Source organism: Ahaetulla prasina, chromosome 8, assembly GCF_028640845.1.
Source record: "Ahaetulla prasina isolate Xishuangbanna chromosome 8, ASM2864084v1, whole genome shotgun sequence".
In the NCBI taxonomy this organism is placed as follows: Eukaryota; Metazoa; Chordata; class Lepidosauria; order Squamata; family Colubridae; genus Ahaetulla; species Ahaetulla prasina.
In genome coordinates, this window is record NC_080546.1 from 52,180,886 (window position 1) to 52,706,408 (window position 525,523).

The window sequence follows — 525,523 nt, forward strand, 5'->3', positions numbered from 1 at the left end:
TTTGTATGCTAAATATCTTCAAGGCCATTATGAAGATGCTTTGTATAAAAAGGCAGTAAGAAGCTTTTTGCAACCTCCAGAAAGCCACTTTTCCCCTCCTCTACATTTTTCTTTCATGCTAAATAGTCCAAATGAAAGGCCTTTGAAAGTTAACTAGTTTCTGCAATAGCAGTGTTTTAGTATAATGAATAACTTTTCATAGAGGACAATTCCGCATCACTCAGTAGGACGCTATTTCTTTTTCTGTATGCCACCAATAGAGGGATTTTAGCGGCAGAATTTCTTTCTCCGAGAAAGCGATCAAAACCCTGATTAACCTCTGATAGTCACGTGGTGCTCTTGGTTTAGGGACCAAAGCAGGAACAAAGAGTTAATGGCAGCCATATGTTTGCAGTATTGTGGATTGCAATGACCCAAATGTGAACTTGGTGAGTGCCTACAGCTAACCACTGTTTGTTCCAAGGTGGTGTGCAGATTACTGATGAAGAACTTGAGCTGCCTCTTGACAGCATCCTCCTTGATGAAGATGGAAATGTCAAATATTCCCAGTTCACAGCTGGGTTTGATCCACAATTTACAGCATTGACATTTTAAGCATGTCACATTTCAATCATGGCCTATTCAACAGAGAACCTATGCAATAACGGATGAGACCAACTTGAGGTTATTTCCCAGGATAGACATGTTTTTAAAAGGTTCATTTGTCTTTTATGACATGGGGTATTTTGAGGAAATGTGATTTGTAGCCACAAATCACTTTTTTTTTTTGCTGATAAATAGCTTAACATTAAAGCCATTTCTAAACGTGGGCCAAGTTTACTTAATGTTCTCTGTAATGGATCAACAGGAATGTGTTTACTACTTTTTTTTGTCAGACATGGCATAAAAGCTGGAAGTAATACGATTTTCTTCAAATCTTATTTTTGCATCATGTGTTTGATGCTGAGTGTAAACGCATTTTTTCAGAGATACAGGACTTTTTTTAACAAAAGATTTTGACTGAAAGCTTTGTATGTCTAGTTACTTCAGTTTTATTCTCTAATTATTGTTGATTTTATTTTTCAGGTATTTTAAGCATAAGTTTAACTACTTTTTTGAAAAAGCAGTTTAAATACATTTCAAATATATAAAATTAATGTTACAATGTTTCAATTTCCTTTATATTACCTAGATTAAAATAATAAATAATAATTTTAAAATAAATTGTAGGAATAAGTAAATACTTTGATAATCAAATAAGGGAGAAAGGTAATATTGTATATCAAGCAGAGATACAAATGTTTTATACATAGGAGGCCATTCCATAGCAAAATCACTTAATGTTTTCATTCAGGAATTTTGCTATTTATACTTTCAGAGAAAGAAAATCTTCTTTCACCAGGCATTTGGGTTGAATTAGTCATATTTCGGTTGTTTTTACTGATTTTAATTGTTTACATTTTTACTGTTGATCATTTAATGGGTAGAAAGGCTAGGCATAAATCAAAATATATTTTCTTATTTCGGTACAAAAAGTTATATATCCCATAATCCAATGTATGTGTATCAGGACAAATTTTAGATTGTGGTTGTCCACCTTTTAGCTTGCCTGGGCCACACTAAGGGAAGAAAAATTGTCTTGGGCTGCATATAAAATATATAATTGAGGTATACAAATAAAAAACCTTTTTAAAAATATTTTTATTATGATCTTGTGGGGCCACATTACTAACTGTCCAGGGCCACATGTGGTCTGTGGGCTATAGGTTGGACACACCAGTTTTATATAAATAAATGTTTTGTGGAGTTGGAGCTCGAAACAGGATCAGCCCATTAGAAGTCAAAATGGGACCAATCTTCCATAAATTATAATGTTTCCTACATACAAAAGGGACTCAAAGAACTACTTGCAGGTGCCATATCTAATACAACCCAATCACCAGGAATAAAAATACATCAACAGTAGATAGTATAATCATTTTGAAAAACCAATTAAATCAAAAACAGGAGGAAAGGTTACTGTACATGGACAGCATACATAAAACCAAATTGCCTTATTCTAGCACCATAAGTGTGTGACTTGTGACACTTTCTATTTATTCTAAAGTGTGTACACCTAAACACAAATTTCTATTGAATGACTAGATGTCCCTAGATGGACTCCTTCTTCCTTCAGAGTTGGCTGAACAAATAGTTTCCATTTCAAAGGCATAGATGCAATCAAAGCTGTTCATCCAAACATGGTTTTAATTGTAAATAAAATTAAAAGAAAATGTTAAATGTAAATAAAAAACATAGGTTTAATTGTACATATTGGCATGTGTCTGACCTTCCATGACTGTGCTCTCAATTGGTGAGTCAAAATTGAGGGCCATGAGAGTTGCTCTGAACTGCAGTATGAGTGGCTGGCCTCATAAACTAATAGTAAGTAAGCAAATGATGAAAGCATTTTTAAAAAACCCACTGACAATCAGTTGAATTACTGCACCTCTGACCTGGATCTAGTAGCTTGTAACTACATAAATATTATGAGAAGTGGAAACCAAATTCCACTATAGGAATATATTTAATTGTTCGATTAATTTTCCCACTCTGTAATATTTCTCAAATACCATACAGATAAATCAGTACATGTTTTCAACCAAGTCACTTTCAATTCTAAGGAAAACTTAAATTGATGATTTAACCATCATTAAAATAACCAGGCTTTGACTTATTTGGAAATGGAGCAAATATAGTTTGCCAATATCCCAGGGCCATGATGGCGAACCTATGGCACATGTGCCAGTGGTAGCATGCAGCTCCCTCTCTGATGGCACATGAGCCGTTGCCCCAGTTCAGCTCTGCTACTCATTTGTGCATGCCTCCCACTGGCCAGCTGGACTTCAGATCTCTGCTGCATATGCGCAGGGGGCGGGGAGCATGGCACATGCAGAGGGCCGAGCGTGCATGCACAGGGGGGCACTGCATGCTTTGGGCACACAGTCCTGAAAAAGTTAGTTATCACTGTCTAGGGCCACACAAACCATGTCTCTTTCTTCCTCCCACAGAGAATCAGGGATCTATTCTTGGAATCAGAAGTATTCATTTATCTTTCACTCTCACTCCAGCCAATTGTAACAGTTGTTAAAAACCCTGTTCAAATACTCCTATTACTGTGTCTATTTCCTTAAGCTTTTGGAGAAAAGGATATAAATCTAATGAATAAATATAAATATATGAACACTAATCAGTTGGTGTACTGTTTTCTACCTTCAAGAATGTTTAAATAAAGGAATGGTATCGAAATAAATATTTTTCCCTTTTCTTTTCTCAGGAAATCCTGTGTAAATCCTCCTATCAAAATAACTGACTGATTAATATTAAGGTGCTTTAAAACAAATTCCTTGTGTTTGAACTAGTAAAGGAGAGGCTATATTTGCTATATAGCATTCAATCCAGCTAATGTGACTATGTATTGATTTATGATTTTTGTATTATCCTACTATTAGAAATAGTAGGATATGCTTGCAGTGAGCCCTTCTGTCTTATTTTTCTATTAATCCATCATATCAAGTAAAAATATTTGCCCATCTACTGCAGATTGCAAGGATTCCTGTTACGTAATATTATTTGGAAGTAAATTCATTGAATTATGCTGTATTTACTGAAAAAGCAACATACTTGTATACTAGATAGCAGTTACAATAAACTAGCTTTATAGAATTTTCAAGAATATATTTAAATGAACTTGGTGATAAAGATTGAATTTTTAAGAGCACTAATTCACAACTAAGACTCAAGAGATACAAATAGTATCAGCGTAGTTTCTGTGAGAGTATACTCAAAAATTAAATGTTGCTGATACACTTTGTCTGGTTGACGTAATAGTGTTAATAGTGTCTGAAGGGCAAAAGGCAAGTATACATTGTGTTTTTCTGATCAAATACAAGAAGTTCAGTTATCTGTTTTTCAGGCTGGGTATTTGAGCTTTTTTAATGATCTACCTTCTATCTTGCTTTTAATGTTGTTTCTGTCATATGTCCCCATGTTTGTTTAGTTGCATCAAAATCAGTATTTGATAATTTTAAAAATGTCATGGATTTGAGTGATTATAATTAATTACCAAAACTTTTAGTTAAATACATTATTTACTACATAGTGAAGAAATCAGTTAATTTTGAACTCCCTAAGTAAGCCTTATCAGTAGAGGCTTTTTTAAAATGATTTTGAATGATTTCTGTATATTCAAATATCATTTTCGTATTCATTTGTTTTAACTAAGCCTGCAACTCTGCAACAACTGGACACACGCACAATAAGTTTTCCTGCTTGGGGAGATGAAAAGGTTTATGTAGCAGTTTTATACTAATTCAAATCTAATTAGGTTTGATATGTATTTATGGACAGACAAAATTGCAAAGTACTTTGTACTGTGTTTCTTCCAACTGTAAAATATATTTATAACAAACTTCTTTATTAGCATGCAATTTGTCAGGTAAATTTAAGCTTATAATGCTGTCATCATTCATTTTATTGTTTTTTCTAACTTGCTTGTTATAGATGTGGTACCATCAATGTTAGCAATAAAATGTAAGTTGATTTCTGCTCGTTTCAGTTCATGGAGTAACATACTACATGTAAACTTGAAAAACAAAATATAATTGCTGTGTTTACATGGTACAGTACATTACACACTCATGCAAACCATATGATGCCTTAATGCTGTGGTCTGAAATCCTCAGGTCTTTCCTTTTATCCAACTTTGACTGTATCTAATAAGAGCAATGAATTTCTCTATTCAGCACACTCCAGAAGAGAGCATAGTTCTTTATTGTTGTAATGTTCAGAAAACCTTAACTTCTGGTGAATCCTAGGGTACATGGAAGCTCTCCCTTGGGTCACTAGAAGGAAAGAAAAAGAAACCCATTTGCTTTCTTAAAATTATAAGCAGTTGTGATGCAGTTTAGTGATGGTGGGCAAACCTAGACAATTGCAGTTTACTCAATAAAACATATTTGACTAAATTATAGCATAGCATGACTATTTGACTAAATTATAGCATAGCATGACTATTTGACTGAATTATAGCATAGCATGATATGTGAACTCATATCTTGAATTTAAGTATAATATTGAAAGTTCTGCACTAAGCTCTTGAATTTCTGGATTTTACATGGCAACAATTATATCTTCAGAAGAGACACTTTGTCTCCAAAACAATTTAAACTGGACATGGATGTGTCCTCCTTGCAATTACCTCCTTAAATAGTTAAGAATAATGGAGACTGAAAGCAGGCTAGTTTTGGATAGAATAAATTAGCAAAAAGAAGCTGTCAATTTTGCTTTACAGCATATCTTAATGTCTGCAAAACTAAAACTTCCTTCTGGAAGATTGTAGCTCATCCTCAGTGATGGGCAACTTACCTCCCCCCCCCATGTATTAATATGGAGAAAACTAAAATCTCAGATTTTAGAACTAGAATAGTACGTTTTAATCCTTCCATTAAAGAGATCTAACAGACTAAGTTTAAGATTTATAAGAATTTATAACTTCAATATGTAGACATTCTTGCAGAAAAAGTACTCTATGATTTGGGTGGGAATCGTACATTTAGAATAAGAACAATAGTGATGAAGAAAAGGGACGGATGTTATAAAACAGCCTTCTCTGACCAAGTGTCCCCTAAATGTCTTGGGGCTACAACTTCCAGAATTGAGGATAGGCTTTAGAAATAGCAGCCTAATGAAGCAACAACATGTTAGCAGCAACTTCTACCCAAAAGGTAGAAGAAAAACATTGAAGAGATTTTAAGGCACATCTTTCTTTCTGCAGTTCTGCACAGCATTAAACTGAGCACCTTACTTTCCTTCTTCTGTGTTATCTAAGAGCAGTAGACTAGAGATTTGCAAGTCAAATGATCCACACGATGTCTTTTGTCAGCCAATTAAAACATCTTCACCAAGACCTACAAAACTAACCTTTGTGTGGTCTCAGATGGCATTGGTTACTTCATGCATTTGGCAGTGTGAATTCTGAGACGATAATAAATGTGTGTGGGAACTTGGGGTGCAGGGAGCCAATCTTAAAAGATCTAGGATCAGTGTGAAGAAGGTGGGGGGGAAGGCAACATTAGAGATGCTGGTCAAAGTTAGTCGTGGTCAAGCTTGGGGTGAACAATAGGGCAGTGTTGTTATGGGCTGCTTTTACGACTTAGATATTCTTCCCATGTCAGTATAATCACTACTGGGAGGTAGCTCGATTAAGGATTACCATATCATTAATAGTATCCATGACTTTTGTTCAAAGGCTACTTGTGTAATGTTGCCTTGTGGATGAAGCTTCCTAATCCGCTGAGCTGCAGCTGTAGAGGAGGGCCTTCCTCAGAGCTGCCACACTGACTTCCCTGTCCCTTTGGATCAGTTCTCAAAAACAGACAGAAACAACAGTCAACTCAAAGCTAGAAAAAAGAAACATCCATTCTACATTTCCACATTCATCCCCAAGCTTCAATCCCTGCCAATGTCTCCCATTCATCTCTTCTCTAACATCCAGATCACCACTCGGATGGTGGCCAGATTAAAAGGGAAACAATGCAGTTTTAAATGTAAAGTTTGCATCTAATTTTTTCCTTTGCATGAGAAAAAGCACATTTATTGTATCTGTCTGACTAATGCTCAGCCATTAGCACATCAGGCCTTTCTTATTTTCTTTGGCAACGTGAAGCAATACTTGTTCATGTATGCTCAACCACCTGTATTCCTACCTAAGTCTAGCCAGGCCTTTATAGAATAACCTACAGATTACTTTCTTAGATCCTGAGAAGCTTAACCTGACTAGATGAGCCTACCAAACCTAACTTTAAAAGACCAATTAACTATGGTATAGAAAAATTGAAAACAAAATAAATAAAATACAGAAAGAATGATTAAACTGGCTGTACAAAATGAGAGATGACTCTACCATTGGATTAAGTGAGATGGCTACTTTAGGTAGATGATTTGGGGACTTCTTAAAAGGGCCGTAATTTGTATTTTTGGTTGTTATTATATTGTTTCATTTCCAAGATAACTTATGACCCTTTACCTCAGGGCCTGTTGACTAGAATGAGAGATGGCACCTTTGTTTGCATTATTTTACACAGTAAATTGCATTGGAATGGCACAGTCTATTTTAAACACAATTCAGTTTTTATATGGGAAGTTAGCCATTTTGAAAGAACAATTGAAAGACCAGGATTAAAAACAGCAGGTTTGTCCTTGTGATAAACTGAACTAAAGCCTCCATTGTGGTAAGAAATATTTGCTTAAAAAAGTGATGTGGAACAACACTTTTTTGGTCAAGAGGCTTTCTGACAGACATAGGATAAAGTTTATCCATAATTATTGCAAAAGATTACATTATTTGCTTTATCTATTGACTACGAAAGCCCAATTTTCTTTTTCTTTTCTTATTATACTATATGTCTGTTGATAGATTAACATCCTAGATTTCTTAAGACAAGTATTTTATTTGTACATATTCTGTGTCTTGATTTGATTTGTCTATGCACTGAGCAATTGAATTAAGGAAGGCATTATTATGAGTGAAGTTTAAACCAATTCACAAAGTCTTAGAATTTCAATCTCTAATATTGATTTGAGTTATGATTTCAGTTTATATTCCACAGTATAACCAAAGCTAAGTGATAATTAAAGAGATCCAAAGTCATACCTGCAAAGCACCATATAGATTGATATTTTATCAGTCCAGTAGTAATAGCCTAAAAATAAGATACTATCCTCAGTAACTGGGTTCACACATCATACTTAATCCTAAGGGTCTGGTTTTGGTTTTGCTTAGCAAGCTTCAGTTTTTAAGACATTATTAAGATTTGGTATCACAAATCAGTCCAGCCATTATAATGTGCGAAACTGTAGCTTGTTATAATGGCTTGTTCAACAAAATATAATTAGAACAAGCTACAGTTTCGCACAATGTATGAATATAACCAATGAATCCAGAAAGTGCATTCATATTACAACCTACTGGTATGCATCAACATTAGGGCTGTAGGGGATTTTGCACTTATTTAGGCAACCTGCCAAAGTATATAAAATGTTTACAAGAAATGCATATTTTTGTTTAAGAGAAAAATGCATTTAATATATATCTATTGTATGTGCAAGTGGTGTGTGTGTGCGCGCACACACAGGCAGTTGTTGCTCACATCTGTCTGACTCATAAACAAGGTAGAAATTATGAATGTTTCCATGCAAAATTTGCAAGGATAGATTATTTAGATCTAGTTTCTGATGAAGCATTCTATAAACTTTTGGTTTTTGTCAGTGTGAGAGTTATGGTTAGGGTGAGTACATACCAGGGGTGAAATCCAGCAGGTTCTGGAGAACCGGTAGCAGAAATTTTGAGTAGTTTGGAGAACCGGCAAATACCACCTCTGGCTGGCCCCTGGAGTGGGATGGGAATGGAGATTTTGCAGTATCTTTCCCCTGAAGTGGGGTGGGAATGGAGATTTTGCAGTATCCTTCCCCTGCCAAACCCACCAAGTCATGTCACAGAACCCATAGTAAAAAAATTTGAATCCCATCACGGCTACATACTTGCAAGCAAAAATAAAACTAACAAAATAGGGCTACCTTCAGACCTAATTATGCTTTTGAGTAACTCCATATTTCATTTCTTTCCATAATAAAACCAATTTATTTTAGCAATGAAGATTCATTACTAGGCAAGATGAATCCTGTCATCTGGAATTTGTTAAATGACTTAATTCTTATTTCAGTATATTTTACTGTAAATTCTCTTTTTCTGGTGCAGGGAGTAACCATTCTCAAACATACAATTTGTAGTGGCTCATTAATAATAGAATTAAAAACCACTGTGAGATTTAACTTATAATAAACACTTTAAATGAATTACAGAGTTTGGTTAGGTTATTACATCCTAACTCCCTGACCACAAAGTTACTGCACAAATTATATGTTCAAACTCAGTTTACTTTCAGCTGCAGCTTATTTTCTCTTCCATGCTAAGGCATTGTGGACTAATATTAAATCTGAGTCAGAATTTCATGTTTATACAATTTCTAAGATTGAATTTCTTATCTGAGACTGAAAATCGAGCTTGCCACTGTTAAAATCCCACAGTGAAGAATTTATCAGCATTGTCTTTATATTGATAATAGTTTTTGACTGAGATATCCAAGACCTTTTACATAGGTTTTAAGCAGGGCACAGACAGCTCTGACATTTCTTAGAAAGCTGTTCACAGGACCATGTGGTGAGGTTCTAATCCGGGAAGAACCACTTTCTCTGTGTGTGATCTGACAGAGTGACATATCACTTGACCTCAGTCACAGCAGCTGTATTCACCGGTTGGAAAGTCAGCCCTTAACAGAAAAGCAGATGATGCTTTATGTGCAAGCCTTTATCTGCTAAATAAATGACAAATGTCATCTCTTGCCCCTTCTCTTCACAACTGAAATATCTGTTTATAGCGCACAAGCAACACATTTGAATTACAGTGTTTCTCTTGCAATATAACAATTTGGGGCGGGGGGGCGGAATACATATTCATTGTCTTTGAAACAGTCCCAAAGCAACGTGGATATCTGTATGTTTAATTTACACATTTAACTTTTCATTATATAATCTGAACCATATTAAGTATGGTAAAAAAAAGAGGGAGATGTTAGTGTATAATGGTTTTCTTTTAAATTAAAAATAATATAATTAACAAAGGGCCCTTGAAGGAAAACAACCATATTGTATGTGACATAGAGAGCTGTAAACACAATGTAAAAAGTACACCACTATCTTCTATGCATGATAAAATTAATGAGGTGCTATGAATGATTTGAATAAGACTGAAGAGGGCGCAGTCTCTCCTCTTTAACATGCTCATCATTCTACAAAGAGGAACTTTTTAGCCTAGAATCTGTAATATTGAGTCAAATCAATGTTGAGGGGAATACATCACTTTTGGCATCATCAATCAATATTTTGTAAAGGAGCAGGCTGGCAAATACATTTTTTTTGCTAATGCAGTTAGATAAATGGGTTTAAGCAGAAACATTTTTTTAAAAAACTTTTTCATTATTTCAATTCATTTTATCCAATAAAATCTCTATCTTTACTCAAGGAAATTTGTCATACTGTCAAAAGAAAGTTGTATATAAATAGCCTTTTCCCCCCCAAAAGGGCAAAAGAGGGAGGTTTTACAGATCCTATACTGTACATAGAAGAGATCCTATCTAATGTATGATTCAGTGAAATTAGCAGATGGATCCAAACTTTAAGTCAATACAGCTGGACATATTACTCAAAGATATTGTTTAAGTATTTGGGTTTCCGCACACATTCCTAGCTATTAAATCACTGGCTTCATCTGACAAAAAAAGACAGAGAAAATATGTATTATCTAGGATGCAGTCAAAAGAAAGTGGATGACGAACGGTTAAATTCTTCTTCAAGACTCCTAACAGTCAAAAAAGATCCATATCATAGTTAGCCTTGTTCTCCTACCTGAAACATACTTAGATATATTGTTTGTTTTTCAGTGTGTCTTTTAGTTTTCCAGAAAAGAGGAAAGCAAAAATGATCAGGATTTTGAAACAAGGTTAATACGTATTCCCTTTTTGGGGGGATTTTTTTACATAGTAAATTGAGATACAATAACTTCAGCCTGCCAAAGTTGTCACCAAATATAGCAAGTATTAAAAGTACTGTAGTTGAGAGTTGGTGTTCTCCTTGATCCAAATCATTTGACCTTATCTTTAGTAAGTGTATAGATTACAATTAGAAAGTCTGGATAAAATCAGGAATCCATTTTATAAGCTTCTACACTGCCTGTATTAGGCACAATATATCTAAAGTATAAAACTCTAGACCTACATGGACTTTAACTCTCTGAATTCCCCAGGCATCACATTGAAATCCACATACCTTAAAATTGTCAAGAGAAGTTTAGAGAAATATTGCTCTTGACACTACTAGAAGGAAATGATCTAAAATTAGAGTTTTGGTGTTTATTGGCACCATTTCGTAGTTATCCCACTTTTTGCAGCCTAAACACGATATACCTTCTGTGTGTATTTGTTTGTGTGTACATGTGTGTGCTTGTGTGTGTTTTTAAGCTTAAAACATTTGTGTACATTTTTTAAAAAAACCTCATAGTTTCAGAGTTTTGACAACTCCCCCTTAAAAAGTTCTCACAGAACTCCAGTGGCAATCTCTGGTTGGCTCTTCCTGTTTCCTTTCTCAATTATATCTTTATTATATAATTTTGTCAACAATAAACTTAAAGATTCAAGATCCATCCCACCACTAAAAGATTCTAACAACAAAGAATGCAATGACGAAACAGTCAAAGCAAACCTCTTCAACATTTTCTTTGGCTCAGTTTTTGTTAACTCCGATAACACATATCCAACATTCCACAAACGAACCAGCAATGACTATGATGATTTAACTCATATAGATTTCACAGAAGACAACGTTGGTAAAGCTCTTCACAACTTAAAACCATCGCTTTCTATTGGACCTGATGGTCTATGTGCATATTTCTTAAAAAAACTTTCCATTAATATAGCTGAACCCCTAAGTATTATCTTTGATAAAGCTTTCACTACCAGTTCTCTTCCCAAACTTTGGTCACTAGCCACAGTCATCCCCATCTTCAAAAAAGGAGACCCCAGCTTAGTCGAAAACTACAGACCGATCTCCCTTTGCTGCGTCACCTGCAAAGTCATGGAATCTATCATCAACCAATCCATTACCTCACACTTAGAAACTAACAACCTACTCTCCAACAAACAATTTGGTTTCAGGAAAAAGTTATCATGTAACTTACAACTTCTCCACTGCAAAAACATATGGACTTCAAATCTAGATCAAGGCAAATCAATAGATGCAATCTACATAGACTTCTGCAAAGCTTTTGACTCAGTAGTACATGATAAACTTCTCCTAAAACTAACATCCTATGGCATCTCAGGACTCCTCCACAAATGGATATCTGCTTTTCTGTCTAACAGACAACAAGTGGTCAAAATTGGCAATGCTTTATCAAATCCTGTTCCTGTCAAAACTGGAGTTCCTCAAGGCAGCGTCCTTGGACCAACACTCTTTATTCTATACATTAATGATCTTTGTGACCATATCTCAAGTAATTGTGTTCTCTTTGCTGACGATGTCAAACTATTTAACACCACAGACAACACTTCTATCATTCAAAACGACCTTGACCATCTAACCGCTTGGTCTAAAAATTGGCAGCTCCAAATTTCAACCAGCAAATGCTCAGTCTTACATATAGGAAAAAAGAACTCTAAAACTAAGTACATACTAGATGGACATTACCTTACAGACGACCCCATCCGTTAAAGACCTTGGAGTTTTCATGTCAAATGATCTAAGTGCCAAAGCCCACTGCACCTACATAGCAAAAAAAGCTCTAAGAGTTGTAAACCTAATTTTGCGTAGCTTCTTTTCCAAAAACACCACACTACTAACCAGAGCATATAAAACATTTGCTAGACCAATTCTAGAATACAGCTCACCTGTTTGGAACCCTCACCACATCTCTGACATCAATACAATTGAACGTGTCCAGAAATATTTTACAAGAAGAGTTCTCCATTCCTCTGAAAACAACAAAATACCTTATCCCACCAGACTTGAAATCCTAGGCTTAGAAAACTTGGAACTCCGTCGCCTTCGACAAGACCTAAGTTTAACTCACAGAATCATCTATTGTAATGTCCTTCCTGTCAAAGACTACTTCAGCTTTAATTGCAATAATACAAGGGCAACCAATAGATTTAAACTTAATGTAAACCGCTTTAATCTAGATTGCAGAAAATATGACTTCTGCAACAGAATCATCAGTGCTTGGAATACTTTACCTGACTCTGTGGTCTCTTCCCATAATCCTAATAGCTTTAACCAAAAACTTTCTACTATTGACCTCACCCCATTCCTAAGAGGACCATAAGGGGCGTGCATAAGCGCACAAACGTGCCTACCGTTCCTGTCCTATTGTTTTTCTTTTCTTCTTCCTATATATGTTTATATGTGTATATACTATATAATCTTTTTGTATGATGTTGTGACAAAATAAATAAATTAAAAAAAAAATCTTCCTGATTGCAACATTCAATTTTTAGAAATTATTCACTATGACACCTTTAACACTCTCCTACTAAGCATCTCCATATCCATCAATCCACCCATGTGTTATTCCCAATTATTCCAACACTGTCAATTCTCATTAAAAATAACTCACAACACTCAAAAACTTTCACATTATTGTATGGTCATGATTGTAGATGCCTTAAATTTCCATCCTTATTTTATTAATTTATATATTTATCATATTTATACCCTGCACTTTTATTAACGGGTTATCATTATTACTTAATTTCCTGAATCAAAGGATATTTGGGACTCAGTAGAATTGCCTTTCAATAACAGTTTCTCTCTTTTTACTGCCTTCAGTTTTGCCAAGAAATAAGACTTTTTCAAAGTCTGTTTCTTTACAGTGCAAATCCAGAATATTAAACTTTAGTTTCATTATTAATCCTTTCTATGTTCATTTTGATTTCCCTTTTTCTTGTTGTCTAAAGTATTCTCAAGTTCAGAACATTTCAAAGGCACCAACATTTCTTCTTTTGATCTTCCTAATGTTCCATATTATGATTAGCAAACCATGGCTACTCAATATGTGAAGATAGCCAGTTTAAGGGGGAGGTCAGAGAAAGACAAAAAAACCTCTCTCCATGGAAAAGTCAGTTAATGTATTAAACCAATACATTTGTTATTGGTTAAATATGTAATTCCTCTACTTTATAAGAGAGACAATTGTCTAGAAAAACTGTGTCTTGGTAAACTCTTGATTTCTTTTAACTGCTTTGCCTCTCCAAAACTATTGAACTGCTTTGCCACTTCAGAGTGGAATGCATCCTTGCCTAGAGTCTGCCTCAGTAAGCTATATCCAGTTAACACATTTCTTTCTAGTTTTATTCCACTTTAGTGCTTAATTAAAAGTTGGCAGATCGTTCTTCCAATTTCCTGTCTTTACTGAAGTGCACAAAAGCAGAAAACATCCTTCCTGGCAAGGCATTAACCTGATGTGAGGCTAGTGATATTTTAAAGATGTGATATCTCTCCTTGCGTCCCCAACCCCCCATGCTGGGATGTCATGTTCCTTGCCCTTAGGGTCACATCTTCTGCAGAACCCCCATGCTGTGAGCATGCTGTGGCATGCTTGCCTGGGTCAGGAGGTGACAACTTTAGGCTCTATAACCATGGGAGGGAAGTAAAATAACACTTCATTTTATCCATTGATATACATCCTTCTATAAATATAGTAGATTGCTAATCCTGATGCCAAATCTATTATAAAGCAAATCTCTTGATTTGTGCCTTTAGACTGCTGATTAAGGGTGGGGCAGTTGGTGACCTTCTGGACTGTTGCCAGTTACTTCTTAAAGAGGCAGAACTGTTCTCCCAAGAATGCCCAATGAATGCATCTCCTTTTTCAACTCTAGGTAAATCTTTCAGACATGCACAAGTCACCTTTATAAGGTAACATTTATAAAAGGTGACATCTGAGTGACTTGTTTGAATGGAATGATGTTTTATTGGTTTAATAAAAGGTGTATTGTGTGTGTTACAAAATCTTTGTTCAAGAAAAGTAGGTTTTATTTTTATTTACGTTCATTTCCTTATTGACATAAGCATTCATTTGCTAATTTGCTGGTTGTGAAACTCCATTCCCTCCATTCACTTCTTCAATACTAGTGTGAAATACTTTTGTGTTACTAGGCTCAGCACCAATTGACTCAGCACATACGGTTTTCCCCTCAGTATTTCCTACATAAAAGTCAATGTTTTGATCTCTTTGAGGAAAATAATGAACAAAACGGGCCAATATTGTAGCCTTAGTGCTAAAACTCAGCCTTTTCAGAACTGCTTCTTAGCACCTGCAGCCACTAAAGTCATTTGCACATACATAAATAAATTAACAATGAATAAATAATTTAATCCCCCCAAAACGTATACATGCACACATGCACACTGCTACCTCCAGATTTGATCCTTGGCTCCCACTGAGTGTATTTGTTCATTTCTAATTCTTCCATCATTCCTCCCCACTCCTCTTTTTTGATAAAGTCTTCAGATACTTGCTGGCTGACTGTCAGGCTAATTTTATTATTGTTTTCGCTTGATTAGTTCTGTATGTGCTGGGTTGCTCTTAAAACCCACATCTTTCATGGAGTCTCCCCAAAAGCTGCCTTTTCTCTTGTTTCCTGAAAAGGGATGGAAAGTGCCTGCCCTTTCTCTGGACAAAAGCTCTGATTTTTTTCCCTTCTAGTTATTCTTCTGAAGCTGGATCCTTCCGTTCACCCAAGCGCAAAAAAACCTCATTAGGGGACACCTTTCTTTCTGCCTTCTATAGGCAATGCATGTAAGGCTTTCATATGTCAAGTTTTTCAGGTCTTGGATGAATTTGAACATTTTTGCCTTTAACCCTGCAAGACTATAAGTTGAGCTTACAACACATGGCCGGCTTGCATCTTCTGGGTTTTAAATGGTTTTGGCTCAAAGGTCTTCAATTCTGTTTCTTTCATTTTTTAAAAGATCTTAATGTAAAGTCACTTTCATACAAAACATAAAGATGCTACAAAAATACATTCTGATATGGATGTATCAAAACTCAGGATTGGATAAAAATTACCAACTACAGCTAATGCCTCCCTCTGCAATATCCACCAGAAATATTTTTTCACCCTTCTAGTTAACTTATTTTCAAGAACAGCCTTATCATGTTTCAGTTGATAGGGAAATACCACTTTTGTTTTATTTCAAAGTAATTTTGAATACAACCCAGGGGTGAAATCTACTTACTTTCCCAACCAGTTTGGAAGTGCACGCACGATGCGTGGCGCTTGGACCTTCTGTGCATGTGCAAACCCTTCTGCGCATGTGCAGAGGGTAAAAACCAGGAAGTAACGAGCCTCGCACCACCATCGCTACCAGTTCTCCAAACCACTGGCTGCCATCGCTACTGGTTCGGTCAAACTGGTCCAAACTGGGAGCATTTCACCCCTCATACAACCCTATGCTGCAAGAATGGAAAACATCAGTTTTGCTGAATTTATGATCTTGATATGATTTGTCTAACCATGATTTCTTTGAGTTAGTTTTAAATCACTAGTTTTAAATCACTAAATGGTAAGTCTTATACTGGAAAAATACGGTATATTTTTTGGGCAAAGTAGAGCAGATGAGATAACCAGCAGATGAGATAACCAGTTTAGTGTAGCAGTTAAGGCACCAGGTGAGTTTGTAGTGCCACCTTAGGCACAAAGCCTGCTAAATGACCTTGACCAGTTACTGTCTCTCAGCCTTAGGAAGAAGGCAAAGGTAAACTAAGAAATCTTGAAAGACTTGTTCAGGCCATTAGCAGCAGACAACAGTGACTTGAAGGCAAGCCGGGGGGGGGGGGGGAGGAGGAGAGAGAACAGAGACAGAGAGTGACAGAGAGAAGATGAAGTCTAAATTACTAGCTTTAATCATTCACATGCAGCATTCCTACCCATGCTTGGCATTGCTATGCAATCAATATATTTTGTGATTGTCAGACTTCATACCACCTCTGGCAATAAATCTTTCTCCAGAATCTGTAGTCAGTGGCTACCTATAGAAGCTTCAAGGATATGATATGATTAAATAACTTTCATTCAAATAAAATAAGTCATATATGCCTGATAGACCTAAGGTAGAATACAGAATTCCTAAGAGGTCTGTAAGGGGCATGTATAAGAGCACAAGCATGCCTACCGTTCCTGTCCTATTGTTTCCTTTCATTATATCCAATTAATATAGTTATTACCTACTTATGCTTATACATATGCTTATATATTGTATAGTTATTTCATGCTTATGCTTATATATACTGTATGATAAAATAAATAAATAAAAAATAGAATCAGTATTTTTGAATTAATGGATCCTTAGCCATTATTTTCCCTGTTTTGAAAGTTGACATTCTGTATTTACATGATGATTCCCTCTGACCTTAGTTCCCACCTTGCCAATTTTAGCCCCTACAATGACAGTCAAATGATATCCAGTATTCCTGCCTCTCTTTCATATAAATCAGATTGTAGCTCCACTCAGGTTCAATTTGGTTGCGGAAAACCATGGAGAGATGGGGGGCAAACAAATTTAATAATAAATAAATACATTTGGTAAAGATCATGTATTCTGCAATTATTTAGAAGTAATCGGAAGAGGATAGCGATCTCTAATAGCTAAGGTGTTCAGGAGCCTGTACATCACAGTCTTAGTGTAGAGAGCATTCTTCTTGACAAACAAGGTAAGATTTCCTATAAATTATTTTCAACAGATTTCTTCAGACAATTGACAATTTGACAGTGCTTTTTGCAGAAAGCTGGTTCTGGAAATAACATTGTGCTGAATTTAAAATTGATGGCCGTAATATCTAACCTTTCTAGTTGCTTTCCCATGTCCTATTTTGTGTAATATTTTATCTGATGGAAGAATTGTGGGGAAATCAAAAGCTTGTCTTGTTTGAAAGTACCAGCAAAGATATTGCTTAATTATGGATCATATATTTTAATTGAGCAATAATAGATTGCTTTCAGTATTAGATGTGTATTTTTCTCCAGTGGTATATAGCTACCTGTACTACAACTGACAATAAATCAATAAGCATTCACAAATTAACGTTCACAACAAGCATTCAGAGAGAAGCACTTCTCTGTAGCTCCCTTGAGTTGAGGAATAGCAACTCCCAGAAGTCTATCCTATCTTGACCTTTCTTAAATCATGTTTAGGCCAGTTGTGGATGAATGGGAGAGAAATACAGTAGGAGACAGGATGGGACAAGACAAGACAAGACAAGGCAGATAGAAATGAGAGAGAGTGAGAGAGTAGATTGATAGATAGATAGATAGATAGATAGATAGATAGATAGATAGATAGATAGACAGACAGACAGACAGACAGACAGACAGACAGACAGACAGACAGACAGACAGATAGATAGATAATAGATAGATAGCTAGATAGATAGATAGATAGACAGACAGACAGACAGACAGACAGACAGACAGACAGACAGACAGATAGAACTGTCACATACAACTATAATTGTATAAAGAACCTCATCATATGTCATTGTGCTTTTCAACCAGGTGATTTCATACACAGAGCAGTTAAATCAACAGCTGCTGAATAAATGGGAGACTAAAGTAGGGATGCTCTCTTGCACTCCCAGATGTCCAGAGTGGAATGAAAATCTCTTTTCAGTTGGTTACTTACCAAGTATTTGCTATGAAGAAGACAGAACTAAAAGTCTACTAACCAGATAACAGTTTTCAAAGTATACCTCCAGCTGTTCCTTTTTCCATGGTGTCTGTTTACAATCTGTTAATTTCCTCCTGTTTCCTCAGATGATTTTCTCTGGGAAACTATGTCATCCTTTTACTATTCATGGATATCTTTAAGCCATGCTTGCAACGTCCACCATTCCAGCTTGCCATTTTGCATCATCCGAGGTTAATGCAGGCGGGTGAAGTTGTTGTCATGAGACCATATGGGAAGAATTGGCTGCTTATTCAATAATGCTTGAAAGCACACATGACCTCTGTATTAAGAAAGCTGCAGTGGATGGTCCCTGGGTGGACCCAGACCCATGCTGGTTGCAAGGCTCTTGTAGCAGCTAAGACAAATTCAAGGCGACTGAGGCCTAGCTTTGTCCCTTGTGCAGAGAGAACCCCTGATTTCATGGGGAAGATTATTTTTATTCTTGCCCAATCAAGGATGAAGCCCAAGAAACAAGGGGCTACAATGGGCTACAACCCCAGCCCAAACTGCCGGGAAGTTTAATCTTTTATTGGCACTATACAACTTAATTTAGAGAAGGAAAGAAAGAAAGAAAGAAAGCAAGAAAGAAGAAAATCTGGTGCTATTCAGGCATGGGGAGGGGGAAAGGAGAATTAGCCTCAAAACATATTTATTTCTTCTTTCACCTAAAATAATATTTCTCACTGTCTGGGAATGAAATTAAGACTACTTCAGACTGCAGGTCTTTGTAACCTCGGAAATGAGGGGAAGCCAGGAAATGCAGAGGCAAGGAAACATTGAGGCGGGAAAAGGAGACAAAAATTTTATCCCAAACCCATTGTAAATCTAAAGCTGAGGTTATCCTCCTCTGTTAAATGAAAAGGAGAGGGAAGGGCACAGAGAGACAGAGAGAGAGATTGAAGAATAGAAGCAACTTTTGAGACACAAAGACTGTCTTGGGCTGCTGCAGGTTTGCAAAATTATATGTAAATGACATCGGGTTTGACTGTGGTGGCTTTGGGCTAATCCTAGAAAGAATATTGAGCAGAGAAAAGTTAGGAAGGAGGGAGAGTTTTGATCTAATTTGGTTAACAGTACTCAAAATGTTGAATACATTAATAATAATTTATAGTTCCAGGGTAACAGCGGGTCCGTAATGCTTCAGTGTCAAAGGAGATCTGAACGGCTTAGTACTTGGACAGAGAAAAATGATCAAAGACTTTTTCTTCATATTCTGCCTCAAGAGATGAAAAAAATGTGTGTAAGACATGATTTTTGATAATAGACACCAGCCATTCTTCCACCACCACATGGATTTTATCCTAAAGACGCTTAACAAGAGCTGTTTTCTTACAACGCTCATAACATGGATTTGGAGTCATAACAAAACTAGTTGTTATTTCTCTTCATCAAATTTAAATTGATCTTTTTTAAGTCATCTCTCACACCAGATTTTTTTTTCTGTGTTTACAGTTTAAAAGGGAAAATATGGTATATATTATGCACAATTGTAATGAATATTTTTTTTGTCCCTCTCAGGAATTGTGGCTTCACAAATTGTTGATCAACCTATTTGATGACCGTAGCAAACTGAAACAGTTCAGTTCTCATCTTAAGTCAGCAGGACAAAATGGAATATGTTACTCTGTTTCCCAAGAACTAATCTGGAACTGCTTTATGACCAGAGGTGGGTTTCAGCAAGTTCTGACCAGTTCTGTAGAACCGGTAGCGGAAATTTTGAGTAGTTCGGAGAACTGGTAGTGAAAATTCTGACTGGCCCTGCCCCCATCTATTCTCTGCCTCCCAAGTCCCAGCTGATCAGGAAGAAATTTGCGATTTTACAGTATGCTTCCCCTGACACGCCCACCAAGCCATGCCATGCCCACCAAGCCACACCCACAGAACCATTAGTAAAAAATTTTGAAACCCTCCACTGTTTATGACCATTGCAACATCCCCATGGTCACATGATTTACATTTGGATGCTTGACATCTGACTCACATTTATGATGGTTACAGTGTCCCAGGGTCATGTAATCCCCTTTCACAACCTTCTGACAAGCAAAGTCAATGGGGAAACCAGAGTCACTTAACAAATGTGTGTTACTAATTTAACAACTGCAGTGATTCACTTAACAAATGTGGCAAGAAAAGTCATAAAATGGGGCAAATCTCACTTAACAAATTTCTCAGTTAGCAACATAAATGTTGGGCTCAGTTGACTATCTGTACAAGGTAACTAGTCAAGCCAACCTTTCATCCAGCCACATGATTAAAGTTGAGCGTTTATCCAGAGAGAGACAATTGTTGGAGTCTTCATAGCTACTGCTTATTAATTCCTTCTTTTTACCCCTCTTCAATAGAGAAATGAAACAACCCAATTGAGGGATAGGTCAGCACTGATGGAGTCATGAGAGAATTACCCTCCACCAGCACCTTCTTTGTTTCCTGTTCCCTCTCCATGTGGAATGGAAGTCAAAACATAAAAACAAATTATTGGGAAGTCTCTTGTTGTTGCTCCTGCTGATATAGGATAGTTTTAGAACGTTGTCTTTTTTGCCATTGTATTGTCTCTTCTCTGTTTCTATGCTATGGCTGACCAAGAAGGCTGCATGGCTCCGCCCACATTTTGACAAGCTAAAATGCTCATATAATAGATCCTTTAGCCCACTTAGACTACGTTGTGTGAACAGGACCATTCTCATCTGTCTTTCAAAAAAAGATAGAATCTAGAACCTTAAGCAGTTTGTAACAGAATACTAAAACAGTCAGATTTCCAAATGTTCCAGAATAGTAGCAACCATTTATTTTCTTCACTCCTATCCACCACCAAGAAAATGTAATAGGAAAGTTTTGGGTAGAGAATTTGTGAGCTGAAGGATCATAGGAACAACCCTTAGCAGAGATGCATAGTCATATTTGCCATTTTCATTAATTCTAGCTAAAAGTCCAGCACTTTTTAAAAGTCACTTTTGAACTTTGTACAAGAAGAAAATAACATAAATCCCCGCAGGTTCCATGTGGCTCATCCTTCTATTATCCTTTATATTCTTTGTATGAGGATGTCCTAAGTTCAGCTTCTGGCAGTATGCTAGAGGAGTCAATAACCTGCCTTAACATGAAAAATATTATATATTTTATATAACATGCTGGAGTTTTTCCATTCTATCTCAAAGAACATGGTACCGGTAATCCTCAATTTCCAACCACAATTGAACCCAAAATTTCTCTTGCTAATCAAGATAGTTGTTAAGTGAATTTTGTCCCGTTCTACGACCCTTCTTGCCACAGTGGATAAGTGAATCACTGCAGTTGTCAAATTAGTAATCCGGTTGTTAAGTGACTCTAGCTTCCCCATTGACTCCTTGTCAGAAAGGCGCCAGAGGTAATCACATGACCATAGGACACTGCAAACGTCATAAATATGAATCAGTTGTGAAGCATCTGAAATTTGATCACGTGACCGTGAGGATGCTGCATCAGTTATAAGTGTGAAAAACAGTCATAAGTCACTTTTTTTGGTGCTGTTGTAACTCTGAATGAACACTAAATGAATGGTTATAAGTCAAGGACTACCTCTATTTCAGTTAAAGGCTACCATACAAAATTGCTCCTCTTGTGAGTGTAAAAATTGTCATGAGCAGGATGGTAAATATATTCATTCAGCACAGGCATCTCCCCTCTTTGTCTTAAAATCAGTACAGCTCTCTGCAACGTTACTGATGTTTGTTTGGAAAGCAAACAATATACTATCAGAGCAAATATTTGAAAGAGCTGGATAATAAAAGAATGAATAAAGACATCTCAAGCATACACACTTTCTTCCCCCAGGAGTTCATCTTTATTCTTTCCCCACCATTAGTTACATATCTGTTTACAGTGTTGGAAGGGCCATTGTGGTGCAAGGTAATATATTCTCTTCCGATAACTAATGGGATGAAAGATGTTCTTTGCCTTTAAAGAACAACATGTTAGAAGGAACCATCCAGTTCTCTAATTCATCCATGAAAGACACGGGAGCCCACTTTGGAAAACAAACTGGACATCCCAGAAGTAGGCTACAACACAGATGGATGTTGGCCAGGAGGCAGGCTAAATGTATTGGGGTGGGAATGGCCAATCAGGTTGAGGTAGTGGCGATCCAGCCCTTGTACCGATGGCAAGAAAGTGTTGCGCTGCTGTCCTGGACTAGTGAGGGGCATAGCGGTATTGGGAAGGTAAGGAATGGTGGGATTTCTGGTGGAACCATGCCAGGAGAAGTGACCGTGCCCAGCCGCTTGTGAGAAAACAGGATCGTTAGTGCCTTGACCCAAGCAGTCTGGAGCTGGAGGAAGCTGGTAGGAAAAGTCTGACTCTGGAAGAGATCCCAAGGAAGCATAGAGAGGTTCTGTGATAAAGTGAGCTTTGGATTGCAAGAAAGCCAGAATCCGAGCATACTTGGTATCTTTGGTCTCCATTCTCTCCACTGTGGTCAGGTAGTGAACTAGGTTCTTCATGCATTCGTGATAGCCATAATAAAAGTAGTTGGCAAATTCAGCTAGAAGTTCTGCTGGAAAGAGAGAAAGAAAGCAAGAAATAGCATTGTATGCTTGGCTTTGGGGATTTTTGGTTTATATTTATGGGAGTTATTTTTCAGTATAATTATTATGATTTGTAGTAGCTAAATTAGCAAACACTTTTTAAATTTTTAATAGGCTAATTTCTGAAACTGACAGTACTCAAATATGGCAAGCCTCCAAGTTAACAAAATAATAAAGGTATCTATGAAAGGCAGGCTGAAGAACAAAGACATTTATTGAGTATCCAGCAGTGTCAGAAGTTATAACCACAAAGCAGATCATTAAATCAAGAAACTTTACTCCAAATTCTGCTAACAGAAAGTTTATACCACTTATACAAACAATAGTCTAAAATCAATGTCTGTCTCAGACTTTCCCAATATGGTTCCTTTCAGATGTGCGAACAGCAACTCTACCAGTTTCAGTCAAGCCATCTGGAAAGATGGAAGTTGTGGATTAACACATTTAACACCCTGCCCAAGACAGAATTAATCAATATTTAAAATAACTTCAATCAGCAACGTCCTATACTACACACACACATAGATACACATACAATTTGAAATGCAGACCATTGTGGGAATATGTGTACAAAATATGCATCTACTGAAAGTTAACACATCACAAAGTTGATCAATTGGCAAGTGCTATAGTCCCTAAAAGTTTGTACCACCAAAAAAAATGTATTATTCACCTCAAAAGGCTTTCATTTTATTCTATTTTAAATGGATAGATACCTCTTTATCCTAGATTACTCAACATTTAACAAATGCTGGATCCAATCAAATGCCCATCTACCCAACCATACTCTCTTTGCATCCATCAATGTCCAATTACAGAAGATCACATGCTTAATTTAATAGCCATGTTTTCTACAGTTAACCTGTCTCCTGCGCTCAGCAATCTGGAATGAACTGCCTCTCTCCTCATGGGTTGACCCCATTCTATTAATTTATCTAACCTTTAAAACAAGACTTAATCATGCCAATAAAAATAAATGCTTAAAGATTAGGATCTGGGGAAAGGGTTAAGATGAAGTTGCTCTTTAGCTGAGCCCCTCAAAGCTTGCAGGGAGGAAGCTCAATCACAGCCTTGAATTTGCTCTTCTCAGGTGTGGTGGTGAACAGCAGCTGGATTCTCCTATTACAGAAGAACCATGGAGGGGGGAGGAGTTGTTGAGTTAAGACCAGTGGTGAAATCCATTTTGCTACCGGTTCTGTGGGCGTGGCTTGATGGGTCTGGTGTGGCTTAGTGGGTGTGGCAGAGGAAGGATACTGCAAAATCCCCATTCCCTCCCCACTCCAGGAGAAGGATATTGCAAAATCTCCATTCCCACCCCACTCTGGGGCCAGCCAGAGATAGTATTTGCCGGTTCTCCGAACTGCTCAAAATTTCTGCAACCAGTTCTTCAGAACCTGCTGGATTTCACCCCTGGTTAAGACAATATGCAAACCAAGACACTGAAGTATGTAAAACCTAACTTACTGCTTAGCATTTCAAATGGAAAAAGTCTATAGTGGCTTGTCATTAAACCAGGGTAAAATAAGCCAAGATGCTGCATGGAACCCGGTTACCATCTTCTAAAAGTCACTGGATCAGAGGATCAGAGAAAGGCCAGGAAGGGAAGGGCAATCTGGTTCTTCACATTGGGCAGCAAAATATTTGAGATTGGCCCTGGCCTGAAAAGGGGCACATTTCATTCCAAACAGAGAGTAATTTTAATCTGTAGCAAGAGAAAACAGGCTTCTGGCGTTTTAAAAAATGAGGGGAACCGAATCTGAGCGGTAGTCGACCTAAGGCGCTCCGCAAGCTTTCCCCCAAATCCGCCAGCATCTCTTTCTGCGCCAGCTGCCCGGCTCGCCTGCTGGCTGCCAAGCGCCGGGACTCACCGTCGTCGTCCCCCCCCCCACGACTCCAGAAGAGCGCGCCTACCCTTTTCTCTTCCCCGAGGGAAATCCGCGGAGTGAAGGGCCCTCAGGTATTGCACCGTCATCTCCAAAATCTCCGCCTTCTCTAGCTTGCCGGAACTCTGCAAGGAGCCAAGAGCAACATTTCAGGAGAAGTCACATCTGGTGCAAAGGAAGAAAAGGGGGGACGTGGGGGGGGGCACTTGCCGTGGCACAGAACGAAAAAGCCATTCCCGTTTTCCTTCCCTAACACGCCTCAGCCCGCTTCCCACCTGCGAATCGGAATTGCGAGATTTCTCGCTGGAGCTTCTCCAGGCAAAGAAAGGGACCTGCCGGTTCTTCTAACCAAGGCCACCCTTGTCACTTGCTGCGCTTTTTGCTTTGGAAAGACGCCAAGGCCCTGGGAGTTGGGGGGGTTTTTTGGGTTTTTTTTGCTGGGAAAGGCGCGTGTACCTGTTTGGCCAAAGCCATGGGCACGGTTTTCCCGAGTTCGTTTAGACAGCGGTTGATCCGGTCTCTTCTCCTCTTTTCGATCACTTTGTGCGAAATGGGGATCTTCTGGAAAACATGTTAGTGGGGCAGGATAAATACACGAGTAGCGGACAAGCGGGTAGATCCTCAAACCGGACGGAGTCCCATTAACCCCAGGCCATTTAAAAGTTACTCGACGCTTTTCTGGGTATCCATCTGTTCTTCGCCTTTAAAAAAAAAATCCCTGTCAAAATCATCTTTTGAAGCCAGAATTCTAGAATTAAATTCTCCCCATCTTCTGTAGAAACTTTGGAAAGAGAGAGGGGGGGTCTTTGTCAGTAACCAATTACTCAATAGGACCTCAGTTACACTGGATGGGGCGGGGCGGGGCGGGACGGGAAAGGGCAGGGCAGGGCAGGGCGAAAGTGCGACGGGACGAGAAGATAAGGCCGTCTGAACATCCGGCTCCCCCAGTGGCCTGACAGGCTCACATGAGCTGCCCAAAGTGAAAAGTCTCCTTTCGAAGTGTCTCCACTAGTAGTAGCTCGTATGCCTGGCGCTGCGTGCCACCCACCCACACCACCCTCCCTCTTTTAAAGCCGCAAAACCAATGGCTGAGGTTCAATGGCACCAGGCCCTCCGGAGAAGAAAGCTGCCTTCAGCCTGAAGTGCGCGGGGCAGCGCCAAAGCGCCAACTCACTTTCCGTTCCTTAAGTTTTGAAGACATCGAGGCAAGAAGCGGACGGGGGGAAAAGCTAGCCGGAGGCACCCGAGGTCTCCACTCAAGTGGCCCAGGTGGATTGTGGAGCCCGAACTTCCAAGAGGCGATTTATAAAGCGATCATTTCTAAGGCGAGGGAGGGGGCGATATTCATGGGCTGCCTGGTTTCATAGGATTAGGGAAAACAGCATTAGGAGAAGACATGCATTAAAGATAAGGTTTTCTTAAAGTGTGTGTGTGTGTGTACAGGGTATTTCCCCTCCTCCTCCCCAGGGACCAGGGGCGGGCGAGGGAAGGACGACAGATCAGCTTTGTCACTCCACGTGGCCTTCAAGGACACGTGATTGGCCCCCCAAAGAGCATTTGCATGGCAACGGGCAGCGCAGGACTACAGAAGCAACAAGTGGAGCGCAGTGGCGCGCTGGCAGGTTGTGAAACACCAGCGCCCTTCTTCAAAGCCCCCAAACGCCCGGTCGGTCTCTCACACGACCGCCTGTTTACAAATCCCAGGCACCTCTCTTCTCTTCTCTTTTTTTCCCCACCCCACCCCCGCTGCCTCCTTTCCCTGTCCAAGCGCCGACTGCATTTTAAAGCCTGTCCAGAGTCATTAAAGTAATTAAGTAAGCCCTTAATAGGCTGTTCCGCCCAGTTCAAGGAAGAGCCCTTGGAGACGGAGTGGGTCCGTTTGTTCTCAGGCTTTTCTCACACGACTTGGTGACACGTCCATCTTTATGAGAGGTGGCAGCGAGGCTTTTTTTTATTTCCATCCCTTTATGTGGCGGGGGGGGCACCCCGGCAGGTGTGGGGACTGAAGGGTGGCACAAGACCCCCCTCCCCGCTTTATAAATTTCTCTCCTCCCCTCAGCAGACCCAGGGAGGCTCCTTCAAACTTTTGGCACACGACCGTCCTTTTTCCTATGGTGTGTATGTCTCCATCTTGTTGTTTGCCTCGCTCCTCCGCCCCTCCCTTCCCCGCCTTTGGAGAGGCTCAATTTGTAGCCTATTATCCTATAGGAAAATGTCCCATTGAAAAGTGTGAATAGTTTCATTGGGCCTAAATTTTAATAATGCGGGTCAAAGAAAAGAGAGGCAAAATAAAGAGGGAATCGCAGCTGCTCCGAGAGCCCATTATGCGGTGTCACCTGCACCTATTCATTTGCCTAATTTTGGTCAATTTAACAAACTTCAGGAGAAATTATTGTGGTATTGTTAGAGAGGGTAAAGCTTTCTGATCGAATTAACAGCATGTTTTGATCCGGTAAATGTCTTGAGAAAGAAAGAAACAATCGCGTTTAAAGGGGCTTGGAGTGAAGCGCGCCAAGTGGAGACGCCAAAGCGCAGCGCTCACAAAGGGAGCAAGTAACTGCCACAGGGAACTTTTGTACACGCACATTGCTGAGGTTTTTACACAAAAAGGCATTATTTCATACTTGAATAGTCTAATCCAACAATTGTCTATTTTCTGCAAACATATTTTCACAGCATTGTTAATTTTTTTCCAAGGGCCTCTGTTCTGGCAGCCGCGCCTCTTGCCTTGAGAGCGCAAAGGATTCTCATTCGGGGGGGCAACGCATTTGTTCGAGGGGGGGCGTCCAGAGGGAAATAATGGACGGTGGGGAAAGATGTTTTATATATTCTGAAAGACTAAAGAGGGAAATATGGGAAACACTCCAACAGGAATTTAGGGAAATTCACAGAAGAAGAAGGGTCCTTTTCCTCTCCAAAGCTTCCGTGCGCATTTCCAGACCCTTTTTCATCTTGCAGTGGCACCACCTTATTTCGTTGACCAAGGACGCCCCCCACTTCCCAATCACTTCATTTGATCTATTCACTGCCTGAGTAATAAATGCGATCAAAAATACAACGGTGGGTTTGCTAGTTCATATAAAAATAACCCAGAGAAATTTGGAGAGGTATGCCAGAGTCTACATTTAGATCCAGTCATTCTGGAAATGGAGCCTATTCCAGGGAAATACTACCGTCTTGCTCCCGATTTCAAATTCTTAGTTTCATTGTCACGTTTTGCAGGTTCTCTTCTCTTTCTTTAAGATTAATGTTCATCTCTTTTATTATTACTTTACTTTGGAAAGTGCCACATAATGTCCTTAAATTTTAACTGTTTTCTTTTTCTTTTCACCGCATTCAGGGTAAAATGCAAATTGGGGCTCTTCTCTCGTGATAAAATGCAAGCCGAAGAAATGTTCTTTCTCGAGGTTTTGTTTGCAACCTGTTTTGTCTGCAACCTGGTGGGTGACTAAACAAATCCTAACAGAAAGTTTTCAGAAGCAGCGTGCCTCGCTCATCCAGCCCAGGGACGCTCCCGAGTGCTGCTCTGCTTGCCAGAGATATCCTTTCAGAGAAGCTGTTAGGTTTCAGTATATTCAGTCCTGCACAATGGGATTAGAAACTAACCGTTATCATCCAAATTAACTAAACTTTGAATAGTAAATGTAGGAGCTTTATTTTTTTCCCCCTCTAGCCAGTGGAGAAGGAGTTGATCCGCTTACTGTCTGTGTTAACCGCCAGCTGCAGGCACCTGCGAGGCAATTCTTCTTTTTTTTTACACCGCTCAGTTTGTTTATTTGCTTCTTTTTTTCTCACTCTCTCTCTCTCCTGCCAGAGAATTATGTCTGGTCCAGGACAGCCTTCCACGAGGTGCAGGTTCAGGCTGACCATGAAAGCTAGAAAGGACACGTGCAAACTGGATATGACAGGGGCGATGGTGCCGGAGTGCTGGAAGCGTTATGGCATATTAAGGAGATATGTTTGCTGTTGCTTTTGATTTTTAACGTTATTTCTCTGCTTAGACTAACAATGAGGGCTCCAGACAGATATTATTAGCTGCTTTGGAAAGTGTGTGAACGTCTCCTGTTAAAGACAGGCAGAGATGGGAAATTCTGCACTTTTTAACTCTCCTTTTTTTTATTTGTCAGGGCAGGAGGTTGTTTAAATGAGTAGAGGGTGTTAATTTTGCCTTGTGCCTTCCCTTTCCCTTCCTAACCATGAGGAAGAAAATGACTTTTAAAAATCGTTTTTGTTAATAACTTATCTGTTTTAAACTATTTTTAAGAGGAATGCTTTAGAACGATGATGATTTATAAAAAGGTAAAAATGTCTGAAAAACAAACAAACAAGGAAGCTAAATGCAAAATTGTGCTCAGTCTTGTATATCAATGATGGCGTATTAAGGGACCCTCTTTTTCATACTGCCACTGGATGTTTTTTCCCCCCTTGATTGTGAAACTAAAAAGCACAGTTACATTTCACAGAAGTGCACAATATCCCATCCATATCCATATTAAGATGCATGCTTATGATAAAAACCCATTCAGGCCCTTTTGCCCAAGTGAGCTGCCATCATCCACGTGGGGGAATCAAAAGGAAGTTTCAATATATACAGTGCATTCAGGAAGTCTTCAGACCCCGTTTGTCTATTTTGTTGTGCTGCAGCCTGATTCTATAAGTTGTTGAAATTCATTTTTTCTCATTAATCTACATTCAGTACTCCATCATGACAAAATCAAAACAGAATTTTAAAAATTCCTGCAAATTTATTAAAAGGCAAAACCTGAAATATCACATTGACATAAACCCACCAATCTGGGCTTTATGGAAAAGTGGCTAAATGGAAGCCTCTCCTCAGTGCAAAACCCATGAAAGCTTGCTTAGAGTTTGTTCCTCACAGTCTGAAAGTCCTTCAGGTGCTTTTTTGCAAGCTCCAAATGGGCTTTCATGTGTTCTGCACTGAGGACAAGCTGTCCTCTAACCAATCTGCCATTAAGCCCAGATTGGTGGACGGCTGCAGTGATGGTTGTCTTTTTGGAACTCTGTCCCGTCTTCACACAGGATCACAGGAGCTCAGTCAGAGTGACCATCAGGTTTTTGGTCACTTCTCTTACAAAGGCCCTTCTCTTCCAATTGCTCAGTTTGACCTGGTGACCAGTTCTTGGAAGAGTCACAGTTGTTCCAAACTTCTTTCATTTGGGATTTATGGAGGCCACTGTGCTCTTATGAACCTTCAATGCAGCAGAAATTTTATTGTAGCCTTTTCCAGATCTGTGCCTTTCAATAATCCTGTCTCTGAGCTCTGCAGGCAGTTCCTTTGACCTCATGGCTTTTGCTCTGCTACAGTATGCATTCTCAGGTGCATAGCAGGGCTCTCCAACCTTGGCAACTTTAAGACTTGTGGACTTCAACTCCCAGAAGTCCACAAGTCTTAAAATTGTCAAGGTTGGAGACCCCTGTTCTATAGAGAGGTGTGTGCCTTTCCAAATCATGTCCAATCAATTTAATTGACCAGAGGTTGACTACAATCAAGGTGTAAATGGGTGATATGATTAAAAGCTAGAATAAGTGATAGAAATAAAGGGAATATTAATGTATTACATTTTTATTTGATAAAATGAAAGTAATCATGAGAAATAGGGGAAATAATTGAATAATGATAGACTGTAACCTAATATAGATGTGTATTGTTATGAGAATTTCATAAATTGATTGAATGTAATAATAATGTTTAATCTGATTAGTTTTGTCTGTATTGGAATGTATGGCACCCAGGTGCCACACTGTTCACGTGTTGATTTGACATTTTTATAAAAAATTAAAAAACTTGGGGAAAAAGGTGTAGAAACATGTCAGCAATGATCAAGAGAAATGGGAGACACAGGAGCTAAATTTCACATGTGGTTGCAAATGCGATAGTTCAGTTTTTTCCTTTTGATACATTTATAGACATTTCTAAAATTCTGTTTTCACTTTGTCATTATGGAGTACTGAATGTAGATTAATGAGACAAAAAATGAATTTCAACAACTTATAGAATCAAGCTGCAGCAGAACAAAATTGACAAAAAGGAATATTTTCTGTAAATCAAAAACCACTTCCACAGGTTTACCATTATTAAAAATAAAAAAAACATAAATTAAAAAAAACCAATATGGAAGTTCTGGTAATAATGGAAAAACTTCAGAAAGGTTCTTACTTCTTTAGTGTTCCACCTCTGAATTGGGGAGAATCCTGCTGCAGAGGAAACCAGGACTTACTTTGAAGAAAAATCTTCGCTGAATAAATTTAGAAAGCCATTTATTGGAACATATATAATATGAAGGAAGATGATGCTTCTGAACTGATGGCTAATATTTCAAATATTTTGGGACTATCATCAAGATTCATGCAATGATTTCAGTACACATGTAGGTATTTATCTTTTCCTCTTACAAAAGGAAATTAAACAGACTATTATCTTCTGAATATTGAATAGAAATCATTTCCCTCTGAGGTCAGCCAAGCTAAAACCCAAAGAAAGTGCACAATAGATTGAAGTTTAAGATGGCAGTCCTATAGATCAGGGTTATCCAAACTATATTTCGTAGAACCCTAGACTCTACGAAAATTTGATGTGGTCTATGAGAGGCTAAAGGGCAAAAGAAAAAAAAGTTAACTTGAATGCAGCCAATTTTCTGCCACTGGAAGTATTTGTTCGTTTATCAGATTGTGTTTTATATAGTTGCCCTTGATCTCACAATCAAGTGACTCTAGGCAGCTTACCACTCAGCTAAAAACAATATATAGAAATTAATATTAGTATTTTTAATATTAAAAAATAAATTTATAAAAAGCAAGTTTATAATTTTTAAATTTTTATTTAATTTTTTAAAAATTATTCCTGAAAAAAGCTATTCAGGATTTTTTTTAACCACACAGCTGAAAAATAATTAAAATACCTCTGTAGACTTTAATAAACCCCTCTATTTCATATAAACCATTATAAACCCTTCTAGAGCACTTCATCTTCTGCCAAATCTGAATATAAATCACACAGAGCACTTAAAGTGAAATGTTACAACCATCACCTTCAATGATGCTCATATGGCAACAACAGCCTGTATAATTGCTAAAGAATGTTCAGGTGATTGTCTTCCTTGCCTTTCCATCACTTGAATCCCTATCATATTATATTATATTATATTATATTATATTATATTATATTATATTATATTATATTATATTATATTATATTATATTATATTATATTATATTATATTATATTATATAATATTATATTATATTATATTATATTATATTATATTAATATTATATTATATTATATTATTGCATCACCTGAAAAGTCATGGAATTGATTATAAACCAATCCATCACCCTCCACTTAGAAACAAACAACCTGCTTTCTAACAAGCAGTTTGGTTTCAGAAAAAAATCTGTCCTGTAATCTGCAACTCCTACACTGCAGAAACATTTGGACCACACATCTTGACCAGGGTGAAGCAATAGACGCAATTTACAAAGACTTCTGCAAAGCTTTTGATTCAGTGGTGCATGAGAAACTATTGCTGAAACTTAGTTCTTATGGCAACTTCGGACCCCTGCACAAGTGGATAGCCACATTCCTTTCAAACAAGCAGCAAATTGTCAAAATAGGGAGGGACCTATCAAATCCAGCACCAGTTAATAGCGGTGTCCCCTAAGGCAGTGTTTTAGGACCCATACTCTTTCTGCTTCATATCAACGACCTATGTGATCACATTAAAAGCAGCTGCATCCACTTTGCCAATGATGTAAAATTATTTAATACCACCAACAATGCTGCTGCCCTACAAAGCGACCTAGACTATTTGTCAGAATGGTCACGTAATTGGCAGCTTCAAATTTCAACTAACAAATGCTCTGTCCTACACATTGGCAAAAAAAAAAAATCAGAACACCAAATACAAGTTAGGTGGAAACTATCTCATAGATGACCCTCACTCTGTCAAGGACCCAGGAGTACTTATCTCAAACGATCGAAGCCCCAGAGCTCACTGTAACAGCATTGCCAAAAAGGCCTTAAGAGTTTTTAATCTTATTTTGTGAAGCTTTTTCTCCGGTAACATTGAATTGTTAACTAGGGCATACAAAACCTTTGCCAGACCAATTCCTGAATACAGCTAGTCTGCCTGGAATCCACACTGTATATTGGACATTAATACAATTGAGTGGGTCCAGAGATATTTCACGAGAAGAACACTGCACTCCTCTACTCACAATAGAATCCCTTATGCCACCAAGCTTGAAATTTTGGGCTTGGACAATCTGGAACTGCGCCGCCTGCAGTCTGATCTAAGAATAGTACACAAAATTGTCTGCTACAATGTCTTACCTGTCAATGACTTCTTCAGCTTCAACTTCAATAATACACTGGCAAACAATCGATAGAAACTCAAGGTAAACTGCTCCAAACTGGATTGCAGAAAATACGATTTCAGCAACAGTGGTCAATGCCTGGAATCTTTGGCCCTTTCCCTGGTCTTGCTTTCCTCCATGGTGACAATGGATCACCCTCCAGCCCTGCCTGGGCCACTACAGGTGTCCCCGACATGAATGATGTTGACCTGGCCATGCCCACCCTGGTCTCCCTCCCCACCCGCCAAAGTCAAACACAAACCTGATATGGCCCCCAATGAAATCAAGTTTGACACCCCTGGGACTACAGTAAGGCAACAGATTCACAGGAAGGACGGAGCATATTTCAAGGAGAGCACTTTTCAAGAAGAGGGATGAGACAAGAGAGAGCACAGTTGATCATGGGAAGAGGAAGAGACTTAGGGTAGCCACTCCAGGGGTGAAAACTACTTACCTTCCTTACCAGTTCAGAAGCGCATGCACTCCATGTGCACGCAGACCTTCTGCACATGCGCAAAACACCTGAGTGGGTGGGCGGAGCTTTGCTGCACCATCGCTACCGGATCACCAAACCACTGGCCACGATCGCTACCGGATCGCATGATCCAGTCCGATCCTTGAGCATTTCATCCCTGAGCCACTCCCTAAAATCTCTCAGAGTATATCAGAGTTAAATTGTATAGGTTTAGTCTGGCAAGGGTCTGCCTACATAGTGTAAACAAGTAAAGAACTGGGATGAATTGCGTTACATTGTTCTTGGGATAGGCCTGACACTGACAGACAACGTTCTAAAAGCATTTGGGACCAGCTGGAATTTCTGCATTATTTTCAAGGATATTATTATACTAAATGTATTTATTTGTTTATTTATTAAATATATATGCCCCCCTCCATCTTGCAGTTCGGCAACTCTGGGTGGCTTACAATATAATGAGGCAGTTTGGTTCCCCAAGCAACCATGTCTTCATCTTTCACAGAAACCAGATAAAGCATGACTCAATGTTACACAATGATCTATTTCTAAGAAAGGCTGAGTTTCCATATCAAGTATAGAATCATGACTGTTAGATGAATATTCACCCTTAGCTAAAGTTTGAACCTTTTACTAGGGACACACAATTCAAATGAAATTTAAAATTGTTGAGTGATTTGCGACTCTATAGGATTGCAGAAAGGACATTAGTAGTTTGTTCACCCAACATGCTAAATCCTAATCCTGATTTAAGAAAATAGAACTTTTGTGTCCAAGAAAGGAAGCCTGAGTTGTGCAGTTTGCAGTGCCCATATCTATCAGGATATCTTGCCATTATGCCCAAGGAAATAAACTATATTATGTCTCAGTGTGATAGAGAATTTTATACTGATATTAGATAATAGGTGAGTTTTTATAATCTGCTGTATCACAGACCACTCCAATTCCAAGTGGCCTAATGTAAGGTATTGTGCAAATGCTGCCATATGTCTTTAAAATGCCTATTTTTCTGGAAAGTGGAGGAGAGAAAGAGAAACTGAGCCAAGTAACTTATCAAATCTATCTATTAATTCCAGAGAATAGTTCACTGAATAACAGCTGCTAGTATCTTCCATAAAGCTTCAGAGGAGCAAGAATGACAAAATTCATTATGCAGATCATTAACTATCCTGCCTTGGGCTTTCTTTTCCATGCCACCACAAAACTCATTGGGTGCAAGTATCTTTTCTCTTAGTTATTGCCACTCTCTTACCTTAAGGGACAGGAGATGGCTGAAAAAACTCCCCACGTGAACTTTCAGACGGCTTACACTAAAATTACTCTTTGAAATGCAGTAAGATATGTCATCATTGGAGCTGCCATTATGTTTGTCAACGCCACCTAACTCAGTCTATGAACAACAAGGCTGCAAGGATTTTTCTCAATATATAAAAATGAAAATCTAAAGGAATTCATCTCTTTTACTTATTCAAAAATAGGTAGCTTTTCCTGATTATGTAATGTTCTGACAAATTTTATCCAATTCTGCAGAACAAGAAAAACATTACAACAAACTTTTACGAGATTTATTTGATTGTGAGAAATACAAGTTTTGCCAAACACGAGGCTCTGATAAAAGAGGATAATCTCCAATATGGCCCAGGCTATAATTAGCTTTTTTCTGAGGTATCATGTCCCAAACATATTATGATCTGTAGCCTGATCCAGAGAGTTCACAGGAATATTCTGTATTGATTGGTGCTACCAACTTTAGTGTTCAACTCATTGTCTCTTGACAATTTGCACTAAGTTGCACTGAAGAACAAAACTGATGGGCAACCTTGGTTTATTTCAATTTGTCTCTCCTTTATGACAAAACAGAAGATTTACCCATTCACACGCTGAGATCTTTAAAAGAGCCTAGTACACTAAGCACAAGGAACTCACATTTCCAACTGTAGTTGCCAACTCTTCTTCCAAAATCTTACAGTCCTTGAGATTTATTCATGAACATTAGCAAGGCAGAATTATTATACAGTATTGATGATTTCTAATCATGCTGCCATGAAAAGCAGAATAGCAGAAATTGCCCATTTTCTCCAATCACTTTTGAACTCTTTTTGTTTCCTGATAATGATTCCTATACAAGAACACAAAGGGACTGAGTTTTGCTGAGCACATTTTTTTCACTTTACCTCTCTCCAACTTCTCTTTATTCTGCTTCTTAGAGTCAAGTACTAGTGGTGATCAGTCTGTCGGTCCAGGTAGGATGAAAGAATAATCCATTAGCAATTGCAACATATTGCATGAGAAACCACTTTATGCAATATGTTCTGAAGCCTAGTAGTGTGAGAAATAGTTGGTTATTCCATGGGAATATGCAAATTTGCACAGTCATCTTCTGACTATAATTTTTTCTGGCAAAGATCCATCTAATGTTTTGAAGAACTCTGGATGGGTGAGAGATGTTCTATTTCCCCCTCCTTCCTTCCAAGCCAAAAACTGCTGACCTCAGTGCAACTCCCTTTCCTTCTGGGGAACAATATGGGAAGGGAAGCATACTTTGGCTTAAGACGTACTCAAATATCCAGCTTTAACCTGGATCTGTTACAATCTGTTCATTGTAAGGGGAAGAGGATGACGTGTGTCTCCTTTTCTACCTCTTCTTCCATTATGGTTCTGCACCATTGTCTGAGGTAGTGTTTCTCAATCTTAGCAACTTTATGAAGTACGAACTTCAACTCCCAGAATTCCCCAGCCAATATCTCTAGCAAGAGGAATTCTGGAAATTAAAGTTCACACATGTTAAATTTGCTGAGGTTAAGAAACACTGTTTGAGATACAGAAGTCCCTAACTTTTTGGGAGCTCATTCTCTGATTATTTTGTTTTTGATGGTATCAATCTCTATTTTTCTCGGGGGGGGGGATATTTGTGAAAACGGGAAGAGTACATTCATCTGCTGCCTTACTGGACGTCTCAATATACATTAATAACTTGCATCACTGTGATGCAACTTGTTTAACTTGCATACTTAAGGATTGGGGTTTGTGTTTAAATTTTGCTATGCTATTAACATGTTCCTTTGATGTACAGTTGCAAGAGGGAAACTGGGTTTTGAAAGTATTGCATCATTTTGTTGTTCTTGGATTGCTGCTGTATTAGAGTTTTACATTACAAAAGACAATATAGATATCGTTACTAGAATGCTTTTATTTAATTCTCAGCAGCATAATCAAAACTAAATGAAACAAGAGAAGACAAAAGAAAACGATGCAATGAAGATATTGTATGTTTTTCCAAATAATAATACTTGATTAAAATGTGCAATATAATATGAAACATACTATTAAATAAAAGCATATAGCGCTGTCATTTTTTGAATTTCTTGCTACAGGGAGGAAAAAAATGAGAGAAGGTCCCCAAAGTTGAGATTCTGTGTTGGCTGCTGCCCCCCAGTGGTAAGGAAATATATCGTGCTTTTAAGAGCACTTAACAAAAAACGTACACCAGAATACAAAATCATCCAGCAAGGTTTTATAAAGATATAATTTTGTTTATCTGTATGAGCACTCTTAGTGAAAAAAAAAATCTGTTTGTGGCTTGTGCTTATGTTTCTGTTCATATTTGTCTGGCACCTTTCTATTTTAAACACATTAATTGATTGAATCAAAATTTTGTTGATTCTTAGCTTCCACTTAGATAGACTTTCTCCATGATGATTTTTTTTAATTTACATTTATATCCCGCCCTTCTCCGAAGACTCAGGGCGGCTTACAGTGTGTAAGGCAATAGTCTCATTCTATTTGTATATTTACAAAGTTAACGTATTGCCCCCCCCCCAACAATCTGGGTCCTCATTTTACCTACCTTATAAAGGATGGAAGGCTGAGTCAACCTTGGGCCTGGTGGGATTCGAGCCTGCAGTAATTGCAGGCTGCTGTGTTTTAATAACAGGCTATCTTACAGCCTGAGCCACCACGGCCCTAGAGATGATCTATCTCTAACCTCATCATTCAGTTCTTCCAACTGTGAACTCATTGCCATTGTAACAGAGTCCATCCACCTTGCTGCTGGACATTTATTCTTTCCTTCTACTTTTCCCTATGATTATAATATTTTCCAGAGTTCCAGGTTTTCAGTTAATGTATCTAGTGAAAGATAGCTTGAGACTGGTCATTTCCTTGAGTGGGAACTCTGAGTTGATTTGTTCAATGATCCATCATTTTGCTTTTTATCTGTCCACAATATTCTCCAGAAAATTTAGATTATTTTCCTTTCCATTAGGAAAAGGCTTAGAAATTTTTAAAAAATTTTTTCAGGTATGTCAACTTTCTGAGCACTTTTAAAAATTACCATGCATCAAAAAACATGAAAATAAAAAAGAACATACACAAAAACCCCTTTATCTGCCTAGTGTGATAATATCTATAATTGTAATTTTAAGGAGGTACAAAATTTATCAGCCACATACATGTGGAGTATTTCTGCACAAAAAGTCATTGGCGCAGATGGAAATAATAGAAATAACATAAATGATTAAGGGCCATGACAGTCTTAATCAAGTTGAAACCCAGTTTCTCTTCATGTACTTACTTAAATCCTTTATGCATCACTTTGTTGGAGATTTTATACGGGTCCTTTTGAAACTATTTAAATTACCTTCAGTTGTAATTCATCCACTGGTTGTGTGGAAAGTCTGCCTTGATTAAGGCTTTCTTAATGGTGTTTTACATTGTGGGATATATTCAGTACTTAGGAAGAATACTTGTGCTCATCGTTGATTGAAAATTGGTGGCTACCAATGTTAACTTTTGATTGCAGGGAATGGGATGGGTGAGTGCCTGTATCAGCCTTTGGTAATGTCAAGCGCCAGTGAAAACAGGAGATTCAGGCAGTTCAAATGAGTATAAAGATTTATTGCAATCTTAGCTCTCTACTGGAATCTGGCCAAGTGACTGTTAAGAGAAATGTGTGTGAGTTAAGAATAGAAAGGAATTCAAGGTGGACTGGACTTAGATCTCTTGTGGGCACGAAGAGACTCCTGACTTATGACATGTTTGACCCCTCCCTTGGGCTCAGCCTGGTTATCTCCTACAGATAGCGGGTTATTCAGAGCAAGGATCCTCCTAATTTGAGCCTAATCAATGTATTATTGAAAAGAGTTCATGTAGAGATGGTCCTTGTTTAGAATTGATGCTGACAACTCAGTCGTTCATCACTGATGTAATTATGAATGGTCACCATACAAGGCAGTTATTAAATGATGACTATTTATAATTAATGCGTTATATTAGGGGGGTCATAGATAATATAGATAACTGTTGTTTATGTGAAATTATGAATTTTGCAAGTATTTGAACTATAATTGTTTACTATATTTTACGGATTTACAAGCTTCCCTCCTTCAGACATACTTCATCTTCTCTCATGTAGTAAATTCTAGTTGAAAGCTATCAATCCTGTTCTCATTTGAACTCATCTGATTTCTTGTCAAAATGACTGATGACCTTGAAGATAGTCCTGAATGCTGTAAAATATCATTCAACTGAATAGAAATAGATCCATAAATAATTTTAAGAAAAGGCATAGCTTCTGCACCATTTTCTATACTTTGCTTTAGAGAAAGAACATTTTGTTCCAGGACAAAAAGTGAGAACTTCATACAATTTGCACGACGGGATTGAGTTTAGATTGTGTAAGAAATAGGTCAAGAGTATGATCATTTCCTAAAATGTATGAAATTCCCCAATGTAAAATGCTACCCTGCTTACAAAATTTCATTTTCAAGAGTCCTTTGGGGAATTTGGTAATTTGAACAAAGTTTGAATTTATCACAACACAAGTAGACTATGCCTGCTTTCCTAAATGTCGTGTCCTGCCCAGGTAGAAGGATCAAAACCCCAAAACATGCCAGCTTTATGGCCAACAGATTTAAAAGTTTCATTGCTTTATGCCACACTGTCGGGAGGGCTCTAGACTGGGTGAAATTGTCTATACTTGCATGTAAGATGGCAAATGGGCAGTTGGGATATAAGATATGGTATCAACTGCAGTGATGCTTGAAAGAAGGTAGATAAATGAAGAAGGAAACAGAAAGAAAAAAGAAAGTGAGCAGTAGAAGTCATTCTCTCAATATTGCTTCAGTACTGAGGATATAAAGAATTTCTCTCCTTTTTTCTAATATTCCTGTACAGCATGGCTAAGACAGGATATATATATCCTGGCAGTGGCTGAAGTGATACACCCATCCCAATGATTTTATAGATATGCCCCAAATATTTAAGCCTTTAAATATTTGGGGCATATATTTAAGCACTACCTGTGTGTACAGGTAGTTCTCGACTTACAATAGTTCATTTAGTGACAGTTCAAGGTTACAACTTCACTGAAAAAAGTGACTTAAGACACTAATTTCACACTAATGACTGTTGCAGCATCCCCATGGTCACATGATCAAAATTTGGGTGCTTGGCCTGGTCGAGATGTGCCCACCGGGTTTCCGTGCATTCCATCAGCCGAGGCCCAGGGTAGGGGTGGTGGGGTGGCGGTTGTTATTAAAGAGAGTCTAGAGCCGAGGGAGACCACTGTACCTCAGGTTGCCGGGTGTGAATCCCTCTTTGTGGGGTGGGGGCAAAGGGGTCAGGTGGGGTTGCTGGTCACGCACCTGGCTCCTTGCTGCGTGACAGCCGCCTGCCCGAGCTCCTGGAGGTGCTGGCTGGGGTGGCAGTTGAGACCCCAGACTTTTAGTCATGGGGACTTTAACTTGCCATCTTCCGCTCGCCATCGACGGCAGCTCGGGAGTTCATGGCTTCCATGACGGCCTTGGACCTGACCCAAGTAGTTGATGGCCCTACTCACATTGGGGGTGGCACTCTGGACCTGATTTTTGTCTCTGGTCAGTGGTTGAGAGATCTGGACTTAAAGGAAATAGTCATTGAACCTTTGTCATGGTCAGATCACTCTCTTCTTCGCCTGGACTTTCTGACCGCCATTCACCACCGCAGGGAGACGGAGCCGACACGTTGGTTCCGCCCCAGGCGCCTGATGGACCCGGATGGGTTCCGGACGGAGCTTGGGCCATTTCCTGAGGGTCTGGCTCACGGCTCGGTTGAGGAACTTGTTGCGGCCTGGGAACGGGCCGCGGCGGGGGCCTTAGACCGTGTCGTGCCTTTGCGGCCTCTGACCCGGCGCAGGTCCCAACCGGCTCCTTGGTTCTCCGAGGAGCTGAGAGGGATGAAGCGCCGGAGAAGACGCCTAGAGAGTTCCTGGAGGTCTAGCCGCTCAGAAGCTGATCGGACACTAGTGAAGTCCTATACTAGGACTTACCTAGTGGCATTGAGGGAAGCGAGGCGTAGCTACGCCTCCTCCCTCATTGCATCGGCAGATAACCGCCCAGCCGCCCTGTTTCGGGTGACCCGCTCCCTCCTACACCAGGGGGAGCGGGATGACCCGTTGCAGGGACGTGCTGAGGAGTTTAACGGTTATCTATACGATAAAATCGTTCAGCTTCGGGATGGTTTGGACCAAGATTGCGGTGATACGGGTGAGACGGCTGAGGGTGGTCTTGGTGACATTTTATGGGATGAGTTTGACCCTGTTGCTCCCGAGGACATGGACAGGTTGTTGGGGAGGCTGAATGCCACCACATGTTTACTGGACCCGTGCCCCTCCTGGTTGGTGCTGGCCACGCAGGAGGTGACCCGAGGCTGGCTCCAGGCGATTACGAGCGCTTCTTTGGTGGAGGGTGTCTTCCGCCGCCTTGAAAGAGGCGGTGGTGAGGCCCTCCTCAAGAAGCCTTCCTGACCCGCTGTTTTAGGTAATTATCGTCCGGTCTCCAACCCGCCGGCGAAGGTTGTTGAGAGTATGGTGGCATATCAGTTTCCCTTACACCTGGATGAAACTGTCTATCTAGACCTGCTCCAGTCCGGTTTCCGCCCCGGTTCCAGCACGGAGACGGCTTTGGTCGCGTTGGTGGATGATCTCTGGAGGGCCAGGGATAGGGGTTGTTCCTCTGCCCTGGTCCTATTAGACCTCTCAGCGGCTTTCGATACCATCGACCATGGTATCCTGCTGCGCCGGTTGGAGGATTGGGAGTGGGAGGCACCGTTTATCGGTGGTTCTCCTCCTATCTCTCCGACCGGTCGCAGTCGGTGTTGACAGGGGCAGAGGTCGGCCCCGAGGCCCCTCACTTGTGGGTGCCGCAGGGATCGATCCTCTCGCCTTCTGTTCAACATCTACATGAAGCCGCTGGGTGAGATCATCAGTGGGTTCGTGTGAGGTACCAGCTGTACGCGGATGACACCCAGCTGTACTTTTCCACACCGGACCACCCCAACGGTTATCAAGTGCTGTCCCGGTGCCTGGAGGCCGACGGGTCTGGATGGGGAGAAACAGGCTCAAGCTCAATCCTCCAAGACAGAGTGGCTGTGGATGCCGCATCCCGCACAGTCAGCTAAATCCGGCTGACCATCGGTGGCGAGTCATTGGCCCCGATGGAGAGGGTGCGCAACTTAGGCGCCCTCCTGGATGAACGGCTGTCTCTAGAAGATCATTTGACGGCCGCTCCAGGAGAGCGTTCTACCAGGTTCGCCTGGTGCGCCAGTTGCGCCTTTCTGGACCGGGAGGCCCTTTGCACGGTCACTCACGCCTTGTGACGCCTCGCCTGGATTACTGCAACGCCTCTACATGGGGCTTCCTTGAAGGGCATCCGGAGGCTGCAGTTAGTTCAGAATGCGGCTGCGCTGGTGATAGAGGGAGCCCTCGTGGCTCCCGTGATAACACCCATCCTGCGCAGGCTGCACTGGCTACCTGTGGCCTTCCGGTGCGCTTCAAGGTTTTGGTGACCACCTTTAAAGCGCCCATGGCATAGGGCGGGTTATCTACGGGACCGCCTACTGCGACCAGATACCTCTCACCGACCCGTGCGCTCTCACAGAGAGGGACTCCTCAGGGTGCCGTCAGCTAGGCAGTGTCGCTGGCGACGCCCAGGGAAGGGCCTTCTGTGGGGCTCCCACCCTCTGGAACGAACTCCCCAGGACTCCGCCAACTTCCTGACCTTCGAACCTTCCGTCATGAGCTCAAGACACATTTATTCATCTGTGCAGGACTGGCTTAGATTTTTAAATTTAGAGGGGTTTTAAATTGATTTTAATATTTATATTTTATATTTATATTTCTATTTTTAATAATTCGGGCGCTAGAATAAGTTTTTTAGGGATTATTTTAATTTGTATATTGATATTGATGTTTTATATGCCTGTGAACCGCCCTGAGTCCTTTGGGAGATAGGGCGGTATATAAATTCGAATAATAAATAAATAAAATAAAAATAAATAAGGATCCTCCTAATTTGAGCCTAATCAATGTATTATTGAAAAGAGTTCATGTAGAGATGGTCCTTGTTTAGAATTGATGCTGACAACTCAGTCGTTCATCACTGATGTAATTATGAATGGTCACCATACAAGGCAGTCATTAAATGATGACTATTTATAATTAATGCGTTATATTAGGGGGGTCATAGATAATATAGATAACTGTTGTTTATGTGAAATTATGAATTTTGCAAGTATTTGAACTATAATTGTTTACTATATTTTACGGATTTACAAGCTTCCCTCCTTCAGACATACTTCATCTTCTCTCATGTAGTAAATTCTAGTTGAAAGCTATCAATCCTGTTCTCATTTGAACTCATCTGATTTCTTGTCAAAATGACTGATGACCTTGAAGATAGTCCTGAATGCTGTAAAATATCATTCAACTGAATAGAAATAGATCCATAAATAATTTTAAGAAAAGGCATAACTTCTGCACCATTTTCTATACTTTGCTTTAGAGAAAGAACATTTTGTTCCAGGACAAAAAGTGAGAACTTCATACAATTTGCACGACGGGATTGAGTTTAGATTGTGTAAGAAATAGGTCAAGAGTATGATCATTTCCTAAAATGTATGAAATTCCCCAATGTAAAATGCTACCCTGCTTACAAAATTTCATTTTCAAGAGTCCTTTGGGGAATTTGGTAATTTGAACAAAGTTTGAATTTATCACAACACAAGTAGACTATGCCTGCTTTCCTAAATGTCGTGTCCTGCCCAGGTAGAAGGATCAAAACCCCAAAACATGCCAGCTTTATGGCCAACAGATTTAAAAGTTTCATTGCTTTATGCCACACTGTCGGGAGGGCTCTAGACTGGGTGAAATTGTCTATACTTGCATGTAAGATGGCAAATGGGCAGTTGGGATATAAGATATGGTATCAACTGCAGTGATGCTTGAAAGAAGGTAGATAAATGAAGAAGGAAACAGAAAGAAAAAAGAAAGTGAGCAGTAGAAGTCATTCTCTCAATATTGCTTCAGTACTGAGGATATAAAGAATTTCTCTCCTTTTTTCTAATATTCCTGTACAGCATGGCTAAGACAGGATATATATATCCTGGCAGTGGCTGAAGTGATACACCCATCCCAATGATTTTATAGATATGCCCCAAATATTTAAGCCTTGTGTGTGTGTACAGGTAGTTCTCGACTTACAATAGTTCATTTAGTGACAGTTCAAGGTTACAACTTCACTGAAAAAAGTGACTTAAGACACTAATTTCACACTAATGACTGTTGCAGCATCCCCATGGTCACATTATCAAAATTTGGGTGCTTGGCAACTGGCATGTATTTATGACAGTTGCACTATTCCAGTGTCATGTGATCACCTCTTGTGACCTTTTGACAAGCAAAGTTAATGCGGAAGCCAGATTCATTTTAACTGTGGTACTAACTTAACAAGTGCAGTGGTTCACCTAACAATTTTATTTTTATTTATTTTATTTATTTAAAAGCCCACTTATATCAGGGGAGGTCTTATTTTCAGGAAAACAGTGTGTGTGTGTGTATAATTATTTAATGCAAATATTCTGAATGCTTAATGCTGCAAGTATACTTTTAAAAAAAATCAAACCAACACTGATACATTGTAGAAAAACCTTTTGATTAGAATCTAATTTACAACTGAAAGATAACACATGTTAAACAGAGGTGGGTTTCAGCAGGTTCTGACCAGTTCTGGAGAACCGGTAGCAGAAATTTTGAATAGTTCAGAGAACCGGTAGTAAAAATTCTGACTGGCCCCACCTCCATCTATTCTTTGACTCCCAGGTCCCAGCTGATTGGAAGGAAATGGGGATTTTGCAGTATCCTTCCTCTGCCACGCCCACTAAGCCACACCCACAGAACCGGTAGTAAAAAAATTTGAAACCCACCACTGATGCTAAAGTCACTTTTTAACTCTTCATATATTGTTTAAGTTATTTCAGAAATATTGAAACAAGAATGCAGTGTAAATCTTGTTTAATCTTCCTTGAGACAAGGGAGAATTAGTTATTTTTGCAGGTTATTTATTCTGGAATTTTATTTTTAAAAAACCATATATTTGTGTTATTATTGTATTATAAAATAATTTATCATTTGTGAGTTATTTACAAATGACTGCATTGACTTGTCCTTGGGAGTAAACCTTATTGTGTTGAATAGGATTCAGGTCTAAACAAGCATCTTTTAAGGGAAATGGAGATTTACCAACTATCAATTGATGTCTCTTAGGGATTGAGTCAGCCTGCTTGATCATATGCCATCAAGACAGAGTTCTTAGCAACTACTTAGATAGACTCTTTCCAGGATCACCTGTCCCCAAGGTGGACCCTCTTGTCTCCCAGCAGTGCATACATTGTTATAGTAATTCAGTCTTTTCATCCTGTTTCTGGTTATCCTCTTGTTTTCTCCCCCCCCCACATTTCGCAACACTAAGGTTTTCCCAAGGGTGCTGGGTCTTTGCAAGATGTGTCCAAAATATGGGCCTGATAATTTGTGTTTTGAGAAAGAACTTGATTGTAATTCATCTATTCTTTTTGATAGCTATCCACAGTATTCTCAAGAGTCCTCTCCAGCAAGCAACTGTCAAAAGTGCCAGTACTCCTTTCATTCTGCTTCTTTAAAGTCCAACTTTCACATCCATGGAGCGTCTCAGGTAAAAAACATTTGTCTGAATAATTCTGATCTTTGTAGCTGTAGACATGTCTGAACCAACCTGGCTCCTCCTATACTCAGAAGCTTTTGGAACAAATTTCCCCATCAGCAATCAGTGAGTTTATTTTTATTTTTTCAGTCTAATGATTGTACAGTCTTTGGAACAGAATATGTGCAAAAGGTGAATCAACCTGATTGATAAACATCTCCTGTTGGTTAGCAGTTCCAGTTTACTGTTTACTTTTGTTATCTTGGAAGACAGTCCAAAGTTAAAGCCAATTTTGTGGAACTTCCAGAGGGCAGCACAAGAAATAATGGATGGAAACCAATCAAAGAGAGAAGCAACCTGGAACTAAGGAGAAACTTCCTAAAACTGAGGACAATCAACCAGTGGAACAGCTTGCCTTCAGATGTTGTGTTTCATCACTGGAGGTTTTTAAGAAGACACTGGACAGTCACTTGTCTAAAATGGTATAGGATCTCCTGCTTGAGTAGGGGACTGGACTAGAAGACCTCAAAGGCCCCTTCCAGCTCTATTCTATTCTGATCCTGAACTTTAAGACTCTGACATATATAACTGATGATTATTAACATTATTTTAAAAAGATATTGTCTTTTGGTAGCTGATCTGCCATGTCCTGTTGTTTAGAATAGTCTGTTCAGAGAATCTCTATTTTATGAAGATAATTTTTTTTCTTTTTTATATTTGTTCACATTGTTTATTTCAATAATATCTCTTCCTCCATCCCCACAAATCTGTACAGTTAATCTATTATGCTTTTGGAAGTCAAACTTGGGCCAAATGTCAATTTCAGGGCTCCCAGCTCTTCTCTTCTGACATCTAACAGAGTCACTGATCTTAGAATATCTGAAGTTCAAGGGAAATGTATTGTTGGCCATTAATGCTTCAAAAACAAGCCATTCTTCTCCATGATGCTATGGATTGGCAAGGCAGTACCCCGTAATGCAAATCACAATGTTTGCGCATAGGAATATTTATGAATGAATGAATGAAGTTTTGCAATTTTTTTTATCATTTATTTATTCATTCTTTCATTCATTCATTTATTCCAAAAGAAAGTTTATATACTATGCTAAATATTTTTAAGATGGTGCATAAGAACTTTAAAAAATATAAACAATAAAAGATACATTTCAACTCAATAGGAAAGCCAGATCATAAAACAAACGTAACTTAATTCTTAGTTCTTAAAACTTAATTCTCTCTTAAAAAGCCAAGATGATGTGGAGAAATCTTATTCTGAAAGCAGCCTCTTCCACAATTTGGGAACAATATAGGATAGGGCCACTTTCTACTTGCCCATCATGAAGAAACATGCTACTGAGAATGTCCTCAGATTGTCCTTCAATAGACTTCAGTAACAGGGTAGTTTCACTGTCAAGTGGAGGCCTTACTTACAGTATAGGTAGTGAACCACTTAAAGCTGCAAAAGTTGAAAACAATACCTTGAATCAAATCTGTAAAAAATTATGATCAATGCACATCTTTACACATTCATAATATATTCACAGTAGATTTGGCAACTTGTTCATTAAATGTGACATGGTTACCTTGAAATGAAGAATAAATAGCCCTCTCCACTTATTTAGGATGTACAGTAGTTGATTTTTAAAAACATATCCTCACCCAAAGGGACTATTATTCAAAAGAAAAAAATTAATACATTGTTAAGTTCATTAATTGCTCACTGCTAAACTGATATGATGGTCTCCTGGTTCTAATAAACAAGAGAAACTAGAATTGCTATAAAAAGACTGGAAGGAAGTGCTTTGAACCACATATGTGAATAATACCAGTAGATGTATCTCTCATAGATCAATGATAGGTATAGTGAAGCTTTTAAAACAAGTTGACAGCTTCTCATTAAAAAAAAAAGATACATGCATCTATAATTAAAGTGTTATTCTGAGAAAAGAGCTCAGAATGCTGTGCTAATAAATCTCTGGCTTCCAGTCACCTTTGTATTCTTTCAAAAGCATTGCTATTTTACAAACATGAGCATTTCTTACATAATAACTCCTTGTCCAAAGCAAGAGTTCTATTAATATGCAACATTTAGATGTGGAAATGCTGATAAGTTACACCATATTTTACAATGGATTGATCCATGTTGAGGAATTTCAATGGGATGATAAATTCAATTGAAATCATGGGATAGGTGTTATGGTAATCATCAATCTATCCTTGTAACTATTACTTAATAACCACATTGTAAATTATAATTATGGTAATAGCTGCTTGATTGAATGGTACAGTCTTAATCTTGGCCAAAGGTGTCTGCCCGAAGCTACCTAACTTATCTCCTTGTTGGGATTAGATCAGCCTGCCTCTTTTGTGGCTTTTCATGGCATCTCTGGACTGGATGAGTTTTTTAAACACTGTGGAGACTCGGGAGCTTTTAAACTGCTATCTTAAAAATTGGCTTGGTTTTTAACCTTGAGGAAGGACTACAAGATGGGTTCTTAAGCCAATGCTTAAGTCTTTCATTTGGTTCCTTAAAACCCCGTATTTATCAAATAAGGAAAATGTACCTCCACCCATTCTTACAATATCTAAGGCAGTGCAGTTCTTGGTGACTAACGAAGTTTAAAACATAACCTTTGTCTGCATAAAAGTTGATCACTTTGCTCTAGGTTTACATTTCAGTTGCACAGTGCTCGTTTTAGGTTACTGTTAATAACAATGTAATATGTCTATGGAGATTCTTTTGAAAGAAAGAAAGAAAGCACATTTGGGAGAACAATGTGACATGATCCCAGAGTTTAAAACTGAGGCCTGTGGTTTTCTGTGTTTACTTAAAAGTATTAATCCATTTGAAGTTCTTCAGATACGTTAACATCAGAATGCTAACCCAGTTATGTGGGTTGGGAATTCTGAAATTCTGAAACAGCACATTTGAAGGGGAAGGTTGCTTCAAATACTAGTTGCATCCAAAAGTTACCATTCTGAGGAAAGTTTATTGTAAGAAACGCTGGAAAATTCCACTTTTCATCCAGATCATGTGCATCTGATCATTCCTGAGTGACTAATTTCTGAAATTAAATATTCCAGTGGTGGTCTAGACAATTACTTCTGGAAAATTACTACCTCTCCCAGGTTACTCAGATTAGTATATCCCAAAGAAAAAAGTGTTTAAATGTTCCCCAGAATAATCCATTTGAGGATGGTAAATTTTGTGCAACTCAAATTAAAATCATTGCAGAGCTTCCCTTGTTTCCCTTCCCCTCCCCCATCCCTGGTGATGATAGGAACCTAGAGGAGAAAATGTAGTAGAAATGCTGCATTCAGCTAACAGCCCAAACAAGACATTATTTAGATCAGGGGTCTCCAATCTTGGCAACTTTAAGACGTGTGGACTTCAACTCCCAAAGCTGGTTGAGGAACTCTGGGAGTTGAAGTCCACACGTCTTAAAGTTGCCAAGGTTGGAGACCCCTGGTTTAGATGACTTCTGTGACTCATCACCAAAGGCTGATTTACTGTTTGGAAGAAAGTACAATAATTTCAGTTAAGGGATTTTCTAAAATAAAAGTTAGTATTGAGGAATTACATCAAAGAGAATTAGGATTCAAATTTTCCTAGGGTGTCTGTCAGCACAAATATAGAAAATACCATATGCACCATAGATAGAATATTACTATACATCCAGTGAGGGCTGGCGTGATTAATGAGAATAGTTGGAAAGTTAAAAGAAGAATAAATCTATCACAAGTCAGCATCTTTTTTTTTTTTAATTGAAAAAGTTTAAAAAAAAACAAAGACATTTCCTTTTCCCCTCCTCCCAGAAAACCCCCTCCTCCCCCCGCTTCCCGGGTCAATCACAAGGTATTGTTATACATAAACCAAACATAGAATAAAATTTTCCCTTCCAATCCAATTAACCTCATCCAAAGCTTCTCATCTCCCAACCCCCTCCCCATTAGATAAAATAACTTTCTAATTATTCAAAGGCAATCTGATATTTCTTAAACAAGTCAGCATCTTTGTTGTTTGCCTAGTGAGACCAAAAAATAGATACTGGACAAGTAAACAAGTTGATATTTATTTGTCTATCTTTAATCTTTAAATATAGAAAAGCAAAATGATACAAACTTCTGAAACAAGGTATTACAATTCATAAGAAGGGAATTGGGGGATATAGTTGGATTATTGCCAATAAGAGGACATCTTTTAACATACTAAAATGTTGCATGATATATTTCTTTCTATAAAGGCACAATGTTACTTATGCCTTGTGTGGAATTTTCTGCCACAGGACCCATTTACATTGCAATACATCAGCTCACTTGTATTCTGATTGGCTTATGCTTCCTGTGCAGAAAATATTCAAGGCTGCCAGGTTTTTTCATTGAATGACTCTTTACATTTTGAATTCCTGACTGAAAGGGAATTCCCAACATTCAGTCCCTTGAATAGATGTCCTGTCTGGTCTTCTGCTGGGAAGATTTAAAGAACCCCGTTGTATCCTATTTGATAACTGAGCACTCAGTTTGTGCCTCATCCTTGCCACTTCTCTCAGGAATACCGACAGCGACTGTATAATTTTCCATCTGCACATTTTCATGGTCCTGGCAAATCCTCCACCATTGATGGAATATGTCTACCAGTGGTGGGTTTCAAAAATTGTTTACTACCAGTTCTGTGGATGTGGCTTGGTGGGCGTGGCATGGCTTGGTGGGCATGGCTTGGTGTGCTGGGCAGGGCAAGGATACTGTAAAATCTCCATTCCCTCCCCACTCCAGGGGAAAGTTACTACAAAATCCCCATTTCCTCCTGAATAGCTGGGACTTGGGAGGCAGAGAATAGATGGGTGGGGCCAGTCAGAATTTTTACTACCGGTTCTCTGAATTACTCAAAATTTCCGCTACCAGTTCTCCAGAACTCATCAGAACCTGCTGAAACCCACCTCTGATGTCTACTAAAAAAAGGGGGGGGGGATTCAGCAAATTAAATCTGGGACAATAGCATGTCTCTGGTTGTTGTCTTTAAAAATAGATTAGGCAACTTATGTGGCATAATGTTCATTGCATATTAATGTGAGTTAGCAATCATTGGAACTTTACACATCATGTGGTGCATTGGTGGTTTTGCCATCATCTACTATTCCGAGAGCGATTCCCAAATGTTCATACAGTATGCTTAACTTTTCAGTTATAAGTGTTGTTTTTCTTATACTGTAGTTAGAGGCAAGTATAACAAAATTTTATTTTTTTTACTACATGCTTAATTAATTACTTTCCTACTGCAAAGGAGTATTTAATCTTACTATATAAAAAATATTTCGGCTTTTTCAAAGGTAATTATATCACTACAATGAATATTTTACTTTACAATAGTATCCTATCTTTGCTAATAAACTTGAATAAGATGAATTGAGATCACAATTCTAAAGAAGCAGCTTTGGGTGTTATCTGAATGCTTGAAATTTGCTGATGTGCTGCAGAGTAAGGGTAACATGTAGGAGGTCATAGTTAGGTGCCAACACAAATAACCCGACTCTGGGGTACCACACATTTCACCTAAAATGGCAGTGCCTTTTCCCCTAATACATGACTAAAGAGCTGAAGTGATCCCAGAGAATATCTGGTTATTCTTTCAAAACATCACATATTTCTTAATTTTCTGAGATATATCAGATTAAATATTAAAAGAAACTTGGAAAGATAATGTTGTCTTCTAAAATTTTATCATATTAGTTTCTTTCTTACAAGATCTAGCATGTAATTATTGCCATAAATAAAAAAAAGGACAAATAGATTTTTTACCTGCTAAGCACCCAGCCTTTGTGAATGGTTAACTCCAATCCTTGATAACTAATTCATGTCCTTTTACAAAAACTTAAACCAATGTTATTCTTGTAACCTTTTGCCCAGATTCCATTTATTAAACCTTTGTCCACTCCTTCTCTTGTTTTAAACAAGTCTGTGAAAAGGTTATTTAGTCTTTCAAAATATCTTCCTTGTTTTTATTTGGAAATGACAGCATGTAACAAATGTTTCACAGCTATAGATTTAAAAAGTTTTTTGTTGCACTCTGGAGTATTAGGTTACTTTGTCTGGGCAAAGAGTTGAGTACTTCCAAGGCACTTGGTCTGATAAGCTCATGTTCCCCTGGAGAAATGACAGGGAAAGTATATTATTGTTAAAACTCTTTAAAAATTTCTCATGTTCATAAGCTGATTTTTTTTCATTCATTTTCATTTACAATATATTTCTCCAGTGCAACAACATTTCATCTTTCTATTATGTGGAAACATGATGCAATTCCATAAACATGGAAATATTCTGTGGCCTCTTAAAGTACAGGTAGTCCTTGTCTTATCACTGCAATTGAGACCATAATTTTCACCACTAAGCAAGGCAGTTATTAAATGATTCACACCCAAATTTTATGGTTTTCTTTTAGCACAGTTGTTAGGCGAATCACAGCAAGTGTTAAATGAACCATGCATTCATTAATCCTGGCTTCCCTCATTGACTTTGCCTGCCAGAGACCTGGGAAGGTTACAAAGAGTAATCACATGACTCCAGGACACTGCAACCATTGTAAATGCATGCCGGCTCTCAAGCACCCAAAATTTGATCATGTGATTGTGGAGATGTTGTGAGGGTCATAAGTGAGAGGACTGGTTGATAAGTCCCTTCTTCAGTGCCATTGTGACTTTGAATGGTTACTAAACAGTAGTAAGTTGAGGACTACCTGCAATTTAAAAGAGAAAAAGGTACACACTGAATTGTAACAAGGAAGAAATCACCATCATTAACAACAATCTCTGTTCATACTTGGTCTCAGAATGTTCCGACATTTCTTCATGGCAAACTCAGAAAGGCATATACTAAATAGGGCAAGAATTTAATCTTTCGGCACAGTTAATTTTCTTATATTCTATATATTCTTCTCTCTGGGCAGTGTCCTGTGTCCTCTGTTCCTATCAGCTACCATTTTGGGTCACAATTGCACTGAATCCTTTGCTGTCCAAAACAACATGACATATGTGTCAGTTGAATAATAGTAGCAGGTACAAATCAAATTAATCCATGACATAGTTGGGGTGTATTAATTTTAGCATGTTATGGAGCCTAATTATTTGTGATTTATACAATAAACCATAGTTTGAAGCCATGGTTTCATCTAAAATACAGGGCGCTTTTATACTAAAGTTGAAGTATGATCAAGATAAGAGTCTGATAAAGTGAGCAGATTCAAATAATATTAAATAAACAAAACAATTTTTGTAGACTTTTTAGGAATTCATTTCAAACAAGATAGAAAAGGACATGTCTGCTGGCATTTTTTATGAGCAAATAGGACTGCATTAAAACTCCCAATTGAACTGCATGGAGATCAAGTAAACTTTCAATTATTAGTTTGGTCAAATCCCTGGAGATCTGCACAGGCGGACTTTTACCTGAAGGTACATTTGGAGATTCTTTCTGAACTTCTTCTTGTGGTATTATATTAGTATAGATGTAGCAGTAGAGGTAGTCCTCAACTTACAACTATTTGTTTAGTGACCATTCAAAGCTACAATTGCATTACTATTAATCTTCCCAACATTCCTATCACTCATCTCCTCCCACTTACGACTGTATGACTGTAACCTTGTTGCTGGTATCCTTAAGACTTATATTGACTGTTTCCCTATGACTATCATTAAGTGTTGTACCTTATGATTCTAGACAAATGTATCTTTTCTTTAGTGTACAACCGAGAGCGTATGCCCCAAGACAAATTCCTTGTGTGCCCAATCATACTTGGCCAATAAAGAATTCTATTCTATTCTATTCTATTCTATTCTATTCTATTCTATTCTATTCTATTCTATTCTATTCTAGGCACTGAAAAAAGTGGCATGCCTATTTTTCACACTTGTGACTGTTGTACAAATGGTCACACGATCAAGATTCAGACACTTGGCAACTGGCTAATATCTATGATGGTTGCAAAGTTCTGGAGTCATGTGATTTATCTTTTGCAATCTTCTGACAATCAAAGTCAGTGTGGAAGCCGGATTCACTTAACAAGCATGTTACTAACTTAACAACTTCAGTGATTCACTTCACAATTGTGGCAAGAAAGATTGTAAAATGGAGTAAAATTCACTTAACAATTGGCTTAGCAACAGAAATTTTGGACTCAGTTGTGGTTATAAGTTGAGGATTACCTGTATTATTAGGGAGAACATTTAAAAAAATGACCAGAAGAGGGTTAATCATTCATCTTGCCACTTCAATTGTGGCATATTAATAATGACCCCAAATAGCAGACCATGAAATTACAGATATTAAACAGAATTATACTGAGTTTGTACTTAACAGTCAGCACTGTTCTCTTCTGAGAGTTGATTCCACAAATAGACCTAACAAAAAGCCCTTCAAGAAGTTGTCTGAATCTTGTGTACTATATCTTTAGGCCATTCTAGGGGGGACATGATAGCAGTATTCCAATATCTAAGGGGCTGCCACAAAGAAAAAGGGGTCTTAGAGCCTATTCTCCAAATTGCTTGAAGGCAGGATAAGAACAATGGATGGAAACTAATCAAGGAGAGAAGCCATCTAGAACAGGGGTCTCCAACCTTGGTCCCTTTAAGACTTGTGGACTTCAACTCCCAGAGTCCCTCAGCCAGCAAAGCTGGCTGAGAAACTCTAGGAGTTGAAATCCACAAGTCTTAAAGGAACCAAGGTTGGAGACCCCTGATCTAGAACTAAGGAGAAATTTCCTGACATTTAGAACAATTATCCAGTGGAACAACTTGCCTCCATAACTTGTGGGTTCTCCAACACTGGAGGCTTTTAGAAGAGACTGGACAACCATTTATCTGAAATAGTATAGGGTTTTCTGCCTGAGCAGAGGGTTGGAGTAGATGACCTCCAAGGTCCCTCCAACTCTGTTATTCTGTTATCTTCTCCAGCCAACCGAGCCACTTCATTTATCCCCAGAGAAACGTCTGATAGCTTCCCATTTCTGTGACATGCACAGAAACCAAAAGTGCTAAATTACTATGGCAACAGCTTTACCTTAGAATAGTCTCCTGCTTGAAATGAAATTGGTCCCTACATAAATTATTGCAAACATATTTTTTTCACAGGATTTATAATAATGAATAATAATAAGGGGGTTTTATGACTTTATAGTTATGTGATTTTAATATTTTATCATGAGTATTTTATTGTTTATGTTGCTGTGGTTTACCTGCTTAAGGCAGGTAATACATCTAACAAATAAAAAATAAATAAATATAATGCTTGTTTACAAATAATTCAATCTATTTATTGCTTTTCATATGTAGGAATTTAGTACCCACCCCCTCCTAGAAGAATGAAATATTTTAGAAAATATTTAAAAAGGCAGAATATATTTCCCTGATGAGAAATGGAGAAACATGTTTTAAAGACAAAGCAGCTTCCTGACTCCCCACACCTTTGTCAATGGGTCAGAGGTAGAAACTCACTCCCACCTTTGTCAATGGGTCAGAGGTAGAAACTCATTCTCCCCACCTTTGTCAATGGGCCATCATCATCTGCAACATAATAGGACCCATCTAGCAACAGAAACTCACCACATGACACCTGGGAAGATTACATCAGCCAGCAAGGCTAGCTAAGACCCCCACCCCCTGAGAGTCTGACAGCCAATCAGGGTACTCTTCTTGTGCCCCAGGAAATTCAAAGCTCAGAGAAAACATAAAGCTAGGGAGTGCACAGGATCTCAGCCTTTTTCTGTTCAGGAGCTCAAGCCATGTGATCCTGACCACCATTAAACCATCTTTCCAAGCAGCCTCCATGTTTCCAGTGTCTTTGTCCCCACTTGGAACTGAACCCAGATGGATATTTCTTCCAACACATAATATAAAGGTGTTCCAAATTGTTTGGACAGAATCCCCAATGTATATTGTTAGGAATGGCCCTTTAATCAATGGAATAACAATAACATGGAGCTTTGACTCATAACTATAAAGAGAAAAAGAATGAATCTGGATTTGTTGGTACTCAAAGAAAGAGTGGGATACATATACGTAGTATATGGGATTCTCTATCTGTAAAAAAATCAAGACTAATTACACACAGCATATTCAAAGCAATAGAATTTAGAGAGGGATCCCTTCTTTATTTATCCCTTCTTTAGAGAATGATTTCGTGGACAATCATTTAAATATGAGCCAGCAGTAGCCTGTAGCTGCCAAAAAAGCCAATACAGTTCTAAGCTGCATAAACAGAGGGATAGAATCAAGATCACGTGAAGTGTTAATACCACTTTATAATGCCTTGGTAAGGCCACACTTGGAATAGTGCATCCAATTTTGGTCGCCACAATGTAAAAAAGATGTTGAGACTCTAGAAAGAGTGCAGAGAAGAGGAACAAAGATGATTAGGAGACTGGAGGCTAAAAGATATAAAGAAAGGTTGATGGAACTGAATATGTCTAGTTAAATGAAAAGAAGGACTAGGGGAGACATGATAGCAGTATTCCGATATCTCAGGGGTTGCTGCGAAGAAGAAGGAGTCAAGCTGTTCTCCAAAGCACCTGAGGGTAGAACAAGAAGCAATGGGTGGAAACTAATCAAGGAGAGAAGCAACTTAGAACTAAGGAGAAACTTCCTGACAGTCAGAACAATTAACAACTGTTAATTGTTCTGGAACAATTTGTCTCCAGAAATTGTAAATACTCCAACTCTGGAAGTTTTTAAGAAGATATTAGATAACCATTTGTCTGAAGTGGTGTAGGGTTTCATGCCTAAGCAGGGGGTTGGACTAGAAGACCTCCAAGGTCCCTTCCAACGCTGCTATTATAAAAGAATTCTAATGTAAAAATTGCAAACATTGGAAGAAACTGCACACTGACGTGCTTTAGAGCAATGTCTCTCATACCCATAAGTGTTAAGAATTATTTAATTGCACAACTATGTTACTGCATTTAATTTATAATAGATAAACAAAACCAAGATATCTAAGGAATCCACAGTAGAAGACATTTTTATCTATTTCAACTGAATTATCAAGCCACATTCATCTACAATCCTCAGAAAGTTGCACCACCTCTTGCTACATAACAGAAGATTAACTTAGAAGGGTAGCAACGGTTATGCAAACTCTCCTACTGTTGTTGAAATACATGGCAGTTAAAAGAACAGATTACTCGTAATGTTTGCTTCTCAAAGCTGTAATGGAAGTCTAGGATGCCAAAGATCAGGCTGAACACAGTATTTTGGCTTTCCAGTGCATTATTATAACTTGCAAGGCAAATTAAAATAGCTTTACAAATTAAAGGGGCATCCTGCAACATTTATGTTACAAAAGTTGGGGTTTTACTTCTCTGTGAAGGAACCATCATGAACAATCATGCTCAATAATCATTTAATACAAGTGCTTGTATGCAACTGCCAACAGCATTACAAAAGGATCGCCTCTTCTGTCTCACACTGGAGAAATGCTTTTTCTAAGACAAACTTTCTATGAAATATATTTTCATTGTCAAACAGCAAACAAAATATGCTTCTTTCATTAGATAACATTGTTGTAAAGGTTTTTACTGACTTATGACCAGTGGTGGGATTCAGCCAGTTCGCACCACTTCAGAAGAACTGGTTGTTAACTTTCTGAGCAGTTTGGTGAACTGGTTGTTGGAAGAAATCATTAGGGCAGAGAACCGGTTGTTAAATTATTTGAATCCCAAAACTGCTTATGACCATAATTGAGCCCAGAATGAAGCAGGACTTCCTATAGTCATGATGGGCAACCTATGGCATGTGTACCAGAGGTGGCACATAGCGCCTTCTCTGTTGGCATGTGAGCTGTCGTCCCAGTTCAGCTCTGCTGTGCATGCATGTGCACCTCCCGCTGGCCAGCTGTTCTTCAGTTCTCTGCCCCGCATACATGGGGTCGGGGCACATGCGGGGGCCCGTGCGCTTATGTGTGGGGGTGAGACACGTGGGGGCTGCACATGCATGTGTGGGGCATGCGGGAGGGCATGGCGTGTCCTGGGGTCGTATGTGTATGCACCGGGGGGGTGGGGTGCATGTGCTAGCACTGCATTTTGGGTATTTGGATGCGCATTTGCATGTGGTCGCACTTTGGGCACTTGGTCCGGAAACGGTTAGTCATCACTGTCCTATAAATCCTGAAGGTGAAATGACAAACAGATATTAAACTTGAGAAGAAGCTTTTTACCCTGAAAAACTGTGTAACAGAGTAATATATGCGATGAACATATTGGATTATCTCAAATTTAAGGTTGATGTTTGTACAGTACAAATTAGCTCTACTAGACCCTTCCAATAGTAGTTATAGACTCTGTCCTCCACATACAGTAAGTACAATTTCTAAGATTACTAGCAAGTAATCAGCAACAGGTCAATTACTGTCAGGAATCCAAACTGAAGAACTAAGAAGGCTATGATTATCATTAAGAAGTCAGAAAAATATTTGATGTGCTTTTATTAAATAGAAACATGCATTTTTATTTAAAAAATAAAAAAAATAAAAATACAACGAATTGCTATTGGAAAGCCACAAAGATCAAGCTATGTCAAATTTGAATAATTAACCCTTGGACAGAGCATCCGATATTGCATCAGTATTGCGCACAAGTTCAAATTTTGCTATAATAAACTCTGAAATTTAGCCCTGAACTTGCATGTTCTTGGCTGACTCACAATAGCAATTCTTACACACTGAGAACATGCATTTAATCACAGACCATACAGAGGAAAAAATTACAATTTGTAATTCTGCCTTTTATTCTATCTAGAGTGACCCAGCAGTCATATTTAGACTTATCAAGAGCAGCTCTATTCTTTCTGTAACACGTTGCATCATAGTGTTATAATTTTAATCTCTGCAAGATATGTAGTCTCAAATACACATTGTAGTTTCAACCAAGGGCAAGGTTATGATTACTGTTATTATTGCTATTATTAGCCTTTTCTTCTGTTATCAGGGAATTGGATTATATTCTACAAATATGTTCATTGAGCTCAATACACTGCTTTTATAGCCTAACTTTTCTTTTTCTGAACTCCTGGAAAAACTAGGAAGATTGTTATGGTTTCTAAACTGATAAAGATTTGGGAGGTTGTTAGGGAAACAAACGGTTGTAACTATTATCAGGGAAAAGAGTTTACCAGTTTGCCACTGCATAGGAAAGCAGCTAAAAAGAAATTGATCAGTTTTCCATCAAATATACTTTGGGATATATTGGTTTAAAGAGGAAATAGTGAATTTGCTGGAATTCTATCTTCATTTTCTTCTCAATAAATCTTGCTAAAGAAACTGTGGAAAACGTATTTGGAAAAGAATCACTTTTGAGTTGATTGGCTGCCAGTGATCCTGGGGCTAAAAAACAGGTTGGGCTGTATTGAGACCTTTAGGATCTGTCTTGTTTTTCTAAGCACTGTGCAATATTTTTCTGAGACACTAGTATATTATTTGGTATGAAGGAAAGTAGTGCTGTAATTTGAAGCTGTTTATTTACAGATAATTTCAGACCAACATTTTGAAAAGTCCAAACTTTTATTTCTATCCCCAACTAAAATTCCTCCTTCCATTCATCCTGAAACTGCTAGTATTCTTAGTAAAGAAAAAAAAATAGAGGTGCTATTGTTCCCAAATATAAATGTGGGTTGTTTAATCCAGGAGTCTCCAACCTTGGCAACTTTAAGACTTGTGGACTTCAACTCCCAGAGTTCCTCAGCCAGCCTGGTTAAATCCAATTATACTCTTAGAAGTTTGGGTAAGGAAAAATTTAAAAGAGAAAGTACCTTAAGGAAAAGAAACAATGTAATAACAGCATCACATCGGTAATTAAGGTCAAACCTCTGCAACCAGCTTATTTTTTTTAATTGGTTAAAAATGCTGAAGGGAAATTCCAGTTTGATTGCAATTTACTTCTGTGGTAAATACAAACAAATTATCATAAATGTATTCGTCATGGCTTTTAATGGGCACACTTACAAAGCAAACAAAGAACAACTGTTGATGAAGAAGTAGCTGAAGAAACATAAATTGTCTCAACTGGGAACAATTAAGCCAAAATTTGTGTAGCTTTCTTTGAACAATAATAGTCTGTTTAAAATTTGCCCACATTTCTAACTTTCTCCTAGGACTTTCAAGAAACAACCTATGGTGTTTAGGCAATGTTTGATGTGAAAAATAAGTTTTTAATAATTTATAAAATAAGACAGGTTAAAGCCAGAAGGCCCATAATCTGATCTGTAAATTCTGAATCTCTTTATGCTGTTAGCACAGAATGTGGTTACTCACTGAAACAGAGCAGGTAACATCATCTCTTGTTTCCATCCAAAAGCTGAAGAACTTGACTTTCCAGCCACGGCAAGTCATATTTTTTTTTACCAGGCAGATTAAATGTAATTAGATATGCATTTGCTTAGTAAACACAGAATATCAGCCACTTGGAATTATTATTATTGACACAGAGTACTCAAGAAAGAAAGAGAAATCAATTAGTAAGTTATATGGTAGAAATGGAAACCTGAAGACACAACATTCAGCCCCTCAAAGCAAAAAATTAGATAACTGGTTGAAATTTGGAATCTTCTTTAGGGTACAATTAAATAGAGTTGTGAGAATCATATCTGACACATAAGGAAAGCACAGAATCTCCAGAAGAGATCTTCTGCAGTTGAGCTGATTAATTTCCATTTCTGCTATTGCTGTAATACAGACAACAATATTTCCATTTTGAAAGGTACAATGCTGGTGATCTGCAGGATCTGTACTCTTATTCATTCCCTAGATTCTTGTGTTATCTCACCTCCCCCAACTGGTAGAATGCTGCTTAAAATCTTATGAATTCTTTAAATTGCCAATATTTCTACATACAGTATAACATAATCTCTTTTGCACACAAGAATAGATAAAAAGATTAAACAATTAAACAAAGGAGCCAAAAACTTTATAGTTCTTCATTGATTGAAGAAAATGACTCAAAGCTATATACAGGTAGCCCTCAACTTTCCACCACAATTGAGCCCAAAATTTATGTTGTTAAGTGAGAAATTTGTTAAATGAGTTTTGATCCATTTTATGACTTTTCTTATCACGATTGTTAGGTGAATCACTGCAGTTCTTAAATTAGTGACACAGTTGTTAAGGGAATATGGTTTCCCCATTGACTTTGCTTGTCAGAAAATCGCATGTGCCCAGGACATCGCAACTGTCATAAATGAGAGTCAGTTGTCAAGCATCTGAATGCAAATCGCATGACCATGGAGATGCTGCAACAGTCATAAGTGTGAAAAATGGCCATAGGTCACTTTTTCAGTGCTGTTGTCACTTCGAACAGTCACTAAATGAACTGTTTGTAAGTTCACTAAATGGGCTATCTGTAATTGTATGTAGAACTCTACGGAATTAAGAATCAGGTGTTTCATCAATGGGATAATAATCAGGTGTGAGTATGGGAGATTCTTCCCTATTAAAAGAACAGAATTTTATTCAATATCAAAGTGTGATCTTTACCACAAAGGTATGTGGAAATGTGCATTGGCTTGAAAAGATTTCTGAGGACTTTGAAAAACAATTATTGATGCTACAAGGCTTTAAAGCAGGGATGAAATCCAGCAGGTTCTGACAGGTTCGGAGAACCGGTAGCGGAAATTTTGAGCAGTTTGGAGAACTGGCAAATACCACCTCTGGCTGGCCCCAGAGTGGGGTGGGAATGGAGATTTTGCAGTATCTTTCTCCTGGAGTGGGGTGAGAATGGAGATTTTGCAGTATCCTTCCCCTGGAGTGGGGTGGGAATGGAGATTTTGCAGTATCCTTCCCCTGGAGTGGGGTGGGAATGGAGATTTTGCAGTATCCTTCCCCTGGAGTGGGGTGAGAATGGAGATTTTGCAGTATCCTTCCCCTGGAGTGGGATGAGAATGGAGATTTTGCAGTATCCTTCCCCTGGAGTGGGGTGGGAATGGAGATTTTGCAGTATCCTTCCCCTGGAGTGGGATGAGAATGGAGATTTTGCAGTATCCTTCCCCTGGAGTGGGGTGGGAATGGAGATTTTGCAGTATCCTTCCCCTGGAGTGGGGTGGGAATGGAGATTTTGCAGTATCCTTCCCCTGGAGTGGGGTGGGAATGGAGATTTTGCAGTATCCTTCCCCTGGAGTGGGGTGAGAATGGAGATTTTTCAGTATCCTTCCCCTGGAGTGGGATGAGAATGGAGATTTTGCAGTATCCTTCCCCTGGAGTGGGGTGGGAATGGAGATTTTGCAGTATCCTTCCCCTGGAGTGGGGTGGGAATGGAGATTTTGCAGTATCCTTCCCCTGGAGTGGGGTGAGAATGGAGATTTTGCAGTATCCTCCCCCCTGCCATGCCCACAGTACCGGTAGTAAAATAATTTGGATTTCGCCACTGTTTTAAAAGGTTACAAAACTATTTCTAAAGATTTTGGACTCCACCAGACTATTGTAAGGTATATCATGTACTTTAAAAAAATCTTCCATTCAATCATGTTCAATTCTTGGGGACTATCTGAACAAGTCTCTTGCTATTTTCTTGGAAAGGTTTTTCAGAAATGGTTTGTCATTGCCTAGGCCTGAGAAAAAGTGACTGGCCCAAGGTCACACTGCTGGGTTTGTGCCCTTGGAAGGACTAGAACTGATTTCTAGCCACCTGGTTTCTAGGCTGCTATCATAACCTATATACTCAACTGGCTCTCAGTCCATAGGCAAATGGAGGCAAGTCAACACCTTTGTTACTCTCCTAAAGAATGGTTGACCAACCAAGATCATACCATGAAGAAGCCACGCAGTATTCCAGGGGTTGCCAAAGAAATTCAGGGATTAAAGAACTAAAGGCCTCTGTTGCATTGGCTAATGTCAGTTACTCTAGAGCTCATATTAAATTGCATTGCTTCATGTTTTATCTTTCTGATTTGATTTCTTCCTTGCTTCTCTATCTTACCAATGTTGGGATACTATCACAAAATAGCTGGCAAGATGGGTATGATGTTACAAAACACCTGTTTACCACAGGGCAGGCAGTTAAAATTATATCCTGCTCTACTTTTTATCCACTCCTACTCACATATATTACTATATCTGATACAAGTGTATATACTGTAGGTCAGTGGTGAAATCCATTTTTTTTGCTACCAATTCTGTGGACATGCCTTGGGGTGTGTGGTGTGGCTTGGTGGGTTTGGCTTGGTGGGCATGGCAGGGGAAGGATACTACAAAATCTCCATTCCCTCCCCACTCCAGGGAAGGATACTGCAAAATCCGCTTTCCCTCCCTACTCTGCGGCCAGCCAGAGGTGGTATTTGCCAGAGCTCTGAACTATTCATAATTTCTGCTACCGGTTCTCCAGAACCTGACAGAACCTGCTGGATTTCACCCCTGCTGTAGGTGTATGTAAATAAATATTTTATATACATTTCCAAACAAAGTACTGAACTATTGGCATTCAATCATTTTTATTTTCTAAGATTATCTGTGGTTTCCTATGTATTGTTTATAAAATTATGTAGAGGTTGCCTCTGTATCTTAATTTCTTGTAGCTCTTTTTAAAATTAAAATACATTTTGAAAGGCAGCCAAATTGGTAGAACCTGATGTGGGCCAAGTATTCATTGGTTCATTGGTCCATGGGCTCACTGAATGCCCGTATAACAGGTTGCCATCCTTACCTCAAGCAGCTGATCTGAAAAAGATACCGCAAAATCTTTTACTCTAATTTAATTTGACCAACAAATTATATATCTGACTTAATGTCAATTATTTCAGGGAAGCGTTTTATATTTACCCTGACCTTCCTCCTGTTCCCCTTCAGGTGAATTATTTCTCCAGGGAAATTTTAGAAATAATCTGTCTGGGTGGTAAGATAAAGTGGGGGAAAGGGTATGAGCCTGGAACAAAAGTAACAATAAAAACCACAAGACACAAGAAGGGAGTAAGCAAATTGAAGAGTTGCAAACACTAAAATTGCAACAGAACCTTTACCCAAAATTCAGAAATGTTGTAACTTGTCTGGAAAAGAAAATGTAATATTGCTGAGTTGAGGTGCGACGATGGAGGGAAGAGAAACATTTTCCAGTTAAAATTCCTATAAAATCCCAAAGGTGCTTTTTCAAAAGGCAACTGGACTTTGTTTTTTGCTTAAAGACGTTTCACTTCTGATCCATGAAGATTCTTCAGTTCTGAATGAATGGTGGAGAATGGAAGGATTTATATTCCTTGCAGCCATCTGGTCATTAGCACTCTTTCTGAAAGTCATTGAGGACACTTGGAAGTTTATCTGTGCCCTCAGGGCCGTGATGGCGAACCTACGGCACACATGCCACAGATGGCATGTGGAGCCCTCTCTGTGGGCACGCGAGCAGTTGCCCAGCTCAGCTCCACTGCACATGCTCACGCGCTTCCTGCTGGTCAGCTGATTTTCGGGTCTCTGCCCTGCAAGTGGGAGACAAGCGTGCATGTGGGGCAGTGGTGAAATCCAATTTTTTTTTGCTACCGGTTCTGTGGACGTGGCTTGGTGGACATGGTGTGGCTTGGTGGGCATGGCAGGGGAAGGATACTACAAAATCTCCATTCCCACCCCACTCCAGGGGACGGATACTACAAAATCCTCATTCCCTCCCACTCCTGGGATAATATTGCAAAATCTCCATTCCCACCCCACTCTGGGATCAGCCAGAGGTAGTATTTGCCGGTTCTCCAAATTACTCAAAATTTCCACTACCGGTTCTCCAGAACCTGCTGGATTTCACCCCTGATGTGTAGGGGGGGGGCTACCTTTCTCCTCACTTTCTGCTGCCTTCCCAGATCTCTGGAGATTCCCCTCCCGGCACTGTTTTGAAAGGTGAGGCTTTTTTCCCCTCCCTCCCAGCCATTTTGGGACAAGAGGCTTTCCCCCCCACTCCCACCCCTGTTGTCAGTCCTGGAATTTTTGGGTCCTTTCCCCATTGTAAAAATTATTAATCCCGTTACCGTCCAACTCAGGCTCCCTCGAATGTTGGGGAAAATACACCCGGTATTCCATACCAGCTTCTTAAAACCTGCTAGACAGTCTGGTCTGAGACCTCAACCTGCCGCTCCCCCACCACCCTTGATAATCCAAGGTGAAACCCACTATGAAATCAAGAAAATCCTTGACTCTAGACTATACAGAGGTCAATTACAATATTTAGTCCACTGGAAGGGATATCCATTATCTGAATCTACTTGGGTCAAAAGTTGGAAAGTAAATGCGGACAATTTGATTAAACAATTTTACGACACTTTCCCTGACAAACCTAAAAAACCTCTTGGAGAGGGGAGGGGTGGGTAGAAGGGAAGTGTGGACCGCTGACACTCTTCTTTATCAACTCTTTGTTTTCTTTCCTAGGATATAACTTCTTTTCCAAGGGGGGACGCCTGTCAGGCCTGAAAACCATACTAGACTTTAGGGTTCCAGACGCTGCCACATTTTTCCCCTGAGGGGAAGAAGGGGGGCTGAGGGGTATGTTAACATTCTTCGAGCGGTCAAGGTCGGATGGTGTTCACATCTGTAGGAAGAGTGGCAAGAAGATATTTGAATGAACTGGGAGAACGTGGGACCATGTGACCATCAAAGGGGTCAGGGGGGTGGGACTCTTGGGGTTTGTATAACTGGGAAAAGAATCCGGAAATTCAGTTTTGGAATTTCACTCATCGTGTGCCAGTTTCCTCATGCTAGTAAAGAACTCTGAAAAAACAATGGCTTCTGAGTTTTTTTTATTGCAGAAGAGGTTTTTCTGGAACCTTGACACCTGTTTTGGGTGGTGAGGCTTTTTTCCTCTCCCAGCCATTTTGGGAGGTGAGGCTTCCCCCCCCTCAGCACTGCTTTGAGATGTGAGGCCAAAAGGGGGGATCGCATGCACATGTGCAGGGGTCGAGGACGCATGTGCAGGGGGCATGGCGTGCGGGAGAGGCATTGCATTGTGGGTGTGGGCATGCACAAGCTCGCGGGACAGTATGCACGCATGCTTTTGGCACCTGAGGAAAAAAAGATTAGCCATCACTGCCTTAGGGTCACCTGAATAGTGCAAATGGATGTGGAATTTTCTTGGAACTGCTGAATGGACTGTGTTGTAAATAGGAAATAGGTAGTGTCATATCCTTCCCCTTCTGTTGAGAAAGGGCTGTTCAATCTTAATGTAGATGGCCACTTTAACCCCTCTTTCAGACCATTGATCTCTCTGTCCAGAATGTGGACTTCGCTGTCATGAAAACCTCCAATGATATAATCTTCTGACTGAAAATGTCCTATCCCAATCCACTTCAATTCACTGATGCCTAAGATGTCAATTTACAGCTGGTTCCTTTCATCTTACATCATAGTGAGCTTTTCTGTGTTCATGCTCCTTTCATTCCTGCTATAATTCTATCTTTGTAGCTTCAGATTTTATTCTCCCATATGGCAACATCAGCAATTATATATCTGAAGATTTTAGTCTAGCCACGTCATGGACACCATTACCGGTAGTACTCAGCTGTTCCTCAATAGCAGGTTGAGTACCATCTGACTTGAGGGATCCATCATCTGGCACTACATTGTCACTCATTTTATATTTTCTACATACAGGAGTGGTTTTACCATTGGTTACTCCTACACAGTATGAACTTATGCCTTTGCAATTGTCACTAAAATGATCATCTGCTCTGGCCTCTTTCTATATTACTGCTTCTCAAGAGAAGTGCCTGTTTGCTTTAGCTAGACAGCTGGGATGACCTTCACACCTTGAGTGACCCTGATGGATTATATATTCTTGGCAGGTGCTTGGACATTCTTCACACGCACACACACACACATACAGCCACAATGAGGTATCACAGAAGGACTTGTGGAAGATAATTCCATAAGATATCAATAAAAAATACAATTCTTCTTTAATATAGTTGCTGATGGCTGCAAAGGCAAACTAAGAAAAAGGGAGGGAAAAGACATAATATCAACCATAACTGATTCTAAATTTTAAGTTGTAGAACTTTACCCCAATCCGGAGTCCATGGCATGACAGAAACCGGGGCACACAAACAAGCGAACCCCCATCTGTGGGATGCAGGCAGTATACGAACCCATGCTCCCTCCGGTCTGTGGAAAAAACTCTCTCCACAGAACCGGTCCCTGGTGCCCCAAAGGTTGGGGGCCACTGTTGTAGAATATGAAATAATGGTGCATATTAGCAGCACGCATACATAATAGAATTTTAACTAAATTTAAGCCAGAATGGCTTCCATATATTTTATACATTATATGTAAGCTTTGAAAACCATACTGTGGTTTTCCAATGGTATATATAGATATATACCATTTCTGTATATATCTTACTGCACAATCACTGCGGTTAAGCGAATCATGGGGCTGTTAAGTCAATCTGGCTTCCCCTGTTGACTTTGCTTATGAGAAGCCAGCTGGGAGGGTTATAAGTAGCAATCACATGGCCCCAGAACAGTGCAGTTGTCATAAATGCACGCTAGTTGACAAGCACCCAGATTTTGATCACATGGGGATCAATGGGGATGCTGCAATGGTCGTAAGTGTGAAAAATAGTCATAAATCACTTTTTTAAGTGCCATTGTAACTTTGAAGGGTCACTTAATGAAGGATTGTAAATTGAGATCACCTTTATTTATTTATATTGTTTTATTATTTATATTGTTATATTATTTATAAAGTTTTTTCCCCTTTTTGCTTACCTTTTCTGCTCTTTCTACAACTATAAATAATATAGTGGACATGTGGTGGCATTAAGCTCAAAATTTAATATACCCTTTTGTCTTTATATCATGAAAATAATTCAATGTGCTTGGTGTCTCTTATTTATTTTATATTGAGCATTAATTGTATAAGCTTAGTAATGATAAAAAGAATATTACCTTTTTTTGAAACATATTTCTAAAAAGTATATTAGAAACAGAGAACCTTTAGATAACTTTTAAAACCATCCTATCTACAAAGGGAAGTTATATGTTCCCAGAGAATTACCATAAGAAAAGAATATCCAAAATACTGACTTCTATACTTAAAAATGGTACTGATAAGGGCATTAATTCATTCCCCATTTCCTCTTTCATGTGACAGACTCTATCACCATCTGCATGTTTATTCTTAAATAAATGCAAATTCACATGCAAATCAGCTCTATTGATATCAGTGGCAGAACCATATAAGTGTGAATGTGTGTCACTGTTTGTACAAATCATCTTCTAGTTAATTCCACACCCACAGCTTTAGAAGATGGGATTTCTATATGTGAAATTAGGATCTCAGTGTGATCATTCCTCCTACTATCAATGATCTATTTCTGAAGTATAGTATGATTATGTTTACATAAGACACTCAAAATCAGAATAGAATTGTTTCAGAAAGAGAAGTTTGTTCTTGTGGTTAAGGCACCAGAACAAAACCAGGAGACTGTGAGTTCTAGTCCCATTTTAGGAATGAGAATTGGCTGGGTGACTTTGGGCCCGTGATACTCTCAGCCCAACTCACAAAGGAAAGCAAGAGGAGGAAAGGCGGAATTAAAATAAATAAATAAATAAATAAAATAGAAGGCACTTCTAGATAGCCACTTTTTGCTGCTCCAAGAGCAGCACATCTCTCTCTCTCCCACATCTTCTCACTACTGTTCTTTGACAACCTGTCAATTAACTGTCTGCTTAGTGTAGTGCTGTACCAGAAGTTTTTGCAATGGTAACAAGGCTGATGGACAGATTCCCTTTGGGGGAATTCTCACTTTGTTCTTCTTTGGGTTCCCATGGTCTCTGTCTGTTTCCCTTGAGGCTAACAGAACAAAATGCTACATGACCTTTTCATCTTTTTAAAATAGAGCATTAATAACCTGTGGTTTGCTATTCTTCCTTACAGGTGTTTCAAATCCCAGAAAAGCAAATATAGGGCATGTCAAGGGTGAAATTTGGGACTGGGACATTCTCTGGGTGTTGATTTATATGCTTGTCTATTGGCCAGCTGGGAAGCAGCCCTGATCAACTTAGCCAAAGATCTCAGAGTCTTGAGTGGGTTGACATTGAGGAAGGTTTAATATGAATAAATTTCTGAGGTAGTAAGAGACGGTCGTGGTTATATGGACATGGCCCCTTTTTGCTTCAGAGTGACATTCCCCTGGCCACACTTTTTGAGCCTACTCAAAAAAACCTAAATATTATGTTCAAATAGCTGGCAATAGACATTAATCTGCTTCTTCTCACTTAAATAAAGTATTCCAAAGACTGCAAGTTTTCAGTTCTTCTTAAAACTATCACAGGTAATCCTTGATTTACAACCACAAATTAAGCCCAAAATTGCTGTTGCAAGAGAGTTGTTAAGTGAGTTTTGGCCCATTTTATGATCTTTCTTGCCACAGTTGTTAAGTGAATCACTGCAGTTGTTAAGTTAGTAACACGGTTGTTAAGTGAATTTGGCTTCCCCATTGACTTTGTTTGTTAGAAGGTTGCAAAAGATAATCACATGATCCCGGGACATTGCAACTGACATAAATATGAACCAATTGCGAAGAATCTGAATTTTGATCACGTGACCATGGGGATGCTGCAACAGTCATGTGTGAAAAACGGTCATAAGTCACTTTTTTTCAATGCTGTTGTAACTTCAAATTGTCACTAAATAAATGATTAAGGACTACCAGTATTAGCTTCATTAACAATGAATAGATTGATCTCATGGGATGGACTGGAATATATTAGAAAAACATTTTTTTACCTGCACATGGTCTTAAACATATATTTAATATCGGTATTTGTTTATCTCCATTAAGTGTATAATCAGATCAACTCCAGGCAGTTGACCAGAGCCCAGTAAAGAGACATTGAATTGAATTGTTAGTGAGTTCCCACTTTTTTGGTGCATGGATATCTTGAGTACATAAGCAAAATCATTTTTCTGAGAGAAAGATGCTGGGACTCTTAGAAAAACTGATATTGGCAAATATTTTTGAATAATGAACGTAGAGACAACAATATAAAGAGACAGTACTATATGCAATCGCCAATAATTATATAGTAGAATTTATCATCCAATTGTACACTGTGATTTAAAAGTTTCATATTTTTAGTAGGTATGTTGATGGTCATCCCTACACATTTTTTATATTGATGCCCACTTATAGAAATTCTTGTTTTGAAATCAGAGGCCAGTGCTTTTATTAAGGTTGGCCACAATTTATCTACTTGAGTGCCCTTGACACTCGCCTTTTATCCCCAAAGTTCAAGTTGTGTGTCTTGCTAAGGTTAAAGTTACTCAATTCTTTAGAGCTGGGTGATGTAATCCAAAAAGAACAAAATAGGGAAGAAGCAAAGAAGAATCTTTTGAGATTAAAAAGATAAAGACTTGCTTCATTAATCCATTCATGGAGAAGGGGATTGCAATAATTCAGAAGAAGGGTTCTACTGACCTCATTCAGGTTTTCTTTTTTTTCCAATTTCCCTTTCTATCCTGTAGCTCTGGAAGTTCCTTCTAATCCCTTTCTAAGTACTAATCAGATTTTATCTTTTTAAAGTTTTTTCAGGATCAGCCAAAGTTGGTTATGTGTTTTTATTTAACTGGGATACGTATTTAAATTAAGTTACTTATAGCATTACATGGTGAAGAGACATTAAAAGACTATTTCAGATTTAGAACATATCTGGTGATGAATGTCAGTAGTTCCTCCTGCATAGCTTGCACAAAGCACATTGCTTTGTTTATTTTATCATTATGAGAGAAAATTGACAAAACCCAAACAATCTAGTTAGTTAACAGATGGTCTTGCTCTCCACGCCAAGTTTGCTAACCTTTCAGTAACATCCTGCGTAAGAAGGATGGAATGTTGCTGCATGTTTGGGGATTCAAAAATAGATCTGCATGTGTGTTTGACTTCCAAAGACAGGTTAAGGAGAAAGAAATTTAGGGCATGAAAAAGAACTCCAAGAAGATGTCTAAGTTTGATAAGAATTCCAAGATTGCTACATTTGATCCCCTTTAGATTTGATTTCTGGCTTTGGTTAACACAAAGGAAGAAAGTTCAAAGAAATCTTTGTTATGTTTGTAAATCAATCCTGGATTATTATATAACAATATTCAGAAGGGTCAAGGTCATTTTTAATCATTTTGCAGAAAATTGTTGTGGCTTATTGGAAAAATTCTCCATTTTCCTTGCAATTTTATATTATTTTTATACTATATTTTGCTTGTTTCAATGTTTATGTGTAAAAGGTAAAGGCGGCGGCATTTAGTTTGTCCATCCCATTCAATTGGAAGAGTTTCGACTGAAGACCTATCTCCTCTCTTAAAGTCTCACCCTTTGAAAGCTGTTCCTCTAAAACTTCCTCCAAATGTCTTTCTCTTTGAAATTGTTCTCTATTAGAACAATCGTCAGGAATTGATTGTTCCCTCTCTGTCAAAAAGAAAAGATGCAGAATAGGAAAAGCCAAGAGGGGGCATCTGAAGCTGCTTCAGGTAGGAAGTGCCTTCAAGTGTCAGGTGCTCAATATTTAGCTAACCAGCCAATTTTTCTCACTTGGAGAAAGTGCAAGATAGGCAAACCCAAAAATTAGTTTGAAAATACGCTTCCCTTCTCTTCAAGCACGGTTGCTTAGTTCTTAACCTATCCCAAATCTTTCTTCTTTTGGAAAAAACATGGATAAGTCATTTAGTTACCTTTAATAAATCTGCACTTACATTATAAAAGGACTATCCAATGGTTTTATCTAGATTCTGGACCAATAATTTTATTTAGGAATAAAGGGGGTGATCTCAGGAAGTTTATTCAGGGAAAATAATTAGGACATTTGCTTATTTAGAGTTACTACAAGGGATAATATGTTGTTGAGTATGGGATGTCACAGAGGAAGTCTGCAAGATAACGTTTGAGCTTGCTTAACATGCAGTAATAACTACTTTGAGTGCAGAACAAAAATCCAAGAAAATAGCATGAAATGATATGGATAAAGGAATTTGTCTATCTAACCCAGGGGTAGTCAACTTTTTTATACCTACCGCCCACTTTTGTATCTCTGTTAGTAGTAAAATTTTCTAACCGCCCACCGGTTCCACAGTAATGCGCCGTGTATCGTCGTCTGCACATGCCTCTCACGCATCATGGATTGGGTTTGGGGGGTGGGGCTGGCTATCAGCTCTGCTTGTCTGTTACAGCTGGATGGTGTGGGGGGAGATGCACGAGCTATTCTGGGATGAGGCTGTTTTGTTTGTGGTCGCACTATAGCGCCATTTAGTTTCACTTAGGTAACGTGAACTAAACTTATGCGCGGGCGATACAAATAGTATATTTTCAGAAAATTAAATGGTCACGGGGAATTTTATGAAAACCTAATGAAAATGTTTTTAAATAATGCTATGAAATTTTTTTAAAAAGTCAATTAAATTAAAAAAAGGAAAGTGCTTCAATATTGGACAAAACTCCTACCGCCCACTATGAAAGCTGGAATGCCCACTAGTGGGCGGTAGGGACCAGGTTGACTACCACTGATCTAACCAGTGTTTTTCAAACTGGTGACTTAGAATTTGTGGACTTTAGAATTTGTAGAATTCACTGGCTAGCATGTGAGTTGAAATCTACACATCTTAAAGTTGCCAGGTTTGGAAAATGCTGTTTGAAATGCATTTAGATTCAGTCAGTTCTTGAAGAAGCTAGTCTGCCCTTTAATATTATGAAATTTGAACTTCACTTCATTTTAAACAAAAGCCATAAAAATGTCACTGTTGTCTTTTTATTTATATACAGAAAGTCACATTTGGACAAGCAGTTTCTGGGTCATCCAAAGTTCACGGAAGTTTTGCTCAAAGTAAAAATGGAATTGAAAGATTGAGCTGAATTTGGGAAAAGAGAGGAATTGAATTGAGGGTATATAAATGCTTCTTAGAAAAAAAAGGGGTCCTTGAAGAAACACATCTGTCCCTCTGATACATCTATATCTCTAGATTCTGAGGCACCAAATTTACATACAATCTTACCTTTTGTGTGTAGCTCCAAAAATCATCAAAAATTCACTACAAAATGTTAATGGAAAGAATAAATACATGAATAGGAATAAAAGTAACAGTATTTATTATAAAAGCACATATACTTAATTCTTGTCCTAGCTCAGTGATGGCTAACCTTTTTGCTGTTTTGTGCCAAAAGGGGGGGAGTGTGTATGGGGGGGTCATGCATGTGTTCCCACACCCATAATTCAATGTGCACTGCCCCCCGGTGCATGCGTGCACGATCCCCTGCGCTTCCCCTGCTTTTGGCACGCAATGACACAGTGGGCCTGGTAGGCCAATTTTTCACCCTCCTGAGGCTCCTGGAAAGCCTCTGGAGTCTGGGGAGAGCAAAAAATGGGCCTTCTGGGCCCACCGGAAGTTGTTTCCAGCCTCCGGAGAGCCTCTAGGGGTGGGGAAAGCTGTTTTCGCCCTCCCCAGGCTCCTAGAAAGGAAGGCCTGAAAATCAGCTGGCTGGCGCGTGCATGCACGCTGGAGCTGAGCTAGGGCAATGCTCGCATGGCCATGGATAGGGCTCCACGTGCCATCTTTGGTATGTGTGCCATAGGTTTGCCATCACGATCCTGGCTCCTAAAGAAATAATAAATAACAACATTAATAATAGTTATTATTATTGTTATTTAATAACAATAACAGATGAAGTTGCCTGATTCCACTGCTTCAAACAGTTCAGTATTTTCTGCAATAACTGCCAGCTGAATTGAATTCTGATACTGAATTCTTTTGCAGCAGTCTATGGAAATATCATGGATTAAAAAAGAGAGAGAAAAAAGAAATATATTAATAATAATGTAGACAAATATTTGATTTCTGACTTCTCCCATCTTTATTCTCCAATCATTTTGTAATATCTATTGGTACAAATTTTAGACAACATGATCTACGTGTTGATATTTACCTTGCTGCATAATCTGTAATATATATATACTTCTTATACCTAGAGTCGGCAACGACTAGCACATATGTGTGAGGGGAATCTTTACCTTTACCTTTTATACTTATTATACTTGCTTAAATTAAGTTGATAATTCAACATAACCTCTGTTATGTACATTTGCTGTTAGTTTCGCCATGGCTTTATTTTCTCCAAGTTTAAGTTCCCAATCATCTATCATTGGCACTATGTCTTTTTTCCAGTGTTGTGGAAGCCATAAGCCTATCTTAATAAGTCATGGATTTTTTAAATTTTGTATTGATATGTTCTGGAATTCTATCTAGTAAAAATACTGAGTTTTTATTTTGAATGTGACCCTTAAGATTCTCTGAATGGTGCTATTTTGTTTCAATACTTTTGAGATTTTTTGCATCCACCACATACAGTACAATGTTCCTTCTGACTTATGGCATTTCCAGCACATTACTGTATAATTTGTCTATTTTGGCAATTATTGATGTAGTTCTATACCATCTGTAAAACACTTTATTCTGGTTTTCTCTGAAACCATAACCTGGGGTAAATTTTAGAGATTTGTTCCACAATTCCTCCCATTGTTGTATTGGGACTCTTCGAAGTTTTGCAATCAGTTTACCATACATGTGTTTATCTGTTCTGTGTCTGTAATGTGTGTGTATGTATGTATGTATGTATGTATGTATGTATGTTATATATATATATACTATATATACACACACATATATGAACTAATAGGTGGTTTTGATTCTGTGTAAGCATTTCAAAGTCTGTCATTTTTCTTAATATCCCTTCTTTGTTTTGAGATCAGATTTTATGCTTCCAATAATTTGTGAATTATTGCTCTGGTCTTCATTAAATAGTTCTGTTTCTTTAAATCATTCATAGGATCTAAGTGGACCATATTTGTACATGTAATTACAATCTTCTTAATGTAATAATCTCCAATATGAAAATCATGTCACCAACTAGAACCAAGACACAAGGTACATTTGAGTTACATTACCTGCATTAGTGAAATTCCTCACAACCTCTCACAGGGTCTCTCTGTTTGCCTCCTTTTTAAGTAAATGTTCCTTTCTGTATGCTTTACAATAAAGGTCTATTTTTGCCTAGTTATATGGTAACGTCTCTGGTATGAAATGTATTATTTTATCATGCCATGGAGATGGCAGTATGGCTACAGTGCTGTTTGCACTGTAATGGCAACATAATGATAACCAATTGTTGTACAATCTTAACACCAGCAGCACACTTTTGCTTTAGTAACCCTTAGCAAGCTAAAGTTGGAACTAACACACTTTGTCTCCTTCAGAGCGATGCAGATTTTACCCATCCTAATCTGTCTGCCCTATGCTTTTGGGACAACCTGTTTGCACAGCACTTGTCTCTCTACCAGGCTTCTTTAGCAAGGACATTTCTATGTGGCTTTGCCAACTTGAGAGTTATTTAGGATTGCATGCCCATCTTACCAATTAAATATAGAACATAATCTTGGAATAGAATGTGGAGCAAGGAGTACGGCCTTGAAAAGCTTTTGACTTCTGTCATTGGTTTCCAAAGTTATATTATTGTATCTTTGCTGGTGGTTGACCTTACCCGGGCTGAGCAGCTAAGCAGGCTGGGGCTTGGTTAGTGCTTGGGGAGGGGGAGACTTCCAGAGAATATTCATGTTATTAGGTAGGGAAATAAAGTTGAAAAAGCTTGCCAGAAGAAGACCAAGGGAAATAATTTCCCTGTTGCTCCCAAGAAAATTACACGGCCATCCAGAAGTGAAGTTTCACTTGTAGGAGATTTTAGCTTTATCTGTACCATTTTTTATACCGTAGAACAGCAAATCTGCAATTTAATTCCGGTTGGTATAACTAATCTCAGGTGGGATGAACAAAGTTTGGGTGTGAATCAGGGGTGAAATGCTCCTGGATTGGACCGGATCACGTGACCCGGTAACAATCATGGCTGGCAATTCAGCAATCCGGTAGCGATGGCAGAGCAAAGCTTCACCCACCTGCCTGGGTGTCATTACTCCCTGGTTTTAATCAGGGAGTAATGTGTTTTTTACCTTCTGCGCATGTGCTGAAGGTCTGCGCCCGCATATGACATGCGTGTGCATGCACTTCCGAACCGGTAAGGAAGGTAAGTAGATTTCACCCCTGGTGTGAATACAATACCAGAATAATAAACAAAGTCTACTAAGTCTGAAGTTGTTTGAGTGATTCATGTATATATTATTTGCATCAATTGATGTCATTTCTGTATATACCTAAATTGACTTAAGCATCAAAAATTCAAATTTAACTCCTTATCCCAACTGTTTTCTAACTAAGCTGTTATTGTTATTTTTCACTGTCATAATTTTATATCTTTTATTTCATAGTTAAAACAATTTTTAAGATACACTGAATGTCCTTTGCTTTACAAAATAAAGAACAAAGAGATCTCAATAAAATTAATATAACTGAATTCGTTAAGAACTCTTGAGAAAATAATTTTGTAATAAATGATGTAAAGTGCCAAAATGCTATCCTATCCAAGAGGATCGCCCAAAGCAATTATGTAACATAGAACTGAAATTGGAGAAAATGGAAAAAAGCAAAGAATGAAAGCTGATAATCCTCTGAAACTACCGATTTTGTTCCCATTAGTTTTATTTATTTTTGAATAATTTTGTTGAATTTGTTAATTTCTTTTGGAAATTACACTGAAGGACTTCTGGAGTGGAAATCAGACTAAACTTTTAAGATAGCTTTGTAGGACTTAGGAAAGTTATATTCCATTTGTTTACTGCTGTACTATATATATTCTGATTTTCTATCATAAGGGATAATTTAGAGAACAGTTATAAAGAACTTCCCTTCTTGCTCATATGGATTTATTTTCTTGAAAATATGCTCAGGTTTGGAATTTTCAACTGTAACATCTAAAGCAGGGGTGTCCACTATGCGGCCCACGTACTGCCTATGGCTCTGGAAAGTTAATAATGCCACACAAGATAACAAAAATATTTTAAAAAATAAAGGAAGGTTGCCATTTATAAATTTTAATTATATATTTTATATGTGGCCCAAAACAATTCTTCATTCAATGTGGCCTAGGTAAGCCAAAAGTTTGGACAACAGTGATTTAAAGAAAGAGGCTATATTTTTTCTGTGGTAAAGAAAAACATTTTTCTAACGTGCATTGTCATCTTTTTTGGTGTTAATTTTCTCCATATGAAACAATTTTTTTTACTCATACTCAGCAGGCTGCCTTCAATAAAGCCTTCTTGGGTTAAGAAAAGCATCACTCAATCAATAGAACCAAAGCTAACAATTATACCTGTCTCTGTTTTGCTGTAGATTTCTTTTGTTGTTGTTGTTAGTTGCGAAGTCGTGTCCGACCCATTGCGACCCCATGGACAACATTCCTCCAGGCCTTCCTGTCCTCTACCATCCTCTGGAGTCCATTTAAACTCATGCCTACTGCTTCAGTGACTCCATCCAGCCACCTCGTTCTCTGTTGTCCCCTTCTTCTTTTGCCCTCTTTCTAACTCAGGTTAACTAACTTTACACACTACAGTCTCTATGCAGTTTCCAATTTTTCACACTCATGTCTCATATTTTATTTGTTTGTTCATTTCTCAATCAAATTTCTTAACTGCCCATCTCCCTCACAGAAGGGCTATATTACAATAAATATATAAAAGTAACTCAGGTTTTCAAGAACAAATATAACCATTCCTATACAGAATCATATTACTTAATCAGTACTGCATTTCCATTGGGTCATTTAACAGGCAGCTAAATGTCTGAAAATGAGCACCTAACATCAGCCTCATGAACATCAGTCTCTTTGGGATAATTTCCCCAAAGCACAATCATTTCCTTAGCTGTGTTTTCAGTCACTCCCCTAATCCCATAAGTATATAAAATGTAGAATAAAATTAATGTAGAAAACAGCCCCAGGGCTGTCCTTGAATCCTAAGCAGAAACTAGCAATTAGAAGCTGCATGTTTGTAGCTCCATGATGGAGCAGTTTCAAGGCATGGAAATCAGTGGAATTTAAGCAGCCTAATGCGATAAACAATTTGCAATCCATGACTACCCATCCATGCAATTGACCAAATGATAAACAAAAGGTTCATCCATATTTCATTTGAAATGTGATGACATTCTTGGAACTTTAAGATGCAAGATGCACTTGAAGATGTTTGGTTCTCAAACATCTTTCTGATACTTTGGTTGTTCTGATATTATACTGTAGAGCAGGGGTGTCAAACTCACATCATCACGTGACATATCACGACTTTTCCCCCCCTTCGCTAAACTGGGGTGGGGGTGGGGCCAGCATGTGATATATCCAGCCTGTGGGCCGCGAGTTTGATACCTCTGCTGTAGAGCAAGTAGGGATTCTAAATTTTTTTTTAATTCATGGTTTTATGTGTATATTGATGTCGTTTTTATTTTGGCTGTAAACGGCCCTGAGTCTCTCGGGAGAAGGGTGGTATAAAAATTTAATAAATAATAATAATAATAATAATAACAAAATGAATGATAATATTAAAAAAAAATGTGCAACATTGGAAAGGAAAGAAACAATACTTTGTATTAGTATTCATGAGGGTCAGCTCTAGACATTTTGGCGCTCCAGACAAAGTTATATTCTGGTGCCCCATAGGGTTTGGCTCACCTTCCTCTTTTTGGAGGAATTTTAAAAAAGCGCCCTTTTTTTTCCTTTGACTTTTTGAGCCTTAAGCTTATGATTTTCAATCTCAATTTTTTCTTTTCTTGGACATGTTCACCCCATTTACAGTGAATCCCAATAAGTAATTTTAATTATATCAGTACCCACTGTTGCCATATGGCAACAATTCTGTGAAATTATATTTAACCCTTGAATGGGTGCGTTGCTGCACAGAATGCGCCATTGCAATTTTTCTTTGTACAACTTTCATAAGCTGATAATAACACGACTCATTCACTCAAGAATCTGCCTAGCAGACCTTTGTCTTGATTTAGTAAAATTATCAACTTTCTGAGGCCTATAGCTGTAATAATTTCCTTTTTTGACTTGCAATATCTGGCTAGTGTAGTGTTCATAATCATGATATCTACTAACTTTGTGAAAGTAAAAGTTCCAGAGCAACAAGAAAGGTTTAACAGATGTTATACACATATTGTATGTTTCTGAAGTCTTTTCCTTTCGGCACCCCCTAAAACCATGATGGCAAACCTATGGTACATGTGCCACAGGTGGCATGCTGAGCTGTATCTGTGGACATCCAAGCGTTGCCCTAGCTCAGCTCCAGCATACATGCGTGCGCCAGCCAGCTGATTTTGGGGCCTTCCTTTCTAGGAGCCTGGGGAGGGTGAAAACAGCCTTCCCCACCTCCAGACGCCCTCCAGAGGCCGGAAACAGCCCATTTCTCAACCTCTGGTGGGCCCGGAAGCCTGTTTTTTGCTCTCCCCAGGCTTCAGAGGCTTTCTAGGAGCCTTGGGAGGGCGAAAAATGGGCCTACTGGGCCCACCATGCCAAAAGCGGGGGAAGCGCGGGGGGTTGTGCATGCATGCGGGGAGGGGCACATTGAATTATGGGCATGGGCAAGTGCACGCATGACCCCCACACACACCGCTTTTGGCACGACAGCAAAAAGATTAGCCATCACTGCCCTAAGATTTGGCATCCTGACCAGCCTCTATGCCTCTTTTCCTAATCTTACCATTTGTTCAATCATGAATCATGGATGCATCTCCATAACACCTTAAATTACCAGCATTTAACCCAGTACAGTAAACACAAATACTGTATGCTAATGGCTAACTCAACCTGATGTATTACCGATAAATGAACTTAGGTACCTAGGTGATATATTATCGTTCCATACTGAACTGTAAAGAAAGACTTCTGGTTTGGTTCACACAATTCATTAATTTATGAATTACCTGGTAACATTTTAGGCTGGCATGTATCCAGCCCAAGAAATCAGCTGAAAAAGGACAGGAATGGGAGTGCCCTTTAACTGCCATAAAAATTCCTCTGGAAAAGCTCACATAGCAGGAATAATGGTCAACCATTATTCTTATGTATGAGTATATATTTGGGATAATTTTGTGGAGAAATTTCATTTACTATTTACTGCAATATATTATACTTACTATCAGTTAGAGCAGAATATATACTATAGGGTGCAAATCTGCAGCACTTCTTCAATTATTAAAGCAGCTGTGTTATCTTAGTTGTTGTTATCCTGGTGGCTTTGCAAGCTAGTCCCACTAGATACCTCCATAGGATTCTATTTTAACAATCCAAACCAAGCAGCTTTGCTTGTATGTTCTGAAGCAGCACTTCTGAAGGAGCCTTGCACACCCATAATAATTAAGGTGGGAAATTTAAGGGTAGGAAGGGACTCTTCACCTTTCATAATGGGGAAAAAGAAAGGGGGAGGAGGAAACAGCTTGCCTGGCTATTTTTGCTGAATATGACTTTAGGCCAGTCATTACGTTTCTGCTCAACTTCCCAAACAAGATTCTTTTGAAAAGAAAATGGGCAGTTCAGCTGCCTGAGAGAAAAGGAATCACTGGAATAAAAATACAAAACACACACATACACACACACCCATCTTCAAGTTGTAAGGGTCATGTGTTCATCTAGGAGCAAGTGCCACTGAAGGTAAGAATTCTAATATATTAAGTCAACCTCTAGAAAAAGAGAACCTTTGAGTGTTGATTAATATCAATAAATGTTTATTTTTCCTCTTGGAAATTGCATTTTATGAACAGGAGGTTATGATGAGAATGTTTACTTTTGTTTTTGGCATTTGATCTCCTTTTTCTAAATCCTTGTTTGGTTTGGCAGGCAGGCAGAGATAAGCTTTGGCTAGTTATGGTGTAATTGTTTAAGTGAAGTGGTCATTTAGCCTTCAAGGAGGAAAGAATGAATTTCATTATTAATGTTTGAAGCAGAAAGTTTATCTTCTTGCGGAACTAGAGGCACAGCAGCAAAAAAGACCATAGGCAAAACAAGAAATGAAGATGACCATTATGTCACTAAGCCCCATCTGTTTTATCTATACATTGATATTGCATTAACATGTCCAAAGGGCGTTCTTCAATTGTACTTCCACAAACATCACCTTGGCACTGCTAACCTGAGATCACATTGCTAACACACAATGGATAATATAAATATAAGTCATCCTTTGTAAGCTCACAACTTACCATATTTTTCGGTGTATAAGATGCACCTTTTTACCCGCAAAGAGGGTGAAAATCTAGGTGCATCTTATACACTGAATGTAGCTCCACCCACCTGCCGCCCCCCCACCCTTTGGAGGTTGTCAGCCTCTGTGCGTTGCACAGCCGCACATCCTCATGAAAACGGTCTTGCGTCTGCTTCAAAGGGCCACACTACAGCTGATCAGTGCTGTAGGCAGCTAGTAGACCGGTGCCTCTAATTTCAAAAAAGGTAGACCGGTGCGCTCCCAAAAAAAGGCAATGAGTAAACCAGTGGATCTATTTTTAAAGAAGGTAGACCGGTGCATTCCAAAAAGGCAAGTAGACAGGTATAACTCTGCTAGGCAGAATTCTTTTTTTCTTGTTTTCCACTCCCAAAATTAAGGTGTGTCTTATACTCAGGTGCATCTTATACACCGAAAAATACGGTAGTTACTGTAACAAACTGGGCAAGATTTGAGAGCAAGGGCTTTCTAAACCTTAAAATCAGTGTCATCAAATTTAGGGCAGTGGTTTCTGGAAGGAATGGTGGGGGAATCTTTTAAATTTGGGGGGAATATTTGACTCCCTTGGAAAAAAATATAACTTGAATAAAATATCACAGAGAACAAGTGGCTGCTGAGATAATGTGGAGGGAATGCCAAGTTAGAAAACTGTTTGCAAAAGACTGGTTGTGTCCACAGGAGTGAAGGAAGGCTGCAGCTGGATCTCACCTAAGAGATGCTGTTGAGATAAGCACCTGAGGAACCTCTGAGGAAGACAGGGTTCATGCAATGTTGCCTCATGACATTAATTGTTCCTGTATCTCTTGACCCCTTGCTTGCCGCAATTATTAAAGAGAAGGTGAGACAATCAGGATGCTTTTGTTTCTCTGGACCATAAAGCAGAGATGATGATGATGATAATGATTTTGCTTGTCTTCCCCTCCTCCGCCTTCTGTCACTATGGAGCCTCCATTAACAAACTGGCAGAACATTTTGGATTTGAAGAGAATTGAACAAAGGAAAACATGCATTTGTGTAGGACTGTACAAGATTGTGTTGATATGCTTTAGGCTACTTAGAGTTTTGGCAAAACAGGAATGGCGATATTACTATCAAGCAAGGGCAGCATGAACTGTTCTAGTTGTCATAAATTCCCCTGTGAGTAGACTTTGGGAAAGGTAAATAATGCAGGAGTCTGAAACTAGAGAAAAGTAATCCTTTAAGAAGAAAATTGCTAACAAATATGGGCCAAAAGGAAAGAACATGCATTGTCATATTGAGATTAGTGTCACTGCAGCCCTTTTACACATTATGTATGAGAACTCTGAATGGTGATGTAATAAATCCTCAAACCTATTTCATAACTTGTGCTCTAGCAGAAATTTGCAACTGGAAACATTTCATTTTCATGTCTCTATGTCTGTATCATGCAATAATTACACTATTCTTTTTAAAAAGTAGTAAGATTTTCCACTAAAATATCAGATTGTGGATCTGTATCTGGCTCTATCATCTGGTCAGGAAATCAGGGAAGACTGTGGGAATTTGTGTATATAAATTGTGTATATACATTTATAAAATTATAATAAATATCCACAAGTGTAACATGTGGACACTTGGTTCATTTCCTTTTGGTTCATAGGTATGATGTTAGGTGGCTCATGGGTGTGGCATGATTCTCTAATATAGGAATGGACCCTGATTTGAAAACAAATTTTATTCCTGAGCCGTGCATGCTACTTTACGTGTTCACAAAGCACAGTTGACAATATGTCTTTCGCATGTGTGTTACTGCAATTCATTTTTAGACAATTATGGACAACACACAAAGATGAATGGTGGGTAGGAAGAGAGAGAGAAGATGAGACCAGAAACAATTGGCAAACAATATTTTAAATGAAGCAACAAAGAAAACTGAGCATTGCCCTTTCCTGGAGCTGTTGCTCAAACAGCATGTTGTGGTTCTTGTTCTTTTTGCAATGAATGGGGCTAAAACTTCTATGAATGGACCAGGGGTGGGTTTCACTTACCTTTTTTTTTTTTGTTTGTTTACATTTATACCCCGCCCTTCTCCGAAGACTCAGGGCGGCTTACAGTGTATAAGGCAATTCAGTGTACTTCCTTTCTTCAATGAATTAAGGATGTATCCATTTGAGTTGTTTCTGAATCTGGACATTCTGGATTTTTTAAAAATGCCTTGTTGCTTTAGCAATGCAATCTGCATAACTCCATCAAGGTCAACTTCCTTATTGTCTACATCGTTACATCAGCTTCTACCATACAAGGATTGAACCTGCCTGTCTGGCGAGAGACCAGCCTTGGGGAGGTTTCATGACAGTCTCTTTGTTCTCTGAGGACTTGGGTGACAGGCCTTCCCTCTGACCATCCCCTACTTTGGAATTGACTACACTAGAAGTCTGTATAGCTCCCTGCTTTGCAGTTTTTAGAAGACCTTTAAAGACATGTTTAGTTCACTGGGCCTTTAACCCTAGATAAGATTCATTGGTGTCTTTCTTGGGGTGATGTTTATTTTTAGTGTGGGCTTTTTAAAGGTAATTTTGATGTGTTTTATTGTTGCATATATTAACCTTTTGTAATCCACCAATTCTTTTGAGTTGAGCAAACATTAAATCCCATAAAATAAGAAAAGGAAAGAAGGAAGGGAGGGAGGGAAGGGGTTATATGAATTTGAGCAACTGAACTATTTTCCTTCTAAAATCCTAAAAAATCAATATATGCCCAAAATGTATTTTGTGTGGAAACATTTGTTTTCTTTATAATTGCCTTCCTATGAACCTGCCAAACTAATCAATCTCTTCACTGATAACAGAAGAGCTTAAAATTGGTTGTTTATAGGCAAAGTCCTGAACCTTGACCAGTCGGGGAGCCAACAATTATACATCTTTCACTGGGGCCATATAAGAATGATCTCTTTAATATCAAATATCCTCAAAAGCTGTAATTGTATGTGAGGATCTTGGAAACAGGAGGGAAATCAGCAGATTGGACAACTGGCATATAAAATATGTCTCAACTCATAGAAGGGGGATGGAGTAATGGACTGTGTGTATGACCTTGGGAAACATGGGGAAGAGATGCCGACAATCAGCATCAACAATCAGTTAGGAGAGGCAGGAGCCCCCAGTGGCTTAATGGTCAGAGAAAGAAACTTGGGAAGGATCTGCCCTGAAGGTTCAAGCAGTTAAAAGTGGTGGCAGGAAGTTTGTAATTCCAGATGTATAAGATTCTGTTAATATATCCTTACAATACATAGAATTAGCTCATCTAGTCATATTTCCTGCTTGGCTTACTTGGGAGGTTAAAAGAGTGGGAAACATTTCAGAAGACTCTCTCTCTAGTTTTCCAGACAGTAAAAAGACGGGAGAGGAGAAATACTTTTGGCCTTGCAAGTATCTGCTAATGTAACCTAACAATAAAGAAAGAGGTGGCACTCTTGGTTGTGCATCTTGTATGGGCCATCAGTAGGCTTAACATCAGTAGGCATCAATAGACTTTTGAGAGCATATTATGAGTACCCTCACAAAGTGACTGCCATGTAACTATATCCAGAGAACATTTCTTAATGGTTTCATTTTAGTGTGGAGGGAAGCATTCAAGTGGTTTTTGGTGGCAATTCACATTGACTGCATTGCAATAATTCATACACTAGGTTATTTAGGAATAAGTGATTGTAACAAAATGACTCTTAGTTTAGGAAAGTATTAGCAAATGAAATCTGTGAGAAGGCTTTCCTGGCCATAGCCGCTACCTTTTCTTCAACCAGGAGCTCTGAGTCGAGGAAGATACTCCAATTGCTCACCAGTTTTAAAAGGAAAGCATGAGCATCTCTGGCACCATAAAAAACTATGAAGTCAGAGCCACTTGGTCTTCTCAAGCTTTAGTTTAAATTTGTTCTAGACTCTCGCGTACTGATGATATCTGACCCACTGTTGACTGATGACCATACAGATATTAAACAGAAACAAAGAGACTGTCAAGTCCTGAGGCACCTCTAAAACCACAGGGTTTAATCTGGACATCTACGTACCTGACAACTGTGGCAGGAATCATATATAGAAAAGGAAAGAGATACACCACAACATTGTGCCACCAAACTCATGGCTGATCCATAAAACAATCATGATAAAGTATAAAAAGTCACCAAGAGATGAAGAAAAAAAAAAGATAGTCAGCTCACCCCCAGCGCAGCTTTGCTGTGTCATCAAGTGTTAATCAAACATTACCCAGCTCCATACAGTGCGACAGCGACTTTTTGAAGCGGGAGTGCACTTCCTTCTCATTTAAAGTAGGCAGAACCACCCCTCTTTCTAGGACGAATTTGCTCGATGACTCTAACCACCTACAAAGGGGGTATCTTGGAAGGCCTTTACCAACTAGGAGAAACAAAGATCCCATAAATGAGTGACCATAACTTGTATGTCCCTTGAGTTACTTTTAGATTCCTGATACCTGACTGGACAAGTCTCTGCAGTTTTTTTGACAAGATTTTTCAGAAGAGGTTTGCATTTCCCTTTTTCCACGGCTGAGAATGACTAGCCCAAGGTCACCCAGTTGGTCTTGTTCCTAAGGCAGGACTAGAACTCACGGTATCCGTGTTTCTAGCCTGGTGCCTTAACCACTACATTAAACTGGCTCACCAGGAGCATCCTATTCACTTCCTAAAAAGTCACAGAATCAAACATAAGGTAACAGGATTAAACCATTCTTGGCCAGTTCGACAGCATCTGCCCCAGTGAAGGTCTCATTAGGGTGGATCTGAGCAACTTTATCTGCCAGATTCCCAGAATATTTCTAACAGTAGCTGTAGCTGTAGATATTCTTGTGACTCCTCCCGCCCCAGCAAAAAACAGGCCATTTTAAGCAGGGCCTCCAATTGGCTACCTGCAAATGCGACAATAATTGCACTTTGGCTTTTGCCAAATATAACCCCTAATATCAGTTCATGCACATGCTCAGTTGAGTTTGCACTTCACTTTTTTCAAGCAATGCTCTAGGAGTCATTTCCCAAATCTTCTAAAAAACAAAACAAAACCCAAACCCCAGAGAGCCCCCAATGATTGATAAACATATAAAATTAAAAATAATCCATATCAAGGCTCACATCATACCAGGCAGAGACTAAGGCCTCAGGTGATCTGCCTAGTTGAACTGCCTAACAAACTACTGGGAAAAATCTCAACTTCCCTCTGATATCCAGCCAGGTCCATTACCCACCTGGAATGGACCGATGGGATAGGTCCTACCTCCATACAGGGGTGGGCATGGGGAACAGAATATCCCCAGCAAGGTGAAAGGACTGATGATAATATTCTGTACCTTCAGATCAAGTCACTCTGTCTTGAAATAAAAAACAGGTCTAGTGTGATTACTTGTGAATGTTGGCCCTTAATAACTTGATCAGATCAATGGTTCTATTGCAACCATGAATACCAACCTTAACTTAAACATCTAACTATGCATATGCAGTCCACAGCCCTCTCTTCTCTGGTATATATCAACAGTGTCCTTTGGGTTATTAGCTGAAAAAGAATCTCTGACTAAGAAATAAAGAATTCTAAAATAACAAAATATATTCTAGATGTTTGAGAGGCCCTAGCCAGAATATTCAGGAGTTACTACGGTAGGAAGTTAGAACCCACCCTCTCCTAGAAGAATGAAATATTTTAGATAATATTAAAAAGGACAGAATATTATATTTCCCTGGATGAGAAATGGAGAAACATGTTTTAAGGACAAAGCAGTTCCCTGCAGCTTCCTGCCTCCACACACCTTTGTCAATGGGCCAGACGCAGAAACTCATTATCCCCACCTTTGTCAATGGACCATCATCTGCAACACAACAGGACCCATCTAGCAACAGAAATTAACAACATGGCACCTGCGAAGATTACATTAGCCAGCAAGGCTACTAAAACCTCCACCCCCTGGGGCTCTGACAACCAATCTGGATACTCTTCTTGTGCCCCAGGAAATTCAAAGCTCAGAGAAAGCATAAAACCAAGGCACGCTCAGCTCAGTATCTTGTCCCCTTTTCTGTTCAGGAACTCAAACCATGTGAACCTGTCCACCATTAAATCATCTTTCCAAGAAGTCTCCATGTTTCCAGTGTTTTTCCCCCCACTTAGAACTGAACCCAAATGGACATTTCTTCCAACACTACTATCTGATTAAAACTCAAACTCAAACTCAATTTCAAAACATTTCAAAACTGCTGGATTTTAAAATCTAGATAAGCTATATAGTTTGCATTGAAGCCACCTTCTAGAGGAGTAAGTACATCTTTTAAATTTTTTCATAAAAAGTGTTAAGAACTAAGTAGTTCAAGCATTCTTACAAAACTTTGCAACTTACTTTGCTTCAACTTTCATTCTGATTCACAGTACTCTTTATTTTCCTGCGCAATCTAACAGTCAGCTGTGGGACCGTGGGCACGTGCAAATACGTGGGAGGCAAACTCTGAATTCTAAATTCAATGAGACCTGCTGCTAAATAAATGTCTCTTTTGAGGAAGTTTAGTAACAAGCACAAACAGAGCTGCACACTGTAAAGAAAACAGTTGGTTCTCCCCAGGGCAGGCTGAGACTGAATGAATCTTTTCAGTATCCTTTGAAATAAGAATAATCTTGCTTGTTAGTATTTATTCCCTCGGTTTATAATCCTGTATCTTAACGTAAGGGGAATTTCAGAGATGTGATTAGGATTACCTTGTCCATCTTGCCCAAGTGTATGTGCAAAAAAATAAAAATAAAAAATGGAGGTGACCGGGGGGGGGGGTACCCTCACTTCTAGGCTTCGAATTCAGCCAAAGAATATAATTCTGCCACTTGCTTTTCGCGAGAACAAGTGATGGATAAAACAGATCAGAGAAGGGAACGGACTGATATCTGGCGTCTGTCATGAACTGCCACTGGACAACAGCGTGAGCTTTTACATAAATCAGGGGTCTCCAACCTTGGCCACTTTAAGCCTGGAGGACTTCAACTCCCAGAATTCCCCAGCCAGCAAAGCTGGCTGGGGAATTCTGGGAGTTGAAGTCCTCCAGGCTTAAAGTGGCCAAGGTTGGAGACCCCTGACATAAATGACCAGACTCGTTGATTAAACGTGGGTGGAAAACCGTCCCCAGCAAGCCCCGAAGCCGTCAAAAGTACCGGGAAGCGCCCCCGAGGACGTTCCGAGCGCTCTCCCACAGACCGGCACTCAAAGGATCACGTGCGGCGCCCCCTCGCTCGACGGACTGAGGCCGCCCGGGCTGACTTCCGACGTTCGGCCGCGTCGCGCGATTGACTGGCCTTGGCCTTGCGTGGTTTTCGCCGCCCTCCTCCCCTCCTATTGGTGCGAAGGCCGAGGAGCTGCACGCCAACCCGCTCGCTTCGCTTCTAACTGGTCCTAGTGTCTCTCGTGTCCCTGCGCTTGACTGGAAAGGCGGGCCTGGCGCTACGCAAGACAACTCGGGCTGCGCCGCCTCCGTTTCGTGCGCTGTTTTCCTTCCACTCTTTTCTTTTTTTCTTTTTTCCCTTCCCTCCCTTCAGGGGCGACTTAAATAGGAGCGCCGGACGCTCCAGCCGCAGACCGCTCGGGCTGCGTAAGTGGTGGCTGCCCGCTGACTTGCGCCCAGAGAAGCGTGCCCGGGAGGAGACAGGACGGAGAGGAAAGCAGGTGGGTGAGCCAGCCAGACTGTCATGCCCCAAGCGAGGAGCCCCCCACCCCGCCAGGCTTCTGGAGGACAGCGGGGATTTTCCCGCTTCTTCACTAGCTGCTGCCGCCTTGCCTACCCGGGCGGACCCTAGTCTTTCCCTCCCTTCTTCCGACCAGCCTAACCTGCCCGGCCGGCGCCGCACTTGCACCGCTGCCTCTGGCTGAGCCCGGAAAAAGGGGGCGGGGAGCCGGGCGGGTGAAGGAAAAGAGCCGCACGTCAAGGGAGCCTGGGGCATAAAGGTGGGGCCTCCCACTTCTCTAGGCCGCTCGGAGAGGCGCTTTCTCTCCCTGGCCCTTCGGATCAGACCAGGATCTTTTCTAGGTCGGTATTGGCTGGATGCAGCCTATCAGCGCGGGCAGGAAGTGGCTTATTTTGCGGCGATGGTTTCCTTTGGGTTCAACTAAGCGCCCCCTCTTTTTGGGGGGAGAGGGGGTGTGAGTGGGTGGTCTGGGGCGATTGGATTTCGGGGAGATAATAAAGGCACAAATGTTTGCAACGGGGAGGTGGAAAGTGGTTTGGCTTTTGTTATGTAGAACGCACCTAATGCATGAAGACCTTGGATTACAGGAGACTTGTTAGATGGGATCCGTGTGCCTTTCCTCCACTGCATTTGGAAGATACATCAGTCTTTCACTCCAAAAACTTGATATTTAGGCCTGTGGAAAGGACTGAGTCAAATGCTGTTCACCCCTGCTATAAATTCGTTCTATCTGAATTTGTCAAGGGAATTCTATTGCTCTGGCTGGCTTAAATCACATCAGTTTGATGGAGCAGTCTTGCAGTGACAAGGTAATTTGCAGTTATGGCACTTTGCCTATGAACTCCTAGGCAAGGCATCCACTATGTCTTGTAATGCCTCTCTATTTCCCACTGCCTTTTCCATCCCTTTTGAAGCTTCTGGAAGTACCTGGTGTTTTTAAGAGTTGCAATTAAAATGTTGGTTTGTCTATATATTTCCAGAGATCAAATTGCTCCAGAAATGATCGTATTCTCTGGAGCAGAATACAGAATCTTTTGTTCTTGTTGTTACTGCTGCTACTAATGTGACTGTAATTAACCAAGCCTGTTGCTTCTTCTGCAGTTATCAACGTTGGGATTTTCTTCTTCAAGAGAAAAGGCTGGGGTTTTATTCCGGTGCTCAAAATATCACCATATTGGATACTACTATTCAGGAACAGACAGATCGTATTTAACTTTTATTAATGATGTCTAGTCTTGGCTATTTTAGTTTGATGGCCAGATTCTAGTCATGGGATTAAAAAGAGAAAAAGCTCCTCTTCTGGATTAGTAGCTGGACAAAGAAGAGGAAACAAGGAGTAGAAATACATGGTGAATTCTCCCAGTGGCAGATTAAACCAATAACATCTCTATGTGCTTGTGTTAATGCTTCATAAATCAAAAGGAAACCTTACAAACTCTGAGATCAGGGATTCAGATTATAAACAGTGTAAGGTTCAGTTTAATGAAGCATAGACAAATGCACACTGGCTCAAAAATTAAACTCCTTTCACATATAGGTTCTGAATTGGTGACAAGCATCCAGAAAAAAAGATCTTAAGTTTGTGGTTGCGCACTATACAGTGTGCAGTTGCTGTGGATAAAAATGCCATAGGTAAAAATTTATAGGTGGTCTGCAAAGGGTATAAGGATTGATGAAACATACGTCATGACTTCTTTATGCCAAAACATGATTTAAAGACTTGCTTTAAATATAAGATGCAAGTATATAAAGACAGAGTTTTTGTTATTGTACGTATGTACAATGTGTGATGGACTGTGTTCATGTGATGGAGTCTTGGTTTGCTGGAGATGTTTGTGCTTCTGCATGGGATATAAATAAATTTGCCAGTATCTTAATTGTTGATATAATCATACCCTGTGTGTGGAGAGAGAGATAGAGAGAGAGGAGAGAGCGCCGATCAAAAGTGCAGAAGGCAACCACATTTCATCTAGGAATTTAAAAAGACTGAATAGAGACAGGATAGTGATGGGTATAATTTTGCATGGAGTGGAAGGTTTTTTTGTAATATTGAAACCCATAGTCCTCCAATGTTGAGAGATTGAAAAGGAAATACTTTTCATGCAGCTACATTTGATTTATGGAATTTGCTATCCCAAAGTATAGTGACAGTCACCCACATTTTAACCTATTTTTATTCATGGAGAAAACTGCTAGCAAACTTTACTCACAATGGGTACTATACATTAACTCGAGTTTCAGATAAAGCATGATATACCATATAAAACTCTAATGCCTGGTTCAGGGTTGCCTTTACAGGCAAGTCTGTTTGGTCATACTAATGGCCTTTTTGTGGTTTCCAATATACCAATTTCTCAAGGTTTTGACACTAATGCTCTGAAACTCATGTTTGTTTGCCTTTAATGAAGTGCTGCTTAAATACTGGCTTCTGAGAACAGAATTTGTGGCCTAATTATTTGCTGTTCTGAAGCAATGCAGAGCCAGCAATTGTGATGTTTGCTCAACCATTTAAATCTCCTTATTAAGGTGCAACACGTTAAATTTACTATTACATTTGGAACTGTGATAAAAACAAATACTGGGTCGGATCTAGGTTATGAATCTGTAGGAATGATGAAACAACATAAATTATAACTTTGTCTTTGAAGTTTAGGTACTGCTAACCCTGCCTAAAAGAAATAAAACTTGCTTTCAGGAAGGCAAAATCTTAGAGGGAAAAGCTTGTTTATAGTTATGGATTTTATAGTTATATGGTATTTATAAAATCATAGTATACGAAAGGGCAGTTAAACCATTAGTCTGTTCAAGTCTAAATAAAGCATTTATGACAGATGTTCATCCATCCTCTGCTTAAATACATCCAGAAGATAAGAACTTGTCATCTGTATGAGTTCGGCTGTCCAATCATCAAATTATTTCTACTGTTTGGAAGTTTTCCAAAAGTTTCAACAAGAATCTGTCTTTCGTATTGTATGAATGCAGAAAAGAAATACATAAAGAAAATAAGTTCTCTGAATACAGCTATAGCAATATTTTATTTCCAAAATGAAGCCATCATAATGCTCTTTTTATAGGCTAAGATACTATTTTAATAATTCTTTTCAATTACAAAGGAATACAAATGTAGAAAGTGTTCCATTAATTTTTTTGCTTTTGTAGAACGCCCCCTGATATGGTGAATGTTTCTTAGAAACTACAGAAAAATGCTCAGTCTGTTGTTTATTGATTAGTAAGTGGATTAATGTTTGTCTAATTCAATCAGCAACGTAACTATAATAATGGCCAGCGCTCAGTTGGAAGTATTTAAAAAGAAGTGCAAGAATGCAGATGTTTCTGTTTAAACTTTTTTTGAAAAGCTAAGTAGGACTTCATAAAAATTTTGCTGGAGTTGGTGATGTGAAATTTTGTTCAAGTGTATGTTAGCAACATATCCAAAATAACCCATAACATGATTTTGGTTTTTCTGAATGGCTTTATTTTAGAGGTTTCAGGAGTTTAAAATATGATGCCAACTAGTTTATGCAGCAGTGTGTCTTTTAACTCTAAAATTTAGCTCAGTGCCTTATCAGGAAGTTGCATAGTAGACAGCTGATCATATGGAGGACATATTTTATATTTCCTATATTTAACAAGAGGAACTAATGGTCAGCTCTGATATGTGCCTCTGCCCAGCCACTAAAAATTTTGTGCAGTATCACAAATTATTTTTTTAATGTTTCTAGGTTCATTCCTGCTTGATGCTATAAGTGGGAAGGGGCACAGAGGTCTTTCTATTACTATTGCTAACTGACAGTATGTTAATGAATTTAAGCAGTCACCAACCCATAGCAATATTTAGCTCATCAATTGACTCCCTACTTTAATTTTATTAAGGCAACCAAGACAAAATAACTTTAGCCACATAATTTTTTTTTAAATTTCCTCACACTGTGGCAACTGCCTCTGCAAAATGCCTCTGCTAATCAAACAGAAGATGGCCAATGTCTATGAGATCTCCAAGATGAGGGACAGAAGAACCTGGTAGGTTGTTTTGCCCCATATTGGCATGAATTGAACATCACCTTTGATTGACTTGGCAGTAGTTTTAAAATAACATTTGATAGCTTTCCTTGTCTGTGTCCCAGTTTGAGTTATTAAGCAAAACTGGACTTCTGAACCCCAGGATTGGGCTGCTAAGTAATTGTCTTGCAGTATGCCATTTAAGAATAATGGAAAAATGTCCTCTTTCAACTGACGCTTCCCTAAATTAATTTGATGTCCGTCAACTCCTCCACAAAACTTAAGATAGATTTGTTTAAAAATGGGGAAAGAGCTGCAGAGGAATTAATGCAATGCTATGTATTAATTTGAATGGCATATCTTTCACTCCAATCTGAAAGTAGTGAATGGATAGCGTGGTTGCTAAAAGCATCATACTTAGCATGGGGTGGAGCTGATTTCTAGAACAATGATCCTGATTAAACAAGTCATTATAGATTTGCAAACCCCCCCCTTCAACTTAATCAGCAGAGATAGAAGGAGAAAAGCCATTGGCTCCTCTGGGGTAGCACTATACTGAAGAAGTTGGCAGTTGCCCTCGAATGATGTCTGCCTACTGGCAGACAATAGAAGAGCATTCTGCCCTTTGTAAATAGATGATTGTACTTGGCAAAAGGAGGAGGAGGAGCTTGGAATGAGTACACTGAGTCAACTTGGATGAGGGTTGCTAAGCTGAGCGCAGCTGAAAAGATCACATCTTGGCTGATTCAGTATTTTACTTAGGCGTGTGTCAAGGGGCTTTTTTTGGCTGGAAGCATGGTATTCATTTGACTAGCTGAGCAAGATATATGAGACAGGGTCAGAGCTCCCAGTACATAGCTCTTTCACCGACAGGTTTCTAAAGCTAAAAGTTTGGATAAGTGGATAAAGATCAAATTATTTGTTGAATTAAAGTTTTAGTTATGAATGTGTAATCAAAAAGTTTGTCTCACCCTGCATTTAGGTATTTGCTGCTTGGCATTAGAAGATATTGATCTGGTTCACATATAATGGCTAAGCCATAATATGTCTTTGATTTTGACTTAGATACATGAATCCACACCTCTGTTGTGGAATCTTAAGAGGTTGAAAATAAAAACACTGCATAATAGTGCCTTTAGAAGAGCCATATTATAGCTCAATACCTAATGTGAGCTTTTCTTATGTATATAAAACATGCATAAGAGAAGTGTTTGATGTTTATGTAAAAAGAAGAGATTAGATTAGATTATCCAGTTTTTCACAGCCTATTAACCACTGGATTTTTGGGATCCTGGCCCTGCTGGCTGGATACTCTTGAAAAAGAAGTTTGGCCATTGGATTATAGAAAAATTAAGAGCCATATCTATTCAAATTAAAACCTGATGTTCTTTAAAGTATTCCTACTGGATAACATTTAGGGTATTTTTAATTATTATTTTCTTACCAATCTAATGGCCTTGCTTTCAGAAATATTTGTAAGGTACAACTACTTAGCATGACTGGAAAAGCACTGAATATTATCTTTCATTGTCACATTTTTAAAGTGGTTCACAGGCAACTTTACACTTTAATGTATGGAAATATGTGCTAAAACAGCAAACAGCAGCATTAGTGCAAATCAGATTTTGTTACAGTGGGGAATATAGAAATTACTCAAAAATACATTACAGTGGAGTTAAATCTAACTGGTCTAGCAAAAATGGTGTAACTTGGGAACGATTCAGCTTGAAGCTAAGGACAAAGATATTTTATTCAGACTATTAAAGACATAGGGAAATGGAAAAAATCAAAATTTGCATGTTGTATTTCTAATCATTAGTAGCTGGAGGCAAGACTTACAAAAGTTGAAACAAAAGCATAGTTATGCACCTTATTGACTAAAGGTTCACTTTAGCCCCAAATCTGACAGAGCTAACAATCAATAAATGCAATTCTTCCTGGAAATTCCAAATTGAGAAATATATATATTTTCCAATTTGGAATTTCCAGGAAGAATTGTATTTATCGAAATACAATTTATGGAAATATATATATTTCTCAATTTGGAATATATATATGTATATGTATATGTGTATATATGTATATGTGTGTGTATATATATATATATATATATATATATATATATATATATATATGTATGTGTGTGTATGTGTATGTGTGTGTATGTGTATATATATATGTATATATATATATATATATATATATATATATATATATATATATATATATATTTGTTTTCTGAGGTTTTCACGGGTGTTTGTATATAGGTCTATATATATATATATATATATGTATATATATATTTCAATTTGGAATATATATATGTATATATATATGTGTATATATGTATATGTGTGTGTATATATATATATATATATATATATATATATATATATATATATATATATGTGTATGTTCGTATGTGTACGTGTATGTGTGTATGTGTGTATATATATATATATATATATATATATATATATATATATATATATATATATATATATTTGTTTTCTGAGGTTTTCACGGTGTTTGTATATAGGTCTTTATATATATATGTGTGTATGTGTGTATATATATATTTCAATTTGGAATATATATATTTGTTTTCTGAGGTTTTCACGGTGTTTGTATATAGGTCTTTATATAGTCATCTTCAGGCTTCAGCTTCGTGCTTCTGGGAGCAAAGCCTTTTCTGGGAGCGAAGCTGAAGCCTGAAGATGACGAATGAGACTTCGTCGAAACGTTGCCAAGACATTTCCAATTTTACACGGGAGACAACCCGAACAACCAAAGACCTACATACAAATACCCGTGAAAACCTCAGAAAACATATATACATACATACATACATACATACATACATACATACATACATACATATATACATATAGAAAGGGAGATACTCAAACCTATGGGATAAGATCAGGCAATGGTGATTCTTAAGCAAAAGGTCCTTGATAAAGAAATAGTTGGAATATAGTAAATTTTGCTTAGCTTATAATTGGAACACAGCTGTTAACATTGTAAGGCAATATTGTACCTAGATCAACTCTCAACAGATTTCTAGAAGCATTTACATAAGAATGGTTCAATATTAGCTGGAGGGATAATTTCATAAAACTCCATATTTGGAAAGGCTTTGCTCTTGAATTGATGGTAATACTGAAACACAAACTCATTGTTATATTCTAATTTCTTATTGAGACATATACAAAGAATTCCTGACACCTGTTGTAATTTCAATTCTGGAATGGGCTCAAAAATGTAAATACAATTTCTACTAGCAGACCTAAAGATAACTCTTGCCACTGCACTGCATAGCTTGTAAAACCTGTATATTGCTGATAACTAAATAGTGGAAGGAGAACTGCAGTTCTTCTATCTTGTGTGCTTTATTTTTGTCTGTATGTTCTATCTTGTGGCTCCACTGTGTTTTTATTTAATATGATTCATTCTGTCTGAGTTGCTGACCTGAAATAAAGAATTGGTAATGATTTGGTAATCATTGGCATATATGCCATGCTTCTGAGTGATCAAAACATTCTGTAATCTTTACCAACAATTCCAAAGCAGATCAATTTTATCCCTGTATTGCAGACGAGGATGGATCCCAGATTCATGAGAAGATTCTGAAAGGTTGTTCCAGGAGAACTGAGTAAATTCTAATTGCAATTATTTTCATGGGTGAATATGGTGACACAAAGGAGGTGGTCTCCTCAGTTTAAACTCAGGACCCAATCCAGAGGGAGAAGCTGCTAGATTTCAGTTTGTTAGCATGTAGCTAACTATGAAAAATAGATAGACATTAGGCTTTCTATCCTTTGTTTCATAACATCTGCTGCCTTAGTAGATCAAAACTGTCTACATCTGATCTTTCCATGTTTTATTTGGGAATAAGAATAAGATTTGATGGACAGTAATGAATGTTGCTGCCAGTTGTGTGTTTTTGAGGTGAACAATATTTCTTTGCATTGCCACGTTCGGGGGGGCGTGCAGTGGGATGGCCTCAGACTCTTGTTTCCATTGGCCCACCTTGTCTCAAAGCAAAGAATGCATTTTGTCTGCTTTGTCTGCTGTAAACTTTGGCCTAGTGGGCAAAAAATGTAAGGGTGAGCATGTGACAGATGTTCTGAGAGACCTTGGCAGCAGAGCGAAACTTAAGCTGAACAGACACACCAGGACTTTAAAAAGAATTTTTAAAAATCATTGCTCTTTTTTTCCCCTCCTTGTCCCAGTTGGAGATTTAAAGGGACAAATAGAAGAAAATTCCTTCAGTGTTCTGTTGCCAGGGTGTCAAGTCATGTATAAAAACCTTATATATTGAATTGCAGGTCAAGTAAGCTCATGGTTTAAAAAAATGCATTGCAGCTTTTAAGGAACTTGAGAGAATTTTGTCAGAGAGTATTTTTTTAAAACTATTTTAAGGCAATATGTCCTTCAGTCTAGATGCAAACAATGCAAACAATTATATGTTCAAACCCTGGAGGGTATATCTACTAAAGCCGTGATGGCTAACCTATGGCATGCATGTCACAGGGGGCATGCAGCGCCCTCTCTGTGGGCACGTGAGCCATCGCCCCAGTTCAGCTCCACTAAAGTATGTCATTTGGCACTCTCTGTTTTTAAAACTTCTGCCATAGAAAAATACTATTCACTGTTGGGTAGAATATATAGGCAGTCGTTGACTTATGATCATAATTGAGCCTGGATTAATGATCATAAATTGTGTCAGTTGTTAAGTAGGTCACACATGATCACACACTCAATTTTATGATCTTTTTTGCAGCAATCATTAAATGAAAACGTTATACCCAGTGGATATTTTTTTTACCAAAAACTGGAAATAAAAGCTGCTTTTTGACACACACACCCCGGTAAATCATAGTCATGTGACCACAGGACATTGCAAATAGATGTAAATGGGTACCAGTTATTTAGTGCCTCAAATGTGACCATTTGACTGGGGGGTGGGGAAGCTCTTAGAATTTTGAAACTGGATTATAAGTAGTTCTGGGGAGCTCCATTGTAACTTCAAATGGTCGCTAAGAGACTGGTCATAAATCAGGGATTACCTGTAGACGTTTCTAACTTGGTATGGTGTTGGAAGATACATCCTTCCCCTCAGAGAAGAGGAAGGCTTCATTTATTGCATATGAGATTGGGCTCACTTCTCTTTTTTGTCAACAGATTGCAGCAGGCACAGATTGCAGCAGACTGAATAAATGCAGCCTATCACAATGCAAGCCCATGAATTGTTTCGGAATCTGAGAATGCCAGAACTTGGCGATGTAAGGCAGTATGTACGTACTCTTCCGACAAACACACTGATGGGTTTTGGTGCTTTTGCAGCCTTGACAACTTACTGGTATGCCACAAGACCTAAAGCTCTGAAACCACCATGTGACTTAGCTATGCAGTCTGTAGAAATAGAGGTAAGCAGTCATGCATTTCTGTTCTTTGATTACTTATTTTATAAAAAGGTCTGCCATGGTAATTTTAGTTAGTCTTTACAAAAATGAGCTTTAGGTTAAGTTTTTAAGTTAAATGAATATATTTAGATAAAATGTTTTGAAACTGATTAAAAAGGGCAATTCAGGATCTATACAATACTTTACATCAGTATTTTTCAATCTCGGCACCTTTAAAGAAACAGCATGGTTGGCTGGGGAATCACATCTTAACGGCTCTGACACTAAAAAACATTGTTTTGCATCTTGTGCTTAGTGCAAGCAGCAGAACCTGAATCTTCTTAGCTGCCTAACAGACTACAGTGTAAAGTCTTGTAGAATATGGACAGTAGAGTTTGTAGGAGGACAGACCTAACCATGAGACAACAGCACCGATTCAAAGCACCTCTCCTTTGAAGCTTAAACCATGTATTCCCAAACTCCTTAGGCAATCTTGGAGGTTGCCAACATTTTTTTTTCCTAAAGCCTAACTAGATTTGGAAAAAAAGATGATAAAAGAATGGCTAAGCTACAGTTCCCCTGCTCTCTTCAGACTATTGCAGTCATGAGCTATGATTGAACTTTGCATCATTTTCTTTGTTTCAGTAGCATTCTAGGACTTAAATACTTACAACCAGGCAAAATACAATCCCATTTACTATCTTCTGTTACTGAGTCCATATGCCTTGCCATCTAATGAAGAACATTTGTCTATTAATTCAGACAAACATTGGCCATGATGTTTGGTAGTTGGGTGGTATTCTACAGCCATATTCATAGTGAGATGCAGCTGGTAACTTAATTGAGCCCTTATGAGATTTAGTGATGCATCTGTTATATATGTGGAAGCCACCTTCATATATAAAGTCTCTTTTTCAAGCAAGGATGTTTTCATGTAAAAATGTCCAGATTACACATTGAAGCTCATGAAAAATACAGTACTTGACCCTAGATTTTATTTTTGCATAAATAAGCAAATAGTATTAAGCTAATTATTTTACATGCATAACATTAAAAATTATTGGGTAATATAAGCTTATTTGTGGACAGTTGTCATAAGGAACATGCGGCATCTTGTGTCTCACTGAGATCAACCATTCATTAGCACTATTCCAACAATGCATTCAAGCCTAAATGTTTCATATTTCATATTTTTGGTCATGCAAAAAAGATATTTGCCTTTCCTCTGATGAAGTAATTACTGGTTCGTTCTGGAAATCTCTTGGCACTCAGTTTTCAAATAATTGATCTGGCCAAATATTGATTTGCAAGTGCAGAGTTCAAAATAGAAATTGCTTAATTTCACAATAGTCTTCATGACCCCACAGATTTTGGCTGACCTTGGGTAAATTTGCACTTTCCATCTCTCTTAGCCAGAGGATTTGAACTTCACAAAAGAGTGCAGAGGCGAGGGGGGGGGTGTTGTCTTCAAAATGTGTGTTTCTAGAACAATAAATAGCCGTTACTATACACTAGGCCTCCTGTCAAATTTCTGAGATACACAAGAATAGAATTCTCTCCTACAGGTATTCATAGAGCACACAGACACATATAATGTCTTGCCTTTAAGGCACCAAGAATACCTGGAAATTGAGATTTCCTAACATGTTTTCCCCCTGCGTTAAGAAGGGAGCGCAACCTTTCCATTTTGGTGTCCACAGTCTCAGCTTCATGTGATGCTTAGCTCATGAACTGTCATTGATTCCTAGCTTATATATTTTTCCAAAGTGGCTAAAAAAGACCAGGATGTACTTATTGGATATAATCGTGCCGCTGGTACATGAGCTACAATTTTAAAAATTGTGTTTGCTGAATGTTTGTTTGGAAAGTATTTCATAGATAAAAATAAGTTGGGGTTATGATTTCAATTTCTCCCTCTATATTATATACATGCTTTCAAAATTTCTATTTTGTGCACTTGCTGATGTTACAGAAATCCTAGCCTTCTGACCCATTTGGTAACAGAGAAGCAAATAAGAAAGTTTTCTATATTTCTCATCTTCCCATCCTGTGCTGTGCAGGGTTTGAAATTATGATATTATTTTTAAGAGCAGTTTTCTTAACAATAACTGCTAATACTAATTGATACTTTTTCATAGCTTAGTAAGGAATGCCTATATTTGGCAATGTGTTAGAAACATCAGATTGTCGGAGATAGGGCTGAAATGAGAGGCTGACAATCCATGTCACTGTCTAGGCTGAAATGATCTGCCCAAATCAACAAGAATATTGTTCAGCCAGATGCAGTACAGTGTGTTTCTCTAACATAGACAGATGCTCCCAGATTTTTTTTTTTCCTTTTCAGAAGTGCACCTGCAATAGAGCTTGTGTGCAATTACTGGTGTTGTAATCCAGACCCCAACTGCTCAGTGAAGACTCTGACTAATAACTTTGTAATTCTACCTTCTACCTCACCCGTTGCTGGTATACTAGACATGGGAAAAAGACAGCTATTGTGCAATTTGCAGAATGGGAACAGGCAGAGTTTCCGTAATTAAGATTTGGAATTCCCTGGTTCAAGAGTTTCTTATGAACTTGCTACAGCATTTCCCAAAACATAGGGAATGTTTTTCCACCTTCAGCATTTTGATACAAGCTATCAATACATTAGTCAACATTCAACAATTTTGAGGATATATTTATATTATTATTATTATTATTATTATTATTATTATTATTATTATTATTATTATTATTATTATTATTATTATTATTATTATTTTAATTTTTATACCGCCCTTCTCCCGAAGGACTCAGGGCGGTTAACAGCCAGATAAAATACAATACAATATACAATAAAACCCATTTAAAAAACTTATTCAACATTGGCCAAATTAAAACTATAAAAGACATGATATAAAGACATGATATAAAACCCCGTTTAAAATCCAATTTAAAACCCATGTTATGCCAGTCCTGCTCAGAAGAATAAATACGTCTTCAGCTCGCGGCGAAAGGCCCGGAGGTCAGGATAACATAATAACAATGGAAAAGCAGAGAAGGAAATCAAGAGTGATGCAACATGAAGGAACAAAAATATGGATGTAGGTTTTATGAAACTCAAGGTGGCCATAGAAGTATATACTTTTGTTTTCTTCATTCGTGTCTGATTCTGCCTGGACAGGTCCCTGCAGCATTCTTGGCAATTTATTTCAGAAATGGTTTGCCATTGTTTCCTTTATAGGGCTGAGAAAAAATGGTAAGTAGTAAAACAACGAAAGGAACAAAGGAAAAACAGCCTTTCCTCTTAAAGCTACAATAGCATAAAATGTAAGACATATAGTAGAGTAAGAGTAATAGTGGAAATAAACAATTTACACTATTTAAATTTACATTAGTTAAGCCTATTTAAAAAGGTAACAGGAATAATTCTACTCTTGAGCTTCCATTTCCATTCATCTAGAACAGGGGTAGTCAACCTTTTTATACATACCGCCCACTTTTCTATGTCTGTTAGTAGTAAAATTTTCTAACCGCCCACTGGTTCCACAGTAATGCACCGTGTATTGTTGTCTGCGCATGCCTCTCACGTATTATGGATTGGGTTTGGGGGGGCGCCAGCTACCAGCTCTACTTGTTTGTTACAGCTGGATGGTGGTGGGGGGGGTGATGCGCGAGCAATTCTGGGACAAGGCTCTTTTGTTTGCGGTTGCACTACAGCGCCATTTAGTTTCACTTACGTAACGAACTAAACTTATGCACGAGCAGTACAAATAGTATATTTTCAGAAATTTAAATTGTCATGGAATTTTATGAAAACCTAATGAAAATGTTTTTAAATAATGTTATGGAATTTTTTTAAAAAAGTCAATTAAATTTAAAAAAAAGGAAAGTGCTTCAATATTGGACGAATAGAATAGAATAGAATAGAATAGAATAGAATAGAATTTTATTGGCCAAGTGTGATTGGACACACAAGGAATTTGTCTTGGAAATGAAAACCCTACCGCCCACCATGAAAGCTGGAACGCCCACTAGTGGGCGGTAGGGACCAGGTTGACTACCGCTGATCTAGAACATACAGTCAAATTAAATTATTGACACTAAGTATTGTGATTTGTAGCTTTAATACAACTTTAACACAAGCTGTAAATGATTTCCCTTGACACAGGGCTAGAAACAAATTGAATGTAATATATGTCATGTGTGTATGTCTAATTTTTACATGGTGTTTGTTGTGTATGATCACAGAAAAAGCTGTGCAGAAGTTGTAAAGAAGTATATGTGTTTTACTTCATTTCATACAGGGCGGAGAGTATGCCAGACGGTCTGCACTACTTGATAATGATGAGCCATTTGTTTACTATTATGATGATGTGAGAACGGCTTATGAAATCTTCCAAAGGGGCATGCATGTGTCAAGTGAGTATTGATCATTTGGAAAGGAAGAATAATTCTGGAAGGAGCATATCTTACAGACTTTCATGGAGCCATACCAGTTAGCCAGATATGAACATCCATATATACTGGTTCCAATCACTAGATACTGAAACTGAAAATCATAGGACTTGAGAATTAACATTTGAAGTTAGATAACTTATGAATCCTGCATATCAATTCTCTGGTAAGTGGAATCTAGCAACATGAATTAGAATTTTAGTATTCTAATATAAAAATCCAGAACTGAGGTGTTTAATCATTGAATGTTATTTGGTGCTTCATCTTATTTATTTTTAAATTTTATTTATCATTTTGAACTTTAAATCTCTACAGACAATGGACCCTGTTTGGGTGTAAGGAAACCAAATCAGCCATATGAATGGATTTCTTACAAGGAGGTAAGTGGATAGGCAAATGTGTATGTGGTTGCAATGCAATGATAGATTAGATGTATTCTATCAAAGCAAATAAAGTGTTAATTTGACCTTTCCTTAAATGGAAAATAACTGGAAAGCTGGGGGAACTCAAAGAATACAAGAGAAAGAGAGGGGAGATGTTACCAAGAATTGGATAGGTTGAAAATAAGAAAAGAAAAATGAAAATAAAAATAAAGAGAATCAGCAGTTCTTGTCACAAATCAATTATACTATAAATAAGAACAAAGGTATAGTTTTGATTGATTGTTTGATTGATTGATTTTTGGGTGCCTTCGTCTTGACTCCTGACAACTACCTGGACAAGTCCCTGCAGTTTTCCTGGCAAGATTCCAGAAGTGGCTTATCACTGCCTTCTTCCAAGGGCTGAGAGAGTCTAGCTTAAGATCACATAGCTGGTTTCTAGTTTGATGTGTTAACTAGTACAGCAAACTGGCTCTCCTTTTGATAATATACCATTTTTTAAAGGGGGAAAAATCCCATTTTCATACAGTATCACTAGAAATTAAGCCTTAATGATTCCTAATCAACTAGTATTTTGAGTGAAGATAGAATATATTAGTCATTATAAAACCTCAACTTTAGTGGAACATCAATTAGAGAAGGCACAGAAGCAAAACTTACATTCAGCCACAATTGGGATCCAAACACTGCACACCTATTCATCAAGCTTCATTTAGACATCTCCTTTCTTAAGGAGAATTCCATCCTATTGTAATGTATTAGCATGTATATAAAGTATGTTCAGGGATTAGACATTATTGAATGAAATTACAAGGAATTTTCAAATCATAAAATCCAACTGTATTAATACAGGCATTTGTCATTCCCTCTTACTCATATCTCCACCCACCCAGGTTGCAGAAAAAGCGGAATGTGTTGGTTCAGCCCTTCTTAATAGAGGCCTCAAGCCATCTCCTGACCAGTTCATAGGACTCTTCTCTCAGAACAGACCTGAGGTAATCAAAGATCATTAGTCTAATAAATCCTATTAAAAAAGAATGTTTAAAAATAGAGCTGTAGTGTTCAGTCAGATGTTCTTAGCTGTGGAGAATCTGCTCTGATAGGCATGATTCCTGTCCTGTCCTGTTGGCTTTAGTAATGCTTGAGATTCTTTTGCTTTCCTTTGAAAGATATAGTTTCGCTATACCTAGCCGAAGCTAGTATTTCTGTAAGTTGCCCATAATTCAGTGTTTAATTGAACCTCAAAAATCTTGGCAGCGTGAAACAAGTGATAAATTAATGCAATTAACTACTGTTGCTTCTGACAGGCCTTTAGAAATAGTGGATAGTTATTGTTGTTTTTAATATTATATGAATTACAGATAAAAATACAGTTACTGTACTTTTGAGATTGCAGATCACAAAACTGAGTTTTAACTATGATAGTTAAGCGTTTTACATATGCAAATACTGGCTCAGTTTATTTTTTATGTTTTTCTTGCTGTCATATTATTCCTTGCTTTATCAGCTTTACCCAGGAGTTTATAATGATGGAAATATATACACACGATGAAATAATATGTAGTTTTCATTACAATATGTTACTTGGTTAATCCATTAATTTAGATTCCTATAATACAATAGCTCTCAATCTTCAGTATAAAGAAGTAGTTTCTTATGCTCTATTCTGTGGAAGACGTTTGATACAATGTCTATTTACCTATAGTTTTATACATACCTTTTCTTTCTAATTCCTTTGTACTCCATGTTCAGTAAACTACATGCCTAAATTAGATATCTACTAATACCTAAAGTAGATAAATTAGGTATCTACGTCCATATCTCCAGCCATTGTGTGGGCTACAGTGTAAGTCTTTTATGTCCTAATACATAATGACATTGTAGGTTTGAGCTTGGTCACTATTTACCATAATTATCCAATCTACAGAATCTTTTTTTTAAATGTACACAGAACAGTTTAGCCAGGGGTGTCAAACTCAAGGCCCAGGGGCTGAATCTGGCCTGCAGGGCTGGCTTGGAAATAACAAAGGACCAGCCCACGGGGCCTCTGCTGGCCAAAATGGGCCGTGGGGTGGCACGCACAGACCATTTTTGGTCCCCATGGCCTCCTACAGCAGTCTGGCAGCCAAAGCCCACGGCCTACAGTCTAGTGGCCAAAAACAGGCCACTGGGGGGCACGTTTTATATGTTTCTCAGCACCATGCACTCTATCTTCCTTCCTGTTGGCTGCTTTACACATGATTCCTGGTTTCATCCAGTTTAAAAATATGGAACAGGCCTAATCCAAAGAGTTTGCTCAATTATCTGTGGCTGTAATGTAATTTGCTTGGTTTTGACTTACAACTGGATTGTGTTATCTCCCCCATTATTTTGAAAACAATATAATGAGCCTAAAAACTTAAAATACAGAACAAATACAGATTGGATGTAGGATATGGTAATATGCATAAGCTAGAAGGTTTTTTTTATTGCAGTATGTCATGTGAAAACGTCCAGTGGTTATTTCTAAATTGTGATTTACTGAATTTACTAGAACACACAGAATCAAAATCAAATCATATTATGACTTCATAGTGTGCAAATCTGGCAGATAGAAGGCAGCTTTTGTCAGGTATGCATAAAACTCAGTGAAGTCAGTGAGATTTAATTGTGTAACCAATTGTAGTCCAAATAGACCTGGAAATGTTTCCACACAGCATGCATATTTTCTGAATCTTTCTAGACATTTAGCAATATATTGTGATGATTTTGTTTTGTTGTACGGTGTTCCTCTTTACAATGGATATCTGGAATAAAATTTTAATTTTTTCAAAGAACTCTATGAAAAATGAAAAATGGGAGGGTCAGCTAACGTATTCTACATAGTTAGTTAATATTTTCAAGGACAGATTCAACAGGAAAAAGGGAAACCTGAGTTGATATTGCCCAAGCAATAACAAAGATGTACAATTTTGTTATTTGGGGATGGAGAAATGCCATAAATAAGGCAGACAGATTAATACTTGAAGAAGACAAAAAAGGAGATATGGATGAATTAAAGAGAAATGAATTGCTTTGTTTAAAAGTATTTTAAGGTTCTAAATGTTAATTTATCATTCAACTCAGTAAGTATAAATACAATACCCTGTGGGTTGTTTAGGTTGTCTTAATTCACATTAGGCTTTTGAACATCTCTGTTCTGATAATACTATGCACATATTCAGATCTGCTCCTATACAAAAGAGTCAGGTCCCATAGCAGCTGGGGACTCTACATGTCTTTAATCTCTAAATTATGGAATTGAGACTATTTGTGCCAGAAAATAAATCTCCCTTTGTCTGGAATAGCTGTTTTGAATGCAAAGGAGAAAAATGCATCTTTTTCTCTTCCAGTTTTATACCCAATAAGTAATTATACAGTTTATTTATTAACCATTCTTCTGTTCCTGTTAAGATTTTATCTAACTTCAATAATTCTTCGTAAAAACACTGTAATTTAGCAGGGAAAAAATGCATCTTGAACCTGTTTCAAACGCCCACCATGGCCTTTCCTACCCCAACCACGCCCACAATGACCACGACGACCACGACCACCCCAGCCTTCCAAGGTCAAACACAACCCTGATGTGGCCGTCAATGAAATCAAGTTTGACACCCATGGTTTAGCCCATTTAAAGTGGTAAAGTTATTACATTAAATGGCCAAGTGGTAAACAAAAAGTGTAAAAACTTAGTTCAGATATCCTGTACTGTTAACTAGCACTAGCCGTTATACTTATATACACTATTTAGAGTGCTGTTACGGCCCTCTTTAAGTGGTTTACATAGTTTGCATATTGCCCCCCACAATCAAGGTCATTTTACTGACTTCAGAAGGATGGAAGGATGTCAACCTTGAGCCAGTCAGAATTGAAATCCTGACAATCAGCAGAATTAGCCTGCAATACAATATTCTAACCCCTGCGCCACTCATAACTAAGTAGGAATAGTGTCACTTGAGAATCTTTATCTCTTCTGAAAGAAAATAGCTAATATAATGAAAATCAGAGTTGTTTGCTACATAGATTTTTACAGAGGAGAGGCCGGTAAAAATATATACAAATGTCACAAGAGAAATAATATGATTTAAATGCTTGTGCCTGACATTGGTACTCAAATATGAAAGAGCAGGTTTTATTTTATTAGATTAGATTTTATTTGTATTCCATCCTTATTATTTTTACAAATAAGACGTCACACCTTCCTTTTCCTATTTTCCCCACAACAACAATCCTGTGAGATGAGTTGGACTGAAAAAGAATAACTGATATGGAAGTCACCCAACTGGCTAAGCAGGACTTGAACTCTTATTATAATGGTTTAACCGTTTTTACATAATTGTGGTTACTAGTGATGCTTCTCCAGGTTTTTATTTTTATATATCTCCCTTATAGCTTAGTACATTTATTTGAAAAAAAACTATATAAGTAAATATGTGTCTAGGAAACACAAATAAAAATATGCTTCATTTGCATCTTTCCGAAATATACTATGCTGGTTCTTTTTTTAAAAAGGAAGTTTTTATGTGATTGTAGAAAAAAACCCAGTATTTTCCATGGATGGAATTTCCTATACTGCCTTTGTGAAAAAACCTTTTGTGAAAAATAGACTTTCAAGACAGTGTGAAAATATTGTAGCAGAGCTTCTTACAGAGTTAAGCTTTGCAAATAAGGCTTCTTTGTGCTCTTCTTGCAGTGGGTTATCATTGAACAAGGATGTTATACTTACTCGATGGTGGTTGTGCCACTCTATGATACTCTTGGAGCAGATGCTATCACTTTTATTTTAAATAAAGGTATGTTCTGAACACTTCAGTTTACTAAACAAAACCTTCATACTCTGATGAGTCTGAACATCAGTGAATATAAAAACATAGAAAACTGACAGCAGGAAAAAACCCAGTGGTTTATCGATATATCCTTTGAGTTTTTTGCTTGCTTTTCTTTTCTTTTTAATGTATTTATTATTTTAAATTATTTATTTATTTACTTATTTTAGTCCAATGATAAACATACGTTTATCCTAAGCATGTTTAAATTTGCTTAATTTATGATTGACTCACTATCTTCACTGGAATTTGGTTCCAAACTTCCACTACTTTTTCTGTGAAGTAATATTCTAATATAATTCAACTTATAATGCTAATTATTTTGAAAGCTGCTATAGCAATAAAACTAGGATTGATTTGTCTCTACCACCATCAGTTGTGGTGGCGCAGTGGTTAGAATGCAGTATTGCAGGCTAATTCTGCTGACTGCCAGCAGTTTGGCAGTCTCACCGGCTCAAGGTTGGCTCACCTTCTATGTGGACTCAGATTATTAGGGGCAATATGCTGACTCTGTAAACCACTTAGAGAGGGCTGTAAGTGGTCTAAGTGTAAGTGCTTTTGCTATTGCTATTAAGGGTAACTATAGTAAATCAGTATAGCAAATCTGGCTGCCTCTGTTTGATGTGGTTTAGAATAGTTTGATACAAGAAGCATTCTTCATAAAATTCCATTAGGTAAGTCATACTAGTCTGCAAAAAGAGAGAGAAAGATTTGGATCTAAAGAAATACAAACTAAGATTACAGTATGCAGATTACTCCAGATTTGATTACAGACTTTTACCTTGATTAGACAGAATGCCAAAGTAACCCATTTTTTAATTATAGAATCCAAACTATTTCTGATTACTCAAATTTGAATTAATAAGCCTTTTTCTTTTTGATTTAGCTGATATAACAGTGGTCTTCTGTGACAAATCAGAGAAAGCTGAACTACTTCTGGATAACACTGAGAAAGGAGAAATATCAGCCCTTAAAACAATTGTGATAATGGATCATTTTGACGGAGATCTTGTGGCCCGTGGAAAAAAATGTGGTATAGATATCATCAGCATGAAAGAATTTGAGGTAAATGAAACAGATTTTATTGTGAGACATCCTGACTTGAAATAAGAAAGCAAAAAGTTTTTGCCCGTTGCAAAACTGAACTAATATTTTGCCCAACTGAATAAAGTCTAAATTGGACTTTATATAAAAAACCCTCCCAAACCCCTAGAAATGTAAGGATTTTTCTTGGCATTGCACAACATTTAGATAACCTGAAACATTAAACAGGTGGTCCTTGAAGCAAAACGGGGTGGGGGAAAGGCTCAAGATTGTTTGGACTCTGTGAGATGGGAAGCAGGCCCAAAACTTGTGGGGGCTCAGCTGGGCAGGATGGGGGGGTAAGATAGGCAGTTGGTTGTAATGATGGGCAGATTGCCAAGCACTCAAATTTATTCACATATCTATGGAGGCGCTGCAGTCATCCTAACTTCAGGTATAGGTCATAAATCCCTCCATTCAGCACCATTGTAATTTTGAATGGTCACTGAATGAACCCTTGTAAGCTGAGGACTACCTATGACCAATATACAAGTTCCTTTTCATTTTGAAAAAAAACCACGTAAGAATTCAGATAATTTGATTAAATGCCACTGGATATATAGTGGGTAATTCCTCTGATTTGAAGATTTTATGGTTTGAAGGATGAGAAATAGTGTCAGAATATGTAAAATGGTGGTTTATGAATTTTGAGTTAAGAGTCTGATGAAGAATCTAAAATGTTTTTAAATTGCATTCTCTGCCATCAGTGTATATTCGTCTAAACAAAATTCAGTGCAACTGTTGCAACAATATACATGAAAGTTTTTGGAATCAAGAAGGTGATTTCAGCTCCTATCTAATTTGCTGTCTTTTCCCCCCCAAAGGCATCAGGAAGAGCCCACAAACACAAACCTGTTGTAAGTACCATGTAGCTTCTAGCAGTGTATATATAATGGCTATTTTACTGTGCTGGTTTGAAAAGAAGGATACTAGAGATTTTTCTCTTTTTTTTAGCTTCCACAAACAGAAGATCTAGCCATAATCTGTTTCACCAGTGGAACTACAGGTATGCTTGTCTTGGAATTGATATGACAAAAAGGATAATAACGTTGTTTTTAACACCTGAAATGTAATGCTAAAGTAAACTGTCAGCATTGCTGTAGATACCACTATATTCTAAACACACATTCTTATTTAGAGATCTGTGTAATACAGTATACTGTAGAAGAAACATTTTACTACTATAAAATTGAATTTATAATTGTAACAGCTATAAAACATGGATTCGTTACAGCCCGTTTTTTTTAAGCTCATGCTTACATGTAAGGTAGTCCTTGACTTACAAGTACAATTGTGATTATAATTTTGTTGCTAAGCAAGAGTGTTATAAAGTGAGTCTCACCCAATTTTATGACCATTTTTGACATAGTTATTAAGTGGATCACTGCAGTTGTTAAGTGAATCATGTTTAGTTACATGAACCTGGCTTTCCCCATTGATTTTGCTTGTTGGAAGCTGGCTGGGAAAATGACAAATGATGATCTCATGACTTTGGGATCTGCAATCACCTTAAAAACAAGCCGGTTCCCAAGTGCCCAAGTTTTGATTACGTGACTATGGGGTGGCTGTGACAATTGTAAGTGTGAAGATTGGTTGTAAGTCACTTTTTTTAGTGCCACTGTAACTTTAAAGGACACTAAATGGTTATAAGTTGAGGGTCACCTATACAAGAATTCCACGAACCCATTTAGAAGTTTCATCTCTTTGCTGTTTCAAATCTTTATACCTTTCTTCTCACAGGATGTCCTAAGGGAGCCATGATTACTCATCGAAATATAGTGAGCAATATGTCTGCGTTTGTGAAAGCAACAGAGGTAAAGGTTGCTGGTTTGGATTTTTTTTAAGACCTTGGAGTGTAACTCACTTGGAAAAGAAATAATATTCTTTACAGAAATAATTTTTATTTCAGTTTTAGCCACCTGATGTGATCAGTTTATTGGAGACCAAAAACTGTAGCTTTCACTTCCAATTCTGCAGTTAAATTTTTAAAAAAATCTGTATTTTTAATTTTGTTACTTTTATTTGTTAGATCAATACCAGTAGGATTGCTAGGTTTTATAATGCTTCCTATCCAAGGGATTGACTTAAATTAAAAATAAGATAGAATGTGTAATACATACAGTATATACCTGTTAATAGCCTTTAAAAACTTATCATTTCTATTATACTAGATGTTCTAATGTTTAATGTGGTATTTCAGTAACGTTTACAAAAAGCTGGGATATTAGAATTTCATTATCACTAAGTGAAGTAAGGAGATACTTAGAATAGCTTGCCTAATATGAAACAAATGAAATGAAATTCATTGAAACAAATGAAATGAAATGAAATTTAGGTTGTTTTGGTTTGCTTGCTTAACTATCTTCTTCCTAGCATAAATTATTTAATCTGTCACTTAAGTCATCTAATATTATTTCCATAGAACATCAACTACAGTTTCACTATTTTGCAGATTGTTATCTTAAATATTTTAAGGGTTTTGCTATGGGGATGGGAGGTTAAAAAGTTAAAACAACCAATAGGAAATTCTTGGGAAAAAAGGACACCTAAGCATGTTATAAACTTGATTTTTGTATAAGAAAGTATACAAATTTTATGTAACCATTGAATGGGAGTTGAGCTAAATACAGGCTTGATTTGTAGTTCAACACAAACATTCTGCTTTCTGTAAGCCATGTTTTATTGTTTCTGGTGCAACTTTGATTGTCTCTGATGTTCTCTGATCTTTTCTGCATATAGATCATACTTGGATGAATTATGTGGATTGCCTATCTTCTTGCTGATTTTATCCTATTTGCAACTCTGAAGCCAAATTGATTTTTCTAAAACAATTGATAATCAAAGAACAGCTTGAAGTTTCTTAACCAGTCTTTTACAGTCTAATATCCTCCTACATTTCAGGGTCTAGCTTCTAAAATTCCAAACCACATCCCAATGTATCTAGAGAACTATCCACATAAAGATTTAGGTACTAAATCTTGAAGCAAAATTGTAATCTAAACCGTCAGTTTGTTATCTCTTAAGAGAAAAGCACATAGGTTGCACATTCATCTTGAATATGAGACATAAATATGAGTGTAATCATAGTGTAATAAATATATACCTTGGTTATTAGAATATTAATGCTGAAATTTGCTTCTCCAATTTAGAGGTATAATGCATTGATTTAATATGGTTCTGCAACATCCCTTTAATCTTAATTAGGTTGGGTTTAGGTTGGATTTTCAAAGCACATGGCCATAAACTTGTAGAAAGGACATAGAACATTACTCTGAGTGGCTTAATGGACCAAACTTGGCTTATTTCCTATTCTTTCTAATGGCTTTGGTGATCGTGTGTATCGATTCTGTTTAGCTTGGCTTGGATATGGCAGCTTTTTGTTTTAAAAATTATTCTTGTGTTTTGGTTTCTTTTTCTCTTCTACTTCCTGGTGCTTCTGCTTACAGAAAGCAGTTTTTCCTTGTCCCGAAGACACCTTAATCTCCTTCTTACCCCTGGCTCATATGTTTGAAAGAATTGTTGAGGTAGGCATCTGTATTTTAATGTCATTTTTAAGTAGTTTCCTCTTTTGCAGACTGGATATATAACAAGCCCAAGTGACACACATATTTCCTTTTTGCCTCTTGCACATATGTTTGAAAGAATAGTCCAGGTAAGTAAAACAATACATGTTGGCCTACTTACAACAGATAAATCTGTCTTAGAACCACATGATTTAACCGGCTCCTGGTTTGGCCCGGTTCAGCCTTCAGTAGCGATGATGGCCCGTGGTTCGGAGAACCGTTAGTGATGGCAGCTCGAGGCTCCGTCCACCTGCCCAGAAATAATTACTTCCTGGTTTTAACCCTTCTCTTTCTGGGTGCAGCGCTTCTGCTTGTTGGGCCATTTCCTCGAAGCCAGTTGCTTTGCTTTTTACCTCTTGGGGCTCTCAGGAGGCTTGTGCAGCGGCACCGGCATAGGGGAGGCAGTGCTCGTGCTTGTTTGGTGCAGCTGCAGGCAAGCCAAGAGACAGTGGGATGAAGGGGCTGGTGCATTGGGATCGCCTCTGCCTCCCCCATGCCTCTGCCACCATCTTTTGCTGGTGCCACCACGCAAGCCTCCCATGAGGAAAAAGAGTGAAAAAGCAAAGCAGCTGGCTGCGGAGCTGCCAGCTTCAGGAAGTGGCCCAAGAGGCAGAAGCAACGCGCCCAGAAAGAGACTCTGGCCTTGCCCCGGAGCTCCCACCCGCTCGCCTCCCGCTTGCCCTTTTCCTTGGATTGGGAGCCGGGGCCCAGGACGTGCCATTCCCCGGGGCCCCGGAGCCACTGCCTGCTCGCTGCCTGCCTCAACCGGGTTGGGGAATGCACCATTCCCCGACACCAGCCTTGCCCTGGAGCCGCCGCCCACTTGCTGCCCACTTTCCCTTTGCTTTGGGTCGGGGGCTGTGGCCCAGGGCCGTGCCATTCCCTTGGGCCCTGGAGCCACCGTCTGCTCTCCCTTCGCCACGCGGCGTGTCCTTACCTTCCTCCCACGGCTAGCTGCCAGGGAAGGAAAACACCGAAAGATGCAGCAACTGCAGGCTTTTTACAAACAAAAGTTACCGGAGCCGCTCTCCTTCTTGAATGTGCCACCGCAATCGCTGTCCTGCGCAAGTTCACACCGTTTATTTTATGTGCACACCATTTTTTGGCACTGCTGTGCGCATAAAGGATAGCTGATCGTCATGTGCACCAGAAACCTGGAAGACAAACAGGCGTGCTGGGCGACATGGCTTCGTGTGCCACTTTGGGCACGTATGGCATAGGTTTTCCATTACGGAACTAATACCTTTCTATCTTGCATATAATTGCATGCAAGCTGAACCCAATTTTGTGGGTGTATTTTGGCACATAAAATTCTAGGCTTTTTCACCAGTAATGAAAGCAAACATGTGTCCCAAGATAATATTGCAGGATCCAATCTGAGTCATTCATCAGGATCAGAGTTTTAGTCTTCCAAGCTTTCAGATTTGTACTGGAACCCATCCTCGGAGAACTTCTCTCTCTTCAGAATGCTCACTCCATAGTGATTGCTGTAACATATATTGCTTTCCTGTCTTGAAATTGGCTAAAACACAGTGAAGCTATTGTTATTAAAAAATAAAATGAAGCCTGCTCAGGAGACACAGATACCAACTATGGTATCAGATCCCAGGGATGAGCAACTAATGACTTCAGATAACTACCTACAGCATTCAAAATTCTGATCATTTGCCATACTGGCCTCAGGCTTATGAAATGTCTGGTATCCTTAATCTATTTCTCAAGTGTTTTAAACATAAACTCCATTATAAATCAGGGAACAATCTTGATCAGCCAGTTTCAAATTGTAATCTTAGTTCTACTTTAGCTCTCTGATATCACAAGATTAGTTATTCTTCCTGCAGAAAAGGATGAAGAAATGATACGGTTATGTGATATTTATAAATGTAGTATTAGCTAACCAGGCAGGTGGTTTTATACTACTTTTTCACTGCTTCAGGGAAGAAGACAGTTACGGTGGATATGTTTGAAATTACAAGTACAGTGGATATAAAGAGTCTGCACACCTTGGTTAAAATGCCAGTTTTTTGAGTTGTAAAAAAATCAGATCAAGATAAATCTGAATTTTTCCCCATCTTTTCATATAACAATAAACTGTACAGTTTGTTTTTCCACTGAAAAACTGAAATCTTTTAGGGAGCAAAATATGACTAAAAATGTATGATAATATGGTTGCATAGGTGTGTATACCCTTCAAATAATGCTTTGTTGAAGCACCTTTTAATCTGATGACAGCAGTCAGTCTTTTGGGTCGGAGCCTGGCAGCTTGGCACATCTTGCCTTGGGAATCTTTGCCCATTCTTCCTTGCAACAGCTTTCCAAGGGCATCTTCTGTATTCAGCCCTCTTCAGTCATTCCACAGATTTTCAGTTGGATTCAGGTCTGGGCTCTGACTGGGCCATTCTAAACGTTGGTCTTCATCTGGTAAAGCTTTTCTTTTGTTGATTTAAGTTACAGTCATGTTAAAAGATGAAAATTGAAATCGGCTTCAACATTTTAGCAGAGACCGGAAGTTGGTGCAGTGGTTAGAGAGCAGTACTGCAGGCTACTTCTGCTGACTGTCTGCTGCCTGTTGGCAGTTCAAATCTCACTAGGTTCAAGGTTGACTCAGCCTTCCATCCTTCCGAGGTGGATAAAATGAGGACCCAGATTGTTGGGGGCAATATGCTGACTCTGTAAACTGCTTAGAAAGGGCTGTAAAACACTATGTAAGTCTAAGTGCTATTGCTATTTATGCCAAAATTGAGTGATATTTGGAACTGTTCATAATTCCCTCCACCTTGACTAACGCTCCAGTTCCAGTTGAAGAAAAGCAACCTCAAAGCATAACGCTCCACCACCATGCTTCATTTTGGATATAGTGTACCTTTGGTGATGCAGTGTTGTTGTTGTTGTTTTTTGAGCCAAACATATTTTTTGGAATTATAGCATCATGTTTCAAGTTTGATCTCACCAGATTTTAACACATTTTCCACATGCTTTTGTCAGACTTGATGTGGGTTTTTGCAAAATGTAGTCGGGTTTGGATGTTTTTCTTTCAAAGGAATGGCTTCCATCTTGCTACCTTATCCCCAACCCAGACATATTGTATGAAGAATACGGGAAATCGTTATCACATATACTACACAACCAGTACTTACCAGAAATTCCTGAAGCTCCTTAACATCATTGTAAGCTTCTTGGTAAACTCTCAGACCAGTTTTCTTGTTTTTTCATAAATTTTGGAGGAACATCCCATTCTTGGTAATGTCACTGTTGTGCCATATTTTCTTCACTCAGTCTTCACTGGTGTGTACTCTACTATTTAATATCAGTTTGAATATGATTGGTTAATTCTGAACGCAGCCACATCCCTACTTATAAGAGAGTGTGCACACTTATGCAACCATGTTATTGTAAATTTTTATTATTTCCTCTAAAAGATTTTAGTTTGTTTTTCAATTGAATTGTACAGTTTCCATGTTATATTAAAGGTGAAAAAAAAATCTGAAGTGATTTAGTTTGGTCTGATTTTTTTACCTCTCAAAAATTTTAACAGAAATGTATTACATTCACTGTATCTTAACCAAAGAAGTGACTTTAAAAAGTCACCTGCTAAGGAAGTAATGTACTACCAGATGGATAGCTTATATTAAAATCGGTTAAAAGGGATTGTTCAGCTTGCCTCTTAGTAAATTTTCTGTAAAATTTGTTTTACAGTTGTAAGTTGTAAGAGTGGAAGCTGGTGAACAGAGTGGTAGGTGATGAACAGTCTAAATTTAAGTAATACTATTAATAGGCAAATATAATTCCAAGAATATGTCAAAGTGGCTGGAGAACAAAAGCTTTGTCTGTGTGCTCCCTAACTATAAAACAGATTTTGCTGATATGTATGTGGTGCAAAAGGGAATGCTGATAACTTGGACTGCAGTGATAAAATAAATAAACTGCTCCAATTTCTGCTCATTTTTTAAAAAATAAGCTAATCAAATTTTATTTGACTTGGTTTATTTTGGATTCGCTCTTTCTCTCTTGTCCTTAGTGTGTGATTCTTTGCCATGGGGCTCGGATTGGATTTTTCCAGGGAGACATCAGGCTACTCATGGATGACTTAAAAACTTTGCAGCCTACAGTGTTCCCTGTGGTGCCAAGATTGTTGAACAGAATGTTTGATAAAGTAAGTCTGTGAAACTGAACATAATAGGCACCCTTGCTTTCCATGACATTTCAGGAAATCACTTTTTATGCTTTGGGAATCTAATGGTAGCAAATAAAGCATATTTTGACTTGTAAAAGCAAACCTCATTTGTATCTAGGGGGTGAAACCGCAGCAGCAGTCACTCAATGTTGCAGCAGCTTTAAGATCTTTCCCAGATGTTATTTGCATTTGCATATAATCACAAAACTATGTCTACTACAGCCTAGGTAGATAGGGTGCAGAGTGGGCCTCATCAAAGGATTATAACCGCTCTAGTAGATTAGCAATGGAAAATAGCAAGCAGGAGCTCTCAAGCATTTGTTCAATTAACAGTTAGTGGCATACGATGGTGAAAAATATATTCACTTGTTTCTATGGCATCTTGAAGAAAATTGCACTCTTTTGCAGATCTTTCAACAAGCAAACACTTCATTTAAGCGGTGGATGTTGGATTTTGCTTCCAAGAGGAAAGAAGCAGAACTTAGAAGTGGCATTATTAGAAATAACAGCCTATGGGATAAAATGATTTTCCGTAAAGTACAGGTAACCTGATTGCTGATGATTTTGAAAGTTGATTGCTCTCTGGAAGTTCATGATTCCAAAAATTTTGTAAAACAATCTGTGGCTATGGAATAAGGAGCAATTGTTTATTAAATCGTTGATACATCCAGATTAGCATGTTTTATAATGCTAGACAACCAACCACCACTTGATGTTTCAGATGTGGCTGGCTAGTAGCTCCCATGAACTTTTATGATAGACCACTGTATGATTGTTAAGACTTCTCTTATTTAATCTTACCTAGTGGTAATAAGAATTGACTCTAGGAGCCTTTACATATAGAGTGCATACTTATCTATTTGATTATATCCTTTTCTTATAACACAAGAATTCAGCTAACATAACATACAGTTAGTCCTTGACTTACAATCATTCGTTTAGTGAACATGTAGTTACAACAGCACTGAAAAAAGTGGCTTATGACTGGTTTTCACATTTACAACCTTGGTAGCATCCATGTGATCACAATTTGAGCGCTTGGCAACTTACATGAATTTATCACAGTTGCAATGTCTCAGCATCATGTGATCACTTTTTGTCACCTTCTGACAAGCAAAGTCAATGGGGAAGTCAGATTCATTCTTAACAGTGCGTTACTAACTTAACAACTGCAGTGATTCACTTAACAATTTTGGTAAGGAAGATTGTAAAATAGGGCAAAACTCACTTAACAACTACCTTTCTTAGCAATGAAAATTTTGGGCTCGATTATGGTCCTAAGTCAAGGACTACCTGTAGTATAATTCTTCAAAATTGTTTGAATTTAGATTGTGAAGGAAGTGAATATTGGAATACTTTTTTTTGTAGAAAAATCTTATTTGCCTATAGAAGACTCAAAATAGATTTCCAGTGGCAAAGTTTTGTTTGGTGTGTGAGATCATTCTAACAGGCAATGCCATCTCACAAAGTCAGAAATAGCAGTTTAACCTTAGCAACTTTCACATAATGACTCGACATGTGTGTGCTTGTAAACTAATGATTCTGATTTCACCTAGTCTAGTAAAGCAAGGTAATCAAGGGTCTTTTATACAGATCCATAGCTCTTTTTTAATTTAGATATTCGATTTTTTAATATTCTGAAGCCATAGTACTTATTTCTAATTATCTGAGCCACTCAAAGCAAGTGCTTCTAGGGGTTGTCCTATATGACACTGGATGAAACAATCCATAAGATGACTATGTTACACATGTGAGAAGTTTTGCTTCTGTAGCTATCATCATATGCAACAACTATATATGAGTGGTATAACTGGAATGTCTGTGTGAGGAAAACAGAGCCAGGACAAGGAAAAATTAATCATGTATTATGTGTATTTGGATATGATACAGTGTAATGCGAATATGATTCCCTTCCTGTTAGGGCAGGAACATTTATTATCGTGTAAATGGAATAAGTTGCCTCTTCTTCCTGATACAGCATTGCCACATGAGGCCCAATATGGTCTTTCGTAATACCCATGTTTGGTTTTAGAAGGACTATTTAGCAATATTTCATGGTCTGTGTTAGTTTTAGATGAAGGGACAGGGTAGAATGTACCTGGCAGTAGCACTGTAACAAATGTTCCTTGAAAGAATAATCTACTCATTCATGTGACTCCAGGCTGCCTTTAAACGCACATGTTTGGCAAGAGTTCAAGGGATTTGGGCTGTTGAATATTCTTCCAAGTATGATCCAAGTGCCACTCGCCATAGATTTTTGGCTTTCCTGTGGTTGTTGAAGTGACGATGTTTGGGGTTTGTTTGTTTTTTTCCTTCCCTTAGGCAAATCTGGGAGGAAAAGTCAAACTAATGATTACAGGAGCAGCTCCTGTTTCTGCAAATGTATTGACCTTCCTAAGAGCAGCTCTTGGTTGTCAGGTGAGCTTGGACTGTAACTAGAATGGAAAACGTAATTTTCATTACATTTCATTTCATTACAAATGTATCATCTTGAGATTACACTTAAGAGAACTGGACTAACTTTTTTACAAAGCACTTATATGATTAACTGAGCATAAGAAGGGACTGAAAACTATGCAACAGTATTGAAAACTGGATTGTGAAAAAAAGGGTATTATTGATTCTCCAAGTGGCATGTGAAGCTTCTCTTAGTTATTTGGATTGTGCCCATCTAACAATCCTTTGCCTAAAATACAAAATCAGTTATATAAATAAGAATTTTATAATCATTAACTTATAAATCAAGACTCAAGAATTGTTACCATACATGAATGTAGTCTTTTTCAGACTGGAATTTCATATAATGTACCATTGGTATGTCTGTGACTAAAAATAATTTATTCTTGATGTGTTTCAATAGGCAAGTCCCATTTGAAGTATTAAAATACAAGATTAATGTTAGGTTAGGTCAAGACTTAGATGGCATTTCTATAATTAAATTAAACATTCTTGGAAAATTCCAAATTGAAAATATTGTTTAACTAAATACATTATTATTCATATGGTATATGACTACATATACTGAGTAAAAATTAAATTGGAAAACTAAGAATGAAAAGGAGTTCTACATTTGTTCAAGAATTTTGTATAAGGTGTCTTGAGAAATGATAAATAGAATTCCCATTGGGTGGGGAAAGCTTCAGTGACTGATCTTTATGTTCTGCTTCACAGTTTTATGAAGGCTATGGACAAACAGAGTGCACAGCTGGATGTTCTCTAACAATACCTGGTGACTGGACTGCTGGTAGAGCTTTTTTTTTAATTTGTTAAGTCTTATACAGTTTAAATCAGGGCAGACAAAATATTTATAGAGAATCTTCAATGGTGAAATTAATCAAGTAAGAAGCAATTCAGAAGAAATTATTATACATCGTGTTTGCACAGTTGTCTAATTTCAGTCCATGAAACAGATTTGATTTTGAAAAAAAACTTATTTCATGTTTATATATGGGCTACCCATAAACTGGCATCTAATTATTGTGTATTACTTAAGTTAATTACCTATAAAAATCTGGGATCTCACCTACTTGATCTCTGAAGATCTGACTCTAGAAAGACATATGAACTTCTACAACATGATTATAATATTTGGGGATTACAAAATTGTAGGATCTGTTATATATCATTACTTCAACACCTTTTATTTTTCAATCGGTATTTGTGGATAATCTAGCTTGTTCAAAAAAAAAATTCTGAAGTTCATAACCAAACCAAAATTATCACAGTTTATGCTCTCAGATGGGTGCTCTTTGCAATGTCTTTATTTCATTTCCCTTCTTCATAAAAGGCACAGCCAGTGTAAATTATATTACATTGTGATCACAGTGACCTTTTTTTAAAAAATCAACTTTTATTGATTTTTTTCTTTCCCACACACACATATGTTTTATGAACAGAGTATGGGCCGTATCATATCTTATACAACTTATCACATCCAAATTCACTTTACATAGTTACAATTTTTGCCAAAATATTCTTTTCCCTATTTTTTTATCTTATCTTAATACTTAATACTTATTATATAAACAGCATCACCATCTGCCCTAAATCCTAGTTTCTTAACATTATTTCAATTAGTTATCTTATCCATTGTTAATCATATATATTCTCTCTTAACTTTCATATTAATTCGTTCTTCATCCTAATAAATTTAAACATGCTCGGGGTTGCCTTGCATTTCATCTCCCTTCTTTTACAACAATTCGTCTTTTCCTTCTCCTCTCTTTCCCTTCCCTCCCGTCTTCTATCCTTTTCTACTTTCTTCTTTTTTCCTCTCCTACTCCTTCTCTACTTCCCCTTCCTTTCCCCCCCTCCTCCTGCCTTCCTCCCTTTCTAACCTTTTCTCCTACTCTTATTTCCCCTCCCTTTCTACTCTCCTTTTCCCTTTCTCTATTCCACCCTATCCTTCCTCTCTTCTTCCCTCCTTCTTCCTTCTATTCCTCCTTCCATTCTCTCTCTCCATTGTTGTGTTCATTTTCAATTCAATATTTTCCACAATGGTATCTGGGCAACCCCCGTTTTTCTCCACTTATTAACTATATTTTTCAAAATCCCCATCACAGTTTTAATTAACAATGTATTTCAGCTTATTCCATTTTTACATTAAAACCTTTTAACTAAATTAACCTTCCACCTCTTATTTTCCTTAGCTCCTGATTTCTTATTCCAACATCAATTAATTATTTTCCTCATTTACTAGCATTTCAATTTCACTTAACAATTTTGGTAAGGAAGATTGTAAAATAGAGCAAAACTCACTTAACACCAGGAAATCCCAAAACTGTAGGCTGAAGTAGAAAAATGAAAAAGCTTCCTGGGAGAAGACAACAACAAGCTACTTCTATTTATTATTATCCTGAAAAGTACATAGATGTATTACTGAAGTCACCAGAAGTGAAGTTTAACTATGCCTTTTATGTATACATGATACTTTTTCTTCTAATGAGCTTAAGCTGAAATATATGCATTACCTACATTTTAACCTCATAGCCATCTTACAAGGTAATTCATCTAAGAGAAAATTATTACCCCAAAGTACTCCTGGGAGCTCCATGATTGAGTGTGTATGTGAACTGGAGTTTCCCAAATTTCAGTCCAACATTCTAATCAAGAATAGTGATAGTGTAAAATAATTTTTAAACTGATTTGTGTACAGAAAGCTTTATTTCTGTATTTTGAAGTAGTATTGGTGATACAATAGCTGTTGGATTAGGAGGTGTGGTAGCTCAGTGGCTTAATAATGCTGGAAATGGTCTTTGCTCCAGCGGTTCGAGTTCTAGCAGGGAGTGGCAAGGTGAGCTCCTGTCACTTGCCTCAGTTTCTGCTCACCTAACAGTTTGAAAGCATGTTATTTGTGCGTACATAAATAGGTACCACTTTGGCAGGAAGACTAGCCAAAGATTCATGCAAACAGTCAGGTTCTGCTGTTGCTGGACTTTCCTGAATGTCACACCCATTTGTGAGACAATTTCAGTGGAGAGAAAAGGTCCCAGATGATGCTGCAGGATGCTATTCGTCTTTCTTTCCAGAGCTGGTTCACCTCCTGTGGTGCACCTTGGAAACGTGTGAGTGTGAACAGAACAAGCTAGCAATCTTAGGCAGCCAAATAACTACCCTGTATTAGCACTGAGTCACCTGGCTAATGTAACATGGCCATATACTAAACAAATAAATAAGCTGTTGGATTAATACTGGGTATATACAGATGCTGATCTATTCTCTATCATGGAAATTTACTGTCATTTTTTTAGTATAGTTTGTCTCACACTGCTTAACCGACATCATAGACACTGGGAGAATAAAATGATGGAAAAATTCCTGCTTTAACTGTCTTCAGCTTCTAGAGAAAAGATGGTATATAACTCTAGCCAATAAAAACAATAATGAAATAAGTATGTACAGAGAAAATTTAATAAGAACTATCAGTAAGAACATTATGATACAGCAGTTCCCGTGGGTGAAATGCTGCATGCTAGCAGAACTACCCTCAAGTCCTATTCAGTTCAAGTTCAGTTCAGTACCATGTGAAGAACATATATTTGTAAGATACGATTCTTAGAAATGGACTTTAGAACTATCTACTTTCTGTGTGTGTGTGTGTGTGTGTGTGTGTGTGTGTGTGTGTGTGTGAGAAAAAAGAATTGCATTGTTTATTAATAACTTATTCAGAGTGACTCCTGGTAGCATATGGTTAAGATCAACCTACAACAAAATATTATTCCACCAATAGGTCACGTTGGTGCCCCAATGCCTTGCAATATCATCAAGCTGGTTGATGTAGAAGAAATGAATTATTTTGCTGCCAAAGGAGAGGGTGAGGTAAGTTGTGCTATCTGAACTCCAAGGCTTGCTTTTCCAACACTTAACCTCCTATTCAGTTCTTGGCTTGAGTTGGCAGAAGATGTCAAACACAGTTCAGCTAGATTAGAAACTGTCTTGAAGGCAAAAATTAAGCCTTAACATAATACTGTCTGCTACAGAGCAACAGATGTAGAACCTTCATACAGTGTGAGTAGGTGTGTGTGAGTGAGTGAGAGAGAGAGAGAGAGAGAGATCCAGAGATTAAAAAGTCAGTTTTTTCCTCCTGCATTTCTGAGGTTATAGACACTTAGTAGATCAAGTATCAGCCTTGGGCAATTTCAATGTGTTTATATCGTGGTCCTGTGAACTGCTGGTTCCTGCTTCACCAGTTTCAGTTCTGACATGTAGAATTTAAGTGCAAAACATACCCAAATATCAGAAAATGTCTTTCTCTTTCAAATTGCATATTTTAAATTTTAAGTAAGTACATTCTTTTTTTTTTATTTCTTTTGTCACAACAGAATACACAAACAATTGTTATAGATAAAACAACATATTTTGAAGAAAATATACATATATGTATAAAAATATGCATCAACTATATCAATTTGATATGATGAAGGGAATAAGGCCCCCCTAGTATACGACCTTATTCAGGGGGGCGCTGCGGACCTTATAGGCGTTACGGAAACCTGGCTGGGCACTGAAGGGGGTGTGCCCCTTGTTGAGATGTGCCCGCCGGGTTTCCGTGCATTCCATCAGCCGAGGGCCAGGGGAGGGGTGGGGGTGGCGGTTGTGATTAGAAAGTCTAGAGCCGAGGAGACCACTGTACCTCAGATTGCGGGTGCGAATCCCTCTTGTGAGATGGGGCCATAGGTGCCAGATGGGTTTGCTGATCACGTACCTGGCTCCTTGCTGCGTGACAGCTGCCCTGCCCGAGCTCCTGGAGGTGCTGGCGGGGTGGCAGTTGAGACCCCAGACTTTTAGTCATGGGGACTTTAACTGCCATCGTCCGGCTCGTCATCGACGGCAGCTCGGGAGTTCATGGCTTCCATGACGGCCTTGGACCTGACCCAAGTAATTGATGGCCCTACTCACATTGGGGGTGGCACCCTGGACCTGATTTTTGTCTCTGGTCAGTGGTTGAGAGATCTGGACTTAAAGGAAATAGTCATTGAACCTTTGTCATGGTCAGATCACTCTCTTCTTCGTCTGGACTTTCTGACCGCCATTCACCGCCGCAGGGAGACGGAGCCGACACGTTGGTTCCGTCCCAGGCGCCTGATGGACCCGGAGGGGTTCCGGACGGAGCTTGGGCCATTTCCTGAGGGTCTGGCTCACGGCTCGGCTGAGGAACTTGTTGCGGCCTGGGAACGGGCCGCGGCGGGGGCCTTAGACCGGGTCGTGCCTTTGCGGCCCCTGCCCCGGCGCAGGCCCCACCCGGCCCCTTGGTCCCCGGAGGAGCGGAGAGGGATGAGGCGCCGGAGAAGACGCCTAGAGAGTTCCTGGAGGTCTAGCCGTTCAGAAGCTGATCGGACACTAGTGAAGTCCTATACTAGGGCTTACCTAGTGGCAATGAGGGAGGCGAGGCGTAGCTACGCCTCCTCCCTCATTGCATCGGCAGATAACCGCCCAGCCGCCCTGTTTCGGGTGACCCGCTCCCTCCTACACCAGGGGGAGCGGGATGACCCGTTGCAGGGACGTGCTGAGGAGTTTAACGGTTATCTATACGATAAAATCGTTCAGCTTCGGGATGGTTTGGACCAAGATTGCGGTGATACGGGTGAGACGGCTGAGGGTGGTCTTGGTGACATTTTATGGGATGAGTTTGACCCTGTCGCTCCCGAGGACATGGACAGGTTGTTGGGGAGGCTGAATGCCACCACGTGTTTACTGGACCCGTGCCCCTCCTGGTTGGTGCTGGCCACGCAGGAGGTGACACGAGGCTGGCTCCAGGCGATTACGAGCGCTTCTTTGGTGGAGGGTGTCTTTCCGGCCGCCTTGAAAGAGGCGGTGGTGAGGCCCCTCCTCAAGAAGCCTTCCCTGGACCCGGCTGTTTTAGGTAATTATCGTCGGTCTCCAACCTTCGCCCACGGCGAAGGTTGTAGAAATATGGTGGCATATCAGTTTCCCTTGCACCTGGATGAAACTGTCTATCTAGACCCGTTCCAGTCCGGTTTCCGACCCGGGTACAGCACGGAGACGGCTTTGGTCGCGTTGGTGGATGATCTCTGGAGGGCCAGGGATAGGGGTTGTTCCTCTGCCCTGGTCCTATTAGACCTCTCAGCGGCTTTCGATACCATCGACCATGGTATCCTGCTGCGCCGGTTAGAGGGATTGGGAGTGGGAGGCACCGTTTATCGGTGGTTCTCCTCCTATCTCTCTGACCGGTCGCAGTCGGTGTTGACAGGGGCAGAGGTCGGCCCGGGCGCCTCACTTGTGGGGTGCCGCGGGGATCGATCCTCTCGCCTTCTGTTCAACATCTATATGAAGCCGCTGGGTGAGATCATCAGTGGGTTCGGTGTGAGGTACCAGCTGTCGCGGATGACACCCAGCTGTACTTTTCACACCGGACCACCCCAGCGAAGCCATCAGTGCTGTCGCGGTGTCTGGAGGCCGTAGGGGCCTGGATGGGGAGAAACACGCTCAGGCTCAATCCTCCAAGACAGAGTGGCTGTGGATGCGGCGTCCCGGTACAGTCAGCTAAATCCGCGGCTGACCATCGGTGGCGAGTCATTGGCCCCGATGGAGAGGGTGCGCAACAGCGTCCTCCTGGATGAGCGGCTGACACTAGAAGATCATTTGACAGCCGTCTCCAGGAGAGCGTTCTACCAGGTTCGCCTGGTGCGCCAGTTGCGCCCCTTTCTGGACCGGGAGGCCCTATGCACGGTCACTCACGCCCTCGTGACGTCTCGCCTGGATTACTGTAACGCTCTCCACATGGGGCTCCCCTTGAAGGGCATCCGGAGGCTACAGTTAGTCAGAATGCGGCTGCGCGGGTGATAGATGGAGCCCTCGTGGCTCCCGTGATAACACCTATCCTGCGCGGTCTGCACTGGCTACCTGTGGCTTTCGGTGCGCTACAAGGTTTTGGTGACCACCTTTAAAGCGCTCCATGGCATAGGGCCGGGTTATTTACGGGACCGCCTACTGCGACCAGATACCTCTCACCGACCCGTGCGCTCTCACAGAGAGGGACTCCTCAGGGTGCCGTCAGCTAGGCAGTGTCGTCTGGCGGCGCCCAGGGGAAGGGCCTTCTCTGTGGGGGCTCCCGCCCTCTGGAACGAACTCCCCCCAGGACTCCGTCAACTTCCGGACCTTCGAACCTTCCGTCGCGAGCTCAAGACACATTTATTCATCTGTGCAGGACTGGCTTAGTTTTTTAGATTTTAAATTTAGAGGGGTTTTTAAATTGATTTTAATATCTATATTTTTTACTTTTAATTAATTGGGCAGTAGAATAAGTTTTTTAATGATTGTTTTAATTTGTATATTGATGTTTTTATATGCCTGTGAACCGCCCTGAGTCCTTTGGGAGATAGGGCGGTATATAAATTCAAACAATAAATAAATAAATAAATAAATAAACAATAGGACAGGAACGGTAGGCACTTTTGTGCTCTTATGCACGCCCCTTATAGCCCTCTTAGAAATGGGGTGAGGTCAATAGTAGACAGTTTTTGGTTGAAGATTTTGGGATTTTGAGTAGAGACTATGGAGTCAGGTAATGAGTTCCAAGCATTAACAACTCTGTTACAGAAGTCATATTTTCTGCAATCAAGTTTGAAGCGGTTGACATTTAGCTTGAATCTATTTTTTGCTCTTGTAATATTGCGATTGAAGCTGAAGTAGCCTTTTATAGGAAGGATATTGCAATAGATGATTTTGTGTGTTAAACACAGGTCATGTCAAAGTTGACGGAGTTGTAAGTTTTCTAATCCCAGGATTTCAAGTCTGTTGGTATAAGGTATTTTGTTGTTTTCGGAGGAGTGAAGAACTCTTCTAGTAAAATATTTCTGGACTCTTTCTATTGTATTTATGTCAGAAATGTGGTATGGGTTCCAGACGGATGAGCTGTATTCAAGAATAGGTCTGGCAAATGTTTTGTATGCTCTAGTTAGTACTGTAGAGTTTTTAGAAAAGAAGCTGCGTAAAATTAGGTTTACAACTCTTAGGGCTTTTTTCGCTATGTAGTTGCAATGAGCTTTGGCACTAAGATCATTAGATATGAGAACTCCAAGATCTTTGACAGGGTGGTGGTCATCAGTTAGGTAATGTCCATCAAGTTTGTACTTGATATTAGGGTTCTTTTTTCCAATATGTAAGACTGAGCATTTGCTGGTTGAGATTTGGAGTTGCCAAGTTTTAGACCAATCGGAAATTAAATCGAGGTCTTCTTGAAGGGTAGAAGTATTATTGGTGGTATTAAATAGTTTGACATCGTCAGCAAAGAGAACACAATAACTTGAGATGAGGTCGCAGAGATCATTTATGTATAGTATGAAGAGTGTTGGTCCAAGAACACTACCTTGGGGAAAGTCACTTTTGACAGGAACAGGATTAGATATAGCGTTGCCAATTTTGACCACTTGTTGTCAAGGCATCAGTCCAAAAAAATTAAAGGCATCGTGATTTTGATTAGTATTATTTACCAAAACATTGGCAAATTGCTTAAAAATAATAACAAGTGAGCTTACGGAAGAATCGATTGATATAATGAATGAACGTTATTTCCATTCCTACATGAAGTAGTAGGATAATCAGGGTTGTTTTTTAAGCACAATCCACTTCTGTTTCAGGTTTGTATAAAAGGAGCAAATGTGTTTGAAGGCTATCTGAAAGATCCTGAAAAAACGGCAGAAGTTCTTGATAAAGATGGCTGGGTACATACTGGAGATATTGGGAAGTGGTTACCGGTAAGCCAATTCGTAATCAAATGTATTTTGTGAACAAAGAGAAGACATTCCTTTAATTAATGGATTACTTCACTATTTTAGTGCCAGAACTTTTCTGTTGCAAGCTTGCATATTTCCATACATTCAATCTATTGATCATCTATAGTACAAGTATAAAACATGGTACCATCAACTTGCTTGTCAGCTTTTTCCATAGTATAAAAACTGAGATGATTTTCAGTTTAGATATCAGATTCCTAGCAATTCTGAATATCATTGTCCAATCCTTACTTAGTACTATGTTCTTCATTGGGATGGCTGGGCTTGCAATAAAAATTCAGTACACAACTGTCCAACCTTTCATACGGTTGTCGATTATTTAATATCATTAGGGCCTTTGTATATACACAAGGACTGTAATATAGATACATATAGAATGTGATATAGAAAGTGTATTAACTACAGTTCCAGTAGGATATGGAAAAAGGCTACCATATAGGCTTAGCCATAAGCAAAAAGCCTATTTTCACTGTGTATTTTTCTTGTGCTGTAGCTAAGTTGAAAGCGAATTTGTTCAGTTTCAGAAAAACTCTTGAAAGTTCTTATGTGCATCACCAGTCCCAGATCAGCACAAATTGGAGTGGTAGAAGGCAGCTTACTAGAAAATTTATTGTAAACATTTATAACAATTTCCTTGGTAAATGCTATTCAAAGCAATTGAGTATTTCTTTTTTTATCACAAGATCATATTGGTAGTCCTCAACTTACAACACAATTGAGTCCAAAATTTCTGTTGGTAAACGAGGCAGTTGTTAAATGAGGTGTATCCCATTTTATGACCTTTTGGCTCAGTTAAGTGAATCACTGCTGTTGTTAAGTGAATCATGTAGTCGTTAAGCGAATCTGGCTTCCCTCATTGACTTTGTTTGTCAGGAGACAGCTGGGAAAGTACAACTGTCATAAATACATGCCAACTATCAAGTGCTCAAATTTTGATCATGAAACCATGGGGATGCTGCAGTGATCGTAAGTGTGAAAACAGATCATCAGTCACTTTTTTCAATGAACAGTCACTAAATGAGTGGTTGTAAGTGGAGAATTACCTGAATAAGATTATAAGAGCACAACAAAATGGCAGGAAACAAATCTAATGAATGAATGAATGAACAAACAAATAAGCAAACGTATGCTTTGTGTTTTCCTATCTTGGTCTCAAAATACAATTATCATGGGCTGTTGAAATAACTTTCTTGTCTGCTTGTGCTGTTCAAACAAATTATTTCTTAATGGTACTCTTGACTTTTAATTGAATATTCTTCAGAATTGATCTTGCACTCGATTCTCATTGATTATGGGATAATGTAAAGCCTTTTATGAATTGAAGAACATTTCTTTTTCTACTGGTTTTGTAGAATGGTACCCTGAAGATAATTGACAGAAAAAAACACATATTCAAACTTGCACAAGGAGAATATATAGCACCAGAAAAAATAGAGAATGTATATATAAGGAGTGAGCCTGTTGCTCAGGTGTTTGTCCATGGTGAAAGTTTGCAGGTAGGTATTTGTTTTTAAGCATGTTTTAGAAATGCCTAAAGTAAATAAACACCATTTATCATAAATAAATGTTGCTCTGCTGTGAAGATAGACCAAAGAAAGAGATCGATCTGATCTCCAAGGACAGGCCTTCAATAGCTTTGGTACTCCTGCACAGAACTATCGTTTTCTGTTGTGGCAAAAGGAGCAGCTTGGCTTCACCTTTTGCCAATACAATTTTTGTAAAGTGGCTGATCCAGTAATAAGAGTTGAAGTGTTTGTTCTTATCTGGCTTCAGGCTTTCCTAATAGGAATTGTGGTACCAGATCCAGACATATTGGCCATCTGGGCTAAGAAAAAGGGCCTGGGAGGATCTTATGAAGAACTGTGCAAAAACAAAGTAGGTGATTTTTTTTCTGATTACAAACCCTAGTAGTGGCTTAGTGTAAGCTTGCTTGTTTTTAAAACCTTTCTTTATCTATCCAGTTTCCAATGTAGGTAGAAAAGTTAATATAGGAAATGACTAGGCTGAGCCCGAGGGTGGAGTCAAATGCTTCATCTGTCTCAAGTCTCTTTGTGCCCACAAGAGATCTAAGTCCAGCCCACCTTGAATTCTGTTGACTCTTATCTACCACAATTCTTGTAGAGAACTTAAACTTGTAATAAACCTTTGTATTCATTTGAACTGCCTGGATTTCCTGATTTCACTTGACAGTTAAAAGATTACATTCATACATATGCATCTGTCATATGATTGTGTTTTAGTAATCTTTATGCAAAGCACAGAAAAAGAATAGTAAGCAAAAAGAATTGGCACACCAGTTTGCTTCTGAAGATGCCAACCATGGTTGCCAGTGAAATGTCAGGAAATCTGTTAGTAAACCTTGAAGCTCAACAATGCCCCAAAGCAATTAGATTTGGACTAAAAGGGAAAAGGAAAGAAAATATAATTAAGTTCTAATAATATGAAAAACCCACAAAACAGACAAAGGGTCAATCGCTTAAAAGAAAACAAGTTAAATAAGGAGTTAATTCATGTTTTAGGATGGTATCGTAATTGCAACACTGGTGGATTTGCATAGCCAGGGCAAAAAACTCAGCACATGGTCTCTCCTATCAATAAACAGTGTTGCATAACAGTGTTGTTAAGCTACTGGGAAAAGAATTATTCTTAACCATCTTGAATGACCCACAGGCTAGGATTGAGTCATTTTTGTGCCTTCTGGCCTTGATCTCACAGTCTAAACACACCTGTGGGAATTGTATTGCAAAAGAATAAATCATTGCTTATCATTGGTCCTGGTTTTTTTGCAAAGGTAGCTTCTAATTAGCCCTTATAAGTTAAATAAGTGCAGTGAGCCTTATTTATTTGTGGTCCACAAATAATAAATAAGACTCATATTGTTGTCATATTGTTCTGTAACACTATGCTTTGAATCCCAACAGGATTTAAAAAAATACATTCTGGAAGATATGTTGAAGACAGGAAAGGAGTTTGGCTTGAAGTCATTTGAACAGGTGGGAATTTCAAATGTTTGCCTATTATTAACCTGCCTGTACTTTCTACGTCATTGTCATTTTGGGCTGTAGAGTTACAAACATTAACTAATTACAGGAAAATTAGCAAGATCTAATTTTTAAGAGAAAAATTTAACCTACCTTTGCATTAACACTACCAGCCTTTTTGGTTAAAATTTTATTTTAAAGGAAAGAGAAAATTGTTTTTTCTTATAAATATGGGTGATTGGTTTCAATAAACAGCCTATGTAATTCAGCACCTATATTAAATCCTTATTAATATGTAGTATCACTTACTGCTTAGAATAAACTGGTTCAGATATTATTTTTGTTCTTTCACAGTCTAATTGTACTGTACATGTAGCATTGTTTCTAAATAAAAAAAATTACAAAGTCTGATTTAACCTTCATTTTTTCAGATCAAAAGCATCGCCCTTCATTCTGAAATGTTCTCTATTGAGAATGGCCTGCTAACACCAACCTTAAAGGCAAAGAGACCTGAGCTACGTAAATACTTCAGCTCTCAAATAGAAGAACTCTATGCTAATGTCCATATGTAACCGAGGAAAACTATTAGAGAGAATGGCATTTGCTATTAATCATCATATCTATGAACAGACTACAACAAATATGTGGAAGGAACAGTGCAATCATTAACTTCTACACAAAGGGGTACTCAACATAGGAAAACTGAAGAATAATTGAACTCTGCCTTACTGTCCACTTGTGTCGCAGACCATTTTTTACAATGACATACAACTTCCTCAATGCGCCTTAAAACTGTACATGTTATCTATGTGATTTGTAAGTTATTTAAGACTTCAGCCAAAAATGTGACTCTCAAGGCATGTAAAGGGATATGTGTGTTGCTACCACATTCATTGTTTTTATTACATTGTACAGCTGGTAATCATTTTCCAAAATATTTGATATATGGAGATTTTTACTGAATCACAGCAGAGGAACACTGATAGGAAACTGAACTTTATTTGTGTCTGGATGTAAAATTTGAGAAGAATCTCAGCTATTTACAGGCTTTTTTGAAGCTTTATTTAATGGTGTGGTATTAATGCAATGAACCACAAGATAAATGATCAGATATTTTAGTTTTAGAATTTGGGGGTGGTGGGAGTCCAGATGAAACTTCCTATGTAATTCAAGATGTCAGCTTCATGAGCTACAGGGATATTTGGGCCATAGTGGCATCATGTTATAAAATACGCATGGATGTAGTTGGAATTTCAATACATATTGGGATTAAGTCATGCTCATACATTGCCAACCATTAGATTGCCTCAGCAGTACAGCTTAATCTTGATCACTTAATATACTGGGTCTTTGTATAGAGTTAGCTTCTGCTTCTTACTCATTGAGCAAAGAATATTGAGAATTTGATAGCATCTAAAAATAAATATGCTTTTGTAACAGACAGGCAATGGGCGGTAGTATATATATAGGATGTCATTTTATTGGAATGGGGAAGGATGCTTGAACATACCTTTTACCTGCATCTGTATATTTTTCTGAGGGATGGATGGAATTGAAATGCCTTGTAGTAACCCATGCTCGAGTTTTCCCTTAAAACAGTAATTAATTTGTTAAATATATGTAAACAAGCACAATGAAGTTTGCACTAAGAGTGTGTGATTATAATGCACTACCCAGTTGCATAATTTCATACATGGGTGTCCTTATTGCACACCATTATTCAAACCCATATTCTTGAAGTATTAAATTACTTGTTATATTGGAGTTCAAAAGTTTGCTTAGGTGTTGGCTATTTCTATATTTTATATACAAAAATTTCCACCCCCCAAAAATACTCCACAAGGAAGCCAAAATAAATATTTCTGCATTTAATTTGAGTAAATGTTTTTATACTTTAATTTAGAAAACTCACTGTGTGCTCATTCCAAAAAAAAAAAAAAAAGGAATTATTGACTGATTATTCTTATTTGTTTCCCATTCTTTTTGTCTGGACTTTTATGACTATTTTATGTCCCAGTTAGTACAGGAAGCAAAAGAAAAGCAAATCAGCCAATAAATCATAGTTTTCTACACAACTTTATCACGAAGAAATAATTTTGACATATCAGCAAAATAGAATTTCCTGATCTTAACCAGCTTTCTCTTTTTGGCAGTGGACTAGTATTCCTAGGCAGTAACCTTATTCTTGTGACAATGGGAATGAAGAGTTTTTAATCTAAATACATCTCAAGAGCTTAATATTGGAAAAGACTCATCTTAATAGCTTTTTAGTAACTAGCAAACTTGAACTTGTATAAAAGTAGTTCCATAGAGGGACAAAAAATATTCCACTGACCCTATAGTTTATTACTGGAACAGAAAGAAATCAACGCTTTGGTGAAAGGGTTGTTTCTGGAATAATTCTATAGGGGTAGAACAAGCTTGTTGCTTGTAGAAAATGTAAACAATTATACCCAAAGGTATCTGTAGAAGGCATTCGGCATATGCAGTGTTGTACTGATATAATACAAGCCCTACCTCTTTTATAGACATATTACAAAAACATACAAGAGACAGACATTGCAGTGCAATGCTGCTATTGTCATTCTGATGTCTCATGCTGAAACTGGTTTGTAATATTCTAAGGTTTTAATGGTATTTGATAGCATTGTTCTCTAGAAGCGGTATCTGATGCTTGATATTAAAAACTCAGTTTATTCAAAAGCTTACAGCAAATAAAACAAGGCCTTTATAATGTAGAAAGTCAATTCAGCAGAGAATTAGCTAAACATTAATGCATAAGTGCATAGATGTATATATGTATATTTTCAGTTCAGATGGTGGAATTGATGCTTTTTTATGGTAAGGAATTGTTAGATAGCCCTGCCTCCATTCAATTTTAGGCGTCAGAAACAAAAGGAGACACCTTACCCCAACAACTTGTTAAATAGCGCTATATTAATTAGGCTATGTCTATAACATCTTAACACTTCTGAGCATTGCTGAGATTATATATTCTCATGATCTCATTTCCACCCTCCTGTGGTAGAATATTTTTAAATTTCGCTGCCACATAAGTTTCTTCAACAACTTTTGAATAAAATTGGGCAAGAGGCGGTAATGCACCTTGGCCCTCCTTGGCCTAGAAACTCAGTTGTTTGTTGAAATTTGGGCTTGGATTAATAGAAAATTTAAACCACCCAACTTACTTAGAGGCTGACTGGGTTATTCTGGGAGTTGAAGTCCACAAATCTTAGACAAATTAGTGCAGGGGTCTCCAACCTTGGTCCCTTTAAGACTTGTGGACTTCAACTCCCAGAGTCCCTCAGCCAGCAAAGCTGGCTGAGGAACTCTGGAAGTAGAAGTCCACAAGTTTTAAAGGGACCAAGGTTGGAGACCCCTGAATTAGTGTATATTGTGAATTTCAGAGACAGTCTCTCAGCTCTCAGCCAGCATATGGTCCTATTCTTATTTGGTTACATCAATCATACTAAGCAGCAGTATCACATATTTTGAATTCATACAAGGCTGATTGATTGCACATGAACAATCTGCTACAATTCCATTCCCCTCTCTAATTTCATTCAGTATGAATTAGGAACGAATGCCTCCACATAAGTATCAGTTTTACTGAATCAAAGTGGGGGACCTGGGGACCTTCACGTGTCTTGTATTTTAATTCTTTATTAGGTTTTGAAACGGATAAACAGGGAAATAAAATAGGAAAAAGCATATTAGTATTAAATGCATATGAATGAATGGTTGAATCAAGAAGGTTTGGAAATGCCATGACGGTAATACTTTCCCAATATATCATTAGTTATTTAATAATGAGTAACTGAATATATTATATGACTAAAAATTGCTATTAAGCTCTAAGCAAAGATTGAATATCAATAACCATGATCCAAAGAGTATAAATCAGTGATTTATAATTTACAATAAATTCTATTTATGTTAGCAAAAGTCTGTTGTGTTGTGGAAATCTTGTAAAATGGAAGTATCAGCTTAGGCATAGAGAAACTCTGCTTTCGGATGTATTATAGATATTGATGATGCATAACTCCATAATTCCATATTGGCTAGAAGTGCAGGAAGTTGTAGTCAAGATTACAGTCCCGTCTCTAAGCTAAACTAAGCTGTATGTGAATATATAAGACAAAGATAGTATAAGCCAGTTTAGTGTAGTGGTAAAGATGCTGGCCTAGCAACAAAGAGACTGAGTTCTAGTCCTGCCTTAGGCATGAAAGGGCAACCTTGGGTCAGTCACTCACTTTCAGCCTGAAAATGTAGATGGTTTGGAAAGGATGTGTATATTTATATATATTTGTATTCTGTAGCTTCTCTATAATCCTTGTTCATCGTAATTGTTCATACTACAAAACAATTGCAAAAGGAAATGTAATACAGAAAGTCCTCGACTTACAACAGTTCATTTAGTGACCATTTCAAAGTTACAATGGCATGGAGAAAAGTGACTTATGACCATTTTTCACACTTACGACCGTTGCAGCATCCCTATGGTCATGTGATTTACATTCTGATGTTTGACAACTGACTGGCATTTATGACAGCTGCAACATCCTGGAGTCATGCGCCCTCCTGACAAGCAAAGTCAATGGGGAAACCAGATTCACTCAACAACTGTGTTACTAATTTAAGAACTCAGTGATTCATTTAACAAATGTGGCGAGAAAAGTCATAAAATGGAGCAAACTCATTTAACAAATTTCTCACTTAATACCAAATTGTGGGTTCGATTGTGGTTGTAAGTTGAGGATTACCTGTACACTTGATAGGAAATATCTCTGCAAGTTGAAAGAGTTTGTGAGAATATCCTGTAAAAATCCTGTACTGAATTATTACAATTGGCCTTTTTGTGTTTTAGATATCATCCTTCAGGGTAAGATACTTGAGTATAACCTTCGTTATGAGCAGAATCAAGCATAGTTTTGTTGAAACGGCCAAGATCACTAGATTCACATATTATGTTAGACTCTATAAATCATGTATTATAAATAAAATGGGTGGATTCAAAAAAACCATTAAGCCAGAACCAAACAAATAATAGATCTAGTGAATACAATTGAATAGTTAGATTTTTCAAACAGAGTTTCTGTAAACTTCTAAATATAATATTGCATGGAAAAGAGGAGAGAAATTACCAAACCAAGTTATTTACTTTGGATAACAACATACAGGGGAAACTCAAAAAATTAGAATATCACGCAAAAGTTCATTTATTTCAGTAATGCAACTTAAAAGGTGAAACTAATATATGAGATAGACTCATTACATGCAAAGCGAGATAGTTCATGCCTTGATTTGTCATAATTTTGATGATTATGGCTGAAGCCCATGAAAACCCCAAATTCACAATCAGAAAATTAGAATATTGTATGAAATCAATAAAACAAGGATTGTACATAGAACAATATCAGACCTCTGAAAAGTATAAGCATGCATATGTACTCAGTACTTGATTTGGGGCCCTTTTGCATCAATTACTGCCTCAATGCGGCGTAGCATGGATGCTATCAGCCTGTGGCACTGCTGAGGTGTTATGGAAGACCAGGATGCTTCAATAGCGGCCTTCAGCTCTTCTGCATTGTTCGGTCTCATGTCTCTCATCTTTCTCTTGGCAATGCCCCATAGATTCTCTATGGGGTTCAGGTCAGGCGAGTTTACTGGCCAAACAAGCACAGTAATCCCATGGGCATTGAACCAGTTTTTGGTACTTTTGGCAGTGTGGGCAGGTGCCAAGTCCTGCTGAAAAATGAAGTCAGCATCCCCATAAAGCTCGTCTGCAGAAAGAAGCATGAAGTGCTCCAAAATCTCCTGGTAGATGGCTGCATTGACTCTGGACTTAATGAAGCACAGTGGACCAACACCAACAGATGACATGGCTCCCCAAATCAACACAGACTGTGGAAACTTCACACTGGACTTCAAGTATCTTGCAGTGTGTGCCTCTCCATTCTTCCTCCAGACTCTGGGTCCTTAGTTTCCAAATGAGATGCAAAGTTGCTCTGATCAGAAAAGAGGACTTTGGACCACTGAGCAACAGACCAGTTATTTTTTCTTTAGCCCAGTAAGACACTTCTGATGTTGTTTGTTGTTCAGGAGCAGCTTGACAAGAGGAATACGACTTTTGAAGCCCATGTCCAGGATCCGTCTGTGTGTGGTGGCTCTTGATGCACTGACTCCAGCCTCAGTCCATTCCTTGTGAAAGTCCCCAACACTTTTGAATGGCCTTTTCCTGACAATCCTCTCCAGGCTGCGGTCATCCCTGCTGCTTGTGCACCTTTTTCTTCCACAATTTCCCCTTCCACATGACTTTCTATTAATGTACTTTGATACAGCACTTTGGGAACATCCAACTTCTTTTGCAATTCCTTTTGAGGCTTTCCCTCCTTATGAAATAAAGAAATAAAAAATAAAGAAATAAAGAGAGCATATGCACCAAGACAAATTCCTTGTGTCCAATCACACTTGGCCAATAAAATTCTATTCTATTCTATTCTATTCCTCCTTATGGAGGGTGTCAATGATGGTTTTCTGCACAACTGTCACGTCAGCAGTCTTTCCCATGATTGTGATTCCTACTGAACCAGACTGAGAGACCATTTAAAGGCTCAGGAAGCCTTTGCAGGTGTTATGGCTTAATTAGCTGATTAGATTGGGACACTTTGAGCCTAGAATATTGAACCTTTTCACAATATTCTAATTTTCTGAGATTGTGAATTTGGGGTTTTCATGAGCTGTCAGCCATAATCATCAAAATTATGACAAATCAAGGCATGAACTATCTAGCTTTGCATATAATGAGTCTATCTCATATATTAGTTTTACGGTACCTTTTAAGTTGCATTACTGAAATAAATGAACTTTTGCACGATATTCTAATTTTTTGAGTTTCACCTGTATTTTCTTTGTTTGTTAATAGAACAAAAATACAAACTACTAGAAGAATTCAGATGTTCCAGTGTCTTTTCATTAGAGATGTCTAAAATTTGAAATGAGGCACCATGGGGATATGTTTTTTAATTAAATAGATAAGCAATCTGGATGTATCTGTATTGCAATACGTTTCTAGGTTTTTCCTAAAAAAGGAAAAGAATGCTTCCCTGGAAAATGTACAGATTTCGACTGTTGTCCATGTCACTCCTTGATATGCCTCCCCCTCCTAGTCAGTCTCCAACGCCACGTAGCAGCTACAGTACTGTACAATGTTACCAGTTTGCAGATAAATGCATGTAAAAATTACAGGACAATTTCTTCGCAACATCCGTCTTTTCTTTCCTCTGGCCTTTAGATGGCGCGCTTCCTTTATTCTTGCGGCTATGCGTGGTAAAAGGGTTAAGCTTTAAAAATTTAACTCGCCGATAATGGACTAAACTATCTACTAAAGAAAATAGGGGATATCCCTTCAGGAAAAAAAAATACTATTAACTTTCTTTCACCCCACTTTGCGAACTGTGAAATTTTATATAGAATAGTGAGAAGTAATTTACCGGTCTCATAAGGGAAGGCTTTGGCTCAATCACTTCCCCCCCACCTTTCGAGTACGCAATGGGACGTGCTGGCAGTAAGTTTTGAGTTTCGGCGCGGAAAAAAAAGCAGTTTGCAGCCAGGAAGTTGAGCCTGCGCGTCTTTTTTCCCCACCCTCTCTCCCCCTCACGGTTTATTTTCCCCCTCACGAGACGGGGCGGTTTGGAACCTTGGGAAGGAGTGCGCGAGCCACAGGTGAGCGAGGGGGGAGGGGCAGGAGGTCTTCCGACTGTGGCCGTAGCGTTTCGGGAAGTTCAGAGCTGTTTTAAGGATTATCCATAAATATTTATACCTCAAATAAGCTTGCTTTTTTTATGACTATCATTAAGTGCTGTATCTTATGATTCTTGACGAATATTTTTTTTCCTTTTTATGTACACTGAGAGCGTATGCATCAAAGACAAATTCCTTATGTATCCAATCACACTTGGCCAATAAAGAATTCTATTCTATTCCATTCAAATTTAGGAACCGCCCATCTCCTCACAGAGGAATCCGTGGTACTTGGGAGACGGAGGCGAGGGGCCATTGCCTGCTTTTTCATTTCTTTGATGTTATTCCTCTTCTGTTTATTTTAGAAGTTGTGCAAGCGGTGACCATACCTAATACTCCTTCCTCCTATTTTCTCCACAACCACAACAACCCTGTGCGGTGGATTGAGCAGAAAGAAAGTGACGGTCCAAAGCCACCCAGGGTTTTTTCTTTTTCTTTCATGCCTAGGGCTGCTGGACTACAGTGGAACTCACAATCTCCTGCTTCCTAGGCCAGCACCTTTTAAACCACTAGATCAGGGGTCTCCAATCTTGGCAACTTTAAGCCTGGTTGACTTCAACTCCCAGAATTCCCCAGACAGGCTTTCTAGGGAATAGAATTCCCCAGGCTTTGCTGTCTGGGGAATTCTGGGAGTTGAAGTCATCCAGGCTTAAAGTGGCCAAGGTTGGAGACCATTGATTTATGTAAAAGCGTGCCCTGTTGTACACTGGAAGTTCACGATGACGTTCCCTTCTCTGATCTGTTTTATCGCATCACTTGTTCTTGAGAAAAGCAAGTGGCAGAATTATATTCTTTGGCTGAATTCAGCGTGCGCTTTTACATAAATCAGGGGTCTCCGACCTTGGCAACTTTAAGCAAAGCTGTCCGGGGAATTCTGGGAGTTGAAGTCCACCAGGCTTAAAGTTGCCAAGGTCAGAGACCCCTGCATTAGATCATACTGGTTCCTTCTAGGGTTGTTTCAGGAGCCCTTGATGATAGGGGAAGCAAGCTGTTTAAGCTTGTGGGGTGGTGGGGCTTTCCTTCTCTTGCCTTTCTCCGTCCAGAGAGAGACAACGTGGGGTCAATTCAAAGCAAAATGCCTACTTTAACTGAGTCCACTCCACACCTTTGAAGTTTAGGTGAAAATCATCTGGGTTGGTGCCTTGGGAATGCACGCTCCTCTCTCTTTTTCCATTAAAGGGTTTGAGCATGGGTGTAGGTAAGAATCGGGCACCTGCCCTGGCCTTTTGCTGGGCCAGGCTTAAATTAGAGGTTGCTTTGGGCATAGCCCAGTTAATTTGGGAGCTTACTTTTGAACAAGGTTAATGCCTGGAATAAAGATTTTATAGTGATACTATTTGAAGATTCATAAATGTATTTATTTTTATTTATTTTATTTTATTTATTTATTTTGTCAAGCACATATTAGATAACATATATAAGTATAAACTAGAGGGATGCGGTAGCTCAGGGGCTAAGGTGCTGACCTGGTCGATCGAAAGGTCGGTAGTTCAGCGGTTCGAATCCCTAGTGCTGCTGTGTAACGGGGTGAGCTCCTGTTACTTGTCCCAGCTTCTGCCAACCTAGCAGTTCAAAAGCACATAAAAAATGCAAGTAGAAAAAATAGGGACCACCTTTGGTGGGAAGGTAACAGGGTTCCATGCGCCTTTGGCGTTGAGTCATGCCAGCCACATGACCACGGAGACGTCTTCGGACAGCACTGGCTCTTCAGCTTTGAAACTAAGATGAGCACCGCCCCTCAGAGTCGGGAACGACTAGCACGTATGTGCGAGGGGAACCTTTACCTTTACCTTGTAAGTATAAGCAAGATTTGAATACATGAAAAGGATACAAATAAAAAGAACATTAGGACAGGCACTGTAGGCATGTTGGTGCGCTTATGCATGCCCCTTACCGACCTCTTAGGAATGGGGTGAGATCAACAGTAGACAGATTAAGATTAAAATTTTGGGGGTTTGGAGCAGTGGTGAAATCCAATTTTTTTTACTACCGGTTCTGTGGGCGTGGCTTGGTGGGCATGGCAGGGGAAGGCTACTGCAAAATCTCCATTCCCACCCCACTCCAGGGAAAGGATATTGCAAAATCTCCATTTCCACCCCACTCTGGAGCCAGTCAAAGGTGGTATTTGCTGATTCTCCGAACTTCTCAAAATTTCCACTACCGGTTTTCCAGACTCTGTCAGAACCTGCTGAATTTGACCCCTGATCTGGGGATGAAACCACAGAGTCAGGTAGTGCATTCCAGGCATTGACCACTCTGTTGCTGAAGTAATATTTTCTGCAATTGAGTTTAGAGCTGTTTACTTTTAAGCAGGGGTGAAATGTAAAATTTGTTACTACTGGTTCTGTGGGCGTGGCTTGGTGGTGGTGGTGGATAATGTAAGTGGGTGGCTGTGGCCAACTTTTTTTTTTTTACTTTTAAAAGCTTTTTTTTGGCAGAAGAAAAAATGCTTTTAAAAGTAAAAAAAAACAAAACCTGATGATTGCGCGGCTCAGCTGGGCATGAAGGGGGTGTCAGAGATTTTTGCTACAGGTTCTCCGAACCACCCGCCGCCATCGCTACCAGATTGGGCAATCCAATCTGAACTGGGAGCATTTCACCCCTGCTTTTAAGTTTGCATCTATTGTGTGCTCATGTGTTGTTGTGGTTGAAGCTGAAGTAGTCATTGACAGGTAGGACATGTAAAAGAAGAAAAGAGGGTTAATTCCATTTAAGCTTATTTTCCTCTTTTGTTTGTTTCTCTAGTAACAAGATGTCAAAGAGAAAAGCAACAAAAGATTTCAAAAAGAAATTGGCAGTAAGTGGCATTTTGTTTTAAAGTGTGACTAGCTGTTTACTCTTTTTTTTTAATGCAGAACCTTGAATTGATTTGGGTGTTGAAATTCTATAAAATTTATTTAATTCTTGAGCCATTTAGTTTTGCTATAACTTTTTAATCATGATACATTAGATCATCAATTTTTGTAACATAGTTGAAGTAGGGCTGTTTGCTACTTAGTACTCTGTCTTCAAATTGGAGTGTGAACCTTAATGCAATCTACATGTCTTTCTGGAATTATACAGCAACTTCAGAAAACTCCATAGTTTTTTAAAATAATTTAATAATTTCCAATAATTTTATTAGGGATAACATTAAACAAGTGAAACTTATACAACTACAAAATAGATAAAGAAAATAAAAAAGCTGTATGATTTCAGGAATAAATGCAGCAGCTCTAAAATATTCATAGGAGCTGTGTGCATAGCTCTAGATGGTAGTACTACATATGGCCCTGATAATTTTTTCTTAATTTAATTTGCATTTATTACTTATTTGTAATAACCTCTTAAATATTTAACTTTCTGAAGAGCTTAGATAACGAGTTTTTAACATTGCCATGCTAATCCATGGGTGCATGGAGCTTTTAAAATCCATGACTTTAATTAACATCTTTCGTTAGATGGGGCTAAATTACCCCAGACAGACCCAGTGCACAACTTGTGGGTTCTCGTAGATTTGCAACAACTGCTCAAAGTGACAGTAGTGGCCATGAGAGCTTTTGTGCAACTTTGGGTTATGTGCCAGCAGGTCCTTTACTGGTTTGGAAGTCCCTGTGCTTAGTCACTCAAGCCCTGGTTATCTCACACTTGGACTCTTGCAACATGCTGTACATGGAGCTATTTGAAGAGTATTTGGAAGCTACAGATGTCACAGAATGCATTCTTGTACACAATTCTTGGGGCCCCTAGGGTGGCCTGTATCACCAGTTGCCAGTTTGCTTCTAGGTTCAGTTCAAGTTGTTGGTTATCACTTTAAAGCCCTTCATGGCATGGATCCAGGTTGCCTAAAAAACCATCTTACCCCAATGGGATTGTCTCACCCCACCTGCCTCAAGGAAGGGGAATGCTGCAAACCCTATCAATCAAGGAATTCTGACTGCAGCCGGGAAAAGGCTGTGGTTCCTAGCCTTTGTAACATCATGACCTCTGAGGTGAGATCCAAATCTACCATTTTGGCCTTCCAAAAGGATCTGTAGACTTGGCTGTGCTAACTGGCATGGAGGCCCAATGGGGTCACATTATTCTTGAGGTGGTTAACAGACTATGATAAGACACTCCCCCCCCCCATGCATCCTGCTCCCTTCTTCCCATCTTTGTGACTTTTAAGTTAATTTTATATTACTATTGGTTTGATGCTTTCATGTTTATATCTGGTTTTTTTAAATAATTGCCTAGAGTTGCCTGCAGATGAAATGGGTAGCATATAATTTGAATGAATAAATAAATAATCTGCTTTCCTTACAGGGATATCAAGCCAAGCAGTACTCTCATGGTAAATTGTTTTCATCTGAGGAGCCTGATGTCTCAAGTATTTTGAAAATTCCTGGAACCGGGCAAACAGAGGAAACTGATGACTTATTTGGTTAGTTTTCTATAACATTTTTAAGACATTCCTACATAGTTATTAGAATTGTCTGCTTTCTGATTGGCACATTGGGTAGGCATCTGCACTCTGAATTATTATTTTTGTTTACTGATGTTGGATTTTATATTTATTGTAAGTGACCAGGAGTTATGCTGATCTGGTAATATAAAAATAATTGCAATAAATAAATATTGATATTGTTATCAATATACAATAAACAAAGATATTGTTCCCAACTACAATATGTAGATAGTAATTGTTCTGAGATTTATTGAGTAAATGCAGAATAAAAATATGATTGTGTCACACTTCCAATAAGCAAGTTAAATAAATACAAAACATGTATATTATAATGTCTAGTACATTTTTATAAATATACTTATTTAATTGTATGGATACAGAAAGATCAAATATAGAATCCTACTAAGATAGCTACAGCATCTGGATTAGCTTTAGCATTAATAAACAATTGAATAATAAAGTAAATTGCTGTGTTATACAACAAAATTTTAAATAATATATACAAATGTAATATTAAAAATTAATATTAGCAAATTGCAAACTATACAATGAAGTATGTCAGATTTTGCTGATATGGAAGTGTGGAACTTCCACACAGATTACTATTTCATGGTCATTGCCTTGTACATCTTTCAGTTCTAGCAACAAAGACATCTCTCCCTTTGGAAAACTTTGTTGGCTATAAACAGCTCAGTGTCTAGTTTCTGGAATTATTGTGTGAATGCAGGACTGAATAGCAGTTTCCTGAACCTACTCCCTTCCCTTCTGCAATTCCATAGTCCTGGTTCACAGAAACAGGTGTGGCAGATACCACCTTTTTTTGTTTAAATTTATTTGCCACCCATCTCATCTCGAGACTATCCTCTGTAAAATGTTCATATTAGCAATACTTTATGGTAATAATACTTTTTACTGATAAAGTTTTCGTTTGCTTTAATCCAGCACACACTCTTTGGAACAGGGTCCAAGTTTTGTAAGGACTTACACATCTCCTTAGCATAAACATTTTCTTCCATTAATTTGTCCTAATGCCTACTCTTAAATCCTGCCAGCTAAGCCAGGTATATTACACCGAGGGCTAAAAATTCTGTTCTCACTTTCACATGACCAGGCATTGCTACTTGCTCAATGTGTAGTGGACCAAACTAGGTTAGAACTCTAGAATAATCAAGGTGGACTATCAACCTTTTATGGTAATTTGTTCTGCGTGATTGCTTCAAGGAACTATAGTTACCAAACACTTTTATACAAGGCTTATTGCATCTGGGTGTTTTTTCATTACTCTTCTTAATATCTTCCTCTTGAATGAAATTGTTTCACCCATTTCACACAAAAACTATTGTTTTGAGATTTTCTGTTATGAGACATATAGGATCTTTTAAATTGTTTTAGTTAATTAGTATTTTTTCATTCTAGATCATCCTTTACATAGCACTGCTCTGTCTGTGTATGAAGAGGGAGAAGAGGCTAATAATAGGTACAAGCAGCATTCAACAATCAATGAGCATACCAGCAGTTCCTCTGATCCAGAGCTCCCAAAGAAAAATACAAAGAAAAGGTATTCCAAAAATAAGTTCAAGGCATTATTTTGTGTGTAATATTTTCTCTGGATTAATTTTTTATGTGCACATGAATTTATTAGTGTGTCCAGCCCTGTTAACTTAATCTAGTTATATAACTTCACTGAAACTATTTCATCCAAATAAAGAAGGGATATTTTGAGCACATCCAATAGTTCAATCTAAAATTCCTAGTAAAGTACAAATATCAGTTAAAGAATCAGATATATTCTTTATTTTTGGTACTTTTGAATCAACTTCGATTTTGGTCTTCACATAGGTAAGACTTCTTAGCAACATGTTTTCTTTATAATGGTTCCTTCTCTGTATGTTCCAAATGTATTGCTTTTTCTTTAAAACATCTGTTGTTATACTTTTCAAGTATGACAGGGTCCAAGTTTTGTAAGGACTTGCACATCTTTTATTAGCATAAATATTTTCTTAAATTTCAGTTTGAAGGCAGTAAAGTCTTGGATGATTTTTTGCTTGACCTTTTGTATTTCTTCTGTATTATCACTACCAATATTTAGTTCTTACAATAGGTTCCCAAAGGTGGCATTTCTGGCCAACTTCCTCAGGACTTGATTTTCTCACAAAGATCAGAAGATTTTGCACTCTTTGCATGCCAGCTTTTTGGAAAGCCTTGAAGATTCGGATTTATTCCTGGGTCAGTTGGTTAGATCTAAGACATAGTTGTTCTGATTGTTCTGATTTTCGTGGGTGTTTGTATGTAGGTCTTTGGTTATTCGGGTTTCTCCCACGTAAAATTGGAAATGTATTGACGACGTTTCGACGAAGTCTCATTCGTCATCTTCAGGCTTCAACTTCATGCTTCTGGGATGAATGAGACTTTGTCGAAACGTCGCCAAGACACTTCCAATTTTATGCGGGAGAAAACCCAAATAAGCAAAGACACACACACACACACACACACACACACACACACACACACATATAGTGTTTTTTATGTGTATTTGTACATTTTTATATGACATTAGCTGCCCAAAGTTGTTATAGTGAGATGGCATACATAAATAATTAAAAATATGAAACTTTATAGATTTGAACTAAATTCTATCTCTGGATCCTTGGTGTTCTCTGAACTTGGTGGTTTTCCTGCAGACGTTTTATTACCAAACTAGATAACATCATCAGTGATAGAAGGGAATGGAATTTGCTCTTATTTTTATGTAGTAATACAGGGGTCCCCAATCTCCAGGTTGCGGCCCACTACTGGAATGTGAGCTGTTGGAAACTGGGCCGCGGAAGCAGCAGGCAAGTGCACATGTGCTCCATTTGCGTGAGCGGTAGGTGCATGTGCCTGGCGCTCATGGAGCTGCCCATGCACACTTGCCCACCACTGGCATATAATCATCCTCTCTTCTCCTTACCCTTCTCTAGTCCGTAAAACTGGAAAGGTTGGGGAACTGTTCTGGTGACTTGCCCTGTCAGTGTTGGTGGGAATGTTCCTTGATTAGGCTGTTGTTTATTTTTAGCTTGTTAGTCTGCATTGTTAGTTCCTTGGTTGGAATACTTGATTGTTGGTCTAATATTAATGCTGGTGTTAATCTTTGCTTGTATGGGTATTGATTGCTGGTGATGAGTTGTTTTGGTCTTTTGGTTTCCTTTTGGGCTTTTTGTTTGTTTGTCTGAGTGTCAGGCCTCCAGGAATTCTCTAATGCTTTTTGAACTTGGCTTGATCTAGGATTTTCAGTTTCCCAGTTGAAGCTATGGTTGAGTCTGCTCATGTGTTATAAAATTAAGGAATTTCATCATATATTCTAATTGCTAGTTGGTATTCATAAATGTGCTGTGCTAATTTTCTGTTTGTTTGTCATAAATAGTGGCTGTTAAAATCTTTATACAGTTTGTGGTAGATTGAATCCTGTTTTAGTTCTTTTGGAGCTACTGGGGCTTTTCTTTTACTTACTTAGGAGGTTTAGGAGGGTTTAGTTGGTTTGTGTGGTACAGTGATGCCATGTAGTTGTAATAGTCTGTTGGTGGTTTCTGAGATGTACTTGCAGCTTGTGTTGGTTGTGTTATGGTAGGTTGAGCGGTCAGCTTTTTTTGATAAAGTGTGGGTATTCATTTTGCTGGAAGACACATGCTCTCTTTCCTTTTTCTGATGTTCAGGATTGCTGCAGGTGGTTGCATAGGTACACTTGGCTGGTGTGGATAGATTTACAATGAAATTGTGTTTCATTGTAAATTAGCCATCACTATTTTTGCTTATGAGCAAAAATATCTAAATATTGCTTATATCTAGTAAGGAGAATGTTGTTGTTGTTACTTCTTCCTTGTGAATCTTAGTTCTTTGAAGATGTTGTTGACAGTTTCATGTGTTATGACACCTCCCAAGATGGCTGCTGAATGGTAGGAACTTTTTTCTTTCTGCTGACTATCTGCTGATTTTACTGCCAGAGCTGGTTCTCTGGCAGTACTGCTCCCTGGATTTGAATGGGAGCACTTAGGAATGACCTAGATGACTTTGGATGGCTATGGACCAATCTGGGGAGGGGAGTCTTGAAGATTCAAATTCCCTTTGGGAGTGGTCAGAAAGTCAAAGCATCCGTCTTCCTTTCAGCATTTCATTTTCTAAGCATGCCTAGGTATTAACTTTCACTTTTTTTTGAAAAAAAAGTTTTTTTTTTATTTTTTAGAAACATACAAACATAAAACCATCTTCCATTCAGATTTCTTATACAATGTGTCAGTGTGTGAGTTACATTTTTAGTACAAACAACAGTTACCTATATTAACCTGTTTAATCGTCCATTTTATCGTCTGTCATCAATTTTATTTATTTATTCAACTTTTATACCGCTAATAGTCATTAGCGCTAATAGTCATTCTCAAACAATATTTTGTCTTATTAATCATCTTGAAACAATTATATCATTAATAGTCTTTACCTTATTTAAAACTCCAATCTTCTTTATCATACTTTCCCTTCTAACCATTGATAAAATAAGTCCCATATCTTATATAACTGCTTAGCTTCCTGTTCTCTAATTTCAAACATCAATTTACTCATTTCTGCACAGTCCATCATTTTCTTAATAATTTCATCTTGTGATGGCAATTTCTCATTTTTTCAATTCTTTGCAAATACAATTCTCCCAGTCAGTGGGAATGCCAGTCAGGTTGGGGTTTCTCCCATGCTAGCCAATTAGGATCGAGTCTGCATATTTCTAGCTGCTGTTATTAGATTCACAATCAAATATCTCAATTCTCTACTATAGGTTTCAGGTATAAACCTGAATAATAACAATAAAAAATAAAAAAAATAAAAAATAAAAATAATAACAATAACAATAAAAAAAACTTCTGGTTTAAAGTCTATATACTTTTTTATCATTTTCTCCAACCATGTATGTATTTTAGTCCAGTATCTTTTAGCTTCTACGCAAGTCCACCACATATGATAATAGGAACCAGGTATCTGTTAACATTTCCAACATTTTTCAGATTTATTCTTGAACATTCTGGCTATTCTCGTCGGGGGTAGGTGCCACCTGTAAAACATCTTATACATATTCTCTTTATATGCAGTCGACATTGTCATCTTATAATTTTGCATCCACAATTTCTGCCATATTTCTAAATCAATCCCGTGACCAAAGTTTTCCCCCCAGGATATCATAGTCTCTTTAACTTGTTCTTCTAATTTAATCTCTAACAGGTAACCATATAGCTTTCTAATTAAATTGTCATCAGTACCTGTTAAAATGTTATCTAGGTTGGTCAAGTTATTATAGAAACCTTCTGTTTTAAAATCTTTATCATATCTAGAACATATTTGCAAATATGAAAACCAATTCATTTTTATATCTTGTATTTCTAGTTCTTGAATTGTTTTTAAATCACCCTTTTCATTCAACAATTCATTATATCTAACAATTTATTCCTTTCTAAATATTAATGAGTATGAGAAGGCCTCAATCGTTGATACCCAAAGTGGAGTTTTTAAATAGTGATCTTTCTTAATTCTTTCCCAGTTTAATAACAAAGCCTCTCTTATAAGGTGTCTTCTAAAATACCCTTGAATTTTTGCTTCTCCGTACCATAAAAATGTATGCCATCCCAATAAAAGGTCATGACCTTCCAGTGTAAGTAATCTAGCATTCCCTAATGTTATCCATTCTTTTATCCACATTAAACTTGCAGCTTGGTAATATAACTCCCAATTTGGCAGACCAAAACCACCTCTTAACCTTACATCTTGCGATAGCTTTAACTTTATCCTTGCTTTCCTACCTGCCAAATATATTTCAATATTATCTTATTCAATTCTTTGAAATAACCTTTGCCCAATTTAATTAGAATTGTCTGAAACAAATATAAAATTCTAGGCAATATATTCATCTTAATCGTTGAAATTCTTCCAATCAACAATAGTTGTAGATTTTCCCATCTTGTCAGGTCAGATGCAATTTGTTATTTTAATTTATTGTAATTATTCTCTTTAAGTGTACTGCATCTTGCTGTCAAATATATTCCAAGATATTTAACTTTATTTGTAATCTGCATCTCCAAAAATTCTGAGAGTTCAGATTTTTGTTTTATTAACATATTTTTGTTAAAATCTTCGATTTGTCTTTACTTATTTTCAGTCCTGCCACTTTACCATATTCTCCTATCTTGTCTATCAATTTAATTATAGATTCTAATGGGTCCTCAATAATACAGACTAAGTCGTCCGCGAAAGCTTGTAGTTTATATTCTTCTCTCTGGATTTTCATGCCTCTTATTTCTTCATCTTCTCTTATATTCCTATTTAAAACTTCCAGTGTTAAGATAAACAATAAGGGTGACAGCGGGCAACCTTGTCTTGTCCCTTTTTTAATTTGGATCAGTGATGTCAATTCCCAATTAATCATTATTTTAGCTGTTTGTTTCTGGTATATGGCTTCTATAGCCTTAATAAACTTTCGACCAAAGCCGATCTTTTCCAATTGTAAAAGCATAAAACGCCAATTCACGTTATCAAAAGCTTTCTGTGCATTGAGAAAGATGAAAGCCATCTGTTTTTCCAGATGGGCCTCATAATATTCCAAGGTATTTAAAACTATCCTCATATTATCTTTAATGTGTCTCTTGGGCAGAAAACCATTTTGACCAGAGTGTATAAAGTTATTTAAGTATCTTTTAAGTCTTTCTGCGAATATTAGAGCAAAAATTTTATAATCCGAATTCAACAAAATTGTAAGTCTGTAATTCTTAATTTGCTGCAAGTAACTTTCACTATTTAAATGTATTAATACATACTTTGCTTTTTGTTTTTAAAACTTGACTGGCTGATTGAATGCTGATTTTATCTGTCTTTTTTCCTCCTCCTTTTGATTTATGTTGTTTTGAATAACTCTTGCTTTTCCATATGAAAACATGGCATGTCTTTGGAAGGTGAAGTGCTTTTATTTGATTTACAACAATATTAGACTTTAACTACCAGGTTTTTGTACTTTATTAATTTACAAAATATTTGGAGATTATTATTTTAATTTTTCTTTAACTTTGGATCAAATTATCCAGAAAAAATCTTCCCTGTTCCTTTAATTTATTTCTTCACTTTGCTTTAGTGTTTTTTGTTTCCTGACTAACTTATACAGAACAACAATGGATCGAATTACAAATGAACAGAGCTGGCTGAAAATATAATTTGGTAACATGCAATTTTTAGTTGAAAGTTTATTTAAAAAGTTTGATGAAATGATAATAGTTGTGGAAAATATTCAGAGTCATGTTGTTCTGGAATTAGATTCACAAAAGGAATCTAAAACTTACATTCCTTTTGCAAATGGATTTGATAGTTTAAAATCTTTTGGGCTTATTTAGCAAGGGTTGAGAAATTAATTTTGAGTAATGTATTAATCAGTATTCAACAAAGGGGGAATGATATGTGTATAGGTTTTAATTTTTATTTTTATTTTTCAATGAACTTTTAAAATGCCTTGTTTATTTTGTGTGGGAGGGGGTTGCCTTTTTCTTTTTTTGCATTTTAAACTTTTCTTTGAATAAAATAAGAAATTGAATCAGATAGTTTCATGTGTTTTCTCTAGTTGGGAGTGCTATAGATCAGGGGTCTCCAACCTTGGTCCCTTTAAGACTTGTGGACTTCAACTCCCAGAGTTCCTCAGCCAGCTTTGCTGGCTGAGGGACTCTGGGAGTTGAAGTCCACAAGTCTTTTTGTTAGGTCTGGGTCTTGTGAAGTCCATAAGTCTTTTTGCTAGGTCTGGGTCTATGAAAACTGCTGTAATATCAAATGAGGCCATGCTTTCATCTTCATCTATAGTAAGGTCTTTGATCCTTTGGAGGCACTATAGTCAGGATTTGATGGGAGTGTTTACTTCCTTCTATGAAATGTACAAGTTTATTTGTCAGTTATTTGGCAATGTTGTAGATAGGCGTTCCTGGTAAGGATATAATTGGTTGGAGAGGTATGTCTGCCAGTTGAGTCTAATTGCCATGTAATCCAACTCTTACCATTCATAATGTACTTCTATACTTGCTTGTTCAACTAAACAATCCCTGATGAATGCACATTTGTGGCCATATTTTCTTTTTTCAGTATGTACCATTGAATTTCTATATTATCACTACTAATTATGTTGTTTATTCCTTGCTAATTTTAACTGTAAATCTTTATCTGGCAATAGCATAAGGATCTCTTTGGCCCATCAGTGAAATTATTCAGTCAATATAATACTGCAAAAAAGATTCTAACAAGTTTCCACGCCAGTGTTTAAAATTCCATGACAAAATATACTGTAACATTTTTATATTTAACAGAAAAACTAACACTCTGAAAACAATAGTGAGTACTGAAGATTCAGAAGAGGAACCTTCAGTAAAGAACACGGTAAGTAAAAGGTTTAGATAATACTTTTTCCATTTTATTGGTAGTAAAATACAATCTATTATAGGCAGATTTTGAAACATATATTTTCATTTATTTTCAATCAGTGGTACATAATTGGATAACATTTAAAATTATATGACTCAAAACCACAAGCAAAATTGATTTATTTTAAGTAGAAATTTCTTGTAATTTGTTATTTTGGTAATTATGTTTTTCTTAAACATACTCACTTTTTTATGCTCAAAAATCTGGTAGATGCCCTACAGTGAAATATTATCTATAATGTCATTTGTTGACTGTATGTGGTATTATGTACCATTTCCTTGCAGTCACTATGTGTTACAGTCTATCTCTGTTTTTAATGTTCACTTATCCTGATAGTGCTAATCTCAGTGGTCTCGTATTTTTCCTGAATCAGAAAAGAGAAAAAACAGAATAACAGAGTTGGAAGGGACCTTGGAGGTCTTTTAGTCCAACCCCCTGCTTAGGCAGGAAACCCTACACCACTTCAGACAAATCTAATATCTTCTTTAAAACTTCCAGTGTTGGAGCATTCAAAACTTCTGGAAGCAAGTTGTTCTACTGATTAATTGTTCTAACTGTCAGGAAATTTCTCCTTAGTTTTAGGTTGCTTCTCTATTTAATTAGTTTCCGTCCATTGCTTCTTGTCCTTCCCTCAGGTGTTTTAGAGAATAGTTTGACTCCCTCTTCTTTGTGGCAGTCCTTGAGATATTGGAACACTGCTATCATGTCTCCCCTAGTCCTTCTTTTCATTAAACTAGACATACCCAGTTCCTGCAGCCGTTCTTCATATGTTTTAGCCTCCAGTCCCCTAATCATCTTTGTTGTTCTTCTCTGCACACTTTCTAGGGTCTCCACATCATTTTTACATCGTGGCGACCAAAACTGAATGAAGTATTCCAAGCGTGGCCTTAACCAAAGCATTATAAAGTGGTATTAACACTTCACATGATCTTGATTCTATCCCTCTGTTTATGCAGCCTAGAACTGCTGCATACTGCTGGCTCATATTTAAATGGTTGTCCACTAGGACTCCAAGATCTCTTTCACAGTTACTACTATTAAGCGAGGTACCACATATACTGTACTTGTGCATTTTGTTTTTCTTGGTTAAATGTAGAACCTTACTTTTTTCACCATTGAATTTCATTTTGTTCGATAGCGCCCAATGTTCAAGTCTGTCAAGATCCTTCTGTATCTTAAGCCTATCTTCTGGAGTGTTGGCTATTCCTGCTAGCTTGGTGTTGTCCCCATCTATCCCATCGTCCAAATCATTGAGGAAGGTGTTGAAGAGTACTGGGCCTAAAACAGAGCCTTGGGGTACCCCACTGTATACTTCCCTCCATGTAGATGCAGTTCCATTGAGAACTATACATTGAGGGCGGTTGGTCAGCCAATTACGAATCTATCTGGTGGTGATGCTGTCTAACCCACATTTTTCTATTTTATCTAGCAGTAGGTTATGGTCTACTTTATCAAATGCCTTACTGAAGTCCAAGTAAATTATATGAACAGCATTCCTCTGGTCCATTAATTTTGACACGTTGTCCAAGAATGCAATAAGATTAGTCTGGCATGGTCTGTTTTTTGACAAACCCATGTTGGCTTTTGGTTATTACTTTGTTTGCTTCTAGGTGTTCGCTGATTCGTTGATTATCTTTTCCAGAATCTTCCCTGGTATTGAGGTCAGGCTGATAGGTCTGTAATTTCCTGGATCTATTTTTTTCCCTTTTTTAAAGATGGGAACTACATCAGCTCTTTTCCAGTCCTCTGGCAGTTCCTCCGTACTCCAGGCTCTTTGAAAGATATAGTTCAGTGATTCTGAGATCTCGTCTGCCAGTTTCTTCAGAACCTTGGGGTGTAGTCCATTTGGTCCTGGTGATTTGAACTCGTCTAGGGTAGAAAGGTGTTCACTTACCATTTTCTTCCCTATTTTAACTTGTGTTCCTAATCTGTTTTTTGTGGCGCTGTTTTTGATAGGTTGGATTGTTTTTTCCTTTTGTGTAAAGACATTTGCAAAAAAACGAGTTATGTAGTTCTGCTTTCTCCCTGTGCTTGTCTCCTTCTTGCCACTTTCTCCCAGCAATGGACCAATTGTTTCCTTGACTTTTTTCTTGTTTTTAACATGTCATTAGTAATAATGTAATTAGTATTTAGTATACAATGTAATTAGTATGCTATTGTATAGATTACTTACGTTTATGTGCTCAATGGAGATAGCTACTTTAAAAAATTCAGTTTTAATTATAATAAATTGTAAGCAATGATAATATGAGGTTCTGTTATATCATTCATTTCTTCTGCATGATTTTCTGCATATTTTGTACATATTTCATATAACTTGAATAGTTTTTCCTATACTAATAGAAATTGACTGCATTATGAATATGTAAAAATGATTAAAATAATTCCTAAATAATTTTCAAGATATTAACAAAATTTACATACATTACAGAAATCTTCAAGCTCTATGATCAGTAAGAAATACTTAAAATGAAAGATATAATATTAAAACAATAGATTTTGACAAGATTACAAATTATAAATTCTATTTTAAATACCATTAATTGAAAAACATACAATTTAGTTTTCCAGCATGTTTTTTTAGTAATCTGGCAGCTAATATGAAAAAGCTGGGTCTTGCAACAGTTTTCATATCCTAGGAAAATAATATTTAATATTGGTTTAGAAAATCATGTTGATTAAAAAATAGACAAAACAAAGATTCTTGAAGAATCCTTTAATACTATTTTATTAATTTATTTATTTATTTATTTATTTATTTATTTATTATTTACATTTGTATACCGCCCTTCTCCCGAAGGACTCAGGGCGGTTCACAGCCAAGTAAAAATACAATACTATAAATACAAATTAAAATACAGTTAAAAAACTTATTAAAATTGGCCACAATTAAAATTTAAAACTAAAACCCATTAAAACCCATAAACTTAAAACACTAACCCAGTCCAGCGCAGATGAATAAGTAGGTTTTAAGCTCGCGGCGAAAGGTTCGGAGGTCCGGAAGTTGACGAAGTCCTGGGGGGAGTTCGTTCCAGAGGGCGGGAGCCCCCACAGAGAAGGCCCTTCCCCTGGGTGTCGCCAGACGACACTGTCGCGCCGATGGCACCCTGAGGAGTCCCTCTCTGTGAGAGCGCACGGTCGGTGAGAGGTATTCGGTAGCAGCAGGCGGTCCCGTAAGTAACCCGGCCCTATGCCATGGAGCGCTTTAAAGACATTCACCAACACCTTGAAGCGCACCCGGAAGGCCACAGGTAGCCAGTGCAGCCTGCGCAGGATAGGTGTCACTCGGGAGCCACGAGGGGCTCCCTCTATCACCCGCGCAGCTGCATTTTGGACTAACTGTAGCCTCCGGATGCCCCTCAAGGGGAGCCCCATGTAGAGAGCATTGCAGTAGTCCAGACGAGACGTCACAAGGGCGTGAGTGACTGTGCACAAGGCATCCCGGTCTAGAAAGGGGCGCAACTGGCGCACCAGGCGAACCTGGTGGAAAGCTCTCCTGGAGACGGCCGTCAAATGGTCTTCAAAAGACAGCCGTTCATCCAGGAGAACGCCCAAATTGCGCACCCTCTCCATCGGGGCCAATGACTCGCTCCCGACAGTCAGCCGCGGACTCAGCTGACTGTACCGGGATGCCGGCATCCACAGCCACTCCGTCTTGGAGGGATTGAGCTTGAGCCTGTTCCTCCCCATCCAGACCCGTACGGCTTCCAAACACCGGGACAGCACTTCGATAGCTTCATTGGGGTGGCCCGGTGTGGAAAAGTACAGCTGGGTGTCATCAGCGTACAGCTGGTACCTCACACCGAAGCCACTGATGATCTCACCCAGCGGCTTCATATAGATGTTGAACAGAAGGGGCGAGAGAATCGACCCCTGCGGCACCCCACAAGTGAGGCGCCGCGGCGACCTCTGCCCCCCCGTCAACACCGTCTGCGACCGGTCGGAGAGATAGGAGGAGAACCACCGATAAACGGTGCCTCCCACTCCCAATCCCCCCAACCGGCGCAGCAGGATACCATGGTCGATGGTATCGAAAGCCGCTGAGAGGTCTAATAGGACCAGGGCAGAGGAATAACCCCTATCCCTGGCCCTCCAGAGATCATCCACCAACGCGACCAAAGCCGTCTCAGTGCTGTAACCGGGCCGGAAGCCGGACTGGAACGGGTCCAGATAGACAGTTTCCTCCAGGTGCAGGGGGAACTGATATGCCACCATACTCTCTACAACCTTCGCCGCGAAGCGAAGGTTGGAGACCGGACGGTAATTACCTAAAACAGCCGGGTCCAGGGAAGGCTTCTTGAGGAGGGGCCTCACCACCGCCTCTTTCAAGGCGGCCGGAAAGACTCCCTCCAACAAGGAAGCACTCGTAATCCCCTGGAGCCAGCCTCGTGTAACCTCCTGAGTGGCCAGCACCAGCCAGGAGGGGCACGGGTCCAGTAAACACGTGGTGGCATTCAATCTACCCAGCAACCTGTCCATGTCCTCGGGAGTCACAGGGTCAAACTCATCCCAAACAACATCACCAAGACCGCCCTCAGACGTCCCGTCCGAATCGCCACAATTTTGGTCCAGACCGTCCTTCAGCTGAACGATTTTATCGTATAGATAACCGTTAAACTCCTCAGCACGTCCCTGCAGTGGGTCATCCCGCTCCCCCTGGTGAAGGAGGGAGCGGGTCACCCGAAACAGGGCAGCTGGGCGGTTATCTGCCGACGCAATGAGGGAGGAGGCGTAGCAACGCCTCGCTTCCCTCAGTGCCATTAGGTAGGTCCTAGTATAGGATCTAACTAGTGTCCGATCAGCCTCTGAACGGCTGGACCTCCAGGAACTCTCTAGGCGTCTTCTCCGGCGTTTCATCCCTCTCAGCTCCTCGGAGAACCAAGGAGCCGGTTGGGATCTACGCCGGGTCAGAGGCCGCAAAGGCACGACATGGTCTAAAGCCCCAGCCGCAGCCCGTTCCCAGGCTGCAGCTAGTTCCTCTGCCGTGCCGTGAGCCAGACCCTCAGGAAATGGCCCAAGCTCCGTCCGGAACCTCTCTGGGTCCATCAGGCGCCTGGGACGGTACCAACGTAATGGTTCCGTCTCCCTGCGGTGTTGGGTAGTGGTTAGAAAGTCCAGGCGAAGGAGAGAGTGATCTGACCATGACAAGGGTTCAATGACTATTTCCTTTAAGTCCAGATCTCTCAACCACTGACCAGAGACAAAAATCAGGTCCAGTGTGCCACCCCCGATGTGAGTGGGGCCATCCACTACTTGAGTCAGGTCCAAGGCCGTCATGGAAGCCAAGAACTCCCGAGCTACCGTCGATGACGAGCCGGCAGATGGCAGGTTAAAGTCCCCCATGACTAAAAGTCTGGGGGTCTCCACTGCCACCCCGGCAAGCACCTCTAGGAGCTCGGGCAGGGCAGCTGTCACGCAGCAAGGAGCCAGGTACGCGACCAGCAAGCCCATCTGACATCTATGACCCCACCTCACAAAGAGGGATTCACACCCGGCAATCTGAGGTACAGTGGTCTCCCTCGGCTCTAGACTCTCTTTGATAACAACCGCCACCCCTCCACCCCTACCCTGGGCCCTCGGCTGATGGAATGCACGGAAACCCGGTGGGCACATCTCGACCAGGGGCACACCCCCTTCAGTGCCCAACCAGGTCTCCGTAATGCCTATAATATCCGCGGCACCCCCCTGAATCAGATCATGTATTAGGGGGGCCTTATTGGCCACGGACCGTGCGTTGCATAACATCAGACGAAGGCCCAGGCTCTGAGGGTCCTGACCATCCGGGGAACGGGTAAAGTCAGGGGGATCGGGGCACGCGATCGCCTGCATACATCGAACGCGTGACCCCCTATGTCGATACGATCCCCCCCTTCCGCCATATCTGCCCCTCCCACTTACCGTGCAAATAGACTCACCCTCACACAAAGGAACACCCTCCCCCCCATAACCTCCGAACCCATTTGATAATCGCCACGAGCATGCGCTGGAACTGGTTTCCCTCCCGACGGGCTACCCCCATCACCCGCCCTACCCCTCCCACCCCTTAAAAATGCCCTGTCTAAAAACCCCCAAAGGCTCTTTCTTCTCGCATGCCACCTCTGTGGGTCCCAAGACCCATCATTGAGGCCGGCCCTTGGTAGCGATATGGGCCATTCCTGCGAGGCGGGGGCACCTCGCAGGCGCAAGAGTTCATGTACAGTGTAGCGCATAGAAAAGTGCGAATCGGCGAGGGATGCTAAGATGGTAAAATCCCAGAGTAATAAAAATGGTGAATCTTCCAGCGGGAGTCCAGTTGGTAAAAGGACAGATGGAGCAGGAACCGGATAGCGATGATAAAACAGGAACAGACAGGCCGGCAGTCTCCATAGTGTGCCTATGGGGAACAGTTCTACAATAGGACTTAATCAGGTAGAGGTAGCTATCGGTCTGCCCGAGTCCATAGACCAGTCTAAGGTAGTCCAATCCAGTCCAATCCACTCCATATCCCGCAGATGGACATGCATGACCGCCCAGTTTAGATGACCCATAGTCCGATATTAATGTATCTTTACCTTTATTTTAGCATAGTAATTCCTAATAATTACCATTATATAATTATATATAATTTCTTAGAAACTTTATACTTTCTAGGAGAGGCCTTATGTAATTTATTTTAATGTTTTGTTGATTAATATATCTTTAAATGTTTTTTATAAAAATAGTCTTTTTCACATATCAGTTATAAAATTATTATAGAAATGAAGCAAAGCACATACTTCAGGCTGATTATTAAAAACCATATTATAATTAAAAGAGTCCACTAGTTGTAAAAAAAATGTTTCCAATTTATTTTTGCTGCGGTGCAGCTATAGAGTATTCAAAGTTAATGGGGTGTTGTTGCAAAGAAGTATGTAAGTGTACTCTGATAGTGTATTCCTTGTATTTACTATAGGTGTTACAAGAATTTACTAAAATTTTAAGCAGTGTACATCTAGACAAAGTTTATAGTTTGACTAAGTTTAACAAAGTGCCTGCCAAATGAAATAACATAGGTAGGCTATTGGTTTGAGCTCCAAGCTTGGCAATTGAGCTACTAATATCCAAAACATTTCAATAACATAGGTAGCTATGAACTAATATATTCCTTAACTTTGATCCAATAGATACCCAAGAAAAAGACTAAATTCCATGTAAATAAGAATGTTTTACCAGAAAGGGAGACAAACTGTCCAGGTAAATCATTTTTCCTTTCTCCACAGCATTAGAATGGTTTTTTGCTTCTGTGTGTAGTACCAGACCTGCTGATCTTGATTTTTATAGTAAATGAGTAAAACTGTAGAACTTAGCATTTCATATACATCAGTTTAAATTGGGTACCTTTGGGAAGCTTAGATAGGCTTGAACCCATAATAACCAAATGTATTAATACTCTGTTTTTCGCTTCATTTAGTTTCAGAAAAAGTTCTAAAACAGCCAACAAAAGTTACCAGATGTGTTACCAAGGAAAAAGTTGTTTTGAAGGAACTTGAAAAGATAACAACAGAATACAAGTAAGTGTTTTATCTTATGATTGAGAATTTCCTTATGACTGAAAATTTTGCTATGATATTAAATGTAATTTATAATTCAATCTGCTTTTTTACTTTTTTAAATTGAAATCGGTGCTGTTGCGCTGTTTGGAAATATTGTAAAAACATAATAAAAGAATTACTTTGTCTTAAATAATAGTTTTTTTCTGAAAAAATATGCATCAGAGAAAGTTGTAATATTTAAGATAATAATTTTTATCATCACCTGGATGCTCAGCAGCATTTAAGCAGGCTTGGGCCTCGTCACTACTTTGATAGGAGACTGCCAAAGAATATCAGGACTGCATGAAAGTTGGTATATAAAAAAAAAAAATCCCAGCAGGCAGCAGCAGTTATGTGATATCAGAATTATTGTAGGAAACATGTTGACTAGCAGCAAAAGTACAAACCCAAGAATGATAATTGAAAATTTTTTAGTATTGTAAGTTATGATAATATTTTTAAACAGGAAAATGTTAGGTATTTGGCATTGCTGTCTTACGTATCAACCATTAGTAGGATAAAATACAGTGACAAGAATTTGCATCTTTCCATGTACAAATTAGTTTAATGTGTTCATTTAAGCATAGATTTATCATGATATGTATTGTGTATATTGTTTCAGAGAAGAAGTGGAACAAGAGAAGTATAAAAATGTTATTGATAAATTTCATGCCAGGCTCAAAGACCAACTCACCGACATTGTACGTACATGTTTTTATTGGGAAAATTCTGTATTTTGCAAATGTTACGGGGTAATTAATCATCAAAATAACCTACATATTCTTTAAAAGAAATGAAATGTATCTGGGAGGGGGGAAAGTGGAGTTCTAAGGAATTTTATACAGCAGGGCATTGAGCATGGGAACAGTCCATGATGTATGATATGTATATGTTAGTTAGAATAATAAATTTAAAATTTGGAAAGCATCCAGAAAGGAGAAAAACTAAGCAATGAAAAAAGTCAGTTGCAGTTTTTTTCTTTTTATGTGTAACAATTCTCTTTGAATTACCCACACTATCTTCCACTCCTATGCATTATATCCAGCCAGGTCCTATTACTTTAATTCCCATTTATATAAAATCTGAAAAAGGATAAAATTAGATACATATATGTAAAAATCCAAAAACATTTAAAATTATTATTTTTTGAATTAAATAAGCTTAAATTCTAGTTATTAGAAAATGTGAATTTTACTAATTTAAATATCTTGTATTTATTGTAATTATTTCCTAAGAAATTATGCCATATCTTTAATTTTGAATGTTTTAACTAGTCTGCAGATGCTGAGAAACTGAAAAATACAAAATTGAAACAAACAAAGGTAAAATGGCCAGTGTATCGTCTTTTAAACTGTATATATTTTCTTCCGATAGATTAGAACTAGCTTTTAGTGGACAATATTTAAAGAAATAGGATGTAACAATATTATAAAATTTCATTAATTCAAATTAGGAACTAGAAAACATTCTGTCTGTGAGTTTGACAAATACAAATTGAAGGTTTTATGCATACCAAGTTATATATATGTATACAGGTAGTCCTTGACTTATGACCACAGTTGAGACCAAAATGTCTGTTGCTAAGTGAAACATTTGTTAAGTAGTTTTGCCCCATTTTATGATCTTCCTTGCCACAGTTAAGTGAATCGCTGCAATTGTTAGTAATAGGTTGTTAAGTGAATCTGGCTTCCCTATTGACTTTGCTTGCCAGAAGGTTGCAAAAGCGATCACATGACCCCGGGACACTGCAACCATTATAAATATGAGTCAATTGCCAAGCATCTTAATTTTGATTATGTGATAGCAATAGCACTTAGACTTATATACTGCTTCACAGTGCTTTACAGCCCTCTAAGCAGTTTAAGTCAGCATATTGCCCCTGAGAATTTGGGTCCTCTTTTTATCAAACTCGGAATGATGGAAGGCTGAGTCAACCTTAAGCCGGTGAATTTCGAACTTCCAAACGTCTGGCAGCTGGCAGTCAGCAGAATTAGCCTACAATACTTCATTCTAACCACCGTGGCACAACTGCTCTTGGGTAAGTGTGTGAAAAGCAGTCATAAATCACATTTTTCAGTGCCATTGTTTCTTCAAATGGTCAATAAATGAGTTGTTTTAGGTTGAGGACCACCTGTACTTACATGTTGTAAAATTCTGTTGACTCCAGAAAGGGATATTTTTCACCCAATGGTCACACTTAGGTTTTGAAATATTCTGCCTAGAAAAAAAACACTTAGTGTTTATCAATAATCTTTCTCAGTTTCAGTGCGAATATTTTGAGGAATACTACTTAGTGATTTTTAATAAAGTTGATCAATTTAACTGTTGCTATCTATGGCTTTGCCTTTGTATTCTGTGTTAAGCACAATGTGGTGCATTTTTATTACATTTAGAACTATGTACATGTAGGTTGCATTCTTATTATTAGACAGGATATAAATATTTTAAATAAATAATCTCATCCCCATTAAATAAGCAGTTAAATTATAGGTGAAGGGATTTTCAGTGGTAAGGCTATCTGCAGTTGATTAAGTTGATCAAGGCAGAGTATTGAAATTGCATTCCAAATATTTCTTTCTTCTTCACAAGATTCTAAACTGGATTAGAATTTAGAATTTTTTTAGAATTTTTTTTTTATTGGCCAAGTGTGATTGGACACACAAGTAATTTGTCTTGGTGCATATGTTCTCAGTTAAATTTTATAACTAAATTTTATAATAAGCAATATGTCTATATAGGTAGTCCTTGACATACGTTTGTAATGAATCCTGCCCATCACAATCGTAAAGCATGACTGACCCAATTTTACAAACTTTTTTGCAGTTGTTTTAAGCGAATCACTACTATCATTAAGCAAACAGCACAGGTGTAAAGTATTTACTTTTATGAACATTATGAACATTATGATGAATATTATGAACATTTACTATGGGTGCAGTTTTGCTGAAAACTAAAAATAAATGCAGTTTTTGGCAAAATTATTTTAAAACATGATCACTTCACCAGGGGATGCTGAAAATGGCCGTAAATGTGGGGTGGTTGCTGAGCTCCTGAAGTGCAGTCACATGATTGCGAGGAACTATTGGAACTTTGAATTTGCATCATAAGAACCCTTAAGTAGGTCTGTTGAAACTTTTAATGTATGACTAAGTGACCAGTCATAAGTCAAGAATTGCCTGTATTTTAAAGAAGTAATGGCAGTGATAAAGTATTAAGGATTTTCCTATTTCCTATTTATTTTTTGGTGTTACAGATGATCAGAAAGACAAATAAGACAAGACAACGTTTAATAGAAATTAAAGGAGAACTATTTAGGTATGTTGTAATAACTGCAATTAAGTTTTAGATATAGTTATTACTGAATCCTAAAATCCTGTTTTGTGCCAATCCAGTAATATATTCATTTTCCCCTGCCCCAGTACGGATTTCAGTACTGATAGTTTTGCTCAAAATATATATTTAAAGCTTCAACTGACTGATATTTATTTCAGATGTCCTATTGCAACTATCAAATCAAATGCATTAGAGAACTAAAGCTATACATTTATGAATGTAAAGATTTTTTTTAAAATTAAAAGAGGAGCATTAACTAAATTCCAGATGCTTCTTCCAAATAGGTTTTAAACAGTATAGTTTCTCATCTGGCAAGATTCATTCCTTTCCATTGCAATATTATTTCTAGATTTATTTCCATTATTTAAATATCTGAAATTGCACTGCTAAAATATGGTATCTCACACTACAAGACCCAAAACCTCTGTCCTGCCCCTTCCATTGTCACCAAGATCATCCTGTTTTTCAAACGATGAAGAGGAGAAAAAATGACTACCAAAGAATTGTCACCCTGGCTTATGAAGTGGGTTTCCAATTAGATTTCATATTGATGCAGTAACAGTTGATGTACCCCCTTATTTTTTTCAGGTCTGAATCAAGAACCGATTACCCTCTTGCTGTGTGATAGTTTAGCTTATCACTCTTGTTCCTTTAGATTCAGTTATGTAAACAGTTTTCTGTAAAATAAAAGGAAATCTTATCAAAATATAATGCTCAGCATTTATTTTTGATAGAAGTGAACCAGAACTGAAGAAACTAAAGAAAGAACACAGCAAACTAAATGAAAAAATAACCTGTCTCAAGAACGCAGTTCAGTTTATCAAAGATTTAAAGAGTCTGCAGCAAATGAAGGATGAAAAGGAGAACTCACAAGAAAAATTAGGAGTAAGTAACCATTTAACGGCTTAGCATACTGAAAACCACAGTTGTAGCTACTGTTTTTTATCCTTTAAATGCTAACCCTTGCATATTTGAGATAACACAAATACACATAATTGTATAGTTCAGTTTTTTTCAGACATTCAGGGTGTGCTGCAACAGAAAAAGATAAGCATTGCCATGATTCTCCATCCCTGGCATCATTTTCAAGTACATACAGTACTCAGCTTATATCATTTTTTTTACAGACTATTCAGTGGCACTGAAAAAAAATGGACTTAACAATTATCCCAGTTCTGGCTGTGCAGTGTCCAATTCATGACTATGACATTGCAGTGAGCCACTCACAAGATTGCCATTTGCAATTTACCCTGCAGGCTTCAGACAAGCAAAGTCAATGGAGAAGTCAGCAGGGTAAGTCACAAGTTACCCCAATTAAGTTGCTCCCTGCTGTATTTTTCTCCCAAAGAGAAGGGGTATACTCAGTAACACTCAGTAACATACTCAGTAACACCCCTTGCCCATCTGCACTCCACACCACAGCTCCCTCATAGCCTCAAGTGACTTACTCATGGCCCGACCCACCTGTGTTCCCTGCCGCTACCCACAGCAAGCCCTTATGGCACCCTTTCCTGCGATTCCCACTTCTGCTTAACGACCCATGTGTCCTGGGATTGATGTCCCCTTTATAACCGCATCGCTTAGCAATAGTAATTTTTATTCCAATTGCCATTATAGCCCAAGAACTATCTATCTAAAAAAAATAACCTTTTTTGGTGTAAATGGTAGACATTTCAGTATTGAAATTTATACACTGCTTCATAAGATCCATGCAGAATGACTCTCAAAGCAACCTTTATTTTCGTATAACTATCTTTTATATATAATAATATGTCTGATAATATCCTTATGGGAATATATAATACTGATATCCTATTTGATGCGGAAAAGCAAGTGCCATATTGATTATTTTTGTGGTTAGCTTTTAAATTTTATCTATCTTAGATAAATTTAAAAATCATCTCATTTCATTCGAGTACAATAATGCTTTAATAAATCAAGTGCAGTACCTTTTATTTCTGGTGTGTAAATCTCAAATTAAGTACAGTTTTATGTTAACTTAGGTTCCTTAAAAATAGTTGCTGAAGAATTAAACATTATTAACCTGGCCAGAAATCCCAGTTTAGCAAGTTTGGATAAGTCCTACAGACATGGGGAATATTGATATATCCAATAAAGTGTACAAGTATAAACAAGGCAGATAATTTTTATTAAAACAATAAACATTCTGGTAAAGGTCTTAAGCTCTGTGCAGGATGATACTTGTATTCCCCTGAAACTAAGAATGCAACAAACCTTGTAATGGCTTCAGAGTTCCCAGATTCAAGGATACTTCAATACTAAATGAAAAGAAAAAACTTCCTGAATAAAATACAGTCTTGCATATTTTGATAAAGGTTTCTTTTCAGACATGCATGAAAGAACATGTCAGAGATGGCCCATAAACATAATTGTGATATGGGCAGGTATCAGCCTTCATCACAAAAACAGCATTGATACTAATCATAAGGCCATATATCTTAGCTGTCAGGGCTGTGGTTGGTTAACTACAAGGGCAAAGGAAATTAAAACATTCTTGACTTGTGGCAACTGCCTGCACAAGTCCATGCTGTTTTCTTGGTATTTTCTTTTGGAAGTGGTTTCTCCTCTTGCCATCTTCTTGGGCTGAAAGAGAATGGCCCAAAATCAGCCAGCTGGCTTTGTGCCTAAAGCAAGAATAGGATTCATAATCTCCCAGTTTCTAGCCTGGGCCTTAACTAGTACATCAAACTGGCTCTCCAAAAACTTTTACAGGTTTTCAAATCTAGATCAGAATATTCCCCCAAATAACAGAGAAGATAAACATAAGTAAAACTAGAAAGAACGAAAATAAAAGACAGAGAACAAGAAAGAAATGACCATCAAGGAGAAGAACAGGCCTAGAAGCACTAACAGAAATGACAGGGCATTGAGATGATAGGAGTATATGCAAAGGATTGTAGAGCTGTATCAGTTGACTTGCAATGGGAAAGGCTAAAGGCAAGAGAAGGTGAATTCAGAAAGTGAGTCGTAAACTAGGTCCAAACATTAGGAATTTCTAACACAGGCTTATTATTTAACAAATTTATAATCTATGTCTTGTTTTTCTCTTTCTGTTCCATAGTATGGCATTTCCAGCCTTCCTGCGCTTCTGATGGAGTCACGAAGAATTTTAGGAGCAGAAAGTCACTTACAGAATATCAACACAAAATTACAGGAAAGTTTGGAATTGCAAAAAACCAACTAAATATTCATACTATAAATTACTATAAATTCTGTGTTATCAGATGTACAATGTATTAAAATACAAAGTTGAAGCTGAAGTAAGAAAATTGTAAATAATTGGATTTTTTTCAGTGATCTAAACTCCATAAATTCCTTTTGGCATGCTTACTGGTATATTTAGAATTCAAATAAAAATAAAAATATTTTGTTTGGCAAAGAAGAAATTATGAGGCAATAAAACAGACCATTGAATCATAAATATAGTATTTTAATAGATTTACTTTGTGTGAGAGAGCAAGTGATTTGAAAGCAACCTATTCTTTCATGAAAGTAGACTTTCCAACAGAAAAATAATCTTGCTATTATTTAGTTACAGTAATGTTTCATCTGGCAAGGCACATGTAGCTGTATGTTGAGTATATATATGCTGCTTTCCAAGAAAGAAGATGGTTGTTGAGAAATTAAAACTTAGAGCACAGGCTTCTAGCTGCCAGCTCTAAATATATCACATTACTATTTATGTACTTGCATTACTATTTACATATTTTGGCAATTCAATAAAATCCTTTTCCTAAATCCTAAATTTCATCTTTCTAACACCTAGTTGCTTCTAAGCTCTAGTTGTCTTTATTCTTCATCAACCACAGTAAACATACAAAATTTATTATTTACAAATTCAAAAGGATTTAGAAACTTGGTCCAAATTATGAATATCGATGATTGGTAGAATCTCAATGATTAAAATGAACATACTACCCAGATTGTTATATTTGTTTCAAACTATACCGATTAAATTAGAGAAAAATTTCTTCAAACAATTTGTTTGAATATCAATATCAATATTTGTTTGGTCAGGTAAGAAACCTCGTATTAAACTGAAAATATTGCAAGATAGCAGAAGCAGAGGCGGTTTAGTCTCCCAAATTGGGAGCTTTACTATCAAGCCACAACGCTAACATGGCTTAAAAAATGGATTCAACTACAAAATAAATGAGTATTAACGATAAAAGGCCATGATCTCCAGATCGGCTGGCATAGTTTTCTCTGAGATGGGAAAAATAAATACCATACATATTTTCAAAGACACCTATTAAGAAATGCCCTTTTACAAGTTTGGGAGAAAATTAAGAAAGATCATTATACAAAATCCCAGTTTGGCTATCAACCATGGAAGCAATATTACCCAAATACTTTGAGCAAAATGATAAGATATGCAGAGCTACTTAATGAAAAAGGGGAATCAAAATCATTTCAAGATTTGAAAAAACAAGGATTAAACATGGAATGGTGGCCATATCTACAAATAAAAACCAGATTCAAAAAAGATCAGGAGCAATATGGTATACATAGAAAACAATTGGATATAGACAAAATTCTACTAGGCTAGGGGAAAAAATGATCACAAAAATTTTCAATTTTCTCTTAAAATACAAAATGGAAGATGAAACAGTAAAAGAAACTATGTTCTCTCCGTCGGGGGAAATGGCCATCAGGTGTGGATTTATCTTCTCGATTCCCATTGGACTGGGTCTGCTGAATATTTTTCTTGTTGTCCCCACCTCCTTTATGCTCCCCAGCTTTTTGACTCGGTCTTCCAAGAGGACCAGAGGTGTCAGATTCCTTGGCTTGAAATTTAAATTGTTTAAACAAGATCGGAATTGTGATTGACTTTTCCAGCGTGAAGGGACTTGCTCCCGAGCCTGCTGAAAGCCATTAGTGGCAGGCTTCTGCAGATTCGCAGATATGCAGAATTTTCCTGACAGCGATCACAGGCTTGCCCTGACGCGCTGCAGGAAGGCCGCTTCTTAATTTAGCGTGGCAGGAAGCCACGGATTCCACACAGCCTCCGCAGCCTCTTGGATGGAGTGAAGGCTCCCATTTAAATCTTCGCGCTTGAAGCCGACAGCGGCTAGCGATTGGGGAGGCTTACGGCAAACTCAGAGAGCGGCGTAAATTGGGTCCTGCTAATTTACATTGATCACGGATAGCCTAGAGAGCGAGCGATATTGAGAGCTAACGCCGTTTGAAGACACCGGCGGCTGGAGTTGCCTCACAGATTGCCGCGCGGGAGGCTCCAACTACAGGGAGGCGCGCAATTGTCTTGGCGTGCCTTTACAGCAATTTGGCGGGCTGCTCCGCAGCACGCCACGAAACATGCCTTTTTGAGCTGACGACAGCATCGGCTACCTTCTTTTTCCTGTGAGTATGCAAACAGGCTCTAAATAGCCCAGGCCTCTGGCTCGGTAATTTGGCGGGAATTTTCCCTTTTTCAAGATTGCCGACGAAGCAGCCGTATCTCTAAAGGAGCTGTCGTCATGGATCCATTGGCCGCTCATACCGACCATGGGGAGGGTCTGTCATCAGGGCAAGCGCCCACTAAGGCTCGAGGCTGTTCTATCCGTTCTAAAGCCAAGAAGGCCTCACGAGCGGAGGAGAGGCACCACAGGGTGCTAAAGAGGGTTTTTCACAAGGCCTCAGAGAGGACCGGCAAATCTACCTCACCTTCCCCACGGGGCCATCGAACAATGGACATCCAATCCAAGGCCACGAGCCCTGCTCGTATCCCTATGGCCATAGAGTCGGGGTCATGGTCCCCTGATAGGGATGTACCTTCATCTCTAAATCATCCCCCAGACGGGGCACCTCTCTTCCGCACTTAATCTCAAGCGGAGATCAGGGCAGGTTTTTGCCCCTCTCAGGCCTACCAACCAGGATTCCAGCCTTCCTATTCAACCTCAACAACCCTTGTCTCAACAACCCGTCCTGCAGCTTCCAGATTCATTCGGTCTTATGCTTTCGGAAGTTATCCGACAAGGAGTGACTCAATGCCTTCAATCTGAGAGCCATTCCTTCAGGCACAGACATAGAAATGAGGAGTCTAGAACGCCAGTCCCTAGAGATACTCTACTCAGAGATCACTCCCCCTCAGACGGACGATGAGGAAGAGTTGTCTGGAGAAGAGGACATCAATGAGACGACTCTGTCGGATGATGAGAGTCTGGGTCCTGATCAACCATCATTTGTAGGCCTCTTCAAATCCCATCACTTCTGTTCGCTTCTTTTCAAAGCGCAGGCCACTTACTATTACGGCTGAGGGGAAACCTCAGTCCTTACCTGACGCATCAGGCAATTTTTTTGTCGAACTCACGGTGGCAATAGAGGCCATTCCAGCCCCAAAGATTTTTGTAGATGTGGTCCAACGACAATGGCAAAACCCGGGATCGGGTTCCAACCCTAACACTAACGACAAACAATTTTACAGTTGCGCTCAGGACCTAGACAAAATATTACAAATCCCCACGGTAGACGCTCCAGTGGTGGCTCTTACTTCATCTTCACATGTTACAGGGCTGGCCAATGAAGCTCTATGCCCTGAAGACAAATGAGCGGATCGCTCCTTGATGAAATCACATCAGGCTTCGGCCTGGTCCATCAGAGCCTCTACAGCCGCGTCATTTTTTAACCGGGCGGCCCTTATGTGGATCAAACAACTCCAAAGTAGGATTCCACATTCCTTTCGTGGCCAAGAATTCAGGAGTTTTGGTCAGCGAGCTCAACGCTTTTTGTTGACCAGAGGAGGTTACCAGCATGAGAGTCAGGTCAGATTGGGGCCCAAATGATTGTAAGTCATTCCGGGGAGGGTGGGGAAGGCCCTTCAGTCGCAATAAATAATTCCCCCGCCAACCTTCCCATTGGTGGCTGGTTGGTTTATTTCTTTTCCCAATGGGAATCATCCACTATTGACATTTGGGTTCGGGAAACGATCCGAAGGGGTCTTTCCCTAGAATTCCTCTCCACCCCACGGTTTTCCGACAATGTTCACTATCTTCCTACGGGCCCAACCGGGGGCTAATGGACGAGGCAGTCCTTCATCTACTTGATATATGGGCCATCCAACCAGTCCCGTCAAATCAGCGAAAACTGATTTTATTCCCGCCTTTTTGTCCTAAGAAAACCATCGGGGGTTGGAGGCAATTCTTGATCTCAAGGCCTTAACAGATTTATAACCTATCACCACTTCAAGATGCATTCTTTAAAATCCATATTGGAGTGCATCCGCCCAGGAGACTTCCTCTCCTCTATTGATCTGACAGAAGCTTATTTACACGTGCCTATCAGGCAGGAGCACTGTCAATTCCTACGTTTTTACTACAACGGGTGTCATTACCAGTACAGAGCCTTGCCCTTCGGGCTGTCCTCAGCCCCAAGGGTCTTTACTAAAATTATGTCGGTATTAATGGCACATATCCGCAAGATTCCCGTAAGGCTTTAGGCCTATCTTGATGATATCTTGATAATGTCCTCCTCTAAAAAGGGGGCAGAGAGGGATATATCTCTCTCACTATTGGGAGTCTGCAGTCACATGGGTTCTCAATTAATTGGGACAAGAGTCACCTAATCCTGTCAACAACTATTCTCGTGGGAGCGAGAATAGACTCCCGGGACTCCATGGTTTTCTTGTCAGAAGACCGGCAGAATAGTCTTTCTGAATTGGCTGCCGATTGTAGTAGGGCTAGAGCAATCCCTTTAGTGAAGCTATCTCAGTTATTAAGGAAGATGGTCTCATCCTATGACATTGTTTCATGGTCTTGCCTACACAGTCGGCCTCTGCAGTGGTTCCTCTTGCCAGACCAGAGGAACCTCATCAGCGCGTCCAATCGCCGTGTGACTCTGCCACAGGAAGTGACAGAGTCCTTGGAGTGGTGGACTACAACAGCAGTAGCCAGAGGCTCGTGTTTCAGGGAGCCAGTACGGAGCGTTCTCATGACCGACACCAGTCTGTCGGGATGGGGTGCTCATCTAGATCAGCACATGGCCCAAGGCAAGTGGTCTCCTTCCGAAATTCACCAGGGTATCAACCTTTTGGAACTACAAGCTATCCTTCTGGCTCTTCAAGTCTTCAAGTCATTAATACTGGACAAGGATGTATTAGTACTTACCGACAACATGACGGCAAAGCTCTACACCTTGGTCATTGGGCCGAGTCACAACTACGATCCTTGAAAGCGGAGCACATATCTGGAACGGACAACAGGGCAGTGGATGCCCTCAATCGTCAAACCGTAGATCAGGCGGAGTGATCTTTGGCTCCGCAAATTTTCCAAGATTTATCGTGCTGCTTTGGGTGCCCGCTAGTGGATCTATTTGCGTACAGAACCAACAACTAAGTGCCACAATTTTTCACGAGATTCCCCTCGTTTGGCGTGGAAGCACTAGACGCCCTCCGCAGCAGGTGGCCTCCAGGCCTGCTGTTTGCCTTTCCACCTCTCCCGCTCATTCCCAGGGTGATACGCAAAATACTGACAGAACGGGCAGAGCTAATTTTAGTAGCTCCTTATTGGCCCAGGAGGCCTTGGTTTCCGGATCTGATAGCACTCTTGACACACTAACCGTGGAAGATTCCAGACGATCAGGTGGAGTTATGCCAGGAACCGCTCAGACATCCGGATCCACAATGGCTACGGCTATTGAGACTGAGCGGCGCATTTTAGCAGTGGCCAGGGTTCCAGAACAAGCCATTCCTACCATGGTTGCGGCTCACCGGGACTCCACCATTAGGATTTACGATGCTACTTGGCGCACATTTGTTTCCTGGTGTAACAATCACGATCAGGAGGCTACCTCGGCATCTATCTTGGACATTTTGGCTTTTCTACAACACGGACTAGACATAGGGTTTGCCCTTAATACACTCGGGAGACAGATGGTGGCACTCTCTTCAGTCATGAGGTGCGGTTCGTCATCCTCCCTGTCCAGGGCTCCTCTGATTCAGCAGTTTTTGCGCGGTGCAACTAATATCAAACCACCGATGGTGTACCGTTTGCCAACTTGACGATTGAATGCAGTCCTAACTGGATTAACTAAGGTTCCATTCGAACCTCTCCGAGAGGTGTCACTTTGTTTCCTGTCTCTAAAAGTGGCGTTTCTGATAGCCATCACTTCGGCCCGCAGGATCTCAGAACTATCAGCGCTTTTGGTTTGTCAGGACCTTTGCTTATTTTTGGTCGATAGAGTAGTACTCCAGATGGATCCGGCTATCATTCCAAAAGTCAACACTAGGTTCCATAGGTCTCAGGAGGTCGTGCTCCCGGATTTCTGTCCAAAGCGTTCTCATGACCTGGAGCGAGTATGGCACACTTTGGACATGAGGAGAGCATTGACAATCTACATCAACCAGACATCAACCTTTAGAAAAACGGAAGCTCTTTTTGTATCATTCCAACCAGTGTCTTTGGGATCGAAGGTATCCAAGTCTGTCTTAGCCCGATGTATCAGGGCCACTATTGCTACAGCGTATGAGAAGCAGGCTCTTCCGATCCCAAGGAATATTACAGCCCATTCCACCAGGAGTGCCGCTTCATTGGCAGCATGGAGTACTCAGGCGTCCATCGATGAAATCTGTAGGGCCGCAACATGGTCCAGTCCATCGTCGTTCATTTGTCACTATCGTGTGGATGCTTATGCATCGGCTGATGCCACATTCGGGAGGCGAGTTCTGCAGGCAGTTCATCTGGATCAGCAATGACTAGTCGCCAGTATCCCTCCCATGAGGACATCTAGCTTTGGTATGTCCCACACCTGATGGCCGTTTCCCCCGACAGAGAGAACGGGGCTTTGGCTTACCTGAACTTCCCTTCTTGGAGAGAGGGAAACGGCCATCAGTCCCACCCTTGGCGACTGTGGTTTTTGGGGGTGGGAGGATATTAACTCTTTCTTGTTTCAGTCCGACACGACAGTCTGTGATCAGTCCTTGCCGAAAAGCTGGAGAGCATAAAGGAAGCGGGGACAACAAGAAAAATATTCAGCAGACCCGGTCCAATGGGAATTGAGAAGATAAACCCACACCTGATGGCCATTTCCCTCTCTCCAAGAAGGGGCGTTCAGGTAAGCCAACACCCCAATCTGTTGGGCAAAAAACTTCGGGCATAATATAGAATTAGAAAAGTGGGACAAATTGTGGGATAGAAATTATAAATGAACAATGGCAGTAGCCTATAAAGAAAATCTGTATAAAATGTTGGCATTTGGCACCAGCGAGATTGGCCAAAATGTTCCCAAATTTACCACCAAATTGTTGGAGATGTGGGTATAAACTAGGCACACACTACCATATGTGGTGGATATGCCCCAAGATAAAAAAAATTTGGCAAAATTTTAAAAATTGGCTAGAGGAAATTACCCAACTAAAAATGGAATTTAAACCAAAATTCTATTTATTAGGAATAATTAACCCAAAAATAGATAAATATTTACAATACTTAATACTTCATATATTAACGGCAGCAAGGATCGCTGTCGCATATGGATGGAAACAAAACAATGTTCCAGGAGAGGAAATAATAATTCGAAAAATCTTACAGTATGCAGAAAGGGACAAGATGACGCTAGAAATTAAGGAAAGGGAAGAGTTGGAATACTACAAAGTGTAGAATAAATTATATGATTGGTTAGAAAAAAGAAATCAAAATTATAAATTGAAATGTTAACCTTTTTAAAGTTAAGTGTAAACCATTGAATTGTGTCAACCGGATAAGGATGTATCGGTAAATAGAAACCAATGTAAATATAAGCATGTAGAGGAACGAGTAAATAACAGAATATATATCATCACCAATACGGCAAGCTGTAAAATATATAATATTGTGTCTGCCACGTGTTTTTAATATGTTTTTGTTTTTTGTTGTATTTTTCTTTTCTTTATTTTGTTTTAAAAATTTAAAGTTTAATAAAAATTATTTTATTTAAAAAATATTATTTACATAATACCACAGTAGTTTTAGAGAAATAATCAAGTTAATTTTTTGCTGGGTTTTCAGTATTGACAAATGTATGTGCTGATGTGATACTTACTTCATTCACAAGGTTTTGATAACTTTCCTTTCTTTCCTTTACTTCATAATTTCTTAAAACACCTGCTAGGAGCTCATCGGGTATTTCATCCACAGTACAGTTCCTTTGAGTATCAAAATTATCAGTAGCTTCAATTAGTTCTACATCTTCAGAAGCTTCCAAAAGGCAGGCGTCAAACTCATGATCCCATTCAACATTTGAGCTTTTCTTGTTTGGCTTGCTATTTTCTTGCACTGAAGTAAAAGGTATGCTGTCCAATAAGCCTGTAGTATCAACTGTATTTGCTCTTTCTTCAGTGTTATTTTCATCTATTGTACCGACATATTCTTCATCCTTTAAAGAGCAAACATCAAAATTTAGTTTTAAATTATACTTTTCTGGTGAGAGTGCTGTATAGAATACCAATTACATATTGACTAAACCTACCCCCAAAGTTCTAGGCTTATATAGCTCTGAACAACAGAACACTGCTGGGAGGGTTTTTAGGATTTGGGTGGGTGGGTGGGTGGATGGATGATAGTGGAGTATATGGAAAGGAAGCACACTGGCTGGGAAGTTCTCGAAAGTGAAATTCACACATCTTAAAGCTACTAAGGTTGAAAAACACTGCTATAGAGGATGAATGGTGATTATCTATGTAATGTCCCATATTTGATGAAACGAAAGAAGTGGAATTTAGCTTGCAGCCACTGTATATTTCATTATTATTTTCACCTGAAATGCCCAGTTGCCCTTTTTTGGCTTGCATTAACTGGTTTTGTTCCTATAGGGGTATGCTGGGAAAAAAAATAGCCTTATTAAAGCAAGGGGGAGGACAAAACCTGATTAATAGAATAACCTCCAACCATTGTAGAACAGAAACTCTTAAGTATTGATATTTTGTTCTAGAAAATGAACTGTGTATATTTATGGTTTTCAATTGGCAGTTATTAGAAATAGGTTGTTTCCATAACAATGTTGTTCTGCACATTTTTTTTCAGATATAAAGAACTGCATGCAAGCTGCTTTAAATTAACAGAATATAGAGGGACAACTCCAGTTTAAAAGAATTAAATGCAGTCTTCCCTATCTCTCAGTTCGGACACAAATATTCTATTCAACTATTCCCATTCCAGGTTACTGATATTATTTACTTTATCCTGCTCTAATGGAGGAAACAAATCTATTTTTAACTGCACACTGAACAAATTGTATAGATTCATACTGAACTTCACCCATTTACAGTTTTGTACAACTATTCCTAGAAATCAAATCCCAGCAAAGCTTCAACTGATGTAGCACATACTTCTAAAGGAAGGTTTCCAAATATAGCTTTATAATTACAAAATACATTTAGTAAAACTTTATGTTTATAGTAATTAAGTTAATTATAAGATAAACAAAGATAAAAAGATGTACTTATAATTCTGCTAATGTATTACACGTATAAGTTTCTATTTCATAATTAACTATTTGGTTAGGCATGTGTCTTATTTTATGCTGGATTTCAGTATTAAAAGAGAAAAACATACCTCTTTGAAAAGGAAGGACAAGCATACTTCGACCGGTAGTGGAAAACCTATGTCATGAATACAAGTGAAATTATATTAGCAATAATTTATTTAAAATAAGTAATGATAATGGGATAATTACAGAATGTACTCACATTCTGACTTGAAGTTTTCAGCTCTGCAAATAGGATCATGACATTTCTGATACCAATTTTCATTTTTCAAATCTATTATAATCCTTAAAATATAAATGTGATTTTAGAATTAAATGTTTGTTCTGTAATAAATAAGAATATTATTATTTGATGTCTGTATACCAGGAAATTAATTCCCTCCTTTTCTGTTACTGTTAAGAAAAATAGGACAATTTATTTATTTTATTTATTTATTTAGTTGATTTTTATACCTCCCTTCTCCCGAAGGACTCAGGGCGGTTTACAGCCAACATAAAACAAATTATAAATAAGAATTAAAAGCATTTTAAAAATCTTATTCAATTTGGCTAACCCCATTTAAAAACTATAATAAAAATGATAAAAACCCCAATTAAAACCGTAGTGTATCAGGCCAGCCCTGCACGGTGAAACAGAAAAGTCTTGAGTTCACGGCGGAAGGTCCGGAGGTCAGGGAGTAATCGTAACCCCAGAGAAAGCTCATTCCAGAGGGTAGGTGCTCGCACAGAGAAGGCTCTCCTCCTGGGGGTCGCCAGCCGACATTGTTTGGCTGATGGCACCCTGAGGAGACCCTCCCCGTGTGAGCGCACAGGTCGGTGGGAGGGTGTCGGTGGCAGCAGGCGGTCCCGTAAATAACCCAGTCCTGTGCCATGGAGCGCTTTAAAGGTGGTAACCAACACCTTGAATTGCACCCGGAAGAGCACCGGCAACCAGTGCAGCCTGCACAGGAGAGGTGTTATATGGGAGCCATGAGTAACTCCCTCTATTACCCGCGCAGCCACATTCTGGACCAGTTGGGGCCTCCGGGTGCTCTTCAAGGGGAGCCCCATGTAGAGAGCGTTACAGTAATCCAGGCGGGAAGTGACGAGGGCATGAGTGACCGTGCATAGGGAATCCCGGTCTATGAAGGGGCGCAACTGGCGAATTAGGCGCACCTGATAAAAAGCTCCCCTGGCGACGGCCGTCATATGATCTTCTAAAGACAGCCGAGCATCCAGGAGAATGCCCAAGTTGCGAACCCTCTCCATAGGGGCCAATGACTCGGCTCCAACAGTCAGCGATGGAACTAGCTGGCTGTACCAGGATGCCGGCATCCACAGCCACTCCGTCTTGGAGGGATTGAGTCAAAGCCTGTTCCTCCCCATCCAGACCTGCACAGCCTCCAGACACCGGGACATCACTTCAATGGCCTCGTTGGGGTGGAAATGTACAGCTGAGTATCATCAGCGTGCTGGTGATATTGCACCCCAAAACCATGGATGATCTCACCCAGCGGCTTCATATAGATGTTGAACAGGAGAGGCGAGAGAACCGACCCCTGCGGCATCCCAAATGAGAGGCGCCTCGTGGCCGATCTCTGCCCCCCTGCCAACACCGTCTGCGTCTGGTCAGACAGATAGGAGGAGAACCACCGAAAAACGGTGCCTCCCACTCCCAATCTCTCCAGCCGTCGCAGCAGGATACCATGGTCGATGGTATCAAAAGCCGCTGAAAGATCTAATAGGACCAGGACAGAAGAACAATCCCTGTTCCCAGCCCTCCAGAGATCATCCACCAACACGACCAAGGCCGTCTCCGTGCTGTACCCAGGTAGGAAACCAGACTGGAACGGGTCTAGATAGACAAATTCATCCAGGTACCGGGGAAGCTGTCGTGCCACCACTTAATCATACATATAAGATTAAGCACTACTGAATGATTTACTAAGACTGTTCATACTGAACCTCTGCATGCATGCATACTCATGTATATGAACATAGAGAAGTGCCCATATATTGGATTTAGAAAGTTCATTGCCATTGTTCATTGATGCTGACTAAAAATGATTCCAGTCAAATTTTTATTCCCTATATTCCAACATATATCAAATTTTGCTGTGACCCCTTTTTTTTTCAAATTCTAAGCATAATTACAAAAGTCTATATACGATGAAATAAATATAATTTAGGCTCCAAAACATTAAGTAGCTATTAAGAATAATAAAAAAGTGAACCTACATTATATTATTACTTTTGTGAGCTCTGCCAATATTTCTGCACCACCGATAGTTGGAGATGTCATATACAATAAGCTGTTCAAGTGAAAAGTAGTTCCATCTTCTTATTCCTAAAAAAACAAGATATTTCTTGAAAACAATATAAGTACCTTTAGAACAGGGGTCACCAACCTTTCAGACCTCAGGGACCACTAAATTCATAGTTTTAAATCCTGTGGACCACTTATATGATCTGCTTAATGATAGGCTGGGTGAGCGTGGCTAGGTGGTCATGGTACTGGGCGTGGCCAACTCAACATCACTCATGTAGAGGGGCACCTCACCAGTCTCTACTCACTCCTCCCCTCCCACCACTCTTCGCTTCCCCAGGCTCCTTAGGGCCTCAACAAAAAACAGTTGTTGGAGTTAAGCAGCCACCATGAGAAAGAGTTGGTAAAACAGCTGGCTCAGTTCAAATTGGATCTGACCAAGAAGGTCAGCACTTCATTGAGGACTATGATCATAGGCTTTCCAAGCAGAGGGAAGACCTGTGGGAGTGCAAGGTCAGGTACCGGCACCTGGAGACTCAGCAGGCTGAGATGGTCAGCCAGTTCCAGGCCATGAGGCAGTCCCACTGGAACAAGGCCCTCTGGCTCTTTGCCACCAGCGGCATTTCCTTTTAACCTTCACCTAAAGCCCTGCCCCAGGAGGCTGAAGCAGACCCCAAGTCAGAATTTCTGCCCCCTCCGACCCACACAAAAAGACCCAAAGGGGGAGACTGCAACAACACAACCATTCATTGCACATATCTGGCCCAGGGACCGTAGTTTGAGGACCCCTGGTTTAGTGCAATATAAAAAATGCAAATAATTTTTCTGCGGACCACCAAAATTATCTTGTGACCGCTGCTTTAGAAAACATATTTCTCCTGGGTATATTTTTTTTACCTCCTTGAACATTATCTTTCTTGATTAAAGTGTGAACAAAATTATCTATTTCTGGGTAAGGTGAACAATGGCATCCTTCTATTGGTGCTGTAAAAAAAAATTACATCTTTATTCTTATCAACAAATTAAAAAAATAATCATAGTAAGAACCAGCTAGGATTCAATGGGGCACATTTGCATTATACATCAAAATATGTTTGCTAATTCCTCTCTTGAATGACAGCAATAGCCTGATTTTCAAACTCAGAGAAAGGGCAGATGTATATGAATGAGGAAATGGCAGGTATAGTTATGATTAATCCATGTAGTGGATTAGCATTTTGTAACAACATGCCTAGTGTTTTAAAATAAAAGCACTTTAAAATGTTAAAATACTTCCAGTATGATTTCTTATTTCATTAACGTGAGCACTGATCCTCTCTAGTTAAGTCTGCATTAGAAAATACAGTACAAGAAGTCCTCAAGTTACAACAGTAATGGAGCCTGCCCATTATAGTCATAAGTCATAACAGTTGTAAAATGGATCAATCATGTGATGGACCCATTATACAGCATTTTTGTGGCAGTCATTAAATGAACACGGGAATCTAAAGCGAACCTATTATTTGCTATGGGCACTGTTTTGCCAGAAACTGGAAGTACTACTTTTCAGCAAAACAGTTGTAAAATGTGGTCACCTGGCCATGTAATGCTGCAAACTGCCATAAATGCAGTGGTATTGCTAAGCACCTGAAGTGCAGTTATGTGTCTTGGGGGAGGTGACGGTCAGAACTTTGAATCTAGGTTGTAAATTCAGTTTGCTTGTAATTTCAAGAAGTCGGTAAGTGACCAATTGTAAGTCAAGGACTACCACCTATAAGTAATTTCTAAGCTTTTCATAATTATTCATGGTCAATATTACAAAGGCATTTTGCTCAGAAGCAAAACACATTTTCAAATCTGTAATATTGTTTCACCGATTACCTTACAGAAAGTTAAACCAATAGATATTTTACAGCACAGAATTTTTTGGTGAAAGTGCACTCCTGATGCACAGAATTAAGTTTGAAAATTACATTTATTTACATATTGTGAAATACTGATGTCCATGCCATACAATTATTACTAGAACGAGCATTTCAATTTAATCTAATGGAAATACCCAGACAGCTCCTTGATATTTTGTCTTCTAAATACAGGGATAGGTCTCTTGCATGTTCTTGGTTGTCACAGGTCAAAATTTTTAAGCAATCTGAAAATCTGATGGAAAACAACAAGAATTATAAGCATAAATTTTTCCCAACCATACTTCTCTATTCATATATCTTTTCCGTTCCATCATTGCCCATTAGAAAATTTTTAGAAAATGAAAAGTTTTGGAAAATGAAAGGAGGAATAAAGAAATTACTGAAAAATTAGGGTTAAGTTGGTTTGAAAAAATACAGATAGAAAAATGGACAAAAAAATTAAGGGAAAACTATTCGATAAATAGATGTGAAACTGAATTTGAATATTTAGTATCTCGGATTATGAAAGATGAAATTGGGCTAAAGGGACTCGTTAGTAGGGTTTATAAGATTATAAACTCTGATGAAAAATTACAAAGAGTGATGAGGACAAATTGGGAAAAAGATCTTAATATTGAAATACCAGAGTCAGATTGGAATGTGAATTGGAATAGTAGAATTATGAGAACTTTATCTATAAGGATTAAAGAGCATAATTATAAAGTTGTTTGGAAATGGTATTTGACTCCAATAAGATTATCACAAATGGATAAAAAAATTAGTAAAAAATGATGGAGATGTGAGATGGAATTGGGGACTTATGAACATATGTGGTATAAATGTGATAAGGTTAAAAAGTTTTGGCAGCAATTGGAGAAAATGATATTTGAAATGATGGGGAAAGTAATAATATTGAGAGTGGAAACTATATTATTGTTGGTAATTAAGGAAATAGAATTAACAAAATATGAAAAAGAATTGATTAGAATTATGATTATAATAGGTAGAATTATAATAGCTAGATATTGGAAATTAGATGTGATTTTTAGAATAGAAGAGTGGAATTCTGAAATGTGGAAATTAGCCTTAAATGATAAAATGACATGTGATATTAAAATTAGAAGTGGTGTGTATAAAGAAGATATTTTCTGGAAGACTTGGAAACCATTCGTGGACTATGCGCTTGGAAAATTGGACGCCTCGGTACCTGTACCTCGAGAACGTGGATTTTGGCAATCATGAGGACATATCCGAAGACCCAAATCTTCCTTTTTTATGTATAGCACAAGGGTGCAATAATGTACTTTTTTCATAATTTTCTTTTTTGTTTGTTAGAAAAAAGCAATTAAAAAAAAAAGAAAAAAAAGAAAATGCTATTTTTAGTTTGCAAAGTATTTTAAGAGTGTTTTCACTGCAATATATATTACATATAAAATGACAGAAGTTGACTTAAATTTCAAGATGCAGACTTAAAATAGAAGAGAGGTAGACCAGGACAAGGATTTCCTTCTGTGACTGAGCTGTTTATCTTCAAGGATCCAAACCTGAGAAAACCCAACTCCTCAAACTAGTAACTCTTAGCATGCTTAAACTCTAGTATGATTCTGTGTAACATAGTTGCCTCAAAAAGTGTATCTAGTATGATTCTGTGTAACATAGTTGCCTCAAGCATTCCCAACAGACAAAGGAAATCTCTATTGCTGCTACAAATAAACATATTCAATAATAATTAAAAAGAAAGGCAATATTTGAAATTACTACCTTACATTGCAGATCAAGGAAGACAAAAAATACTGTTCATCTATGCAAGAATTATTTACAGGTTTAGGAACAAACTTGTTATCTTCTGCAATATTCAAAATGACACTGTGTCCTGCTTTTGATGACATGTATAATCGAAAATTTCTATTTTTTGTATAAACTCCTATGGAAAGAAAAATATACAAAAGTATTGGGGTTTTTAATCCATGAATGCAAATAATTTCAACTGCCATTTTTTAAGACTATGGATTTCAGTTTGTATAAGAATGTTTAACCTTACTGAATTATAGTCCTCAGTTTATCGTTGTATTCCTTTAAAATAAAAAAGAACATAGAAAAATAAGACAAATTATACATGTGTATGTGTTCAAAAGTTAAACTAGAATTGTCATTTTTTTAAAAAAATAGAATCCAAAAATTCTCCTTCATGTGGCCTAGTTTCTTAAACCATTTTTCTGAAACAAATTGGCTAAAAAACATTACCTTAAAGGATTGCTTTTTATTTAAACGAGTGCTTTCCAAGTAAATTATCCAAAATTGGGTAAAAGTGGTTTTTCTTTGGATCACAACACACAAACCCATTGAAATGGTTTTCCAGAGCAAATGCTGCCTTGAGTTATTTATAAAAATAATAAAGGCAGGATACAAATTAAACGAATAAATAAATGATTGAGCTTAGGTCAAACTCATTGCAACATGTTAATTGAAGAAAAGGGTTATTTGGAGTTTTTCTTGTTAACAATTCACAATAAATTCTCAATGTGGTAGCTGGGGAGGCTGTGATGCCATTTTCAAGAACCTACATTTGTGAATGTAGGTTTTTCCACACCTGCCTTCATAAAGAACACAAAACTGTTTGCCAGGTGCAAAAGACTACTAGGTCCACACTCGAAAGTTCAATTAAGCTGATTTATTACTAAAAGCCTATGCACAGGAATCTTATTAACGGTCAGCAGAAATTTGTCTCCAGTGCATAAGCTCTCATACAAACAACAAAGTAATATAATCATAAAATACCAATAGGAGAAGAAAAGATGAGAAAGGTAACAGTAATACAGCCATACTACATATTTACTAAGGGTAAATATCCTTAGACATAAGATAGTACAGTGGTAATTAGATATTCAGCAGATTGATAACCTGAGGGGGAAAATACTGTCTTTGTGCCTAGTTGTTTTGGTGAGCAATGCCCTATAGCAGCATCCCAAGGGGAGGAGTTGAAACGGTTTATGTCCAGGTTGTGAGGGGTCTGTAGATATTCGCTCAGCCCTCCTAACCTGCAAAGTATACAGGTCATCAGTAGAAAGAAGGCTGGTGGTGCAGTGGTTAGAGTGCAGTACTGCAAGCTACTTCTGATCACCGGCTGCCAGCAGTTTGGCAGATCAAATCTCACCAGGCTCAAGGTTGACTCGCCCTTCCATCCTTCCGAAATCGGTAAAATGAGGACCCAGATTGTTGGGGGCAATATGCTGACTCTGTACACTGCTTAAGAGAGCTATAAATGTACTGTGAAGTGGTATATAAGTCCTATTGCTATTTGATTTAAACCAAGTCAATTTAAAACATTTAAATCATGACTTAAATCACTTGTAAAAAGGCTCGATTTAAATCATAATTTTTAAAGAGCAACTGTCATCTCTGTCCTGAAGCAGTTCCTCCTCTGACCTGCTGTCTCACTGACAGTCCCAATATTGCAGAATATATAGCCTCACACTATATAACTAAGCTCCATTTAAATCAGGGGTCTCCAACCTTGGCAACTTTAAGATTTGTGGACTTCAACTCCCAAAATTCTGGGAGTTGAAGTCCACAAGTCTTAAAGTTGCCAAGGTTGGAGACCCCTGATTTAAAGAATAAACTAAATTATTAATGTATCTTTCATAGAAAACTATCTTTAGATAGATTTTTTACTCCAAAAGCATTTCATTAAAATAAATTTGATAAAAATAAAAATAAATCTGATTTATATATTTTTTTTATTATTATTATTATTTTAATTATCAATTTTTATTCACCCTGGTGGATAAAACTATTGGTTGAAGTCTGTACCTGTGCTGTCTGTTTGCTCTACCAAACTTCAACAAATCCACTATTTGTTGAAGTCTGTACCTGTGCTGTCTGTTTGCTCTACCAAACCAGGTATTTATATAGGTAGTCCTCAACTTACAACCACAACTGAGCCCAAAATTTACGTTCCTAAGCAAAAAATTAATTAAGTGAATTTTGCCCCATTTTATGACTTTTCTCGTCACCTTTGCTAAGTGAATCAAAACAGTTGTTAAATTAGTAACAAGGTTGTTAAGTGAATCTGGTTTCCCCATTGATTCTGCTCGTCAGAAGATTGTAAAAAGGTGATCACATGACCCTGGAACAGTGGACCCTGGAATCAGTTGTCACGTATGTAAATCATGTGACCATGGGGATGCTCCAATGGTCTTAAGTGAAAAATAGTCATGTCACTTTTTTCAGTGCCGTTGTAAGTTTGAACGGTCACTAAGTGATCTGTTGTAAATCAAGGATTACCTGTAGTACAAATGACAGAGTCAATAATTCCTCTGTAAAACTATATCAACAGTTCTTGGGGCAGTCTGAACTTTCTGACTTTTTGCTGAACCCCAAAAATACTTGTGGGTAATGGAGGAAAAGATTTGGGAAATACTGATTGAAACACAAATGAAGTTATGATTCAAAATTTAACATTTATTCTGAATTTTGAACTCTTCAAATTTTGACATGTGTTCTTCAGTCTGAATGCTTGGGGAAAATATTTTAAACACAGTAAACACTGACATTACATTTTTTCTGAAATCCCTAATAAATGTTCATAAATGGAAATGGAGCAAATACAAATTTAAGGATATATGCAAGCCCAATTTGGTGATTGTGTAATTCTAAAATTCTATTCTAAAATTAATTTCTGCTCTATAACCTGAAGATTATATTATACATATGCAAAAGTTAATTCTTCAAAAACTCAAATTATGTCAAAAATGATATATTATGGTGTAATTGCCTATTTTGCATACATAATTTTTATGTATTTTGTAGGTGCATATAATTGTATGAACGAAGTCCTACAGATATTCTTCCTATTGCACCATTATAAGATTTGGTATCATACATTGGGAAGAAATTGAGTCAGGCCTACACTGCAGCATCAGATGTCATGTAACACTCAAATTTGTGCTAGAGTTCCGAAACATAGAAATATATTGAAAAAAATAGTTAAGTAATATACAAATATTCCCTGGAGTGCATAACAAATTCTACATAGACTAAGAGAAAAAAATATAAAATATTAGATTTGGACTTTCAGGTGTATTTGCCAGCTATTTTCCGGTGAATGTCACATTTGAAAATAATGGAGCTATTCACACAACACAAACCAATCATGTTCTTAACTAATGCTGTTCAATTCATATATATTTGAAATAGCTGTTCATAGCTTTTTTAGATCTTAAAATGTCATCAGGCACAATGGAGTTTCATAGTTAAAAACATATCCTTTAATCAACTTACACCATGAAAATGCTTTGTCCCAATATGCTAATTCTGTAGTAAACCCTACACAAGCCATGAATTACTGTTTTCAAAGCTGCATGTCTCACGGAAAGGAATACTTGCAATCTTAAACAATCCTGGCATGCTATGCAAAATCTAGACAGTATATTTAGGTATATATTTACCAAGATCCACAAACAGTTGCTTTCCTCCTTGTTTACCATTCACTATTAAAAAAGAAAGATCTGGATTTTCTTCTGATGTTCCTTTTCCTGATATTTTGTAAGAGTTCAGTTTCAAGTTCTGACATGCATCTTTGACTAAACTGTCATTTTCAAGACACGTAGGCAAATCAATGGTAGTTTTATAACACCGACCAACAGAGTTGATGTTTTGGGGGTCCATTGCATCGTTATTCTTAGTTAAAAGAATAGCAGGTTGCAAAATTGTTCTTAAAAAGTTACCTTTAGAATAATCAGAATAGAGAAAAACAGTATATAAACATTTGAAAAATCACGATAAAAACCTGTAATTTTCTCTTGTAAAGTGATTAAATCACAGTATTTATTATACAAACTGAACGGTATAAAGTTTATAAAAGCAATTTAATTGGAACTTGCATTTGAAATATGAAATATTTACCTATGTGGATATTATTCTTAAATGCAGCATTTTCAAGTAGAAATATTAAATGGCAGCTATATTTTTCTTCAGTGCTGGAATCCAATTTCAAAATATTCTCAGCTGAGCATTTAATTTCATAGTATTCATCTAGTTTTCTACCTATAAACTAAAAAAAACCACCCAATCACAATGACACCTCTTTATTTTATATTTATGTATGTTCATATGTAAAGGCAGACAAACATAACAAATAGTTCCATATACTACCACAACATTCTTATGGTTGTGAGAACTTTTTCAAAAAAATATTGGCCTCAGAACCACTGAGAATGGCTTCATTATCTCCTAGTAATAGGTAGGACAAGTTTTGAAACTGGAAAGAAAATTTGAGGAGTGAAATAAGTATTTAATCCTCAAAGTATTCATTTTGTCCTTTCAGCATTCTATGCCAAATAGGAAAAACTGGCCCACATTTCAGTTTCAAGAATCTTTAATGGCTGTCCTCTGCAGGGCTTAAGGCATCCATTTTGCATCCTCTGCAGACTGGGGGAAAAAAGTCTGAAAAGATTGGCTCTCTTTTCCAGAAATGTATGGGCTGGTGGTGATAAAATGGTCCCAGAGTAAGCATGTAACCTAGAGATTACATGTAGAGAAGACTCTCTCAAACCCCTGATACATATCCATTTACATGAAGCATCTGCCATTTCTTTTTCCTCAAATAGCAATCTATTCAGCCACCTGCATAGCAGTTCACTTTGACTATTCTAGAACAACAGATATATTACAGACACAATAGAGCAGGGGTGTCAAACTTGCGTTGTCACGGTGGTGTCACATTACATATTGGGATTTCCCCCCCCTGTGCTAAACTAGGCATGGGTGTGGCCAGCGTGTGACGCATCTGACAGCCCTGCAATAGAGCATGGGAATGGATTTGGATTTGGATTTTAGCAATTTTTAAAAAGTGATTGTCTTTTAACCAACAACAAAAAAATAATTGTTACATAATCCAAGTGCTTTTGAACTGTTTTCTTAAGTTATACTTGATACTTCAGTGGTCATTCCTAGTATCTTATACTTCACATACACATAGTAAGTTAAAGCATGTAATCTCTTTTTCCAAAATCTCCACTTAGATTCAGATATATAAAAACATATTTAGTTTTCCTTTTCTGACATTGTAAAGAATAAAATTTCCTTCAAGTCAAGCTTAATTCCTGATGACTTTGTGGACAGGTCTGGGTACACTTTAGATGTTTTTTCAACTTACCACTGAAAAAATTGGTAATATTTCCATGTATTATTCTTGTCTGAGCTTGCTTAGCTTCTAAGCCCAGAAAAAGTTGGCCACCTTTTCAGATGTCATAATATATCTTGAGCCAGACTGTACTGTGTTTCAGGTGCATAAACTGATGCAGTTCTACTATTGAACTTTCATTCCTTCTTCTGAGCCTATTCTATGCACTTCCCCATGTACATTTACAACATTAATTTTCATATGTAAAAATTTATGATACCCTTATCATAACTAACATAATTAACTTATGTTAAATAATTTTTATCATATATCACCTCCCCCAAACAAATAATATCGCTTTCTAAAACTACTGAAACTTATTTTCAGGTTTAAACTTGAATTTATAGAAAGCTTTTCAACTTCTATTGGCTATTAATTCTGACATTAATCTGTTAATTACAATTAACAATTGTTATCTGTTGTTACGTCTGTAATTGCAATTCTTTTTTTAAAAAAATACCTTAATTAAGTCTGCTACCATCTGAATTGCATTGGCTCCCTGATTTGTTGGTTTGTAGAATTCCAAATCAAAATAAAGCTTGCAAACAGCTGTTTCTGGGATGATTTCATAGCAATGCTTCAGTTTTGTTTCAGGTTTGCTATATTGAAAACCAGAAATAATATTGTCACCATAATTAGGTAAACTATTCCAACTTCTCCCCTGTACAGTACTGTTGACTAAGGATTCCTCCATCCCCCCAAACTACCAGCAGTTTCAGCTAATACAGATAATGGTGAAGGATGTGAGAGTTGCTATTCAGTAATTCAATAACACCTGGAAGATCTTGGGTTCCTCAGCAAGCTTTGTCTAAAACAGAGTAGAACTCTGTGATCTATAGAACCATCACAAGAATACTAATCAAGGCAATGTTTTAATGTTGCAGAAATGCTATACAAGTTATTTTATACAATATTTTACAATTATATTTATTTATTATTTATTATTTAAACTTATATAATTTTCCATGTTTGCTTTGTCTCTGACCTGACAACTGTGGAAAACCACAATAATTCAGGAAGGAATGCCAAATGTCAGCTGCATTTTTAGGCAGACCTTCATGAGTCACCATATCAAGAACACATAATCTCTAGCTATTCATATTAAGTCTTAGATATCCCGAGGGCCTTTCAAAAACTGTCAAATGAGACTGAAAGGGAAAATAATTAACTGTATTTACTCAATTTAAATTTAATATATCAAATTTATTTTTATTCTGGCTTTGTTGACTTGTTAGTGCCTATTTCATGCATTTCTCATTTTTAAAGGATCACCTTAAAATCATAAAATCACAAGTGTCCCAAACATAAGGTACTATATAAGCCAAAATGTTTGCGAGTGAAGATTTAAAAGATATCCATATTATCTATTATTCCGACAACAGAATGATCCCAGTGCTTTTTAAACATTTCAAGAAGCTGCTTAGAGACTTAATATAAGAAATTGGATGTTCAGCATCACAGCAAAGAGCTAGTATCACAATAAAGAGCTAGCTAGTCTGAATTTAAGTTTTATTTTTTAAAAAAAGTCTGATAAAATTCATTATATCTCATAATAATGAGAAAAATAAACGTACAAATACTAAAGACTGCAATTCTATACAAATTTCGGAATAAACTTTGCTAGACAGAATTTGCATCAATGTAGGCTATAGAAATAATTTGCTTCTCAATTGTCAGGTACATACCGGTAGTAGAACCAAAGTTCTGTATAAGTTGTCACAAGATAGAGGCGTTGATTATTTCCATCATACTTTTCCAAAGCAAATACATGAACATCCTTTTGAAATAACATCAATGACATATATAACTACATAAGCTTTTCTGAAAGTCATATTAACCAAAGCTATTTATTAATTTAGTTCTGTTGTCCTATGTTTAACAATACAAGAAAGTCACGCAAAAACAATCTTCCTTTAATTATATTTTTTAATTTTTTATTATTTGCTGTGTATTATTCTATCTAAATCCTGCAATATATTTTCTGTTTAATATACAGATAGTCCTGCTCCTTCCAAATAATCGTAGTAATCTAAGAATTTCTCCAAGTATAATTAGACCTCTTTTATTTTTTAGTGATGTGATTCGACCGCAATTCTGTAAGCAGCATTCAGCCATTTCTATTAAAGGAGGTATTTATTTAATTGACCATTTCTGACTTCCTTCAAAAGAAACAGAAGGAAGTTGGCTTTGTGCATTTTAATTTTCAGTTTCTTCACTATGTAATTAAAATGTGGCTGTTTCCTAAGCTTATTAGCTCATATTTTAAATATCCAAGGATTTGTATAGTAAATCAGACTAAACCTGTTTTTTGAATGTGGAGCATTTCATAAATAAAATTAAGTAATAATAAATTAATTTCCAAATTATCAAAAACCTGTAACACTTGTTAACATTCAATTGTCAAAAATGATGCCTTATTCATTACTACTGTACCTCTTTACAAGTCTTGGCATAGTTAAATGCATGAGTTTGGCGATAGAATAGCTTCCAAACTGAAGGTGGTTGCAATGGATTGGACAGTTTTGGTTTGTAACTGGAGCAAAGAGGCCTCCGCTTATAGCAAGATGTTAGTTTCTCAACTTTCTTCAGTTTTTCTTCCCACTTTCTCTTGGTCGATCCTGAAGCAATTAACAGTAAACACTTAAGACCTTTCCCGAAAAAAATCCCAATTCAATCCAATAGTAACATTATGTTTATCAAAATATAAATGTATAAATTGTGAAGAAGTTTCATAGTAATTTATAAAAATATTATAGAATGTAGTCCAGGATGTGGAAGAAAGTTAGATGTTTATTTTCCCAAATGTCTGTATTTATGTTGGCTCTGGCAAAAAGTTGGGGATCTTACTGCAGTCTGGCAGAATCCCTATGTAAGACAAAGATCTTTTGGTGTTGATATTGGCTAATGTCAACTTTTATGGATATGAAGCTGAGTCAGATATTGCTCTTGGCCTCCATGGGCTTCTTCCATATAATCCTAGACCAGACATGTTAGGCTGGGATCCACTCCTCCGGATTTAGGAAGGCACACGTTGGACTTGCTTTGGATATTTAGTAAACTGGATACAGAAGTTATTTCTATCATCCTTTGCCAGATCTCTTCCTAGTCCAAAGAAGATCTATTGGTCTATATGGGATGAGTAAACCAATAAATATGGTCTGCCACAGGCATCTTATGGATCAGAATGGACTTCAGTGGGTGTTTGGGTAGTTTTCCACTGATTTTGTAGAGTTATATTGAGTGCCTGATTAGTCACTGAAGTAGTCCTCTCTCTGTTAAGGTGCTCTGTTAAAGTGCTCTCTGGCTATTTCTGACCACTTATAGTTTGGATCCTCCTGACTTCGAGAATCAGAAGTGTGTGATGATCTGGATCCAACCTGTCTTCAGGAGAGAGTGATGCTGAAAGCCTTCTGGTCCTGATAGCTAGCATTCTGTCTCCAGCTTTCTCTTAGGAAAATTACTGAGGATATAATAGCACATTTAAAGAACATAATACAGAAAGTGGATTATTAGGACCATTTTCACTCAGCATGAAACATAGAATGGATATAGAATGCAACAATATTGGCCATTCTTATGAACTTTTTAGAAGCTGGATGAGGATGGCATATCCCATTTGGTTCTTTTAGATCTTTTGGTGGCCTTCTATCAGGGTGAAATGCTCCCGGTTTGGACTGGATTGGCCAATCCGGTAGCGATGGTGGCGGGTGGTTTGGAGAACTGGTAGCAAAAATCCCTGCCCGCCCCCCGATCGCCAGAGCCTTTCTTTTTACTTTTAAAAGCATTTTTATAACTTATTTGGCTGAATAGGTTGTAAAAAATGCTTTTAAAAGAAAAAAAGGCTCTGATGATCCCAGCTGAGTTGCCTGATCATCAGAGGCTTTTTTTTTACTTTGAAAAGCTTTTTTTTTACAATCTCTTTGGCCGAAGAAGTTGTTAAAAAAATGCTTTTAAAAGTAAAAAAAAAAAAAAGATTGCATGCCACAGCTGATCACCCCCTGCACACTGTTCTCCTTACCCCATGCCTCTTTTTGATGTGCACTGTGCGCACATCTTGCCTTTGGTGCGTGGTGTGCACAGCGCATATGCGCGCAGCACATATGTGCAGCCAGCGAACTGGTAGTAAACCGGTTCAGATTTCACCACTGCCTTCTAGAACATTTAGCCTTGGCATCTTTCTGGAGCATTTGAAAAGATTGGTGATTAGAAACATTATCCTATGATGGTTCTACTGTTTATTTAGTGCGTGATTCCATTTGGACAGTAGGAGGAGAGATTAGCCTGATAGTTACTCCCATTTGCAGTTTATCGTCTTCTTTCACCTGGTTTTTGACATTTACATCAAACTGATAGATCATTCCTCTGTACCAAGTATGGTATTATCAGCAAGTATACAGTGTAATCCTGGGACATCCAAGAGATCTGTGAATGACTTCTTCTGGCATCTGAGAGTAAATATTAGAGGCCAGAAGGGACAAAATAACCCTAACCCTATTCAGAACAGAGTTACTCTTTGTAGATCAAGGAATTCTGTCAGCCTCAGTGTGGTCTCCGAATGAGGTGTAATATTCCTAAGAGAACAGGTCTTGCAGGATAAACAGGTGGAGAAGGTGGCAGCAGCTCTGATTGTTGTGCCCATTGCAGGCCTGCTTAGATTGGGAAGACCATTTAATGGTATTTCCTCTGATCACTACAATGTATTCAAAAAGTAGCTATATCTGAACTTCTTAACTTAACTTCTTTCTGCATCCAGAATGCAATGGTCCAAATGCTGGCTGGCATATGTTGGAAACAGCATTACACTTCTGATTCGACAATGGTTCTCTGTTCAGTTCTTGGTGCAATTATAAACAGATATATAGCTTTATACAACATTAACAAGACCAAGCATGATTTGACCTGTCATATATATGCATGTGTCAGGAAATGCATTGTTACTTATTTGTTGCAGTAAAGGCGATGAAGCATACAAGCACTATTATTCAGTGAGTACATTCGAATTACAAATAGTTTACTCAGGAAATTACACTGATCCCCCTATAAACTATTAAAAGCTAAATTATTCTGAGTGCCTTTCAAAGTTGAGATGCTATTGATGTGTTATGAACGGAACTTTGTTGCCATTGTCTTTAATTTTCTACTACAGTATGTATGTTTTAGGATATTATTCTCATAACTAAACTGCAAAGTGCAGACTCTTTCGATAGTGGCAGGTACAAATCTAATAAATAAATAGTCACCATATGTAACTATAACACAAAGCTTTAACTACTTGTTGCAACAATTTTATACCCGTATTGAAATCTGATTACAAATAAGGAAAGCCAATAGTCTACAACTGGAAAGAAAAACTTCCCTATGCTGGTATATACTCATTTCATTAGCTTAGCATCAAGATTCTCAAAGTACATTCAATGTATATGTGAAAGCATATTAAAAATGTTATTTCATTTATGGAAGGAATTAGAATGCAGTAAAAATGTGGAAATGAAATTGGAAGGGGGAAATAGGTTTTTTTTTAAAAAGTTCCAGTTAACTTTCTATTTTCTTAAGCAGATTTTCATAGTATATGCAACAGGAGAATGAAATACACAACAGAAATCAAAACTTAATTGCAAGTCTTTTTACTACTTACCAAATATTTATTGTGAATAAATACATTATAAACATTATCAGGCTTTCAAACAATGAACTTACCGATACTCATGACAGTTTCCATGCATAGTAATCAATAGCATTCAATCTTTAGTTTTCAAAAGTAAAGAAAATACCTGTATGAAAATACATAAAATATTAGATTAATAAGAGCCAGACTGTTATTGAATTTTTACCAATAGAAACTTGTTACCCTTATTGCATTTTTTCAAGTTAATGATGAATAGAATAGAATAGAATAGAATAGAATAGAATAGAATAGAATAGAATAGAATAGAATAGAATAGAATAGAATAGAATATTTCCCAAGTGTGATTGGACACACAAGGAATTTGTCTTGGTGCATATGCTCTCAGTGTACATAAAAGAAAAGATAGGTTTATCAAGAATCATAAGGTACAACAGTTAATGATAGTCATAGGGTACAAATAAGCAATCAGGAAACAATCAATATAAATCGTAAGGATACAAGCAACAAAGTTACAGTCATTCAGTCATAAGTAAAAGGAGATGGGTGATGGGAATGATGAGAAGATTAATAGTAGTGCAGATTTAGTAAATAGTTTGACAGTGTTGAGGGAATTATTTGTTTAGCAGATAATTTAGCAGTGAGATTAGATTATGTTCACATTTTCAGTAATTTATACAATAGTCTATTAGTTTAATAGAGAGAGAAAAATACTATATATGTCCAAAATTTTGCTAGATTTTGTTTACTACACTGTAAGTTAACTTATCTTTTTTTCCCTTCTACTCAATTGTGTCTAATTCTTGGAGACTGCCTGGACAAGTTCCTGCAGTTTTCTTGGCAAGGTATTTCTGAAGTGATTTGCCATTGCTTCCTTCCTAGGGCTGAGAGAAAGTCACTGGCCGAAAATCATCCAGTCAGCTTTATGCTGTAGCTGAGATTAGAATTCACAGTCTCCCAGTTTCTAGCCTCATGTCTTAATCACTACATCGAAGTAGTTTTTTTATAACTTACTTTTATGTTTCTCAAACTGTTATTAGATTGAAAATGCACATTTAATCAACCTGTGAAACATTCTGCAACTCATTAAAAGTTGTTAATGGAATTGATTATAACAAATCTTTCAAATTCAATCAATTTTCATTATGTAGCTAATTTTCGCCTTTTGTTGCTTGTTTACATGTCACAAAGAACTATTGGCTATGATTCTTTTGGAAATATACATTTATACATCAATGATGGAAAAAGAATTTGATTCAAGATTTACAATCTTGGATTGCCAATATGTGTTCCAGTGGTTGTCAATCTGTGGTCTGCAGACTACTGGGGTATGTGTGTATGGCTACCATGATATCACAAGGGATCTGAGAAAGGTTGAAGAAATGTTATGACTTAAATCTTGAGTTGTTTTTTTTTATTTGCATTTATATCCCGCCCTTCTCCGAAGACTCAGGGCGGCTTACACTATGTCAGCAATAGTCTTCATCCATTTGTATATTATATACAAAGTCAACTTATTGCCCCCAACAATCTGGGTCCTCATTTTACCTACCTTTTAAAGGATGGAAGGCTGAGTCAACCTTGGGCCTGGTGGGACTTGAACCTGCAGTAATTGCAAGCAGCTGTGTTAATAACAGACTGTCTTAGCAGTCTGAGCCACCAGAGGCCCAGTTAAGTCCTCTTGGTCTGTGGCCATGATTCTTGGCCTCAAAAGAGGTTCACGGTGAAGAAAAAGTTGAGAACCACTGACTTATTCTGTAATGAATGTGTGTGTGATTCTCTCACGATACATCAAAAATGAAAAATACATTAAAGCTGAATGCATGCTGACATGACCACAGAAACATGATCCTGGGATAGAAATTGAGATGGACAGAAATAGCATGAATTTCAGCTAGTTTAAGAAACAAGGAGGGGTACACTACTTCATCAATGAATATGTAAAATAAAAAGAAAATCCAGCCCTTTACCATTCCATCAGTGAGCTTCTAAAGAAAAAGCCCATTGTTTCTCTGGCCCACAGGTTCAGCACTGAAGGCCCTTCAGGAGACAGGTAACCAGAGGTGGGTTTTATCAGGTTCTGACCAGTTCTGGAGAACCGGTAGCAGAAATTTTGAGTAGTTCAGAGAATCGGTAGTAAAAATTCTGACTGGCTCCGCCCCATCTATTCTCTGCCTCCTGAGTCCCAGCTGATCGGGAGGAAATGGGGATTTTGCAGTAACCTTCCCCTGGATGGGGGAGGGAATGAGGATTTTACAGCATCCTTACCATGCCACGCCCACCAAGCCATGCCACACCCAAGCAACATGCACAGAACCGGTAGTAAAAAGTTTTGAAACCCACCACTGCAGGTAACCCAGACAAATAACTGTGGAGAACAGCAACCAGTGAGGGGAAGGGAGGAGCCACTGCCTACCATAGTAGTCTAGTTCAGTGGAGGCATTTGCCCAGAATGAAATGAAGTGGGGCAGGTGACCTAAACCACAACAGACCAGTCTGCACAAACTGGAAAGCTCTTTTGACACATAGTGACAAAAGAAGCTGCCCCCCCAACTCAGATCAGCTGAGAGTGAATAGAAACTTGCATTCCTGCCTGATGCAAACTATTCCTGAGTGATATTCATGCTAGGCGTTTTGATTGTGCAAATAAACTCAGAGCTCCCAATTTCTCGTCAGGTCAGATTTGGCATTTTGATTTGGATGTGCACACCCAACTGGATACGCATCTCCCATAAGCTTTGTGAATGAAACCAGTGCCTCTTCACAAAAGGGTGTCCTGCACCATAATGGAAAATATTGAAATGAAAATGAATACAGCTATAGAGAGAGATAAGGAGGAAAGAGATGGAAGAAAGGGAGAAGGAGAGGAGGGAAAGAAGAAAGGGAAGAGGAGAGGAAGAAAGGGAGGGGAAATAAGAGTAGGAGAGAAGGTTAGAGTGAGAGGAAGAATGGAGGAGCGGGAGAAAGGAAGGGGAAGTAGAGAAGGAGTAGGAGAGGAGAGAAGAAAGTAGGAAGGATAAAAGAAGGGAGGGAGAGGAATGAGAAAGAGAAGAAAGATTGCTGTAAAACGAAAAAGATGAAATAGAAGAAAAACAATCCTGGACATGTTTGAATTTATCAGGATAAAAACTGAATTAGTTAAAAAACAATAAAAGACAATATATATTAGTAAAAATGGAGAAATTAGAACTTGAGGGTGAAAGATGTGGTTTATATAAATGAGCATTGAAATATTAAGATACGATTAAAATATGGAAAAATAGTATTTTGGCAGAAATTGTAACTAAGTAAAATGTATTTGGATATATTAAGTTGTACAAGATATGATATGGCCAATACTCTGTTCATAAACTATGTGTGGTGTGGGGGGGGGATCAATAAAAAATGATTAAAAACAAAACAAAACAAAACTTGATTGCAGAAAATATGACTTCTGCAACAGAGTTGTTAATGCTTGGAACTCATTACCTGACTCCATAGTCTCTACTCAAAATCCTTAAATCTTCAACCAAAAACTGTCTACTATTGACCTCACCCCATTTCTAAGAGGACTATAAGGGGCGTGCATAAGAGCACAAAAGTGTCTACCGTTCCTGTCCTATTGTTCCCTTTATTATATCAAATTAATATAGCTAATGCATATTCTTTACTTATATATATATATTCATGATATGTTTTTACTTATGACAATGTTTATGTATACTGTTATGACAAAATTAAATAAAAACAACAACAACGGTGTCCTGGATCCCGCTCCTGTCTCCCTGTATCTGCCTATCTATATGTATATGTATATGTATGTTTGTATGTAGATAGATAGATAGATAGATAGATAGATAGATAGATAGATAGATAGATAGATAGATAGATAGATAGGGTGGGATCTACAAATGTAGCATATTTTTTCTTGCCAGCTCCAAAGAAAAACTCAAAAGGCGCGTGCAACTTGCGGAAACAACATGCAGTTCCAAAACAAAAGAATCGGAGGTCGCGTGATTGCATGGCATCATCTTAAACTCGTCCCAGCAACTGGGGGGAAGCGGAGGAAGCTCAGCCCACCTACCTCAGCGGGGTGGGGGTTGGGGGGGCTGCACGGAGCCCCTTCTCGAGGGAGGACCGCCGTTGCCAGCCGAGCTTCGAAAGACGGCAGGAAGAAAGCCGCGCTTGCGATTGGACAAACGTCCCTGTTGCTGGGGGTCGTCGTCAACGCCGCCAGGCAGCGGCAACTTCTTCCTCCCTCCCTTCCTCCTTGTGGCCCCGCCTCCAGGGCGGGGTTAAAAGCACGCTGGGCTGGGGAAGGGAGCGTAAAGAAAGCGGTCGGAGGCAGCCCTGGGAGCCGTCGGAAAGACGGTAAAACCGTAGAAGCGAAGGAGGAGTCAGCCGAGGTCAGTGACCCTGGTCCGGGGGCGACGGTTTCCCCTCCTAAGTCATTGTTTTTCCCTCCCGGGCTGGTGCTGCGCCCACTGGGCGGGGAGAGAGTCCCTCGAACTCTTCTTTGCGAGCCCGGTGCGAGGGTCCTTGCGCCTCCGTTGGAAATAAAGCATTTCATTTTTTTCCTTAAAAGGTTGCCTCCAGCCGAGCTAACTTGCTAAGGGAGGCGGGACGCGTCCCTATTGCTGCTCTCTTGGACCGCCGTTCTTTCCTTTCTCTGGAAGCTGCGAATAGGCGCCATCGAGGTTAACTGGTCTTGCTTACTTCTGCCCCACAAGCTTTTTCTCACCTACACAAGCTTCGGAAATTAAGACGTGGCCGAATAGCCGCTGGCAAGCAGCAAAGTAGGTAGCGGCGTCCTGCCTGGAAACAAAGGTGATACCCGCGCTCTCTCATACCCATCCCCAGACCGCTTGTGCAACAGTTTAACAAAAGGTTTTAAAAAGAATTCGGTTTGGCAGTGGATTGAGACTGCCTTCCTTTCTCTCTTTGTCCTGTTGGAAACCCTTTGCTCCAACTTAACATTCACGACCTTTCCATGAAAAAAGAAAGAGAACTGAATGTTAAAAATTTTATTATGCTCACAGACCAGCATTGAGTATTAAATAAACCCCAAAGAACTACAGTTAACTAAGTGAAGAAAAGGAAGCCTCTTCGGTACTGTATCCCTAAAAGAGGAGGAGTTTAATTCTCAAAAATATTAAGGCATTTGGTAGATTGGCTACTCTAAATTAAACTACCCTTTAACACCGATTTCCCACCTCCGTTTTGGCATCCCAAGAGCATGGCTTGCAAAGCAAAATTTAACAATTTTGGATTCACTATTAGTTTTTGTTCCTGACTTTGGATTTTGGTTAGACCTTGTGTATAATCAAGATTACATTAATTTATGGCAGTTTACCTGAGAGTTCATGAACAGTCTTCAAGGGGTAGTTCACACAGAGATTGTGAGATTGACTAGCAAAACTACATCCTGCAGTGTGAAGAACATGCATATGCATATTTTGCATTGTTCTAGAAATATTTTTCCCCAAATAATTGTCAGACCTTTAGAACAAGTTAATTTGGAATCAATTCTGATAAATTGCTGCACAATCTCAGGTAGTTTATTAAGAAATACAGCCCAATGAAAACGGGTGCACTTTCTATCAAAAAAATGTTAATACTGTATGCAAAATCTATATGAAAAGCCACCTTAAGGATGCTGCTTTCTAAATATTTGGCTTCCGTCAAAATTCTTTCGAGTTTTCAACTGAGGACAGCATGAAATTAACTTTTCTATTTGCTATTTTCCTTCAGGAGTTAAGTTATGGGTTGTATTGTCTTTTCTAATTTTGCAGAGAACGGAAGCTCTGAATTGATACTGTAATTGGTCTGTTATCTTTGATGATGACATAACCAAGATAAAATTTCATATAGGTCCTTTACACAGCTAGTGCAGCAAGATATATTAGAACACATGGGCATAAAATTGGTGACATTTGAAACTCTTAGAATGCCAGTAGTTGCCCTTTGCAACAACCTTAAGAGCAGTTTACTAGATATCTTTTTATATGCTAGTAGTACCTGGACACTGTATCTTTACTTGCTACTAATGAAAGTTATCCAAATTGATTTTGTATAGTAAAAGTGACTCGATATACCCACAGTTGGAAGCAGCAACTCAGTCATTAAGCAAAGTGCTTGTTAAGTTAAATTGCAACTGCATATGATCTTACATTAGCTTTCCATTGTTTAACAGACCTGCAAGAATTGGTAATAGTTACTTTTTCATCAATGTTGTAACTGCAAATGGTTGCTAAGTGAAGACTACTATATAGGGCTAGCTGGTTTTATTATTCCAGTTATTTGTATTCTGAGGCTAACCTTAAATTATCTGATTTTTGTAAGAAGGTCATCACAAACGTTTATTTGCTTATTTGATTTATATCCTCCCTTCCCTACTAAAATTCACACCAGATTATATAGTTTCACTTTATCCCTACAGTGACAACTTTGGGCAGTAGGTTGAATTGATACACTGTAATTGGTCTATTATCTAGTGAATTTTCAAGGCTTGAATCTGGGCCTCCCCTTTTGTAGTCAGTGCTTTAACTACTATGCCACACTGGAAGCAGATGTATCTGGAACACATCTGTGCTTTTCATTGTTTTTTGAAATATAACAGTCACCTAAGAGATTAGGCAGATTAATCAAGGTTGCCTGCAGGTTCTGTCAATAAATATAGCCTCAAACCCTAAAGATTGGAAAAGGACCATGCCCAACCTTCACCTAAGAGATTAGGCAGATTAATCAAGGCTGCATCTAGGTTCTGTCAATAATTAAAGCCTCAAATCATAAAGATTGGAAAAGGATGCAATGCCTGCTAAACAAGAGTTATTTCAACACTGCTTTCAATAAAAATTTTATAATCCAAAATAAAAATAATTTCTAATTCCCTGATATGTTGCACCAAAGTTGAGAATGTTCTATGGTTGCATACTTCGTCATTCCTATGTTTTAATTTTGCTTTCTAGAATTAATTTAATGAATGGGGTACCAGCATAAAGCAGGTAAATGTCTCGAGTAAAATGTTGGTGCCTCTCAGTGCCTCCAAGTCTGATACAGACCACACTTGGAAGAAATACCCTTCCTTGTTTCCTTTACAGTTAATAGTATTTGCAATCTACTCATATAGCTGGGAATCTGGATTCTATTCTTGGTGTATCACATTTAATATATTTAAAATTATAAACTGATAATGCTGAAAGAGAAGTATCTTATTGAAAAAGTATTTTAAAACATTACTATTTCTAGAAGAGTGCTAATTTAGGTAAGCAGTAGGTCAGTTATTTAAAGAACAATATGGAAAATCATGGTTTCAAATATTACCTGGAAGCTGTGGTTTTTTCCCTCTCTTCAGTGCTCTCCAAGGTAGCCAGCACTACCTATTACTGTATAAAAAATACTATCTTTAAGTTTAAATTGCATTAAAAATTATATTGCCATACATTATTATATATGTTATCTGTATTAGTGCTAACTTTTCATAGAACCATCTTAACTTTCTTAATAGTGTTTCTGTCAAAGAAACTCAGGGGACCAAATGTTAATACCAAAAAGCAGACAAGCGTTAACTTAAACGGTCGTAGACAGATTTTTTTCCCCCCTTTGAGAAATGAGATCATCTTCCCCAGAGGAACGTATATTCTGCTTGACAGACGATGACATCAGTGCATTAGCTAAGCAGGATGAGGTAATGCTTTGATACATGAGTGAGGTTAGTTGGTAACAGCATTGTCCTCTCAAGAGGTTTGATGCTTCTGTATGTTAGTATCACTGTAGTGGAACAGAAGTAAATAATTGCTGACAGAGCACGTGTCAGACTGCAAAATCAGAACAGATGTCTGCTTATGGGAAGGTCTTTTTGTGGTTCTTTGTCCTAGGAAAGTGTGTGGCCAATTTGCTTTATTTTAAAAATGATTGTATTTTCAGGTAAAATGTAATTATTTTTAAAGCAATGACATATTCACTTAACTTATGCAGGTAGTGTTCTTTGAATTCTTCTAGTTTTCCTATAGGTATCTTGGTTTTTGTGTATTGACTGAAATTCTGCATATTGACTGACTTTCCCTTAATTGTATGTGTACATTCTCTGTGTGTTCTGGGCTTTACAAAAATGGAACCCTCAATTTCTTTAGACAAACATTTCTTCCGAATAATCATCTAAGCCTTATTGATAACAAGATTGTATTTTCTTTGTTTGAGCATTATTGAAGAGAACCATTCATTTTATTATTACCATGGATAACTAGCGAGTAGCCAATTGGTATTTTTAGGATTCAGAGACAATAGACTCAAATAAGGGTGAAATGCCCACCAAGATGTCTGAAGTAAATAGTAAGAGAGTCACAGAAAAAAGATACCATCAGTTCACATCCTCATAACTTTCCATCCTTGACAATGTCCATGTGCCCCATTACTGTTCTGCCTTGAACAGACCCCACAAGGGGAGGGGAACCTCTCTTAATTGTCACACCCTTATGTTTGTTGCCAGGAGTGCAGCATCAGGATCTCAGAAAGTGCTGTAGGTTATCTAGCACATAAAATTAGGGAAGTCCAATTGAACAGAAATAGTATCTTGAGACCCCTTCAAGTATTGATCTATCATAGGTCAGTAGACAAATTGCTTCAATGAAATAATTCAACATTCAGGGAAAATACACCATATATCCCTTGACCTTGTTTCTCAAAAGGGATTTACAAAGCAAGTAAGTAAATCTAAGTGCATATGTGCAGGAATTTACAAAGTCACACTTTGCTAAATCACATACTTTTTGCAATGGTTTGTTAAAGTATGGTTTATTTATTATTCATGTATTCTGCCATCCAGAATAGCATCCTGTTCCAAATGCATGGAGGAGAAAACAAGTTTTCAGTTCCTTAAAAAAGGCAAACAGAGTTGGGTATCTAACTTGCATTTTAAAGTGCAATGAAAGAAAAGATGCTCACTATTTAATTATACAATTAAAATTATATATTTCTTTTATTTACAAACAGAAATAACTATGGCAGACAAAAATCATGTCCTGAAATCACCACAGAGTATAACAGATGCAAAGACTTTATCTGGTTCTGAAGGGTAAGCAGGACTTCTTGGAGGGAGGGAAGTCTCTTGGGACATATGTGTGTATTTAAAGTTATTGTTCAATCTAAAGAATTAGTTTATGGGAAATCTCACTGACCTATTTAAGTCAAATATAATAGTTATCCACTGCATCCAATGGTGGGTTGCTACCGGTTCACCCTGGGTCGGGTGAACCGGTAGGAGGCTCTGCCCACTCGCCTAGACCCAAGTGTCCAGCACACCCGCACCCACGAGCGAACCGGTAGCAACGGGTTTTGAAACCCATCCCTGATCCAGTTCCTATAATGAGCCTGGTATCATTATAGGAACTGGATAATATAAAATGCTATTTTTATAAAAAACGCTATTTTTATAGCGTTTTTATTCCATCGCACAGAACTGGCCTAATAGTTTTTAATGGGGTTTTTTATTAGTTTTTTAGTATTTTCAGCCAATTTTGAATCATTCTTTTAAATTTGTTTTTAATTTTTGTATCTGTTGTTTTATCTGGCTGTAAACTGCCCTGAGTCCTTTGGGAGAAGGGCGGTATAGAAATTGAAATAATAAATAAATAAATAAAAATCAACTAAGACTGTGTCAGTCAACAGTGGGTGTTTCATTTGGCACTTCCTACCACTCACTATTCTATAGCAAAAGCTACAAAAACTATGAGGATTGTAGCAACACCCTTACTTTACATTCTGTATGAAAATTGGGTACTTTGGCAAGTGCCAGTTTGTAAATAAATAAATAAGAGAAATGTATTAAACAATTAGCAGATAATTTCAAATTAATCCTTACTTAGTTCAGTATCTTTAAGGTTTTATAACTAAAAGTTCTCTGTATTTCCTTGAATTTGGATACACACTCATCACAAGAAGTTTTTGGGACTTTGTGTAAATGCAACATCTCTTGGTTATTCATTAAAGCACACTGTCTTTCATTTAGATTTTCACATGAGCATTAAAAAAAGATTCTTTTCCATTAACAAGTCAGTTCTTAAAGGAAACAAACATGTTTTCAACTTTCATGAAAGCTAGAAAAAGTTAGGCTGTTTAATGAATAACAGAGAGGTGCATTTTTGTACTGGGTCCAAATCATATCTTCTAAATTTTTCTGATGCACACAGCATCCGTTTACATTGTCACAATCTCTTATCTCTTATTTCTTTTCATATCATCTCCTTGTACATTATTCTTTTTTTTATGTATCAAAAATAAACTAACTTAATTGTTTTGCTTTGAGATGCCTAATTATTTCACTCATTCTTCAAGATCTGATTCCTTGTTGTTTGTGTAACTAGTATTTTTTTACCAGCAACTCTTTATTTTAAATTGGTAAATAACTCAGTGCATATAAAATGCATAGAATCAAATATTGTGATCTTCCATTTATAACTTGAATGACAACATTTGCTTTACATTGTTTTATTTCTTCATAGGAAAAGCTTTCCTTTTAGCAAATCTGTTGATTCTGTGATACAGGCAGATGACCGTTATAGAATGGACTGTCCAGAAATGGGAATATGCATTCTGGTCAACAATAAACATTTCCTACCAGATACCGGTAAATATATTTTTATTTATTAAAATTAAAATATAAGCAGGTAATTTACCTGGGACAGTCAAATACTTTTCTTTGAATATACTTCGTAGAACCTGAATTCTCTCTACAGTGTCAACCTTTGGAATTATATTACCTAAGACCAACCTATATTGTATAAAGTATGCACTTCTGATCACAGTTTTAAAAATACCCAATATCCCCTCCCAATGATCCAAAAAAAGGGTATTTGTGATCAGTGGGATGTCTTGGGCAAATTTCCAATATCCCAGTTCATCTCTAGGGAACATTTAGGTTATGGATACAGAAACATCAAATGGTAAAGAAAAGGCAAAAGGGTAACATATATAGGAAAGCAGAAGAGAAGATCCAGCTTCATTTCTCCTAGCAACAAGGGTTGAAAATTTAGAATCAGTATATTGTAATCATGTGCAGCCATGGATAGCTACACTTCCATATACATCATTAAGGAAGAACCTCTCGTTGTCTTTTAAAAGAGAAGTAATTCCCTGAGTACAAAGGGACAGAATTAACACTGCAGTGGAGTGAAGTCTAATTCTCTTGACAACTTGCTTGGCATTTAAATAAAGTTTCTCATAGTCTATGAAGCCATTCTTCAGAATGCATGAAAGTTTGAAGTCTATAGGGTATGGCAGCTACACCCAGTGTTTGTTAATCACATCTGCCCCACTTCCATGAGTTCAGACACTCTAGCTATTTCTAAAAGAAGCCTCTGCCCATTCCATTCTGGCTTCAATACTAAACTACCGTATTTTTCGGAGTATAAGATGCTCAGTACTATAAGATGCACCTACCTTTTTTGGGGAGGAAAACAATAAAAAAATCTACCTCTGCCTCCCAGCAATTTGCCTCCTTGTAGGAAACAGTAAATTGCCTGATTCAGTTTCATTTTCATTTTCAGCACAGCTTGAGTAGCACAAGGAAAAAAAAATCTGCCTCCCAGCAATTTGCCTCCTTGCAGCAAACAGCCCATTTCAGCTTCAGCACAGCCTGATTTAGCACAAGCAGCTGACTGCTGATTGGATCGGCCTCCCGAAGATCAGCTGTTTCAGGCTGCAGAGATTGCCATAGCCTATTGCCGCCTTCACACACCCCATTTTCCAGGGGGCTGGCAAGTGGGCAGGACTACATTCGGTGTATAAGATGCACCCAAATTTTCACCCTTTTGTGGGGGGGGAGTGCATCTTATACTCCTAAAAAATACGGTACCTTCGTATAACTAAGGCTATGGAAGGGCATCACATTCCTAGATTGTGGGAATAAAGGCATGTTAAGTGAACCCTCCTCTCCTTCCAGTGTCCCAAAGGACTCAGCTGCCTGCTAGCTCATTGTACTCTGACCATGAAATTCTAAAAAGACACTTCTGAAGAGGTTTGTTTGTTTGGCACCTCACCTAAAATCCACAACTCTGGGTGGCTTAAAGAGTAAATACAATTGGAAATTCTAGCTTGCCAGGATACCCAATGCCTTCATGGCCTTGTATGATGTGAGATCTGCCTGAGAACATTTCTCAGTATAGCTGTTATTTCATATTTTATATATTCTCTAGCTGGGCAGATGCTGCCTGTAATATTCAGTCTTGCTGCATTATAGTGTTTTCAAAATGCAAGATGTCTCATGACTTTTTTCCCTCTTTTTTTTTAACATGAAGGAATGGCACTTCGATCTGGTACAGATGCAGATGCAGCACTTGTTTTAGACACTTTCAGAACATTGGGATATAATGTGAAAACTTATAATGATCTCTCATGCAAACAAATTATTGATGTGTTGCAAAATAGTGAGTAATCATTTTATGATGCATCATCAGTTGTATTGAAGTATATTACAGAACAAGCTAATGTTTTAAGTTTGGAGCTATCTGTTCTTCTTAATGAAATGTAAAATTTATGCCTAGAGTTAAAAGAATTGTATGGCATATCAGTAAGAAAGTATAGAGTTTTGAAGAGTCTGAGTATTATCAAATCCAATCAGATATACATTTCAGAATAAAATTTGTTGTGTTCAAAGATGTTTTGTTTCACACAATTCCCATCATTTTGTTACTTTCTGGTTTTAATAAAATAATGTTTAAGGTAGAACATTTTATTGCTATAAACTAGAGTCAAATCATGTACAGGGGTCCTTGACTTATAATCACAATTGGAACCTGAACTTCAACAATTTCCAATTGTTAAATGAGTCGTGCCTCATTTTTTACCTTTTTTTGCTGCAGCCATTAAGCAAATCACTATGGTTGTTAAGTGAATCACATGGCTGTTAAGCAAAGCTGGTTTTCCACAACAACTTTGCTTGTCATTTCTGGGAAAGTTGCAGATGGCAATCATGTGATTCCAAGACACAGCAACTGTCATAAATACATGCCAGTTGCCAAGTACCCAAATTTTGATCATGCAACCATGGACATTGTGACCATGGACACTCCTAAGTGTGAGGACCAGTTGTGAATAACTTTTTTCCACATCATTGTAATTTTGAACAGTCACTAAACAAATGGTCATTCATATGTTGAGGACTATCAGTACTGCATCTTGTGAAACTTATGTGAATACTTAAAACAGGAAAGTACTTGGCTGTGACTATCCTGATGAAGATAGCAAAATCATAGACTGTTTTTGGAAGTGCAAAAAACAAACTATTATACTAAAAATGTTTCTCTGCTTCTACAGACCAATTAGATCTTATTCAAAAGTCTTATTTTTTGAACAAATATAATTTTCTTGGTTAATTTGAAAGAAAATTGTTATTCAGGAATTTCTGATCACAATATAAACATCATTGTTTATCTTCTCTTTAAGTTGCCAAGGATGATCATAGAAAAAGAAATAGTTTTGTTTGTGTCTTGCTAAGCCATGGGGAAGATGGACTGATTTATGGCACGGATGGTCCTCTAGAGCTGAAAATGTTAACCAGCCTCTTCAGAGGAGACAGGTGTAAAACCCTGGGAGGAAAGCCAAAGCTCTTTTTTATCCAGGTAATAAGAAACACAAAGTAGAGAAATGGAAGTCCTTCAATAAAAGAAGACTTCTTCAAAGGACCAAATGTTTCTCATCCTCCCAACATACACATTGAATTGGGAATAGTAATGAAGCAGAATCCTTCTGTTATCCATAGCAGTGGTGGGTTGCTACCAATTCGCCCTGGATTGGGTGAACCGGTAGCGGCGGCGCTGGGAGGCTCCATCCACCCGCCTGGACGAGCGCCTACGAGCGAACCGGTAGTGACAGGTTTTGAAACCTGCGCTGATCCGTAGGAAAGCACCAGAACCCTCTTACATGTAGTAATCGTCCTTGTGTAGTAATACAAATTATTCTTGTATGCCAATAAAGGAGAATTGTTTGTGGATTGAAATCCAAAGTCCTTAATGCTTCTGAGTTTAGTTGTTTTCTTGCCAACATTTCAATACCCAAACTAGGTAACATCATCAGTGCTAGTTACTAGCACTGATGATGTTACTTGGTTTAGGTAATGAAATGTCTGCAAGAGAACAACCAAGCTCAGGGACCACCAAGGTCTCCTTATTCTTGTGTGCTTACACAGAAACTGAGCCTCTATGTTCTATGTTCTTTCTTTAAAGGATGCAGTATTTACTTTTAGTGGGCTTATTTTCAAAGTAAAGCAGTCTAATTCATAATCCCTAAAATAAGAAGTTTCCATATATTCATCTTTAGAAATTAAAATCATCAAACTTCCCTTGACCCAAGTCAAAGTCATGACATACAAAACCATTTCTGAGCATGATTTCATCTATGACCTCCATTGCAACAGGGCACTCTAAAGATGATAAAACTTCCAAATTTAATATAGACCTTAAGTTTTACATATTATAGCTTTATGTACCTCTTGTATAGGAAAGTGCACTTATTCTTTCTGTTTTAGGACTATCGTATTCAAAGATGATGTTGACATGGCTTATTGTATTTGTCAGTAACATATTAAGCCATGTCAATCAATCAATCTTTATTACGGTCACAGACCAGCAAATAAAAGCATTAAAACATAATAATAATAAAAAATAAAAATAAAAGACAGACATAATATATTGCAATTGGTGGTGGATGAACAGTGGATAGTTAAAGTTTGCCTGATTTTACATATAGCTTAGCAGAATTTAGCCACATTCAGAGAAATTATTTCATCTCGATCTGATAACAGTAACTGCATGTAAAAAAGATCAGTATTTTCCAGATATTTTATTAGGTAAGGTGTTACTGAGTCTGAGTCATTATAGAGAAGATGCAGTATAGCTGGAGATGAGTTATAGTTTCAATGGTCCCTTGTCCACAGGAGCACAGTCTCTGCTCATGTGGTATTAAGCTATGCCTTTTCCTGGTCTTGCATGGTAACTGTCTGGACCCAGGAAGCTGTCTTGTGAGACCAGGAGAAGGCATGGCTTTTTAAGATGCTGCTGCAAGATACAGTAAATGCATCCATGCTGGATCTAAAGTACTTTTTCTGCTTTGAATCAGAATACTGCTCATCTCTACTCTGTATGCTCTCATTTCTATATCCCATCAGTGTTAATGAGGAACATTAGTAATATTTATGATATTTTCCTGTTTTGTATTTGGTAGGCTTGCAGAGGAACGGATCTTGATTCTGGAATTGAAACAGACAGCGGCTCAGATGTAAGAATGTGTCAGAAAATACCTGTAGAGGCAGACTTCCTATACGCTTATTCTACTGCACCAGGTAAGATAAATGAATGGAAAATGCAACTTTTGTGTAAATTTCATTAGGTTTATAACCTTATCTTGAATAGATCTATTAAAATTAATGGAACTTAAATTTGTTTTGACTAAAGGTTGCCTTTGACTTATGACTGCAATGAAGCCTGCCCATTACGATTATAGGTTTCAAGCTTTGGGTCAGGATACAACAGGGAAAGACATTATTCTATGAATGATTTTATGATCACTGATTTTTCTGATTAGTAGAATGATTACCTCTATTGAAGTCTTTGGAAATAGATAGAGGTTATTTCTTTCATTCTTCCATTTTCCCTAAGAAAATATACTTGGAAGAATTGGTGGAAGGAAAGGGGAAGTGAGGTATTTCAAATAAATAATTTTGGGTATAGTGTGATTAAATATTTTAAATACCAGAATACTGCTTTAGATGCTCTCATTGGATTCCATGCTGCTGGTGTGATAATTGTGTAATTTTCTGGAGAACAAATTCTGTGGCTGGCTTTTATAATTATTGCTTCAACTATATGTTTCTTTTTACTTTCTCCTAGGCTACTACTCATGGAGGAATTCCTTAGATGGTTCCTGGTTTATACAATCATTGTGTGTGATGTTGAAACAATATGCTAAGAAACTTGAACTTATGCAGATCCTAACACGTGTAAATCGCAAAGTTGCAGAATTCAGTTCTTATTCAAACAGATCTGACTTTCATGGAAAGAAGCAGATCCCATGTATTGTCTCTATGCTAACGAAAGATTTTTATTTTCCATTCTAAAGAGTTCTTTATCTTCTGATACAGAAGCTAAAAGAAGGGAGATGGCAGAATTTGTTTTATTCTGAGCTATGTTTATTTTCTGGTGCCCTGGTTGCTTTATAAAGATAAGATTTATAAAGATAAGTATTTCAGTTGATAGAACAATAGTACAGAATTGTGCAGATTTAGTGATACAGAAATTACGATTTAGAAAATGAAAATGTTTCCATTTGATTTGGAGTAATTTTCAATAAAAATTATGAAAGTTTCAGTAACTTTTGGTTACTGAATAATGTAATTTGCAGTATAATTTGCAGGTAAAAAGTAATAAAATGTACCATTTTCAGAATAAATGGTTAATTTTGGTATAATATTATAACCTATTTGTAAATAAACATACATCAAAAAAATTAATATTGTTATTAGTTGGAACTTCTTGCCAATCAGAGTATTTAAGACTGGATTGTAATATCCTTACACAACAGAAGTTTTACAAAATGGTGTAAAGACTAAACTATCAGTAGGATTAATCTATTGATAGTAGAATCAAATTCCTGATAGCTGTCTTTTTGTGCATTTGCTATTGAATGCAAAATGCTCAGTGACAGATGTTTAAACTTTACTTAGAGCGTTTTGCTGTTTTAGAATACCAGCAATATCTTTAAGTGGATTTAAGCTTAAAAGATGACAAAAGGTGCTTAGAACTTGACTGAGAATTGGGTCCTGAATTTCAGTTTGTAGTGCAGTAGTGTGTGGTTTTTAACTGGTAGCATATACACTTTGTATATTCTAAAAGGCATGCAAAAGTGTGAATCCTCATTTCTAATTTTGAATGTGTAGCTTGTAGAAATATGAATTATTTAAAAATAGAATAAAAGAGAGGCTTCTAAAACTTAAGTAGGGTATACATTTCCTGTGAAACTCAGACTTTGAGCATCTACAGTGCATGTCTGTTTTCTTCTTATAAACTCAGGAATAAAGATAAAGCTAGCTCACTTTTTAACAATCTTTGCTGTTAAATAGAATAATAGAATGCTTAATAGATCTATCTTCCTAGAACTTAATTTTGTCCTGGTTAAAGATTTGCTAAAGACTTCCCATTTCCCCCTTTTTAAAGATCAGGACATCTGTTGCCTCCATTCTTCATATATTCACTAGGATCTTCATATATTCACTAGGATTTTTCAAAGCGATAGGCTAAAATTCTGAAAGCACCCCAGGAACTCAGAAAAACAACAAGTATTAAAAAAGTTTTTAAAAGGATGCACATTTTTACCAGGACAACTGAATTTACTCTGATGGTCTTTATTGTGGTTACCAATTCCACAGTATAAAACAATTGATTCTTATCAATTACAAAAATGCAAATGGGTGGGACAGGTAAGAGATCAATAGTACTATAGTAGCTGCTATATGCTTGACGGAAAGGAAGGTCTTAAGCAACAGGGACCCTAGAATCTAAGTATCCATTCTTACAGGGCTTGCTGAACAGTAGGTTAGTACTTCAGCAATAAGCCTATGATGTGTACTTGCTTGATAAGTTGCATGTTCTCAGTTTACGGCTTTCTAAATTGGTTGTAGAGTAAGCATGCAGACATTAATCTTTAAAAAGAATTCTTCATCTTATACAAAAGTGATATCAGAAACTTGATCACCATTTCAAGGAATGTTTTATTTATGAAATACTTACATTTGTGACTATTTGAATTTTCATATGATAATAAATCATATACATTGTTTTAATCAACTGAGTGACCATCTCTGTTTTTAACAGTAGAAATTTAGGACCTTGCAGATATCAACCGGTATGCATTTCAGGCAATAGAACCATCTTAATGTACAATACAAGGCTTAGTGTGCTTGACTGATCAATAAGGCAAACCTCCTTCCCAGGCTGAAGGTAATCAACAACTGGCGAATGACCTGAATGAGTTTTACTGCAGGTTTGAAAGGAAACTACAGCCACCTATCTCCACAACCCCCATCTCAGACACACCAACAACAGCCAAGCCTCCTACAACTGACCCCATTTCATTGGGTTCACAACCCCTAGTGATCACAGAAAAGGAAGTGCAGGACCTATTTCACAGACAAAAGCCAGGAAAAGCTCCAGGCCCAGACAAGATAACTCCTTCTTGCTTAAAAGTCTGTGCTGACCAATTGGCCCCCATCTTCACCCATATTTTCAATAAATCACTAGAGATGTGCTATGTTCCTTCTTGCTTCAAACGCTCTACCATCATCCCAGTGCCGAAGAAGCCCACCATCAAGGAACTGAATGACTACAGACCAGTTGCTCTAACATCTGTAGTCATGAAAACCTTTGAAAGGCTAGTGCTTTCCTACCTGAAAACCATCACGAATCCGCTCTTAGACCCCTTGCAATTTGCATACCGAGCAAATAGATCAACAGATGATGCTGTTAATATGGCTCTGCACTACATCCTACAACATCTTGAGTCTCCAAAGACCTATGCAAGGGTCCTTTTTGTAGACTTTAGTTCAGCATTCAATACCATCATTCCAGACATTCTTCTAACTAAGCTAAACCAGCTACAGGTACCGGAACAGACTTGTAAGTGGATCACAAGCTTCCTAACAAACAGGAAGCAGCAGGTGAAGCTAAGCAAGATCACATCGAATACCTGTACAATTAGCACAGGGGCGCCCCAAGGCTGTGTGCTCTCCCCACTTCTCTCTGTATACCAATGACTGCATCTCCAATGATCCATTTGTTAAGCTACTGAAGTTCGCAGATGACACAACAGTGATTGGTCTCATTCGAGACAATGACGAATCCGCATATAGACGAGAGGTCGAACGACTAGCCTTGTGGTGCAACCAAAACAATCTGGAACTGAACACACTCAAAACCGTAGAAATGGTGGTAGACTTTAGGAAAAACCCTTCCATACTTCCACCTCTCACAATACTTGACAACACAGTATCAACAGTAGAAACCTTCAAATTTCTGGGTTCTATCATATCGCAAGATCTCAAATGGACAGCTAACATCAAAACATCATTAAAAAGGACAACAAAGAATGTTCTTTCTGCGCCAACTCAGTAAGCTCAAACTGCCCAAGGAGCTGCTGATCCAATTCTACAGAGGAATTATTGAGTCTGTCATTTGCACCTCTATAACTGTCTGGTTCGGTTCTGCAACCCAACAAGAAAAACACAGACTTCAGAGGATAATTAGAACTGCAGAAAAAATAATTGCTACCAACTTGCCTTCCATTGAGGACCTGTATACTGCACGAATCAAGAAGAGGGCCGTGAAAATATTTGCAGAACCCTCGCATCCTGGACATAAACTGTTTCAACTCCTACCCTCAAAACGACGCTATAGAGCACTGCACACCAGAACAACTAGACACAAGAACAGTTTTTTCCCGAAGGCCATCACTCTGCTAAACAAATAATTCCCTCAACACTGTCAGACTATTTACTGAATCTGCACTACTATTAATCGTTTCATAGTTCCCATCACCAATCTCTTTCCACTTATGACTGTATGACTATAACTTGTTGCTGGCAATCCTTATGATTTATATTGATATATTGATCATCAATTGTGTTGTAAATGTTGTACCTTGATGAACGTATCTTTTCTTTTATGTACACTGAGAGCATATGCACCAAGACAAATTCCTTGTGTGTCCAATCACACTTGGCCAATAAAATTCTATAAAAAAATAAAATAAAAATAAAATAAAAATATAAAAAATTCTATAAAAAAAAATAAAAAATAAATTAATATGATCTCCCAACTTGAACATCTATGATTCTGGATTGTGTACATTAAACATCAAAGTAAAGAAACAAACAACCAGTAAGGTTATAAACAACAGAAATTAATAGGAATCAGGAACCCAAATTTATATCACAGCCCTTCTGGCTCCAATGGCTGATTTTGTATTCTAATAAATAGAATTCATAGTATAATAAATTACAAAGGTAGGAGGGGTTGGCCCCTTTTTGCTTTAAACAGCAAGATAGAGCTCTTTATGTACAGGTGGTCCAAAACTTACAACCACAATTGAGTGCCAAATTTCTGTTGCTAAGTGAGACAGTTATTAGTGAATTTTGCTCCATTTTACAACTTTTCATGCCACAGTTGTTAAGTGAATCACTGCAGTCATTAAATTAGTAATGTTAATGAATCTAGCTTCCCCATTATAAGTCACTTTTCTCCGTGCTTTTATAACTTCCAACAGTCGCCAAATGAATAGCTGTAAGTCAAGACACTACCTGTACTGACATTCTTATGAGCCAACTTCATAACTAGTATAAAGGATCACTTTTTAATCTCCTCCATATAACTGAGATGTCCTCTGTATCCACAGGGTGTCACTAGAGATAAAGAAGTAAACAAAACTAAATAAAAGAATATTGTGAAGTGTGGGGTGGAAATCCTGTGCAAAGTAAAGTTAAATCTTATATGTAAACTCTATCCATGTTACACAAAGTTCCCAATAAATGGCCTGTTTTGTTAAAATTTAATTTCCATGAAAAATGTGCATAAACTGCTCGAAGGATTCTAATTTATCTACCATAACTAGAATTTACAGTTTTATATACCTCCCTGAGATCATTGCAGAATCCTTTAATATTTCTTGTGGTACAGGCCATTGGCTTTGATGGAGATATAAACCCAAATAGTACTTACTATAGCTTATTGTACTTCCTTAGATGGATCATCAAGAAGAGTACCTCCATCAACATTTGATAGTGAAAAAACTGTCATAGAAGATAAATCTTTAGTTATTCTTCTTATTAGAACTTTGAACTTAATTCTTGTTAAGACTTAAGTCAAAACTTAACTTTTTGAATTGACTTCATATAACCTGTCATGAAAAGGTGGAACCTTACAGTGTCATCAACAAGATGCTTCTTTACCACACTTGTAGGCTGAAATACAGAAGAGAGTGGATAAATTCTAAACAAAACGATGTTTTATATGTGGGAATTATAATTCATTATAATGGCTTATCTGTTATATCCATTCCAATAGAATAACCAAAACCCTTCTCACACTTGGAAAGAAAATAAAAAATAAAATTCCACTTCATGTACTTGATCATCACTTTCAGAAAAGAAGGAAGAAACAGAAATGTTGTCCTTTTTCATCCCTACCAAATTAAGCCACCATTCCCCTTAAATGACTTGAAGGAGGCGGGTACCCTTTAGTGGAAAATTTTCCTTTCAGTGGAAAAATTGATTGATTACAAATAAACAAAAGAAATGTCCATACAGTTGAGTAGGAAATCATTCAAGATACTGGGTTTACCAACATTAGAAGCTCAGATTCAAAAACAAGCAGATTTTGAATCAGCCCTATCCTTCTGTGGAATATTTGAAATGAACTTGGAACAGCTTTTTCACATAAAATTAGAAAAGAAACCATTGAGCTAAATATATTTTTTTAAAGCATAAATTAAACAAAGCATACATACTGTACATTTTTAAACATCAACTTCTCCCTTAGATAATACAGTTGAGTTGGAGGATGCATAATAATTTTAATGCAATTTCAATTCTGGTAGGGGAGCTCCAACTGCTGCTTTATTGGTTTGCTTTAATTTTTTAAAATAGTAAAATATTTCCATCTCGCCATAAAGAATTTTTTAAAAATTAAAAAAAATTCCTAATGATTAAAGCCAGATTTTTTTTTCAGATCTTATAAACAGAAGGATGTAATAGGAAAGCATCAATTACTTATATCAAATAGAAATTTACAGTGGCGTGTTGCATTTTAATTTCAGTGTTGCACTTTAGTTCCACATAGACGGGAGGGCTAAGCTGATTTACATGAGTATCTAGAGCGGAGGTCTTCATACTTGGCAGCTTTAAGACTGGTAGACTTCAACTCCCAGAATTCTCCAGCCTACTGGCTGGAGAATTCTGGGAGTTGAAGTCCACCAGTCTTAAAGCTGCCAAGTTTGAAGACCTCTGCTCTAGAGCTTATGGCTGATCTCATAAGCCTGTCTTGCCAGCTGGATTTCTGCTATTTTTTCTGTTCTGCCATAAGGGAAATAATTTTCTGGGGATTTATCTGTACTTAAGGAAATACTCTGAATACCACACAAAATGTTCCTTTATTTATGAATCGGCAAGACTCTCAAAGCACAAAAAGATGTCAAGGATTGTCTCCAAAGATTGTTCATCTGTCCCAGGAGCAACTGGTTTTGATGATCCTTTGCTTCACTTAAGATTTTTGATCATTTCACCTGTTCTCTTGATAGCATGAGGTAGCAGAGTCTTCCCTAATTTTAGTCCCACACCAAAAGTTGGCTGAAAAGGGATAAGTGAATGTCACTTAAAGGAAATGGAAGGTTACTTGCATTCTCCTAAAACAAGTGGTTGTCTGACTCCTCCCTTATAATGAAGTGAGCAGAAATCTAAGTGAACCTGTAAGATGAGAGAGATGTGACAGTTAGGCTAAGTTACTGTGCCTCAGTATATAGTCATGCTAGCCAATGACCATGGAAATGTCTTTGGACAACACTGGCTCCCTCGGCTAAGAAACAGAGATGAGTACTGCCCCCTAGTCAGACATGACTGGGCAAGGAAAACCTTTACCGTAACCTTTGGTTTAAACTTTTACTTAGTTTAAGTAAAAAGGAGAAAGCATCAGGAGTATCTTCAGCCTATAGTCAAAAAAGTCAAGATGGTGGCTTGTGGTGCCTGTTTTTTCATGTGTCATGTGTGCATAGCTCTGATTGTACATTGCAGCCGCTATCTTGACTTTTTTCAGTAAACCATGTGAATACCACTGGTGTACATAGAAAATAGATCCTTGTGAAAAAGTCCACTGATTTTATTTATTTATTTTTAATTTTTATTTTATTGAATACGTATTAAATAATATATATAAGTATAAGCATGAATTGAATACATAAAATGAATACAATTAAAGGGAACATTAGGACAGGGACCGTAGGCACGCTGGTGCTCTTATAAAAGACTTCTATTCTTCTCAATGGAAACAGCTTGTATCCCATCATTTCTGTTCATATATTATTGTTAAACCAAGTTTTAATTATTTGTTAATTAATTGCTCCACTGATTAAATGAGATAGCACAATATTTATATAATCCACTAGTTCCACTAGTTCTCATGTGAATCAGTAGTTTTCATGTGTTTCAGGAAGCTGTGCCATCAATTTTCAGCAACTGTAATCAGAGCGGTAAAAATCAATTTGTTTTCTAAGAAAAAAAGGGAGAAATAGGATGGGAAGCAATCATCTGGAGAGCTCATAAACTTGTAAATAATGTTGGCCAATGTATCAATCAACTTTTATTATGGTCACAGACCAGCATTACAATTAAAAGCATTAAAATTATTATTATTAACAACAATAATAAAAAATAAAAGGCAGACATAATATCTTATGACTGGTGGTAGATTATCAGTGGGCAGTTAATTCTGCAACATATATCTATGAATGTGAGTTTGTCTTATTCCTAAAATTCAAGGCAAATGAAAGTTAAAAGATGAAACTAATATGCAGCAAAAAATATGATCATGAAGAAACTTGCATACAAAGACATAATAGCTCATTATACTTACCATCGTATAGTTGTAAAGCTATCATATTTATGAAATTGCAGCTGCTTTCTATGGCACAAAGTAAGCTCATCGAGTCTTACTTTGTGCCCAAGTATAGATGGGATGTTGAACAACTGGCCCTGTGGTGCAGCTGTAACAATCTGGAGATGAACATGTTTAAAATCATAAATATGAAGATAGTTTTTAGGAAGAGCCTTTCTATTTTATCACCTCTTACAATATTCAACATCCCGGTATCAGTCTTTCAGTTTTGGGTTCTGTAATCTCCGAGGATTTTAAATGGACACTCAACATTACAAATATCATTAAAAAGGCACAACAAAAATGTTCTTCCAACATCAACTCAGAAAGTTCAGACAGCCCCAAGAACAATTGATACAGTTTTACAGAGGAATTATGAGTCTGTCATTTCTATAACAGTCTAGTTTGTGAAGCATCAAACAAGACAGGTACAGACTCCAATGGATAGTTAAACCTGCAGAAAGAACAACTGCAACTAGCCTGCTTTCCATGGAAGACCTGCATTTTGGGTAAATCAGAAGGAGGTCTGAGAAGATATCCGCAGACTTCTCACATCCTGGACATCCACTGTTTCAATTCCTTCCCTGTCAAAACAACTAGATACAGGGACAGTTTTTTCTCCTCATGCCATCACTGCTGAATACCTAATTCTCTCAGTGCTGCCTAATGTCTAATAACCCATATAGTGTGATTGTAGTATTATATGTATCCTTATCTTCTTTACTCCACTTTTATTATTATTGTTGTCATTTGTTTTGCTTTGCATGTGCACTGCTTCTGTACCGGAGACAAATTCCTTGTGTGTCTAATCACATTTGGCCAGATAAATTCTATATTAATTATCAGCCAATTTGAATAAGTTTTTTAATTTTGATTTTATTGTATTATATTTATCTATGCTATTTTTACCTGGCTGTAAACCGCCCTGAGTCCTTCGGGAGAAGGGCGGTATACAAATTAAATAATAATAATAATAATAATAATAATAATAATAATAATAATAATAATAATAATAATAATAATAATTATTATTATTATTATTATTAAGAATTCAATTCAATTCTCTAGAATGGGTCAATTTTAAGACATCAGGAAGAATGAAATGAGATATACTTGACATTAGTTATATTTCGCTGGATGCAATATATTGCAAGAAACACATTAACACATACGATCCTTGTCCTAAAATTATATTTTGCAACGTATTTATTTAGATCAATTAAAGTAATTATAATTTGTATTTGAAGTCAGTTCTGCTGAACATAGTAGAAATCATTTTGAAATAAACATATATATATAATTGAGTCAAAGTCCACAAACTAATGTTACAAACTTTAACAATGTATTTTGAAAATTATTGTGAAGAATTGCTTCACTTTGACAAACACATTATTCTCTGTGGTGTATTAAAACAGTTGTCTTCCCTGCCTTCCAAGCTTTTCTGAAAGAGCCTTAAAATCTGATTTAATTAATCAAATAGTTAAAGTTGTGTATTTTTAATACTAGCTTATTTTATAATATTTATATCCTGCCTTCAATTCAAGTACTCAAACCATCATATTATACTTGCTCCTCCTGTTTTCCACAGCAACAATCCTGTGAGGCAGGTTAAGCTGAGAGAAAGAAATTTGCCGAAAGTAACTCAATATGCTTATATGGTGGAAGCTGAAAACTAGAATCTGGGTTTCCTGCTCTTCTACGGACTAACACTGTCTTTCCAAATAATTGTTAAGATTTTAAAGAGATGAAACATTTGCCCTGTACATAGAACATTTCCCAGAGTATATAAACATCCAACAGAAGCTTCATTTCAAGTAACTGTACATAGATGCCATGATCAAAATAGGGTCTTTGATAAACAGAAAGATTAATTTCTAGATTCAGCATCTACAACTATAGCATCTTACTAGCTCCTCATACACTGGTTAGAGATCAGTCAACTATCCACATTTTTCCAAATAATGTAACATTAGTTTATGAACTTCAACGCAACCATATACATGTCTACCATATACATATTTATTTTTAAAAAGGGGAAAAGATAACAGGTAGTCCTCTTTACAACAGTTCATTTAGTGACCATTCGAAGTTACAACAGCATTGAAAAAAGTGACATGAGCATTTTCGACACGTATGACCATTGCAGCATTCCCATGGTCACACGATCAAAATTCGGATATTTGGCAATTGACTCATATTTATGATAGTTGCGGTGTCTTGGGGGTCATGCAATCATCTTTTGTAACGTTCTAACAAGCAAAAGTCAATGGGGACACCAGATTCACTTAACAACCATGTTACTAATTTAACTGTAATGAGTCACTTAATAACTATAACAAGAAAGGTCACAAAATGGGTCAAAACTCGCTTAACAAATGTCTCACTTAGCAACAGAAATTTTGGGCTCAATTGTGGTTTTAAGTTGAGGACTACCTGTACTACTCTGAGATCTCTGAAATAGCAAACTTTACATTTATTGCATATTTGGTAAGATTAATTGCTTCACAGAATGTACTTCTCAATGTACTTTGGAGAATTAATGTTTTTAGATTCCTATGATTAAGTATTCTTTAAAGGTTAAATCATATGTATTTAGTATTGCCTTTTTAGAATAGAATTTTTTTATTGGCCAAGTGTGATTGGACACACAAGGAATTTGTCTTGGTGCATATGCTCTCAGTGTACATAAAAGAAAAGATACCTTCATCAAGGTACAACATTTACAACACAAATGATGGTCATAGGGTACAATTTAACACTTAATGATAATCATAGGGTACAAATAAGCAATCAGGAACAATCAACATCAATATAAATCATAAGGATTACCAGCAACAAAGTTACAGTCATACAGTCATAAGTGGAAAGAGATTGGTGATGGGAACGATGAGAAGGTTAATAGTAGTGCAGATTTAGTAAATAGTTTGACAATGTTGAGGGAATTATTTGTTTAGCAGAGTGATGGCCTTCGGGAAAAAACTGTTTTTGTGTCTAGTTGTTCTGGTGTGCAGTGCTCTATAGCGTCATTTTGAGGGTAGGAGTTGAAACAGTTTATGTCTTGGATGTGAGGGATCTGTAAATATTTTCACGGCCCTCTTCTTGATTCGTGCCGTATACAGGTCCTCAATGGAAGGCAGGTTGGTAGCAATTATTTTTTCTGCAGTTCTAATTATTCTCTGAAGTCTGTGTCTTTCTTGTTGGGTTGCAGAACCAAACCAGACAGTTATAGAGGTGCAAATGACAGACTCAATAATGCCTCTGTAGAACTGAATCAGCAGCTCCTTGGGCAGTTTGAGCTTACTGAGTTGGTGCCGAAAGAACATTCTTTGTTGTCCTTTTTTGATGATGTTTTTGATGTTAGCTGTCCATTTTAGATCTTGCGATATGATAGAACCTAGAAATTTAAAGGTTTCTACTGTTGATATGGTGTTGTCTAGTATTGTGAGAGATGGAAGTATGGAAGGGTTTCTCCTAAAGTCTACCATCATTTCTACGGTTTTGAATATGTTCAGTTCCAGATTGTTTCGGTCGCACCACAAGGCTAGTCGTTCAACCTCTCGTCTATATGCGGATTCGTCATTGTCTCGAATGAGACCAATCACTGTTGTGTCATCTGCGAACTTCAGTAGCTTAACAGATGGATCATTGGAGATGCAGTCATTGGTATACAGAGAGAAGTGGGGAGAGCACACAGCCTTGGGGGGGGCCTGTGCTAATTGTACAGGTATTTGATGTGATCTTGCTTAGCTTCACCTGCTGCTTCCTGTTTGTTAGGAAGCTTGTGATCCACTTACAAGTCTGTTCCGGTACCTGTAGCTGGTTTAGCTTAGTTAGAAGAGTGTCTGGAATGATGGTATTGAATGCTGAACTAAAGTCTACAAAGTGGACCCTTGCATAGGTCTTTGGAGAGACTCAAGATGTTGTAGGATGTAGTGCAGAGCCATATTAATAGCATCATCTGTTTTGTTTTTTTGTTTTTTTATTTGCATTTATATCCCGCCCTTCTCCGAAGACTCAGGGCGGCTTACACTATGTCAAGCAATAGTCTTCATCCATTTGTATATTATATACAAAGTCAACTTATTGCCCCCAACAATCTGGGTCCTCATTTTTCCTACCTTATAAAGGATGGAAGGCTGAGTCAACCTTGGGCCTGGTGGAACTTGAACCTGCAATAATTGCAAGCAGCTGCTGTTAATAACAGACTGTCTTAGCAGTCTGAGCCACTCAAGGACTTAATAGACTGTTGATCTATTTGCTCGGTATGCAAATTGCAAGGGATCTTTAACAGCGGATCTGTGATGGTTTTCAAGTAGGAAAGCTTCCTCTTTCAAAGGTTTTCATGACTACAGATGAAAAAAAAATCTATTCTATTCTAGTATTGCCTTCATAAAATATTTTTGGCAACTTGATACTTTGATATTTTATTTCTAAATGCAAGAAGATAACTTATTATTTGGCAGAACTGTAAATTAAAGAACTGAATATTAATAAAGCAATGGGTATGTATGTAGGAGTATTGGGTATGTTCCTTGTGATCTTAAAATGAGACTAAATCTGCCAAGCATTAGTTTTCACTTTTACCAGACATCCCAGAGGAATTTAAATACAGTATGTTGTTAAACTCATCTGTAGCAAGTGTAAAATCAAAGACCCAAATGACATAGGCTTTTCCTTCTATTGCCCCACTTCAAGTTAACATCTATAAATTAGTTAATATGGTATTATAAGATCAGTAACATTTGAAGATGTGAATGTATTTACATATCAAAAATGTTTACTCATACGGGAATAATTATAAGTGGGGATGAGAATGGAGAAGGGTTGGCAAAAAACTTGTTCCTTAATGTTGGAAAGACAGTCTGTTCCCATTTTTAAACTTTTTGATTATTGACATGGGTTCCCTTCCAACTTATTGACTATTCCTGCAGTGGAAAGACTAATCAATATTGTCTTATGTGACAGTGATGATGTGATTAAAAACTAGATTATTGCTTATACTGGTAGTCTTCGACTTATGACCATAATTTTAAGTTATAATGGTCGAAAAATGGCTTGATTACAAGACCTATTAGGTGTTATGATTTTTTTTGGGGGGGGGGTGAAGTTAAGCAATGCTGCAATCATTAAGCAAACCAATGGCTGGTTGCCAAAAAGTGGACATAAATACTGCTTTTCAGCAAAACCGTTGTAAAATGCAGTCACATGACTCCGAGATGCTGCATAGATGCGGCCCAGGTGCAGAGCCCCTAGAATTCAGTCATGTAATTGCAAGGGAAAGGATGGACTATCAAAATTTTGAATCAGATTTTAAATAGCTCCTATGTAGGCTGTTGTAATTTTGGTCGCTAAGTGTCCAGTCATAGGTTGAGGACTACCTGTATGTAACACAATGTGCACATTATGTTATTTCCTTTACATTGTATTTTTTCTTTTTTTAATACTAAAACAATTAAATAAATGCATAATCCCTATGAACATTAAATTATTCTATTATTTTTTAAAAGGAAAAATAAATGCAATTGCTGAAGAGCAAATCCTTAAGGGCTTAGTTATTTGCCTCTCCAGCAACTCTACCAGGTTGTTAATGAAGAATATTGGCCAAACCAATATCCTACACAGCTTGTGGGAATTGGAGTACAGCATCTTCTGGAAGACTAGATTTCTCCAGGCTATTGTTGAATATGATGACACCAAGAAAATGCAAACATTGGTCTCACTCATTTTTCCCATAGCAGCACTTTTGACACCACACATCTCAGAGTTGAGTGTCTAAGGTGGTGCACAGAAATGGCCTGTAAAAATTCTCAATCAGATTTTGGTGTATATCAAAATTGAATGAGTTTCTCCAAACTGATCAAGGGCAGAGAAAATTTCTCAAACAATTTTCACGAAGTTTTAGGAGAATGTTGTTGTTGTTATATTATTATTATTATTATTATTATTATTATTATTATTATTATTATTATTATTATTATTATTATTTAGTGATGATGCTAGAATTCAGACTGAAAAAGTTCCACAGGAGAAATTTCTTACTGGTGTTTTTCTTCAGGATTTAAGTAAAGCCAGAGAGGCTGCAGACCACTGGAGAAATAACTTTGCAATTAAAAGCCAGGATCTTCATGCAAATCCTTCAAGAAGCCCTCTGAATAACAAAAGCATCTCACTTATTTCACGATTTCACCTTTGACAGAAAAATCGAAAGCATTTTTTTTTTCTTTACCGAGAACCTGTCAGGGGGAAAAAAAAAAACTACGGGAAAATTTCTTCGCCAGTCACTAGGTGAGGAAGCCACCGATCTCCGAGGGAGAGAAAAAAAACCCAGCCCAATCACACAGTCCTGGCACGAGATGATTTTCTAGCTCTTTCTAGAGCGATGCACCAACGGGATCATTTCTGTCCAAGCAAACTCCGAGAGGTGCAGCGCTAGATTCGGTCTTCTCCGGCGGCCTCCCTCCTCCGTGTAAGGAAACGCTGCAGAGATGCTCCCACGTCCTTGCCGGTTCCAGAGCCAGAACATCCCGCAATTGGAAGGAGCTGTCCGATTTTATTTTATTTTTTAAAGGGGGAGGCGGGGCCCCAGGTCTTCTGAGTTCTCCGCTTTTCGTAGCCAAGGAACTGAAACTTCTCTTTCGCCTTCGTCCTCCACTTTCCGCCCCCTCCCCGGTGCTGGTGTCGCTGTTGCTGAAGGGAAGTGAAAATGAAATCGGCTTTTCTGAGAAATGATGAAAGCGGCCGAGCCCGCCAATGAGCAGCTGCGCCCAACTTCCGCACCTCTTTTCGCTCCAGCCCCCACCGCCCTTCTGCACAAACAGGCCTCGGAGAGGTGGGGGGGGGGAAGGGAAGGGAGGAGGAGGAGGAGGAATTTCCAAGATTGGACTCCTCGCTGTTTCTCGCCTTGTTTTGCTTTCGATCTGGCGTCAGGACTAATCCCCGCCAAATACAGAGGAGGAATAACTTTTAGTTTTGCTCCCGCGATTTATTCCGCCGCCGGTTTTCCTTTCCATTTTGCGTCTCTTGGCAACCGTGACAACCTTGAGGAATTACATAAATACCGGGAAACACATAATTGGTAAGGTAAATCCAGAGCAATCGCGGGTTTTTTTTTTCCTTTTCCCAAGACCCAAACGAGCGTACACATTTCTTTCCTCTGCTTTTGCATTTACGCCTATGCTGGACGCGTTGTAACCCAAATGCAAAGGCCGTGGCGGGTCATATGATTTTTAGGCGCAGCTACTGGCGAGAGAAAGCAGGGCTTTTAATTTCACTTTTGGATTTGCAGGGAAGAGAGCCACGGGAAGGACAGGACGCGTTTCTCTTTCAGGCTCCGCAGTCGAGGACGGAGCTGGGGTGGGGGCGGCAGGCGCGGCGGCGAAACATGTCAGCGGCAGAAAGCCCAAACCCGAGAGTCCCTCTGGCTCTCCTCCCAGCGTTGGCAGGGCGCGGAGAAGTGGGCTTTCGGAGCGCACAAAAACTCTCGGAATGTCACCGGCGAGACGGTTTTCGACGGGCGGGGATCCCTCACACACCCCCCACCGCAACTTTCCTTCAACCCCAGCGGAGACGAGCTCATGGAGTTGCGGAACGGGCGCTGCTTTGCCATCCGCCGGCCATCTCTGGGTAATGGGGAAACCGAGGTGAGCCCTCGAGCCAACAGCCCTCTACGTTGCTTTCCGTTCTCGGGGCAGGGAAAGGCGTGCAGGTCGGGGTGGGGGAGACATTGGCCTTCTCGGTCTCCACCCTTGCAGGACTTTGGACCGGTTCGTGGCGGGATCGGGCCCTGTCGAGAGGCGCTGCTAAGGGCGCCCCGAGCGGGGAAGAGTTTTTGCTTGATTTCCCTTGATGTTTGTGCTGCAGGGGAAAGGAGGGCACGGAAGCGGGGGTGGGAAACATAAGTGGTCGTTTTAGGGAAGGGTGCATTTTGCTGTCCCCCGAGGCTCCGCACCAGTCTTCGCTGCGGGCAACCGAGAGGAAGAGGGCAGCAGCTCAGATCGGGGCAGCCCTGCCGAGGGGAAGAGGGAAGAGACGGTCATTTTCTCCTAACAAGTCATTGATGCTTTGAGGAGAACCAGGAGGGGCCGCTGTGTCAGCATTAAACACCCCCCCCCCCAAATATCCCGCGAAGGCGGCTGTTACACAAGCCAGCTGGGTCACTTCCTTTTCTCGGCGGCCGGGTCAAGTCGTGACGTAGGTGCTCGTCTGGCCAATCGGAGAACGGATCGTCGCCGATAGAACGCCCAGCTTGATACTTTTACCGCTCGCGCGCTACGTCGGGTTCCAGGAAGCAGCGATGGGAAAGGGCCCAAGGGGAGCCTGGCGCCTCCCGGGCGTTGATCGGATGCTTTTCGAGTGGGAAGTGCGGAAGGCTTCCCGAGCCTAATGTGTTAAATTCCAAGCTTCTAACGCTTTTCAAAAAATATGGCTGGGAATGGTAGATGTTGCCCCTGCAGGATGGCTGACGTGAAAGCCTAGCACACCTGGTACTAGAATAGGGGTCTCCAGCCTTGGCAACTTTAAGCCTGGAGGACTTCAACTCCCAGAAAAAATCCCCAGCAAAGCTGGCTGGGGATTCTGGGAGTTGAAGTCCGCCAGGCTTAAAGTTGCCAAGGTTGGAGACCCCTGCACTAGAACACAGATCTCTAGGGAGATTCTCAGTCGTCCAGGTCATGGTTGTCCCAAAGGAGCTTTTTTTTTTTTTCTTCAAGAGGCAATTGGACTTTCTGGTTTTTCTTTAAAGATGTTTCACTTCTCACAGATCAGGTGGATGGACTCTCTCTTTCAGAATACAGGTCATTTAGAAATGGCTCTAAAGGACTCTGATGGTGACTGTATTAAATCAAACTGATTGATTTATGCTGATTGACGCTGAGCTTGTTAATCAGAAGGTTGGCAGTTCAGCGGTTCAAATCCCTAACGCCCCGTAACGGAGTGAGCTCCCGTTACTTGTCCCAGCTTCTGCCAACCTTAGCAGTTTGAAAAAAAAATACAACTAGAAAAATAGGGACCACCTTTGCTGGGAAGATAACAGTGTTCCGTGTGCCTTTGGCATTTAGTCATGCCGGCCACATGACTGCAGAGACGTCTTCAAACAGCACTGCCTCTTCAGCTTAGAAACTGAGAGGAGCACCACCTCTAGAACTGGAAAATGACTAATTTGCATATGTGGGGGAACTTTTACCTTTTATCTTTCACCATGCTCTTCAGTGGTGGGTTTCAAAAATGTTTACTACAGGTTCTGTGGGTGTGGCTTGTTGGGCATGGCAGGGGAAGGATACTGTAAAATCTCCATTCCCACCCCACTCCTGGGGGGAAGGATACTGCAAAATCCCCATTTCCTCCCGATCATCTGGGACTTGGGAGGCAGAGAATAGATGGCTGGTCAGAATTCTTACTACCGGTTGTCCAAACTACTCAATTTCCGCTACCAGTTCTCCAGAACTGGTCAGAACCTGCTGAAACCCACCTCTGATGCTCTTACACATTTGTGAGGGTTAAGCCACTTGTGAGAGACAGTTTTGTCCAGTGGTTTAGTCGCCAGATTAAAAACACACAGGAGATTGTGTGTTTTAGACCTGGCTTAGGCATGAAAGAAGGCCTCGCAGGGTTGTTGTGGGGAAAACAGGAGGAAGGAAGATTATTAGGTATGTTTGCCACCTTGACTTAGATATCTCAAAAAGCAAAGCAGGATTGGACCTGATTTGACCATGAATAGAAGACCACTAGGAAATGCTAGGCTAGATTGGAAAAAGACTCCAGAAGAAGGAAATGGCAAATCTTATTGTTGTCCATATAATTTTACATATCTCAAAACATATACAGTGTTATCACAACTAAGCACTTTGGTGGGTTTTAGCTGCCAGTGATATGAATAGAAGCAGCTTTGGGGATGCCAGTAGCACAATCCATGCAAATACTGTTTTCAGTATTATACTGAAACGAATATTTTTGAGTACTGACTGTACTGAGTCTTAAAAATAGGTTATCCTGAGTTTTGTGCATTTTGATTTTTCACATGAAGCTGCAGTTAGTTTTGCAAGCTGCAATTAAAATCTAGTATTAATATGTTTCCTTATTTCACTATACATAAACTGATTAAAATGCATGGAACATTAAAGTTAATGTTCTGTAATTTTTTTAAATACAATAAATTTTTCTTACAAATTGATGTGTATAACAGCAAAGCCATATAATTTATCATATCTTTTTGTGGTTTCCAAATTGTATTTTGCAATGAGTACCATTGCCATTTTTTGTGTAGAAAAGGTTATTCAGGAAGTTTAGGCTGTTTGGAAGATAAGGAACATTTATGGCTTCAATGTAGAAAATGTTCCTGTGTTTTATTGACGTCAGTAAGACCACTTGTGAAATAACTGTATAATAAAATGAATGCATCTGAAATTTGAAAACTGAAAAGGCAGATTTAATTTGTTTTTGTTGGAAGAAGACATGTTACCTTTGGCATTATGGCAAGATATGTAGCTTCATTAGTATTTCTTAGATTTCATTAAACATTTTAAAAGTTATGGTCTTTGCTTAAATTCCTTTACTCCTTGTACATTAATTTTTTTGTGCTGTACATGTGTATACAAAAATGAAATAGAAGTATAATTTTTAAACAGTACTAAGCTATGACTTTGTTTATATAGCTCTGGTATATATATATTTTAAATAGGGTGTTTGCCCTAAAATAAGACCTACCCCGAAAAGAAACCCTAGCCTGATTTTTAAGCATGTGCCTAATATAATCCCTTCCTCAAAATTAACCTTAGTGAAGGGGGTGGACGTGGCCAGCACAGGAGGCAGCAAGCATGTGTGGGCTAATGGTGTCCATTGATTCTCTGTCCAAGCAGCAGGCAGAGGCGGTGGGGGGGGAATGTGATCTGGACATGCTGCATGGACCGTGGAAAACTGAGAGTCATGCCGGAGGGGCAGCCATGTGGACATGAAGTTCTGGATTTTACAGTTCTATTTGCCCTGTTTGATGTAGATATCTCATGGTATGTCACCCATTGGAGCTTTGGAGAGCAAAGCAAGTAGAGATCATCAGAAGCCTAGCATAAATGTGTGCACAATCTGTTGCTTCTTCTCAAGCTTTTAACTAAATGGTTTGCAGCAGCAGTCTTTATACTGTATTAAGAGAGAAAAGAGAAGCCACACTGAGTTTTTGTTGTGTTTTGAAGACCAAGCATGGAAACGGTGACAAGATTCCATGCCTTATGAATGGAGCAAGACTCTGCCATCCACAAACTTCGTGTTGATTGACAAACTCAGCTAAAATGTGTGAGATTCTTTGCATGCTTTAGCAATTGATTAATGAATGTTTATTTTAATGTGATATTTCTCTGTCCATCTATATAAAATAAACAATCTTTCTGGAAATGGATCTTTGAATGATGTCTTTGCAGTGTAAGTAAATTTATCTCTATGCAGTGGCTAGAGTGAAAATTCTATACCTACTAAATAGAGTGAAAATATACCTACGAAGTGTGGGTGTAGTTATTAAAGGTGCTATTGTTTTTGAAAAACTGGAAACTTTAAGGTTATATAAAGTTTGACATATTGAAAAGAATTGCTATTGTTTAAACAAAAATGCATTTCTATGTGTGGGTGAATCTTCAGAATCAAAGAAGGAAATGGAGTAAAATAAAAGCATATTCATTGTTGGAGCATGTGAAGAGATTTAGGTAACTTGATCCTACTTATGGAGCATCAGGTTTACCAGAACAGAGTGGAAATTGCTGGTAAATATAGAAACAAAAACTTGCATTCACAGAATTTTCAATGCCAATGATATTGAAGTACAATCAATTTGGAATAATTTTTGTTAATGAGGCATATTTTATATTGGTTTCTACAATTTCAGAAAACATGTACTTTCAAAACTGCTCAGTAGTACAGGTGCAACAAGTGCTTTAAGACCATGATCGGGGCAGCAACTGACAAAAATGAATGAGTCATTCTCTCCCATTAAAGCAAGAACAAAACATCCTGTCAACATATTGTTAATATTCTTTATAGCAAACTATTCACAGCTCTGAGAGCCAGTTTGATGGAACAGTTAAGGCATCTGCTAAAAACCAAGGGACTGTGAGTTCTAATCGCGCCCTAGGTACAAAGCTACTAGGTGGCATTGGGCCAGTCACTCTCAACTCTATGAAGTAGCCAATGACAAATCACTTCTGGAAAAACCTTGTTTATTTTATTCAATTTTTTATACCGCCCTTCTCCCGAAGGACTCAGGGCGGTGTACAGCCAAGTAAAAAATCACAGTATAAATATTAAAAGAAATTAAAACAAACATATTATAAGGTGGCCAAATTTAAAACGAATTAAAATATTAAAATATAAATAACCCCAATAAAATTTTATAAAATTTTAGGCCAGTCCCGCTTGAATAAATAAGTGCGTTTTCAGCTCACGGCGAAAGGTCCGAAGATCAGGCACTTGACGTAAACCAGGGGGAAGCTCGTTCCAGAGCGTGGGAGCTCCCACAGAGAAGGCCCTGCCCCTGGGGGCCGCCAGCCGACATTGTTTGGCGGACGGCACCCTGAGAAGGCCCTCTCTGTGAGAGCGTATGGGTCGGTGGGAGGCAAACGGTAACAGCAGGTGGTCCCGTAAGTACCCAGGTCCTAAGCCATGGAGCGCTTTAAAGGTGGTAACCAAAATCTTAAAGTGCACCCGGAAGACCACAGGAAGCCAGTGCAGACTGTGCAGGAGTGGTGTTGTGTCTTGCCCGCTCTCACCGCAGCCGGGGTCTGTTTATCTGCTTCTGAACGCTGAAGAATGTCCTCCTGGCCCCAGCCCTGGCTCCATGCCCAGACAGGCTGAGGAGGGGGCATCTCCCGGCCCCAGCCCTGGCTCCATGCCCAGGCAAACGGAGCAGCTAGACCCCTCCCCCTCCTCCACAGCATGTGAGCCTGAGGAAAGTTTATTTCCAACAGCTGCTGATTGGAGTGACCCTCGCATCAGAAGACTGGATAGGCGGAGGCAACAGAAGGAAGGGAGGGGCAGGCCTTAATGAGTGCTGAGTCATGGAGCCACACCCCATGGCCTATATAAAGGATCTGCTTTCTGGCAGTCTCTTGAGTCAGGCAAAGTCGAACTTATCTTGCTGAAGTCACTTTCTGGTCTCCTGCCTGCTCTGAGGACTTTGCTAGGACTTTGGGCAGAGCTGCAGAGGCAAGCCTGATTCGGATTTCCCTGACCCGGCCGTCAGTGGAGGAGTGGGACACGACAAGTGGTGTTACATGGGAGCAACGAGTTGCTCCCACTATTACCCGCGCAGCTGCATTCTGGACTAACTGCAGCCTCCGGGTGCACTTCAAGGGCAGCCCCATGTAGAGAGCATTGCAATAATCCAGGCGGGAAGTTACGAGGGCATGAGTGACTGTGCATAAGGCATCCCGGTCAAGGAAGGGGCACAACTGGCGCACCAAGCGTACTTGGTGGAAGGCCCTCTTGGAGACGGCCGCCAAATGATCGTCAAACGACAGCCGCCCATCCAAGAGGACACCCAAGTTGCGCACCCTCTCCATTGGGGCCAATAACTCGCCCCCCACAGCCAGCTGCGGCTGCAGCTGACTGAACCGGGGTGCCGGCATCCACAGCCACTCCGTCTTGGAGGGATTGAGCTTGAGTCTGTTTCTCCCCATCCAGACCCGTACGGCTTCCAGACACCGGGACAGCACTTCGACAGCTTCGTTGGGGTGGTCCGGGGTGGAAAAGTACAGCTGCGTATCGTCAGCATACAGATGATAACAGTTGAAAAACTGTTGGACTTATTAGGGCAGTCTCCAGTAATCAGACACAATCAAATACACATTTTCTATTTAAGAACATTTTTGATGTGAATGGAGTAAGTGATAGGGCTGTCTCACCTCTTTAAGAGGAGAGAGTTCTATACAAAAAGGGAAATAGATAGGCTCGTACCCCTAGAAAAACTTTTAGCATGTCCAAAACTTTGATTGTGCATGTTTTACTGCCTTTGGTTTGAATAGCAGATCTTGATGTAATGTTGCAAATCAGCATTGATGAAGGATGGCCTTCCATTTCTTTATCCATTATTTGGAAACACCCACCTCTAATTGCATGTAGAAAATAGGTCATTTTTCTGTCAAATTTAGACAGTGTATTTCCAGGTTGCAGAATGAACACTGGGGATTGCCTAGATTCTTGCCATGAAAAGCATCACATAAACACATGTGGTGAGTTCAGGGCTCCTTGATGCTAAGAATACAGTTTCTTCAGGAGGTAGTTCTTTGCCCGAGTTTGGCTTCTGTCTGGGAAATCTGTTTAAAAAATTACTATCTGAAAGTAATCTTATAGGATGGGTCCGTGGGTCATTCCATCTTTCTTGATAGATAGAATGGAAAAAAGAGTAGCCAGTGATGAAGCCTAGTGGGATTGCTCAGTCTAATCCTCCGTGTTCCTTGGCCCTGAAAAACCCTTTACAGTAGTCCTCATTTAGCAACTGCCTCGTTTAGTGTTTGTTCATGGTTATAACAGTGATGAAAAACTTTATGACCAATCCATGCATTTATGACCTTTCCAGGTCTGAAAGCAAAAAAAGCTGAATAACATCGTAAGCACAGTTGCAGTTTCATTTAGATTCTGCTTCACTTAATAATCAAAGTGCCGGTTCCAATTGTGGTTGCTAAATAAGGACTACCTGAATAGAGATCAGATAAAAACAAGCATAAAGACAGAGGCCTTGAACCATTCCAAGGAACCATTCCTTCTCTACATCTAAATAATTCTGCAATATTTTTTCTGTTTTTTCAACAGGTAGCTTTTATCTTAAGGGTATTGTCTTCTGGGGTGTTGAGGGGAAAGTATGTATTCCATTTTGCAGAATGCTGATGTCCATGCTTGGATGAAGCTGTAGAAAAAGTTGCTGAAGTGTTGATGCTGCTCATTTTATGACATCTGGTGCTTAAAGCTACTAAGCCCTTCCTTAGTAAGAGCTTGTGCTGGTCTGAAGACGAGAGTGTGAATTTTGTATTATCATAATGGTCACCAATACCTCCATGAGACTAGCTAAATTCTGTTTAGCTGAGATTACCATCAAGACATGTTGGGTAGGAATCTACTCTTATGGTCATTTTGTAAATCTCCTTTAAAAAATTTTTATTCCAAGTTACTATATTTTACTTCCATTTTTTGGCTGTCTTTGATTGTAAATAAAGTAATGATACTTGTTGTATGATTATTTTTATTTATTATTAAATCCCTCTCCAATTCTGTGCCATCATTTTGGATGATGAACAAAAATATTTTCTAGGTGGTATATAAAAGTAACAGCTGGCACTTCATGTAAAAGTTGAAGGATATGAAAAAAATAGAATATAAACAGTGAATACACAGAGTTTGTAGAGACTTGAAGGCCAAAGTCCACTGGTTTTATTTCAACATAGTCAAACTTGTATGCATAAGATTGTCTCTAAGTTCTTAAGCTTAAGCTGTTTGGAAAATCTAATCAGCTGGCCTACAAATTGTAGCCCCCAAACCTCCCATCCTACATCGTTGCACAGAATGTAAAATAATGTGTTTTTCAAACTTGGCAACTTTAAGCTGTGTGGTTTCAATTCCCGAAATTCGTCAGCCTGCGATGATTATACGCTCAAGGTTTTATATTTTTAATAAATATTATAAAGGGGATTGAAGATTGATTACTCTCACAAAAGGGCAATAGATCTACATGAAGGAGCTGAGAACACTGATTCCAAATCTTACCAAGCAATACTGTAACTGAACACAATTTCTGGGAATGTGAGTCATTAGGTACATCAGAAATTCCCTATTCGGTTGCAAAAGAGCAACAACAGCAAAAAATCATCAAGTGGGAGAATAGCTGCTTAATCAAGAGGAAGTACAGTGTACCTTGTCAGGTGAAATTCCCCTTGACAGCTTTGTATATTTGCTTATAGAAGGTGTGATTAAGCTCTAAGCGTTGATTGTATAATAATGGCCTTTTGGCCTTTTGTCTGCTTCAGAGTGGCATTGAGTAATTTTGTTCCCATTCTAATGGTTTACTTTTGAAAAGCAGCAGCAGAACTTTACTTAATACTGTACAATGGAACAAATACAGGATTTGGGACTTAAAATCAGTTGTCAGTCAACCCAGGCCTAAATATTTTATGTCCTAATTATTTGAGCTGCTGAACTGAGGCAGTAGCTTGGTTCAACTACAATCATTGCTAGCTGTTTTACCTGGTTTACCTCTACATATAGTACATGGTTAAATCTCAGTTTGCAGTCCTACTTTGTAGATTAAACCCTAGCCATGATCTTTCAGTTCATATGTTGATAGGCCAGGGTTGGAAAGGTAGAAGAGAATTTCTATAAATTAGAAAAAATATGCAAGTCTAATCCCTTTAAAAGTTCATTCAGTATCTTATAGCACTGTTGTCAATGATATTTTGTGGAGTTTTGGGTTTTTTTGGTGTCTTCAATGCGGTCATGACTCCTCCTGGTTGACTGCCTAGACTAACCCCTGTAGTTTTCTTGGCAAGATTTCACGAATGATTTGCCATTGCCTACTTCCTAGGGCTGAGAAAGTGTGACTGGCCCAAGCTGGCACTGAACCAGGTTTTGCTAAAACCTTATAGTCAACCCTAAAGTAAACTGTGTAATACCTTAGTGTTGGCTGCAGAATTAAGAAAAAAACAAGTAATTCTTGCACTAGAGGTCTATTCATATTTTGTGTCTATTGCTTCAATATGACCAACCATTTATTGGAAAGAACATTGATACGACTTTGCATTGGCAAGTGATTTCTGCCCTATACAGTGCCAAATATTTATATGTTGAATCACCACACTGGGTTGTTCAAGCCTTTTCCAGTTTTTTTCACAAGTGTTAGATAATTTAATATTAAGAAAATAAGTTTTGGCTTATAAATATAAGTTCCAATATAAGCAGTAATGGTGTCTGTCCTTATCTCTATTAGGCCATCTCTGCAGTGTTGCTTTGAGGTTATGTTTGATTGTATGGCTCAGACAGAAGATACTGCAGATTCTAGCTATACCTTTGATCCACTTGAATATACTGTATAATCTACGGCAGTGATGGCTAACCTTAATCCACCTTAATTAACACATAATTCAATGCATGCGCAATGCACACACTCTGCACTCCCCCCGCTTTTGGCTCGTGATGGCACGGTAGGTCAATTTTCACCCTCCTCAGATTCCAGAGGCTTTCTAGGAGCCTGACAAGGGTGAAAACAGCCTTCCTCACCCCCTCAGAGGCCCTTTGGAGGACGGAAACAGCCTGTTTCCCGAGCTGAGCTAGGGCAACACTCGCGTGCCCACCGATATGGCTCCGCATGCCACCTGTGGCACACGTGCCATAGGTTCGCCATCACAGATCTACGGTGTTGGAATGAAGAAAGAAGCCCATTGCTATCTATAGATGAAGTGCAGACAGCTTCCCAAAATAGTTGGATAACTGTGAACAAGTTTTGATGAGGGACTCACATTTGGGATTGGGAAGCGGTTGTTAGTCACATCATATGGATAACAAGCTGAGTTGATAAGGCAAGGAGCATTTTTTTACTATGTGACCATGATTTTATTTAAAAACAGTGCTGAAATATTATTTATACAGAAACTTATATAATTGTATTTATCTATCATTCCAAATAAATAAATAAAGCAAATCAGAGTTCTTAATTAGTGACTGCTTGGGCAGTGGGCAAAAGTGATGCTTATTCACAGTAGTTCCATGTTTATTGGTTTGTAAATTGTCATGTATATTTTTCAGTAGGAAGCTCAATAAGTCCTGGCATTGAATCTGCATGCCTGTTATGTAAATTCTGTGAAAGTATAAAAACCTTTTTTTATGATTACAAGGAGGTTTTATGACATGTTGAAACAGATGGGCACTTGAGTTCTGTAGATTTCTCTTTCTGCAGTACTTGGGAGCCTTCCTTTTTTTTTTTAATTTACATTTATATCCCGCCCTTCTCCGAAGACTCAGGGCGGTTTACACTACGTTAGCAATAGTCATCATTCATTTGCATATTATATACAACATCAACTTATTGCCCCCAACAATCTGGGTCCTCATTTTACCTACCTTTTAAAGGATGGAAGGCTGAGTCAACCTTGGGCCTGGTGGGACTCGAGCCTGCAGTAATTGCAAGCAGCTGTGTTTAATAACAGGCTGTCTTACAGCCTGAGCCACCCACGGCCCTTGAGAAATATGAAAATTTTACAATGGCCATTGCAACTATTATCACTGAACAGAGGTCATTGCCTGGGCCATTATTGAATGGGACCCTATTCAGCAAAGAAGAACAAGTTGGTGGGATCTTGGGGTATACCAAGCAGGTGTAGGAAACCTTGAGTCTGATGAGCATACTTGGGACTTTGAGAGCACTAATCGAAGTATTTGCCAACCACAAAATTACTACTGTTCATAGTAGAAAAATATTCTCCACTTAGGAATGGGGAACAAAGAAGTGTTTATTTCATATCTGTCTAGTGAATTTATTAGGAGCAATATCCAGTATTCATTTTGTATAGTATTCATTTGTTATTTTAAACATGCTCCTTGTCAAGGATATCCAGTGTTGGTTTGCCTAACACTGCTATCCTAAAAAAATTCTAGTCTCTATTTTCTGTTTCCACTGTGTCAACCGCTTCAAACTTGATTGCAGAAAATATGACTTCCGTAACAGAGTTGTTAACGCTTGGAACTCATTACCTGACTCCATAGTCTCTACTCAAAATCCCAAAATCTTCAACCAAAAACTGTCTACTATTGACCTCACCCCATTCCTAAGAGGACTATAAGGGGCGTGCATAAGAGCACAAAAGTGCCTACAGTTCCTGTCCTATTGTTCCTTTCATTATATCAAATTAACATAGCTGTTGCATACTTTTACTTATATATTTATATTTTTCTTTTATGATGTGTTGTTTTTTTATTTATGACGATGTTTGTGTATACTGTTGTGACAAATGAAATAAATAAATAAAAAAAATTATTCCTGTGTATGTGGCAGATAAAAAAATAAACTTCCATTTCAGTTCTCATCAAGAAATTAAGACTATCTTCCATAAAAGGCTCTTACTGCCCAGAGCTTTTTATAAAAAGAGATCATAGCAACAATAAGAACAAAAGCAATGAGATGCTTTTATAAAGCATCTTATCTAAATGTCAGGCAGAGGAGAAAGAAATGTATATGTGATTTTTAGATGGTCCTAATCCAAATTCTCTTGAAAGAAAAATCTATCACCTGCATAGTTTGTGATAGTGGAGGCTTGTGCTCATGCTTTTAAGGCTATGCCTTAACAAAGAGATATAAATGTTCCTCCATTAGGGACCACAATTGAGACTGGCAGTTTGTTAATTGAAGTAGTCATTAAATGAAATTGTGACTGCTTATAGTCTTGCTTCAGTTTTACTTTGCTGTATAGAAGTTGTATATATAACAGGACCGAAAGTAATCTTAAAACACCTGGAGGTTAATGAATCCTAAATAAAACTGAAACAATGTCAAAATTAACAAAAAGCTGTCAGTTGTCAAATACTTACTGCTATGGTTTGGTTTAACTTATTTTTTTCCAGCTGCTGACTAGAATCAAAACCAATCTAAGTATACTACCCAGTCCAGTTTCATTTCTTATTTCTTCCGTTCACTGGTTTCAGTTTGTATTTCTGATTTTGACAAGACACTTGCTTGATCTTTATAATTTGTGTAAACTTCTTGCTTTTTTCAAGCTTTTAAAAATTCTTGCAGCAAGAGACTTCCCAGTTTGGTCTGACTCAAAGAAAATTTTCCACTGATTTTATTAATAGTTTACTTTTGAGTCATTGCACAGTCTTTTGAGTACTTTTGCTGATTATCCAACTTTGTGTTGAAAATGTGTGAAAAAGTAGTGATCCTAAAGCAATGTCCTAGACAGGACATGAGTGAGGGGCAGGGGGCTGCACATGAGAAAGTAGGTGGGGATAAGGGAAAAAAAGAACCTTCAGATAATTAAATTTTACAGCTAGCAATAGGACTTAGACTTATTTACCACTTCATAGTGCTTTACAACCTTTTCTAAGTGGTTCACAGAGTCAGCATATTGCCCCCAACAATTTGGGTCCTCATTTTACCTTGGAAGGCTGAATGTACCTTGAACAGTCAGGATCAAACTCTTTGCTTGACCTGGCAGTGAGTAGAATTAGCCTGCAATACAGCATTCTACCCACTGCACCATCACGGCTCAGTTGTTACAGTATACTCTGTATATTAAATGATTGTCTTCTTTTGTCATATTGGAAATTAAAATTTGATGCAAAAAAATTGAAGAATATTGAAGAAATTTTGCTAAATATTGAAGAAACTTTGATAACTGCACCAGAAGTTTTGAAGGGCATAACAGGTAAACCTGATGTCTTGAGGCAGTATGTGTCCTAGAGCAAGGGTCTCCAACCTTGGCAACTTTAAGCCTGGAGGTCTTCAACTCCCAGAATTCTCCAGCCAGCAAAGCTCTGTAAGTTGAAGTCCTACAGGCTTAAAATTGCCAAGGTTGGAGACCCCTGTCCTAGAAAAACTCTTTCCCAAAAGAAATAGGAACAAAGACTAGAACTTTTCAGAAGAAGCACTACAGCCTAGTGAGAATGTAACATCTCAGGATGAATGTGAGCAAGTTGCTTTATTAATTGCAACTCTCTCTCAAACTTCCCCATTCTTTTGAACAGTTAAATATTGTGAAGAGTGCAGACAATTTAATCATACCCTATCATATACAGAAGCACCATTAGCCTCTTAATGTAAGCCAGATACCCACATCCACTTAACCAGCATTATTATAGAACCCAGTAGGATTGACTTCATGTTAGGGCTACACCAACTGCTCTTCCTTTTGGAGTGATATATATCATCGCCCACCAATAATAACTTTTAGGTTTCTATCTAGAACATGGTTCAATCTCAATACAAGAAAATAAATAGAAGTATATTATAAAAATAATAACTTTAGAAACTAGTGGAAGAATGTTTCAATTGATTATAAATTCAGTCTGCATCAAAGAAAAGTCCTGGGTGATGATTTACAGTGTAAAATTTATCAGCAAATTTTATTTTAACCAGACAGAAGGCTTGTGTCCACTGGAGGTATTAAATTAACCCAGATGAAAGTATTACTGGTAAATACATTTTTATTTTATTCATGTTTATTTTATACTTTTATATTTTATACTTTATATGCATGTTTATATGTACTTGGTCTCCTTAGAATTATCTGACACTTTTGGGCATTCAGTGTTTTTATTTTCCCATACTGAGGAGAAGACATCAGGTAACTGTCAGACAAGATCATAAGCCTGTTACAAGGCTCTGGTGTGTGATTATTTCTTTGTTGCAAGTAGCTACGGCTCTCTTGGTGCCACAGTTTTGCTTATAAACAAAATTGGGTAATGATTCTATTTGAAACTGTACATTGTCTTTTACGGATGTATTTATGGGCCTCCATTACTATCTTATTGTATGTATTATTGCTGGATTTTATTGCATGGGACTGTTGATGAGAGGTAGTATTTTCTGCATTGCTGAGTCATTAGAGAAAATGTTTTAGCTTGCAGCTGTTTAGGAGAGATAGGGAAGTCTCTCGAGAGAAGTATCTTGGTACTGCCTTCTGTTCTGAATTGTAGGTGTAGAAATTATTAAGAGAAAGCAGCCACCATGAGTACATACATATGTACGTACATACATACTTACATAAAATACATACATGTATGTGTATCTATATGTAGGAAGAGCAGACAGCAGGAAAGAGGACACATGGATGCTGGCAATCGGACAAGTGATGTGCATTATAACATCAAACATAATTTGCTAGGCTTCTAGCTAATGCCTTTGAGGGGATAAAGAATGCTTATCCTATGTTCTCTGTGTTGTGGCTGATTTACACCATTACTTTGTTAACCATTAGTTGCTGGGTAAAACAATTGCTAAAGTTTACATATGCTAAGTGATACACCATAGTTTACCAATCCTAATGTCTAATGTCACACCTCATAGATTATACCAAAGGCTTATGTATTGGTATGCTGTGCAAACACATTCTGAGATTAGTCTCTATAATAGGTGGTTGTGTTAGCTTTCAAAGAAAGTGTACGTTTCTTTGAATTGATTGAATTACCTTTTCTCTGTCCATTATCAATTTTCTATGAAATGTTTCTATGAAATGTTTTATTGTGCTTTGTGGAAATGTGTGTGTTTGGCTCTCAGGCTTCAATTCTAACTTGTAGTAGAGTTTTGGGGCTAAAGTTTCCATTAAAGGCATTAATTCAACTTCTGTAAAATGAATATTAAAACAAAAAACAGGAACACAGATAGACTTCCCTTCATCTTAGAGCCAAAAAGAAAAGAAAACTGCTCTTTAAGCTCTTCTGTTCTGTGGAGAAAGAAGAAACTAAATTACTCTTCAGGAAAGTATGTATGGGGTTATAGTTTCTGCTCTGGGTTCTTTTGATTCAGGTGAGTAAATATCTCCTTATGACTGGACCAGAATTACTGAAGAATGAATTCTGTAGCCCCCACTGCTGATTTTCTTCAGAGGCAAGAGCCTCCATGAACAATGCATTTTAATGACTGTCCTTGGATCGGGTTCCAGAAGTTGTGTCAGGTGAGGAGACCAACATGAAGCAACAACCTTGCCTTATATTGTAATCTCTTTGTTAGTCAGGGAGACTGCAAATTAACAAATTATAGGACTGACCTGAATCCTTGCCTGCTTTGCATTTATGCTAATGTCTCACACCCTGTATGCAAATAGTGGCAGGGATGCTTAATAAGAGCAGTTATAGCAGTTTCATCTTTGATTTCGTGTTTGGTACAGCTGTCACTTGAGAAGGCAGCTTAAGCTTCTTCAGTTCAACCTCCCCTCACTTTTGAATGCACTCTATGTTTTACCTGGATCACAATATCCATTTGGCAGGTGAATGTACTGAAATCCCTAGAGCCCTTTAGGTGCATGCAAAAAATACTCATTTGTATTATGGGTAAGGATACTAAGTAAGCCTCATAAAGTGTAATGGCTACAATGGTATCAGCAGACAAGAAAGAAACCCACCCCCCCTGTTTCTGTTCCACTATTGCAAGATGTGGAATAGGTTACGGGTCCCCAACCTTGATCTCTTTAAGACTTGTGGACTTCAACTTCCAGAGTCCCTCAGCCAGCAAAGCAAAATATTGGAACTCTGGGAGTTGAAGTCCACAAGTCTTAAGGGATCAAGGTTGGAGACCCCTGGAATAGGTAACATCTTATATGGCTTAAAAGGGACATTTGACAAATTCATATAGAATACCTCCTTGGGCTACCAATATAATCTTAATGTAATAATACCTGCATCTGCCAACCTAAACTGCTATTTAAGACTCCAGATATCCAAGGCCACTGCTGAGGTGGTGCAAAGTTTGCCAGCTGTTTGGTGCCAGTTGGTTGCCCTTTGGGAGCAAAAGGGTCATTTCTGATAAATTGATCAAGCAAGGATGACCTTGCTTATTTGTCCTACGGCCTTGCTTGGCTTTCACATAGGATCTTGGAGGGAACATTGCAAATGCCAGTTAAAGTTAGGATGGAAACCAATGTTTGAATTAAATAAAACTCATGTGGTTGCTTCCCACATATTTAAAAAGTTATTTTCGCATGAACGCTTATAATATCAGGAATTTGACCTCTCTCCTTTACAGAAAAAAAATATGCTGCCTCCCATCTTTTGCTAGCGTTCGCCTTCCAGATTTTAGAATAAAATAATAGAATTCTTTATTGGCCAAGTGGGATTGGATATCCAAGGAATTTGTCACTGCATAATTTTTATAGTTAATTTATTACAGTTGAAAACAAAGATTTCACATTATTTCCATATTTATGGGAGTATCAGTTTAAAAATTATAATGCTCATTGTGGGAATTAATAACTATCTAATGACAAATACATGGAGACATGTAGCCATGATAGGATTTGTATGAACCTAGAATATTGAAACATTTCTTTTGGAAATTGATGAATTAGAGCCCTTTTAAGAAACGGATGTTGTTGAATATGTATTCATAAATAATGAAGTCTTATATAAAACCCCTGGAAGTCCTGTTTCTTGAATTTCTATGTCCTTCTTCTAGCTGTGCTCCACTGTTGATTCAGAGTGTTAACTAACATTAACTAGTAAATTATTCATCATATTTACATAAAAAAAATAAAGGCTTGATGTTGGTTAATAACTAAGCCAGCATCCTGCCTTATGAATTTGTCTTGTCAACCAGGAATAAAACAATATTGTCCCATTCTATTATGCTAGGAAATATTAGGCTATGGCAAGCAGGATTTCCTTGTGGATTTGGGAAGTAGTAAGAAAGCACTCCATGACTATAATTTCTTTAATCAGTGTGCAAATAATTGATTACTAAGATTTGTGTATAACAGGATTTTATTTGTTTGGTAGAAACAAGTCTAACACAAGAGCCAGGCCTTTGTGGAGAAACAGCTTATGCAACAAGCTTTTTATGTACAGAAAGAAGACATTCCAAAGCTGCTGTTGCATAAAAATTGTAAAAGCTTTGGGTCTTTCTTGACACAGCTGCCTTAATACTCTTGTTAGTATATGCACTTTTAAGGCCCACTTCTCATGCTACAGATCAAATATGTTCCACTTTATAAGTGCTTTAAAAGGTAATGGAAAGTATGATAAGAAAGGACAGTTCAGAATTAAAACACAGCTGTCCTCTAGTGCAGTACAAATGCAGCATCTGGCTGAGGAAAAGTTCTTAGGGTTTCACAAATCTCTCAAAGAAGACAGGAATGGCAGCTATTTTTCCTGGTGCCAGTCCAAAGGGACAATCTTATTTTTATGACAGAGTAGATCACTTATTTCATATACAGTAAAGCATATGGTGGACCTTTCAACATTTGCCTTGGCATGGAAGTCACAGGGAACCAGCAAGTATTACTAATGTTGCCTTTCTTTCTCTTCATTCTTCTGCTGACTCTTGTTCTTCTACCCTTAAACTATACTGCATTTCAGGTCATTGAATTTGCTGATTCCAAACCCAGCCAGCTGTTCCTCCACGTTGCTACAATTCACAATCCATGGCCTGGGTGGCAACCTTTTCTTTCCTTTTCATCAAAAATATAATAAAGCTCGAAACCCTCATTGTCAGAATTTGCTAATGAACTTGATGTTTTCCTTCTTCCAGCATATTGGTGGTAAACTGCTAATGGTGGTAGTATGAGATCATTGGAAATGCTCCAAGGACAAAAACAGGATTTCTCCCACTTGTGACAACTTTGCTTATGAAATTGTCTCAAGTAATTCTTCTGACTTGAAGAGACGGTATTGAGATGCTCTGCTTAATTTATGTAGCTACACTTTACTCAACTAGTTTTCAGGGTACGGAAAGGGAGGAGACAACCATTTATTTATGTATTTACTTATCTTAAATGACTTATATAGCTACTCATATTGTAAGAACAAACATGGGTAGCACTCAGAATAATTATCAACTGCCTCTGAATAGCTTGAGTCATTTGAATTATTTTGCCTGTTTCTGCCTGAGCCCAGAGATGAGACAGCCCAATGCTTTATTTGCTTACACCTGACAGAATCTTGCCAAACTAAAGCTATAAGATACTAAATATATCCAGAGAAATACTAGAGAGTGGTTACTATGAACCTCTTCCCTCCTTCCTCATCCAGCTCTGGACTGTGCAGTCTGGCTCTTTTTCTGGGAAAGCTCTGATTTGGCCAAATCCCACCTGCCTCCCATCCTCTGCTGCTGCAAGTATAACTTCCATCACACAAACTGAGCCTTAAGAGGGATGTCCAACAAAGCTACAAGGAGAGCTGGCTAACCTAAGTGCATGGAGAGCAGGAAGCTTTGGCCTCGCACACCAGTATTTTCTAGATATTGTGGCAGAACAATTAGAAACTTTTGCTTTTGTTTTAATTTAGCTAGGCTTCCTCCAAAGTGATCATTCTGGTTAGTTTAAACTGCAGCTTACTAATAAACCAAGTCATAAATCACTGCGAGGTCCTAATCTCCTTATAGCAGTTTAAATGAAACATACTGGTAGCTTCCCTATAAAAGTTCAGCTAGTTTACAAGCAGAAGTAACTTTTTAATTGATTTCTGAGGAGATTCTTAAGTCATTCCGGTCATGGTTGTCCCAAGGGTGCTTTTTCAAGAGGCAACTGGACTTCTTTTGTTTTTCCTTGAAGATGTTTCCCTTCTCATCCAAGAGATTTCTTCAGTTCTGAACTGAAGAAGCTTCTTGGATGAGAAGTGAAACATCTTCAAAAACAAAACAAAACAAAACAAAGGAAGTCCAGTTGTCTCTTGTAAAGGACCTTTGGGACGTTTCTAATTGATTCCTCAGGCCCACTCTAATTACCGTAATATTTTAACATTGCATGTGAAACAGCTTGTTGTGCCTTCCTGGAAATTGTCCCCCCAACCCCCAAACACATGTAGTAAGGCATATGGGATTCCAGGAGTTGTTAAACTACCTCCTTTTTTATCCCTGGAATTGAGTATGCTGGCTAGGGCTGAAAGGAAGTGTAATCTGACAGCCTCTGGGGAGTTGCATTTTTCTAACCCCTGCCTTAAGCATTCCTATGTGAGCCATCTAGGAATAGTAGCTGCTTTGAAGCTCTTTAGCTATTTGATGTAGCAGAACTAATGTATAAAATAGTAAGCCAGCAGAAAACATGTTTTTTTTTGTTTTAGAACAATGCTGTACTAATTAATTTATGTTTGGTGTCTTTTTGACTAAATAAAGAAAACACACTGGAGGTTATGCTCTAATTGTTACTTGTCTACATTCTAACTGTATGTGTTGATCTGGTATGAGGTCAGTTCTATATTCAGCCTAGCCCAGCATATCAGTTTATTTTCTCGAAGCATGACAGCATCCATCCATTATGACATTCCTGATTCATATATTGTAACTATGGTATCATTTTACTGATGAATTATATTGCAGGTACATAATGTATGATCCCATTTGCTCTCTGGACACTGTTATGGTTTATAAATGATTCTAATCTCAATAAATTCAATAAAAATAGGTTGATGTATTCTTGGAAGAGCGTAAAGGGCCCACCAATCTGATCCAACATTAATTCACCAATGACCACTCGGACTGAGTTCCTTGGATAACTCAGTTACAAGTGAATGTATAAGTTTACAGGGTATAAGTTAGAAACCTTACCAGTCTTAGTTAGCTTTAACATATTTTCCCAATTATGTGTGTATACATTTCTATGCCAAAAGTCTCTCTGATATCTTAGGGAAAAGGTTGGGGGTATACTTAGCTCTTCTCTTGAGATCAGCAAGATTCAAAGAGGGCTTAATTTTTTTTATGAGGATATTCTTAAGCTGAAGGTGTGTTGAAAATTGTCAAGAGATGTAGACATTTCACTGATTGAGTATAAAGTAAATGCTCATAAGGACTAAACCATTCAAGAAAGATTAACCAAGATTAAATCTGTTGATATTGTTTTACTGTACATCAAAACATTCAGCATTCATTGGCTTGAGTATTTAATCAAAAGGAAATATGAATTTGGCTTTCAAAATAATCAGTACTTCCTCTTCTTGCAGAGGAAACAATGCCTGTGGAAAGAATGCGAATGCGGCCATGGCTAGAGGAACAAATAAATTCAAACAAAATCCCAGGGCTGAAATGGCTAAATGAGGTAAGGCGAGCCTGCATTGTTATGCAGTGAGAAATAAACCAGACCGTTTTTTCTAAAGCAAAGCTGCATAATGTTCCAAAGAATGTTTTGCATAGTATGCTACTACAAGTGAAATGAATGAGCCACATGCTTTGGATAGTTTGTTTTGTTGTTTGCTGCCTAGAAGGTTGCCTCTTTGTGGTGTGTGTGGGTGTCTGTCTGTCTCTCTGTCCATGCACACAGAATTTTTTCTGGGACTAAGTCCAAATATGCACAGACCTGAATCTCCCAAAAGATGTGGCGGCTTTAATTCTCCAGGAAAGGGGAGCTTCACTCATGGTAACACACTACAAAGCACTCGTTTCAAATGCTGTCAAATGCCTTAATAACAAACACTATGCTCACTTTGGTCAAGCCATTGTCCATAATTCTGATTTATAAAGCAGAGATAAGCCAGTCACCTGATTCACTTGTAACTAGAATATTTGCCTCCCCTTTTTTTGTAACAAACAAAGAGGTATCCAGTTACATGATCTCTATAAAAAGGAGGAAGATTTTTATTTGGCTTTCTGAATGATACTTTCTATAGCCTTTGTGTGTTTATATATGAATTCTGGGATAGATTAAATGGACCAGTGGGATTTACTAAATCTTTTCCCTTAAATAGAGGGAATTAGAGAAAAGTCTTCCCTCAAGAAGCCTATAAAATCTAAAAATGTTGGTTTTCAAAGTGTGATAACACACAGTACCTTAATATTAATATTAATTGATTCATGCATCATGTGCTAATTGTATATTATTTTGGGAGAGAAATGATAAAGAGCTGTCTCATCAGCATCCTCATTTTTAAAGATTTAAATAAGTGCTTTTCAAGCTTGATAATTTAAGATGTGTGGACTTAAACTCCCAGAATCCCCCAACCAGTAGCAGAATTCTGAGAATTGAAGTCCACTCATCTTAAAATTGCCAAGTTTGACAAATACCTCTTTAAAAGTTCTATCATCTCTTGTTTGCCCTCCCAAAATACCCTTATCATCTCAGCTTCTCTCTGTCTTTCTTCTTCTAAACCCAATATAAAAAAAAGTAGATTGCAACCATCATTGTGATCATTTTTTAAGAATGCTGATTGTGGTATGTGAACAGTGGTGGGCTGCTGTCAGTTGTAATAACCGATTCGCCCAGCATTGAAAATGTGAGCGCACGCACATACACGCTTCAAAAACATGGCAATATATGATGAGATAGCGCCTGGGTGGGTGGGCAGGCCCACCCATGGGTTGCAACTACCAGTTCACCTCAACTAGTCCAAATCAGAGCAGCCCACCTCTATATGTGAACCAAAAAAGCAATATTATAAATAAAGTAAATGCTACAGGCAGAATGACAAATTGCTATTAAAAAAGTAAAATATTTACAAATATATTCAGAGATCTAAAAGAGCCTGACAGTGATGGGTTCTTAAACATTCTGGTGATACTGGGTGACTGATTGTCTAGCTTTGCTAGACTATTTGTGAATATCTAAGATTTAAGTTTGTGAGCTAATTCTTTATGTGTCCTACTTGATTCCCATCCCTCAGGAAAAGAAGATTTTTCAGATTCCTTGGATGCATGCCGCACGTCACGGGTGGGATGTCGAGAAAGATGCTCCTTTATTTCGGAATTGGGCCATTCACACTGGTACGGAAACTTATTTTTACTGGGGTGGTTTCTTATTGAATTTCTCTATTTTTCTCATTGATACTACTTTCTGTTTTGCTGTTCTGTGTGATCAAACGCATTAGTACCCTAAACATGGTAGAGTAAGTTAAAGTGCCCTCTCTGTTTCAAATGGATAGAGCAGTATTTTTTCAACCTTGGAAACTTGAAAATGTGTGGACTTTAGCTCTCAGAATTCTCTAGCTAGCATGGTTGCCTGGGGAAGTCTGAGAGTTGAAGTCCCTACATCTTCAAGTTGGCAATGTTGAGAAACACTGGGAAAGAGAGTCCTTGAAATATAAACAAAATCACTTAAATATCAGATGTGTCCGTGTGCTTTGCTCCTGAAAATTGATTTCTGGAACCACGTGTGGCTAAATATGGACTATCAATGAGAAACGTGCTGATTTGATTGTATAGAACAGTGGTTCTCAACCTTTTCTTTACCATGGACACCCTTTAAATACCTTTTGTGGCCATGGACCACCAAGACTTAATTCATTACATTTAAATCATAACATTTCTCCAAGCCATCGCAGACCCTCTGTGATGACATGAGAGCCACTGATCTAGAACTCTGTGTAGCTGTAAAGTCTAAAAGGTCTTGATTCTGATTCCTCTGTCGCAAATACTTGAGTTGTGAAACAAAATGAAACCAAATTCCCCTCTATCCATATGCTGAAAGTGATTCGGCCTTCTGGCTCCACTTCTTAAGAACTACCACACTTGAATATGGGGATACGCTTGTGGCCTACAAAAAGCATTTTATTATATTTGGCCTTTGGGCATATGCAGAAAACAGTCAACTTCTCCAGAAGTTGGACTCAGGCACATCTGTAAGGGTGGAGCTGGTTCAATGGGCTCCAGGGAGTCTGCCTTGGGAGTGGTTGTCAATTGATACCACATCCACAGAGGTGATGGAACAACTTAGGTTCAAATCAGGACATCTTCAGCTAATGCGGACCCTTCTTGGTAGTGTGCAGCCCAGTTAACCTTTACATTTCTTCAATGTTTTTGATCAGTTTATTTTTATTTATTTTATTTATTTGATTTTTATACCGCCCTTCTCCCGAAGGACTCAGGGCGGTGTACAGGCAAGATAAAACAATACAATATACAGATTAAAATACCATTTAAAAAACTTATTTAAATTAGCCTAAAATTAAAAATTTCCATACTAAAAACCCCGTTTAAAAATTGATAAAATTTCACATTAAATCTAATTTAAGCCAACCCCGCGCGGATAAAGAGATGTGTCTTCAGTTCGCGACGGAATGTCCGAGGGTCAGGTATTTGACGTAAACCCGGGGGAAGCTCGTTCCAGAGTGTGGGTGCCCCCACAGAGAAGGCCCTTCCCCTGGGGGCCGCCAGCCGGCATTGTTTGGCGGACAGCACCCTGAGAAGTCCCTCTCTATGGGAGCGTACGGGTCGGTGGGAGGCATGTGGTAGCAGCAGGCGGTCCCGTAAGTACCCAGGTCCTAAGCCATGGAGCGCTTTAAAGGTCATAACCAACACCTTAAAGTGCACTCGGAAGGCCACAGGCAGCCAGTGCAGCCTGCGCAGGATCGGTGTTACATGGGAGCTACGTGTAGCTCCCTCTATCACCCGCGCAGCTGCATTCTGGACTAACTGAAGCCTCCGAGTGCACTTCAAGGGGAGCCCCATGTAGAGAGCATTACAGTAATCCAAGCGAGAGGTAACAAGCGCATGAGTGACTGTGCATAAGGCATGCCGAACCAGGCGAACCTGGTGGAAGGCCCTCCTGGAGACGGCCGTCAAATGATCTTCAAACGACAGCCGATCATCCAGGAGGACACCTAAGTTGCGCACCCTATCCTTTGGGGCCAATAACTCGCCTCCAACAGCCAGCCGCGGCTGCAGCTGACTGAATCGGGGTGCCGGCATCCACAGCCACTCCGTCTTGGAGGGATTAAGCTTGAGCCTGTTTCTCCCCATCCAGACCCGTACGGCTTCCAAACACCGGGACAGCACTTCAACAACTTCATTTGGGTGGTCCGGGGTGGAAAAGTACAGCTGGGTGTCATCAGCGTACTGCTGGTATCTCACCCCGAAACCACTGATGATCTCACCCAGCGGCTTCATGTAGATGTTGAACAGCAGGGCGAGAGAATCGACCCTGAGGGACCCCACAAGTGAGGCCCCTCGCGGTCGACCTCTGCCCCCCTGTCAACACCGTCTGCGGCCGGTCGGAGAGATAGGAGGAGAACCACCGATATACGGTGCCTCCCACTCCCAATCCCCCCAACCGGCGCAGCAAGATACCATGGTCGATGGTATCGAACGCCGCTGAGAGGTCTAATAGGACCAGGGCAGAGGAATAACCCCTGTCCCTAGCCCTCCAGAGATCATCCACCAATGCGACCAAAGCTGTCTCCGTGCTGTATCCGGGTCGGAAGCCGGACTGGAACGGGTCTAGATAGACGTCTTCATCCAGGTATTGGGGTAGCTGTCGCGCCACGGCACTCTCTACAACCTTCGCAACAAAGCGAAGGTTGGAGACTGGACGATAATTACCCAAAATAGCTGGGTCCAGGGAGGGCTTCTTAAGGAGGGGTCTCACCACCGCCTCTTTCAAGGCGGCAGGGAAAACCCCTTCCAACAAAGAAGCGTTGATAATCCTCTGGAGCCAGCCTCGTGTCACCTCCTGAGTGGCCAGTACCAGCCAGGAAGGGCACGGGTCCAGTAAACATGTCGTGCCGTGAAGCCTCCCCAACAACCTGTCCACGTCCTCGGGAGCCACAGGGTCAAACTCATCCCAAATGGGCTCAACAAGACGTGCCTCCTCTCCCTCGCTTGGATCATCCCAAATTTGGTCCAGACCGTCCCTCAGCTGAGCGATTTTATCGTATAGATAACCGCTAAACTCCTCGGCTCGTCCCTGCAAAGGGTCATCCCGCACCTCCTGATGTAGGAGAGAGCGGGTCACCCGAAACAGGGCGGCCGGGCGGTTATCTGCCGACGCAATGAGGGTGGAGGCGTAGGAACGCCTCGCTTCCCTCATTGCCACTAGGTAGGTCCTAGAATAGGACCTAACTAGTGTCCGATCAGCGTCAGAACGACTGGACCTCCAGGTGCTCTCCAGGCGTCTTCTCCGGCGTTTCATCTCCCTCAGCCCCTCGGAGAACCAAGGGGCCGGTCGAGATCTACGCCGGGTCAGAGGCCGCAAAGGCGCGACATGGTCCAAGGCCCCGGCCGCGGCCTGTTCCCAGGCCACGACCAGTTCCTCAGTCGTGCCGTGGGCCAGTTCCTCAGGGAATGGCCCAAGCTCCGTCAGGAACCTCTCGGGGTCCATCAGGCGCCTGGGACGGAACCACCGTGTAGGTTCCGTCTCCCTGCGGTGGTGAATGGCGGTTCGGAAGTCTAGGCGAAGGAGAAAATGATCCGACCATGACATTGGTTCTGTTACTAAATCATCTAATACCAGATCATTTAACCACTGTCCAGAGATATAAATCAGATCCAGTGTGCCTCCCCCCGTGTGCGTAGGGCCATCATTTACTCGAATCAGGTCCAAGGCCGTCATGGAAGCCAAGAACTCCCGAGCTGCCGTCGATGACAAGCCGACTGATGGCAGGTTAAAATCCCCCATGACTATAAGTCTGGGGGTCTCAACCGCCACAGCAGCAAGTACCTCCAACAGCTCAGGCAGGGCTGTGGTCACGCAGCAAAGAGCCAGGTACGCGATCACCAAGCCCAACTGATTCCTATAGCCCCACCGCACATAGAGGGATTCACAGCCGGCAATCTGAGGAACAGTGGTCTCCCTCGGCTCTAGATCCTCCTTAATAACAACCGCCACCCCCCCACCCCTGCCTTGGACCCTCGGCTGATGAAATGCTCGGAAACCTGGAGGGCACATCTCAACAAGGGGGACCCCCCCCTCTGGGCCCAACCAGGTTTCCGTAATGCCCATAAGGTCCGCGGACTCCCCCTGAATAAGATCGCAAATCAGGGGAGCCTTATTAACCACGGACCGGGCATTACATAACATCAGCCGAAGATCCAAGCTCTGAGGATCATGGCCACCCGAGGAACGGGTAGGGACTGAGGGGCCGGAGCACGCGATCGCTTTCAGACATCGAACGCGTGCTCCCACAACTCGGTACGGCCCCTCCCCCCCGCCATATCTGCCTCTCCCACTTACCGTACAGATCGAACATCCCTCTAAACCTGGAACGTCCTCCCCCCCTGCCTTCAGACAAGATGGAATAGTGTCGCGAACTAGCACAGGGGCTGGATCCCTCCCCGACGGGTTCTCACCCCCACCCGTCAAATCCCTCCCCCCCCTTAAAAAACCCTTATTTAAAAAACGATTTAAAAAACCCCACAGATTCTTCTTCCTCGCATGCCACCTCTCCGGGTCCCAAGTTAAAGTTTTATAGGAATAGTTTTTGGTAGATTAAACCAATGGTATTATAGATTTATATCAGAAAATCTCCAAAGCACCTGAAAGTTTCCAAAGCACTTGAAGGCAGGATAAGAAAAAATGGATGGAAATTAATCAAGGAAAGAACCAACCTAGAACTAAGGAGAAATTTTGTGACAGTTAGAACAATTAATCAATGGAACTGTCGCGCCACGGCACTCTCTACAACCTTCGCAACAAAGCGAAGGTTGGAGACTGGACGATAATTACCCAAAATAGCTGGGTCCAGGGAGGGCTTCTTAAGGAGGGGTCTCACCACTGCCTCTTTCAAGGTGGCAGGGAAAACCCCTTCCAACAAAGAAGCATTGATAATCCTCTGGAGCCAGCCTCGTGTCACCGCCTGAGTGGCCAGTACCAGCCAGGAAGGGCACGGATCCAGTAAACATGTCGTGCCGTGAAGCCTCCCCAACAACCTGTCCACGTCCTCGGGAGCCACAGGGTCAAACTCATCCCAAATGGGCTCAACAAGACGTGCCTCCTCTCCCTCGCTTGGATCATCCCAAATTTGGTCCAGACCGTCCCTCAGCTGAGCGATTTTATCGTATAGATAACCGCTAAACTCCTCGGCTCGGCTCTGCAAAGGGTCATCCCGCACCTCCTGATGTAGGAGAGAGCGGGTCACCCGAAACAGGGCGGCCGGGCGGTTATCTGCCGACGCAATGAGGGTGGAGGCGTAGGAACGCCTCGCTTCCCTCATTGCCACTAGGTAGGTCCTAGAATAGGACCTAACTAGTGTCCGATCAGCTTCGGAGCGACTGGACCTCCAGGTGCTCTCCAGGCGTCTTCTCCGGCGTTTCATCTCCCTCAGCCCCTCGGAGAACCAAGGGGCCGGTCGAGATCTACGCCGGGTCAGAGGCCGCAAAGGCGCGACACGGTCCAAGGCCCCGGCCTGTTCCCAGGCCACGACCAGTTCCTCAGTCGTGCCGTGGGCCAGTTCCTCAGGGAATGGCCCAAGCTCCGTCAGGAACCTCTCGGGGTCCATCAGGCGCCTGGGACGGAACCACCGTGTAGGTTCCGTCTCCCTGCGGTGGTGAATGGCGGTTCGGAAGTCTAGGCGAAGGAGAAAATGATCCGACCATGACATTGGTTCTGTTACTAAATCATCTAATACCAGATCATTTAACCACTGTCCAGAGATATAAATCAGATCCAGTGTGCCTCCCCCCGTGTGCGTAGGGCCATCATTTACTCGAATCAGGTCCAAGGCCGTCATGGAAGCCAAGAACTCCCGAGCTGCCGTCGATGACAAGCCGACTGATGGCAGGTTAAATTCCCCATGACTATAAGTCTGGGGGTCTCAACCGCCACAGCAGCAAGTACCTCCAACAGCTCAGGCAGGGCTGTGGTCACGCAGCAAGAGCCAGGTGCGATCACCAAGCCCAACTGATTCCTATAGCCCCACCGCACATAGAGGATTCACAGCCGCAATCTGAGGAACAGTGGTCTCCCTGGGCTCTAGATCCTCCTTAATAACACCCGCCACCCCCCCACCCCTGCCTTGGACCCTCGGCTGATGAAATGCTCGGAAACCTGGAGGGCACATCTCAACAAGGGGGACCCCCCCCCGGGCCCAACCAGGTTTCCGTAATGCCCATAAGGTCCGCGGACTCCCCTGAATAAGATCGCAAATCAGGGAGCCTTATTAACCACGGACCGGGCATTACATAACATCAGCCGAAGATCCAAGCTCTGAGGATCATGGCCACCGAGGCAGGTAGGGACTGAGGGGCCGGAGCACGCGATCGCTTTCAGACATCGAACGCGTGCTCCCACAACTCGGTACGGCCCCTCCCCCCCGCCACATCTGCCTCTCCCACTTACCGTACAGATCGAACATCCCTCTAAACCTGGAACGTCCTCTCCCCCTGCCTTCAGACAAGATGGAATAGTGTCGCGAACTAGCACAGGGGCTGGATCCCTCCCCGACGGGTTCTCACCCCCACCCGTCAAATCCCTCCCCCCCCTTAAAAAACCCTTATTTAAAAAACGATTTAAAAAACCCCACAGATTCTTCTTCCTCGCATGCCACCTCTCCGGGTCCCAAGTTAAAGTTTTATAGGAATAGTTTTTGGTAGATTAAACCAATGGTATTATAGATTTATATCAGAAAATCTCCAAAGCACCTGAAAGTTTCCAAAGCACTTGAAGGCAGGATAAGAAAAAATGGATGGAAATTAATCAAGGAAAGAACCAACCTAGAACTAAGGAGAAATTTTCTGACAGTTAGAACAATTAATCAATGGAACTGCTTGCCTTCTGAGGTTAGGTGCTCCAACACTGGAGGTTTTTAAGAAGAGATATTTGTTTGTAAAGGTATAGGATTTCCTGCTTGAGCAGAGGGTTGGACTAGAAGATCTCCAAGGTCCTTTCCAAGTTCCCCTCACCGTTTTATTGAAACTGCTACACAAATATTTTAAATTAAAGAAAAATCCGGTATCACTTTTTCACAGTTCCTGTCTTTCTGTGGCCTTTGTTTGCACTGCATTTCCTCCCCCCCCCCTCGTCAAATTAATCATTGATTTTTAAACCGGTGTAACAACAACAGTCTCTTCCACTTCAAGATAAAGTCCGGTTACCAAGAATTTTTTTCTTCCTTTTTTGCTTAGGAAAGTACCAGCCAGGAGTTGATAAAGCAGATCCAAAGACATGGAAGGCCAATTTTCGATGTGCGATGAATTCCTTGCCAGACATAGAAGAAGTTAAAGACAAAAGCATCAAGAAAGGGAACAATGCTTTTAGAGTGTATCGGATGCTGCCGTTATCTGAGAGGCCTTCTAAGAAAGGTAAATGAAAGGATTGTGGTAATTAGTAACTTGTTGGACAACAGCTAACTGCTTTTTATGAGATTTCTCAATATATCAAGACTCCAGTTCACAGAATTTCCACTTGATCAAAACAAATAAAGCTTACAACCTCAATACACTTAGGGAACTAGAGGAGAAAGCTGGGAAAAGACAGATGAGATGCATGTGGATCAATAGGCAGGTATTCTTTCTTGGTCACAGGCACATCTATTAAGTGAATGCAACCACCTAAAAAGAAGAAAAATAAAAATAAGTCTTTTTTTAATACTCATTTCCATACTGAAACATTTGACAGCTGTACAGATGAATACAAATGGTCTTGGCTCTGTCAGCACTTCATATGACATCACTGAATTCCATGGTTGTTTTTCCCCCCCATTCTTAAAACTGATAACCAAAGAAGAAAAGAAGAGTTGCGCATGGCCCAGCAGATGACAGTCCTGACTTAATTCCTGGCACCCCAGTTTTAAAAAAAATGACCCTTTTCAGAAAATGGGGAAAAGTCTTTCATTGCTATTCAGAATAGAAAATATTGTAAATTATGATAAGGACCCCTGCATTCATCCCTTTCTGATGTATCAATAATATAAGTTTGTATCAAAGAAAAAGGGAAGGATCAAAACCATGATAGCTCTATTGGTACTTTGCTCACCTCCCTGACATGAATAATTAAAAATGAAAATGAGAAAAAAATCTCATAAGATTTTGCAGAAAATTTTAGCTTCTTTTTTCTCCTTGCTTTGGCAGGTGGTGGTTAGAAAAGCATAGTATCTTATTACTTTGGAAGACAACTCCAGAAAGTGAAAAGAAAAACAATAATACTAGCTATTGTATTCCCAATGTAGAGAGGGATTCCATTCCTCATTGACATGGGAGATCTTGAAGAATAATGTCAGTTCTGTTTGTGTGTCTTCACATATTTTCAGTATGATTTAAACAAGTAGCATTTTTCAGGTATTACTGACCTGATTATTCTATTAAGTTCATGTGAAAAAATTTTATTTGCAAATAATGGTCTTAATTTTTGTCAGGAAATGACTGTAAATATCTTTTCTTATATTTCTACAGGAAAGAAACCGAAGTCCGACAAGGAAGATAAAGTCAAACAAATTAAGGTATTTTTTTTTGTTATCATTTCAAGGCTAAAGAAGATATCATTTCTGGATTAAAACATTCTGAAAAATTATTTCAGTTTATTAACACTTTTTAGCAAAAGGACTAAACAGACTTTTTCTTCACTAAACTTCATTCAGACATAATACTTGACCCAGCTGGAAAATATGCTTAATATAATTAGTTATTTTAAGTAATTGGAGGTGAAGATTGATCCTTTTCAGGAGCATGGTCTATGAGAGAGAACGCTCACATTTTACCCTCCCCACATGACTGGAAGAAATACAATCTACTTCTTCCAATACTACATTTCTAATAAGGAGTCTCCTTTTCTCACAACCATGATTATTGAAATGAAAACCAAAGTGTAGCAGAATTAGATATTGTTTGCTTCTGTTTTTTTTAAAGGTAATACTGGTTGATTTATTAGAACAGAACAGAACAGAATAGAATAACAGAGTTGGATGGGACCTTGGAGGTCTTCTAGCCCAACCTCCTGCTTAGGTAGGAAACCTTATACCATTTCAGACAAATGGTTATCTAATCTCTTCTTGAAAATTTCCAGTGTTGGAGCATTTACACCTTCTGGAGAAAGTTGTATTATAAGACACTATCAAAATATATTTCTAACCGTTGGATTGAGACCATTCTGCTGGCTCATGAAAAATATTGACATTTTTTTTGGTTATCCAATTTCTAGTTACTGAACTCATGGCAAACAGTACCATGATGCGTTGTGGTCTTGCATTCACCATCCATCTGTTCAGTTATCCCAGGAGTTTTTATGGCATCAAAAAAGTACTCAAATATCTCTAGGAAGATACAAAGTGATAATTGTCAGCTGGCTCTGTATTAAATAATTGTTTTGTCTTTGAAAGGTTAATTCTCATAATATATTCTGCACAAGGAATTAAACGGAGAGACCTTTCCCTTCCTCTTCTCAGCACGTGTGACATTAGTAACAGCCAATGCAATTATCTGACTGCATTTTCCAATGTCGATAGGCATTATCTACGAAGTTTCAATAGTATGTTTGCAGGCTTCAGAAACAGAAACAAAAATATAGAATTTTGCCCTATGAGGAGGCAAGAAACTTCCTCTTCAGGCAGCAGATGTTTATTTTATTGGAAAAAACCCAAATCAGTTATGACTTTTGTTTTCCTGCACCATCTATTTCTTTTTTTATTATATTGTACTTTTGCTGTGGATGGACATTATGGTTGATAGTTACACTGACTAGTTAGATACTCTGACTAAGGCACAGGTACTGGAAGGGCAAGTTATTCAATGTAATTATTATTTGTTATTAAAAATTATACTTTTAGTTAATAAAATAAGTATTTCCATTATAGACATATTATTAAGAAGTCTAACTTGGATACTGGGACATTTTCTTCCATCTCATGGTGTCATAGTTTATTATACATACAGCTTTCTGTATCAGCAACTAGAAATTGGTGGAACTTCTTGATGATCAAAATGGAGAGTTTTATTTCTATTATTTTCTTTTTCCTTGGAAAGATATGTAACAAAAAACTAAACCAAAGGGATGAACACAAACACAAGAATTCTTTCTTGATCTGGACTGCCAAATATATGATCAGAAATTGATTAAGAAAGGGGATTTCCTTGTCCATGTTGCATTTCTCACTTCCTGGGATTGGAAGAGCCTTGTGAACAAAGAATATATGCTACTATCAAAGGACATTTTGTGGGTGCCAAACCCAGGTGTTTTTATTGTATTGTGGTTAATGCCCAAGAGTGCCTAATTTAAGTTTTATGGATCTTATTTTGCAGGAAGTAGAAATTTGCATTTTAGTTCGAATCACTTGAGTTTATTTGGAAGGCAATGTTAAATATTTAATAAGAAGAGTTGTTGGAGACGGTGATACCTAGGATAATTTCTTAATGCAAAGCATATTTCTTAGAAGGCCTCAGAGTAAACTCTGTGCATTGCTCTTCTGAATGCAGACTATTTTTATGAATAAAATGGCTGGTGTTTCAGTTCCGAGATTGGACAGCATGAGACACTAGTCTGCTTCAATTTAGCCTGCAGAATGCCAAAGAAATGGTATGGGATAGGTTTAGCTGATGATCAGTCAGAAGATGACATATATTTCTGAGTGCCTATCAATGCATCATCTTTCCATTGCTTTCTTTCTAGCAAGAACCAGAGGAGTGCTCTTATCAGCTGAGTAATGGAACAAGCCCAGAATTTTCTAATTACTGCTTGTCTTCGACAATAAAAACTGAAGTTGACAGTACAATAAACATTGTAGGTAAGCAGCTGCAGTAGTCCAGTACATTCTTTTCCTTGTGTGGCAAACTTCTAGAGCAAGAATTTTGGCTTTGTAAGTTCAGTTTTCATACTGAACAGTAATACATCAGAAGTATCATAGCAACACAATAATTAGGTCTTGATTTAGTTAGGAACCTTGAACAAAACTCTTGGGAAATGGTAGAAGTGAAAGAAGAAATTTAACTCTTTATCTAGCAGTTATTTTTCTACAGATTTAGTCCTGTTTAGAGTAGGCCCATTAAAGAGTTAGTTAGTCAGAGTTAGTTAGTCAGGAGTGCCCCTAAGTTCCACTGTATCTTTCTGAGCATAAATAATGCTGCAGATCAGCAGACTCTGGATGGGCAACCCTGAACGTAAGATTTTCAGAATTTTTTCACCCAGGCTGAATTGAGAACTCTGACCTGAATGGGAAAATTCTCACTTTGGAAATCTTTCTTCCCTCTCTTGGGGCTTCCAAAACCCATCCTTTCTAATTTGATAATTCCCAAATGAGGTATTAGAAAACTGATCCAAGGAATACTATAAATATGACTAGATCCATAAAATCCAGTCTTCCTCGAACACATACTGTACATCTACCTTGGAGCTGGAATAGAGAAAATGTGCTATGGATGGTCAGGGAAAAATGCAAATCCTATTCTCTCTTCCTCCTGTTGGAATGAGCTTAACAAATCTTTTGGGTTTGTTGGAGATGTCCAAATGTGTTGAAAAACACAAATATGCTGGAGTGCTTCAAAACAGGGTCATTCTTTAGCTAGCATACATACATCTTTAACTGAAGAAAAAATAATACCTGTTCTCATTCAGAAAACTTAATGTTAGTACACTAAGTGATTAATATATTAGATTTCTTCCCTTTCTTTGATTAGTTCAATAGGAAGGTTATGCTGGCCTCTGCAAACCATGGGTTTGCCAATAATCACTTTCCTTCCTCCTTCCCTCCCTCCCTCCCTCCCACCCTGTCTTTTGCACCATGTTGCCTGCAGCAGTAAAAAGGTATCCCTCTATAGAATAGGAATAGAATATGTATAGGTATAGGAATAGAATAGAACAGAACGGAATGGAACAGAACAGAACTCTTTATTGGCCAAGTGTGATTGGACACACAAGGAATTTGTCTTTGGTGCAAATGCTCTTGGTGTACATAAAAGGAAAAAATATATTAATCAAGAAACATAAGATACAACACTTAGTGATTGTCATAGGTTACTAATAATCAAATCATACTAGGAAACAAACAGAACAATATAACTCGTAAAAATACTAGCAACATGGTTATAGTCATAAGTGGGTGGAGTTAGGTAATAGGAAGGATGAGAAGAATAATAGTAATACAGTCTTAGTAAATAGTTTGACAGTGTTGTGGGAATTAGTTGTTTAGCAGAGTGATGGCATACACATAGGAGCTTCATCTACTATCAAAGTTCTGAGATGCCCTCCCATACTGTTTGGGTGAACTCTTTAAGGTGCTATTGTAATAAAATATTCACAGCAAGCTAATTGACTGCAAGTGGTGATGGAGAAAGAATCAGTCTGGAACCCATGGCCCAGAAAACCAAATATTTGTATATTCACTGCCCATATGCCTTACACACAACATCTCTTTGTATAGTGGGATTTTGTAAACTAGATTCTCTGACGTTTTCCAATTTTATGGTGTGAAAATATGATAAACCATAGTGCATTCAGAATCACTAAAATATGCTATTTGTTCATATGACTGCATGTAAATCACCATTATTATAATTTGCCATCATATCCAGTTGTAGGAGAATCACATTTTGAGGTTGATTCTGGGGATCACATGATAGTTCCCAATCCTCCAGACGTTTGCCAAGTAGTAGAGGTAACAACAGAATGTGATGAGCAGCCCAGCTGCATGAGTCAACTATATCCACTACAAATTTCTCCTGTCTCTTCTTACGCAGGTCAGTAGCTTTGTAATACTAGAATTTTTAACAGATATTTCCTTTTCTGCTTAGGTTAGTTGGAAGAGATTTTACTGATGCTCTGGGAAAACCATTGTAATCAACATAAAAAAATTTCTTCTAAGAAAGAAAGCTGTATGGAAATCAAATATCAGCACTAACATTGAATGTTCCTTAAAAGTGCTTAAAATTAAATTTAAAAAAGCTCAAATCAATAAAATGTTAGTTCCTTAAAAGACAATAGCTAATTTGAAGAGCATTTAATCTTCATTTCACTTTTACATATAGTTTTATCTGTCTTTAAAAATGGAAATCATTGTCATTTATATGGACTCAAGGAATTAAGATCTTTTTTATATTTCCCTATGAGACATCTAAGACTCAGTCTGGGACCTACCATATGTAATGCAGCTGGTTTACCAGTGATTTAATCTTGATCTGCTATTATGCATAAAATCTTGTCATGCATTCCTTCTGTCAGTTATATCATAATACAGCCAAAGACCAATAATGTTCTGGTAAAACACAGTTTACTAGGATATCAATGTATCTTTAGTTGAAAAAAGCAGCCTTAAGTCTGGAAGTCTAGATCAACATTATCAAATAAAATGAGTTTTATTGTTTCTTGGGCATGGAATTAAAACATTACTTGCAGATAAGCCAATGTAATGTGCAGTCTCTATGAACAATCATGGCTGCAAATGCAGAAATAGTTGAGAGTTACCTCTTATCCCTGAAGGAAGTTTACACATAGTAGTGTTCGCCTTTGGCCCTCATATACAAACAATTCTATATCTTTTTAAAAAAAAGAAATTTATGGTTATTGATTTTAGATTACTTTTGCCCTCTGTTCCAGTGGCTAATAAGAACTAACTGGTTTTACATAAAACTTACTAGACGGATATAGAATTATTTCTTGGATATGAAAAGATGTAGTTGATGATGGTTAAAACAAAATAACTATAGTGAATTTCTGTTTATATTGGCTATTCATACTTCTGAAGAATTCCTCTTTTTATCCCTGCTTTGTCCATCAGAAAGTGAAACAACAAATAGCATCCCGAGTGACGAAGAAAATCCACAAGTAAGTAAAACATTTCCAGGTTTTCTTTTTAATATTCCAAATAGGTTTTTCTTCATTGCTTTTAGGAGTTTGTTTGATTTATTGATGTTTAGAAGGCAATATCATTTCTTTTCTTTATAAAGGTTTGCAAGATGTCTTATGACAGATGGAACAGTGAACAATAACATTTAGATACTACTAATACAGTGATAGTAACAGAGATGACGAAAGAAGTTAAGAAATGGCAAATGCAAGTAATCCTTGACTTAGAACAGTTCATTTAGTGACCATTTGAAGTTATAATGACTGAAAAAAGTGACTTATGACCATTTTTCACATTGTTGCAGCATCCTTGTGGTCACATGATTAAAATTCAGATGCTTGGCAACTGACTCGTATCTAAGAGAGTTGCAGTGTCCTGAGATCATGTGATCATCTTTTGTGATCTTCTGATAAGTAAAGTCAGTGGGGAAGCCAGATTCACTTAAAAACCATGTTATTAACAACTGCAGGATTCACTTAAGAACTGTGACAAGAAAAATCGTTAAATGGGCCAAAAATTCACTTAACAACTATCTTGCTTAGCAACAGAAATTTTGGGCTCAGTTGTCATAAGTCAAGGATTACCTGTAGTAGAATAATCAAAACTCTTCATAAAAAAAATCTTCCCATTTTCCAAAAGGATGAAAACTAGGAACAGGCTTTCCAGAGGGAGGAGTTTTTCCTTTTTCCTCAGCATCCACATTGATAAAAGGGATCCTGAAGGAAGCCACTAAAGACGGGCTCCTTCAAACAGCTTGGCCTTGTTAAAGGAGAAGCCCAGAGTGTGATGGCTGACCCATTATGCTCCAATCAGCTGAAATCAATCCAGAAGTCATGACTGAACTTCTAAGATATTATTGTTTCTGATGAGATTACTCTGTAAATATTACAGGAATAGGTTTAAGCATCTTAACAAGAACTATTTGAAACTCTATCAATAATAAAATGGGCAGTATTTTCCCTTCCCCTCCTGCTGCGATATGTGGCTTATGACCAAAGAGCAAATATGGTCCCTATTAAGTCACGGTATTAGCAAAATAATTTGCCCCTTCTTCCCGTTGACCCATATATTAAGTATGATGATTAGGAATTTTGTAGCCAGGTTTTCCTGTTCACAAAAGATGGAATAGCTTGTAAAGTACAAAAAGTATATACAGGCATTAAACATATATAAAACAAGCAAAAAAATAAAACTCAAATACTTTATATATAGGTAGCAGCAAGGGAACAGAAGCAAAAAAGGAATATGACTTTTTTTCAGCCCATTGTTCTTTAGATATATTAAAAGCAACTTCATCATTATAGCCAGCTTTTAGACACCAATGGACTGGATGTTGTATTCCAATAGATCGAGAAGGATCAGGTTGGAAATGATGTTTTAGCTTCTGAAATGCTATGACTACTGAAGGATCATGGCAGGTCCAGTAGAGATGCAACAAGTATATTAAATAACAGCCCTGGTTGCTTGGGGCAGAGATTTTTTTTAAGCTTCTGCTGCTGAACTTTAAACAGACCCAAAACTTTAACCATCCATAGTTAAGTTTAATTTCCAGATCAGCAGGCAAAGTACAGGTTTACAGATCAAGCTAAACCAATGAGTGATTTGCTTTGTTTTGGCTTTGCATGTTGGGAAGTCAGGTAATTTTGATTGACTCATCAAGTCTTAATTAAGCAAACTGGTTTAGCACAGCGTGTGAACCCAGCGAGAATGTCCCTTGAGCTCTGTAGCTTTGGCTGCAGTGACTTTTCTGTAAGGGATGTGAGATTTAGCAACTTCTAGGGGAATTACAGCGCCCGGTTTGTTCATGTTCAGTACTATGCAAGTCACATAGAATTATTCCAAGCCCATCTGAATACTTACTTGCCCAGTTTGTAGATTAAGCTGAAGTAGCTAAAGGAATTTAGCTCAGAGCCAGGAGACCATTTTCCAGACCAGATGGGTAGACCCGTGACTGATATTTCAGCATTAGTGAGCAGATGCTGCATGCCTTTTTTTCCCCATCATAGGACTTCTTGTACCACATACAACACACAAAAAGCTAGGCCAATTCTTTTCCTATTTTTGCATTTTCATTTATAGTGCAGTTATACCCATTGAATTTATAAAGCACTGAATCTGTACAGAAGGCATAATTCTTATATGGACTAGCAGCGGTTTGCAAAGTGCACGGGGCAAATAAGTTATCTCACAATAAAATTTAAAAATATAAATTTTCCAGATGTTGCAGCTATTTTGACATCTCAATGAGTGGTATTGTATGGAGGTATGCATACACAATAGCTGCTGCCTTTCCCTGGTAATCCAGTTGTCTGTGGAAGTACAAACGTGAAATAGCCTTGGAAACAACCTTGTGAGCCTTCCAAAGGATCTGTAGTTTTCACATTTGCAAAGCATGTCCTTTAAATACTTTAGACAATCCTAATAATTAATGGTTTGAGTGATCTATTTTGATGCAATATATATTTTCCACTTCAACTTGCTTCTTGTCATTCTTTGTAGCCATGATTTTATTGCAATTGAAATCAATCCCCAGGATAAAGTTATGGCCTTTTACTCACCAAACAACAAAATCTTAATGGAAAAGTTAAACATCCAGTTTGGGTTTCATAAGCTTTAGTGCCTATTATCTTTTATATATACAAAGCTACAGTGGGAGGATACTTTTTTGTTATATCTTAGTCAGAAGCTCTGTCTTTTGGATTTCCTGAGTTCACATGTGCTTGAACACAATGGCAGGAAGTTCTCCTAACCATGCTGCTGGAAAGCTTTTAACACATTGTACCTGGGAGATGAATAATATTTCTACCCAGTCTTATTCACGAGTTGTATGAGAAAGAAAGAGGAAACAAATTGTTCTCCTTTTTTTTTTTTCATTGTAGTTTTTCCTCTTTATTTTTGATTTTTTTAAAAAAATCTCTGTCTGCTTTTTGAATGATTATTTCTCTTTTCTGTAAAGCTGGGCCAAAGCTGAGCATTCTTGCTTTCTGCTGAACTTTATGAAAAAAGGGTAAACTAGGAGGTATGCGATGGAACTATATGGGAAGTTGAAACCTGTAACTTCTCGAAGATGGAGAGAAATAATTTACAGCTACAAATGGGGAAAGTTTCACTTTGCCCTTGGTGGGTTTTTTTCCTGGCTGGTAATATTTGTTTTGCTATATTTGATACAAGATGGGAACAGACCTAAATTTGAAGAGACCTGACACTTAAATTTTCTATAGCAAGTCCTTGGCTTACAACCACTTGTTTAGCAAACATTCAAAGTTACAGTGGCACTGAAAAAAGGATCATGTGATCAAAATTTGAGCACTTCGCAACCGGCATGTATTTACACCAGTTGCAGGATCCCAAGGTCATTTGACTGCCATTTGTGACCTTCCTAGAAGGCTTCAACCAGCAGAGTCAGTGGAGGAAAGCTGAATATGTTTAACAACCACATGATCCATTGAATAGTTATAGAGATTCACTTACATTCATGGCAAAAGAAAGGTTATAAAATTGCACTTAACAACTGCATTACTTTAACAATGGAAATTTGGGTCTCGGTTGTGGTTGTTGAGAACTACCTGAACATAGTTCTTCATTAATCAACTGTGACGCTGATTTGTATAGAAGCTTTATTCTGGTGTTCGTTAAAAAGTCTGAACAGGGTAATGTAAATTGGGCACCATGAACACTTGGAACTCTTGAGTGCCCCTGTATGCACATGCAGAGCTTTCCCTAAAGGCACAGAGATCAGATGTCATTGTTGGGAATAGGGTCAGTAAATACAGTAAATATGCCCAACTGGTCCTTCCATTAGCTTATGCATTGAGGGAAAAATGCCTGTGCAGCCCTTTTCTTTGCACACAAGCATTGTCCCAAGCAACAAAATCCGTATGGCACAAACTGAACTTGTTGCAACATGGTGCACAATTGAGGCCAGAAAAGTCTACCTTGTGTTTCACATACCACTGCAAGAATTCCGTCCTTGTCAGCACGTTTGCTCTTTTATACAACAGCTAACATGAGCAATATTAGATATTTTTTAACATGTTAGTGTAATCATCACTTACTGACAACAATTAGGATCAGCAACTCTGTTGCTAAGCAGCACATTTGCAAGCAAAATGTCATATGACCATGCCAATTTAACATTATTTCTGGTTCTTGTCGTTAAGCATGATATCACACAACTGCAGCTTGTAACTTCCTGCCAGCTTCCCAGTAACTTCACTTGTTGGAAGCTGATTGTGAAGGTTTGCAAATGGAAACCATGTGATTGTGGGACATTACAACTGTCATAAAATGTGTGCTGGTTGCCAACTACCTGAACTGTGATCATATGACCAAAGAGAGGCTATGACATCCATAGCTTGGAGAACTAGTTATAAATCCTCTTTTTCAGCACTGTTGTAAGTTTGAATGGTTGCTGAACAAATGGTTGGTAAGTAAGGACTACCTGTACACTATCTTGGGTATTGGATTTTTGACTAGGGACCAAGTTTCAAGTCCCCAGTTGATCAAAGAGTTGTCTGGATGACTTTGGACTAGAGCTGTGATGGCGAACCTATGGCCCCGCGTACCAGAGGTGGAACGCAGCGCCCTCTCTGTGGGCCTGCAAGCCATTGCCCCAGTTCAGCTCTGCCTCAGCTCCTGCCAGCCAGCTGGTCTTCGGGTCTCTGCCGTGCATATGGAGGGGGGTGCACATATAGGACGCATACACATCCATGGGGGCTGCACATGCCTTGCATTTTGTGGGGGTCGGGCACACACGTACTTTGGACACTCGGGCCGGAAAAGGTTAGCCATCACTGGACTAGAGTAACTCACAGGATTGTTGTTCTGCAGTTAAAATGAGGGAAGACTACCAGAAGCAGCGCAGGATACAAATACCATGAATGAATGAATAAATAAAAATACTCTATTGGAGTTAACAAAATAAGTAACTTGATCAATTCTTCTCTGCAGAGTCAACTTCAGTGGCAAAAGAAAAACATTGATGGGAAGCGCTTTTATACCAATTTGGTCCCAAGGAATTACCCACTTCCTGGTATGGCCACCTTTGTGACTTCTAACCAACCTGACCTCCAGGTGACCATCAAAGAAGAAAGCTGCCCTTTGCCTTATAGCAGCTCATGGCCTTCTTTTACAGATCACCCTCTCCAACAGATAGTTTGCTCTGCTTCTACCAGTTATACTAGCAGGCCTCCAGATCATGAAAACCGGGCAAGTGTCATCAAGAAAACCTCAGATATCACTCAGTCAAGAGTCAAGAGCAGCTAAGCCATTCATTGATATGTTCCTGGGAGATGATATCTTATGGCTTTGAGGAGCATATCTACAAATTTAAGGAAAACTTGGATAGTACAGGATATGACTGGGTATCAACTCCATCACTGGAGCATCTTAAACTCAGGACTCCGGTCATCAGAATGTTGGAGTTCCAAGATTACAGTCCAGGGAATGGAGGTTCACTTAGAAGTGTGTCGCCAAGCTTCCTCAAGCATCCCTCCAAACAGAAGCACTTCATTTCTTGCAGCCATCATAATGAACTCCAAACCTTTGGAAGGAAAGAAAATGTGAACTCGCTGGATTTTTTTTTCTGCAGAATCTATTGTTAATATGTACATAATGCAGCACTAGCAATATTGCAGTCTGCTTTCGCACCTTATTAAAAAAATAGCACTTGCAAAAAAGGCCTTTTATTAATTAATGGCACATTTAAAGCTCCAGGTTTGATCTTTCTGAGGGCTTTTCTGACATATGTAGCCTTGGAATCTGGAAATATGAATTAAAAAGGAAGGTAAAACTTCCCATGTACATTTCACAGATTGTTTGAAGAGTGCTTGTCTTATTTGTGTCTAATCTGCTATGCTTGAAATCTGTGTGGTACAATAGAAGAAAATATATTACAGATATATTATGCAAATTCCTAGGTTTTAAAGAAAATTTTCCCTAATTCTAACCAGAGTAAGCTTTTTTATTTTTTTATACAGTGGAATATTTTATTCAAAGTAAAATTCTAAAGTGAATATAATTGTTTCAAGTTTTTTATCTTTTCTACAGCAAATTTATAATTTTACAATTTAGTGTTTGGTTGTCAGCAGCTATCACATCTTTGTGGCACATTTCTTTTTTCATTTTCTCCCTCTCTTCCTCTCTTTTTCTCTTTTTTACAATTTGTAAAGGTGAAATAATGAGTTTTATGTAGCAATCAAAATATCCTGTGGATTAATAATAAATATTACATATAGCTAAGTTTTAAATAAATACTTTGTCTACATTTATGAAATGCTTAAAATCATATAAGGGGTGAGTTGAGAAATATTGTGATGAGCAACAAACTTGAGCAAGGAGAAGAGAATGGTGAATACCCGGGCTCAAAAATTGTATCAAAACACAAATATTTAACAAAACGCCATGGAATTCAATCAGAGAATTATATTCAGCAGGTCCTGAAATAAAATGAATGCTATTTCCTAGTTTTTAAACATGAAACATGTTAAATGGCCTCATGAGCCTACTTTCAAATAAAATACTTCATATTTAATTTATTCATTGCTAAAAGTACGCAATGTATCATTTTCTTCCAGAATTTCAAAAACATACACTGAGGGTTGAGATACTTTGCAATTGACCTGGAAAATCATCATGACATTCCTTCTGATTTCCTCACCACAAATAGATCCTACTGCTTTAAAGAAGGGCAGTGCTCCGAGTCCCGCCCCAAATATCATGTCACACTTTTTCAGAATAATGTTTGAAGCACACAGAGCCCTAGTTTATATCCATCTTGCAGAGCAGGACATCTTTATACCTACTTTGGAAGTTCAGTATCAAAAGTGTTGCAGAAAGACAGTTGTTAGAGCAACTTTAATGTCTAACTGGTAGACAACGTGGTAGCTTTAATTCTGGATTGTAATTAAACATAAAGGTTCCATAGGGTTAAGGTCCTGGTTATGATTTCCACTTATCCTCTACAACTGGATTAAGAGATTAACCAAAGAATGGAGTTAACAGCATACAATCCCAGCAAACAAATGTCAGGCATTAACAGTGGAAAATGTTTAAAAAGATAACAAGAATAGGAACAAATTAGACGAGACATAAAACACCTTCAAACTTGAAGATTATACTTGGTTTATTTTTTAAGACCATTAAAAACATGAAACAAATATAGAAATTCATTTTATGAAAAGATATTTAGCCTAGAAATACTGAAAACATGCAAGGGGTTTTGTCTGGTTAGTGGAATTAATGGGCATCGGTGGAATAGATTTAACTTCCAGGGCCAATTTGGAAAAAGCTTGGCTGCATGTAGAAAAGTAGGATAACCAGAAGTTTGCTCACAGTGTTGAGCATCTCCCGTTCAATAACTATTTTTGAAAGATCTCTTTCTTTGCTTAGTGCACATCAAGAAATTTAGATAGATCTACCTTGTGCTTATACCTAAGTTATGGTTATTATTGTATATAATAATATATGGTAAATCTTTCAAATAGTTACTTGAACTCTATGTTGGCCTTTGACTATGCACAGAAATATTTTTCACATGAATAGTTCCCAAATGGGGCCTGACAATCTGATGGGTTACAAAGATTTTTCTTAGTCTGGGTATCAAAAATCTCACAATATTGCATTCTTGTTTGAAATCTCATGTAATTTGAGCATACTTGTCTCAAACCATGCAATATTTCAACCAAGAATACCAAAATACTGTGAGATCGAATGATTATGAGATCAGTAACTATACTTCTCTAAAAAAATTAAAGATTTCACATTTGCTGTGATGTCCACAGCCATCATGCGGTCTTCACTGGCTTATTCAATCCTCAAAACCCAATAATGATGTAGCAAATCTACATAAATGCAAAGGCTAAGAATTGCTCTTCAAAGATTTTTTTTTTTTACCGAAACAAATTTTTAATTCAAATGTAAAACATATCAACAAAACAATTGTTTCAAATGTTTTTCTATTATTTTCTATTCATTTTAACCAAAAAAATTGACTTGCATCAGAGGTCAAAGACAATTCCTATGTTTCTATAAAACATTAAACTTGGTTGTAGATTGTTTTATGTGTAAATTTCAAAGTACAGTTTTTAACACTCCCCAAATGGGAAAGTTGAAATAAAATTTTGTTTTATAAAGTAGTAAAATAAGCATGGTTGGTTTAAGAAGTTCAGTTTGATTTGCTATCATTTGCATTAATCATCTGTGGATAGATGAAAAACTGGTGTGGTACTCTAAAAATAAAATACAAACAAGTTAAGAAATTGAAAAGTAAGTCTTCTTTTGCAGACAACATCTGGCCATAAGTGTTGGTACCATAGATAAGTGTTTCCAACTAATATACAGCTAAAACCAACTAGGATCTGATGCATGTGCCATGCTGGGTCATTCATATGCTCAGCCAAAACCAAGTATAGCACAGAGTTGTTTAACAGATCACATGATTCTAGCCAACTCATTCTTGCACTTCCGAATTTCTTAAAATACTGTTGAAATGAAATGGTTATTATAATTCCAGTGATTTTTTAATTAGCAATATAAAATATATATTAAAGCAGTTCTGGGAATTTAAGGATGTTTATTAAATGGAACAATTAACAAATAGGCTGGTTCAATATGTAGAAGACATAAAGGAAACTTTCCTGAATGCAGAGAGGGATATTTCATTGCTAATTATTTTGCTAATTATTGCCAAAAGTGGCAGCAGTCACCAATATAAGAAGTTAATTCTGTTTCGCCAAAAATAAGACCCAACTGGAAAATAAGCTCTAGCATGATTTTTCAGGCTGCTCGTAATATAAGCCCTATCCCCAAAATAAGCCCCAGTTAAGATTGTCAGCCAGATGGGTTCATTTAATACCATATTTTCCCCAAAATAAGACCTAACTAGAAAATAAGCCGTAATGCGACTTTTGGAGCAAAAATTAATATAAGACCAGGTCTTATTTTGGGGAAAACACTAAGGGGGCACAATTTTTTGTGTTATTTAATTACAAGAATGCATGTGCTATAAATAAATAACTCATTCATTGTACTGCTATGATTTTTTTTCTTCCTCATGATTTCATTCACCTATTAGAACAGAAAAAATAGTTTTATCTCTATTTTGTTCCTATCTATGTCCAAATATTTAATGAAGATCATGGCTGTTGAGTTTGACAAGACAATAATACTGTATTTATTGCTGACCATTACATGGTCATTGCGCAATGAAGATTTCAAATTGGGTTTGATTCTGGCTGATTATAGACAGATGCTTGCCTTCTTGACCTATATTTAACAATACCTCTTCCAAATCTCTGCTGATCTTCTTGATCTTCTTGATCTATCTCATCCACTGATTTATTACTCTTTCAACCTTTTCAGGCATAATTCTTTCTTTCTATTCAAATCTCATTCCCGTAATGCATGAGTTTGTGCCTCTTTAGTGTCCTTACTTTCAGGATCTTGTCTAAAATTGTCATTGCCTCCATGCCTAGGATTAGACAATAGCCCTTAACTGCCTTTACCTGATTTTGAAAGAGGTAAATTCAAACAGGGCTTGACCTGTTTAGTAATTGGACATGAAATCATTACTCCCAGAGAAATGGAGCAAATTGAACAAATACTTCAGAAAAAGGGTACCCACCCCAAAAATCCCAGAAGGCACTAGCATGCTATTTTGTATTGCTGCCAAGAAAGACATATGATAGTTTTTATTGTTCTGCCACTATCTTTATCGATTCTGCAGCCCGACAAAATAATTACTACCTTAACTTCTTCAATTCAGTGGTAAGTTTATTAAACAAGCCAATCACCTTTATATTCTTAATAGGTGTTAGCATAGATTTTTAAAATTTCTGTGTTTATTTCATGATGAGTTCTATGTCTTCACTTTTGCTTATGAAAATCACGTCTTGAGATCTCCAATTGTTACTATTTCAGCTTCCTGATCCCAACTGTCTTCTTTTCCAACCTGGACACTTTTATATTTTTTATTGTATTTATTTATACAGGTAGCCTTTGACCTACCACTATTTGTTTAGTAACCGTTTGAAGTTGCAACAACACTGAAAAAGGTGACATGACTATTTTTCCTACTTACAACTATTGCAGCATCCCCATGGTCAAAAACTGGATACGTGGCAAGTGGCATATATTTATGACAATTGCACTGTCCCAGGGTCATCTGATCACCACTTGTAACCTTCCAGGCAGTCTCCAACAAGCAAAATTAATGAGGAAGCCAGATTTGCTTAATAACTGTGGCAAAAAAGTTCATAAAATGGGTCAAAATTCGCTTAACAACTGCCTTGTTTAACAATGGAGATGTTGGGCTCAATTGTGGTCATAAATCAAGGACTACCTTTATACCAACCATCTCATTGTCTCAAGTGACTCTGGGTGGCTTAAAATAGCATAAGATCACAGATATAAAAACATTAAGAGCATTAAACTTAAGTTTAATAACAAATAAATAAAAGGTTAAAACCAAGAGTATATATGGTATAGGTGCCTCAGATAACCTGGTCTCATGTCATGAAGGACTTTAAAGGTAAACATCTTGGATCAGACCTAGAAGCAGACTGGCAACCAATACGTATAAATATATATATTTATATATAATTTTTAGAATTTTTTTGCAAATTCCAGTAAAACAGGATTTGATTGAGCTCTACACTCCCTATTTCTCTGCTATACCCTCAGTTCTCTTTGCACATTCTCCTTGAAAATAAATTATATTTGAATTGCTTTTGAATAATTTTCTAAGGCCATCTAGTCAACGTAAGGGCCACTTAATCATTTTATTTTAAAAACATTAAATCTAAACTTAAAAGTTACATCCATTACATTTGTATCTCAAGGAACTCAGTTTGTTTATATATCATAAGTAGTTTAATGGTATCTTTCCTATTTTCTGTTTGCTGACTTTTGCTCTTCTTGTTCCTGGGCGTATTCCTCTTGTCAAGTTCATAAGTATATGTGTGTGCATGTTTTCATGTTAATAGTTAATGAAAAGAAGAGCATTCAGAAAAAAATTATACGCATTAAAGGTCAACCTTACCTATCATTTTGAAGAATGTACCAGGATTGCTCATTTATAGAATGCAGAATAATTAGGAAATTAGAAGTCAAGAACAACACACTTGTGGCTGCTCATGATAACAGGTTTTTATCCATGCATATGTAACGTTTCTTATAATAGTGTAATTGCAGTACATCTTCTTAACTGCTCTGTATCATGTGGAATAACTGGTCAAAGTACTTGCATGTTTGGACATGATAAGCATTCTAAGAATTCAAAGAAGAAGTCCCTCAGACCATTTTAAGTCTTCTTGTTGCTTCTTTGAATTTTTCTTTGTTTCTTTGTTTTACATCTATAGACCTCTAGTCTATAAATCTATACATATTTACATCTATAGACCTCTACTCTGTACTGTCAATAAGCTACAATAGTTGAGTTCACACAACATACTATGTGAAAGGTGAATAAACCATAATACTATAGTTTAGAGTAATGTGTGAACTCAGCATTAATTTATGAAGATATACTATAGTGGCTCCAAAATTTTCCAGACTTACTAAAGCAATCAGGTCCAGCAGTTACTGAATAAAATCTATTACTCCTTTTTGCTGGAAGATGAAAAGACTTTGTTGCTGACTCTGTACTCTATAACAGAAGTTTTTTTGGAATCATAAGAAACACATTCACATCCACACAAAAACTAAATTGGATCACATTAAATCCAGTTATTCTTCCCAAATCTAACATATATGTATATAAATAAATACATCAGAAAGCTATACATGCAATTCATGTTCTTTGGTGACTATTAATAGCAGTGATACTGATGAAAATTAATAACTGTCCTGAATAGCAACACTAATATCCTTATCCTCCATAAATGTGTTTACATCCAAAGTACAGAAGATAGCACAAAATTACACAATACCTTTATTAAACCTTTGGGTAATGTAGTATAGTTGTGTTACCAAAGTGCTGTAAGACATATTCACCTTTGCATTTGGCAGAAATAAGACACCCAGGACAAATCAAATGAAAAACTATTGGCATGTTTAATCCATGTATCCCTTCATTTTTCTTAACATACTAGTAAAATGATGTTCAAGTTTATGTAATCTGCACTTCAATGGTATTTGGAATAAGGGCTTCCAGATGCACAAACTGGATTTAGAAGAAGCAGGAACCCTCAGAATCACTCTGTAAAATCACCCTGGTGGATGAAGGAAGAAATTCCAAAACTGCACTTATTTTGGCTTTATTAATTGTAGTCTACATACAACATCTACATACCAAAGTTTTTTAAAATTTAAAATTTTATTTAAAATTTAAATTAAAAAAATTTTTTTTTTATTTTAAAATTTTAAAAACTTGAATGCACTGGACTATATCATCTGCCTACTGACGAATTTGCATGTTAACTAGAAAACAACAGTAACAACAGAAAATGGTAACTAAATAATCGAGAACTGTGAAAATATTGCTCCAGGATTGTGTCTGGTATTTATTTAAATATGAAACCCCTGGATTCCTATGTTTCTTTTTCTTTGCTTTATTTTCTAAGGTTTTTCCATTTTTTACTCAGTTTGATTTAAACTTTTGTTAATGATATAGTTTATCATACAAGAAACCTGAGATGAGATTAGCCTCTTCCCTGGGATTTTAAAAAAGACATGAGAGGGATCAAGAATTAGTTGGGAATCCACCATGGTTTATTTTGGATATTTATTGTCATTTTGTGGCCCAAGTTTTTATAATTTTGATATGGATTTTGTTGCTACTTTGGTTAAATTGTTTTGTTACTTGATTCTTCTTCCTGTAAGAAAGAAAGATATACCAGCCAAAATCCCACAAGAGTGACATATAGGCCACCGTGACATAAGAGCCATGGTGGCGCAGTGGTTAGAGTGCAGTACTGTAGGCTACTTCTGCTGATCAGCGGCTGCCAGCAGTTTGGCAGACTGAATCTCACCAGGCTCAAGGTTGACTCAGCCTTCCATCCTTCTGAGGTTGGTAAAATGAGGACCCAGATTGTTGAGGAAAATATGCTGACTCTGTAAACTGCTTAGAGAGGACTGTGAAGCAGTATATAAATCTAAGTGCTATTGCTATTGCTATTGCTACATGTAGTCTTCGACTTGCAACCATTCATTTAGTGACCATTTGAAGTTACAATGGCACTGAAACAAATTGACTGATTATTTTTCACACTTATGACCATTGCAGCATCCTCATGACCACATGATCATATTTCGGATGCTTGACAACTGGCATGTATTTATGACTGTTGCATGACTGGGTCATGTGATCATCTTTTCCAGCCTTGTGACAAGCAAAGTCAACGGGAAAGTCAGATTCACTTAACAACATGTTACTAACTGAACAAATGCAGTGATTCACTTAACTGTGGCAAAAAGATTATAAAGTGGGGCAAAACTCACTTTTAACAGCTGTCTTATATAGCAACAGAAATTTTGTGCTCAGTTGTGGTTGTAAGTCAAGGTTGTAAGTATAAGGACTAGTAAATAATAAAGTGCAATACAATATGATAGCTTTATCAGGATGTTAGGGATGCTCTTTAATATATATATATAGCATTTTTAAAAATATAATATTCATATAGTTTACATACATATATTTTGAGCATCATTAATAGAATATCATTTCTTTGAAGTTAATATAATTCTATCAATAATGTACAATAACAAATTTATGTATTTAGTTTTGTTACTTTGAATGTATCCTGATAAATGCTGAACTAGAAGAAAGAGAATATCTGTTGCTATGAAATGGGGATGGGAGCAGAGAATCCAGCTGATTCTTCATTCTGTTTGTATGGAAAACATGTTAGAGAACTGAATGGTTAATTATAAATATATTTAATCCTAAACTTAAAAACACAATTGCAACCAGAATTCCATTGCTAAGCAAGACAGTTGTTAGGTGAGTTGCACCTGATTTTATGACTTTTGCCATGGTTATTAAGCAAATAACTGCAGTTGTTAAATGAATCATGCAATCATTTAGTGAATCCACTCCCTCCATTGACTACTAGTTGGAAGCTAGCTGGGAAGGTTACAAGTGGTGATCAAATAACTCCAGGACACTGCAACAGTCATAAATACCACTTGCCAGTTGCCAAGTGCCCAAATTTTGATCATGGGGATGCTGGAACAATCATGAGTGCGAAGACCTGTCATAAGTCTTTTTTTTTCAGTGCCATTGTTACTTCAAACAGTCACTAAATGAATGATTGTATTTTCAGTCATGCCTCCTGCTTTATAAATGTACATTAGAAACTTTTGGGGGGGGTTGCTGTCAACGCTAGTAAGCTACCAAATTTGGAGAACAATGCAAGAGAAACAATTTACAGAAAGTAAAAATTATTGGTTTCTCTCTGAAGGTTAACAAAAGCAATACTATGCATTCACCCAGAACTATATCCATTAGCAGACTACAGTCACCCAACACAATGTTTATGTTCAGTTACAACCTTAATTTATTCCACAAGTAATTATGATCTTCCAGCAGAGCAATAATAAGAACCCCAAGAGTGAATGCAAGATTTCATTGCATTACATGAATTGTATTATAAACTTTTGTTTAATAAATACCTTTGAAATTTGTGTAGTTCCTCTAAACAATCCTGCAGGAAGAGGCAATGGTGAAATCCAAATTTTTTTACTACAGGTTCTATGGGTATGGCTTGGTGGGCATGGCAAGGGAAGGATACAGCAAAATCCCCATTCTCTCCCCACTCCTGGGGAAAGGATATTGCAAAATCTCCATTCCCACCCCACTCTGGGCCAGCCAGAGATGGCATTTGCCAGTTCTCTGAACTACTCAAAATTTCCGCTATCGGTTCTCCAGAACCTGTTAGAACCTGCTGGATTTCACTCCTGGGATGAGGGCAGGGGTGAAATCTAAATTTTTTTGCTACCTGTTCTGTGGGTGTGGCTTGGTGGGTGGGTGTGTCCTGTGACTGAGTGGGCGTGGCCAACTCAATGTCACTCACAGCCATGCCCACTCAGTCACACACACACACACCAAGCCACACCCACAGAACCCAGTAGGGAAAAAATTAATTTCTATTCTGCCTTTTCCCTTTTTGCGAGATGCCTGCAGCTGCAGCCTCTCTGCCCACTTGCCACCCACTCGCCACCTGTTCTCCCTTCACCTTGGGTCAGGGCCCGGGGCCCAGGGATGCGCCATTACCCTAGGCCCCGGAGCCGCCACCTGCCTCAACGGGGTTGGGGAATGCACCATTCCCCAACTCTGGCCTTTCTCTGGAGCTGCCGCCCACTCACCGCCCGCTCGCCGCCTGCTCGCCCTTCGCCTTTGGTCAGGGGCCGGGACCCAGGGACGCCCCATTCCCTGAGGCCCTGGAGTCGCCCCCTGCTTGCCGCCTCCTCAACCGGGTCAGTTATCGGAGTTGGTCTCCTTGAATATGCCGCCCTGTTCTATGCGCCGGCTGTGCAAGCGCACACCCAACCTGCCGCTGATAAATAAATAAAATAAACGGTGTGCTCTTGTGCAGCTGGTGCATGAAACAAACAGCAATGGCGGCGGCATATTCAAGGAGAGGGACTCCAGTAACTTTTGGACACTTGCCTTTCCTGGCAACCAGCCACTAGAAGAAAGTAAGTATACGCTGCTTGGCAAAGGAAGAGCGGGCAGCGGCTCCGGGACAAGGCTGGTGTCGGGGAATGGTGCATTCCCTGACCCGGATGAGGCAGGCAGCGAGCAGGGGGTGGGTCCGGGGTCTCAGGGGAATGAGGTATCCCTGGGCCCTGACCAAAGGCGAAGGGCGAACAGGTGGTGAGCGGGCAGCAAGTGGGCGAAGAGCGGGCAGCGGCTCCGGGGAAAGGCCGGGGTCGGGGAATGGTACATTCCCTGACCCGGTTGGGGCAGGTGGCGGCTCCGGGGCCTCAGGGAATGGGCCCCGGTCCCTGACCTAAGGGCGAGCAGGTGGCGAGCTGCCTTCCCAGTGTTCCGGTGTCCAGCTTGCGAAGGCTGGACTGCGGGCTGTGGACTGGTTTGGGGGCATGGCCAGCCAGCGATTGCTACTGGATCGGCGAACCAGAACCAATCTCCACTACCTACTCGCCCGATCCAGTCCAATCCGGTAGCATTTCACCCCTGGATGAGGGCCATTAAAAGAAAATGTTATTTAGAAATAGGCTACTTCATAAAGTAACATTCTTTTTTAAAACTGAAAGGGCTTAAATCATTTACATCAACTAAACCAGCATATTATAATGTAAATTTTGAAAGAAAACTCTTTATCCTACCTATATTAATCTGCACTGGTTCTGGGCTAGCAAGTGGAAGAAAGGATGGTAATTCCATAGTGTACCAACAGTCTGTAGACTTCAAATAATATTCATTCATAAAAACTCACATAAAGTATTTGATTACAAAAAAGCTAATTGCAAAGAAGATTAGCTTAGTGCCACATCACAAGTTTGATTTCAAGATATTGTATTTTAATTTGACATATCATCTACAATATTCTTTCAATCTATTGTTTACTAATTATATATTTTCTTTTTACTTTTATTGATTTCACTTTTGTTAACTAAATACTATTACAATTTATTAAATACATCTTCTGCCTGGAAAAGGGTATGAAATCTCTTATACTAGTATTTTTTAAAAACATATGTTTTATTTCAATTTTTGTTACTGTACTTGCCCAAAGTTGCATTGGAGAGATGGACAGCTATATCAGACAAGATAAATAGAATGGAATAGAGTAGAGTAGAGTAGAGTAGAGTAGAGTAGAGTAGAGTAGAGTAGAATAGAGTAAAGTAGTGTAGAATAGAATAGAATAGAATAGAATAAAATAGAATAGAATAGAATAGAATAGAATTTTTTATTGGCCAAGTGTGATTGGTGCATAAGCTCTCAGTGTACATAAAGGACAACATACATTCGTCAAGAATCATAAAGTACAACACTTAATGATGGACATAGGGTACAAATAAGCAATCAAGAAACAATCTGGTATGAATGAATAAATGAATAAATAAATAAATTGCATTGGGAATTTTTGTTTAAATTAATAGATAAAATGCAATTTGGAGATTGTTTTATGAGAATAATTAGGGCGATTTATGGAGAGCAAACAGCCCAGATAATAGTTAATGGTAGTTTGACGGAAGTTTTTAAGATTGCGAAAGGAACAAGACAGGGGTGTCCTTTGTCACCATTGTTGTTTATATTAACTCTGGAGCCTTTATTGGATAAAATAAGAGAGCTAAAGGAGATAGAGGGAATTAAAATTAGACAACATGAGTATAAAGTGAGAGCGTTTGCAGATGATTTGGTGATTATTTTGTCAAATCCTATAAACTCAAGTGTATGTTTGTTGGAAATAATTGATCAATATGGAAAGGTTTCAGGGTTTAAAGTAAATCAGAATAAAACAAAAGTGACTAGACAACAGAAAGAAAAATTAGAAGAAACAACAGGATTTGAAATTGTAAAAAAGGTTAAATATTTAGGGGTTTATATTACTTCATCAAATGTGAAATTGCATAAGAATAACTTTGAGGTGTTATGGCAAAAAGTCCAGAAGGAAATGCTCAGTTGGAAAAAATTACAATTATAATTATTGGGGAGAATAGCAGCTATTAAAATGAATGTTTTACCTAGATTTTTATTTTTGTTTCAGATGATACCAATAATTAAGAAAGATAAAAATTTGGAAGAATGGCAGACTGGAAATAATAAATTTATATGGGGAGGTAAAAAAGCGAGAGTTAAAATGAAAATAATTCAAGATATACGGGAAAGAGGAGGTTTAAAAATGCCCAACTTTAAATTATATTATGAAGCAGCTGCTCTTTCTGTAATAAGTGATTGGTTTAATTTAACGGAGGAAAGGATTTTGAATATAGAAGGTGATGATTTATTATATGGATGACATGCATATTTATTGTATGATAAAAAAGTGGATAGAGCCTTTAAGAACCATGTGTTAAGAATTGCGCTTCTGCGTGTCTGGAAGAAATATTATCATAAGTTAAATTATAAAATTCCTATTTGGGCAAATCCCAGGCATGCAATAGAGCAGGGGTGTCCAAACTACGGCCCGCGGGCCAACTGCGGCCCGCGGGTCAGTTTTTATTGGCCCGCAGCAAATTCTGAAAGTATAATTTAATATGGCCCTTTTAAGCCGGCTCATGCTCCTCCCCATGGGCGGGGAATAATGAAGGGAGGGGGCGGAGGAGGCGGTGAGCGGGAAAGAGGCTGCTGGCTGTGCCTGACCCCAGCAGTTCTACCCTCGCCTTCCTCGGGCCGCCTGGCGAGGCTCCTCGCGCCTCCCCATGTCGGACACGCGTGGCGGCAGTGACAGCCATCGAGAAACAGGTGAGGCGGCGGTAAGCGGGAAAGTGGCTGCTGGCCGTGCCCGACCCCAGCAGTTCTATCCTCGCCTTCCTCGGGCCGCCTGGTGAGGCTCCTCGCGCCTCCACCCCTTGGGCAGGGAATAACGAAGGGAGTTTCAAGTTCATACCAAATACAAAACAAAAGCCAAGATCAGGGGTGTCCAAACTTGGTCTCTTTAAGACTTGTGGACTTCAATTCCACAATTGCTGGCTGAGGGACTCTGGGAGTTGAAGTCCACAAGTCTTAAAGGACCAAGTTTGGACACCCCTGGCCAAGATGAATGAATATGAAACATTTTCCCCCCTTAAATGAAGATGATATCCACATATTGTTGCTTTTTAGTAGACTGACTGAAAAAAAAGTGATTTCTGACAGGTTCTCACACTTTTGACTGGTCCTCACACCTACAACTATCTTTACATTTTGCACCCTATCTTGTAACCGTGGTGAAGAGAAGCAGTTGTGAAATGAGTGATATGGTTGTTAAAAATGCTGCAATGGGCATAAATGTGAGGATGGTCATAAGTGTGAGGACTGGTCAAAAATTACTTTTTTTAGCCCTCTGAGTAGTTTCTATGCCCATAGCCACATCCACTCAGTCACATGAGCAGTTAGCCACGCCCACCAGTCACATGACCACCAAGCCACACCCCAAAATAAGCCACGCCCAAAGAACTGGTACAAAAAAATTCCACCGCCCCCCCCCCCCCCCCGTGGCCCGGGCCTTTGCTTATTTTTCTGTATTTGGCCCTCACTCAAAAAACTTTGGACACCCCAGCAATAGAGAATATAAATATAGAACATAAACAGGAAATGATTACTTATAAAGATCTTTCATATACTGATAGAGGTAATTTACAATTAAAATCCTTGCATACACTAAAAGAAGAAGGGAGAAATTATACTTGGTTTCAATATGGGCAACTACGAGCTAGGTGGAAAAAAGATCAGAAAATTGGTATAATGCAGAATGAAAAAAACTTGGTAAAACAAATTAGAAATCAAACCCAGGTGCATATAAAGAGATTGTATAATGTGTTGATAGAAATAGACTCTGAAAGGGATTTAGTAAAGTATTGTATGATAAAATGGGCACAAAATATTCAGGAACCAATATTTTTGGAAACTTGGGAAAAAATTTGGGTTAGATATGTTAAGTTTACGCAAGCATAGAACTTAAGGGAAAATTTTTATAAAATGTTTTATAGGTGGCATTTAGACCCTAAGAAATTATCATGTATGTATCCAGATATGCAAGCGAAATGTTGGAGATGTAATTGTGATGATGCTACATATTTTCATATTTGGTGGACTTGTAAGAAGATTAAGGCTTTTTGGATAAAGATTTGGTGGATTATACAAAATGTTTTGAAAAAGAAGATAAAGTTCCTACCGCAATTTTTCTTACTGGGAATTATTATGGACTGTACAGCAACCGAGACTAAGCTAATTTTAAACTTAATAACAGCGGCAAGACTATTGATAAGACAATACTGGAAGAAAAAAGAGTTACCTACTATAGAAGAATGGATATTGAAAGTTACTAATTTGGCTGAGATGGCCAAAATCTCAGCCTTTTTGAAAGATAATACACAAGAAAAATATCTAATTGAATGGAAAAAATGGATTGAATATACGCAAAATAGATATCAGATTAAGAGATATCAGATTGCCTTTGAATGATTAGGATGTAATTATCTCTGATTTGTATGGGGGGAAGTTAGGATTTGAGAAGAAGGGGAGGATTATAATTTGTGTTAGGGAAAATTTAGCGTGTGATTGGTTTTTTCTTTTTCTTTTTTGAATTATACCTTGTGTTTGCTCTGGGAAGTCGGGGGTGGGGTGGGGAGGGAGGAGGGTGGTTTTGGAGGAAGGGGGGAGGGGAGGGAGTGGGGGTGAGGGGGGAAAAGGGGGTGAAAATTTTTCTAAAAACTTTTTCAATAAAAAAATATATATTAGCCATCTGCTATTTTAGATCTGCTAGTTATTTGCTCGTTATCCACTCATTTTTATTGCTATTTTAATTGCATATTTTTTCTTTACATTTTCTATGCTCTTTTAAATGTGCATTTGTATCAGCATTATTCCTTCCTGTTTTCTTAGAAAAGTAATGAAGTAGAAATAGAAAATAATAAAGCAATAGAAAACAATAAAAGCCCATTTTAAAAAAAGATCTCATAAACAATTCAGAAAGTGAGTTTAAACAATTCAGATCCTTTAAGGATCATTCTGGGAAATTTTCATTTTGGTTTTGTAGAAGACCAAGGCATATTGATAAAAATATTAGCTGTCCTAACAACTACTGGTAGGCCAGTACTAAGATGATTTAAGATTTATAGAAGTTTACTTCTATAAAACAAAAACAAACAGAACATTTCCCATTTCTACATTGGACATAGCATGGCTTCTATATGCAAACTATAGAACTACAGTATATGACAGCATGCAAAAGAGAGTTATTCCTTTCTCCAGAAGTTGTTTTAATAGAGATTATGAAAGTTAAACAAGGAAATACTTCTTTGGAAATATGCTGCCACTCATCTGTGCACATATGCATACTTTCCCTTGCTCTCCTTTTCCTTTCATGGTATTATGCAAAAAGGGCTATGTAAATACAAAATGTTATCAACTTACAATACAAATTTGCAATAATGTTCTTAAAGCAGGCTTGCTGACTATTCCTTTTTGAAAATTCAATTCCCTGCTGGCATTAAAAATCCAAAAACTTTGGACATGTTTTTCTGATTTTTCTCAATGTAATAATGTTTTTTCTTGAAGAAAAAAGATGAATGAGTAGTAGACTTAAATGATTTCTGAATCCCTATAGCTTTCCATGACCAAGGCACAGCTACAATACAATAAAACCTTTGTTTTTAATCATTCCTGCTGAAAGCCAGATGCCAACCCAATTTTAAATACTTGTTTTCTTTAAGAAAAATTCTTTGAATACTGTTTGTGTATGTATGTAATATTCAGAAATATTGTTTTTCAGGTAATAAACTTAAATATTTTCTTACAGGTTTGAATTGTAGGAAGTTAGTACTCACTCCTCTCCTAGAAGAATGAAATATTTTAGAAAATATTAAAAAGGGCAGAAGATTATATTACCCTGGATAAGAAATGGAGAAACCTGTTTTAAAGAAAGCAGCTTCCTGCCTCCCCGCCCCCACCCCCTTTGTCAATGGGTCAGAGACAGAAACTCACTCCCCCCCACCTTTGTCAATGGGCAATTAAGGCTTCAGCCAAGCTCACTCAACCCCCCCACCTTTGTCAATGGACCATCATTTGTAACACAATAGGACTCATCTAGCAACAGAAACTCACCACATGGCAAGGCTCAGGCAAGCTTGAGAGACAACCTACAACGTTAGCTAAGACCCCTAGACCACCTGAGAGTTTGACAACCAATCAGGGTACATTTCTTATACAGGAACAGGAAACACCAAGGTGGGGCCCCACAGAGAGTATAAACTCAGGCACTCAGCATCCCTTCTGCCCTTCTCCCCTCTTCTTCTCCTTTCCTCTCTGGTTCTTCACCCAACCCCTTGAACATGTGACCACCATTAAACCATCTTTCCAAGTAGTCTCCATGTTTCCAGTGTCTTTTTCCCCACTTGGAACTGAACCCAGATGGATATTTCTTCCAACAGAATAAAGCAGGCTTCTCCTTTATTGGTCCTTCTCTTTTTGCAGCCAGACAGACTGAAATAAGTTAGAAGGAATTAAGATGATCTGGAGTTGTCTTCTATGAAACCAAAACAATATAAAAATTCCCATTTCTACATTACACATGTGATTCTATATGCAAACAGTATATGAAGGAACTTTTCTTGGCATGGTGATTAAGTGATGGACGTCTGCTAACTATCTGCATAACAGGCCTCAGGGACAGAATGAATGGTTTTCTTTTAAAAGAAATGAAGCGGGGCGGGGGGAACACATAGAATTGTAATCATTGCAGTTACTGGGCAAATGCCAAGGATGAATGTAGCACTTTTGAAAATATACAAAGTGGCTGAAACCAAACAACAGTATTTTGTACAATAAATTTAACCAGTGGTAATTAGAGCATGAGTTAATGTACTCTATTATGCTTCAGGAGATGTGTGAAATGTATTATTAGGCTAGAAATAAATGTTTCACATAATTTGCAGGGAAGTTAATGGCAAACAGTAAAAGCAGCTAAAAATCTAATGCAAAGCAGAAGGTACTTAATTGCTTAAAGCGTTCCTGCAAGTCAAGTGAATATAGAGTATGTGGAACCAACTGGGCCATTTTGAATATTGACAGCATGTGATGGACACCCTTGAAAATGGCTTCTGAAGTATATCCAATCATAAAATGGCAGTCATTGACTAAGTTTTCATTGCCATCTTCTCCTGACCATTTTTTTCTGTGCAATAATAATAATCTATTATATCCAGCCTTCATTATGTTTACAAATAACTGAAGGCAGTGAACATATAAAACACACTGTTGGAAGAAATATCCATCTGGGTTCAGTTCCAAGTGGGGACAAAGACAGGAGGCTGCTTGGAAAGATGGTTTAATGGTGGTCAGGATCACATGGCTTGAGATCCTGAACAGAAAAAAGGCCGAGATCCTGTGTGCTCCCTGGCTTTATGCTTTTTCTGAGCTTTGACCTTTCTGGGGCACAGGAAGAGTATCCTGATTGGCTGTCAGACTCCCAGGGGGTGGGAGTCTTAGCTAACATTGTAGGTTGTCCCTCAAGCTTGCCTGAGCCTTGCTGGCTGATGTAATCTTCCCAGGTGCCATGTGGTGAGATGGGTAGAGGCTAATCCTATCATGTCCTGAGGGCCATGTCTTAATCCCATCACCCTGGAGCTGAAGGTCTTCTGTGTTGTAGATAAGATGTCTTTTGTCTTTCTGGGGCTATTAACAAAGGTGGGGGCCGCTTTCCAAGAGCATGTTTCTCCTTTTCTCATCCAGGAAGGTATAATATTCTGCTTTTTAAAAATATTTCCTAGAATATTCTTCATTCTTCTAGGAGGGGGGTGGGTGCTAAATTCCTACAACACCTCCCTCCTATTTTTTCCACAATAACAAAAGTGAGGTGGGCTGCGCTGAGAGAGAAAAACTGGCCCAAAGTCACCAAGCTGTCTTACATGGCTAAGGCAGAACTAGAATTTACAGTCTACTGGTTTATAGCCTAGTGCCATGATGGTGAACCTATGGCACAAGTGCCACAGGTGGCACGCAGAGCCATATCATTGGGCACATGAGTGTTGCCCTAACTCAGCTCCAGAGTGCATGCACACACTGGCCAGCTGATTTTGGGCCTTCTGGGCCCACAAGAAGTCAGGGAACAGGCTGTTTCCAGACTCCGGAGGGCCTCTGGGGGCGTGGGGAAAGCTGTTTTTGCCCTCCCCAGGCTCCTAGAAAGCCTCTGGAGCCAGGGGAGAGCGAAAAACAGGCCTTCTGGTCCCACCGTGCCATCGTGTGCCAAAAGCGAGGGAAACGCGGGGGAGGGTCACATGCACATGGGGAGCATTGAATTATGGCAGTAGGCACGCGTGTGCTCCCCATGCTTTTGGCATGTGACAGCAAAAGGATTAGCAATCACTGGCCTAGTGCCTTAACCACTATATCAAATTGGCTCAGTCAGATGAGTAGATTTTAAAGAGACCATTAAGTTACATTCACTTACACACACACAACCACACACACACACACACACACACACACACACACACACACACACACAAAAAACCCGGCTGAATTTTCCAATGAAATAAAAGTGTAAGAAATTAAAAGAAAATTAGAGAATAAGAATATAGAAAATAAGAAAAATAAAGTAGAAATGAAATGAACCCCCCCCCCCAAAAAAAATTACGGTTTTCAACTTTTTTCTATTGAGTAATTATCATCTTATGCTTTCCTGTTACTCTTTGACCCTTCTTAATCTTTTATTTTCTAAGAATGGATATGGGATTGGTGTGAGGACCATTAACCACATGATGTTGTAAGGTTTTTGAGTGCAGCTCAGAATCTGATAAATCCAATGAAACTCTGAACACAAGGCAACTGATAATCAGTTTTATTTCTGATCAGAAAGGAAAACTGGGTGACCTTTTTTCTCTTACCTTAAACAGAGCAGGCAGAGAGAGAAAAAGCAAAAGCCGAAGCCACTGCACACAAAAACTTTTTCTTGAACTTCTTATAGTTTACACAGCTTGCACAGATTGTCAGTGTTAGAAACATAATTTCATATCCATTAGTTCATGCAAACCTCATGATTTTTCTCAGTGCTCTGGAAACAAAGGACCTCAGAAGGGGAAAAGAATACATTTTCTGACATATAGCCTAGACATATAACCCCCCTTTGTTAGTGGGTGCTATCTCACATTAGTTATAACAGGCAGAATATGCATTTCACAAGAAGTTATTTAGCTAGACTACTTGGCAGTCTGGAGGCTTTATCTATGCAGATAGACCATTAGGTCACAAAGGAGCTTCTCTCATCAGCAAGGAATATCAAAAGTTGAGTTAGGTACACTCTGTACATGCTCTAATCCTTTCAATGTAAATGAAGATGAAGCCATTTGTAGCATGCTAGATTCCCTATTTAATTATTTTAATTGAATATTTACAATTAAACTCCAGCAACTCAAGAGTTTCTCAGGTAACCATGGAAGTATTTGGAAGTGTACCTATGCTTCTAGGATGACACTCCCTATTGTGGTTATGCATTTGTGCTCATAACTCAACAGAATATTATTCTATATGTAGATAGGTAGAGTGTCAGCCGCAAAAGATACATTGGTCGGGGTTTAAAATACATCAGGTTATGTGCTGTTTTTGACAGGGCAGATGGACAATAGCTGATTTTTTACAACTCTGTTTTATAAAAATATAATAGTTAGCTGCTCTAATCAGCAGGCCCTACATACTTACTAAGTCGTCCCTAAAATAATATTGCAAAACTTGTTCAAGCATCAATGTTCTTCAAGAGAAGGGCAGTGTTAATACCACCAATGTTTTTGACAATATATGTTTGCAGTTTCAGTTTACACAACAAGTTGTTCAACTATTCCATGTTGCCATAGTAACAGTTCATTGCCTTCCCATGGTAACAGCATATGATTTCTTAGTACCTGAATGACCTTTGTGCTAGCGATAAATTCTTAAAGCAATAAGATAGGCGGGTTAAATATATGCTCTTTTCTGCAATCCAGCATTTTTGGAGGCTCACAAGGAAATGCAATATCTCTAGATGAATGTACAGGCAGAAATGCACCCTTCCCTGAAAGAAGAATTAAAGCACCATTTGGCAAACTAAGATCCTGTAGCATTTTGATTCCACCAGCAACTCATCATTCCTACTATGTTCAGTATCTTTATAGATATGGCTAAGTTGCCTGGTAATTTAGGGAAAGCCCATGGACAATGTATTATTTAGAGCAGGGATGTCCAACTTTAAGCCTGCTGTATTTCCCAGCAGCCAGTCAAAATTATGAGAGTTGAAGCCCACAAGTCTTAAATTTGCCAAGGTTGGATACCACTGATTTAAAGCAGGGGTCTCCAATCTTGGTCCCTTTAAGATGTGTGGACTGCAACTCCCAGAGACCCTCAGCCAGCAAAGCTGGCTGAGGAACTCTGGGAGTTGAAGTCCACAAGTCTTAAAGGGACCAAGGTTGGAGACCCCTGATTTAAAGTAATGAATTATCCAGGTAGCCTAATTCTCTCAATCTTCATGTACTGTAGGACTCAGGAAATAAAAATATCAGAAAAATGTATAGAAATAGTGAACAGATTGCAGCTTTGTCTATCAAAACAAATGAAGAAAGGGAGTAATTTTTTTCCATATTTGCCTTCCTCTTTTATAACTCTGGCTCTCTGTGAAAACAAAGAGCACCTATGATGCAACCTCAACAAACATTGCATGATGGAAATAATCCTATTTAAAAGTAAGCCATTTGCACTAAATCAGTTCAAAGGTTACAACAGAGTATTTGAAACACTCCCAGCTACAATTAAAGGGCTCAGCCACTTAAAAAAACCTGGAACAATCAACTTCCAAGCCAATTAAAGTATTTACCAATAAATGGGTATTATTTTAGACAAGTCACATATTTAAAGTATATTCATTCTCTCTTTTCTTCAGGTAAGCAATAAACAAAGTAATAATATAACATTTAAAAACTTCTTTAAAAGTGCTTTAGCGCTTTCCCCCCCCAAAAGCTAGCACTTCCCCCCCCCCAAAAGTACGTATTTAAAAACGAAAAATCACTCAAACAAATAAAAGGCTAATCCATTCAGTAAAACAGAACTTTATAATTCAAATACCCATGTTTTCCCCAAAATAAGACCTGTCTTATTTTGGGGGGGGGCAAAATAAGCACTAGGGCTTATTTTTGGGAGGTGTCTTATTTTTTTCCCATATACAGGAGACCCACTTCTTACTCATGGAGGGGCAGGAAGCCATGCAGTGTGCTAGTGTGCATCAGTTTGGCAGGGGAGTGGACCTACCCCACATGCCCCACACTAGCTTATCTCAGTCAGGACCCCCACAGCCAGGTCACCCATGGCAGCTCTGGCAGCCCCATCCAGCAGGGTTCCGTGTGACCTTCTGCTCGTTCATGACTGCAATGGACCAGGAGGCTGAACCATCGGTGCTATGGCCATGAGGTGAGGTAGGGGTGGTGGAGCAGCCCTACATGCCCCAAGCCAGGCCATCTACTCCCCGACACCTTCCTCATGTTGCAGCCACAGCACCAGCACATCACTCAGCCTCCTGCTCCATTGCGGCCATGAGCAAGCAGACAAAGTGAGGCTCCTGCTGCACATGGCTGTTGGTGCTGCCACCGCGAGGCAGATGTTTGGGCATGGATGGCCTGGCTACAGAGGCTCTGAAGTAAGCCAGTGTGGGGTGCATGAGGCAGCTCCACCACCACCCCACCTTGCATTATGGCCATGGCACTATGAACAACCAGATGGAATGGGCGGGCAGCTGGCTGCATAGGCTCTTAAATAGGGCTTATTTTGGGGTAGGGCTTATATTAGATGCATGCATAAAACATGCTTGGCCTTATTTTTTTGGATAGATCTTATTTTCAAGAAAATGGTATATTTACTCTCCTGCAGAACTCTGGTAGAAATAAGCTCTCTTTGGAGTTTAACAGATAATATATTTCTGAAGGTCCTGAAACTCCAAAATGTTTCTGAACTTAGCAGCAGAGAAATCCAACCTCTCAGGTATTCTGCAAAGAATGTCAATAGGTTTTCATGCTGTATTTTTTTCCCCTGACTGGGTTTCTTATTTCCAATTCTACATCTTTCTCAGAAAAGAAAGGTCAGGAAAATGCCAGCTTTAAGGTTGGTCAAAAAACAATGAACTAAAGATGTACAATTCATGAATGCAAGTATTAAAATCACTGCAAATTGTCATTGAGATTGGCATGAAAGGGGGCAAATTGGGTTAACTCTGGAAGAATGAAAAGCTGAAATTTTAGAAGTACAACCATAACAGGAAATTTGTACCTAATGTTGGAGCTGCTTACCTCCAACCTGACAGTCCCTCTATGAATATAAGTTTTCCTGAACCATCTGGACAAATATATCAGCAGGAAAGAGGCCCTCACATGTTTAGTTATCATGCAAAGGCTTCCAATCTGAAACCTTGTAATATGAGAAATGTGTGGTGCTTTTCTGCTTTCTTAAGCAGAAAACATGATGGCGTCACATATGTCAAGACTTCATTTGGAAATGCCTCAGTTGTGTCATGATGACATGACTGAAATGAAACCCAATATAACAGTTACCTAATTTGTACAATGACTTCACTCTTCCCATTTACAGATGCCCCTGACTCAGTCCACAGAAATACCAGTTTTAGGCTTTGGATGAAATGGGTAGAACTCTATAGTTGACGGTGGCATTTTGAATCGCCAATAAGATGAAAGAATGGAGAGAACTGGGCAAAAACTGAAATATATTAATGTAAGTTGTTATGAGGGTAAAGAAGATAATCCTGATGGATAAATGCATGATGCAAAATCTAGGGAACCAGTGATACAAATATTTTTAAAACCACAACAGACAGATAGTGTATGTAAGCAGCTCAGATAGACATCTCCTAATTTATCAAAATATAAGAAGGAGGTATAAGACAGATTTGCAAATTTTTTTTATTGTAGCCAATAAAAGTACATTTAGCAATTCTGTGGAGCTGGTTTTTTGGTTTGGTCTTCCTGGTGGGTTGAATGTTTATATAAACTGAGAGGCAGAAATTAAAATTAATAATAAAACAACCTTAAATGATAAATAAACGTATCGTTTCTTCCCTAGTCAGAATAACTGGAGAACTCTTTGTGCCTTGATACATCTTTGCGCAGAGCGACAGGTGCCAGTGACTTTATGACACACAGCAAGGCTTTAAGAATTCATAAAACCTGCTAATAAAAAGTGGAACTTGTAGACTTATTGTGATTATCTTTTGATTTGATTTTTGTCATTCAGGAACAAGGTAATCCCTCATACTTCAGTAAAATAACAATGTAAAAGTGTGCTGTTGCTGTTGCAAGATGGTGTTCTGACTTAGGCTTCCTTAGAAAGTATACAGCACAGTCTTTGTCCCGGCAAACCTCTTTAATTCATACGGCTGTGAATTATTGTCATTCCCAATCCTAAAGGCTACTCAAACAGTCTTGCAGGGGAGTATTTACAAACCCACCTTATCTCCCTTGGAATGCTGCCAGAGAACTAATTGCCAAATGGAAGACAAGGCCCAACTTAGCACAGTGTCAAACAGAACTTTTCCAGAGCTTTTATCAACCAGATGAACTAATTGCTTCCTGCAAAAGCTCACGTCCCGTTTGCTTCTCTTTTATGTCTTGAGGGGCCAATCATCTCCAAGCCTTACTCCCAAGTTGACCCTGTTTTCTTAATTGTTCCTGTCTTCTGGTAGTTCTGCGCATGTGCACACTGGAACAGGTTGACGCTGTTCTTCTGCCTTGGCCCCCTCTCTGCCACCAACTCAGAGCCCTCATCCAAGCCTTCCCCAGACTCCAGGAGTGGCCCACATCCTCAACCTCCTCACTGTCTGAATCTACTGCCAGCTCTGCTGGCCACTGGCGGGCCACAACAGATGGTGTTTTCCAGGAGTTAGACAAGATCATGATAGATCCATGAAGACTATCAATACAGCTGCCATTTTCTCTTCACTGAAATCTCCTCCAAGCCAAGAATAAGACCTCCTGCCTCACTTATTCAATGATGTTGAGTTTTGTCCAATTTAGTGTTTTTTTTTCTCATGAGCAACTCCATAACTCACCCCATATTATCCAAGAAGCCTCCAAACTCCCTATAGAAGTTTGGAGGAAGAGCAGAAATTTCTTCGGGGGGAATACAAAGAAGAAGACTTTTCTCACTTCACCTAATTTAATCTTCTGGAAACATTCACCATATACACTATTTGGAAGAGATATTTCCAGGTGTATCTTCCAAGGATTTATTTATTTATTTATTTATTTTTCAAATTTATATACCGCCCTATCTCCCTAAGGACTCAGGGCGGTTCACAGGCAGTTAAAATACATATAAATACAAATTAAAAAACAACAATTAAAAAACTTATTCTATTGCCTAATTTAAAAACAATATAAATAATAAAAAAACCCTTAAAACCAATAACTTTAAAATCTAATCCAGTCCCGCGCAGATGAATAAGTGCGTTTTAAGCTCGCGACGAAAGGTTCGGAGGTCCGGAAGTTGACGAAGTCCTGGGGGGAGTTCGTTCCAGAGGGTGGGAGCCCCACAGAAGGCCCTTCCCTGGGTGTCGCCAGACGGCACTGCCTAGCTGACGGCACCCTGAGGAGTCCCTCTCTGTGGGAGCGCACGGTCGGTGAGAGGTATTTGGAAGCAGTAGGCGGTCCCGTAAATAGCCCGGCCCTATGCCATGGAGCGCTTTAAAGATTGTCACCAACACCTTGAAGCGCACCGGAAGGCCACAGGTAGCCAGTGCAGTCTGCGCAGGATAGGTGTAACACGGAGCCCCGAGGGCTCCTCTATCACCCGCAGCCGCGTTCTGGACCAACTGAAGCCTCCGGATGCCCCTCAAGGGAGCCCCATGTAGAGCATTGCAGTAATCCAGGCGAGGCGTCACGAGGCGTGGTGACCGTGCATAAGGCATCCCGGTCTAGAAAGGCGCAACTGGCGCACCAGGCGAACCTGGTGAAAGCTCTCCTGGAGACGGCCGTCAAATGGTCTTCAAAAGACAGCCGTTCATCCAGGAGAACGCCCAGATTGCGCACCCTCTCCATCGGGGCCAATGACTCGCCCCCAACAGTCAGCCGAGGACTCAGCTGACTGTACCGGGATGCCGGCATCCACAGCCACTCAGTCTTGGAGGGATTGAGCTTGAGCCTGTTTCTCCCCATCCAGACCCGTACGGCCTCCAAACAACGGGACAGCACTTGATAGCTTCATTGGGGTGGCCCGTGTGAAAAGTACAGCTGGGTGTCATCAGCGACAGCTGGTACCTCACACGAAGCCACTGATGATCTCACCCAGCGGCTACATATAGATGTTAAACAGAAGGGGCGAGAGAACCGACCCCGCGCGCCCCCCACAAGTGAGGCGCCTCGGGGCCGACCTCTGCCCCCCTGTCAACACCGTCTGCGACCGGTCGGAGAGATAGGAGGAGAACCACCGATAAACGGTGCCTCCCACTCCCAATCCCCCACCCGCGCAGCAAGATACCATGGTCGATGGTATCGAAAGCCGCTGTGAGGTCTAATAGGACCAGGGCAGAGGAACAACCCCTATCCCTGGCCCTCCAGAGATCATCCACCAACGCGACCAAAGCCGTCTCCGTGCTGTAACCGGGCCGGAAACCGGACTGGAGCAGGTCTAGATAGACAGTTTCATCCAGGTGCAGAGGAAACTGATATGCCACCATACTCTCTACAACCTTCGCCGGCGGGTTGGAGACCGGACGATAATTACCTAAGACAGCCGGGTCCAGGAGGGCTTCTTGAGGAGGGCCTCACCACCGCCTCTTTCAAGGCGGCCGGAAAGACTCCTCCAACAAGGAGGCACTCATGTCGCCTGGAGCCAGCCTCGTGTCACCTCCTGAGTGGCCAGCACCAGCCAGGAGGGGCACGGGTCCAGTAAACACGTGGTGGCATTCAGCCTACCCAACAACCTGTCCATGTCCTCGGGAGCCACAGGGTCAAACTCATCCCAACAAATGTCACCAAGACCACCCTCAGACGCCTCATCTGAATCGCCGCAATTTTGGTCTAGACCGTCTCGGAGCTGAACGATTTTATCGTATAGATAACCGTTAAACTCCTCAGCACGTCCCTGCAACGGGTCATCCCGCTCCCCCTGGTGAAGGAGGGAACGGGTCACCCGAAAAAGGGCGGCTGGGCGGTTATCTGCCGACGCAATGAGGGAGGAGGCGAGCAACGCCGCTTCCCTCAGTGCCACTAGGTAGGTCCTAGTATAGGACCTAACTAGTGTCCGATCAGCTTCTAAACGGCTAGACCTCCAGGAGCTCTCTAGGCGTCTTCTCCGGCGTTTCATCCCCCTCAGCTCCTCGGAGAACCAAGGAGCCGGTTGGGATCTGCGCCGGGTCAGAGGCCGCAGAGGCACGACACGGTCTAAAGCCCCAGTCGCAGCCCGGTGCCAGGCTGCGGCTAGTTCCTCTGCCGTGCCATGAGCCACACCCCCAGGAAGTGGCCCAACCCCCGTCCGGACCCTCCCGGGGTCCACCAGGCGCCTGGGACGGAACCAACGTTGTGGTTCCGTCTCCCTGCGGTGTTGAGTGGCGGTCAGAAAGTCCAGGCGAAGGAGAGAGTGATCTGACCATGACAAAGGTTCTATGACTACATCTCTCAAATCCAGATCCTTCAACCACTGACCAGAGATAAAAATAAGATCCAGAGTGCCACCCCCGATGTGAGTGGGGCCATCAACTACTTGAGTCAGGTCCAAGGCCGTCATGGAAGCCATGAACTCCCGAGCCACTGTCGATGACGAGCCGGCAGATGGCAAGTTAAAGTCCCCCATGACTAAAAGTTTGGGGGTCTCCACTGCCACCCCGGCAAGCACCTCCAGGAGCTCAGGCAGGGCAGCTGTCACGCAGCAAGGAGCCAGGTACGTGACCAGCAAGCCCATCTGACACCTATGACCCCATCTCACAAAGAGGATTCACACCGCAATCTGAGGTACAGTGGTCTCCCTCGGCTCTAGACTCTCTTTAATAGCAACCGCCACCCCCCCACCCCTACCCTGGGCCCTCGGCTGATGGAATGCACGGAAACCCGGTGGGCACATTTCGACCAGGGGCACGCCCCCTTCAGTGCCCAACCAGGTCTCCGTAACGCCTATAAGATCCGCGGCGCCCCCCTGGATAAGATCGTGTATTAGGGGGGCCTTATTGGCCACGGACCGTGCGTTGCATAACATCAGACGAAGGCCCAGGCTCTGAGGGTCTTGACCATCCGGGGAACGGGAAAAGTCAGAGGGATCGGGCACGCGATCGCTTGCAGACATCGAACGCGTGACCCCTAGACCGACACGATCCCCCTTCCGCCATATCTGCCCCTCCCACTTACCGTGCAAATGGAACCACCTCACAAAAGGAACACATTCCCCCATAACCTCCGAACCCACTAAATAATCGCCACGAGCGCGAGACTGGTTTCCTCCCGACGGGCTACCCCAACACCCGCCTAACCCTCCCACCCCTTAAAAATGCCCTATCTAAAAAACCCCAAAGGCTCTTTCTCTTCGCATGCCACCTCTGTGGGTCCCAAGACCCGTCATTGAGGCCGGCCCTTGGTAGTGAGACGGCCATTCCTGCGAGGCGGGGCACCTGCAGGCGCAAGAGTTCATGTGCAGCGAACGCATAGAAAAGTACGAATCGGTGAGGGTGCTAAGATGGTAACATCCCAGATGGTAAGACGTTAAAAGATGGATCCTCCAACGGATGTCCAGATGTCAAAGAGGACAAATAAAGCTGGAACCAGATGAAGATGATAAGCCCAGGTAAACAGGCCGGCAGCCTCCATGGTAAACCTATGGAAAATGTTTCTACAGAAGGTCTTAATAAGGTAGAAATGGCCGTCAGTCTGTTCATAGTCCATAGTCCAATCCAGTCCAGTCCAGTCCAGTCCAGGAACCCGTGGGTATAAATACCTGACGACCCAGCTTTGATGGTCAAAAGTCCGGGGGGGGGGGAGGAAGGCAGGCCATACAGCAAAAGGCAGATGAACAAAGCACGATGTAATGTGCCAAAAGTGCCAGAAGAGGGAGCCAAACCATAGCCTTGCCTCCGGCCTCATCTCCGACCACGGCCTCACCACGCCCGCCGCCGATGGAACCGATGGGGCCGCGGAACACTGGACGCCGCTGGACGGGCGCCTCGCGGCCCACAAGGCCTCGCCAGGCGCAACAAAGCGCCGATGGAGCTGGCGGGCCCACGACCAGGCGAACGGGCCGGAATCCATGCCCCAGCTGGAATCGGGCCGAATTCTCATCGCCGCTGGAATCGGCTGGAGCCGGGCCGAAATCGAGGCCTGCAATCAGCACAGGCAGCAGCAGGCCTCCCTCGCCTCCCTCGCGTCCCCAAAAATGGCCACCACCAACCGGTCCGCCGCTCTTCCCTCGGCCCGTTCTTGGCTGCCGCACATCCGAGAGGGCCAAAAGACCTCTCCTGCGGCTGCCAAGTAGATGATGCAGCACACCGAGGGACAGGAGCAGCCTGGTAAGTCATCAGGAGTCCCCCATTTCAGGAAAAGCACCCCACGCCGATCCGAGCTCCTCTAGTAAACCGCCATCCTCGCGCATGCGCAGAGCCTTCATTATTATTACAGTTACATCTAGAAATACACTGTTATTCTTACTTTCACTTACCACTGGAACCAAGCAGAGCCAAAAATAGAAAGATGAGCCTGGGAACTAGTCCAAGACATTAAAAGTGTCCCTGTAAATAATCTGTGGAATGCACAGTCATTTCTGGCTTATTTAAAACAAATGTTTCCTTCTCTATTTTTAATAAATATTTGTCCTTTAATTAGAATAGATGAACAATTTAAAAGGTCAGTGTCACTATTAGCAGAACCTAAAAGTCAGAGTTGAATTATTCTTACCTTTGCTTACGTCACATATTCCTACGTGTGCCTAGATAGATGTCTTTAGTTAGTAACTACAACTATGTCAGATGAACAGAGTAGCCTTTTTCTAGTACTACTAAAATAGAAATACTCTGTGCAGACGGAGGGAGCTTTCTTTGCCTCCCTCCCTGGCCTTCATCATCTCGTAAAACTCTCCATATCATTGAGGATCTTGGAAAATCTGGCTGCTCGCCATTTTGCCTCTGAATACAGAAGGGCTGCTGATGGAAAGAAACTTAAGAATGAATCATGCTCATTCAATCCAAGGATCGTTGTTTTTTCTTTGCTACAGCAACCATGACAACAGTTATTCATTTATTAAACAGTGACTGGGATGTCAGCCAAGCACCCAGTTAGAGGAGTGGAAACAACAAAGATGCTGGCATTTTTAAAAAAACAATCCAAGGAAGACCTATATTTAAAATGGTGTATAATGGTGTATAATTTCTATAGTATACCCTTAAAAGAAACCTTACTTTCATTTATATTTCCTGGCAGAGGAGTCATATGAGACACATGGAGTGAAATTAATCACTGCTACCTGAGCAACTTCTATCTTCAAGGCTATCAGGGTGATAGAGATAGAACAAAGATTGTCACTAAAAATAAAAATATCTATGGAAAAGGAGAACTGGGGAAAAAATTTTTTTCTAAGTGCTCATGTTCAGGTCCCCCTAATCACAGAATAGAAATCAGTAAGTCAGGGGTGTCCAACACTGGCAACTTTGAGAATTGTGGATTTCAACTCCCAGAATTCCCCAGCTCCGTGGCTGACTGGGGAATTCTGAGAGTTGGTGTCCATAGGTCTTAAAGTTGCCAAGGTTGAATAACTCTGCAGTTAATTCTCATGATGTTCATTTCTCTCATCTGTGCTCACATCTGAGCAGCTTAAAGTCATCTTTAGCTATTCTGGCTTAAAACAAATATTTTCCCTTTTCTGCTAAGACAATTTTCCCCTAGTTATGATGACGAATATGATTCATTTACCATAGATACGACTAATTTCATCATACAGTGATAGGGATCCTACTGTCCACTTAAAGCTGGTGCACCAGTGGTGGATTGCCCCCAGTTCGGTCCAGTTCTTGCGAATTGGTAGTAAAACTGGGGGCAGGCTCTACCCACCCACCTTATGTCATCATAGACCTTCTGCGCATGCACAGAAACTTCTGTGCATGCGCATAAGCTCAACACATGTGTGAGCAAAGCGAGTGTGCACGTGCAATCCCATTGTGAACCGTAGTAAAGGTAAGTAGAACTTATCCCTGTGGTGCACGTATATTCCCTCCTTGCTGAGGCACGGTTGTGTTTGGTTGACTTGGGCTGGAGAAGACAGAGAACAGGCCCTTGGCTTCCACAACCCTCATGCATACTATTCCCCAGCCTCTTTACTAAACCAAAATAGGGCTAGCTAGTCAGAGCAAGAAATTTATGGAGCATCCTTTTTTTTAAAAATTTGCATTTATATCCCGCCCTTCTCCGAAGACTCAGGGCGGCTTACACTATGTTAGCAATAGTCTTCATTCTATTTGTATATTTATATACAAAGTCAACTTATTGCCCCCAACAATCTGGGTCCTCATTTTACTTACCTTGTAAAGGATGGAAGGCTGAGTCAACTTTGGGCCTGGTGGGACTAGAACCTGCAGTAATTGCAGGCAGCTGCTGTTAATAACAGACTGCATTAGCAGTCTGAGCCACAGAGGCTCAGAATTACCAGTTCTTGGTAGGACTGGTAAACTGCACTTTAATATAACTATCTGGCCCTGCCTAGGTTTTAGTTAATACATTCCAAGAATGTTTTTTTTTTTAAATAACCAAGACAAATACCAATTCCACCCATTCTGAGGATCCTGGTTTCCTTGAGATAGTGACCATCTAGAATTTTATTTATTTGATTTTAGAAAATGTATATAGCTGTCTACTCACTCACAGTGACTCTAGGCAACTTACAAACAGTAAAAATACACAATAGAAATAATAAAATAAAATATAAAATAAAATAAAATAAAAACAATAAAAAACAATACACCCCCATCCCGTGATAGCAATGATTAAATAAGTAAGCTACCCCAGTATCGGTGAACCTATGGCACCATCCCGTGAAGAATGCACAGCCTCACTGGCTACTATTCTACGTTTCTGTGATAACACGGGCGCCAATCAGCTGGCTGTTGCACGTGCGAGAGCAGCAGAACCCAGAAGAGCAGCATTCCATCACACATGCACAGGCTGACACCCGACCTTCCAGGCTGATGTTGCGCACATGCACGATGGCCAGCTGTTTGTTGGGCACGCTTCCATGCAGATCCAGGTGTTCGGGTGCTGGCTTGTGCATGTGCGATGGACCGCCGCTCTTCTGGATATCGGTGCTCCTACACGCACGAAGGCCAGTGGGGCTGCGCATACCTCATGGGATGGTTTCGCGTGCCACTTTCGGCACACAGACCAGCACGTGGGCACATCAAAGATTCGCCATCACTAAGCTACCCTATTTGATGGGCTTCCTCACACTCTGGGTTCCCCAGGCTCACTGGCACAACCACATCTTTAGGGCCAACCAAAAGTCTGTCAAAGGGAGGTGGCAGTCTAATTTCGCAGGGATGGTGTTCCAAAGGGAGGGAGCCACCACAGAGAAGACCCTTTTTTCTGAGTCCCGCCAGATGTACCTCCTTAGGGGATGGGACCCACAAAAACAGTTTTGCTTCCCTTATCCTTTCTCATCAAAGATGAACTAAAATATCAACTATTTTCAAAAGCTACTGTTTTTGAGTCCATTATCTGACCTGCATCTTTCCCCTTCAGAGAAGGCACAGGGCTCTCTCCCTGATTCCAAAGCTTTCCTTGATGGGATTAATTTGAATGGTGGTTCTTGGAGTTGCTAGTTGACAGGAGAATTCTTCAGCAACTACTTTCTTATCCTTTGTTGGGCTGGAAATTTCAAAAATTTCTACTTTTTGAAAGATATGGCATAGATAATGCAGTAGTTGGATGCCAGTACCAGTAGGCGGAGCTAGGGAGGATCTGTCCAAAATATTCTAATCACACTGAAGACCTCATGCCCAAAGTTCAGTGATATTTGTAAGACAGGCTAGAATGGATCATGTTCATTACAGGTAGTCCTTATTTACTGACAGCAATGGGGGTCAAAAACTAGGTCACTAAAAGAGGAGGTTGCTAAGTGAAAAGCATGTGATTGTGACTAGAATTATGATCCAGCTTCAGTTTTCCTTTGCTTCTTGCTACTTCCTTCAGGTGAATTGCATTTCTTTTCTGTCAAGAAATCTTGGTATGGGGTAAATAAGCAAGTGAAAATAAGAGCAGAGAGCTCTTGTGAAGGTTTTAAATGCAAGAAGTGATCACTAAAGCTTTTATTTTTAGCATCATTTTGAATAGTCACTAAATGTTGCTAAACAGGGACTGGAATCACTGTGGAGGCTGGTGCATCTTTATCTAATTACAATTCCTATGTAGCATTAGGGCAAGAAGAAGAGATGAAAATCTTGAGGCTTAGTTTCTTAGCATTACAGATTTGCACAGAAACTCAATTCCCCTTTTAGAATCAAGGCAAAAACAGTTAAGGAGAAAAACTATTTTCTTTCTGAAAGGCTTTGAATTAGAGCTATTGAATTTGGACAATCAGTAGATGGTGATAAATAAGTGATTTTTTTCTGTATCTCTTTTCTGACAGTAGAAATTGGGATCATTGCAACTTAGACCTGGCAGTCTTAACTTATACATGCTTCTGAGATGCTTTGTGGGAAACCCGAAAGTATGTTTAAAGTATACTGACACCTAGTGGCCACACATCACTCAGACATCCTGGCTTTTGACAAAAGGTAGCCAATATAGATTTCTCCAACTTGGTGTCCAGTCCTGGTTTAGCTGGTGATTAACTTACAAAAACCAAACACCATAATTTGGGTAAAAAAGATATAAAGAATAATATGTTTCTTGGAAGTAAGACACACTCATAGTGTTGCTAGTTCTTATGATCAGAATTATACAACTGGATTGTTTCTTGATAAAAGTGACTGCGATGGAAAACGATGCAACTGGTGCTCTTGAGAATCAAATCAGAACAAGTGGATGGAAAATACAGGCAGCAGATGGCAGCTAACGATTTGGAAAAATGTTTTATTGGAAATAATATGTAATGGGGGTCTTTAAGTACATTGACATAAACTGGAAAACAAACTCTGCATCAAGTGGGAGATTGAACAGGTTCCTGACCAACCTAGCTGACAATTTTGTCATCCAAAAAGTAGAGGAGAAAACTAGAGGTACAGCTATATTGGACCTAATTCTTGCTAACAGAGAAGAAGTGATGGGGTGGTTGAAGTTGCCAGAATGTTAGGGGAGAGTGACCATATCATATTGAAATTCAATATAATAGAAACACAAACAACAGAATATAATCAAATCAGTGTTTTAGACTTTAAAAAAGCTAATTTTAACAAACTTATAGAGAGCTTGGGAATGATTCCATGGATGAAAATCTTATTTATATTTTTAAAATATGTTTTAATGGTACATTTTTCCTTTAAAAACATAAAAAAATCCATGTGTATCTGAACAGCATGTTGTCTGGGCATAATTAATTTTGAGTAAAGGTACAACAATAACCATAATCATACTAGTAATCTTAATAGACATATCAGTATTAATCAGTGGTGGGATTCAATTTTTTCCACTACCAGTTCTGTGGCTGTGGCCCGGTGGGGAGGGGGTCATGTGATTGAGTGGGCATGGCTAACTTTATGACACTTATGGCCATGCCCACTCAGTCACATGACCCCCCAAGCCACTCCCACAGAACCCAGTGGGCAAAGCGGCTCTCAAAGAAGTGGTGGCTGGCCAGAGGCCACCGAAAACTACCGGAGGTCTCGAACACACCGAAAAAGCCGCTGCAGTGCCACCACCGTCCTGTCAAAGAACACAAGAATGCAAGAAGTGCAATTTTGGTACTCATTGTCTAAAAAGTTCACCATCACTGTCCTATACCATTTGTGTCAAATGGCAGTCCAATCTCTTCTTGAAAGCTTCCAGTAATGAAGCTCCCACAACTTCCAAAGGAAAGCTGTTCCATTGGTTGATTGTTCCCACTGTAAGAAAATTTCTCCTCATTTCTAGGTTGAATCTCTCCTTGATCAGTTTCCATCCATTATTCCTTGTCTGGCCTTCAGGTGCTTTGGAAAGTAGTTTGACCCCCTCTTCTCTGTGGCAGCCCCCCAAATATTGGAACACTACTATCATGTCTCCCCTGGTCCTTTTCTTCTAGACTAGCCATGCCAAGGTCCTGTAACTGTTCTTGAGAAGTTTTAGTCTCCAGACCCCTAATCATCCTGGTTGCTCTTCTCTGCATTTTTTCTAGAGTCTCAACATCTTTTTTATGGTGTGGTGACCAAAACTGGATGCAGTATGGTAGGTGTAGTCTTACTAAGGCTTTATAGAGTGGTATTACTACCTCACTTGATCTTGATTGTATCCTTCTGTTATTGCAATTTAGGATTGCATTGGCTTTTTTGGCTGCCGCCGCACACTGCTGACTCATATTTAACTGGTTGTCCACTAAGACTCCAAGATCCCTCTCACTGTTGCTGCTATTAAGCTTGTTTCACCCAGTCTATTTGGATTTTCTTGCCTAAGTGTAAGTCCTAGTGGACAAACACTAAATATGAGCTAGCAGCAGCCAAAAAAGCTGATGCAATTTTCTGCTAATTATTTAATAGAAGAACAGACTGAAAAGTTGACAAGCTTGATTTTGCTTGATATATTACATATATAAACACGGACTGTGTGTGGGGATGCTCTACATCACTTGAAACATTTAAAATTTGTGATCCCCTAAAATGTTAAATGAATTTGTGTGATAACTTACCAGTGTAGAAAATTAAACCATTTCATTGAGATAAACCAAAAAGCATATATATTGTTGGTAATTTTATTTATTTTGAGCATGCTTGTATCAGTTTGGCATCTGTTAAAATAAAATAAAAATATACTAAATTCCTTAGATCAAACAGTTCTACAGACACTACTAAGACTATGAATATATGAACCATGTAACCAGACAGATCAGACAGACAAATATTTTCCAGAAAAGCTGAGTCCATCAGTGATATTGCCAGTATCTAAAGGTTCTGCCCATGTCAATTGTTTTGAAAACCCAAATGCATAAATACATTGTTAATCGAACATCAGTCAAAGCCAATTAAAAGCCAATCACCTTTGACAAATATTAATGTAAACATTCTGTAAAAATATGCAAATATGAAAAGGGTATTTCAAAATGACACTCTATAACATGAATAGTCATTTAAAGAATATATATTGATGGAGGATCATAGAATCCTTGGATTCTGCTAAGAAAATGAAGCACATAGAAAACCAGTTCAGGGGAATCATGAACCAATCCAGCCACTCTTGATAAAAACATCTCTTGATAATATGAAAAAGGAATCGATCCATCTTTAAATCAGTTCCACCACCACCACCTCAAAAAAAATTCTACAGTTTCATAAAAATTTGGGGCCTTTGAGAGACTTAGGGACAAAAAAGTTGACTCAGATCTCAAATGTAACCAATTTTCTATCACTTGTACCTTTGCCTCTTAATCAGTTATAAATTCTCATTTTCCCATCACAGTCATGTGATTGCATGTTGTTAACCTTCGAGTTCTGCTGTCAGATGATTGTGATTCACAATATTTGCTGCTGTTTCTGGCATTTTTTGCTGATTTCCAGGAAAAAAAACTGCCCATTGAAATGAATGGATTCATTTAACAACTGCCATGTTCACTTCGAGTGCTGTAAAAAGTCTGAGAAATTGCTTTATTTATTATTTATTTATTTTATTTATTTAATCATATTTATATACCGCCCTATCTCCCGAAGGACTCAGGGCGGTTTACAGGCACTTAAAAACACATAAATACAGTATAAAAACAATTAAAAAACTTATTCAAAAAGCCCGTTAATTAAAACATACAAATAAAACCCAATTAAAACCCATAAATTTAAAATCTAGCTCAGTCCTGCACAATTAAATAAGTATGTTTTAAGCCCATGCGGAAGGTCCGAAGGTCCGGAAGCTGACGGAGTCCGGGGTAGTTCGTTCCAAAGGGTGGAGCCCCACAGAGAAGGCCCTTCCTGGGCGCCGCCAGACGACATTGCCTCGCTGACGGCACCCTGAGGAGACCCTCTCTGTGAGGCGCACGGGTCGGTGAGAGGTATTCGGTAGCAGTAGGCGGCCCGTAAATAACCCGCCCAATGCCATGGAGCGCTTTAAAGGTGGTCACCAAAACCTTGAAGCGCACCGGAAGGCCACAGGTAGCCAGTGCAGTCTGCGCAGGATGGGTGTTATCACGGGAGCCACGAGGGCTCCATCTATCACCCGCGCAGCCGCATTCTGGACTAACTGTAGCCTCGGATGCCCTTCAAGGGGAGCCCCATGTAGAGAGCATTGCAGTAATCCAGGCGAGACGTCACGAGTGCGTGAGTGACCGTGCATAGGGCATCCCGGTCCAGAAAGGGGCGCAACTGGCGTACCAGGCGAACCTGGTAGAACGCTCTCCTGGAGGCGGCCGTCAAATGATCTTCTAGAGACAGCCGTTCATCCAGGAGGACGCCTAAGTTGCGAACCCTCTCCATCGGGGCCAATGACTCGCCACCGATGGTCAGCCGCGGATTTAGCTGACTGTACCGGGATGCCGGCATCCACAGCCACTCTGTCTTGGCGGGATTGAGCTTGAGCCTGTTTCTCCCCATCCAGACCCGTACGGCCTCCAGACACCGGGACAGCACTTCGATAGCTTCGTTGGGGTGGTCCGGTGTAGAAAAGTACAGCTGGGTGTCATCCGCATACAGCTGGTACTTCACACCGAAACCACTGATGATCTCACCCAGCGGCTTCATGTAGATGTTAAACAGAAGGGGCGAGAGAATCGACCCCTGCGGCACCCCACAAGTGAGGCGCCTCGGAGCCGACCTCTGCCCCCCTGTCAACACCGACTGCGACCGGTCAGAGAGATAGGAGGAGAACCACCGATAAACGGTGCCTCCCATTCCCAATCCCTCCAACCGGCGCAGCAGGATACCATGGTCGATGGTATCGAAAGCCGCTGAGAGATCTAATAGGACCAGGGCAGAGTAACAACCCCTATCCCTGGCCCTCCAGAGATCATCCACCAACGCGACCAAAGCCGTCTCCGTGCTGTAACCGGACCGGAAACCGGACTGGAACGGGTCTAGATAGACAGTTTCATCCAGGTGCAAGGGAAACTGATATGCCACCATACTCTCTACGACCTCTACAAGGTCACATGGGTGCCTTGATCTATGACCACAAAAACTTACAACCATAGTTCCAGGCTCAATTATGGTTGTAAATTGAGGAGCACCTATAGCATCAAACACCTGGCCACCAGCTATCAGTCTACCAGATTTTTGAAGCATGAAAAACAAGTAATTCATTTTAATATAAAAATTATGGACAGCACACCTTGATCCTAAGAAGCAAGAAGGAAGTAAACATTTAACCATCAACTCATAAATCTTTTGCCTGAGCTAATCCATCTATTTCTTCAAACAATTAACATAGAGCAGCAAAGGATGAAAAGCAAAGACATGTATTACTGAATGAACAATTTGGTGTAGGTTAAATAGGCTGGATACTTGATATAGTTAATTCAATAATTATGTAATTGCCTAATTACCGTATATACTCGAGTATAAGCCGATCCGAATATAAGCCGAGGCACCTAATTTTACCACAAAAACTGGGAAAAACTATTGACTCGAGTATAAGCCGAGGGTGGGAAATGAGGCAGCTACTGGTCAATGTAAAAAATAAAGATAGAGCCAAGTAAAATAACATGAATATTTATTTGAACGAAAAACAATAAAAGTGCAAAGGGGAAGGAGGATTCCCAGCTTTAGAAAATTTAGAACTACGCCTTTGGTATGACCTGAGCATAGCTCATAAAATTATCTGCTACAATGTACTTCCTATCAATGACTACTTCAGCTTCAACCACAACAATACACGAGAACACAATAGATTCAAACTTAAAAGTGAACCTCTCCAATCTAGATTGCAGAAAATGTGACTTCAGTAACAGAGTTGTTAATGCCTGGAATGTGCTACCTGACTCTGGTCTCTTCCCAAAATCCCCAAAGCCTTAACCAAAGACTATCTAGTATTGACCTCACCCCATTCCTAAGAGGTCTGTAAGGCGTGCATAAGAGCACCAGCGTGCCTACCGTCCCTGTCCTAATGTTCCCTTTAGTTGTATTCCTTTTATGTATTCAATTCATGCTTATATTTATATAATTATTTAATATGTATTTGACAAAATAAAATGAATGAATGAATGAATAGAATAGAATAGAATAGAATTTTTATTGGCTAAGTGTGATTGGACACACAAGGAATGAATGAATGAATGAATGAGTGAGTGAGTTACTTCAACAACATTGTCTCACAGAAATTGACAATACAACTGCAAGCATGAAAATGAGTCCTCCTTTAGCTTCCAAGGGACCAGGGTGCCTCTGAAGGTCAGTGCTCTAAGCACTAAGAACCCAGCACAAATCTAAGCCTGTATGCACACCAATAGTGAAAATACCCTGCACAGTGTCTCTTGGCAGAGAAGGTTAATTTTCATAGACGTTGGGGTGGCTCTTTTTTTTTTTTTGGCAGGGCAATAAGGATCTCTAATATCATTAAACCCAAGTGTGAGGAAAAGACAGCAGCTAAAATGTTAAGGCCAGTTGTGTGACCTTCTCCAATACAGTTGGCCTGGCTGTTTGCCAAAACTTAAAACACCCTCCCATCCCCCTCCTGCTAAAGCTTCTTTCTTAAAACAATTGTGGTCTTTGCCTTTCATGTCGCTCAACCTTTCACCTGCCAGGTTCCTAGCCCTTCACCCTTGACCCACTGCTGTGTTTGCTTAGCATTGTGCCAATCGACTTTAGAAGTCTGTGTGTGTGTGTGTGTGTGTGTGAGAGAGAGAGAGAGAGAGGAGGGAGGAGGAGTGCAAAGGGGAAGGAGGATTCCCAGCTCTAAACAAAGGAAATCCCGGAATGCCAGCGAAGGCGGTGCTCGCGTTCCTCCTCCCTTGCTCAAAAGCCCCAATAACCTTCACCAGCAAGGCAGACCCCCACGGGAAGGAAGGGGACGGGCTGACTCACCGAGCATCTGGCTGAAGAGCAGCTGCTCCAGGTCGCCCAGCACGGTGAAGCACGGAGGGAGAAGAAAGAATGAAAGAAGGGGAGGAACGGCCCCTCCTTTCTCTCTCTCTCTCTCTTCCAGCGCCGCCGAACAGAAGGGGACTAGGGCGCGCACACACACGCCCAGCTTCTGAAGCACGGAGGGAGAAGAAAGAATGAAAGAAGGAGGTGGCCCCTCCTTTCTCTCTCTCTCTCTTCCAGCGCCGCGAACAGAAGGGGACTAGGCGCGCACACACCGCCCAGCTTCTGAAGCACGGAGGAGAAGAAAGAATGAAAGAAGGGAGGCGGCCCTCCTTTCTCTCTCTCTCTCTCTTCCAGCAGGCAGCTCTTTAAACTTGCGGGGAGAGGAGGGAGGGAGGGAGGGAGGTTGGCTTGCTTATTCAACCCTTCCCGGCTAGCCATCCAGCCCTTCCCAGGAGAAGGCGAGGAGTTTTGGGCGAGCGACCTTTTTGCTAGAAAGCGGAGCGGCTGCCCCAACACCACCAGTTGGGGCGGGAGCCGGATGAGCCGCAGTAACTCCCGCCAGGCTATGCATTGGCGGGAAGCCTGGCGGTGCAGTCCTTCTCGGCTGAGGAGGAGGGTTTCCCGACCGCGAACTTCGCCGCCGTGAGCCACCCCAAAGGCCAGAAGAAAAGGTCATTCCATCAGAGTAATGGGCGAAGGCTCCTTCCTCTCCGCCTTACCCATGCTGTGCGAGCCCGGCTGGGCTGCAACCCCGCCGCCGCTCCTTCCTCAGCCTCCCGGGGCTCGCGCTCTAGCAGCCGCCAAGCTCAGGCGGACTCGGCAGCTCCCCATCAGCACTCGCCGGCGCGATTCGGGCAGGAGGTCGGGCTCGCTCCGTGGCGGCGGCGCGGCGGCGGCGGCGGGCGCCACCGCCACAGGCGAGCCCGACTCCTCCTGCCCGAATCGCGCCGTGCAGTGCTGATGGGGAGCTGCCTTACCCATGCTGTGCGAGCCCGGCTGGGCTGCAACCCCGCCGCCGCCGCTCCTTCCTCAGCCTCCCGGGGCTCGCGCTCTAGCAGCCGCCAAGCTCAGGCCGCTCCCCATCAGCACTCCCCATCAGCACTCGCACGGCGCGATTCGGGCAGGAGGAGTCGGGCTCGCTCCGTGGCGGTGGCGGCGGCGGCGGCGGCGCCACCGCCACAGAGCGGCTCCCCATCAGCACTCGCACGGCAGCTCCCCATCAGCACTTTCGCCGCGCGATTCGGGCAGGAGGAGTCGGGCTCGCTCTGTGGCGGTGGCGGCGGCGGCGGCGCCACCGCCACAGAGCGGCTCCCCATCAGCACTGCACGGCAGCTCCCCATCAGCACACGCAGGGCGCGCTCCGGGCAGGAGGAGCCGGGCCCGCCCCGTGGCGGGGGCGGCGGCGGAGGCCCCACCGCCACAGAGCGGCTCCCCATCAGCACTCGCACGGCAGCTCCCCATCAGCACTCGCACGGCGCGATTCGGGCAGGAGGAGTCGGGCTCGCTCCGTGGCGGTGGCGGCGGCGGCGGCGGCGGCGGAGGCGCCACCGCCACAGAGCGGCTCCCCATCAGCACTCGCACGGCAGCTCCCCATCAGCACTCGCCGCGCGGTCGGGCAGGAGGTCGGGCTCGCTCCGTGGCGGTGGCGGCGGCGGCGGCGGAGGCGCCACCGCCACAGAGCGGCTCCCCATCAGCACTGCACGGCAGCTCCCCATCAGCACTCGCCGGCGCGATTCGGGCAGGAGGAGTCGGGCTCGCTCCGTGGCGGTGGCGGCGGCGGCGGCGGCGGGCGCCACCGCCACAGCGAGCCCGACCTCCTGCCCGAATCGCGCCGTGCAGTGCTGATGGGGAGCTGCCCGGCCTGAGCTTGGCGGCTGCTAGAGCGCGAGCCCGGGAGGCTGAGGAAGGAGCGGCGGCGGGGTTGTTGCAGCCCAGCCGGGCCCCCACAGCATGGGTAAGGCGGGAGAGGAAGGAGCCTTCGCTCCATTACTCCGATGGAATGACCTTTTCTTCTGGCCTTTGGGGTGGCTCTCGCGAGCTCGCGCGGTCGGGGAAACCCTCCCTCCCTCAGCCGAGAAGGCTGGCGGCTCCCCTGCCCAGCCCTCTCACTGCACCACCAGGGCTTCCCCGCGCCAATGCACAGCCCGCCAAGTTTGCGCCGTCCGCCCACCAGACACGGGAATGGGGGGCGGCCTGGGGGCGACAAATCCCGCGAGACCTCGGCGGGCCCGCTCCCCGTCCCTCCCATGGGAGTCCGTTCGGTACCCCCTCCTGTGCGGGGTTCCCGAAGACGTAGACTCGAGTATAAGCCGAGGGGACGTTTTTCAGCACAAAAAACGTGCTGAAAAACTCGGCTTATACTCGAGTATATACGGTAATGAATATTATGATAAGATGCAAATCTGTCTGCAACTATAAGAGCTAAGATCTTGAGGAAGTTGTGTGTTGCTTATTTCTCAGCTCCTGCTGAGAAATTAGGACATAGAGCCTGGTTTGTCTGAGATAAGCCTAGTATGTTGTTTGTCTGTAAGTCTCTAATTGTCAGTGACATTTGAAGGCATTTAGAAACATACAGGAAATGGGTACTTCTTCTTGTATAGTTAACTACTTCTTGAATTAAGACAAACTGTCCAGGCTATTTTTCTCTTTCTGCCAGGATTGGAGAAGGCTAGGCTGAGAAGGAATTCAGGAGGAGGAGTTCAGTCCATGATCCCATACAGCCCAGTTTCTGAAGAAGCTAAGGAGTAAGATGAGGAAAACCTGCTGTCTAATCTGCTACATTCCTACAGCAGCTTCTTTGGGTGCACTGGAATTAGAGCTACTACTACGGTACTTCTTTATTTTGCACTCTCATGAGTGCAAGCCCCAATGCATCAAGTGTGGCAACTGATCAGATCACTCTACATTGCAATTTGTAATAAAGTTTTGTTTTTCCTTATCCCTAGCGAGCTCTGTTTTAAGATCTATACTACTGAAATATGTGAAATTCTCAGGAGAGTGTAGATTTAATATGTTACACATTTACATGGGCCTAGTTAAGTGAGGAAAACATGCCAACATGGGCTGATCTTTGTTAGTATTTGCATGGAAGACCACAAGGGTGGTAGGCTAGATTGGGAAGTAAAATAAAAATTAATATGAAGAAGGACAAGTTGAGTGGGATCCCGATTAGATCAATCTTGAGTAAATCGGTGATATATAATTATAGCTTTATAATTAATTAATTAGACATTTAAAAAATGCAGGACTGGAACTTTGAGTTGGAACATTGTTGAAGAAACAGCTTGGCCTGAACTTTGAACTGAGCTGTGGCAATCAGATCGACTACAAACATGCTGCTATTGAATCAAAGTCTTTTCCAGTATACCAGGAGTTCAGAGCCCACTTTGTCTTAAGGGCACCTTCATTTAGTTTATGTGGAAAAGTTACCTTCATGATGGACTAGTCTTTATGACGATCTAAGCTAGTTCAGATAAGCTGTCTCACCAATGAAACATTCTACAAGCAGCTATTTTAATCTTTACACTGCTTGTTTTTTATATACATAACTTTGTGTTTGCCCTCTATGTTTTATGATCTTTTTGTTATTTTAAAAGCAATAAGATTATTTTTAAAAATTCTAGGGGGTCTCCATGGTCCCCTCCTTTAATATAACATTTATACACATAGTGCTATGATAGCATTAGTGGAACTGGGTCAATGACTTTTACTATTGACATATTATATGGTTTGGATTTTATTACATTTTTTCCTCTACAAAAGCCATTCAGCCTGAGAGAAAATGATTGCAGTTTACCAGTCAGTAAAGCATTTTAGAAATGTTTTTAGAAATGGTTTGTAAACATGAGAAGTCACTAGGATAAAAATATCTCCCATACATTGATCCATTAGTAAACAAATCTCTTCATAAAATTACAAATATATGACCTTAACAAATACATTCAAACTTTAAAAATCTAATCAACCTTCAGGTTAAAATTATAGTTAGTTGCTGGTTGTAAAGCTATGACTTACCCCTGATTACATTATCAAATTTATTCACTGTTCTGAAAACCTGACATCTAGGAAGACAAGACTCTGCATTAATGCTTTTTAAACTCTTTGTATGGCAAGGAAGCAGCTTGAATCAGAAGGCATGCAGCTTGTCCCTGTGGCTCACTCTTCTTCTTGCTTCTTTTGTTCTATAATTAAAATTCACTACTGGAGTGCAAGCAACCATAGTAGCAAAGTTCAAAGCCTTTTGGTAACTAGGCTGTATAACTTGGAAAGTCTGGCAAGTTCAATTTGTGCTGCTGTACCTTTAAATCCTGGGGTAAATCCCGAGAACTGTGAGGTCCAGCCCTTGGAAAAAGAAAAAAACTACAGATGGGTTTTTTTTTCTTCCCAGAGCAACTGCATAAGGACTAAGAGCACAGAGAAGATTCTGGCAAGCCTCCATCCAGCAACATGGCAACGCATGTTGTGTGTGTCCTGCTAGTCCTTACCCTGGTACGCTCATCTCTTGCACAGCCAAAGCTCCTACTGTTTTTGCTTGATGGGTTTCGACATGATTATATCTCCGAGGAAGCACTAGCGTCTTTGCCTGGCTTCAGAGAGATTGTCAGCAGGGGAGTAAAAGTGGATTACCTAACTCCCGACTTTCCCAGTCTTTCTTATCCAAACTATTACACCCTGATGACTGGTGAGTACCTTCTTAAACTTTCTTGCTGTTGTGCTCATCAGGGCCACCAGCCTGAAGTGCCTCAGCTCAGATTTCCAAAACTCTGCCTGTGGGAGCCAATGCAGACAAAAGTATCTGATGTGATGAACATTTGTCTTGGCAAAGATTAATGAACTTGGTTCAAACAACTGGTACAAAGTAAATCTGCTTGATACTTAAGAAAGCAACCTTTTGTACAAATGCTATCCCAGCAATTGCTTAGAATTTATCTCAATTTGAAAATCCTTAAGGTGAAAATACCCACTAATTTTTAAAAAATAAATTTGAGTGCCTACTCCAGTTAATTATTTGCATTTATTTAAAATTTAAATTTCAAGCCAATCTCCAATCATCAAAAACTCTGAGATGTTTAGAAGGATTAAAAAGATGAGTTAATTGCACCACTAAGTCCCGATTAGACTTGCCCTTTCAGGAAAAGAGAATTCCTGGAATTATTCAAAGCAATTAAACAGTTGTAGAAGGCAGGATGTTTTCCAATTTAGCCTAGAAATATAAATGATTCTTCCCATGCTTTTCAAAACAGCTGAATGAGACATATTTGGCTCATTGATAAAGATGAATATTCAAGTTTCAGTATATTGTAAAAATACTTTAATGAGATCATCAGTCCTTTAACAATAAAACTTGCATCTTTTGAAACTAAACTTGGAAAATCACATTAGGACAAGAAATAAGTTGTCCTATTTTTAAATGTTTATGGTTTACTAATTACTCCCTGTTATGAGCCTGAAGAGCACTTCCTGTACCTTGTGAGATACAACTTCAGCTTTGCTTTTTCAGTGGACAAATATGATCATTTCCATTTCTATTTACCAAGAAGGTAAATAAGGTTTATTCATCCTTGGTTAATTGATTGTATTTGCTTTCTTAGAACAATTTAACATACTGGTACAAAGTATGTGTGTGCCAGTGCTCATCTATGTAACACTTGCAAAATAAAATCTTTGTAGAGCCAACATAACATTACAATTAATTGAGTTTGAACTGGTGCAATAATAGACGCATTGCATCCTATGATGAGAGAACAAGCCTTCAAGACTTGCAATTATTCACTTAGGGTGCTGGCATGTATTTCGTCCAATAGAAAAGTGTTTTGCATTTCTACAAGATTCCTTCAGAACCAACATTTATGACCTATTCAAAGTTCATTTTTCCTTCTTGATCTGGTTGGAACAGTAGGAATGCCGAGCAAGCCACAGAAAATGTATTCAAAGAATATCCCACAGGACGTACAATTAAGAGGCAACACATCTTTTTAAAACGCCTACTTGTTGTTATCTGATTGGAACATCCCACCAAAGAAATAGCTATATTTCTTGGCATGAGAAAAAAAATATGGCTTCCTTCACATTACTAAACAGTGTCAGAATCTAAGAATGACACTGGGAACTATAAAAGTTGTCCTTGTGAAACTGGACAAATACCAGTTCTTTAACTGAGCTGCAGAAATCTTAAATAATCAACAACGCACTTTCTTACTATTTCCTGTTTAATAGCAATGGTGTTAAAGTCAGGAAGGGAAGGGAATTTGGTTGATGAACAAGCTAATAAAGAACTATGACTTGGAGAAGAGTTTGTGTTGCTCAAAATAAACAGTGGTTAAGGCCAGATTTATTGATTTATACTTAAGGTACAACTGATCACTTTCTGATTCTGGCTTGCTTGCAATTGTTTCTTCCAAGATGAATTATAGTGTTCTTGAGCAGAAAATGCCCACAGGTTTCTCCCAGTTTATCAAGAAGCTGCTTATCAAGAATCCAATCCTACTTTCCTGAAGGAGGGTTGCTTCCAAGCAGCTGTCCAAAATACAGCAGTTTGATCCAGCGGTGAAATCCATTTACTTTCGTTACCAGTTCGAGAATGGGAGCTATGCGCGCATGTGCTTCTTTTGCACATGTACAGAGGGTAAAAAGGGGGATGTAATGTCATCCCGGTGGATGGGCGGAGCCTCTGCCACCGGCACTACCGGTTTGTGCAAGCTGGATAGATCCAGCTGGATTTCACCGCTGGTTTGATCATCTCTGAATGTTAGATAATGATGGGATTGATTTGAAATGACAGTGATACAACTTCAACAGATAATAATGCTCTGTTGGAAAAATATTAAGACAAGCAACTTAGCTCCCAGTTCAATGCTGGTGAACCTTTTTGGCACCGAGTGCCAAAACTAGACTATTGCTTAACACAGTGTAAGCCGCCCTGAGTCTTCGGAGAAGGGTGGGATATAAATTCAAATAAAAAAAAAAAGTACCCGCATGCATGCCAGAAACCAGAAGAGCAGCTTATGCATGCCAGGAAGATGATATTCTGGTTTCTGCCACACACATGCACACCAGCCACCTGGTCTTCTGGTCTCTAGCTCGCATGCATGTGTGCAGACCAGCTGGCCGGTACGCATGCATGCACCATAAACCAAAAGATCATCTTCCTGGCACACACATGCGTGCTGTGTGGCTGTTCTTCCGGTTTTCGGCACTCCTGCGAGCATGAAGACCAGCTGGCCAGTGCGCTGGAACCCGGAAGAGCAACAGGCAATGGCGCGTGTGCCCAGAGAGATGGCTCTGCATGCTACTTCTGTCAAGCATGCCATAGGTTCGCCATCATGGTCCTAGTTCAACTCTTCTATGCTTGTCTTCTCAAGAGGACAACACCCAGAATTGACAATATTTCAATACCCAAAATTATCAGTTGCCTTGCCAAGAACTTGACTGGCCTAGATGGGAAAGTAACCTACTTATTCAAAGGCTGGTTTTTATTTCATCAAAAATCTTTTAAAAAAGTAATCTTTTAGTGTTATCTTTAGATTATATGGAAGTTAATCCTGACATTGGCTCTATTCTGAACATCCAAAAGTTTGGAAGTTCTTAGAAAATATATAACAAGTTCCTGAAGAATTGAGACAAAATATTTTCAGATTATCAAAACATGTTTCTGAAATGGTTCAAGATGAAAGTATTCAATAGAATGTTTGGTGACCAGATAATTGTTGCAATTTTAAAATTTCAGTTTAACTCTTGCATTCCAATTTTATCCACTTTTTGGCTGTATTTATTTTTTCATATTACCATATTTTTCACACTATAAGACGCACTCCCCCCCCCACAAAAAAAAGTTGGTGGAAATGTCTGTGCGTCTTTATAAAGCGAATATTGCGGTGGGGGGAGAGGGGTTGTCACCTCCGTTGCCGCCTGTCACTGCTGCTGCCATTTCCCACCATTGGGGAATGCTGGAGCCTTCACTGCTGAGCAACTGATCAGTGGTTGGATTGGTCTCCCAGAATACCACAAATCAGCTATTCTAGGTAGCTGCTGCCAATTGCCGGTGGCGATTGGCGGTGATGGCAAACAGTGGCAGCAAATGGCAGTGGCGAACAGCAGTGGCGAACAGCGGTAGTGGCGATCCCCACCGCCTTGAACAGCTGATCAGTGGTATTCCGGGAGGCTGATCCAACTGCCAATCAGTTGCTCGGCAGCAAAGGCTTCAGCGTTTCCCAATGGCGGCAGCAGCTCAGCTCAGTGGTGGGCACAATGGAGCAGAGCCCTGCTGGCGCTGCAATAACATGCTGAAACTTAACAGGCTATTTGCTGCAAGGATGCTAGCCAGATGAATACCAGATGGATGCTGGGAGGCAGAGGCAGATTTTGTTTCTTGTTTTCCTCATCTACAGCTAATGTGTGTCTTATGGTCCGGTGTATCTTATAGTGCAAAAAATACAGTATTTATGTGATTTTCATTACATTTGGTGGGTGCCTTTTAATTGGATGTAAGTTTTGCTTCATTACTGTAAACTACTATAACCTTTTTGAATCACTGTTAAAGAAAAAATAAATATCACTATTTTATTGTGTAAACCAAGCAGTTCAATGTGAAGAATGGAAAATCTGAAGGCTTCACTGCAGATTTCAAAATCAAAAGTGCATTTTTCTGTAGTATTAAGGTTTGAAGCAATAAAAAATGTAGTTTAATTCTTAAATTAGGCTTTAAAAATATCTTGACATGTAAGGCTTGTCAAAGCAATGAAATGTAACCAGGAAGGTTTTAACAGCAGGGAAATGTGCAAAAGTATTTTTTCTAAAATAATGAAAGATCTGTTATTAATAAACCTGGACAAGGTTGTATGATAACCTGAAGGTCTAGCTGGAATGTGTGCCTCTATCAATTTTCTTTAAAACATTCTGGAGAAAGGTGTGAAACAGTGAAAGCATACAGTAGGAAAATTGCAACAAGACATGGTCATATCGTACCAACTTGATTATTGTATCTTTGTAATTTGTTTTACACAAAGGCGTTCACTATTCTCTGGGAGTATTAAGTCTTCTACAAGAAGCCTCTCTAGAAGTCTGAATGCCTGAAAAATTTGGAAGAAGCACACTTTGAACCCCATATCTTCCATCCAAACAAATAATGATGATTCAGATCTGGGTTCGGAGGTACAAGAGGAAAATTGCACTGAGCAGGGTGAAATCTGAGCATAATATTTATAGAAGAGAAATAGAAATGACATTTTGCACAGTCCTTTGCTGTTGGCAACCCTAGTCTGGGTGATGAGAGTTAGAAATCTAAATATTTTACCTCTCAATATTTTGCCTTAAAAAGATCATCAGTACAGGAAGGCCTATTTCCTGGCCAAAAAGAAAGCAAAAGGAAGACCTAGCAGCTCGAAGCTGCAAAAATTCTGACAATCTCTTGATGGCACTCATAGTGATACGGGACATCTTTTTGATGTGTTCTCAACTTTTGGCACTCAGGTTGGCTAATCCTGTTAACTTTGGGACTAAATGTTTAAGTTACAGGCCTACATGATAGAGCAGAAATACTGAATCCAGTTCATGGCCAAACACACAACTAGTTCTTAGACTCTAGCCATGATCTACAGCAGACCTATTTTGAAATCAGTTCACTGTGCTAGGAAAGCAGAACAAGGTTATGAATACAACAACTGTAGAATAATTTAACACTGTTATTGTATTGGTTTATTCCCTTTAACCTTTTCTTTCCCACAAACACTAAGCTAAAGTAGAGTGATTTAATAAAGTGATTTAATTCAGCAAGATAGCCCATGAAGCAATCCATAATAATTGTTCCATTATTTATTTTGCATAGAAGATCCCACATGCTACTTTTAAAGTTCATATACTGCATAGATTTTATTCAGAAAAAAACCACCACAATCTGTTAATATGGAAGAAAACTCCTGCATGAAAATAAGCAAACCAGAAAACTTAATAGCTTAGTATACTTTGTGGGCAGTTGGATTTAGTGGTATCCTTTCAGGAAGTCATTTCAGCTGCCATGTTGCTGAATTTTGTGTATTTGCAGTGGTAAAGAGAATGTTTCCATATCATATATTTTCATTCTGACTTCCTGGCATCTGCCTACTTCATTGTTTTTATTTAAAAATAATTCTACATAATATGCTATTATGGGTGTGAGAAGTAAATATATTTCATGTGTGGTTCTTGAAAATTATTCAGAAATTGCCTTTCCATAAACACAACTGACCATCTTTCCATTTCAGGGTAGACTGTTTGCTGGAGAGTTTGGCTGAAAGGGCTGCTTCTCATCTAGAAATATTCAAGTTGTAAGGCACGCATTATTTACAGATGATTCCTTCCAAACAGATAATTTTGTTTCTGCATGGATGACTCTATGAGTAATCTTGGGCAACAAAGTAATAGCAAAAAACTTGATTAAGGGAAAGATGTTTTCCTATTATATTATCAAATTGTATGCTATGAGTTTATTATTAATGAATTACTGTATTGGTTATGATAATCTACCTGTTTTTATATTGGCCCTTAAGTATTTCTAAAAAGAAAATGACCCTTTTCTTGAATATCTTGATAATTACCAGAAGTTATCAAATAAAATGCTTTGAAGAAAAACATACGGCAATATGCCCAAGGAAACACAGACTGAGCACCATTTAAGAAACAGAATTTTAACATTAAAATCTGGGCAATGTTCAGTTAGCTACTGCATTTGTTTTAATTAAAAAATTCTTGAGGAAATATGGAAAATTACTCAGAAATGCAGTTTCTCATATTTTGCTACCTATTGATCAAATGATAAACATATTTCAATAGAGATTTTAATATTGAATAATTGCAGTATAATGGCTGAAAATAATAAAATAACCTGGAAGAATCCTTCAATTAAGGCCATTTTAATCAAATCTGAATTTGATTTTTAAGTATTGTATTTATGTAAATTCACCATGTTAATTTTTTTCCTAATAAATTACTTTCATCCCTCAAATGTATATTTGGATAGAATTATAGAAATTTTAAAATCATGAAACTTCTCTTTGATTAATATGTATTTTGTTTTTGCATGGTTTTGTTTTCAACTTTCCTAGTTTGTATTTTCTACTATTATAAAATAAAAGGAAATCTTTGCCCAATATAAAAACAGGTAGATTATCATAATCAATAGAGTAATTCATTAATAATAAACTCATAGCATATAATTTGATAATATATTAGCTCATTAGATATTAATTCAAGGATTAGGAACAGCAAAGAAATAGAAGCCACTTTTGAGCCACCCAAACTTGCACAGGTTAGAAAGAGTAACTGTATTAGAGGATGGTCCTCTACGGAAACAGAGAAGTGTCTTTGCTGCCTGCATCAACTCATGTAGCTGGTTTTGGAGTTAATAAGCATGTGAACGAGGGAGTTTCTTTTTTTTTAAATGAAGTTTTTTTTATTTTTTAAAGACATACAAACATAAAAGCATCATCCATTCAAATTCCAAATACAATGTGTTGGTGTGTGTGTATTACATTTTGTGCAAACAAGAATTACCTATCATTAATTTGTTTGTTCCTCCATTTTATATGAACGAGGGAGTTTCTAAATGGAATTCTTTTAATAATTAAGGGGTAATGACTGTGGTAGATGATGTTTCTTTGTAAATATTTCAATAAATTAAATGAGGGAGGGATAGATTTCTGTATAAATGTCTTTCTTCCCAGAATGTGGGTTCTCTAGTACTGGAGCTTGAGATGACTATCCCATGACACAAGTGTGTATGTGTGCCTTAGAGTCAGAGTAGATTCTAAGATATTAGATTCTATCTAATATCATGGGTATTCTTGCCAAGACTTTGGAAGTGGTTTGCCATAGCCCAAGATTATCCAGCTGGCTTTGTGCCTAAGGGAGGAATAGAACCTATGGCTTCCCAGTTTCTAAACTGATGCTTTAACCATTACACCAAACTGGCTTTGCCCATGATAAACTGTTATTTATGGAAAAACTGAGTATGGTAGTAGAAGATGCAGTTCAATAAAAGTAATAAAAGTATAATATATTTATATTTATATAATAGAAGTATGTCATATTTTAAATTGCTGAAGATATAAGAAAACCCTAAGATGGATAACTTCCTGCACTGTTGAATCTGCAAGAGGAAACTCATAGCAGCCTGAATATTCCTGATTGTTCTTGATATATTTTATAAGGATTTAAGTTTAGAATGTATGGTCATTCTTTTAAGAATGGGCCTCTGTGGCTCAGACTGCTAATGCAGTCTGTTATTAACAGCAGCTGCCTGCAATTACTGCAGGTTCTAGTCCCACCAGGCCCAAGGTTGACTCAGCCTTCCATCCTTTATAAGGTAGGTAAAATGAGGACCCAGATCGTTGGGGGCAATAAGTTGACTTTGTATATAAATATACAAATAGAATGAAGACTATTGCTAACATAGTGTAAGCCGCCCTGAGTCTTCGGAGAAGGGCGGGATATAAATGCAAATAAAAAAAGAAGAAGAAGAGCCAATTCACCTAGCAAAACAAAACCAGCTAAAGTTTTAGCTAGTGTGGTGTAGTAGTTAAAATGTTAAGGCTTGAGAGGATCCAGGTTGATTTACTAATTTATTCAACTGATATGTTTTTCTCCATTTGGTTGATATGGTTTATTCAATTGTTATGGCCACCCTTCTCACCATTATGACTCTAGGCAGTAACAGCAGGCTGAAATTCTTTCCCAGATGGACAAGAAAATGTTGGGGACTGGACCAGGAATTATCTCCCAACGTAAACTATTTCATACACAGTTTGGTTCAGGGGTCTCCAACCTTGGTCCCTTTAAGACTTGTGGACTTCAACTCCCAGAGTCCCTCAGCCAGCTTTGCTCTGGAAGTTGAAGTCCACAAGTCTTAAAGGGACCAAGGTTGGAGACCCCTGGTTTAGTTTATGGAGAAAATGGAAAAGGGAAATGCTATTTACCTTGAGTTCTCATGGGATGGCTTAAACTTAATAAATATATAAACAAATATCTGGAGTCATTTATTGAGCACCAGTAGTAGATCCTTTTCTGTGAGACCATACAAGCTGTTCTGTCTATGGAGGACATTTATTCAATCACCAACACTTAATCCAAGTGCCACTGTAGTTTGCTATTATCAGTTATAAACAAGAATGGGTATTGTGTTTTAAGATCAGGAAAACAAACAACTCGAAGCTTATCCTTGTCAGGATTTTTTTTTTAAAAAGCATAATTTTTGCACAGTGCACATTTCCTGAGCAATTCTGCAACATAATTGTTTTACATTGTGGTTTGAAAAATAGGAATAAAACATAAAATATAAGTAACATGCATAAAAGTTTTTTAAGGCAAATAATTTATAATTAAGAAAAAGACAAGGCCCCAATAGAAGAAAATATTTGTAAGTCAGGGTTGAACTGTGGAGTCCTTGGTGCTTGGATTATTGATTATTTTCTTGCAAATATTTCATTACTCAAATACGTAACATCTTCAGTGCATCAAGAAAACCAAAAAACCACCAGAAAGATTGTTAACTGATTGAGTCTAGTGGAATTCCTTGTAGCTGATAATAGCTCATTAATAAGCCAAGATTGTACTGCAAATAAAAACCTACTATAATTTCTCTTTGTACCTTGTATTTCTTTATGATGCCATACAGTAAGTGACCAGTATAAAGCAACTTTTTTTCTCTTCCAGGTCTCCACTGTGAAGTCCATCAAATGATAGGCAACTATATGTGGGATCCAGTGACAAATCTGTCTTTTGACATTGGTATGAACCCAGACAGCCTCCTACCTCTTTGGTGGAATGGATCTGAGCCCTTATGGGTCACAATGACAAAAGCCAAGAGGAAGGTCTCTATGTACTATTGGCCCGGTTAGTACTGCCAAATTCTCATCAGCTGACTGTCTAATATTGTATATTCTCTTTACAATAAGTTCCATACTGATATAAGGTTATAATCTCTATAAGGAAGGTAGGTCATGGAAACAAAATTCAGCTCAGCCTTGTTCCCAAAATCATAACTGAAGAAACTATTTGTTTTTCGGTGTCTGTTTTGTTGTTGTTAGTTGCGAAGTCGTGTCCGACCCATCACGATTCTATGGACAACATTCCTCCAGGCCTTCCTGTCCTCTGCCATCCTCTGGAGTCCATTTAAGCTCACACCTACTGCTTCAGTGACTCCATCCAGCCACCTCGTTCTCTGTCGTCCCCTTCTTCTTTTGCCCTCAATCTTTCCCAGCATTAGGCTCTTCTCCAGTGAGTCCTTCCTTCTCATTAGGTGCCAAAGTATTTGAGTTTCATCTTCAGAATCTGGCCTTCTAAAGAGCAGTCAGGGTTGATCTCCTCTAGGACTGTTTAGTGTGCCTGTAAGAAAACTTTTTGCAAGTAGGTTTCCCTTTTCTGAATGGAAACATTTCTTTGTAAGGTATAACAACATTTTTTTTATTCAGTCATTCATATAAAGAAAAAACAATATTTGCCCTGAAGATTTTTTATTTTACTTTAATCCAACAATTCATTTCTTTTTGGCCTCCCAGAATAGTGGACTTTGGCTCTCTTAATTTCCTAGTCATCATAACTTTTGCCAATGACAAGTTAGACAGCTTATGGAGTTTTCTTCCACATACTCTGGAGCAGAGGTCTCCAACCTTGGCAACTTTATGACTTGTGAACTTCAACTTCCAGAATTCCTTGCATGCTGGCTGAGGAGTTGAAGTCCACAAGTCATAAAGTTGCCAACGTTGGAGACCTCTACTCTGGACAATAACATATTGGGGGAAAGTCTTTTGCTCTTTTATTCTCAGCCATGGAGACTTCCCTATTTTAATCAACAATTTTGCTCATTACATACACTTCTCCTGTCACTATTTTCTTTGTTTCTTATATTTGCAAAGTATATTGAAGGGCATTGTTTAAAATGATTTAAAAACATATTCAGGTTAGACTGCTTCAAGTTTAATATAAAGGAACAAGATGCACCATATTTTTTGGAGTATAAGACGCACCTTTTTACCCCGAAAAAGAGGGTGAACATCTGGGTGCGTCTTGTAGTCTGAATATAGCCCTGTCCAGCCTCTGAATTGGAGGTTTGAGAGGCTGAAAAAAGCCGCTGAAATGGAGATTTGAGAGGCTGGGAAAAAAAGCAAGACACAGAGCTCACAATCAACGAACCTGTTGCTAAAGTTCACCTCTGGAAACAGCTGATTGGGGGTATTCCAGAAGGCCGATCCACCCTCAATCAGCTTTTTTCTTATTTTCCTCCCCAAAAACTAAGGTGGGTCTTATACTCCGGTGCGTCTTATAGTCTGAAAAATACGGTACTTTAAAAATCATGAGATATCCAAGCATAATATATTTCTCTGGATAATTTATGCTTCATACTGTTATACTGTTATTCTATTCTCCCTAATCCTAGTGGCAGATTATAGATGCATGATACGTTGTAATCACCCCTGCATGACTATGTTTATGATTAACTATTCTCAGTGTAAAACGTGGAATGATTTCAATAAGCATTTTACAACATAATTTCCAATCAGAGTACTAGTTGTAGAGAGTATGGTGGCATATCAGTTTCCTCTGCACCTGGATGAAACTGTCTATCTAGACCCGTTCCAGTCCGGTTTCCGGCCCGGTTACAGCACGGAGACGGCTTTGGTCGCGTTGGTGGATGATCTCTGGAGGGCCAGGGATAGGGGTTGCTCCTCTGCCCTGGTCCTATTAGACCTCTCAGCGGCTTTCGATACCATCGACCATGGTATCTTGCTGCGCCGGTTGGGGGATTGGGAGTGGGAGGCACCGTTTATCGGTGGTTCTCCTCCTATCTCTCCGACGATCGCAGCGTGTTGACAGGGGCAGAGGTCGGCCCGGGCGCCTCACTTGTGGGGTGCCGCGGGGTCGATTCTCGCCTTCTGTTCAACATCTATGTAAACCGCTGGGTGAGATCATCAGTGGCTTGTGAGGTACCAGCTGTCGCTGATGACACCCAGCTGTACTTTTCACACGGGCCACCCCAATGAAGCTATCGAAGTGCTGTCCCGGTGTTTGGAGGCCGTCACGGGTCTGGATGGGGAGAAACAGGCTCAAGCTCAATCCTCCAAGACTGAGTGGCTGTGGATGCGGCATCCCGGTACAGTCAGCTGAGTCCTCGGCTGACTGTTGGGGAAGCAGTCATTGGCCCCGATGGAGAGGGTGCGCAATCTGGGCGTTCTCCTGGATGAGCGGCTGTCTTTTGAAGACCATTTGACGGCCGTCTCCAGGAGAGCTTTTCACCAGGTTCGCCTGGTGCGCCAGTTGCGCCTTTCTGAACCGGGATGCCTTATGCACGGTCACTCACGCCTCGTGACGTCTCGCCTGGATTACTGCAATGCTCTCTACATGGGGCTCCCTTGAGGGGCATCCGGAGGCTTCAGTTGGTCCAGAACGCGGCCCGGGTGATAGAGGGAGCCCCGTGTTACACCTATCCTCGCAGACTGCACTGGCTACCTGTGGCCTTCGGGTGCGCTTCAAGGTGTTGGTGACAATCTTTAAAGCGCTCCATGGCATAGGGCCGGGCTATTTACGGGACCGCCTACTGCTTCCAAATACCTCTCACCGACCGTGCGCTCCCACAGAGAGACTCCTCAGGGTGCCGTCAGCTAGGCAGTGCCGTCTGGCGACACCCAGGGGAAGGGCCTTCTCTGTGGGGGCTCCCACCCTCTGGAACGAACTCCCCCCAGGACTTCGGCCACTTCCGGACCTCCGAACCTTTCGTCGCGAGCTTAAAACGCACTTATTCATCTGCGCGGGACTGGATTAGATTTTAAAGTTATTGGTTTTAAGGGTTTTTTTATTATTTATATTGTTTTTAAATTAGGCAATAGAATAAGTTTTTTAATTGTTGTTTTTTAATTTGTATTTATATGTATTTTAACTGCCTGTGAACCGCCCTGAGTCCTTAGGGAGATAGGGCGGTATATAAATTTGAAAAATAAAATAAAATAAAAAATAAACATTCCTGCTATTGTGTGATGACTGTTCTACACGGCAGTAAACCCTATGCAAAAAAAAAAATCTTAAGAGAGGGATAGCAGAAAAATAAGAGATTCATTTTCTATGAATTCTTTGTATTCCCTGTAGCCTAGAGGTGTTTTAGAGTTCTTTCCAGATAACTGAGAAACTGAATACTTTGTGTTTTAATAGGAGTTTCTATAGGGGATCACCATGTACAAAAATATCAGCAAAATACGAATGCATATGTCGGATTATAGGGCCTGAGTGGAATCTAGATTTCCTCTGCCAACAGAAAGCTTTCATCAGAGGAAAAGAAGAAAAGAAAAAGTTTTGCTGCTTGTTCCTTCACTTCCTTCAACCCAAAAGATCCCCCCCCCTCGACACACACACTTTCAAATTTCACTTGAACAGTTTGAAGTCCTTCCACAGCAAATTGAACAGGAGGAAGGAGCTTATGGGGGAGGGGCAAGTTTAAACCAACTTTTCTTGGAGAAAACTTTATTTATTTATTTATTTATTTATTTGTCACAACATTATGTATAAGTTTAAGCATGAAATAACTATATGATATGTAAAGCATATATATATATAATCATAAGTATGTGATAACCATACAAATTGGATACAATCAAAGGGAACATTAGGACAGGAACGGTATGCACGCCCCTTACATACCTCTTAGGAATGGGGTGAGGTCAATAGTAGACAGTTTTTCGTTGAAGCTTTGGGGATTTTGGGAAGAGACCACAGAGTCAGGTAGTACATTCCAGGCATTAACAACTCTGTTTCTGAAGTCATATTTTCTGCAGTCAAGATTGGAGCAGTTCACATTAAGCTTAAATCTATTGTGTGCTCGTGTATTGTTGCAATTGAAGCTGAAGTAGTCTTCAATAGGAAGGACGTTGTAACAGATGATTCCTTTTTTTTTGTCACAACATTATATACAAGCACATACAATGAAAGGAAACAATAGGACAGGAACGGTAGGCACTTTTGTGCACTTATGCACGCCCCTTATAGTCCTCTTAGGAATGGGGTGAGGTCTATGGTAGACAATTTTTGGTTAAAGATTTTGGGAGTTTGAGAAGAGACCACAGAGTCAGGTAGTGTATTCCAAGCATTAACAACTCTGTTACAAAAGTCATATTTTCTGCAACTAAGATTGAAGCGGTTAACATTAAGTTCGAATCTATTGTTTGCTCTTGTATTGTGATTGAAGCTGAAGTAGTCTTTAACAGGAAGGACATTGCAATAGATGATTCTATGTGTTAAACACAGGTCTTGTCGGAGTCGGACGAGTTCTAAATTTTCTAATCCCAGGATTTCAAGTCTGGTGGTATACGGTATTTTGTTGTCTACGGAGGAGCGGAGAACTCTTCTTGTAAAATATTTCTGGACTTGTTCAATTGTATTAATGTCAGAGATGTGGTGTATCAGACAGGTGAGCTGTATTCAAGAATAGGTCTAGCAAATGTTTTATATGCTCTGGTTAGTAGTGTAGAATTTTTGGAAAAGAAGCTACGCAAAATTAGGTTTGCAACTCTTAGAGCCTTTTTTGCTATGTAGTTGCAGTGGGCTTTGGCACTTAGATCATTTGATATGAAAACTCCAAGGTCTTTAACAGGGTGGGGGTCATCTGTAAGGTAATGTCCATCAAGCTTGTACTTAGTGTTTGGGTTCTTTTTTCCAATATGTAGGACTGAGCATTTGCTGGTTGAGATTTGGAGTTGCCAAGTTTAGACCAATCAGATACAAAGTCAAGATCTTTTTGAAGGGTAGTAGTAGAATAGAATAGAATTTATTGGCCAAGTGTGATTGAACACACAAGGAATTTGTCTTGGTGCATATGCTCTCAGTGTACATAAAAGAAAAGATACGTTCATCAAGGTACAACATTTACAACACAATTGATGGTCAATATATGAATATAAATCATAAGGTTTACCAGCAACAAAGTTACAGTCATACAGTTATAAGTGGAAAGAGATTGGTGATGGGAACTATGAAACGATTAATAGTAGTGCAGATTCAGTAAATAGTCTGACAGTGTTGAGGGAATTATTTGTTTAGCAGAGTGATGGCCTTCGGGAAAAAACTGTTCTTGTGTCTAGTTGTTCTGGTGTGCAGTGCTCTATAGCATATATTCAAGTAATATATACAAGTAATATATTCAAGTAATCTATAGCGTATATTCAAGTAATATATTCAAGTAATCTATAGCGTATATTCAAGTAATCTATAGCGTATATTCAAGTAATATATTCAAGTAATCTATAGCGTATATTCAAGTAATATATTCAAGTAATCTATAGCGTATATTCAAGTAATATATTCAAGTAATATATACAAGTAATATATACAAGTAATATATACAAGTAATATATTCAAGTAATCTATAGCGTATATTCAAGTAATCTATAGCGTATATTCAAGTAATCTATAGCGTATATTCAAGTAATCTATAGCGTATATTCAAGTAATATATTCAAGTAATCTATAGCGTATATTCAAGTAATCTATAGCGTATATTCAAGTAATATATACAAGTAATATATTCAAGTAATATATTCAAGTAATCTATAGCGTATATTCAAGTAATCTATAGCGTATATTCAAGTAATCTATAGCGTATATTCAAGTAATCTATAGCGTATATTCAAGTAATCTATAGCGTATATTCAAGTAATATATTCAAGTAATCTATAGCGTATATTCAAGTAATCTATAGCGTATATTCAAGTAATCTATAGCGTATATTCAAGTAATATATTCAAGTAATATATACAAGTAATATATTCAAGTAATCTATAGCGTATATTCAAGTAATATATACAAGTAATATATTCAAGTAATATATTCAAGTAATATATACAAGTAATATATACAAGTAATATATACAAGTAATATATTCAAGTAATCTATAGCGTATATTCAAGTAATATATTCAAGTAATCTATAGCGTATATTCAAGTAATCTATAGCGTATATTCAAGTAATCTATAGCGTATATTCAAGTAATATATTCAAGTAATCTATAGCGTATATTCAAGTAATATATACAAGTAATATATACAAGTAATATATTCAAGTAATCTATAGCGTATATTCAAGTAATATATTCAAGTAATCTATAGCGTATATTCAAGTAATATATTCAAGTAATATATTCAAGTAATATATACAAGTAATATATTCAAGTAATCTATAGCGTATATTCAAGTAATATATTCAAGTAATCTATAGCGTATATTCAAGTAATATATTCAAGTAATATATTCAAGTAATCTATAGCGTATATTCAAGTAATATATTCAAGTAATCTATAGCGTATATTCAAGTAATCTATAGCGTATATTCAAGTAATCTATAGCGTATATTCAAGTAATCTATAGCGTATATTCAAGTAATATATACAAGTAATATATTCAAGTAATATATTCAAGTAATATATTCAAGTAATCTATAGCGTATATTCAAGTAATCTATAGCGTATATTCAAGTAATATATTCAAGTAATATATACAAGTAATATATTCAAGTAATCTATAGCGTATATTCAAGTAATCTATAGCGTATATTCAAGTAATCTATAGCGTATATTCAAGTAATATATTCAAGTAATCTATAGCGTATATTCAAGTAATCTATAGCGTATATTCAAGTAATCTATAGCGTATATTCAAGTAATATATACAAGTAATATATTCAAGTAATATATTCAAGTAATATATACAAGTAATATATTCAAGTAATATATTCAAGTAATATATACAAGTAATATATTGATCTATTTGCTCGGTATGCAAATTGCAAGGGGTCTAACAGCGGATCCGTAATGGTTTTCAAGTAGGAAAGCACTAGCCTTTCAAAGGTTTTCATGACTACAGATGTTAAAGCAACTGGTCTGTAGTCATTCAGTTCCTTGATGGTTGGCTTCTTGGCACTGGGATGATGGTAGGCGTTTGAAGCAAGAAGGAACATAACACATCTCTAGTGATTTATTGAAAATATGGGTGAAGATGGGGCCAATTGGTCAGCACAGACTTTTAAGCAAGAAGGAGTTATCTTGTCTGAGCCTGGAGCTTTTCCTGGCTTTTGTCTGTGAAATAGGTCCTGCACTTCCTTTTCTGTGATCACTAGGGTTGTGAACCCAATGAAATGGGGTCAGTTGTAGGAGGCTTGGCTGTTGTTGGTGTGTCTGGATAGGGGTTGTGGAGATGGGTGGCTGTAGTTTCCTTTCAAACCTGCAGTAAAACTCATTCAGGTTATCTGCCAGTTGTTGATTACCTTCAGCCTGGGAAGGAGGTTTGCCATAGCCGGTGATATTTTTAAGAGTTTTCCACATGTTTGCTGGTTCATTTGCTGAAAACTGATTCTTTAGCTTTTCAGAGTAGCTTCTTTTTGCTGCTCTTATCTCCCTTGTTAGTGCATTTCTGGCCTGATTGTACAGCATTTTATCACCTTTTTTGTAGGCTTCCTCTTTGGAATGTTGTAGCTGCTTAAGTTTAGGTGTAAACCAAGGTTTGTTGTTACTGTGTATTCGCAAGTTCCTTGTAGGTACACATAGGTCTTCACAGAAGCTGACATATGATGTTACAGTATCTGTGAGTTCATCCAGGTCTGCAGAGGTATCTTTAAAAATATTCCAATCAGTGCAGTCAAAACATGCCTGCAGCTTTAATTCTGATTCCTCTTTAATTCTTATAATTCAATAATTAAGTATTGTTGGTGGTGTTAAGTAGTTTGACATCGTCAGCAAAGAGAACACAATAACTTGAGATATGGTCACATAGATCATTTATGTATAGTATGAAGAGTGTTGGTCCAAGAACGCTGCCTTGAGGAACACCACTTTTGACAAGAACAGGATTTGATAGAGCATTGCCAATTTTGACCACCTGTTGTCTGTTTGACAGGAAAGCAGTTATCCAATTATGAAGAGGTCCTGAAATGCCGTAGGATTTTAGTTTTAGGAGAAGTTTATCGTTTACTACTGAGTCAAAAGCTTTGCAGAAGTCTATGTAGATTGCATCTCTTGATTCTATGAGTTAAGCTCAGGTCATGTCGAAGGCGGCGGAGGTCTAAATTTTATAAACCCAGGATTTCAAGTCTGGTGGCATAAGGTATTTTGTTGTGATCAGAGGAGTGGAGAACTCTTCTTGTAAAATATTTCTGGACACTCTCAATTGTATAAATGTCCGATATGAGGTATGGGTTCCAGACAGGCGAGCTGTATTCAAGAATTAGTCTAGCAAATGTTTTTTGCTAGACCAATTCTTTGTTAGCCATTGCATTGTTTCTATGTATGGGGTTTGATTTAAGTGGCCAAGTTGGTGCTGGCATAGCCATATAGGTAGTCCTCAACTTACAACAGTTCATTTAGTGACCAAAGTTCTGGGGAAATGACTTATGACCATTTTTCACACTTACGACTATTGCAGCAGGCCCATGGTCACATGATCAAAATTCAGACTCTTGGCAACTGACTCATACTTATGACGGTTGCGGTTGCAGTGTCCCAGGGCCAGATGTTCCTTTTTTGCAACCATCTAACAAGCAAAGTAAATGGGGAAGCCAAATTCACTTAACAACATTACTTAACAACAACTTAAGTGATTCACTTAATAACTGAGGCAAGAAAGGTCACAAAATGGGGCAAAATTCACAACAAATGTTTCACTTAGCAACAGAAATGTGCTCAATTGGGGTCATAAGTTAAGGACTACCCATAGAGTGAGGCAATAAGACTGTTATTGCTTCATTCTGATTCTACAGAGTTCAGATCATCTCCTGTGTGTGTACTTAGTCATGCCTTTTATACAACATCATATTAAGAAATTCAACACAATGGATAGTGTTGCAGCAATAAATAATGAATAAAAGGACAATGTAAATTGATTTGCTCAGTTTTGACAAACAGAGGAACAGGTCAATCCGGTCTTCTTTTCTTTAATATGACAAACTTATATTCTACAAGCTCTTTTTCCACCCTGTTCCTCAATTCCATTCAAATATAGTGTCTTTTGGTGATAATTCTATTCTATTCTATTCTATTCTATTCTATTCTATTCTATTCTATTCTATTCTATTCTATTCTATTCTATTCTGTTCTTTTCTGTTCTATTCTATTTTTATATTATATTACAAGCTTATATTATCTTTATTAAATGGAATAATGAAAAAGGGTATTTGTATTTAAATATTGATAATATTCAAACATGGATATGTTTTAATAATTAAATAATATATAATAATTCATTTAAAAGGTTTGCTGCTAAATAAGGTACTTAAATCATTGTATCCAACAGTACTGCAATGGAGTAGTGATAAAAATAATGATTATTACTTTTGAAATAATTGGTACCAAGTTTCATTAAAGTATTTCACAGCAGCCAAAACAATGTCCATTAGCATATTTTTGAAGGTCAAACCTACTGGATACCTAAGAACAGAAGTTCATAGACTTACCATTTTTTTACAGTGTTCATTGCGGACTATGAGGCTATACAAGAGAACATTCCTTAACTTAAATTTACACATTGATGTAGCTGTTACAACAATGTATAAATAGCACAATGCTCACACTTACAGCAGCTGAGGATGGGGCTGTGGCTGAACACAAGAGGTGTGTTCAGGTGAACTAAAGATGGTCATATTAACAAGTCATTAAAATGCTAAACCTTAGTTTGAAAATATATGGGACTTTAAGTCACATGACAAATCCAGCATTTGGCATATGGCCACTATTTGGAACAGTGCAAATACTGTAGTTACTAAAATGGGATTAAAATATGTTATTTTTCCTCCAAGGGTTGATTTTTTAAATCTCATATTTATAAATGATTATGCAATCACTTAGGTTTTAGAAAGTATGAATATACTTAGTCTAATCGAAGTTAAACGAGTGACATATGCAGATGGTGTCAAAAAGAGTTCTGATGGTGGCTATACCCACCTCATTGAAATCCTGTGTCCTGCGACATGATTTATGTAAAAAGGGGTGGAACTGTGATCACATGGTACCCTATGTTTTTTTTAAATCCTACCCCCATCCAGTGTGGCTGTCTGTTCTGTTTCCCTTCCCCCAATACTCCCAGCAAAGAGTCAGTCAGAGGCCTCCTTTTCTGATTTATTTACATATATATAAATGTCCTGGCTACATCTACCCACGGGCCTGCCAAGTTTCTGGAGAATACAAGGAAATTACAGATAAGGCCAGAATTACTCACGAATATATTCTTCCCTCCGTTGATACAGATTGCCCTAAATTCATTACTTTGTCCAAGACAAAAACCAGGAAGTCCGCCTCCTATTTATAGTCTCTGCAGATGTCACTGCATGACAATTATGACTTGGCTTTGTCCCAACTCTTCCGCTGCTGCGCCGATCACGTCTCGTAACCTTGCGTCACTCCAAAACTGTTCTTGGGCGTTGCCAAATCAGAAGGCTCCATGGAATCAGGCTTTGCCGGCCTCCTCCTCCCTTTGAGTGGGTGCCAGGAGGAAAGGGCTCAAGAGAAGCAGGGCTGGCCAGGTCTTCTCCCTCACTTTCTGAATCATCCGAGTCCAGGAGTCTGGGTCCAGGAACCTGGGTCACAACACTATCCTCACCACAGGGCCCTTCCCCGGGATGACGATCGGGATGCGGTCGGGCTGGGTTCTGCTCATGGAAGGCCTGCACCAGGTCAGGGGCATGAGCGTGGAGGCATCTACCCAGGAGAAATCAGTCCCGTATCCCTTCCACGCGATCAAATATTGGAAACGACCCTTCAGCCAGCGAGTCTCGTGCGCTGTGGACTTCGTATTCCTCCGATCCGTCCTCGGCGACAGTGGCGGGTGCTGTTGGGCACCGAAGGGGACTCGGTGTGGCCTCAGGAACCAGAAGGGACCGGTGAAAACGGGTGGATCCGCATGGATCGTGGCAGGGTCAGTCGGTAGGCTACCGGGTTGATGACTGCCTCGACAGGGAACGGGCGATGAATCGGTGGTCCAACTTCTTTACCGGGCGGTCGGACGGGAGGTGTTTGGTGAGAGCCACACCGGTCTCCAACTGCCAGCGGGCGTTGCCCGTCGGGAGCGGTCGGCGGACCGTTTGTAGTCCTCCTTTGCCCGATTCAGCTGCTGGCGTACCAACTGTTGGACCGCATGCAATTCCGTCAGGAAGGTCTGCGTTTGGGAACAGGAGAGTCGGTGGTGCCAGAGGGAAGAGCGGATGGTACCCACATTGGCAAAGAACGGGTCATCTGAGTAGAGGTGTGCTGAGAGTTGTTAAAGCAAACTCCGCCAGGGACAGGTAGTCGGCCCAGTTGTCCTGTTGCTGGTTGATGAAGCAACGGAGATACTGTTCCAGTATACCGATGACCTTCTCTGCACCCGTCGGTCTCCGGATGGTGCGATGACGACAGACACACCTGCACCTCCAAGCGCCATCAGGCTCTTCCAGAAGCGGGCTGTGAACTGAACTCCGCGGTCGAAACCACCCTGTCCGGTAGACCATGGAGGCGGAAGATGTGCTGCAGAAAGAGGCGGGCCGTTTTGCGGCTGTGGGCAGTCCGGCATGGGATGAAGTGTGCCATCTTGGTGAGCATGTCCACCACCACCAGCACCGTGGTGAACCCAGAGACGGCGGCAGGTCTGTCAGGAAGTCCATAGAGATCGCCCCAGGGTCTGTCGGGTGTCGGCAAGGGCTGGAGGAGCCGGGAGGTGCCCCGTGGCGGTCTTGGCTTGCCGGCACGGCACGCAGGATGTCACGTGAGGCATGTATATCATGCCGCACTGGGCCACCAAAAGGTCCGTGTCACCAGGTGGAGGGTCTTGAAGAACCCAAAATGTCCTGCTGCAGGGTTGTCGTGGCACTGGGTCATGACGAGAGCTCGGAGTGGTCCTGTGGGCACATATAATCGCCCCCAAAACTTGAGTAAGTCCTCCTCCAAGGTCCAAGGAGACGTGGGGCCCACCTCCGCTCTCCTTTGCTGTGACCAGGTGTCCTGGCGCTGCGCCTCTCGCACCTGGGCCCGCAAGTCCACTGGCTCCCGTGCTGCGGCCAAGGCTTCTGCCGGCAGCACTGTCCGTGGAGGAAGGGGGTCCTTGGCGCAGGGGTACTCTGGCTTGCGGGACAGGGCATCCGCCCTCCGGTTGTGACCGCTGGGAATGTAGGTCACGCGGAAGTTGAACCGGGCAAAAAACAATGACCACTGGATCTGCCGCTGGTTCAACTTCCGAGCTGTGGTGAGGTGCTCGAGATTCCGATGGTCCGTTCGGACCTCCACCTGATGTCGGGCCCCCTCCAGATGGTGTCGCCAAGCCTCGAATGCAGCCTTGATAGCCAGCAACTCTTTTTCCCAGATAGTGTAGTTGCGCTCGGAAGGATTGAGTTTCCGAGTAGTAAGTGCAGGAAAGGTGTGCCACCATTCGTCGGAGCCTGTAGCAGCACCGCCCCCAGAGCCACATTGGACGCGTCCGTTTCCACCACAAAAGGCCGGAGCGGGTCGGGATGCCTCAGGACGGGTTCCGTGACGAAGGCTTTCTTGAGGGCTGTGAATGCTTCTTGCTGCGGGGGACCCCACCGGAACGCAACCTTCTTCCTGAGGAGCTGGGTAAGTGGAGCCGTCAGTGTGGCAAAGCCCGGGATGAAGGTCCGGTAGTAGTTGGCGGCCCAGCAGGCGCTGAACATCCTTTACCCGGCGAGGGCTTCCCAGCTACACAAAGCTTCTACTTTACATGGGTCCATGGCTATGCCCTTGGGCGAGATGATATGCCCGAGGAATTCTATGGAAGTCCGGAAGAAGACGCATTTCTCAGCCGCATTGAGTTGTTGCTCCATAGCGTTGCAGAACCAGACCGGCGTGTCGAAGGTGGCTTTCCTGGACCGGGAGTAAATCAGGATGTCGTCGAGGTAGATAACCGAACCGATCCAACATGTCTCGAACACGTCGTTCATGAAGTGCTGGAAAACGGCGGGAGCGTTGGTCAACCCAAATGGCATGACAGTGTATTCGTAATGTCCGTGTCGGGTGCGAATGCCGTCTTCCATTCGCCTCTTCTCGCATCCGCACCAGGTTGTAGGCCCCAGATCGAGCTTGGTGAAGATCGTGGCCTCGCAACCTCTCCAGTAGCTCCGGGATGAGCGGCGGGGGTAGCGATTCCGCATCGTAATGGCGCAGCCGCGGTAATCACAGCACAGGCGCAAGTCCCTGTCTTCTTCTTCACGAAGAGGACCGGGGCGAGAGGGACTTTGAAGGCGGATGAACCCTCGGGCCAGGTTTTTGTCCAGGAAGTCCCTGAGGCGGCCAACTCGGGCTCCGACATGGAATACAGGCGTCCCACAGGCAGTGGTGCGTTGGGCAGAAGGTCCACGGGCAATCGTGAGGGCGATGCGGGGTAGTCGTCCGCCTCCTTCTCGCTGAACACGCCGGGCGAAGTCCGTCAGCTCAGGAGGCAAGGTGATGGCAGCGGTGGGGACGTTCTGGCCGGCACAGGTGTGGTGGATGATCGGCACTGCAGACTCGGGAAAGAGATGGTGTTCCGCGACCAGGCCACCTGAGGATCGTGGGTCCAGCCAGGCCATCCCAAGGACCAAGGAAAATGAAGGTCCGCCGTGACATAAAACTGGATCGCCTCCTCATGGTCCCCAATAGCCAGGCGCAAAGGCTGGGTGGCGAATTTAATGGGGCGGACACCAGTTCTCGCCCATCAATTGTCTCTACCGCATCGGAGGGTCCACCGGAACCACGGGGACCGCAAACTGGGTCACAAAGGCCTGGTCCATAAAGTTTGTTGTGGCCCGAGTCCACCAGCGCATGCGCCTGGAGCCCGTCCGACTGGTTCCCCAACCATATCCGTGTGTCCAGAATCAGATGCCGAGGGGCCCAGAGTCTACTTCCGCATAGCGTCCAGTGGGGGCAATGCGTGCCCGACCTAGGGTTTCCCGAGGTCGGGCCTGCCCGCTTCCGATTGGTCACGCTGTGATTCGGGACGGCGTGCGTGCCCCACTTCGCTTTCTGGGGCAAGAAGCGCGGTGGCCGGGCCCACAGTACAGGCACAATCCTCCTTGGCGCCTCGGATCCGCTCCTGGGCTGTCGAGTCTGGCCTGCTCCCAACTCTATGGGCTCTTCAGCGGTTACAAACGGGGCGACCCTGGGTGCTGGTGGTGCAGGAAGTGGGTGCAGATGTCGACGCGGGTCCCGAGGTGCGACGGGATGGTCGCCGCAGGCAGACGGGCATCGAGTCGGAGACAAAGGGGGACCAAGTTGTCGAGGTCGCGCGCCTCCACCGGGCCAACTCATCTTGCAATTCCTCTGAGAGTCCCTCCTGGAACGCTGGCCCACCAGCGCTGCATCATTCCAGTCAGAGTCCTGGCACAAAAGGCGAAATTCGGCGATGTACTCCGGCAGGGGGCATTTCCTTTGACAGAGTTCCTTAAGGCGCCTGGTTGCCGTCAGCATTCGAACGGGGTCCTCGACATGGTGCGCAGGTGCTGCCAAAAACGCTGTTGGTCCGCCAGCAGGGGGCTATCCTGGAGCAAGAGGGGTGTGGCCCATCGAGCAGCCGAGCCGGAAAGAAGGTTAATCACGAAGGCCACCTTAGCCCGGTCGTCTGGGAAATCCTCTGGCCGCATAGCCATGTAGAGCTGGCACTGTCCCAAGAAGGTCAGGAACATCTCAGGCTGCCCAGAAAACTTATCCGGCACGGTTATCGGGCACTTGCGACGAGGAGGAGGAGTGGGAGGCCGGGGCCTGCAGGCACATTCCTGGCAGCAAGTTGGCCTGCCAAGTGAGCCACTTGCTGCTGGAGCTGTTGATTAGCTGCTTGTAGCTGCTGTAACTGCTGTTGTACCTGCTGCTGGTCCATCTTTGGTAGAAGATGTTTTAGTCAGGTCTTGGACAAAATGTTCTGTTTCCTTCCCCAATACTCCCAGCAAAGAGTCAGTCAGAGGCCTCCTTTTCTGATTTATTTACATATATATAAATGTCCTATACGTCTACCCACGGGCCTGCCAAGTTTCTGGAGATAACAAGGAAATTATAGATAAGGCCAGAATTACTCACGAATATATTCTTCCCTCCGTTGATACAGATTGCCCGCCCAAATTCATTACTTTGTCCAAGACAAAAAACCAGGAAGTCCCGCCTCCTATTTATAGTCTCTGCAGATGTCACTGCATGACAATTATGACTTGGCTTTGTCCCAACTCTTCTGCTGCTGCGCGCCGATCTCTCGTAACCTTGCATCACTCCAAAACTGTTCTTGGGGCGTTGCCAAATCAGAAGGAGGCTCCATGGAATCAGGCTTTGCCGGCCCCTCCTCCTCCCTTTGAGTGGGTGCCAGGGAGGGAAAGGGCTCAAGAGAAGCAGGGCTGGCCAGGTCTTCTCCCTCACTTTCTGAATCATCCGAGTCCAGGAGTCCGGGTCCAGGAACCTGGGTCACAACACTGTCCCTGAATTAAATTTTTGACCCTTCTTCAGTGGGAATAAATTCCCACTTAATTCATTTCTTCTCTCTACAAAATCATAACAGCATTTCCCCAGACTTTCTGTACGTATCTGGGAAGTTTTAAAAGATTTCAGTTACATCGTCCAGCACCCAGTTAGTAAACTAGGGTTTATACATTTAATTTGAAAATGATGAGAGTTTCATTCATGTCTCAGAGTCCAATCAATAAAGGTACAGGAAAGGATGCATTTCATTCTAAGGTGAGAGGAATGGAAGAGCTTTTATTCAGGTAAAATTATTTAGTACAATTCAAGACGCTGCTACTTTGGTCTTGAAATATTTTGAGCTCCTGATGATTTGAATGTAGAAGAGAACTGTTTCAAAATGTAGGTAGGGAGTTGTATATGAGAAGCTGTTCTGTAAAATGCACTTCAGACCCTGCATTTGAAATAACTTTTTTTTAAAAAATTCAGGATTCGATCGTGGCACTGAAAAAGCAACATAAAAGTCAGTATGAAATCTAAAGCCTACTGTTTTGATGGAGCAGTTGAAATTTGAATATAAATGTAATGATCAATCATTTCTGTTACGATTATCACCTTTCAACATGTTTTTTCATGGGAAACAGACAGGCCCAATATGGTACAATAAAGATTTTTAGAAATACCATGTTTCCCCGAAAATAAGACAGGGTCTTATTTTCTTTTGAATGCCGAAATAAGGGCTTGGCCTTATTATGGGGGGGGGGGTTTATCATATTATTTTGGGAGTGGAGGATGCGACAAGCATGGGACTGCATGTCTCATTGTCGCCACCGCCGCCGCCTCCCCTCTCTGTTCTTCATGCCAGCCAAGCAGCTGGCCGCCACTACCCTGATGTGTCTTGCTACCTCCGCTGCCTCGTGGAGCAGGACTCTGCAAGGCTTGTTGTGCCATTGCACACAAGAACTGCAGCACCGCCGTGAGCTTCATCATACCAGCACAGCTGGCATCCTGCCGCTCATGGCTGCACCGAAATGTAAAACCTTGCGGCAGTGCTGCCGTTCATGTGTGCTATGGCACAAGCCTTGCAGAGTCCTGCTCCATGAGGCAGTGGCAGCAGCAGGACATGTCAGGGCAGTGGCAGCCAGCTGTTCAGCCTGTGCAAAGAACAGGGAGGGAATGGCACATCCTCCCCTTTCCCCCCCTCCAGCCTCATCTCCTCACCTCCTGTTATTTGCACAGCAAGCAACCAGAGGAAATGGCAGGACCAGCTACGCATGGGTGTAAATAGTTGATGTGGGCCTTATTTGGGGGGGGGGCTTATTTTAACACATGCACTGAAAAGCCCGATTGGGCTTATTATCCGGAGAGGTCTTAGTTTTGGGAAACACGGTAGTTTCTTTGTAATTTAGAAAAGAACGAATTTTTTTATGTCTTAACCTTCCCTAACCACACTCAAATCAACTAAGCTGGCAATCAACTTTCTTCAAACCATAGTTTCTTTATTTTAACCAATATCTCTCCAATCTTTGATTGAAGGCTATTTGCTACCCTCAAAGGAGGAGCAAATTGCCCCAATTTATGAAATCCAAACTGTTTACAAAACTTTCTATACTTTCTTTTATTCCATTTTATCTGTCTGTATGCCGTGGAAATAATTATCACAACACTATGATTTCAGAACATCTGAATTATTAAAAACTAAATTCTTGTATTTTTTATGTGAGTAGAGCACCAATAAATATTAATATGGTGGGTCTCCTTATCCATACTTGATGTTTCGCTTTTGAAATTGTTGCTGCTAGTTTCTAAGTCTCAGTGTAACATATTTGTTGAAAAAGAATTGTGGCGTCAGAAAGTGTATTGGTTCAAACAGCTTTAAGAAGACTGTATGGGGAAATAAATCAAGAGTCTGATACATTCGTTTTATAAAAAATAATGAACTGGATAAAGCTGTTCTTTGACTTACAGTTAGTTTTTGAAAAATTAATTTGACAACCATTTTTGTCAAATAACATTACTTCTAACAGAAAGCAGAAATTGTTCGAGATCATGTAGAACTCAGTTGAAGACAAAGATGGGGTGTGTGTGTGTGTGTGTGTGTGTGTGTGTGTGTGTGTGTACAACATAGACACATAATACCTGCATCTGCTTCCATCTTTGAGTGAAGATATTGAAATTAGTACTTTCTTCTTAGAGTTTGAGATATCTGCTTATAATTCATGAATTATAATTAATGATCTATTATTTAGTGCAATGATAATTCAAATAAAATAAGCACCAAATCATGAAAAATAGAATAGAATAGAATAGAATAGAATAGAATAGAATAGAATAGAATAGAATAGAATAGAATAGAATAGAATTTTTATTGGCCAAGTGTGATTGGACACACAAGGAATTTGTCTTGGTGCATATGTCTCAGTGTACATTAAAGAAAAGATACCTTCATCAAGGTACAACATTTACAACACAATTGATGGTCAATATATCAATATAAATCATAAGGATTGCCAGCAACAAAGTTACAGTCATACAGTTATAAGTGGAAAGAGATCAAGTTGTATTATAGATTTTTTTTTATTTATAGACAAACATGCACATATGCGCACATGCAGATACATGGGTTTGATTGTCAATTGATCATCAATAGTTATCTTTCAGTGTGAATATTTATACTAATGATTTTAATATGAATTCTTCTATTCTCATTACATTTTTTTTAATGAACTTTCAGTCTGAGAGCCAAAATCCATCCAAGAAACAACCTGAATTTATATCACACAATCTAGGTTTAAAATTTAAGCAAGATTTAACTAATGAAATGTTTCTTCTTAGGCTGCGAAATTGAAATCCTTGGAATTCGACCTAACTATTGTATACCGTATGAAAATGTTCCAACGGATGCCGATTTCTCCAATGCTGTAAATAATGCCATTGAGTCTTTAAGGTAAAACCATCAAACCATTTTAATTATTTCCTTGACAGAAAAATGAAAAATTATGATCTTGTTATATCAGTTTAATAATAGCATAAAATATTCCATATTTTCTGTTAAGTTCGGGAAGTAACGAGGCTGGAGACCAGGGTAGTGACAACAGCTCTTTAATATAGGGTGAACCCAGCAACAGGCTGGGGGAAAAACCTCTCCTTTTATACAGTTCTGCTGGAGGCTTCGTCCAATCAACAGCGTGCTGATTTCCGCTCAAATATTTAAAGGTACAACTGTTATACATAACTCCTCCCTCCCAGAAAACACTTTGTCTCTATTTACATATTTATTTACATGTTATTTTTCGTAGTCACGCAAATAACCTGGGCGTCTCTAGTTCTTTCTGACCTCGCGGTTCAGTTCTGGGTGGTGTTTTGAGCTGGTCGGAGGGCTGTTTCTCCTCCCAGCTCTTTCTCTGGGCCATCGGGCTCCGGATTATTGGCCGACTCTTTTCTTGGCCATCCGGCCTTGGATTAATTTTGGAATTTTCCTGCTGCTTCCCTCGGGACCTGATGGTCGCTGGAACTCTGGGACCTCAGCTAAGTCTTGCGCCTCCCGGGTCATTGTCAGCTGTGGATTCAAAGTGGTATTGGTCATTACCTGCCTCTATTGGTTTGGTTTGGTCAGTTATTCGTTTCCTTAACTGATCTATGTGGCGCCACACTCGGTTGTCTGGTAGCTCTACCACGTCGATTTTGGGCCTGTTATCTTTGTTACTTGTCCTGCGACCCAACTCGGGCCGTCCCCATAGTTTCGGCCCACACCGGTCGCCTATGCTCATTTCCTTGTCTTTTCTAGTTCCCCTTGTAACCCTCGGGTGTGTAATGGGGTTCAAGCAGTCAAGTGGGCACGGAGTTTCCGTCCATTAGCAATTCGGCTGGGCTTTTCCAGTGGCTGTGCTTGGGGTTCTGTGCTGGACGGCTAGGAAAAAGTCTATTTTGTTTGCCAGTCACCTGGCTTGAGCCTGGACAATGCCTCCTTAGCGCTCGGACGGAACGCTCTGCAAGGCCATTCGACGCAGGGTGGAAAGGCGCAGAGAGGGCATGTCGGATGCCTTCCTCTGCCAGGTACTCTTCAAACTGGGCTGCCGTGGTGGGGCCCATTGTCGGACACCAGAGTGTCCGGCAACCCGTGAGTTGCGAATAGGTGGCGCAGGGTTGCGATTACTGCTTCGCCGTGGTGGACTTCATGAGTATGATCTCCAACCATTTGGAAAATCGTCCACCACCACTAGGAACGTTTGGCGTGAAAGGGCCAGCAAAGTCAATGTGGATTCTTGACCAAGGCCCTTGGGGCTTTTCCCATTCTCTGACTGGGGCTGTTGGGGTAGCGGTCTGGACTCTTGGCAAGCTTGGCATTTCCCTACCCTCTCAGCAATCTCTGCGTCCATGAGTGGCCACCATACATAGCTTCTAGCTAACCCTTCATCCTTACGATGCCTGGGTGACCCTCGTGGAGGTCCAATACCTTTCCCTTAACTTAACAGGAATTATTACACGATCACCCCATAACAGGCACCCCTTGAGCCGAGAGCTCATCTCGTTTTTAACAAATTCTTTGAACCGTTGCCCGCGCATGGCCACCCTCTCTGTACCCAACCGAGTACAGTCCTTAACACAATGTCGGTATGATGCCCGAGCCACTTCCTTAGATGTGACTGGGCCAGAGTCCAACGAGTCAATAAGGAGAATGGGTGTCCCGGAGTGGGGTCTTGATCGCCCCTGGTAGTGGGCATCGGCTTAACGCGTCTGCATGCCCCACTTCTTTTCCTGGTCGATGCTGCAGCTTGTATGAATAAGCGGCTAAGAATATAGTCCATCGGGTCAAGCGTGGCGAAAGTGCCACAGGCGTTGGGCGGTCGCCAGCCAGTAATCCTAGTAGCGGTCTGTGGTCAGTCACGATTTCAAAATTCCGCCCAAAGACATACTCATGGAATTTTTTGACCCCTGATACAATGGCTAGTGCTTCTTTGTCTAATTGGCTGTAGTTCCTCTCTGGGGAGGACATCGTTCTAGAGTAGAACGCTATAGGGGCTTCTGTGCCGTTTGGAAGTCTATGGCTGAGTACAGCCCCCACCCCATAAGGGGATGCATCGCAAACCAGCACTAGGGGTAATGAGTCGTGATATTGGATGAGCAGGCTATCACTTGAGAGCAGGTTCTTTACTGCTTCAAAAGCCCTATTTTCTGACTTTCCCCAAGACCAAACAGTATTTTTCCCTAAGAGCCTATGCAGCGGTTCCATAGCAGTTGCTTTGTTCTTTAAAAAGACCGCGTAAAATTAACCAATCCAGGAATGCCTGCAGCTCTGCTTTGTTTTTGGGCGCTGGAGCCTTCTAATTGCCTTAACCTTGCTCTCAGTAGGGTGAATTCCTTTCTTGTCTATCCGGTAGCCCAAGAAATCGACCGATTCGACCCCTATCTGGCATTTATTTGTCTTGACTTTTAACCGCTGTCCGGAAAATGCTCAAGACCTTTCTTAACCGCCTCCCAATTCCTCCATGTTTTCCCTGAAATTAGGACATCATCAAGTAGGAACTACCCTGGGAGCCCTTGCAGTAGTCGTTCCATCAGGTTTTGGAACAGCCCTGGTGCCACACTAACCCCAAATTGCAATCGGGTGCACTTGAAGGCCCCCCTGTGTGTCACAATCGTTTGGGCTTCAGCTGTGCGGGCGTCTACTGGCAGTTATTGGTAGGCTTGGGCCAAGTCTAACTTTGCAAAGACTTGCCCTTGCCCCAAAGAGTGCAATAAATGTTGCACTACGGGAACCGGGTACGCGCTTTTCTGTAAGGCTTTGTTAAGCGTCGCCTTGTAGTCAGCGCAAATTCTAATTGACCCGTCCGGTTTGATGGGGGTGACGATTGGCGTCTCCCACTTTGCGTGATCGACTGGCACCAAAATCCCCTGATTTATGAGCTTGTCCAGCTCCTTATCGATTTTTGGTTTTAGGGCAAAAGGGACTCTCCTCGCCTTAAGCCTAATGGGTGCTACCTGGGGGTCTAGGTTGAAGGAAATAGGGGTCCCCTTGTACTTGCCCAGGCAGTCCTTGAAGACATCTTCGAACTCGTTAAAGAGAATGTCTTTCAAATTGCAGTCACTTCTGTAGATGCCAGTCACTCCCATGCCCAGGGCACGAAACCAGTCTAGTCCCAACAGACTGGGCAGAGTTCCTTCGACGATCGTGATGGGCAGGGTCTTCTTGTGAGGGCGGAACTCGACTCGGACGGAGGTGGTCCCTCGAACAGGGATGCGATTCCCCTGGTAGTCGTGGACTCGTAGTCGTTGTGCTTGCAGGTGGCGCTTCGCGACGGACGGCAGCGACTTCGCCAAAGTGTCCCAGGACATGATGGTGATCGCTGATCCCGTGTCCACTTCAAGCCGCACCGCACTCCTCTATTTTTGGCCTGGTGAAGATCTTCTTCTCCACTTTGGTCGAGGCGCGCCTATGACCACCGTTGTTTGGTTGGAATCCGCGCCTTTTTGTTTGAGCCAATCGCGGTCGCCTTGCCGATTCCGCGCTCTGATTGGCCGATTTGAATTTTCGGCGGGAAGGTTGGGCGCTCGACAAACTTGAGCTAGGTGCCCTTTCTTCCCACACCGCCGACATGTCGCATCTTTAAATTTGCAGCGTTGGCGCTGATGTTGACCCCGCAGCTTCCGCATTCGTCTCGGTCCCCTTTGTCGCGTTTTCGCGGCAGACCCTTCCTCGTCTTCACCGTCGGATTCGGTCTGAACCTCCTCCTGGTGCACCGTTGCCTTGGCCGCCTTTGTGGAACCGGCTTCTGTAGCGTCTCTGCCGCTTGGGATGACATTTCATGTGCTCTGGCTTCGTCCAGAGCGTTGGCCAGCGTTAGGTTGCTCTTTGCTAGCAGCCGTCGCCGTAAACGGATGTCTTTGACCCCTCGGATGAGTTGCTCGAGGAGCACCTCGTCTAGGTCACGGTATCCGCAGTCCTTGGACGCTCTTCTCAGGGCGGCCATGTAGTCACCGATAGACTCGCCCTCCATCTGCCTTCGCTCTCGAATTCAAACCGCCGTATTTGACGGCGCAGCGGCGGTTCCTTAGCAAAGTCTGTAAAGTTGGCCACGACACCGACTGCAACGGCGTTGGCTCTGCCAGGGCTTCCGCGATGTCGATGACCTCCGGACCGCAGTGGCTTAAGAAATAAGCCCTTTTTCGGTTGTCTGGAACTCCGTGCAGTTCGTTGGCTTCTAGGAAACTTTCGAAACGGGTCATATACGTTCCCCATTTTTCCTTAGCCGGATCGAACGGTGCGGGTGGAGTGTAACTGGCCATCTCGCCTTTTCTGCCCTGGATTTGCTGGGTTCGGGTCTATCGTGCTTCAGCTCGGTTCTGGTTCTCCTCAGCCTCGAGATCCCACCTTCGTCGCCAATGTTAAGTTCGGGAAGTAACGAGGCTGGAGACCAGGGTAGTGACAACAGCTCTTTAATATAGGGTGAACCCAGCAACAGGCTGGGGGAAAAACCTCTCCTTTTATACAGTTCTGCTGGAGGCTTCGTCCAATCAGCAACGTGCTGATTTCCCGCTCAAATATTTAAAGGTACAACTGTTAATACATAACATTTTCCATATAGTATTGTTTGGTGGTAGAGGAAAAAATTAATGGAAAAAATGCAAAAAATCTTCATTGTGGAACTTTTCTTGTTATGTTTACTTGACAAAGTCACTGTTCTTATGAACCTTAAAAGACATTTTGTTTAGTATGCTAATATACCCAGCTAACATACAAACATTGGGAAACTGAGATGTAGTTTGATTCAGTATGAGTTGCATATGAACAAAAATAAAGGACAATGAGAAGACTGAAAATTGTATAACAGCATCACTGTCAGACCAAATTAGACATCATATAACTCATGCTGAAACTGTCTGGTTTTATTTTGGATAAATAACAGTGGTGAGACTTAAATTGAAAACATGCTTCCAGTCTAAATTAGGACATCATGCTGAAAATCTCTCTTGCAAGATTTGCTTTCAGACATTCTCTTTCCGGTTGCAAGGTTCACTTTAAAGGTGAATAGAGAGGGGTAATTTTCAGCCAAAAACTGACAGAATCTCTAATCAAGATAGGGAGCCGCAATTCTTTACATCCAAACAGTGACTTGAAAATTAAGCAGCTGAAGTTACATGGATTTTGCTCTAATAAATGAAAATCAAGGGGTTTGTATTGTGCTATTGATTTGGTTAATGAGGCCATTGCCTTATTTTGCCTGATGACGAGTCCTATTCTACATGCAAGACTTATTCAAACTTTGTGGGAACTGAAAAATTTTAGTCAAATCGTTTTTTTAATCTAGCACCTCACCTCAAAAGAAGTTACTTCAAGAGTTAGATTGTGAATTGCAAATGTTGCATAATATTGTTAACTTACTGCCTTGTACTTGCAAATAAATTTTTCTCAATGCCATTACAAAAAGTGCCAAAGGACAATTAATACATATTGCTTTACTTAGTACTTTTAAGAAAAGACAACATGAAATAGTCACGTTTTCTGTAAGCACAGTACTATTAACATTTATCTCTGGAAACATTTCCTTATGTATTACTTTGATACGGATAGAATAGTGGCATTTTATATACCATTGTTCTAGTTTTGGAGATTAATTAGAGACATAATCAGACAGGATTTACCTTCATACAGTTACTTGAAATTAGAGGTTGATTAGAGGTGACCTGGAGAAACCATCCTTCATTTCCAGATTTTCTTTCAAACTTTTATGCATTGAGACAATATACTAAAGTTTTAAAAAATTGCCCTATACGATTTTTTGAAGTTTGCATACTTTGAATTTGTTTTGCATGCTTTCCTCCATTACCCAAATAGGAGATGAGGAATGATAAAGCAATACAGATGAAGAAATTGGTACAAAGGAGAAGATTTTAGTGGTATGGTACATCTTTTCCATTCCTTGAACTACTTTCAGAAAGTAGATGATATCCATGATTGGAGATCTAATCATGAATAAACCATAACTTTGCAGATCTGACTTTGAAAAAGACTTAATTTAAATATTATTTTTTTTAGAATAGAATAGCATTTTTTATTGGCCAAGTGTGATTGGACACACAAGGAATTTGTCTTGGTGCATATGCTCAGTGTACTTAAAAGAAAAGATACCTTCATCAAGGTACAACATTTACAACACAAATGATGGTCATAGGGTACAATTTAACACTTAATGATAATCATAGGGTACAAATAAGCAATCAGGAACAATCAATATAAATATAAATTATAAGGATTACCAGCAACAAAGTTACAATCATATAGTCATAAGTGGAAAGAGATTGGTGATGGGAACGATGAGAAGGTTAATAGTAGTGCAGATTTAGTAAATAGTTTGACAGTGTTGAGGGAATTATTTGTTTAGCAGAGTGATGGCCTTTGGGAAAAAACTGTTCTTGTGTCTAGTTGTTCTGGTGTGCAGTGCTCTATAGCATATATTCAAGTAATATATACAAGTAATATATTCAAGTAATCTATAGCGTATATTCAAGTAATATATTCAAGTAATGCCACAACAGTGTGTTTAGATCTTCAAGATGGGGAGTAGAGGTAACTTCATGAAGCAGGTTCTCCCTTCCCAGTTCAGATTCATCTGAACATCAAAAAGTGTTTAAGCAAGGTCTCGCCAACAGATACCTGCACAATCAGGCACTTTGAAAAATCTATGAAAAGTTTAAAATAGTGGAGAGAAAAAAATTAATTATGATGTGGTGATTAATGAAATTGAGAAGAAGATAGACAAATATAAAATGTTAAAGTTGTCTTGGTTTGGTAGAATTGCAATGTGTAAGATGATGTTGCTGCCCAAGTTCAACTTTTTATTCGAGATGCTACCGCTAAATTTGACAGAGAAAGATATTGAAGGATATCAGAAAAAATTGGATAAATTTTGTAATGGTGGCAAAAGACCTAGATTAGTGAAGAAAATGTGGTATCAAAATCAAAAGGAAGGTGGATTAGGAATCCCCAAATTATTTAATTATTACTGTGCGTATGGTATCCGGATAGTGGTAAAAATATTTAAAGGTGAAGATACCGTATATACTCGAGTATAAGCCGACCCGAATATAAGCCGAGGCACCTAATTTTACCACAAAAAACTGGGAAAAACTATTGACTCGAGTATAAGCCGAGGGTGGGAAATGAGGCAGCTACTGGTCAATGTAAAAAATAAAGATAGAGCCAAGTAAAATAACATGAATATTTATTTGAACGAAAAACAATAAAAGTGCAAAAGGGGGAAGGAGGATTCCCAGCTCTAAACAAAGGGAAATCGGAATGCCAGCGCCGAAAGGTGGTGCTCGTTCCTCCTCCCTTGCCCAAAACCCCCAACATGATATTGGAATTGGATGCCATTATATACCTGCTGAGGGGATAATTTGAATAACTTGAAAGATATAAAAGCTCTAAACATATTTGTTTAAAAATCTAAAATCTATACTTAAAATAAATGAATATAAAGTAATAAAGTTCTTTAAAGTTGTAATTCACTTTGCTGCTGAAAAAGAAAGGAAGCTTAACACCTTAAATGGTATTTATTAACTGAAATATCATCAAATCAAATATATAATGAGGTATATTATAATGACCTTTGTTTTCAGAAAGAAGCATGATGGAAGTTTTTCAATAAAGGGGAAATATAGAAAAACTTAGTGTCATGCTCATATATCATCTTTACAGATGTTGTTAACACTATACTATGGCAGCATATGATGGTACAATGTTTCAATCAATTTCAGGATGAAAACTCATCAATGAGGAGGAGGAGTATAATTTATTAACCTTGTATGATATCAGTTTCTCAAGGACTCTAGAAGGACCCGAGGAAGAAATCTCTGCCCCTCCCACTTTCCCTTTCCAACCCAGCCTTCCAAGGGGACCCGAGAGGAAGAAATCTCTGCCCCTCCCACTTTCCCTTTCCAACCCAGCCTTCCAAGGGGACCTTGAGGAGAAATCTCTGCCCCTCCCACTTTCCCTTTCCAAGGCAGCCTTCCAAGAGGACCTCTCGAAAAGAGCGAAAGCTTTCTCCTGGTCGCTTTACCACCACCATACCCTCCACGCCGCCATCCTAGGCTGGGTTAGAAACAAGGAGGGGGAAGTTCAAGGACCACATCGATGGCACGAGCTCAGATTGCCGGCTGGGGATGATGGGCGCTGCAGTGCGATCTCGGGAGAGACTAGGGGGGAAGAAAGAATGACTGTTTCCCCACACCCTAGGATTGGGGAAAACATTGACCCCCTTAGTTGCGGGAGAAGGGTTGCGCTCAAAGCGGTCGCCCATCCATCAATCCATCCTTCCTTCCTTCCTTCCTTCCATCCTTTTTTTTCCCAGCGAGCGTGTGTGTGACATGCAAGCAAGACGTCTCACGGGGCATGTGAACTGGGTATGTCTAGTTTAGGGGTGACATGATAGGAACATTCCAATATCTCAGGGGCTGCCACAAAGAAGGGGGAATCAAACTATTCTCCAAAGCACCTGAGGGCAGGACAAGAAGCATGGGTGGAAACTAATCAAGGAGAGAAGCAACCTAGAACTAAGGAGAAATTTCCTGACAGTTAGAACAATTAACCAGTGGAACAACTTGCCTCCAGAAGTTGTGAATGCTCTAACACTGGAAGTTTTTAAGAAGATATTGGATAAGCATTTGAAGTGGTATAAGGTTTCATGTAAGCAGGGGTTAGACTAGAAGACCTCCAAGGTCCCTTCCAACTCTATTATTCTGTTTTTTTGTTCTGTTTTCTTTCTAATCTATCTATCTATCTATCTATCTATCTATCTATCTATCTATCTATCTATCTATCTATCTATCTATCTATCTATCTATCTATCTATCTAATTAGCTAGCTAGCTAGCTATCATTATCTCGCTCAAAAGACAAAACCTAAACACGAAGTTGTAGCTGAATAGCCCTACATAATTTAGCTTTTTCCAAGCTGGTGATTTCCAAAGGCTTTGAAATGCGACTTTCCTCATCCTCTGCCAGGATAAGCTGATGTGCTCAGAAGGCTGGGAATGGTGGCATTTCCCTACATTTCTTGTGGGCAGAAGGTGGACCCCTATGTTTCCTTGAAAACACCTCCCAATATTTATTAGAGTGACTTCTCTCCCAGAAGAAAGGTGCGAGCTGTTTAACAATCCCGTCAGCTAAATCCTATCGAGTCAAAGGCCAGTCAATGGGGCTAGGATGAATTCTGGGTCACCAGGGACCCTTTTTGTGCCTGCCTCAACCAGGGCGGGCCAAGCAGCCGCCTTTAGCGGCTCTGGAATGGATGTTGAGGTAACCCAAGAGGCAGCCTCTTTTCAACTCCCCGCCTTTTAAACGCGTCCTGCCGGGCGGCGACAGGACGCGGACACCAAAAGCGGCGCCTGCTCTTCTCCGCTTTTATTTTATTTTAGTATTCAATCGGCAGCAGAGGCTCGAGCCTTCTGGGGCGCCGGGAAAAGGAGCCGAGGAGCTGCAGCAACGCTTGCAAGAGAGCCGAAAAGAGGGGTGGGGGAGAGAAGCAAAAGAAGAAGAAGCAGCAAGCTTTCCAGCCGACTTCGTGTGGCGCGAGAATCCGATCCACCGCCTCCTTCCCCGGCCGACAGGGCTGAACTGCCGCTGCACCACCACTTCCCAAAACAGATTTCCAGACTTGGAAGCAGCCCGCCACGAAAGGAGGAGGAGGAGGAGGAAGCGGCGAGCGGCTGCTCCTGCTGCTGTTTCGCGCCTCCGCCCCTTCCAGCGCCTTTGACGAGCGAGAGAGAGCAGAGAAAGGAACCGCGCCGTCCGACCGGCTGTGTGTGTGTGTTTCCTCCTCTTCATCCCCTGAAGGTCACCTCCTCAGGCTGTGAAGAAACCATTTAAAAGCCCGCCAGGGCTTTCTCTCCTCCGCTTCAGAAGTTGGGCTTTTAAATGGTTTCTTGGCGGCACAGCCTGGCGGAGTCCTGACCCGCTGCCGGTCCCAGTCCAGCCGAACGGTGAAAGCGGAGCGGCGCCGCATGTCGCTTTCACCGCTCGCTGGACTGCTTGGCTCGGGTCCGCAGTAACTCCGCCAGGCTGTGCCGCCAAGAAACCATTTAAAAGCCCAACTTGAAGCACGGAGGAGAAGAAAGCCCTGGCGGGCTTTTAAATGGTTTCTTGGCGGCACAGCCTGGCGGGAGTTACGCGACGAGCCAGCCGGTCCCAGTCCAGCCGAACGGTGAAAGCGACATGCCGAGCGCCACCGCTTTCACCGCTCGCTGGACTGCGACCGGCTTGCTCGGGTCCGCAGTAACTCCGCCAGGCTGTGCCGAAGAAACCATTTAAAAGCCCAACTTCTGAAGCACGGAGGAGAAGAAAGAAAGCCCTGGCGGGCTTTTAAATGGTTTCTTCGCGCACAGCCTGGCGGAGTTACGCGAAGGGTCGCAGTCCAGCCGAACGGTGAAAGCGGAGCGGCGCCGCATGTCGCTTTCACCGCTCGCTGGACTGCGACCGGCTTGGCTCGGGTCCGCAGTAACTCCGCCAGGCTGTGCCGCCAAGAAACCATTTAAAAGCCCAACTTCTGAAGCACGGAGGAGAAGAAAGAAAGCCCTGGCGGGCTTTTAAATGGTTTCTTCGGCACAGCCTGGCGGAGTTACTGCGGACCCGAGCAAGCGGTCGCAGTCCAGCCGAACGGTGAAAGCGACATGCCGGCGCCGCCCGCTTTCACCGCTCGCTGGACTGCGACCGGCTTGGCTCGGGTCCGCAGTAACTCCGCCAGGCTGTGCCGAAGAAACCATTTAAAAGCCCAACTTCTGAAGCACGGAGGAGAAGAAAGCCCTGGCGGGCTTTTAAATGGTTTCTTGGCGGCACAGCCTGGCGGAGTTACTGCGGACCCGAGCAAGCGGTCGCAGTCAGCGAGCGGTGAAAGCGACATGCCGAGCGCCACCGCTTTCACCGCTCGGCTGGACTGCGACCGGCTTGGCTCGGGTCCGCAGTAACTCCGCCAGGCTGTGCCGCCAAGAAACCATTTAAAAGCCCAACTTGAAGCACGGAGGAGAAGAAAGCCCTGGCGGGCTTTTAAATGGTTTCTTGGCGGCACAGCCTGGCGGAGTTACTGCGGACCCGAGCAAGCGGTCCCAGTCCAGCCGAACGGTGAAAGCGGAGCGGCGCCGCATGTCGCTTTCACCGCTCGCTGGACTGCGACCGGCTTGGCTCAGGTCCGCGCGCGAACTGCTCAGCCTTGGGCAAATCCCGCCGACGATCTCGCCGCCTCTTGGCCTCTCCCAAAGCGGGGTTCCCGAAGTACATCAAGACGTAGACTCGAGTATAAGCCGAGGGGGCGCTTTTCAGCACAAAAAACGTGCTGAAAAACTCGGCTTATACTCGAGTATATACGGTAACTATTGGAGAGACTTAGAGTTAAGGGATATAGAGAAATTTGGATCAAGGTGGTTTTTAGATAAAGCAAATTCAAAATGTGTAATTAGAAGTTATTGGTTAAAGGGATTAAGTAAAATGTGGAATAAATTTGTTAAAATTTTAATTCCGGATATAATCTTTTTGGGGGAGACAATTGGAATTTGGCCGATTAAAAATAATATAAAACGTAATGAAGTGATTAAAGAGGAAAATATAGAAATTATTAGAGATTGGATAAAAGTTATGGAAAATGAAAGGAGGAATAAAGAAATTATTGAAAAATTAGGGTTAAGTTGGTTTGAAAAAATACAGATAGAAAAATGGACAAAAAAATTAAGGGAAAATTATTCGATAAATAGATGTGAAACTGAATTTGAATATTTAGTATCTCGGATTATGAAAGATGAAATTGGGCTAAAGGGACTCGTTAGTAGGGTTTATAAGATTATAAATTCTGATGAAAAATTACAAAGAGTGATGAGGACAAATTGGGAAAAAGATCTTAATATTGAAATACCAGAGTCAGATTGGAATGTGAATTGGAATAGTAGAATTATGAGAACTTTATCTATAAGGATTAAAGAGCACAATTATAAAGTTGTTTGGAAATGGTATTTGACCCCAGTAAGATTGTCACAAATGGATAAAAAAATTGGTAAAAAATGTTGGAGATGTGAGATGGAATTGGGGACTTATGAACATATGTGGTATAAATGTGATAAGGTTAAAAAGTTTTGGCAACAATTGGAGAAAATGATATTTGAAATGATGGGGAAAGTAATAACATTGAGAGTGGAAACTATATTATTGTTGGTAATTAAGGAAATAGAATTAACAAAATATGAAAAAGAATTGATTAGAATTATGATTATAATAGGTAGAATTATAATAGCTAGATATTGGAAACTAGATGTGATTTTTAGAATAGAAGAGTGGAATTCTGAAATGTGGAAATTAGCTTTAAATGATAAAATGACATGTGATATTAAAATTAGAAGTGGTGTGTATAAAGAAGATATTTTCTGGAAGACTTGGAAACCTTTTGTGGACTTTGCGCTTGGAACATTGGACGCTTCGGTACCTGTACCTCGAGAACGTGGATTTTGGCGATCGTGAGGATATATCCGAAGACCCAAATCTTCCTTTTTTTATGTATAGCACAAGGGTGTAATAATGTATTTTCTTTTTTTTGTTGTTTGTTTGTTGCAAAAAAGTAATAAAAAAATTAAATAAATAAAATAAAAAATAAAATAGTGGAGAGGAAACTTTTACCTCCCAAAAATGCTTAAATTATAATTCTTGGAAACCTCCTTCAGAAGAGCCAAAGTCAGGAACACAATAAAGTTCAATTGCTTCTGTAGGACAACTGATTCATCAGAACTGATTTAAAAGAATCACCCATAAGAATAAAAATGCCAATTAACTAATGAAGAAGTGGGGAAGAAGCTGTGTGGTTAGAACTGGGATGCCCACGTAGGCTTATTTTAGACTGAAAATAAAACAAGAAGAATTACGCGAACAAGGGATCCCCTTGCTAACTCTTCTCTTAGAAAACATGCCAAGATAGCAGGAAAAAAATTCAGATCAGGTTGAAAATGCACTCTAGAAGTAAGTTTTTGTTACATTTAATTCTTTGGTGGTTATGTACCTATTACAGCAATGGTGCAGCTGATATGGCAGCCATATACTATGAACGGATTGATGTAGAAGGTCATCGTTTCGGCCCTTCATCTTATCAGAGGAAGAATGCTGTAAAAGCGGTGGATAACGTTTTGCTCAGGATGTCTAAGCTTATCAAGGTTTCTGTCACTTGGAAGCTACAATATCCTTTTAAAGATATTTCTTTTATTCTCTTCAACTTTTTTATTAAATATTTGCAATTATTCAGTAAAGACTACTTCATAGGTTACTTACTGCTTCTATTCTGAATATTAAGGAACATGCATATCCCAAGATGCTACATTCAGTCAGTGGAGTTTTCCCAAGCCAGTGAATCTCCATGAGATCCCATACTCAGAATATTTTAATGGAAATTTTCTAAGTGATCATTCTCATGTGATTTTTTGCAGTCCTTCGCTGAAGATTTTGCCTTTGGGAAAGGTCTTCACATTTGTGAAATTATTATGGTAGCACAAACTGTATACACTCCTTCAGTACCATATGCTATACAACTTAGTAATGTGCGTGCAGAAGCAGGCATGGCGAGATCCATGTTTTGCTAGAAACTGAAAATGAATGGGGGAGGTTCATTATCCCCCCAAAATCAACTTGAGAAAGCAGAAATGGAACATACCAAAAATGTGGTAATAAAGTGAAGGCTATTGGCTTGCATGTGTGACTTTTTTCATGTTAAAAGTTCCTACATAAAGATCCCCAAGTTTCCAGAATCACAAATTTTGTGTCCAAAATCTCTGTTACCTGGGAATACTTAACTGGAGGAAATGATATAATAGTCTTAATTCTTATTAATTAATTCTTAATTATCAAGGTGAGATGAGTGGCAAATAAATCTAATTAATTAATTAATAATAAGTGTAACCAAAGGTGCTGTCAAAGAAAACGATGGGTGAACAGTTTCTCTGCCTCCTTATATTTTGTCAATTGAATAGGACTAAGAGAAAACTTTGCTTCAAGTTTTGGAAGCACAACTTGTCCTTCCAAAGCATTCCTCTGATTCCCCTGATTTCATTCCTCAGATTTCAAATTTTCAGATCAAGTGAAAAATGATGAGGCTTCTGAAATCATCTGTTTGAATGCCATCAACATAGCTGGCCTTCTATGCATTTCTGCCTAACAGCACCATGGCAACTATTAGCAAAATTGTTAGCTGGAAAAAAAAGAGAGAGCAAACGGTCTCCTTTTCATGCTGCAATTATTTTCTTTTACCTTTCTTGACAGGACAAGAATTTGCAGAATGATTTAAATGTTGTTTTCTTTTCTGATCATGGGATGACTGATATTGACTGGATGGATAAAGTGATTGAACTGAAAAAGTGCATCAACATGAGTGATGTTATTAAAGTGAAGGACCGAGGGCCAGTTGTAAGCCTCTGGCCAGAGAAAGGCAAGGAAAATGAGGCAAGAACAGCAACATTTTGTTTTTCTTAATGTAGTTTAGGCTATTTGTTGATGTGCTTAATATGCCAAGTTGTCTTGATAGGTTTATGCATTCACAAACAGTCCAGTATGTTCTGCAAAGGACAGGAATGTGGAAAGAACGCCAGGAATCTTCATTTTCATATTTTCCACATTAATGACAGAGAGGTGTATCTTCTTACTTATCTTCATAGGAATATACTGTAAACTGTTCATACTGTATTTATCCAGAAGGAAGAATCTCTGAATTTAAGATGATCTTGATAAGAGAAGGGTAGCTGGGCAAAAAAAATCAACTCAGACACAAAGTCCAACTTTTCCATAATATCAAATTTCAATTGAAATCAATCCTGAAATTCTTCCCAAAACTGAAATGAGTAGATCTCTCACACACATCCATACACAAATATATGCATACACACAACACACACATAGGCAAACATGTATGGAGACATTAGATCAGGGATGCTATTCAGCAGGTTCTGGAGAACGGGTAGCAGAAATTTTGAGTAGTTCAGAGAACCAGCAAATACCACCTCTGGCTGGCCCAAAGTGGGGAGGGAATGGAGATTTTGCAGTATCCTTTTCTTGCCACACTCACAAAGCCATGCCCACAGAACCGGTAATAAAAAAAATTGAATTCCACCACTGCACTGCATTAGACATAGATTTATTTTACTTATTTCAAAAAAAGGAAGTGCCAAAATAAACAAAAACTACTAACTAATTAAAATTGTCTAACATAAAAAAATACCCCTTTATTTGAAAGAAAGATGTACCACTACATTGTCCATCTCTTCTGTTTCACCTATGTCTATAAGAGCCAGAGACAGAACGGCATGGCTCATGAACAATTTCTCTGGGTGTGGCTAATCTTCAAAAACATCCACACTTTTCAGCAGGGATGTCTGCAGCCATGTGCTTGTTTTCTGTTCTTTTCAGCAAGTATAAGAAGGCATATATCATCACCTTGAATAAACAGAGAACCATACATTTCTATGGATTTCCTTTGGAATTTGGGATTTCCATCAAACTATTGGAATTATTATGAAGCTTTACATTGGTTTACTATAGCATAGAATAGAGATAAATAGATTTTACATGGTACATATTTTTAACTGGTTGGTTTGCTGATCTATAGTTTGTCAATTTGTATGAAAGTAGCAAAGATTGTCAAGGTACTCCAAGCTAGATTTCTTGCAAAAAAATGGTTATGTATGTTACAAAACTTGAAAAGTAGTGAGCTTGTTCTTTTTCTTTCCCACTGAAATCCCCAACCTGTTCCTCCAAAATACTGTCACTGGAAAAAAGAAGATCTTTAACTAGGTTTGAAGTTAAAGTGTCAGTCACAAAGAACACCGATCTCCCTTTTCCCTTTATCTTTATATAAACAGCTTGGAATCCTTGATGTACTCTGAGCCTGGTTATTTGATTGCAGGCATTTTATTTCTTAAGGAGGTAATCATAAGTGCACTGAACTACAGTCAACAGGTAGTCAGTGGTTGGATTCAAATAATTCAACAACCGGTTTTCTGCCTTAATGATTTCTTCTGATAACCAGTTCACCAAACTGCTCAGAAAGTTAACAACCGGTTCTCCCAAAGTGGTGCGAACTGGCTGAATCCCACCACTGCAGGTAGTCCTCGACTTACGACCACAATTGAGCCCAAAATTTTTGTTGCTAAGTGAGACATTTATTAAGTGAGTTTTGCCCCATTTTATGACTTTTCTTCCACAGTTGTTAAGTGAATCACTGCATTTGTTAAGTTAGTCACATGGCTGTTAAGTGAATTTGACTTCCTCACTGACTTTGCTTTTCAGAAGGTGATCACATGACCCTGGGACACTGCAACGGTCATAAATATGAGTCAATTGCTAAGCATCTAGATTTTGATCATGTGACCATGCAGATGCGGCAATGAATAATGGTCAAAAGTCACTTTTTTCAGTGCTAATGTAACTTTGAAGAATCACTAAATGAACTGTTGTAAGTCAAGGACTACTTGTATATTCTCTTATATTGCAAAGAGTTTGGTGAGATGTAATAATTTCCAAGAACTCAACTAAGTTGCCTGGGACTACCAAAAACCTAAGATGGCACCATTTATTCATTTGTATCCCCGTTTATTATTTTTACAAATAACTCAAGGTGGTGAACATATCCAACACATCTTTTTCCCCATGACAACAACCCTGTGAGGTGAGAGAGGAAGTTACTGGCCCAAAGTCACCAGCTGACTTTCATGGTTAAAGTGTGACTAGAACTCATGGTCTCCTGCTTTTTAGCCTGGTGCATTAACCACCATACCAAACTTTCTATCTTCCAAGATTTCTCAGAATAGTCAGCAATTTTCCAAGGCAAGGTTCCTATTAAACAAGAATTACTTTTGTTCTGAGTATTAAAATCCTTCATTCTTAATACTTGTTGTTGTTGTTGGTAGTTGTGAAGTCATGTCTGACCTATCACGGCCCCATGGACAATGTTCTTCTAGGCTTTCCTGTCCTCTACCATCCTCTGGAGTCCATTTAAGCTCACGCCGACTGCTTCAGTGACTCCATCCAGCCACCTCATTCTCTGTCTTCCCTTCTTCTTTTGCCCTCAATCTTTCCCAGCATTATGCTCTTCTCCAGTGAGTCCTTCCTTCTCATTACGTGGCCAAAGTATTTGTGTTTCATCTTCAGAATCTGGCCTTCTAAAGAGCAGTCAGGATTGATCTCCTCTAGGACTGACCGGTTTGATCGCCTTGCAGTCCCAAGGAGTCTTCTCCAGCACCATATTTCAAAGGCCTCAATTCTTTGGCGCTCAATTCTTTGGCGCTTTTGCATACTACTAGTATTTTTAATATTAGTAGTATGCAAAACATGTTTAATGCAGACCTCTAATTTGCAGCTTAAAACATCCTGATCTGAGTTTAAAATGGCTGTTTGGGTCATTTTAAATGCCTCCAAGCAGACCTCTAATTTGCAGCTTAAAACATCCTGATCTGAGTTTAAAATGGCTGTTTAGGTCATTTTAAATGCCTCCAAGCTCAATACAACCAGGGCAATTTTGAGATTGGCATAGTTCCAGTATGGTCAATATAGCATCAAAACAGTTCCAGCAAAATTAAACAGCCTTTTTCCAACTTGAAATTTCTGTCATTATTTTTAATCATATAAGGTGTTTTGAATCTGTTTTTGAAGACTTTGTGCTATAAAAGTCACAAAAAGAAGAGCAGAAGAAAATCAAACTTCCTACCCTCTAATGTCTGACCTTTTATCTGTTTATTGTTGGGAATTTTTCCTAATAGACTGCAAGAAGCAAAAGTAGGAGTATTTAAAGGAAAATCTTCTTGACAAGTGGTTTGATTTTCAGTATGATCATTCACTTTGGTGTGGAATAATTTTGTATGCTGAAAGCAATTTCACTGCTTTTATTCTTTTGCAGATATATAACAAACTGAAAAATGTGCCACATATGACAGTCTATAGGAAAGAAGATATCCCTGATAGATTTTATTATAAAAAAGGAAAATTTGTTTCTCCGTTGACACTGGTAGCTGAGGAAAGATGGTTCATAGTAGAGGTAAGTTCCTACAACCTGATTTTTATCAATTGGGATTCTCCACGAACAATTTAGAACAGCGGCCCCCAACATTTTGGGCACCAGGGACTGATTCTGTGGAGCAAGGGGTTTCCGCAGATCAGAGGGGGCATGGTTTTGGATGCGCTACGTGCATCCTGCGGATGGGATTTCGCTTGTTTGTGCGGCCCAGTTGCTGGCGTGCTGCAGACTGATGCCAGTCCATGGACTGGACAAGAATAGCTATTATAGAAACAAAAGAAACAGAATAGTTATTGAGACTATTGACATGTTCTAGAATTTGTCACTCAGAATGCTCTGATTGTTATCAAATAAATGTGTGCATATTGGTCAGACATGATATTGTCTCTGACTTTCTAAAAAATTGTCTTGATTATGCTAACGATAAATATGCATAATATGAATAATAAAGAAGCATAATTTCAATATGATTATGCATAACGGTTTCTTCTAGTGAATATAAGACATATCATTTTAGCTACAGCCAGGTTCATGCAGACATTGCCTCTACTGATAGCAGAAATTACCTTTACTTTTTCAGCAATGCTGAATGTTTCATGAGTAATGCCAACAAATAAATCACTGACTAATAATTCAATCAGTCAGTGATTACTTTCCATTTATAGTTTGGTGAATTGGAGCTAATAATATCATAAATTAATCTTGGGTATTGTTTCTTAATTTTCTCAGCTTCTATTTGTGCTACAATTTTAAAATAATGGTAGTTGCAATGGCCTTGAAAGCAAGATTGTGACCCAGATTGTTGGGGGGGCAATAAGTTGACTTTGTAAAAATATACAAATAGAATGAGACTATTGCCTTATACACTGCAAGCCGCCCTGAATCTTCGGAGAAGGGCGGGGTATAAATGTAAACAACAAACAAAAAACAACAATGGGAGGAGGAGGTCCTGGTAGGGTCACTCATTAAGATTGAAATTAAGGCTAATCCACAAAAGGATGGGAGCAATAAAAATACCCCCCCCCCCCAAGCATGAACAAAGCCAACCTACATAGGGGCAGGAACTTCGATTTTCCATTGTTAATGTAGGCTTATGAATGCTGGACACTGGGAAAAAAACAGGGGAAAGACTTTGAATTAAGGATTTGGAAACAGTTTCTCTGTTTCTAAGATTATCATAAACTTCATGAATTTATTGTGAAGAACCAATTAATATTTTTTTTACCAACGAAGAAAGTCTGTTCCTTTTATTGAAATGCTCATCAGCAAGAAGAATCTCTGAATTCTTGGGACATGTGATTTTCAAGCTTCACTTCAGACTCAAGAATAAATCTTAATTTTCTAGATACTCATTCCTATTTAGGAACTGTTTTATAACTGGCAGATTGTATTAGGGAATAAATCAAGGCAGTGGATATTGGGAAGGCACAATTCAATAGCACATAGAAATGTTGGAAGGCCCCTCCTTACAAGGCTGTTTTGTTGAATTCAGTTCCAGGAAGCTAACTACCAGTGGTTTGTGCATGATGAAACAATGTCTGCCAAGGTTTACCTAATTTGCAAACTCTGCAGCCAGCAAGCTATAATTCAAATTAAATCTTTCAACAATACTAGATACCAGGGGTGAAATGCTACTGGTTCGGACTGGTTGTGGCGAACCGGTAGTAAAAAATATGCTACGGGTTCGGGTGAACCTGTATTTCCGATGATCAGCTGTGACGCATGATTTATATTAGTTAAAATCGTTGGATTTCCTGCTTTCTAGCTAATCTAAATTGTGTGGCACAGCGGATTTCCCCCCTTTGCTGTTCTACTTACCTTTGCAGACTTGGAAGGTTTCAAAATGTTCCTTTTTTAGTGCTGCACACGCTCGGTAGCATACTCACAAAACTAATAGCAGACTTCAGAGGATTTCACCGCTGCTAGATACTGCTGTGGGTTCAGTAACTTGTACAGTATGTCAAAGCCAAAAAATTTAAACTTTTCTGTTCAGTCTGAATTTGTCAGTACAGGTAGTCCTCGACTTACAACAGTTCATTTTAATGACCATTTAAAATTACAATGGCACTGAAAGAAATAACCATTTTTCAAACTTAAGACCGCTGCAACTTTCCCATAGTCATGTGATTTACATTTGGCAACTAAATCACATTTATGACAGCTGCAGTGTCCTGGGGTCATGTGACCACTTTTTGCAACCTCGACTTATAACCACAATCGAGACCAAAATTTATGTTGCTAAGTGAGAAATTTGTTAAGTGAGTTTTGTCCCATTTTAAGACTTCTCTTGCCACCTTTGCTAAGTGAATCACTGCAGTTGTTAAATTAGTAACACGGTTGTTAAGTGAATCTGGTTTCCCCATTGTCTTTGCTTGTCAGAAAGTTGCAAAACAGAAATCACACGATCCCGGGATAATACAAATGTCATTAATATGAACCAATTGTCAAGCATCCAAATGTAAATCACGTGACCATAGGGATGCTGCAACAGTCATTAGTGTGAAAAATGGTCAAAAGTCACTTTTTTCAGTGCCTTTGTAACTTCAAACAGTCACTAAAAGAATTGTTGTAAGTCAAGGACTACCTGTATACTGCAATGTTTTAACCATCTTATGCCTACAGTATATTAATACTACAGTATAATAACATTTTTCTCATTCTGAAGAGCAGGGAATCACTTCCATTTTGGGATAATGGCACTGGAAAACGGGAAGCTTGGCAGAACGGATGGCATGGCTATGATAATGAATTCATAGATATGAGAGGAATCTTTTTTGCATATGGACCAGGTAGGACAACTAAAAATTTTGATGACCATATAGCTTTTCCTCCCTTCCTTTCTTCCGTATATCTATTGATTAGATATAATCAATAGATATTGATTATAACTGATGGATTTTCCAGGAAAGTAAAGAATATGGTTTCAGAATTTATCCATTTCCAGATTTTATGTCTCATTTGCAAGTAACATTCTCTTTGCTTTGACAGCATAATGGCCAGCCATGTTATTAAAATTTGTTTCAGCAGATACAATCCATTAACAGGCGATAACTAAAAAAATCTCTTTTTTGTTAATGCATATATGAATTACCATAGATGGTAGAATAGAAAAACATGGATCTTTCAAAATTTGAAATTTAAATTATTTAATTATTTAATAATTAAATTTATAATTTAAATTATTAAATTATTTAACCCTGACATCAACACTGATTTCTAGAGTCAGAGTCATGCAAAAAGTATTTAAGGCTAATCATCTTCAAAGATCCATTTTCACCATAAAACTCCAATATAATTGTTCTTATCTTAATCAAGTCTGGAGAAAGACACTCTGTCCTAATTGGGGCAATTGTGTCAGCTCTTTGTGTACTTAACTCAAAGTACACTGCTGCTGATTTGTTAATGGGAGAGGTTCAAAATTGAGTTATTTTAATATACATTTCTATATTGACTGTATATTTTAAAGTGCCATTCCCAGGATAGATAAGCTCCATAATGCTACAGATAACATTCCTCACTAGCCTCTTGTTATCGAGGTGTTGTCCCGGTGTCTGGAAACCGTACGGGTCTGGATGGGGAGAAACAGGCTCAAGCTCAATCCCTCCAAGACGGAGTGGCTGTGGATGCCGGCACCCCGGTACAGTCAGCTGCAGCCGCGGCTGACTGTTGGAGGCGAGTCATTGGCCCCAATGGAGAGGGTCCGCAACTTGGGCATCCTCCTGGATGAACGGCTGTCTTTCGAAGACCATTTGACGGCCGTCTCCAGGAGAGCTTTTCACCAGGTTCGCCTGGTTCACCAGTTGCGCCCCTTTCTAGACCGGGATGCCCTATGCACGGTCACTCATGCTCTCGTGACATCTCGTCTGGATTACTGCAATGCTCTCTACATGGGGCTCCCCTTGAGGAGCACCCGGAGACTCCAGGTAGTTCAGAATGCGGCTGCGCGGGTGATAGAGGGAGCCCTTCATGGCTCCCACGTAACACCTCTCCTGCGCAGACTGCACTGGCTGCCTGTGGCCTTCCAGGTGCGCTTCAAGGTTTTGGTAATGATCTTCAAAGCGCTCCATGGCATAGGGCCGGGCTACTTACGGGACCGTCTGCTGCCACCGAATGCCTCTCACCGACCCGTGCGCTCTCACAGAGAGGGACTCCTCAGGGTGCCGTCGGCCAGGCAGTGCCGACTGGCGACACCCAGGGGAAGGGCCTTTTCTGTGGGGGCCCCCACTCTCTGGAACGAGCTTCCCCCAGGTCTTCGCTAACTTCCTGACCTTCGAGCCTTCCGTCGCGAGCTTAAGACACATCTATTTATCTGCGCAGGACTGGACTAGAATTTTAAATTTTTAAATGTTTAAATTTTAAATTTGGTTTTAAATGGGTTTTATTATTTATATCTCTATTTTAAATATTTGGCCTATGTAATAAGTTTTTTAAATTAATGTTTTACCTTGTATATATTTATGTTTTTTATATGGCTGTAAACCGCCCTGAGTCCCTAGGGAGATAGGGCGGTATAAAAGTACGAATAATAAATAAATAAATAAATGCTGTCTTTTGGCTATTCTCTTGGCCTTAATGGGTCATGACTTTTTTCTGTGGTACCATTCGTGCCCTGCCCATCCCCCAAATTAAACCATATACAACACTGATGGTCTACATAGAGGCTCTGCGCATGCGCAAGATGGCGGCGTAACAGGGGATCGGAGCCGACAACGGGCGATTGAGGAGGGGATGGCGGCACCCAGGTGGCCTGCCGAGCGGTCTGCGCCCCCCAGTCAGGCATATCATCTCTCGGGCAGCCGTGGGAGGGGTCTGTGGACCTCCTCGGACTCACGGCTGCCGAGAACGAGACCGGGGAGGGCGAGCTGCAGATGGCGGTCATCTTACCATCTTCCCGGGCGTGAGGCGTGGCCGCGGCTGGTATTTGGCTGCTAGAAGGCCGCGGCTTGTTTCTTCTCCCCGTTTGGACATCTGGCGTTTTTGAATTATTTCTGGACTGTTCCGGTTCTTCCTGGTCTTCCTGGTCTTTCCAGGTCTTCTCCCAGGTTTGGCTTGGGGTGAAGGGCTATGAAGGGTCCTCCTTGTGGCCCCTGCCTGAGACTTTCTGAGACTTTCTGTGGAAAGACGTGGGGAGGGGGCTGAGGTATCCTGGCCTAGTTCGGCCTGATTTGGCCTAGCTGGGCCTGCTTCTTCCCGGGACTATAATGTTACACAGTCAACTGTAACATTTGTCAGCTGCATTTTGTCATCATGCACTTTACATGGCCGGTTGAGACTCTTGGGTCATGATTATTCCTGGAATTTTTGGGGAAGATGATTGGAGCCTGATTGGTGATCTACTGGGGGGCCTATTTTTGAAACATCTATTCTGAAACATCTATTGGGAAACGTCTGTGATACCGCTGACGGGGAGAGAAGTACCACCTCTTTCAGGTTATGGATTTTAGGACTGTGCGTTGGGCAGAGTAGTAATAATTTTATCATCAGACTATATCTGCCTACTATTCCATCTTTTACCAGCTCTAAGCCAGCCACCATTTAAAGATTTATCGGAGGATGGGTATCCATTTGGACTTGGCATTACACTCTGCCATCCTAGACATTATTACCTCTCGTCGGCCTCTATCTCCTATTTATGCCTTTAGTTATTATATATGCGATATTCTGCATTGGAACTCTTGCGCCTGCGAGGTGCCCCCGCCTCGCAGGAATGGCCCGCTTCATTATCAAGGGCCGGCCTCAATGACGGGTCTTGGGATCCACAGAGGTGGCATGCGAAGAAAAAGAGCCTTTGGGGTTTTTTAGATAGGGCGTTTTTAAGGGGTGGGAGGGCTAGGGCGGGTGTTGGGGGTAGCCCGTCGGGTGGGGAGCCAGTTCCTGCGTGTGCTCGCGGCGGTCATTTATTAGGTTCGGAGGTTATGGGGGGGGAGTGTGTTCCTTCTAGTGAGGGTGGTCCTATTTGTACGGTAAGTGGGAGGGGCAGATATGGCGGAAGTGGGGGATCGTATCGTTTTGTGGGGGCGCGCGCTCGATGTTTACAGGCGATTGCACGCCCCGATCCCTCTGACTTGTCCCGTTCCCCGGATGGTCAAGACCCTCAGAGCCTGGGCCTTCGGCTTATGTTATGCAAAGCACGGTCCGTGGTCAATAAGGCCCCCCTAATACACGATCTTATTCAGGGGGGCGCCGCGGATCTTATAGGCGTTATGGAAACCTGGTTGGGCACTGAAGGGGGCGTGCCCCTTGTTGAAATGTGCCCACCGGGTTTCTGTGCATTCCATCAGCCGAGGGCTCAGGGTAGGGGTGGGGGGGTGGCGGATCACTCTCTCCTTCGCCTCCTTCAGATCACTCTCTCCTTCGCCTGGACTTTCTGACCGCCATTCAACACCGCAGGGAGACGGAGCCAATACGTTGGTTCCGTCCCAGGCGCCTGATGGACCCGGAGAGGTTCCGGACGGAGCTTGGGCCATTTCCTGAGGGTCTGGCTCACGGCACGGCTGAGGAACTTGTCGCGGCTTGGGAACGGGCCGCGGCGGGGGCCTTAGACCGTGTCGTGCCTTTGCGGCCTCTGACCCGGCGTAGGTCCCAACCGGCTCCTTGGTTCTCCGAGGAGCTGAGGGGGATGAAACGCCGGAGAAGATGCCTAGAGAGTTCCTGGAGGTCTAGCCGTTCAGAGGCTGATCAGACACTAGTGAGGTCCTATAATAGGACCTACCTAGTGGCACTGAGGGAAGCGAGGCGTTGCTACGCCTCCTCCCTCATTGCGTTGGCAGATAACCACCCAGCCGCCCTGTTTCGGGTGACCCGCTCCCTCCTTCACCAGGCGGAGCGGGATGACCCGTTACAGGGACGTGCTGAGGAGTTTAACGGTTATCTATACGATAAAATTGTTCAGCTTCGGGACGGTCTGGACCAAAATTGCGGTGATTCAGGTGGGACGTCTGAGGGTGGTCTTGGTGACATTGTTTGGGATGAGTTTGACCCTGTGGCTCCCGAGGACATGGACAGGTTGTTGGGTAGGTTGAATGCCACCACGTGTTTACTGGACCCGTGCCCCTCCTGGTTGGTGCTGGCCACTCAGGAGGTGACACGAGGCTGGCTCCAGGCGATTACGAGCGCTTCTTTGTTGGAGGGAGTCTTTCCGGCCGCCTTGAAAGAGGCGGTGGTGAGGCCCCTCCTCAAGAAGCCTTCCCTGGACCCGGCTGTTTTAGGTAATTATCGTCCGGTCTCCAACCTTCGCCGTGGCGAAGGTTGTAGAAATATGGTGGCATATCAGTTTCCCTACACCTGGATGAAACTGTCTATCTAGACCCGTTCAAGTCCGGTTTCCGGCCCGGTTACAGCACTGAGACGGCTTTGGTCGCGTTGGTGGATGATCTCTGGAGGGCCAAGGATAGGGGTTGTTCCTCTGCCCTGGTCCTATTAGACCTCTCAGCGGCTTTTGATACCATCGACCATGGTATCCTGCTGCGCCGGTTGGAGGGATTGGGAGTGGGAGGCACCGTTTATCGGTGGTTCTCCTCCTATCTCTCCGATCGGTCGCAGACGGTGTTGACAGGGGGGCAGAGGTCGGCCCCGAGGCGCCTCACTTGTGGGGTGCCGCAGGGGTCGATTCTCTCGCCCCTTCTGTTCAACATCTATATGAAGCCGTTGGGTGAGATCATCAGTGGCTTCGGTGTGAGGTACCAGCTGTACGCTGATGACACCCAGCTGTACTTTTCCACACCGGGCCACCCCAACGAAGCTATCGAAGTGCTGTCCCGGTGTTTGGAAGCCGTACAGGTCTGGATGGGGAGAAACAGGCTCAAGCTCAATCCCTCCAAGACAGAGTGGCTGTGGATGCCGGCATCCCGGTACAGTCAGCTGAGTCCATGGCTGACTGTTGGGGGCGAGTCATTGGCCCCGATGGAGAGGGTGCACAACTTGGGCGTCCTCCTGGATGAACGGCTGTCTTTTGAAGATCATTTGACGGCCATCTCCAGGAGAGCTTTCTACCAGGTTCGCCTGGTGCGCCAGTTGCACCCCTTTCTAGACCGGGATGCCTTATGCACGGTCACTCACGCCCTCGTGACGTCTCGTCTGGATTACTGCAATGCTCTCTACATGGGGCTCCCCTTGAGGGGCATCCGGAGGCTTCAGTTAGTTCAGAATGCGGCTGCGCGGGTGATAGAGGGAGCCCCTCGTGGCTCCCATGTGACACCTATCCTGCGCAGACTGCACTGGCTACCTGTGGCCTTCCGGGTGCGCTTCAAGGTTTTGGTAACCATCTTTAAAGCGCTCCATGGCATAGGGCCGGGTTATTTACGGGACCGCCTACTGCTACCGAATACCTCTCACCGACCCGTGCGCTCTCACAGAGAGGGACTCCTCAGGGTGCCGTCGGCTAGGCAGTGCCGTCTGGCGACACCCAGGGGAAGGGCCTTCTCTGTGGGGGCTCCCACCCTCTGGAACGAACTCCCCCCAGGACTTCGTCAACTTCCGGACCTCCGAACCTTCCGTCGCGAGCTTAAAACACATTTATTCATCTGCGCAGGACTGGATTAGATTTTAAATTTATACTGGTTTTAAATGGGTTTTATTATTTATATTGCTTTTAATAATTCGGCCATGTAGAATAAGTTTTTTAACTGTTATTTTAGTCTGTATTTATATGTGCTTTTTACTTGCCTGTGAACCGCCCTGAGTCCCCTGGGAGATAGGGCGGTATATAAATGTGATAAAATAAATAAATAAATAAATAAATAAATAAATAAATAAATAAATAAATAAATAAATACATACATACATACATACATACATACATACATACATACATACATACATACATACATGCTGAAAAGATGCTTATTAACTTTGGCACTAAAAGTTCATGAAGGAACTCCTGAATTATGTATAACCACTGTGATATTATTATTGATGCATTTTATTATTTTATTTGAAGTATTATTAGCTTGCTCTGTGCCATGCATTATCCAATGTATTCTTAATTTTACACCTCCCCTGGAGATGCAGTACATGGCAGGCAGCATGTTCACTTTTTTTAAATAATAGATGTGCTTGCAGCATTCTGACAAGGACTGCTGCTCTAAAACGCTTCTTTGTCTTGTTTCAGATTTCAAGTCTAACTTCAGAGCTGCACCGATCAGATCAGTTGATGTGTATAATGTTATGTGCAAAATCGCCAGAATCCCGCCACTGCCAAACAATGGATCCTGGTCGAGAGTGGCCTGTATGTTGAAAGATAATGCCAATTTGGCCCCGGCGTTCCAATGGAGCAGCTCTGTGCTGGGACTTATTCTGTTTTCATTGTTTGTATAACACCAGTCTCAGTACAATGTCAGTCAGTGTGTCTAGTTTTTTTCCCTCCCTTCCGTTTCAATGCTGCCATTGAAATGGAAAATGCTGTTGGGAGAAAATGATATAAATTAATTTCTGAAAATCCTGGAGCCAAATGCTTGGAGGGTTATAAACAAATAAAAACAAGCATGAGTTGGTTCCGATGGGCACATGTTGTCCATTACCAAAGCCCTTTTCCGCCTTCTGCCATCAGTTCCAGAATTAATCCCCAAGGGGCTGAAGCAAGTAATCAAGATGTACCAACTCAAAACAGACAAACTCACTTGCTAATCACGTCTTTTTCTAGCAGTTTTCTGCATTTGCAATACATTTAAATTTAGATCAGCTTTTCACAGTCAGCCACCTCCCATGATGTGTTATTTCTATGCTGTCCATAATTCTCTGACAGCCAGTCTGGTGGACTAATTTGCCATAGTGCACATTGGAACCAGTTGTATGGACAGCAGTGGAAAAATGGACTTAAATGATACTTCCAACGTTCTAGACTTGCGCCCCAGACTTTTCCTAGTATACGTACATGGAAGGTGATAGCCTGTAACTGATCAATAGTATGTAGTCACTGTGTAAAGTCCACTGGAGCCTCTTGGCAACCTCTCTAAAAAGACCTCCAGTAAAGACCTCAGCGCTTCACGTGGATACCTGTTCCGGTGACTGATAGGTCAGGAAATCCCTTTTGATACTAACTTGAACCTGCTTCCTTTAGTTATTCCTTTTCTTTGTGACAACCCTTTGGAAAGATGAAAAGTGCTTTATCACCTTCAATTATTTCTTCTGTAGCCTCAGCATAATCAGATTCTTTCAAGAGAATTATGGACAGCATACCATTTAGTCACCAATTGCTGAGCTCAGCTTGAGGGAAGAAGAAGAGAAGAGACCAATGTGGTACAGTGGTGAATGGTGATAGCGAATCTACAATAAAGAGGCCTTCAAACTTTAGGGAATTGACTTGGGCTGATAATAATGATCCCAATGACTATTGGCACTCTTGGTGCTCTATCAAAAAATCCTGGACAACACTTAGAAAATCTGCACATTGACAAAATTTCCTCCTGTCAATTACAAAAGGCTACACTGCTTGGATCCGCAATATACTCCCCCAAGTACATTTCACAGAACTATACACATATAAAGCCAGGCAGAAGAATTCCATAATAACTGATAGACATTGATGTGTGCTTTTAAATCTCAAGTGAATCGTTGAATCAATTGGAATGGAGGAAAATAAAACCTTTTGTTATTTGGCTATTGAATATAGAAGGCAATTTAGTTCTTGTTAGGCATTTGCAATAGTTGGAAAACAAAGATCTATTGTTTAAAGGTCTGCATGCTATATTAATAGAGCAGACTGTTTAAATTCTTTGGAGCACTGTTCCCTCCCATTAAAAAACGTCATTCAAAACTTTCATTAAAATGATCAAATTTTACAATTTTGCAAGAGAGACAAACAGGAAAAAAAGAACATACAAAGTAATCTCTCGTATTCTTGTGGTCAGAAAGTTTCATTATCTCTTTGTCTCCTCTTCACATAATTTTTAGACTGTTTTTTAAAACTCTTTTAATAATAGTTTGGTTACCCCAGACTGTATATTGGTAGAATGGAATTTTGAGCCGAGGTATTATTTTGAACAGTGTACATAGGATAAAACCTGCTTTATTGATTGCTGTTCAGCAAAATGATTCTGAGGCAGAACTTTTTAGACGTGTTTGCAGAAGCTTACAGATGTGTAGCAGGATAGCTGTATCATTCCCTCAAATATGAGGTATTCAAATAAAAGAAGAACTACTTGGATTGCTTGACTATGGAAAAGTCATTTTTAAAATGTCTTTTGAATTGATTTGTGTATTGATTTTTTTGAAAAAAAATCAACAATTCATTTTATAAAGCAATGATATACATAGAGAGTAAACAAATGCACAGTTCTTAAAATATGAATGGGTGGGATTGGGAAGCAGAACTTAGAAAGGCACTGATATTTAGAATACTGTTGAACTGTGAAAGCATGAATACTGTGAAAAAGGATACGTGAGGCTCTGTTTCTCTTCTCAGCCTAACAGAAGCCTGGAAAGAAATTATGCAAGCAGGGTCAGGACTCTCTCCATCTGTCTCTCTGTCTTCTCTGAAACCCTAACAGTACAGGATCAAATTGGCATGGGAAGAGAAGCTGACAAAAGAAAGGTCAGCTCAGAAATGGCCTAGATGAAGCTGAAGGTTCTAGAAAAAATATTTTTGAGTGTTCCATTCTAGAGCCAATATATCTAGTTGTACTATCCATTTTAGTGCCCAGGCGTATGCTTGCACACACAAATGGGAATTCACTATGTTACACACCACCTTACACATCTGCTGGTGCCTCCTATGACCACTGCTTGAAAAGATTTTGGAAAGAAATCCAGAAGCTGTGCTCTGTAGGATTTCTCTGTGAAGACTGAAAAATCACCCTGTGGAGAAAACCTCCTGCCTCTGCACCTTTACTAGGCCTCAGCCTACATCAATGTCATTTTTAGCTCCACTACATTCTTCATTGAGGTCAATAGCCATATTATTTCTTTGTTTAGATTTGCATGGCCACCTCCCTTTCCACAGTCCTAGTTGGTAAACAAAGATTAAATCAGAAATTACAATATAAAAGATTAATCATACCATAGCCAAGGGTAAAAACCACAGAATGACATCAGCCACCCAATTAGGCTTCACTAATTTCCTTCTGGGCAAACAACCAGGTTTTTAGCACTTTCTGAAAGGGCAAGAGGGCTGAAGCCAATATACCCTCTGTTGTGACTCCAGCTCCTGATCCTGTCCTCATGGAGGAAGATGACTCTGAAAGTAATGGGAAGGAGCTGACAAGGCCTCCCTCTCCAGGACCCTCCTTTCTGGCAACACCTCAGGTTTCAGCTGAAGGCCAGGAGGAGCTGACAAGGCCTCCCTCTCCAGGACTCTCCTTTAGGGCAATGCCTCAGGTTCCAGCTGAAGGCCAGGAGGAAGGCATGTCGGAGCACCCACTAATAGGGAGTGATGAAGATCAATCTTGGATTGATCCCAGGCAGCATCAGAGGAAGAGGCGTGCACAGCAAAGGAAGAGGCGTGGAAGGGCCAGAGATTGCTGAGTCACTGAGCCACGCCTCACAGGGGATAAAAGTGGGTGGGGTTGCTCTGCAGGCACTGTGACAGACAAAAACTGCATATCATGAGTTTCAGATGGGATATTTTTTGGAATTAAGGCTTGGACTTTGTGAATGACTTCTGACTACTCTTTGAACTCTTGGTTGCTCCAGCAACGGACTACAGATATACTGACTCCTGTTTCTAGAGGCGATAAGAAACTTGGCAGACATTCGGAAAGTAGCTGCCAGCACTTTTATCTGCTAAAGGGATTCAGGTCAGCTTGTAAAAATACATTACTGGTAGATGTCGTTTGCTCGTATGTCTTCCTATGTGAGGTGGGGGGACAGAACACCCTCAGGTGGCAAGGTTTTTGCAAAGGATACACACCATGATGAAAAAGGCAATCTTCTTGGATCCCAGAGGATGGCCCTTTTTAATTGATAGGATCCGAAGCAGGCTTCCAGATCTAACGTGGAGGGCATAGACATATCAGTATATGGGGGGACAGGAGTGGTCTCAAGAGGTTAAAAAAAAGGGGCAAGAAGCAGTGGTGGGATTCAGCCAGTTTGCACCACTTCGGGAGAACCGGTTGTTAACTTTCTGAGCAGTTTGGTGAACTGGTTGTTGGAAGAAATCATTAGGGCAGAGAACCGGTTGTTAAATTATTTGAATCTCACCACTGGCAAGAAGTGGCTACAACTATGCAGTCACAATCCTGACTCTTTTATGTTTGGCACAATGCATAGAAGATGGAGGCGGGGATAAGCTCTGATTGCACCTTGTGGTCACCATCTTGACTTTTTTGAGCCACTCCCTGCAGACCTGCCTGATATGGGGAAACTGAAATAATGAAGTCACTCTTGCCTTTGGTTGACCTGACTGGAATTGCAACAAATAAATAGGGGAAGCTATTTCTTCCCCTGTAGAAAACTTTCCTCACAAGCTTTTGAATATATTTTTAGGAGAAAACCTTTGATTGGAAATAGGTGATAATCACAAGTTTCCTCAATCAATTTGTTGTGATAGGCATACATAATCTCGTTTCCTTGCTAGTCATCTGTTTCTGTTTTGCATTTTAAACAATTGGTGTGTTAAACTGGATTTGATTTTTTTTTTGGCCCTTGGTCACAGGAATTGCAATCTACTTTTGACTTAGAAGCCATTCTGGTACCTGGATTAAGGTAAGCAATGAGGTTTGGGGCAGATTAAGATGAACCATCTGGGAATCAATGGAAGACAATGAGTAGAAGACTAGGAAAATATTTTAATTGCTATGGATAGCGCCAATAAATATGGCAGATTTATCCAATATCTACTTTCTAATCCAAGACTAAATCATCACAAAAGTGCCTAGAAGAGGAATCTATCCACTAATACCACTTCCATCTGCTATATTACTCTACACCACTTCTTCTTGTGAATCCTGCTTTCCTGTATGTGATATACGGTACATGCCAGTGTAGCCATAGTAGACTCTGACCTTTTTATTTTGGGAAAACATTCTGTGCCTTCCGAAAGGTTCACATGGCCTTGAAGTATCAGGATCTTCCTCCCAGCTGCCAATACATTCCAAGCATTCTCCTTCCCCCTCCCTTCCTTTCTGTTGTCAAGTTGCAAGTAGAGGTACATTACCAGTCAGCCTTGACAGCCGTTTTCTACAATCTTTTCACTGCTGATTGTGCATATTCAGTTCAAACACAGATACCACACAGAAGTTGCAGCAATCTGCCAAAATTTCTACTTTTTATGAAAAAAAAATCTGCATATGATCTAAAGATAAATTGCAGTTAAGTACACACAACTACATAAGTGGACTGACTGTCTTCCTTGGAAAAAAGAAAATGTCAACAGTGTTTATATTTATCCTGATAATAAAGTGTTCAGTGAGAGATTGCACAGCTTCACCATTAAAATAGGCCACAAATTAATATAACTTTCTCAAGAGAAATTATTTCCCAAGGCAAAAGTTTAAATCTGATGTTTTTTCCTTCGTTGGATCAGTATGAATGATATTATTAAATCAAATAATTCTTTTAATAAATCCATCTTTGTCGGGTTTTTAGAGACAACCTTTACAGGAATATGTCTGCTACATAAGAATATTTTCAGTTTGTATAAATTACAGTATTTCTTTAGCTAATTCCATTTTCCTTTGTTAATTTCTTCAGGGAAAATGATCATATAGGAGTGTGTATTCTGTCTTTAAATAAACAAACCCTAAAACCTTAAAAGATACATCTAAATATATCCAAATTTAGGTGACGATGGCGAAGCGTGTATTTATGTAATACAAGATTATTCAGCATTATGTAATGAATCGTGCACAGAAGATCAACACTACGGTATGTTCATGAAATATCCCAACACTATTTAGCTGATATGTTCTAAATTCTTCTTTTGTCATTTTTAATTATCTTAATTTTATTCATGTTCAACCCAAGTGCAAAAGCATAAAATGCAGGTGAGAGACAGAAGGCTGACAGAATGAATTTTTCAACACACAGCAAACTAGGTGAAAATTATTACACTCAATCAGTAGCGTGGTTCCAGAGGATAAAGATCGTGCTATTTGAGATCAGAGCTTTTATAACATAGCTGTCCTTAGACCAATGTTAAAGATATTTTGGGTGATTGAATAATCATTAAATACATGTGGTTTTTTTTAGTAGTAACGGAGTTTCCAATTTATTTCTTCATTCTATTAACATATAGAAGTCTTCCGATCAAGACCAAATCTATAGAGTTGCCTTAAATTATTCCAAAATTTGAATGTAGAATTTCAGTTATCCTTAGAATATAAAATTTAAACCATGAAAGCTATTGCAAAGTTGCTATTAAATATCAGGTCAGATCACTATAAAATTTTACAGTACTGATTTATGACTTCACCATGAATGAAAGAATTGACTTGTAAAGTGCTTCAGAACTCTAGATAGATGAGCTGGTTGGTATGGATTTGATCCAGAACAGTTGACTTGGTTTCTTGGTTGCAGGGACAAGATTTAAAGACCTTTTTGTGGTCTGCAGGAATATCTTCCCATTTATGAAAAAACTTCAACTGTGGGTTTTTACTAGTTGTTGAATCAACAGAATAGAGAAACTACTAGTATACCACCACTGTATCATTCAGTTTCCTCTATGATTAAATTGTAAGAGTGATATCCAGTGTGCTGTCTTTCCATAATTCTAAGAAAAAATTCCTCCCAACATTTGGGAGGCAATGTTGATGTTTATGCCAAGACAGTCCTACTAGGGCCTGCTGGAATTTCATGGCCTCTATGACATACATGGATCTCTGTCAAATTATAATCAGGCTAATGAATAGTTAAAACTTATTTTCATTTTTGCTTTAAGATGAGTGGGATGGATAGTTAGGGATATCGGGGCAGTTAATGTTAACTCATTGTTCTGATTAAACTTCACAATGGTTTTGTCTCATTTCTCAAGCTTGCTACAACACTGGAGGTTTTTAAGAAAAGATTGGAGAGTCAGTCACTTGTCTGAAATGGTATGGGGTTTCCTGCTTGAACTAGAACAGCGGTCACCAACTGGTGGTCTGTGAGAAAATTTTGGTGGTCCGCAGATAAATTATTTGTATTTTTTTATATTGCACTAAATCAGGGGTCCTCAAACTACAGCCCCTGGGACGGACACATGCAATGAACGTTTGTGTTGCTGCAGAGAGTCTCCCCCTTCGGAGTCTTTTTGTGTGGGTCGGAGGGGGGCAGAAATTCTGACTTGGGGTCTGCTTCAGCCTCCTGGCACTTTGGACAAAGGCTGGAGGGAAGTGCCGCTGGTGGCAAAGAGCCAGAGGGCCTTGTTCCAGTGGGACTGCCTTATGGCCTGGAACTGGCTGATCATCTTAGCCCGCTGAGCCTCCAGGCGCTGGTACCTGGCTTTGAACTCCTGCAGGTCTTCCTTCTGCTTGGAAAGCCTATGCTCCTAGTCCTCAGTGAGGTGCTTCGGCTGAGCCTCCTTCTCAGTCAGATCCAGTTTGAACTGAGCTGCTTTGCCAACTCTTTCTCCTGGTGGCTGCTTAGCTCCAGCAACTGCTTCCTGTTGGGGCCCTAAGGAGCCCGGGCGGGGAGGCGAAGACTAGCGAGTAGAGGCTGCCAAGGCGCCCCTCAATGTGACATTGAGTTGGCCATCCCCACCCAGTTACATGACCTCCTTGCCACACCCACCCAGCTGGTCATTAGGCAGATCATATTATCATAGTCCACAGGTTTTAAAATTACAAATTTAGTGGTCTCTGAGGTCCGAAAGGTTGGTGACCCCTGGACTAGAAGATCTCCAAGTTCACTTTAATGTTGTTATTCTGTTATGATGGCATTCCTATTCTGCAGAGATGAAGGACTTTTCTGCCAGAAACTTATAGAAGCTGATGAATTTTTGATGGTACTGGGATATTTTACAGAAGTTAGAGTCAGTGATTGTAGTAATCCCTTTTATGGACATGGAGGGCGGTCCTTTGATAGTATTCCTTTTCTTTAGCACTATGACATCAGGGTTTCTCCATGATCTTTCTGGGGAGTTCCAGATAATGAAAAAAACTAGAGTGCAAATGGGGTAAGAAGCTTCATTTTGAAATTGATTAGTCATAACATAGTACAGTATATTCAGTCATGCTTACTAAGTGCCAACGAAGCCTTCCTCTTTATGCAGGCTAAGAATGTATTGTCAGAAAACACTTAAGAGAGCTGCTGTGACAGATGTGCAAGACATTTTGAGAACAAAATTACAAATCTTCAGGATGACTCATACAAAGAATAAGTGCTCAGAAGATGGGAAAGGATTTGTCTATTCCTCAAAAAGCTTATCTGGTTCCAGGGGATTTGGTCAGCTGTTATTGTACATTGATGGTATTCTTATTGATAAAATGCCAGTGTGAGCTGGGATTACAGACATTATGTCAGAGTGCTTTTTCTTCTATGTTTGGGGTCATTCTTAGCAATAATGGGTGGCTGTGCCTCTGTATCCAGGCGTTTATGCTACATAGTACTCCAGAGCATTGTTTTGTCCCCAGGACTCTTTAACATCCGTCTATCATCTACTATGTGCCTAACCTATCACATTTATAGCCTGCACAATTTATAGCAATTAAGAGTAGTGCACATGAAGCTAATGGAAGTTCTCATCGAACATTCAGGGTTCAGTGTCAACAAAATGACAACAGTAACATTCTGCACCAGGAGGGCTTGGGCATGCTCTAAATCAATATCTAGGTGTAGTGAATTAGTGGATGAGGGCCAATAAATTGAGACAGAATCCTAACAAGATGGACAATCATCGAATCATCATCTTTCGAGCTTCCACCTATTGCTTTTTGTGCTGCCCTCAGGTGCAATGGAGAATAAATCGATCTCTCTTCCCTGTGACAGCCCTTTGAGGGGGTCCTTGGTATTCTCTGAGCTTGGTTGTTTTCTTGTAGATCTTTTATTACCCAAACTAGATAACAGCATACTAATGATGTTACCTAGTTTGGGTAATGAAACATCTGCAGGAAATCATTATCCGTATGCTACAAATATTCTCCTTTATCAGTAGCTTCAGGTCTAAAGCCTTTTCTAACTTAAGCTAAGCATACCTAGTTCTCTTAGCTGTTCATCATATGATTTAGCTTCCAAACCCCTTATCATCTTTGTTACTCTTTTCTGCACTCTTTCTAGAGCCTCAACATCTTTGGTGACCAGAACTGGACACAGTAATCCAAGTGGGTCTCACTAGTGCAGTTTAGAGCAGTACTACTACTTCCTATGATCTTGATGCTTTCCCTCTATTAATACAGTCTAGGATTGCATTGGCTTTTCTGGCAGCTGCAGCACACTGCTGGCTCAGATTTCAATGGTGTACATTAGGACACCTAGTTCCCTCTCACAGGCACTAATGTTGAACCGCCTATCCTGTACTTCTGCATTGCAGGACCTTACTTTTCACACCACTGAACTTCGTCATGTTGGACAGAGCCAAAACCTCACCTGTCTTGAGTCTATCTTTCAAAGTATTAGCAATTCTCTCCAACTTGGTCATCCATCCCTTCAAACCCCTTATCTAGATCATTTATGAAAATGTTGAAGAGCATTGGGCCAAAGCCAAAACCTTGAAGTACTCTGCGGCATGCTTCTCCCCATGTAAATGTAGTTCCATTGAGGGATAAACAGTGAGTGCAGTTAGTCAGCCAATCGCAAATCCATCTGATGGTGGTTGTCTCTTTTTGAAGATTGGAATCATATCACCTCTTTTCCAGTCTCTGGCAGTTCCCCAGTGTTCCAGGAGTTCTGAAAGATTTCACAGAATCATAGGGCTGGAAGGGACCTTGGAGGTCTTCTAATCCATCCCCTGCTCAATAAATGAGTTCTTATCCTGGACAAATGATTGTCCAATTTTTCTTGAAAACCTCCATCAATGGAGTACCCATAAGTCTAGGAGGCAAGCTATGCCACTGATTAATTGTTCTCACTATTAGGAAATTCCTCATTTCCTGGTTAGAATCTCTCGCTGACAAGCTTCTACCCATTGCTTCTTGCCTGTTCTCAGGTGCTATGGAGAAGAGAATAAATCAATGCCCTCTTCCTGTGATAGCTCTTCTTCAGGTAGATGAATAAATGAGTTGTGTTTCACTGTTTCCAATTTAGAAAGACCAGATGCATTAGCTGGGGATACCACCAAAGGCTCAATTACTTCCATGATGAGGAGCATATATCATCAGTTGTATGACAATGATGCCTTTTCCTAGCTATTGTCGTTTATTGACTGGTAACCTAATGCTTCAATCATTATATTATGCTATATGTTGAGATACATTTATTCTTAGTCCAGTAGCTGCAGCTGTGGCTGACGCAAATTCAGCCATCAGGTTGTTTAGTGGACTCCCTGACTATATGCCCTCTCTCAGAGAAACTCAATTTTTATGCCATTGACTTATTTTATTATTGACTCAGATCCAGATAGTTGTTTATGAAATGTAAAAACATAAGCAGCATATTTGGTTGTATACAACCAGGATACCCGATTGATAGGCTTCACAATTAGAAATAGATCCATCACTAAAATCACCACCTGAAGTCATTGTGACTTTCAGGCAAGCACTTTCTGCGGGGCTAATATTTTTTGAATACTCACGCTCTGAAATGGGGACATGACCCGTTTTACTCCTCAAAGGCTTAAAAGCCTCTCCCTTTGTGCAATATTTCTCTTATAGATGTTGGATTTTTTTGTTTGAGTATAAGAAAAAGAGTGGTAAATAATAATAACAACAACAACAACAACAACAACAACAACAACAACAGTGGTAAATAATAACCCAGGCAAAAAGTCAACTTGTATCTTAGCTATGATTACAGTAGCACTACTTTATTATCTAACTCAGAGCTCCCTCTTCTGGATTCATAGGACTATACTTTTATGCATAAAGTTAAATATAAATACACATTTCTGATAGAAGCAATCTGAAAATTAATCTTATTTAAAATAACTCCTGTTCAACTTTTTATATTTGCATAGTTGAAGTTAGAACATATTGCTAAATATATTAGAAAATTGAAATTTAATTTAAGCTCGCCTTTTCCACCAATTTATAGCAAAACCAGGAAATTATGAGAGGCTTAGAACACAATGTATCTTGATGCATATTCTTTTCCTTTTAAACCGTATTATCTGTAAATGAATATGGAAGAGAAAAGAGAACAGCATTATTAAACTGTAAGCATGCCATTGCGAGATTAAGGAAAGGTATGGGAATGTCAAGTCCTAACGGTTTATTATATTATTTAAAAATATTTTGATGATCTATTTCAGAGCTTTTGTGGAAACCAATAAAATTAATAAAGAGATCCAGATTTTTGTATTCAGAAATTTTCAGTTTCTAGAATAAAAAAATGGTACCAGTAGATAATTTGAGTCTAATCCATTTTCAAACTTGTAATTTTGTCATAGGTCTAGTGAGAGGTAATTTAGTGTAATGATTAAAGGAACTAGGTCAGAAACTAGGTGTCACTGAGTTCTAGCCTTGATTCTTAGGCACAGAAACTAACTGGGTGATTTTGGGTCAATCACTCTGTCTCTGTCCTAGGAAAAAGGCAAAGGCAAACCACATATAAAAATATTGCAAAAAACAACAACAAAACACTGCATAATTTTGTTCATATTGTTGTCAGGATTCAAGACAGACTTGAAGGCACCAGAACCAATAAAACATCTCCATACCTCATCCAATCTTAGCCAAAAGGCCAAGATGGATACAACATAATGATTTTTTAAACTCATGTTTGGTCTATGAATGTATTTTAATAAACCAAAACTAAAAAAAGTATATTCTGCCATGTCTGATAAGCTCAACTAAGAAGATAATTATTTTATTGAATCCAGATGCTGTTCTACAGTTCCCAATGTTCAAAACCAGGGATTAAGAATGCAAACGGTTTAAAATTGAAAATGCATATTTTCCATGGAATGGAATAGTCTGATAAAACAGCTCTTTTCCTTGTCTTGCTAGCTGAAATTCATTAAAAGAAGCAGTTGGGAAAGAACTATAGGATGAGGCTAGGACCATACCAGTTATTTAAATGGTGGTTTGGAGGTTTTTCACCAGTAGCTCAAGTATATCAGCTATATCCATGGTGTTAGAAAGGAAAGTTCCTGGGCATTCATCCATGTCCCTCAAAGTGAAACTGGGGTCAACACTTCCTGTAGACTCTAATGCTCAATGCAGGTCATGGTACCCCTTTGCATATAAAGAGATATAGAAGTGGTTTTGACTTATATCCAAAGTTCTAAGCTACAGTGGGAATTTTCAGTTGATTGCTAGGGAAGAAACAATTCTATCTGGGTTTTGCTACTTTTAGCTAGGGGCGAAATGCTCCCGGATCGGACCGGCTCGCGCGATCCGGTAGCGATGGCAGCTGGTGGTTCAGAAGACCGGTAGCAAAAATCCCTGGCCCCGCTCCCCCGCCTCTGCTGAGCCCCACCATCGAGGTTTTTTTTTTTACTTTTAAAAGGTTTTGCTTCAGCTGAAACATGCCTTTAGAAGTAAAAAAAAAAGACTTTGAGGATCCCGCCCCTAAGCTGAGATCGGCAGAGCCTTTAAACTTAAAAAAATAAAAAATTTAAAGGCTACTCTGGGGATCTCACCTCATCAGCAGAACCTTAAAAAACATGTTTTCTGTAGAAAACATGTAGAAAACCTCCTTTTAAGAGATTCTAAGGCACTTACCTGATTACTGATGGCTTTTTTCCCAGCCGGAAAGCCCAGTTTTGCTTTCAGCACCAGACAGAACTAATCTAAACTTAGCTAATCTATTTCATCGCTGAGTGATTAATGCTGTCTGGCTTTGCTTGCTGAGGAACTCTGGGAATTGAAATCCACAATAAAATAAAATAAAATAAAATAAAATAAAATAAAATAAAATATTTGTGCAGCTTTCTGAGATTTGGTGTGTTTCTGTAGTGTTTCACTCTAACTACACAAAAACACAAAATCTCAGAAAGCTGTGTGGTATTTTGTGTGTGTGTGTATGTGCGTCAGTTGTGTTGTGTGTGTGTAAAGTGTGAAAGTTGGTTTTTGAGCTTTTTTGTGGCTGTGTGAAGTGTGAAGTGCAGCTGCTTTTACATTGTGTGTGAGTCAATTGTGTTGTGTTGTGTGTGTGTAAAGTGTGAATGTTGGTTTTTGGTACCTCTTGTTTTTTATACTTTGTTTATTATTATTATTATTATTTATTGTTATTGGCCACGCCCACCCAGCCATCTGACCACCAAGCCATGCCCACGCAATTAAGCCACGCCCACAGAACCAGTAGGGAAAAATTTTAGATTTCACCCCTGCTTTTAGCCCAGTCTAGCCCCTTATAGCCAATCACTTTAGTTTATATAAGGCCTGAGTCTCCATTAATACACTCTAAATTCCAATCCACATGATGAACATGATCTCAAATGCAGTTTGCCATATATGCAGTGAAACCTATAGTCAGGAGAAGAATGTGGGCATGAGTTTACATGTGTATCTGAGGGTATTCATGTTTGATTGCAGCTTATATCATAGGAATGGCACACTATGCATACCCAAGTACTGAAAAGCATCCTCACTCCTGATACTTAACTCTTCTAAAATTGGAAAACTAGAACAGGGTAATTGAACTGTGGCAAAATAATATTACCGTAAGTAGCAGATGGTCAAAAAAGTTATGGCAATACCAAAGATCTGCAAATAAAAATGGACAGTCACTGTCTTGATTTTTTTTAGCTGCATCGTACAGACACTCTTGCTAAATAGGAATTAAAAGGCAAGAAAGTAATAACAATTATGGGGGGGCTGTTTGTGTTTCATGTGTATGCAGTTCTTTCACCTAATGCAACACAGGCATAAAGGTAGCATACACATATGGGCAAATAATAATGTTTGACTATTGAATGGGAAGCAATCTCAGAAAGTTTTAAACCACAAGTTCTAAAAGGGCCATAGTTGCCCACCCCTGTTTTAAAGGATATTATGGACATTAGAGAAGCGCAAAGGCTGACAGAGCAACAGAAATATGGACCCAGGGCATTGTGTGGATTGCTGCTTCTCGAATTAGCTCCCAATGTCTTCTATAGCTTAAAAACATTTTAACAAAGGCTGTTGACAATCATTTTGGCACTCTAAAACAAGGAAAATAGCAAATCAAACTAGTTCAGCGCTTGGAGGTGGCCCAGGAAAGTTTTGCAGCTTATATTATATAGTATTAAATGTTTAATTTCCAGTTTGCTCACTTTTGGAAGTAACAATGCCTGGGAGTGAGGGCGAAGCAAGAGTTCCGCCTAGGCTGTTAATATAGGCAGGAAAATTAAGTCAAAGACTATGGTGGTTGTTTTATTGGTAATGTGAAACTGACTGAAAAGATTAAGATCAGATTTCTGGGTAAAATAAAGAAAGCGGAAATGAGACCTGTGGGTTTTCTTTTTTGGGGCTTATAAAACTGATCAGAACTAGAATAATTAAGACTGAATTGGTTGATAATTTCCAGGGAAATTTAGTCTCGTAGTCTTCTTCCATGCCCTGAGCATTACTCATCCTCAACTGGTATTTTTCTTGGCAGAAGAATTTTATAAGCAGAATGTTTTAATCTTTATATATTAATATAAATTTACTGTGTTTTTCCAGTATTGCTTACTATAATAGGAAAACTTTTGATTTGTGTTAGCTGGGATATTCTGGAATAGGATGTATAAATTTGAAAATGGAGGAAGGGAGAGAAGAATATTTCAAGGAAAAAGAAAATGAGGATAATGAAGCAAACTGTCAGAAACTCCATTATCTCCACACCTTTTTATTTCTATCCAAAACATTGGTGCAAGGGCAGTAATTCTTCCACTGCGCTTTAAAATATGTAGTCAAAGAAGACCCCACATCTTTCCTCTAAGCAATCGATAATCTAAATTTAAGACTGTGAGAAACTTAATACAAAAAGTGAAAAAGGAGCAGTTACAAAAAAGTGAGGAGAGGAAAAAGCAAGACAAGGCAAGAAGAATAAGGAATGAATTTGAATAAATGCAAGAATAATACTTTTTGATTGACCAGAAAAGCTGTTCTAAGCCAACTTTTTGGGGGTGGGGGAAACTTGCAAGAAGAGAAGCAAGAACATTTGGCAAGTCTGAATGCATTCAGAGAGTCATCATCTAGAATAAAGATCCTTGGTTATTATAGTTAGTAGAGCTGATTGATCTAAGGTCAATCCATATAAAAATGACATTTCTATGTGAATAATAAATTCACAATTGTTTTAAATTCTGGGAATCAGGCAGAGGGATGGTATGGTAAACTGTCACAAGAAATAGTCTCTAAAGTAATAAAAGATCAGATCAGAATTTTTCCTCATTTTTCCTTCTGATGGGATTTTTTTAAAATGTCTTGTTTGTTTTGAAGGGGTATTTTTGTCTGTTTTTTGAAGTTTGGATCTGTATTTTAACCTTTTTTTGAATAAAATAAAAATAGCAAAAAAATCCTATTTCCCCCTCTGTTGAATTAGGCACTGTGGCAGGTGATATTTTAGGCTTAATAGCCCATCGTAACTTATGGGTATCATCTTAGGTGACCCACATGCAGCATTCTGATGAGCAAAATCCTACAATAGATGAACAAAATAGATGAACAAACTCACATTATCAACTCTGTACAAAGGAGATACTATTTGTATCATATTCTTTCCGCCTGACTCTAGAATTTAAAACTGAATACTGTTCTTCCTCCTTCTGTTTATGCTTCATGTGTTGCTTTGAATGCTCTAAAAAAGGACTTTCTGAACAGTTAGCTCTTCTTTTCCTTCAACAGAGATGCTGCTATCAACACTCTTTGCCTCAGAGTCTATTTTTGCATTCACATATTTTTCACTTCTTTGTAGTTGTTTCTGTTTTTTCCCTTGGTATTAAATTGTTACTTTTTGAACTCAAACACTTTATCCATGTCTTATTTTCCCCCCTGCTTAAATCAGTTTGTCATCCTTTTCTCTTTTTTGCTTGTTCTTTGCCATTTTTTTGGGGGGTGGGGTATAGGTCTTGACTCCTGCCTATGGCATCCCACTGTTTTTCTTCCAAATGGTCAGATCCTGGTTTGTAGTTTAAACTTCTTTGTCATAAAATCTACTCTGCTAATGATCATTTTGCTAGTTTTTTTTTCAGACTACCTGCTACTCTTAGCTGTCACCAAATGTCACTCACTTTGTTTGCCCTCAGTTGAAATGAATGAATTGTTTAATGTGCCCACACTAATTTGCTAACACTCCCTCCCTGTTCTGCCCCAAACTGCAGCTATCTAACAATGCTTCCCCAACAGGCAAATGAAAAGAAGAGCCAAAATCGAGTGAAGAGTGAAATAAACTTGAAAACCAAACCATCAATCAGATATAATAGTCAGCTATTCCCCAGTTTCAGGGAACTGCAAGACGAATAGCACAAGCGCACACAACCCCCACTGCCGAGGGGCCTGGCAGCTGAAACTAACAAAAAGGAGTTACTATGGCAGAATTACTGACCCTCCTTCATTCGAGCAATTTCACGATCTGCCCTGTCTTTCTCTTTGTCTAGAGTTCTTAAATTCTTTAATGTGCTTTCAAGTCATACTAAAAGCCTCCAATCTTTTGGGAAGTGGTTTGCTCAAGTGTTCCCAGATGTGCTTTTATTAAACAGACATATTCAGTGTAACTAGAGTGAAAAGCTTCTTGCATATGGCTATTAGCTTTGGAAGGCAGGGAAGTTTCCTGTTCAGCAAGAATAAAACACAAATCCCTTTAGAAAACGCTGCCCTTCCTACTTTCATTATTATCCTGCTGCACTCCCCCTTCCCTGTCAGCCAAGAGGCAACCTACCAATTAATAACATGCTCAAATACCATAGATTGAAGACTGTTGGGGGGGTGGGGATGACAAAAAACTGACTTCCGCCATATGGGGCATTCTGCTGTATGTCCGATATTAGCATTTCCATAATTATAGGCAATGACCCCAGATAATTTCTCAGATGATGACCCTGAGGAACCTATCTTGCCTACACACTTCAATGGTAGCAGATTCATAACAGTCATGAATGCAGATTCTGACCTATGTAATGCAGTGTCACCATTGTGTCAAGGAGACAAAACACAAGGGTGTAGGATTGTAAGAATGTGATCCTTGGGAGAAATGATTTTTTGGGAATAAAAATCATGTAGAAACAGTGAGTGTGTGAATTGAAGAAAAAAAATCAAATGCCTGAATTTAAAGTAAAACACAGGAAACTAATAAAAAGAGCCTCTTTTATGGGGCTCTCTCATTCTCTACTAATCTGCCTAGAATTCTCTTCTACTCAAGAGAGTTAGAAGTATAAGGACTTCTATACTTCTCTGCCTCCAACCTTATAGACCTATGTCACTTGAACCTTGAAATGAACTCAAATTCTTCTTGCTATAGCTTCCTCGTGCTGCATTTGTCTCCTGTGCCTGCAACCTGGTTTGTTAAACTACATTTTGCTGATACACACCTTTGAATAGGAGCAGAAGCAGGTTTTAACAATGCACTGAAAGGAATGTAGTTTGGGATATGGCAGCCTCACACGTCTCTTTTTAGTTATGAAGCTCTCTAGATAAAACCCATCTCCAAGTCTCAAATAAGCCACATAAACTGATTAATACAGTACAGGTTTGCATTCAAATTACAGTAGATTCATTGTATGAACTTGTGTTTTACAAATCATCTACCTTTGTCACAATCCCTCTTGAAAATACTATCAGGGTAAAAAGTCATTGATTCAGATCATGTTTGGTTCGTATCATTTCTTTCTGGTATGGCTTCCATCATGAAACTCACAAATTCATTGTCCAAACACTGAATCTGAGCCCCCTTCACATAATACTCAACTCTTTAACACAATCTTCTCCATTTTTGTTTTTCTCTCATGGACATGCACACATCCTTTCCTGAGCTCCACTTTGCCTGGGCAGCAACATCTGTTAAACTTTCTCAGATTAATGGCAGCTGTTGGGCACCCAATGTCACCTAAAGTCCACTTTGGTAGGTGTCCTTACCATGATCTGCTTAAATTAGTGATTAGGGAATTAAAAAAAAAACATTTTAACAGACAATGGGTTATAGGTTCAGGTATGTGTGTGTGAAATTTATTGAAATGTATTCAATAAATAATTATCTGGAATGCTTACAGTGTGAGTGCTCTAGATAACCCCCAATCCCACTAATGTCATTCAAATGACAGCAGCCTGCTTGTGAGTCAGCATGTCCTACCCCAAAGCAGCATGGATGAGAACTTCTCTGTTTATAACTCTATACCTGAAACCACCCTTTCTGTCAGTATCACCACTGATCACTGACAGAATGCTTGGAATGCATAATAAAGCTCAGTAAAGTGACAGAAAAGCTGCAGTTTTTAAATCAGTACTAAGAATCTTTTTAAAAGCATGTTCATTTGAAATACAGTATGACAAATTTCTATCACTCCCCAGACTGTAAGGCCTCTTTTTTCTATGATAACATTGACACATTATGTTTGATTCCTTGAGCTATTGTTTACCATGTAGTTCCAATCTATGCCATCAGGTCCCCCCTTCCCCTCCCCTTGGTGGTAATTAAATGAGTAATATGTTTTTCCAGGATGTTGTCTGAAATACAAAACTCTCAAAAAGGTGAAATAATAGTCCGATAGCCAGTTACGTGGCTAATAACTGAACCTTATGGAACTTTTTTTCTCAGTAGGTTTGTACTAGTACTGGAGGAAATAAAAACATGGGTTAAAAGGTGAAAAGAAGTCTATTTGGACACTTAGGGAGTGGTTTTATGCATTTCAATATCCCTGCAGAAACTTTCTGGATTGAGACAGCACAGCTGTCTGCATGAGAGAGCTCAGGTCTCAGGAAGTGAATTGTAGAGTGAAAAGCAAATAAAGCTGGAAGCCTGGGAGAGAACATCTGGTATGTTTGAGGCGGTAGAACATGAGTTCCCTTGAGCCAATCAGCAAGTTTGCTGGTAATTTTTCAAGCTAGTCATGTATGCCATTTAGGCCCCCAAAGACCCTAAAAGTCACAAACTGCAAAAATAGTTTTGTCCATGAGATTATCCTACAATATATAACCTTTGTGCCCCACTCAAATTGGACCAGTGCCCTACAAACTTTGGTTGTTCTTTCTTTCCAAGAAACTGAGAGCTGAACATGATAAATCTAGGGTTTGGTGATTTTTTGGTTGTTTAGCACTTGAGAGAAATGCAATATTTCGGCATAAAGGTGTGCACAGATGCCAAAATGATTTCACCCCAAAATAATCCTGCACAGTGGCATGCAAACCAGATTGAATTCTAACCACTGTAAATTCCAAATATACTATTTTGAATTCAAAACAGCCTGTCTTGCATTTGAGCACAGACGTTTCGATTATTTTAGAAAGTGTTCTAAAACATCTGTTTTGTTTCAAAACAATCCCACAATGATCCAAAGGGTCCTTTTCCAATACAAAACAGCTGTTTTAAAGTCAAAACAATGGTTTCAAACTCGAAACTGGGCAATTCAAACTGTTTTGCACGCTTCAGTTCCTGCATACCTATCTTTTTACTAAATGCTTAATTTTTAGAAAAATGCTAGTTTTAATAATAAACTATTACATATCAGGTATGAAAAAAGACCTCTTTCCAGAATCCTGCAGTGAAGGGTCAGATATGTGATTCTTGTCAAACAAATATAGCAATCCAACAGATGACTCTAAATTATACAGTTCAACTGTTTTGTATTAGGCAAGTCCAAATATATTCTTAGGTTCAAATTCCACATGACCATGAAGCTTTCTTGATGTTTGACCAGCTACTAACTCTCTAACTAAGAGGACTGTTGCCACAGGAAAATGATGTTTAGTTGCCTTGAGGTCCTTGGAGAAGAAGTGGGTATAAATGAAAGAAAGCTTTTCTTCACTAAAGGAAGACTTCATAAGTATTCTTAAACTGATCTTTCAATATATAAGATGTGAGAAAATTATATTTCAATTATTATAATCGTTTAAAGATAATGGTGTAAGGAGAATTCATACCTCAATGGCGAGCCAGGTTTCAAGCACACCATTAAGGAATCAAGATGAGAAAGTCTGCTTATTTCCTCTTCCTAAGGAGGAAAACAACTGCTAGTTGAGAAGAGACAGCATTTAGCATTTAGCAAAATAAATTAATAAATTAATTATTAGGTGGCATAAAGCTTAATTTTTTTACAGAAATTCTAACACACACAAAAGTATAACATTCACATGATAAAATGAGTTGAAAACACAGAACATAATTGTATGCACATTTTTCTTACAGCACTGGAATTTGCAAAATAAAATAAAAAAGGCTTGAAAACACAACATATAACCAAATGTTATTTAATATTTTAAAAAGTAACACAATCCAAAATGGATATTTCACACAACACTACATAAACAACATGAACACAGTATTACCATATGAAGGGACTTTCAAATATAGACTTACAAAAATCCCTGTCCTTTTTTTAAGTTATTTTACTAAGCATGACAAGTTATCATCATTTACAATATGGTACACTGACACAATAAAAACCATGTCACAAATGTGCTGTTATAAATCAGTAACGTTAAGGGAAGACATTTCATGAACTGTAATTATTTCATATGAAATTCTGTACAATATAAACAGAACATCCAGCTTGGATGACCTTTACAGCAACCAGAGACCAAGTAATTTTAATATTTCTTTTTCAGTGCAAACACATTTGTACAAGGCTGTCTTGGTTGCAAAACTCCCTTCTAGCATACAGTAAGTCCCACTTGCATTTATTTACTCATTTAAACCTAATGCAACAGTCACATTCAGTCACTCACAGAAGGTTACCTGCAGAATTATGAACCCTTAAATGGAAAGTCTTTTGATGACATATAAGTTACTCATTGGGCCCTATTGAGATCTTTTATGCTCACAGGCAGGTGTTTGATATATATCCATTTTAACAGCATTGTTAACTTGAAAATCAGAGTACTGTTACAGATGATTATCAACTAGCATCAAGGGGTGTGTGTGGGTAAGTTTCTCACAGAGAGAAGAGCAATTTGTCTAGAATACCTTTTATGATCCAGAACTCAAAGTGGAGGCACTCTGGTGAGTTTATGAAGTGTTTGTGTATCATATACTTGACATGATAGGAGCTTGCAGGCCCAAATTATGAAATACAATAGCTCTGTGTGTATTTCTCCAATGAAAGTAAATCCCATTGACTCTATTCAAACTACCTGTCCAACATAGAGAAGTCATCTACTGTTCTATACTGCTGCATAAGCTAGTAATACATTACACTTCTCTGAAGTGTTGAGTGTAGCCTTTGCTTCAGTCACATGTTAGAAGAGGCACCGTATTTTGTTTTATCCATGGGAGGCTCACAGAAGAAGCCTGAATTGTCCTGCTAATTTTGCCATCATGCTATGCTGCGGGTCTGTTTTTCAATCTGTCTCGGCATCAAAAATGGGGGATCAGCAGTTTTCCTAATTATCTATCACCTGATATTTAAGCTCTCTGTCTTTGCGGATCCAAGGAAGACTGCAATATGAGCAAAAAACTGTAGTACAATATACTTAGTTCCACACATTATGTAACCCCCACATTTGTCTTACACTTTGTGTACTGAATGCACATCATACAAACATTTTTATGCATTCATCTTGAGCTGAGCTGAAACCATTATTATGACATTAATGATTCTATTCCAGTAATGTTATCTTTAAAACAAACACAAATATTCAAGCCATTTTAAAAACGCAAAGTCTATGTATATTTTATCATTTCAATTAAATGTGATTTGCACCAATGAACATGAAAGCAGATTTGGAATGACAGCATGTAACAATATCATGAGATATCTTACTAGCCTTCCCTTGATCCCAAATCCAGTGATAGCACCTCGTATATAAATCTGCAGCAGAGAAAGGCTTAAAATGCCAGCTGTATGGAGAGAAAACTTCCAGTAGCTGGTTTGTGTGCTTTCAAAGAGGCTGTGACCATTCTTGGTAGGTAATCCAAGAATGTCTAAATTCTCAAAAGGGCAGATAAGGGCTGGGCAGTTTGAAAGTGCCACAGACCTGGAAAAAAAATAATGCTTACAATAATTATCTGAATGCTTAGGACAGAAAGGGGATTTTCTTTTCTGTTTCAAAAGCCAGTCCACAAAAAAGATTGAAAGTTTTTCTATTTTATAATATCACTTGCATGGAGGAGCAGAAAGAAGTATGAACTACAACAAACTACATTAATGAATTTAGCAACTTCCTGTTAAGGTAAATCCCGCATAAAATATATTTAAATTATTTTCTTTGCTTGCATTAATTTTTGTTCTTTTTTGTCAATGGGAACTGTTATGTTGTTGGAAGTGAGACATTTTGGCACTCTGGTAAGAGCTAGTGCAAGGCTTCATAATAATTTCTTTTCTTCAATAACTTTAAATTAATGCTGCCGTATTAATACTGATCTTATTTTAAACATTTATTATAAGCAGGCAGGCAAAGATGCTCTGATGTACAATAAATTCAGGTCAGATGACAGCACCCTTACTTGATAAATTTGTGAACCTAAGAACACTTACTTAAAAGCAAGTCATTGTATTTCAGTGGAGTTTGGACTTGTGAAGTCAAGGCACAATATCAGTGCAACCTATTACCACTGTTTCATGACCTACTCTTTTTATTAAAATCATTCACTACCTCCCAAAATAGAAGTAGCTGCCATTTCTGATGGACAGCTAATGCTGGTGATTTACTGAGAGTAAGAATGCTGTTTAATTACACAACTCTTTTGTATTTATCTAGTTATTATATTCAGGGAGGACTGTGGTCATTGTGTCCATGACTGCACCATACAGCTTGAATTCTGGGAATTGGCATCTTTTGCATTTCTATAAGGGAGATTAATCCCTTCACCTTTGGGGATTATTGGATAGATCTGCATAGGGTTGTCATTAGGAAAGGTCTAGTTGTGGTTCTCCTTTCAGGTGAACAAAGGAGCACAGGAGCAAACTAGTATTCAGATTGCAGGTGCAGAATCTGGATAACTTTGCTGTATGATTGCAGTATGTTTCCGGCATACTGTGTCCATGGCCATGAATATAATAAAGCCAATACTATTTTAACATCTTAAAATATTCTGAAAATATGTTCCTCCAATTATCTTTTTAAAAATCCTACATTGAACTGAAAAATCCAACCTGTATGTCTAGTACATCAGAAACAATATAGTTGTCGTAAGGCAGCTGCCATTTAAATGCTTCTTGATCTTCCCAACTTTCTCTAGATTTTTTAATGTACTTCTTAACTGCTCCTCATTAAAAAAAACCAACAGGAAACAACCTGATTATTATCTTAAAATGAAAATCAGTGGTTTCATCTTATATTGTGGCTACATTCCCGATGTCATAATGGCAAGACATCAGACTACTTATTTCATTGTGAAAAGGACTCAACTTATAACATTTAACCCCCAAAATGCCTAAGATCAAAAACTGAGAAATTTATCACACCCATGGGCAATTAATGTTAGGATGCAAGTTAAATTCTGGCATGCTTCTACCCACAAGTAGGGCAGAATAGGGCCCAAAGTGTTCCAATGGAGGCAGTTAAAATAGCCGGCGTGTCTCCTGTTAAGCCCTAAACTGCCAGTCATATTCCATATACTGTATCTATTAACAGGCTTCTAAATTACAAGCAACACTTGACTTCCTATCAGGTCGACATTTCGACAGAAATGAAAATACAAAGGACAATTTTGATCCTCCCTTTGTTTATCTAAAAGATTCTACAACTTTTTATAAAATCTTGTACTACTAAAGTCAAAAGCCAATTTAACACAGTAACAGGAAATCATGGCAATGAAAAATGACTTCATACACAAGCACCGACACACGAGAGAACATCATGGCCTTTTTTCTTCATAAAAGTTTTAAATGCTGCTCTTAACATTACCTTTTTTTTAAAATGTTGCTGCATTTCATCAAATTCATGGAGGTAGTTATATGTGTAAAAAAATCTTTTTTTTTACCATAAAAGTAATATGTTGTATTATAATAATACATATTCAGTGTGCAAAATGCCGACAGATTTGTGTTGACCCTTTAAAGTCACAACATAGAAATTCAACGCATTCTGGTTTTGTAAACCTTTCAGCTGATATAGTAAAAGGAGGATAATCAACCATGTAATTAATATAAGATCATTGTAAATTTATCACAGGATAACAGTTTGTCACTCAACACTCAAGCTCCACTCCTGTGGGTATATATCTATAATCTCAAGATGGGCTTTCCTTAAAAAATAATGCACAATAAGAACATTTCTTTTTGTAACTTCTGTTTATATTACATGTTGCAAGAATTACATTAATGCTAATAAAAAGTCATAAACATACTATTGGCCAATAACCATGCCAACATAGCCAGGACCTTTTTAAAGCTCTTCTTTGGGAACCCTTAAATGTCAACTTAAGATAATCTGTAAATGTAACAGTGGTGTGATTTATTTTGCATAACTGCTACAGGTACCCATTTCAATAATTCTCATTGATGAAAAAAGTAATTTCCCATATGTGGTAATATCTGCCCCATTTTAATACTGTGTTTTAATTTTTGCTTTTGGCCATAAGTTAAGCAATCTGTTTCTACAATTTTTACTTGGTGAACTAATACATACGGTACTATCAGAACATATTTCATATTCAAATTATAATGACTATGGTAACAGTTTTTTCCTCAAAACCTATTTGGAATCTGCATCTATTAAAATACTGCTAATGTTTTATGTGTCAGTAGTAAATTCTGTCCAGCAATGCCTTACTGGTTTATTACAACATAGCTTCAAATTTAGAGAGGCGACCAAGGAATCAAGCAGCATAATATTCTTCATTACGTGCAGTGGGTGCTACCTTTCTCTTTGCAGGAAACAGAATTTACACATGATAATAAATAAAGTATGTAGTCCTTCTCCTGTACTGCTTGTTCTAAGTATAGAATGGTTGCAACTCAAAATGAAGTGATTCAGGAAGCATGGTGGAACGCTTCCCAAAACTGAAGGGAAGAAAGCGGTTCCTGCTTGTTCAGAAATGCAAAAGATACTTCTAAGTTTTTCAACAGGTTCCAAACCCCCCAGATTTAACAATGGAATAACTGATCAAAATGTAAACTGAAACCAAGTAAGTCTAAGATTTATAAAGCTATTTCAAGAAGCACCTGCAAGCCGTTCAAAACCGGTTTCAAAGTGCACCTTCAGAAGACAACACAGAACACAAATGAAGCTTGAGAAATTATATTGTTACCAATAGCTAATGAAATACTGCCTTTAATGGTATGTTTGATTTTATCACCTGAAGATCAACAAAAGACAAATAGTGTAAATGTCAATGTGCACAACAATTTACACTACTCCTGATCTTACTGAATTTCATAGTTTGACTTGCACCACAATTATGATTGTTTGAAAAACTAATTCTCTGCAATGTGGGATTGCATAAATAACTGAAGCAGAATTTGGCCCTTTATATTATTCAAGTTTACTTCTGAAACTGTAAACCTTTCTAACCATTAATTTAGTATACTTTTTTTTTCAAAAATAAATTACTTTGGATTAGCCATTGCAGGACATATACTTTATAATAAATCAATGCATACAGAACTTCTGTTATTAACTTTGTGAATTTTATGTGAGAGGTAAATAATGTATTTTATGGACCTAGCTTTTGATGATGAAAAATCTAATTAAGCTTTCTATGCATCAATGCATCAATTTTTCTCACCTCTCATATCAGAAAAGTGATCTCTCTGCATATCAGCAACACTTCTAGATATGTTTAATTTCAATTTCTGTGATTGTTCTTAAACTTAGTATTTCCATACAATGTTTACTTACAAAGAAATATAATTCAATAAAAAGCCTGAAGTTTATTAGTCTCTATATCTGTTTTCTACAATGTATGCTCATTTCAATAGCCTAATTTAGGCACTCTAAAATCTACATAAAATAGAAATATAATATGTCCTTCCATAGAAAGAAATCAACTCTTCAGGCCACTATTATTTGTATTACAAAGAGCTTTTTTTAATAATTGTTCAAATTCTTTCAATATTAGTAATATTTGGGGGTAATAGCTGGGGTAACACATTAAAGTGATTGCTTAACTTTATTTGCTATTTAGTATTTGCTGTGTTTGCTACCTCTCCTGTCACTTAACGATGTGTCCCAGTCAAAGTTAGTATTTTCTTTACTCACCATCTATTACAAGTATTAAACCCCTCCTTGCAAATATGCAAAATTAAGAAATAGGATTTAGGCAAATATCTACTTTTTAGTTTAAAAGAACTCAAGTAACATAAAAATAGTAACTTCTCCATTAGCGCCTACCTCTTCCCACATTTTTAAAACATGACCTCTTTTAACTTACTTTTGCTATGATTTCTTGCAAGATCATGTCATGAAGACTCACAGTGAAAATGACAGATATATAAATAATTCACAGGTAGAGCTGAGGTCTTTCCTAATCTTGTTTGGCATTGTTTGCCTTCAAGGTGACCCTTAGCTGTTTACTTTCAATGAAGGCTCAGTTTATAAAGGAAAAAAAATCACATCTGTGGTAAACAGTTTAATCAGTGGTGGGGCATCACATATCTGTGGCATTTTTAAATGAAGTTGGCAACTGCATGACATTGAAAATGCAGATTACACTTACAGTGTCTAGACTTTCATATATGTGCTCAGTTACAATAAGTGAAGCGAAAGTGTACATATTGTCCCTATTCTGTTGCTACAGAGCCGCAAAATGTGAAAAGCAATGCCTTGAAATAAAGATTTCTTTGTTGCCCCTAGCCTATCTAGCAGCACAGTTTAAGTTGACACAAAAACTATGCAGTTAAAATGCCTGGTTTATTTTTTCCCTCCAAACACGTAAACATCAATCTCAGTGTCGTAAACTTTGATGCATACGATGAGACAGAAGATGTGAGGCAGAAGCACTATCAAACACTTGTAACAGAAGCTTGCAAGCAATTAGCGGGTTTCTGCAGTTTTTCAGTTTCGCTTGTTGGAGGGTCAGCAGTTGCTCGGAAGCTGAACACTGGACCTACACCACCATGTGCAGGACTGAGAGCTGGATTTTGGCGTCTGTTGCTTTCAACAATGCTTGAAGTATTGGAAGCTAAGCTTTCACGAGTACTAAGGAAAGAGAAAAAATAATTATCAATGTAACCTATGTAGGTATCCATGAGTCGGCCATAAGGAAAAAAAGCAAAGTGCCATGAAGAGAACCTTCTGTGTCTGATTATAGATATATGCTATTCTGTACATTCTGTAAATTCCAACCCAGATAGTAAAACACAATTTTATACCTTTTTTAAAGAAAACCATCCTTTATTCCTCCATGTCTATAAAGATATATGAAAGAGTCTAAAGAACGTTTGCTGCAAAGTCACTACCCAAAGAGTGGCAAATTTTATTTTTTTTTAGTAAAAAAGTTTTATTTTTACAATCATGTCAAACAATTCATTCAATGTACAGTTATATACATTTAGTTGGGCCTGCCCAGTCACCACCCCCCTTTTTAACACTCCCCTCTTCTACCTTCTTTTACTATCCAAACCTTCCTCTCCTTCTCTTATCTACATCCTCTCCTCCCTCCACCCTACACCTTCCTTCTCCCTCTTCTACCCCTCTTCCTTCCTCTTCTCCTCTTTCCTACCTCCTACTCTCTCTTTTCTCCCTCCCCACCGTTCTAAAATGGTAACTGGGTAGACCCGACCCTACATTAATTATATTTATACATCTTCAATAATCCCTGTACATTCACCATCACTCCATCTCTAGCCTCAACCCCCCAATTCCCCTCCCCCCACCCCCCATCCCGACTTCCCAGAACAAAATGCAGGGTATCAAAACTAACAATCATAATCTAAAATAATTCCTAAATTATAATCTCTAGTCTCTCCACACTTAATCACACTCTCAATTCCCCTCTCCTTCAGAAATATATCTAATACAAAATATTTCCTAAATTTACTCATATGCTATTCGATATTTTTTTATCTGATACTTATTCTGAATATAATCAATCCACATTTTCCATTCTAAAATATATTTTTCTTGTGTATACCATTTCCTGTTGCGTCTGATTTTACTACTTGTTGAGTATATATATATATGTATGTGTGTGTGTGTTGATCTTTTTAAATATACTGACTATTCATAGCTCTTTCTAAAATTGACTTTGAGAATTACCGTATATACTCGAGTATAAGCCGAGTTTTTCAGCACGTTTTTTGTGCTGAAAAACGTCCCCTCGGCTTATACTCGAGTATATACGGCTTATACTCGAGTTTTTTTTTTCTTCGTTTTTTTCACATTATACCGGCCGGCGCGAACTTGGCGGGCTTTTGCTTTAGCGCGGGGAAGCCCTGCCGGTGCAGTGAGAGGGCGGGGCGGGGGAGCCGCCAGCCTTCTCGGCCGAGGGAGGGAGGGTTTCGCCGACCGGTAGGTGCCTCATTTCCCACCCTCGGCTTATACTCGAGTCCCCAGTTTACCCCAGTTTTTGGGGTAAAATTGGGGACCTCGGCTTATACTCGGATCGGCTTATATTCGAGTATATACGGTAATCTACAATGATACTTTATAAATATGTAACTTAAAAAAACCCATGGAGCTAAAGATGCTGGAATTATTAATACACTTTGTAGTTAAAATGTGTTTTTTTTAATGTCATATAAATTAGGATTTCCAAGTATTCTGGCTTAGTATACACAAGCCAATATGTTTGTTAACAACTAAAAAAGATTGGCTCAAGTAAACAGAGACACTGGAAACTATTTCTGTAAATTGTTTTTCATGGTGATGGTGATTTTGTCTGCTTTCCAAGCCAGAATTAAAAATCATTATTTGTTCTTATTGTTTCATTATTGGCTTAACTAGAAGAAATACCTCACATATATTCAACAAATATTAAAATAAGATTTCAGTCAGTAAGTAAAGCATGGCACTGCTACCCATCTATTTATCTCTGCTGAGAGTGATGATTGAGCAATCCACACTACCACTGATTGATTCATGGTAAGCCAGCATTATCAGAAATTGGGATTCACTATACTACATAAAGTTAGTAACTTTCTTGTTTCCTTTACTTGCCTTCTAATTCTTTTTATAATTGTTTTAATATTACACATACATCGGTACATACAAAAATCAGTACTGGAAAATAAGGCTGTTCCTTGCCATATTTTGGAGTATAATTTACTTTATTTTGCTACTTATATTTTATACAGTATTAATTGTTCATCTTATAGTAGAATAGTTCCAGCCAATCAATTGTTCTGTTGCACTTAAGACTACTACTAGAGCCAGTATCTCTTTTCTAAGATATCATGCATCGGTGACATATTAAATGCAGGTTGTAACAGAAATATAAAATTACTTATAACTTAATACCAGTGAAAAATCAGAATGAACATCTCTGCCATATTTCTCAATATAAATAGATGAGAGTTCTAACTATTTATTAGACCTCAAGCCACATATTTGTGAGCAGTAATAGATCAGTCAGCTCCTATGGATTATTCCTCTTTTATTACCTTCAATATCACTTCAGGAATATGGACATTGGTGTAACATCATGGTGGAAAAAATAAATAAATAAATGAAAAAACAATCTGATTTAGTGAGCTGCAGTTCATTAAAATCTGTGCCTTATATTATGGTGCTACCAGACTCCTGATTTTCAGGAATATGGGTAATACTACAAAGGAGCCAGAATAAGAGTCAGGAAACAAACTACATATTTCAAAATAAAAATGATGATGTATCAATTTAGAATACTGGAAGGAAACCAGATGTTCTCATTTATATATAGATGCTTTATGCATTTTTACATTCTCAGTGTAGAAATGCTGGTGAGAGAAATAAAATATTGATTCCTTCCAAATAAAAATTAGGCATACATGTTGTTTAGACCAGCGGTCCCCAAACTTTGTGGCTTGGTGGCCTGGCTGGGGGGAGGGGAACTGGGCGGCATGAGCGGCAGGTTGGCGTACAAACATGTAGCTCCACTCATACAAGAGAAAACAGAAGCCTTTGGGGCGCAGTCTCGGCACCTTCAGGCTGCTCCATGCCAAAAGCTTTTGCAAAGGTTTGGAAGGCCTGAAGCAGCACGAGATAGCTCCTCTGAAGCCTTTCATCTGTTTGCAAAAGCTTCTGGGCGCGGAAGTGGAATGGGTGTCCTGTCCAGGCAGCGTCAGTGAATCAGCGAAACTGAGCAGGGGAGCTCGTCCCACTCAGCCTCTGGTCTCACCGCTCCGTTTTTGGAGCACTGGGAACAAGTGGCTTGGCTGAGGGAGGTAGAGGGGAACAAGGCCATGCAAGCAGTGGGCCAGAGTGCATGCACGGGTAGCTCCACTCATGCAAGAGAGAAGTGTTTGGGGCACTGTGAGCGTGAGAGTGGCTGTAAGCACTGGATGTTTGTGCAAGTGAGGCTGTGAGTGCCCACTGCTTATATGAGTGGGACTGCACATGCATAAGCCTGCAACTCACATGGCCCGGTCCCGCAGGTTGGGGGCCCCCGGTTTAGACAAATGCAATACTCTTTGGTATTTGTCACATGCTAGAAATTATTGTAATAACATTATGATGATGAAGTGTTAGAAACCTTTATAAAAAAAATCTATGCCCCATTGACAGATTTTTTTTCCGATCAAAAACTTATTATCATATCTGTAATCATAACTGCATATGAAACAAACTAAATGTTGAGTATAATGCTATATGAAATAATAAATTACAGAACACTGCAAAAGAAATTTAGTCTGTATTGATAAATATTTTTAATTCTGTATGTATTTATGTTGGTGCTATTTGAGGGGAAGAGGTCCACCCTAGGCCCTTACAGTATAGTGTGCCTCAAGGCTTGTGTCTCTCACTACTCCTTTTATATGAAATTGTTGGGTGAGGTCATTCAATGACAAAGGTTGTGGTGTCATCAATAAGTTGATGATACCCAGTTATATGTCACCACCCTGGTTGGTCAGGTGATGCTGTGAAGTGCTAAGCTAGTTCTTGGAGTCTGTGAAGATTTGGATGGGGAGAACCAGCTCCAATTAAAGATTAGCAAGTAGAATGGCTTTAGGGTTTTGGCTTCCCAAGATCTGGTGGTGTTTCATCTTTGATTCTTGATGGGATTACAGTTTCCTAGACAAAGCCAACTGATCCTATTCCTGGACAGAATGGCCTTGCTTATGTTCTTCACTTGTTTGTGTTTTCTTTTAAGCTGGGGTGGGGGGTGGGTTAAAGTTAGGGTTTTTGCTAGATCCCAAATCAGCTGTCCACAGTAAGTAAATTGCAGCAAAGAAATAGACAGATATGAAAGAGCATATGTTGACCTTCCAAGGTAACATCCTCCGTATATGTTCAATTCCAACTGTTATCACCTCAGGATTAAGACAGCCGAAGTAATTATATCTAGAGCAACATTTTGAAGGGGAATTCATGCCTTCATTAGCTGAGGTGGGTAATAAGTTAACTTCCTGACACCGATTGATGATTATGTGCCATCAAGTTTCTGACTTTTTAAGCACCTACATAGATATTCTCTGTCCTAAACCCGGTCTTTCAAGGCTTCCAAATGGCCACTTATCACCATTGTAACTGAATCCATCCACTTTGCTGCTGGTCATTATCTTTCCTTTCACCTTTCCCAGAATTAGACCTTCCTCTAAGGTAGGGATCTCCAACCTTGGCAACTTTAAGCCTGGAAGACTTCAACTCCCAGAATTCCCCAGCCAAAGCAAAGCCAGCTGGGAAATTCTGGGAGTTGGAAGTCCTCCAGGCTTAAAGTTGCCACGGTTGGAGACCCCTGCTCTAAGGGACATTATGTCTTTGCATGTCTGAAGTAGAACAATTAGACCGTGGTTATTTGTACCTTGTGTAATAATTTATTCAATGATCCAATGATTTGTTTTCTGGGTATCCAAGGTATATTCAGGAGACTTCTCCAACACATAAGTTCAATCTTGCTTCTTTAAAGTCCAACTTTTACTTTTATAGGCTATTACAGATTTGCACGATTCTGATATTATTATACAATAATGCAATATAATGCAATTCCTATAATCCCTTACCACTAGCTATGCTGACTATGGATGACAGAAACTTAGTTTAATAACAAACAGAAGGACATATCTTGCTGACCTCTATTTAAAAGCAATATGCACAGCTAATTCGCACTTAAGATTTTGAAATCATACCCTTAAATTTTCAGATCATAGTGAAAAATTGGAGAACTGAATAGGGGAACATAAGACTAGGAAAGAAATGCATCTTCTCTGAAACAATGGAAATAAGGAGATTGAAAGAAATGTAAAATCTGTGGGAAGAGGAAAAGATTGGTGTCTTATATTTATGATAATATCAATAGTATGTTCGCTGAAGTGATACAAAAAGGCCCTTATTGAAATAGCCACAGCAAAAGTTTTCTTTATTCAAAGACAGCTATATCTCTTAGAAAGCTGTGCCTATTTTATTAGGTATTATGTGAAACTATGTAAGATTCAAAGCAGCTGCAATAATATAGTCTAGTCTGGTCTGATACAACTACATGCTTAGTAGCAGACAAACCAATTTGAGAAGTAACGTAACTCAAAAACTGACGACAAAACAAAGGGAACAGGAAAGTCTACAGATGCGCTGAGAAACTCAGATTTCCTGGCACAAGTATAGAAACATTAAATGACAAGCAACATTCAGAAAAATACAAACTCTGAAACTAACTCAAAGTCTATTAAAATAATGTAACTGTTTCATATAAAGAACAACTATTTATTCAATGTATGTAAGTATCTGTATCATATTTTTCTGAGATTAAGGAAAAATATATCTGGGATGTTTGTTTAATCCTTTTCTTGGTATCTAATCTCAGATTTTGGTCCCACCTCAGTGAAATTCTCTATGATTTTTACCTGTTTTAAAGTAGATACTCTATATACAGTAGATCTAAGCTAGCTAGAGAAAGATGGAAAATTTCTACTTTAAATAATTGTGGCTTTTAGTCAAGTTCAATAAATGTAAATTAACTCTGTAAGATATACTAAAAATCAATGCTGTTGAAATATCTAATGTCAATTGAAGTGGTAAATATTGATTGCAACTTCTGACTGATTTGCCTGTTGTCCAGCTATCCACTGCTATTGAAGCTGTTGAATTAAAGGTACTACAAAGAATCAAATAGCTGAATAGCGCAATTGGAGAGATACAGTTTTGACTTGGCATTAATACTTTTTAAGCTCTAGCTTTCTTCTAGAGTAGAGTCTGGCTATAACAACCACAATCATGTCTGTTTTGCTCTACATTATTCCCTTCTTATATAATTGAATGGGCTGATTTTGTACTGTTCTAAGAATTGCCTAAAAAACTGCATGAAAAAAGGAAGAAAATCATAACCTGTCAATACTTCATGCATATTTCTATTTTGCACATAGTTTTGAAAGTGTCAGAAATTTCCAGGAAGAAATGCATAATGTGGATAAATCAGAAACACAATTAAGGAAGCAAATGTATTACATATCTAGGAAAAGAAGAAAATCTGCAAACTCACTTTGTAGAATATGGTATAGCTGCAAAATTTAATTTTAAGTGCACAACTTTTATTTAAAAATAAATACTTCTGATAATTCCCTTCAAAGATGGTATTTGAAACTCTGAAGGCAATATTTGATGACATTAAATAAATTTGCAAAAGTTGGAATGAAAGGAACTCTATTTCCTAGTATTGTTTTCTCTTTGTTTGTAATAGCAATAGGGACAGAATAATTCTGAAGTCAATAGTTTTATAACTTTCTACAACCTATTTATCTTTAAATAGCGCTTCCACCATGGGAGAAATATAGAACATTTGAAATTATATAGTATTTTTCAATTCATTTTAGGATAAAAATTATTTTAACTCTGAACCTTTATTACTACAAGTGGACAGAGACAGATAGGTACTCTAGTTATTGCAAAACAGTAAATAGTACGGCTATAAAACACATCTCAAAACTTTGAAGTGATGAAGCAGTTGCATTCTCTAGAATGCCTGGCTTCAGCAATAGTCATCAAAAATATCTGTATGTGAATATACAGAACCTGCTTCAACACTTCAAACACGGATGCTTCACTTGCACCAACATGTTTTTTTAGCAATAGGCTGAATCTATAATATACAGTCACCTGAAATGTAGGATCCCGTAGCCAAAGACAGCAAGCATCTGTAACCGTGGTGGTTAAAATCTTCCAATCATGGGAAGTTAAGCTACTATAATGTAAATGTTATTCTGAAAAAGTCTGATTTATTATATGAAGTCATAGTTTAATTATTTAGGTGACTGATACCAAGCCATTGTGATACAGATTCTACTCAAATCAAAGACCCTAAACACTGCCTCAAGCTGTAGGAAACCTCCAAACTAAAACACTAGACATCTGCAATATTTCCATTTGTTTATGGCAATGAGACATTACATTTAATGCTGCTTAAAATTAATGTTGTTAATTTAAAATCTTACCGTGGAGAATTGAATCCACTGTCAACTGTGATGCTACTGCTGTCCATGCTGTCCAGCCTTGCTGAATGTGTGGCTCTCTGGCTGTTGCTGTTTTCCGTTTCCTTTGGAGCAAGTAGAGTGAGATTCTTTTCAAATTTCCTCTGCAAGTCTCTTTCCTTCTCCCGCTCAAGAAGCCACTGCATAGTGCCCACATCATCCCGATTCTTCTCTTCCTCTGTATTCTTATTAGTCCCTTCCTCAGAGTCATCATCATCAGAGACATTGTAATAATCAAAAGCTGCTTCTTGGTTTCCAGCTGTTTCTTGCTGCCTCTGGGAAATTGGTATGACTTGTGTGACTGAGGTTACCATAGCTTGTTCAAGTTTATCACATCTGCTCGGCAAAGTTTCAGAAGGTGTCTTTTGATGAGGTTTTAAGTGTGGCACATTAGGTTTGTGAAAACTGTTGACAGATAGAGTACTGTGGAGAGGCTTAAAAAGTGTGTCTTTACTAAATATTTCTTTCCTCTTATCAAGGCTACTGGACTCTGTGCTATGATGTTGAGCTAGTCGGCCATTTGTAATTACTTCAGCTGTCTGACTTGAAGCAATTGGCCCACTACTATTACTTGGCCCTTTAGGTGACTCCTCTCTATGAACTCCTGGTTCTCTAGCTAAGTGCTGCGACTGTCTTTCTGAGGGAGAGACTTTTTTTGTACTATCTGCCAAAATCACTGGGTCACTGTCATCTTTGTTTTTTCCTAAAGGTGAAGGAGCTGTGAGTACTGTTTCACTGGAAGTATTACACTGAAAATAATCGTCAATGGCTGATTTTGTTGTACAAGAACTGAGTTCATTATAAGGTGGTAAATTCTCAGTTGGTTTGCTTTGTTCTAACAAGGTACAGGAAGTAGGAATTTCTCCACTGCCAACAATCTTTTCAGGTTTAATTACCTCTTTGTAATTTACAGATGACAGAAGAGCCCTTTGATGACTAAGTGATTGTGAAGGCCTTAAGGTGCTATCATCTATATATGTTTGACTGGTTGCTTGGTCATCTTGGCTGCAAGCTTCAATTATGTCTTCAGGGGTACCTAAGGAAGCAGTACCCAGAGGTCCTTTTGAGTTATCCATAGATCGAGATCGTTCCTTGGCTTTATTAGATCTCTCATTTCTTGATCTTCGGTCCTGTGTGTGGCTGTGGCTTCGATGGACTTTAGAATGGGAGCTTCCTCTTGAAGGTTCAGGAAAAGGCATTTCTGTTCTCCTTTTGGCCAGTTCACCAGATACATCCCATTCAGGTGTCATAGGAAAATGAGACTCAAGAACATTAGGACTGCTGTGCATGATAAAGTTGTCCCTTTTGTGTTCTATTATGTAGCAGCCTTCCCTTGGGGACCTCATGAGGGGATCATAGAAATCATATTCCCTTTCACCTGGAACATCTAAATGAGAACCCTCTGAAGGATCTATTTTAGAGACTCGAGTTTTGCTGTGCGACCGAGATTTTCCATGAGATTTTCTATGACTTCTACTCTTTTTGCTCCTCCCGCTATGATGAGCTGATGATCCAGCCTTGCTTCTTTGAGCTTTTTCTTCTTCAAGCTTCTTCATTAGTGCAGTGTGCCGCATGACATTTTCCACAGTCAGATCAGGATTGATACGTCTAATAATCTCCATTTCTACCTCCCTAGGTATAGTGGTAGGAGTATCTTCATCCCGTAAAGGCCATTCTTCAGGAGGAAATTGGGCAGAAAAATTGGCCAGCTGTTTTGTCTTATCTTTTTTGAAACTCAGTCGAAACAATTTTAGCCCAAATTTTTTAGACTGCTTTTCTCCATCTTTAGGCTTTGAAAGTGTCTCTGTTTTGTAAGAAAAATTTACAGTACTTTTACTTTTTTCAGTGGGTGGCACCTGGCAAAGAGAAGGGGGGCAATAAGAGTCTTTGCAGTCTTTTGTTGATTTCCTCTGTAGAGTTGATGCATGCATGCTATGCATGTCTTCTCTGCAACAATGGCAAGAGTCGCAGTGGTTTTTAGGTAACGTTCGATCTCTGACACAGCCCGAGGTGGAAGGAGTTATAGTTCCTTGCTGTGGAGAGGTACACTGAGACCTGTCAGGTATCCTCTCGTCCAGATGGTACCATTTACTGTTAGTTCTTATGAGAGAAGGTGTTATAAAATAAGTCTGTGGAGTCACAATGAAATAACCATCTGGAGTTGGGTATATTTTCCTTTCTCGTACAAGCATGTTTAAGGTATGACGAAGGATTTCGGGACTTGGAGTTGGAACACCTAAAAACAAAACAATGATGTAAAAATATATCCCCAATATATCTGTGGTATATATATGATCTATAAAAATGAAGTACAACATAAAATTCAACAAATTACTTTGATATGAACATGCCAAGTAAAATATTTTTGAAACTTTTTCCTTAATATCTAAGTGACCACTGCCACTTCGATGGTTTTTTTTTTAGACGTTTGTAACTATAATATAAAAATGCTATTCAAACTAAACTTAGATATGCCAGATTAAGCAATTTAGCATACATTTCCTAATAGTTGTAAAATACAACATAATAGTTCTAGCATGTAGGTGAATTTCTGTAAGTTGTCATATAAATTGAATATAATACAGACAACTTCTTAGCTGTGTTTCACTGACTTTCCTGGGGCACATGTTACAGCTATTATGTATACTACAGACTTTCAGATCACTATCTTATTACTTGAAGAAGAAAAAAAGACTAACAGAGGACTCTTCTATATGTAAAGACATTTTACATTTAATACCAACTATTGCCATGATACAACTGTGAAAAAAGAAATTCAGCTATTAGAAAAATCACTTTTCATGTTAGATCAGTTAAATTTCATCCTCATACCTTATGTACCTATATACCCAGACAATCAATGACAACACCTATAATATACTGTAAAATTAAATTGTACAGGGTCCATTAATTTTATTGAGGAAAACATAAATACTATTATATATCTTTACACATGATTTGTTAACTGTACAAGATAAAATAAAATATTGGATAAAAATAAATGAACTATTGTCTTAATGTAGATTTTTATGACATAATCTGTTTCCTCTAATATTTATTTGAATCTACTATGTATCTAAAATCATATTAATTTCATTAATATAAAAACAGTTATATTTCTTTATACTTCTGCTGTCTACCTTATGTTCCATCTAAGACTATATTCACTATGGCCTGGAATTTTTTTTAGTTATATATGTATGTGCGCCGATGCCACCGCTTGCAGCATGAGGTTGCATGGTGTCTTGTGTCATTGCATATGTCAGCGGTTCTCAACCTGTGGGTCGGGACCCCGTTGGGGGTCGAATTATGATTTGCCAGGGGTCGCCTAAGACCATTGGAAATAAGGGAAGTATACTTGTGAGTCAAAGAATCAATGGTTGACTCCACAAGCCAGCTGCAGGCTCTTCAAATCACTAGCCGAATTCGGCTTCAGGCGCAATGAATTAAAAAAGAGAGAAATCTTTGCTCTGATGTCTCCCTCTCAAGCCAGCTGCAATCACTCCCAATTGCTAGCCTAATCTGGCTTCAGGCGCGATAAACTTAATAGGGGAGGAGTCTCTGCTTTAATGCCTCCATCCTCAAGGCAATCGCAAGCAGTTCAGATCGCTAGCCAATACAGGCGCGATAAATTCAAAATGAAAATAATTTTACGGTTGGGGTCGCCACATCGTGGGGAATTGTATCAAAGGGCTTGCCACATCGTGGGGAATTGTATTAAAGGGGTCACAGCACTATAAAGGTTGAGAACCACTGGCGTATGTGAACAGCTGCACCAGCGCAATGAACCTTGTGACGTCCTGCCACAAGCAGATGCAAAAGAAGTCGGACAGCGGCAAGATGGGTTGAAGCATGGGAAGCCTGGCTGTGGTGGTCCTAAGATAAGCAATGCAGGGCACATGGGGCGGCTCGATCCACCACCCTAGCTTGATTTTTCACCTGCGCCTCACCCCACCTCGTACAACCAGATGGTGGGCGGGACTTAATTAGGACTTATTTTGGGGTAGGGCTTATATTAGGCGCAGGCATAAAATTTGGATTAGAGTTTGTTTTCGGGGAAGGTTATATTTTCGGGGAAACACGGTAGAACAGAGCAAGTATTTTAAAAGTCTTATGGAGGATTAAAGCACCCTTAAAAATCTTACTCCCACCACAGGCCAATTTCATCCTTTTTATTGGTTTTCCAATCCTCTGCATGGCTTACAGTAACAATTTTATCCCTTTAAAAAACCCAAATGGAAAACAGGCCCATCCGTTCCAGTGAGATATATATCCCACCATAATCCTTAAGCAAGACTCAAGGAGCGTAAACTGAAATCTCTCACATGAACAGCTGCTCCTGAAAGAGGAATTATTTTAAGGAACTTCAGTACAATATACGTAGAGTTTTAAATATAATAACCAATAGAGCTACAAAGCGATTTGGATTCAAAAGGCAATGTACGACTTGGAGTACAAGTGAGAACACACATAGTATCTATCAGAGGTGGGATTCGCTTACCTTCCCTACCGGTTCACAGATGGGTGGGATATTAGAGGGCCTTGCATATTGCTGCCCTCAATAACTTTCTGCTATGTAAACAGTTAGAATCCAACCAATTTGATCTTATTTGCTAATGGTTTCAGATGGAGGGGGGGAATAGCATAGGTCGGAGAAGCTGCATGGGTGAAAGAGTGCGTGGAGGTTCCTTCCTCCCTATTCCTCCCTCCCCTTTCCCTTCCCTTACTTTCTCTTTCAAGCAGGCAGTTAAGTGGCTGCTGCTGGGTGGGTGAAGGAGCAAGGAAGAGTTTGCAAGGCTGGTTGGGAACCTTTGAAGGAATTTTGAAAACGAAGATCACGTGACCGCAGCAGCAGCAGCAGCAGCAGTAGTAGCATAGATGCTAAAGATTTATTCACTTTAAAAAAAGAGAGAGACATTGATTCTGGGTAAGATACTCAGTCCTCTCCTCAAAATTAACATTATAGTTTGAAATGCCTTCATAATGGGATTCAGATGTCTCTATACTATTAATGTATACTATGGACAGCCCACAACCTGTTAAATGTCAAGGCTCTCTTCGAAAACGATGGACGAACAACAACTATTAACGTGAGCATGCAGATGCTCTACAGCTAGCCGTATATTCCTAGACAATACATAGTTAAGAAACAACATATTCCAAATATTACATAATCTTCTAGTATCATTTTCTTCTAAGATGTATTATTGAGATTCAATAAACAAAACATTTGCTTAATACAGTATATTTGATTTAAAATGCATAATGTTGGCAATGTGATGCCATAAATAATTAGAACATTTTTCCTTTATATAGCTGTGGTTCAGATTTCCCCCTACCACCACCAATTGCTTAGTAAACTATGCATTCCATCATTTCAAATTGGTTTCATATGCTGTTAAGGTAGGCATCACACAATCTATACATGTGCATTTCAGAACCTATGCATGTTGTCAGACTATATGTTACTTTAATAACTGTTTTCAAACTGCTAATATTTTTTCAATTCCTACTTTAAAACTTGATGGATCTATTTCAAATATATTTGAATAGGAAGATGTTGTAGTGGCACTGTGGTTAGAATGCAGTATTGTTGGCTAACTGCCCATAGCCACGAGTTCAATCCTGACCAGCTCAAGGTTGACTCAGCCTTCCATCCTTCTGAGGTCAGTAAAGACTCAGCCGCCCTGAGTCTTCGGAGAAGGGCGGGATATAAATGTAAATTAAAAAAAAATTGAGGACCCAGATTGTTGGGGGCAATACACTGACGTTTGTAATTTGCTCAGAGAGTGCTGTAAGGAACTATAGAGTGGTATATAAATGTAACTGCTATTGCTATATTTGCAATATATGCCTTCCATGCATCACAATACATGGTAGGAAACTCTGTAAAACAGAGATGAAAACTTAATTTAAAAGATGCATTATTTGGACTTACAAAAATACAATAACTTTCTTAAATAATATAAAACCTGGGCAAGAAACTGAACCTTTTTCTGTAAAGCATGTTATTTTAAATTACTCATTGCATATATCTAAAATAAACAACAGAAAATCACTTCTAAAAAACAATTAGGTACTTATATGAGAAAATATTACTAAATGTTCAGTAATTATCATATGCCATTCATGTCCATAGAAAGTTGAGAAAACATTCTGTGATTATTTACACAAAATTTAATGTTCTTATTTGTTCTTAAAAAAAGTATGCCAGTCTAGAAGTAATGAGTAAAAGTTGGTCTGAACGATAAACTAAATTTCATCTTGTTTATTAACTGGATCTACCATGAAAGAACTATAGTTCGTATACAGAGATTGTAAAATAATTTAAATAAAATGTGTGACCTCATGAACTGAAGATAGAAATGTACCTAGCACTAAAGGAATAAAATTAACATAAATGTAGCCTCTTTGTTAATCATTGTATACAGACCTAAGGCTTCTTTTTTTAAGAGCTCTATTCTTAACAATAATATGACACGTTCAAATAAATATCAGTATGTGAAAAATACGTTCATGTGACCTATAAGAGAACAAGAAGTAAAGTAAAAGAATATAGATTTTATTTAAAATATATAAGTAACCAGGCAGAGAAGAGAATGAACGTAAAGGTATAGTAGATTCTACTATTATAGGAGAATCATGGAAGCGGAACAATATAGGTTAAATGTTATGTAATGTAGTTTTTTTTAAAAAATAAAAGAGGAATTAGTTCAGAGCCCATACAAATGCATAGCAGGGAATCACACTGATATTACAGATGATATTATGGAACAATTATATATACAACTATCTATTGATAGTTGTTTATATAATAGCATATATTGTCTACAATAGCTAATTGAAAATCAACAGAAAACCTGATCCATTACTATAGTGAAACAGGGCATATACCTATCCATCTAATCATCTGTGCATGAATCAATGTGTTTAGAAACAGATTAGTATATATTTTACCAGGAAAGCAGGTTGTTAGGTGCTCTATTAATGCTTCTTGCGTGACTTGTTTTCGTGCTGAGTTCATTGATGAGATGGCCAAGCAAAGGATTTCTCCAAGTGGAATAAATTGTGACTGACTGATGGGTGACATACTGATTGGCGATACATCACCTGTAGATAGAAAATGAGATTTTGCTTAACCATCCTGAAGCGACTGTAATAAGACACATACATGCTTCCATTACAACTTTAGAGTAAAGCCTAATATTTTGGAAACATAAAAAAATGCAGATTGTATTTTTACAGAGTTTAAAATAGCAACACCTATTTAATTCAAGTTTGGCTTAATAACTGAATGGAGGAAGAGAGAAAGAGAGAAGATTAAGATGTATAATTAACAAGGTACATTTGCAATTATAAACAATTTTAAATAAAGTGTGTATTAAGTTGTAATACACAACTGTATAATTAAATTAGTGAACTCTAGTACAACATTAGTGAGTTAGAGAAATAAGTATAACAGATAGGTAAATACTGAACAATTTACTCATTGTATCAGTGACATCAAAAATCCAATGAAGCTACTAGAAAGTAGTATACCTAAAATAAATGAGTGGTCTGACCTTAAATTGGGATTTTCAAAAAGTAATGAATGAGTACATATTCTGATATAAAATGTCAGAACTGATAATTTTACCTTTTAGGTCATTTAGCCAAGCATTTACTGGCCACTTTTTATTTATCCAAATCAAATACTTTACAATAGCTATATTGGTATAATATAGATCATTTTTAAACAGCAGTAAGATTATCATTTTAAAATTATCCACAATGAGTGCATGATAGAATCAATTTTAGGAGCCAAAGTATTTTTTTCAAAACTGCATTTTGTTTATTGTTTTTCAGATTCAAAGCAACATGCTAGAAAAGTGATGGAAAATCACAAAAGGAATAGGCGATTAACTTCATGCTCTCTTTTGGGGCTTTTCAATGATACTTGGTAGCCACCTTAAAATATTATACCATATATGTCACTTATCCAATCAATGAAGCGACTGCTTATGCTCTTAAGGTAAAAAGAACTTTGACAGAAAATTGTCAAATTATTTATTTTAAATCAAATATATTTTTCGGACTATAAGACTCACCTGACTGTAAGTCAGACCTAAATTTAGAAGAGGAAATCAACAAAAAAAGTTTTTGGCCTCCCCACACCCCATTTTTCAGGCCTTTTCCAGCCTTCTTTTGGCCCATTTTCAAGGATTTTTTTCTGCTCATTTTCTAGGATTTTTTTGGCCCGTTTTTGAGGCTTTTTTCAGGTTGTTTTTTCTGAACAAAAGTCCCCCCCACCCCAAAAGCCTCGAAAATGGGCCGAAAAAAAGCCTCAAAAAACGGGCTGAAAAAAGCCCTGAAAAAGGCCGAAAAAAGGCCCAAAAATGGGATGTGTGGAAACAAAAAAAAAGGGCTGGTGGGTGGGCGAGGCTTTGGCAATATTCGGTCACAGACATGTTCACCCCCTTTTGGGAGACAAAAAGTGCGTCTTATAATCTGAAAAATACGGTACTTATTATCGATAAGCAAACATTTTACAGTGGTACCTCAATACTCAACTGCTTCAAAACTTGTTGAATTTGGTACTCGTCATATTTTGATGCAAATATATTGCCCAGTACTCTTTGTTTGGTACTCAATACCCTGCAACAGGAAAAGGCAGACAGCTCGGGAAAACAGACAGGAAGTCGGTCATGCAGGGAAGGTCACTGCAAAAGGAAGAGGGGGACCGTACGTTGCAGAGGAAGTCAGCCATGCAGGGAAAGTTGCTAATATAGGAAAAGGGACAGACAGGAAGTCCTTCCTGGTGAAAACAAAGAGTCAAGGTGGAAGTCATGGGGTTTCTTTGGCAGTCATTGTTTTTAGTATTTCTTGCACCTCCCGGAACCAATTAATTTGTATTTTCAATGTAAGTACCTACTATGCAAGCATGCTACATGGTCAGATGGGGGCACAAATATTCACGTATGTATATATTACACAAAACTTCCTTCTATTTTACCTGTAAACTCCTTGTAGGCTTCTGATTCCTCACTGCTGCTCATACCAAGGAAATAAGTAAGTTTGACCTTGTTTCATCCCCACCCAGCACTTCTATTTTAAGGCTATTTTCTTGCTAACATTAATAGCGGGCAATGAGTGATCTGTTGAAACTTCTAACAGAATGCTGATCAGATGGGAGGTGGGAAAACTGGGAAGAACTCCCAGAGGATCTGTGGGCCATTTATCAAGTACCATATGTACTCTCATTTGCTTTACATGCTTATTAACATAAATGTGAAAGTCACAGCGTAGTTCAGAAATAAATCTGCCAGTTTTAGTGGGCTGAAGAGCAATGAATTGGATTTCAGACTGGCCACAAATAAGGCAACCTCAACAGAAGAGCACTTATAAAAGTTCTTTTTAATACTAACCAGCAAAATACTAGGAAGCGTTACTGAAGAAAAAATAATCATAAAGAAGAATGAGTCTTTCCAAAACAAATATTTTGTAAATGAAGTCTTGTGTCGCATTTTTAAGGATACAAACATGCAAATAAAAAGCTAACCCAATTGATTAAAACTTTAAAAGACTTTTAAAAAAACTTTAAAAAATATTGAACAAATTCCCTACTAGAATATAAGGCAACAGATGCAGTAATTCCCCGCCCTCTTATTCATTCATTCCTGTGATTTATATGCTGCTTAGTCCAAAATGTTCACAGCTGCTTACAAATTATAGAAAATAAAACAGAGGAAGTTTTAAAATACCAATCAACTTTCTAGTCAAAAGTTTACACCGAGAAAAACACTTCTAGCAGCAAAAATCATCTTTTATGGGAAGGGGAGTCTGCCATGTCATTAATTCTTATACATTTTTTGAAACATTTGGTTCTGGCAAATTTCCTGAATACCATCAGGTTGGTGCTAAGCAGATCTCCAAAGAAGGAGGACATTGGCTGTGACACATCAAAAAAAGTAATAAAAAAGCAATAAATGTTTACATACGTCTAATTGTTCCACCTCTTAAAAGCCTATTGTAATTCAGTTCTTTTGATACCTTAGATAATGACTACTTGTTGTATATCATGACAGTGCAATCCTCAATCATCTTCTCTGCTGCCAGAATTAATTTTAAAGGCACTCAACTGATGTCTATAAGCTACTAAATGACGCTTTTAAAAGACAAGTACATTAGTAAAGCTTACAAAGAACCAATGTCAGCTCATCTTCTTTCTTCTCACGGAAATAATAAGTGGCCACATTTTATCCCAAATATCCTTTGGGACTAGGAAATTTCGAGTACTTTATAACAATATTTAAGCAAATAATTTGTGGGATGCTCAAATGATGGAAAAGACTTTTCAATTTCATTAATAATTGCAAAATACATTTTTAAATCAGAACTGTACCGGTTGCATTAGTTTTAACTAAGTTTTGCACAGTGCATCAAAGTCTGGTTTTCTAAAATATGCACAGGAAGGATATATGGAGGGCTGAGTTTTTAAGAGATGAAACTGGTTTCACCTTAAACCATCAGTCAATTTTTAAAAAGGTGAAATGTTAGGATCCATTCAATTCAGGAAATTATCTCCCTCCCCACCCAAAAAAATAGAGGTTGGTCGGCTATAGTTTCTGCACTCTGGCTTTAACACATTATAAAATATATTTGCCATGGTGTATCTGTTATGGACTTTCAAAGATAAATCACAACAATTAGAATCCTTTTAATTAATAAAAGATGTTATTTCTTCTGAATGCTACTCCTCTTTGCTGGTATGGACAAAATCAAACATAAACTCCCATGAAATTACTATATTCAGCTTGTCAATATTTTTGTTACAAATGAAATGGAAAACTAAGGGACACAAGATAAAATGGTTTTACAACTTGACTGAGCATTTTATTCAAATGCCTCCAATAAAGGTCTTATAACTACTGCTATTAAGTGAAAGAAACAGCAGTCAACTCAGAACAAACAAAACAGAAATTCTTGCTCCCTTTTACCTTCTCATTTTCAGTACCCAGCATGAAAATGTCTATATAAAGAAGTTGTATTAGTGAACAAGATGCTGCTTATAGATTCTACAGAATTGTAAAACAGAACTGAATTTCATTAATTTACAAAGCTATTGTACAGCTCTCAATCAACATAAATTACTATCCCATTTTACAGACACAAAATAAAAAACAAAGTACAGTTAAGCTATACAAATGAATATGATCTCCATTGTGCCCATTCACATATCTGCTGTATGTAATATTATGTGAAATCTTTAATATACCTAAATATTCAACTCTTTAAACATTTTAAACACTGCAACATAGGAGAAAAGATAGGCAAATATGGCTTCTGCAATTATTTATAGTCTGTTCACCAGCAATTGCCACAAGAGGCACTTCTATTTTCTTCTTTGTAATGAAACAGCAGTTGCATCTATAAATTTCCTGGTCTCACCTTGTGTTACATCAATGGGTAAGCATGTGCATTTGTGTACCCAGAAGCAAAGAATAAGCCGCAAATACTCTGTTCTGGGTCACATAAATAGGAAGAAGGAGGGATGCACATATGGGATAAGCACCACTCAACTGCTTATCCCATATGTGGGGGATCATCTCTCTCCCATTCCCCCACCCCGGCAATTTTGAGCCAGATGTACTATTAAGAACTCAGCCATCCTTTTTCCAGCTTCTCAAACGGTACAAAATTTGGGTCTATTCCATTCAGTTTATTAAGTGTTAACCTGCCAATGAGTGGGCAGTCACCTGGAGTCATGAATTCTTCTGCAATTTTCCCCAATATTCTTGGGTGTTGGAAAGAAAAAGGAAGCTCTAAGGGACTATCACATCAATATACCCTCATGGGTATCTGTATATATTGATATGTACAAGCCACTGATGATCTGAATTTGAAATAGTCTTATGATATGGAATCCCAAATTGCAACCATAATAAGAAAGTAATTGTGTAAGCATTCTAGTGTTTGATCTACTAGATTTTCTTCACTTTCTTCGAAGTTTGAAAAGTGTGCTATAGAAATAGGAAGAGTTTCTTTTCCTCCATGTTTCTCAGTATCTGTTTTAAGACATTAGACTGCTTTTGGTGTTTTGGTTCACAATGAAAACATGCTCCTGAAACATCAAGTTATGATAAGAAGAAGAGGTCTTAAAGTCTACCGTCTAGTTCTAGTGAACAGAAATATAATATTATAAGCATTACCCTCATCAAAATAAAAAAAATAAGGAAATGTCTTCTCCTTTAATCATAAGTACAATTTCAGTAATGTATCACCATTTCTGTACTACAAAAAAACCTCCTATTCTCCCCATAACTCATATCTTATTTACAGGTTCTTGCCAGTCAGTTCATTAAGAGTTATGAGAAATATCAATCTTGATCTTTGATCACCATAGTATCTCAGAATTTGATTCTTCTCCATTTCTCTTTGTCAGCTCTCAGAACTGACAAAACTTTAACATTTCTCATTTGTAAATTCAAATTAAGATTCCCAAGTCATTCTTCTGGTTTGTTATTTGTATGCCCCTTTTAATTATTAAGACATTAGCTGATTTCATTTATAAATCCAGTGTAACATCTTTTACTTACCATTTTTATAACTTGTTATTGTTAAATCCACATTCAAATCAGCCTTAGTCTTAATCTTGTCCAGAACCTATAACATCTTTTAGATGCATTTTTATAATAGGCAATCTTAACTCTTGAGTACTTTGTTCCCCAATATTGAATTCTTCCAAAGTTAGAGTATTTTGCTCCATTCTGTACTAGTAGCTCTCTTCTCCTTTAAGTACAATCTTCATAATCTCTTCTGCCTGATTCTCTCTAGCATCCAACCTTCAGAGTATCATCTTATCATTTTCTTTTTCTAATCAACAACATTTTCCCACAGAAAGATTTCTTAATTTCCGAATCTTCATATATTTTTAAATAGAATTCTAAACAACCACAGGAAGGATCCTGTAATTCATTTAAAAATTTATTTCAAATTCATCTAGTTCCTTAGTTCATTTATAAATTTTTCAGAATCAACATTCAGATCAACCTTTTGCCATTTATTAAAAAATAACAATTTTTAAGTTCTTAAATTTAAATAAAACTTATTTTGCCAAGGATTCTAAAGGTTCTTAATATCTGAGAAATCATTACCAACAAATGATTAAGAAAGAAACTATGGAAAATCTGTGTCCTTTTGGGCAAAGATAACAATCCCTCAGTTCCCAAAGCCCTAAACTTGCGAAAATTGCTATGTTACAATTTCCTCATACGGAAACTACTGTATGGGTCATGTGTTATCAATCCCAAATCCTCTCGTGACAAGAATTCTGAGAAACTGATCCATTTGCTGTCTTACTCTGCCACGATCATCAGCTCCACTTTCAGCAAAGCTGACTTAAATTCATCAATACTCTCCCCAAAGTCACAAACAAAGGCATCAATGAGAAGTCTTGAGATCATGCCAGTATGTTGACAGAAAGTTCTTGACATAGGAATTACTTACTTTTCTTGCTCTTGATAATGAGTAACTTTGGGAAGTTATTCTCAGTCTAATGTTTCTATTTGTTGACGGGACACTGCTAAATACTGCAACTCTCAAAAGTAAAAAACAAGACTGAATTTACAGGAGGCGAGACTGAAGTCACAAAAATATATTTTATATTCTGTATTGGAATCAGAATAGTGGAGTAGGATAGTTAGCAATTCATAAGAAACAGAATTTATGTACAGAAAAAGGTAAATTAACAGGCAATAACCATTAGTGAGATGAAACACTGAGAGATATGAAATTTTCTCAGAATGATGAGATCATAGTTTGATTTTTATGATCACACAAGGAAATATAATTCTATTATTTTTCATAGGGCTGTTCTTAAACCTATTTATATATAACAATTATGTTAAAAGTTTGTCTTAAAAGCCCAAATTTCTCTTCCTATTCAGTCTTTGAAAAAAAATCACAAAATAAGTTTTCACAGAAATTTGGTAACATGTCCCTCTCAAGGAATAAAGGAACTACTATGAAAATACATAGACACCCCTCCATCCCACCCTATCATGCAAAAGCACCGATACACAGGTATAAATTATTGTCCTTGTAGTTTGGCTGTATCCTACCCACCCACATATAGCCCCTTAAACACTATACAGTGTAGGGCAATTCTCCACAGACTTACTCGGAACTAAGCCCAGATAAATACAGTGCAATTTGCTTAGTAATAAACAGGGTTTTTTTTTCATTGCTTTAAATCTCATTTAAAAGAAAAGTCAGAATAAATTCTGCTCAGAATTGCAAACTGCTGTGCTGATGAACCACCAGGGGGAGCACTTTTTTGTAGAAACAGACAGTTGTTGCTCCTAGGAAGTATTTAATTTTGTGCTGACTTGCAAAATATACCCCCATACTTCGTAAATGGGAAGGGACCATAAATAAAAAAGATATCGCACTATCTTCTGGTGTTTTTCCAAACATGTTATCTTTAATAGTGAATTAGGTCTAGATTAGCCCAGGTTGTTTTCCAAACAAAGCTGACAAAATGCTATAACACATGTAAAACAACTCAGAATCACAACTATAACTGGAAGAGGCCTTGGAGATCTTCTAGTACAGCCCCCTGCTCAAGCAGGAGAGCAAGTGACTATCCAGTCTCTTCTTAAAAACTCCAGTGATGGAGGGTCCACAATTTCTGAAGGCAAACTGTTCCACTGGTTATAATTGACCTCACTGTTAAGAAGTTTCTCCTTAATTCCAGTTTCTCCTTAATTCTCCTTCTCTCTTTGATTAGTTTCCAACCATTGTTGCTTGTCTTGCCCTCTGGTGCTTTGGAGAATAATTTGACCCTCTCTTCTTTGTACAGGCCCTCAAATACTGGAATACTGCTATCATGTCACCCCTAATTTTCTTTTCTTTAGGCTAGCCAGACCCAAAACCTGCAGCAGTTCTTCATATGGTTTAGTCTACAAGCCTTTGATCATCTTAGTTGCTCTTCTCTGAACTTTTTGCAAAATCTCATCATCTTTTTTGTAGTATGGTGACCAAAATTGGTTGCAATATTCCAGGAGGGGTCTTACTAGGCGGTTTTATAAAGCGGCACTAATACTTCACATGATCTTCATTCTATGCCTCTGTTTATACAATCCAGGATTGTATTAGCTTTTTTGGCTGCTGATTCACTTAAACTATAAAAATCTAGTCTCAAAATACATACATTCAAGTCTTATTTGTAGCATGCAATTTCTAAAAATGTTCTTAAAAGTTCATTCTGTTTCTTAAAGCAAAATGCTAGTAGAATAAAATCACTGCTGAGTATGCAGCATTGATCTAGACGAGATTAGAAAATCTTTTTTATTTTCCTATGTTTTCACATAGTCAGGGACAGGCAATCTGAGGACCACATGTAGCCCTCAAAAATTTGGGGAGTGGGAGGCAACCCACAGAATTTCCCACTGCAACAAATTAAGAGTAGTATCTTTTCGGTGAAAGAAGGGAAAAGTTGGTTTTTTCATTGCAGGAGACAATTTTCAAAGGTTTAACTTATGGATGGACTAAACACAAAATGTCATGGACTTTTGTTTTTTCTTTTGTGGGAGGCTAATGCAGATAGTCCTCCAGTTATGGTGGCAATTGGGAATTTGTGTTGATAATGATGTGGTCCTAAAGCATGTCATATACCATATTTTTCGGAGTATAAGATGCACTGGAGTATAAGACGCAACTTAGTTTTTGGGGAGAAAAATAAGAAAAAAGCTGAATGGCAGGTGGATTGGCCTCCCAGAATACCCCCAATCAGCTGTTCCCAGAGGTAAATTTTAGCAACAGGTTCCTTGGTTGTGAACTCTGTGCCTTGCTTTTTTTAAAAAAAGCCTCTGAAGCTCTGTTTGGGGCTTTTTTTCTAAGCTCCCTTAAGCTCCGTTTGGGGCTTTTTTTTCTGAAGCTCTGTTTCTGATGCTTTTTTCAGCCTCTGAAACCTCGGTTTGAGAAGCTGGGCAGGGCTACATTTGGAGTATAAGACACACCCAGATTTTCAACCTCTTTTTTTGGGGAAAAAGATTTGTCTTATACTCCGAAAAATACGGTAATTGCATCCTTAGCACTGGTCATCCCAGCAGTTCCGACAGCTACTGTAATTCTTCCCCATGTATGTCATTAAGTGAAGAGCTCACATGACTGTGACATGGAAAAAGTTGGGAAACCTAGGCAAGCTGGCCAGCCAGGAGAACTATGGGCTGGTGGATGAGTGCTGCAAATGGGCAGTATGGGCAGTATGAACTACAGGCAGGAGGGCCTGAAGCAGGGCCTGGTGAAATCCAGCAGGTTCTGACAGGTTCTGGAGAACCGGTAGCAGAAATTTGGAGTAGTTCCGAGAACCGGCAACCTGGCTAGTCCCAGAATGGGGAGGGAATGGAGATTTTGCACTATCCTTTCCCTGCCACGCCCACAGAACTGGTAGTAAAAAAATTTGGATTTCACCACTGGCCTGAAGGATGGCTGTGATTGGGTAGGTGTTGTGGTCCAGCACTATGGAGTGCAGGCAGGCAGTTAAAAAAAGTGGCAGGAATAACATGACTTCCTGTCGGCTTCCGATTTATTGGAAGCTGGCAGGAAAGGTCACAAATGGGGATCATTTGATGCTGCAACCATCATAAATACAACCTGGTTGCCAAGTGTGTGAATAGCAATCATTGAACAGTTGTGAACAAGTGGTCATAACCCAAGGACTACCTATAAAAGCAATTTCCTAGAACTTAGGTCAGGGTACACTCAAAAAATAAACTGATGTTATCATCAGATACCTAGAAAAGTAAGGAAATGAAGAAAAAGGTATATTCTTTAATGCAACAAAAATCTGGCTCTCAGAGAGACGACTTCCGGTGTCCGGTGGCAACGGACGTCTGGAAGGCTTCTCCTGCCTCCAGTGTCCGAATCCGGCCGCCGCCGAGGCCCTTAGGGGCCAGGTGTTCCGAAAAGGACACCTGCCGTACGGACGGCTCGCCAGGGGTCTCCCAGCCGATATACAGGACTGGGGGGACCGATGCTGGCGCGTCCTAGGCTCGGCGGGGTGCGGAGGCCACAGGCCGCGGCCATTACTTTGGTCGTCGCCTGGGCCGCTGTGCCCGGTGACACCGGGGCTTTGGATTTATAATTGCAGCAGCCTGGTGGTGAACAGGGAACGGAGAAGAATTGAGGAATGAAGAAGGGAAGGGAATATCGGCAAATGTGAGTGGAGTACTCCGGAGTGCGGGGGGGTTTTTTTTTTCTCCCCTGCGACTGGAAGGAGTACGAATCACTTTGGAGAGAGGAGAACTTAAAATAACAAGATTACCGGTTTTGTGGAGCTCTGGAGAGAAGAGGTGATGGAGAAATTTAGGAGGGAGGGTTTGAGGCCCCCCCTCCCTCTGGGGAACAATGGTGGCGTCCAGCTTCCGCCTTCACTATGAGAATTTTGATGACATCACTTCCCTTCGGCTTCCTGGTTGATTAACTATACTCTGGACTCGTTGCTCCTGTGAGTGCCCCCTGGTGGATCCGGAGGAAATTATAAGGATACTGTGCCTGCCTGAGGATTTTGAAAAAAATTTTTTTTTTAAATGGCAAAAGGTCAGAGACCAACTGCTGGAGAAATGGAGAGAATTCTGGAAAAGTTATCTAATATGGACAAGAAACTGGATGAAATAAGAGCAGAAATTGTGACTATCCAAAAGGATTTAAAGGATACTCAACAAGTCTCAGCAGAAAATAAGCAGAAAGTGGAAGGTCTGAGGGTGAGATGCGGGCAGTGCAGAAAAGAGGGAGACGACAAGCAATGCTGTGCTTGGACTACAGATGGATAAAATGTCTTATTTCCTTAGGTTTCAAAATTTGGAAGAAGTGGACCAAGAAGACTTGAGAGATGTTGTGACTAAACTGTTGGGAGAATTTCTTGGGAGAGGTGTTGATTTTATGAATTGGGATGTGGATCGAGTTTATAGAGTTAATTCACAATATGCACGCACGCATGCAGTTCCTAGAGAGGTTCATGTCAAATTTGTGAAAAGAGAGACGAGAGATGAAATTCTTAGAAAACATAGGAGTGGGGCACTGACTTATAGGGGCAGGGAGATAGCCATTCTGAGGCAGATTCCCAGACAGGTACGTGAAATGAGAAAGAAATATTACTGTTTATCAAGCAAATTGTACCAGAAGGAGTGGGCTTCAGATGGCTGATGCCAGAGGGATTGATGATTTTCCGGGAGGGCATTACGAAAAAATTAGTACAATTGCGGAGGCTGCGGCCTCGTGGAGGAACACAAAGCCCTCCTGGATTTAGATGACCCAGGAATTGAAGAAGGGAGGTTATAGACCATGGGCGGAGGCGGCTGCCGCTGTTGCGCCCTGGAGTTGGGTCAGGCTGAACCCAGAGTTCTGAGATCCAAAACTAGGAAATGACAAAGATATTTGGTATTGTGTTGGTTTTCCTTATTCTCTTTCGTATGATATTCTGATTATTCTTGACCCTTCCTTATTGTGTATGTAAGATTGAAACTTAGCTACTTCGTATCACCTGCTTGCCATATGGCTGTTGTATGTGTTTAAAATTTTGAGTAAAATTCTTATCATGTATAAGAAAAATGAAAATTTACCATACCTGATATGTATTTGCATAAATCTTTTTTGACCAATAAAAACTTTTTTATAAAAAAAAAAAAATAAAAAAAAAATCTGGCTCTCAGCTGCATTAATGGTGTTATTAAAACACTGTTCAACTTACTTTTTAAATATGCCCCCTCACCCAAAATTTGCTCAGATATAAATAAAATAATAAAAAGGACTAAGACTCTCTCTCTAAGACTAAGATAATTTTTAGTAATGGATCTATCATCCCATTTATTTCCATGTTTCTACCCAACTCGTGGGTGGCACGATGGTTCAGCAGTTAAGATGCTGGGTTTGTTGGCTGGAAAGCCAGCAGCCCATGTTCAAGACTCAAGCACCCCGCAACAGGATGAGCTCCTGTCCTTGCCCCAGCTCCTGCCAACCTAGCAGTTCAAAAGCATGCAAATACGAGCAGATAAATAGGTACCACTTTGGTGAGAAGGTAACAGGACCATGGAAATGTCTTGGAGAGCACTGGCTCAGTGGCCTTGAAATGAGGATAAGTACCGTCCCTATTGTCAGCAATGACTAGTGGAGTAAAATCTGCAGGGACTCCTTTACTTACCCTTTTATCCAACTCTACCCAAAGCATTCCAGATATTTCTACCCAAAGACTTCAGAGGCCTATATTCTCTGTATAGATACGATATATTGCTACCTTCTAAGTGAAGACTCCCAGCTTTAGAAAGGTCTTCTAAGTGAGGCATAACTAGTTTCTATCTTTGATAATTTCCTGGGCTAATCAAAGAAACATTTATTTTTGCAGTAATTTATTTATTTATTTACTTGTTTATTTAAACTACATTAACAACTTTTCTATTGAAATCAGATATATTAAATTTTATTTCTGCCACCAGTCCAGAAAATAGAACACCCTGCTTTATCCTGGAAAGCCAGTTGGTTGACTCTCTCAGCCCAACTCACGTCACAGGGTTGGTATTGTGGGAAAAATAAGAGGAGGGAGGAATATTAGATATGTTTGCTGCCTTATTTATAAAAATAATAAAGGTAGGAAACAAACCTATAGGAATTCTTAGAAGACATTGATTTGATGGGGTTAGGATAAAATAAACTGGGAATTTGTAAACCTTAAACCAAGTTAGCAATAGCTTATTCTGAAATTTGCATTCTGAGTGGAATTGTACAGGTAGTTTAGCAATCATGCCGGAGAGCCATTCAGTTATGTCAGTACTTAAACGTAACTTTGTAACTAATCCTTGCAGCCAAACAAATCCTTTTGCAGGTGTGTAAAGTAGTGTAAAGAGAAGCTGAAATAAGACCATAAGAACGAAGTTTCACTTAGTGATCTTTTTGTTTCACACCTGAATTTCTGGTCTTAATTGTAGTCACAAAAATATAATGGTATATATGGTTTCTGACAAGCTGATAAAAGACAGCTTAACCTGTAGTAGGAACCAGACTCGCTCTAGTTTCCTGGGCTGTAAAGGGGGCAAAGTGAGAGAAGTACTTTCAGACTTGCAAGACTGTGTTAGTGTAGCCTTACAGTGAAGTGGAATTAGTTTACTGGGTCATGTTTCCTGTATGGTCTACTTGTAAGGTTGGCACTGAATGAAGACTACCTGAATTTGCAACAGATGCAACTGGTGGAAAGAGCAACTTTTTCTCCAAATTATAAATATTAAATTAAACTATACTTCTATAGTTGCAATTTATTTCTAGAGAAATTTCATCGTTCTTCTTGAGAAATGCATATATTCTGTAATTGGATCTTAACTTCTATTACAAAGTAAGGAGAAGCCAATTATTTATAGGCATAGAAATTGTGATTTCTAGCCATGAATTTGAATGTAATTTGTTAACAAGATTAACCTCTTGTTAAGTACCTCTGGCCAATACATAAAAGGAATGTGAATGATAAAAACATAGCACAACTAATTTTTTGAACATCCTGCACAGTCCACCAACAAACAGCAGTCTATGTCTCCTCTTTTTGAAAATTATTAAAACAAGTTTTGCTTTATTAAATAAATTGCTGGTTGCTGCCTCCACTTCAACCATATGGTGGAAGTAATGCCCACCTCCCCACTAGGCACAGGCAATTGTTTTCCACCACTCCCACCCATATAGACGTAGAAGCAGTCGTATGGAGAGAAATTTATATCAATTTCAGGACAATCCTGTAGATTGTGCAACAGCTCTCTCTGCACTGCTCATTTGTTCCTCATGCAACTGCCAAGCATGTGCTGCATTTTCCAAGATCCTTGGAAACAGGCTCACTTCCCCCCAGCCCAGTATATGATGATTTTAAACATATGGGAGATACCAGATCTCCAGCCCCTGATGTTGCAATAAGTTCACCTACTAATTCTCTGCACTTACAGTGTGATGAACAATGATGAAACAATTTTGCCCGATGATAAGAAAGGCAAACCAAAGAAGGGCACTGAAATAAGATAGAACACTGGTCAACACTTAATGCAGTTATTAGGTTGCATCTCCTTTTGCCTGCAAGATACAACCCAGAAAAACTGAGACATGTCCAATGAACAACATGGGTCTCGAGACTGAGCTGCTAGTGGTGGTAGTCAATGCAGACAGCCTCAGGCAAACAGTTAATTATGGCAAGGCTACAAGTAAAAAGTTTGAAATTGCACTAAGCCATTACTATAATAAATGGCAGGTATGTACTGTCTTCCCATCTAAAACATAGAAACTTCAAACCTGTTGTACTGCACTGATAGGAAAAAGGGTATAAGAATATGTCACAAGCATTTCAATGACTATGTAGTCACTGAAATTCTTATATAATTATTTAATTTGCTTGTTTTTGCAATAAATTTATTTATTAGAGTATCTGCATCCCTGAAAGCCTGCCTGCATATGTTTCCAGTTCTAATATTTGCCACTCAAATTCCTTTAATGAAATCTGTTTTGTTATCATATATATTAACAAGCCTCTGGAAGTAGATACTAAGTCTGGGGATGAGGAGATTATCAAACAGCTATTTTCAAAGGCACTATCAGGAGTAGACAAAGAAAACAGGATTATCTGCGAAGCAAATTTCACTAGACTTTATACCTGTGTCCAAACTGTCATCTACCACAGCAAACTCTAAAAGACTAACCGTTTCTGGCTTCCTTCATTTTTGAACTGTTTAATTTCGGTTGTCTCTGGAACAAGAGCAATTATGCCTCTCTGTATTGTATCTATCATTATAAGATTTAGTAACTTGCCTTCATTTGTTTTGATTTCCTTATTCCTTCCGGAGTCCTTTTCCCTTTTGTACTGTTGAAGGCATAGTCTCATTTTTATTTGTAAGCAGATCTGGGAGACTTTCTAGGGTATGAATGCTTTAAATAAAGAAATTAAATAAATTAGTCACCTTAACACAACATCTGGTTGTGATGTAACATACTCTTTCATCCTGTGTTCACTAGGGGAACCTTCAAGGAGCACCAATTGAACAGCTCCAGCTAGAGTAATATTTAAAGCCTGATATATGGACAGTTATTATACATTCTTTCCACTCTCACTTTAGCTTTTATCAATCAACGTGGTCTTTGAAAAAAGTTCCTATTTGTTATAAACAAATCATTTCCCAAATCTGTTCCTTTCATGTCTTGTTTTGTTTTTGTATTGCATGCATGAGGTCGGAGGTCACTGGGCAAGAAATGTATTATTTTTCAGTATTTATACAATTCCTAGAAACTCACAATAGTAAATTAATGTTATTGCTACTGTATCTAAAATAATTGGAACTATACAACAATGATTACAAATTGTAAGGCTTGAACTCAAAATTACTGAAATTTAAATTAAAAGCTATACCAGGGGAAAACTGGTAGAATAATCAAATATTTGTCTTCTATTATCTTCTATTATTTGGTGAACTACTTCTTCCCAGTACTATCAAGGTATTTTCTCAGCTATTCCATTCCCTATCACTCCAATACAACTTAAATGAGCCCTATACATATATATTTAAAATAAGCCTGCTGAAAACAATAAAGTTTACTGTTTAGTAAATATGAATGGGATTGGAGTATAAATAACTTTTTTAAAAAATAAGCCCAGTTAACAGAATATACGTTGAAAACTAATGAAGTATTGAAATGTGTTTTGATAAAAAAAGTTTGCAAACAGAATTACCCAATTTAGCAATAACTATAACACTCCTGAAAATTCAAGTTGGATAATTATTTCTGACATTATCTCTCTCTCTCACACACACACACACACATACCCTTCCTTGAAAGTATACAGGCTCATACTTGTCTCTGAAGCAACTCTATGAGGAACTGGAAGCTTCACAATGTAAGATTTTAAACTTTGGTTTTTCCAAAGCCAGATACCAGATTTGATTGCATTATATTAATCTTAATAATCTCAAAATATTTCTAGGAAATGTGAGTTCAAATCATTCATAAACAGAACATGCCAAACATTCTTGAAATAGACGAGAAAGAAAACAGGTTTAAAAATCAAGTGGATATAAATTTAAATGCAAGTTTATGATGTAATAAATACAATCAACTTTTACAACAAGCACACAAGTAAAGGAGCAAATATTTTTCAGAGGGTATGTTAATTTACTATACAATTTTATATGATACTGGAAATCTACTGACTAAAAACAGATTGAATTGACATTCTTTCTTGGGCCACTGGAATACTCAACATCTTACACACAAATGCATAAACACATACATAGACATGCACACGAAGAACAAATATTCACTTCTGTTTTGGATTAGATTCTCAATACAAAAACCTAACTGCATATGTGAATGTGTTACGAACTACATTTCTACCATCTATATATGTGTCTTGTCTCCCTGTTGGACATTTCATTATCTATACCGGTATGTCTACCTGACTGGCAACATTAACTTCCCTGGGGCAGAGAGATTTTTCACTCTGACTTTACTGCACTCTGTGTTCTTGGCTATTCGCCAAATTTCCAGTTAAGCCACAGATCCTTTTTCCTAAATAAGAAGAGAGAAACCAGGTTTTTTTAAAAAAACAAAAAACAAAAAACATAATAGCTATAACAGTACAAATTATTAGTCAGAAAACTATAGCAAGGCAAGAATTGCAATTCCAATGACAGTGTCCTATGTGAAAGAGAAAAAAAGTGATAGAGGTAATTTTTCTTTTCAGTTGAATTAGGAGATAACATTGTTCTTAGAAGTGTACCCATTATGGATGACCTGGATGTTTCCAATATTAATCCCCACTGCTAGACTAAGTTATAAAAACTTTTAAACTTTTCACCACGGAGCAAGGCAGATTCATGACAGAAAACCTACTGTATTAGCTTCATTGATACTCATAGCAACTCTGAGATATTCTGTCCTATCAGCATAATATATATAATTTACAATTTTGGATGCTGTCCACTAACCAAATAATTTTATATTTTTTTCCTTTAACAATTATTCATTGAAATCCACATACCGGTACTTGCTTTCCTATATTCTAATCCATGTGGCCTATATTTTTAAAAGGTTATTTTCCATCATAGTAAAGGGCAGCAAAAAGGGTATATAAATTGTTCATGTCCAAAATACTAAGGTGCTGGAATAGAGACAAAGAGTTGTTTTTCTTTAAGTACCGCATTCCCATATGAATTATTTTATCTAGGGGGCTACATACCAAATATAGATAGTCAGAGCCAGTGGTAGGCAGGATGAAATCAAAACAGATTCCACTTCTACTTCTCTTCCCCCCCACCACTCCTTTTCTTTAAATATGTCTTTTATCTTTCTGATGTTTGCTTCTGTATGTTTCTCTCTCAGGCTACAGGAAAAGGAATAGGTCAGTCTCACCAAGGGTCACTTTAAAATTGAACTTGTTATTAATTTCTCAATTAAGGACACACATTACAGACTGAAAAGAAGCATGAAGTACATCTCATGTGCATTTTAGGTACAGACCCCACAATGTGGAAAGTTACTGCAGCTAATCAACATTGTGGTGTGGAAATGGAGTAACCCTTTTGCTAGTCTTGTGCCCTAAATAATCAAGTCGTTTCTTGTGTTCTTTCGTTCCTGGAAATTTGCTAAGCTTTCTTTGGAAATATTTTTTTATAAATATTGAAACTATGTATTTAATGCAAATCACATGTGAATTTATATTTGCAACATGCAAATCTGATAATGCAGCAACTGTTTTGATTTGGTTATGTATGTGCTCAAACAGGCCAAACTAAACATTCAAGAAAGTGATGCCACAACATGATGTAACTCAAAGCACAGCAATTATTTCTAAAAAAAAATTATTGGCTCAAAGTATTATAAAATCCTCTTCCGATGCTTAGTCAGAAACAGAATCATATAATTCCTAGTTAACTTCAGGGTCTATTTTTAATACACATACAGTATAACTTGATAGTATATTTTGGTCTTAGAAACAGTCACTGTTTTTAACAATAACACAAAATATATTTGCATATAATTGCTCTTAGCATTCTAAATAGCTACGTATTTCCAGACCATTAACAGGTGCTAAAACTACATTACATACTTTTTCTCTGCACAGAGGAATTATTTACAGGCTACAGAACTGACTATAGGAAATTGCTATGTAACCGAACGAACTACCCAAATCCAAGCAATCACTTCATGAAATAATTTGGTTTCTCCTTCCAGGGGAGGAGAAAGTAATTCCAAACTTTCCAACATCAGCCCTTTTATGATGGGTTACAAAGGGTAACGCCACCACGTTTCTAACTATGCCGAGCGTTACGGCGGCATGATGCTGAAAGTAGCTCTTCCTAAATAATGTCAATCAATCTGCAATCAGATAAACCTTAACACTGATCTCCTACGTTCCCCACCTCTTATCACATTAGTACAGACAGAAACCCTGCAAATCATAGGCAGGCAATTTAGTCCAAAATGGAATGAAAATAATCTACTCTGCAGCCTTTTAAAGATGCATTCTATAATCCCCAAAGATTCAAAAGCATTACCTCACCGCTGCTTTGAGACAAACTGAGCATTCACTCTGGGCTCTACCCAGCATTCCCTGGTTCACACAAAGACAACAGAGGTGTGACCAATCACATTGTGGCAAGCAGGCACTGTTTGAAAGCTCCCTCCCTGCACTGCCCATTGACATGCTCGCTGGCAGCCTGCTGAACTTGTTGTCATGGCAACACATCTTAGCTGCTCTCCACTGAGGTTTGTTATATTATTCAGCCCCTCTCCCTTTTCACCACTCACTTTTGCTAATTAAAAATTTAGGCCCACGTTTTGCGTTTTGGAGCAAACAGAAAGAAACAGACTCCTTGGTCTTGAGAAAGCTGAAAGTGCACAATTAAAAAATTAATTACAGGATCTGGTCTAACCTATCAAAGGTCCGCTGCTCGGACCTGGGCAGATGAACTTCTCACTCAAGCCTGTCTTTGTTTTACAGCAAACAAGCTCAGACCAAAAGCATCGCCTTCTACGTCTTGCAGACCATGCTGAGACAGAGACATCGTTCTCCTTAAAATCATGGCTTCTATACTATCGGCTGGCTAGAATACTTTCTCAACAGTGTTCTGAGTGCTCTTGTGAAGTGAGGCAGGAGAAAGGACAAAATGAAACTTTCCATGGCTAAACAGGACATTGTCAAGGAGCAATGTTATACTGAATATACAAAGCCCTACATGAAGTCTCTCAAATGACCTCATGGAGCTTTCCTTCAAATTGAAATGATGGGTAAAGTCATCAAAAAAGAGAAAGGACCTAAAAATGAATTACATCAGGATTAAAACTATATTGTCACGATGATATGCTTAAATAGTGAGACAACCATAGCTGACTAAATAGAAGGTCAGAAATAACAAACCTGTGAATGCACCAGTATCTTTAGGGCTACAAACCCAATGTGCCAGTGCGGGTTACTTTTAAGAAATTTAAGGGTTTTAAAAGCAAAGCAGTTTACCATTTTAAAGGATATTATTTGCTTTTTACTGGAAATTATTTGATTCCCTCCTTGAAAGAATGGTTAAACAATCTATGAGAATATGCTTTGATGTCCACATCACTTTGTAACTTCTTTTTGAGTTAGAATCCTTTAAATTCTAATGGAAACCATTCCTAGACTATAATCTAATACATAGATTTATATCATAGCTGAAAAATGAGGTTTTCTATCCACAGAGCCTATATTTTAACTTCATGTGAATTAAAATAATCTCATGGGAAATTATATTCCTAGTATTAAATCAATTTTAATCAATAATTTTTACTGTGTTAACTATGGTTCTTAATATATATGTTAGCTTAAATTTTAAGTGTTTAGATAATTTTAAGTGACATAATATATTTTATAATCTCATAAGTAATTAGTGATATTCGGAAAACCTGTTTTCAGACTAGATTTAGAATAGGCAATTAGAAAAAACTAATATTCTGCTGTGTTGTACATTTTTTTTATCAACAGGACATTTGGATTTGTTGTCATTTATAGAATTTGCAGATGACTCCTCTCTGTGTTTGAACACGTTTGCCTTCTGAATGGTTTATAGCTATTATCTCCATCATTTGCCCTTTAAAACTCCTGCCTCTACAGATCTTTGAGGGTCTTGATTTTTTCCTCAGGTGACAAAGATCCTTTTAAAAGAACTGTTAGATTTAGCCAAGGCTTTGTACATATATGCAACCAATGTGCAAAGGCAAGAAGTACCAATACTGCAAGTTGGGGGTGAGATTTTATATAACTGTTCACTAAGGTTTAATCTTCCTCTTGACTACTGAACAAATTAAATCCAAAGTTTATGGGTTCCTTCCCTGTCATCAAATCAGATAGTTGTTTTCCATCTATAATTGCCCATCTCAATAAAGGTACATTTCACTTTTCTGTCCTTGTATGAAAGGGGCCTCTTTATTCCTTAGGATCAGGGCCTTCCCCTCCCCCACCAGTTCTTGGATGGAAAGGGAGATAAACGATAAAGTGTATTCTGAAGTCTTGACTTGCAGGACTCTGCTATCATTTGCACCCTTTGGAAATCTCCACTGGCATTAGTATCGAAAAGGCTTTTTCCCTTCCATTTAATAGTGTTTAGACTCTTGGGAAACTGCCTAGACAAGTCCCTGCAGTTTTCTTGGCAAGGTTTTTCAGAAGCGGTTTGTCATTGCCTCTTCCCTAGGATTGAGAGAAGAATGACTGGCTGAAGAACTGAAGAAGCTTCTTTAATGAGAAGTGAAACATTTTCAAGGAAAACTTAAGAAGATCTAGTTGTCTTTTGAAAACCACCTTTGGGACAACCATGACCTGGATTACTGAGTGTCTCCATAGATATTTGACTGGCTCAAGGTCACCAGTGGCTTCATGCCTACAATGGGACTAGAACTCACGGTTTTCTGGTTTCTAGGCTGATGCTTTAACCACCACAGCAAACTGGCATAAAAAGGCAAAAAGGCTGTATTTTTGCACAACTTTCTATTAATCTGTCAGTAACAAGGACTAGAAAACTACAGAAACAGAAAGATAAAACTGAATAATTTATAAAGCATTGATACATCATCTCTATTATTAGACTAGTTATGCATTCATCCCTATATTCGTTTGTAACACAGCAATTGTCACAAGAAAATACTGTTCACAGACTGATAGACTGAAAGTAGCCTTACTTTTCTACAGGTAATCCAAGAAATGATTATATACAAAACTAACCTTAGTATTTGTGAAGTACAGATAGCTAATGTGAGATCTACAACATGATTTCTCAGAGTCTATAGGAGGCATATAAATGTAACATATAAATAAATAGCTAGTTGATTAGGTATTAACATTAAGACATCTAATAATAACATAACTATATGTTATATATTTATTATATTATATTATATATTATATTAAATATATTATATTTTATTATAATATAATATAATACAATACAACTGATATAACATATTACATTTTTGTAAGCCACCTAGAGGAGTGGCTCCCAACCTTTTGGTACCATGGACTGGTTCCGTGGACCGAGATTTTTCCACAGACTGGAGGAGCCGTGGTTTTGCGTGCTGCCTGCATCCAACGGATGGGATTTCCTTGTTTGCTGTGGCATGCCATGGCCCGATGCCAGTCCATAGACCAGGGGTTGGGGACCCTTGACCTAGAATAGCCCCATAGTGAAACAGGCAGCAAATAAGTTTAACAGATAACATATAATAATGACTGCTTCATAATTTACAATATAAATATTGAAACAAACGGGTAGAGTTGGGTTGTATAAAAGAGGAAGAGATCTTACTCAAAGTTTACTTCCTTTTTTAACTCCAGCACAATTTGTATCTGTGTGTGTATATCATTTTCCATCTCTTTTCCTAAACAATCTCAAGCTATGCAGATCTTAACCATGTAGCAATATTTGTCAGAAGGGTGTTAAAAATCAGATATAGTATCTTTAATAGGGTAAAATATATAACTTCATAAATTGCATATATCAAATATAGTTTTTTTTTAAATCACCCTACAACTCAAACACTGTCAAATGATAACTTTCAACACGTTATAATAAGGGATTCCTTAAGGAGAAAAATTAATAATGGTGGAAATGTATCTCTAGAGATACTTTTCATTTGTTCTACCAAGTACACACACAACAGAATGATACATGAATCCTAAAAAGGAATACTTTAAGTTATGAAGATTAGATGTCAGGACATTAACAGAAACTCTGCAACATGCTGCAGTTGCCAGTCTTAGCTGTGATTACTAAGTAAGGACTATCTGCACAATGGTTTTACTCACTGTCTTTTCTTATCTGAGAAAGAAAAGACTTATCTATTCAGAAAGTCTTTATTTATTTATTTGACTTCTCTGCTACCCATTTTGACTCCAAGTAACTTATAGTCATGCAATAAATAAGAACCATATATTTATATATTTAGACACATTAAAAATGTGATTCAAAAAATTCCTCAGTGTGAAATGGTTAGCAATGATTATGAAATGGCTATTGTATATAAGCTATGTATTCAAAGCAAATATGAAAGTTCTTAAAAGTGGATACGTACTTGTGGATACGTAAATGTGCATGCTCAGAATAGATTAATATTTAGAGGAAAAAGTTAAAATAGAAAATTCCAAACTTTCGGGAAAGAAATGGCAAACTGAAGATGGCTTTATTAAAAAGTGGATCCAATAATCAGGGGAAAAAAACCTAGCAAGTAGATTTCCCTTCATAATTCTTCTCTGGACACAAGACCAATGGTCTCTGTTAGTTTTAAGAACTCTGGGGGATGAGGGAATAGCCATCTTGCTTAAACTAGTTGTCTCCTTTAAAAGGACATTGGGTTTACATACTTCCTTTTCTACTCACTTTCAGAAATTAGCTTCTTTTCAGTTATTGGGAACCTTTGGATAAAGTACTCTTAAAACTCTGGATCAGTTCCCTTTGATCTTTAGAAAAAAAAGTATTAAATGCAAATTTGGACTCTAATTTTTTTTTGGCAGAAACAAGTGATTAAAACATTGATTTTGGAAAGATTCAAATAAAACTAAGGGTCCAGGTTTGAAATAAAATTTTAGAATTAATTATAAAACTCCTTCCTATGACAAAATGCTTTTTGTTTTGAATTATTTATTAAGAAGCATGTCAGGATGGAACTTTGAAGGTTGGACACTGAAGTTAACTAAAAATTATAATTAAAGAATGCTTAAATTCAACTTACAAATACAGAATGAAGCAAAATAACATTGGACTTACTGAAGAATATTTTTGAACCAATGCATCAAGAAGTTAAACAGTGTCTGCTTCCGTAGATGGAATGTATTTAAAAGAAAATTCATTGTTCAAAAAAGGCTTGTTAAACATTTGAATAATTTTGTGAGAAGGGACAAAGAAAAAATGAAAATAAATCAATAAATTCTATTATTGATTTATTTAAAGGGATAAAACATCAAGATTATTAAAAGTAAAAGGAAGGAACATAAAGTTGGTTTATTTGATCGAAATTAAAATAGATATCTTATCTCTGGTGACTCTTAATGGATTTTTGTTGATATCAGAAGTGAAGTGATAAGACTTTAAAATACTTAAAAATGATAGAGAGGATGGAAGTTGCAGGAACTTTGGGGGAGAGTGACCATGTCATATTGGAATTCAATATAATGCAGACACAAGCAATAGAACAAAATCAAGCTAGTGTCTTCAACTTTAAAAGAACTGATTTCAACAAACTTAGAGAGAGCTTGAGAAGAATTCAATAGATGAAAATATTAACGGGGAAAAACAACTCAAGAGGCTTGGAAAACTCCAAGCCTGATTATAAAAGCCCAGTCCACCACAATACCACTGAAAAAGAAAAATAAGAAATTCAAGAAGAAATCATCACGGATGCATAAAGAACTCTCTGATAAACTGAAAGACAAAAAGATAAGTATAAAAAATGGAAAGCGGGGCACATAACTAAGGCAGAATACCAGCATATAGCCCGAAACTGCAAAGATGAAGTCAGGAATGAACTAAGACTTGCAAGAAATGTAAAAAATAATTTTAAAAGTTTCTTTCAACATGTAAACAAAACAAAAACCAAGGAAACAATTGGTCCACTAATGGGAGATGATGGCAAGCAAAGAAATGAAAACAACTGCTTAATTCATTCTTTGCATCTGTCTTCCCGCAAAAGGAAAAAAATAGCACAATTTACCAAAAACAACTGTAAAGACAGACTAGGAATACAAAATGGTAAGAGAATACCTGTCCACCCTATATGAGTTCAAATCACCAGGACCAGTTGGATTACATTCTAGAGTCCTAGCAGATGTGATCTCGGAACCATTGAATCATATCTTTCAAAGATCCTGAAACACCAATAAACTAATAGGGAACTGGAAAAGACCTGATGCAGTTTGCATCAGCAAAAAAAAAAAAGGTGGGTGGGTGGGTGGGTGGGTGGGAAATGGATCTAGGAAACCACAAACCAATCAGCCTGACATAAATATCTGGGGAAATCCTGGTAAAGATCAAATAACGATTAGTGAACACCTAGAAGCAAGCAAAATTATAACCAGAAGCCAACACAGATTATGCCAAAGAAATTTTATTTCATTCTTTAACAATGTGACTAAACTAGTGGACCAGAGAAATGCTGTATATTTGGATTTCATAAGGCATTTGACAAAGTAGACCATAACCTACTTCTTAGTAAGTTAGAAAAATGTGGGATAGACAGCATCACCACCAGATGGATTTGTAACTGACTGACAAACAACACTCAACATGTAGTCCTTAATGGAACTACATCTAAATGGAGGTAAGTAAGCAGTGCGCTACCTCAGGATTCTGTATTAAGCCCAGTACTGTTCAATATCTTCATAAATGATTTAGATGAGGAAACAGGAGAGAATCATCAAATTTGCAGATGACACTAAGCTGGCAGGAATAGCCAAACACACAAGAAGGTAGCTCAAGATCCAGAAGAATCTCAACAGACTTGAATATTGGGTCCTATCTAACAAAATGAAATTCAATGGTGAGAAAAGTAAGATTTTGCACTTAAGCAAGAAAACCCAAATGTACAGATATACAGTAGAATAGGTAGAAACTGGCTCAAGAGCAATAACTATGAGAGGCATCTTGGAGTTCTAGAGAACAATCACTTAAATATGAGCCAGCAGTGTGCTGCCCACCACCAAAAAAGCCAATGCAATCCTAGGTTGCATTAACAGAAAGATAGAATCAAGATGATGTGAAGTACTTACTACCACTTAAATAAAGCCTTAGTAAGACCACACTTAAAATACTACATCCAGTTTTGGCCATCATATTATAAAAAGATGTTGAAACTCTGGAAAGAGCAACAAGGATGAAGAATGGCTGCAGGAACTGGGTATGTTTAGTCTAGTGAAAAGAAGGACTAGGCTGACATGATAGCGGTTGGGCTGCCACAAAAGGCTGCCAAAAAGAAGAGAAGGCTCAACCTATTGTCCAAAGCCTAAGAAGGCAGGACAAGAAGCAATGGATAGAAATTAATCAAGGAGAGAGGCAATCTAGCACTAAGGAGAAATTTTCTGACAGTGAGAACAATTAATCAGTGGAATCAGTTACCTTTAGAAGCTGTGGATACTCCATCACTGGAGATTTTAAAGAAGAGACTGGACAGCCGTTTGTCCAGAATGTTCTAGGGTCTCCTGCAAGGGATTGGACTAGAAAACCTCCAAGATATCTTCCAACTCTGTTATTCTATTATTCAGTCATAAGTTAAGGACTATTTGTAATGATAAAACAGGATAACCTATAGGGCTTGTATATAGATAAGAGATGGGATTTTGGAAGAAGAAATCATCTGTTGTATTTTAAGAGAAAGGAATAAGTAAATAAATAACAAAATAAATAAAATGATAATCAAAAAACAAATCTGCGAACATCTAGAAACAAATGAAGCTATAACTAGAAGCCAGCACGGGTTTGTTAAAAACAGATAATGCCAAACCAATCTTATTTCATTCTTTGACAGAGTGATAAAATTAGTAGATCAGTGAACTGCTGTGGACATAGTATACTTGGATTCTAGTAAGGCATTCAACAAAGTAAACCACAACTTACTTCTTGGTAAACTAGAAAAGTGTGTGATAGACAGCATAACCACCAAAAGGATTTGTAACTGGTTGACAATCCATACTCAACGAGTAATCCTTAATGATGCTACATTGACATGGAAGGAAGGATGCAGTGGGGTACCACAATGTTCCATCTTAGGCTCAGTACTCTTCAATGTCTCCATAAATAACTTAGATGAGGGAATAGAAAGGGAGTTCATCTAATTTGCAGATGACACTAAACTGGCAGGAATAGCCAACACCCAGAAGACAAGGTCAGGATCCAAAAAGATCTTGACAGACTTGAACAATGGGCCCTATCCAATAAAATGAAATTTAATGTGTAGAAAAGCAAGGTTTTAGTAAGCAAGGTAAGACGAAACCTGGCTCAAAAACAGTAACTGTGAGAGTGACCTTGGAGACTAGTTGATGGTCACTTAAATATGAGGCAGCAGTGTGCAGCAGCAGTAGCCAAAACAGCTAATACAATTCTTGGTTGTATAAACAGAGGCATAGAAGAAAAATCATGTTAAGTATTTGTACCACTTAGTATACTGGAATACTGCATCCAGTTTTGGTCACCACATTACAAAAAAGATGTTGAGACTTTGGAAAAAGTGCAAAGAGCAACTAAGATGATTAAAGGCCTGGAGACTAAAACATAAGAAGAACAGTTGCAGGATTTGGGTATGGCTTGGCCAGTGAAAAGAAGGATTGGGGTGACATGATAGCAACATTCCAGTATTTGAGGGGCTGCCACAAAGAAGAGGGGATCAACTTATTTTCAGATGGTATGACAAGAAACAATGGATAGAAACAGATCAAGTAGAGAAGCAACCTTGAACTAAGGAGAACAATTAACCAGTGGAACAGCTTGCCTTCAGAAGTTGTGGGGCTGAGCAAGGGGTTGGATTAGATTTACAGAGGTCACCAACCAGTGGTCTTTGGACCACTGGTTGTCCGTGAGAAAATTTTGGTGGTCTGGAGCGCACCCGAGCTGCTCCAGGTGATCAATGGCCAGTCCTGTGACTAGAGTATGGGACTGGCCAGGCAGCTTGTGGTGGGGCTGGAAATCTCTGCCATAGAGGGAGCTACATGCAACTTGCAACTTTGCAGGAGGTGCAATGTGCAAGGAGTAACGCAGCCCTCACCGGCCAGAACAAGGTAATGGTGCAAAGGGGTGGCGAAGCAGGCAGGCTGAAGCAATGGGTGTTGGCAACCCGTGGCTCTTTCTTCCCCCTGCTGCAGTTTCCTGTCGGCTGAACCCACCACTGGCTGTCACTGCCCCTCCTCCTCCCCATCACTCCTTGTCTGGCCTGAGAAGGGAAGGGCCAGGGATGGAGTTTCGCTCCATATTCCAGAGCGGGAGCAAAACTTCCATCTGTCGCTGGGTCTTGCGAGTTGTTTCTTCAGGCCTTGTTGGTGCTCTGTGCACCTCAGTCTCTTGGGGAGATGGCTGACTTCCTCTCAGCCTTGAGACTCTGGCCTGGGCTGGCTGTTTCTCTCCGATGCTGCTGTTGGTGCCTCCAGGGCCTGCCCACTGCTCTTGCAGCACAGTTAAATTTAACGTGCTTCACAATGGGGGAGATGGCGTCCGCTTCTCCTCCTGGAGCCCATTATGACACAGAGCATCGGCTGCAGCCGGGTCCGACGGGTGTCTTGGGGCAGATAGCAGGTCATGTGTCTCCCTGACCGACCAAGGTGCATCCAGCAACAACAAAGGCCAAAGAAGCATCTGCGAGACCAAGAAAGTGCTGGAGAATCATATACATACATACATACGTACATACATACATACATATATGTTTTCTGAGGTTTTTGCGGGTGTTTGTATGTAGGTCTTTGGTTATTCGGGTTTTCTCCCACGTAAAATTGGAAGTGTCTTGGTGATGTTTCGACGAAGTCTCATTCGTCATCTTCAGGCTGGTGTTTACAGCTTCGTGTTTCTAGGAGCAAGCATGAAACATGAAGCTGTAAACACCAGCCTGAAGATGACGAATGAGACTTCGTCGAAACGTCGCCAAGACACTTCCAATTTTACGTGGGAGAAAACCCGAATAACCAAAGACCTACACACACACACACACGAGACAGAGAGGGGGAGAGAGATGAGAGTGACAGACAAAAAGAGAGGAGAAGAGAGAGACAGGCAGACAAAGTGTGGGGGGGAGAGATGAGAGATCCCAGTTCTGTTTTCTGTGGGAAACAGGTCCAAATGGCTCTTTGAATGTTTAAGGTTGCAGAAACAGGTGGCCAAACTAAGTGCCTGAAGGACCCTATCGCATCACTGGGAGTCCAGACGCTTCAGTGAACGGCGCGCTGGATTCATATTAGTGGTCCACGGGATTTAAAATTATGAATTTAGTGGTCCCTGAGGTCCGAAAGGTTGGTGACCCCTGGACTAGAAGACCTCTAACATATCTTCCCGCTCTATTCTGAATTGAAAGTTACTAAAATTGCTTATGCTAATTGAGATGAAGGAGGAAGTCATTCCTTTATTATATTCTTATTTTTTCTTTTTCTATTTTTTAAATTCATATTTTTTTTACTGCTGCAGTAATTTTTTATAAAGTTATCATTAAAAAGAAGTTAAAATAGAAAGTTTCCGCATGTGCTCTGCTTAAAAAGAAAACAAAGGTTTTTAAAGATGCACTTTTAATCCTGTCCACTAAATATATTGTAGCATGCATTCAAAGTTCTACCAATTTTGACAAAGACAGACAGGTTTAACTGAAACATGTGCAATTTCCATAACCTTCTTCATTGTTTATTTGCCATTTTTAAGATGCCCTTGAGCATCCCTCCCCCCTCCCCCATTTAAAATAGCAATCAATTATTGTAGTTCATCCCATCTGGCTGGGAGGCAAATTTAAAATGCACTAAACTCTTATCAGCAACTATCTGGCACTCCTACAAATCTACATAAAACAGTTTTTTGTTTCAGTTCTAACGTATCACAGGCAGAGCAGCTCAGATAACTGTGCAAAAGAGTAATGGCTTTAGTTTGTTTCTTTTTTGCCAACACTATTTCATTAAAACATAATGAAATATCGTATTTGGCAAATACGACATCCCTGCATTAATAAAATATTACTTTTAGGATAATGATAACCCAAAATAGATAACAGTATGCAGAGAGTTAGAGAAATAACTGTCTTAAAACATCTAGGAGCATTAGCTTGCCGGAAACTGGGAGAGAAAAATAACTGGAATAACTGCAATAATAACAACTGCAATAACTGGAGACAGTTTCATATTGAGGGACTTCTGACTTGATCCAGCAAGCGATTTGTATTTTTAAAATAAAATTTGGGTATCCTAGAATATTTATGGCTAACATGTTTTAAATTCAAACTTCCTAGATCAGTGAGCGAATTTCAAGATGCAAGCTCAAAATTCCTGCACTGAGCCTAGAGCGAACTAGGTAAAATATATAATCCCTTCCAATCCTCCTAATGTATTATTAGGAGTATATTATTACTGATATTGCTATTAATATTTTATTTTCCGCAAAAATCTTGATTGAAGGGCAAAATGTAACTTTGAGTACATTATACTGTAAATAGGTATCTAGCACTTAGTAAGGAACACTTTAAAGAAGCTGCATCTTTTCCTAGGCTTGCACAGCTGCCCTATGCAGCTGACATGGAATCCTGGAAAAAAGCACATTTGGTTTAAGATACTCCCAACAGATGCTATGGTTACACCCACACATGTTCCAAATCAACTTTGCCTTTTGAATCTAGATTCCTGCACAGCCCTAAAGCTCATGATCAACTGAAAAAGTTAGTCATAGGAAAACAATTTAACTTTTGAAGTCATTTTAGAGTCATTTGTGTGGGAAATATTGCACCTAACTATTCAAAGCAGTAGTTCTAACATAGTTGTCAGTACTACTTTCATCACTAGCTTTCATATAAATAGAGAATTCTATACTTATATGCATGTAAAGGACTATGAAGCAGTGTACAAGTAGTATTCAGATATTTCAAATGACACACAATCCTTTCATAAAGAAAGCGGTAACAACCTTAGAAGTAAAAATAAATAACAATACAGGTCCTAGTGTTTCTAAAATTTACTCCAAAGCCATAATGCACCATAAAGATACCCTAAAATCATATTAGCTTGCAACTGCAATTCACTGAGGAATGCTCTATGGCAGGGGTCTCCAACCTTGGTCATTTTAACACTTGTGGACTTCAACTCCCAGATTCTGAGAGTTGAAGTCCACAAGTCTTAAAGTGGCCAAGGTTGGAGACCCCTGCTCTATGGCATAAAGGCCGGTCCCTTCACTGTCTCTAGGGCAGCGCTGTGGGCCAAATCTAGCCACATCACTGGCCGGATCTGGCCCACAGGCCTTGAGTTTGACACCCCTGATTTAGGCTATTACGTATCAGCAAAGGCTTATCTGTGGCAGCCCCTAATATGAAATATGTTGAGAGAGAAACTGTTATGTATTAACAGTTGTGCCTTTAAATATTTGAGCGGGAAATCAGCACGTTGCTGATTGGACGAAGCCTCCAGCAGAACTGTATAAAAGGAGAGGTTTTTGCCCCAGCCTTTTGCTGGGTTCACCCTATATTAAAGAGCTGTTGTCACTACCCTGGTCTCCAGCCTCGTTACTTCCCGAACTTAACATTGGCGACGAAGGTGGGATCTCGAGGCTAAGGAGAACCAGAACCGAGCTGAAGCACGCTAGTCCCGAACCCAGCAAACTCAGGGCAGAAACGCGGAAATGGCAAACACGCCACCCGCACTGCATAACCCGGCAAGGAGAAATGGGGAACATATATGACCCGCTTCAAAGCTTAGAAGCCAACGAACTACAGGGATCCTGATAACCGCAAGCGGGCTTACTTCCTAAGCCATTGCGGGCCGGGGGTAATCGAGATAGCGGAAGCCCTGGCGGAGCCAACGCCGATACAATCGGAATCGTGGCCGACTCTGCAGACTTTGCTGAAGAACCATTTCGCACCGACGCCGTCCAAATACGTGCAGCGGTTTGAATTGGAGAACGAGACAGATGGAGGGCGAGTCCATCGGTGACTACATGGCCGCTAAGAAGAGCGCCCAAGGACCGCGGATACCGAGACTTAGACGAGGTGCTACTCGAGCAACTCATCCGAGGGGTCAAGGACATCCGCCTACGGCGACGACTGCTAGCCAGGAGCAACCTGACACTAGCCACCGCTCTGGACGAGGCCAGAGCACACGAAATGTCTACTAAAGCAGCAGAGACTCTGCAAAAGCCTCTTCAATCCAAGACGAGCGCAAGACCAACGCCAGTACACCAGGAGGAGATTCAGTCCGAATCCGAAGGTGAGGGCGAGGATGAGGAAGGGGTCTGCCGGACCGAGAAACGCGACACGGAGGACCGTGACGAGTGCGGAAGCTGTGGAGGGCAGCATCAGCGCCAACGCTGCAGGTTTAAAGACGCAACATGCCGGCGGTGTGGGAAGAAAGGACACTTAGCTCAGGTTTGCAGAGCGCCCAACCTTCCGCCGAAAATTCAAATCGGCCAATCAAAGCGGAACCGGAAAGGCGGCCCGCGATTGGTTCAAACAAGAAAGGCGCAAGTCTAACCAAACGACTGTCATTATAGGCCGCTACCAACCAAAGTGGAAAAGAAGATTTTCACAAAGCCCAAGATCGAGGGAGTACGGTGCAGGCTTGAAGTGGACACGGATCAGCGATCACCATCATGTCCTGGGACACCCTGGCGAAGTCGCTGCCGTCCGTCAAGCGCCATCTGCAAGCACAGCGGCTACGAGTGCACGACTACCAGGGAATCGCATCCCTGTTCGAGGGACCACCTCCGTCCGAGTCGAGTACGGCCCTCACAAAAGACCCTGCCCATCACGATCGTCGAAGGAACTCTGCCCAGTCTGTTGGGACTAGACTGGTTTCGTGCCCTGGGCATGGGAGTGACTGGCATCTACAGAAGTGACTGCAATTTGAAAGACATTCTCTTTAACGAGTTCAAGATGTCTTCAAGGACTGCCTGGGCAAGTACAAGGGGACCCCTATTTCCTTCAACTTAGACCCCAGGTAGCCCCCATTAGGCTTAAGGCGAGGAGAGTCCTTTGCCCTAAAACCAAAATTGATAAGGAGCTGGACAAGCTCATAAATCAGGGGTTTTGGTGCCAGTCGATCACGCAAAGTGGGAGACGCCAATCGTCACCCCATCAAATCGGACGGGTCAATTAGAATTTGCGCTGACTACAAGGCGACGCTTAACAAAGCCTTACAGAAAAGCGCACCGGTTCCCGTAGTGCAACATTTATTGCACTCCTTGGGGCAAGGGCAAGTCTTTGCAAAGTTAGACTTGGCCCAAGCCTACCAACAACTGCCAGTAGACGCCCGCACAGCCGAAGCCCAAACGATTGTGACGCACAGGGGGCATTCAAGTGCACCCGATTGCAATTTGGGGTTAGTGTGGCACCAGGGCTGTTCCAAAACCTGATGGAACGACTACTGCAAGGGCTCCCAGGGGTAGTTCCCTACTTCGATGATGTCCTAATTTCAGGGGAAAACATGGAGGAATTGGGGGAGCGGTTAAGAAAGGTCTTGAGCATTTTCCGGACAGCCGGATTAAAAGTCAAGACAAATAAATGTCAGATAGGGGTCGAATCGGTCGATTTCTTGGGCTACCGGATAGACAAGAAAGGAATTCACCCTACTGAGAGCAAAGTTAAGGCAATTAGGAAGGCTCCAGCGCCCAAAAACAAAGCAGAGCTGCAGGCATTCCTGGATTGGTTAATTTTACGCGGTCTTTTAAAGAACAAAGCAACTGCTATGGAACCGCTGCATAGGCTCTTAGGGAAAAATACTGTTTGGTCTTGGGGAAAGTCAGAAAATAGGGCTTTTGAAGCAGTAAAGAACCTGCTCTCAAGTGATAGCCTGCTCATCCAATATCACGACTCACTACCCCTAGTGCTGGTTTGCGATGCGTCCCCTTATGGGGTGGGGGCTGTACTCAGCCATAGACTTCCAAACGGCACAGAAGCCCCTATAGCGTTCTACTCTAGAACGATGTCCTCCCAAGAGAGGAACTACAGCCAATTAGACAAAGAAGCATTAGCCATTGTATCAGGGGGCAAAAATTCCCATGAGTATGTCTTTGGGCGGAATTTTGAAATCGTGACTGACCACAGACCGTTACTGGGATTACTGGCTGGCGACCGGCCAACGCCTGTGGCACTTTCGCCACGTTTGACTCGATGGACTATATTTTTAGCCGCTTACTCATACAAGCTGCAGCATCGACCGGGGAAAGAAGTGGGGCATGCAGACGCATTGAGCCGATGCCCACTGCCAGGGCGATCAAGACCCCACCCGGGACACCCATCCTCCTTATTGACTCGTTGGACTCTGGCCCAGTCACATCAAAGGAAGTGGCTCGGCATCATACCGACATTGTGTTAAGGACTGTACTCGGTTGGGTACAGAGAGGGTGGCCGCGCCGGGCGAACGGTTCAAAGAATTTGTTAAGAAACGTGATGAGCTCTCGGCTCAAGGGGTGCCTGTTATGGGGTGATCGTGTAATAATTCCTGTTAAGTTAAGGGCAAGGTATTGGACCTCCTCCACGAGGGTCACCCAGGCATCGTAAGGATGAAGGGGTTAGCTAGAAGCTATGTATGGTGGCCACTCATGGACGCAGAGATTGCTGAGAGGGTAGGGAAATGCCAAGCTTGCCAAGAGTCCAGACCGCTACCCCCAACAGCCCCAGTCAGAGAATGGGAAAAGCCCCAAGGGCCTTGGTCAAGAATCCACATTGACTTTGCTGGCCCCTTTCACGGCCAAACGTTCCTAGTGGTGGTGGACGCATTTTCCAAATGGTTAGAGATCATACTTATGAAGTCCACCACAGCCGAAGCAGTAATCGCAACCCTGCGCCACCTATTCGCAACTCACGGGTTGCCGGACACTCTGGTGTCCGACAATGGGCCCCAATTCACGGCAGCCCAGTTTGAAGAGTACCTGGCAGAGGAAGGCATCCGACATGCCCTCTCTGCACCTTTCCACCCTGCGCCGAATGGCCTTGCAGAGCGTTCCGTCCGGAGCGCTAAGGAGGCATTGTCCAGGCTCAAGCCAGGTGACTGGCAAACGAAAATAGACTTTTTCCTAGCCGTCCAGCACAGAACCCCAAGCACAGCCACGGGAAAAAGCCCAGCCGAATTGCTAATGGGACGAAACTCCGGTGCCCACTTGACTGCTTGAACCCCATTACACACCCGAGGGTTACAAGGGGAGCTAGAAAAACAAGGAAATGAGCATAGGCGACCGGTGTGGGCCCGAAACTATGGGGACGGCCCTAGTTGGTCGCAGGACAAGTAACAAAAGTAACAGGGCCAAAATCGTACGTGGTAGAGCTACCAGACAACCGAATGTGGCGGCGCCACATAGATCAGTTAAGGAAACGAATAACTGACCAAACCAAACCAACAGAGACAGGTAATGACCAATACCACTTTGAATCCACAGCTGACAATGACCCGGGGGAGGCGCAAGACTTAGCTGAGGTCCCAGAGTTCCAGCGACGCCATCAGGTCCCCGAGGGAAACAGCAGGGAAAATTCCAAAATTAATCCAAGGCCGGATGGCCAAGAAAAGAGTCGGCCAATAATCCAGAGCTCGATGGCCTAGAGAAAGAGCTGGGAGGAGAAAACAGCCCCTCCGACCAGCTCAAAACACCACCCAGAACTGAACCGCGCAGGTCAGAAAGAACTAGGAGACGCCCAGGTTATTTGCGTGACTACGTCGAAAAATAACATGTGAATAAATATGTAAATAAGACCAAGTGTTTTCTGGGAGGGGAGGAGTGTTATGTATTAACAGTTGTGCCTTTAAATATTTGAGCGGGAAATCAGCACGTTGCTGATTGGACGAAGCCTCCAGCAGAACTGTATAAAAGGAGAGGTTTTTGCCCCAGCCTTTTGCTGGGTTCACCCTATATTAAAGAGCTGTTGTCACTACCCTGGTCTCCAGCCTCGTTACTTCCCGAACTTAACAGAAACTTCGTTTTATTTTTTTAATATAATAAAATAACTATATTATATTATATTATATTATATTATATTATATTATATTATATTATATTATATTATATTATATTATATTATATTATATTATATTATATTATATTATATTATATTATATTATATTATATTATATTATATTATATTATATTATATTATATTATATTATATTATATTATATTATATTATATTATATTATATTATATTATATTATATTATATTATATTATATTATATTATATTATATTATATTATATTATATTATATTATATTATATTATATTATATTATATTATATTATATTATATTATATTATATTATATTATATTATATTATATTATATTATATTATATTATATTATATTATATTATATTATATTATATTATATTATATTATATTATATTATATTATATTATATTATATTATATTATATTATATTATATTATATTATATTATATTATATTATATTATATTATATTATATTATATTATATTATATTATATTATATTATATTATATTATATTATATTATATTATATTATAACACCCACCCCCAAATCATACTAATTATAGGAGACTGAAATGCTGAAATTGGAAGAATAAACAAGTTGGAAGTAAATAAATACTACAAACAATGAAAATTTGGCCTCAGAATTCCACATGAAGCTGAGCAAATTTGCTTTTCTTAATGTCATTGTGCAAAAAACCATTTGCAAATAATGAGTTTGTTTAATGACCGTGGCATTTGCTTACTAGCCATCACAAAAAAGTCGTAAAATCAGGCAGTCATGTGGTGACCCGCTTTATGACTGACACAACTTGCAACCAAAATTGTGGGCTCAATTACAATTAACTTGACAACTAACTATATTTTTTATGTGACTTGTTAGGACTTTTTTTTTATTGCAGGGCATATAAATATGTTTAATTAATCTATAAATATGCTGCAAGCAAAGACAGCTTTATTCTGTCAGTTAAAACAAAACCTGATTGCAACTCAAATCACACATTCCTTGCAAAGTTGTTACTTTAAATAAAAGAATATTATCAGTACATCACAAACCTAGCTCAACAATATTCCATATACTTATGTAGAGAAGGAAATAAATATAATGGATTAAACACAGTATGTGGACTTAAATTTGTCATATCATTAAATATGAAGTATACAACTACACCCTGAAAAGCAATTTAAGAAAGCAGTATGCAAAAGTGACACAGACAAACTATATACTGACTTGTTATTCTTAAAGAAAATGGCAATAAGCAGCTGAATGGGAAATCAAGAGATTTATTTAAGAAATGATGGGATATCAAGGGAAATTTTTTTGTAAACATGAGCATGAGAAAAGATGGAAAACATCTATTATAGATAGATATAAAAAACAGATGGTGCAAACATGCAGAAAACTGATGACACTTATAAGTAGTACTTGGGTTAGGATGGCAATTGGGATCAGGATTGTCATTGCTAAGAAAAGCGGTTGTGAAGTACAGGTAGTCCTCAACCTACGTCCACAATTGAGGCAAAAATTTCTGTTGTTAAGTGAGAGTGAATTTTGCCCCATTTTACAACCTTTCTTGTCTCAGTTGTTAAGTGAATCACTGCAGTTGATAAATTAGTAACCCAGTTGTTAAGGGAATCTGGCTTGTCCATTGACTTCGCTTATCAAAAGGTTGCAAAAGGTGATACCATGACCTTGGGACATAGCAGCGGTCATAAATATGAACCAGTTGCCAAGCATCTAAATTTTGATCACATGATCATGGGGCTGCTACAAAGGTCGTGTGAAAAACGGTGATAAGTCACTTTTTTCAGTGCTGTTGTAACTTTGAATGGTCACTAAGTGAACTGTTTTTAAGTCGAGGACTACCTGTATGACATTACATAGCGGCACTGCGTAACATCTATCAGTCCCAGTTGCCCAGAACAGGCTGTACATGACTGGGGAAGCCAGGAGGTGTGGCACTGCACAAGCACAGGAAGGCAGAGGGAATGAATGGCACGGTGCCACATGAACACAGAGTGACCAGGTGAATGAATGGGGCATCGATATGAGTATAGGCTTACCAGAACAATTTGAGACCTTCCTCTGCTGGCTTCCCCATTAACTTTGTGTGTAGGAAGCTGCCAAGGAAGGGCACAAGGTGATCACGTAAGTGCAGGGTGCTACCATTGTGAGCTGGTTGCAAAGTACCCAAATTGTGAACATGGGACTGTGGGGGTGGCACAACAGCCGGAACATTGCGGATCGGTCGTAAGTACCAGTTTTCAGAACCATGACAATTTGGGTCAGTCAGCAAGCACTACTAGTACATAGATTAGATAAGTGAAGTTCTGGAAAGTAAAATGAAATGGACCCTAAAAACACATCAAACAAGGAAGCTGCAGAAATTCATAACAACATAGAACTGTTTAAAATACAATGCTATATGATTTATAAATGCGCACAGAAATCACAATAGTGGACACAGGACTAGAAAAAAATAATCTATATTCCAGTTATGAAAGTGCTTAAGGATGCTCACAGTATCAAACAACACATCCTAATAAAATAGCTTAGATGCTAGCGAAATAATATTCTAGATTTTGTAATACATGACATGAGAATGCTCAGATATACAATGTAAGATGGATTTAAAAAAGGCACAAAGAGGCAAAGTCAGAACAGGATATAGAGCAACTTAATGGTTCAAAATTGAGAAAGGATTTTTTTTTGCAATCCAGTATAGTATTTAAATAACAAAACTAGCAAAAATAAACAACAATTTATTAATAAAAACCCTAACCATTTTTACCCTTGATAGAAATTACAGTAGAATAAGACTAAACCATCAGAAAAATAAACTTTGTGCGTGGACAGTTCTGATGCATACAATTGGAAATATCAAGGGATTGCAGTCTGTCAAATAGAGCAGGTATTTGGTTTGGCCATCCTTCTACACATCATCGCTGTCTTTAGAAACCAAAGTGAGCCTTGTAGGCCAGTATGCCATCTAACCCTTTGCTGAACAGGTAAGACCTAGTTATAGTTGTTCAACTATCAATATGTCACATTTAGATTATTGTACATAGAGTCCAAGGCTGCAACTGATCTAAAAAGTGTAAATGTAACTGATCATATTAACCTGAAGCAATTTAGAAATCCTAAATAATTTGGGAAAGGAATGGAATGATGGACAAGTGACACTATTTAGTTTTTGTTTTCTTATTCTTCCACTTTTTAAATAAATGTATTTTATAATATTATATTAATAACACTGAAAACAAATATTGAGGTAGCAATTCTGTTGCTAAGTCACATGGTCATTTAGCAAAACATTGAGATGGAGCGTTGGTCTTACCTGATACACTCCTTCTCATGGGGGTGGAGACAGCATCCAAAAATGGGTTAACTCTGTCTGTCGGCCAATTGGACTGAGTCTGAAAGTTGTGATGACACACCAGTGGTGGGTTGCTCCTGGTTCGTTCTGGTTCTTGTGAACCGGTAGTAATGGTAGTGGTAGGCTCCGCCCACCCGGCTGGACGTCATCACGGAAGATCTGCGCATGCGCAGAAGCTGTGACATGCCTCCTCTGCTTGCATCCCCAGCATTTTGATGAAGGCATCGATGCAGACTGACATGCTGTGCTGTGCTGTGCTGTAGTAGTATCCCCTCGTGGGTCCAGGGCCGGACGCTACTCCGAGTGGGTCTGGATGCTGTCTCCACCCCCACGAGAAGGAGCTTGTCAGGTAAGACCAACGCCCCTTCTCCATATTGATGGAGACAGCATCCAGGAATGGGACATAACAAAGTTGGCTGTCCTATGGGCAGGGCGCAGTCTGGTTCAAGTGTCCTGCTCCATGTGGACACTCTGAAGCACCTGCCTGCCAAAAGCTGCCTCAGCCGAGGCGTAAGCATTCAATTTATAATGACGGATAAAGGAGGATGGTAAGGACCAGGTAGCTGCACAACAGACCTCCTCTATAGAGGCCTGTGTTGCCCGCACAGCAGGGGTGGCCACGCTCCTGGTAGAGTGGCTGGTTACTCATTATGGCACCAGCAAGGCTTGTATCTCATAGGCCTTGGCGATACATGCCCTAATCCACCTTCCCAAGGTTGAGGGGGTAACTCTGTTTCCCGACGTGGCAGGTTGGAAAGAGACAAACAGGGATTCTGTCCTCCGCAGGGAGAAAGTCCTTTTGATATATATACGGAGGACCCTCCGCACATCCAAGGGGTGCCACATGTTCTAATTGGTGGACTGGCTCAGGGCAGAAGTTCAGTAGCCCCAGTTCCTGAGCCCTGTGGAACCAAGTCTTCACCTTAGGGATAAATGAGGGGTCCATCCGCAAAACCACTCTGTCAGAGTGGAATACACAAAGGTCTTTGCATACCGACCTAGCCACCAGCTGAGACTTGCTTGGCCAATGTGATGGCCACCAAAAACGCCACCTTACATCTAAGTTAGCACAGGCTGGCTTCTCTCAAAGGCTCAAAGGGGGCCCCTCTAAGGGAGTTTAGGACTTTGGCCAGGTCCCATGTCGGAAACTTGTGCACTGCCGGTGGCCTAAGGTTGGTCGCTCCCCTGAGGAACCGACAAACCATGGGGTGCTGGGAAAGGGAGTCCATGGCTCCACATGTCAAAATGGAGGAAGGCCACCACCTGCCTCCAGATTGTATATGGGGATAGCCCATTATCCAGTCCTTCCTGAAGAAACTCCAGGTTCTGGGCTATGGAAACGTCCATAAGGACTAAACCCTCTTTTTCACACCACCCACAAAAGGCCTTCCATGTGGTATTACAAATTTGGTTGGTTGATGCTCTGTGCGAAGCCTGAATTGTCTTGATGACACTAGAGGAAAAATTGTCCCTGCTCAGAAGGCTCTGCTCAAGCGCCAGGTGGTCAGTTGAAACCACTGAGGGTCTGGATGGATCAATGCCCCCTGGCTGAGGGAGACCCTGTTCTGAGGGATCTTCCAGGGTCGAGCCACCGACAGGTTTACCAGGTCTGCGAACCAAGGCCTTCTGAGCCAGTGGGGGCCCAGAAGCAGAAGCTCCTCCTCCTCCTCCAGCAGCTTCCTGATGACCTTTGGAATAAGTGGAAGAGGAGGGAAGGCGTACAGCAATTCTGAAGGCCATGGACTGTGCAGTGCATCCACTGCCTCTGTCCCCGGAGTCGTAAACCTGGCAAAAAACCTGGGAAGTTGGCAGTTGTCTTGAGTGGATACTAGGTTGACTGCTGGGAGGCCGAAGCAATCCATCATCTCCTAGAACAGGGACGGGTGCAGGTAATACTCCACGTGGTTGATTGATGCTTTGCTGAGCCAGTCTGACTACATGTTTGCCATTCCCGATATATGTGCTGCCCTGATGGACAGCAGATGAGTCTCCACCCAGAGGCCCACCTGCTCGGCCTCTTGCATGAGAGGCCTGGAGTGGGTCCCCCCTTAGGTGGTTGATGTGGGCCTTAGCAGCAATATTGTCCATCAAGACCAAAATGTACCGGCCCAAAACCATGTCCTCGAATCTCCTGAGGGCCAGGTGGATCACTTGTAGCTCTAACAAATTTATGTTGTGGCTCAGATCCTCCTGAGTCTTCTGTCCCTAAGCCATATGTGACTGTAGGTGAGTTCCCCAACCAAATAGGCTGGCATTGGTTGTCAATATCAGGCGATCTTGTTCTCTGAACTGGCAGCCTTTGGAAATGGACCAGGATGCCCACCAATCGAGAGAAAGGATCACCTTTATCGGGACCTATACTGTGGCCGGAGAGCTGCTCCTGTGGTTCCGTATCTCTGATACGGAAGTAGGAACCACTGTAGGCTTCTGCTGTGGAGTTCTGGCCATGGGATGACAGAAATGCAGGACACCATCTTTCCCAGGAGCTGAGAGAGAAGGAGCAGTGGTACAGTATGCTCTTTCCTGATATGAAGTGCCAATTCCCTTAGGCTAGATTGGTGCTCCTGGGATAGATACATCTTGGACTCCACTATTGATGAAGTAGGCAAGTCGTTGGGACCAGATGGCTTTTGGTCAGATTTATAGAAAAGCCGTGGTCCTCCAGGACCTGTATCGTGGTAGCCAGGTCTCTCCTTGCCTGTGGTTCTGAGCTGGACTGAATAAGGATATCGTCCAGATAAAACTGGATCCTTATCTGAAGAATCCGGAGGTGGCCCACCAGTGCAGCCATCAGCTTGGTGAATACCCTTTGGGTGGAAGACAGTCCGAACGGCAATGCCTGGTATTGATAAGTGTTTTCCTGCATAATGGAAGCGGAGAAATTGCCTATTGGTGGGTAGGATGGGGATGTGAAGGTACGCTTCCGTCAGATCCACTGACGTGAGGAAGTCGCCCTTTCTGACACTTTCTTAAATGGTCTGGAGTGACTGCATCTGTCAGTAAACAATGTGATGGTTCAGAGTTTTAAGGTTGAGAATTGCCCTCCATCCCCCCAAGGTCTTTGGGATGATGAAAAGTAGGGAATAAAACCCCTGTCCCTGCTGCTTCCCTGGAACTGGTTGGATAACCTGAATATCCAAGAGATGTTTTATGGCTGATTCAATGAGGAGCTGCTTTGTCCAATCTTTTGATACTGGACATCAGATGAAAAACCTTGGCAGGTGGGGGCGGAGAGGAATTCCAGGGCGAGGACCCAGCCATCCGTGGTGATGTCCTCCCATTAGTTGGCAAAGAATGCCAAGCAACCCCCAATGGGAGGGTTGGAGAAGCAGTAACCTCGAGGGTCAAAATGAGCAACCCCTTCCACCTCGAAAGGATTGTTTGAGTGGGTACTGTTGCCCTTGCCTGCCCTGTTGTTGCCCCTGCCTGGGGAGAAAGGACCTTTGTGACAGGGATGAAATTCAATTTTTCCCCCTACTGGTTCTGTGGGCGTGGCTTGGTGGGGTCATGTGACTGGGTGGGTGTGGCCAACTCAACCTCACTCATGTCAAGGGGCGCCTCGCCCACCCCTTCCCCTCCCCTCCCTGCACTCCTTGTCGTGAATGGCAGGAAAATGGGTAAGGGGATTTTCCTGGCTGTCATCCATTCCTCAAGATCAGCACAGATTGAGGGAAGAATGGTAGGCAGGAAAATGGGTAAGGGATTTTCCTGGCTGTCATCCATTCCTCAAGATCAGCACAGATTGAGGGAAGAATGGTAGGCAGGAAAATGGGTAAGGGGATTTTCCTGGCTGTCACCCATTCCTCAAGATCAGCACAGATTGAGGGAAGAATGGTAGGCAGGAAAATGGGTAAGGGATTTTCCTGGCTGTCATCCATTCCTCAAGATCAGCACAGATTGAGGGAAGAATGGTAGGCAGGAAAATGGGTAAGGGGATTTTCCTGGCTGTCATCCATTCCTCAAGATCAGCACAGATTGAGGGAAGAATGGTAGGCAGGAAAATGGGTAAGGGGATTTTCCTGGCTGTCATCCATTCCTCAAGATCAGCACAGATTGAGGGAAGAATGGTAGGCAGGAAAATGGGTAAGGGATTTTCCTGGCTGTCATCCATTCCTCAAGATCAGCACAGATTGAGGGAAGAATGGTAGGCAGGAAAATGGGTAAGGGATTTTCCTGGCTGTCATCCATTCCTCAAGATCAGCACAGATTGAGGGAAGAATGGTAGGCAGGAAAATGGGTAAGGGATTTTCCTGGCTGTCATCCATTCCTCAAGATCAGCACAGATTGAGGGAAGAATGGTAGGCAGGAAAATGGGTAAGGGATTTTCCTGGCTGTCATCCATTCCTCAAGATCAGCACAGATTGAGGGAAGAATGGTAGGCAGGAAAATGGGTAAGGGGATTTTCCTGGCTGTCATCCATTCCTCAAGATCAGCACAGATTGAGGGAAGAATGGTAGGCAGGAAAATGGGTAAGGGATTTTCCTGGCTGTCATCCATTCCTCAAGATCAGCACAGATTGAGGGAAGAATGGTAGGCAGGAAAATGGGTAAGGGATTTTCCTGGCTGTCATCCATTCCTCAAGATCAGCACAGATTGAGGGAAGAATGGTAGGCAGGAAAATGGGTAAGGGGATTTTCCTGGCTGTCATCCATTCCTCAAGATCAGCACAGATTGAGGGAAGAATGGTAGGCAGGAAAATGGGTAAGGGATTTTCCTGGCTGTCATCCATTCCTCAAGATCAGCACAGATTGAGGGAAGAATGGTAGGCAGGAAAATGGGTAAGGGATTTTCCTGGCTGTCATCCATTCCCCAAGATCAGCACAGATTGAGGGAAGAATGGTAGGCAGGAAAATGGGTAAGGGATTTTCCTGGCTGTCATCCATTCCTCAAGATCAGCACAGATTGAGGGAAGAATGGTAGGCAGGAAAATGGGTAAGGGATTTTCCTGGCTGTCATCCATTCCTCAAGATCAGCACAGATTGAGGGAAGAATGGCAGGGCTGCGGGGAACGGAGTAGGCTACTAGCTCCCATCAATGCGGCTGGGCGGTGCCGACATGTTGCTTGCCTGCCTTCCATGTGGCCTTCCCGGCGGTCCCCGGGGCCAGCTTGCAAAGGCAGACAAGTGTCTGAGTGAGTGGGCGGGTGCGGGCGGGGCCAACCAGGTGTTCACATGTGCTTGGAACCTCTGCGCATGTGCAAAACCTTCTGCGTACATGCAGAGGCTCAACACAAGTTACTTCCTGGTTAAAATCAGGAAGTAATAACGTCTAGGCAGGTGGGCAGAGCCTCGTGCTGCCACTGCTACCGGTTCTCTGAATCATGCTCCACAGTCGCTACCAGTTTAGCCAAACCGGTAGCATTTCACCCCTGCTTTGTGAGCGTGGCATTCCGAATCTGCTGCCTGATCTTTGAAAGGACAAAGGATGAAAATACAGCTGTGGACAGGTTCTGCCCTCCATGTCCACTATCTGGGACATGGAGGGCAGAACCTTGTACTCATTTAGAATGGGATCCAGGAAATCCCCAAAGAATTTATCCCCAGAATACAGGGCAGATGCCAGTCTCCACTTATTTATGGCATCGGCTTGCCACTGGCGGAGCTGTAGGAGACGTCGGATTGCTACTGACAAGCCAATGGACTTGGCCGCGAATCTCGCCACATTCAGTGTGCTGTCCACTGAAAATTCCATTGCCACCATTAATTTATTAAGGTCTTGATGGGACCTTGTGTCAGTGGCTGGAATCCTGTATTGTAGTTGCCTCAACCAGAGCAGTGAGGCCCTATTAAAAAAGGAGGCAGATGTGGAGGCCTTAACAGCCCAGGCGGCCACCTGGTGGGCCTTCACCAATGACTGCTCTGCTTTCTTGTCTTCAAGCCGGAGTGTCTCCACCGGAGATCCAGCTATGACAGTGTGAGGACAGCGCTACTACAGGGGTATCCACTGTTGGAATCGGAAGGGCCCTGGAAAGGTCTGTACCCATGTTGTAAAAACATTTATCCAGACTGCTGGGATTTGGCCCTGACCTGGGAGAGGTCCACTGTCTCTGGATGCGAGTACCACCTCTGCCCCAATGGTAGGTTCTGCAAAAGGTGATATCTGCAGGATCAGCTGACCCTGATGCAGTGTCTGGAGTCGTTTGATTGGTGCCCAGACAAGTAGTATTATTTGCTTTGAAGAGCACAGATCTAAACAGTGGAGGCTGAAATAGACCCACAAAATGGTCCTTCCATTGAGGACCTGTATACTGCACGAATCAAGAAGAGGGCCGTGAAAATATTTACAGACCCCTCGCATCCTGGATATAAACTGTTTCAACTCCTACCCTCAAAACGACGCTATAGAGCACTGCACACCGGAACAACTAGACACAAGAACAGTTTTTTCCCGAAGGCCATCACTCTGCTAAACAAATAATTCCATCAACACTGTCAAACTATTTACTGAATCTGCACTACTATTAATCTTCTCATAGTTCCCATCACCAATCTCTTTCCACTTATGACTGTATGACTGTAACTTGTTGCTGGCAATCCTTATGATTTATATTGATATACTGACCATCAATTGTGTTGTAAATGTTGTACCTTGATGAACGTATCTTTTCTTTTATGTACATTGAGAGCATATGCACCAAGACAAATTCCTTGTGTGTCCAATCACACTTGGCCAATAAAAATTCTATTCTATTCTATTCTATTCTAAAAGCAGGTTGGTCAGGCATTAAGCCTTCATCATCCGACAGGTTTAGGTCCTGTTGCATCTCCTCACCCGACAAAGAAGCCTGGCTGGAAGAGGCTGGAGAATATTCCATATCCTGAGGGGTAGGATTTCCCCCCAAAAATGGGACTCCTGATGATGGCCTTGGGCCCTGGGGTAATCAGAAACCACTGAAGCCACTCTCTGTTGCAACCCTGCTGCAATCCCCTGTCTTATTGCCTCAGAGATTAAGGCTTCCATACTGGCCGGGATTTGAGGCTCTAACTGCTCCTCCGAGCAAAGGCCTGCAGCGGTGGGCCTGAAGTTGCCTCAGCCAAGGAAACCCTCTGTCTTATAGGTGCTCCCAGGTAGCTTGGGTTCTGGCATTGAGCCAAAGAGTAACTCACTGTTGCCAGGAAGATCAGAAGCCTGGTTCAGGGTGCCATCTGGGGACCATACTGTCTCTCTGACAATTCCTCCTGAGTATCAGGCAGTTCTAACTGTCTTGAGGTAAAGGCACAGGCCGGTTCCATAATTTGAAGGCTTCTGGCCTTCTTATCTCTTTCATTTTTTTCAATGGCTTTTTCTATGGCCTTGTGCCTCTGCTTGGCCTCCTGCTCTGGCCTTAGAGGCCTTTCTAGGCGGCTTGTTCGAATGGTGCTTGGCTGCTGCTCTCTATCTTGAGGGCCTTGCTCCTGAGGGCCCTGCTTCCTGCTCCATTTCTTGGCAATGGATCATCAGGTTTTCCGCCCTGTGAGCAGTGTCCCTGGCAAATGCAGCTGCCATTTTGTGCTGTCCAGCCCAGCAGTCTTGGCCTAATAGGACCCTGCTGAATAGCTTGCCTGAGTGGTCTGGTGAGTGGCCTGTCGCAGTCTAGTATGCCCAGGGTGCGGGCAGGGGCTAGAATGGCTCGTATTGCACTGCAGCCTGAATTCTTCCTTGTAGAGCTGGTTACCATGAGGCAGGAGTCGTCTGACAGTCCTGCAACTCACCGCCACCAAGCACGAAGCTCCAAGTCCTCCGAGCCTCTGGGTCCAGCGTTGTGGACCTAGGCTCGTGAACGCTGTCCCGTTTCATGATCTGGTGTTGGCATCGTGGCTATGCGATGGGAACTGGGTGATTCGCTCTGCTGGCCCGTACACCTTCGGATCCGGCAGACCTTTTGGGTTTCAAAATGGCACGGTATTCCTCCTTCATGCCTCAAGGCTAGCACTGCGGAGCCAGGTTTGTGCATGCTGCCTTTGCCCTTGCTGCAACCTGGCAGCTCTTCTTACTTTAGGCCAAATTGGGGTAATTAATCGAACCCCAGGGTTAGCGGTTAGGAGTGCTGACAGACAGACTTAACCCATTCCTGGATGCTTTTTCCACCACTATGGAGAATTGGACAGATTTACAACCTGACTTCCTGTGGTTCAGTAAATCACCCATGGTCATTAAGTGAGACATCATGTGACTGTGACTGTTCTATTGACTCTGATTGTCCAAAGTCAACTGTCAAGTATGCAAATGGTGCTCAGGTAACCTTAAGATGGCTATCTGATGGTTATAAACATCCACTGGCTATGAAGCACTCATATTTTGATCACGTGACCACAGGGATGCTGCCACATGTGAGGAGTGGTCAGAAAGTTATTTTATTGCTTTTTCAAAACCATAACAACTGGTTGTTAAATAGGGCAGTCATTAAACAAACTTTACCTGTACAGAATCCTTCAAATATAGAAATTATTTAATGCAAAATTGCAGGGGTTCAAATAAGAATATCTACAAGCTTTAACTGAATAAGTAGATTGGAAAGTTCTGCCAGTAACAAGTTGGACAAAGCTGTGTGCACTGTTGCTTATTTTTCAATTACAAGGCAAAATATGTTAACTCTATGAACTGAAAAACAAAAAGTATTTTGATTTTGTTGATTGGGTAAGCCGAAACAATACTGAGATGGCCAAATGGAGAGAAATCATTCCTTTTAAGATGAACTTAATTCAGTAAAAAAAAAAAACCGACCAAAAACATTATTCCTCTTCTCCTTTACACTAGCAATATCTGGTACAGCTTACAGTTAATGATTAATCACTCTCCTATGAAGGAACTTGTGTACTGCAGACCGTCGAAATTTTACACCTAGCTCTGAAATCCTTTCATTTGTCTGTGAAACTGAAAATGGTATAACCAATAAAGTGGAAATTCCAGATAGTAATTTTCATGACTAGTATGACTGTGTGACAGTAGTTAAAGACAACGACTGTACTCCTTACGTTTACAATATATAGAGCACCAATTCAAAGCAGTATCAAAGCAGTATGCTCACTTTACATATTGGAAAAATAAATGTTACGAATCAGTGGTAGTAGTTACTGCTAGTTCTTTTATATACAGTTACTTTCTACAAACAAAAAAGACTTCACAGCATTAAACTATATTATTACAATTAAAATTCATTTGGAAACGTCAACTGTTTAAATAAAGATAAAATGTATTAACAAATCAGACAACAATACCCAGTTTCAAAATATCTACAGTATATCTATCTTAAACAATTCAGCAATTCATTTTAAAAATTAAAATAATCAAAAGCTTTCCTATAGTGAACAAACAGCAAAAGCAAAATAAAAAACCTTTAAATATAATATTGCTTTAAAGAGATATAAACAAGATATTACAGAGCTCTGTATATTGTGTATTTATATGCATAGCTCCCGCTTCAAGTCTAGCATAGTGAATAGTGATGGACAATGGATCTTGTAACCTTCAAAAATTCTGAATACCATACACAATTGTATGAATGGATCATAATGTTGTCCTTTCCCCAAGCACAGGAAAGATACATTTAGACTACCTTACCGAACTGGAATCAGCAAACATTTAATTCCTGGAAGAGAGATCACCTGTGGCCTCTAATCCTGTGAAAAGTGCATTTGTGCCCCCCAGGGCTCCGTCAACTTCCGTCAAGTGAAAAGTGCCCCCCAGGACTCCGTCAACTTCCGGACCTCCGAACCTTCCGTCGCGAGCTCAAGACACATTTATTCATCTGTGCAGGACTGGCCTAGATTTTAAATTTATAGGGGTTTTAAATTGGTTTTAATATTTATATTTATATTTTAAAATTTATTTTTTAAAATTTGGCATTAGAATAAGTTTTTTAATGGTCATCTAATTTGTATATAGATGTTTTATTTGCCTGTGAACCGCCCTGAGTCCTTCGGGAGATAGGGCGGTATACAAATATGAATAATAAATAAATAAATAAATAAAATTTATATTGCAAGTAAATGGACAATAAGATGATCATTTACAGAAAATACAACTTCACCAGACTGTTGACTGACTAGTAGCAGCCACACACTGGAGTTACAAATTCATTTTAAAGTGTTATATTGGCAACCTATCACATGCTACAGCTAATACACTATGTGGTAAATAATTGTTATGGTTTACAAACCATTATGTTCATTTAATATATGTACAGTAGTTTCTCTGACAACTACTTTTCTCAACTACTATCAACTACTGATGATAGGCTTGCCTCTGCTTTCCAGGCTGGCTTCTGTACCAAGAGAAGCTGCTGTGAGCAAGTTCTGGCTCTTACTTCATTTATCGAAGTTGGTTTCCAAAAAGGACTACAAATTTTTGTGGCTTTTATTGATTTGACTGCAGCTTATGACACAGGGTAGCTTAATGATTTGATGCTCAAGCTGATGGAAAATATTCTGTGTCTTAAAGTAACAAGCTTCTGAAGAACATGTTAAAAAATGATACTTTTCAAGGTTATTGTAGCAGGTACCACTAGTAAATTCTTCTCCATTAAGAATGGCTCGCCACATCTAACCCTGCTCTTATTTACTGTATTTTTCGGAGTATAAGATGCATTGGAGTATAAGACGCACCTTAGTTTTTGGGGAGGAAAATAAGAAAAAAGCTGATTGGCAGGTGGATTGGCCCCCTGGAATACCCCCAATCAGCTGTTCCCAGAGGTGAATTTTAGCAACAGGTTCCTTGGTTGTGAGCTCTGTGCCTTGCTTTTTTTTGCTTTTTTTTCTTCCTCTGAAAGCCTCCAAAACAGAACTTCAGAAAAAAAGCTCTGAAGCTCTGTTTGGGAGCTTCTTTTCTGAAGCTCCATTTGGGGCTTTTTTTCTGAAGCTCCGTTTCTGATGCTTTTTCAGCCTCTGAAACCTCTGTTTGAGAAGCTGGGTGGGGCTACATTTGGAGTATAAGACGCACCCAGATTTTCACCCTTTTGGGGGGGGGGGAAGGTGCATCTTATACTCTGAAAAATACAGTAATCTATATACTAATGATTTACCTGAAACAAACCAGGGTGGATTCGATTTAAACCAAATCAAGTCAATTTAAATCATGATTTAAATCACTAATAAAAAGGCTTGATTTAAATCAACTTAATTTAAATCATAATTTTTAAAGAGCAACTGTCATCTCTGTCCCACAGCGGCTCCTCCTCTGACCCGTCGACTCGCCAACAGTCCCATTCACTTTAATGGGACAGCTGGTGATGTGGCACTGATCCAACAAGGTAAGGGATGTGGCGAGCAGCAGGTGAGTGGATACCTGCTAACAGGGGCTGCCATGATGAATCTGAAATGACAGGACGTCCTTAAATGTAAGGACTCATTCTTGCTGGTAGTTAGTATCTTTAATATTATTATTTGCAAACAAAATCAGGGTTTCCTATTTAGCTTGCAAAGCTTGGATTCATTGAATGAGTTTACCAAAAATATTGCAGAATATGTAGCCTCATAATACATAACTAAGCTCCATTTCATGCTGAATAAACTAAATTATTAATGTATCTTAAATATAAAACTATTTATTTTCTATTTTATTAAAATAAATTTGATAAAAATCAAAAACATTTGACTTAAATTTTAAAAAATTGTTTTAAATTTTTAAAAATCCGATTTTTAATTTTTTTTTACCAACTATTTTTTGAAGCCAACACTGAAAAATTTTGCTATGCTGATGATATGGCACTAGCTATCCAAACCAAGGATTTTAAAGAAGCGGAATACATTCTTACTAAGGATCAGAGATCAGTAAGTCAATAGTATGGGAAATGACAGCCATGGCCTAACCCAAATAAAACTGAAGTACAAGCCTTCCATCTAAACAAATATACAACAAAGAAAGAGTTAACATAACTTCTTATAAGAAGAGGATAAAACACAACTATGGTACCATCCAAAACATCTTGGAATAACCTTTGACTGACCCCTTATATTTGGAAAACACCTTGAAGTAATCGGACAAAAATTGAAAACTAGAACAACTTGATCAGAAAAATCACAGGAACAAGCCAAAATATTACATATACAATAGTGGCACAATCATTAATATATTCAGTTGCCAAATACCGCACACCTGTATGAAGAAAAAAGTTATCATACCAACAAGACTGATATTCATCTTAATAACACATTTGAGAATAATATCTGGTTATATATTTGAGAATAATATCTAAATCCACACTGCTCATGGGTCCATGTTCTTTCTAACATTGCCCCTCTTGATCTCAGGTGACAACATACAATTCGAGAGTGGAAAAAATTAAACCTGCTATTAACTCCTAGAGATTTTCCAATACATAAATTATTAGACTCTCTACCTCTCATCTAGGAAACCAATTTGGAACAACATACCACAGCCTTACAATCTAGATGAAGAATGGTAATTAAGATGGGTGACTTTTAATAACTACAGCCAAACAGACCAAACAGATCAAACAAATCACTTCTAGGAATGCAGTTGCCCACCCAAAAATGAAGCCACCTCAATAGAATCAGGACGGGACATGTCATAACTAAGGCAAACTTCTTTAAATGGGGAATGACCAAGAGCCTGCAATGTGACTGTGACACACCAGACCTATAACACAAATAGTTCAAGAAGGTTCCCTCAGGAAATTTCAAGGCACCTGGGATGACTTCACCGCAATCACACCAGAAGCAGTTAGATGATTAGCTTCCTTAGATATTGAATTGTAACTATTCGATGCAATTCCATTGCTCCATATTGTTCCATTATGGTTTTATCTTAATATTTAATCTCCTATATTGTATTGCCCACAAATCATATATGTATGATATGATATGATCACATACACACAAATATATGTAAGGTACAAATATATGTACGTGTGTGTGTGTAGTCTTCAGCTTATGACCACAATTAAGTCTAAAATTTATGTTGCTAAGTGAATAATTGCAGCTGTTAAGTTAGATATTAAGTTAAATATGGCTTCCTCATTGATTTTGCTTGTCAGGTCACAAAAGTTATTTACATGACCCTGGGACACTGCAACTGTTATAAATATGAACTAGTTGTTAAGCATCTAAATTTTGATCACGTGATCAAGGGGATATTGCAACAGTCATAAGTGTGAAAAATGGTCATAAGTCACTTTTTTCAGTGTATATATAAATTTGTGGGATACATACACACACACACAAATTTGCTGACACTTTATTTAAATTAAATTTGTATATCAGTGATTCCATTACTTCTATAGATGTCTTACACTAAATAAAAAAATACTTTCAAGGCATTGAAGTGTGTATGTATTTTCCAATATTGTACTCTTGAGTCTTTTTGACTAAATTTTCAATTATGAGGTAACACATGGCTACTTTGCTTATGGAATGTAAGAACATGGCATATGAGATTTTATATCCTATCATTGAATAGTATATGTATGTCTTCTATGTCCTTTGTAATGGGATGGATGCAGAGATGTTGTTCACATAGTAATACTACGCTGAGCCCTCTTATCGCGGCCATCACTCAGTTACTAGCGAGCCACGTGGGCTGCGCCATTGCCTACCGCTTTACCAAGACAGCGTCATCATCTGGGCCATCAGACGAGCCGCATGGGACATCGAAATCCTCTCAGGCCGCAAGCAAAGGCGCCATAACTGTGCTCGCTCAGGAGTCAATCGGGCTAGAGGCACGCAGCGCCGCAACCACATTAGCGGCATAGCAGCATAGCGGCCATTAGATAATTGCCCAACAATTTTAGAAGACTTTGGGCCTTCAAATTGTGGTGAAGTGCCGGGAGGGGGGGTTCCCCCAGGAGCTGGCAACACCCAGGTTTGCCTTGGATAAGCTGTCCTTCAGCTATTTATTCCAGCCTCGTGTGCTGGCTAGTCCAGATTCCGGCACAGCCGCCACTGTCAATCTGACCATTACCCAGGCCCAAGATGGTGGATAGGCTTAAAACCAGGGATGAGACTCAGACCTCATGTGGTAGGAAAGCTTCCTACGAATCTGCAGCAGAACGCAAGGCCTTGCAGCCCTCCAAGATGGAGCTCAGGGACCTAGAGAGGAGGCAGAAAGCATTTGAAAGGCAGGTCTCCCAGGCAGAAAAGAAGCAGGTCCTCATTGACACTCAATCATCGAGCAGCAACAGGTCAGTAGCCAATCAACCAGAGCAGTCTTCTCCCATGCCCAGGGTACTGTCACCCGAGAGACTTGGCCAGCTTTCTCCAAATGCAACACCTCAGGTGGCTAAAGACCATAGTGCAAGGGAGGATCCCTTTGCTTGTTCCATCAATGCAAGGGATCCTGAATATTACCCTGCCCAAGAACCTGCGGGTCTAGAGCTAGGTGTTTTACCTAAGGTACTCCAGTCCCTGATTACCAGGGTGATCACCAAGGGCATCGCAATTAGAATCCAGGAACACCATTCAGCTTCACTGGTCTCTGATCTTCTTTCACGGCAGCGGTATAACTCGCCATCTGCCAGTTTAATGGGGACTCCGCAGCACTCGCTCTCTCACTCAAGGGGTACTGCTGAATTGCTTCTGGAGGAGGAGGCTCGGAGAGAACCTGACCTCTCTGATGACGAAGGAGTTCTTCCTGACACCCTGACCTTCATGGGGCTTCTTCCTCAGGGGCTTTTCAAGTCCTTATTGTTTAAGGCCAAGGTCACTGCGGGCCTGCAAGAGCCCGAACCAGCTCAGGACAGTTCGTCCTCAGTGCAAGGGACCAGTCACGGCCTCTTTTCAGAACACATGATGGAACAGCTGTTCATCCCAGCACCCAAGCTCTTCATCAATGTCATTCAGAAGTAGTGGACCAGCCCAGCCTCTCTTCCCACCCCCAGGGGGATGGATCAACGTATCTACAATATGGCTCTGGTGCTGACCCAACTCTTACAGGTACCTTCGGTTGATAGCCCTGTAGCTGCCTTTTCGTCCCCTTTGCCTTATCTGAGGGGGGACTCCTCCAAAGGCCTAGGGCCAGAGGACAAAAAGTTTGATCTGTCCTTTAAGAAAACTTACCAGACACCCACCTGGGCAATTCAGGCCGTGACCGCGGACTCATTCTTCAACTGCTCCTCTCTATTATGGCTACAACACCTTCGGGCATGGCTGCCTCCCAATGAGGACCTCAATAAAATTATAGCCGCTGCCCAGTTCTTAGCGGATGCGACACTAAATGCCACCAAATACCCCTTTAGGGCCCTGGCCTCATTGGTCACCTCATGGTGACTGTTGTGGCTATATCAGTGGCCAGTGGATCTACGGGCTAAGTGGCGGCTGGCTGGCGGCCCCCTGTACATGGAGACGAAGTTGTTCAGTGACTTGCTTGAGCCACTGCTTGTTGAGGATAAGGAAAGAAGGAAAATCCTACCTTCCTCTGCTAGGAGAGCGGACAGGAGAGCCACTCCCTACTACCGTAGACAGCCCCCCTCCTTTAACGCTCAGGAGGGCATGTCTCAGCAACGACCTTATCCACAAGGTCAAGTCCTCCAGCAGGATAGGAATTCCTTTCGGGACAGACCCAAACAATTTGGAACCCAAAAGTGGCCATTTTGCAGAACAGACAATTGCCAGTTCCGTCATCAGAAATGAGTCGCAGCTCCAATCCGTATCAAAGGAGAGCCCTCCCTAGCTGCAAGCAACAATCATAGATCCAAGAAAAAACAAGACAAAAGCTGCAAACAACAATCATAGATCCAAGAAAAAACAAGACAAAAGAAACAAATTCACCCGAAAGTAAAGAAAAGAAAACAAAAATCCAAAAATAAGAAAAAGATATCCAGGGAATAATATTGCTCAGCTCTAAAGCTCTGGAGCTAAAAATTAAGCGACCATAGCTGAGGCTGAGTTGAAAAAAGCTGGGGAATGTCACCAGGGAGGCAGATCCTCAGAATTTTTTCAACTCAGGCCATAGAGCTAGAGACTGAAATAACCCAGAATGGCACCTCCCATCACCACACTATGGAGAAAGGGGTTTTACTCCATCCCGTTTGTGGTACCGAAGTGCTCGGGGGGCTGGAGGGCCATCCTAGATCTAAAAGCCCTCAACACCCACCTTGTCTACAGGAGGTTCAAGATGAATTCTCTCAGATCCATCTTGGAGGGAATTTGTCCAGAGGACTTCCTGGCCTCCATAGATCTCTCCAAGGCCTATCTTCACATTTCAAATTGGCCAGCCCATTGGAGGTATCTCTGGTTCAGCTACGCGGGTCGCCATTTCCAATACCGTGCCTTGCCATTTGGGCTGGCATCAGCCCCACGCAGCTTCACCAAAATTCTAGCCACTCTTATAGCCCACCTACGGTTAGTCCCGGTGAGGCTCCAAGCTTACCTGAATGACATCTTGATCCAAAAGCGCTCCCTCCAAAAGGCACAAGAGAACTTGAACCTAACGCTGCAAGCTCTGCAAACCCATGAGTTTCTGTTCAACTACCCAAAGAGCCAGTTGACTCCCGAAACCAGGATAACCCACCTAGACTACTCTGTCACCTTTTATCAGGCATTATAAACTGGATGTCTTCGCGTCTGTGGAGGCATCCTTTGGCAGGAGAGTCTTGGCCTCAGGGGCTCCAGACCACACGGCTATCCACCCTTAGGACTGCCAAGCTTTGGTATGTTCCATTCCTGCCCATTCTGCAGCCTATTGGGAGAAGGGGTGTTGGTCTACCATGAATGCCTTTTCTCCAATGCTGCGGAATGGGCCAGGCCTGCCCGCTTGGTGGTCTGGAGTGGACATGTACTAAAGTTCTGGCTGAGCTTTTCTCTCAGACTGGTCTTCGCCGAAAAACTGGAGCCAACGGAGGCACACGGAGGTGTGGCCATCAAAATTATGACTCAGTCTCCATGCAGATCAGACTGTAACAACTCATTCCTGGCCCATTCCGCAGCACTGGAGAATAGGTATTCACAGTAGGACCAATGCCCCTTCCCACATATTCAATCACCACATGGCTTCTTTAAGTAAAAGTCTTTGACATAATTTTCCACAAAATTTATGGAAAATATACTTTTCATGAAACAACCCAAAAGTACAAAAAGTAATCAGAAGAATGTAACACATTTCACATACAAATCAGAAGTTTATACATTGCAAACTCCATCACTCTGCAAATTCATTAGGAGCAACTCAATGCATTCTTATTTTTTGCTATGCTAAAAGTGAATTATCAGAATTGTAGGGAGAGGGAAAGGAGAAAATATTTCTGCAATTAAGAGCTCATAGTTCTGTATATCCCACAAACCCAAAAAGCCATCTGCTTGACATATCTCATTACAATTCTAACTTCCAAAAATGTGGGACAATTTAAATCTTTAAGCCATTCAATTTTATTGGGAGACATAATAAAAGATGAGGTATATTTTTTATATTTAAAACTTTACAAAATAACTTTATATGCAGAACAATTATTATTCAAAAACTCAGTGATTTCTCTAGCCATTTTTTTCTATAGTTACATTCTTTTAAGATTTATCTTACTCAGCATTATTACTATTCCAAAATAAACACATTTCAATTCCAAGTATCCAACAAACTGGCAATAGAAAATACACAAGTATAACACATTGTCCAAAAACAATGAAGAACAATATTCCCACTGAAATGAATTATTAAAAAATAACATGAAGACAGATAGGGGTGCAAATATTTGTTCTTCCTGGAAAAGACAGATCCTGAGATGCCAGAATATTCCATTTTTCCCAAGACCATGTAAATTCTCTTCCTCCAGATCATGTCATAGACCATGATACTCTAGCTGAAATAAATCTTCTGACTGGAAACTGTTCAAGCTCGTCTTGCCCCTAAACTAGCCTACTGCACCTGGTGCATCAAAAACCTTGAACTGCTTCTAAACTAGGACTGCCAAATGCCTCACCACAAAGATTGAGGATAGTACATAGTCTATCCCAGAGATCCCCAACCTTTTGGACCTCAGGGACCACTAAATTCATAATTTTAAATCCCAAGGACCACTAATATGATCTGCCTAATGACTGGCTGGGTGGGCGTGGCTCGGTGGTCATGTGACTGGGTGGACGGGGCCAACTCAATGTCACTCATGTCGAGGAGTGCTTCGCCGGCCTCTATTCGCCCCTCCCCTCCCAGCCACTCCTCCCCTCCCCACCTGGACTCCTTAGGGCCCCAACAGGAAGCAGTTGTTGGAGCTAAGCAGCCACTATGAGAAAGAGTTGGCAAAACAGCTCAGCTCAAATTGGGTCTGACTGAGAAGGAGGCTCAGCAGAAGCACCTCACTGAGGACTACGAGCATAGGCTTTCCAAGCAGAGGGAAGACCTGTGGGAGTGCAAGGCCAGGGACCAGCTCCTGGAGGTTCAGTGGGCTGAGATGGTCAGCCAGTTCTAGGCCATGAGGCAATCCCACTGGAATGAGGCCCTCCACCTCTTTGCCCCCAGCAGCGCTTCCCTCCAGCCTTCGCCCAAAGTCCCACACCAGGAGGCAGAAGCAGACCCCACATCGGAATTTCTGCCCCCCACACAAGAAGACCCCAAAGAGGGAGACTCTTTGCAGCAACACAACTGTTCATTGCATGTATCTGTTCCAGGGGCCATAGTTTGAGGACCCCTGATTTAGTGCAATATAAAAAATGCAAATAATTCTTCTGCGGACCACCAGTGGTCCATGGACTACCAGTTGGTGACCGCTGGTCTATCCTCAATCTTGCCAGAATAAGGTTTTTGCCATCGTGTGCCAAAAGCGGGGGGAGTGTGGGGTGTGGAACCAGAAGTCGCCAAATGGGCTGTTTCCGGACTCCAGAGGGCCTCTGGGGGGTGGGGGAAGGCCATTTTTGCCCTCCCCAGGCTCCTAGAAAGGCTCTGGAGCCTGGGCAGAATAAAAAAGGGCCTTCCCCACCCCCCAGGGGAAGGAAACAGCCTGTTTCCCTACTTCTGGTGGGCCCAGAAGGCCCAAAAATCAGCTAGCCGGCATGCGCATGCATGGTGGAGCTGAGCTCATGTGCCCACTGATATGGCTCTGCATGCCACCTGGGGCACATGTGCCATAGGTTCGCCATCATGGGTCTAGGGGATAGCAGAACATATCAGGTTTTCCAGAACAGTTATTTGTTGGGTCTCCTTAGAACTAAGGAGAAATTTTCTGACAGAACAATTAATCAGTGGAAAAGCTTGCCACCAGAAGTTGTAAATACTCCAAAACTGGAAGTTTTTACGAACAGACTGGATAACCATTGGTCTGAAGTGATACAGGGTATCCTGCCTAAGCAGGGGTTGGATTAGAACATTGCAGTGATAAGAAGCAATACCAACTTCACATATTACTTCTTCTTACAGTCCATTTTTAAAATTAATCCATCTTCTCAAATTCAATTTTTTTCCCCACTTGTATATTCCTTCAAATTTCATAAATCCATTTCTCAAATTACAGTCCATCTTCTCAAACTCAAATTTTCATCACTTATATATTTCTTCAATTGCCATAACATTTAATGTCCGTTCTTCTTACAGTCCATTTTAAAAATTAGTCCATCTTCTAAAATTCAAATTTTTTTCACCCACTTAGTTTTCTAGAACATTATAATATCTAATTAATTAGAGAGCACCTCCATATCTTTCAGGTATGAAAGACCAGGTGTGCATATGAATGTTCAATTAACACCTACGCACAACAATCTCCTCAATAATGGTCAGCACTTTCCTAGGCTGAACCCCCTTTTCACTCTGCCCTCAGGTTCTGATCCCTTCTCCTACACCTCCTTGATCCTTCACTACCCAGCTTGGAGCTGAACTGAACTATCCTAAATTGCCAATCTTGAAATAAAATTCTCAATCTCCATTCTATGTAAAATAATAAAACTATATCCATCCATATTTTTAGAACATAATGTGCACATCTACTTTACAAAATCCACCCCCCCAAACCCTAAAACATTTAAAGGAATAAACTATGAATTAGTCAAAGTATTATTCCTCTGTTGCATTAAAAGCATCTTGCTATTGTTTTCCTTATTTTCCTTTGTATGGCTTTATTAAATAAATAAAAGCAAAATAATACCGTAATAATAATAATAGTAATAAAGTTTCTTCCTTAGTGTTAATAGAATTGGACTACAAGCATCCAGAGGACATAGATGGCAGCAAAGAGGCAGAGAAGCCACTTTGTTTCCATCCAAATATGACCTGAATTTCTGTGGCCAGCAGTAGCATCAGTGGTGGGTTTCTACAGGTTCTGGAGAATTGGGAGTGGTGGCAGCGGGAGGCTCTGCCCACCCACCCAGACATCATCACGGACACTCTGCACATGCGCAGAAGGTTCTGTACATGCGCAGAAGTGCAGCACACAAGCGCTCCCGGTAGGGAACTGAAAGCAAGGGTAAAAGGAACCCACGACTGAGTAGCATGCGAGCTACCGTATTTTTCGGCATATAAGACGCACCGAAGTATAAGACGCACCTTAATTTTGGGGGGAAAGGGAAACAAGAAAAAAATAATTTTGCCTCTGCCTATCAGGATCAGCCATGTCCAGACTTCCACTTGATTTTGATAACGAGCAGCAGAATTATCTGTTTAAAACAAACCCTATAACTCTACATGTGTTTAACTGGAATGAGTGGGGTGGGGGATGATTTTTTTTTAAAAAAATTAAGTTTTATTAATTAGGCAGTACAGTGATAAATGACAAATATATCTTAGCATTCTAAACAACTTTAGTCCATTATCCATTGTCAGGTCAGAATCCTAAAGTCAAATCCATATTATGAAACAAAGTGCATAGCTAAATGCAAACTCAGCACACAAACTGCACAAATCAAACAATGTATTTGAAACTGTAGGTGTTGTTGCAAGATAATCTTTTGCCTTTACAGTGGCCATATAGCTCTTGCCGATGGGGTCTCTTGAAGTCAATGTGCCTTTTTTTCTGGGGACACCTGACATGAGACAGCAGCGCCTTTAGCTGCGCTTGTTTGTAAGTGTCCAAATAATCTGGCAAAGACACTGGAGGAGTTGCGGAGGGGCCGTGAGCACCCCTCGGTAGGGATTAGAGATGCCGTTACACTTGCTTTGCTTCCAGCTCGGCTGTTTCTGCTTGGATGGTAGTCTTGAGGCCACGTTGTGGCTTGGGGTAAAGCTGGTTTGATAAACGCTTTGCCGCCACCACCTAAGCCCTTTCTATGGCCAGGAGCCGACCTGAGCGGGAGCCGTGAAACATCCCTTCTTCCAGCCACCGCTGCGCATTGGCCCGATTCCCGAAGGCAAATTTCAGAGCCGTGTTTCAGGCGGTGGCCAGTTCCCCTGCAATGGGCAGCGGGGAACCGGGAACCCTTTTGGATTCGAGGAGGGAATCTCAGCGCTGCCGCCTGAAAGTGCTCCTTGGGAAAGAAGTGAGTCTGCTGAGAAGGAGGATGAGGGTGCGCGGCTCTGCAATGTGCAATGGGAAGGAGCACTGCCTGAAAGCAGCCTCGTCCTCCTTCTCAGCAGACTCACCTCTTTCCCAAGGAACACTTTCAGGCAGCAGCGCTGCGATCCCCTCCTCGAATCCAAAAGGGTTCCCGGTTCCCCACTGCCCATTGTAGGGAACTGGCCACTGCCTGAAACATGGCTTTGAAATTTGCCTTCGGGAATCGGGCCAATGCGCAGTGGTGGGAGGGATGTTTCATGGCTGCCGCTCAGCTTGGCTTGGCTCCGCTCCTGGGCATAGAGAGGGTTTAGGCGGTGGCTGCAGCAGTGGCTCCTCACGTTGGTGGGGAGCGAAGTCATTGCAACCATTGACTGGTCTGAGCTGCCTGTTGGGCGGCCAGAGGGATGACCATCTGTGAACCGTGGGGCCCACCTTCTTCACTGAAGCCGCCGGACAGATCCCTCCCCAAAGTGTCCCGAAGAGGTTTGTTCATCTTCAGGACAAGCTGTGCCCCAGTCCAGATCCCCGCCGCCTGGAACTGCCGGAAAATGTTCAATGGATGGGGGCTGGTGGGTGGGCGGGGGCTACATTCGGCATATAAGATGCACCTAGATTTTCACCCTTTTTTGGAGGGTAAAAAGGTGCGTCTTATATGCCAAAAAATACGGTATTTTGCAATTGCTTTTTTTAAGTGGCCACTGGTTGAAGGTTGATGTAGTGGCTGCCTTGGAGAAGAAGTGTTCATGTTCAATATTCATATCCATGTAACATTATTATATGAAACAAAGCTTATGGAAAGTTGCTAATAGACAGAGAAATGATCCTAGATCTGCGGATCAATGAAAATCGTTTAAACCACATACGAACAGAGAAGAAACCTACACACTTTTGGAAGGGGACCTTGGACCATAAGTAAGTTAGTTCAGCATAAGCAATAATACAAAGGAACAAAGTTTTCAATCAATGAAGAAATGTCTAGTACAAGAGTTTTTCTTGCACGCAGAACAAAAAGTAATTAGGTATCTTCATCAGTTCATCATTATGTTCTTCGGAGTACTTGACACAACACATAGAAATAGCTTTCTATGAGTTACTAAATGAAAATAAAATTTCTACTTCTTGATATATTAATTCTATAATTTTGAGTTAATATTATTTAGAGTAGAACTGAACAGTATTACATATATTCACACAGAATGCTATTTCCTTAAAAGTAGATTTACGTTCTTGTGGTTATGAGCAAATAGGTATTACAGTGAGATACTCACAAAATCAATGACTTAATTAAATGTCAAATATAATTCTATTCACCCTGCCATCATGTATGAAATCTTTTAATATGACTTTGTTCATATGTTTTAAAAGAAGGTCAGATACTCTTTGGCATATCCTCAAATACCTCCCATCTACAGATTCTTAGGAAATTATGTAATTCTTCAGTAATGTTTTCTATACCAAAATCCAGAAAACTTAGAAAAAGCTTTTTCAAGGCTTCCACTTCCAATCAATCTCCTATTCAGAACAGGAATCCAAATTAAAGCATCCCCAAAAATTATCATGTAAACTACAAATCAATATATCCAGTGAAAGCTATTACGTCTCATTGTGTAACTGGCTCCACTCCGGAACTGGGCATGCTATTGAAGAATTTTCTAACATTCCATAAGAATCTTAAAATTTGAAGATTTTAAGCCCTTTAAATAGTTTTGTGTCTTATACTCTGGAATGATGGAGAACATGTTTACAAATATTATTAGATCCCCCTGTGGTTTCAAGGAAAATTATATCCAATTCCTTCAGTCTCTTTTCATAGGATTTAATATCTTTATTCAGTTCACACTTGTTGCCTTTGTTTGAAGCTATTTTTTTCTTACAGTACCATCCCTAATCTGACCAGTGCAGAATGAGATGAAATTATTACTTCCTTTAACTAGGAAATCAGACTTCTATGGATGAAACCTGAAACAGGATATATAACATTGCTGATTCAATCAACACCGTTCCAAGATATTTTTCACAAGCACTATTCACAAACTTATCTCCTTTTACACCAATGCAACTTCTTTCTGTTTCCCAAGTAAAGAAATCTACATTTTCACTGTGTGTATGTATATGCATATTTGATTTTTTAAAAAAAATTCTGGAAGTTTCTATCCCCATTTTTGTGTGATCTATAAAATTAATGAGCATTCATACCAACTCTCATTCCAAATTATTAATAACACTGAAAACCAGAAGTCCCAGGAGAGAATTTTGTAGCCCCTGTTCAATTTGATGAGGAACCACTGATAGAAGACAGATTTATCAATCTTCCTGTCACTTGGTTTAGGAAAATAAATGGCAGAAGTCTTCTCAATTTAGCCAACTCCCAAATATCTTACTCCCAGTTTTGCAAAAGAATGGCAGCGCAGGCAGCAAGTGGTTGCAATCAGTTATTCCTGGTGCATCCAAAATGGCACCGCCTCATTCCAAAACTAATAAAACAGTAAACTATTTGACCATGCAAAACACCTTGCTGGGGATGAGCAATCAGAGTAAATGAGAATTAGAAGACTAAACTCTGTTTTATTAGCCAGATTAATACCCTGGGCTATTTCCTTTCTTTTGATTTGTGTTTGAGATCTTTAATTGTACAATTAAACTTTTAATGCACTCATTTGAAGCAAAACCAGCTATACATCTGTTTTCTAGTTTGAATCAAACAGTGAAAGCTATGAACTGTTAAGTCAATGTTCAGTTATATCCTTTGTGATTAGGCTCATTATGCTTTGGGCAAACACCTTTTTACTATCTCTTTGTGCAACCTAGAAACCAAATCCCTCCCTTAGGTACCATTTGCACAGCTGGTCACTTGCAGTGGATGTCTTCTGTGGACTGGAGGAATGAATGAGCATACCCTAGAGCATAGCTCTAGGACTTCAACTTTCCCTCCAAAATCCATAGTGTCTACCTGTAGCTTTTCTTTAAAGTAGCATTTGTCCCAACAGTCAACAGTAATAATGTTAGTATGCCACTCCTACTCTACTTTTCACAAAAAAAATCTGAAAATACTAAACCTATAGGACCAAATGAAAAAAGAAAAACCCCAAAGCTAAAGAATAAACAAACTGCTCCTTTGGAGTATGCACAATCTCACCAAATAGAGAATGCCTGACTGACTCTCTGACGGCTATAAATATATATGATTATGGATGTTTGGAAAGCTTTGTGCTATAGTTTGCGGGAAAGTTGAAGGCTGATTACAGAACTGAGGTTACAAACTAATTCACTGCAATGTGAAATTTAAAAACAATGAAATGTTTCAGATAAAATTTTTTAGCCATAATATATTTGTGGGATATCCATACTCTGTGTCTAGAAAAAGAAATAATAGCAACAACAACAACAACAACAACAACTCCTCTTTTGAACTGAGAATTTTTCAGAGTGGAATTTCTTCATATATTGGATTATATAGCCTGAAACTATAGAAATAAAACCTTAAATGACTATGATAGGAAAATCTAAAACAACCTTATAGCTTACAACAAAGAGAATATGCAAATACATGAAGGAAATGCATGGCTTATACAGAATTATCAGCTAAAATATCTTAAAGGACATGTGGACTGAATCCAAAATACTTATTCACCTAATAAATGCATTACTCATTAAGGTACAATACAGATCAATTGAACATGTTCAGTGGACAAAGAACAGCAAGAGTTTTAGAAAACATTCCTCCCTTTTGTAATATTGCCACTGCTGTTGTTTATTATTCTGTATGCATGTGTAAGTACGTATAGGTTTCATGCTTTTGGACATGGAATAAGACAGCAGGTTCTTAAATAGGTGAAGAGTTCATACAATCACATTAAGTAAGCGAAGCCAACTCATATTTTTGGGCGAATGCATGATTAAAATAGTGTGCTCTTTTTATTTTATATGTATTTTTAGGTGTTTTTTTTTTAGTTTTATGAATCCTACCACACTGTTCATGTCTCAAAAAAAAATCCCAAATGTGTATGCATTTTTAGCGTAAACAATAGAAATGTATATTTTTATAGAAATTATCAATTATGCATTTAAATACAGATATTGTGGAAACATGTTACTTCATTCTTGGAGGATTAAAGGTCTCTCTAAATTTAAGAGAGCCTCTTAGCTATTTTTCATCACTCCACCTAATGAAGGACTTCTATGCTGAGGAATGCAATTTATACATCGGAAAAATGGCAATAGAATTTCTCTGATGACTCTTAAGGAATCTGTTTAAAAAACAAATGCCCCTCAGGTTCATTCAGTTTTACTCATAGAGAATAAATTGACATTTGACTCCATCCAAATGAGGTACAGAAGTTGGTTATTAGGAAAAAGATGACTGGCTGTATTCTAGCTACACAATGTCTTTCCTGAAATACTTGACTGGCATTTACAGGCATCAGATCAATGCCTTTTTTAATTCTTTCAAACATTTTTTTTCTATTTTTAAGTATTTTAACAAAGGCTTTGGCAAGTTTTGAGGGGTCAGGAACCTTCAGAAAAAAATGACAGCATCTCAACAAATTTGGCCAAAATTCTTCATCCTATTTTTCAGAAGCAAAAGAACTTTAGGAGACCAGATGTTACCTTTCTCCAGCCTTGACATTTCCAATATCTCAACATAGGGACCAAATTCACACTACTGACTGACATTCGGTGATTTTGCCCAATAATTTTGACAGTGCATCTTCGGATAGCTGGAAACTATAGATAGCTGACCATTTTAATTGTAAGGGGAAGTTTGATACTATTTTTTCTTCATCCTGATTTTAGATTTTTATTTATGCTGGTCTATGGCTGTAATAAAAATTTATTTTTGATTTTATTCAGATTTTATTTTCTTCTTATGTTTTATGTTAATTCCAGACTACATCATAATCGGTGATATAAAATATGGAAAATATGCTTCCTTTTTAATAGTAAAAGATTCCTTTGGCCTTTAATACTGTATTATATTATAATATCTAATATTAATCTATTAATCTTTCACATAATTTAATTAATTAATCCTGTGAAGCTCAAGGATACATATCAAAACTCAAAAAATATCCCTTGTGATACAATTGTCCTGACGATCTGATATGAACTGTGTGTGACTATTCTTTCACTTAGGAAGTGTACAATACCAGAACAGATTCCCCATTAGAATCAGAACGCTTGATTCAATGTCAGTTCCCTTTCTTTGGTCAAGCAATGGTCTCATGAACAGAGTACAGTCCTCAACTTACGACCAAAATTGAGCCCAAAGTTTATATTGCTAAGTGAGAAATTTGTTAAATGAATTTTGCCCCATTTTACGACTTTCCTTGCCACATTTGGTAAGTGAATCGCTGCAGTTGTTAAGTTAACAATACAGTTGTTAAGGGAATCTGGCTTCCCCGTTGACTTTGCTTGTCAGAAGGTTGCAAAAGGGGATCACATGACTCTGGGACGCTGCAACAGTCATAAATGTCAGTCAGGTGTCAAGCATCCGAATGCATATCACGTGACTATGAAGATGCTGCAATGGTTATAAGTGTGAAAAATTGTCATAAGTCAGTTTCCAGTGCTGTTGCAACTTTGAACGTTCTCTAAATGAACTACTATTAAGTCAAGGGCTACCTGTACAACAAAAAAGACGGCCATCATGCTTTGTACTATTGTGTTACTTAAGATAGGAACGGCAGTCTTCAACAGAAGATCCCATTTACTTCCTTGTATTTTAATGAGATGACTATGCCAAGGATTGCAGGTAGTCATACTAAATGGGCAAAGAGTATAATGAGAGTGAGGGAGAGTCTGAGGGAAGTTCTGCCTTAATACTTGGCCACCACAGGTGCCCCCCCAACACGAGTCATGTGTCATGCCCACCATGGCCACGCCCATCCCAGCCACCATGATCATGCCCATTCCGGCCCTCCGAGGTCAAATATAACCCTCGTGTGGCCCTCAATAAAATCGAGTTTGACACCCCTGCTCTATTTCAATTGCTGCTGGCTGGAACATGGCTCTTGGCTTTCAACCGATCAGGATATGTGGAGGAAGGAAAGACCAAAATAGAAGGAAAAATGGACACTGCTCTTCTTTCCCTCTTCCCAAGAGGGAAAACTACTCATCTGACTGGCTGTTTAAGCATTTGATTTCCAAGGCTTTGGATTTTCTGTCTATTAACTGGATTGATGGGTTGTTATTTTTCATTAACCTTTTCAGTCACTGAACTTGAAATGGAAGTTCTGCATATTCACTACAATATGCAATATGCAACTTAAGGCTTGGATAACAGTTAACTTGTTTTTAATCTAAGTTAAAGGGGCTCTCAAGCCCTTAAAAAAGGAAGTCAAAAATATTCACTGCTCATTTAAATCAAGCCCCACAGCCTGTTCATGAACCAAGAGGCAATATTTTGGCCCTAGTCTCTCAAATATGCTTCAGAACCTCATCACAGAAAAAGATTAGAGCTGTATTTGACATGATGAAGTTTACAAGACCTTATGTGAGATATATAAATAATCCTATAACTAAGTTTCCTTTTTATTAATTGACACTATTTCTAGCTATTTATTGTGCAACAACTCTCTGGTATATTAAAAGTTTATGGAATGGCAGAAAGTATTCTATAGAAATTCTGCTAATGTACAACTCTGATAGAGTTCTACTCCCAGTAACTCATAAGAGAAAGTTTTTTTAAAAAAATATGTTTTGCAGACTGAAATATTGCCTGTTTTTCAACAGTAGTCCTACTCAAGAATTCACCCAAATATGTGTGAATGCTCACCATGCAGTCTTTGCCAATACTTTTCCACCCAGAGTATGTTTAACATGAAGAAAGAAAACTTTTATATCCTCAAGTGAACAACACAGAAAGCTCTTGTGCCATGATGGTGAACCTATGGCACAGAAATGGCATGCAGAGCCATCTCTCCAGCCACGCCAGCCATTGCCCATTGCTCTTCCGGGTTCCAGCGTGCAAATACAGGCCAGCCAGCTGGTCTACGTGTGTGCGGGAGCACTGGAAACCGGAAGAACACTTCCCTGGCATGCATGCATGAGCTGGGAACCTGATCTTCTGGCATGTACATACACGCCAGCCAGCTGGTCTTCCCACGTGCATGCACGCCAGAAACTGGAACAGCATGTGACTGACACGCATGCGCACGCCAGAAACTGGAATCTTAGCTCTTCCTGTTTCTGGCGCTTCCCCGCGCACACCCATTTCAGCACTCAGTGCTGAAAAGGTTCGCCAAGACTCCTCTAGTGCCAGGGAACCTTGAACTGAAGACATTCAGAACAAAGATCTGCCTTATGCAAGTCAAACAAAATTGTAATTATGAGCATTCCAATAGTTTAATAGAATGGACCGAACATGTGGCCAAATTCAGCTTGTCCTTTAAAAAAGAATCAGCTGAAAGTTATATTCTCCTATATTAGGATTTATATATTATATGTTTATTAGTGACGGATATACCTCTGATCACTAGGTCTTCAAACGTGTTGTGGAATAAGAAATAAGCAAGTCAGAGCCTTTTTAAAAATATTAATAGATATTTTGAAAATAAGATTGCATTTATTAACTATTATGATCCAATTAAAAATCACCTAGATGTATTACATAATTGTTTTGCCCATATTTTAGTTTAGAGCAGAACAATTATAGTTAGAGAGCTGTCTCAATTACTTTAATAAAAAGTTATTTTGCTATTTGACATTAGTATCTAAGTGCAACTTTATTAAAATATTTAATTTTTTATAAATCAGATGAAACAAGATTTTAATTATTTTTACATAAACATAAACTGTATTCTGCAAAATTAAAAATGGAAAATGTGGCTTCTGCTTCATGACAAAGAAACAAAAACCTAGTATATAATAATTTGGCAATTCAAATTAAGGAATTCTGATTAATTATGCAAAACATCCTAGGTCATAATCACATAATACTTTTATGTCTGCTTAAATACAATTTATCCATTGACTTATAGGCATAAACAATGTTGACAAAAGAATAGTATTACAACAATAGAGGATTCTCAGAGTACAATATCTATTGATTTACATTCAGCAGAACAGCAATTTTTAAAAATGCCCAAGTTTCTCCAATAGATTCAAGGGTCTTAGATCAATTAAATAGTTTTGGGGTAAAATAAATCTCCCCAAACTGTATATTTAAATGCAATCTTACCCTTCAAAAATTGTTAAATTAAAACTATTAAATTAATGAAAAGTGCTAATGCTCTTTCAATAAATTTTTATGAAATATGTAGTAAAACAGGGGTATACAATTTTGGCAATTTTAAGTCTTGTGGACGTCAACTCCCAGAATTCTCCAGTCAGCCCACGTCTTAAAGTTGTCAAGATTGAACACCCCTGTGGTAAAGGATATTATCGATTATCTTATCTCTTATCCCTATTGTCCCACGGGAGTCATATCACCTTATCTATTGTATTTTATACATATACATAATATAATATGCAACACTGAAGGTTTTTAAGAAGAGATTAGACAACCATTTGTCAGAAATTGTATGGGGTTTCCTGCTTGTGCAGGGGATGGATTAGAAGCTCTCCAAGACCCCTTTCAACTCCGCTTTTCCGTTATTCTATTATTCAACGTTACAATGCTATCACTGGAAAATGATCTTTCCTTTAATTCTGCTCTTAACTATCCAGTATAAGGATATAGCTATTGGACATAATAAACTGTAATTAAAATTGGAAATCAGCAGGAAAAAATGGATGAAATTGCAAGAAGAAAGGAATTTTGATAAACCTGAAATGAAGAATCTAAAACTAGTATTTAAGAGATGTGTCCTTATGACTGACCTTGCATCCTCAGACATTAACATTCTGATGAAGGCCTTTCCTTTGTTTCAGCCATGCTAGAAAACTGTGAAAGAAAAACAGGTGGCTAACTATTTTCCTCACCTACACTTGCACTTTACATTGCTAGCAATCGAGAACGATCTACCATTTAGGAATGGTTTCAAATAAATATGTAAATATTCAAACAGATGATCAAAAAAGTTCAACAATACAATTTGGGATAAAAACATCCTGTTCTAAAATTCACATCCTTATTTTTGAGGGGGGAAAAACAGGCATCACATTCTGAAACTATCTCAAGGAACTAGTGTTCACATTCAGCCTAGAGCTTGCCTAGTCCTGCAATAAATCAACTTCGCTGATCTGTCACGCACTTAGATGGGTATTCTTAGACTCAAATCCTTCAGAAAATCTCTAGCTTTTTTAGTGTCATCCCTCCCTCCACCTGTTTGCTCCCTGATCTACTTGCAGCATAATTGTCTACTGAGTTCAATAGTCTTCATGGAAATTCAAATAGACTTTACATCATATATTTTATTTCTTGTGGTTGTTAAGTTATATCTCAACACTTGTTTGACAGGCTCTCAGTTGCTACATCCATACAGAGCAGTAAAGAGGAACAAGCCAAGAACAAGGCATTAGTATTGTTAAATGCAAACATTTATTGGTAAGCAAGTGGTTGACATACTAAAAAAAATTATACCAGTACTTAGCAACAGTAATTTTACATCATCCACAGGCATTCTGGATGGGCAAAATTCTTATATTGTATAGTCATCAAGGAGAAAGATAAAATCCTGAAAAATGTCATGGAGGAAGCAGCATGTAATCTTTGAGTCAATGACTGCACAGACAATAAAATCCTGAACTTTAAGTATCACAATATTTAAATATTTAAATATCTTCCTTGCCATCGTGTCTGATTCTTGGAGATTGCCACAACAGGTCCCTGGGGTTTTCCAGAAGTGCTTTGCCATTGCTTCCTTCCTAGGGGTGAGAAAGTGACTGGCTCCAAGGTCACCCAGCTGGCTTTGTGCTCAAGAGGGGATTAGAAGTCATGGTCTTCCAGTTTCTAGCCTGATGCCTTAGTCAGTCTACCAGACTGGCTCTTCTAAATATCATGTATAGATTATCTTATTAAAAATATTCACATTGTTTGTCTATAGAGATTCTCAGTCATCCAGATCATGGTTGTCTCAGCGGTGCTTTTTCAAGAGGCAACAGGACTTTCTGGTTTTTCTTGGAAGATGTTTTGCTTCTTATCCAAGAAGCTTCTTCAGCTTTTCAAGAAGTGTCTTGAATAAGAAGCAAACCTCTTCCAAGAAAAACCAGAAAGTCCAGTTGCCTCTTGAAAAAGTACCTTTGGGACATTCACACTGTTCCCCAACACATTTAGAAGTGTTCTTATCATTGCATTCGCCAAAGACAAAATGTCTATTCATGTTGGCCCAATGTATACTGCTAAATAGAATAGCTTATTTTTATTTATGGAAGCAAATTTTTTAACATTAGATAATGAACGGAAGGAAAAAAGATCCATGTATTTTAAGCTCTTACAATGTGTCAAAATCCATCAACTGGTATAATAGCAACCAGATTATTAAGAAATCATAGAACATTATAATAGAAACAATGTGCTCAATGGCATCAAATAATCCAGTTAAAAGAGATGGGGCAGTCATGAGCTACAATTATAGTTTCCAGCCTATCTCATAATTTGACCACACTTCCTGAGATATCATCGATCAAATAACCATATATTCTTCAAGGTATATATGTGGACACACATGAGTGCTCATTGAAGTCACATTTAAAAACAAAAAATACCAACTTTTTAATATTATATTTATATAACATTATCCTCTGGATTCCGTCCTCTAATTTACTACTCCAATAGAACCATTATGCAACATGTAATAAAAATAACCACATATTCATGCATACCAAAAGATAAATTTTAGTAATTTTATTTAGTTCTAAATAAAAATATAGCACACATTCCAAGTACCTTACTATGTAACCTAAACTTTTACAAGGAACAACCAACTCAGACGATCAAACAGTAAACAACAGCCTAATCAAGGAATTACCAAGAAGAAAATAACACCTCCCACCAACACTAACAGGCAACCCGTTGTATATAAACAGAGAGCAAACCCCAGCCACTTCTAGCACTGACGACGTTAGCTACTTGGGGAATGAAATATCTTCAAGAAAAAAAACCCAAGCTCAGAGAACACCAAAGACCCTACTATTCATTTTCGCTATAAAACTAAATATTACTCCACAAAATGTATATGGGGGGGAATAAGCACTGAATGGTTAAATCTAGATTCATCATGTATCTAGTAGTAATTCCAGATAGAAATACTGTACCTTTCTAACCAAAGGCCTACTGATAAGAAACAAATTAAGAGGTATTCATTTGCACATCCTTAAACCTTCCCAACAGAAGATTGGAATACTTTTAGATCTACTTCATCAATTACTGTAATTCCCAAGTGAAATTCTCAGCATAACTTCTTTCATTAACTTTAGTTAGTGCATCTGTTCTAATTGTCTCCTGGAATGGGATAATCCTTCACAATTATCCTGCTATGGAATTATCCAAGCAGGGATACTAAAACATTATACATTAGGTGAGTTTTGAAAAGCACTGGGTATTTCAACTTGTTCAAAATAGGACATCAAAGCTGTTAATTCAGACATACATCTCACTAGAATTCAAAAATATGCTATAATGTGAAGGGTCAGGCACAACTGTTCTGGGGCCACAATATTTGAAAGATTATTTTCCCCATATGATATGGCCAGTTATCAATTATTATAAGCTCTGTTTCAGACTTCCATTTTCAGACAATAAATTACTATAGATCAGACTACAATTCTAATTCTTATCCAGTAACATTTATTTGTGTTTATTCTCTTATTTTGCAATTTTTTGTTTTAATTGTTTTTCTGTCCAGACTTTTGATTTTTACAGAGGGTTTTTCCTTTGTCATTTCACTGCGTACCATACTTTTCTATACACACACAAATAGAGACACATCCCTGTAACAAAGGCAATTCGCCAGCAAGCTGTTTGCCCAAGGCAACTTCAAGTCATCCTAGAAGAGCATATACTCACTTGGCAAGTTATACAGCTAAACTAAGCAAAATGTGGAAAGAGGATAATTTCCAACATTAGATAATACACCAAAAAACACTACATTTTTTATTCTATCTTATGGGTTATGCCTTACCTAGCTCTCAACTTGGAATAAAAAATAGGTGATGTCTAGAATCAGTAATTAGAATTAAAGTTATCAAGCAGGACTAATGCCCCTTTTAAGTAACATTTTTATTGACTTATTTGTATTCATCCTTCCTCCAAGGAGCTGGAGCACTATACGTATTCCTTCTTTATTCTAACAATGACTCTGTAAGATTGGGCAGGTTTATAACAACAATCTGGTTTTACCAACAATGATTTGGAGGTGACAAGTGTATCTAATTCTCCATTTGACAATCTAACCACAAAACTATTCATACTTTCACTCTTGGAAATGGAATCTTGGTGAGATAATTTCAATTTGGTGCTTGCTTTTTCTTCATTACAGTATCTTTCTTTAATGTAGAGGATTCTGTAGTACTTGTATTAAAGATCTGTTAATATATCATTTCTATCTTACTTCTCAGCATGAATACATTTAGTGATTAAAAACAATTAAGATCTCCACAACCTTCCACAATAAAGGTAACTTCTGTCATACAAAAATACGCTGAATCCCTGATTGATTTTATTCAAATGCATGCATTACACAGTTGAAGAATAAAATGGATACCAACTTTTTATTTTGATATAAGGTAAAATGTTTATTAGATTAAAAATTTTTCTATTGTCCAGATAAATATTCCAAAATCTGGAAGATTAGACAATAAGAAACAGTTAGTGAATTAATTTATTCCTTAATTTGAACACCAGCATTTCCACATTTTAATTGAGGTAAACCCTTTTTCACCTCAAACCACTTAATTTCTTGTTTTAAAACGAAACAAAACTATCCGAATAACGTATTTTTAAAAATATGTTCAATTCAACACTAATCTAATCTAATCATTACCAAAATTAGTATTTAACATTATGTTCCAAATAAGTTTTTAATGGAACTAATAGCCCATCCGTGAAACATTTCCAATAACCGGAAAATTACATTGGTAGCTATGAGAAAGAGCAAAGAAAATAAAAGATATACATACTACCAGAATATTTAAATTATACAATTAATGAGGCTATTCAAAATTTGTCTCAAAATACAAAACCCAAACATGTTCATTGTTCTACTCTTTATTCCTTTGAAAAAGTAAAGCCAGTAAGTTTTCCTATGGAAAATTTCTACTTCCAACATGAAATAAACACGAATAAGCTCTACAAAGTGGTTGCTCAGAAACTTCAAGAAATTTTGATTACAGGTAGTTCTTGAGTTACAACCATTCATTTAGTGATCAAAGTTACAAAGGCACTGAAAAAAGTGAACTATGACCATTTTTCACACGTTTGTTGCAGCATCCCTGTGGTCACATGATCAAAATTTGGACATTTGGCAACTGGCATGCATTCATGCGATCACCTTTTGCGGCATTCTGACAAGCAAAGTCAATGGGGAAACCAGATTCACTTAACAACTATGTTATTAACTACAGTGATTCACTTAACAACGGTGGCAAGAAAAGTCATAAAATGGGGCAAAATTGTCTTGCTTAACAATAGAAATTTGGGTCAACTGTAGTTCTTACGTTGAGGGTTTCCTCAACTTAAGAAAAGTTTCACCAAGAAATTATTCAACAGCCCTAATTTACCCCTTCTCTTTGTCCATAGGGTGGCTGTTCATTGTTTTTTTTTAGATACATATTAAAACATTGGACACAGTTTAACCGTCCTGGCATTATCTTTGCCATACATACTAAAATAAACAGTAAGTATCATATATACCTTGCTACTTATATATATTTAGTCTATTCAGTATTTACATATATAAAGACATCATTTTTCTATCTATATTCCTTATCCTCTTTCATTCTATTGTAATTACATACATACTCTTAGTTCTCCATTCTATAAATTCTAGTCAATTCTAGTCTAGACTAGACTAGACTATAATAGACTATACAATCTAGTCTAGACTAGAACTATAAATTCTAGTCAGGATGGCTGTTAGTTTTAACAATACAGGCAGTCCTTGACTTACAATAATTCATTTAATGGCCATTCAAAGTTACAACAGCACTGGAAAAAGTGACTTATGATTGTTTTTCACATTTATGACCATTGCAGCAGCCCCATGGTCACATGACTAAAATTCAGATGCTTGGCAACTGATTCATGATAGTTGCAGTGTCCTGGGGTCATGTGATCAGCTTTTGCAACCTTCTGACAAGCAAAGTCAATGGGGAAGCCAGATTCACTTAATAACTGTGTTACTAATTTAACAAGTGCAGTGATTCACTTAACTGTGTTAAGAAAAGTCACAAAAGGGGCCAAAACTCACTTAACTAATATCTTGCTTAGCAACAGAAATATTGGGCTCATTGGTGATCGTAACGACTACCTGTACTTTCTATTGTTTTTCTGAAAAGGGATCAAAATTTTAGTATCAAATATTATTTACCATATCACAAAATCTCAGATATCTATAGTAGTGAAAGAAAAACCATGTTTAAAAATGTTACCAAATGCTAATTGAAAATCATAACCTATCAGAATATATAACATAGATATTTCTATATTCAATACCTTTATAAGGTATTCTAGGGATATTCCAGCTTAAAAAATCTTACAGATAGAATGACTTGGAGATTTAGAGAAAAGAAGAAATGATTTGCTTGTATATTTTAACATTATTGACCTATCTAACTATCTTTTCTTTCTTCTTCCAAGAACTTACTGAAGTAAAATTGCAACGTTAATAGCAATTAGGCTGAGTAACAGGACAAACACAATTTGGCAGTCTGAAAAATCAAGGCCTTCCCTTTTGTATAACATTTTGAGTGACCAAGAAAACATTTGTATTCTGTCTGCCAATTTTATGCAAAGCGGCTTCCTATAGATTTTCTGCCCCAAAGAGGCCTATAAAAATAGCCAGGATTTAGAACATTAATTCATTCCTCCCCAACCTATATACAGAAAGACAAAAGACACAAGTAAATTCAGAATGAGGCTAATTTTTTTCAGTTACAGCATCATATATTAAGTTTGCTTTATATAACTTCTGATATACTCTTAACAATTATAGAGTATTACTCATAGTTGATGTGTCACCTGCTCTTTTCTCACTCCCAACAGACACTATATATTTTTGCACTGTTAATTTTGCAGACTTTGCCACCAGGCTAGGGAGATGGAACATTTTGTTTTACAATGTCCTGACCCAACACAAGTAACTCTAGCACCCCCAAAAGTATTCATATCAATTTCAGTATTGATGATGAGATTAGATCATACAACTGCTCTTCAAATTTTGAGGTAAGTATTTCAAATATAAAAGTTGCTCCCTAGGGATTTTACATAAGTAATATGAGTTAAACACATATGATAAACTTAGCAACAATACAGATTTTCAGAAAAAAATTGTAATTTTTGTAATTCCAGTGACACAAAACCAGACCACAATGCAGTTAAATATTGGTTACTCTATTTTTTTTTTAAAAAAATAACTGCATAATGAATTAGTAAACTCCCATTCAAGTTTTAGGAATATACAGCATGTGACAAATGCACTGTTAAATATACTGAAGCAACAATATTCCAAAATGTGTGGCTGGTTTTTATTTTTTATACAGATTTGGCATTTTTCTGATTGCATTCCTATGTGGTGGCCTAAAAGCTTGTAGACCAAAACTCATTCAAACAAGATTTCCATAAAATATTTTTCCTGTGTTTACAGCTACTGACAAAAGGCTGTTAACATTCTCTTCTTAGCTTTAAAATTTAGCGCTTAGTAGAAAAAACATAATTATTAACAAAAGAAAACAAGTTAAGTAAGCAAGCTACTCACAACCACTAACTTTAAGGACTGGGCCAGAACAGAAGAGAAAAGCTATCCTCTTCCAAGTAATAAAGGTTCATGTTTTTATGCTGAAGTGAGTTTAATTCCCAATAATAAAAGAAAATTTAATATTGTAATAATGAAACCTGATCTCAGACTAAAACTAACCAAGAATTAAAACAATAAAAAAGATTTCCATATTATATCCTTTCCAGTAGGATTCTTTTAAAATATTCCTTTTGGTCTCTCTTCAAAGTTTGAAATTTAAAAACCATCAGTTAAGCAACCATGCATTATTGCAAGAAGGCATTTCCTTCTATAATTCTTGACTGAAAGATCAAGTTGCCCTGATACATAGCTTTCTGCAGCACTCCTGTCACATTTTGTTGTGCTCTGATCTTGTTATGCATGCACAAACATGTTAATGCAGTATCCATTATTACTAAGGAGCTTGCGCTGAAGCAATAGATAGGGAAAGGCACACATATGATACACACCCCCAGACACTCTTCCCTTTCTACCCACTAATGTTTACATACGTACTCATTTTTATCAGCAAAACAAAACTCCCCCTCAACCCGTTCCCCAACCCCCGCCCCCAAATAAATACTGGAGACAATATTTCCAATAAGGCCACGATGGTAGGGCCACTGCCAGATGGAAAATGAAATTCAGAAATGCCTTTAGAGATCATTGCATTTAGGCAAAACAAGAGACAATATCTGGTTCGATCATCCTTCGTGAGCCTAGCGGTGGGGATGGTGCTTGGGCTCTCACAAAGGGTGCAACATTCCAAACGCGGGTTTGAGCATTTCCTTCTCTCCCCATTTATTTTAAGGGAGCTGGAAGGTTTTAAATTCCATATTGAGAAGGCCTTGCTTCAAATAAATCTTCCTGAGGTACAAAATGGTGGATGCGAGCTTTAAAAGAAATTGCCTCCTTCATTGCAACCTATGCTAATCAGTCGCAACCCTTAACAGGGCGCGGGGGAGATAAACAAACACACCAAGATCAGCTCTTTGAAACAGGCAGATTTGCATGTACGTGTGTACACCTACCCACCACCCCCACAGACACTGATGTTACAGACCTGATGTCATGTAGCCCCGTGATGCTTGGGAGAGGAACGCTGGTGGGAAATGTTTGTGCAGGCGGTAGTCCTTCTCGCTGCGGGACCTCATGCGGTCCGAAGCCCGGTCAGAGAAATCCGAGCTCGGCCAGGCTCGCCGTAAGGTGATACTTCGGGTCTTCTTCATGTTGAGGCTCCCCGCAAGCTAATTCCGCACGAGCCGCCGCGGCGGCATGAACCAGGCAGGCCTCCCGGCTCGCTTTATCTCAGCCTCCTCACAGGCAGCGCTCGGGCTGGCAGCGCAGCGCGCAACCTGGAGTCCCTGCCTCGTCCATCGCGGTTCCTCCGTGCCTGGTCTCCCTCCCGCGAAAGAGCCTGCGTTACGCGCGCCCCACAACGCATCCCCCTTCACGGGCACTCCAACCAGCTTCCATCCCGAGTCATGTGGAGGAAAGGCAAATGGGGCGGCTTAGAAGGCGGCGGCGGCGGCGGCAGGGGGAAGAGCGGAGCCCTCGACGGCGTGGAAGAAGCGCGGCGGTTCCAAAACAATAGCTTCGATTCGGCGCGGAAGGGCTCAGCCAGCGGTGAGCAGGGGCACCCAAGGCCCGAGCAAATCAGGCAGCGCGCTCGGCCTGGGGGCACTGACCCCGAAGGCTGCGGGGGAAAAAAGCAAGGAAGCCTCCGAGCTGTAAAGCCATAGGAATCGCCCGAAGGGCTGGCAGCGGCCAAAGGCTGGCTTCCCCCCCCTCCCTCCGTCAACCTATCAGAATCCAAGCAAACCATCAAGGAGGCAGCCTAAAAAGCATGGCTGCAGCAACCATTCTTCCCGTTCGCAGCACCCACTGCCTCTCCTCCCGCCCTGGCGGCGCATATTCCTCCTTCGCGCACTCCAGTTGCCTAAACCTACAAGCGGCGGCAACAGTAACAATCGCCTTCACTGCAGATGGCTGAGGCGCCCATCTCCATCGCGCTCCCGCAGCAGCGGCAGCGGCAGCATCCCTCGCCAGCCGTTCCTCCCTCTTGCTCGCCTGCAAGGTTATTCTCCTCTTCCCTTCACTGAAGGCGCGCTTACGTCTGTCTGTCAATCGCGCCAGCAGCTAAAGCCCGAAAGCGTTCGGACTGCGAGATTAATCCGAAATGTTTTTCTCTCCGAAAATCCGCCTTGGATCGTCTGCTCGCTTTGCCCCTGCTGCTGCTTGCTGCTGTTGCTCCTCCCCTCCGAAAATGGTGAATAGCTACTGAAGGGCAGGAAAGAAAGCAACAAACCAGCCTTATGCTAATCGAGAAGCTGTCTTAGGTTACCACGCGCAGAGCGAGTCAGCCTGCAAACTTTCATAGAACTCAGCCTAGAGCTTCTCCAAACCTCGGCTTGTGCTCCGGCCACCATCAGAGTTGTGGATTTACATATTACCATGTTATTCTATTTCAATGGATAATATGTTCTACATCCTTTTCTCACAAAGAAAAGGCAGCAAAATAAAATTCTTAAACTGGTTGAACTAAGCCTGCCTTTCCAAATGTTATTTTGGAAACAAATACTCAAAACCAATGGACAGGAATCCATTGGAGCTGGACTAATGGATGGAACCAGCAACCTTCTCTACTTGCCTTGAAAGACATACATTTTTCTTTTCTATATTACTTGCTGTCCAACAGGCTCTATTGTCTATAGTTTTTGTACCAAAAGAAAGAAGGGAAAACCAAGGCCAATCACCCAACTAGATAGTGACAATGATAAGAGGCCCACTTCCATTTAGATTATAAACTTGAAATCATTTAAACTGGGACACTATTTGAGGAAAAATCTCTCTTTTTTGCTCAAAAAGAAGAACCCCAATCTCATCCATGGTACATTACCAAATACACTTAGCACATTCCTCAGAACTGTTTGTTCACCAAAACTCATAGAATGCTGTAGTGGTTAAAGTAATGGATTGACACTGGGGAGCCAAGTTCAGTTCTCAACTATGGAAAACTTTACTGGGTGACTTTCAGCCAATTATTCTTAGACCAACAAGCTCACATGGTTGTCATGGGAAAAATGGCAGGTGAGAGCAATTCTGCCATCTTAAATCTTGAATAGTAAGATAGAATGTATACATCTAACAAATAAATACAAAACCATCAACTAAAATATGTTTGTCTAAAAAGATATCCACATGCAAAAAACTATAGGCAATCTCACAAGAAAGTCCCTTATAAAATAAGCTGCTCAAAAAAAGGGAACACTTAAACAACACAATGTAACTCCAAGTCAATCACACTTCTGTGAAATCAAACTGTCCACTTAGGTAACAACACTGATTGACAATCAATTCCACATGCTGTTGTGCACATGGAATAGAGAACAGGTGGAAAGCATAGGCAGTTAGCAAGACATCCCCAATAAAGGAGTGGTTCTGCAGGTGGTGACCACAGACCACTTCTCAGGTCCTATGCTTTCTGGCTGATGGTTTGGTGACTTTTGAATGCTGGCGGTGCTGTCACTCTAGTGGTAGCATGAACTGAGTCTACAACCCACACAAGTGGCTCAGGTAGTGCAGCTCATCCAGGATGGCACAGCAATGTGAGCTATGGCAAGAAGGTTTGCTGTGTCTGTCAGCGTAGTGTCTAAAGCATGGAGGCGCTACCAGGAGACAGGCCAGTACATCAGGAGACATGGAGGAGGCCATAGGAAGGCAACAACCCAGCAGCAGGACCGCTTCCTCCACCTTTATGCAAGGAGGGACAGGAGGTGCACTGCCAGACCCCTGCAAAATGACCTCCAAGCGGGCCACAAATGTGCATGTGGTCAAACGGTCAGAAACAGACTCCATGAGGGTGGTATGAGGGCCCGATGTCCACAGGTGGGGGTTGTGCTTACAGCCCAACACCATGCAGGACGTTTGGCATTTGCCAGAGAACACCAAGATTGGCAACTTCGCCACTAGTGCCCTGTGCTCTTCACAGATGAAAGCAGGTTCACACTGAGCACATGTGACAGACATTACAGGATCTGGAGATGCCGTGAAGAATGTTCTGCTGCCTGCAACATCCTCCAGCATGACTGGTTTGGCAGTGGGTCAGTAATGGTGTGGGAGGCATTTCTTTAGGGGTCCGCACAGCCCTCCATGTGCTTGCCAGAGGTAGCCTGACTGCCATTAGGTACTGGGATGAGATCCTCAGACCCCTTGTGAGACCATATGCTGGTGCAGTTGGCCCTGGGTTCCTCCTAATGCAAGACAATGCTACACTTCATGTGGCTGGAGTGTGTCAGCAGTTCCTGCAAGATGAAGGCATTGATGCTATGGACTGGCCCGCCCATTTCCCAAACCTGAATCCAATTGAGCACATCTGGGACATCATGTCTCGCTCCATCTACCAACGCCACGTTGCACCACAGACTGTCCAGGAGTTGGGAGATGCTTTAGTCCAGATGTGGGAGGAGATCCCTCAGGAGACAATCCGCCACCTCATCAGGAGCATGCCCAGGCATTGTAGGGAGGTCATACAGGCACTTGGAGGCCACACGCACTACTAAGCCTCATTTTGACTTGTTTTAAGGACATTACATCAAAGTTGGATCAGCCTGTAGTGTTGTTTTCCACTTTAATTTTGAGTGTAACTCCAAATCCAAACCTCCATGGGTTGCTCAATTTGATTTCCATTGATAATTTTTGTGCGATTGTGTTGTCAGCACATTCAACTATGTAATGAACAAAGTATTTACTAAGAATATTTCATTCATTCAGATCTAAGATGTCTTATTTTTGTGTTCCCTTTATTTTTTTGAGCAGTGTATTTATCCTTCTTAGCATCTGATTCTACAGAGTTCTACAAAGGAATTACTGAGTCCGTCATCTGCACTTCTATAACCGTCTGGTTTGGTTTTGCAACCCAACAAGACAGACACAGACTTCAGAGGATAATTAGAACTGCAGAAAAAACAATTGCTACCAACCTGCCTTCCATTGAGTCCAAAAAAAAAAAAAAAAGGCTATGAAAATACAGACCCCTCACATTCTGGACATAAACTGTTTCAACTCCTACCCTCAAAACGATGCTATAAAGCACTGCACACCAGAACTAGAACAGTTTTTTTCCCGAACGTCATCTCTCTGCTAAACAAATAATTCACTCAACACTGTCAAACTATTTACTAAATCTGCACTACTATTAATCTTGTCATCACTCCCATCATTCATCATCTTCCACATATGGCTGTGACTTTGTTGTTTGTATCCTTACGATTTATATTGATATTGTTTCTTGATTGCTTATTTGTACCCTATGACTATCATTGAGTGTTGTACCTTATGATTCTTGATGAACGTATCTTTTCTTTTATGTACACTGAGAGCATATGCACCAAGACAAATTCCTTGTGTGTCCAATCACACTTGGCCAATAGAGAATTCTATTCTATTCTATTCTATTCTATTCTATTCTATTCTATTCTATTCTATTCTATTCTATTCTATTCTATTCTATTCTATTCTGGAGCATCAGCAGAGATAACCATTGAAATAGTAGACAGTTCAGCAAGTCATGATAATTTCCCAGAAAAGCATCAAGGAAAATGATTCTGACGCTTATTTTTGTCCCCCCCCAAAGTACATAAAAGTTAAAGAAGTTCATATTTTTTATTCAGACATACTGGGTATATTAGCTTATAATTAAGCTGAAATAAAATGTCTTATGCATGTGTCTGTGGCATATTAAAACAAAATGCAAAAACAACATTTCCTTAAAAATGAAGTTAACACCCTGGCTTGTTTTGAACTAAGATTTATACTCTTCAGATCCCGACAAAATGGAAACTATGGTTAACTGAAAAGCTCTCTAATTTACTGTAGGATAATGAAAAGAAACCAGCAAAAGCCTCACAGATTATTTTAGCTAAGATATTTCCAGCTAAGAACAAAGCTAATTTCTTGCCATCCTACCTCATTCGGAGTGGATGTGCTGTTCTATGGTAGCTCTCCCATCCTGGTACCATCCAGGTGAGTTGAACAGGTAGTCCTCACCAATCACTCAAACTAACAAGGGACCCCCAAATAAGGACTTATGACATGGATTCAAAAGTCCAACAGTTGTCTTTCTCCACAATCATGGGGTCAACATTTTGGACAGCATTTATGGCTGTTTGTAGCATCCCACAGTAATGTGACCACAATTTGCAATTTTTTTGTTGGAAACCAGTGTCTACTTCCAATTTCTGGTGAAAACAGATATTAATATAGACAATGAGTTTGCTTAGCAACCATAGCAAAGAAATATCATAAAATCCGGTGATTCACATGATGACCATTTACAACCAGCATGACGTACGACCATAATTCCAGGTTCAATTATGATGATAAATTCAGGACTACCTAGTTCATAATTTCCAGTCTGACTGGTGCTTTGACATTGGGAATTATAGACCAAGAAATCTAGACTCCAGCTAGAGGAAAGCTACTATGTAGAATTTTAATTCCCACCCTCTAGCAGACTAGTTGGCCACTATTCGTATGATTATTCACATAGTAAATAAATAAAGACTCATTAAGGTTGTAGAACTGCCTTTATTCAAATCTGATTTGCCCATGATAACATAAACAAGTGAGAGGTTGAAGAAAGTTCAGATTATTAATTCTAAATCAAGCATGTCTAGTGCAAGAAAATCCTTTGCCTTCCTTAGATTTATCCATGCCTATCAATTTACTATACAAGCCAAGAAGTACATTTACCCATCACTTATGTAACAATAACAATCATCACATAATCTGCCTTCTTTACAATGAAAAAACATGTCAAATACTTCCTCCTGTCTTCTTTCTTTCAATATATCAAACCTCTAGAGAATACAACCATTCTTTAAATATACTTCTGAAATTTTAAATACCAGAGAGGGAAGAAGAAGGAAGGGGCTTGTTTGTTTACAGTCAAGCAAATAATTCACACATGGAACTGACAATTGATCATCTATCAATTTCCTATTTAAACAGTACAAAGACCTGGCAATTATTTTTTTTAAAAGCTATCTATAATAGATAGCATGGTGAGTGAATACATCATGCCATTTCAGATCTGTAATGTTTAATTGCCTTGGGAAAAGCCCCAAGAAACTTTCAGAAATTGGTGTTAAGCTGTATTTTTAATGGGGAAGAAGGAAATTAATTAATTTATTTTATTAAATATTTTAAGCCACCCTCTCCCCTACAAGATGATTGTGGGTGGCTTACAGATTATAAAACAAGCAAGAAATAGTTAAGATATTAAAACAATACAGAGTAAAAAAAAATATTAAGAACTAAGACTGAACTAAAGAGCTAAGAGAGAGACGGAACAGAGATGAGGTCTTCTTACCCCATCAGCCATCTTCAGCAGTGAGCACTCCCTTCAGGCTCCCAAACCCAGCTGGCAAAGCCAAGTTTTGATATCCTTCCAGAAGGTCAAAAGGGAGAGGGCAGTTCACCTCATGGTAGAATGTTCCATAGGGATGGGACCACAGAGGAAAAGGCTCTTCTGGTTGACCCTGCCTGCTTCAATTCCTTAGCAGACAGAATCCATAGCAGGCCTCTTCCACTAGCATGAGTGGGGCAGGTTTGTCCCATTGGGGAGAGACAGTAATGAAATATATAACTGGAAAGCAATCATATCAACTAGATGTAATACTATTCAAACACCTAGTTATGAAGCTAAGTTTTATTCTGCTCTAATTCCAATCATATGTGGTGAGGAGAACATTCAAAGGCCACCTGAGTGCTCGGACCCTAAAATGTTATATATTTACACCAAACCAAACGCCTTCATCTTGCTGAATATATTCCAAAGAGGAAGCCTACAGAAAAGGTGATAAAATGCTGTACAATCAGGCCAGAAATGCACTAACAAGGGAGATAAGAGCAGCAAAAAGAAGCTACTCTGAAAAGCTAAAGAATCAATTTTCAGCAAATGAACCAGCAAACATGTGGAAAACTCTTAAAAATATCACCGGCTATGGCAAACCTCCTTCCCAGGCTGAAGGTAATCAACAACTGGCAGATGACCTGAATGAGTTTTACTGCAGGTTTGAAAGGAAACTACAGCCACCTATCTCCACAACCCCCATCTCAGACACACCAACAACAGCCAAGCCTCCTACAACTGACCCCATTTCATTGGGTTCACAACCCCTAGTGATCACAGAAAAGGAAGTGCAGGACCTATTTCACAGACAAAAGCCAGGAAAAGCTCCAGGCCCAGACAAGATAACTCCTTCTTGCTTAAAAGTCTGTGCTGACCAATTGGCCCCCATCTTCACCCATATTTTCAATAAATCACTAGAGATGTGCTATGTTCCTTCTTGCTTCAAACGCTCTACCATCATCCCAGTGCCGAAGAAGCCCACCATCAAGGAACTAAATGACTACAGACCAGTTGCTCTAACATCTGTAGTCATGAAAACCTTTGAAAGGCTAGTGCTTTCCTACCTGAAAACCATCACGAATCCGCTTTTAAACCCCTTGCAATTTGCATACCGAGCAAATAGATCAACAGATGATGCTGTTAATATGGCTCTGCACTACATCCTACAACATCTTGAGTCTCCAAAGACCTATGCAAGGGTCCTTTTTGTAGACTTTAGTTCAGCATTCAATACCATCATTCCAGACATTCTTCTAACTAAGCTAAACCAGCTACAGGTACCGGAACAGACTTGTAAGTGGATCACAAGCTTCCTAACAAACAGGAAGCAGCAGGTGAAGCTAAGCAAGATCACATCAAATACCTGTACAATTAGCACAGGGGCCCCAAGGCTGTGTGCTCTCCCACTTCTCTTCTCTGTATACCAATGACTGCATCTCCAATGATCCATTTGTTAAGCTACTGAAGTTCGCAGATGACACAACAGTGATTGGTCTCATTCGAGACAATGACGAATCCGCATATAGACGAGAGGTCGAACGACTAGCCTTGTGGTGCAACCAAAACAATCTGGAACTGAACACACTCAAAACCGTAGAAATGGTGGTAGATTTTAGGAAAACCCTTCCATACTTCCACCTCTCACAATACTTGACAACACAGTATCAACAGTAGAAACCTTCAAATTTCTGGGTTCTATCATATCGCAAGATCTCAAATGGACAGCTAACATCAAAACATCATTAAAAAGGACAACAAAGAATGTTCTTTCTGCGCCAACTCAGTAAGCTCAAACTGCCCAAGGAGCTGCTGATCCAGTTCTACAGAGGAATTATTGAGTCTGTCATTTGCACCTCTATAACTGTCTGGTTCGGTTCTGCAACCCAACAAGAAAACACAGACTTCAGAGGATAATTAGAACTGCAGAAAAATAATTGCTACCAACTTGCCTTCCATTGAGGACCTGTATACTGCACGAATCAAGAAGAGAGCCGTGAAAATATTTGCAGATCCCTCGCATCCTGGACATAAACTGTTTCAACTCCTACCCTCAAAACGACGCTATAGAGCACTGCACACCAGAACAACTAGACACAAGAACAGTTTTTTCCCGAAGGCCATCACTCTGCTAAACAAATAATTCCCTCAACACTGTCAGACTATTTACTGAATCTGCACTACTATTAATCGTTTCATAGTTCCCATCACCAATCTCTTTCCACTTATGACTGTATGACTATAACTTGTTGCTGGCAATCCTTATGATTTATATTGATATATTGATCATCAATTGTGTTGTAAATGTTGTACCTTGATGAACGTATCTTTTCTTTTATGTACACTGAGAGCATATGCACCAAGACAAATTCCTTGTGTGTCCAATCACACTTGGCCAATAAAATTCTATTCTATTCTATTCTATTCTATATTTCTTGTAAATTAAAAATAATTAAACATAACTATTAAAATTGAATTGATGCTTTATGTAAGAATGAATTAAGCAGCTAAATATCGAAGAACATTTTTTTAAAAAAATCAAAGAAGACATCATGGACCAGATGCCCTTATTCAGATAAACACAATCCCTGGGTGACTTCCTGCTATTTTCTTCAGCCTTTTAAATAGAGCTAGAAGGCACTAGAGGGCCATCATCAGTGTCTCCACCCTGGCAATATAATCTCTTGGCCTGAGATCAAAGGCTCAGCTCAACTCAGCAATAACGAAAATGCAGCATTTCAGCATTCAGTGCAAATATCTTTTGAAACCTTACAGAGCTCATGGGTTCAGGGTACATTTCTTAGTTTCTGTAAACAGATGAAGACCTGAAAACGTTTTGCTCAAATTGAAATAATATGAAAATGAGGGTCAGAAATGATATACCTGTTTCACAAAGTAAAAACAAATGATTGTCAGATAACTCACACTATTTGTTAATAGTTTTAAGTGAGACATAGTAGAACTTGTTATGGAGGAACACTATAGATATACAAGATGTCATTTGTAGTGTGTATTTCATTTTCAGGTCTGTTTCAGAAGATGCTTTTTGTGAGCCTGGTCTCTGGTGGCAGCTATCATTTATTTTAAAGAAGACTTTCTGGGCATCTATTACCAACTGGCAAGGATTGCAACTTTTGGCTGCCTATATATGATTACTGATAATGGTATAAATTAGCACTTCAGTTAGTATTTGACTTGCTTAAGATATACATTTGTGGACAGCATACCAGCAAAAATATTGTTAAAGCATTTTTTAAAATGATAGAATGAAATGAACATTGGACTTACCTGAACGTTCGTTCTATGTGCACTGCGTGAGAGTCCAAGCAATAGTGTTAACCTCATCTGATTGGCCAGAGACTGAATTAAAATTTGTTTGTTTAGCCGCACCTCCATGTCCGAGCTGGACTCCAGTTTCTTTAATGATAAGATGGTGCTGAATAGGCATAACCTATAAATGAAGTTCATCTGACCTAAACCCTGGACCCTTATAGAACCAGGGAGGAATTGGACTCTCATGCAGTGCACAGAGAATGAATGTTCAGGTAAGTCCAACATTCATTTACCTGTGCGCTGCTTAGAGAATCCAAGCAATGGGATATACCCAAGCTAATTATCCCCAGGGCAGGAACCGGATGGGTACAGGGTTCCCCCAACTGGAAGAACCTGTTGCAGCACCGTTCTTCCGAACGCTGCCTCGGCTGAGGTAAACTGATCAATTTTGTAGTTCTTGATGAAATTCCTGGATAGAAGCCTGTGTAGCCCAAACCACCGAGGTGGCTGTGCTCCTGGTCGAATGCGCCATAATACGGGCGGGCCGTGTCTGGCCTGATGTTCGTAGGCCACTGTGATGCACGCTTTGAGCCAGCGACCGATGGTAGATGGAGTGACCCTTGAGCCCATGGACCTGGGTTGAAATGAGACGAATAGCGATTCAGTTCTTCTGAAGGAAGCTGTTCTGCTGATGTAGTGTCACAGGGCTCTGCGTACATCTAATGAGTGCCACCATTGTTCTCTGGGGTGTCTGGGATTTGGGCAAAAATCCGGGAGAATGACCTCCTGGACCCTATGGAACCAGGTGTTAATTTTGGGCACGAATGTTGGATCCAGGCATAGTATGACTCTATCTGGGTGAAAGATGCACAAATCTTTATGTACTGAAAGAGCTGCCAGCTTGGAAATTTGTCTGGCAGATGTAATAGCGATGAAAAAGGTGAGTATCTTCATACTGGCAGTCCCTAATGGCTCAAATGGAGGAGATGTGACTCCCTTTTTGGAGCCAGTGGCTTTGAGGCCTGCTGTCTGGAAGGGGAGATTGAAGAGTCACTCAGTTGAGACCTACTGTGATCCGCCTTTTGAAAGGCTGAATTGGCCTTATGCGGCAGCTGAAATGAATCACAATTCAATTGAGGCCTCCCTCCTTGTGCACCAGTGATTACTGCCTACTAATTGTTAATTCAATAAGCCGTACTGGCTTAGAACAGAATAAAATAGAATAGCATTTTTTATTGGCCAAGTGTGATTGGACACACAAGGAATTTGTCTTGGTGCATATGCTCCCAGTGTACATAAAAGAAAAGATACGTTAATCAAGGTACAACATTTACAACACAAATGATGGTCAATATATCAATATAAATCATAAGGATTGCCAGCAAAAAAGTTACAGTCATACAGTCATAAATGGAAAGAGATTGGTGATGGGAACGATGAGAAGATTAATAGTAGTACAGATTTAGTAAATAGTTTGACAGTGTTGAGGGAATTATTTGTTTAGCAGAGTGATGGCCTTCGGGAAAAAACTGTTCTTGTGTCTAGTTGTTCTGGTGTGCAGTGCTCTATAGTGTCGTTTTGAGGGTAGGAGTTGAAACAGTTTATGTCCTGGATGTGAGGGATCTGTAAATATTTTCATGGCCCTCTTCTTGATTCATGCAGTATACAGGTCCTCAATGGAAGGCAGGTTGGTAGCAATTATTTTTTCTGCAGTTCTAATTATCCTCTGAAGTCTGCGTCTTTCTTGTTGGGTTGCAGAACCGAACCAGACAGTTATAGAGGTGCAAATGACAGACTCAATAATTCCTCTGTAGAACTGAATCAGCAGCTCCTTGGGCAGTTTGAGCTTACTGAGTTGGCGCAGAAAGAACATTCTTTGTTGTCCTTTCTTGATGATGTTTTTGATGTTAGCTGTCCATTTTAGATCTTGCGATATGATAGAACCTAGAAATTTAAAAGTTTCTACTGTTGATATTGTGTTGTCTAGTATTGTGAGAGGTGGAAGTATGGAAGGGTTTCTCCTAAATTCTACCACCATTTCATTTTACATTTGGTTCATGTGCTGCACCAAACCAGCCAAACGGCTTCTAAGCGCCAATACTAATTGTGGTGGGGCATAGTAAAAGTGCAAAGCCGACACCACAGTTTCAATGGTGCTGATTAGACCACAGCTTTAAACAGGGGGAATTGTGTGGACCGACGAAACGGCCACAATCTTCAATCCCTGTGTGCGCAAAATTGACACCACGTTTTTTCAATGCACAAATCCGGCCGCCTAACTCACGTGGACCGAATCCTTGGTCAGCGAAGCCTCCACGAGGTGTTCTGGCGAGCAGGAAGGTTTAAACCGCCGCAGCAAAGCTGCGCAGTATCTGGGTGGGCGAGGGCTGAAAATTTGTAGCTGCTGTGGGAGAGGAATCCTTAGAGCAACAAGTTTGTTTTACTGAAATGCAATGGTTAGAAAAAGTCCAAGCAATGGAGTTAGCAAATACAAGTCTCTCTAGGCCAACTGAGTTAAAGAAACTGGAGTCTAGCGGAGGAGGTATGGCCAAACAAACAAATTTTAACTTAGTCTCTGGCCAATCAGACAAGGTTAACATTATTGCTTGGACTCTCTAAGCAGCACACAGGAGAAATAGATAATTCATAGCCTGACAGAGTAAGAACAGGATCTCCAAAATGTGAAGACAAGTGCCATTCAAGTATCTTCAGGCTAGTCTGCTGCTTACCAAAAAGGCGGCAAGTACATTATCCTGCTAAAATAATCCAGTGATAATTACAGAACCTCTTAAGCTTATTTCAGATCATATTTCTCTTATTTTTTACAATTCTGAAATGCATGTTTCTGTCCATATCATTTCCCCCACCTTTACTTTGCTCTATAATAAATTTGTTTTTCAGTCAACTTGGAGGCTCCCTCAATCACAGAAGGGGCAGTCGGCATAGCAGGATCAAAACATTAAAAAAAGAATAAGTTAAAAAAAGGAAAGCATGATTGACAACAGCTGAACCACAATCTTAATATCCTGAAAAGTCTATTTGGAAAAGAGATATTTACCAGTGTACGCCTTACACCAATTATTCTGAAACTGCAGATTTTTTTAGTTCATAACTCCATTACAACATATAAACAGACTGAATGAGTCAGCACAGAGGTTTCTGTATCACTTAGATGCAAAGCTTGATGCTCATAGACATGTATTTCACAAGCTTTATATAAACTTATATAAGCTTATAGCCTAAGTTTTAATATGCAGAAAATATAGTACATAGCACCTCAAATTCTAAATATCCAATAACGTATTTGTCAGTTTAAGAATGCTTTTGACAAAGTATACATGATTTACTCTCAGGATGAAGCTGTATACCAGAAGAGAAGAAAAAACCAGAAGCCTAAACTTATTGTATAGACTCCTATCATGTTCATAGCAAAACCTCCAAGACTCACCTGCACATCTAATTGAATCCTTTTTTTTTTCTCCAAACAGCAGTGCCAGAAAACATTTAGGTTTCCTTGGCTGGTTTAAGATTCAGGTTTCATCACAAGCATATCATACTGCAGAAATCATGCAAGACTCTGTGGGGTAATGTTATCAGTGCATTTATATGCAGCAATTTGTCTATGTCACATGTTGCAATTCAGAGGATATCAGAGCAAAACTTAAACTCCCGAAGGAGCCAGATATTTTCTTATACAACAGCCCATTTGCATCTAGCCTATATCTGAACTGTTTTGAAAAAATGTCTACATGTAAGGGTCTGGACCAGACAAAAAACTAAAACTACCGTTTAGAAAAAGAGAAGTCAAACACTCTATTTAATATGTAGTACATGGTCACAGCGGTCAAGATGGTAATCAACTTTGAGTTGGGTTTCTTAATTTTTGAACCGCACATATGAACAACGATCAGAATGAATTTGGATAGCAACTTTTTTTAACTAACAAAATTTATTAACAGGTATAAACTCTGTGGGACTCCATGCATCTGATGAAGTCACTCGCAGTTCATGAAACCGTAATGCTTTTTAATGGTATTTGTTAATCAAAAAGGAAGCTATTAGGCTCGTCCAGATTTTGTACTACCATAAAATAATATGACTTTCTTTCTATGCTATCTACATATGAATAATGATCAATTTAGTAGGAATGTATGATGGGACTACCGATACAACAGGGTAATTTTAACCAAAGAGCAAAGAATTATTGCCTTTTCCTTCAATACAGGGTTGTGTCAGAAAACATGTAAGACTGACAAGTATCCCACTCAGGGGAACTGAAAATCTCCAACCTGTGATTTCCCTACAGAGATGTTTATGAGCTATAAATTATTGCAAATATTTACTCTACTTGCCATTTGAAAATGGGCAGCAGAGCAGCAACAACAGGAGACAACAATCACTATAGTGATATATGGTGAGCCAAAAGGAAAGGACGATCCAATCAGCTGAAGAGGCAGACAAGATAGCATTATGGTCTTTATCTGGTCAGCAGACCACCTGTTGAGCCTTTTGCTTTATATTATTTCCCTACCATTTCTAGACTAAAACACATTACTGTTTTAAATGCATGGTGCTAAATGTTAAAACATTCAACAGCTGCACTCCTGTTACAGAACAGATATTGCAGACGGTAGCTTTAAAAAGCATAGTGTAACTTGCCCTTATTTGCCAATGTGTTCTTTGATGAAGATGGGGGGAAGCCAAACAGGTGCCTACTGTTATATTTGGACAACAGATTTAAAAATGTGTAATGGTATTTGCTAGAAGAAACGTATTATCTTCTTCCGTTTAACAGGCTGTCATTTAATATAATATGCAGTGCAGCTGGCTTCAGCATGTCAATGTGCACCCTTTTGCTGTAGATCTTTAGACAAAGTTTGTGAATGTTTCATTCATTCCAGACTAAATAATTGCAGTTATTTCAATTTTCTTTTAAAGTTAATACAGCACTTTATTATTTCTTAAAACTAAGTGTTTTACTTGATGGACAAGTTGTGCATATTTTACAGCGGTCATGCTCAAGCCCAGAGACAACACAGTGAAGCCCAATCAAGTTCAATCATTTATTTGTTTATACTTAATGGACAAAATTTTACCAAACTCAAGCTACAGCCTTCTAACCTACTACATGTATCCTGAGAGATTCTAGTTTGTGGGTATCCTGAACAACTCTTCCCTCTCCCCCATCTAGTTTGGGACTGCACCATCTCTTAATCAGGGCCTTTTTCTGGGAAAACTGTTTGTTGTCAAAGCTATTCCTTCCAGGTGCACAGTCCATCAGATCAGCTAATTTTCTTATCACATATATAAACAACCCAGTGTTACAAACTGTGGGAATTAGAAAAAACGCATGGCACCTTATTTTAGGAATTGCATTTTTGAAGACATTTTTGAATTCTGGATACTCACTATTCTGCAAGTTGTTTTTCCTTTTACTACAGAAAGCAAAGAAGCCACTTGAACTAAAAACTCATCTAAAGACCCTCAAATTAAGATATAGTCAATGATGTATTAGACAAGAAAATTTAAAGTCAGCCCTCCATAATGTGGGATTCTCCAAAACTGCAGGCCTCCTGGAAAATTTTGGTAAAAGGTAAAGGGTTTCCCCTGTCCAGTAGTATTCTTTCCCTCCAAAGTGGTAATTATTTATCTGTTGTAATTATTGAACTGCTATGTTGGCAGGAACTGGGGCAAATAATGGGAGCTCATCCTTCTCATGGTGCTTGGATTTCAAACCTGGGCTTTCAGCTTTCTACTTGACATTTTGGAAAACATGAAGCTGAGGATGATTTCTTTTAGGTTAATACAATAAGGATTGGTGGTGCAGTCATTAAAGTGCAAGCTTTGCCCATACTCAGGAGTTCGATCCTGATGAGATTGACTCGGTCTTCCATCCTTCTGAGGTGAGTAAAATGAGGATTGTTCAAGGCAATATGTAAATAATGCTTATATTGTAAACCATCCAGAAAGTGCATTAAAGCACTATGGGGCGGTATATAAGTCTAAATGCTATTGCTACAAGAATTGGAAATTCTGTGCTAGACTACCACAAAACACAAGTATTGCCTAATATTTAGAATACTCAAATACGGCCCACTTACTTATTTTCAAAGCCTAAAAAGCAACTTTCCTCCTCCCCTAAAAATAATCAAAGGAGTTTATTAATGCTGAGCGCAGAAACCTTCTAGTAAAGAAACAGACTTTGGACTTAAATGTCAGTAATTTCTCTATACAATGAATTATTTTTCTCCACCAATGCTATTTATATTTTTGGGTTATACACTTGCAAGTACGAGTTGTTGTTGTTAGTCAGGAAGTCATGTCCCCATGGACATACTGTCCTCTATCATCCCCCAGAGTCCATTTAATCTCACTCCGACTGCTTCAGTGACTCCATCCAGCCCCCTCATTCTCTGTCATCCCCTTCTTCTTTTGCCCATTAGTTTAGCATCTACTAACTCGTATTTTAAGCTGAAAGTACGAGTTAGTACATGCTAAAGTAATGGGAAGCACTACGCATTCCAATTATTTAATTTGAAGCTTTGTTTCAATTCCATTTTGTGACAGTTATATTGTTCTGCCATACACTATCTCCAGAGACTTCACTGTGCTGATTTCACACTTTTGTACATAAGATTTGCTTCTGGAATGGTATATAGCAAAATTGTGGACAAGTAAACTATGCAATACTCCCAAATATAATTTTTGGCAGTATCATCAAATTATAATTACAAAGTTGTGTTGATTTTCTGTATGTTGGTCCATCTAGTTATAATCACTTCCAGTTGCAAAGAATTGTGGGCAAAACACAAGAATAGAAAACAGAAAATCAACAAAACCTAGTCAAGACTTAGGATTCGTGCCCTCAGTCAATATGTCCACTGAGCCTTGTGGCATCAACACAGCATATTTATAGAATATTTAGAGAATAGAGTGTACACATACTTTCGAGACATGGTATTTCAGAGAGTGGGGAGTTACCACAGAGAAAGCAAGCTGTGATTGCTCATATTAAAGTTCCCTAACTTTATTTTCTAAATTTTCTCATTTAGATTGCTATTCATATTTTTCCATGAACAATATAAACAGCTCAGTCACCATTATATGAACATCTTGAGTATACATACATATATATATACACACACACACACACACACACACACACACACACAATATCACACACACTACATATAGTACACATATGCAGAAGCGTCCAGGTGGGTGGGCGGAGCCTCCTGCCACCACCACTACTGGTTCACCCAATCCGGTGCAAACCGGTAGCAACCCACCACTGATATATATGGTTCAATTATGAGATAAATGTAACCAAAACTTTTATTAATTTATACAATTAATTTATACAAACAAGTGAAGTCAGGAACTAGTCTAATGTGGAGTGGAAAAAAAGACTATATTCTTGCTGTGAAAAATATGGATTAAGTTGCTATATAGCCATCAAATTTAACTTCAACATATAAGCTTGTAGCATTTTCCAAGTAAAAAGCTAAATTCATCTGGAATATATTACACAATAACAAAGGAACTAAAAAATAATTAAAATATAGAACCATAATTATTCAATTCACGACTAAACTAAAAACTAAAAACCCAGCATAAAAAAATCTGGATGGTCCTTCTATACCACTATATAGTAATTTATAAATACAACATAATAATTAACATTTAATCACCAGTATTAAAAAAATTCATTCCAAATTACATGTTTCTTATTCTGCTATATGTTTTAAGAAGAGTTATTATATAGGTAGTCTTTGACTTACGACTACAATTTCTGTTAAGTGAGTTTTGCCCCATTTTACAACATTTCTTGCCACAGTTGTTAAGTGAATCACTGCAGTTGTTAGAACAAGGTTAGTACCAATAGAAATAGGTGTCCTGAGTGCAATCTCAAAACATCAGGGGCACATTTGAATGCCATCTGTATTGACAAAATCCATCAGTCAGTTGCAAAAGGAAACTTCACTTGGGACAGCTTAAGTCCTGAATCATCAATTTCTCTAACACCATCAAACAACATCTGCTTATCCCAGGTCATTGGGAAGGACTCACCAGGTGGATAAAAATACCAAGTGCAGTCTAAACATTTGGCTTACTATGCAACCAACCATAATTCTTTAGCTCAAAAATGGAACAATTAAAATTCTTAGAGATCAGCTCACATGAAACAAGAACCATCTAGCTTGAAAATTCTGAAAAGCAGCAGGCCACAACTAAAATAGAATTCTTTCTTGGCCAAGCGTGATTGGACACACAAGGAATTTGTCTGGTGCATATCTCTCAGTGTACATAAAGAAAAAATAAAATATATTCGTCAAGAATCATAAGATTCAACACTTAGTGATAGTCATAGAATACTAATAAGCAATCAAATAATACAAGGAAACAATAAAACAAAATAAGTTGTAAAGATACAAGCAACATGGATATATAGCCATAAGTGGGAAGAGATAGGTACTAGTAAGGATGAGAAGAAGAATAGTAATACAGTCTTAGTAGTTAATTTGACAGTGTTGTGGGAATTAGTTGTTTAGCAGAGTTGTTAAGTGAATCACTGCAGTTGTTAGAACAAGGTTAGTACCAATAGAAATAGGTGTCCTGAGTGCAATCTCAAAACATCAGGGGCACATTTGAATGCCATCTGTATTGACAAAATCCATCAGTCAGTTGCAAAAGGAAACTTCACTTGGGACAGCTTAAGTCCTGAATCATCAATTTCTCTAACACCATCAAACAACATCTGCTTATCCCAGGTCATTGGGAAGGACTCACCAGGTGGATAAAAATACCAAGTGCAGTCTAAACATTTGGCTTACTATGCAACCAACCATAATTCTTTAGCTCAAAAATGGAACAATTAAAATTTTCTTTTGCCATAGTTCTTATTCAACCTGTAGGTCTTTTATATTTTGTGATTTTCTCTACGGTAGATATTTCTCTTTTCTTCTGCTGTCTCCATGTAGTGCAACATCCACTGTCCAGACTTTTGTCTTTCTTACAGCAATTGTTAAGTCTGGGGTGTTACATGGCAGGTATTTGTCTATTTGAATTACAGGTAGTCCTCGACTTACAACAGTTCATTTAGTGACCATTCAAATTTACAAGGGCACTGAAAAAAGTGACTTATGACTAAAAGTCTGTAGAGATTCTCAGTCATCCAGGTCAAGATTGTCCCAAAGGTACTTTTTCGGGAGGCAACTGGACTTTCTTGTTTTTTCTTTTGAAGATGTTTTGCTTCTCATCCAAGAAGCTTCTTCAGCTCTGATAGGATAGTGAGGAATAGAAGGATTTATATCCCTTGCAGACAGTTGGTCATTTGCATCCTTTTAGAGGGTCACTGAATCCTCCTTTTAGAGGGTCACTGAATCCTCCTTTTAGAGGATCGTTGAACCAGAAGCCCTCTAAACCAGGAACTTTTAGAGGGTCACTGAATCCTCCTTTTAGAGGATCGTTGAACCAGAAGCCCTCTAAACCAGGAACTTTTAGAGGGTCACTGAATCCTCCTTTTAGAGGGTCACTGAATCCTCCTTTTAGAGGGTCACTGAATCCTCCTTTTAGAGGGTCACTGAATCCTCCTTTTAGAGGGTCACTGAATCCTCCTTTTAGAGGATCGTTGAACCAGAAGCCCTCTAAACCAGGAACTTTTAGAGGGTCACTGAATCCTCCTTTTAGAGGGTCACTGAATCCTCCTTTTAGAGGGTCACTGAATCCTCCTTTTAGAGGGTCACTGAATCCTCCTTTTAGAGGGTCACTGAATCCTCCTTTTAGAGGGTCACTGAATCCTCCTTTTAGAGGGTCACTGAATCCTCCTTTTAGAGGGTCACTGAATCCTCCTTTTAGAGGATCGTTGAACCAGAAGCCCTCTAAACCAGGAACTTTTAGAGGGTCACTGAATCCTCCTTTTAGAGGATCGTTGAACCAGAAGCCCTCTAAACCAGGAACTTTTAGAGGGTCACTGAATCCTCCTTTTAGAGGGTCACTGAATCCTCCTTTTAGAGGGTCACTGAATCCTCCTTTTAGAGGATCGTTGAACCAGAAGCCCTCTAAACCAGGAACTTTTAGAGGGTCACTGAATCCTCCTTTTAGAGGGTCACTGAATCCTCCTTTTAGAGGATCGTTGAACCAGAAGCCCTCTAAACCAGGAACTTTTAGAGGGTCACTGAATCCTCCTTTTAGAGGATCGTTGAACCAGAAGGCACTTTGCCAATATTTGCATATTACTTCACGTAGTCCTGCAGGTACGTGGGGCCTCCTGACTCTCCCGGACCTGCGCAGTTCACTTTCTGGAGTTGAGTCGAGCTTGCCGGAGGGACTTTTCGCCTCTGAGCTCCTCCTCCCGCCATCCGCCCTGGATTATTCGCCGGCTCGGACCTGCTGTCCTCTAGAGGGACCGGAGGGTGTCGCTGGACCTCGCCTGACTCAGATAAGTCTCTGTTTGGTTCTTTGCTTACGCTTTCTGTTTGTTCTTGGCCCAGTCAGCTGTGGGGTTAATTAAATCATAGTCAGGGCTGGTCTCGCCTAATTCTGCCTTATCGCTCAATCTGTTTCTTAATTGATCTATGTGGCGCCCAGATTCTGCCATCGTCTAGTTCCACTAGATAAGATTTGGGGCCCGTTTGTCTATGACTATCCCCTCTTCCAGTTAGGGCCGCCGCTGTAATTATGTGCCCACACTGAGTCTCCTATGTTTAACTCTCGGATTCTATCTGGTTTTGTTTTGAACCCGCCCTGCACGTAGTTCGGTGTAGCCGGTCTAGCGGGCACCGTAGCTTCCGCCCCATTAATAGCTCGGCTGGGCTGGCCGGTGGCCACAGGGGTCCTGTGTTGACGGTTAGAATGCGTCGATTTGTGCCTGCCAATCGCCGGGCCGCTTCGTGATAGCGCTTTTCGCACCGGACAAACGCGTTCAGCAAGGCCGCTCGACGCAGGGTGGAACGGCGCTGAGAGGGCATGTCGGATGCCCTCTTCAGCCAGGTACCCTTCAAATAATGCTGCGGTGAACTGTGGTGCTATCGGACACGAGGGTGTCCGCAGCCCGTGCGTGGCAAAAGGTGTTTTAGTGCTGAGATGACAGCTCCGCGGTTGTGGATTTCATTAGGATGATCTCCAGCCATTTGGAGAATGCATCCACCACAATTAGAAATGTTTGGCCGTGGAAGGCCGCAAAATCAATGTGTATGGGACCAAGGGCCTTGGGGTTTCTCCCACTCCAACACTGGGGCCGAGGTGGTAGTGGTCTGATTCCTGACATACCTGGCATCGGCCAACCCTGTCACTGATTTCCTGTCCATTAGGGGCCACCAGACATAGCTCCTAGCCAAACCCTTCATCCTCACAATTCCTGGGTGACCTCATGCAGGAGTTCCAGAACTTTTTCTCAGCTTCTCTGGAACTACCACCCTATCCCCCAGAGCAGGCACCCCTTGCACAGACAATTCCCTTTTTTCTTTACAAATTCCTTGAAACGTCGCCCGGCGCAGCGGGCCATCCCTTGAACCCAACTGATTACAGTCTTAAAACAACCCTTCCCCTTAAGAAAGTCAAGCCCCAGTAAAGTACCAACAAAGAAAAAAACTTTGGAGAAGTTCAGGCGACAGTAAGTCTACTGCCAAGAATGTAATAAGGGTTAAGAGAGAGGCAGTTTCTGTAAGCAGGGCAATAAAGATTAGGCTAGAAACAACACTAGAATATTGTAATTCCTTACAGGATTAACCCTGTAAAGTTGAAAAAAACCAAAAGATTTCTTCTAACAACCAGTTCTCCGAACTGCTTAGAAAATTAACTACCAGTTCTAGCAAACCGGTGTGAACCGGTAGAATCCCACCTCTGTTTATGACGGTTGCAATGTCCTGGGGTCACGTGATCCCCTTTTGTGACCTTCTAACAAGCAAAGTCAATGGGGAATCCAATTCCACTTAACAACCATGTTACTAACTGCAATGATTCCCTTAATTGTGGCAAACAAAGTCATAAAATGGGACAAACTTACTTTACAAATGTTTTAGTTAGCAACATAAATTTGGGCTCAATTGTGGTCATAAGTCGAGGACTAACTGTATAAAGTCTTAGAGCACTTTAGCTTCATGTTCTATTACCATTATATTTTATCCTGCCTTTTACCCGTTTGTATATATGGAGAGAGAAGTGTGTGTGTCTGTATGTGTGTTTAAGAGAGAGGAGAGAGCAGAGGGAGAGGGGGAGAGAGAGAGAGAGGAAAAAAAACAACCTCCTGCCTCCAATTTTCCCCCAGCAACAATCCTTGAAGTGGCTTGGGCTGAGAGTCAGTGACTGACCCCAAATCACCCATGTGGCTTTCACTAGAACTCACAAACTCCTGGTTCCTAGAGCAGCATGCAACCACTACTTTGCCTGCTTGACTTTATATTCACAATTTATTGCCATACAGCAGAAATGTAAATGCAGAGTGAAAATGAGTTTTCTGTTTATCAATTAAGCAATAAAATAGCTGAAAGATTATACAAGCAGGCAGAAGACGGAGATAATAAATTCAGCACCTCATCATATCAACCAGATTATTCTGTATGGGTAGACATGGGTAGGTGATAGCGACAGTGTTTTAACAAGCTATCCAAATGTATTCCTTTCAAAAGCAAATAACAGGAATATTATAGTAATCAACGAAAGCAGGGAAATAAAAATATCATGTGTTCAAATTTTGTCAGTAAAACTTTTAAGACCTGGGGCCAGGGTGGATAAAAATTGATTTTTTAAAATCGATTTTTTTTATTTAAATTGATTTTTTAAAAATCAAATTTATTTTAATAAAATGCTTTTGGAATAAAAATGAATCTAAAGATAGTTTTCTATTTAAGATACATTAATTTAGTTTATTCAGCAGCAAATGGAGCCTAGTTATGTAGCATGAGGCTATATATTCTGCAATATTTACATTTTTTGTAAACTTGTTCAATGAATCCAAGCTCTGCAAGCTGAGATAACATGGACTGCATTGATGCATTCACACAATTTCACAGCAACCATGAGATAAATCATAAAACAAAGTTCAGGAATATTCCTTCATCCCATTGTTTTGCAAATCTATGTACACTACAAACTGTAGGAATTAGAAAAACGCATGGCACCTTATTTTAGGAATTGCATTTTGAAGACATTTTTGAATTCTGGATACTCACTATTCTGCAAGTTGTTTTTCCTTTTACTACAGAAAGCAAAGAAGCCACTTGAACTAAAAACTCATCTAAAGACCCTCAAATTAAGATATAGTCAATGATGTATTAGACAAGAAAATTTAAAGTCAGCCCTCCATAATGTGGGATTCTCCAAAACTGCAGGCCTCCTGGAAAATTTTGGTAAAGGTAAAGGGTTTCCCCTGTCCAGTAGTATTCTTTCCCTCCAAAGTGGTAATTATTTATCTGTTGTAATTATTGAACTGCTATGTTGGCAGGAACTGGGGCAAATAATGGGAGCTCATCCTTCTCATGGTGCTTGGATTTCAAACCTGGGCTTTCAGCTTTCTACTTGACATTTTGGAAAACATGAAGCTGAGGATGATTTCTTTTAGGTTAATACAATAAGGATTGGTGGTGCAGTCATTAAAGTGCAAGCTTTGCCCATACTCAGGAGTTCGATCCTGATGAGATTGACTCGGTCTTCCATCCTTCTGAGGTGAGTAAAATGAGGATTGTTCAAGGCAATATGTAAATAATGCTTATATTGTAAACCATCCAGAAAGTGCATTAAAGCACTATGGGGCGGTATATAAGTCTAAATGCTATTGCTACAAGAATTGGAAATTCTGTGCTAGACTACCACAAAACACAAGTATTGCCTAATATTTAGAATACTCAAATACGGCCCACTTACTTATTTTCAAAGCCCAAAAGGCAACTTTCCTCCTCCCCTAAAAATAATCAAAGGAGTTTATTAATGCTGAGCGCAGAAACCTTCTAGTAAAGAAACAGACTTTGGACTTAAATGTCAATAATTTCTCTATACAATGAATTATTTTTCTCCACCAATGCTATTTATATTTTTGGGTTATACACTTGCAAGTACGAGTTGTTGTTGTTAGTCAGGAAGTCATGTCCCCATGGACATACTGTCCTCTTATCATCCTCCAGAGTCCATTTAATCTCACTCCGACTGCTTCAGTGACTCCATCCAGCCCCCTCATTCTCTGTCATCCCCTTCTTCTTTTGCCCATTAGTTTAGCATCTACTAACTCGTATTTTAAGCTGAAAGTACGAGTTAGTACATGCTAAAGTAATGGGAAGCACTACGCATTCCAATTATTTAATTTGAAGCTTTGTTTCAATTCCATTTTGTGACAGTTATATTGTTCTGCCATACACTATCTCCAGAGACTTCACTGTGCTGATTTCACACTTTTGTACATAAGATTTGCTTCTGGAATGGTATATAGCAAAATTGTGGACAAGTAAACTATGCAATACTCCCAAATATAATTTTTGGCAGTATCATCAAATTATAATTACAAAGTTGTGTTGATTTTCTATATGTTGGTCCATCTAGTTATAATCACTTCCAGTTGCAAAGAATTGTGGGCAAAACACAAGAATAGAAAACAGTTAGAAAATCAACAAAACCTAGTCAAGACTTAGGATTCGTGCCCTCAGTCAATATGTCCACTGAGCCTTGTGGCATCAACACAGCATATTTATAGAATATTTAGAGAATAGAGTGTACACATACTTTCGAGACATGGTATTTCAGAGAGTGGGAGTTACCACAGAGAAAGCAAGCTGTGATTGCTCATATTAAAGTTCCCTAACTTTATTTTCTAAATTTTCTCATTTAGATTGCTATTCATATTTTTCCATGAACAATATAAACAGCTCAGTCACCATTATATGAACATCTTGAGTATACATACATATATATATACACACAAACACACACACACACACAATATCACACACACTACATATAGTACACATATGCAGAAGCGTCCAGGTGGGTGGGCGGAGCCTCCTGCCACCACCACTACTGGTTCACCCAATCCGGTGCAAACCGGTAGCAACCCACCACTGATATATATGGTTCAATTATGAGATAAATGTAACCAAAACTTTTATTAATTTATACAATTAATTTATACAAACAAGTGAAGTCAGGAACTAGTCTAATGTGGAGTGGAAAAAAAGACTATATTCTTGCTGTGAAAAATATGGATTAAGTTGCTATATAGCCATCAAATTTAACTTCAACATATAAGCTTGTAGCATTTTCCAAGTAAAAAGCTAAATTCATCTGGAATATATTACACAATAACAAAGGAACTAAAAAATAATTAAAATATAGAACCATAATTATTCAATTCACGACTAAACTAAAAACTAAAAACCCAGCATAAAAAAATCTGGATGGTCCTTCTATACCACTATATAGTAATTTATAAATACAACATAATAATTAACATTTAATCACCAGTATTAAAAAAATTCATTCCAAATTACATGTTTCTTATTCTGCTATATGTTTTAAGAAGAGTTATTATATAGGTAGTCTTTGACTTACGACTACAATTTCTGTTAAGTGAGTTTTGCCCCATTTTACAACATTTCTTGCCACAGTTGTTAAGTGAATCACTGCAGTTGTTAGAACAAGGTTAGTACCAATAGAAATAGGTGTCCTGAGTGCAATCTCAAAACATCAGGGCACATTTGAATGCCATCTGTATTGACAAAATCCATCAGTCAGTTGCAAAAGGAAACTTCACTTGGGACAGCTTAAGTCCTGAATCATCAATTTCTCTAACACCATCAAACAACATCTGCTTATCCCAGGTCATTGGGAAGGACTCACCAGGTGGATAAAAATACCAAGTGCAGTCTAAACATTTGGCTTACTATGCAACCAACCATAATTCTTTAGCTCAAAAATGGAACAATTAAAATTCTTAGAGATCAGCTCACATGAAACAAGAACCATCTAGCTTGAAAATTCTGAAAAGCAGCAGGCCACAACTAAAATAGAATTCTTTCTTGGCCAAGCGTGATTGGACACACAAGGAATTTGTCTGGTGCATATCTCTCAGTGTACATAAAGAAAAAATAAAATATATTCGTCAAGAATCATAAGATTCAACACTTAGTGATAGTCATAGAATACTAATAAGCAATCAAATAATACAAGGAAACAATAAAAACAAAATAAGTTGTAAAGATACAAGCAACATGGATATATAGCCATAAGTGGGAAGAGATAGGTACTAGTAAGGATGAGAAGAAGAATAGTAATACAGTCTTAGTAGTTAATTTGACAGTGTTGTGGGAATTAGTTGTTTAGCAGAGTGATGGCATTCCGGGGAAAAACTGTCCTTGTGTCTTGTTGTTCTGGTGTGCAGAGCCCTATAGTGTCGTTTTGAGGATAGAAGTTGAAACAATTTATGTCCAGGATTTGAGGGGTCTGTAGTGAAGCAATGTTGAAAATAAAGAGGCATCTGTCTATAGGATTGGTTTTATAGAAATAATTTTTAAAATTAAATGTTTAGTGGGCAAATTCAGTCCATGGTATTCTTAATGGAAAAGTGTAGAAGTGAGAATTACTTACTGCATCTGGATTCTCTGGAATATAATCTAGAAATTAAAATTACTTATCATGAAACTTTCTTTCTTTCCAATAAAGAAAACTCTGTCTTGTTGTGAAAGGTGTTTAAGTTCCACAATATCCTGCATTCCTGCAAAAAACAACTGCAGGAATGGAATACAAAGAATATAATGATTCTTCCAAATCTTCTCCTACAAATAGTTTAAAACGGTGATTCTCAATGGTTAGCGGACTCCTGGAGTCCATGATGTCATCACAGGGGATTCACGAAGGCTTGAAGAAATGTTATGATTCAAAATTAAAATTTTCTTTTGCCATAGTTCTTATTCAACCTGTAGGTCTTTTATATTTTGTGATTTTCTCTACGGTAGATATTTCTCTTTTCTTCTGCTGTCTCCATGTAGTGCAACATCCACTGTCCAGACTTTTGTCTTTCTTACAGCAATTGTTAAGTCTGGGGTGTTACATGGCAGGTATTTGTCTATTTGAATTACAGGTAGTCCTCGACTTACAACAGTTCATTTAGTGACCATTCAAATTTACAAGGGCACTGAAAAAAGTGACTTATGACTAAAAGTCTTTGTAGAGATTCTCAGTCATCCAGGTCAAGATTGTCCCAAAGGTACTTTTTCGGGAGGCAACTGGACTTTCTTGTTTTTTCTTTTGAAGATGTTTTGCTTCTCATCCAAGAAGCTTCTTCAGCTCTGATAGGATAGTGAGGAATAGAAGGATTTATATCCCTTGCAGACAGTTGGTCATTTGCATCCTTTTAGAGGATCGTTGAACCAGAAGCCCTCTAAACCAGGAACTTTTAGAGGGTCACCGAACCCTCCTTTTAGAGGGTTGGTGAACTACAGGAACCAGGAGCACTACTCAGTTAACCCTAAGGACACAGATAGACCACCAAGTGCTTCAGTGACCCTCTAAAACAGGGGTGTCCAAACTTGGTCCCTTTAAGACTTGTGGACTTCAACTCCCAGAGTCCCTCAGCCAGCAAAGCTGGCTGAGGAACTCTGGGAGTTGAAGTCCACAAGTCTTAAAGGGACCAAGTTTGGACACCCCTGCTCTAAAAGGATACAAATTACCAGCTGTCTGCAAGAAATATAAATCCTTCTATTCCCCACTGTCCTGTCAGAGCTGAAGAAGATTCTTGGATGAAAAGCGAAATGTCTTCAAAAGAAAAAAACAAGCAAGTCCAGTTGCTTCCTGAAAAAGCACTTTTGGGACTTATAACTGTTTTTCACACCATTGCAGCATCCACACGGTCATGTGACCAAAATTTAGATGATTGGCAACTGATTCATACACAGTAGCTGTTACTTGTTAAACAATTACCAGAACAAATAGACACACGAACTAGCCAGATTTCTGAAGCTGCTTCTTTTTAGGAACAGAGATTAACATTTTTCCTTCCAAACAAAGCTGAATAGGGAAAATTATCCCATCAATAAACACAGGATTAAACATCACCAAGCACAGAATTAAACTTCACCAAAAGCCAGTTTTAGACCAGAAGTTAGAAAGGTTATATAAACTCACGTTTGAATGTCAAACTTTCTAGCTAGCCAAGAAGCCTTGCTGAATGTCACTCATCTTGGTTCCTTGTCATTAAAAGCTTCTTTCCAGCAGCTCTGCTTCATTATTCAATTATTTCTTCAAAATGCTAATTGTTGCATCCTGGCTGGAAGAACTCCAACAGGGAAGTATTTCCTCCCAACACCAGTGTAAAAAGCTTAAAACAACCCTTCCCCCTTAAGAAAGTCAAGCCCCAGTAAAGTACCAACAAAGAAAAAAAACTTTGGAGAAGTTCAGGCGACAGTAAGTCTAGGCGTACTGCCAAGAATGTAATAAGGGTTAAGAGAGAGGCAGTTTCTGTAAGCAGGGCAATAAAGATTAGGCTAGAAACAACACTAGAATATTGTAATTCCTTACAGGATTAACCCTGTAAAGTTGAAAAAAACCAAAAGATTTCTTCTAACAACCAGTTCTCCGAACTGCTTAGAAAATTAACTACCAGTTCTAGCAAACCGGTGTGAACCGGTAGAATCCCACCTCTGTTTATGACGGTTGCAATGTCCTGGGGTCACGTGATCCCCTTTTGTGACCTTCTAACAAGCAAAGTCAATGGGGAATCCAATTCCACTTAACAACCATGTTACTAACTGCAATGATTCCCTTAATTGTGGCAAACAAAGTCGTAAAATGGGACAAACTTACTTTACAAATGTTTTAGTTAGCAACATAAATTTGGGCTCAATTGTGGTCATAAGTCGAGGACTAACTGTATAAAGTCTTAGAGCACTTTAGCTTCATGTTCTATTACCATTATATTTTATCCTGCCTTTTACCCGTTTGTATATATGGAGAGAGAAGTGTGTGTGTCTGTATGTGTGTTTAAGAGAGAGGAGAGAGCAGAGGGAGAGGGGGAGAGAGAGAGAGAGGAAAAAAACAAAACCTCCTGCCTCCAATTTTCCCCCAGCAACAATCCTTGAAGTGGCTTGAGCTGAGAGTCAGTGACTGACCCCAAATCACCCATGTGGCTTTCACTAGAACTCACAAACTCCTGGTTCCTAGAGCAGCATGCAACCACTACTTTGCCTGCTTGACTTTATATTCACAATTTATTGCCATACAGCAGAAATGTAAATGCAGAGTGAAAATGAGTTTTCTGTTTATCAATTAAGCAATAAAATAGCTGAAAGATTATACAAGCAGGCAGAAGACGGAGATAATAAATTCAGCACCTCATCATATCAACCAGATTATTCTGTATGGGTAGACATGGGTAGGTGATAGCGACAGTGTTTTAACAAGCTATCCAAATGTATTCCTTTCAAAAGCAAATAACAGGAATCAACGAAAGCAGGGAAATAAAAATATCATGTGTTCAAATTTTGTCAGTAAAACTTTTAAGACCTGGGGCCAGGGTGGATAAAAATTGATTTTTTAAAATCGATTTTTTTTATTTAAATTGATTTTTTAAAAATCAAATTTATTTTAATAAAATGCTTTTGGAATAAAAATGAATCTAAAGATAGTTTTCTATTTAAGATACATTAATTTAGTTTATTCAGCAGCAAATGGAGCCTAGTTATGTAGCATGAGGCTATATATTCTGCAATATTTACATTTTTTGTAAACTTGTTCAATGAATCCAAGCTCTGCAAGCTGAGATAACATGGACTGCATTGATGCATTCACACAATTTCACAGCAACCATGAGATAAATCATAAAACAAAGTTCAGGAATATTCCTTCATCCCATTGTTTTGCAAATCTATGTACACTACAAACTGTATGATTGTTTGAAAAGAAATGCATCTGTACCACCAGGCTCTAAGTGTGAGGAGGAAGGGCAAGCAGTAAAAACGAAAGTAAAACTTTCTAAGCAACTTATAAATATAATATTAAAGAACACCTGTCATTTCAGATCCATCATGGCAGCGCCTGTTCGCAGGCATCCACTCACCTGCTGCCCGCCATGTCTCTCATCTTGTTGTGTCACTGCCGCGTCACCAGCCGTCCCATTAAAGTGGGTCACAGGAGGAGCCACTGCGGGACAGAGATGACAGTTGCTCTTTAAAAATTATGATTTAAATCGAGTCGATTTAAATCAAGCCTTTTTACTAGTGATTTAAATCATGATTTAAATTGACTTGATTTAAATCAAATCCACCCTGCTCGGGGCCTACACTTACTGATTATAACTAGACTGGTATTTGCCGCAGTGTATTGTCAAACTGGGTACTCACACTGTGCAAAATTCTAACATGGTTTGTTATGTTCTGGTTCATGAGGCTGTGAGGTCTAAACAGAATTCTAGTTTCTTCAGGACAGCAAGATTTATGCAACATATGAACTAGGCAGCACACTATAGCACAGAATATAAGTTGATTTGCAATTTGCAACTATGCAATCTATTTTATTCAAATGTGAAACTGCACTATGGGTAATGTGAGACAAAAACAACAATAAAAAGGGATGAACTCAGGAAAATCACTGTGCAATCCTCTAGCACACAGACTATGGATATTATATCTACACACAGTTAAAATTCTAACAGTAAAATTATAGCAAAACAGACATTTAAGATACAGATCATTTTAAAACATGAGTTAGTATGTGTGCTCACACTTTTATTTCTTTGTAAAAGAAACAAAAATATTATAATAATGCTGATGATTTAATCGCAATTTCCTCCTCAGATAATTTTATATTATTTTCCTGGCAGTCAAGTATTCTTACACAAAAAGAGGATGAGAATAATTAGTATAAATATTCTGGCAGCAAAAGTATTTAAAACAGATATAGTCCTTGACTTACGACCACAATTAAACCAAAACTTCTGTTGCTAAGTGACATATTTGTTAAGTGAATTTTGCCCCATTTTATGACCTTTCTTGCCATAGTTGTTATATAAATCGCTGCAGTTGTTAAGTTAATAACAGGGTTAAGTGAATCTGGCTTCTACATTGACTTTGCTTGTCAGAAGATTGCAAAAGGAGATCACATGACTCCAGGACACAGCAATCATTATAAATATCAGTCATTTGCCAAGCATCTGAATTTTGATAATATGATCCTGGGGATGTTTCTGCAGTCATAAGTATGAAATACTGTCATATGTCACCTTTTCAGTGCCATTGTAACTTAGAATGATCACTAAACAAACTGCTGGAAGTCGAGGACTACCTGTGAAAATTTGTTTCAAGTCTCAAATAATTTTTTGCAGGTTTAACTATTACCAAAACCGGAATGCTAGAAACATTATGTAGAATGAAGATCTCTGAAGTAAAAATTATATCAGTCTTCACAACAGTTGTAATATAAAGGAGGGCTACAGAGTTATACAACGGTAAGTTTGCAAATAGAAAGTATTCAGGCTAGGCACCCACGTACTGTAGCAGAAATAAAAGTTATCCCAAATTTAATTATCTTTTTTCTCCAAAGAGTTTGGTACAGCACACACAGATTATTTTGCTATTACCCACAGCCAATCTTCAACTAATTATATGATGACTTAGGATCCAGATTGATGCCCCCCTCCTGAAATATAAAGATAGGATTCAGATGCGACCCTGCTGACTTTTTGCAAGGTCTTAAAGACCTGGTTTTGCCATCAAGCCTGGAGCCCTGATAGTTGGGTAGGCCCGATACTTGCTTGTGTTGATTGAGTATGTTTGTTGCTCAACTGCTCTTTTATAATTTAAAATAAAATAATATTATAATTTTGCTTATTGCTTTTATTGTTTTTAAAGTTAGTACTCCAGAGTTATGTACTTGAAATGGAAGGCCATATAATGGAAGGCCATATAATTTAATAATAATATTATATACTAGGAAAAACTTACTGTATTTTTTGGAGTATAAAATGCCCTTTTCCCCCCTAAAAGAGGGTGAAAATTTGGGTGCATCTTATACACCAAATGTAGCCTCACCCACCCGCTGGCCCCCACCCTTTGGCCTCTGCCTCCCAGCAATTTGCCTCCTTGCAGCAAACAGCAAACAGCCCATTTCAGCTTTAGCACAGCCTGATTAGCACAAACAGCTGATTGTTGGTTGGATCGGTCTCCCAACCATCAGTTGTTTCAGGCTGAAGGGATTATCATTGCCTATTGCTGCGCCTGCACACCCCATTTTCGGCCTCCACTGCAAATTGCTGGGAGGCAGAGGCAGATTTTTTTCTTGAGCTAATCAGGCTGTGCTGAAACTGAAACTGAAATAGGCTGTTTGCTGTTTGCTGCAAAGAGGCAAATTGCTGGGAGGCAGAGGCAGATTTTTTCCCCTTGTTTTCTTCCTCAAAAAAGGTGGGTGCGTCTTATAGTCCAGAGTGTCTTATACTCCGAAAAATACGGTATAGTCACTCTGTGTCTGAAGAAGTCAAGTTTTTCTCCTTTCAGGTACAAATATTTTATTAAAATCTTCAAATAAGTGAGTTTTAAACCACAGGTTGTCCTCAACTTATAACAGTTCATTCAGGGACTATTCAAAGTTACATCATCACTGAAAAAGTGACTTATGACCATTTTTCACACTTACAACCATAACAGCATTCCCATGGACATGTGATCAAATTTCAGATGCTTGGCAACCGACTCATATTTATGACGGTTGCAATGAACAGTTGTCACATGATCACCTTTTGCAACTTTCTGACGAGCAAAGTCAATGGGGAATCCAAATTCACTTAACAATCACTGGCAAGAAAGGATGCAAAATTGGGCAAAACTCACTTAACAAATGTCTCATTTTGCAACAGAAATTTTGGGCTCAAAGTTGAGGGATACCTGTAGACTATAATAAGACCAATAAAAACAATGCTTTTCCAGGTACTCATGATTTGTCAAAACATATTTTTTATATTTTGAGGCTGAAGCTGCCTGAAGAGTGATCTGAACCTCGGTCTGAAAATGAGAAAGAGGTAAGTCTAGTTCAGGGGTCTCCAACCTTGACAACTTTAAGCCTGGTGGAGAATCCCCCAGCAAAGCTGGTTGGGGGATTCTGGAAGTTGAAGCCCACCAGGCTTAAAGTTGCCAAGGTTGGAGACCCCTGGTCTAGTTGAAGGTGAGCAAGCATCTTTCTTGAAGCTGTTTTACTGAACCACTTACCAACTTCTCTGAAGTAAAAGAAGACTCTTTAACTTGCAACTATACATTAGGGCTGGTATCTTTTAACAAGTTTATTTCTGCTGCTGTGATTCATTTTATATTTTATAGATATTTATATATTTATATTCAAAGGTGACACGTAGTGCTAAGTTAGAATTTTTAACTAGTTTGCTAAACAAAAGCCTGACTTGCATCCAGTGCTAAACTGTGACTAACAGCTGTAAACACTCAAACATATTAAGCTCAAAACAAACAAGCCACATTATGGTTTGCATGATGTGTGAGCCCATCAATTAAGTCTTTTAAGAAAACAATATGTATTCATTTTACTCCAACACAAGTTCAAATTTGAAATTTTTCACTAACTTTGTTATATCTTAATATATAATCAAGTTCAATTAGATTGTGATTTGACCCTAAGTGCATTTAAAATTTGAATTCTGATGATGATTTTTTTCAACCATATCTTTTATGATTTCCTTTCCTTTATAATCTGTCATTCAAAACCAATTTAAGATGAATTTTGAGCTCGTGCAGTGGACATACTCAAAAATGGCTCGCATGGAATATTTGCAAATTCACCAAATGGCTGCCATAGTACAGATAGTCCTCAATGTTTGACCACAATTGAGCCCAAAATTTATATTGTTAAGTGAGACATCAGTTAAGTGAATTTTGCCCCATTTTATGACTTTTCTTGCCACATTTGTTAAGTGAATCCTGAAGTTGTTAAGTCAGTAACATGGTCATTAAGTGAATCTGGCTTCCCCATTGTCTTTGCTTGTCGGAAGGTTGCAAAAGGTGATCATGTGACTCTGGGACACTGCAATTGTCATAAGTATGAACCAGCGGTTGAACATCCAAATGTAAATCATGTGACCATGGGGCTGCTGCAACAGTCAGAAGTGTGAAAAATGGTCATAAAAGTACCTAAAAAAATAGGTAGAGGTAGTCCTCGATTTACAACAGTTTGTTTCAGTGCCATTGTAACTTTGAACAGTCATTAAATGAACTGTTATAGATTGAGGACTACCTGTACTATTTTTTCCCCTTCCATTCAATTGTATCTGATTACAAGACCCAATTCAATTAAGAGACTGCCTGGATACCCTGCAGTTTTCTTGGCAAGGTTTTTCAGAGGTGGTTTGCATTGCTTTCTTCCTAGGGATGAGAGAAAGTAACTGGCCTAAGATCACCTAGCTGGTTTCATGCCTAAGGCAGGACTAGAATTCATAGTCTCCCAGTTTCAAACCTGATGAATCTCCTAACTAGTCACAATAAAACTCCAGTTATCTGAAGGTGAATGTAGTCCCATCTTACTACCACAAATAGCACCGCACTAGAACACTCTCATGTTATCTGTGAAAATCTTTTTAAAAGACAAGGTAGGACAGAGAACGTGATGGACACTAAGGAAGCGGTCCATGTTAACTATACTGTAAGTAAGTTACATGCGTTCATGAGCAACGTTGAGTTTAATGGACTATACAAAAAAGACTTCAATATTTCTGCATGGTTATTTGATTCTAAAAAAATCTACCAAAACACTTCTCTATTGTTTAGGATGATTCATACATTGAAAGAATAATACAACGATATAGAATATAATACAAAAAAAAATAAACAGTGGAATAGTCTTTCATAAGTATTGGGGGAAAATCCTTTACATGCTTTATTCTTTCTTTCTGGTTTCTTATAAAAACAGTTAACTGCAAAAACAAGTTGAAATAGACTGTACTAAATATTTCAGGCATTAGAAACTTATTCTCAACTGGGGTTTGAAATCTTTCTACTACGTAAGATTTCATTCTCATAAAGAATATACTGTAATTTATGTTTAGCTAAAGAGAAGATCAATTACGATACATATCAAATGTATGCAAATAAATTATTCTCTTTTATTCTCCTTAACAATGGGGTCCCTCTACCTTTAAATTAATACCAAGAGGCCTTTCTCTTACTTTTTCCCACCATCTGAAGAACAGCAAGTAGAGATACAGCTCAACATGTTTCTATTGCAGATGCATCCAACAGCCTAAGCCTTCTCCAACAACACCCATCAATTTCAGCCAATTTGGCCAGTATTGGGTGGGAGTGATGGGAATAATAGTTGAATGAATCTGGTGGGCTCATTGGGGAAATCTGCTATAGATTAAAGTCTTCTGCCATGCTGTCAAGACCCCACTTTTTCATAAGACGCTTGGGAGAAGCTGATAGCATGAATCGTGGCTGCTGGCCAAGCTCATTATGTGTTGTTGCTGCTTCTGTTTTGATACTCAGTTTGATTTGTGGGTGCATGTGGGGAAATGGGGGAGGGCTCTATTGGCACTTTCTATGCCTGGGGAACAGTTTTAAAAAGCAACTTTCAAATGGCATTCAGTGAACAAAGCCATGTTTCACACATCAGCTTTTGACATTAGACAGTGCCCTCTGTTGCATACATGATGAACAGCATCACTAAAGCCATCACAATGGCTTTAATGATGAAAACAAATACTGTATTCCAGTTTAAATATACTGTATTGTAATACGGTATGGCTTGTTACAGGTGTTACACTTTCCACAATTCTTTGCCACTGGTCATCCTAGCTAGAACTGATTGGAAGTCAAGTCCAAAACTTCTAAAGGCCATTAGATTGCTCATCCCTACATGCCAAGCAATATTTTCTTCAGTTTATATTTTTAACTTATAATACTAGTCTCTAAATAGTCTCCCAACTTTTTCTCCTCTTCATTTATCAAAGTTCAGGTAACAACAATGATTTTGCTAGTAACATTTTTTTTATGGTAGTCCTGCTACTACAGAATCTGAAATAAACTATTATGCCGCAAACAGTCTAGCCATACCATTCATTGACTAGGGAAGCTGTTCTTATGTTAAATACTCAGCAATAAAGACCACATCACATGACATCCTTTATGACAAAGGAAGTACATGAATAAATCTGTTCACATTGTCCTAAAGAGCTGTCTTTTAAATACAGATGTTGAACTGTCTCTAACTTCAGATGCAAATCTATGTTAATACCAAGTAAAACATTATTTTATCCATTTTAAAATTTAACACTGTAAACAGCTCCAATTGTTGGGTTTATAAACGAAACAAATTTACACAATTGCTAATGAATGAAAGGCACAGACTGAAATAGAAGCCCTCATTTTTGGAAATACATCACTTAATTTGATAGTCAGAATTTGTGGTAGTGAATATTATGTTAAGAGAGTAGCTAAAATTTCTTAATCATGTTGAATGTTTGTGTATTGATCATCATGTAGATCCAGGAAGATTTATGTAGTTAAAACACCAATCAAGACAAGACAAAAATTCTAACTCTGCATACATTAAGACTATACTGTACTCCTAACTGAATCAGAGATGCAAAGTATACAGAACTATCAAATTAAATATATTTAATTAACATAAACACATTTATATTTGAAAATGAGGAAATTTATATTCTTCGGCTTAAGCAAAATTGGAGCTCTTGCTAGATGGTGAAAAGCTCTAAGTTGAAAGATCCGAAAGATAGACTCTAAAACACTTATGATGCTGAATAGTCCCCTTTGTGAATAGTGAGAGACTTTACCCTGAGTATCTAAAAGAGGAAGAAACTTACAGTAAGAACAGAAGCAGGCATAAAAGTAGTCTGCCATAGATTAACGGTTGTATCCCATTCCACATCCTCCATGAAGAGGTTTGGGCCAGAAAATCCATTAATTTACAGAAAACATTAGGCACACCCCAGCTATCCATAACAGCCCTCAGATTGCCACAAGGGCTATGTCTAGACTAGGATTTACAGGCTGCATTAGCTTATCCAAGCATCTAACTCAATCAGTGTTAAGTATGCTGAAGTATGTATACATTAGGCTTTTTAAACAATGGCTCGCACAATCTACTTAAATTAGCAGGCAGACTTTTTAAAAGCGGCTGAGTGAAAATTAAAATGCCAGGAGCCCTGGTTAATTATGTACAGGGGTACAGATCTAACCTAGAGCTGCTCAGGAGGTTGGTGACAAGGGCACAATAAGCCTCTTGCAGCTGGGCCTAAGCTTAGATGCTGCCTTTGGCACCGCAGTTGCCCCAAAGGATGTCCCAGGACATAGCCTCCTGCAATGTGTGAAATAGATATTGTTGGAGTCAAAGATAGTGAGTGACCTTTTGAAAAATGATCTTTTGGTCCATCAGAGCAACCCAAGAACCATGACGTGTTGCTGAAGATTTTAAACTTAGAACTAGTAGAGTTACCTATGGCTAACTTTTCTCTTAAGGTTATTATTATAATCTGCTATTATCTAATTTTCTTTATTATCTAATTAATTAATTAATTATCTAATTTTGCAGTGTGGATGTAAAGATTGGACATTAATACAATTGAGAGAGTCCAGAGATATTTCACGAGAGAAGTCCTCCATTCCTCTACCTGCAATAGAATACCTTATGCCACCAGACTTGAAATTTTGGCCTTAGACAATTTAAAACTATGCCGCCTTAGGTCTGACCTTAGTGTAGTACATAAAATTATCTGCCACAATGTCCTACCTGTCAATGACTACTTCCGCTTCAACCACAACAATACACAATAGATACAAACTCAAGGTAAACCAAACTCAATTGCAGAAAATATGACTTCAGTAACAGTGGTCAATGCCTGTAATATACTTCCTGACTCTGTGGTTTCTTCCCTAAACCCCCAAAACTTTAAACTTAGACTGTCTACTGTTGACCTCACTCCATTCCTAAGAGGTCTATAAGGGGTGCGCATAAGCGCACCAACGTGCCTACCATCCCTGTCCTAATGTTCCTTTTTACTCGTATCCTTTTCATGTATTCAAATTATGTTTATACTTTTATCTGCTCTTATATATGCTTGACAAATAAAATAAATAAATAATTACAAGCAGCAATCCTGAATCATCTTTTCAAATTTTACTATGTTTTTAAAAAAGCTTTAAAGAGTATCTCAAATATTCACAGCTTCTTTAAAAGTGTGGCAAATGGTGCTCCATTTTGGGCTCTTTAGTTATCACAAAAACTGCCATCAATTTTTGCCTTTAAAAAGCTCAATTTCCTATGTCATGACCAGAACCATGTTTCATTTAACCTATAATGTTTTTAAAAGGGTAAAGACTACTATTATTTTTTATGTAGTTCTACAAATGTATTAATTAGTTTAATATATTTAAGGCAACTACCTAATGTGGAAGGAAGGAAGGAAGGAAGGAAGGAAGGAAGGAAGGAAGGAAGGAAGGAAGGAAGGAAGGAAGGAAGGAAGGAAGGAAGGAATTATTCCTTTATTTTAAATCAGATCTGAAAATTAATAAATTCATAAACTGAGTGAATCTGTCAAGGGTAATGTGAAGTTCCTGGAGTGTGTGTGGGGGGTGGGGAGGAGACATGGTAGAAATTGATTAATAAATATTTCTTCTTCTCAGGTACATGTTCTTTCCTCATTCAGTTTCTCAGAAACCTTTACACAATTGAGGAGTCTTTGAACAAATTAACCAATTTCAATCTTAGGACCAGTATCTAATTTTCAATAACCAAATACTTTGCATGTGTTTATCATTAACTAGAGGGAAAAGCCATAATGTAGTCTAGCACCTACTTTCCAAGCAGAAAACCTCAGATTCAATTTGTGTCCGTGCTAGGCAGATGTGGAAGAGTCTCTTCTCAATGTGTAGGAAATCATTGCCAATGAGAGAAGGTAGTAACGCTGGTAGTACTTGATTTACGACCACAATTGAGACCAAATTGAGCTCAGTTGCTAAGCAAGACAGATGTTGAGTGAATTGCACCCATTTTACCTGTTTTGCCACAGTTGTTAAGCAAATCATTGCAGCTAAGTGAATCATGCAGTTATTAAGAGAATCTGGTTCCCCCCATTGACTTTGTTGTCGGAAACCAGCTGGAAAGGTTACAAATGGTGATCACATAACCTTGAGACACTGCACCTGTCAAATACATGCCAGTTGCCAATCGCCCAAATTCTGATCACAGGACGATGGGGATGCTGCGGTGGTTTAAGTGTGAAAACTGCACCTTTTTCAGTGCTGTTAGAACTTCGGGCAGTCACTAAATGAATGGCTCTAAGGTGAGGACTATCTGTATTGTCCTAAATTAATAATTGTTTGACTGATACCCAATCCATGTTAGCAGAGTTCCTTCATAGAAACAAACTCCATTTTGGAATTCGTTACAGAAAAACAGTAAGCAAGCAAACAAACAAACAAGAAAACAAATACATCTACATTGTTTATAATTCACAGCATAACAAATACTTTTTTCACCCAAAACCTGGCATATTTTATTTATTTATCAAATTTATATGGCTGCCTATCTCACAAGAAATTATTCTGGGTAGTGTGCAGCAAACAATATAAAAACAACAAACATATCAAAAGTAAACAAATTAAAAACTAAACACACACACACACACACACACACACACACACTAGATCAGCAAGGGAGTCACCTTAAGATTTCACCAATCCTCTGATCCTCCTCCCCGGCCATATGACAGGGAGGTCCTGAGGGACTTCACAGAAAATAAGTAGGGATAAAGATGACCTAACTTGGGGCAGAGTGTGTTCTGACAGAGTGGGATAGGTGCCACACTGAAAAGGGCAAGGGGGAAATAATCTTGTCAGAAAGCTATACATTCTAAATTAGGAAACACAATTGTTTCATCACTGGGTAGCTTCGTGATATTTAAGAATGTCCATAAAGTTTGTGTGTACATTCTCTCCAATACAATGGGACTTAGAGGTGTCATAGAACTACTCCCACTAATTTCAATTTTAAAAGAGTGATTAGGGCATTGTATTTTATTGTTACTGGTTGCAATACAAATGTAGGTAACCACAATATTCTCTGTTTACTTATCTGATGTTTCTTAAATATTTCTAAAGTACTTTCCTTTTGGAAATAAAATTTGTTATTATGCAGGAAATATAAAATCCCTCGAAAAAGATGAGGCAGAATTCTACAATCACCTAATGGTTAGAGCAAGTTCAACTCCTAACTCAATATACAATATCCTGAGTATACTTGTTCCATTGAAACTATAGAGCTGAATATTCAAGATGTTTACTACTGATCATTCCCAATTACTGCACTGAGATTTAACACTGAATCCTAAAAAACTGTGTGGGTGGAGGGCTATGCTCAGAGAATGGTTTGTTATAATATATTACTAAAAAAACTCTGCATTGGATAAGGGCCTGGAACCAATTTTTGTTGGGAAGTTTCCATAGAAAAACAGTGGAGATTTTGGTCAGTAGGATATTGTAACATACTATCCCCAGTACTATATATTTAGGGATTATTAGTGGTGAACACTCAATTCTCTGCCAATACCTTACCAGCAATTCATCACTCTGTTTAAATGCAAAGAAAAAAAATTAACCATTACATGCCTGGCAGGAGAATTCTTAAGAGTTCTTACTGAGTTGAGAAATACTGATCTTAAAGGACACGGGAAATGACAATACCACAGAGGGATCTTAGACATGTTTGAAAACATGTTCCCAATGAGGGGCGTATTTTTCTTGAAGGCTCAAATCCACAGTTTTGATGGATACATTTTTATTATTGTTATTATTCTGACTTAAGAAATTTGTTTCTCCAGGTATTTGAAAAATCAGTATAACCTACAACAGCATTTTTCCAGATTTGTTGGGATTATGATTAGGCCAGAAAAAAACTTTTCCATTCTCTGCTGTCTTAAGATGTAGCCAATGTAACCTAGGGTCTTTTTAAATGGAGATAACAATCTTTTACTTTCTCTTTGGTATCCAGATTTAGTTCCCTATGCCAGGGGTCTCCAACCTTGGTCCCTTTAAGACTTGTGGACTTCAACTCCCAGAGTCCCTCAGCAAAGCTGGCTGAGGAACTCTGGGAGTTGAAGTCCACAAGTCTTAAAGGGACCAAGTTTGGAGACCCCTGCCCTATGCCCAATTGGAAACATTTATATCTTCCTGATGTGATGGCAGCCCCTAGCAACCTTGGCTGGTCTGGAAACATTAAGGTAAGTTAGATTTGGACTCAAGACTACTAGCAAATTCTAGTGCTGTGAATTAGACTGGGAAGTAAAAACCAAACACAATTACATTTCCATCATTTTTTTGTTATTGTTGCTGTTGCCAACCCAATTCGAGAAAACCTTTTACTTCAGCTAGAAATATTTTAACAGTGGTTGGATGCAATTTACGATGCTGGTTGTTACCTACAAAGCCTTCATATTCCTTGGTCTGGATCTGAGGGACTTCCTTTCTTCAACGGTTTGTGTCCGTCTTTTTAGACCTGACAGGTTGGCATGCTTCATGTCCCTCCTTTTAAGACGGGATTAGGAGACACACATTCTCTTTGGAAGAGCATCCCACTCCCTTCCCAAATTTCAGACAGCCCTGATGACTGCTGTCCTTCAACAGAGTCCTGAAAGCGTGGCTTCTTTCCAAAGTCCAGATCTTTTAGGCTAGGGTGGAGTATGAATTCATATGCATCCACTTGAAAGTGGTATATTCTGTGTTAAAGGCCTCTTTCCTCCTCTGCAATGGCCAATTTGTGCATTGTTTCTGCCTTTTATCCTTGTAAGCTACCCAGGATTGTTCACAAGTGAGCAGCCTTAGAAATTTAAATTAATAATAATACATATATATATAGAGAGAGCAGAGGTGGATTTTAGCAGGTTCTGACCAGTTCTGAAGAACCGGTAGCCGAAATTATGACTAGCTCGGAGAACCGGTAGTAAAAATTCTATTCTCTGCCTCCCAAGTCCCAGCTGATCGGGAGGAAATGAAGATTTTGCAGTAACCTTCCCCTGGATTGGGGAGGGAACAGAGATTTTACAGTATCTTTCCCCTGCCACACCCACCAAGCCATACCCACCAAGCCATGTCACACCTACTAAGCCATACCCACAGAACCGGTAGTAAAAAAATTTGAAACCTACCACTGATAGAGATAAATAAAATGAACAATTTTAACTATTTAGGTGATAGGCTGGGAATAGAAAGATTCTTTGGCTGCTTAAAAAAACGATATAATAGCATTATAAAGTGAAAAGAGAGCAGTGGAAGAAAGGGGTCAAAATAAAGAGACTTGACAAACAACTGTTGTCAAAAAAAGTATTTATCTTAAATAAATACTTTTACAATCCCAAAACTGAAGTTTATCGGAATGAGGAAAGAATCCTAACAAAAAACGAAGAAGGAAAACCTATTTAATATCAAAAGGAGTTGCACTAATTAATCCAGTATTTGGAAGTTCTTATTATTTGCCCTTTTAATAGAGCCACTGTACATAACCATGGAATAAAAATATTATTGACCATCAGTGAAATACCCAAAATGGCATAAATCCAGTAACCTAAGAACTATGATCCCAAATAATGGGGCTCTAATTTTCAGGACATTCTCTTAGAATTAGGGACTGGAGAAGAAGTCGGGGACAAATCCTACGGTGAACCCATAATCTTAATATAGATTCTTTCATGGGTGACTACAGGTAATCCCCAAGTTACTACAGCTCACTTAGTGACGATCCAAAGTTGCAACCTAGCACCTCCCCCATTGGCTTGGCCCAGTTGGTTTGCAAGTGCCCGTTGGCCAGATCTGGTACAGGCCTCAATTTGCAGGAAACAGCGCCTAAAGTAGTGTGAGAACATGCAAGATCACTAGTTTAGGCTTTGTTCTCTTGAACAGAGACCTGCAAAAGATTCGCTGGAAAAGGCTTTGCAAACTGAGGTAAGGCCTCTTTATTTGCAAAGCTCTTTGCTGCGGATCTCATCCGGCTTCATTTCGTAGAGAACAGAGGCTTACAATACTGTAGTGCGAGATCACACAAGATGATTAGCACAAGATCTCACACTAATCTGCTACTAATTTTGCTGATGTTGCACTGCAGTACTATAGGCTTCTGTTCTCCGTGAATTGAGGCCTGTACCAGATACGGCCAAAGAGCACTTGCAAACCAACAAGACTTTGGGGCAGCGAAATCGCCTTGCTTCAAGCCTCCCATCCAGTAGTGGGATTCAAATAATTTAACAATCGGTTCACACAGGGTCAGGTTGGCCGTCATGTGAGGCGAGTTCCATCCCTGTCCCCCAGCTCCGCCGCACACGCGGGATGAGCCTCCCGCAATGGCCAACCTGACTCTGGGCGAACTGGTTGTTAAATTACCCCCAGCTGCTATCAAAGTGGATCCTGGGTGCTGCGCTGCACTACAATGGAGAAAAGGGAAATGGAGTGGCTGGCACGAGGGAAGGAGGAAGAGCAAGGAGAAGAAAGAGGAAAAGCGGCCTCCTCCTTCTCTCACGCCGGTCCTTTGTTGCCTTTTTCTCCATTGCAGTGCTGCACCATGGACCTTGCCCCACCCACCACTGCCCAGATGCCCTGTAACAGGATTAAAGTTACTGGTATTTTCTTCTGTTGGTAATAGAAAATCACTGCTCAGGTATTACAGGTTTTATACAGCCAATTGGAACACATTACACACCGACCAAAATGAGGCAGGGAAATCACCAAGAGCAAGTTTCATAGATTATAGTTGCATAAATAGGAACCACTGCCAGCTACCTGTCTGCTTTAGAAGTCAGGGGAAGAGGGAAGGGGCCTTTTGCAAAATAGAATTGATTGATTGAAGTTTTTTTTTTAGTTCCACAAACTTTTCTTTCCCTGCACATGATGGTGAGAAACACGACAGAGAAATGTGACAGAGCTGGATATTAGGTAGGCAAAGAAATTGGGGGAAGCAAGGGCATCTGGGTGCCAGGCCTGTCCCTCTCCAGCAGTTTCCCACACCCACCAGAGGGAAGGCCGGCGCTTAAACACGGAGACATTCCAGCTCTGGCCAAGAAGGGGCAACTGGCATGGGTGCTGCAGGCAGGACACCTGCTCATTTCAGCACCTTCCCTGACTCTCTGGCGCCACTTTGGCCCTTATCCGCAGGCCCTGCCCCGTCTCGCCGCCTGCTGTAAAGTAAGACAGTTTTCACCTGAGTGATGTGATCAAAGGTTTCTGTCACTTCACTCATGGACTTTTGGGGAATTTTTTTTATTTCCCCCAGCCTGGAAGGAAGTTGAATGGAAACAAGACGTTTTTCCGGAAAACACAGATTTTCCGGAACACGTCTAACCGGTTCGCCAAACGCAGCGAAAAATTAGCTACCGGTTCTACCAAATTGGTACAAACCAGCTGAATCCCACCACTGCTCCCATTGATTTGTAAATGCTTTTTGCGCCATAATGCAAGCAGGCAAAGAACCTGATGAGACAGATCTTCACAAGGTAAGTGACCCGGCGTGGCAGGATGGGGGGGAGCAATTGTGGGGACCACAGGGGAAGTAGAATGAGGTATTCCAGTCAGTCAGGGGAGGCCTTGGGTGGTCTGAAGCAGGTGGCTTGTTCCATCATTAGCTGCCCCCCTGGCCTTTCCCAACTTGAGATATGTGCACTTAACAACTCACACATTTGATTAGCGAATGCATGGGCAAAAGCAGGGAGTGATCACAGTCAAGTTAAGTATTCACTCCTACGAATCCTCAGGATACGAATGGAATTGGCAGGTTCCATTACATTCATAACTCGAGGACTACCTGTACTGGGAAAACAGGGGAGGCAAAAGATGAAATGTGTGTTGCAACTGCACACAAAAATGTGATTTTGGCATCCGTACACAATTACAAGATTACATTTTGTAATTTTCACGTGATAATGGTATGTACAGTGTGCCTTTAGATTCTTCTGTTGCTCTTAATAAAAAAGGACGGCTTCTATAAATTTTTATAGAAACAAATCTTTATAACTAGTTGAATACTCGTGCTCCGCTGTGAAACTATCGCCTTCTCTCTCTCAGGCTAGCCCAACAGATCCTCTCCTCTCCCCTTCTCTCCCTCAGGCTAGCCCAGGGTTGAAATCTATTTTTTTTTGCTACCTACTCTGTGGGTGTG

The 525,523-nt window shown here is 39.4% G+C and overlaps 8 protein-coding genes across 34 annotated transcripts in view; 5 read left to right on the forward strand and 3 right to left on the reverse strand.

Moving 5' to 3' along the window:
* Positions 1 to 22,151: 22,151 nt before the first annotated feature.
* HELT (helt bHLH transcription factor) lies at positions 22,152 to 88,045 on the reverse strand. 4 transcript variants are annotated; one of them, XM_058192431.1, is made up of 5 exons: positions 87,909 to 88,045; positions 84,938 to 85,133; positions 25,253 to 25,357; positions 24,825 to 24,921; positions 22,152 to 22,882 (listed from the first exon to the last, which is right to left on the reverse strand). In XM_058192431.1, exons 3-5 carry the CDS (start codon positions 25,268 to 25,270, stop codon positions 22,392 to 22,394), a joined length of 606 nt encoding a protein of 201 aa, XP_058048414.1. In that variant the 5' UTR covers positions 25,271 to 25,357; positions 84,938 to 85,133; positions 87,909 to 88,045; the 3' UTR covers positions 22,152 to 22,391. The 4 variants fall into 4 exon arrangements, with proteins under 4 accessions (XP_058048414.1, XP_058048413.1, XP_058048412.1 ...); XM_058192430.1 differs by lacking the exon at positions 84,938 to 85,133; XM_058192429.1 differs by lacking the exons at positions 84,938 to 85,133; positions 87,909 to 88,045 and adding an exon at positions 25,971 to 26,012 and having other exon boundaries at positions 22,152 to 22,879.
* Positions 88,046 to 88,236: 191 nt separating this feature from the next.
* Positions 88,237 to 132,432, forward strand: ACSL1 (acyl-CoA synthetase long chain family member 1). 4 transcript variants are annotated; one of them, XM_058192425.1, is made up of 21 exons: positions 88,237 to 88,416; positions 97,623 to 97,867; positions 102,130 to 102,244; positions 102,596 to 102,660; positions 103,554 to 103,655; positions 107,372 to 107,471; positions 108,391 to 108,569; positions 109,412 to 109,444; positions 109,542 to 109,593; positions 110,328 to 110,401; positions 112,162 to 112,239; positions 116,169 to 116,303; positions 116,733 to 116,867; positions 118,647 to 118,742; positions 119,496 to 119,568; positions 122,554 to 122,642; positions 127,424 to 127,540; positions 128,932 to 129,075; positions 129,353 to 129,454; positions 130,501 to 130,572; positions 130,992 to 132,432. In XM_058192425.1, the coding sequence occupies exons 2-21, from the start codon at positions 97,658 to 97,660 to the stop codon at positions 131,130 to 131,132; spliced, it is 2,112 nt and encodes a 703-aa protein (XP_058048408.1). In that variant the 5' UTR covers positions 88,237 to 88,416; positions 97,623 to 97,657; the 3' UTR covers positions 131,133 to 132,432. The 4 variants fall into 4 exon arrangements, with proteins under 4 accessions (XP_058048408.1, XP_058048407.1, XP_058048409.1 ...); XM_058192424.1 differs by lacking the exon at positions 112,162 to 112,239 and adding an exon at positions 112,034 to 112,111 and having other exon boundaries at positions 88,239 to 88,416; XM_058192426.1 differs by lacking the exons at positions 88,237 to 88,416; positions 112,162 to 112,239 and adding exons at positions 88,632 to 88,777; positions 112,034 to 112,111.
* Positions 132,433 to 138,128: 5,696 nt separating this feature from the next.
* Positions 138,129 to 165,616, forward strand: CENPU (centromere protein U). Of its 3 annotated transcripts, none has more exons than XR_009156228.1 (13): positions 138,129 to 138,285; positions 141,109 to 141,160; positions 142,648 to 142,765; positions 144,206 to 144,347; positions 151,138 to 151,207; positions 158,395 to 158,464; positions 158,682 to 158,781; positions 159,425 to 159,503; positions 160,077 to 160,124; positions 162,056 to 162,117; positions 162,870 to 163,020; positions 163,263 to 163,428; positions 165,218 to 165,616. XR_009156228.1 is itself a non-coding variant. In XM_058192220.1 (13 exons), exons 3-13 carry the CDS (start codon positions 141,116 to 141,118, stop codon positions 165,338 to 165,340), a joined length of 1,008 nt encoding a protein of 335 aa, XP_058048203.1. In that variant the 5' UTR covers positions 138,136 to 138,285; positions 138,669 to 138,784; positions 141,109 to 141,115; the 3' UTR covers positions 165,341 to 165,616. The 3 variants fall into 3 exon arrangements, 2 of the variants coding, with proteins under 2 accessions (XP_058048202.1, XP_058048203.1); XM_058192220.1 differs by lacking the exon at positions 163,263 to 163,428 and adding an exon at positions 138,669 to 138,784 and having other exon boundaries at positions 138,136 to 138,285; XM_058192219.1 differs by lacking the exon at positions 163,263 to 163,428.
* On the reverse strand, positions 160,136 to 195,788 carry PRIMPOL (primase and DNA directed polymerase). 8 transcript variants are annotated; one of them, XM_058192217.1, is made up of 16 exons: positions 195,610 to 195,786; positions 191,621 to 191,694; positions 188,357 to 188,541; positions 187,609 to 187,700; positions 186,384 to 186,522; positions 184,645 to 184,792; positions 184,188 to 184,466; positions 180,502 to 180,664; positions 178,896 to 178,993; positions 177,755 to 177,841; positions 176,830 to 176,938; positions 174,815 to 174,897; positions 174,681 to 174,727; positions 173,170 to 173,502; positions 164,371 to 164,414; positions 161,028 to 162,812 (listed from the first exon to the last, which is right to left on the reverse strand). In XM_058192217.1, the coding sequence occupies exons 2-15, from the start codon at positions 191,640 to 191,642 to the stop codon at positions 164,409 to 164,411; spliced, it is 1,791 nt and encodes a 596-aa protein (XP_058048200.1). In that variant the 5' UTR covers positions 191,643 to 191,694; positions 195,610 to 195,786; the 3' UTR covers positions 161,028 to 162,812; positions 164,371 to 164,408. The 8 variants fall into 8 exon arrangements, with proteins under 8 accessions (XP_058048198.1, XP_058048200.1, XP_058048197.1 ...); XM_058192215.1 differs by lacking the exons at positions 161,028 to 162,812; positions 164,371 to 164,414 and adding an exon at positions 160,136 to 161,020; XM_058192214.1 differs by lacking the exon at positions 164,371 to 164,414.
* A 13-nt stretch (positions 195,789 to 195,801) lies between these two features.
* On the forward strand, positions 195,802 to 209,382 carry CASP3 (caspase 3). Of its 2 annotated transcripts, none has more exons than XM_058192222.1 (8): positions 195,802 to 195,931; positions 196,111 to 196,321; positions 200,517 to 200,598; positions 202,025 to 202,149; positions 203,819 to 203,947; positions 204,966 to 205,141; positions 206,742 to 206,859; positions 207,407 to 209,382. In XM_058192222.1, the coding sequence occupies exons 3-8, from the start codon at positions 200,525 to 200,527 to the stop codon at positions 207,631 to 207,633; spliced, it is 849 nt and encodes a 282-aa protein (XP_058048205.1). In that variant the 5' UTR covers positions 195,802 to 195,931; positions 196,111 to 196,321; positions 200,517 to 200,524; the 3' UTR covers positions 207,634 to 209,382. The 2 variants fall into 2 exon arrangements, with proteins under 2 accessions (XP_058048205.1, XP_058048204.1); XM_058192221.1 differs by having other exon boundaries at positions 196,111 to 196,352; positions 207,407 to 209,381.
* Positions 209,383 to 221,441: 12,059 nt separating this feature from the next.
* IRF2 (interferon regulatory factor 2) lies at positions 221,442 to 264,414 on the forward strand. 4 transcript variants are annotated; one of them, XM_058192761.1, is made up of 9 exons: positions 221,442 to 222,289; positions 242,810 to 242,904; positions 244,463 to 244,562; positions 251,634 to 251,810; positions 252,900 to 252,946; positions 255,109 to 255,223; positions 257,007 to 257,171; positions 258,209 to 258,255; positions 263,228 to 264,414. In XM_058192761.1, the coding sequence occupies exons 2-9, from the start codon at positions 242,818 to 242,820 to the stop codon at positions 263,540 to 263,542; spliced, it is 1,053 nt and encodes a 350-aa protein (XP_058048744.1). In that variant the 5' UTR covers positions 221,442 to 222,289; positions 242,810 to 242,817; the 3' UTR covers positions 263,543 to 264,414. The 4 variants fall into 4 exon arrangements, with proteins under 4 accessions (XP_058048744.1, XP_058048746.1, XP_058048743.1 ...); XM_058192763.1 differs by having other exon boundaries at positions 222,220 to 222,284; XM_058192760.1 differs by lacking the exon at positions 221,442 to 222,289 and adding an exon at positions 222,390 to 222,849.
* Positions 264,415 to 286,533: 22,119 nt separating this feature from the next.
* ENPP6 (ectonucleotide pyrophosphatase/phosphodiesterase 6) lies at positions 286,534 to 364,566 on the forward strand. The gene is made up of 10 exons (XM_058192759.1): positions 286,534 to 286,625; positions 305,660 to 305,832; positions 307,391 to 307,684; positions 316,687 to 316,866; positions 335,237 to 335,348; positions 348,441 to 348,582; positions 349,682 to 349,861; positions 353,307 to 353,444; positions 356,089 to 356,212; positions 362,533 to 364,566. Exons 3-10 carry the CDS (start codon positions 307,450 to 307,452, stop codon positions 362,736 to 362,738), a joined length of 1,317 nt encoding a protein of 438 aa, XP_058048742.1. The 5' UTR covers positions 286,534 to 286,625; positions 305,660 to 305,832; positions 307,391 to 307,449; the 3' UTR covers positions 362,739 to 364,566.
* An 18,159-nt stretch (positions 364,567 to 382,725) lies between these two features.
* Positions 382,726 to 525,523, reverse strand: part of STOX2 (storkhead box 2) — a 197,626-nt gene continuing 54,828 nt past the window's right edge. Inside the window, exons 1-5 of one of the 8 annotated variants that reach the window (XM_058192794.1) lie at positions 480,776 to 480,881; positions 418,774 to 418,890; positions 403,921 to 404,073; positions 396,928 to 399,199; positions 382,726 to 389,566 (exon numbers count right to left, since the gene is read on the reverse strand). In XM_058192794.1, coding sequence (XP_058048777.1) covers positions 389,371 to 389,566; positions 396,928 to 399,199; positions 403,921 to 404,073; positions 418,774 to 418,846 — 2,694 coding nt within the window. In that variant the 5' untranslated portion in view covers positions 418,847 to 418,890; positions 480,776 to 480,881 and the 3' untranslated portion in view covers positions 382,726 to 389,370. Of the gene's footprint in view, positions 389,567 to 396,927; positions 399,200 to 403,920; positions 404,074 to 405,955; positions 409,497 to 418,773; positions 418,891 to 420,412; positions 423,582 to 431,876; positions 432,010 to 480,775; positions 483,056 to 525,523 lie in introns of those variants that run through there. The other 7 variants (XM_058192793.1, XM_058192796.1, XM_058192791.1 and 4 more) reach the window with 7 other exon arrangements.

Bases quoted from the DNA above. Each gene is read 5' to 3' on its own strand.
- HELT (XM_058192428.1), bottom strand. From the start codon at position 25,997: ATGTCTTCAAAACTTAAGGAACGGAAA. The intron at 24,922-25,252 runs GTACACGCGCCT...GGCTCCTTGCAG, and splicing joins CCATGGCTTTGGCCAAACAG to AGTTCCGGCAAGCTAGAGAA. The intron at 22,883-24,824 runs GTAGGCGCGCTC...CTCTCTTTCCAG, and splicing joins CCCTCGGGGAAGAGAAAAGG to CAGAACTTCTAGCTGAATTT.
- ACSL1 (XM_058192425.1), top strand. From the start codon at position 97,658: ATGCAGCCTATCACAATGCAAGCCCATGAATTGTTTCGGAATCTGAGA. The intron at 102,245-102,595 runs GTGAGTATTGAT...AAATCTCTACAG, and splicing joins AAGGGGCATGCATGTGTCAA to ACAATGGACCCTGTTTGGGT. The intron at 127,541-128,931 runs GTAAGCCAATTC...CTGGTTTTGTAG, and splicing joins ATATTGGGAAGTGGTTACCG to AATGGTACCCTGAAGATAAT.
- CENPU (XM_058192219.1), top strand. From the start codon at position 141,116: ATGTCAAAGAGAAAAGCAACAAAAGATTTCAAAAAGAAATTGGCA. The intron at 142,766-144,205 runs GTTAGTTTTCTA...TTTTCATTCTAG, and splicing joins GGAAACTGATGACTTATTTG to ATCATCCTTTACATAGCACT. The intron at 158,465-158,681 runs GTAAATCATTTT...CGCTTCATTTAG, and splicing joins AAGGGAGACAAACTGTCCAG to TTTCAGAAAAAGTTCTAAAA.
- PRIMPOL (XM_058192210.1), bottom strand. From the start codon at position 191,642: ATGGAAACTGTCATGAGTATCG. The intron at 180,665-184,187 runs GTAAATATATAC...TTCTTTCCATAG, and splicing joins GCAACTGTTTGTGGATCTTG to GAGTTTATACAAAAAATAGA. The intron at 173,503-174,680 runs GTATGTTTTTCT...TGCTCTTTAAAG, and splicing joins TGTCCTTCCTTTTCAAAGAG to GATGAAGAATATGTCGGTAC.
- CASP3 (XM_058192222.1), top strand. From the start codon at position 200,525: ATGGCAGACAAAAATCATGTCCTGAAATCACCACAGAGTATAACAGAT. The intron at 200,599-202,024 runs GTAAGCAGGACT...ATTTCTTCATAG, and splicing joins ACTTTATCTGGTTCTGAAGG to GAAAAGCTTTCCTTTTAGCA. The intron at 203,948-204,965 runs GTGAGTAATCAT...CTTCTCTTTAAG, and splicing joins TATTGATGTGTTGCAAAATA to TTGCCAAGGATGATCATAGA.
- IRF2 (XM_058192761.1), top strand. From the start codon at position 242,818: ATGCCTGTGGAAAGAATGCGAATGCGGCCATGGCTAGAGGAACAAATA. The intron at 244,563-251,633 runs GTACGGAAACTT...TTTTTTGCTTAG, and splicing joins GAATTGGGCCATTCACACTG to GAAAGTACCAGCCAGGAGTT. The intron at 258,256-263,227 runs GTAAGTAAAACA...TCTTCTCTGCAG, and splicing joins GTGACGAAGAAAATCCACAA to AGTCAACTTCAGTGGCAAAA.
- ENPP6 (XM_058192759.1), top strand. From the start codon at position 307,450: ATGGCAACGCATGTTGTGTGTGTCCTGCTAGTCCTTACCCTGGTACGC. The intron at 335,349-348,440 runs GTAAAACCATCA...TACCTATTACAG, and splicing joins AATGCCATTGAGTCTTTAAG to CAATGGTGCAGCTGATATGG. The intron at 349,862-353,306 runs GCAAGAACAGCA...ATTCTTTTGCAG, and splicing joins AGAAAGGCAAGGAAAATGAG to ATATATAACAAACTGAAAAA.